The sequence below is a fragment of the Schistocerca americana genome, chromosome 2 (genome assembly GCF_021461395.2).
Source record: "Schistocerca americana isolate TAMUIC-IGC-003095 chromosome 2, iqSchAmer2.1, whole genome shotgun sequence".
NCBI classification, from domain to species: domain Eukaryota; kingdom Metazoa; phylum Arthropoda; class Insecta; order Orthoptera; family Acrididae; genus Schistocerca; species Schistocerca americana.
In genome coordinates, this window is record NC_060120.1 from 474,899,793 (window position 1) to 475,453,304 (window position 553,512).

At 40.1% G+C, this 553,512-nt stretch overlaps 4 protein-coding genes across 6 annotated transcripts; 1 reads left to right on the forward strand and 3 right to left on the reverse strand.

The window, feature by feature from the left end:
* Window positions 1-10,923: 10,923 nt before the first annotated feature.
* LOC124595943 lies at window positions 10,924-14,301 on the reverse strand. Its single transcript, XM_047134865.1, has 2 exons — window positions 11,467-14,301; window positions 10,924-11,321 (listed from the first exon to the last, which is right to left on the reverse strand). Exons 1-2 carry the CDS (start codon window positions 11,633-11,635, stop codon window positions 11,011-11,013), a joined length of 480 nt encoding a protein of 159 aa, XP_046990821.1. The 5' UTR covers window positions 11,636-14,301; the 3' UTR covers window positions 10,924-11,010.
* Window positions 14,302-54,178: 39,877 nt separating this feature from the next.
* LOC124596254 (integrator complex subunit 13) lies at window positions 54,179-311,011 on the reverse strand. Of its 3 annotated transcripts, XM_047135326.1 has the most exons (14): window positions 310,242-311,011; window positions 310,094-310,168; window positions 301,525-301,683; window positions 292,943-293,067; window positions 274,143-274,233; window positions 247,469-247,679; window positions 234,305-234,458; window positions 218,413-218,629; window positions 216,086-216,250; window positions 207,671-207,828; window positions 181,621-181,812; window positions 180,563-180,934; window positions 100,198-100,366; window positions 95,833-96,047 (listed from the first exon to the last, which is right to left on the reverse strand). In XM_047135326.1, exons 1-14 carry the CDS (start codon window positions 310,473-310,475, stop codon window positions 95,988-95,990), a joined length of 2,382 nt encoding a protein of 793 aa, XP_046991282.1. In that variant the 5' UTR covers window positions 310,476-311,011; the 3' UTR covers window positions 95,833-95,987. The 3 variants fall into 3 exon arrangements, with proteins under 3 accessions (XP_046991284.1, XP_046991282.1, XP_046991283.1); XM_047135328.1 differs by lacking the exons at window positions 95,833-96,047; window positions 100,198-100,366 and adding an exon at window positions 54,179-54,562 and having other exon boundaries at window positions 310,242-311,006; XM_047135327.1 differs by lacking the exon at window positions 100,198-100,366 and having other exon boundaries at window positions 95,869-96,047; window positions 310,242-311,007.
* Window positions 311,012-311,106: 95 nt separating this feature from the next.
* On the forward strand, window positions 311,107-381,048 carry LOC124596255 (28 kDa heat- and acid-stable phosphoprotein-like). The gene is made up of 6 exons (XM_047135329.1): window positions 311,107-311,292; window positions 311,538-311,635; window positions 349,061-349,168; window positions 349,247-349,380; window positions 359,167-359,318; window positions 380,607-381,048. Exons 1-6 carry the CDS (start codon window positions 311,283-311,285, stop codon window positions 380,672-380,674), a joined length of 570 nt encoding a protein of 189 aa, XP_046991285.1. The 5' UTR covers window positions 311,107-311,282; the 3' UTR covers window positions 380,675-381,048.
* A 38,464-nt stretch (window positions 381,049-419,512) lies between these two features.
* LOC124594976 (zinc finger protein OZF-like) lies at window positions 419,513-422,128 on the reverse strand. The gene is made up of 2 exons (XM_047133502.1): window positions 421,918-422,128; window positions 419,513-421,835 (listed from the first exon to the last, which is right to left on the reverse strand). The coding sequence occupies exon 2, from the start codon at window positions 421,749-421,751 to the stop codon at window positions 420,489-420,491; it is 1,263 nt and encodes a 420-aa protein (XP_046989458.1). The 5' UTR covers window positions 421,752-421,835; window positions 421,918-422,128; the 3' UTR covers window positions 419,513-420,488.
* Between the last annotated feature and the right edge of the window lie 131,384 nt (window positions 422,129-553,512).

The window sequence follows — 553,512 nt, forward strand, 5'->3', positions numbered from 1 at the left end:
GCAATCGTAAAATGCGTTTTAGACAGGTACGTGCCGAGTAAAACTGTGAGGGATGGGAAAAACCCACCGTGGTACAACAACAAAGTTAGGAAACTACTGCGAAAGCAAAGAGAGCTTCACTACAAGTTTAAACGCAGCCAAAACCTCTCAGACAAACAGAAGCTAAACGATGTCAGAGTTAGCGTAAGGAGGGCTATGCGTGAAGCGTTCAGTGAATTCGAAAGTAAAATTCTATGTACCAACTTGACAGAAAATCCTCGGAAGTTCTGGTCTTACGTTAAATCAGTAAGTGGCTCGAAATAGCATATCCAGACACTCCGGGATGATGATGGCATTGAAACAGAGGATGACACGTGTAAAGCTGAAATACTAAACACCTTTTTCCAAAGCTGTTTCACAGAGGAAGACCACACTGCAGTTCCTTCTCTAAATACTTGCACAAACGAAAAACTGGCTGACATTAAAATAAGTGTCCAAGGAATAGAAAAGCAACTGGAATCACTCAACAGAGGAAAGTCCACTGGACCTGATGGGATACCAATTCGATTTTACACAGAGTACGCGAAGGAACTTGCCCCCCTTCTAACAGTTGTGTACCGCAAGTCTCTAGAGGAACGGAAGGTTCCAAATGATTGGAAAAGAGCACAGGTAGTCCCAGTCTTCAAGAAGGGTCATCGAGCAGATGCGCAAAACTATAGACCTATATCTCTGACGTCAATCTGTTGTAGAATTTTAGAACATGTTTTTTGCTTGAGTATCATGTCGTTTTTGGAAACCCAGAATCTACTATGTTGGAATCAACATGGATTCCGGAAACAGCGATCGTGTGAGACCCAACTCGCTTTATTTGTTCATGAGACCCAGAAAATATTAGATACAGGCTCCTAGGTAGATGCTATTTTTCTTGACTTCCGGAAGGCGTTCGATGCAGTTCCGCACTGTCGCCTGATAAACAAAGTAAGAACCTACGGAATATCAGACCAGCTGTGTGGCTGGATTGAAGAGTTTTTAGCAAACAGAACACAGCATGTTGTTATCAATGGAGAGACGTCTACAGACGTTAAAGTAACCTCTGGCGTGCCACAGGGGAGTGTTATGGGACCATTGCTTTTCACAATATATATAAATGACTTAGTAGATAGTGTCGGAAGTTCCATGCGGCTTTTCGCGGATGATGCTGTGGTATACAGAGAAGTTGCTGCATTAGAAAATTGTAGCGAAATACAGGAAGATCTGCAGCGGATAGGCACTTGGTGCAGGGAGTGGCAACTGACCCTTAACATAGACAAATGTAATGTATTGCGAATACATAGAAAGAAGGATCCTTTATTGTATGATTATATGATAGCGGAACAAACACTGGTAGCAGTTACTTCTGTAAAATATCTGGGAGTATGTGTGCGGAACGATCTGAAGTGGAATGATCATATAAAATTAATTGTTGGTAAGGCGGGTACCAGGTTGAGATTCATTGGGAGAGTCTTTAGAAAATGTAGTCCATCAACAAAGGAGGTGGCTTACAAAACACTCGTTCAACCTATACTTGAGTATTGCTCATCAGTGTGGGTTCCGTACCAGATCGGGTTGACGGAGGAGATAGAGAAGATCCAAAGAAGAGCGGCGCGTTTCGTCACAGGGTTATTTGGTAACCGTGATAGCGTTACGGAGATGTTTAACAAACTCAAGTGGCAGACTCTGCAAGAGAGGCGCTCTGCATCGCGGTGTAGCTTGCTCGCCAGGTTTCAAGAGGGTGCGTTTCTGAATGAGGTATCGAATATATTGCTTTCCCCTACTTATACCTCCCGAGGAGATCACGAATGTAAAATTAGAGAGATTAGAGTGCACACGGAGGCTTTCAGACAGTCGTTCTTCCCGCGAACCATACGCGACTGGAACAGGAAAGGGAGGTAATGACAGTGGCACGTAAAGTGCCCTCCACCACACACCGTTGGGTGGCTTGCGGAGTATAAATGTAGATGTAGATGTAGAATTTAACATCAAAAGTAGCAACATCTTAAGTTGCATTTTAAATCATCTAGTGCAGGGTCAGCCAAGATTTCGGCTGGCAGGCCATGCCTGGGCATGACTGCAACAGTGCTCTTCTTTCTTCACATTTTCTTCACTGCCACGTCATTGTCTGAGTACAAAGAGGGTGGAGAGGGGAAAACTGAAAATGTGCCACATTTAAATGGCAGTACAGTTACACTGCATACTACTTGGTTTTACATTTCACATTTCTAAACAACACACATCACAAACAACGCAAATTTTCAGTAGTATTTGGCTCACTGAAGATATTGTATAATTTTTATCTGGTACAAACTGTTGGCATACAGACAGATGGAGACAATTGCACTGAATTTCACATTAAACCTGCCACACAATTGTGACTTATTTAGTTTCGTGACTGAAAAAACGTCTTTCACACAAATATGTCAATCAGAATTTTGTAGCCCTTTTGCAACCTCAGTATGGAGACTTGGAGGAAAGCAATGTAGATATCTTGAACAGTTTTAACCTAAAAAGCTTTGACAATAAAACTGAATTACCTTGCAGGTCAATCAGTTACATCATCACATGCACAGGAGCACTTTCAACTGCAATGGCAAATGGTCTTGAAAACAAGTAAGACTGACAGTGTCCTCAAAACCTTTATACAACTATCCTTGTAACTCTTTCAAGGCCACAATGAATTCTTCAAGCATTCCATTTTCTTTAATGCCACTGAGCTTAGGGAACAGAACTGTCTTTCTCAGAAGGGTCCCTTCTATAAACGGTTTTTTTTTATGCACCCCCATCAAATCAGAAAGAAGTTACCTTGCAACATCTTATAGTGGGCAGTGTGTAGTCAAGTTCACTTGAAGTGCAAAGTCTTCAATCCACATCAAATGTTCTAATTTTCATTTCTGCCCTCTTTTTTACTTCATAAATTCAACAACAGTGAGTTTTAAATAGAAAAATCCTTACAGACATGCCCCTTGACTTAACTGATGCACATTGCAGTAATATTCATATGACACATCCATACTCTTTGCTCATTTTGATTGAAAACTGTTACAACTGACAATGAATGATGTGTGTGTCTTCAGGAATTTTACTATTCATACTGCCAATTTCTTCATGTGGTCCAGGCCTGCAAATTTAGCTCAAAGTGCTTTTTGATGTACAGAGCAATGAATCCCATCTGTAGTCATTGTAATTTTTTGTTCTTTCATTGTCAACTAAATCTTTAAATTCTTTCTGCATGTTTTGTACTGTCATTTCATAGCAAATATGCAGTACCTGTCACTTATGTGATTGAGAAGTCTCATCCCTCCCTTCGTTCATTCCCATTCATTTTAAAGGATTGCAATAATAGATTGCTAGAGTGCCTCTTTTTGTGAAAACAGCCATTGGAACTGTGAACGTCCCTCATACCATGAATAAATAGCAAGGGTTGCGTACGACTGACAGAATAATTCTGTAAAACTCAGGGAGTTGTGCCGACCTAAAAATGCCACAATGCAATGCTAACTGAAATGTCACTCTGTACCGGGTACTTCCATGAAGGAATGAGCAAAGCCAACTGAGAGGCCAGGCCTAGGCCTGCCTGCAGCCATCAGACACACTACATTGCACATGCTGCACACATGAAGTTTAGCAAATTGAGGCTGGCCCCATTCTAATGTGTAAAGGCAGTATTTAGAATGTAAAAATACAAGCATATCACTCATGATTCACAAATGTAGGACAATGACTATCAGGACTGCAAGATCTAAGCTATGGTATTTGGTTTGAGGGATGAAAATATAACTGAACTCATGAACTGCATATGTATTTACAAGTATTTACTCCTCCTTCAAGAAAGCAGACTGATACATAAAGCCATTAAACAAAGTGTCACAAGTACATGACATTTTGTCAGTTTTGAAGTTGAAACTGCAAGGAAAAATCACGTTCACTGTAATCAACACATATACAGTTCCTTGTCTGACTTATACTTTTGGTCTCATAAACTGGACACACACAGACTTTACCTACAGTTAATCCTATGTAATCATTCCATTTCATTCTCCACAAATTATTACACCCACGTATTCATATGAGTTTACTAATCCCAATTATGACACAGTGATATTGCAGTCACTGGAGAATATATTCTTATGTTCTGTGAAGTGCAGAATTTTACATCTTCCAACCTTTAAAGCAAGTTGACAAGTTTTGCATCACTCAGAAATTCTATCAAGACCTGTCCAAACATCTGCGCAGATTTTTTCAGACTGTACAGCAGCACAGATAACGGTATCACCTACAAGATGGTTCAAATGGCTCTGAGCACTATGGGACTTAACATCACCTACAAGAATCTGACGTTAGTAAAATGCTGGCATTAAAAATGCAACAACAGAAAGGATAGCTTATTATGCACAAGTAGTACAGTAGGAAAAAATACATGCTTAAATTTGTAGGTGATTTGGGACCACACAATGTGCAAAATTTGGGATACAGAACTGACTGTTCTGCCAGCAACACTGGCTCTAATCTTTCTTGGCACCAAGCTGAAATAAGCTTGAATGTTACAGGTTTGTCATCTGATACTGCTTTTAATAAAACTGATTATGGTGAAATAAAGGTACTGACTAATCTCGGATCATATGAGGTGAACAACACCTCACTAAAGACATAAAAATGAAAACAAAAAATCCACTACTACATAGCTATGCGAAAATGTTTAAATTTTAATTCTTATAAATACTTAATGTAATTACAATGAGAATTATGGAGTTCTCAAAAAAATGATAGACAATTAATTATTTTTTATTTATGACACATATGTTCCAAAGATTGTTATGCATAAATAGATCAATATATGATAGCAATTTCTTTGCTACATGTTGTTAGAAGTAAATCTTTGTTCTTTTGTGAAGTTGACTGTACAAATTTGAAGTGTGAGGATGGAGAATAAGTTACGTGTATTTTATTGACTTGTACTGTGAAGTGAAATGACCAAAAATATGTGTGAAGTTCTGAAGGAAGTCCGCCAGAATTCATATTATTATTGAAACAACAACCCGATCAGAAAAAAAGACAGAAAGGTAAACCACAGACATGCACAACAAGCTATGAATACATAACAAAAGAGCAACAAAAAAGATGAGTATTTTTATTATTAATATTACTGGTTATTTAAATTTGACCATCCCTGTCACTTGCTGCAGGGTATCACTATTTCAGGATGCAAGTGCGGTGAAAATTTGATCAGCCGCCGACGTTACATCACTCAAAGTGGCTGGCGGGTGTGGTGTGCCAATAACTTGTCAACACATGACCAGAATGAGAGAGAGATCTGGAGAGCATGCTGGTCAGGATAACAGTTGTACACCCTCTGTACCAAGGTGGATCAGGGACAATGTGCTTACATTGTCTTTTGAAAGATAATGTCACATAGACTTCAAAGACAAGGTACATTCACCAGCCTTAGCATATCAAAACTGTAATGGCTCTTGCCTAAATTACTGGTTATAGGAATCAGAAGTGATCATGTCATGTTCCCAGTGGCACCCCATACCATCCCAACAGATGCTGGGCCCTTATGATGATGATGAATGCAGTGTGACAACATTCATTTACTGAGAGCCTCTATACTTGGATATGGCCATCATGATGCTATGCCACAACTGGATTGAGAGTACCACTCTCAGTGTGCCCCTCTCTGTTGCTGTGTCAAAGGAAGTTCCAAATATTGTTGCCATGCTGACAGTCTGTGGTACTCAAGACATCATCAGACTATCCATACAAATACTTGCCTCATTGCAAATATGACTGTTTCCCGACTCAAGATAAGTGAATATGCTGTACAATCTTGAATTTCATCTCAGGAACTAGTTCTGTGGGTCCACTAAGATCCAAATACTTGCTTGTTGCAAATAAGTCCATTTCCTGACTCAAGATATATGAAAATGCTGCGCAATCCCGAATGTCCTCTCAGACACTAGTTCTGAGGGCCCACTAAGATCCTACATGGCATTGAGTATGGCCCTCCTGAAGCCATAAGTTCTGTATTTGCATAGCTTTCATGGGAACACAATCAATGGAAGGGGCAATATTGCGCAACTATAAACAACACTACTTACAGGCCATGAACTTTCTTCTGTTGAATTCCAACACACAGTGGTAGACACTTCTCCTTCTTATATGAAGTTGAACAAGATCTTCTCATACACAACCAACATTCAACTGTGAGTTTTGAATGAGACATCCACTGCATAACCTTTTCTTACAAACACAGAAGGTAGAAGGTATTACTGCTACCTACATTGTGCAGTTGTGCCAAAATTATTTCATCTGCATATCACAGCATGCAGTGCACTTCATGCCAATTTGATATTTGTTGCATTTTACCTTCATAGCTTTGAAATTTTAAAGCCAGAATTGTATCAATATTATCTGCCAGGTCAGTTTGTTATATATCTACCCCTCCATCCAAGATAATATAATGTGTCTTCTCTGTAAGGAATGTATATATTTTCATTTAATGAAGCATATCTGTAACAATACTTGCATAAATTCATAATTATTATTCTTAAAAGGGTTAGACCAATATGGAGTAGTCTAATATTTTAGTATCAGATACACATTAGGTGACACAGTTGTTTACCACTCTTCCTAGGGCCTTTCAGTTTTCTTGTTCTAGTCTCTTCAGTTGGAAGGAAAATAAAGTTACCTTTATTTATTCAACAAGTTTAGTATTAGGACTTTACAATTGTAAACAGATTGAGTGTGATCTCTGGAACTAAGTATTATCATCATCCTCATAAACGTCCTCTTCTTTTGTCTCCTCCTCTACAGGCAGCTGTGAAGAATCCCTATTCAAGGAGATGAAATTGGATTTTCGTGCCTGAAACATGAGTGAAGCAGTAGCAATAATTTTTATTCTGATGTGATATGATAATAGTATTAACTGTTTTTACAATAATACTGTAGTTGAGAAACTCAGTCTTAGGACCACTATTGTTTATCATATATGTAATTGACCTCTCATCTAATACAAAAAGCAGAACTAGTTCTGTGAGGGTTAAAAATTTCCCAGTGTACATACTGTTCTACAAAATTTCAGGTGAACTGCAGGATGTTTGTAGCTTCCTGCCACAATATTTCGGTGCAAAATCTTCAGGCCTTCTTCAGGTGATGCTGGCAAAAACACACTGAGCTCTGGTATTTAAGGACCTGCTGGCAAATGTGTGCTGGATTCATATGACGTTTCGTGTGCACTACTTGAGTGCGTTTGATTCTGCTGCGCAGCGCGTCCTATATGGTGAAAACTCGCCACATCGATATCAGTTCGACTGTCTTCCTGTGGTTCCATCACAGAACAACACTGTCTACGGAGGTCACGAAGTTTTTCAACAATTGGATTCCATGCCAAATTCAATTGAAATCTGCCGTCTCAATTACTAAGAGACTCACTGTCAGACAGTCATATTTCCATGGATTCATTAATAACAGAACTCCAAAAGTTAGACATATGGGCCACAATTTTGGTCTCACTGTAATTCATTACATGATCAGTGGAAATACAGTGTTTGGTGATGACAGATTTAGAAGGCTGAAGGAGGCAAGTATGCCGCTGTTGTACTATAATGTGATCCTGCACAGTACGTGTCGTTTGCCATATATAAGATTTGCCGCATTCGCACGGAATCCTGTAAACACCTGCCTTGCACAACTCCAGGTAGTCTTTGAAAGATCCCAACACTGACGAAATTTTTGCAGGAGGGCAAAAGATTGCTTTCACTTTATATTTTCCTAGTATTCTGCCTGTTTGCACTGAGATGTTACCAATATATGGTAAATAGGCAGTTGTTTTAAAGGTCTCTTCCTCTACTTTGCTCCGTCGCTTACAGGTCTGTAGTGCTCTCTCCACTTGCTGGGACGAATACTCATTCTTGAGAAACACAGTCTGCAGGTGCTCCAGTTCCGTTTGCAAACTATTGGTATCAGAGATGACGTGGGCTTGGTGAATCAAGGTCTTCAAAACACCAATTGTTTTTGCCGGATGGTGGCAACTAGCGGCTTGCAAGTAAAAGTCTATGTGAGTGGGCTTTCTACATACTGAATGACCAAGTGTGCCATCACTCTTACTTCACATCAAGGTGTCTAAAAATGGCAGCGATCCCTCCTTCTACAACTTCATAGTAAGTTTTATTTATTAATGAATCCATGGAAATATGACTTGTCTGACAGTGAGTCTCTTATTAATCAAGGTGGTGGATTTCAATTGAATTCGGCAAGGAATCCAATCATTGTAAAACGTTGTGACCTCCCTAGCCAGCGTAGTTCTGTGATGGAACCATGGGAAGACAATCGAATTGATATGGACACGGCAAGTTTTCACCACAGACGGCGCACGGTGCAGCAGAATTGAACACATTCAGGTAGGGCACATGCAACGCCAAATAAATCCACCACGCATGTGCCAGTGGGGCCATAAATACCAGACCTCAGTGCGTTTTCACCAGTATCACCTGAAGATAGCCAGAAGACTCATCACTGAAATATTGTGACAGGAAGTTACAAACGTCCAGCAGCTGGCCCGAAATTTTGTGGAACAGAACTAGTTCTTTTTGCAGATGAGACTAGTATTGTAATCAATCTGAACATACATTGGCAACAGAAAAAATGATAAATAATATTCTTAAAAGTATTATTGCATGGGTTACTGTAAATAGTATCACTCTAAATTTTAAAAAGACGTAACATATTCAGTTCAGCACAGCTAGACGTACTACACTAGTGATAAACATAACACACTGCATGTAAAAACTAGGGTGGAAACATTAAACATTTTAGGTGTCTGTATTTATGAGTATTTAAACTGGAAGAAATGCATTTTAGAGTGCCTAAAACAACTTAGTTCAGCTGCATTTGCACTCTTAATTATTACAAATTTTGAGGAGAGATAAGTCAGTAAGTTGTCATATTTTGTGCATTTTCATTCAATAATTGGGTTGATATGGTGGATGAGGCCAAACAGCGAGGTCATCAGTCTCATCAGATTAGGGAAGGAGGGAGAAGAAGTCAGCCATGCCCTTTCAAAGGATCCATTCCGGCATTTGCCTGAAGCAGTTTAGGGAAATCAAGGAAAATCTAAATCAGGATGACCAGACACAGGATTGAACCGTCGTCCTCCAGAATGCGAGTCCAGTGTGCTAACCTCTGCACCACCTCACTCGGTCATTCAATAATGTCATATGGAATCATTTTCTGGGGTAGGTAAACTTACATTAGGAAAGAAAGTGTTCATTGCTGAAAACATGCTGTAAGAATAATATGTGGTGCTCACACATGATCATTTTGTAGACACCTGTCTAAGGAGTTAAGCATTTTGGCTAATGAAATTCAGTTTGATAAGAGTCCACAGGATTTACTGGTGGCCAACTCCTTCTACTCCACTGATGAATTTCTTAGCAGAAATTTTTGATGCTTGTATGTTATTAATATCACATAATGTGAATATCACATACAATGTAAATTCTGCGCATATTTTATGCAGTAATATGACCACTGTAAATAAGCACTGTAAAATGGTTTTTTTTTTAATTTTTTTTTATTTGATGATGTGTGGTTACAATACCATAAGAATTATCATATCCACCTAAGTGTACTGAACATTTAATATTTGGTAACAAGTTTTATACTCTTTTAAAGGTAAATTTGCGTGCCATTAGTTATTCTACCTCAAGATATATTCATAGTTTCTAACTGTAATATTTGTTTTAGTCCCATTCTTACAATGTCCAGTAAACTGATTACAGGAACTTTTATGGGAACTTTAGCAACAGTTTGATTTTACAATGTTAAACTGAGAGACATCTGTCCATAAATTATTTGATAACCTTCTGTTATCTTTACTATAGTATTGTCTCTCAATATACTCATAACAGAGGCATATTTTAAGATTACATCTAAAATGAATTAATTAATGAATACTTGATAAACCCAAGACTGTGCATTACACTTCCATTTCAGGGACAATTCTGTACCATCCTATGAAGCAAGCTAATTGCATGTCGTGATTCCACAGGACTTAGTACAGCAATTGCTTCTCAAATAGTAAACCAATAATCAGTTCTATTGCAAGACTGGCAAAAGAGTATATAAAACTTCCAGAAAATGAAGATGAAATAGAAAATACTAAATTAAAGTTCTTTGGTACTGCAAAATTTTAGTAAAGAGGAACACGTAAGAATTCAGTCATCTGCAGGTGAACTTGCCAACATGTTTAGTAACAGAAAAAATAATTTTTCCATAAATGTACAAGTACTGGCCAATGCAGTGCTACTTACCACAGACATCGTTGCAAGATGGCCCAGTTCAACACAAGATAATAGCTAACCTCTGCACAAATAGTAGGTTAAGGGTACACTTACAAAGAGGAGACTAAAAGTTCTCATGGTTATTAGGCAACAGTGCACATCTATTGAACATCTATTTAATGACTTCATTTGATGTCCTCAGGAGCAAGGCAAAGGGGCTGTATAATGAATCTCACATTCATACCAGAAATGTAACAGAAAGGGTTTTTAGTATTTGGAAGTGAGGATTTCCAGTGTTGTCAATAGGCTTGAGATTTGAGTTAGAAACAACCTTGACAGTTATTGTTGGTTGTATTGTATTACACAATACAGCTTAGAAACAATGAGAAGATGAGCCTCCTCTAGAGCCAAATACTCCCTTAGAAACTTATGAAGTTTACCATTCAGCCATTGTAGAGGACATTCAGCAAGCTACAGTGAAGCCTGCACCAACTGAAGACTATTTTACACAACTGTGAAATGTTATATTGATATAACAGAAAAAATTGTTTGACACCCGTACTTACAAATTTTATTCAAAAAATTAAAGGCAACAATATAGTATTACAATATAAAATATTTATTTACAAATTTTGTCTGTTTCTCAAATTTATTTTCTTGTTTAATTTTTTGTTCATATTCTAACTGCCCTAAGTCATGGCTTTCTCCCTCCCACTCACTCATGTCTTTGCCTTTCACATTCAAGCATCTCCTTAGCACACTTCTTTTCTTCTGTATAAAACACATTTCTGGTGTGCAAAGTTTCTTTATTAGCATCGCCACTTTTCCTTTTTTTAAACCTATCCTCAACCGTTAATTCAGGGCTCGTAAGAGACTTGAGGTTTGCAGATGACAAGTATGACCACATATGTTCTTCCTCCTGCTCCTCTGTCATTTCAATAACAATAGTTTCAGTTATAGGCTCATTACTGAACTCAGTGAGGCTGCAGGTTTTTGCAGACCAACTGCTCATTCCTTTCTCAGTATCTGAAATCAAAATACAAAATCAGTTAACAAATTACACAAATATTTAAGAGACAATTGTGTAAGGTTTTAGTTCTTTAAAGTGACATATGATGACAAAAACATAAAATGCTAACTGAAATGAATTAAATTGTGGCAATAAACTTACGTACTGTGTTTCCATCATATGGATTATCCAGTCCAATAGTGGTGGTATCCATTAAGCCCAGTAGTGTTTCTGCATTCTTGCCATGGTTGGTGGCTGGTTTACTACTCCATCCTTTTAAGAAAATATCTTTCTTTCCATCTGCTATTTCCTTTTTGACTTTTTTCTTCATGTTGTCATACTTACCTCTTAAAATTTTTAGACGTCATTTGGTGACACTCGGAGCTTCAAACAATTCACCCACTTCACCCCATGTTTTGCTTTCCTTCACAAAAACTTTTAAAACAATGGAAAGAACTGACACGTGATCATATATATACCATAAACAGTATACTAAGTGCTACAAATATTGTACAGATTTATTAACTTCCCGTAAGAGTTAACTTTTAAATGGTAAGAACCAAAGTGAATTTATTGTAAGTTTACTCTAACCATAAAGTTTACTGGAGGTTAATTCCTACTCTTACTTTGCTGGTCATTGTAAGAACAGGCCTAGTTGTTTTAAATCTTTAACATAAGATTGTATTTCCTAATGAACAAAATAAGACAGATTTAATATTTTTAAATTCAGTCAATAATTATGTAAAACACTGAAAAGCCAGTTCTTGTTCCTACTGGAAGCTGTTAGATGTGCAACCTTCAGTTGGGACCAAGGGGCTGTGCCAAGGATTAGTTATTTAGTAATATATACTTGAACCAGAGGTAATGTATTGGAACTGAAACTTCATAACAGATTAAAACATTCACAGGCAACACGCTCATTTAATACCCACCCAAGAACACTTCATAAGCTTAACTGAACAAAGGTTTTCTCCCAGAATTGCCAATCCATATGCAGGGCAGTCTCTGTGAAGCTTGAAAGTAGGAGATATGTAATGGCATAGTGAAGCACTGAGGTGGATCTTTGATCATTTGGCATAAAAACCAGTGACCAAAGACTACAGCCTTGGTTTATGTCCTGGTCTGACACAAATTTTCAATTTTTCAGGACACTTTATTACATTGTATGCAACAATGTACAATGAAAAATTTATTTTCTTCATTCTGGACTTCTTAAACAACATGATACAAGTTATTGCATTTCGTTTTATTGTAACTCTCAGCTATAAACAAATAAACTACCATATTGTATAGATTTTTGTTCATTGGTGTCTTATGGAATAGTGTTCTGAGAAATCTCATCTTTTACACAAATGTGTATTATCAGTACAGTGCTTATAAATGACTACTTTAGTGATATCTCATTAAAGCTCTAACTATTTAAACCACAGTTCCACAGTACACATTTTCCCTAATAAATGCTGCTGTAAATAATCCACTAAATGTCTAATAGTCCTGTCTATGATTATAATTCTAGACTGAAAAATAACCTTAATTAAGATTGTCTTTGGCATGAACTACTGAACAGCAAAAACTTCCAGTCACTTGCCAAAATGTGTAAAATACCTGAAAATAACAAAAGTTAATCTTAAAAGTAACCTGGAAACATTTCTGCTTTACACCTCTTTCCATCCCACAGACAACATGTTATTTAATACCATATGGCATATATAGCATAAAACAATAATTTTGACAATTTTTTACTACAGATATGAGTGGTGCCTGATCTGTCGGACATTTTCAATGGAACAGACACCATTTGCGATGTAGCAGCTGGGACATAGCTGTGAAGAGTATGGGTGAAAGAAATGGAAATGAAATGTGATGGGAAAGAAACAGAAAGGAAATAATGACTTCTAGCTGCACAGCACATTACAGCAATGCAACAGTGAGAGTTGAAAATTTGTGTTGGACTGGGACTTGACCTGGATGCTCAGCTTCTCTAGAATAGTCACCTTAACCACCTTGGCCATCCAGACACACTTCTGTCAGACCCAGATTCCCACAGCACAATGATCCCCACCCATAAACCACCTACTCATAAATTTTTGATTTCCATAAGAGTTTAGATGTTGGTTGCATATCCACACTGAAATTTTTTCACCATACAGCCATTTCACCAATATTATTGTAGGTATGAGTGGTTTCTATGCTGCCAGACATGTTGAACAGAACAGACACCACTTGTAATTAAGCAGCTGGGACATATACATGAACAACTGGTGTGACAAGAATGGAAAGGAAATGGAATGGGAAAGAGATAATGAGGAAATAATGACTTCCAGCTGCACGGGGTACTGTGGCAATGTAACTAGTTATTTTCAAGTGATTGTATAGTATAACCCATCAAATGGATGTAATTGGGTTACAGCTGAAGCACTGTCTACTTTCACAACAGTGAAAAAATGTAGGAGGCTAGCCAACAGATAACACCTGTTCTGCTTAACAGTTAGGCTTGGTAAACACATATCCTACTAAATACATACTATGACTTTCCCCTTCTCTGCATGTTAAGAAATCTGTGGAAGACGGATAACTTTGAGCTGGTACAGAATGTTTCTGCCTGTTCACATCTTTAGCTACTAAACAATACATCAAGTGATAACATTACAGCAGGCACTGTCAATGCAAAGTTAATTCTAATAAGCTGTCTGCCCCATGAAAAAGAGGTGGGGCTTGTTTGTCCTATACCTCCTCCACCACAGTAGCCCATAAATTAGGTTGCTTTGATGTGCTTTTGCTCCAAGCATCCCTTACAAAGGGGTAAAGTTATATTGTGTCTATAGCATGTGACATCATCAATGTAAACAGGGCATGTTGTCAACATTGTTTCACATACACTGTAGATGTTTTACTGGGAAGCCCTTATATATCCTCCATACAGTCCTGATCTCTCCCCATGCCATTTTCATGTTTAGCCCTGAAGAAAGATATTCATGGCATCAACAGACATGGAAATGTATATTATTATGATTTGAGAATCAGAGTTGTAGGTGGACAGCTCCTATGTTGTTTGTTGCAGTAAAATGTCAAGAAAATATACTCATCTTGAATTATTATTGCTGTTGCTCAGCTCAGCGTCTTGTAAAAAATCAGAGTATGGGTCATCTGACATCCAGATCTTTTTGATGCTAAGAAACAACCATGAAACTGTTAGTAAAGAATAGCTGTAGATTGTTCCTGAAATCATTTTTGTCAATAATAGGGTTCTATTCAATTGTGTAAAAACAGTTGCAGAACAATTCCTGAAACTAAACATTTCTGAACATAGACGAATGTCAATAAGTATATGGCACATGGTTAAACATGGAGGCAAGTACCAGGCTTGCTACACCTGTTCTCCTCAAACACCTAACATATAGACTCTGTAAGACTAATTATTTTACAGTCAACAAAGGCCTTACATTGCACCAGTACAAAGAGCTTGTTAGATGACACCGCAGCAAGTTTGTGTAACTTTTATACATGAAATGTTATTTTGAACATAAACATATTCTGTAGAGAATGAATGAATGATTCCATAATGTATTTTTAGTAATTTGTGTATTTCCAAAAGTAAGATTATCAGTTGTTAACTGGCAATAAAGAGACAAATCTGATCAGAAATAAAGTGAAAATGTAAAAAAAAAAAATATTGATGCCCAAAAGACAACAGAAAATGTAAAAAGATAAATGAAATATCATATAAAAATAATCAAATAGCACAATAAGTCTAAAAGCTCCCATTTATAACATAAGGTATGCAAATTTCAAAGAAACACCATAAGAATACGAATGGTATCAGACGATTCATTTGACACAGCTGTGTCATCAACTACTATTCAACAGGAATTGAAATTTTTCCATGAATACATCAATCACATTGTATCATGGTGGGATAAATGTATTAACAGTCATAGTGATTTGTAGTGATTACTTTTGAAATAACAGTTTACTTATTTTTTACATCTACTTTTGAAATAACAGTTTACTTACTTTTTACATCTGTGTCATTTCCATATGACTGTCACACCACATTAGAGGGGTATATGTTAATAGAATAGATGAGTTACAGGAGCAACCGCCTGATCACAGACTGATCTGGCTTTAAAACACTAACCAGTGTGGCCTTATTGTATTGGTACTGAGAACAGTCAAAAGCAAGGGAGACTACAACTGTTCTATTTCATGGGAATATTAAGCTCTATGCATAGTTTAATGATGATAGCATCCTCCCACATAAAATATTCCAGATGTTAAATGGTCTCCCGTTCATATCACTGAGGTGGGAACCAACCACAGGAAGGTGTTGTCATCAGGAAAAATAAATTTCACTTTCTATGGGCTGGAGAAAGGAATGTTAAGACCCTTTAATTTGGTAGGTAGGTTAGAGAACTTTTAAAAGAGAAATGGGTAAGATGAATGTAGATAAATGGGAATTGGTGAAGATCAGTGGCAGGAATAACAGGATTTCTAACCAAGTGAGGACTGGCTCTACAATATAAAATCAAACAGATAATGCTGGTGTAGCTCTAATGATGAATAACACAATAGATATGTGGTAAAAACAGCATTACAGCAAGCAAGATAGACACGAAGCAATGTATCACAACAGTAGTACAAATAAATATGCCTACTAGCTACAGACCTGATTGGGAGGGAGGGGGAAGATGGATAGACAGATAGATAGATAGAAAGAGAGAGAGAGAATTTATGATGAGGTAAAAGAAATTATTCAATAAGTTAAGGGAGACTAAAATTTAATTGTGATGAGAGATTGGAATTCTGTAGCAGAAAGAGGAAGAGAAGGAATAATTGTAGAAGACCATGGACTGGGAAAAAGAAATGAAATTGGAAGCTACCAGGTAGAATTTTGCACAGAGCACAATTTTTGGTTGAAGAATCATGAAAAAAGATTGCATATGTGAAAGAGACCTGGAGTCACCAGAAGATTAAAAGACAGTTTATATAAAGGTAGAATAGATTTAGAAACTAGATGTTAACCTGAAAAAAATTTTTGTTGATATGGAATTTTACAGACAGTAAAATGCAGATTACAGCTGAATGAACTACAAAAAAGGTAGGACAGTAAAGAGATATCACCTGGACAAGCCGAAAAAACAGAGATTATTGAGAGAGTTTCAAAGACACATTATGCAATAAGTAACTGAAACTGTGGAAAGAAACACAAAAGAAGATGACTCAGTAACTTTGAAAGATGAAATACTGTAAATTGCAAAAAAAGTCTAAGTAATGTTTATTTACTGTTAATGTTGTTTGCACTTTCAGTCATTAGACTACCATCAGGAAAAATGGTTATGTTATCCGATAATCATCTGCTAATCAAAAATGTAAATTGAATTAACATTAAAGCATGATTGTTTTTACAATTAAGGTCAGAAACTGGTGTATTTCCATAGACATTATGGCTAACATTATTGTAATAGTTAAAGCAGCAGAGGAACAACTAGGCAAAAAGACAGGATCCTGCAAAAACCTTTGAGTATTAAATTTGACTGATGAAAGGGCAAAATTTAAAAATGCTGTTAGTGAAGCAGGCAAAATGGGTGCGTAAGAAGCGAGACTGACAGAAGGTGCAAATTGGCAAAGCAGGAATGGCTAGAGAAAAAATTAAAAGTTGTAGAAACATGCATGACTATAGGAAATACAAGAAATAGTCATGAAGCTTTAATAGTCAGTTTGAAAAAAAATCAAGCTGCTAACATAAAATCTAGTGATAGTGTTAGTATTGCAATTATTACATTCTTGTTTAAGTCTGTGGGTCTTTTGCAGTGCCATTTTATTTTGGCTCCTCTAGTGGCATGATATGGTGCTGCAGGGATTTCAATGTGTACTAGGACTGCAGACATGTACCTGTGAATAAACAAAAATTAACTACCTAACTTCATGTTTTTGAGGTGATGATTAAAAGTTTATGATTACAGCTCATAGATGCTCCATATAGGAAAATTTAAGAAATCTTTGCAGAAAAAGGAAGCAATTGAGTGAACAGGAGTTCAGATGGCAAACTAGTACCATAAAAAGAAGGGAAGGCTAAAAGATCAATTAATATATATAGAAGAGCTCCAGAAATTTCACAATTGCTGAGATCACTGAGAGAACCAAACATAACAAAACTTTTCCACCAATTTGCAGGGTAGTTTGACGCCCAGTGTGACACAAGCCATGCCTAAGCTGAGGGGTTCACCAAATGTACTACAACTGTAAGATTTCTGTGCAGGACATATCATAATTAGTAGTGGCCGATTGAGACACCACAATATGAGGGTCTTCAGAGGAGCCCAAGTGCAAGATTTGTATACAGTGTGTATCATAATTAGAAGCTAAAATTGACAAGGATGAAAGCATACAAGGCAAAAAGGGGGGGGGGAGGGGGGGGGGGGAGGCAGGGCAGCAAATTAAAATCTGTTTGTGTGGAAAAATGTAGTTGAACCAGCCCTGCTTGTTTGTTATTTAAGATGTATGAGACAAGCAAAACACTCTCAAGCTTCAATAAGAATGTAATAACCCCAATTTCAAAGAAGGCAGGGGCTCACAATTGTGGATATTACCAAACTATCTGCTAATAAAGTGACACAAATTATCTATAGCGGACAGAAAACTATTGGAAGCTGTCTTGGAGAGAAGGATGATCAGTTTCAGTTCTAGAGAAATGTTGAAATATACTGATCCTATAACTTAACTTACAAATTTGTCTGAAGAAACGCAATTCCACATTTATAATGTTTTGAGATCCAGAAAAAGTATTTGACAGTATTGACTAAAACACACTCTTTGAAATTCTAAAGTTATGATGGATAAAAACAAGGAAATAAGAGCCAAAGTATATGAAAATAAGACAGTAATTCCAGAATGAGATTTTCGCTCTGCAGCGGAGTGTGCGCTGATATGAAACTTCCTGGCAGATTAAAACTGTGTGCCCGACCGAGACTCGAACTCGGGACCTTTGCCTTTCGCGGGCAAGTGCTTTACCAACTGAGCTACCAAAGCACGACTCACGCCCGGTACTCACAGCTTTACTTCTGCCAGTACCTCGTCTCCTACCTTCCAAACTTAACAGAAGCTCTCCTGCGACCTTGCAGAACTAGCACTCCTGAAAGAAAGGATATTGCGGAGACATGGCTTAGCCACAGCCTGGGGGATGTTTCCAGAATGAGATTTTCACTCTGCAGCGGAGTGTGCGCTGATATGAAACTTCCTGGCAGATTAAAACTGTGTGCCCGACCGAGTCTCGAACTCGAGACCTTTGCCTTTCGCGGGCAAGTGCTCTACCAACTGAGCTACCGAAGCACGACTCACACCCGGTACTCACAGCTTTACTTCTGCCAGTACCTCGTCTCCTACCTTCCAAACTTAACAGAAGCTTTCCTGCGAACCTTGCAGAACTAGCACTCCTGAAAGAAAGGATATTGCGGAGACATGGCTTAGCCACAGCCTGGGGGAGCAGGAGAGCTTCTGTTAAGTTTGGAAGGTAGCAGACGAGGTACTGGCAGAAGTAAAGCTGTGAGTACCGGGCGTGAGTCGTGCTTCGGTAGCTCAGTTGGTAGAGCACTTGCCCGCGAAAGGCAAAGGTCCCGAGTTCGAGTCTCGGTCGGGCACACAGTTTTAATCTGCCAGGAAGTTTCATTTAAGACAGTAATTAATGAGTGAGCATAAAACATCACATTATTTAATCTGTACACAGTAATTAAAGTTTATGGAGAACATATTGCCAATGACATTGTAATTCTGTAACAGACAGTAGACAACTTGGAAGGTCAGTTGGATGTAATAGATAGTATCTCGAAAAGAGGTTATAAAATGAACACTAATAAAATTAAAATAAGGATAATAGACAGTAGTCAAAGTAAATTTGATGATGTTGGGGGGGGGGGGGGGGGGGGTTAGATTAGGGAATGAGATGCTAAAGTACTAGATGAGTTTTACCATTTGGCCAGCAAAACATCTGACAATGACTGAAGCAAGGGACTGGCAGACTGTAGACTGGCAATAGCAAGAAAGAAATTATGAAAAGCAAAGATCTGTTAAAACTGAATATAAATCTAAATGTTACAAAGGTTTTGGTGAAAGTATTTGTGCAGATTGTAGTCTTGTATGTAAGAAAAATCTTGACAAACAGGATGAGAATAGAAGTGAAATGTATTGTTACAGAAAAATGTTCAACATTAGATTGAGTAACTAATGGAATGGTACTGAAATGAATTGGAAAAACGATAGTTTTACAGCAAAATTTGCCTAAAGAGTAGTAGCTTGGTAGGACATGCCATGAGGCAACAAGGAATAGTTAATTTGGAATTGAAGGGAAGTAGGAAAAAGTGGATGATAAAAGCTGTGGGGAGAGAAAGGCTTTTCTACAGTAACCAGGTTCATGTAATTGTGGATTGCAATCACTCTACACAGAAGAAGAGACTTCTTCCTGGTAGTTTAGAATGGAGAGCTGTATCAAACCAATCTTCTTCACACTTAGGTCCACAAGAACTACAGTTGTGTTGATACTTTCATTACCAAATCATTTGATTACTCATCTGGGAGCAAAGGTAAGACAGGTCAGCCTATGTGGCTTGTAAGTTCCAATACAGTACTTAATTCTAATACCTATTACCTAATTTAGTATCCAGTTCACTGATTCTCTCTTACTCTGCCAACCAGTATTTACACTTGGGTCATTCCATATCAAATCAACTAACAGTTTGAACCTTGATATCTCAGATTTGGATGATTTTTTTTCAGGTAATGTACCACTAACACTAGTTTAAATTTGAAATTTCAAATTTTTCTGACCTTTGGTTTTTGAGTTTCAAGGGTTTAAAAACCAAAAAAATCTCTGTTTTTGATCAATCGATGATTGTTTTAAAAAACTATACAACCTAGAAAGCTCAAACTTGCACCATTGTTTTCCTCTAAAAATTCCCTTCAATTTGATATGTAACATGAGTATGCTACCTAAATCTGAAAATTTTAAACTATTCCAGAAAAAACATTTTTCTAAATTTCCAAAATACGTACCCTCGGATTATTTTTATAAAAGTTGTATATGTTGTCCAGTCTAACTGACTTCATGCATGCAAAATTTCAAGATGGGATCTCAATGGGTTCTTGTATAAAATAATATTTTACTACTGCAATACACACTAGTGAGGTGAAAAGCAGACTAATTCTAGGCTATGATTACTAAGGTAGGCCTATGTAATTCTAACAAACTTAAATTATTATGTTAGCCTTTTTATGCAACATTACCCTCTGATTGTTTGTTAATTCATCAAATGATATTTTAATACGGGAATAAAATATATAAAAAAAATCACTTAAGAATCTTATGATTTTATATGACATTCACTCTTTATTATAAAAAAATGTGAGATTTTCATATAGGGTCAAGGCTCTAGTTCTGGCCACTACCTCACTTATGGCCACCTTGATGTAATGGGTGCAATTTTAAGCTCCTTTGGAATACCAGACAGTACTACCATAGATTATAATAAGCAATATGAAATGTGCTATTCAATTGTCTATAGAAACATTTCTTTGTTTGGTCTTGTTTGAAGTCACTATTTAATGAAAAGATCTGTGTTGCAGAAGTTGAGTTATGTACTGTTTTTCTTTAAGCAACACACAAATCTGTGTTTAGTTGGTTTTTTTTCTTGAAACTTAATTTATTGAGAGGTAAGATTAAGTATCATATTTTCATTTCCTACAAGTTAAATATGATAAAACCTAAAAACATGTCATTAATGTGGCCATAAGTGGGGCCTCAACCCTACATTAAAACGTGTATGAAATAACAATAGCAAAAAACTTATGAGTACTCTATATTGTACTGTGTTTTAGTGTTAAGTTGTCCAAGTGATCTAGTATAGAGTATTGTAGTCTTAGTGTACGTCGTGCCATGTATGTGGTAATATATCAAACATCATAAAATACGATTATTTACTATATTCATTTTTTCTAGAATGTTCCAAATAATAGAAATGTAGTTATTTAAGTTGTATATATATACACTTACTTTTTGATAGTAGAATTTGTTACCTTACAGAATTGGCATCTCAGAAGAATTGGGCGATTATTGCTGCTAAATGCTGTAACACTTTTAAAGTGGAACAACATAAGAAAGTCCATGTACAATCACTAAGAAATGTAACAGACTGGATGTGCTCTCTAGACATAGGAATCATTAGTGGCATGAAAATATGTGATGTATATAGGAAAAAGGTTAGTGACAAACACAAAACAGAAGAAGAAGTTTTACCTTGCTGTAGCGAAAATGTAAACAATTCTTTTATTGATCCTCAATCTTCCGTAGACTATTTGAACAAGTCACTGGAACTAATTGGTGAGTCACCACTTAAGAAGAAAAAGTTTGTTGTGCCTACCTATACAAAGAACAAACTTGATAAAATGAATTCTAGCTTAGAAAAGAACTTACTACCAGAATCAAGCCCTGAAGAAGTTATTACTGAACATTTCGAAGATGAATCGGAGATTATTCAACAGTTAAAAGAAAAGTTTGCTCAAACAACAAAAAGGAGTGAAAACATGATGATTTTGTCTATCTTACCTATGAGTTGGAGCTGTCAGAAAATAGAAGAAGAATTTGGAGTGACAAACTACATGGCTCGTGCAGTAAAACTGTTAGCAAAAGAAAAGGGAATTTTGTCAAATCCTAATCCTAAACCTGGAAGAACTCTAAATGAGAATACTGTTGACTGTGTAAAAGACTTCTACAATTCTGACGATGTTAGTAGAATGATTCTGGGGAAAAAAGATTGTGTGACCATAAGAAATAAAGATGATGACGATGTTAGTAGAATGAAGCTGGGGAAAAAAGATTGTGTGACCATAAGAAATAAAGATGTAAAGATCTGGGTTCAAAAGAGGCTAGTGTTGGCAAATTTGCAAGAAATATACCAATTATTTAAGGAAAAGATCCCTGCAAACAAAATTAGGTTCTCCAAGTTTTGCAAATTAAGACCAAGGAACTGTATCCTGGCTGGAAGAATTGGCACACATACTGTTTGCATGTGTACCTTACACCAAAACATTAAGCTAATGATGAATGGTGCTAAGATGCAAAAATTTGTTTTGGATGGAGATAAAACTGCTTTGAAATTTTATCATTCCTGCCTAGTCAAGATGATGTGCAATCCACCATCGCAACAATGTTTAATGGATATTTGTAAAGAATGTCCTGGTGCCTCTAGACTTAAAGATCTATTGAATGCAAAGTTCACTGACAATATGATTGATGAAGTTACCAACAAAAAGTGGGTAACTGTAGATAGGTGGTTGATGGAAACTGCAGTAAAAAGTACTGATGACTTTATGGATGAGTTTTTGGACACTCTAATTTATAGCTAATCAGCAGAAAGAATACTACAGCGAAATCAAGGACAATTTAACTGAAGGCTATGTAGTAGTCAACTGTGATTTTGCAGAAAACTACTCATTCGTAGTACAAGATGAAATACGATCATTCCACTGGACTACCAACCAAGCTACACTGCATCCTTTCATCATATATTATAAATGGGAGGGAAAACTAAAACAGCTGCAGTATGTCTTCGTATCAGATTGCCTGAAACATAATACAGTCACTTTCTATGTATTCCAGAAAAAACTGCTAGAAATCATAAAGCAAACCTTGCCTTTTGCACTTAAAAAGATTACTTACTTTTCTGATGGCAGTGCTGCACAGTATAAAAATAAGAAAAACTTCCTTAATTTGTGTTTGCATAAAACTGATTTTGAAGTTGAGACAGGGTGGGAGTTTTTTGCAACATCCCATGGCAAGAGTGCATGCGATGGCCTTGGTGGAACTGTTAAGCGACTAGCTGCTAAAGCCAGCCTACAAAGACCAAATGACCAATAAATCTTAACATCCAAATCACTTTATGTATTTGCCATGGAAAACATAAAAAACATTGACTTTGAACATTGCACAACAGAGGACTATGAACTGACCAAAGAATACTTACTTCCTAGGTTCAGTGAATCAAAAGCGATTGTGGGAACACAAAAGTTTCACCCATGTAAACCCTGCACAGAGAGTCAAATTACTGTCAACATTATCATTTTAGTCTGGATGAGTCTCTTGAATATATGACAACACTGAACCAAATAACATCTTCACATATGGAAAATATTGCTGCTGGTTTTGTGACAGTAGCATATGATGACTCTTGGTGGCTAGGATGCATTGAAGAAAAGTACAATGACATGTACCGAATAAATTTTTTGTACTCAAAGGGACCAGCCCAGACTTTTTACTATCCTCAACCAACAGATACATTAGATGTCCCAGGAAAAACTCTTTTACAAACAGTGGATCCAACAACAGCTACGGGAAGAACCTACACTTTAAGTGCTAAAGAAATGAAGTTGTCTTCTCTTGCTTTGGAAAAATATCTTAAAAGATCATAAAAGAAGCATGTTTAAATTATGTTACACCTACCCTCCTTAAACACTAAGTTGTATAAATACCATGTGTATTAACTTTGTAAATACCAATTAGTATTAGAAATAAAGTTCTATCCACGCAAATATCAACAAGTTAATCTTTTTCCCAGGTGAAATTACTTATATGCCAATTTTTAATATAAGGAACTTGTTGTAAATGATTACAAATAACACTGGAAAACCAAGAAAAAGATAATCTCTGCCATTTACAACTAAGGATGAAGGTGAGTGGCCTTATTCAAAATTTCAAATTGTGGCGCGTATATTACCAATTAAAATGTGCTCACTTCCTTCTGATGCATAGTTAAAAGAATCATGAACATTAAATTAAAACAATACTATATCATTTAATGAATTAACAAACAATAAGAGGGTAATGTTGCATAAAAAGGCTAACATAATAATTTAAGTTTGTTAGAATTACATAGGCCTACCTTAGTATTCATAGCCTAGAAATAGTCTGCTTTTCACCTCACTAGTGTGTATTGCAGTAGTAAAATATTATTTTATACAAGAACCCATTGAGATCTCATCCTGAAATTTTGCATGCTTGTAGTCAGTTAGACTGGACAACACATATAATTTTTATAAAATAATCCGAGGGTACGTATTTCGGAAATTTCAAAAAATATTTTTTTGGAATAGTTTAACATTTTCAGATTTATGTAGCATAATCATGTTACATATCAAATTGAAGGGAATTTTTAGAGGAAAACAATGGTGCTCTCTTGATTGTATAGGTTTTGAGCTACAGAATTTTAAAACAATCATCAATTGCTCAAAAACAGGGTTTTCTTTATTTTTTAACCCTTGAAACTCAAAAACCAAAGGTCAGAAAATTTTGAAATTTCAAATTTAAACTAGTGTTAGTGGGTACATTACCTGAAAAAAAAATTCATCCAAATCTGTGAGGTCATGGTTCAAATCATGTAGTACAATTGGTCTTTCATCCATATCTCTTTGGCCTATGTTAGAACCTGAATAAATGTGATCACATTTTATTGTGATTGGCTTTTCTTAGAACTTGATTAAATGTGATTATATTTCATTGTTTTTATTTCAATAACTTTTTTTATTGGTTGAAATTATAAATATTATAGTAGAATAAAGTTATAAGCATATAAAATTACAAACAAGGATAGTTATGCAGAGCAATTTAGTATGCATAGAAAATTATTTTATCAGTAGCTGTTAAATACTGGGAATATAATAGCAGTGTAATGAAAAATTGGAAGGTCAATGGCAGAAGAGGATGTACTTGAGGACATACAAAAGTTTAGTGTCAAATGGTATTGCCTCATGAGGAGAATGGAGCAATTTTATTCATGAAGGTGAGACTTGGAATGGCAGCCATAAGACAGAAGAGAAGGGAAACATGTGATGTAGTAATAGAAGACAGAGAAATGCAAGGAGATCTTTTATGAGACAGCAACACTCAGTAAGAAAAACTATAACAAAATGAAAAATAAAGAAAATACAGTTGTTGCGACCTTGCAGGTAGCTGTAATTTTGTACATATTATGGATTATGAAGGTGACTGATGACGAAGTCTCATGGTTGCAAAATTGATTGCAGTAAAATCTGAACACTTTAATAAATAACAAAGCTCTGTAGTAGATATGTTTTGTGTGGTAATTCATGGAGATTAAAACTTTGTGCCTGACCAGGGATCAAACTTCGAGCAATGCTCTTGCTGAATTATGAGGACGATTTAATGAACAACACATATAGTATCAAAGCGAGCACCACCTGTGAAATGACCAGCTTTTATGTAAACACTGTTTGGTCTTTTACATCAACATGACTACCACAAAGTTATCAGTTACAATGAATGGACATAGGCAGAGGGTGTATAGTGACAACACACAATATCCTGTTGTAGTGCGTGCACTACAACGTGACAGTCATGACCTCGATACCTGTGTCACAACAGGTGCCATCTGGATTCATCCTCCAGACACCAGTTTCTCAAATACCACAGGTGGGAACTGGTGCTACAACATGTCCTTGGTTCTCATCACCCACCTGTCCTTAATTTCTTTGGTATCAGCATTTCTTCATGGTAATTATTCTTCCCTCACTCAGATTTAGTTTTCTACAGCTTTCATTTTCAAACCTGTCAATTTTTCACCCTCCTCCTCCCATCTCTATCACATACAATGCACTTAACTTTTCGATCTTATTAACTCACGCACAATGTTTTAGTAGTAATCTCTGTTTTGCATATTATCCTATCTTCCACCTTTAAGCTCTCAGGTTTTCAAATCTCTTCTCGTGCAGTCCCCAACAATCACTCTTTCCATCTCATCCTGTCTGGTAAATCTACCCTGACCTGATATTCTGGGTGTCTTGTCATAACTCTACCCCTTTTTCTAATCTCACCGGTTCATTTCCTTCACCACTCTTCCTTCCCCTTCGATATTTCTGCCAGAAGAAAGAACCACTGGCTCCAAAACCTTGCATACATAATACCTTTTATGTGTTTGTTCTCTTGCTACCACTTGGTGAGAAAACTTTTTATCTATCCAATTACATTATATTTTCATAAAATGATTATTTTCTTAGACTTATTATCAAGCTTCATTTACTGCACCTGACTACAGATTATAGACTGGGTGCAAGTCTGTTTTTCAGGTAGTGAAAGAGGTTTTTTTTGTATGGTACTGTGAGCAGCAGCAAATTTGACGTTACAGCCACAATGTTGCCATGGTACAAAGGAACAGCCAATGCATCAGTGTTTGAAGTTGTCTGGAGGGGAAATTCCAAATGAAAGTGATATTCAGAGGGAAAGGCCTTTTAGATATTGTCAGTGGTATAGCTATTAAACTTCCAAATGGGAAAGAAGCTAAGGAAAACACATGGCTGGAAATGCAGAAAAAAGCACAGGAATTTATTGTGATGCAGACAGGGGTCACTCACCTACTTTCACATACGACATCAGCAGACATGTGGACTAAACTGAAGACCATATATCAGAAAGAGTCCACGGTGAGCATTCACCAACTTCAGGAAGAATTTTTTTCATTACAATTTGGTGATGACTCAGTGGTTACAGTTATGTTGAAAATAGAAGAAATCAACATTAAACTGAAGCAAACACGTGAACCACTTTCATAGAAAATGATAATAACCAAGATGTTGATGTCACTGCCAGAGAGACACAAATATTTCCATGCAGCATGGGAGTCCATTCCATTTGAGAAGCAAACATTTAAAGAGTTAACTTTAGGATTGTTCATTGAGGAGAAGAGAAACAATCAGTCTGATGATCCAGAGGTACCTTGGACAGTGTAAGCAGGCAGCAAACAGTTACCTGTTACAAATGTGGCAAGGAGGGCCATTTTGCAAAGGACTTGTGATGAAGCAAGCTGGGATATTTTTATTTCCCCTCTCATTTTACTATCTGCCTGCTTAAACTCGTTTTTTTCAGTTTTAACTAATTACCATTATCATACGTGAGCGTAATCTGTATTTTCATAAAAGAGAAAGGTTGTCCCTTAATTCTAAAGAATTTAACACCAGGTCTAATTTTGTGCTTTGTTTTATGTATGTAATTGATTTATTTCAACTATTCCTAGTTAATAATTTCATTATAGGGCAAAATCAGTAATTGTGTCGTAACTTAAATTCTATTGTTGACTTATAAACAAATATAAATACTATTATAATAATAGGCATGCGGTTATCATGCATGGTTGGTCAGTAATAACACACACTAAGTATCGAATATACATGAATTAAACACTGAGACAGAAAGGAAAAACATGGCAGAACACAAGTTGCATGCCGAGAGAAGACATACAACAAAAGCAGTTCAAAGAAATAAGAGTCAAAGATAGGGCACTCTGCGGCAGAGATGCCACAGTGTGCCCCCCCTCCCCCCCCTCCTCCCCCCCACTGGTAGTGCGGAGCATGGCAGAGGGAAGCTTCATCACTCAAATTCTTAATCTTTGTGCCAGTGCGGCGGTTGTAGGCGGCGGTCGGCACGAGAAGTAAGCGCATCAGAAACTGTGCTGCAAGAGTCGTGAGTGTCCAACGGTTGCGCAGGTGGTGAGACGTCAGTCAAAGGCAGATTGGCAGCATAAGGAGGCAGGGCAGCAGCATCAGGAGGCAAGTCGGCAGCGTCAGGAGGCAGGTTGGTGCGTGACCGCACTGGTTTCAGGTGATTAACACACACAGTCTGTGGTCATCCATGTAGGTGGATTATAATCATGACCGTACCCTGACATAACGTGCAGTAAGGGCTCAAATAAGGCAGCTGCAAGGCCACTTGCGCAGTGCCATCGCACAACATCACAAATTCACAGGAAGCAAGGCCCTTGTGGATGAACGCAGGCAGGGTGGAGTGAGGGTGAGGAACGGGGGTGTGGAGGCGTGCGACGAGCACATGAACCCATTAAACCAGAGCAGGCAGATCCACGCTATCGGCTGACGGTGAATCCTCCATGAATTCTGCAGGAATGAGGAGAGGTTCGCCATATAAAATGTTGGCTAGCAATGCGCGCAAATCTTATTTATGGGCCGAGGAGATGCCCAGCAGGACCCAATGGAGGGCCTCAGACCATAAGCCGCTGTGACACATAAGCAAGGCCTTGAGAATGCGGCGCCACCGTTCGACCAGACCATTCACCTATGGATGGTAAGCCGTGGTGTGGAATTTGGCAACATCGCAGAGTTCGCACAGACGATGGACTCAAACTGTTGTCCCTGATCTATCGAGAGAGACAGAGGACAGCTGAAACAGGCAACCCGTGCCGAGACAAAAGAACGAGCAATGGTCTCGGCCTTGATGTCAATAAGAGGGACCACCTTGACCCAGCGGGTCACGTGGTCGATGATTGATAAGATGTATCTGTAACCCTCGGAAGGGGAGAGGGGGTCAATGACGTCGATGTGGACATGCCGAAGGCATCTCTTTGGAATGTCAAACTTGCCCAATGGAGGTTGAGCATGCCTGCCGACCTTGATGCACTGGCACGGGACACATGCGCAGGTCCAAGTGCGGCAATCGTGCTTTACGCCAGGCCAGACAAAGTGCTCAGTAACCAGCCATGTCGTTCCTTGAGTTCCAGGGAGGGCCAAGTTATGCAAAGCAGTAAAAACCCCATGACGAAGGGCAGTAGGAACTGGGGGGCGGGGAGTACCCACATAGGTGTCGCAAAGGCAAGGTATCGTCGACCCCTGTAGGATATGGAGTTGGACAGAGAGAAAAGACTCATTGTCCAATATTATTCACTGTATATCGTCGTCTTCGGCCTGAAATCAGGTGAGGTCTTCCAGATTCAGCAGTGCGGTTAGCATGCAGATGCTACAACATTCTCTGCACCACAGATATAGCAAGCGTCAGAACAGAGCTGACAGATGTAGTCCATATGGCAGAAACACCTCAGCAGAAGGTCCTTAGCCGAGTTACGAATAGCATTAATGAGTGACTTGTGATCTGTGTAGATCGTGAAAGATCGCCCCTCAAGGTCACTACGGAGATGTTTAATTGCCTCGTACACAGTGAGGAGCTCACGGTCAAAAGCCAACCACTTACACTGGCTCTTAGTCACTTTCTTGGAAATGAAGCGGAGTGGTGGTGTTGAGTCGGCGGTGTGCCATTGTAAAATAGCGCCCACAACTGAGTCACTGACATTAGTCGTAATCGAAACACGGGCCTTAGGGTCAGGGTGGGCGAGTGTAATAGCAGTTTTGAGGTTACCAAAGGCATCGAGCATGGGTTTGGTCCAGTCCAATTTCCATTTCCCTGTGGTGTTTTTGCCGGAATGGGCATTGGTGAGGGCCATTTGGACAGTGGCAGCTTGAGGGTTATGGTGGCGGTAAAAGTTTGCCATACCCAGAAAAAGGCAGAGCTGAGCATAATCCTGGGGTAGAAGAGGATCAAGTATGGTTTCGACAGGAGAACTCGTCGGTCAGAGGCCATTGTCAGAGACAGTATGGCCTGGGAAGGTAACTAATGTGGAATAGTTGAGATTTACCATGCCTGATCACCAGCGAGGGCCGAACAGACTGCATCGAGGTGAGGAGCAAAAGATCAGTATATCATATATGTAAGTGTAAGCAAATGGCAGAGGTAACAAAATGAAATCAATGAACCACTGCCAAGTCTGCACAGCATTTTCCAATTCTTAAGGCATGTAACAGTATTGAAATAGTCTGAAGGGTGTGACAATGGCCATCTTCAGAATATCCAGCGGATGTGTAGGGATTTGATAGTACACCTTGGAATAATCTAAAACAGAGCAAAACTTAGAACCATGTAGTAACTGCGTGAAATCCTGAATATGAGGGCATGGGTAGTTAACAATAATGGTGTGAGCATTAAGGGACCTGTAGTCTCCACACATGCGTAAGGTTCCATCCTTTTTAGGAACAAGGTGAATAGGTGAACACCAGTTGCTATTGGAGGGGCGGAGCACGCCCAAAGCCAACAGATCCTGAACAATTTCCTTGGAGTGCAGAAGTTTGGAAGCGTTAAGACACCTGTCCTTATAACATACAGGTGAATCCTATGACAGGTGCCATTACTGATGGCCAATACTCACTAAGGGAAGTCAACAAGATGAGTCAGGAAGGGGTCCGCAGGCAACGTTGGTTCACTGACCTTGCTGGACCGGGGCGGCGTAGGCGTTGCGTCGGCTGAAGCCAACAATGGAAGATGCAGTACAGGAGTGGAGCATGGAGATGCATCTTGTAGATTCGTTTGCGGCAGTGAGAAAACAACAGCAGGCAGAAGAATGCTCAACACATGAGCAGATTGGGAAGAAGGCGTAATAGAGGCATCTGTTGGGACACCTCGTAGCGCTTCTGCAGATAGGCAATGTATCATATGTCGTGCATGTGACAATTCAGCGGAAGCACAGGCAATGTGGGTGCGTAACACATCGTTCTGAGCGCGGAGTTCGGCGATTTGTGAGCGCACGTTCGACAGGTCAGAGAGCCATGTAGTAATGCACTTGAGGCAGAGATGCACATGTGGAAAGCGTAGCCAATGAGGCAGAGAGCAAAGTTGTGCATGGAACAGTAGAGCCAGATGCGTGACAGAGCGCGGCAGATTGCAGGTCTGGTGAAAGTTCATAATGGTGTAGAAAATCCAACCTGATCACAGGTTAATCCACGTCGGCAACTTGGAATGTCCAAGTAAAGGTGTGGACCAATGATAGGCAAAGTGACATCTCGATAGAGCCATGGACCGCAATAGGAGAAGGATTGGCAAAGATCAAGGTAAGGTTAGCAGGTGAAGGTGTGTCTCTGGCGTGCTTGGCCGGGATAACGCTAATGTTGGCGCCGGTGTCGACGAGAAAGCGAGTGCCTGATGACATATCTGTGGCATAGAGGTGTCGCATCGCTCAAGAGAGTGGTGGAGTGTCAGACAGTAGGCGGCATGAAGGAACGTGGTGGGACATGGCGCCTAAACATTCCTGCCGGAACCGGTTGAGTAGGTGCAAGGTGCGCAGCAGTTGCGGGCAGCATCCCCATAAGTAGCATGGTACTAGCACAGCGAGCAGGCTGGTAGGCTAGGCGGTGTGGAGTGTGAGGGTGCTGCAGCTGTCTGCATCGGGGCCGGTAGCCAATCAGGCAGCTGCTCGGGTGAGGTCGACGGCTGTCAGGAGACCGCAGGCAGTACCTCCTGTAGACCGCTAGGTGGTAACTCCTGACTGGCAGCTGAGGCGAGTGCGCTGGTCTCTGCTGGCAGGGTGCGGAACCGGAAGTGCAGGTGTGCCAACTAAGGGTGATGGAGATGTCGTCCGTGACAGGCAGTGTCGGTGACGAATGATAGCATAAGCTCGATCTGCCATGTGTAAATGAACCTCGAGTCGGTCGGCGACGTGAGAAAGAAGATGAAGTTGTAGATTCAAAGGCATTTTGACCATCCACAATTTCCAAAGCATAGCATCACGTAACGCTTGATCATCACATGTAGTTGTTGCCAAAGCTGTGAAGAAGTGCAGTCGTCGAGATGCTCGTCGTGAATAATTCAGTAGATAGCCTCTGCCGGAAGGCGAGAAAGGCAGTCAATGAGCAGTGCTTTCGCCATTGAATACTTGTGCGAGATAGGCGGCGAGAGAAGCAGATCACTGATGAAGTCCGGGAGAGCGTGGAGATGACTCACAAGGCAGACAAAAAGTGCATCGTCATCCGAAATGCTGTGGATGTCCAGTAGCTGATCCACTAATGCGAACAAAGTCTTAGACTTATCTTGTAGCATAGCAAGTACCTTGGGAAACCTGCCAGGAAACACATGTTGAGGCAGCAACGGCAAGCGGAGATCCGTGCGAGCAGTGCACAACGCCTCCGACACTGGGAGTGCAGTAGCGGTGACCTGTGCGTCGCCTGAGGTCTGCATGTGGGGGTTGGTTTGGCCGCATGCAGCACATGGTGTGGAAGGTGCGGGTGCAAAGGTCGGCACAGTGTGTCTAAACTGCATGCCTGATGAAGAGCACGGTGTGGGTGTAACGTCCGGTGCCATTGCAACAGCGGGCAGAAGGTAGTTGCCGCACAGCCATGGGGGGATTGACCCAGAAATCAGCACAGGCAGAACGGCCGGTGCTGTTATGAAAATGGGCAGAAAAGTGGTTGTGGTGTAACCATGGTACAATGGTTGCAGAAACTGGCGAGGTCAAGGCGATCCGGCGTCACCAAAGATGACGTGCGGAGGGGGGAGGGGGGGGTCGCTGTGTGACACTAGGCATATAAGAGTTTGGTACTCCGTGCATTGGAATATACAAATCACAGTTCTGGAACTTTGTTTGCATGTCAAACCAACCCATAGGTAACTGCGTAGATGAGAGGTAAACCACAATGTCTTTAAGTGGATGATCATCCATGGTGTCATTAGGCAGCATGCACTGTCCATGTTGTGGCCATTGTTGTACTGCTGCACTAGACAGGGGCCATGTTGAACCAGTGAAGGTTAGCTGGCCGCCGGCATAGCATAAATAATTGTTCACTTTTAAATAGATGCAGATTAGGTAAACTTGACCACTCGTGGTCGCAAACACAATTAACAGGGTGCGTGGCACTGGCACAGAAAGACACTGGTAGATCCATTGTAGCAAGAACAATGTGGGCTGGCTCACGAAGTTCATTAATGATGAAAGCAAACACAAAATAACTCGCAATCACACGACGACGATGCCGGGGTCATCATTGTGGTTATCATGTATGGATGGTTGGTAATAACACACACTAAGTATCATACATACATTTATTAAACACTGAGACAGAAAGAACAAACATGGCAGAACACAAGTTGTGTTCCAAGAGACGACATAGAACAAAAGCAGTTCAAAGAATTAAGCGTCAAAGATAGGGCACTCTGCACCAGAGATGCCACAGACGTTTGGAAGACAAAACCCTAGCATTCTTTAAGTATTTATTTGGCTCTATTCGAAAACATGTTAGCAAAGCCAACTCTTAATTAATTCTAAAGTAATTAACAGATTGTCAAAAGTATTGTTTGAATACTTATATTTGTTAATTTCATGATTTAAACAAATAATTCGGCCTAAACTTTGTAGTAGAAGAAACTGTTAAAAAGAACCAATTTTTCGATGTATTTGGTTAGTAGATGTTCAATAGTAAACTACTGTAGCAGTATGTGGAGGTTTGCCTGCAAACTATTAATGAGGCTTATCAAATGTTAAACAATAGTGCCCTGGCCATATAACTATGTCTTATTAGGGGGTTGTGAACAGTGACATTCATGTAAAAGACAGTGAAACGCAACTGAGCATCTGTCGGCTACATTATTTACAGTAGTCAGTGTCCAAATTACAAACCCCATTTTGCAGCCAGGGTAACAACCCAGTACATCAGCACCAAGGACAACAAATGAAGAAATATAAGTAGGCAAACCGCTACAGACTGTAAAAATAAAGTGAAGAGAGTAACAATAAGCTGCAATTATTGTAAGAAAACAGGTCATTTGAAGTCAGACTGCAAGTTGTTGAAGTCCAAGGAAGGAAAAAGGCTCAGGATGTAAGTGCAAAGAGTGTTTGGCAGGTAAATAACACCACTTGCCTTTCCCTATCAGTTCATCAAGAGCTAATGCACACTTGAATTGCTTCATGGGGGTGTCTGCAGACCTATGGAAATGCATTTGCTTGGAGTAGTGAGATATTTTTTGCTTCTGAAGGATGGCTGCTCATGTTATTACAAAGTACTCGCTATGAAACATAAGGATGGGGCTAAAAGGTTTAATCAAGAATTTTACTGCAAAAGCTGAAAAATGGAAGAGCTGAAAGAGAAGTGTGAATCTTGGTTAAGGCTGCTCATTCCATGATCCCAGGAATGCCCAAATATTTCTGTACTGAAGTAGTTAACATGGCAGTTTATTTACTAAATCAAACTGGTTGAAGTCCTGTCAGATGTAAAACACTTTTTGGCACCATTAATGGCAGAGAAATATCCTTAGAGGATATTTGAGGTTCAAGAGTCTATCATTGCACCCAAAGAAAAGAGATTGAAACTAGACCAGAAACAAGATAGGTTTATTTACAGTTCATGAGAATGATATGAAGGGGTATACAATATTTATATGTTGATGCTGAGGAACATCCAAGCAAGAATGTCAAATCAAACACCTTTCAGCAGTATAAATTTCTAAATTGTTATTTTATTGAGCTACCAGGTTACACGATATGTTACGCCTTCTTCAGGCTCCTGGCCCATGTGTAGGAAGATTCCCACCTTTGCTCCAATAAAAATAGGGGCCAGCAATCAAAGACTGGTACCTGTAGATTATTGAGACAGTGATCACTTCAAACATTACCTTAGAACTTCGCCGGTGACGTTTAAAGTGATTGCTGTCTCAATAATCTATGAACACATTTTTGAGTGATGGCCCCTATTTTGACTGGACCAAAGGTAGGAATCTTCCTACACTTCAGTCAGGGGGCCTGAAGATGGAGTAATATATCGTCAAAACTATTAGCCAATAAATAAACAATTTGGAAATTTAGATGGCTAAAAGGTGTCTAATTTGGCATTCTGTACTGAACAGCCAAGGGCCTGAAACTATTTTTGAAAAGCTGGGCATACACGGATCCGAGGAAGGGAACTCAGTTCGTGTGCTCCTGTGGCACATGAGCGCCACCTTCATCGTATAGTACAACATTCCACACATCTGTCACTCTGGGGATGGTACACAGTTGTACAATGGCAGCAGATGCTGCAGAAATTACAGAGGCTGCTGAAGAGTGAAGATCTGAACTGATGACCCTGATCAGTGGTGATGTTATCTGGGCAACCAAACTGGGATATACAAGCTGATGGAGGCACAGCCACGGATTCTGCCATGATGTCTGTGTCAGGTGCAGCTCCCACCCAGAGCAAAACATGATCAGTCATGGAGAGTAGATATCTGTACCTCTCTAACTCCAGCAGGGGTCAAACAAGGTCCAAGTGCACAGGACAGAAGCGTCCATATGGTAGGTTGAAGCTGCCTTGGGGGGTTTTCATGTGGTGGCCCACCTTGTGACACTGGCATTTGAGGCATGCCCGTGTTTCTATATGGCAGTTGCACATGATACCTGGCCAAACAAAGCATGTGGTGACCAGCCTGATTATTGGTCAAACTCCTGGATGAGCAAGGTTGTGTAGAAGATAAAAGAATCCTGGTTTCATCGTAAAATGATTTTCTCCTCTTAGAGCCTACCGTCGGAAACTCAGGACTAGTATTAGTTGAACTGGCAACAAATGTAAGAAAAAATGGTGTCCCAGTTGTTGCAAAGATATTTTAAGTCATTTAATAAGCCCTCAATGGTAGTACTTCAGACCAGTAGCCATTTTCTTCTGTAGTCAATTGGTACCACCAACCTTAGCCAAATTAATCCCATGAAATGATCATATGGCATTTATTGGCTGGGATATCCCCTTCACAGTTTGGGTGCCGTATTACAGGTCTTTTTAGTTGATGCCACTTCGGTGACTTGCATGTCAATGATGATGAAAATGATGATGAAGGACACACAACACTCATTCCCCTGCCCAGAATCGAACCTGAGCCATGACTAAACACTTGAAAGACCTGACATAATCCAAAAAATCCTTTACTATAGAACATATTTCAGCTGACAAATTTAGCTCACTGAGAGTTTCAGTAGCAATGGCATTCTTATCCAAGTGAACTGCAGTTCGACTTACTGCATCGACAGGACCACCCCAATAAATCTGCTTCATGACAATTCTAAGCAGCAATTATTACATATATGACAGGCCAATGGAGAAAATGGAGAAAATTTTGCAAGAAGATCCCACTGAAGAAAATGTGTCTTAGCTCCTTTATAAGCCCTACTCATATTAGTTAAATTACCATAGCCTTGTCCAAGGCATTCACTTATAGGAATTAAATGTTTCTCTAGTGTTGATTGAGTTAAATGTGTATAAACATTCCTGTTTTTCGACTGCAATCTACGAATTTAATCCAGGATGGATGCTGTCTGTTCGACTTGATTTCAACCAGGAGTTGAATCAGCAATGATTGAATAATACCTGACATTTTATCTCTGTTCCAAGAAAGCACTTCTGACAAGTTGGCCACAGCTAGAAATACATTCATTCCGAGTATCACTAGAAAGGTTATGCACTTGTAAACACTTTTCAGCTTCTTGTCCTTGTTAATGTGTTTTGCAAGAACAGGACTGTAGTGGCTCAGGAGCTCTAATATTCCGAGGAAATTTTCATTATTTGGGTCTCCAATCTTCTGAGGTGAACCTCTAAAGACCAAGCCTCTTTGACCAAGAAGCAACATCAGATCAACTAACTGTTTTCAGTATCTGTTTCTAAAAATAGGCTTCATTCTCAATCTGCACTAAAAAAAAAAAGAAAAAAAAATTATAATAAATGGCAAATTAATAAACAATAATTACTCCACAATCACCATTTTCCACTTCTGCAGCCTGAACATCCTACATTGAATAAACTTGTGTGACCTTTTCTCCCCTTCTGCACATTCTCTCTTTTTATTTTCTCTTCATTCCTCCAGACTAGTGTTTGCATTTCACAATACTATATCACCACTTAAATCAAGCTAACACTCTTTCATACCAAACTCATGATTGTTGAAAGTTTGTAAAACAAGTCACTGTTAGCACTGTAAACTGAAAGGTCTCGAGACGATGTGGAGGCACACTGCAGTCAGCTCTTGGTATCAATATGTACAAAATCATAGGCCTTGCAATATTACTACTCTCATCCATTCTGGGTGTAATAGACAAATATCAAATGGTGATTTTTTGAGGAATAGCAAGGGTTTTTTTTAAGGAACAGCAAGGGGGATTCCAGAGAAAGCATAATTACAGCAATTCTTTACTTCAGCACTGGCAAATGCTATCTGCTACTGATGTGAAAAGAACTGAGAAATAGGAATGGGAAAAACCTATCAGTTGTTAATACTTTAACCATGCTCAATTCCTGGTAAAATTTCCATTGGTTTCAAATACTGAATCATTAAAAACAAAGTACAGCAAGTAGTGCTCATTTAATAACAATCCCGAGAAACGCAAGTAATGCTCATTTAATAACAATCCCGAGAAACAATCACATGCTACTAGAAGCAGTACAGCATTATTGAACTAATAATGTTGCTGTTGGCATGGGGCATCCATGTACTTACACTACCCCATTTACTTGCACGTAGAACAGCCAACATAAAAGTGAACTGCCATGTGCAATCTTATGTAGCTGGAGGTGAGATTATAATACTGCTCACTGGACGATTATGAGCCAATGACCAATGAAGGTTGCAATCTTTGGAAGCTTTCTAAAACCCAATACGAAACAAAATTTCATTTACAGCAGTGATGTTTGCCAACAGAGGGTGCTGAAACATCTGAACACTTGAGAGACTTGTCCACCCTCTACCCCCCCCCCCCCCCCCCCTCCATGAGGCTCAGGCTCTGAGGATTTTGCCCCCTCCTGGCACCCCTCTCTCATCAGAGCTACATCCAGGGTCCTCTGTAGTTACACCCTTAGCATCAGACCTGGGTGTCTGGTGTATGGTGACAATACGTCTTTGTCTTCCTCACTTGTTATGATGAGGTGGATTTCCACAAGGAATGCCACTGTGCTTTGATCATGCTCAACGCTGTTCCCTGGCCCTGATAAATTGAAATTTGCTGCCTTTATTTATTTGTCCATCAGGTTTTCGGATCTCTTCAGTCTCTTTTAGAGTACAATCCTAGAAGGCGTTGGACTGTTGCATCAACTTTCTGCCATCGTAATTCATGGCATGGCCATGGAAGCTGCAGTATGCTTCTGCAACAAGTCTTTGTCAGCTGTTCATGGTTTGTGTGGCGTTTATGTTCAATGCCTCTCCTGTGCCATTCAGATACTCTAGCCTACATACAATTTTCTACAGAGGTATGGGATGTGGCTGACTCTCAGTTTCCAGAGTCCTAGGCCATCTTTTATTGATCCCAGTAAGGCTTTCATCTTGACTGGTGGGTGGAACATCCACTTGATGTTGCATTTCTAGAGTAATCTTCTGATATTTGCTGATGTGTTTCCAACATATGGGATAACTGTCATCACAACAGGCTTATCTTTGTCCTCAGAAAGTTGTGGTCTCAGCTTCTTGTCATGTGCCTTCAGAATGAGATGTTGTCCTAAGTATGCTAGTGCACAGAGCCCATGAAATCTCGAGCAACAAAAGTCTAGGAACTGAACTGGAGCACTTACAGCTATATTCCACATGGACAGTTACAGCAACAGACAGATATAACACGTTTTGAGACTGAAGAGGCGGAGACCACAGCTTGCTGAAGGCGAAGAGAAGCCAGTTACGACGGCAATTATCCCATACTTTGGGAACACATCAGCAAAAATCAGAAGAATAATCCAAAAACACCAGATCTAGCCACCAGCCAAGACAAAAGCCTTACTGGGATCAATCAAGATGACCTAGTACTGTGGCAACCAGGAGTGCACCACATTCCTTGCCAGTGTGAAAAAATGTATGTACAGGGCATGCACTGAGCATAAGAGCCACACAGGCAATGAACTACTGACAAAGTTAAAAAGGGCAGGTCACTGTGTCTCCCACAGACATGCCATGAACTGTAATGCACTAAGTTGTTCCAAAAGTCCAACACCTTCTGGATTGTGTTACACAGATAAGACTACATGACTGACTAATAAATAAAAATAGCAGCTTTCAATTAAGTGAGACTCGGACCTAGCCTCGAGCAAATCTTGAAAATCACTCAACACTCAACCTTATTCAGACACTGTGCTCCTCCCACATGTGCTTCTTTTCAGGGATGCATTCAGCCTTACTTCATTTTTATGGATGACAGTGTGTGGCCGCATTAACAGCACAGGTGAAGTTCTTGGAACAAGAGAATACGGGACTCCCTGGACAAAAGGCGATTTTCTTTTCATGAAACACTACTGAGAAAACTTAGAGAACTGGCATTTGAAGCTAACTTCTGAACGATCGCTCGTAAGGACCACAAAGATAAGACACAAGAAATAAGGGTTCATATGGAGGCGTACAGACAATCGTTTTTCCCTTGCTCTATTAGCGAGTGGGAGCCGGCCCATTCCCCCCAACTTAAATTCCACCGTCCACACGTGGGATCTGTTGAGGAGACGCATTGCAGCACGTCCACATGCTCCAACGACCATCCAACAAATGTTAACGCCGCAAATGAGGTATTTGTAAGCCCTACCACAAGAATTCCTCGTCGACCTTCTTGCCAGCTTGGGAACACGTCCAAGAGCTTCCACTGCCGTCCTTGGTGATCACATGCCCATTAAGAAAAAAGTCCTACCTTCTGTGATGTCCAGGGGTCAAACATGAAACGAAGTGACTTCGGTGCAGTTATTTTCTTTGAATTAAAGTATCATTTCGTCCGTGTTATTGTGTATTTCTTTGAGTTGCCTTCTGTACTACACAGCAGTTCTTTTTATGTGCCGGCAGGTCCTATGGTGCAAGTTTCATCGAGCTATGTTACTTGCAGCGAACATGTTGTTGTTGTTGTGGTCTTCAGTCCTGAGACTGGTTTGATGCAGCTCTCCATGCTACTCTATCCTGTGCAAGCTTTTTCATCTCCCAGTACCTACTGCAACCTACATCCTTCTGAAGCTGCTTAGTGTATTCATCTCTTGGTCTCCCTCTACGATTTTTACCCTCCACGCTGCCCTCCAATACTAAATTGGTGATCCCTTGATGCCTCAGAACATGTCCTACCAACCGATCCCTTCTTCTGGTCAGGTTGTGCCACAAACTTCTCTTCTCCCCAATCCTATTCAATACTTCCTCATTAGTTATGTGATCTACCCATCTAATCTTCAGCATTCTTCTGTAGCACCACATTTCGAAAGCTTCTATTCTCTTCTTGTCCAAACTATTTATCGTCCATGTTTCACTTCCATACATGGCTACACTCCATACGAATACTTTCAGAAATGACTTCCTGACACTTAAATCAATACTGGATGTTAACAAATTTCTATTCTTCAGAAACGCTTTCCTTGCCATTGCCAGCCTACACTTTATATCCTCTCTACTTCGACCATCATCAGTTATTTTGCTCCCCAAATAGCAAAACTCCTTTACTACTTTAAGTGCCTCATTTCCTAATCTAATTCCCTCAGCATCCCCCGACTTAATTAGACTACATTCCATTATCCTTGTTTTGCTTTTGTTGATGTTCATCTTATATCCTCCTTTCAAGACACTGTCCATTCCATTACATACGTTCACGTAAGTTTTGCACGCCCATGTATACAAACTGTTAAGATGTAGGGCCTACATACCGATAAACTCTTGGTGTCAATGGGCATACAATGTACCGTTTTCTGTTCGATTTCCAAGACAAGCGTTCCAAAACACGTTTCATAATTAGATTTTTTTAAATTTTTTGTTGCGGTACCTATTCCCATCCGTCTTTTAACACGGCATATGGACATCAACATCACTTCTGCTAAATATAGTTCATTTTCCATGATAGACCTCCGCAACACAGAGGCGTTCGAAATAGTCGACAGATCGAAAACTGGTTGGCAAATCGCTCGTGCATGGCAGATTGGGACGCTCGATTGATTGCAGGCTATTGGCCCATTGCCAGCGATCCGTCGCTCGTATGTAATAATAATGAAACACATTTGCATAATGGTCTTTCCCAAGGTCTGTAATTTTTATGTGCTACATGATAATTTACTACTCGTGATAAAAACAATGTTTCAAAAATCGGTCCAAGAAAAAATATTTTCATTCTAAACGAGTTCCACAGTACAGACACGTGAAGGCTTGCGGAAGCAAAATGTTAGAAATAATAAGTCTCATTATTTATGGAGCCATGTAAAAAAACACGTGAAAAACTATTTCTTTCTTATGTCGTATTAACATCGTGATTAACTTTGTTAATTAATATAGTATTACAGAATTAAATGTACCTATCACCACCTGACAATTCGTTCAACAAAGGACTATCAATTTAATCATTTGACATTGGTTATGAATGTTTGCACCCTTTACAATTAAGGTTGTTACGTACTAGATCTTTCACTCTCTTTCAGATTCTAAAGGAAAAGATTGTTTGAAACAAGAAAATACAAAATTCTATGTAAATAACATTTCTTGTCAAGATCTGTTTCATAAAGTTGACTGTTACGGTACGCAGCAAATGAAGTACACTATCAATGGTTTTCTGCACGAACATGAGACATTAAATGCTTTACTATCCTACTTAATATCATCTAACACGTCTTAATAAAAAACAGTACGTTTTCGCACTGCAAGTTCAATGTCATTATGTGAGGCGATCAGTTTGCGTAAACAATCCTAATTCATACATCGAGCAGAAAATGGTACCTTAACTCACCACAAGAATGGATAATATTGTTAGTCCTATACCAACGACTAATTTCATAAAATACGGTGAGCGATCCATATACACTTGAATTAAACTTCGAAAGCACTCTTAGTATAGAGTGGCGCTTTCTATAAGATGTAAACCTGGATTTCGAGCTTATTTATCATCGTAAACACTGCGACACACGAAGTAACGTTTGGAAATCCTCTGAGATAGCAATAAGTATTCTCTGCTTATCTGTGAGACTGATACGGAGTTTATTACTAAATATACAACCTAAAATGTACCGCATGCTTTCTCTTCGCAGTTGTAATCTGCCGAATCGATACCCAAGTTTAGTTTTCAAAAGCACATTTAATGTATTAATTTCCGTTTAGTAACTGAGTCATTGCCATACTGTGTAAAGTAGTGAATATCTTTCCCAGGCAAGCTTAATATACCCATTACAACAGAAGCAATGAGATTAACCACAGTCTAACATGTGTCAGACCGTAGATTTACTGTCAGTGCTGAGTTGAGACTAGGCGCCGTGGCTGAAGGGAGCATAAAGGCCGGTTCCCACTAGGGCTGCCGCGCGTCAAAACGGCGCGTCAGCGGCGTGGTTGCCATGGAAATGGCGTCAGCGGCAAGGCGCGGCGGGCTCTGCGTCGCGGTTTGACCATGTCGAACCGCTTCCGCTGCCGCGTGCCGCGCTCCAGGTGCGCGCCGCCAATCACAGAACGCGCTGAGCGTGACGTCAGGAACGGACTCCCGGGCCACACGAACTTTCGCCGAACCGCTGGCGCGGACGCGGCGGCAGCTATGAAATACTTATCATCCGATTCCAAGGAAACTATTCGGTAGAAAAATTTGATTCTTGGGCATGTTACAGCCTGATATCTTCTCTCGATAAAGGACCGAATTTCTTTTCGTTATTCGTCGTGGTTACTTGCTGTATCGCATTTACGTAAACCTTTACACGAAATTTTAATGAGTGTGCAGAGGTAAAAACGCATTGCGTGGACTTTGCGTACAGTTCATTTTAGGTAATACATTATTGCGTATGAAATTTAGTCAACATATCGAAATTGTTTTTAAAGCTGAGAGCAGATCGATAGCTATCACCGTTCTCGAGATATTGTCTGATATGTCGGCGGACGGGCTATGCCGTGACCGCGCGCGGGTTGCTCGGCGACGCGACCGGTACTTCGTCCTGCTCGTCGTAAACCATGTGGTTGTATCAACCGCAAATTTCGTAAACGGTTCAAGAAATCGATTTTTTTTTTTTTTTTTTTTTTTTTTTTTTTTTTTTTTTTTTTTTTTTTTTTTTTTTTTTTTTTTTTTTTTGCAAACGATAACTTGTGAAAAGTCATGTATTTCGTCGCATGATAAATATCCTAAATCTGTTTATCTACCAAGATATGAAAGTAACTACAGTTTTTCAGAAGGGATAGATGAATTTTTTTAAATGGCATTAATAGCATGTCGAATGAGAAGTTAAACCGAAACCAATTTGCTGGTATGTCATAAGATGTAATTTACGAAATATGTAGAGCTATTGATTATTTCCTTTCTTTTTTCTTTATCCAGTGTACTTTACTGATTCAAGACGCGTTTCGCCTTTTACTTTAAGGCATCTTCGGTGGAATCTAGAATGACTCAGTTTTGTTTTGATCTGTGATACTTGGAGATTATAAAACAGTTCACATCTTTTTTTACGTGAATGACTGATTACTTACAGTGAATTGAGTTTTTGGTGGACATATACGTTTCCCCTCACCTGCTCACATGCTGGAGGTTGAACTAAAACTTAGATTATGGAACATAAGCACATTTTCATGTTCGCTCTTTTTTCTTCTGTCACTAGCAGTAGACGTTTTACCGAAAACTCTGATTTAAAGTCGTAACTACAGTGTGTTCAGCTCATGTCCCTTCCTGTCTGGTTTGTTTATGTACATGTTGCCAACCTGCAGAATTATATGCTGAAAACTAATGTTTGTTTATTTTTGTTCTCCTTATATCTGTATGTGTGTGTGGCTAGCCAGTGATAGTTATAGAAAGTTGAAAGTGAATCCAGTAGTTGTCAGACAGTGGTTGAAAGATTTGGTGTTCAGCTGATTTCAGTTTTGGTTTAAATGTTTTAAGGAGTGCATGGAAGAGTAAATTCACTGCTTACATTAATAGATAAAATAGTAGAATAGTATTTCAACAGATGATTATTATCAGAATACTATCACCCAACCCCTTTGTCCTCACTCTTTGACGCCCCACAATACGCCCTGTCAACTAACCCCTATTGTCGTCAAAGTTGTACCGTAATTTCCTCTTCCTCCTCTATTTAATTACGTACCTCTTCTTTAGTCACACGATCCTCGTATCTAAAGTTCAGCATTCTTATGAATCACCACGTTTTGAAAGCGTCCATTGTCTTCTTGACAGAAGTGTTCATCGTCCACGTTTCACTTACATACGAGGCTGCACTCCACACAAATACCTTTGTAAAATAGTATCCAACCATTAGCATTTATATTCGGTGTGAACAAATTTTCTTTTTCAGAACGCTTTTCTTGCTATTGACAGTCTTCAGTCAGGTTTGCGTCTGCACCAGGAAATGCCTTACAATTTAAAATCTGGTTTCGAAAACTGTTCCAAATATATATTATTCTTTCGTGATTCTTAAGCAAGGTGCTGGCGATGATTACATTTTGCTCTGTGGGAAATTCTATCAGGTGGCTTCCACTTTCATCCCTTCCACCTAGCCTTTGTGTTCTTACTGTTTTCGTGTACCTGCTACCGTATCACATTTTAAATTTTTGTCTCGCTTAACTATCTGAATAATCTCTTTTGTCGTACATTGTTTCAATGTGTTAGGAGATAATGAACAATCGTGAACGGTAGTCATGAAATCTGTTTATGGTGAAATGAGAAAACATGAATAATGAAATATGTGAAAGAGTACATTGTACAGAAAATGAAAAATTGGTATGTCTTCACCCAACTTCGTCTTTCCTTCATATAGGTGTAAGATATAGCTAACCAAACGCACCGCGCGTTTCAGTGGGTCCTGCCCCGTACCTCAGTGGCTGTCCGTCATTGGCTACCGCTAGTGTCTGCCGCTTCCAGGTGGGAACGCCAATTCCGCGAGCCGCCGCGTCAACGCGGAAAACGCTTGCCGCTGCCGCTGCCGCACGACGCGCTGCCGCGCTCTAGTGGGAACCGGCCTTAAAGGTATTTCCCGTATTTGCTAGAGTCTCAGTGCTGAAATCTCTACCGCTCTCTGTTCTCCTTGACCCTTGGGCAATTAATTATGCCACTCGCTAACTCTTTCTGATCGTGTGACTCCAGTTATAATAACTAAATTACTATGCACCAAATGTTTCGCAATAGTTATGTAGTATGTAGTGTAGTCAGGGCCGGCGCAAGCGCAAGTGCCGCCCCGTGCGAGCTGCTAAATTGCCGCCCCCCCCCCCCCCCAATTTTTTTTACAAAACTTTTGTGGAATTTTATTTAAACAAATCCGTAGGAAATGTCAGCAATCAATTGAAATTTCTGTTTTTACTTTTCAGATCTACCTAGGTTTTGGCCACTGAGTGGCCAGTCTCAAAGCTTTTAATATCTGCTTACATCTAAACCATCATGTTGACAGTTATGTTCAGCATGACGGTATAGATGTAAACATAACACAAAGCATTGAGAATAACCACACTGTGCCCGAAATCTATGTAGATCTGGAGAATAAAAACAAAAATTGCGACTGATTGGTGACATTCTCTACAGATTTGTACAAAACAGTCGCAGGGCACCAGCTCATAAATGGTGTCAAACCTGATTGAAGAAATCTAACTAATTTTAATCAGCCTTGTGAATTTACAAAAATGTTCAAATGTATGTGAAATCTTATGGGATTTAACTGCTAAGGTCATCAGTCCCTAAGCTTACACACTACTTAACCTAAATTATCCTAAGGACAAACACACGCACCCATGCCCGATGGAGGACTCGAACCTCCGCCGGGACCAGCCGCACAGTCAATGACTGCTGCACCTTACACCGCTCTGCTAATCTCAAAATGGCTCTGAGCACTATGGGACTTAACTTCTGCGGTCATCAGTCCCCTCGAACTTAGAACTACTTAAACCTAACTAACCTAAGGACATCACACACATCCATGCCCAAGGCAGGATTTGAGCCTGCAACTGTAGCGGTCGCGCGATTCCAGACTGTAGCGCCTAGAACCGCTCGGCCACATCGGCCGGCGCTCGGCTAATCCCGCGCGGCTTGAACTTATAGTTAACGTAAATAAACATTTTTCAGCGGTTGTGAACAGATAATGTATTCAACGAAAAACATAATATATTTACACTTTAACGATACTCTGGTTTGAACAATAATATTTACAGTAACTATTTAATGTTGAACAAAATAAGAAACAACACAGTAAATAACCAAGACACAGATCATAATATAAAAATTTAAAAAAATACTAGGCGAATCGAACCTTCCTGGCTTTGCTTGTGCAAACTCTTTCACACGATCTATGTAATTTAAGTTCTCTGCAAGCTCGTGCTCAATCGATATTGTTGCAAGATCATTCAAACGAGTTTGGCTCATCGTTGATCGGAGGTATGTCTTTATCAATTTCAGTTTTGAAAAAATCCTCTCTCCACTCGCAACTGTCACTGGGAGAGTTAGGAGAATTCTCAGAGCAATGTTAACACTAGGCCATAAATTATGTCTTCCTATAAACTTCAGAGTCTCTTTTGGACCTGTTCCAGGTTTCAAGAATGTTGAAAGCACTTTTAGTTCTTCCCTCAACTCCAGTGCATCAATGTCGCTTGACTCATGATCTTGCAAAATTGCTGCGAGCTTCTACACTTTGTGTTCAGGCTGTCAGGAGGTGCATTCTTCAGCTCGCTGATGTCGTAGAGAAAATCAAAATAATCACAATGAGATTTCAGTTGATTGAATCTCTCTTCCAAAGATGTGGTTACTATGTCTAAAAGTAGAATTCAATCTTGTAACTTTTTGTTGGGTCATCTATTGTCTCATCCCTCCCTTCATACGTAAAGTGTATTGGCTTACTTTGTCGATGGGAAACACTTATAAGTGGTAACGTTAGATATTCTAGCTCTAATTCTGTAGCCAATTCATTGGAATCCATCAAGGAAAGACACAAACTTTTCTTCTGTTCTGCAGGTCTCCAAATACGCTTTCGTTTTTCAATCATTTCCATGGCCTCAGAAACATTTATGTCAATGGTCTGGATGGTCTTATTGACTACACTGATGTGAAGCAGAACGTTGTACCAGATTACCAGAGAAGTGAGAAAGGTGTAATTTTTTATTTGATTCGCAAGTGACGTTGCTTTGTGAGCGGTCATGGCATCGAATTCTTCTGATATCTGAATGAGAACATCATAAACGCCTCCAATTTGAAACCTCAGGGGAGTTAAGTGCATCGGTGCGACTTTCCCATCTAGCATCGTTCAGTGGCTTCATTGACAGGTTAGGCAGATACTTCTTCAAAACGTCCCAACGAGATGAAGTCATACAAGTTTTTCACTATCGAAAACATGGAAACAGCATATTTAGAAGATATAACGGCATCGTTTACAACAAGATTCAATGAGGGACTGCTACGTGGTACATAAAATTCTTTCTTGTTCGTATCTGAAATTCTTTTCTGGAGACCAGACTTGTTTTCCTTTCATGTTTGCTCCATTGTCATATTCTTGCTCTCTCATATTACACAATAGGATTTTTTTATCATCCAAGAACTTGAGTACGACCTACGTCAAAGTGGAGCTTGAAGAATCGGCCACTGGAAGAAATCCCAGGAAATGCTCCCGAATTCGGACATCATATACTCCGTCGAGTCTTGTCTCCTGGACGAAACATACCACAACTGTCATCTGCTTAACTTTTGGAATATCTGGTGTGCAGTCCAGAATTATACTGTAACACATTGCAGATTTCATAATTAATACACTCCTGGAAATTGAAATAAGAACACCGTGAATTCATTGTCCCAGGAAGGGGAAGCTTTATTGACACATTCCTGGGGTCAGATACATCACATGATCACACTGACAGAACCACAGGCACATAGACACAGGCAACAGAGCATGCACAATGTCGGCACTAGTACAGTGTATATCCACCTTTCGCAGCAATGCAGGCTGCTATTCTCCCATGGAGACGATCGTAGAAATGCTGGATGTAGTCCTGTGGAACGGCTTGCCATGCCATTTCCACCTGGCGCCTCAGGTGGACCAGCATTCGTGCTGGACGTGCAGACCGCGTGAGACGACGCTTCATCCAGTCCCAAACATGCTCAATGGGGGACAGATCCGGAGATCTTGCTGGCCAGGGTAGTTGACTTACACCTTCTAGAGCACATTTGGTGGCACGGGATACATGCGGACGTGCATTGTCCTGTTGGAACAGCAAGTTCCCTTGCCGGTCTAGGAATGGTAGAACGATGGGTTCGATGACGGTTTGGATGTACCGTGCACTATTCAGTGTCCCCTCGACGATCACCAGTGGTGTACAGCCAGTGTAGGAGATCGCTCCCCACACCATGATGCCGGGTGTTGGCCCTGTGTGCCTCGATCGTATGCTGTCCTGATTGTGGCGCTCACCTGCACGGCGCCAAACATGCATACGACCATCATTGGCACCAAGGCAGAAGCGACTCTCATCGCTGTAGACGACACGTCTCCATTCGTCCCTCCATTCACGCCTGTCGCGACACCACTGGAGGCGGGCTGCACGATGTTGGGGCGTGAGCGGAAGACGGCCTAACGGTGTGCGGGACCGTAGCCCAGCTTCATGGAGACGGTTGCGAATGATCCTCGCCGATACCCCAGGAGCAACAGTGTCCCTAATTTGCTGGGAAGTGGCGGTGCGGTCCCCTACGGCACTGCGTAGGATCCTACGGTCTTGGCGTGCATCCGTGCGTCGCTGCGGTCCGGTCCCAGGTCGACGGGCACGTGCACCTTCCGCCGACCACTGGCGACAACATCGATGTACTGTGGAGACCTCACGCCCCACGTGTTGAGCAATTCGGCGGTACGTCCACCCGGCCTCCCGCATGCCCACTATACGCCCTCGCTCAAAGTCCGTCAACTGCACATACGGTTCACGTCCACGCCGTCGCGGCGTGCTACCAGTGTTAAAGACTGCGATGGAGCTCCGTATGCCACGGCAAACTGGCTGACACTGACGGCGGCGGTGCACAAATGCTGCGCAGCTAGCGCCATTCAACGGCCAACACCGCGGTTCCTGGTGTGTCCGCTGTGCCGTGGGTGTGATCATTGCTTGTACAGCCCTCTCGCAGTGTCCGGAGCAAGTGTGGTGGGTCTGACACACCGGTGTCAATGTGTTCTTTTTTCCATTTCCAGGAGTGTAGAATGTTGTTGATTATAGATGATCCAATAAGATGATTTATTTCATTCTGTGTTTCTCTTCCAGGATAATGATGACCCTTGTTCTCACCTTACTTTGTTCTGTGCAGGTGCTCCATCATCACAGTGTCGAACTTTCTGAATAATTCAACGAATTTCAAGAAGTTTCCGTTGTCGGGCTGAAAGAGTGTATCTGTACTTCCTCTCAAAGGCAGACATTGCCGACCCAAGAAATGAATTATTGCCATTAAGCGCTCAAGAGCATTTTTCCAATGTTCGCCTTCAGTATTCAGAAGTCTTTGATGATGGGCGTCGACAGTTCGTGACTTTTTCAGTCCTTCGGAAAGCACGATCCACTTTTTATGTGTATTCAAATGCTCATTAGACTTCCCGTGACTTTCGAGATACGAAGCATGGTACCGTTCTTTGCAATTTTTACTGTAGATGATGAAAAAAGTTTGCAACAAAAGCAGAACACGGCATCCTTGCTCTTTGAGTACCCCAACCAATGTCTATCTGCTTCTTCTAAATTCTTCAAAGAATAGCAGTAGTGCAAAGGGCTGAAACGCCGGTTGTCCGCGTTTTTAGGACATTCTTCAACTTCCTTAATGCGCTCGGGAGGACCTCCCAGGACCAAAGTCGTTCGAATGCTGTCGCTAATAATTTCCGGCCATCCTCCGGGATCTGAGTCAACTGTGTGTTTTCCAGTTTAGGCTGGCCTTCAATCCCTTCTCCAGTGGTGAGTACCTCTGCTGATGTTCCTCCGGTATTTTCCGAATCGGTCGCCTCATTTCAGTTCTGCCTGATGTTTCAATCTCTGAGCTCTCATCACAAAGCAGGTCTTGAGTCCAGACGAGGTCTGTTGAACATGTTGTGGATGGCCCACCATCAGCATTGCTAGTGTATGCAGTGGTCGGTTCGTCAACTTTCTGGTCATGTCCTGAAGATAGAGATATAGCTGCAGTAGCTCCACTAGTTTCTGTACTTTCAGGATCTATTTTTCCACCTTTGCCACTGCTAGGTCATTCTCTCTTTGGCTTGAAGTATCGTTGTAATGCATCCTTTTGCTTCTTATCGTCACCGTCCTTCAGCGCCTGTCTTTTCCTGTATTCACTGCCAGACAGTCTTTTTCTGCCGTCTGATATGTTTCTATCCAGCCTGTAAAGAACGATTACGTGAAACTAACTGTTGATGTCAGTGTACTAACTTTATTTGCAACATATTTCGCAGACAATTTCCTGATATTCCACTGCATGTAAACGGAAAATTATATCACTGTAGGATACCCTGTTCAGGAGATGAAGTCATAAGAATTGAGCCACGTGAAATTGAATTTCACTACAGACGCAGGTGAAACAATCAAAGAGTGGGGCGGAAGACAATGAGAGAGGAAGAATAAGGAGATGAAGTAACATAATAATGCAATAAATACACACCCGGGCATCAATGGGTGCTAATGCTAGTCGAAATATATTAACTCACTGCACTGCGGTTCTTCATTTCAAAGAACGGACACTCGACATCTGTCGTAATTTCCGTGTGTCACTTCTTTCGTGTCTGATTATGGAATAAGGGGTAACAAATTAGTCATCGTCGTATCACTTCACTTTTCTTCGCTTTATTTTCATTCTAGCTATTGGGACGATGCGTGCTTATTTGCCGACTTGCCAATTTTTTAAGTAACAGATCATAAGAAAAATAAATTTTCTTATTCTGCAATCTTGAAGGAGAAACATTCTAACTTACGAGTAATGTGCTTGCGCAATACTAATTGTACTTTATATGAAAAGCACTTACCTATTACATCCCAAGTTGCAAGAAATTTGGATGCACCAATTCTTCTGTTCTTACAAAACACAATGAAAGTGCTTCTGACTGACCAATCTTGACTCCCTCAGCCAACTACTGAAATGAGTTCTGGTGTTTGCGTTGTAGAGAACGCAACAATACCTATCGCCTGGAAAGGCGAAGTGATGATGCGGCAGTGCGAGGAACTAGGTCACGTGACGAGGTGCAGCGAGGCTATGGTTATACTAGCGTCCAAGAAGAAGAAGCAAGAAGCTCACAATAAGTATGTGACCAGTGATACGGATAAATGTATTATCAGGCAGCAATTTTTATGGCATTACGAACAATAGAAAGAAATACGAACTTTTCGAAAACTGCACTTTTGTCAAACAGAAATGAGCTTCAAATCTAACAGGGAAACCCTTAGAAGCAATGTTCTGTCTATGGATTTTCGTTTTAGAAGGTGTCAAAATTAACGTTTTGTTTTGTGCGGGCAAGAGGTTCAAAACATGGTTCAAATGGCTCTGAGCACTATGCAACTTAACTTCCGAGGTCATTAGTCGCCTAGAACTTAGAACTAATTAAACCTAACTAACCTAAGGACATCACACACATTCATGCCCGAGGCAGGATCCGAACCTGCGACCGTAGCTGTCGCTCGGCTCCAGACTGTAGCGCCTAGAACCGCACGGCCACTCTGGCCGGCGGGCGAGAGGGCATTGTTGCCAAAAGACCATACTTACTCAGGTTTTCATCAGAATCAAAGCTACTAGTAGTTTACTAACATTAAACATGGATTCACACACATTGTACAGTAAACAAATGTGGGTAAAGTGATAGTGTGCGCATAACATGCTGGCAGCGCTCCACTTTAAGAATACTGGTGTGTACGCCAGAATGCTTCCCACTCTGTTCCTCCAGCGTAAACACACTGTCACAGGGGCAAGGAAGAAATTAGTCCTCCTTCCTTTCCTTGTTCAACAGGGGCGGCCAGCAGGTAGTCGAGATGCCATGCCACAGTTCCTGAAGCCGCTCCCTCTGAGGTTTGGTTTCGAATCCCCTCATCGGTAAGTGTCGCCCCGTGTGGCCGCACGTTTCGCACGTGCCTTGTGCCAGCCCTCAGTGTAATAACTTACATTTTTGCCGAAAGACTGCAGCTCTTAGTCGGTCGACTGTTTTGTGTTTCAAAAGGGGTTCACATAAGCAGCTAATGTGGCATCACAATTCGTGACTTTCTGTAGTGGCATCGTGAGCTAACTTTCACAAAGGACGCCACAAGTTCTATGTAATGAACAGCTTTCAACGTGACTCAGTTGAAACCATATTGCCAGATATGGATGCTATAGTACAATTTATCGCATTGGAGCCATGACAAGAGTTAAATGCAAGGGAGATGAAACCCAAATGTTGGATCCGAAAATAGACCTCACACAGGGAAAATCAGGGGCGACAAACGCCTTTATAAAAGAAATGGCACTCCGAGACAAAAATGTTATGTGCAGTGACAAATATCCAACAACTGAGATTTAAACATCACACTCTTCCACACTATTAGAATCTTACTGTATTAGTTGATACATGCATTTCGAAAAACTAACTTTTAGGTTAACAGCTGCCACATCACAATCTGGAGCTATTTCCTGTGTATAATCCACAATTTCTACCGTGCTTGATCTCACAAATAATGAAGTGTATCCGACTCGCTTTTTGGTTACATTTATCAAGTTTATTTATTTATTTTCAAAAAATCTTTTAAGGTTGTGGGATATGTCATTGGTGTTTCAAATGCAGGGTGTTGCTCTCTCTCTCTCTCTCTCTCTCTCTCTCTCTCTCTCTCTCTCTCTCTCTCTCTCTCACTCACACACACACACACACACACACACACACACACACACACACATACACACACACTGCTGCAGAAAATCAAACATAGGTTGCAGGTCTTGTACCCCCAGAAGCTGTGAAAGTGTACCAGCCGATCACTGTTTTCACTTTTTTCAGTAATAAAATGAAAATACACTAAATGAAATGCAGTACAGCAGCAATTACTTCACGACAACTGTGACAGAATGCTCGTATTTTGAATTACTGCCACCAGGGAGCAGGAAAGTGATGCAACAAAGTGCAACCAAGTTGATCTTTTTATGGTCTGACAAAAGTTGCATCTCTTACCTTGTGCCACTAAAAACTGGGTGTTCACACATGGAACACATTGAAACTGCAGCATGCCACTTGCTGTGGCGACACTTTAATTGAGTTTGTGAAACCAGCTTTACTGAAGGTAAAAGCCATATTATTTTCTTGCATGACGTCACTTGCCCCACCATTGCCTATGAACTTTAACAACTGCCGACAGGTGGATCTGCTCTCATTCTGATCTTGTTTCATTGGATCTAGAACCATGTGTTTATTGTCGTTGACAAACTTAGAAAAACGTCTATCATCAAGGGCATGCCCACTACTCCCAACATTTTGCAGTACTCACAATATTTCAAAGAGTTTACAAAGTGAAAAAGTTTACAAACATTCTTGACAAAAGAAGAAGCTTCATTAAAAAAGATTGTTATTTTGAAAATGAGCCCAGAAATAAATTTAATAATAACAATTAGATTGTGGAATTAATAATATGAATTTTATGTGTGCCAGAAATAATTACTAAACTATAGAAATAATTACAGAGACAATGTAAATAACTAGAAATATAATTTGCACATTAACATCCATACAATCAAACCTTCAAAATCTTCAAAATGGAAGAGAAAAAATTTCAGAGACTTAGTGTACGATGAGTGAGCTGACTTAGAAACTCACGACGGGTACAGACCAGAAGAATATACTCAACCATGAGTAGGAATTAATGAGTCACATAAACCAGAGTATTCAAGGATAAGTTGACTTATGAAAGAACAAAATAATGGAAAAATATCAGGCCTAAGTTTACGATGTCGGGATTGACCCATGATTCCAAACCACACCGGGTACAAACCAGCAAAAAATCTTTTGACACAACAAAATGAATAATGTTCATAACCATATCAAAAAGTTCAGTTACATGCAAAGAGAATTTGTAAGAAGCATCTTGCTTCAATCAATGGTTGTACATTCTCCGTGAGTACACACACACACACACACACACACACACACACACACACAGTGGCGATGGCCAGGGGTACACAAAACAGAGCTAAGCAGGAGTCTGTCCACAACTCGAAACCCAATCAGATACATTATTGCATTACTCAGGATTGATTCAAGTAAAAATAGTCATAAATAGCTTTGAAAGATGGCACAATCCAGTAGCTTGAGAACAAAAATCAGAGTATGAAAGCAGGCATGTATATACATCTTGTTATATTGTCCATACTAGTAAATATTTTCCATATTATTTGCTAATTGTCCATACAACCTAACCTATGTACACAAAGACCTAGAAGATTCACTTACAAATGATAAAAAAAACAGTACATACTGATTGGAAGCTACACAATGTATTGTACTTGAAAAGACATGCATTTATGCTGAATAACACTGTCTTTAGCAGTCTTGGCTAACAATTCACAAATATCAGTCACAACACAGATCCAGTTGACAGATGCTTGAGTATGTTACCCAGCACCCATGATCTCTTGCAAGTTGACTGGTCCAGCAGGGTACAACCACATAGCAATGTGGGAAATGTGTCTGCTCGCATCTTTCAGCTTCCTCCTCATAGTTCTCAACACACGCTCCAACGGATAGATAACTCCCTGTCTAGCAATCACGTCAAATCCTGAAACATTGGTTTGTGTCCTAAGCATGCTGTTCACACCACATCACACGAAATATGTTGTCCTTTGTCATTCTAAAATCAGTTATATGTGATTTATGTCAGGTGCGACTAAAAAGTGTTCACATTTGAAACATTAATAAACAGAGTTAAATGGAACAAAAAGAAGATACTATTCCTAATTTTTACAGTACAAATTATGATTATTGTCCCATTTCAAAACTGTACCAGGATATACTCATTTAGTCTCATGGCATATATGTCTCAAATTCTAAAGCACATATCTATTACCAAACATAATTATATAGTGTATAATAGATTTTTAACTCAGTCAATAAATAAGACAAAACTTCGAAAATCACAACTTACATACTAAATTAATGGCAAACAAAGCACAGTTACATATTTTTATAAATTTACAGGTAGATTTAAATTCAGTCAATGGATAAGATAGAATCTAAAAATCACAACATCTTACTAAATTCATGACAATGGAAAAAGAACAAACAAAAAACCTCACATACAAATAATTGTCCTTTCTTCTTCTGCAACAGACAAAACTTTGTTATCAGTCGACAGATCCCAGCTGAGCCCCCACTTGTAATCTTACCCTTGCACACATCACCATTAAATCACGCTTAGTCTCTTCATTATTTTCAAAAGATTCGAGAGGCTTAAGATATACAAAAGAAAAACTTTTTACTCATCTTCATTTTCTCTTGTTGTTGTTGGCTCCAAGTCTTGTGTCTAGAGGTACATTCTTGCGGCTGAAATTTTGATTTTGTGGGTTCTTGTTTAACTGAATAACTGATGAAGATTTGCCTGTATATTTCTTGAATTTTATTCTTTGTCACATTATTAAATATCATTCCGTCACTACATTTCCACATTAAAAAAAACCCAATAATTACAGTGTTGTTGACAAATGTAGAAAAAATCTACTTCCATCAGAGGCATGCTGACTACACCTTACACTCAGCGGTACCAACAATATTCCATAGAGTTGATAAAGTGAAAGAATTTACAAACTTTCTTGACAAAAGAAGAATTTTTGCTAAAATATATCATATTTTGTAAATGAGCCCAGAAATAAATTTAATAATTAGCATTAGATTGTGCAATTAATAATATGAATTTTAAGTATGCCAGAAATTTCGCAATTTCAAATATTTTTTAAAGAAGAATTTTAATTGTACATAGTAGTGTAACAAATTTATTTCTTTTTATACATTTTAGTCTGAAGTATAATACATCATATACAAAAATATATGAAATTATTTTACTTAGACAGCTGAGACAATTTTAACCTATACAAGAATTGATAGTATAAATGATATTGGTTATTTCTATAAAAAAATAAGGTAATGTTAGAGGAGGATGTCCTATTTCACAGTGACACTGTGAAATTCCCTGACTCTTCTTGTCAGCAATCTGGCTGAAGACTCACTGGCTGACACCTTTCAGTCTGCAGGTGAAGCCGTAGCATTAGATTACGCTCCCACACTGCATTAGAGCATCCTTGGTCTCACTTTGGAAGATGACAATGATCCACAGTGACAATCAGGATGTACTGCGCTGTCAGAAGTCATGTAGTCAGATGATCCTGGTCCCACTGGACAGGCAAACCCGGCAGCCAGATGTACCAGCTATGATGATCAGGAACAGAGGCACCAGATGGCCCTCTCATCCAGCAGTGACAATGATGTCACTGCTGGAATAAGAATAACTTGCACACCTGCTCCGCTCTTTGTAGTAATAGGTGTATTATCAATAGCTTTATACACTATAAGCCACGAACGCCTTCTCCTCCTAAAATAAGACACCATAACTAGTCTGTGTTGATGCTGCTGCATGTGCGGCTGCTCGACGACTGATTCCATCTTACCAGAAACATTGCTTAAATTGCTGCCAGTTATCAGACCACAACTTCTGGCCGCCAGCAGCAAGCTGAGCCCTTTATCAACTTCCGGTCTCAGAGCAATAGCGCGTGCAATGCTAAGTAATACTAGTAGCATTGTACTAAAATGCCCAGTGGACAACATAAATGTATTTGGCGCCGAGCATCAATCTGAGTATCGTCTTTGAACTAAGCTAAACATTATCTTTGTGTAACTCTTCAGGCTTTCCCGGCGATCTAATGACATCTTGGGTTGTCGGGTGTTCTGCCGGATATCAGCATCGTACTTGCACGATATTTCAGTCTCAGGTTGCACCTGATGAAGGTTACGAGCTACGTGACCGAAATATCGTGCAAGTATGATGCTGATATCTGGCAGAACACCCGACAACCCAAGATGTCATTATCTTTGTGCTTTTCTGCTGAGCTGTTCTTTGTAAGCCTTGCTTGTGTAAAGAGGTGAATAAATGAACTCCTGTTAATAAGGTATTGTTTGGTGTAACTGATCTAAACATCCACCTCACTGGTGACCCCGACATCATATGAACACACAACCTTCTGATGCAAAGTACACAAGCACACTTCACCACCCTCCCCCTCTTCCCCCCCCCCCCAAACTCCCCCCCACCCTGGTGCCTTTTCGATCCCTCCTGGGTGTTTCCAGCACATTCATATTGACACTGTTGGCCCTCTACCCCCCTCTAACAGCTCTCGTTATGTTCTCTCGTCTATCGACCGAACAACTCGCTGGGTCGAGGCTGTCCCCTTCCCTTATATAACGGCAGAAACTGTTGCTCGAGCTTTTGTCGAGTCATGGGTATTGCGTTTCAGATGTCCAGCTTTCATCATGACTGACCAGGACAGACAATTTGAGTCGGCCCTGTTCAATGAGATTTGTAACATTTGTGGCATCCGGCGCATCCATACTACAGCATATCACCTGCAAAGTAACAGGCTAGTTGAGCCCTGGCGGCGCACTTTCAAGGCGGCTCTTCAATGCCACGACTCTCTTTGGACAGAGGCCCTTCCCCTGGTGCTACTTGGCATTCGTGTGATCTATAAGGAAGACCTCAAAGGCACAATAGCCGAGTTCGTATACGGCCAGAACATCACTCTCCCTGGCGAACTTGTGAGCCCTTCTGCTTCTCTCCCTCAGTCTGACTTACCTTCCTTCATGGACACCACTTCATCAATCTCCACATCACTCTGCCCACCAGCAATTGCCGGCCGAAGTGGCCGTGCGGTTAAAGGTGCTGCAGTCTGGAACCGCAAGACCGCTACGGTCGCAGGTTCGAATCCTGCCTCGGGCATGGATGTTTGTGATGTCCTTAGGTTAGTTAGGTTTAACTAGTTCTAAGTTCTAGGGGACTAATGACCTCAGCAGTTGAGTCCCATAGTGCTCAGAGCCGTTTGAACCAGCCATTCCTGTCCTAAGGTTCACGTCCTGAAATCTCTGGACAATTGCGAGTAAGTCATGCTCCGAGATGACACTGTCCGGGCTCCCCTCCAACCTCCTTATACCGGCCCGTACCGAGTTCTCCGGCGCTCAGCCAACACCTATGACCCTATGACATCCAACTGAAAGATTCAGCTGTCACAGTCTCTATCAACAGACTTAAGCCTGCTCATGTCGAGCCTTCTTCCACCCCCCTTCAGGCCATGACCACACCACTCACAGTCGTGGCTCACGATGCTCCGACCACTCCCTCCAGGTCAGACTTACACACTCAATCGAGTGACTTCCAGCTCCAGTCGTCGAGCTCTCCTCCGACCTCGCCCCCTACACATCCGTCGAGTGATCACATGCTCCTCACGTCGAGCTTACCTACGATCACGCCGTCGCCGCCGAGCCCTTCACCGGTTCCTTCGACCTCTCTCACGTCGCCTGCCTCTCCCTGTCGAGGTTTCTCACACTCCCCCATCTTGAATGTGCCCTCGCTCAAGGTGTTTGTGCCTGTCCCCCCAGACATAATCCACGACATCTCTATAATACTACGCGATGATACACTGTTCGTCGTGTGCTCATGACGGTGCTCATGACACAACCTCCACCATTCCCTGCCACCTGGTGAAATGTGTTCCCCTCTCATCCGACGTCGACCTGGACATGCTTTGTGTGTTCGCCACGCCCACCGGAGACATCGTTGTTGTCACTCCGTTTCTCCTGCAAACCACCGGCCTACCTGTTGCCGCACGACCAGCACGCCCAGTACGACGCCTGGATCGCTTCAACGACTTCCAGGTTCGGTGGCCGAACCTTCCTTCACAACATCTACCCACACAGCCCCCTGATGATGCTGTCGAGCTGACCGTGGTCTGGCTCCTGCAGACCACCCCTGCCGATGCCATAGTCACCCCCCGCCCTGGCCTCTCAAGAGTACTCCGTACTGCGGGGGGGGGGGGGGGGGGGCTATGTGGTGCTGATGAGGTCGACACCAGCATCGATAAGCTAAACATTCTTCTGCCGAGCAGTTATTTGTAAGCCTTGCTTGTGTAGAGAGGTGAATAAATGAACTCTTGTTAATAAGGTGTTGTTTGGTGTAACTGTCTCAAACATCCACCTCATGTATATAGTAATGTGTCACATCACCAACAACTTTAATTTTGGCACTATTCAGTGCACCTTTAATCCATACGGACACAGGCTCTGATTCATTTACTTTACTACGATTCCTTGTCCTAAGAACCAATGGCATTGTAGACATATAGTAAGATGAACCACGATCTCTGTTATACACTTCACATATCTGAAATGTACGATAAGCAATAACCTCTCAGTTGTTAGAAGTCTTCAGCCCGATACAGTCTCCACTTTATTACCATGCACGCGACACTAAGTAATACTAGTAGTGTCGTGCCTTACAGTGTATAAAGCTATTGATAATATATCTATTACTACGAAGAGCGAAGTAGGTGCACAAATTATTCTTCATGGTCCTTCAGTGTTGTGTGGATGCATACTGAATTTTACACTTACTGATGCTGATGCTAGTGCACATGGTACTGGTTGGGTTACAGTGGCTCTAGATCGTGTTTACCAACTGTATCATGTCACAAACTCCTTTGAGGAGAAGTTATATAAACAAATCTGGTATAGTGCCATGAACACATGGCACTCTCCTATGCAAACCTTTTTATAGGCCATCCAGACAAAACTTCCCTAGCCTCCTAAAACCTCAAAGTTCTTAACTGGTTCAGAGTCATTGATGATATATTCATGATATGGACTCAGTGCCATGACACCGGATCCCCATTCCTTCATAATCTTGACACATTTTCTTCCATCCACTTCACCTGGCCCATTTCAACTCAAGACATCTATCTGTATTAAACCCACTAACTACCAACAGTACCTGCATTTCAACAAGTGTCATCCCTTCCACACCAAAAACCTACCCATACAGCCTGACCACCTGTGTATCGGCACTGATGGGAACTTTGTTGTTCAGTATGCTGAAGGTCTCACAAGGGCCTTCACAGATAGGCACTACCCCTCAAACCTAGTCTGTAAAGAATTTTTTTGTGACATATTCTCCTCCACCCTAAACCTCCAACCATCCCCAAGAATCGGCTACAAAGGCGCAACTCACCACTCCCCCCCCCCCCCCCCCCCTTTCCCCACCCATTGTCACCCTGGACCAGGAAAACTTAACCATATACTTCATCAGGGCTTTCATTATCTATCATTATGCCCTAAAAAAGGGACATCCTATCTATGATCTTACCCAACACTCCTAAAATGGTGTTACATCATCCACCCAATCTATACAACATCAGTCCATCCATATACCACTCTCATTCCTGACTCCTTTCCACAGGCATCATATACCTGTGGAAGACACAGGTGCAAGAACTTCCCAGTCCAACCACCCAGCAGTTCTTACTCTAGTCCTGCCAAAGGCTTATCATATACCATCAGAGGCAGGGTCACCTGTGAAAGTAGCCATGTCATATATCAACTGTGTTGCATTCAGTGCAGGAATTTTTATGTTGGTATGACAACCAACCAGCTGTCCAACATAATGAATGGCCACAGTCAAACGGTACCCAGGAACAGATCTGACCGTCCAGTGGCACAATATGCAGATGAGCATGATATACCTAATTTCAATGGCTGAACAACCAGCTTTTCTGAACTGTGCAGATGGGAGCTATCCTGGCAACACCTCCTTTGCTCCCGTAACATTCCCTAGCCTCTCTGTTAACCCACTGCCCCCACACCTCCACCCAACAGTTCCCCCTTTCTCTGTCCTATCATCCTCTCCCACTTCATGCTTATTGTGCTCCGTTCCACCCCCTCCCCCTCCCACCCCCCACCCTCTGACACCTGGGTATCACATGTCTAGCCTTTGCACCTGCCTCCTTTCCCTCCCGCATTCCTAGCCAGCAAACTGATTGCCTCCTTCCAGAGCACTATGTACCCACCCACAATACTTCTTCCTGCCCCTCTCCTCCTCTACTCACTCCACCCAACACAACCCGCACTCCACCATTTTACATCTGTCCAACAGAAATCCTGAAATTGTACATCCAACCAGCATGCTGTGGTGAAGAGCCTCCCCCCCCCATCCCCCCCCCCTCACCCCCCCCCCCCCCACACACACACACATCACCAGGAGAGGAACAGATATGGCTTTAAAATCTATGCCTAAAGGAAAATCTTCAGGAACATGATAAGGTGTGGACATAATAAAGGCAACAGATGTCCAAGGCTACAATGGCTGCCCAGAACACGCAGTGCACTGTGGAAAGACTAGAAGCCTGCAGACTGGAGCAAGGGTGTTACACTTCCTGTGGTTAAGAAAGACATTAGATGGAAAGCCACTGATTATAGAGGAACACTGCTACTGCCACATGAACTGAAAAATTCTGGAGAAGATCACAGAGCAAACTTGAGAAGGGGCATAGAATCACAAGTGGAAGTAGAGTGCTATGAGTTCAGAAATAACAGATCAGTAGTGGAGCTAATTTTAAGTACCTGCTTGCTGATGGAAAAATACTGGGAGATAGGTAACTGTTAACTGTATTCTTAAATGTAATCCAGATGCTATATTATGACTCTGCTGTAGTTGCGTGCAGCTGAGAAGTGCAAAAGACAGTGTACCAAGTAATGCTTTAGCTCATAGCATCATTCTTCCACTTCAGTCTCTTTCATGCATTGCTGAGTGTACTTTGAATGTGTAGTGGTGTTTTATTATCCAATATACATGTCCTGGCAGTTATATTGTTCACACAGTGTTTGTTATGGCTGATGGATCAGAGAATTGTCAAGTGTTACATAAACAAATATAGTTATAGTGTTCTGAGTGTATAGCTTCTTCAGAAGAGAGGCTGAAGCAGACAACTCATTGCCACATTATACACACTCCAATGTTGCCGACAGCCAGGCAAGAATGGCTGAGGCTCGTGGTGTGAGGCTGAGGACTGTGCAGCATATCTCAAGCAAAGCAAATGTATCTGTCAAACCCACTGGGATGGTATCTCTTAAACTCCCAGGCAAGCAACACAGTGATAAGAAAGTAGAGCAACACAGCCATAAGGAAGAAGTAGGCAGTCTGGAAGATTTTTCTAAGTATGTTTTACATCGTACAGTATTTGATATGTATTTAAGAGATGAATACACAACTGCCTAAATTTACTTATGTGAATGAAAAAGAACTTGGATTTTGGTGGTAGTCAATGCACAATGCTAAGAATGTTAAAATACAAGGGCTTTCAATATTTTAAGATGAATGATGGGAGAAAAGTAATATTGTGACTGCAAGGAATGTATTTTTAAGAAGAATGCAGAATATTCAAGACAGTGGAAGGTCTCACATTTATTATATTGACAAATTGTATGTGAACCAGAACCATGGAATGTCAATGTACTGAAAAATGAGTGATGGGCTTGGTGATCTTAAATTTCCTGCAGGTAAGTTGTACTTGAAGGGTCAGCCAACACGGTAGTTATTCCTGAGACCAAACTTATATTTAAGGCTTCAGAGTCAAAGATTTCTGAGGATTACCATGGTGAGGTGATATACAATGTATCTAAACAATGGTTTACAAAACAATTATTGCTGTACTTCTGCCAAAATTCAGTTATTGTGATGTATAATGCCAGTGTCCACTCACTGCAACTCAACGAATTCTCTACTACCCATAACAGAAATCAGATATTATTGTTTGGTTATCAAGTAGTAGCATTCCTCACAATCCATGATAAACAAGAGTGGAATTGATGATGTTTGTCAATGCAAATAAGCCAGCATATTGTACCTATGAGACAAACATGGTTGCTAAACAACATGGGCACCAAGCAGTTAAATTGCAATCATATCATTGCTATTACAATCCCAGCAAGGTTATATGGGGTTAGTTGGAAGCTTACATCAGAGACAAGAACAATACTTTTGAAACTGGAGATGTTGAGAGTCTTACACATGCAGCAATAGAGAACATAGTGGTTTTTGCATGGATGGATTGTGTAAGGCATACACAAAAATTATGAGATGAGGACTGTAAACAAGAAATTAGTAGGTACTTTATTATGGAGCCTTTTGCAATAACCTTCATGAGTCATATCCATCACAATCAGAGAGAGAGAGCAAAGATCATGGCATCAATTTATTGCCTTGAAGTTAGTAAGTAGTAATTTGATAACTGCCTTATCCATATGGCTGTTGAATCCGTGGTTGCATTATATATTTTAATAGCTATGGATCCTTCTTCAAAACAGCGATTATAAAATGTTACATTTTATTTTTGTAGAGGCAAATAGTGATTGCCAGTAGCCACTACAAGTGCACATGAAAATAATTTCTCACATTTCACAAAACTGTTCTTTTTTTATCTTTTTATTATTTGGCAAATTGGGTAAATACAAGACTATGTGAGTAATTCATGAGGCTAACTTGAATATATAAAGCACTAGTATGTGGTCAACAGACAGTATCATTTTCAAAATACATTACATTAATAACCCTGCTGAATAACACAAAATACATTGTTTTATTTTCACTCAGGTATATTTCAGTATTATTACACACTGATCGCTGTGAGTTTTCTTGCCCAGTTCCACATATGTTCTGTACATCAGTGCCAGTCTTGGCTGATCCAGGTGTGCTTGAATGTGGAATTTGTAATTTTTGTAGAATAAAGTTGCTATTAAAACTCATTTTCATTTGTGTCATGTTCACATGAACACAACATTTTCAGTTTGGAATCAAAATCATTTCAGTGCGTGTCCGATTCATCGCTGTCTTTGGTCATTATAAAGTGATGGCAAACAATTGTACTGCCCGCAAAACCTATAGTACCTTGTTGATTTATGTGGCTAGTGATTTCTATATTCTTTAATCTGTGCATTCATGACAATATAGATGAAAAATTTAATGACATCTTGTTAAACATTACTAGTTAGTCTCAACCTCAAGTTCAAAATAATGCTTTTTCATATAGGAAACATCATCACTGATGCTATTTTCTCTTGATAGAATGAATTACATATGAGGACAAAAACGCATTGCCTCTGTAATCACATAGATAGCATCAAAATCAATAGGTCAAAAATGGTTTAGAATCCATAAAGCTAGTGAGACAAACTGGTCAGAATGTCTGACAAATGTGAAACTGAAGTAAATTTATATGGAGAATATTCTTTAGTAGGTACTCAACGTATCCAGTAGTGAAATTCTTATGAATAACAATATTGCTAGGCTTGTGACTACTATAGCAACCCCATCGGTTGGCAGTGTAGCATTGACAATACAGAAAGGGCAAACGTGATGGTCAAGCATTTTCCCTCTCTCTTTGTGCAGAACACTTTGCTTAGTTGCCATCTTGCCTGCATCCCACTATAACTGTGTACATATTACAGAGTGATGATCTTCCTGGTTTCAGACCAAGAGTGGAGTTCAGCACTATTGTTTGTCACTGTTGTGGAAGACGTAATAAAGAATGTCAAGAAAATTTTGGCAAACTTGAATCAGTTGCCTTTGCTGATGATGTCATGATCTGAAATAAATCAGATGAGGAAGTTCAGATCAGATAAAACATATGAAATTCAAGTTCCAGGACTACGGCCTGCACATCAGCAAGACAAAAACACTGGTTATGATAGTCAAGAGAGATGGGCATCCTGCAAGTGTGAAACTAGGAGATCACCAGCTAGACTGTGTAGTCAATTTTCTGTGCATTGGAAGTATAATCTCCAGGTATAATTTGATTAGACAGGGTATTACCAACAGAGAGAAAAATGGTGCTGAATTCTATCAACAAGTAAGAACACTTTCATGGGATGATAAGAGTCCTGAAAAAGCAAAATTAGTGATATTCAGCATTTTCTTCATACCAACATTGACTTACAGCATTGAAGCATGCACAATCAGAAAGAGACAGTACTTAGATCCACCAACCGAAAGATTAAGATGGATAGACAAGGAATGAGGAAGTAGGGAAGAAAGCAGGAATCAAGACATACCTTTCAGACAGAATCAGCACATCCAGATTACAGTGGTACAAGTGGTACAGGGATATAATGAGTCTGTGGCAACTCCTTCCAGCGCCTACATCTGTAGCAGCAGACAATGGTCTCTGTGGACCAGATATCAGCCCCCCCAATAACCTCGCTGGTCAGTTCCATTGGAGGGAGGACTTAGCAGCCTCGGTTTCCAGATGCTAGGCATGCCGAACTGTTGCTTGAGCAGTCTCTTGTTCCACTCCGATGAGGCAACATCCCAACCTGTGCTCTCAGCAGCTCACCTGCAAAATGCCACATGGCCCACTTTGTTGTCTGCCACATTCCCTCGGGGTATTCGGGAACTGCAGAATTCTTATCCTGCACTCGTCATCGTTACCCTGTTGCGGTCTGTTTAATAAGAGGAGTGCTACCATGTTTCCTCCATGCCTCCTTCCCAAGATGTGTCTCCTGAAGGTACTTCTATGGCTACAGGTGTACAAAGCCTGATGCCAGATGCCCAGTTCGTCCTTCCGGTATCAGCAATTGGAATACTCCATGCATTGTAGTGCAAACAGCCCAGTGAAGTGCTGTGTGCGCCAGGAGTACAAGGCTGATTTGTTACCATTCTATCCCTGGCCATTTTGGCAACCCTGTGCTGCCAAGTGCATCATTGAAGCAGTTTTCCCATGCTGCTGGACGCCGCCGAACAAAGGTTGTAAGCCACCCGTGTTCTGTCCGGTCCAAACTCTCCTTGATTAAGTGGTATTAGCTCATTTTGAATGTTACTGTAGTTGTTAGCTTTTGGGGTTAATATGTTAGAACCAGCCTGTGCGGCTCTTCCAGCACTCCACATCTTGTATAGCCATTGTCCTTAACAAACACTCCATTTAGGCGTGTGTGCCCTTTATGTGTACAGAAGGGAACATAAATCATTCCTTCACTGGTGACCCACTCTAAACCAAAGCACCAAGTCTCATTACTGAAACGTGCTGGCTTTCCTTTTTTTATTATTATTATGATTAGCACAACCCACATGATCACAAAATCAGTTCCTAATAGGTCAGGCGGACACATCTTGCTTGCAACTCCACATGCTCCTTGCCCTCCCCACCCTTCTGCACCCCTCCATGCATGCCACCCCTCTGCATGCATCATTACCTCCTGCCTGCACCCCTTCACGCATGCTCTCCCTTCGCACACACCATTACTTTGCATTCCGCACCCCTCCCCAAGCCCCTCTGCATATGCCCTCCCGCCACGAGCACCACCATACCCCTCCCGCAGCTGACAAACATGCAACCGGTCAAGCCGCAGTGTAACTGTGCAATGTATTGAACACCCCTTCTCGCAACAACACACGGTGGAGTTTGTATTGCATAGTCTGTGCCGTGCATGTCCCACCTACCTTCTTCTCCACAACGTTGCTTGCCAGCACCCTTCTGCATACTGCAAAATGTTGCCTCCACAGTTAAGTCGCTATGTCTCTGCCAAAAGTTCCCACCCCTATTGCAGGTACTCCCAGTGGGCTCCCTAGCCAGCAGCCCCCCATTACTCCTCCTGCCCCAGCACCTAAGAGCACTCCAGAGGTATCAAAACTCCACACGCAGCTGTCAGCACTACAGAAGTGCTCGACACAGCTGACCCAGGGGCAGCATGCTCAGCATAAGCTGACTCTGCAGACCCTTCCCCCAGTCACACTGCTACTCATTTGCCCCTCTTCATCCTGCAAGACCCGTGCCCATTGTTTGCTTCCATTGAGACAGTTTTCACAAGCTGCTCTATCACGAGTGACGCAACAAAATTCAGGATGGTTGTCGGCCACCTCAACCTGATCACCACTGCCGCCCAAGTCCAGGATGTTATTTCATGCCCATCCCCCTGTGGCGGCTATAGTAAACTAAAAGAATGCATCATCTCCAGCTCTGCATCCTTGGAGCTCAACAGACATTCAAACAGTGTGATGAAATGTGCTCGTCCCTGTTGCTGGATCACATCCGAGCACTCGCTGAACTGCACACTCTCCCCAAAGGCATGATCCTAAACTGCTGGCTTGTGCACCTTACAGCCTCCATTCAGGCTGCCCTGGCCTCGCACGTCCATTATCATTAGGTCACACAATGGTCTTGGCCAATAAACTGTTCAAAACCCTGAACTCCTTTTCCACTGAAGCTGCAGCACAGAATGCCCCACTGCTCCAGCCAGCTGTTCACCCACCCCCACCCCCACAGGTGGCCCACCACCGTCACAAACAACTACACCATTGGAGCAGTGACAATACTTCACTCACTCCCAATGCCACACACAGGAGCTGCCCGTGCTCCTCCTCTCGCTGAAAACCACAGCATGAGCACAGCAGCAACAACCTGTGCATGTCCCACAGCGACCATTGTCAGTCAGCTTCAAACATCCCTCTGCACAGTTGACAGCAGTGTTTTCCTCTCAAAAGGGGGGAACTGTATTGTGACTCCTTCCATTGGCTCCATCTGTAGCAGCAGATGACGGGCTGCACAGACCAGAAACCAATCCCCAAATGCCCTCACTGGTCACTTCCACTGGAGGGAAAACAAAAGCCTGATGCTGGACACTTTGTTTGTCCTCCTGGTATCAGAAACTGGAATACTGTGTGCAGTGTAGTGCAAATAGTGCAGTGAAGTGCAGTTCATGCTAGGAATACCAAGCAGATTTGGTACTGTACTATCCCTGGCTGTTTTGGCACCTCTTTGCCACCAAGTGCACCATTGAAGCAGTTTCCCCATGCCACTGGACAACTCCAAACAAAGGTTGTAAGCCACCCATGGTCCACCTGTCCAGACCTTCCTTGATTAAAAGGTATTAGCTCATTTCAAATGTTACTGTAGTGTTAGCTTTTGGAGTTAATATGATAGAACCAGCTCATGTGGCTCTTCCAGCACTCCACATCACTTATTGCCATTTATCTTAGCTAGCACACTGCTTAGGCCTGTGTGCCCCTTAGGTCTCTAGAAGGGAACATAAATCATTTCTTCAAGACTGGAGACTGCAAGAACACTTCGAGTCAATTTGCAATGAGAGTTGGAAGGAAATGTGCAATAGGAAGACCAAGAATTGACTGGTTGGACATGATCAAGGAAGACCTCACTGCCAGAGGAAGAACAGTAAAAGATATTCTCTTTGACACATTACACATGAACAGAAGAAAGCGGGAGAAGCTTGTTAGCAGTACCTAGGAAACTGGAACTGTATGTTGATGGTGATGATAACGATGATGACAATGGACAAAAAACTGGACACTGCAATCAGTGTCAAATTGCTGTGTATATAATAGACCTAAATAAAAATGTGTTGTGGAGTGAATGTCTGGACATAAATAAAATAACTGATTTAATTTCTATTTTGTTTCAGTCTTTCAGTACAGTATATTTTTCTGGTGAGTGGTGGGCTTTGAAAACTAACCTACTCAAATCTTTTAACTATAGAAGTTTGTCTGAGCCATGGTGAAAACGGAAAAGGAACAACCGTGGAAATTTTATAACAGTTTCTCATTTTTTCAAAGGGAAACTCAAATCTTTTTCAGGATAATTTCCTTTTAATTCAGTATGAGACTAGACACACATCAAGTTACATGTTACAAAGATAAAGACTGGAACTGTATGAATACATCCACATTAGATGGGTATGAAATTTACAAATAAAATCTGGAAGAGGAATGATTCAAATCTAAAATACTGAAGGATACCTGGAGAAATTAGCATAAACATCTAACGCATACATACTATCAACACATATTCAATATGTAATCAAGCAGTACGTACAGCACACCATTGGATACTCATTAAAGATAAGTAAAAATTGTCACAGCTCATACATCAGTCATTTGGAATAAACAGACAAGTGCATTAAAAATTGAATAGAACCAGAACAAATAGCATGAGTGCAACCTTTCAAATGTTAGAGACATGTGAATGTCACATAATGTTCACTTGCCCAAAATAGCATAAAAACACAAAATGTTGTTCATGATGTGCCACCATGTTTGTAATGGGTGTGCACAGTGTGCTAGAATGTTATCTTGTTCATTATTCAGTTCTGCACAGTGTTCCACAAATGTCATAATGAAAGAGAACCTTCCATAATGTGGAATGAGTCAAGTTATACAATAATACACAAATGCAGTCACTATGAGCAACTTCTGTAAAGTATACTAACCCCAAATTATAGCTAGCAGTAGTCTACTCACAATGATAATTATAGCAATTACTTTCATATTACTTCTGTACATATATTATAAGAAAACAGGTACTTTGAAAACAGCCACATTCTCTTAGATTACCCAGCTTCCATTATTTTTTTTTTTTTTTTTTTTTTACTTCTTCTTAGCAAATATTTATGTAGCCTTATTTTGAGTAACCTCTACAGGAGAGGCAGCTAAGACAAGTCATCCAAAATATATCTCAAATGAGTAAATATGTAAGGTGTATTTATTGCTGAATTGTGATGGCTAATGTGATGAATTTTCTGACATATCAAATAATTTTTACATTTTTAGGTGCTGATCGATGTCTCTATCATTTCTTATGGAACTACGTGATTGTTCTGTGGCACTGGAAAGGACATATAAAGAGGACTTCCGTGATGTAACACTTTATCAAACAGTAACAAGATAGCTGAAAGGCAAACCACTGTCCTTGACTTAGGGGAAAAGCAAATGCCCACCCTACTTTACTAAATGTAAGCAAACTCAGGTACAGTCCAAATGTGGTTTACATGTGTGCATTAAGCCTATCAGTATGTATTGTGCTGTTGTAGTGACCACATAACTTGCATGTGAAGGTTTTCAGCCTTTCATAGTGTACACAACAGTCAAAAAAGTGGGTCTGATTTTCATCTGTAATGCAACTTTTTTTTTCTCAGCCAATTTTGGTTGAAAAAATGTGGAACTTCTTGTGGGACATTGTGGAATATTCCCATATTTTCCCACTTTAGCCTTACAGCTTCATTAAGTTCTGATAGGTGGCACGTGTAATGGAGGTGCATTCCAAGCAGAAAGCTGTCATTGAGTTTCTTTTGGCAGAAAACCAGAGTACTGGAGATATTCATAGGTGTTTGCATAATCTCTGTGGAGACCTGGTGATGAATCATTGGGTGAAGTGTTTGTTGTCATTGCAAAGTTGGGCAAGATTGTGCAAAGCTGTTCAATCTCCCATGTGCTGGTTGGCCACACACAACTGTGACTCCTGCAATGTTGGAACATGTGGACACTCTCATCTGAAGTGATCAGTGAATCACAATCAAACACCTTGCTGCTCAACTGGACATCTCTGTTGGTAGTGCTGACCACCAATTGGTGTGTGCCTGCTGGGTTTCCTCATTGCCTAACAGAAGACCATAAAGAACAACGAAGGACCATCTGTGCAAAATTGCTTGCACATTATGAGGCTGATCTTGACATTTTTTGTCAGATATTTTCACAGATGATGAAACATGGGTTCGTCACTTTGAACCAGAAAAAAACAACAATCTATGGAGTAGCGCCACACCACCTCTCCTCTGAAGAAAACGTTCAAAGCCACACCCAAAACCAGTAAAATCATGGCTATGAACTTCAGGGACTCTGAATGGGTTATTCTTTGATGTCTTCCCTCACGGTGCAATGATCAACTCTAAAGTGTATTGTGCTACTCTGAGGAAATTGAAGAAATGACTTCAGTGTGTTAATTGTCACAAAAATGCAAATGGACTTATGCTTCTTCATTACAATGCAAGGCCTCACATAAGGATGCACACCCAATAGGGGCTTACAAAACTGCATTGGATTGTTCTTTCTCATTCATGCCACAGCCCAGATTTCATACCTTCCACCTCCTAGCTGTCTGGCCCAGTGAACGATACAGTCCATGGAAATCAGCATATAGACAATGGGGAGGTTATTGATGCACCAAGATGTAGGCTATGACATTGACTTGAAAATACAAAACTCAGATTGTATCTCCAAAGGCCTGCTGGTCAATAGTAAATGAAATAAGAGACAATAAAACAAAACTAAAAGGTAACATCAACATTCAGATATCTAATAACAATATTGATGTCACCAATCCTCAGGAGATCAGTAATATTTTTACTGACTGTTTCATAGATATCATAGAATCTGACTTTTGTACCACAGATAAAGTACCTGTTGGAAGTCTTGCTGAGTACAGTTCTGAACCTAATCAACTCCATGAACTTGAAATCAAGGATATTTTGCAGCTCATCACAGAATGTAAAAACAAAAAATCTGCTGGCTGGGATGAAATTTCTCATTTTTACTTAAACAGTGCAAAAATAATATAGCATATCCTTTGGTGCATCTAATAATTAGTGTCTCAAAAAAGGAGTGTTCCTTGACATACTAAAATTAGCCATTGTTAAACCTCTCTACAAAAAAGTGATAAACAACTAATAGAAAATTACACTCACTTTAACTTCCATTTTAAGCAAGGTTATTGGAAAAATAATGCTGAAATATATGTTAGAGCATTATAATAAGCACAACATCCTGGGAGATTTTTAGCATGGTTTCAGAAGTTGTCGTAGCAACATCACTGCAACACTTCCATTTATACTGAAAGCTCTTGACAAAATTGGTGAAGGCATGCAAGTAGCTGGAGTTTTCCTAGACTTATCAAAGGCTTTTGCTAGGGTTTATCATAAGGTGCTTCTGTCAAAACTGGCCAGAGATGACATAAGTGGAAAACTATTGCACCTCATTACATCGTATTTAAAAAACAGAAGACAGTGTACCTCAATCTCACACAATAATGGAGAAACATTAAAAAGTTATACATCAAGGGTCAGAAATATTAAATTTGGTGTGCCTCAGGGTTCGATAATTGGTCACTTCCTTTTTATATGTTACATCAATGATTTCCCAAAGATAGTAAAAGTGATACCTTCATTACACTTTGGGCCGTTGTTGGGAAAACGATATTCTTAATCATGGCATAGTTGTAAAAATTTTATAGATATTGCAAAGGAAAAGTTTGAAAATGACAATCTAAAAGTCAACTTACAAAAAACAAGTATAATCCCCTTCAATGTTGGTGACTTGCAAACTTGTATTGATTCTCAAGATAGTAATATTTAAGGGAAAATCTGCAGTGAGTGTAAATTCCTAGGTATATGCATAGATTGCAAACTACTATGGATGCAACAAATTGACAATGTATGTGCAAGGCTATCATCTAGCCTACATGTTTTAAGAAGAATAGCTCCAAACAATTAGGATGATGTATTTTGGTTTAATACATCCATTTCTAGCATATGGTATTTTGCTGTGGGGTGTGGCTTCCAAAAATCATGTAGTCCGAGTATTTAAGCTCCGGAAAAGATCCTTGAGAATATTAGGCAAAAAAGATGCTAGAATATCATGTAAGGTTTGTTTATAGGTTTTTAAATTCTGACTATCTATTCTATGTATATGTTTGAAACAATAGTATTAACTGTAGAAGATAAGAAATATACAAGTCGTAATGCAAATATTAATGATCACAATAAATAATTCTGCAATACTGCATTTCATACACCTTTGGGTCCTGGTTAGAGTTAGTCCTTGACATTAAATAAAGCTCTTTCTTTCTAGAATAGAATACTTTGGTTTCAGATGCTACTAATTTTTGTCTCAGCTTTTTTGTAGTTGTCACTGAAAAGGAAAGACGTATTCATTGAATTTATCATCCACTGTATATCCTTGCTAAATTTCTTCCCTTTCTTCATCCAGAAAATTGTCTCTGAAGAGAGTGAAAGTCATCATATAGTTCAGTGAAACAGTCCTTCTTCTATTTTAGCTTAAAAGGATAGATGGGCATGCTTTATTGTATCATTTCAATGTCATAGTCAAATAACAGGACTCACGCTGTTTCATTAGAGACAACTGGCTTAAGAAATAAATTATCATTATGAAAAATTCCAAAAATGTTGATTGCTGCCCTTTGTGCTGACTTTTTTTTCTCTGCTAATGACTGTTACTGTGTCTGTGGCTAATCAGCAGCTCTATCTTCCAGAAATATTAATGACGGTATTTATATAAGTCATAACGGGAGGAGACCAAATATAAATCTTAACAGACACAATATTTGGTTATTATCAACTCTGGTTTAGTTTCCCTCCTGTGGCACAGTTTACCATTATGATCTTCTGATTTCTGTGGCCGAAATAGGACACCAGTTATACAAATGAACTGCCTAAGATGCCATAATGTTGTAGAGGTATGGAGTGGATGGTCTCTACAGCAAGTGATAGAGTCAGGATGTTAGTGGTCATGACAGCCTGCAGTTCACCACCCTGGTTATGGCTGCAGTGGTGTGGTGCACATATATCAAGTAGTCGTCCAACCTTCAGTCACAAAGAGAACATACCATAGAGTCATTTATTCTCTGTCAAAAATACAACAGTGTCAAAGTTGCAGTAGGGCATAAAAATTGGGCCTTTATATATCATCACAATAATTTGTACTGAAACTATACATTGTTTGATGTTTAATTTACAGAACTTACAATTATAACATCACTCATTAAATTAACTGAATATATTGTAAAATTGGTCCTTTTTAACAGTTTCTTCTACTACAAGGGTTAAGCTGAGTTATTTGTTTAAATGATGAAATTAACAGATACAGTCATGCAAACAATACTTTTGACAAAACTGGTTATTACTTTGGAATTAATTAAGAGCTGGCTTTGCAAACATGTTTTGAATAGAGCCAAATAGATCCTTTAAGAATACTATTAGTTGTTCCTCCAAATGCTTATAATTAGTACAGAATTTATATTTGTTTATAAGTCAACAACAGAATTCATATTACGAAACAATTACTCATTTCACCCTATAGCAAAAGTATTAACTATGATACTCAAAATAAATTAGAAGATCAATTACATACATTAAACTAAGCACAAAATTAGATCTGGTGGTATATTATTTAAGACTGAGGGGCAACCTTTCTTTTTTATGGAAATGCAGATTGTACTCACATATGTTAACAGTAATTAGTCAAAAAGCAAAAAAGGATTTTAAGGAGGCAATGGCAAAACAAGAGGGGAAGTAAAAAATATCCCAGCTTGGTTCATCACAAGTGCAGCATGCCAAGGTGAAGTGGTGAAGTGTGCCCACACAGGTGATGATGGTGAGGTGGGTAGGTGGCCCAGGTACAAACCATGGTCTTGCAAGGTAGGTGGCCAGTAGCTAATGGAAGTTAGCCAGAAGATGGCTCACTTACTGGGGGCACCAAATCAGCAGCAGTCAGATTTAGTGCAGACAGCAGCTGGCTCCTGTTGGTGACTGATGATGTCTTCCTAAAATTTGCAGTATATATGCAAGCCTGGTCTGCTGTTGTTTTCAGAAATCGTAGTTATTTGTCATTTATTTAAGTCAATGAGACTGAGGGGCAAGGTGTGATTGTTGAGCAACCATGACATCATTGCCCATCTTTTCCATGTATCAGTAAATTCACAGCTCTAGCAGTGTGGTAAATTAGTCTTTCAAGAATGATTTCTTTAGTTGCAGCATAATCCACTTACAGTGCGTGCAAAAACACCTAACTGGTCCTGTACTGTGGCTTCTTGTGTCATCTTGGTATGACATCCCCCACAAAGTTGATTATCAAGGTGAATGGTGGTGCACTACATCTTCCCACTTCAGAAAACTCAGTCCTCCAGATCACAGACCATCTACAACTCTAGGAAAAGTCTTGACAACACATCTCATAATTTGATATTCAGGTACAAGACTTTTTGATTTCTCTGTACAGTAATGCAGCATGAACCACAATGGTCACTGGCTGCTTACTTAACTGATCATTATTTCCTACAATTATCCCAGTCAACTGACAACTGTTGCGCCAAGAGTTCAAGTAGTCAGGGATTGCTGCATGTGGTGGAGCATCTGCTCTGCAGTAATGTGTAATTCTTGAGCTACTATTAGCCTCCTGAACTTACCTTGTTTTTCACAGATATCTATTATTACAATTGAGCTACTACATAAAAAACTGAAAATAATACTGCAAAACTCTTTTGACCCAACAAAGTCCCTTAACAATTTATTTTTAACAGTATATGACCCTATTCCATTGATCTCTCTTGCTTGGCATTTCTACAACAAAAATTTTTGATCACTTACCTAGTGATATGAAACGTCTGACAGACAACAGAGTAAAATTTGGAAAAAAAAAAAAAGCTGAGGGAGTCTCTCCTTTGCAACTCCTTCTATTTCATATATGAATTTCTGTTTCTGTAATGTGTAAAGATGGTGGGTAGGAATTACTAGCAGGTATCCATATATCTTTTCCTCTTTTTGTTAAAAAATAAATGAATAAATAAAAATAAGAAACTTAAAAAAATTTAACCAGATATACAAATTAATTTGTGATGTGAATGTAAAATGACTTGTTCCACATCATTATGATTTACTGTGCAAAATGATCCATCGAATATGTATCTAATTAACTAACTAACTCCGGTAGCTTCATAGCTCACATTTTTGGAAAATCTTTTGGTAATTTGTTTGTGCGACAACAGTTTGCCATGAGTTTTCTCAGCAAATTCAGCTCCAAAACTGTACCCATACATAAATACATATGGTACTACCTATAAACACTAAGACAGTCTCCCTTACTTTCCTTACTTTCATGTTAATTACAGGCTTTTTGTAATGCTATGTTTCCTCACATCTTGTGATACAGTGTCATGTGAATTGAGTCTAAATGACTGTGTTTTCAGTTTGGTTAGTTTTCCCTTCACATGGGTTGAACCTTGCAGCAGTACATCATTAGAAACTGCTTCCCCAGAGTGGAACAATGCCTCACTGAGTTCTGCTGTCTGTCACCAAAGATCAGTTTTTCTTATTACACTTCCTCTTACCTCTCGTACATACTTCATTGCAAATATCATCAATTTCATAAACTTCCCACCCCTGATACTCCTTCCTGAAATTATTTAGCCTTTTCAACCCAATTACAAATATTAGAAGCATCTTTCCTGTTTATGCTCTTACCCACTCTGCCCTTCTGTGGGAGCATATACCATCACTGGCAGAGATGAAAGTGGTGTACTAGTTATGACTAAATGTGTCTGTACCACTCACTATCTACAACATTTGCAAATATAATAAACATCAAAATAGCTTTCTGTGAGTCCTTCATAGAACCTACAACAAAATTACCATCTGCAGCTATATTCTGCATGACACAAAAATCATTGGCGCATGAACTTTCCTGTACATGCCACTCAGGATTGCAATTGACCCAGGCTCCCTGGCCTGTCTACAACACCTGTTAATGTCTGTTAGGGTAGATACCATTGCACTTAAATCATTATCACCCATGTTGTTATTGACACACTCATTTATCTTTGTACAAAACACTTTCTGTTTGTCTGGCACTACAGCTAACACAGACTTTGAATTTGTGCAAGATATTGAAGCTGGTAATCCCACATTGTTTGCCTTAACTTTCACAGTCTTAATACCTCCTACTCCAAGCATTATCTTCTTCCTCCTGACTGTCTACTTTCAAGAAAGTACTACCCTTATTTAACCTGTCCATCATCTCCTTATTCCTGACATAATATACCCGTGGATTAACAGTGTGCCCCCTAAAGAAATTTACCCACTGGTCAACAATCTCTGCCTGTGTCTAGCCCAGTTTTTGTCCTTTCTTTTCTCTCACTTCTCCATAAAACTGTAGACATGCCTGGCTGAGTCAATGGTAGTTAAATCTACTTCGAGAGTAGATAAACGAGATGAAGTCCTGTCCTCTCTCATAGCCTTCAATTGCTTAAAAATATGTGTGTTGCCTACCCGCAGCTCAGCTAATTGAATTGTCAAGGATTGCAACAACTCCTCCAGAATACACATCCTGTGTTTTCAACTCCAGAATTATGGAATCTCTATCCAATAAGATGGAAACTACAGGAGAAACAAAAGTGAAAAGCAAGAAGGACACTTAAACATAACTATCATAACACTTCTTGTTCTAACTCAGCTTTTCCACCTGTGTTGCTGTTCATGGTTACTGCTTCCAAAAATAATTACAAGTGATAATTGCACCATACCCTTTGCATACAATATGTTACATCACCCATACTTCATTTATTTTATTTTATTGCGCTACATATTCCATAGATCCATTTTTGCGAGGTAATGCAGGGATGTGGAATGAGTCAAAATATTCAGTTCATTATAACATTTCTTTCCCTCAGGATAATAACCAAAAATTAAGAAAACAAATCTAAAATAATAATAAAGTAAGACAATCAGTTAAGTTCTCATTACACTCACAAACAGAGGTTAAGATACAATTTTCAGACCTTATCTAAACAAATTTTTACAGAGTAAAAGTTACTATCTGCTTGACTTACAGATCACCAGTTAATCTAATTAAAGCAGCAAGATATACTGAATCAGAAATACACAATAATACATGGTAAATAATTTTAGCTCTCTCTGCTACAGAATTCTTCTAGAGAATAGGAACTTTTTGCAAGCAATATCTCCTTTGGTTTACTTTTAAGTAGTACATTATTACAACATAGACACTTAATATTACTTGGAAGTGCATAGAAGATTTTTGTGCTTTTGTATTTTATATCTTTTTTGCACCAGAGACAAATTTTTCAGGTCACCATGTGTGTCACATTTCCTTCTTTATGATGATGGTATGTTTCATTCATTTCATATTAAGGAGGATTGTGAAGCATGAATATCATTACTGAAAAGAGATATTGTGAAGTAGTGGTTAGTATTCCTATTTGCTTAAAACGGTTGCGACATTAGGTTCTTGGAGGCACTTCACACAAAATTTGGATAAATTTTCTGACTTTTAAAGATTTTTTTCAACAGCGGTGAATTGCCCTAGAAGATTATTCCATAACACATAAGTGAATAGAAATAGCAAAAGTAAGCAGATTTTGAGACATTAATACCTCCAGTTTTGGTGAATAGCCAGATGGAAAATGTTGCTGAACTAAGCCATTTCAGGGTTTGGTAAATGCGGTGCTCCCAGTTAAACCTGTTATCTATATGTAAGTCCAAGAATTTCAAAAAATCTACTCTCTGTATCTGCTGGCTCTCATGTGCAATGTTTATCTCCTTCAGGCTTTTGGGAGCAGAATGGAAATTAATGTAATTGGTTTTGCTGAGGTTTATTGATACAGAATTTACTGTGAACCAATTCAGAACATCCTCAAGTAATTGATTAGCATATAATTCTAGGTCAGAGGATGTCTTATTGTCTGTCACAGTACATACGTCATATGCAAACATTGTACGTTGCTTACTTTGTTTGAGGACAAAGGTAGGCCATTGGTATATATGAGAAATAGCAGGGGACCAAGGACAGAACCTTGTGGAACTCCATAATTTACTGTTCCCCCCGTCGGCCTCTACCCCTCCTATCTGCATATTGTTACCATCTAACATTATTTTCTGTTATCTGCCCTGTAGATAGGATTTGAGCCAGTTGTCCATTTGCCTCAGAGTCCATAGTGGCATGCTTTCTCTACAAGTATTCTGTGACTGACACAATCAAAGGCCTTAGACAGATCACAAAATATGCCCACAGGCAATGTCTTCTTGTCGAGGCATTCCAAAATGTTATTGGTAAATGAAAATGTAGCTTTGGTTGTGGACATACGTACTAAACAGGCACAAACTGATATACATTTTTGCACACCTCCAGCATGATGCCACATTTTATGTATGAAAACAAAATTAAACATTTGGTAGAAGACCTGACGGCCCAACGTAACACTCACACTGGTGGGGGAGGGGGGTAAAAAATAAGAAAAAAATTGCTCTCTCTGGTTTCACCTTACTGTCTTCATACTGCATCCTGCAGATGGAGACGTGGCCCTGTACCCAGCTGCAAATATCAGCAACCACTTCTGTCCCCAGTTGTAGAGGGTAGGGTTGGAAGATGTATATGGTAAGGAGGTGGCGAGAGGTGAGTGGTGGAACTCGGCTGCTAGTGGTCATGATGGCAAGCAATTTACCATCCTAGGAGTGCTTGCAGTGGTGTTTTGGACGGAATTCAGGTGGTTGTCTGAGATCCAGTCATACAAATAGCAATAGCATAGACTTGTTTATTCTGTAAAAAAATACATTCGGCAGGTAGATTTAGGTGTTGGCCCAGTTGAGCAACATAGGTGATGGTCTCAGCAAAGTGTCTCAAAAGCACGCTCAACATTGGTGTAAGCAGGCTGTAGTAGTAGTGTCCCCCATCAGCAATGTGGCAGCAAGGAATGCCAAGTCAGGATTGTGGTCACACCAACAGACAACTGTGGTGGCTCCCAGGACAGATACCCATGCTAATGTGTTATCACAGCTCTTCAGAGAAAGCAGGCACAGACAAACTGTGGCCTCCAGTATGAATGGCAGCATAAATATCTTGTAGCAATGAAGTGTGCCCACACAGGCAGTGGTGAGCAGCAGCAAGGTTTGGCTGCACAAGTGATGACAGTTGGCAGCAACATATACCAACACAGGTTAATAAATAGCAGTAGACCTGGCTCATACAGTTTGTGATGGATTGGCAACTAATTGGTTCAGGCACGAACCATGGTACTCCAAGGTAGGTGGCCATTAGCTGATGGAAATTAGCCAGAAGCTGGCCTGCCAGCTGGGAGGCACCAAATCAGCAGCATTTAGGCTTAGTAGGAACAGCTGGCCCACAGATAGTGAAGACAGACTCTTATCAGTGGCAGCTAGTTGATCTATTTCTTAACAATGCCTTTTGTAGTCATCCCCTCATAGTTGGCTCCTGTCAGCAACTGATTATGGCTCTCTGAAACTGATGGTATATATGCAAGGCTGGACTGCTATTGTCTCAAAACAACATTTGTTTTGCCCTCTGAGTCAAAAGGACTGAAGTGAATGTGTGATCATCGAGCAATCATGACATCATTGCTGCAGCTTTTCCATTGTGTCAGCATATTCACAGATTTGGCTATTAGGTAACTATCCTTTCAAGGATGGTCCCTGTTGTGTCACCATAATCCAAATACAGCATCTTACAAAGAAATACTTAACCAGTCCCACACTGTGGCTTTTTGCGTCAGCTTGGTGTGACATCTGTGGCAAATTCAGTCATTGAATTTTTCTATTGTGTTTACAACCAAGAGCCTTGGCAGTCACACAGAAAATGACAATTAAATATTGTGTCTTGTTTAACTCTATCAGCAGTTTCTTACTTCACAGCAAAATTTTTATTTAGACTAATGTTGTTATTGTGGAGTTGAGCCCAAAGAGTGGTTAAATGCAGCTCTTCATATTATTCTGCCCTGTTGCAACCCGCATCCATTTTGAACCTGCTTACCCTAGGTAAGACTCAATCACCCTCTATACTGAGTGAGGTAGCACAGTGATTAGCACACTGGACTAGTATTTGGGGGGATGATGGTTCAAACCCACATCTGGCCATCCTGATTTAGGTTTTCTGTGATTTTCCTGAATCATAACAGGCAAATACCAGGATGGTTCCTTTGAAAGGGCCAAACAGATTTCCTTCCCCATCCTTCCCTCATCCAATGAAACAGATGACCTTGCTGTTTGGTCCCCTACCCCAAATGAATCAACCAGCCAGCCTCTATAATATTCTCAATCCCCTCTCCCCCCCCCCCCCCCCCCCTCCCCCAGTCACCACTACTACCTAATTAATGATTCCTTGATATCTCGTTTTCTTTAGTTAATTTCAACAATAAATTTCTATTTTCCCCACTTGCATTCAGTATCTCTTAATTAGTGATCCGATTTACCCATCTAGTCTACAGTGTTCTCTTGTATCATCACCTTTCAAAGGGTTCTATTGTCTTTATCAACCACTTGTCACTTCCATGCAAGCCGACACTCCAGACAAATACCTTCACAAGAGACATTTGATATTAACAAGATCCTCTTTTTTCCAGAAAGGTTTCTGTTGCTATGTCAGTCTGAATTTTATATCTTCTCTGCATTGACCATCATCTCCTATTTTGCTGTTCAAATACCAAAACTCATCTACTATATTTATTGTCTTGTTTCCCAGTTCAATTCCTTCAGCAACAACTGATTTATTTTGAGTACATTTCCTTGCTGTGTTTTACTTTCATTAATGTTCATCTAATAACCTCTTTTCAGGACATTCTATTCAACAGTTGTCCCAAGTCCTTGCTGTCTGTGACAGAATTATGATGTCACTGGCAGACCTCAAAGTTTTTATTTTTTCTTCACATTGCAGACTTCTTCTTGGTTTTCTTCCAGCTTGCTCAGTGCACAGACTGAATAACGTCAGGGGTAGGCTACAACCCTGTCTCACTCCCTTCTTAACTGCTGCTTTACTTTCATGGCCTTGACCCTTACAACTTATAATGAGTCACCCTCCTCTAACATTACCTTTTTTTATAGAAATAACTGCTACCATGTATACTATCAATTCTTGCATCTCAGCTGTTTCACTAAAGCAATTCATATGATTTTGTATATGATGTATTATTTTTCAGGCTAAAATGTATAAAAAAGAAATTAATATGCTACAAACAATATGTACTACAGTCAAAATTACCCTTCTTTTAAGAATAATTAAATTACAAAACTTCTGGCATTTCTAAAGTTCATATTATTAATTGCACAATCTAATGCAAATTATTAAATTTATTTGTGTATTTATTTATAAAATAATGTTATATCTTGGTGATGATTCTTCTGTTGTGAAGAAAATATGTAAACTCTGTGCTCTGTAAAGTCTGTGGAATAGTTAGTACTGTAGAAAGTAAATAGTCGTGGACATGCCTCAGAATGAAACACAAATATTTTGCTAATCTTGTCTCTAATAATGTAATTTGTGGTGTGATAAAAATGGAGATTGTGAAGTCAGTGTAGTATAGAAGAATGGGGTAAAAATGAAAGGATATTTACAGCAATAGAAAAATCTTCATCAGTTATTTAGTGCAACAAGAACCCACAATGTTAAACAAAAATTTCCAGCAGCAAGAATGTGCTCCTAGACACAACAAGACTTAGAGCCATGGACAACAACAATGAGATAATGAATATAAGTAAAAAGTTATTATTTTGTATATCTTACACCTTTGAAAATAGGGAAGGTACTAAGATAGTGAATTTAATAGTGATGTGTGGGTGAGTAAGATTACAAACTGCATTCTTGTTTCTGCCCAAGGAGTAGATGACAGTTACAGAACACCCTCTGAAGAGACATTTAATCCTCAGATATGCATATAAAATATTGTCAAAGATTTGAATATGGCAATTTGATATTAATTATTATGTGAATTACACAGCCGGCCGCGGTGGTCTAGCGGTTCTAGGCGCTCAGTCCGGAACCGCGGGACTGCTACGGTCGCAGGTTCGAATCCTGCCTCGGGCATGGATGTGTGTGATGTCCTTAGGTTAGTTAGGTTTAAGTAGTTCTAAGTTCTAGGGGACTGATGACCACAGATGTTAAGTCCCATAGTGCTCAGAGCCATTTGAACCATTTTTTTGAATTACACAGCAGTTAATAAAGAAGTTCTGGTGGAACATCAGGTTCAAGTAAGCTTTATATCAAGACTCTGTGATTAGTAGGAATATTTTTTCTTAATACTGAAGCCACTAATTACATAAATTCTTTAATGACTGCTGGTGTTCACTAGAATTTGTATTTGACTCATATTATGCTCACATTGTATGCATTTATTTCACCAAAGTTTTCTATATAATCGTTCAGCAATCTTAATTACTTACAACATTATTTGAAATTAAAGAGAAATTATGCAATCCTTTATTAGAAATGTAGACATACACTGATTTTCAGCCCTAACAGCTATGAACTATGTGGCTACTATTAATTGAAGGCATATTGAATTTGTAACTCCAGCCTATGCTGGGAAAATGACGCAACTTATATTTTGGTTATAAATTAATGAAATGTAATTCACATTGTTAATTTCCGTATATTTTCTTGTTTCATGCTTCTTAACTGTTTATTTCACAAACTACCTACACATACTCATCAGGAAATAATGTACCTAAATTACGCTGTCCACAGTTCATCTCCGCATGTTAATTTTCTATAGTAATTTTGTAAAGTTGCATCTTAAGCTATATTACTGATTGTTATTAAAAGTATAAATAGACATGCAACAGCACTGTCGTTATGCAGATCATAGCCAGTTTTCAGAGAGTCGAGATGTAGTCAGTTAGTAATGCCAACTGTTCATTGCTCCACACGACATACATGGCAATAAAGGAATTCACTGCAACACCTGAACTTTCATAGGTGATTTCCACGATGTGGCAAGATTGCTACAATTTGTTACAGCAACATACAGCAGACAACAGGTCATCAATAGCAAGCAGTGATGAAGATCTAAAAGTTAGTATTAAATTCTACCTTGGAGTTTACATCACTCGAGAACTTTATTGACATTTTCAGTGTTATTAGTTTCAGTCTAAATTTTTGCTACAAGCACATTGTGTTCTGTAGCTGCTGGAGAAACCTTTTTTATAGTTCATTTTTGGTGAGACTACTCAATTTCAAAGTGAACATTACTTTTTTGCAGTTTTAAATAATTATATTTTCTAGCATTTCCAGCAATAATGTTGCATGACCTAGTGGCGTCAATAGGTCATATCGACATAGACAGCATTAATCTTTGGGACTCAGGTCACTCATCCAAGTTGCCATGTTATTTCAGTCTGTTCTTATAACTTGTACTGTGTGCACTTGTATGATAATTGTCGAAATATATGTATGCGCAGATATTAGTGGGGACTGTTTATTCCATATACTGCTATTCATATCCTGTTCCCATTCTGGTGACCCCAAAGTTTCTACGTCTTCCATGACTTCCACACCGGGTGTTGTAAATCAACAGGTTATGCGCACGCCGCCATGGCCACCTCATCCAATGCTTGGTTCGAAGATTAGGAAGCCCAACTATGACCGCCGGGCCCCTTCAATCCTTCCCCAATGGCCAGCCCTTGATTACTCCACAGAGATTTGTGATCTCCAACCATGTTAACCTCAAACTTTGTTGTTCTACAAAGGTCAAGTGCTAACACCATTAACTCAAACAGTGGAGTCGGGTTTCATGTCGCCGGACTGTGCTCGCCAACATGTGAAGTGTGAAGTGGATAATATTCAGAACTGTGTACCTACCAATTGATTGTATAATGTTCAAAGCGATCTACATTTGCACAAATACTTTGACTCTCAACGCGTCGCAACAACAGTTGCTGTCGTGTCGTGTACAATGCTGCCATTTGTGCAAAACGCACCCGGCCACTATCAATTGTGACCTGTTCCAGTTTTGCCTCATTTGCAGACTACCAATGGACATTTTCATGCGCAAAATTCTCCTTGCCCCCCCCCCCCCCCCCCAGACTTGCTCAACTTTTTGACCATGTGGGTTCGAGTATATCTTTCTGCATTTTGCCTTCCAGGGGCATCTTACCACACCACAGTGATCTTCCGCTAGTTCCACCAGTAATTTATAGTCCAACCCCATGGGACGTGGTTTCAATGTGTGTGGAGAACCCACACTTTTGTCACACGAGATACCAACCCACTACCAGCTGCTCCCATCGGCCCCCCACCCCCTGCACCTCCCCTCTTCCCCCCACCATCACTCGCAGGGGGCCCTGGTTCTGACCGCTCAGCCGCTCGCCTCTCCCACAGATCCGCCTGTGTCTGCCGTGCCAGCCTTCTACATTATTTTCAAGATGGGCAAATTCAAATCAGTACCTGCAATCTACAGTCTAGTTTACAGGACCCCTACATGTATCACACGACCGCTCATTCCCACGGTACCAACCGTGCCAGCTGTGTCGTGTTTTTGCAGCATGCCAAGGACAATGCAACCTGCCATTGCAATCGATGTTCTTGCCAGTAACACACCCATGCCTACTGTGCCGGCCTGCTGTATGGCCTCTCCTGCCATGGACCAAGAGGTTTTCCAAGGGACACCGAAGCTGCCTTCGTCTCCTCCCTGAGGCCATCTGCCAAAGTTGCCACCTTTATACAAAGACAACCCTGTATCATGGTTTCCGCTTGTCAAGGATCTTTTCGAGTTGCATCATGTGTCCAATGAAAACTCTAAATTCCTGTCTCGTTACACACCTCCATGACCATTTGGACTTAATTTGTGATCTACTCCTCTCGCCACTGCTTCCACCAAAGTACGAGTTCGCGTGCAAGTGCAAGGTTGACAGCAGACGGTTGCCACGCGTTCCGACCCGCTCCATGCCCCAAGCTGCATGCGCAGCCGCCCTCTCCAAACAAGCACAAGCTGCACTCATGTACTATACATGTGACTTTCATGCTGCCTTTTTCCACTCACACTAACGGCTATGCCTCGTCGCGCCCTACCCGTCCAAAAACTTCGTGTCAGGACTTTGGTCAGTCTCGTGTGCAGTTCTCAGTTTCTTCCGTCGCTGATGGAATGACACACAAGATAGTTACCACTGCCAGCCCTCCTATTAGGCACAAGGTTAGACACCTCAAGCCTATTAAGTTGTGCGCAGCCCAGCAGCAAATTAACAAACTTTTGGAGGCAGGTTACCTGCTACTGTCAGACAGCAACTGGTCTTCACTGATCCACCTCATCCTCAAACATGATGGTTCTTTCAGAATTTGCAGTAACTACAAACGTTTAAACACTCGTACTTTCATGGACAATTACCCCATGCCTAACATAAATGATTTCACTCATAAGTTATCAGGTGCTACAATCTTCAGTGTTATTGCCTGTAAACGTGCCTACCACAAGATTCCTGTAGCGCTGGATGACATCTCTAAAACTGCTATTATCACACTGCTTGATTTGTTCCAATACAACTTCATGCCGTTCGGCCTAAAAAACGCAGCACAAACATGGCAGCATTTCATTGACTCCATATTATGACAGTTCCAATTTTGCTTTGCATATCTGGATGACATACTCATTTTCAGCAAGTCAGCTGAGGAACAAGAAAATGATTTATCCATGGTCCTCCAGATCTGGAGCTCCAATAGTGTCGAGGTCAACAAAGAAAAATTCCAGTTGTGTCAGCCTTCCATCACTTTCTTGAGGTACACTGTCTCCACCAATGGAATACAGCACCCAAATCTCGCATGCACGCTATCACTTCACTGCCACCCCCGGCCACTTACAAAGAACTCCAACATTTGCTGGGCAAAATAGATTACTACTGTCGTCACCTGCCTTCTGCCGCCACCGTGCAGGCCCCGCTGACAGATCTCACTGTTGGGTAAACAGACTTCAGGACTCAAACCTGTTCGCTGGACTGCACCTATGCTGGAGACTTTCAATGCATTAAAGACTTCTGTAGCTCACGCCATGACACTCACACACCCCGACCCCTTGGCCAAGTTGTTCATCACTATGGATGCCAGTGACTTCGCAGTGGGAGGGGTACTACAGCAATGCAAGGCAGGCACGGTTTCCCCTCTTCATTTCTTCTCTAAAAAACTATCAACAGCTCAGAAGAAATACTCCGCTTTCAATAGAGCACTCCTTGCAGTCTATGAGGCTGTCAAACACTTATGCTCTGACATGGAGGGTCACTCGTTCTTCATCCTAACAGATCTCAAACCACTCGCAGACGCTTTCTGCAACCCCCCCTCCCCCCCTTTCAGTGTCCTCTTTGGAAACCATGCTGATTGTTCTGGACAATATTATGCAGATTATTAAAGATAACTATCTGGTTACATGCAGCACTTCCAAATATTTTGGAAAATATTGATAGCAATGAGATAGGTTGATAATTAATCACTTCTTCATGTGTGCCATTTTTGTAAATGGGTCGTATTTCAACATACTTCAGTCTATGAGGAAAACATCCTTCCTCGAAAGATTGATTCACTATAAGGGACAGAGGATGTGCAATACTATGGGTGAATGCCTTTATTGTTTTTGTAGGAATTTTGTCCCAGCCCGCATAATTTAGATTCTTCAAGGACATTATGATATCAGCTTCTTCAGAATAGGATATGTGGGTGAATTTAAATTTACTGGGGTTACATAAACTGGAAACAGGATACATGTTTGGTGGTGAAAGTTCATCAGTTTTATATAGATTTATGAAGTGGCTGTTAAACGGTTCACAGATTTGTGTAGGGTCCCAAACAGTCTCACCTTCAACCAACAGTTCAAGTTTCCATTGTCTGCCTTTTGTGATGCCAATTTCATTCTTTACAGTATTCCATATTGCTTTAGACTTACTTTTAGCGTTTGAAATGCAATTATTATTTGCCAATTTTTTGGCTTGTCTGACAACTTTATCAAAGATTTTTTATATTTCCTTACATAATTTAAGAATTCAGAGTCTTGATTGACTTTCACTTCCATATATGAAGTTCTCTTTTCCTCATGCATGAAATCTGAATACCCCTTGTTAGCCATGAACCATTCCTAGGAGTGTCAATTTTTATCGTCATAAAAGGAAAACATTCATTGAACACCACCAAGAAGGCCTCCAGAAAGTTACTGAAATTTTCATTTACTGAGGACTTAGCAGTAAATGGCCATGAGATGAGGCTGATTTTATTGAAAAACATTTCTATATTTTCCCATTTCCTTATTTGTGTGCTTTTGGCTAACACAGGGTAATGGCACTAATAGAGCATTGTGGGCTGAGATCCCTAAGATTACTATACATTTTTCTGTAGTTTAAGCTGCTATCTATCCAGGGTGCTGATGTAGCAGTTACCCTTGTCATTTCTACAAATTTTGGAATAAAACCATGTGTGGACATCAGCTCCTTCATCTTAAAAGGCAAATTTGTCATTTTATCTCACATCTACATTAAAATAAGCACAAACAAAAATTTTTTTACACAAATTTTCAGTCTTGAGTTGGTGGATCAAATTTTCAAGTTTGACCAGAAAACTGCATGAGATTGAGTAACCAGGGGTACGATATATGCTGAATATCAGCATGTTATAGTCCTTAAGTTCTATGCAGCAACTCTCAAATGTGTATTCTTCATTTAAATTATTGAAATTTTGCTTAATTTGGTATTTTACTGATGAATGAACCAGAATACGTGAACCACCATATCCATTGTCTCTACAGAAGTTATCTGCTACTTCATAATCTGTAAGTTTGTTCAATAAATTTATATTTTCATCTCTAAGCCAATGTTCACTTAATCAAATAAACATACAGACCATTTTGTTCCCTCTAGAAATATTTCTAAGTCATGAAGCTTACTGACCAGATTAATTGATAAACCTCCAATATTCAAATTCATAATAAGCTTATTATTTGCTATTCTAGATTTTATGTCATCAAAATTGTCTACTCTAAACTGGCCAGACACAACTTTTTGTAGATTACCTATCTTAATGTTTTTTTTCCTTCCAGTTTCTACTAAAAAATCCTTAAGATGGCATGGTGGTGAAGTTTTTCTCTAGTTATGAGTGGCTCCTATTGATTCTTCTGCTGTTGTTTCTTCTGTTGATGTTGTTGGTCCTTCTGTTGTTGCTTCTTCCCTTGTTGCTTGTTCATGTGATGATGATAGTCCTGATTCTGGCAATGCTGATGCAGCCACCACTTGTGACTCTCTTGTTGTCTCTGATGATGGTGGTTCCGCTGTTGATCAAGATGATGTTGCTGCATCTGTAGTTCCTACCACATGTGATGAGGATTGTCTTGCTTCAGTCGATGATTGTTTTTCTGCTGCTGGTGAGGGCTGTGCTGTATCAGCTGATGGTTTTGTTTATGATATTGATAATGGTTTGTTTGCTGCTGTGTGGTTTTGTTTCTGATATTGACTGTGGTTTATTTGTTGCTGCAGCTTTTGATGTGGTTTCACTGCTGTAGTTGGTGGTGGTTGCTGTACTGTTATTCAGCTACTGGAGACAATTATGATTTAAGTTCAGAGGACATCATTAGGTAACTGAAGATCATCACTTTCAAATAATTTAAACAATTTAAACAGCACAATACAGGAAAGTTCACAGGAGGCACAAATGTTATCTGTTTGATACTTAATTGGCATTTGGAGTGACAGCTCATGGCACTGATGGTAACTGCAAGTTAGTGTGCTGCAAGTTATCACACTGCCCAGTCCACCTAACTGCAGCATCAGTTCATCACAAGCTAAGGCACTTACAAGTTTCTGTACTGCAGGACCAGTATCACATGTTCTGTCTGACTGCAACAGAGTTCAGCATGACCTATGGTCACTTGCCAGCCATTTGACTCCAGCACCATTCCAACATGAGCTATGCTTCCTGCGAGAATTTTTCTGTAATTTCCTTTCACACAACCTTTAAAAAATTAAATGCACACAAAAAAATTTGTTTTTATCAACTTAATATCTGATATACCGTGCATCACAGGTGGATTGGGAAGTCAGCAATAGCCCATGCCAGACTCCGAGTGCCAGAAGCTCAAGCAGCCCCCACGCAGCAGTTGGGCAGACTTATGCCATTAATATGTCTGGCAGAGTCCAAGGCATTCTCCCATTCACCGATAGATGGCATCAATTTCACAGTTGCAAGGAACTTTAATTCATTATACTTCAGCCAGAATGAATTCATTATACTTCAGCCAGTAAAACTGAAGAAACTGCAAAAAGGTGGGAATTTAAGAAGATGGGACCTGGATAAACTGACTAAACCAGAGGTTGTAGAGATTTTCAGGGAGAGAATAAGGGAACAATTGACAGGAATGGGGGAAAGAAATACAGTAGAAGAAGAATGGGTAGCTTTGAGAGATGAAGTAGTGAAGACAGCAGAGGATCTAGGAGGTAAAAAGACGAGGGCTAGTAGAAATCCTTGGGTAACAGAAGAAATATTGAATTTAATTTACGAGAGGAGAAAATATAAAAATGTAGTAAATGAAGCAGGCAAAAAGGAATACAAACGTCTCAAAAATGAGATTGACAGGAAGTGCAAAATGGCTAAGCAGGGATGGCTAGAGGACAAATGTAAGGATGCAGAGGCTTATCTCACTAGGGGTAAGATAGATACTGCCTACAGGAAAATTAAAGAGACCTTTGGAGAAAAGAGAACCACTTGTATGAATATCAAGAGCTCAGATGGAAACACAGTTCTAAGCAAAGAAGGGAAACCAGAAAGGTGGAAGGAGCATATAGAGGGTCTATACAAGGGCAGTGTACTTGAGGACAATATTATGGAAATGGAAGAGGATGTAGATGAAGATGAAATGGGAGATACAATACTGTGTGAAGAGTTTGACAGAGCACTGAAAGACCTGAGTTGGAACAAGGGCCCGGGAGTAGACAACATTCTATTAGAACTACTGACGGCCTTGGGAGAGCCAGTCCTGGAAAAACTCTACCATCTGGTGAGCAAGATGTATGAGACAGGCAAAATACCCTCAGACTTCAAGAAGAATATAATAATTCCAATCCCAAAGAAAGCAGGTGCTGACAGATGTGAAAATTACCGAACAATCAGTTTAATAAGCCATGGATGCAAAATACTAACATGAATTCTTTACAGACGAATGGAAAAACTGCTAGAAGCCAACCTTGGGGAAGATCAGTTTGGATTTCGTAGAAATATTGGAACACGTGAGGCAATACTGACCCTACGACTTATCTTAGAAGCTAGATTAAGCAAAGGCAAACCTACGTTTCTAGCATTTGTAGACTTAGAGAAAGCATTTGACAATGTTGACTGGAATACTCTCTTTCAAATTCTGAAGGTGGCAGGGGTAAAATACAAGGAGCGAAAGGCTATTTACAATTTGTACAGAAACCAGATGGCAGTTATAAGAGTTGAGGGACATGAAAGGGAAGCAGTGGTTGGGAAGGGAGTGAGACAGGGTTGTAGCCTCTCCCCGATGTTATTCAATCTGTATATTGAGCAAGCAGTAAAGGAAACAAAAGAAAAATTCGGAGTAGGTATTAAAATCCATGGAGAAGAAATAAAAACTTTGAGGTTCACCAATGACATTGTAATTCTGTCAGAGACAGCAAAGGACTTGTAAGAGCAGTTGATCAGAATGGACAGTGTCATGAAAGGAGGGTATAAGTTGAACATCAACAAAAGCAAAATGAGGATAATGGAATGCAGTCAGATTAAGTCAGGTGATGCTGAGGGAATTAGATTAGGAAATGAGACACTTAGAGTAGTAAAGGAGTTTTGCTATTTGGGGAGCAAAATAACTGATGATGGTCGAAGTAGGGAGGATATAAAATGTAGACTGGCAATGGCAAGGAAAGCGTTTCTGAAGAAGAGAAATTTGTTAACATCGAGTAAAGATTTAAGTGTCAGGGAGGCGTTTCTGAAAGTATTTGTATGGAACGTAGCCATGTATGGAAGTGAAACATGGACGATAACTAGTTTGGACAAGAAGAGAATAGAAGCTTTCGAAATTATGTGGTGCTACAGAAGAATGCTGAAGATTAGATGGGTAGATCATATAACTAATAAGGAGGTATTGAATAGGACTGGGGAGAAGAGAAGTTTGTGGCACAACTTGACTAGAAGAAGGGATCGGTTGGTAGGACATGCTCTGAAGCATCAAGGGATCACCAATTTAGTATTGGAGGGCACACTAAACAAATTCATAAGGATGCAGGTTGCAGTAGGTACTGGGAGATGAAGAAGCTTGCACAGGATAGAGTAGCATGGGGAGCTGCATCAAACCAGTCTCAGGACTGAGGACCACAACAACAACACTTCAGCCAGTTTTCACAAAACATTTATAAAATATATTCACAAAGCTCCCTCTTGAATCAGTCTTTCTATGAATGAAAATAGTATCAAAATACCTGCAGTACTTCCTGAGAAAAGCCTGAACATTGAGAAAGAAACCAAGCAGCTACGCAACTTATATGCACTGCTCAGCAAAATTTAAGGATGAGCTAGATAATGTAACGTTGCATATCATTTACTCTGTGGAAATGAATGATAGTGCAGAAGCATGTTGCCAGAGGTCTCCCAATCTTGCACAGTACGCTAGACAAATCATGGTGTGAGATCAGTATAACTATAGAGCCAAATGGCCCCACAACAAGAGGCAGTTGAAGGAACGGGAAAAATATTGTGTGTCAACCAGCAAGTAGCTACAGTGCGCCAGAGTGGTGTTTTACATTACAACATGGCCTGGAGACAAGGTCTTGATGACTTAAAATGGGGAATAGTCATTAGGAAGCTGAACGAGGGATAAAGTCTAACGAGTGTATCCCAGGAACTAGGTATTGCTCACACCATTGTTTCACATGCATGCGGAGTATTCTGAACCACAGGCACTGCTGCCTAAAAGAGAGGTTCAAATGGCTCTGAGCACTATGGGACTTAACATCTATGGTCATCAGTCCCCTAGAACTGAGAACTACTTAAACCTAACTAACCTAAGGACATCACACAACACCCAGTAAAAGAGAGGAAATGGTGTACCATGATCATCTACTTCAACAGATACCTGCTACATGTAACAGGACTGTAAGACATGCAATCACAGATCCACAATGGCATGGTGAATGCATGGGAGTGGTCTCTTGGCTTGATGACCAGTATGTTATGTTCAATTGACACCGACACATCTGCTAGCACCGATGCAATGGTGCCACGAGCATAGGAACTGGACCAACAAGGAATGTGGTTGGTGCTCTTCAGTGTGAATAACAATTGCAGATGTAACCTCATATGGTGAGAGTTTGTAACACATAATGCACCCAGAACATTATCAAACATGGTGTGTTTTAGTGGTTCAGATGTTATAAAGTGGGGAGGAATAATGTTGCATGGGTGCATTGATCTCAAAATCTTTGAACATGCTACACTCATCTGTCAAGGTTATTGTGACATTGAAATATGTGTCTTTCAGGGGTGTATTTACCTCAGTTCATTTTTGTGGAACACAATGTGTGACTGCTTTGAACAATGCAACTGGAGGTCTCTTGGAACAAGAGGATATTCCACGAATGGAGTAGCCTGCCCGTTCTTCTGCTTTAATCTCACCACTCAAATGTGGGGTGCAATATGTCCATATGCACTAACGACCATGACCATGCCCCAAATTTGTAATGTCTAAGGGGCCACAACAAATTGTGGTGGCTTCAGTGTAATTATTGCCTTTGAACAAAAGTGTGACTTCTATTTGTATTAGTGCATATTTCCTTCAGTGACCTTCTGCACTACATTGCAGCAGTTCTTCCTACCGATGATCGAATTTTCGTTGAGCAATGTTACTTGGCAGTGACACAGCATGCTAAAGTTACTTTTATCCTTATGTTTTTCATAGCAGTGTAAGGATAGATTATCTTCAAGTTAGTTTGGCCACAGAACTTTTATACGCACCTTCTACTTTTCAGATTTCCATTATTTCTGTAGTACTAGCTTGCCAGCTGAGCACTCAGTACTAATACTGGTGCTTCTCTTTACTTCAAATGTGTCTTATTTTCCTGTAGGTGACATCTATGTTTCTAACAGGCATATATGTTTCTACAATTTTACTTTTCTCCTCTATCCATTCCTGTTTTACCATTTTGTACTCTCTGTTAGTTCACTTTTTATACTTGTATACCCTTCTATGTGTTTCATTTCCTGCATGTTTCTGCTTTTATCTATTAAAGTAAAAATCTTATGTGTTGTCCAAGGATGTCTACTGAGACTTGTCATTTTGCCATTTTATCTTCTGTTGCCTTCATTATTTCATTTATCAAAGCTACCAGTTTGTCTTCAATTGCACTTTTTTCTCCAGTTTCAGTCGATTGCTGCCTAATGCTCCCCCTTTCAAACTCACAACAAATTCTGGTTCTTTGTATTTATCAACATGTCACCTCCTTAGTTTCCTACCCTCCCCCCTCCCCACCACCAATTTCTTCAGTTTAAATCTTCTGTTCATAACCAATACGTTATAGTCATAGTCCTCACCTGCCTTTAATTTAGTTTTACAGTTTAAAATCTAGTTTTGAACTCTCTGTCTTACCACTATGTAATCTATCTGAAACTTCCAGTGTCTCCAAGTATCTGCCATGTCTACTACAACCTTTTTTATGATTCTTAAGCCAAATGATCACCATGATTAAACTGAGTTCTATGCACAAAATTTATCTAGTAGCTTCCTCTTTCATTCCTTTCCATCAGTCCATGTTCTCCTACCACTTTTCCTTGTTTTCCTCTTCCAGTCACCCATCAGAATTAAATTTTTTCTGCCTTATAGTGTATTTAAAATTAGTTGCAAATTTTAACAGTTTAGTCTGGAGTGAGTGGAGGGGGGAGCATAGTTGCCAGCGTGTGCTGAGCGACACATGCATGAGTGAAAAACCTAGGATGAAATATTCGTAATCCCTCACGTCTCATAAACAGTCTGAGATATCAAAACAAGAGTTTGGCAAATGATAGCATTCAAAGGGGGGGAGTATTTTTCATATGATTATTTATTTCTTGTTGTTCCTTGCCACATTACTTTTCAACTAGGCCCATATATTCTCTTCCAGATTTAAATGAGCATGATAAAAAGAAAGCCTCGTTAAACTGTGCCCTTTAGTGTCAGCTAATTCACCAACCTGGCAGCATGCTGTGTTTGGCTTGTACAGCACTATAAGCTCTGAACTCTGCCTTATACATGCTATGTTCAACTCTGTCCAATGGAATATTTCTTTCTATCCAGAGTAAAATATCTGCTTTCCTACACTGCATTTAAGAAGCTTTATCCATCACAACAGAGTAGTATGTATGTTATTTATTATTATAGTCAAATTCAGACGTATATTTTGCTGCAAAACATTATTAATGCAATGCCAACACAAAACAGTTGTTCACATTACCTGATGGCTGCAGAACACTTCAACACCAGAAAACACCATTTTACAGTGAGAGCTGATGAATATAGATACACATATAATGCATGACATGACATGGTGCTGTTTATCCACAATGTGACAACAGAGATGCTTTACCAACTGCTGCAGGCAGCATGGGAAAATCAGCTTGCCATTGTTGTTACTTGGCCAATGGCTTTACATCCCCTCCATTGAGGCAAATGTCAAAAGTCTCAACCAATTTGAAATGTGCTATAATGACTAATAATTTCTTTATCTTGTCACACATTTCTTCAATTGTGCCATCATCCACATTGCTAGTAGGCATAGACACTTGTGCTATGGTGCGTGATGGTGGATCATGGCTTTGGGTCTATATTGGATTCAATGATGTGTTAACCATGCTGTCCATCCTACATTATCCCTGTCTGAATTTTTTGTTGTTAAGCTGGTAATCACTGGACCAGGATTCTTTTCTTCTTGCCAAACCATTTAATTAATTCCCATTATATCTTACTCCATCCTACAAAAGTCTCTTTTTAAATTCTCTAACCTACCTACACAATTAAGGGATCTCATAACACACCTTCCAACCTACAGATCAGCAGTTTTATTTGTTCTTATGTCTACATAAACTAGATAAGTATATTTTATAAATGGAAAAGAACATGAGCTTCGGGTATTAAAGGGAATGTTTTTTTTACTGTTGTATAATACTATTTAGTAAATGGCCAGCATATAATCAAATTTAACTATGAAACTAATGCTACCATATCATTTCCAATACTGTGTCAAATATCAAAGTAACATGTAACTCGATAACCTAATTCTAAAGTCATGAGATCAGGTATGGTTTCCTCTCATGAGATGATTTTGTGAAAGCCAGTACATTAAAAAATTACATTCAGGGTGATAGGCATCTACTTTCACAGAAACATTTGAGAAAATTGAAAGGCCCGAGATGAACCTGTAATTCAAAGTACATTAATTAGCTCTTTTTCTTCTCTTATGGCCACTCTTACTGGTTATTTCACTCATTCAAAGGCTATGGGCTATTCAGAAACTTAGTGTGACTCTGTAACTACACTTAAACAGTACTGGAAACTGGTTCAGGCAAGGTAATGTCACACTGTATGCAAATAACTTCTACAATCACAAAAATTGTCTATGATTGAGAATTTAATTGTACAACAACTTTACAAAAAATTTGTTTGGCACTTTGCTTACTGCTCTCAACATCTGTTCAGAAAAAAAATATCCTTCAGTCTCATACTTAGAAAAAAGAATGAGCAACATTTAAGTTGTTAAAAAGTTCCCTGCAGTAACTGGTCTGCCTCTGACTTCAAAATTTATTTAATTTACTTTAAGAAAAAAACTTCTTCGTCTATGTTACTGATGCTACGTCTCCAGTTCCATCTCTGCAACAGAAAATTTTTTCAAAAATGGTAGTGCATATAGCAATGTGAATTATAGTGTGATTCTTTTATTGCTATTGCAGAATTAACTATTTTTGTGGTTTTTTTAGGCGACATATGGGCTTTGCTACTGAATTTGAAAATTAAATTACAAGTAATGTGTATTTACAATGAGAAATAAATTGTCTTCAGGGATTGATGAAGTACCTGTTTCAGTCCTAAGAAAATGTGCTAATGTCATTACAGAACCACTCTCACATATCATAAATATATCGTTATCAGATGGCGTGTTTCCCCAGAGATTAAAATTTTCAAAAATAAAACCACTGTATAAAAAGGGCAATATATATGAAGTGGGAAATAATAGACCAGTAACTTTGTCAACAATGTAAGAAGAGATTGATTGCTACTTACCAAGAAGAAGAGAAACCAAGTTGCAGAGAGGCACGATTAAAAGACATTCACATATAACTTTTGGTCACAGCCTTCATCCACAAAGGGAGAAACACACACACACACTTCACACACACACACACACACACACACACACACACACACACACAAAAAAAAAAATCAAGAACACCTCAAGCACACATGACTGCCAACTCCAGCATCTCTGCCCTGAAATGCTGGAGTTGGAGGTTGTGTGTGTGTGTGTGTGTGTGTGTGTGTGTGTGTGTTTACTGATGGAGGCTGTGGCTGAAAGTTACATGTGAGTGTCTTTTAATCATGCCTGTTTGCAACTTGACCTATTTTCTTCATGGTAAGTAGCAATCTATCTCTTCCTACATTGCTGAAATTGCTATCTGGAGTTTCCATTGTTTGATAGACCAGTAGCTTTGTTACCTGTATTTTCAAAAATAATAGAGGCACTAATGATACATAGAATTAAAAATTCCATTAAAAAATTCAATCTCTTATCTGTAAACCAACATGGTTTTCGCAAAGGATTGAGTACAGAATCAGCTACTTCCCATGTCATAGACACAACAATACAAAAGGAATAAATGTGGACTTTTTGAAGGCTTTTGAAACTGTCCAACATGACATCTTGCTAGACAAATTAGAAGCCATTGGTATACGAAGTTTTGTGAAACAATGGCTTCAGACTTATCTCCACAATGTAGTACTAGTCGTAGCTTTATTCATCCATAGATCTCTTTTTACAAGGATATAGGACATGCCAAAGTATTTACTAGTTTAGACCAATTTAAAATAAGCTAATTCGTACACGCATACATTTACAGACCTTAGAGACAATCATTAGATTTGCTCCTGGTATACAATACTTTTTTTACAAATAACTTATTAAATAATGTAATCCACACTGTTCACTCATATTTATCAGTCACTGCACACACTATACACACATTTTTTCATAACACTTCCCTCACTACACACACACACACACACACACACACACACACATACACTCACCAGTGCTCTCTGGACCATTTTCTATACCACAACTTCCCATTTGCTATCCTGAAAGCTGAGTCAGCATCCCTCTATAATAGGTGAGATGTTGAGCTCAGAAAGAGGAAGAGGTGTTAGTGTTGTGCTATGCATAGCTTGGGGGTAAGTATTTATAGAAAAGGAAAAAAGAAAGAAAAAAATGGTGTGGAGGTGTTACATGGAATGTTGGATGTTTTATAATCATTATTATTACTTCCAGAATGAGATTTTCACTCTGCAGTGGAGTGTGTGCTGATATGAAACTTCCTGGCAGATTAAAACTGTGTGCCAGACCAAGACTCGAACCCGGGACCTTTGCCTATCACGGGCAAGTGCTCTAGAGCACTTGCCCGCAAAAGGCACAATGATGTGCTCACTTCACTCTTCACTTTCTTGCAAGGACTGAAGTTGACAGGACTGAAGTTGGACCATCCTATGGGCAGATGAAGCTCATTTTTCTCTGATGGGTGAAGTGAGCACACAGAATTGCTGAGTGTAGGGATCTTCACCTCCAGTCCTCTATATGGTGAACATGTCACCGTATAGTATGGCTTCATGGCTACATTCATCATTGACCCATTCTTTCTTGAACAGGTCAGCACTTAAGGACCAAAGACATGCAGTGTGACTGGCATTACTGTGATATGCTTCACCAGCATGTCATACCTGCCCTACAGGAGAGAGACATATTGAACTCAACAGTTTTCGTGCAAGATGGGGCCCCACCATACATCACTCGTGATGTTCATCTGCTTCTCTGAAAATCATTTGGAAATGATTGAATTATCAGCCGATAATTTCCAAATGGTTTTCTGGCATGATCACCTGATATCATTCCCTGAAGGACATGGTTTTCCAGAGGAACATTCACACATGTGCTGATATGAAGCATAACATATCAAGGAAGGTAGCTAGCCAGCATACCTATCATCATGCTTCATTCTGCTGTGCAAAATGCAATCCTCCACTTTCAGACTCTTCTGCTTACTGATGGGTGCCATATTGAGCCCTTTTTGTAGCAGAAATGATACTGGTATGTAATGGTATGATGTACCGTAGCAGCAGATTAAAAGTGTTTCAATTGAATGATTCTGCATTATTTTTCTTCTCCATGTCCTTTACATTAAAGATATCAAGTTTGGTACTCGTACAGTAATTATGTTCCATGTTAAAACATATTAAATAGGGAGAGTTTAATTATAATCACGCAGTACTTGAGTGACAAAAGATTTATACTGTTAATATTTGATGCAAAGCTTCTTGAAACCAGTATTTTGACTCTAAGTACAGCTGCCTAATTATCTACAAGATGCCTCACAGTATTATTCTGTCTATAAGCTTCAAAGCTGTGAGCTGCAAGTAACTCTGTTTTAACATTTAGTGTGCACACACAACAAAACTGTATCTTCAAGGGCTGTTCAAAAACTATCCAATCTTAATTTTTGTTGTTGGCACTCTCTACATTTGTAGGCATATATAGTAAACATGCCTGATTTTTTGCATGACTGGAAATAATAAGACAGAAAACCTGGAGCATTGTTTTTGCATCATATTTTATTTTAAGTTTCACGATCATCAAGCTGAAACAATCATGATCAGACAACTTGCAGATGTGGTTAAAATTAGTATTACATCCATTCATTCCATTTTAATGGAACATTTGGACGTCAAGAGGATCTCAAAAAGGTTGTGTTAAAGTTGCAAACAACTGAGCAGAAGCAAGTTCGTTCAGAGATCTCACAGGACATTCTGGATACTGTGAACCGTAATCCTAACTTTCTTAACACAGAGATCACTGGTGCTGAGTCCTGGGTTTATGGGTACAACCCAGAAAAAAAGTTCCGGTCCTCACAACGAAAGCCCCCATCATCCTTGAGACAAAAAAAGCAAGGCAGGTCCACACTGATGCCTGCAATGACATAGTTCATCATGAGTACACTCCCAGAAGGTAATAATGTCAATAAGGAGTACTACCAAGAGGTTTTGTGTCATCTTCACAAAGCAGTAAGGTGCAAATGGTCAGACTTGTGGGCAGTGGGCAGTTGGCAGCTTCATGATGATAATTTACCTGCTCATCATTCTCAATTAATTCAGCATTTTTTGACAAATACATTATGGCTATGGTTTGTCAGCCTCCCTGTTCCCCTGACCTAGCACTGAGTTTCTTTGTGATTTTCCCTAAACTGATAAGAGACGCTGAAAGGGACTAGATTTCAGAATGAGGAAGACATTATGCAGAATACAAAGGAGCAACAACACACCATACCAGAAGAGGCTTTCCAATGATGTTTCCAGCAATGGCAATAGCATTGGGAGAGATATACGGAAGCTGAATGGGACTACTTTGAAGGTAACTAATGTTAAACAATTGTATCTGAATAACAACTGATTTTATAAATAGGAGCTGGATACTTTTTGAACAGGCCTCATAGTGGAAAAAACTAATAAAATCTGGAAGATGGCAATACCCAAAGAATTCAGTAAGTTTTTACACAAACAAAACAACAAATGCAATTTACATATGTTTATAAAATCAGTTGTTTATTGCAACATTTGTAGAAAACACACAGACCAAGGAACTTTTCATGCACATTTACTTGAAATACTCCTGTTTACTTAATTCTGTAGTAATTTTCATGTCATAATGAAATGCTCTGGGTGGAATATAAATATGGAAGGAATAAAGGAGACAACTCACTGTAAAGCTGAAGAGTTGATCTGTCAGCAGGCACATAAAAAAGACTGAGAGGGTGCTAAGCTTTTGAACAATGCTCTCCAACTGATACACCACCTCACTCCAATCAAGCTGCAGTGCCAGTCCAGTGTAATTAGCTGGGACAATGGAGCCACAGAGGTGAATGTGTATTCTGTACAATAGACAGAAAGAAGTATTAGTTGCCCATGGACTCCTGTTTCCCCATATGACCTTGAAAATAACAGTGTTGAACTTGTATCACAGGAGTAAAGCAATATGCTATTAAACTTCATTCAATAACAAACAAAAAATTGCCACTTTCCTGCATCAGAGGAAAATGAAGTAAAACTTGACTACCTATGGAAAAGATGCAGTCTCTCTCCATGCTTATTTAGTTGTTTTTGAGTTCAATGGATCCTTTATGTGAACATTTCATGAGGATGTATATAGATGATTATAAATTTTACAATCTTATTCAGACATAAACAGTTACAGGTAAAATGAGATTCAAGTGGTTAGTTGTAAATCTTCTAGTCTAATTCTTATACATAAACAGACAATTTCAAAATGTACCACACAAACACATTCTAAACTTACATAAAAGGTCAGTGTAGGGTTTATAAAATATCCACTCAAAATACTTGTATGCAAGGGCAATGATACACACTTTCATCTGACATGTTAAAAATTAATTTTTTCGCATCACAGCATTTCATCAAAATTTTGAGAAGGTTTGTCCCAGAAGTTACCAATAGGTTAAAAAGTGCCCTTAGCCCGTGATGAACTAATCAGTACTTGATAATACTAATACTCGCTTTTAACAGGATACTATTAACGATAAAGTTTCATTTCTCAAAAAATCATTACATAACAAAAATTTGGATCTCTGGGCAGGAACTACTCATGAGGATGCCAGCATCAGGAGAAAGAAAACTGGCGTTCTATGGATTGCAGTCCGGAATGGCAGATTCATTAATTGGGCATGTAGGCTAGAAAATTTAAAAAGGGAAATGGATAGGTTAAAGTTGGATATAGTGGGAATTAGTGAAGTTTGGTGGCAGGAGAAACAGGACTTTTGGTCAGGTAAATACAGGGTTACAAATACGAAATCAAATAGGGGTAATGCAGAAGTTGGTTTAATATTGAATAAGAAAATAGGAAAACAGATAAGCTACTGTGAACAGCATAGTGAATGCATTATTGTACACAAGATAGACACAAAGCCTACACACAGCAATAGTACCAGTTTATATGACAAATTGCTCTGCAGGTCACAAAGAGATTGAAGAAATGATAAAAGAAATTTTTCAAATAGCTAAGGGAGACAAAAATTAAACAGTCCTGGGGGACTGGAATTTGGTAGTAGGAAAAGGAAGAGAAGGAAAAATACTAAGTGAATGTGGACTGGGGGAAAGGAATGAAAGAGGAAGCCGCCTGGTAGAATTTTGCACAGAGCATTATTTAATCGCCACTAACACTTGGTTTAAGAATCATGAAAGAAGGATGTATATGTGGAAGTGACCTGAAGACATAAGCAAGTTTCAGATAGATTATATAATGGTAACACAGAGATTTTGGAACCATATTTTAGATTGTAAGATATTTCCAGGGGCAGATGTGGACTCTGACCACAATTTACTGGTAATGAAATGTAGATTAAAACTGAAAATATTGCAAAAAGGTAGGAAATTAAGGAGTTGGGACCAGGATGAACTGAAAGAACCAGAGTTTGTTGAGAGTTTCAGAGGGAGTGTTAGGGAACAATTGATAAGAACAGGGGGAAAGAATGCAGTAGAGGACATGTGGATAGCTTTGAGAGATGAAACAGTGAAGACAGCAGAGGATTAAGTAGGTAAAAAGATGAAGGCTGGTAGTAATTCTTGGGTAACACAAAAGAAAATTAATTTAGCTGATGAAAGGAGAAAATACAAAAATGCAGTAAATGAAACAGGCAGAAGGGAATACAAACGTCTAACAAAAGCATATATCACTAGGAGAAAGATAGATACTGCATACAGGAAAATTAAAGAAACCATTGGAGAAAAGATAACCAGTCTGAAGCAAAGAAGGGAAAACTGAAAGGTGGAAGCAGTATATGAGGGGTCTATACAAGGGGGATATACTTGAGGGCAGTATTATAGAAATGGAAGAGAACATAGATGAAGATGAGATGGTAGATATGACACCATATGCAGAATTATACAGAGTACTGAAAGACCTAAGTCAGAACAAGGCCCCCAGAGTAGACGACATTCCAATAGAAGGAATGAAGGTCCACAGGTTGGGGATGAGGAAACGCATCAAAAAAGTACAGGACCCCCAATTTACTCCTACAATTAGACAATAATAACAGTATTAATAATATTGCACAGGTATCTGAATTAGGTGGTATTTTTTATTTAGATGTGAATGAGAGCTGTGAAATGACTGAGGTTGGTAAGCCCGAGACTAGTAGTAGCTTATTGCAAATGTATGTAGTTGTGGTGTTACTGATGTTATTGATGAGTTAATATGGAAGAATATGATGATAATAAGGATGATGATGATGAGTATCAGGTATTTGTGGAGTTTAAGAATAGTAAAGTTTCAGAGTTATTTGCGATTACAGGTAAGGTAAGTGTTGTATGTGATGATTTAAGTGAGAGTCATGGAATACCAGTCCAGTCAAAGCAGTTTTTCATTAATGTCATACAGAGTAATGATCCAAACATTAAAGTGAGCTATCTGTGACCCAGAGAATAAAGGTGAAAATATTTTGAAATTTGTTTGGGACCAAATTGATGATAACATAGATAAATGTGGATTCTGGAGTAATTTAGCTGTGGTTAGTCAAAATTTGAATCCAAGTTGGTGGAATGAAGTGAAATAGCACCGAAGTGTGAAATGTAATTTTGACAGTAATATATTTTGTGTTCCTTCTGTAATAACTGATGTTAGTTGTGCTATGGAACCCATTCAGTTTATTCCAATTTTACTTGACAACATGTGTAACCAAAGTAATGCAATGTTACCAGCAAAGTTGATAAAATCCTGCAGAAACAGTGTAGATGTTGCATTTGATGAAATTGAAAGTGATCTCATACATGAAGTGTCGAATAACAGAGATGATGATTCAGATTTTCGATGTTCTTACATTAAGATTAAGATTGATCAGTGGGAAGGGAACTGTTTGATTGATACAGGTAGTCCAATTTGTGGTATATCTGAACAATTCAGAGACAAGATTAAATATACTAAGAATTTAGTGAAAATGCCCATTGTAGATGTAAACATAAAAGGAGCTACAGGTAAGCAAAGCAAGTAAGTAAAATGTCAAGCACTGTTAACATTTAGTATAGAGGACAAGACATATGAACAAGGCTGCATAATGATACCTAGTCTAGAAGAAAATATTCTCTATGTTTGTAAATTTATAAGACTATGTAACTGCATTTTGTTTGCCATGAATGTAGTATATAAGAGCATATTGGGTAACAAATGAGGAGAGTAGACAGGACAGTATTATAAGGTACACATGGGTATTTTATTCAGGAGACATAAGACTGACTCAGAGGATTGGAAACTATGTTGGCCAGGGCAGTGTATTTATACTTGAATTACTTATACACATGAGAGTTTTGGTCATTGTGGATCAACCAAATCCACACAAAAGAGTCAGGAAAACATTTATTTTTATAAGATAGGAAGAAGAGTCAAGAAGAAGATTGCCAGCTGTGGAAGATGTCAAAGAGTGAAGGTAAGTAACCAAACAAGTAGAGGGCAAATGCAAAACAAATTGCCTAATGTTAACCTAGATCTCATGTCTGTGGATGTTTATGGACCTTTACCTAAGTCAAAAAATGGATTTTGTTATGGTTTTGTGGTGATTTTATGTATTTTTGAAGTTCACAAAGCTTTTTTCTCTTAAGAAAGCTACCAGTAAGGAAATCGTTACTAAGTTTGAAGATACATATTTTTATCAGGTGGGTATTCCTAAAACAATTTTATCTGATAATATTTCTCAGTTTACATCACAAGCTAGGAAAGATCTTGTTGATCATGCATAAATAAAGAATATTCTAACTTTGGTGCTCCAGGATATATGAGAGAAATTGCAAGACTGTTTAGAACATATTAGTAAGAGCCACAGCAGATGGATAGATTATGTCAGTGATTTTGAGGATATTATGAACAGCTTACAACATTCCTCAACAGTTTTTCACCCTTTTAAATCATGTTTAATCGCAGACTGGTTAACCTTATTTCTGAAAATGCTTTGTTTCCACTATGTAAAATTCTGTCACCACAAGAGAGGGAAGAATGTGTTAGGTAGGTGATGAAAAAGCTGGGGGATAGGAGAAAGCAGAGACATGATGGTAAAGGCATCTAAGTTTGAGGTAGGACATTTTGTGTTGGTGAAAGCCAAGGAGAAATCTAAAGTGTTGACATCTGAGGTAAAGAAATCTTTCGATATTTATATTGGGCCATTCAAAATTCTTGAAAATCTACATCCTAATGCATATATACCATAAATGTAAGATGTTGTTTGGATTATGTAATATCACTGAACTGAAAGCATATAGATACGAACCATAAGCATCTAATTTTTGTTTGTTTGTTCTTTTTCCATTGTCATGAATGTAGTATGTAAGATCATATGATTCCTAAGGTTTTGTTTTATTTATTGACTGGAGTTATAAATCTATGATACTGTATATAATTACGTACTGTAATAGATTTGTGCTTTAGAATTTGATGCGTATATGCCAGGAGACTAAATGAGTAGATTCTTTTACAATTTTGAGATGGAACAATGTTCATAACTTTTACTGCAAAAATTAGGAATAGTATCACATATCTGTGTGTATCGCCTTGTTAGTTCATCCTTTTTTTTTCATTGCATTTAACTCTGTTTATTATTGTTTTATACACGAGCACTTTTAATAGCACCTGACATAAATCCCATATAATTGTGTTTGAAAAGTCACTAAGGAGAACATATTTCATGTGATGTAAAGAAGGTATTGAACAGCATATTTAGTACACTAACAATGTTTCAGGATTTGATGTGAATACTAGACAGGAAGTTACCTATGCATTGGAGCATGTGATGAGACCTGTAAGGAGGAAGCTGAAAGATGTCGGCAGATACATTTCCCACATTGTTGTGTGGCTGTACCCTGCTGGACCAGTCAACTTGCAAGAGATCGTGGATGCTGGGTAACATACTCAAGCATCTGTCGACTGGATCTGTGTTGTGGCTGGTATTTGTGAATTGTTAGCCAAGACTGCTAAAAGACAGTGTTATTCAGCAGAAATGCATGGTTTTTCAATTACAATACATTATGTAACTTTAAATTGGTATGTATTTTTTTATCATTTGTGAGTGAATCTTTTAGATCTTTATGTACATAGGTTAGTTGTATGGACAATTACCAAATAGCTTGGAAGACATTTACAAGTACAGACAATGTAACAGGTTGTATAAATGTCTGCTTTCATACTCTGGTTTTGGTTCTCAAGCTACTGGATTGTGTCATCATTCAAAGCTATTTATGACTATGTTCAATTGAATCTATCCTGAGTAGTGTAATATTGTATCTGATTGGATCTTGAGTTGTTGACAGACTCAAGCTTAGCTCTGTTTTGGGTACCCTGGTCATCGCGACTGTGTGTACTCAAGGTGAGTGTACAACGATTAATTGAGGCTAGATGCTTCTTTGCATGTAACTGAACTTATTGATATGATTATGAACTTTATTCTTTTTGTTGTGTTGAAACTTTTTTTGTTGATTTGTATCCCGTGTGGTTTGGATTCATGGGTCGATCCCCACATCGTAAACTTAAGCCCAGATTTTATTTTGTTGCATATTCACTGTGACTGCTGACACATGATGGTTGTATGTGGGGTATACCAACAGATAGATTGTTTGGCAATTGTCTGCAAATATTGACAGGAAATATTGACATGACATGAGTCAGTCATTGGAGACACAAGTTTTTTGACAGGACTCTGTGGCTATCTCTGATGATACCCATGTTGCCCCAGTGTATTTTTCTGACATTGGTAGTGTATGGTCAAATTTCAAGTAGACACAGGAACAACAGTCAGCCTAGTTATCTTAGATATGTACAGGCTCCTGGGTTACCCAGAGCTGCAATAGCAGTCTGTCACGTTGTGTCTTATAGTAAACAGTCCAGTCTTTGCAGGGGCACTTCTCCATCTCTGTGCACTGCAAGAATGTGGAATAATATCTTATCTTGTTAGTAGTCAATTCATAGTTGGCACGAAATATCCTTGGGCTCGACGCATATTCTTTTTTGGCTGCCCACTCATTGACAACGTGCATTTAGTTTCTCATCTGTTCCTTTTCATGATTTGGACTCCTTACTGGAGTCCTACAGCCTGCTGTTTGAGAATACCTTTGACCGAGCAGAAAATTTTGAGGCATGTGTTTCTCTTATGGCATCGGTAGTACCCAACATTTGTCATCACCACCCCATTCCCTTCTCCATGTTTGACAAGGTTAAGGCTGAGATGCAGTGATGGCAGAATCAGGGCATTGTTTCTCCTATTTTGTCGAGTTAGTGGGTCACTCATTTGGTGGTGATTCAGAAGCCCAAGCACCACATGCTGCCAAGCCAATTTTAAACAGACGGTCAACACACAATGTGTGTCAAATTCATATCCCATTCTGTGGCAGGCAAAGATGTTGGCAAAGTTGTCATGGGGCTGCAAGGGGAGAAGGGGCAAATATTTTTCCTGCATTGATCTGTGCAATGATTACCTGCACTAGCCACTGGATACAGTTTCTCTGACTTTACTGGTCATCAACATACTCTTTGAGCTGCACAATTTCAATCATTTGCCTTTTGGAATTTCATCTGCACTGGTATTTACTACAGTATTTGGAGCAATTGATTCAGGACATTCCCTGTTGCATCAGTTACCTTGATGACATTTGGGTCATGGTCGCTGCTTGGGAGGAGCATTTCAGGACCTTCAGCTGGTTTTGCAACATCTCCTGGAGAATGATTCATTGCAAGCTGGAGAATTACAGTTTGTTCTCCCCAGATGCATTTTTTTGGGTCATTTTACTTAGTAAAGATGACCTTGTTGCCACAGACAATCACATCAAGGCCATTGTCAGTCTGTTGGTGCCCAGAAACCTGTTGGAGTTTCAGTCGTTTTTGGGTAAGATTTCACATTATGCTCAGTTCATTCCAAATGTGGCGCATATCTGCCAGCCTCTTAACTGGGTTTGCCAGAAGGGTGCTAAGTTCATCTGGTCTGCAGACTGTCAATAAACTTTTCAGTCAGTCAAGCCCTGTCTGGCTTCTTTTATGCTGAGGAAATGTTTAACTGTGGCCTGTGATGTGTCCCACTATGGTTTGGTGCCACCCTGTCCCATTGATATGGCATTGGTGCCATCCTGTCCCATCAGAACTCAAGGTGGCACTGAACAGTCTGGCACTTACACATGAAAGATGCTTTGCATTGCGCAATGTGAGTATTCACGGGTGGAAAAGGAGGCATTAGGTATTACTTTCTGGGTTAAAAAGTTCCATATCTTTCTGTGTGGCGCTAGGTTCCTCTTCATCATCAACAGAAAGTCATTGGTTTTCTTATTTGGTCCTCATTCCAAGCTGCACCAGTGATCCCACTTTCTCAGTAACTATTGTTATGACATTCGTTACTGCTCCACCATCCGTCACACCAGTGCTGATACACTATTGCAGCTACTGGTGGGGCCTATCAGGAGGCTCTTGTGTTTGGATTGGATGAAGCTTTGCAGCAAACTCTGTTGGACTTTCCATTGATGACATGCAAAGTCACAACTACCATGGTCACTGACCCATTTTTCCAGCATATCGTTTCGATGGTCCAGTTTGGTTTGAGAGAGTGCATCTCTTCATGTGCAGATCAGGCATGGTATATGTTTTTCCTCCTATGTGATTGGCTAAATGTTGTCCAGCAGGTTCTCGAGCTTGCTGCAGAGGAGCAGTGCTGTTGTGTTGTTGTTCCACTGTCACTGTGTCCTCGCATACTCCAGTTGCTGCATATGTCACACTAGGGTATGACTTGTATGGAGGCATTGACATAATGTCACATTGTGACATCAAACAACTGGTGCATTCCTGTGGGACTTGTGCACAAAGTCAGGCTACACCCCTACACTAGTTCTCTCTGTGGCTGGTCCTGGAGCACAACTACGATAGTGTGCACATTGATTTCACTGGCCCCTTTTTTGGGCAGCATGTGGTTGTTGGTGGGCAATGCATTGTCCGAATTCCTGTACATAACCAACCTGTTCTCCATCATGCTGAGTCCACAGGTTGTGGGTTGTTGGTAATTTTTGCCATTGAGGGATACCCCTCAGGGCCATGGTATTCAATAATGGTCAGCAATTTGTGTCACAGAAGTTTGAGGACTTTTGCATTTACAATCATATCCAACGTCTGACTACCACTCTGATTCATGCAGATTCTAACTCAGAGATGGAGCACTTTGTGCATACATTTAAGACCCAAACGAGGAAGTCTGTATCTGCTGCTTCCTGTAATGATACGTTGTTGAGCTTTCTGATACATATTGGGTGAGCCAATTAGTGGGTGTTGTGTGGCAGAAAGTTTGCATGGATGCTGGCCTTGAGGTCTCCTGAATCTCCTGCTTCCTGATTTGCATGCCACAGATCACTGCGAACCACCACATTTCCCTCTCAAGGCTGCCATTTGAGCCTGGCGTTCAGCCAACGGCAAGGGTGGCTGCTGTGTGTCGTGATGGGCTACAAGGGTCAGTAGTTGTTTGTGGTGGATGTTGGTAGGGAGTAGCTGACCAACTATGCAAAATCAGCTATGCCCTCACCCTGTTGGAACACCCCTGCCGTGGTCTTGCCAATATGCCTGGTAGCAGGTTGGGCCAAAACGTTGTTCTGGGTGAAGGCTCCCACTTGCAGTGGCATTCTTCCCCATTGCCACCCCCTACCTGTGCTCTCCTGTCATCCTGTCACTTGCAACAGTAGCCCACAGTGAAGCCCTCACTTGCACTTGCCAATGTAGTGTCCATGGATTTTGATCCACCCTCCTCCTCCTCCATCTCCTCCTCCTCCCCCTCCTCCACCACTCACCAATGGAGATGGGTTCATCTCCATTCACACCATTGAACCATCCATTGCTGCAGCCTCCATGTCATTCATCTCAATTCACGCCATCGAACCATCCGTTGCTGCAGCCTCCATGCCATTCCACCCTTCTGGCACAGCCATCGGGATCGGCGTCACCTCCTTCGATGGTTGGTTTGCTGTTGAGTTCTCCAGGAGGCTTTCTGGTTGTGCACTGGAAGGCACAGCCCAAGCCTAGTCATTTTTGGCCCTGCATGTCCTTATCATGGGGAGAGTGGAGAGGTTTAGTATCCTATCAGCGTACATCACAATGGAAGCAGAGGAGTTGTCATGGGTAGCGCCATGTGACAGTGCAGAAACATGCCATGGAAGCAGGCACAAATGACACGTGTTGTGGGCAGAGCCTCCTGCAGGGGCTCTTATCTGCAGGTGGCAGTAGCTGGGCCAGTGCTTACTCAGAGTTTGCCCACTGTGTACATCACCTTGCACATCATGCTGGGTGTTGTGCCAATTCTTAATCATTATCCATTTATGCCATCCACGTGCTGAGTTCTTCCCCTGCTCATCTACATGGTTTCAGACTCTCTGCTTCCCATAGATTGGCTTGCATGCCAGGTCCATTCCTCTCTCATGGGGTTCTGATCCCCAGGTATTATTGAACCGCTGTCAGCTTGTGAAGTATCCACACCAATCATGTAGTAAAGCTGCATTGTCACACCTGTGCAGGTATTAAATTACTGCAAGCACAGAGGCATTAAAACAGCTTCTTTCCACATTCCACATGCAGATGGAATGGGAGGAAGCCCTAATAGCTGGTACAATGAGATTAACTTGTCTGCAAATTGGCAACCCTGGCATGATGTGAACATGCAGAATTCTGATCTGGTGCTTACCATGTTTTCAGGTGTAACGACAAAATACTATGCATATATTATACAATGTTAAACATATGACAGTGTCACTTGAAAGGCTCAAGACAGCTTACTTGTTAACTGTTGATGATCTAGCAAATCAGCACCCATGTCCTTCATCACCAGATGTAACTCACAAGTCAGTATCACCTGACTAGGACACTCCCCAGTAACCATGACCACCATTTCCAGTTTATATGAGGGCAAGACTTCTTGTTTGGCATCAGTTCCACTACATTCCCAGAGATCTGTTCTATGGTGGGGAGTCTATGTGGGAGTAGAAGTTCGACAAGTGCTTTGAATGTAGTGTGTTCACTTTGGTTGACACAATACCACAGGTAACCTTTGGTCATACTTGCAATAACTTGTGTTATGTGCACACATCAGTGCTATATAACAATTAGCAAGTTGTAATTAAATTCTGTTTGTACACAGCAGTTCTGAATCAATATTATTTATTGTTGTTAACTTACCCAAAACATTCTGTCAGAGACAGGAAAGGACCTTCAAGTTCAGCTGAACAGAATAATAATGTCTTGAAAAGAGGTTGCAAGATGAAAATCAATAAAATTAAAATAGCAGTAATGGAATGTAGCAAAATTACAGCATGCAATATTGACAAAATTAGTTTAGGAAATGAGACACTAAAAGCAATGGAATCAGTCTTCCTGTTTGGGTAACGAAATAACTGACTATGACTGAGGTGGAGAACCCCTCAAAGTGGTAGAAATTTTCGCTTATTTATGGAATGAAATATCTAGGGACAGAACAATAACCAACAAAAGTAATAGGAGGTTACAGAAGGGAGGCAATTTCTATCAAACAATAAAACACTTGATTTGGAATAAGGAAGTTTCAGAAAAAGCAAAACTCCTTATGTATAAGAATTATTGCTTCCCTATTGTCACCTATGGTGGAGAAACATGGACAATGACAGAAAGGGACTGGAGCAGACTGCAAGCAGGGGAAATGAAATTTCTCAGAGCAGTTAAGGGAAAAACAAGAATTGTCAGAGTAAGGAATGTAGAGATTAGAAAGGACCTTAAACAAGAAAGCATGAGAGAAGAAGTTGGAAAAAAAAGAGATTAAGATAGTATGGGCATGTTAAGAGGATGCTTGGGCAGAGACTTCCCAAAATTATGGAAGAACTAAAGAAGGATGGAAGAAGACCTAGAGGGTGCCCAAGAACATGGTGGAAAATGGGAGAGAGAATATCTGTGGAAAGGAGAGGTGTGACCTGGCAGCAAGTGGAGGAAGGAAAGTGGTGGGAGGACTGAGCCAAATGGAGAGCACTCGTCAGCACCCAGACCCGGCAGTAGCTGGAGCAGGATCCAGATATAGATAGATAGATAGATAGATAGACTGAGGTGTAGAAGATATAAAATGTAGACTGGCATAACAAGAAACTTTTCTCAACATAAGAAATATTTTCACATTTAATTTAAATTTAATTATTAGTAAGTCTTTTCTGAGTGTATTTGGAGAATATTCTTGTATGGGAGTGAAACATGGATGATAAGAAATATAGACAAGAACGGAATAACAGCTTCTAAAATGACGTTATATAGAAGAATGCTGAAAATTAGGCATGTAGATTGGATAACCTACGACTAGCGCTGAACAGACTTGGAGAGAAAATAAATTTATGGGAAAAATGGTAAAAGGAGGGCTACGTTGATAAGACACATCCTGAGGCAGTAAGGAAAGGTCAGTTTGGTTATGGAGGGAAGTATGGAGAGTAAAAATTGTAGAACAAGACCAAAGGTTGACATCAGTAACAAGGTTCAAGTGCATGTACACTGCAGTAGTTTACAGAGATAAAGAGGCTTTCTTAGGATAGTCTAGCACGAAGATCAGCATCAAAACACTCTTTGGTCTGAAGATTTCTGCAACAGTTAAGATTTTGAACCATACATTTTGTTAAGCCCTCCATTATCTCCTTCTGTGACAATGACCCCACAATGACTCCCTAGGAGATTTTAAACTGGACTCAGACTATTTCCTTTTTCCACCATGATTTTCCATCATAGTTTGTTTGTTGGGGCTTAGCCAAATCTGTACAGAGGGGTTAAACATAGTCTCTATTTTGTAACAAAGTGGAAAAACTGAAATTCCTTGTTTTACACTTGATCTAGACAAATGATAACAAAAACTACCTACCAGCATTCAAATCACTTGCATAACAAACAAGCAGTTGAAAGGTGGAATGAAACTATTTTACAGTGATTTGCAGACCTGTCAGTTACTAGCACGGCAGCAGTTGCAGACTTATGAACAACACAAATAGTACTCAAGCAAAGTAGTTGGTACTGCTGCTTGCCATTTAACATAAAAACATGGATAGGTTTAGCTGCTAAGACATTTACAAACTCTATGACATAGAAACTCTTATTTTCTCCCTCTGATCCAATGTTACCTCCAAAGACACAATGTTGCCCCAGATGAGAGTACCCATTTTTAATGGTTTTTAAAATGTATGTCTGCACTTTTCCTGGCTGAATACACATTTAAATCCAGCTGCTGGTTCATCTACACCAAATTTAAACTTGGTATGACTTTCTCATTGCTATAAGTCAAAACTGATAACATGCACTGACTGCAAGTACAGGACACATTCATAGCTTAGTTTCGAAAATCCTATTGCGTTTACAATCTATTTCAGTTTAATTTTCTGCTCATAATATAAAACTTCATGTGAATGATCAATGTTAATGAACCACAATTACAGCACTATTTGCACTAAGAGAAGTTTTTTACACTGTTCTACAGTTATTAATCCATAGAGTAGGGCAATAATTCATTCTATAGTGAACAGTTAGTTTTACATGTAGTTTAGTACTACACATATTGCTAGGACAGGTGTTTGCTGGTTTTATTATTTATATTAGCTATAACTTTTATGAGTGGTTATGGATATACCACTGCTTAAGTCACTTTTCAAAAGTATCTCCAGTATCTTAAGATCATTTGGTAGCAAATTATGTGAAACAGAATCTTTGACATACAGGCTTTTCTCTGTTAACATTAATCTTTTGTATACTATATGGAAATTGCTTTTACACCTCATATCATGGTTATGAATTTGCATGTCCATATTGGAGACATTAGTGGCTTCTTTCACTAACATAATGGTTTGTGATGTAACTAGATAGATAAAAAAAAGTTACTCTCCATCGGCAGCAGGAGGACACATACATACAAAGTTTAAGAAAATTTTCAGACACCCACCAAAGGTATATCTGCCTTTGTTTATCAACAACTGCAATCATACAGTACAAACACTGCCATCCTATATTAAAGACACCAACTATTTCCTAAATCATCCTAAATCTGTGCCTATCCTGCTCCTAACACACATCTTGCTCATCACCATTGATGCCACCTTTTTCTTTACCAACAACCCTTATGTTTATGGTCTGTCTGCTGCTGAATATTTCCACAACCAGCACCCTCTGATTCCAAACCTGTGGTATCCTTACTGGCTCACCTTAATCAACTTTATATTTACCAACAACTATTTTACCTCTGATGGGCAGACATACAAGCAGATCAAGGGCATGGCCATGGGAACCAGGATGGCTTCCGCCTATAGTAACTTGTTCTTGGTTTACTTGGAGGAGGCTGTCCTGCGATCCGTAAGCCTTTAGCCCCTGGTTTGGTTTTGATACATTAAGGACATTTTTGCCATATGTACTCATAGTGAGGTTGGCCTGTTAAAATTCCTAAAATCTCTAAATACATTTTCCTATTTCAAATCCTACGCCACTTTCCTTGATGTTGATCTCATCCTCACTAAAGGTCAGTTACACACATCTATCCACATTAAACTTAATGACAAACAGCAGTACTTACATTTTGACACTTGCCATCTGTTCCATACCAAACATTCCCTCCAATACAGCCTTGGAATTTGTGGCAAACACATTTATTCAGAAGCAGACTCTTTGCGACAATAGACCACCATACTCATCTAAACCTTTGCTGGATGTAATTACCCCACAAGCCTAGTTTAAAGGCAGATTTCCTGGGCCATCACGTCCAGTCCTGATACTGCCCACCCCTGGGAAAAAAACAACTTTTATAACTGCAGCTCTTGTCACTCACTATTATCCTGGCCTTCAAATCAGCTACTTTGATAAGGCTATGGCTTTGTAAAATCATGACCTGAAATGAAGTCTGTTCAGCCTGACATTATGCCCACCACACCTAGAATAGCTTTTCATCCTTAGCCCCTCCTTCTCCTCTCCAACTGCTGGAATATTCTGGTCAGACCTTATGCTCCTTCTGCACCCATTTCCCTACCCTATGGTTCCTACCATTGTGACCGATCCCACGGTAACATTTGCCTATGCGCCATCCTGCCAGCACCTACACCAGCCCTGTAAATTGCAAAATATATACTATCAATAGAAGAGCCACCTGTGAAATGACACACATCATGTACTAGCTGTTATGCAAGCACTGTTGGGCCTTACAGGATTAATGGACATAGACAGAGTGTTGTACAGTGGCAAGACACAATATCCTGTTGTAAAGTATGCTACACAATGTGACAGTCACGACCATGGTGCCTATTTCACTGCATATGCCATCTGGATTCCTGACCAAACACTAGCTTCTTGGAGCTCCCTAGGTGGGAACTGGTGTTACATGTCCTCAATTCTAGCCACCCAACTGGCTTTAATTTAGTTAATATCTTTTTTCTCAGCATTTCTTCTCAATAACTATTCCTTTCTTCTCTCCCTTTTAGTTTTCTATATTTTTTATTTCGTGACCTGCCTATTTTTCCCCATCCCCACCTCTACCATATACAATGTATTTAGCTTTCCAATCTTATTAACACTTGCACTGTGCTTTATCAGTAATCTCTGTCTTGTATATTATCCTATCTAAGCTGTCAGAGTTTCAGGTCTTGTCCTGTGCAGTGCCTGACTGTCTTCCCTTCCCATCCTGTCTGGTAGGTCTCCCCTGAACCAGGATTCTGGGTGACTTCTCCCATTTCCTAAACCTCACCAGTCCTTGTTTTCATCCCTCTTCCTCTCCTTTCAAAGCTTCTGTCAGAAGAAGGAGCCACTGGCTCTGAAAGCTTACAGATTACCTTAGCCTATTGCATAAATTTGAAGACTTTCTTTCTTCTTTTGTGCTCCATCTTCACAGGGTCAGCGTTTAATTTCTGGATGTGGCAATGTTAGTGACAGATGTTGGTGGACATCTTTATTGTTGTCATCCTGTTCCCCTCTGTAATGAAATTTGTGTACCACAGCCATCTGTATCTATTACTGTCCCGCATGAAACAATGTGAACATTTTCTTAATATTTGTGTATTGAGTAACTTAGACAGGATGTGGCTACCAGCATGGTATTTGCCTAGTCAGATGTGGGAAATCACCTAAAAACCACATCTGGGCTGGCTAGCATACTGGTCCTTCATCGTTGATCTTCCAGACAGATTTGACCCAGGACTCCCAGAATTCCAGAAGCAGCTTGCTAATATGCACAGTTATCCAGGTGACCCACCTGTGAGAATACTGCTGCTGTTTCACTATTTTTGTTGTTGTAGCATTCTCAGATACATACAAAGCTGTTGAAGTGATCCTGGGGGAGACTGTATTGAATGTGTGAATGATGTTAAGTGTGCGAAGTTTGAGGGAAGTGGTGTGAGTCAGTGTACATATGTATGACTCCGGAATTAATGAGATCTACCTGTAAGTGATTAGAGAAGTGATGAGATCTACATGTAAGTGACTAGAGAAGTGACGAAGTCTGTGGAATAGTTGCAATATAAGATTTTCCTTGTTTTTACACATTATCAAGGCACACAAATTAGTTCCATGTGACATTATCTACTTTCTGTGTATCTATTTTCTGTGACTTTTCTACATAACTGCATAAAAGATGAATAATAATAACTATTATTGTCATTGTATTATTATTATTATTATTATTAAACTATATCTTGTTCTAAATCTGACTTGTTAATTTTGTCTAATAAAAAATATATCTGTGGTGTTGGTGAAAACTATTTAGAGAAAATCTTGTACTTAACAGAAATAACTACAGTACTGTTCCACTAAAGAAAATTGACAATCTCCATAGATATTATGTAAACAATTATGGACCTACTTTTGTATTACTTGTACTCTACCTTAATCTACTTTTACTGAAACAGTGGTCAAATGGCAGCTTTCATTGTTGCAGCAGCACATTCAAAGACACTGTTATCATTTGTGAACTGACACAGCATCCTGTAAGTAATAACTTATTTTAAATTTCCTCTGTGGCTCTTTAAGTTTTAACAAATAAATTTCACTTGTGTTTGTGCATTTATCAGGAACAATTCCATGTTTTATTAACTGTGTGGTGCATAGTACCATTGTTGGCATCACACTACACATTTGTCTTGTTTTGGAAGAGGCACTTGCAGTAGTTAGGTCCTTCAGTCAAGTGGTAGCTTTTGTTACTGCAGCAGTCCATCTAATTACTGTATAATTTGTGAGTTGACATAGCTCCCCATAAGAAGCAACTTATTTTATATTTCCTCTCAGCTCTTTAATTTTAACTTGCAAATTTTGTGTGTATTTGTGTATTTATCAGGTACAGTTCCACACTTTATTAACTGCCTACAGTATATTTCTGCCGTCTTTGGTATGGATAGACACTTTGATTGCTGTGCACAGATGTGAGCTGAGTTGGTGGGCCTTTCCTCACAGCCCCAGGTTTTGGGTGCTATTTGTGACTGACAAAGATCCTGATCCAGGTGCAGTCACTCACCTTGTTCCAGATAAAGCACTTTGGCCCATAAGATCTGGGCACCCACAGAGTGGGAATACTGGTATTGGGAGCTCCAACATTAGGGACATAATGGGAGTCCCTTAGGGATATGGCTGCCAAAGAGGGGAGAGGGGAGAGAGCACACAGGTGTGCTCTCTGTTTGCATACCAGGAGGAGTCATTTCAAATGTGGAATGGGTACTTCCAGATGCCATGAAGAGCACAGGGTGCAGCCAACTGCAGGTGGTGGCTCATGTCAGTACTAACAATGTGTACAATGTGTGTTGCTTTGGACCAGCAGAGATTGGTTTCAGGCATCTAGATGAAGTGTTAAAGACTGCCAGTCTTTCTTGTGAGATGAAGACAGACCTCACCATCTGTAGCATCACCGACAGGACAGACTGTTATCCTTTGACAGAACTGAGTGTGGGCTTTTAATCAAAGGTTCAGATGGTTCTGTGACCACGTAGGGTGCACATTCCTTGACGTGCACCATAGGGTGGTGAGTTTTCTGGTGCTGCTTAATATGTCAGGCATCCACTACACATAGGAAGCACCTATGCGGGTAGTGGCAGATGTTTGGAGGTTAGCTTAGATGGTCTTGGGAAACTACAGTAAGGACATCACTCTAAAAGGGTGGAGGAGAAGCACAGAATGAGGGTAGACATAACAACAATCAGTATCATAGTAGTTAACTGTTGTCGCTCTTTTGGGAAAGAACCAGGTCTCCAAGCACTAGATGAAAGCACTGAAGATTAAATCATTATAAGTGTAAAAAGCTGACTAAAGCCAGAGATAAGTTCATCCAAAATTTTTAGGAAGGACCTAACCATGTTCAGAAAGGATAGATTAGATACAGTTGGTGGTGGAGTGTTTATTGGTGTCAGAAGTAGTTTACCTTGTTGTGAAATTGAAGTAGGTAGTTCCTTTGAGTTAGTATGGTCAGATGTTATGCTTGACAACTGGAAGAAATTAATAATTAGCCCCTTTTAATTACTTCCTAACTTATATGCTACAGTTGCTGAATTTTCAGAGAAAACTTGAGTCTCATTTCAAATACATACCCCATCATACAACTATAGTTGGTGGTGGCTTCAATCTACCCTCAATATATTGATGAAAATACATTTTGAAGTTGGTGGTAGGCATAAAACATTATCTTAATTTGTACTGAATGCTTTCTCAGAAAATTATTTTGAACAGTTAATTCAGGAGCCCATTCACTCAAAATGTAAATACATACTTTACCTCTTAGCAACAAATAACCCTGTGCAAATAGGGACCTTCATGTCAGATACAGAGCTTATTGATTCCATGTAACTGCAGTCACCACTATGTACTATGAAAGCCAAAACCACCAAAAATAAGTGTAATATAAAAATTCTCTCTATGCAGGTACTGACCAAAAGTGGTTTGAATTAAAACAAATAGTTTTGACAGCAGTTGATAGATATATGCCAAATACATTATTAAGAGACTGTAATGTTCCCCCATGGTACACAAAACAGGTTGCAACATTTTTGAAGATGCAAAGAAAAGAAGCATGCCAAATTTAAAAGAATGCAAAATTCCCAAGAGTGTGAAGTTTTACAGAATCTTGAAATTTAGCATGGTCTTTGATGGAAGTTTCCACAATGAAACTTTGTCTTGAAATCTAGCAAAAAATCCAAGGAGATTCTGGCTGTATGTAAAGTACACCAGCGGTAAGATGCAATCAATACCTAGATTGCGTGATATCAATGGTGATGTTACTGATGACGATGCCACTAAAGCAGAGTTACTAAAGTCTTCCATAATCCCCTCACCAAAGAAGATGAATAAGTTTTTCAGAATTCAAATCTGCCAACATGTATAACTTAGAAGTAAATATCCTTGGTGTAGCAAAGTATCTTAAATCACTCACTACCAGTCCAAATTGTATAGCAATTAGGATCCTTTAAGAGTACGTCAATAGAATGGCTCTGTAGTTAGCTATCAGCTACAACTATTCACTTGACGAAAGGTCCATACCTAAGAACATGCCAGTAACCAAGAAAGAAAATAGGAAATCCAAGTAATTACAGACCTGTATTACTAACATCGATCTACAGTAGGACTTGGAACATACACTGTGTTCAGAAATTATGAGTTACCTCAAAAATATTCATTTATTGATAAATAGCCAACCCGGATTTTGAAAATATCTTTTTATGAAACACAACTATCTCTTTATTCTCACAAAATAATGAGTGCTGTCAACAGGGGACATCAAATTAATTCCATATTTTTAGATTTTCAGAAGACTTTTGAGACCATTCCTCACAAGCAACTTCCAATCAAATTGCATGCTTATGGAGAATTGTCTCAACTGTGCAACTGGATTCGTAATTTCATGTCAGAAAGGTCACAGTTCATAGTAACTGATGGAAAGTCATAAAGTAAAATAGAAGTAATATCTGGCATTCCACAAGGAAGTGTTATAGGCCTTACGCTGTTACTGGTCTACATAAATGATTTAGGAGACAATCTGGGCAGCCCTCTTATATTGTTTGCAGATGATGCTACCATTTACTACCTTGTAAAGTCATTAGATGATCAAAATAAATTGCAAAATGATTTAGATAAGATATGTGTATAGTGTGAAAACTGCTAATTGACTATAAATAATGAAAAGTGTGAAGTCATCCACATGAGTACCAAAAGAAATCCACTTAATTTCATTTGCATGACAAATCTCACAAATCTAAAGACTGTAAATTCAGTTAAAGACATGTGGATTACGATTACAAATAATTTAAATTGGAAGAATTATCATTTAAATTGGAAGGATTATCTATGGATAACATTGTTGGGAAAGCAAACCAAAGACTGCATGGTAGAATGCTTAGAAAATGCAGCAGATCTAGTATAGCAACTGCCTACATTATGCTTGCCATTGTCTTCTGGAGTATTGCTACGTGGTGTGAGATACGCATCAGAGAGGATTGACAGAGGACATCCAAAATGTTCAAAGAAGACCAGCTCATTTTGTATTATCACATAACAGCGGAGAGAGTGAAAAACGTGGACATGTGTTATTGCCACTTACGACCTTGAATTGAACTAGCTTTATTGCTGCATCCATGCAATATATCCAAGAAAGAGGCTTGGTGGTGGGAATGTGAGAGGAATTGATGAGAGTTGTCTTGTCAGTAACATACATTTATTTTGGAATACCTTGATAGACATTACAAGCAAACTCGTGTCTTTAATATCTGTACTGGCACTTTGTTCTGGTGGCCTGGCTCAGTCACTGATCCTGGACGGCACACACTCCAGTGATAAGCAAGCTGCGTGACTGTGTGAACTGCATGAAACAAAGATTGCATCTCTGAATGGTTGGTTTCCAGTGCAACAAGCAGAGCACCATGTATTTTTCAGGTGGATGAAAGACACCACAAAATAAATGAGTAAGCAAAACTTCATGTACATTTCTGTGGGGAGTTGCATTAACTCAACCCACATGGTCTGCAGTGAAAAAGAATGGAGGAATGTGTTGTGTTGCATTGTCCAGCTCGCACTGACTGCCTGCTTTGTCTCATGTGGCCCAGTAAACATCACACTTTGCCAAAATTTGACGTAACAGTAAATCTGCACACATGGGCCAGCAAATGCTGGGAACTGTTTGCTTGTGTCGACTGTGGCCACAGTTCCGCCATTCGTACATATTTGCAGGATGGCCACCACACAGATCCCTCTTTGGTGAGTGGAGCTAAATAGCTGCAAGAAAGTGTGATGCCCAGTCTGTGGCATGTGTTTGTTTAGAGTTCATGCACTGTATGGTGACATAGGTGTAAGCACGATGGCTGCAGATCAGTCAGCAGTGGAAGGGTGGTGGCTCGTGACGTCAGTGTGCAGCACATGTCCTCATGTGTTTGACTAGTGACAGCAGTGGCAGATGGCATTGGCTATGAACTGTCTGAAGCAATGCACAGTGTAGGTGCATGGCTGTGAGTCACTTGGAAAGTCATCTCGAAGTCTGATGCAGTGATACCTTAATAATGGCTCAGAGCTTTCACCAATGCTATAGTTAATACACTATAATAGAATGAAGTTCACAACTTTGAATGTACAGAATGACATCCAGAATGACAAATTCAAGGTTCACGAGTTGCACTGCACACAAGTTTCCCAACGGACTCAGTCGCAGAACCAGAGCGCAGCATTTGATGCGGCCTCAATGCTCAAGACGGTGGAGGTATGGAGATGGCACGCTAATTATAAACTTGCACGAGTACAGTGTCATTGTGACTTGAACATGGGTCCCAGAATTGTGACAGACAAGCCCGGCAGCACAGAGAGTGACGTCCAGAGCGCAACGGGAAAGCAAGTACAAAAAGCCATTGGCACAGGACGTGGTGTCCAAAGCTTAACTGGGGAATCTGGTTGCAGGCACAGCCAGCTAGAGACAGGGTTTCTACAGCAGGTGGCAGCAGAGGGGTGTCAGATTCTAATGGTGTCTGGCGGCTGGGGTTCATGCTTGCTGTGTGGTGCAGCATGGCATTTTGACAATTACGCACAGGTGTTTGAAGTGGACGTGGTGGCCAGCATGCATGATGTAGTTTACCAGCAGTTGTAGTGGGAGTGACCCATGCACAGGTGGTGCATTTTTTCTCCACAGGTGGTCATGCAGCACAGGTCCAAAGTAGGGAAGCTGGAAAGGTGGCTGTACCATGTCAGACAGCAGTGCCAGCTGACTGGGTAAGGTGGTCGGAGGCACGTGCGGCAACACAATGACAGCTGGCTGCAGTTGTGCATCACCAGCGGATACAGGTGTAGACGCTGTCTGATCACAGGTGGACAGAGCGTCATCTCTTGCTGCGTCTTCCACAGGATTGTAGAAGTGTGTGGCTGCTGGAGTGTGCAAGATGTGTGCTGGCTTGATGTAGTCAACTGAGTCTCTAGATGGCTTCCCATTGCACTCAATCCCCAGAATTTTTTCTCCACAGGTGGTCATGCAGCACAAGTCCAAAGTAGGGAAGCTGGAGAGGTGGCTGTACAATGTCAGTATGCAACATGACATGTATGCAGTGCTGCAGGTCAGTGGGCATGAATACTTCTTTCCTGGTGCCATGATGCATCGGTTCACGGGCTCGGAGGCCAGACATGTGAGTGCCCAGACAGTCTGCCAGGGTGGGGGCCATGGCATCTAGTTGCAATGGTACTTCTTCTACAATATCACCTGGGATTGCAAGAGTTTGTCTATAAATGAGGTTGGCAGGTGATACATTGATTTCCTCCTTCAGTGCTACTTGTAGGTCCAGCAGCACAACTGAGAGTGCCTCTGTCCAGGCGGTGTCATGGCGCATGAGGGCGGCTTTCAGAGCCCTATGGAGCCATTCGACCATGCCGTTTGACACCGAATGGCAGCTTGTGGTTCAGTGTAATTGGACACCACACAATGTGGTGACGCTTGTGAACAATGCGCTGTCAAACTGGTGGCGGCGGTCTGTCGTCACATGACTGGGGCACGTGAAGTGGGCCACCCAGTTGTCGACGAAGGTGGTGGCAGCGGTTCTCGGCAGTGAAATCCGCAATGGATGTTGCCTCCAGCAACCAAGTGAAGCAGTCCACCATCTACCTTAGGAGAGAGGGGGCAGACTGACAAGGTCCACGTGGACATGCACAAATCGGCATGTCACATCAGGAAAGGCACCCACAGGTCCATGAGTGTGCCTCCTCACTTTCAGTTGCTGGTATGCAGTGCCATCTGCACACCCATTTACAGCAGTCCTTCTGGAACCCAGGCCAGATGAAACACACAGCCATGAGCATCACAGTGGTGCTGGTGCCAAGGTGTGAAAGTCCATGGACTCAGTCAAAGGCACTGCACCGGAATTGCTCTAGAAGGAATGGTCAGTGTCAGCCAGTGGAAATGTCACACCAAGTCTTCCATGAAGAGCCAGGGACAGGCTATAGCTCCAGATGCTGGCCACTGGAGGTGTCATGGCAGAAACTGTGCAGTTCTTCATTGCTCTCCTGTACTTGGGTGATGTCCTCAAAGTTTACAGGGGGCAGGCACACACTCAGCGCAAGCAATCGGCGACTATATTGTCTGTTGCGAGAAATATGGCAGATGTCTATCATAAATTGTGACAGATATTTGAATTGCTAGGGTTGGCATGGTAAACACTTGGAGTGATTGTTATAGAATGCATCTGTTATTGGTTTATGGTTGGTGAAAATGACAAATTGTTGGGCTTCTACCGATGGGTGGATCACATATACCACAAGCAACTCCCGGTCATAAGCACTCCAATTATATTGCAATTCTGATAGTTTCTTCAAGAAAGAACTGAGCAGCTGCCAGCTTCCACCAACATGCTGTTGTTGCACTGTGCCAGTGGTGGTCTAGCTCACATCCACCACTACAGCTAAATCCACATTGTATACCAGGTGCTCAAGCACCATTACTTCTGCGAGATTCCATTTTGACTCCATAAAGCTCTGGCCCACTGCATCCATCCAGTTCATAGGAATCTTTACTTTTGAGCTGGGACTGTGTAGTACCTTAATCATAAGTTCTTGCATTGTGGCAATGTTGGGCAGATGGCAGTGATAAAAGCTCAAAATTCTGAGGTAATGGCATAATTCTTTGTGCATCTGTGGATGTGGCATGTTCAGAATCACTTGTACTTTCTCCAGTAGTGGCATCAATCCAGTGGGGATGATTAACTGGCCAAGGAACTCAATTTCTGTCACACTGAATACACACTTCACTGGGCTGATAATGATTCTGGCTTCACTCAGGTGCTGAAAGATGATCATTAGGTGGTGGCAGTGGAGCTCATGGTGACTTAAAGAACACCAGAAAGTCATCAAGGTACGCAAAAAACATGGAAATCCTTGCAAAATGCCACCCAGTAACCCCTGCTATGTCTGGGCAGCATTCAGAAGACAAACATCATAAACAGACTTTCAAAAAGCTCAAATGGTGTGACGATAGCCATTTTCTGAAAGTCTTTGGGTGCCACTGGAATTTGTATGTAAACCTTTGTGCAGTCGATCTTACTAAATATGACAGCCTACCAAGGTGCGACTAAAATCTTGAAGATGTGGTACAGTATATTGATCTGGCACCGTTTGTGAATTAAGGGAGTGATAGCTCCTTGGGGCATCACAAATTGTCTTTTTTTGTAACTACATGCAACGCACCTGACCATGGGTTAATTGATGGATGAATAATGCAAAGTCTGGCCGCAGCTTGGCCTCAAACTTGGTCTTTGCTACCATGAGTCTATAGGGCATGAGCTGATGTGGGTGGCATGACATGAGTGGGCCAGGCATAGTTATTATGCAGTGCACTGCTGAATGCTTAATGCCCTTCACTGTGTTAGCTGGGCAGATGAGTTCAGGAAATTTTTCCAGACTGTCAACATAAGGTCCAGAGCACTTCACAGGTTACATGCTGTAGAATGTGGCCTGTGGTCACTGTCTCACTGCATTTAAATTTGTTGTTGCATTGACAATCTTACCTTTTGCGATGTCAGCTAACAGTCCATAGTGGCTGAGAAACTCTGTCCCAGGATCAGCCAGTTGACATTGGCCACAGCAAATGTCCACGGGAATGTGCGGCATAATCCAAGACCTGAATTGTGGTTTTGTGTGCCATTTGTGGTAATGGTTGACTTGTTTGCTGCAGTGAGATATAATCCTTTGCCTTGGCCCACTTGCAGTCTCTTAGCATAGAACAGGGGAATATCGAGTGGTTTGAACCTGTGTCGGTGAGGTACCTCACACTGCCCCTCCATTCTGCTACGAAGGGATGACTGGACACTGAACTGCAGCCAGATGCATCCAGGCCCAGTTGCATGTGGTGTTTGTGTGCATGCAGAGAGGATGGCACTTTGTCACCTCAGTGCTGAAGCGTGCATTATACTAGCAGAAGTCACATGGTGGCTGCTCTGCTGTCAGTGGAGTACTCATAGAATGACTGGAGCTGCATTGCCAGTTGCACAAGATGATTCAGCAGTGGCTGGATCGGCTGCCGCTACAGTGCCTCTTGCCCTCTGACCACAAATGCACCAATCAGTTGACCTGAATGGTGAGAGCTGTTACCTGTGCACCCAAGTTGTGAACTAGCTGGTGCAGGTCAGCATCCATAACAAAGGCTGTGGTAGGTGCATGCAGGCTTTGAGCACTAAGAATTTCCTGAGCTCTTCACTTGCAGTGAACTGGCTTTAGTGCCGCACCCACACACTATGTCCAAGAAAGAGGCATGGTGTGGGAAAGTGATGGGAATTGATGAAAGTTGTTTTGTCAGTGACATACATTTATTTTGCCATACCTCATAAAATGTTACCAACAAAATCTTATATTTAATGTCTGTACTGGCACATTGCACTTGTGGCACAGCTTGATCACCATTCCCAGAGGGTACACACTCTGGTGATAAGTACGTTGTGTGACCATCTGAACTGCGTGAAATGGAGGTCACATCTATGAATGGTAGTTATCCTGTGTGACCCATGGAGCATCATGTCTCTCGCAGATGGATGAAAGACACTGTGAATTGAACAAATGAGCAAAACTTCATGCACACATTTATATGGAGTTGTGTTAACTCAATCCATGTGGTCTACTGTGCGAAAGACTGGAGGCATCTGTTGTATTGCATTGTCCAGGTTACAGTGATTGCCTACTTTGTCTCACATGGGCCGATGTGCGTCACACTGTTGCCAAAATTTGGCATACCAGAAATTTTGTGCACATGTGTTGGTGAATTCCGAGCACTGTTTGCTTATTCAGGTGTGATTGCAGTTTCATTATTCATGCATTTTTGTGGTGCATCTGCCACAAGAGTGCCACAGATATGATACAAAAATAGCAATTGCAATCATTAAAACAAATAAATTTCTTGTTGTGGCAGGATCTTCTCATGAAATTTCAATAATCATCTTTCTCCTCTGAGTGCAAAACATTTCACTTGCGCACACCTGCACAGACAGAAATGATTGTCATAATAAAATACAAGAAATCAGGGCCCTCAGGAAAAGACTTAAGTGTTGATTTTTCCTGCACGCTCTTCAAGGATGGAATGGCAGAGAAATAACTTGAAGGCAGTTCAATGAACCTTCAGCCAAGCACTTAGTTGTTAACTGCAGAGTAATCATGTAGACGTAGAAATACCATCACCTCCAATTGCCTGTCTTTCTTCATACTTTGAATAACTTTATACACCACATCTGCCAACCTTCCAAAATTTTATTACTTTCATTATTAATTGTATGTGTTTTTAATCCACATGTCACAGTATATGAACATTAAGAAAAATCTTGGAATGTTTAAACACTTTTCTCTCTGTGTTGTTAGTTACTCTGTCCTTTGCCAATTTGCGTGAAGAAATGTGATGTCTACCCAATGTAAGTTCCTTTTTTGTTTTCTTCACACTCTTATATTTCTAATTGTGTCTTTTTTTATCAAATTTTCATTTTATCTTCTCACATCCTATAACAGAGGCCCTATGTATCCTTCCTGTATGGACTATAATTAATTAAAGCACACTCAGAGGCATTTAAGCAGTGAGGTTTCCAGAGTATGGAAATGGATATAGAGTTTTGTTTAATTATTTATATTCTATCAGGTTCCTATTATCATTTGAGTGAATTTCTTGCCTTCTATTCCATAGCTGTGATGTTCCATTTGAGATTTTCTTTTCTTTCAGTTTCTTTGTACTTACATCATCTTTTGCTGATTGCCTAAGTCTCTTTTTTAAATATAATTGTCCCAGGAGGAATGGTGAAAACTATGGGACATATCAGAAATGATCATTAGAAGCCAGAAAGTCCAGTAAACATGGGCTCTGGAAGGCATACCTTACAAGCTATCAGCATAGCTTCATCTTTGATACTGTGAAACAAATCTCTTCTACTTGTGGCTCTTTGGTGACCATATTTTAAGAGGTGGTGGTATTGACCAAACCAAGAAAAAACGTCCAATAAACATAGGCTCTAAAGTGCATACCTTCTCACCTCTCTACATCTACATCTACACGGACACTCTGCAAATCACAGTTAAGTGCCTGGCAGATGGTTCATTGAGCTACCTTCACAGTAATTCTCTATATTTACACTCTCAAACAGTGGGAAGAAAAAACTAACACCTATATCTTTCTGTGCAAGTTCTGCTTTCCCTTATTTTATTATGATGATAGTTTCTCCTAGTAGATCAGTGTCAACAAAATATTTACATTTTCAGAGAAGAAAGTAGGTGATTCAAATTTTGTGAGAACATCCCACTGCAATGAGAAATGCCTTTGTTTTAATGTTGCCCACACCAAATCTTGTAGTTTGTCAGTGACACACACTGTGCTGTTTTTCAACAATATAAAATGTGCTGCACTTCTTTGAATTTTCTCAATGTCCTCCATTAACGCTATCATGTAAGGATCCCACACCACACAGCAGTACCCCAAAAGAGGACAGACAAGCATAGTGTAGGCAGTCTCTTTAGTAGATCTGTTGTATCTACTAAGTGCTCAGCCAACATAATGCAGTCTCTGGTTAACCTTCCTCACAACATTTTCTATATGTTATTTCTGATTTAAATTGTTCACAATTGTAATTATTAGGTATATAGTTGAATTTAGGTGTTTAGATTTGATTGATTTATTGTGTAAATGAAGTTTAACAAATGTCTTTTAGTACTCGTGTGGATTACCTCAAATTTTCCATTATTTAGGGTCAATTGCCAATTTTCGCACCATACAGATATATTATCTAAATTGTTCTTCCAATTTGTTTTGATCTTCTGATGATTTTACTTGTTGATAAACAACAGCATCATCTGCAGACAACCTATGACAGCTGCTCAGATTGCCTCCTATATCATTTACATAATTAAGGAATAGCAGAGGCCCTATAACACTATGTTACAGAACACCAGAAAAAAAAAAAATAATTGGAAATTTGTGGTAAGTTCTATGGGACCAAACTACTGAGGTCATCGGTCCGTAAGCTTACACACTACTTAATCTAATTTAAACTAACTTACACTGAGGACAACACACATACCCATGCCCGAGGGAGGACTCGAATCTCCGACAGGGGGAGCCATGCAAAGCGTGACGAGGTGCCTGAGACAGTGCTGGTACCCCATGTGGCAGAACACCAGAGATCACTTGCATGTTACTTGATGAATTTCCACCAGTTACTATGAACTGTGTCCTCTCTGACAGGAAATCATCACCCTGGTCTCATAACTGAGATGATATCCCGTAAGCACGCAATTTTATTACAAACCGCTTATGAGGTACAGTATCAAAAGCCTTCTGGAAATCTAGATATACAGAATCAATTTGAAATCCCTTGACAATAGCACTCAACTCTTCATGGAAACTATTATTAGCATTTTGCACTGAAGTCCATGCTAACTTTCGAGCATCTGTAAAAGATAACCAGTCTTGCGGATTTTGCATTCAATTAAATGTGGCATGCTTTTTTCATTGTTTCAGCAACAGTGTTCTGACCTGTTTTGTGTACCGAGGGGTTTTGTTGATTTACTTGGTATAAATCTTTCAACTGCTGATGATACTATTTCTTTGAATTCAAGCCACATCTGGCCTACACTTACATTGTTAACTTGAAATGAGCAGAGGTTGTCTCTCAGGATGGCATCGGGTGAGTTTTTATCTGCTTTTATGACTAGATTTTTTTTTTGTTTATTTTCAGAGGATTTGGGAATTCCGGTATTCAGTTTCACTATTACAACAATGTCTTCACAAAGCCCCATATCCGTTTTGATGCTCATTATTAGCTCAGGATTATTTGTTGCTGAGAGATTAAGTGTATTTTCACAACCATGTACTATTTGAATGGGCTCATGAACTAATTACTTGAAATAATTTTCATAGAATGCATTCAGCACAATTTCGGTTGATGTTTTTCCATACCTCCGGATTTAAACATGTATTTTTTCCAACATATTGATGCTAAATTAAAGTCACCACCAATTTTAATTATATGAGTCGGGTATATGTTTGAAATTAGACTCAAGTTTTCTTTGAACCTTTCAGCAGTTTTGTCGTGTGAGTTGGGAGGTCAGTAGAAGGATCCAATTATCATTTTATTCAAGTTGCCAAGAATGACCACTATCCATACTAACACAAAAGAACTATCTATTGAAATTTCACTATAAGATAAGCTACTTCTAACAGCAACAAGGAAGCAACTGCCTACTGTATTTAGCCTGTCCTCTCTGAACACCATTAGGTCCATGGCAAAAATTATGGCTGAACGTATTTCCAGCTTTAGTCAGAATGAAATCTGACTAAATCTGTTTATAACAATTTGAGCATAAGTGCTTTCTATTAGCAATTGTAACTCTGGTGCTTTCCCAACAGAGCTATGACAACTTACAGCTGTTATACCAATGCTTCCTAGGTCTATATTCTTGCTGTGTTTGATCTGCATCATTTGAGACTGAAACCCTTTGTGTGTTTCTGCAAGACCCTGTAACCTAAAAAAACACCCACTCCATGTCACACAGTCCTCACTACCCATGTAGCCTCCTCCTGCATGTAATGGGCTCCTGACCTATTTAGCGGAGCCTGAAACCTCACCACCCTATGACGCAAGTTGAGGAATCTGCAGCCTACATGGCTGTGAGCATTTGTTCATCTTTGCTACTGTGAAACATGTCTCTTCTACTGAACAAATGCTCGTAGCTGTTAAGGCCTGCATTTCAGAGCACATGTTTACTAGACTTTTCTGCTTCAAATGATTTTTCCTGTCATATCCCTAAATATTAAGCATTCCTACTGGGACAAACTGTGTATTTCTTCTTATGGGATTTTCTCAGTTATCAGCTTATGTACCTTCTTGTTTTCACCTCCTCATCAGGATGTCGGCATGTTGGAGTGTAAACTCGAATCATTTGCATGGAGTATTTTTTCTTAATTTTTAAGATCAGTGAGATAGTTCTTCAATAAATGTGATATTATTTTTAATTTTCAGGTTTATAATTAAGTCTATATCTGAATTTTCTCCTTGCTTTGTTCTCTTGCAGTACAGCGAATGGTGTGATTTTTAATTCTATAATAAAATTCTGATTCTGGATCTCATTCTCCACATGAGTGTGTCATAGTTCTTCCATTATTGTCTTTCATATACACATGCACATTTGGCATACTGGAGAAGTTTATTGCCAGTCTTTTGTGGCTCACTGTGAGAATGGCTGAACAGTTTAAAGCTGAAATATTAGCAGAGGGTAAAGTTTGATTGCGACTGAACTTTCAAAATTTTATGGCTCAAGTAATACATTGTGAGAACATAAACATTCTCATATGTTAGATGGATTCTACATTTGTAGACAGTTGCCTCCAGTCAGATTGTTAACAGAGTAATTCCAGTCAGGTAGTAGATATCTGTGGGATAAAGGTTTTAGACAGCTGGTGATGGGTCTGAATCTTTCATTTGAATGTGATATCAACTTGCTTAGTGTGGGTGGCTTTGTAGTTTTGTGGTAGGACAGATACAAGGTGCACTCAGTCTCATGAAGCAAACTGAGGAGCTACTCAACCAATCACTAGAAACCTGACAATGACAAGGAGAGTGGTTTGCTGACCAGATACCCTTCATACGGCATCCAGTGATTCCATTGCCAGAGAATGACATGACAGGTGGTCAGGCCTGATTGGCGGGTGTAGGGCCAGAAGGCAGAACTTCACCTTCTTCAACCTACTATATTTCTCTCAAGTTTGTCTTTTTTCTTATTTGTTTCTTTGATTTTCAGAGCAAAAGGCTTTATTAAAATCAGTAAATGATGCCAGTATTGTTATCATGTTAAAAATCAGTTCAACATTGTGCCTCTTTGTTCTCAACTCATCTCAGATATTATTAAAATTGTTTGCAGAGTTTGTTGAATTCTGTTCAGTATTATGTTGCATAATTCTCAGCAAATTACTGACAGAAGAAAGTTAGTTTTTCACTACTTGTCTTTCAGAGTGGTAATCACAATGAAGATCTTTATCGCTCTTTGGGAGTTCTTTTTTTGTGTAATTTTAAGTGTAAATTACTGTTGTTGGGTCTGAATATTTAAATGCTTTGCTGTAAACAAATCATCACCATTTATAGTGCTAACAACACTGATTCAACACATAGTCTTAATCTACCAGGATGTTTCACAAGCAAAGCAGTGAAGTGCACACAATACTAGGAACAGAAAGCTGGTTACAACATGGAGCTGACAGCAGTGAGACTTTTGCGGAACATTTAAGTGTACAACAAAAGTACAGCTCACAGGAAATAGAGATGGCATATTTGTCACAGTAGACAAGAAACTTAGAGCCAGCATGATAGAAACTGAAGCTGCATGCAAAATAGTTTGGGCAAGACTCAGTATCAGCAGTGGTTGTAAAACTGAAGTTGGACACATCCATCAGTTAACCTCCTGACATAACCAAAAACTTCAGAGCAAACCTCAGATCACTTATATATAATTTCCCCTGTCATGCTGTAATCATCTGTGGAGACTTTAATCATTCAACAATCAATTGTGAAAATTGCAGTTGTTTTAGTGGTGGGCATGGCAAGCCATCCTGTGAAACATTGCTAAATACCTTCTCTGAAAACTACTCATGTTGGACATATATTAGATTTAATGGCAACAAACAGACCTGAGCTCTATGAGGATGTCCACAATGAAACTGGTACCAGTGACCATGAGGTGCTGTGGCAACAATGATTACCAAAGTACTAAGGGCAAGTAAAACAAGTAGAAAGATACATATATTCAAAAAAACTAGACAAAAAATTAGTAGTTACATATCTTAATGAAGAACTTGAAACTCTTAGCACAAGATACGAGCATGCAGAGGAACTATGGCTCAAGTTTAAAAGAATAGTTGATCATGCAGTTGATGTATATATATGTATCCAGTAGAACAGTTCATAATGAGAGGGACCTTGCTTGATATTCAGTCAGAGTAAAGAAATAGAAACTACAGCATAATATATGTAAAACAAAGCATAGAGCTATAGACAGAGAGACAATAAATGAAACATGTTTGGCTGTCAAGAGAGCAATTTCTGAAGCCTTTATTAGCTACTGTAGTAGTATATCATCAAATGATCCTTCCTGAAGCCCAAAGAAATTCTGGTCATGTGTGTAAGCTGTTAGTGGCACCACAGTTATCATCCAGTCACTCACAGATGAGACAGGAATTGCAATTGAGGCTAGAAAAGCAAAAGCAGAAATGTTTAGTTTCATTTGCTGCCCTTCAGGCTGAGTTAGACAAGACCAGGGGAGATCTTGATAGGTTAAGGAGGGAGAAGGGTAAAGAGAGGTGGGAAGTGGCAACAAGGAACAGGAGGAACAAGCCTAGAGCTTTTTCTGACAGCTTCATGGTGAATGTGGAAAATAGATTTGACCTGTTGCTTTAGTTAGAAGCTGGTGAGCCTCAAGCAGTTGCAGGTGTAGACAGGGCACAACTTTCAGCAGCAAATTGAAAAGTAAGTATGTAGGGAAATCAGTAAAGAGAAAGAAATTGTTGTTGTTAGGTAGTTCCCATGGAAGAGGTGTTGGCCAACTTTTGCAGGACGAACTAGGATCAGAATACCAGGCCACCAATTTTTTTTAACCTAGTGCTGGTCTGGAGCAGGTGATAGAGAATTTAGGATCACTTTGCAAAGATTTCACTAAGGAAGACACCGTGGTTATAGTGGGTGGGCCAGAGATCCTGGGTACAGTATAACGTGTGACCTTGCAAAGACTGCATCAGCATCGAAGCATACTAGTGTTGTCGGGTGTAGGATCACACATTGGTGTGGTTCCTGCCGATTCTCTCAATAGGTGGGATTATACTAGGCATGGCCTTCACCTCAACAGGAAAGGGAAGGGTAAACTGGCTGCAAAAATAGCAGGAAAGTTAAAGGGGGGAGGCACTGTCATGAGTGATAAAATACTAGTGGTTATAGGCTTCAGAAAAGACCCATTTTTATGATAGGGAGGACAGAAAGAAACCATGTTTTAAGAGAGGTTAGGATTGAGACAAACCTTCAGTTTGAAAAAGAAACAAAAAAACATAATTCTAGATTATTACATCAGCATAAACAGCTATTGGTTAAGAATTTTCAACAATCAACAGAAATTTCAACTCCATCCAATTTTAACTCAGTCAATTTGAAGTGTCAACTATCTTTATTGCATCAAAATATTCGAAGCCTGAGAAATAAAATTAATGAATTGATTACCTGCACAGATGAATCAGAGTCCTCAAACACAGCTGACATAATCTACCTCTCGGAACATCATGTTTAGAACTTTTAAGTGTTACAAGATTTAGGTTAGCATCTCACTTTTGCAGAGCAGAAATGGAGAAAGGAGGAGTTGCCACATTCATCAGGAACTGTCATAAATTTAAGAACATAGACATTCATAAATTTTGCCCAGAACAGCATATGGAAGCATGTGCAACAGAAGTAGATTTTCACAAAAAATCCTACATAATATTAAGTGTATATTGAGCACCTGCAGGTAACTTTAATCTGTTCATAAACCACCTTGATGCTGTACTGGCCCATTTAACAACCAAAAACAAAGAAACAGTGGTAGGTGGTGACTTCAACGAAGACTTCCTTAAAGACTCTCTCAATAAGAACTTATTCGAGTTAGTAACACTGTCATTCAACTTAATTCCCACTGTAAAGTTCCCCACTAGGGTAGCCAATTGCTCACAAACAGCCATTAATAATATCTTTACAGAATAGTCCACTGAAAAAAATTATATTACAAAACCAATAGTCAATGGCCTCTCAGACCATGACATGCAGTTCCTTCTGTTAAATGTTAATACTGAAAAGGATATAAAATCTGTTAAATCTGAGCTCAAGGGGGTAATCAATAAGCCAAAAATTGATTATTTTAGGCAACTCCTCAGAAACATTCATTGGTGATGTTTACAGTTCTCATGGCAAGAATGAAAAATATAACACTTTTGCTAATAAAGTGCTTACCTTATTTGAGCACTTTCCCTCCAAAACTAACCAAGGTCACAGCAAAGTCTACAAAGAAGCCATGGATTACTCAAGGAATAGAGGTATCTTGTAAAACAAAAAGAAAACTGTATCTGTCAATCTGAAACAGTACTGATGTTGAGAAATGCACTCCATCTTAAGGCCACAAATGGCCCATCAGGACCATCCAACTGCCGTGTCATCCTCAGCTGAGGATGCAGATGGGAGGGGTGTGTGATCAGTACACTGCTCTCCCGGTTGTTATGATGGTTTTCTCTGACTGGAGCCGCTACTATTCGCTCAAGTAGCTCCTCAATTGGCATCATGAGGCTGAGTGCACCCCGCCTAATGGCAACAGCGCACAGCGGCCTGGATGATCACCCACCCAAGTGCTGACCACACCCGATAGCACTTAACTTGGGTGATCTGACTGGAAGCGGTGTATCCACTGCGGCAAGCCCGTTGCTTTACAAGAAATACTGAAAAATATTAAAGACTGTAACACGGACATCAAAGCAAATATATTACAAGGAAAAGGTAGTCATATCAGATAACAAAATAAAGACAATATGGGATATAGTGAAGGAAGAGACCAGTCGAACCAGACATGTAGAGGGACGAATAGCATTAAGAGTAAATGAAACATTGGTGACAGACGTATATAGTGTTGCAGAACTTCTTAACAAACATTTTATAACTGTTACTGAAAAGATGGAGTTGTCAGGTTCTGTGGATGCTGCTATGGAATACCGCAGACCAGACATGTCAAGTAACTTCCATAATATGAATTTGACCCTCACTACCCCAGCAGAAGTAATGTCCATCATAAAATTTTTACAACCAAAAACGTCTAGTGGGTATGATGAAATATCAACAAAGTTAATTAAAGACTGTGATTCTGACTTAAGTAACATATTAAGCTATCTGTGTAACCAGTGGTATATCAGTGGAATATTTCCTGAATGGTTGAAATATGCTGAAGTTAAGCTACTGTTTAGGAAGGGAGATAAAGAAATAGGATCAAATTTCCGTCCAATTTCACTATTGCCAGCATTCTCAAAAATTTTAGAAAAAGTAATGTGCAATCAGCATTATAACCATCTTATCACAAATAACATACTATCAAAGTTGCCGTTCAGATTTCTAAAGGGTTCTGATATTGAGAAGGCTATCTACACTTACAGTAAAAATGTACTTAATTCAATAGACAAAAAATGGCAAGTAACTGGTATACTTTGTGATATGTCAAAGGCATTTGACTGTGTAAATTACAATACACTTTTAAGTAAATTAGAATATTATGATGTAACAGGAAATGCCACAAAAGGGTTCAAATCTTATATCTCTGGCAGAAAACAAAGGGTGTTACTGGGAAAGAGTATTAAGCTATCAGGCATCATCCAACTGGGAACTAATTACATGTGGGGTCCGACAAGTTTCTATCTTAGGGCCCTTACTTTTTCTTGCACATATCAATGACCTTTCAACGGTAACATTGCCAGATGCCAAGTTTATTTTGTTTGCTGATGATACAAACATTGCAATAAATAGCAAATCAAGTGAAGTCTTAGAAAGATCAGCTAATAAAATATTTGTGGACATTAATCACTGGTTCCTAGCCAATTCTTTGTCACTAAACTTTGAAAAAACACACTACAAGCATTTCAGAACTTGTAAGGGGTGTCCCACAAGTATATGCCTAACATACGGTGACAAGCAGATAGAATAAGTGGACAGTGTTAAATTCTTGGGATTACAGCTTGGTAATAAATTCACACCACAGAACTGCTGAAGTGTCTTAACAAATCTCTATTTGCAATGCGAATTGTGTCAGACATAGGGGATATAAAAATGAAAAACTGGCATATTATGCTTACTTTCATTCCATAATGTCGTATGGGATTATTTTTTGGGTAATTCATCAAGCCAAGCTAAAGTTTTCCGGGCACAAAAATGTGCAATAAGAGTTATATGTGGTGTGAACTCAAGGACATCCTGCAGAAGCCTGTTTAGGGAACTAGGGATACTAACTACTGCTTCCCAATATATTTATTCCTTAATGAAATTTGTCATTAAAAATATATCATTTTTTCAAGCCAACAGCTCAATTCATGGAACCAATACTACCAATAAGAATAATCTTCACAAGGATTTAAAGTAACTTACTCTTGTACAAAAAGGTGTGCATTATTCAGGAACACACATTTTCAATAACTTGCCAGCAGCCCTAAAAAGCTTAGCAACCAATGAAGTTCAGTTTAAGAGAAGCCTAAAGGATTTATTGAGGTTTATTGGTGGCCAACTCCTTCTACGCCATTGATGAATTTCTCTGAATTTCTCAGTAGAACCAACTAATTAGATATTCACACTTCCATTTTCCACCGTGTTCTTGGGCGCCATCTAGGTCTTTTTCCATCCATCTTTAGTTCTTCCATAATTTTGGGGAGTCTCTGCCCACGCATTCTCTTAACATTCCCATACCATACTAATCTCTTTTTTTTTTCAATTTCTTCTCTCATACTTTCTTGTTTAAGGTCATTTCTAATTTCTACATTCCTTACTCTGACAATTCTTGTTTTTCCCTTAACTGCTCTGAGAAATTTCATTTCCCCTGCTTGCAGTCTGCTCCAGTCCCTTTCTGTCATTGTCCTTGTTTCTCCACCATAGGTGACAATAGGGAAGTAATAATTCTTATTCATAAGGAGTTTTGCTTTTTCTGAAACTTCCTTATTCCAAATCAGGCGTTTTATTGTTTGGTAGAAATTGCCTCCCTTCTGTAACCTCCTATTAATTTCATTGGTTATTCTTCCATCCCTAGATATTTCACTCCCTACATAAGTGAAACTTTCTACCACTTTGAGGGGTTCTCCAATCAGGTAATATTTCTGTTGATCCCTTTCTTTGTTCCAAATACCATTACTTCACACTTAATTTTATTTATTTTTAACCCATACCTTTTCATTGCTTCCTTCCACGCATCAAGTTGTAACTGTACATCTACCTCTTCATCACCCCATATTACCATATCATCTGCAAAAATCATCTTTTTGTCTTTTTCTTTTACTATATCTTTAACTGCCCTATTCATTCCCTCCATGACAACATTAAAAAGTGCAGAAGATAGAATATTTCCTTTCTTAAGTCCTTGTCTTATTTTGAAGTATTCAGAGTTCCCCAATGGTGTTCTAATTCTACAATTGTGTCCTCTGTACAGTGTCTTTATTACACTAATGTATCCATCTTCTATATCTATCTTCTTCATTTCTTCCCAGAGTCTTTCCCTGTTAACTGAGTCATATGCCTTTTCTATGTTTATAAAAACCATTATTTCCCTTTTGTTATACTCCCAATTTTTTCCATCAGTTGGTGGATAGAAAATATCAAGTTGATCATGCTTCTTCCTTTCCAAAACCCATGCTGTTCTTCACTCAGCTCCTTTTCTATCTTTTCACTTATTTGATTTAGTAAAATTATTTCAAAAATCTTGGCTGTATGACTCATAAGGGCTATTCCTCTGCAGTTTTTACAAAGTCTTTTATTGCCTTTTTTGAAGGAGAGAACAATGTCTCCCCTTCTCCAGTCATCAGGTATTGTACTATTTCTCCACACACTTGATAGTACTCTATACAGACACTGCATTCCCACTGGACCTGCTACTCTTATCATGTCCACTGATACTTCATCAGGTCCTGGGGCTTTCCCCTCATTCATCTTCTTCACAGTTATTTCCATTTCTTCCAGTGTAATTTGTCCTAATTGTGCTTCCCAACTTCTCTCAATTTCTCCATTATTTGTTGTTTCCTCGTGTACCTGCTCCTCAGCATTTAACGGTTTCTTAAAACATTCTTTCCAGAGATCTTTTATTTTCTCATTTCAGTGCAGTAATGCGTTCACTGTAAATAAGTATTGTAGTAGTTCTATTACATGTTTATTACCTTATAAATAAATAAAACATTTTTTTAATTGTAAATTCAGTGCATTAACACGATCTTAGTAAATGATTGATTCTTTAATATAGTGTTCATTAGAAAAAATGATCATTCCACTTGGAAGGTACATTAGCTTATTTGTTTCAGTTGTAAATATTTGCCGTGTGTTATTGTTTTTCTGGCATGTTCTACATCCTGGAGGACCTCCTCACTACAGATCAATTGGAATGAAAGTAAATGTAATCTAATTTAATGATATCATATACATTATTAAATCGCTAATCCAGTTCATAGCAGCTGGTCCTTGTTGAAGGTTGCCTACCTAACAGATTCTGAGAGCAACAGAAATTTGATTTTCAGTATTTTATACGATTATTGACGGAATTTAAATTTTAAAATGCTGTCACACTATGCTCATTATGAGGTATAATGTTTAATACAGTATGACAAGTATTACAGTAAAAAAACTGTCTATAAGTCTTGAGGTAGCATAACTCACAGTGTGCATATTATCCAGCCTATATTCATGGAGTATTTCAGAATGAGAGCCCTTAAAGATTTTCAACAAACTTTACACATAATTTCAAACCTTTATGAAACTTTCTCTTGCTGGCGCGCCAATAAAATGATGAAAGGAAAACAGTTTATTGCTTACTGCATTTTCACTGTTCATGCAAAAGAACTGCAGTGTCAGGCATGACATTTTAATTTACACTACCTTGTTACTAACTGTTTTCACAACACATTTTCCAGAAAAAAATCCACATATTTACCACTGAATATATCTGCAAAATTATATATTCTTTAAAAAATCAGGGGTCTTGTTTACTGGTTCTTGCAGAAATAGAAAGAGGAGAAGAAAAGTATTAAAAAATGAAAGCATATCATAATGTATCATAGAACATTTTCAGGTTGAAATTTAGCACAAACAGGACAAAACATAAATATTATATTGAATGGAGAGTTAGGCTTCAGGGGAGACTTTCGAGAACATACTCAAAGTAAAATGACAGGAACAAAAGCAAGGCCTGCAAATAAATAACTGAGAACCTCTTTGTCTCCATTAGAGTATAATGCTGCAAAAATAGGATTCTATCACACTGAAAAAATTATTAAAAAGTTAAAGGAAGAGGTCAAAGAGGTCTAGTCCATCAACAAATCTGTCGAAAACAGCACGGAAAGGAGATGTAAGGCATACAATACACCAGTGAGACAGATCCCCAAAGTCAGATTTACAAAAGAACAGTATTGATAAAAAAGACATTATTATCACTGGAAGATGTGTGGAAGAATTTGCTAAAAGAAAATTGCTTGACGTTATTAATGACCATAAAAGATAACTAGCTATACCATCAACCAGGAGAATAACTATAAGTTACCTTACTATACAACAATTCTAGTAATTAATCCAGAAACAGTCGTAAGAGTTCTGTAGTGCAGTTTCAAGATCATGTAGCAAATAACTGCTTAGTTTCATCTCTGTACAGCTGCATGAAGAAAGAGTTTGTGGAGGCTTCAGAACTACATAACACTGTAAACTCTGTCAACAGTTTGAAGAGGTTCTATGTCAGTACTGACTACAAACCAGACAATATATGTTGAAGGCAAGTTTATTAACCCAGCACCATGTTCAGTGTCATGATGCAGTGGTACTATTAAGGACCATGTTAGACAGCATTAAGGACAAAAAAACATATCTGGAGGACTTGGAAAAGTACAGAGCATTAAATGAGATTTTCATTTCACTTTAGAAGTCAGTGAAAATGATTCCATAGAGCGACATTAAAGACATTTATTTTTTATTTTATTCATAGCTATTATTTTCTCAGAAGCTGTAGTATGGTATATATTTCAGAATAAAATTCAGTCATCAGTTTCACTCTATTTTTATTTTGCTTTATGGGTTTCTACAGATTAATTTGTCATCTTCAGAAGCCTACAAAATTTGGAATAATGTAATGTATGAAATAAAAATAAAAATAATGAACATAGCTTTCTGGGCCTGAAACTGTGTTTAATGTATGGTAAAATTAACTTTCACATTTACAGAAAACCCACTACAACAGATAACATCATTCATGCTTCTTCTTCTCACCCTTTTAAGCACAAATAGGTGTGCTATCGTGCTATGATAGACAGTTTTCTTGAGGTCCCTCTGACACCTTCTGCTATTGCCTCTGAACTTAATAATTTAATGTTTTTAACGATCAGAGATGGTTATCATAAGAACTTTGAACAAGAACACTATAAAAATAAAACCAATAGAATATAAATTCCTCTCTGCTGTTGTTGGGTCTTCAGTCCAGAGAGTGGTTTGATGCATCTTCATGCTACTCTATCCTGTGCAAAGCTTCTTTATCTCCAAGTACCTGCTGCAACCTACATCCTTCTGAATCTGCTTAGTGTACTCATATCTTGGTCTCCCTCTATGATTTTGACCCTCCTCGCTGACCTCCAATACTAAATTGGTGATTCCTTGATGCCTCAGAATGTGTCCTACCAATCGATCCCTTGTTCTAGTCAAGTTGTGCCACAAATTCCTCTTCTCCCCAATTCTATTCAGTACCACTTCGTTATTTACGTGATCTATCCATCTAATCTAGCATTCTTCTGTAGTACCGCATTTTGAAAGCTGCTATTCTCTTTTTGTCTAAACTATTTATCGCCCATGTTTCACTCCCATACATGGCTACATTCCATACAAATACTTTCAGAAAAGACTTCCTGACACTTACATCTGTACTCGATGTTAACAAATTTCCCTTCTTCAGAAACGATTTTCTTGCCATTGCCAGTCTACATTTTATATCCTCTCTACTTCGACCATCATCAGTTATTTTGCTCCCCAAATAGCAATACCCATTTACTACTTTAAGTGTCTCATTTCCTAATCTATGTCCTGCAGCATCACCCGATTTAATTCGACTACATTCCATTATTCTCGTTTTGCTTTTGTTGATGTTCATCTTATATACTCCTTTCAAGACCATGTCCATTCCGTTCAACTGCTCTTCCAGGTCCTTTGCTGTCTCTGACAGAATTACAATGTCATCGGTGAACCTCAAAGTTTTTATTTCTTCTCGATGGATTTTAATTCCTACTCTGAATTTTTCTTTTGTTTCCTTTACTGCTTGCTCAATATACAGATTGAATAACATTGGGAAGAGGCTACAACCCTGTTTCACTCCCTTCCCAACTGCTGCTTCCCTTTCGTGCCCCTTGACTCTTATAACTGATACCTGGTTTCTGTAGAAGTTGTAAATAGCCTTTCAATCCCTGTATTTTACCCCTGCCACATTTAGAATTTGAAAGAGAGTATTCCAGTCAACATTGTCAAAAGCTTTCTCTATGTCTATAAATGCTAGAAATGTAGGTTTGCCTTTCCTTAACCTACCTTCTATGATAGGTTGTAGAGTCAGTATTGCCTCACGTGTTTCAACATTTCTACGGAATCCAAACTGATCTTCCCCAAGGTCGCCTTGTACAAGTTTTCCCATTCATCTGTAAAGAATTCGTGTTAGTATTTTGTAGCCATGACTTATTAAACTGATAGTTTGGTAATTTTCACACCTGTCAACACCTCCTTTCTTTGGGGTTGGAATTATAATATTCTTCTTTAAGTCTGAGGATATTTTGCCTGTTTTATACATCTAGCTCACCAGATGGTAGAGTTTTGTCATGGCTGGCTCTCCCAAGCTATCAGTAAACTAATGGAATGTTGTCTACTCCTGAGGCCTTGTTTTGACTTAGGTCGTTCAATGCTCTGTCAAATTCTTCATGCAGTGTCACATCTCTCATTTCATCTTCATCTATGACCCCTTCCATCTCCATAATATTTCCCTCAAGTACATTGCCCTTGTATAGACCCTCTATATACTCCTTCCACCTTTCTGCTTTCCCTTCTTTGCTTATAACTGGGTTTCCATCAGAGCTCTTGATATTCATACAAGTGGCTCTCTTTTCTCCAAAGGTCTCTGTAATTTTCCTGTAGGCAGTATCTGGCTCTGAGCACTATGGGACTTAACATCTGAGGTCATCAGTCCCCTAGAACTTAGAACTACTTAAACCTAACTAACCTAAGGATATCACACACATCCATGCCCGAGGCAGGATTCGAACCTGCGACCGTAGCAGTCGTGCGGTTTTGGACTGAAGCGCCTAGACCGCGCGGCCACCGCGACCGGCGTAGGCAGTATCTATATTACCCCTAGTGAGATAAGCCTTTACATCCTTACATTTGTCCTCTAGCCATCCATTCTTAGCCATTTTGCACTTCCTGTTGACTTCATTTTTGAGACACTTGTATTCCTTTTTGCCTGCTTCATTTACTGCATTTTTATATTTTCTCCTTTCATTAATTAAATTCAATATCTCTTCTGTTACCAGAGGATTTCTACTAACCCTCATTTTTTTTTGCATTCTTGATCCTCTGCTGTCTTCACTATTCCATCTTTAAAAGCTACCCATACTTCTTCTGCTGTATTTTTTCCCCTTTTCTTGACAAGCGTTCCCTAATACTCTCTCTGAAACTCTCTATAACCTCCAGTTCTTTCAGTTTGTCCAGGTCCCATCTCCTTAAATTCTTGCCTTTTTGCAGTTTCTTCAGTTTTAATCTACATTTCATAACCATTAGATTGTGGTCAGAGTCCACATCTGCCCCTGGAAATGTCTTACAATTTAAAACCTGGTTCCTAAATCCCTGTCTTGCCATTATATAATCTATCTAAAACCTTCCAGTGCTCTAGGCCTCTTCCATGTCTACAACCTTCTTTCATGATTATTAAACCAAGTGATAGCTATGATTAAGTTATTCTCTGTGCAAAATTCTACCAGGCAGCTTCCTCTTTCATTCCTTACCCCCATTCCATATTCACCCACTACTTTTCCTTCTCTTCCTTTTCCTACTATCGAATTCCAATCCCCCATGATTATCAAATTTTTGTCTCCCTTCACTATCTGAATAATCTCTTTTATCTCATCATACATTTCTTCAATCTCTTCATCATCTGTGGAGCTAGTTAGCATATATACTTGTATTACTGTGATAGGTGTGGGCTTCATGTCTATCTTGGGTACAATAATGTGTTCACTATGCTGTTTATAGTAGCTTACCTGCGGTCCTCTTTTTTTATTCATTATTAAACCTACTCCTGCATTAGCCCTATTTGATTTTGTACTTGAAACCCTGTATTCACCTGAGCAAACGTTTTCTTCCTCCTGCCACTGAACTTCACTAATTCCCACTATATCTAACTTTAACCTCTCCATTCTTAAATTTTCTAACCTATCTGACTGATTAAGAGATCTGACATTCCATGCTCCGATCTATAGAATGCTAGTTTTGTTTCTCCTGATAATGATGTTGTCCTGAGTAGACTCCGTCCAGAGATCTGAATGGAAACTATTTTACCTCCGGCATATTTTACGCAAGAGGATGCAGTCATTATTTAACCATACAGTAAAGCTGCATAGCCTCGGTAATAATTACGGCTGCAGTTTCGCCTTGCTTTCAGTGCCTCTACTTTCAGTATAAATGACCTTACTGTTAAGAAAAATATCACAATCCCATTTATTGGTGACATTTAATATTGTATAGCTAATTTGTTTAAAAATATGGAATCACTTTATCCTTTACCACAAATAATGCCACAAACCTTCTCTTTATTCATAATGAGAAGTCGCCAACACACAAATTTGTCATATCTGGAGTACATAAAATTCAGTGTAATACAGATCAGAGTTTTCATATATATCACTATGGAGCGCACTATATGCTAGCACAGACTGACAGCTGAGATGCAAGCTCTCAAGAAACATATGTGCGCCATGGTAAAGTTCACAGTGTATGCACTTGCAATGCAACAGAATGGTACAATATATTCAGAACACTTAAATTCCATGTCAACAACAAAAATTATGATACCATATGTTGTTCACTGTAAAGGTACATTACAGTTAACTATCTGTTTAATATATGAAATAGCAACCCGGCCCGGCTTCGCATGGTCAGACGACTTGACGGCATAGCAAATATGGTTTTGGGCCACAAATACAATTGTTCACAGAACAATATGAAGTAAGTGAATATCACTACTTTCATGTAACTTACATGACATAAGCAGTGCATGGCAGGAAAGTTGTCTGGAGGAATGAATGTGTGTTCCATATAGAATTGGTGTGTGCAGTGACATCTCATGATAGTTGTGGGAGAACAGCATGATGGTTGTATTTATGGGAGAACATCGTGATGTAAGTAATCTTCTTACAACCAATATAAATATTGTATGAAAATCACGGGTATATTTTAGTGTCTGTGATTCAGTATGCATTGGAGATTAGCTGAAGTGGCACAAAAAAAAAAAAAAAAAAAAAAAAAAAAAAATCCACTCTCTCTCTCTCTCTCTCTCTCTCACACACACACACACACACACACACACATATACACAATGTTGTACACGTTTGGGCCATGTTGCTGCACACTTCTTGTGAAGCTTAGTGTGCACTATGATGCATTGTTGAGACTCATTGCCATCATTTTTTGTCCTGGACACTCTATGGCAACATCTTCGCTGAGCCACGCAAAGAATCATGTTGCATCTAGGCTTGCTTCAAGGAAAGCAGAACGCTGAAAGTTGAGTCATCACCTGAGCTGCTGGAAGAATGTACTGCATGTAAACAAAGTAAAGTTGCTTAAGTAATTTTTTAGAATATGTTTTGCTTGATGCATTGAAAATAAAACAAAAAAATTTAGGGAAACCACTGGTTACAAATATTTGATTATTTCACACTATATGTCTCACATCACATGATGAGGTAGTTATCCTTTCATTATTGGTCATACTTATTAAAGTTGAGCAACTCACTATCTCTTGAAGAATTTGCAGCGAGTTAAGAGCATGAACTGCAATTACTAAGGTGAAGAAATAAGCAGTCTGAAATTGTAATATTTCGAAATGCATCAACAGGAAATTCCTGAATCCCATTCAAGAACATTGTGCCCATGTCTTTATGATCTTTACATGGCCTAAATGTCTTTTTTGCCAGTGGAGATTCATTTACCATTCTTCCGTATAGTTTGAAAGTGTCAAAACAAATTATATCTCTCACTCCTCTGTGCAGAGAATCATGTTTGCAGTTGCAAGTTTTGTCATATGCTGCACTGCTGTAAAACTTCCTTTTTATAAATGAAGCAAAGCTTATCCTAGGCTGCACTTTGCAGAGGGGCCGAGCAGACACACCTCTATATGAAATCAGGATAGCACGTGGGTACCTGTGAAGCATCTCTGATGCTAGTAAAGCATTGTCAAAGTTCAATTATTTATTAACCATGTTTACAGTCATCTTGTTCCACATTGGCCTCATAGCCAATGCCTCAGCCAGCTGTGTGTTGGATTCCTGCTGATGGCTGCAGAATCAGCTCCTGGTCATGCAGACCCAGGCAAAGAATGAGTGACCTCACACCCCAGCACACTGCCAGCACAGCTACGGTCCAGCACCAATGGTCTCGTACTAGCTGCTGGAGTGTACTCAATCCCACACTGAATTCTATGCTGACTATGATGACCAATCCAAGATGTGATAATGTCAGAAGTCATGTTATCAGTTGATCTCCTTCCTACTGGAAGTGCCTGAGTGTTGAACAGGAATGTGGACACTACAAGGCCCTGCTGCTGGTTTCCACACTGAAGCTCAGTACTGTCAGCACTCAAGAGATGTGGTATTGTTGGAAGACAGTCAGCTTCTCCATCAGCACTGGTAAGTGGCAAAAAGTATGAAGTTCATCAGGTGAAGACCGTCATCTCGAGTACATCTATGGCTGGTTTGTAGACTGTTCTGAAGTTTCTAGGACATAGATTTGTAATCAGAGAATCAAATGCTATTACTGCGAATGCCATCGATCCCAATGGTCAACTACTTGAGAGCAGGAGGGCTCAAGTATTTAAGAGAGCTAACATGAGGCTACAATGCAGTGCTCAGTTCATAATGGCTGCAAGTGTCCTTCTTATTCTGCTATATTCGCTTAGCAGTCCCTTAAGTGCTGTGTTCGTTCTCTCATACTGGTCCCTAGTAAATAGGTACAGTTTATTTCAACATCTCTTATGAGCTAATGGATATGCATGACATGTTTCCCTTGGTTTTCTGTCCCATGCTATTTTCTGCTGAGCTTGTTCTCTCTCTCTCGGCACACTCTTGTAACCTATCGAGGCCTGACCTACGAGCAACATACCATTTATTTCCTGGTTCCATCTATGCCTCTGGCGTGAGTGCAAATGAGTTTTAATAAAATTTTCTAATTTTCAGCCTTCCTACTCCTTAAAGAAATTTTCCCAAATTTTCTCTGTTTTACTCATTATTGCGTAGATGATACCTGCATTATATTTAAAAAATTAGTTTACAGCTGTTTCCTGTGTGGCTTCATAAACAGAGTCTAGAATCTTAGTTACCTTAATTAATCTACTTTGTCATACTGACCTGGTTAACTACGTTCTTTACATTTTCTTCTTCTATTACTTATTACTGGTGCTTATCCACTCTACAGGTATCTGTTGACTGGTTGCCTCATTTGAATGAGGTATCTTATGCTTTAGACAAAATTAAGTTGCACAAATAATACTAGAACCAAGATTATGCATGTCATTAATAAACTGTAAATGATTGTGTTTTACCTATGTTTCTTGTGATATCATTTCATGTCTTGCAATATTTGATTGACTGAAAATTGGTTTTTTCCTGAAGTTAACACATTAATTTGTCTATTGACTGTAGCAAAGATGAATCTGAGGTATCTTTAATAAAAGTCAGGTTTTGATTAGCTACGATATGTGAATCCATTAATCATTGCTGTGTCCATGGTTGTAGCTGGAAGATGAAGTTGTCTTCCTTCTGTCTTACACCTAGTTCTATTAATTAACAATCCATTGCCTTGTAATTTTAGTTTCATTACCCTGGTTGGTTTACCATCCCTATAGCAAGTGATAATTACTGTTTCATCAAGTAAAGCCAGAGATCTCCAATTTTCTGAAATTTTGTCTGAGGCGCTAAAACTTTTTTCTCCCACTCTGCTGTTCCCATTTGCCCCAAAAACAACAGTATTTCACATGATTTGTTGTTCACCTGTATCCAGTTGGTTGGAAAAATAATAACATTTTCTCTAATGCCGTCTTTCAAATCTGCGACAGACATGACGACATAAGCATCTCTCCACCTACAAACTAATAATACTTCATGAACTGTATCTGATCCATTTCCCAATTCTACACCATTTAATTGGATATGGATGTACTGTGTAACACCAGTACTGCACATTTATTTCTACTACTGGAAATATAATTTTAATATGCAGTCTAGCTTGACCAGTATCTACTCTTACATTAGATATACGATAAAATAAAGCTATTATAGGCATGGCATGAAGTAGTCCCTTTGGGAACTCTCTTTGTGTTTTCTGTGATGCCATTGTCACTTTATATGGACTTAATAATGTTGAACTCAATTGCCCATGAGCAGCATGATGTATTGCTTCATGAAAATTTTTGACCTCAATTCTTGCATCATCTAATCTATCTGCTAATGTTTATAATGATGTACCTATTATCACTTTCTCACCTCAGCTGCTTAACCGGCTTGTACTTTTTCCACATCACTATTTAAGACATTCCTGGTGCTACATGCATATTGTTCTAATTCTATTGTTAAGTTTCTTACTGTGTTAGTAAGATTGAGTATTCTTTGCTCCATGTTCCATGTACATGTTGCGTGGTGATCTACTTTTGCTTTTGTATCTTCTGCTAACTTGTACATTCCCAATTGTGCTGTTTAAATTCTTGATGTCCTTGTTATCCACTGCTCCAAACACAGTTTTTAACAGTTTTCTTCCTGTGTCTAACCAACCATGTTTTTTACATCTTAACATTTGTGGTTCAGTTTCTGTTATCAGCTGCAACTGAGTCCTCAGTTTCTCATATGAGAGTTGTATCCTGATACACGTTCTGCATGTCTTCCAATAATCTTCCTTTCTCTACTTCCTTTTGTAAAGCTGTAAACCTATCTTGCATTCTTTGCATATAATTCCCTACTTCCCAAGTGTTAAATTTAAATGCAACTGTCCATTTGTGACTCATTAGCAGAAAATGTGATAGCCTAGCAAATAAAATTCCATTGTATTGTGGTTGATTTTGTATCACATATCCCCTGCAACAGTATAGAGCACTATGCTCAGAAGAAAATATTCTGGTCAGCATCTTGGCACACCACCTGAGGGAAAGGGAAGCACTGCCTATCCCCTCCCTCCTTTATATCATAAGTAAATAAACACAGAACATGACAAGTTAAGAAAATTAAGACTAACCTAAGTAACAGATAAATACAATATGTGCATTGTATCCAAGAGCTTATGTTATTTACTTCTAGATCTAAGTACATAAGGTACTTTTTCTGATGTACTTGCTTCTTTTGTATTTTTGCTCTTTCTGTAACGGTTGAAGGAATTTGTGGCAATGCATCAACTCATCTTTAAACGGTTTGACTCTGCTTACATGTACGATAGAAGTTCTAGTTGATAACTGCAATTTGATGTTGACTAGTAAAGTAATTTCGATAACTCGGTAATGCCCATGGTATTCCCTTTTTAAAAAAAATTATTTTGCCTTTTGGAGTATACAGAATAGCTAGTAATACCCACTGTCCTGTCCTGTATTGTGGCAGTTTGCTCGACTGCTGCCCAATATATTCTTGCTTCTCTAAAGCTTTTGTATTGGCATGCTTCACTCTTAGCCAAATTTATTTAAACTTCTATGCACGATTCTTCACCCTGTAGACCCAGTTTAGGTTGATCTACATTAAAAGGTGATGTCATTTTCTGGCCATACACTACTTCATATGGCAAGAGGTCAGTTCCAGTATGGAATTTGAATCATATGCAAAAATGACAAAACTTAAATATATATCCCAATCGGAGTGCTGTGAATCCGTGTAATGGCTTAACGTTTTAGATAATGTATGGTGGACTCATTCTGTCTGTCCATTCATTTGAGAGGATGGAACGGGCTGGTAAGTAACTTCTTAATTTTTAATAAACACCATAGCTGTTTCATTAGGTCTGATACAAAATTACTGCCATTATCCATAATAATGGTTTCTGGCACACCAAATTTTAATAACCAGTTGTTTATCATTGCCTGTGCTACTGTACTCACTTTCTGATCTGGAATAGCTACTGTAACTAATTATTGTGAAAAATGATCTAGCATCATAAGAACATATTTATTACCTGCTTGTGTTCTATTAAAAGGTCCCAACCCTAACAAAGAGAATGGTTTGTCAGCTTCTGGTAGTCGTCATCACTGAATTTTCTGATGAAACAAATCTGCTTGTTATGCACATGGAATGCAGTTCCTTACATATTGTTCTACAGCACTGTTATATTTTCCACCAAAATCTTTCAGAGTTGTCTTTTTTCGCCATGACCCAATGATACGTGGTCATGCGCTTGACGTAATACTTCCATTCTCAGCACTGCAGGAACTACAATATGAGGTCCACACTTTGTAGACCTGGATAGCAAGCCTTCTTGCATTTCAAACTGAGGCTTTGTTTGAAACAACTGACATTCACTGTCAGCTGCTTGTGCCTTTATCCACTCTGTCTGGCTTCCACATACTACTTGCAAAGCTGCTATCTTTCTACTTAAAACATCAGCTTTTGTGTGTTTGACTCCGGGGTTATGAATTAGCTCATAATCGAACTCACTTAGTTTTAAGCCCATCTTGCTAATTGACTTGGTTGATCTCTTAACTCTAATAACCATTTTAAAGATGTGTGGTCTGTAACTACTTTGAATTTACGAAAGTTTAAGTAGCAGCAAAAATAAGAGATTCTGCATAAAAATGTTAACATTTCTTTTTCAGTTGTTAGATAATTAGTTTTAGCCTTAGCATATGCCACCAGATGTTCTTTCCCATCAACATTCTGACTCAAGACACAGCCCAAAGCAATGCTGGATGCCTAATGGTCATGCAGTTTCCACTCCATCTTGACTGATAATATGCCCAAGGTAAGTTACTTGTGTCTGAGCAAAATGGCATTTAACCACATTACTATAAGGTGTGTTGCCCTCAATCAACTAAACACTTTATCCAGATGTTTAACATAATCTATAGTTTCTGAATAGATGACTATAAACTCAAGATATACCATACAGATGTTCAGTTTTAATGCATGAAGTACACCATCTAATAGTTGTTGGAAGGCGGCTAGAGCATTTTTCAATCCAAACAGCATTCTTCAATGCTGGTAATGATCTGAATTTGCAGTGAAAGAGGTTTTGGGTCTTTCTGCAGGAAACACTTCTAGTTGGTGATAACCACTTCTATGATCAATTGTTAAGAAATATTTACATTTTGCTTGATTGTCTAATGTATTCGTTATGTTCAGTATTGGATATGCATCCATTGCGGTTCATGCATTCCTTTTACCGACCTCCCGACTCAGCAGCATTAGTGGCAGAACAACTGAGAGAAAATTTGGAATACATTTCACATAAATTTTCTCAGCATGTTATAGTCTTAGGTGGAGATATCAATTTACCAGATATAGACTGGGACACTCAGATGTTTAGGACGGGTGGTAGGGACAGAGCATCGAGTGACATTATACTGAGTGCACTATCCGAAAATTACCTCGAGCAATTAAACAGAGAACCGACTCGTGGAGATAACATCTTGGAGCTACTGATAACAAACAGACCCGAACTTTTCGACTCTGTATGTACAGAACAGGGAATCAGTGATCATAAGGCCGTTGCAGCATCCCTGAATATGGAAGTTAATAGGAATATAAAAAAAGGGAGGAAGGTTTATCTGTTTAGCAAGAGTAATAGAAGGCAGATTTCAGACTACCTAACAGATCAAAACGAAAATTTCTGTTCCGACACTGACAATGTTGAGTGTTTATGGAAAAAGTTCAAGGCAATCGTAAAATGCGTTTTAGACAGGTACGTGCCGAGTAAAACTGTGAGGGACGGGAAAAACCCACCGTGGTACAACAACAAAGTTAGGAAACTACTGCGAAAGCAAAGAGAGCTCCACTCCAAGTTTAAACGCAGCCAAAACCTCTCAGACAAACAGAAGCTAAACAATGTCAAAGTTAGCGTAAGGAGGGCTATGCGTGAAGCGTTCATTGAATTCGAAAGTGAAATTCTATGTACCGACTTGACAGAAAATCCTAGGAAGTTCTGGTCTTACGTTAAATCGGTAAGTGGCTCGAAACAGCATATCCAGACACTACGGGATGATGATGGCATTGAAACAGAGGATGACACGCGTAAAGCTGAAATACTAAACACCTTTTTCCAAAGCTGTTTCACAGAGGAAGACCGCACTGCAGTTCCTTCTCTAAATCCTCGCACAAACGAAAAAATGGCTGACATCGAAATAAGTGTCCAAGGAATAGAAAAGCAACTGGAATCACTCAATAGAGGAAAGTCCACTGGACCTGACGGGATACCAATTCGATTCTACACAGAGTACGCGAAAGAACTTGCCCCCCTTCTAACAGCCGTGTACCGCAAGTCTCTAGAGGAACGGAGAGTTCCAAATGATTGGAAAAGAGCACAGATAGTCCCAGTCTTCAAGAAGGGTCGTCGAGCAGATGCGCAAAACTATAGACCTATATCTCTTACGTCGATCTCTTGTAGAATTTTAGAACATGTTTTTTGCTCGCGTATCATGTCATTTCTGGAAACCCAGAATCTACTATGTAGGAATCAACATGGATTCCGGAAACAGCGATCGTGTGAGACCCAACTCGCCTTATTTGTTCATGAGACCCAGAAAATATTAGATACAGGCTCCCAGGTAGATGCTATTTTTCTTGACTCCCGGAAGGCGTTCGATACAGTTCCGCACTGTTGCCTGATAAACAAAGTAAGAGCCTACGGAATATCAGACCAGCTGTGTGGCTGGATTGAAGAGTTTTAAGCAAACAGAACACAGCATGTTGTTATCAATGGAGAGACGTCTACAGACGTTAAAGTAACCTCTGGCGTGCCACAGGGGAGTGTTATGGGACCATTGCTTTTCACAATATATATAAATGACTTAGTAGATAGTGTCGGAAGTTCCATGCGGCTTTTCGCGGATGATGCTGTAGTATACAGAGAAGTTGCAGCATTAGAAAATTGTAGCGAAATGCAAGAAGATCTGCAGCGGATAGGCACTTGGTGCAGGGAGTGGCAACTGACCCTTAACATAGACAAATGTAATGTATTGCGAATACATAGAAAGAAGGATCCTTTATTGTATGATTATATGATAACGGAACAAACACTGGTAGCAGTTACTTCTGTAAAATATCTGGGAGTATGCGTGCGGAACGATTTGAAGTGGAACGATCATATAAAATTAATTGTTGGTAAGGCGGGTACCAGGTTGAGATTCATTGGGAGAGTGCTTAGAAAATGTAGTCCATCAACAAAGGAGGTGGCTTACAAAACACTCGTTCGACCTATACTTGAGTATTGCTCATCAGTGTGGGATCCGTACCAGATCGGTCTGACGGAGGAGATAGAGAAGATCCAAAGAAGAGCGGCGCGTTTTGTCACAGGGTTATTTGGTAACCGTGATAGCGTTACGGAGATGTTTAATAAACTCAAGTGGCAGACTCTGCAAGAGAGGCGCTCTGCATCGCGGTGTAGCTTGCTCGCCAGGTTTCGAGGGGGTGTGTTTCTGGATGAGGTATCGAATATATTGCTTCCCCCTACTTATACCTCCCGAGGAGATCACGAATGTAAAATTAGAGAGATTAGAGCGCGCACGGAGGCTTTCAGACAGTCGTTCTTCCCGCGAACCATACGCGACTGGAACAGGAAAGGGAGGTAATGACAGTGGCACGTAAAGTGCCCTCCGCCACACACCGTTGGGTGGCTTGCGGAGTATCAATGTAGATGATGTAGATGTAGCTAACAATAGTTACAGCAAAATCAATATTTTCTGATACCATCAACTGACTTTTTGGGCATCAGAAAAATACCTGCCAACCAAGGGCTATCGCTATGCTTGATAATACCCTCACACAATTGCTGATCTATAAACTCATCTACGAGTGGCTGTAGATATTTCACTATCCTGTATGGTTTCCTATAAACTGGTGGAGTATCACCTGCAGGTATGTTGTGTTGTGTGATAGGTGTTACTGATAGTGGGCCATCTGAAACAGAAAGGTCTGACTGTTCTAACACCAAAGCCTCCATGGTTTCTCATTCACTATTTTTCAAGTGATGAGCCTTGTCACATAGTACAGATGCTTTGATGGTCTGTTTCATGCTGTGAGCACAGTGTGACGCTTCAATATTCTCATCTCTGAGTATCTCTAAACTTGCTATAAGTAATCCTTTCGGCAGATTCACTTCATCTGTCTTGAAGTTATTCAGGTTTACTGGAATCATCAGTTCCCCGTTGACGATAGTTATGTGAGCAACACTTATTCATATAAAATAATGCATTTCATCTAATGCTTCACTGTATTGCAGTGGCTCAACCATAGCATAATCTATGCTGTTGCATATCAGCATCTATAGATACCCAAACCAACTTCCCTGTACCAGCAAGTGCTTCATCATGCGTAATCATCTTTAATGTATATGTACGCAGTTCAGTTGGCGACACCTTACTGTGCACTGTGAAAGATTAGTTTTTGTATGATGCCTATCCAGGAAATCAAGTCCAAGAATCACAGAATACCCTTGCCTCACAGTTGGCAATACTTCTATATGCTCATGAAACTCTATAGTTCCATTTCTAAAAATGATCTTTTTTCATCCCCAATGATACCAAGTCATTGTTTCCAACTCCATATAAGTTATACCTTGGAGCCCCTAGTCCTCTCCTACCCACGAGGACTAGACTGATAATAGGTACATGTGCACCAGTATTGACTAGAAATTTACATTCTTTACCATTTACAAAGCCAACCAAACAACAATCCGTCTCTACCTTAGTGCAGTACTCTGACCTATCAGGAATGTTTTCTGATGGACATAGCACCTCAGCTTATGTTTAATGTTTTCGTTGATTATTTCCTTTACTTTGCTTCTTATTCCCACACTCATTTGCCTTGTGACCAAAACATCCACATCTGTAACATTGTGGTTGTTTGAATTGCGCCTTCAGATGCCCTTTCTTCCCACAATGATAACAATTATTTATAGAAGTACAAAGTCCCTTATCATTGTGTACCCATGTAGCAATATCTACCTCCTACAGATACATGGCAGTATGCAGTGCTGCAGCCAAGTTCTCTGGATTTTCCATTCAGGCTCTTTGTGAAAACTCTGGAGGAATTCCTCACAAAAACACGAGTGATCTGTTCTCTGACTCATTGAGTATGATGTGATTCATGTCAGGATTCCACATCAACCCATATATTTGCACATTTATTTTATGGGTTCTGTCTGGAAAAGTCTCATTTGCCATCTGTGTCAACCCACTCAACTTTTTCCTAAAAATCCTGGCATTATTTTGCTTACAGTATCTCTGACACACACCTTCCATTAACTGCTCAAATGTACTTGCCTTGCTCAGTGTCTCATGATACATCACATATGTCTTGACGTCACCCATAAGGCATTAAGTTGGGCCATCTACAGAGTAATTTTGTATGACCGATTACACATCCTGGCTGTAGCTAATACATCATTAATTAATACCATGACACCTGCTGTTGTTTTGCTAGAGAAGTGTGTGATGAGGTTAGCTATCGCAGAATCTACTGAAAAGTGGGGTATTGCTACTGATGACTTAAATTCACTCAGACCCGGCTGTGAATTTCGCATGGCCCACAAAGATTCTGACTGTGCCACCAATTCCTCATAGTGTAACTTCGGTTGAGCATTTTCCTCTGAAAATTGTGACGTTTGATCTGTTAAAGTGGCTATCCTACCATTAGTAGTAACTGACCTTGTGCCTAGCATATTTGTGCAATTTACTACTATCTTATATGTATACAAAAAATATCTGCGCCAATATATATCAGACAGGAAAAATACGACTTATTCTGTCGAAACAAGACTCAGTTACTTCTTTTGCCTTATCATCGCCCAGTGACACTGAGTACAATCCTCTGCAGCATGACCATAAAATCTACAAATAGAACAAGTTATCAGAACAAACTTAGTGCATGGTTCACTATGATCCTCTAAGTTACAAATAGTACATCTCACTGGTAACAAATTTCTTTACAGTTGCTTCTGAAGTCTGATAAACTAACAGGCTCCACTGGGTTTAAAAAGATACTTTTGACATAGCCTATCCATCAATATGCTTAAATTCTGCAATGTCACAAAGAAAGAAAAATGCTTTTGTGGTCACTGCATTGTGGTTACTGCTGCAACGTATGGACACTGTAGATGCAGACACCTCCGATGCCAAATCCTCTGATGATTGAGTCAGAGGGCACACTTCTGACATCAATTTAGAGAGGGGCCAAGTGGAGAAACCTCTGCATGAAGTCAGATAGCAGTTGGGTACCTGTGAAGCATCTCTTCTGCTAGTAAAACATTGTCAAAGTTCGATTATTTATTAACCATGTTTACAATTGTCTTGTGCCACACTTGCCTTGTAGCTAATGCTTCATTCAGCTGCATGATGGATTCCCACCAACGGCTGCCAAGTGAGCTCCTCATCTGTAGACCTAAGCGAAGAGTGAGTGACCTCACACCACAGCACACTGCCAGCACAGCTATGGTCCGGCACGAAGTTCAATGCCGTCAGCATTTTGTGATGTAGTGGTGTCAGAAAACAATCAGTTTCTTCATCAGCAATGAAGGTGCATCTTACAGAGATGCAGTGACCCTTTGATGAAATGATGATTTACAAGTGAAGTATTGAATTGTCATTGCAAATACAAACAGGAACATTAAGCTGCTGGAATATTTAACTCAGGAGCTCAGTATACCTTCATTGGTATACACATGAAGATGATTAGAAGATTCTGTACTAAAATATTGTGAAATCTGATAGCTCTCCCAAAATTTCATACAACATTAATAATAGTAATAGATGTGTCACTTGAAAAAATATAAAAGAGTGAACACCTGGGAAAATGACTGGAACCCAATCTTCCTGAAAGAGTAGCATTATCAACATAAGTATATGAGCTGGAACTGACATAACAACTGACCAAGAGCACCTGAAACAAACAGATCTCACCTCTAACACAAAAATGAAGCACTCCCAGGTAGTCATCTGCCCTGAAGCCCAATATGCTTCAGAATACCTACTGCTCAACAGGAAGAGTCTCTCAGACTTGAAATCCAGGACAGAAAGATAATGAGGAATATACTGGGGACCAGTCAAGGAAAGTAATGAACACAAAAGATGATCACACCAGCAGCTCTACAAATATCGCGAAAAAAATCACAGATGCTATGATATCTAGCCTTTTATGGCTGTGTCTACAGGATGCATCCCAGCAGGTCGACTAGTCGGTTTCCCAAGTACTGGTAAAAGAGGACAGCCAAGTCACCACGGTTGATAGAAGTGACAAAATATCTGCAGGAAATGGGAAGAACAGAAAGAGACATAAAAGACTCAAAATCTCTCACCTTAGGCAAGTAAAGTTGGAGGCAAACCACCAAGAAACAAGACAGGTGCCCTCTGGACAGAGGAGAAGGGGGAACAACACAGCCAGAAGATGTGCAACTACTACTGGGTGAACATTAAAACCTCTCTGCAAACACAATATTTGAATTTTGTGGCTCTTAGTTGGCCTATGTGAAAAACAACAACAACAACATTAATAATAATAACAATGTAAATAATTTGCTGCTCTTGGTTATTGTGGAGATGGTAATGACAGAAAACATGGCAACAACAATGACAAGAAATATACACTGGACAAGTAACTGAAAACAAACTCAATGAACCAGACTGAGGTATAGATTATTTGCTATGGGGGGGGGGGGGGGGGGGGGGGACCATCGCAAAGACTATCACTGACCAGCGATGGCAACACAGAATGAAGTGTTTGCACCCAAAATATTTAGTTCGGATTGAGCTACTGCAATTGTAAGACATTTGTACATTGTATTGTGTAAAATAAATCATTTACGTTGAGATTCTTCTTCTCTGTATATTATTGAGCAATTCCTTGTTGAAGTCACAGAGGAAACTACCCATATTCATGACTCCAACTGTGAAAACATTGCAATTACAGTGATATTCTATTCTATTTTTGTTTTAGTGCCTACAATGCAACCAGAGGATACATCTTCATGCCCACTGGCCATTTTATTTAGTTCATCAACTCTGTTCATGTAAGGTATTAATGCTGCTCAGTATTCACAGAACTCACCAAAACAAGAGGTGTACAAATTAGAACTGGACGTGAGTGCTAACATTGCTACACAGAACACATTAAGGTTGATGGAACGGAAGCTCCTTTAACAGTGAACTGATGCACCAGACTTAATACAGGGTGATACCCCACAAACTACATGTGTACACACTGATTTTACATCCTCTGCACCTCATCACATACACAGACTTTCAGTACAACTGCTCCATACTCACAACCATTGTGCAACACTGATACCACGAGCAGGAAAACTACAAATTTAGTGTTTGCAATAACAAATACAGTCCCACTCCACATCCAGTACCTACTGTGATATACATGCCTGCAGTGTCTACTGCACCGTACTTACAAGCTTTTGTCAGGACCTTCCCACAACAACAATACAGGGGCAATACCACCACAATGTCTGGCTGGACAACTACTCCTTATCTAGCAGCAGATGCCACGGTAGTGCCTTATTACCTGGCCCTCACAGAGCAGCAACTGGTGGACTACACCATGCAGCAATAAACAGCAACACAACCTAAAACCCCTCCATTCAGGTCCAACCATGTGACTTTATTGTTTGCAGTGATAGAGTGCATTATTACAGTGTTACGAATTGTGGACAATAAATCAAAATTTGTCATGCTAAATATACCATCCACCTGAATTCAAAGAGTTAATCACTAACCTAATGCTCACCCCCTGCCGGTAACAAATACAGCATAGTGAAACCAGCACCCTTGCAAAGCATTTCTCACTCACTGGAGCAACAGGGGCCACAAGTGATATACAAGGAACATTTACCGGGCAGCACATGTTCTCAACTGTGGCATCACCTACAATCATTATTGGATCCCATCCTGTTGTCAAACCCCTCCCTCTGGACATTATGGATTGTGCAGCGCCTTCAGCAACAGCATCTGACAATAATTGCCCACAAAAGTGATTTGTTGGACAGGAAACTGGCCCTGGCAAACAGACTATTTACAGTCATGCAACAAGACAGTGCATCAGTGAGAGTGAGCCTACCCCTCCCTTCTGTCCAACTGGCCAGCACCCCGAACAAAGCTGATGCTGTCCGACAATGAGTACAGCCCATTTCACAATCCCCCACCTGAGCACTGGTGCTCAATACATGCACAGCACAACACCATCAACTGACAATACAGGACAACTGACTCTGCCACTTTTCAGTTCCCTGCTGTTGGTACCACGCCCATTTTGGCACTGCTGCTCTCAACTGTTGACAGCACACGTTGCACACAAACATAGTCAATATAGGTGTACTGGCTCCAGGTTTACAACTCCATGTGGCACATCATGTCGATATACATGGCAAAGCAGAACATACCGTACAATTCATGGATGAGTTATGTTTACCTGGATGTTCAACATTACTGATGTGGTAGAACCTGTCCTGGAGATCATTTCTGCCTTGACATCAACCTGGCACTCCGTTCCATCATGCAATGCGACATTTTATCACAGGATTTTTATTTATAATCTGCCACAGGCCGTGACACAACTAGTGTGAAAGCTGATGACTTAACCACACAGCTGCTCGAATGTATCAGAACAGCACATGCCGTCTCTGCCACACAGGAATGTCCTTTTGCGACCTGGGATGACTCAGGGTCCCTAAGTTATGACAACAGATTATACCAGCGAATTCATGAGCAAGCACTCACCATTGCACATATGTGTGTGCAGCTACGACACTTAACACACATTACAGCAACTGTGAACGACACAGCCATGTCTCGGACAGGAAACTATGACCCTCCGAAATACACTGATGGTGGTATGCAACCTGACCTCCTCCAGTGACAACAAGCACACGGCACAGCAGCCACAAACAATGTAGCCATGCCTCCGATGGCCAACCATGCCCCTCCAGAACATGCGAGGAAGCCACACAGCCCACCCTATAACGACAACAACAAACACATGCAGTGGCGGCTGCAAATGACGCAGCCATGCCTCCATTGGCTAGCCACATCCCTGTGCTACACACTGAGGAGGCTGCACAATTCGACTTGTTACAATGACAACAAAAACGCCACAGTGGCTGTAAATGACATGCCACATGGACATCCATGCACTCCCACCACACTATCTGAACCATTACAGGGACAACTCTCTCAGGCCAATAAAGCACATCACGTCACCTCTTGCAACTTCCCAAAAACTCTGACCCTATCAGTGAAGCACCGCAGGTTCGACTTTATTAGTGCAAGCTAAAAATTGTATAATGCACTACATAGATCTGACAACGAGCCCCCCTGTTCGGCACAAAGCATGCTACCTCGCCCTGGTCCTCTTCAGCTTCAACTGCAGTGAGTGGCAAGTGGGTATCGTACGGCAATCAAACAGCACATAAACTTCTCCCATTAAATAAGTAGCTAAGAAAGGCGGCTCTATTCAAATATGTGGAGACTACAGAACTCTTAACCCGTGAACAGTGTATGACAATTACCCTGTATCAAACATAGGTGACTTTACCCTTGCACTTGCAGAGATTGCTAAAATCACCATCATGATGCCATTTGGCTCATTCGAGTTTCTGGTGAAGCTGTATGGCCTCAAAAAAGGTGGCATAGACCTGTGAATGATTCATTGATGGGGTATTGTTTAAACCGAACTGTTGCTATGCAAATTTAGATGACATTCTAATTTTTTCCCACAGTCATCAGAGCCATGAAGTTCACATCAAATGTGTTCTCACTGCTCCTCATGATGCGGGAATGAACATAAACAGAAACAATTACATAGAAATAAGGTCATGTTTCTTGAACATGTAACCATCACAAGAGGAGATTAAGACCAAATCAGACTGCAAACATGTAGCTCGACAGCTCCAGCCTCATCACACACAACAAAACTTTAAATGGTTCTTGGGAATCGTTAAGTTTTACAGACATCATCTCCCACATGCTCTTTAAGTTCAAGCAACACTGACAAATGCCCATGTGGGTCCTCACGAGCAACACAAACTTAAACTATTATGGACACTGGAAATGCAAGCAGCATCTCCCTGCATGAAGGAGTGCCTGGAAGATTGGTTGCTCTGTCATGCCTGGTACCAGATGCACCGCTTACAGTTACCTCCTCCAGCTGGAAGTAGCAGGCAGTACACAATCTCCACAAAGCTTACAGGATCACAGACAAAATGGTTGGCTTTTGACTCCAAAGTACTCTTCGTTTATGAGGCCTTACACTATTTTCGTGAGGATATTGATGGTTAACACATGATTATACAGGGTGTCCCACATAAAGCTGGTACGCTTCATGTACCGGTTAATCACCTCTAGTCGAACTACTTGTGATGTGGCAACATTGTCTCCAAAGTTGGCTACACTGCATTTTATCAGAAAGTGGAGTGCAGCTGTGAGTTTTCATGTCAGATTTTGAGAGAAGTTTGTATTGTTGAGATGTTACAGAAATGGGGTGGTTTGTATTAGAAAAGTGAACTGTTAGTGTGGAGTGTTACATAAAGACAGTCGCCATCAAGGAATGTGAAGAAATGTTTCAAGCAAAGTATCCTGGTAGGAAACTCCACACAACCAGCACTATTTGAGTTCTGTACAAGAAATGGAGGGCAATAGGATCTGTTCAGATTGCGCAAAGGAATAGGTGACCGATAGTGAGGACCGCTAAAACTATAGACAGAATTCACATGGACATTTCAAGAAGTCCCTGCGAGCTGGCAAGGAGGTTGTCGCAGCAAGTCGGTGTATGTCGTACATTGAGTCATTGTGTACCAAAAGATATGAAATTAAAAGACTATCATATGAGTGTAGTGCAGGAGCTGAAATTTGAGGATCAGGAAAATAGAGTGTTCATTATTGTAACTGGCAGTTAATGTTAATTTCTAATGGCTATTTGGACCCCTTGCTTTACTTCATGTCAGATGAGTCCCGGTTTCATTTATCAGGTTATGTAAATTCCCAGAATTGCAGATACTGGTCGTAGGACAAACCACATATTTTGCATGAAGAACCTCTCCACTCAGAGAAGATAGGTGTTTTGTGTGCACTGTCTGACAAGCACACTATTGGCCCATATTTTTCAATTACACCTTAAACAGAGCCAAATATCTAGAGATAGTTGACTCTTTCTAAGCACAGTTAACAGATGTGGAAAAGCTGTACACAGTATTCAAAAACTGTGGAATGTGTGAGCGGTTGCTCCATCCGCTCACACATTCAACTAAAGTATGGTCCACATAACCAACATGTTCCATGAAGATAGACTTGTCAGTAGAGGCCTCTGGCTCCCAAGGTCCTCAGACTTAACATGATGTGATTTCTCTTTCTGGGGTACACAAAAAAGCAAAGTGTATGCTGGAAATTTTCACACAATAGACAATCTTAAACGGAACATTACTAGAGAAATTAACATCATCATTCCCACAGAATTACAGTGTGTAGCTGGTAACACCATCATACGAAGGCAGCAATGCCTGGTTGCCCATAACCACTAGTTTCAGCATCTCTTATAAATAGGTAACTACATGTTTTTTAGTTAGTTCATTTTTACTTGAATCTTTGGTGTGAGGCACAGGACACCCTGTATATACAGATCATAAACCTATGATTGATGTCCATCATTTATGGTCAACCCAAAACAATTTTGGCACCTTGATGTGATTACAATGTCTGCCACCTCTGCAGGGCAGATAACATTGTCATGGATTGCTTAACATGCAACAGCACCTCCTCCCTTACCCTCAACTTCAACATTGTTGTGGAAGAACAGGATTGCGATCAGATTATTAGTACATTGTTCAAGGATGCAGAAAATAACCTCGAGATTGAATGTAGATCAATCCTGGGAATGGATGCAACTGTCCTCCGTAACATTTTGCAGCAATATATTTAAGCCTATTACACCTTCATTGAAGTGACATACAATTTTTGACACACTACATAATCTCAGCCAGCCAGGGGATCATTACTGAATATTTTGTTTGGCCAGGTGTTAAACACGATTGTTGGAAATGGACAAGTGCATGCCTAGACAGTCAATGCAGCAAAGTGGGCTGGCATACACAGACTCACCTCAGCAAGTTCAAAACTCCATATGGGCACTTCCTATATGTACAGCTCAACCTAGTGGAACCCTTATCAGAATCAGAATGATATATCAGGGTCACTACAAGTTTCCCCAAGTGAAATTCTCTGATATTTCTTGGATTTCCAGAAAAGTTTTAGCATTTTTCCCAGACAAATTACAATATTTCAAGGGCAAGTAAAGACATAAATTAATAAAAAGAAATGTAAGGACTTTTGTATTACTCCCCCATGTGAGCAAAATTCGTAAGTACTAATATTATCATCTTTCGTAATGAACTGCTTTTAGGTGGAGAAAGCAAGTCAAATGGTATATGTGTTTCTTTAAGACCACTGCTGTTATTTTGTTTGAATAAAACAAAACACGTCTGGTGACAAAAATATGCATTTTCATGGAGTCACAAGATAGGTTTAAAATACCTTCACTGATTTCAAAAATAACCTCAGTAAAAAGTAAGCCTCTTGAAAGAAATGTATAATGCAGGGAAGAGTTGTGTAAACAAACACTACAGGCGACCATCAACAAAACATTGGTTCTACTATGTTCGTTAATGTCAGTTATTACTCACTGTGTTATGTCTATCATTTTACAGGTATTGTGTGATTTTTCTTACGAGAAATATACGAGTAGATAGCATACAAACCGACAGGGACTGCCACAGTTTTCTTCTTCATATCATCCATATTTTATAATATATAAACTACTTTTGAAGTGCCGAAATGTACCACAATAAATAAATGTCACACTGTACAATGTACTTGCACTCAGACAGTCGTAATTACTGAAATCCATCACCTGTGGCCTCTAACCTGCTGAGGAGCAGCTCTGTGCTGGGTCCATGGATGAACCACGAAAATCTGCTGCATTATGCCACACATAAACAGACAGATCGGTAAGACTAGATCCAATGGGCAGTGCCTGCATATTAGTGGGAAACAATGGACTTCACACTGGCAGGCCAAATCCATTAGACACACTCAAAGAAATGACCTGTGGTTTTGGCCCATCGTGGAAATCCCCTCATGTGGCCAGCTACTCATGTGTCACAGATACCATGTTGATGAAATGAGACCACGGTGATCAATCCATGCAACAGAAACTTGCTCAAGTACTCTGAGAATCAATAATAATGAGGATAGATAGCAACTCACCATAAAGATGATCACTGAGCTGCAAATAGGCACGTAGAAAAGACAATCACGCTCACACAAGTAAATTTTTGGCCATAGCCATTGTCAGAAGACAAGAGCACATGCACATTCGCACAATCACTCAGACACAACTTATGCACACATGAGCACCATCTCTGGCCACAATCTCTGAGAATCAGATCCAAACAAACCACTCCTCATGCCTCCCTGCCCCTCATCGGCAGCTGCTAGGCTAGCGGCAAGAGGTGGTAACAGCACTGACTGCAAACTGAGGGGAGTGGTAGGAAGGGGAGAAGCAGTAAGAATGAAGGAATAGGGAAGTGGTGCATGTTCTCAGCGTGCCCAGCCAGCGATGATGCACATCTCAGTAAACAAACCATTTCCAGCATTTTCTTCAAATTTTCCTAACACTTTTGAAATTCCCAGATTTTCAGAACTTGTGGCAACCCTGATATATGTTTATACTGTTGACGATCGACTGAATAACCATCTCATTGCAGGCTGTCCTGATTGCCTATATTACAGCAGAATCTACAGCCCACATTTCTGTGACAAACTGGCTCACCCAGTTTGGCTGCTCTGACACCATTACCATGGATCAGGGCCGCCAATTCAGGTCTTCACTTTTAATGCATTATGCGGCTTGTGTGGAATCACTCTCCATCATTCCACGGCTTATCACCTCCAAAGCAATGTCTGGTGTATCGATGGCATGCAACAATGAAAACTGCACTCAAATGCCTTGGGGGTAAATGGATGGAGGCCCCCCCCCCCCCCCCCCATGGGCGATCCTTTCTGTCCACATGGGAAACAGGGATGATTTTAAAGCGTCACTGGCAGAGATTCTATGTGGGGAGAAACAGACATTGCCAGTTGAGTTTATGCGCCTACACCCAACTCCGGCTCATCTGACTTACCAGATATGGTACAGAGGGTCAAAAGACGTATACAGAACTGAAGTGTACCTCCTTTGTTTAGCACTTATGGCACAGATGCCATTCATTCATAAAGTACTCACTGACTATGACTGTGTAATTATTTGTGAAGATACTATATGGCCAGTGCTGCAGCCGCCTTATATCAGGTCATTTTGGGTGCTGCAACAATGTAGCCACACATCTGATATAGACTTAAATGGCAAGATAACAGCAGTGCCTATCAACAGAGACAACGAGTCACCTCCAACAAGATAATGCCTCTAGCAATGCACCTGCCACTAGCTCTCTTCCGGCACAACTAGTAGATATCACAATAGATGTTAGAGATTTTCAGCCCAAAGAAGTAGCAGTAAAAATGACTGATGATCACCTGTCCAGAGAAGCCACGCACATAGTGCCTGATTCTTTGATCACACCTGTTGCTATAAAATTTAGTACTTTTCACTTGACAATCACAGTGAACTTCACGGTAGTGTCATTAAGTCTCTCACAGTCTTCCTATTAACCTCTGCCACAACCAGCAATACAGACGCAACCACAACAATGTTGCAGCTTTTGCACACAGCCAGCATGTCACAGTCTCTGGCAGACGAGAAAGCTCCATTAGTCCCCACCACATTGCACTACAGCTGACCATTAAACCTTCCACTGCAGCTCACCTCCTATAAGTTGTCTCCAATCAACAACTACTAACGAGATCAATCAGCACTCTCCTACTGAAAGCATCTGCAGCACTCCAAGCCACAAGAAATGATCTGGTCATGTCTCATGAAAGTGGCAGCAACGGCGTGGCCCATCATGTGAACTCACACAGCACTTGCAGCTGCACATCGGTTGTCAACAAACCCCACTCCCTTCTTCAGTGTGCTGCACTCAAGGTAGTGATCCTGTAGGAACAGCAATGAAAGCACAGAGTGAAGTGTCTGTGCCCAAAAAAGTTACTTCGGACCAAGCAACTTGCAATTTTCAGACGTTTGAGTACCATGCTGTAAAATAAATTATATGTATTGAGATTATACGTCTCTGTGTATCATAGGGTCATCCCTTGTCTCTGTCATGAAGGAAAATACACAGGACTATAAACACTGGAAATTGTTATAGAAAGTATCCAAACATTTATCGGTCTGATCACTGTAGGGAACTCTGTGTGTGCCTTATAGTAAAACTGTTAGTTACAGAAAAAACTGATTTCTCTGAAACACTCTCTAACACAAGAATAATTCATATCAATTCAGTATTCAGCTGAATTATGCTCCTTTGGGTAATCTTGGACATTACTAGCATATTTTCATGCCTCTGTTGAAAGTGTAATACTTGGATGGCATTTAAAGGCGGAAAGAAGCCAAATCTTCTCTTGGGTTACTTTTTTATTTTCACTTGAAGAAATTAATTATTTGCTTCACAAAATGTGTTAAAAATAGTAGACAGTGTGTTCTTGTTGAACTTTTAACTAAATACATGAAAAAAAGATGATCCGCCTTTTTTTTTTTTAATGTAGGTTAAGATCCTACAAATCTAGTAATTCCACATTGTATACAATGCATCTATTTCATAAATGACAAACCAATTGAAAAACTTAACAATCAAATCTGTTTACTGCCTTTTATAGCATTTTTACAATCCAGAATGAGATTTTCACTCTGCAGCGGAGTGTGCGCTGTTATGAAACTTCCTGGCAGATTAAAACTGTGTGCCCGACCGAGACTCGAACTCGGGACCTTTGCCTTTCGCGGGCAAGTACTCTACCATCTGAGCTACCGAAGCACGACTCACACTGCCAGGAAGTTTCATATCAGCGCACACTCCGCTGCAGAGTGAAAATCTCATTCTGGAAACATCCTCCAGGCTGTGGCTAAGCCATGTCTCCGCAAAATCATTTCTTTCAGGAGTGCTAGTTCTGCAAGGTTCGCAGGAGAGCTTCTGTAAAGTTTGGAAGGTAGGAGACGAGATACTGGCAGAAGTAAAGCTGTGAGTACCGGGCGTGAGTCGTGCTTCGGTAGCTCAGATGGTAGAGCACTTACCCGCGAAAGGCAAAGGTCCCAAGTTCGAGTCTCGGTCGGGCACACAGTTTTAATCTGCCAGGAAGTTTCATTTTTACAATGCCAGTTTACATGTTGAAGTCACAGTTTCACTATCCAGCTTTTCTGTTATTATGCAAGGATCTTCACAGCAATGTCAACATATGAGAAATGTGTATCTATGAATTTTTTTAAAATTTATTTTGTGCTCAACATCACAATGAAGATCTTGCTAATGCACTACGTCAGCCTCTGTTTGTTTGTAGCCTTCATGTAAGAATTTCTGTTTCAACTAAAGGAGAATATACTTGAGGATTCTGAAAAACTACAAGGAGATTGAGAGATTGGCTAATAAATTCAGTACGTGAATACCAATGCTACCATGGCCACACTGTGAGTAGAAAAACATGAGGGCTATTTGGAAATAATGTTCCAACTGGTCATGAAATCGAAACCACTGAGAAAACAAAAAATATTTTATTTGCAGCAGTTAGCTACACCTTCCAGCTACTTCTCTACATAGTTACCACTCTGACTTAGACATTTGTCGTAGCGTTGTGCAAACTTTCCCATACTCTTGTCATAGAAGGCAGCCACCTGTGCCCAATACTATGTGCTGGTCTACAGCTCATCAATTGTGCGAAAATGTTGTCTTCAAAGCCAGTGGTTCATGTGAGCAGAGATGAAACTCAGGGACAGCCAGTCACGGGTTTTATTGTGGGTGATCACACACTTCCCATCAAAAACACTGCACAAGCATCTTCATTGCCCCTGCAGTGTGGCTGAGAATTGTCTTGAAGAAGAAACCACATGACAGTTGTGTTATGTGGGCGGTATAACATCAGGTGAAATCTTTCACCAGGCCCTCATACTTAGCGAGCAACGATATTTCCTGGGCATCTTTACATACTCACCGTGCACTCAGAACTGGAAAGAGCAATGTGACGTGATCAACAGGTATACAAGATACACCACCCAACACATATCTCCAAAGTTTCATCGGATTTTCACAGTGGTCTCCATTTTGTAACCAATAAGAACTTACTTTTTGTATAGTCTTCATATATTTCTAGCTTCTGGAATTGTTAGTTTCTTCACTAGAAAAGAAAGAGTGAAAGATTTTAGAAGGTGATGTGAGGACAAGGGGTGACAATGATGCAGGGGAAAGCATAGGAGAGAAGAGGTGATCAAACAGAGCACTGTGCTAATGAATCTTTAACCTCCTGCTCTCTCTGATGTCTTCCCATCCATCTATTGTCCCCCCTCATCCTCACATTACATGGGTGGCTCTCATCCTGCAGTATGTGAGACCCATTCCTCCTTCCCAGCTTTCCAAAATATATTCCCCTTTGCCCCTCATGAAGGAACTAACAATTCCAAAACCTAGGAATAGATTTTTTTCTGGTTTTAATGTGCCTTTGGTCAGTACTGACATTTGCCTCCTGAAAGTAATTGTCAGTGCAGACAAAGACTTCACCACTGTTCTCATCAATTGTAGTGACTATGTAGTTGAGGGGCTCTGCCGTATTTCAACATCTCTGCGTACAAACCTCACAACCATGATCCTAGTCCAGAAATATAATATGACCTCCAGCAGCTCCCCAAGGCCTTAGGCCCATCCCAAAACCTGACGCCTGAATTGTTTGGTTCACATTCATGAGATAAAGAATACCTGGACTCGTGGCATGGACAAGCTTTGCCCTTTGCTTTATAACCTTAACAGCAAGCTTTGCTCTTTGCTTTATAACCTTAACACCTAATCCCAAATCCACTCCACCTTCCTAGATGTCGATCTCCATCTCTCAGATGAGTGCATAAATACATCTTGTTGCGTACCAAGCAAAAGGTACGCAAGAAATACCACAAGAGGCCACTGCCACACAGGCACAACCACTTGTCCAGTGCCTCTCAAGTCTGTGCAACAACCTTTGGACAGAACTCACAAACTCAAACCTCTGCGCAAACTTCCCCAACACATTGTATTCTTCCACTGATAGTGTGGACAACTGTCATAGGGACTGTGGTCTACATTACTTGCGACTCAACTGACAGACAGGTGCCAAAACATGACACGATATGGACACACACATACAGTTCCGCACCAGTAATCAGAAAACTCAGTTCAGTACAGTACTCTGAACACTATCTTCTAAATTAGCTGTCACTATTTACAAAGATCTTGAACCACTAACAGTGTGTTTACATATTACTTCAACTTATAATGAAAATATCATAGACTGCAGATCCACAGATAAGTTATTTCGATATCATGGTCTTAGGTTCAGAACATCAAGTGCCACACATCAAATTGTACCAGTTGCACCATCTTGTAACATACTCTTAATAAATATTATTTCTTAATATTTCTGTTATGGGGTGCCCTGTCGTACAAGTACCTCGTTATCTGGCATTCAATGGCTACCTTCAAGGAATCATGACAGGAAAACTTTTTTGTTACCATGAATGTTTGGGCTGAATTAATAGTAGCACCTAGTTACTACATTCACATGTCTATTCATATCAAGCACACCAACTACCAACAGTACATCAGCACTGACAGTTGTCACCTGTTCCTTGTCAAAGTCTCTTCCCTAAAGCCTCACCACCCGTAAATGCTACATGGGCAGTTGGGAGGGGGTAGGAGTTTTTTAAATTTACTGATAATCTCTCCAGGGCCTTTTTTGACAAACAATATCATATCAAGCTCATCCATAAACAGATCTCCTGTACCATCTCCTTCTCCAACATAAGTAAACCTGTCAACCAGCCACCAATCAGCACTCCTCTTATCATATAGCATCAACCTGGCCTTGAAAAGCTCCACCACACCCTTCACCTTGGTTTCAACTACGTCACATGTGCCCTGAGATTAGGAATATCCTAAGTAAAATCCCCAGAATATCATTGTCCATCCCTATACCAATTCTGCTCCTAATCCTGCACCCCATGGGCCATTCCCCTGTGGATAAACCAGATGGAAGACCTGTCCCTTAAACCAATCCATCACCTCCTACTGTAGTCCAGTCACAGACATTTCCTACCCTATAAAAGGCAGGGCCATATGCGAAGGCAGACATGTGATATATCAGCAATGCTGCAATTATTATGCAGCATTCTGCATGGGCAAGACAGGTAACTCAGCTGTCTGCTCGCATGAAGGGCCACTGTCAAACTGTGGCCACCCAGAAACTTGACCATCCAATAGCCAAACATGATCTGCTCCACAATACAAATGACTTTAACAGCTGCTTCACTGTCTGTGCCATTTCCATACTCCCTTACAGCACAAGTTTTCCTCAATTACCCAACTGGAAATTCTCTCTCCAGTACATCCTGCATTCTTGCAATCCCCCGTCCTAAAATTCCAATAAGCTGTTTCCCACTGCCTCTCCTTCACTCTTCCCTTTTCTTCTCTGACATTGTCCACAGTCCACCTTTCTTGCTGGATTGTGTACTGCCTTCTAGCACCATTCTGCCTCCCCCTCCCTACCCCCATCTCCACTCCCCCTGAAGTTGACATTTCCTCTTCTCTCTCTCTCTCTCTCTCTCTCTCTCTCTCTCTCTCTCTCTCTTGCCCCCTCCCTCCTTTCACTCCTCTCCCTGCCCAAACCCCTCTAGGTCTCCAACTTTCTCCCTTTTAACCCCCTCCATTCCTCCTCTCCCTATAACTCTTATATGATCTACCCCCATCAGAACTCCTTTTATCTTGTTGTGCAGATGCTGAGTCATCTGTCTTTCCCTTTCTCGCATAGCACTATCCCATCATCCCATTACCCCCTCCTTGCCTTGTGGTCCTTCCCCACAGCCTCCCCAAACCCATTAGCCCAGGCAACTATTCTCAATAAATAATAATTGTTGTCATTGCAGCCACAATATCATGTGTTTGCATGACTGTGTGGTTGTGTATGTGGCACTTCCAAAGACAAGAAGAGCCAGAGAGCTCAAAAGCTAGTGAACACTATTTCTTGTTAAGTGTGTCTATTTACCACACATCAGTCTGCTATAGGTGAGTGGTTGCATTTCCCTTATTTTATGTAACTGATTCCTTATTTGTATCCAGTAGGTCATCTACAGTATGGAGGGGGGTTTGGCATGGAGTAACTAACATGGACTGTATTTGAAAAAATTATTGCTGTCTGTTTCAACCTCTAATAATCTTTAAAAATTAAAATGATTTCCCTCATTTGCATTCCAACTACAATTACAACAAGAATGATCAAATTATTGGAAATGCTTGTGTTAAAAAATATATAAACAAGTCTCTGCATCTCACTTGTGTAGTTTTCTAATTGCGAGATCCAACTGGCAAGTTCCTGTTGTTGGGTCGGAAGTGGCACAAAGAACTGCAAAACTGTCCATAAATTATGAGCACTAGACAGAGATAGCTATAAACAATATTATACTGATTATGGCTACAGTGAAAAGTGTTACACTTTACATACTTCTTTGAATGGTGTCATTTTCATGCCAATCAAATAGAACTTCACCAACTTGACACATTAAAATGAGCCATATTGATATAGTCAGACAATGTCAGAAGCCCCATTGCTGGAGCAGTCATAGATTACTGTTCCATTTGATAATACTCTTATGCCTTTGACAAATTAAAACAAAATCCCTGTTATATTTCTTCTTAAGAAATCCTGTAGTATAGCTGGGTCTAACAGGGTCAGGTTGCCCTGAACTTACACTGAGATTGGCTAACAAGCATCCTGATCTCTAGGTTCCATGCTGGTTGGTTAACAGTTTATCATTCACAACAACATCTTCCCCAAATGCAGAGTGATTCTTATCAACATTTAAAAAATACTGAAATGACGTGGATGATGCTGAGACAAATAATTTACTATAAGACACATGGGCCCCGAATATCAGGAAATACCACAAAAGTGGATGACAAATGTTCAACATGTGATGTCATCAGATGACATACCTCGTACAGCAGTTAGGCTTGCTGATCCTACCCCCTTACAGGCTGCACATCACTCAGCTAAGCTACTGTTTTTCTTTTTTTTCTTTAACTCATTTTGTAAATGTAATCTATTGTATACTTAGAAGTTACAAAATTATCATCCTTGCTGTAACCACACAAAAGTTGTTCTTATTTTGCATTTATTTCTTTCTGTCCCTTCTTTTTGTGTTTATGTTTACAGACTTTATTTAGTCTGTATTACATTGAACCACAAAAGAGACTGTTATAGGCATGTGTATTCAAATACAGAGATATGTAAACATGCAGAATACGGCACTATGGTCGGCAATGCCTATACACGACAACAGGTGCAGCTGTTAGATCAGTTACTGCAGCTACAATGGCAGGTTATCAAGATTTAAGTGAGTTTGTATGTGGTGTTACAGTCGGCACACAGCGACGGGACACAGCATCTCCACAGTAAAGATGAAGTGGGGATATTCCCATATGACCATTTCATGAGTGTACCATGAATATCAGGAATCCAGTGAAACATCAAATCTCCAACATTGCTGCGGCCAGAAAAAGATCCTGCAAGAACGAGCCCAATGATGACTGAAGAGAATCGTTCAACATGACAGAAGCGCAACCCTTCGACAAATCGCTGCAGATCTCAATGCTGGGCCATCAACAACTATCAGCGTGCGAACCGTTCAATGAAACATCAACAATATGGGCTTTCAGAGCCGAAGGCCCACTTGTGTATCCTTGATGACTGCACAACACAAAGCTTTACGCTTCACCTGGGCCCATCAACACCGACAATTGATGACTGGAAACATGTTGCCTGGTCGGACGAGCCTTGTTTTAAACTGATCGAGCAGAGTATGGGTATGGAAACAACCTCAAGAATCCATGAATCCTGCATGTCAGCAGAGGACTGTTCAAGCTGGTGGAGGCTCTATAATGGTGTGGGGTGTGTGCAGTTGGAGTGATATGTGACTCCTGATATGTCTAGATACGATTCTTGACAGGTGACACTACGTAAGCGTCCTGTCTGATCACCTGCATCCATTCACATTCACTGTGCATTCCGACTGACTTGGGTACTTCAGCAGGACAATCCAATGCCCCACACATCCATAATTGCTACAGAGTAGCTCCAGGAACACTCTTCTGAGTTTCAACACTTCTGCTGGCCACCAAACTCCCCAGCATGAACCTTACTGAGCATATATGGGATGCCTTGCAACGTGCTGTTCATAAGAGATCTCTAACCCCTTGTTCTCTCACAGATTTATGGACAGCCCTGCAGGATTCATGCTGTCAATTCCCTCCAGCACAACTTCAGACATTAGTCGAGTCCATGCCACATCATGTTGCGACACTTCTATGTGCTTGCAAAGTCGCTACATGATATTAGGCAGGTGCACAAGTTTCTTTGGCTCTTTAGTGTAGCTCATTTATGATAACAACACAGTTCCAAAGCTTATACTCATTCACTTGTGATGTGACATGTTAGGTTTTCATTGTAGTGTACTATGCAATAAACCAGTGTAGACCGCAACCCAAGTAATCACTTGTGATGCAACATGCTAGGTTTTCATTGTACTGTACTATGTAATAATCCAGTGAAGACCAGGAGACCCATAAATAAAATAGTAAATCCTAACTCAATGAAAACACATAATTGTCTAATGCAACACAAAAAAATACTGCCTGCCACATGCAAGATACTGAGTAGAGTCCTGCGTGACCGAGTAAGCGAGCACAAAATACGAGATGGGGCGAGCACACCCTAACTGGATAGTCTGCCAGCACTAGTTCTAGTGACCGAGCATAGAAGCCGTGACCGAATATGTAGCACATAACTTCAAACACATTACACGTGTCATTATCCATGTGAGACTGCAGCCACTACAGGCTTCTCATTTGTGGTGTGTATCTCTCTGTAATCATGCAGCGCAAGGACACCAGTGCAGTAAGACGTAAGATTGAAACCAATGTTTACACATTGAAGACACCGGAAACTCTAAAAAGCCAAGTATGGCGTACATTTCTGTTGGCTGTAGATGAAAACAGTGCATCTACTGGGTACGTATCGTGCACAAACAACTCCACATTATTGTGTTTCCAGTCGGGAACCACTCATTTAAAGAAACACAATTGCAAGAAACCTCATAAAGATACAGCTACTTCAGGGATACCAGCAGTAATAAAAAATAGTATTACAACAATATGTATTGCAATGTGTGCTGAAGATATAAGACCTTCTAATGCTGTTTTCAGTGAAGATTTCAAAGAACTAAGCCAAGAATAAATACTTCTAGGTGCGCATTATGGAGAAGTTAATGTGGCAGATGTCATGCCACATCCCTGTTCTATAAGCAGATATGCCAAAGAACAAGTTGATGCAATACGAAACACCATAATGCCTTCTGGTATTGTGGAAGTTATTAATAAAACATGTGCTGCGACAGTTGATGTGTGGACTGATTCGCATAATCAGATGCACTATTTGACACTTACAACACATTACATTAACTCAGATTGGTCTCTTGTGAACAATGTTTTATTTTCAACAAAATTCCCGGACGTCAAGAAGATGGGAGTAAATGTTATGAAAGAAATTGAAGAGAGGATGGCTGATTGGGACATTTCGCCGTACATGTTGCACAGTTTTGTTTTTGTCTCCGACCAGGGTGCCAATGTAATAAAGGCTTTGGAAAATCACTAAAGGATTCCTTGTGCTGCTCATTGTATAAACACAGCACTTAGCCATACTTTAGATGAAGATAACTTCTTGTTAAATCATGCCCCGAACATCGCATCAACAATAAATACTGCAAAATGCATTGTAAGGTACATTAATAAAAGTGGCCTCTGCTGATCTTTGAAATCATCGTTGAAACAAGAGGTCTGCACACGCTGGAACATGTTGTACACTATGCTGGAATCCTTACACTCTCAGTATAACAAAGTTGTTGCCTTGCTGACGGAAAAGGACTCGGCTTACAGATTGCAAGGATATGATAATGAGCTTGCAGGAAAAATTGTGCACTTTCTGAGATCATATAAAGAGGCCACAGATGAATTAGAAGGCGAAAAAGAACTGACAATCCAGTTAGTTCTTCTTTGGTTTCACAAACAAATTTGCAGTGTCAATGACACTGACTGTCAGGTGAGTAATTACTGCAGTTAAAAGCACTGTTTCATTATGATACACAATAGATTTGTAATTTACTAGCATAATTGATGTGTACCAATAGATAAGTATTTTTTAACAGGAGGTACAAAGGATTAAAAATCGAACCTTGACTTTCTTTTGTGAGAAGATTGTGATCACTTCCAGACATAAATTTTCTGAGTTTCTTTGGCCGTCTTTCTGTGATCTTAATATGCTTGAAGTAAATGAAAAGCAGGAAATTCTTAGCAGTGTGTGACAAATGTGTGCTACTTATGCAGGTACAACATGCAATCATTAACATAATCATTTTTGCATAGTTAGTGGATAGTGTATTATAGAGAAACGGGAATGTTATAATTCGTATAATATTTCATTAACGTAAAACACTCCGTTTTTAAGGGAATGTTTCAATGATTTCCACATCAGTTTTGTATTACTTGTCTCTTTTGTTTATTATCATAGATCCTTCAAGTACTGTGCCATCACCACCCAGAAAGAGAAATCGTTTCAAGGAATGGAGGAACAATAGATAATCCGCAGCAGATGAAGTAGATCTCTACACTTTAATGCACCCCAGAGATGATGATGACATCTTAAAGTGGTGGAGCCGACGTGAAACAGAACTGCCAGACCTGGATGCAGTTGCAAGACATATTTTATGTATCCCAGCAACAAGCGCACCTAGTGAAAGATGCTTTAGCAAAGCCGGCATGTTACTGAAAAATCGCCGCAGCCAATTAAATCCGGAACACATTAGTGATTTACTGCTGATCAACAATAATTATAATTTTGTTTCTATTGCAAACAAGTGAAAAGTATGACAAGTTACATCTGTAAATGTTTAATGTTCTTTGTATGCTTTCTTTACGAAGATAGTTGTCTTCTACGTTACAGGGACAGCACTTATTTAATGTTTCCTATTAATGAAAGGAAAAATATATCTTCTGTTTGGAAATGAGACTCGTCTTCTGTCCGCGATTGTATTGAAATATCATTTTACTTTCCAAGTGCTTTATGAATTTAGCTGTGTTACGTACCCATTCTTGGAAACGTTACTTTTGTATTAAGAGAGAGAGAAAGAGAGAGAGAGAGAGAGAGAGAGAGAGAGAGAGAGAGAGAGAGAGTGAGAGTTGAGACGTCAGCAGTGACCGGTCAAGCTCGGTTATCCATGTGTCAGGAATCCGGACATCAGACATGGGATGAGTACATGATCGAGCCGGGTCGTGTGGGGCCGGACATGAGTGGCTCGGTCTCCCCGTCAACAGGCGAACCATGACTGGTCAAACATTGAGCGTTGCAGCACTCTAACACTGAGCCCCACATGCTAAAGTTTTTCATTTATGCCCAAAGCCACACCGAAGTGAATACTTGACTTGGGTTGGGATGATCAGATGCAACAGGCTGCACTGGGGTATTTGTCATCCACTTCTGGGGTATTTCCTGACATTTGTGGCCCCACTTGTCTTATATTACATTACTTGTCTCATCATCATCTAGATCACTTTTTAAATGTTAATAAGAATCACCCCATATACTGTTAAGCCAACACTATTACAACTGGGACAATTTTTTGAGAGGGAAGGTACACTACAATTGCCTCTCTCAACGAGCTGGGAAATTGTCCTGCTGAATCTTAAGACATTGTAGATGGATTTCCTTTGTGTCATCAAGGTGCTGTAATATGAGGTACTTGATTTGGGTTGCTACAGTACAATTACTGGACTCAAACATGTTAGATATGTAGCCTAACCCACCTCTCATCACTGTCACACGGCAGTAAAGGAATTCTGGATCCATGTAGCCATTGGCAGCACTTTTGGCAAAATGATCTGCCATTGTTTGGACAAAATCTCTAGATGATGTTCATACACTTTCCTCCATCAGTCCAGCAGCATTGGATGTGGCCAACTGCAATTCCCAGAAAGTATTTAGATGGATCCCCATACTTGTGTTGAGCTAATGGAATGATTTATTTTGACTCAGAGCATTCTGAATGAGCTCTTCCACCTCTCTCTAATGTTTATTGTATCTTTACAACATGAGAGGCTGAGGGGTTCTCTGCACTTGGCTGGCATTTGAAAATTTGTAGTCACATGCCTGGCCCTCATTGTTGGGAAGCACTCCTCACCCAATAGCAACTCTTACAGGGATTTGTATGTTTTGCCCAATGATTAAATTGAAGGCTGTTGAAAATGTGTGTGGCTCCATCAATGTTTATAACTTCTTTGCCTAAATGTAATGCTCTCATTTGGCGGCTTTTATCTTCTACAGCATTTTCTCACTCTGAAAACTGTAACTTTAGCTCCGTGTTGTGAGAATGTTGGAGCTTCTCTTTCACTTCACGTTTGCCTTACCACATTTGCCACATGTTATCTGCCCATTACATGCAAATGTTGTGTGACACTTAAAACAGCTCACTTATGTTCAAAACTTACATGAAAAAAACATGCCTTAACATATTCTGGGGAACTGAGCAAGTAAAAAGTGATAATAATGAGGACAGTTTTTTCACACACACCACTTACTCACTTCATATTGTTTCTACCATCCAAAGGAAGGTTTTTGACTGTGAGCATAATGATCTACTTCATCTCGTAAGTAGCTACGGAGCTAAAGGTTGAACCCGACACAACTTTACATCATAATTAATGTAATACAATACAAGTGCAGCTAGAGCTCCAAGGACTGCCTATAACTATTTTTCCTCATCAGCAACAAACCCAAAAATATAAAAAATTATCTATTATTGATCATATTTGGCAACAACAAAATCTTTATTTATAGATTTAATCATATATCATTTAACAAAAAGTAGATGTTTCAGTTTTGTTCTTACTGCCCGTTAAAGAAATGCTTGGAATGTTAACCGTACACAGGTCTCAACCATATATCATGGCAACAAACTTAATAAACAAAACTTGCTGCCATTATACACTATGGTCCATAGAGACTTGCATAGGTACATGATGTACTTTACTAATTAACAGTTTAGCATTCTTTCCCAACAAAACAATGTTCACACACAAACACGTTTCAAAAATTATTTTCTGGTTACATATTTCTCAAGTTTTCAGACTATTATTTTTATACTTGTCCTCATTTCTGATGATTTCGGTTACATTTTTTATGACTGGAGAACAAAAGGTAATCAAGTTCCTGTTTCATTACAAATAAAATGTACTTCTTGCCAAAATATAATAACGAGCCATTAATTCCAAAGCATGCTGCACTCAAAGATTGTCACTATAGAATTCTTATGAATAAAAATACATTAAGGCAGCCAATGAAGTTACAAGGGTAGTGATAAGTTCTTATTCCAAGACAAAGTCACTCAAGTAAGTAAGTAAGCACAAAAACATTCATAATTACACTGGGCAACAACCAAAAAAACGTCATGGGTTTCTCAGCTGATTTAGACTAATTTTGGTGTTCTGAGTCCGAATATCACATTGATTTTGCTCTATCAGGTCAACTTTTTGAGATACAGCCATAGGCCTACACGACCATTTTTCCCTGAAATGTAAGCCTTTTTATAGGCTTCAATATCCTAATATTAGGGGTTTTAAGGGGATTATTCAGGACATACGAAAACAAAAGAAGCCTTTAAGATTGTAACAGTTAATCATTCCAATAGATACCTTTTTTTCTTACTATAGTATAAAATTTATTCTAATTTTTATTGTCTGACAGTCAACTGCATATTTCTATTACTATTTCAGATTGATATGGCTTCTGCGCGACGTTCATGCATGAATAATCCAGACGTTTTCTGCTACATCTGCGGAGAATACACGCTTTCAGTGGACAGGAAGAACATCACTGGATTTGTGAAGAAGGCCTACCAGGCTTACTTTCAAGTCAAGCTGGGTGACCAAGATAAGCCCTGGGCACCACACACGGTCTGCAAGAAGTGCGTGGAATACCTCTGGCGGTGGACGAAGGGCACGAAAACTTCACTGAAGTTTGGGATTCCGATGGTTTGGAGGGAGCCCTTTGACCATGCATCGGATTGTTACTTCTGCGCCATCAATACTACTGGCATCAACCGGAAGAATCGGCACAGCCTCCAGTACCCCGACCTTCCATCTGCCCGCCGTCCAGTTGCTCACTGCGAAGAAATTCCTGTACCAGCGTTCACAGAGCTTCCTAACATCGACGACGAGGCCACCACTGCAGACGAGGGAGGATATATAGCAGACGAGGAGTATGAAGCACAAGATGGTCGGCAGCTCTTTTCACAATGTGAGCTTAATGATCTTGTTCGGGATCTCAGCTTGTCGAAGACTTCATCCAAGCTGTTGGCCTCCAGACTCAAAGAGAAAAATCTACTTGGCGAGGACGCGCGTATCACTTTCTTTCGTAGAAGGCATGAGTACTACATGGGCTACTTCTGCCAGGAGGAAGACCTAGTGTACTGCCGAGATGTCGCCGGTCTTCTTGTTAAACTCGGGGCTCCTACATACGATCCGAGAGATTGGCGACTCTTTATTGACAGCTGCAAGCGCTCTTTGAAGTGTGTGCTTCTCCACAACAGGAACGAGTTCGCCTCAATTCCTCTTGCTCACTCCACAACTCTCGTAGAGAAATATGAAGCAGTGAAGTACGTGCTCGACAAAATCCAATACGAGCAGCACCAATGGATCATCTGCATCGACTTCAAGATGGTGAACTTTCTACTTGGTCAGCAGTCCGGGTTCACGAAATACCCATGCTTTATATGTATGTGGGACAGTCGAGACAGAGCCCAGCACTATGTAAAGAAAGTGTGGCCGCCATGAGAGCAGTTAGTACCTGGTGCGAGAAACATCATAAACGAACCTCTTGTTGACCGGGAGAAGATATTGATCCCACCGCTACACATGAAGCTTGGGTTAATGAAACAGTTCACGCGTGCTCTGGACAAGGATGGGAGGTGCTTCCACTACCTGTGCCGAGCCTTTCCGGCACTGACCATTGGGAAGCTGAAGGCCGGCATTTTCGATGGGCCACAGATACGGCAGCTCATAAAGGACACAGAGTTCGAAAACTCCATGAACACGTTAGAGTGCGCAGCGTGGAAATCGTTTGTGCAGGTGGTGAACAACTTCCTGGGGAACACGAAGGCAGCAAACCACGCCAGACTCATCAGCAGCATGATAGAGGCCTTTCAAAAGCTCGGGTGTTTGATGAGTATAAAGATGCACTTCCTGTACTCACACATGGAGAAGTTTCCTGAAAACCTTGGGGCGATGAGCGACGAGCAGGGAGAAAGGTTCCATCAGGACATGCGCCAAATGGAGGATAGGTACCAGGGGAAGTGGGACGCAGTCATGATGGCGGACTACCGCTGGATGCTGAAGAGAGACAACCCAGCAGCTGCTCACAAACGGGAATCGAAGAAACGCCGATTCATGCCGTGAACTCTGAACTTTTGTGTCACGTAACGCTCATTGTTATACTAATATTATGATAAATATGCTTATTTACTTTGATGGAGTAAATAAAAACTTAATGAATTTGCATACGTTGACTTTTATTTCTTGAGGAAAACGGAAAAAATCTTCCGGGGTTTCTCAGCAGATGATACAAAGAAATTTGTTTTTTTACGAAAAATCGATTTTTAAAAATTTCTGTAGCAAAAAATCCTGACCTGATAGAACAAAACCAAGGTCATTTTCGGACTCAGTGCATCAAAATTAGTCTAATTCAGTGGGAAAACCCTAGACTTTTTTAAAAAAATCTTTTTTTGTTGCCCAGTGTTATTAGTACTATATACAAGTAAGGTTTAAAAAGAGAGAAATAAATGATAAGTATTCTCACACTTGCAAAACACATTTTCATTAGACCTCATTTCACTTGGGAATTGACATTAAGCACGCTGGTACACACAATATTCAAAAAGGGAACAAAGTACCACTCATGGCAAGTAAAACCTCGTTAGTTCCACTTGGCAGGAAAAAAGTGTGAGAAAGTATCATTAACCATTAAAAATGATTATCAGTATTAAGACTTGCACAGGCACATTAAGCACTGTCATGCTGTCTAAATAGTTTGCAGGTGATAAAACAAGGAATCTTAATAAAACACAGCCTACCCATCGCCAACTATCTCAGCACCACGATTACCACCAGTTCTTGATTCACTTGCATCTTTGACATTTGGATACAGTCTTGCAATGCTGCCACCACCTGGAAGTGGATCTCCTGAAAGCCGCCCTGAGAATTCCAACTTTGTGTCAGAACGTGATGCAACTCGTTCAACCCACACATCAAGGAAAGTGCGAGGTCCTGAATATATGCTACTTCCTACAGCTGCTGATCTGTGTCCCACTGGTGGCACTCGAGTTGTGGAAACAATTCCCACTGTTGCAGATGCTGGTGGTGGAGACATTGGAGAATCGGTTGTTGCTCGGATAACTGTTGCTCGAGATGAAAACTCTGATGAGGTTTCACCCAATTTTCCAAATCTGCAGAAATGAACATTAAAACATCTTAAAAAGAATAAAAAGCTTACTACAATAAGCACTGCAAATTTTAAACAATAAAAGCAAGCATCCCCTTAGATCTCTTATGAAGGAAGATAGTCAAGTAAAACAATAGAAACAAAATTGTATAAGCATTCAAAGATATCTTCAAACATTTCAGATATGAGCCAGAAACACACATTCTTGTAGTGGTGCCTTTTGATGTTACCATGGAAAGTGAGTAGTTGGTGTGACCTTACTGTTGACCTCTGCGGTGTCACTACCGACTTGGTACTGATATTCAGGTGTGCCATCTGAAGAGCCTGGGACTGGACTTTGCTTAGGATATGGACTTAAGATAACTTCCATTGTTTCCAAAGAACATATTGTACATATATTTCTTTTTGTGAATAAACTCCATTAGTAATGTGTGTAAATCACCATAACTAAAATAGTTAATAAAAAATAATAACAATCTAAATGTAATGGTTGATTATGCGCATAAAGTCATTTAATATTTTTCTGTCTGCAGATAGTGGCTTTCAAATAGAAGTAGTTAAAGTCAGTGGCAAAGCAATACAAAAACAAATAGTGAAATTATTCACACGAGTGTCCGGAGCAAGATAATCCACCTAAAAATATGTACTGTATATACCTACTATACATATCTTAGAAATGCATTCACTTACTGGTCAAGTTCACGAAGAGCCTCATCAAGTTCTACTATGTCTCCAGGTTTTTCAGCCTTTGTTTTATCGTCATCAGGAGACTTGTTCCGGCATTCCAAGAGGCAATTCAACACACGGCTGTGTTGCTCACTGCGACAATGTGCACGCAAGAAAGTTTCCAGTTCATTCCACATAATCCGATACTGTTCTTCCCTGAATAACCAAACAATGACCAATTTGTAACTTTCTACTATTTCATATTATTTGTATGAAATAATTGGAATAAAGTAGAACACATACAGAGTTAGTTGATGTAAGTTGTGTGTATCAATATAAAATTAAATCCAAATGTTACATACACATTAACACACAACACTTCCTAGAAAACAATAGCACAAATAATACTACTAAATCAAATTCTGTCCCTTTTCACTTGGATCCACACATTCAAAATTTAGAATAAAGAGAAGCAAATGCATCAAATAAAAACAAAAACTGAGAAAGATAACAGCTTCACATATACAATGACAATGGTCAAAGGTACACAATAATTGCTCACACCATAGACATGGTGAATAATATGACACAGAAACCATCAGATGCCAGTCCAAGTTGAAATCAGAGCATGAGACAGGCCATGCACCACTGTCACAATGCAAAAATATTGTGGCGAGGTGGCTTTCTCTACAAAGTGCTAGACACTATCACTATGGAACTAGAATCATCCATCCTTGATACTGGAGGGTTCTGTAGTCTGAAGGAACTCGAAATAAGGACTACTAGAACGCAGATTAAAAAATTAATGGTGAAGATCACAGTTGGGGTGATGGAAAAAGGTAGAAACAGACAGTGCACAGGAGAAACAGGGAGAGGACAAAAAGTGCTAGACACTATCACTATGGAACTAGAATCATCCATCCTTGATACTGGAGGGTTCTGTAGTCTGAAGGAACTCTAAATAAGGATTACTAGAATGCAGATTAATTAATGGTGAAGATCACAGTTGGGGTGATGGAAAAAGGTAGAAACAGACAGTGCACAGGAGAAACAGGAAAAGGACAAAAACATGTGAAACTTTGTAGGCCTCAAGTTTCACATAAGATAGCAAACGAATGAAATGGATATTCTAGTGAAGATTTCTTCTCTCTCTCTTCCTCTGTTGACGTTAGCCAACTGAAAAGTTGAAAAAGAGAGATATTTCAGAATTTCTGGAGAATACTAACAAATAGCATCTAACAAAAATATTTACGCATAAAAATATGTGATACTCAACTAGATATGAGAAGGACATGCTTTAATAAACCAAAACTGTACGTATATTATATTTCCCCAGTAAGTGGTTCTAGATAGCATTAAGTACAACCTGTAAATAATATTTAAGTTGATAAAAGCAGGCACTACTCATTTATTGATGAACAAAACATTTTTGTTCAATAACTGAGCTAAGTTTGTGAGAGTCAGTATTAAATATACATCTAAGTTATGTCCGAAACATCTCTTAAATGAGAAAGCTTGTTTCATGTGAGGAGTCAACAGTTCTAAATTCATTAACTAAGAACTGTGACTGTTTTGTTCTTGGTTCTTGCAGAAATATGCAGTAGTTTGCAGCCTGTGGTGGCTGCTTGGTGCCCCCTTTTCCTGGCAAGTAGTAAACCCTAGATGCTAAAGGCTATCCGTCTAATAAAAGATGGCTTGGAAATTAAAAAAATAAACACATAGGGTGGGGTAAAAAATTGGGTATAATATGAGGTATAATGTATCTGTCACAATGTCTACAATATTACATCTACTATGAAGAAGTATGCGCCACCTCACATGCACTACAAAACAAACACAGAAAGATACACAAAGGACACTGGAGATCATTAACATTAGCAGCATGCACTGAACAGGAGAGAAGACACTTCAAGCAATCAAGTATTTAACATACACACACAGAGTACAGAACTATTATATTTTATAAAGTAAAGGTATATATATACATGTGAGTGTGTAACCTAGTGCATTAGTGATATACTAAGGACAGTGAGTAACAAACAATGCAACAGAGTAAGTTGTAATTTGTGTGTGAAATATAGTATTTTACTCAAACTAAGAATAAGGAAGCATGCTGTTTGTGTTTGACTGGGCAAATGGCAATAGGTACAAGTGTGGTCTGAAAAGTTCTTGGAAGCACCACGATATTCATTGGACTGTTGCCTGTAAACATGTGCCACATCAGTGCTCTTGGAAGAGAGCTGTGGCAGTGACATGGCTCTGTTGTTGTTCCTGTGTAGTGATTTGCAAAGACGGAAAAAAATCGAGATTCAAGCAGTGATTAAGAACTTCGTAAAGAAAGGTATGAAAGCAAAGGACATTCATGTCGATTTCCAGAATACACTGGGGGACTCAGCTCCTTTATATTCAACTGTTGCTAAGTGGTCAAATGAATTTAAATTTGGTCGGGAGAGCTTAGATGATGATCTGCGCAATGATCAGCCAAAATGTGTCACTACTCCAGAAATCATTGCAAAAGTGCACAAAATGGTCACTGAGGATCGCCGATTGAAAGCGCATGAAATTGTTTATGTTTGCCAGATGTCATCTGAAAGGGTATAATACACTTTAACTGAAGAATTTGAAATGAAAAAATTATCTGCAAGGTGGGTACCATGACTCTTGATGCTGGATCAAAAACGCACAAGAAAGGACATATCGGAACAATGCTTGGCCCATTTTAGGAGAAACAAACAAGATTTTTTGCACCGGTTTGTGACCACAGATGAAACTACTATACCCCAGAGACAAAACAACACTCAAAGCAGTGGAAACATACTGATTCTCCATCACCAAAGAAAGCAAAGACAATTCCTTCAGCGGGAAAGGTAGTGGCATCAGTGTTCTGGGATGCGAAGGGGATTCTGTTTGTAGATTATTTCCCCACTGGGCAAACAATTACTGCAGAATACTGTGCTAACCTCCTGGACAAACTGCAACAAAATATACGGGACAAAAGGCCATGTTTCACATGGAAGAAAGACATCTTCCATCAAGACAATGCACACCCGCACACATGTGCCATATCCATGGCAAAATTACACAAACTAAGGTATGAATTGTTGTCACATCCACCTTATTCACCTAATATGGCTACACCAGACTTCCATTACTTCCCAAAACTGAAAATTTTTCTTGGTGGTTGAAAAACGAAGAATTGATAGCCTGAGTTGAGAACTATTTTGCAGGCCTGGAGGAAACTCATTTTCAAGATGGTATTAAGGCACTGGAACATCGTTGGACTAAGTGCAGTAATCTACAAGGAGACTACATTGAAAAGCAAAAATGTTTCAGTGATGTAAGTACTTTTTTCTATTCTGTTCCGACAACGTTTCAAACCACCCTTGTATAAAGCAGTATGCTTATATCAGGAGTATTTTTCAGTATGACAGTAAACACTATGTGGGATGTTTCAGCAGTGTACCATTCCATGAATGAAACAGGCTCAGTGGAACCTGCCCTTGGGAACAGCACACAGCCACACCATATACAAACACCTGCCATGGAGAAACATGTGCACAATTATTAAGATATGAGAACACAACACGTGGATCTTGCAAAGCATGAAAATCCCATGTCTTTGTGGTTTATTTTATGTAAATATGCCTTTATCCAAACCATTTGCAAAAGGTGCAAGGAGTGAGAGAGACTGATTTCCACCTACAGGCAGAGAGATCTTTCACATGGTCACTCCTATAGTGATGTTTGTGTTATCCATGGCATCAATAAATAAGACTCACATGTAGACACATATTACTTGCTTTCCTAAGGCATTACTCAGGGCTGTTGAATCAGCCCATGCTTGTTAACGAGACACTTAAATGGACCAGTGTATTTTATGTTCATGAGGGGCACTCTGCCTTTATCACTGGAAAAAGTTCCTCTAGGAGTTAACTGTACCATGTGGTTCATGCATGATGAGGTCCTAGCCGCTTAGGATTGAATATTCATCCGTTTTGGATAACATATTCCACTGAGAGTGGATCAGCCATTTATGTCCCACCCAGTTTCCAAACTTTAATCCACTTGATTTTTGTTGTAGGAAAGCATGTTACAGGTAATGTTCATTACCACAATATCAACAACCTGGTACAATGAACTAATAACTCTGCAGCTCTTCTACAAAGCCAAGTTTATAATCAAAAGGCTTCACTGACTACATCAAAATGTTGCCATGTGCGCATTGCATTCATGGACAATTTGAGCATCTCCTGTAAAGTGACAACTGCATCTCCTGTAATACTGCAGCATACAATACAGTAGAAGTGTTTTGTGAAGCATTTGTTCACAGAAACATTTCATCATGCAATCAAAGGAGTAACACCATCCTCCCCTCAATATCTGTTACCAAGGTTTAGATACACCTTGCATAACAGAGGGAAAACTATCTAGGATGCAACAGGCTTACACAAAAGCACATTGGTCAGTGTATCTCTACATCAACAACTAGTGTGAATGTATGTTTGTACGTATGTATGTACGCATGCATGCATACATGTCTGGTTAGGCTCCAGGCAGCAACTACACATAACAGCAAAACCCACAGCACCTAAAGAAGACATCTGGGTCATTCATTGTGATATAGTGCATAAAATAGATACGACAACTCGGCAGAACATCTGGAAGCCCACTATTAATGTGAAACACATTTTTTGTCATTGTTTACAAAGCTACAACTGAAATTAATTGGTGATTATGAATTAAACACCCCTACATGTTTATAAATGAACTGGTATACCTAGTGACTTGTTGCAATATGTTCTAAGACTGTTAAGTCCTTGTCTGGCAGCCTTTTACAATTTCCCAATATATTTTTTGTATGTGTGAGAGGGAAGGGATACGATGGCATAACTGATGGCAGGATACAGCTATGTCAAAAACTATATAAGTTGATGCTTCCTGCTAGTCAACATAGCACCATACAGACAGGAAATGGAGAGAAATTCCATTACGGTAATGTTTACAGGGAATGAAATGGGAGTCCCTTATGTATTCTCCATTGTGTATCACTGGTGAACAATACAGAAACCTCCTGTCACATCATGTGCATCATCAGAATGATTTGAAGAACACTTGATGGAAATGAGGGTGCTTGTGTGGTCAACCAGATCACCTGATCTTAATTCTATTGAAAACATCGGAGGTGCCATTAAGAAAGATGCGTCCCCAGTTTTGACTGACCCCATATAGTTGTAGGTAGTGGTTGATCAGAGGTGGATCAGAATGAGTGCCTAATTGTTTTCTGGAGTCCATATGATGACCATCATTATCGTGGCAAAAGGAGGTGCTACATGCCATTTCATAGGTTCTTTAATTCAGATGCTAACGAATATCCAATCAAAGAGTAAGCAACAACATCATAGATAGGAGGTAATACCCAACATATAAACTACAGTATAGAGTGAAACTGCTTCAATGGTTCATGGGCATCCCATCAGATAACACTGTGGAAGCTGCACAATATTTCAACAAGACAGCTGCTCATCAGCTTCAGGTGCTTACTAATGTGTTGCTACGGTGCCTTGCCAATATATTCACTGGCTCACTAGAAAAATGCAGGTGCCTAGAGGTGGGGTTACAATGTCATCATAGATGAATCATAGAGCACGCCGACATTCAGGCCCTCTGACAGAGAAATAGCACACTGTTTTCGCATGCACAACATGGAAAAAAGCATGGCAGCAAATAGTGACCCAGTGCGCACAGAGTTAGAATGTTGATACCCAGTTTAAGAGTGTGGACTCCGACTCTGCGTGTGTGTTGACTCAGACTCGTTTGTCTGCGCCCAACAATTCCTTAGTACCATCAACGCTGGTTCCCATGCCTTGTCGAGTTGGAATTCCATGTCTCTGTTAATCAGGTCATTACTCATATGTATTTTGGCTGTTTCTTTAATGGTAGAACCCCAGTACTTGGAAGTGGGAAAAAGTATTTTTGTTTCTCCATAGTTCATGCTATGTCCTGTGTCAAGACAGTGTCCACCACAGCAGACTTTTATGGCTGACCCAATCTGGTGTAAGTTCTATATTCAAAGCATCTATCCTTAACAGCGTGACATGTCCGGCCAATGTAGGATTTCCCATACTGGCAAAGGATTTTATATATCCCAGATCTCCTAACACCATATTTTTGTCTTTAACAGAACCCAGCATCATTTTCACTCACATTGGAAGGTAGAACACAAAATACACATTTTATTCAATGTTTCTTGCACAACATGCCGATGTTAGACACACCAGCAACATTAGGGTAGGAAACCCATCATCATGGAGTTCTCTGTTTCTTCTGGCCACTCTTGAGGTTTAGTGAATGCATGTTGGAATGCATTGTGAATCTGTTTAAGATTTTGTACATACACCACAGAGCAAATATGGCTAATCTCTGCTGATAAGCTCCCTGCATCTCAGATAACTCTAGCCCTATGAAAAAAAAGCCCATAATACGCCACTGCATTGAGATGGGTGATGGCAGCTCGCAGCTCATAGATGTAGGTCAGTGTGAGTTGGTTTACAAAACACATTGTGACTCAAGGAACCATCTTCTTTTCTGTGGACCAAGACATCTAAGAACAGGAGGTCTCCATTTTTGTCCACTTTTATGATGAAGCAACTGCTGTATGCAGGGAGTTAAGGTGTTCCAGGTATGCAGTAAGCACTGCTGCCCCATGTGGCCATACTACAAAAATTTCGTCCACATATCTCCAGAAACATTTAGGTTTCACCACCACTGACTGAAGCGCTTTTTCCTCAAAGGCTTCCATAAAAACATTAGCTACTGTGGGAGAAAAAGGAGTACCCATATCGACACCATCAGTTTGCTCAAAATACTATTCGTTAAATAAAAAGTAAGTCAAAGCAAGCATATGTCTGAATAGATGTAAGATGTCCTCCTCCTACTTAGCTTCTATAAGTTGTAATGAATCCACCAGAGGTACTCGAGTGAACAAAGAGACCACATCAAACTCAATACAACAGCTGGTTCGAGATGCAAAGTCTTCAGACATTGTATTAGATCTTCTGAGTTTCGAATGTAATGTTCACATTTTCCTACCAAATAGTTCAGAAGAGAGGCCAGATGTTTTGCTAAGTAATATGTTGCTCACAATGGGATGAAGTGGAACCCATCCCTCATGGATCTTAGGCAGCCCATAAAGTCATGGTGGAACTTGCGCTTGTACTCTTAAGTTCTTTTTAAGATGTCTGAGAAACTGGCTGGACTTGAGATGTGCAGATGTCTTCCGTTGTACTGCTTCAGTTGGATCTTTCTGGAGATGACAATATGCTGAAAATCCTGCAGTAAATCCATCATCTTGCTAAAGTAAGATGGTGCAAGCAAAAGAACAAATGTGTTTCCCTTGTCAGCAGGTAAAATCACTGTTTTTCTGCCTTCTCTTAAGGAATGGAGCTCTTTTCTTTCTTCAGTGTTTATGTTCTGCTTGTGTGTGGGCACCAAAGTTATGGCCCTGCAAGTCTCTCACCATACTTCTTCAGCAGTCTCACTGGGACGTTTAAAGGCACCTTGCTCAACAGGCAATGTCTTTGGAATGGGTGCCAAATTTAGTCCATTTTCCAACATCGATATTGTAGCATCACTCAGTTGCATATCTGTGGAATTAAACACAGTGTGTCTACAGGGTTTATCTTCTTGTGATGATTGACGTGTACGGTGAAGGAACTTGGAAGTTTGAAGCACCACAGCCTGCTGCCATGTCAAGTCTGAAAGTGACCATGTAGCACTGTCCACCCACTCCCAGGAATCTGCTGACACACGCAACAAGGTATTCAAATGTAGTGAAAGCAAGCTTCCAGAGACTCTTATCTACTTCTCAGCTAGTACAGTTGATGCTTTTTCTCATCAATGCCATGCTGGCTTGTTGGTTGATCAGTAAAGTCTATATAATGAGAAAATTTGGTAAATATCATTATAATTTGCTGGTCCCGACACCTCAATAAAAATGCAATGGAGTACAACTGTCTGAATATCCCCATTTGGTTGGCTGATCAAATCATGGTAAATCCAGATTTGTCGAGCATTCAGATATGACAGTGGCCTAGTGTTGGACTGAATGGAAATGTGAGGGCAGGCATGGTTCAGGTTTACCATGTCTGACTACCACAAGGGAGATCACCGTATTGTGCACCAAGCACATCATAACAGTTTCACATCTGTGTCTGCCATCCATGGACAAGTAATGGACACACTACAACATTCTGTGCCACACTACACCATTGGTCAGAGACTAGCAGCAGCCAGACACGACAACACAAATTGCTGCATGTGCAGTGGTGTTGTGAGTGGGAAGCATGGACTGCTGATTAATGGCATTCCATTGTGTTCAAAGATGACTCGTGGTTTGCACTGACCTAAATGAGCATCATCAGCAAGTGTGGTGGTGATGTGGGGAGAGGTCCCATTCCTCCAAGGTTTTGTAGAGGTACAGCAGTGTTAATCCTGGTGTCATGGTGTGGAGAACCACAGTGTATGACCTCACGTCATGGCTGGTAGTGACTGAGGGAACTCTGAGGACACAACAGTACATCACAGACATCCTGCATCCTTATGTTTCTTCTAATGTGATAGCAACACGGTGCCTTTTTTCAACAGAAAAATGCTCATCTATACTTGGCATGTGCCTCTATGAATTGTCTGCACAATGATGAGGTACTTCCGTGGACAGCAGGATCCCCTGATCAGTCCCCTATAGAACATGTTTGAGAGCAACTCAGAAGTCATCTCCATCTCAATGCCAATATCAGAGATATAAAGGACCATTTGCTAACTTGTCTCTGATATGTGGTCTCATATTGCGAAGTCCTCCTTAAATTTAACTGGACTTTGTAATGACTTAACTAACATCACATACTCTCTCAACTCTTGAAGATTTATTTCATTTCTTCCTGCCCTTCTGGGAGCTTCAGTTTTTTGGTCAGGATGTGTGCATCTGAATACTTAATAACTCCCAACCCTTTGCCACGTATGTCATTCACATATGGACGACCATGGTGCAAGACCTGTTGTAGTGGGACGAAATTACATTTATGAACAAATTACCATGTTTATTTCCTTTTAACTAAGGAGAACGAACGTAAGGTTAAACGGATAGTAACTGCTGTTACGTGCAATCAAAGAAATGACGATCAATATAGGGACCTTATACAAAACCTTAATAATGGGGACGAAACAGTTAACACCCGGGGTCTGTGGTTCTATTTTAACGACTTGTTGTATTGGAAAGCACAGAGGGAACACCAGAGATGGAAAATCTGCATTCCGAAAACTGTTGTGGACGAGTTAATTACTTATATTCATGAAGGTTACGGGCATTTTGGAATTCATAAATGTATTAAACATCTAATGAAGTATTATTATTTCAAAAATATGTCCCGTATTGTGAGAAGTATTATTAGGGCTTGTGAAACCTGTCAAAAGGTTAAAGTTAATAACAAATCTAAGCATTATAAATTATATGCTGTAATTCCTCGAGGTTTGTGGGATCTACTGTCATTAGATTTTTTCGGCCCTCTGCCTCGTAGTTCAGGAGGATTAACTTATGTGTTTGTTGTAATGGAATGTTGGTCCAAACATGTGAAGCTATATACTTTGAAACGAGCGAATACAGCAAGCGTTATACGCTGCCTCACCCGAAATTACTTTGTTAACTGGGGCATTCCTAAACGACTTATGTCTGACAACGGTAGTGCCTTTATTAGTCAAAGATTTCAAGATATGATAAAACAATATGGAATCAAACATATCTTAATTTCGAAATATCACCCTCAAAGTAATTTAGTAGAAAGAGTCATGAAAGAATTAGGACGATTATGTAGAACTTATTGTGCACATAAACATACTCGGTGGGCCAAACTAATGCCTGAATTCGAAAAGATATTAAATGAATTGCCTCACCTAACGATGGGATTATCACCTATAGAAATTTTAGGCAAACGAATTATAGGTGAGCCTTTACTAGCTGCTCTACCTTGGCCACCGGTAAATGAGATCCAACAATGCATTCCAGACGAAAAAGTTTGCGAACAGATTGTAAAAAAATGCCGAACGGAGAATTAAAAGTTATAATCAGCAGGCTATAGAACCCTCATTTCAGGTAGGAGATCTTGTGTTAGTACGATCTCATCCTAAAAGTTCTAAGATCGGTAAGGAATGTAGGAAATTCTTCTTTATCTTTGAAGGTCCATATGTTGTACATAAGATTGTACATCCCAAAGCATTACTTCTTATGGAACCTTCATCAGGTGTAATTAAAGGATTATATAGTGTCGATCAAATGAAACCCTTCATTTCTAAATAAGTTAAGAATTAGTATATGTTACACACAAAAGAGCATTGATAGTTTATTCATGTGAAGTTTTTCGTGATAGTTACATATTATTTTAAAGAATGAAACAGAAAGCTTAAACAAGTGTTCTACAATAATCTACTGGTACTTCAAAAAGAGAAAGATAACCAAAAGGGGGATTTATATGGAAGAAATTTTGCTCTTAGGTCAAAAGGAATTTTGCATATTTTAAATTTACTCTGATAGTAGGAACCAAAGGGGATGGTTAATAGTTTTAGGGACCATGGGCGTCCAGAGCTATATGGCTCACGAGAACATGGCAGAGTGCCTTTAATAGAGGTTTGTAATAGTGTTAATATAGAATACACCAAACGGGGCTCTCTCGCTTGTTTCTCCTAAATAAATTGCCATTACCCAACAAGGTGTCCGAAGGTAAAGAAAGCCGTGCCGAAATTCTAAAGAAAATTTTGCTTGATTTCTTCTTGACCTCAGGCATAAATAAGGCATTAGGGAAAAGAATGACGTAAAGTAAATAGTACGATTAGTTATTGTGAGAAACTTATTAGTAATATACATTCTTGGAAAGAATAACTCTAGTAAATAAATGAAACCGAAACTAATCTATCACAATTTGAATGCTCTGTCCTAATGTAACAATGTTAAAGAACGTACTAAATTGGTATTTATTAGCAACTATTAACTGAAGAGGAGCAATCTCCCTATATTCGGTTACGAATTACCATAATAGCACAATTAAGAGTAAACGACAAATAGTCACAACAATATCGTATTAAAAGGATTAAATCTATCTAAGAGCAAGGACTCTAGGTTACGTAAAATGTGAGGAGAATGTATTAACAGTTAAATATTGTATATTGAAAAGTTTTATTTTTGGTTAAAACCTGACAAACTGAGCTTGTGGGTGGGGTATGTAGTGGGACGAAATTAAGCGTCACCCACGCACCAAAGTCAGCCCAGTTTGCAGGTGACTATAAGTTTTGTTTATGTGTTTTCTTATTATTTGTAATAGATGTGAATTATTCAAAAGTTTTGTATTTTTTTTATGTGTTTCATGTACGGAGAGGGCGGCGCAACGAACGGGGACAGCATCTTCGTTGCCACGACCAGAGAGGAAATTGCTGGCCGCTATACGTCGCGGGTCGACAGCCAAGGAGCAACAGAAGATCCTGGAACCGAGTTGTTGCGTCGTGCTTCTAAAAATTAAAAATGAATTTTTATACTCTTTTTGTACAACAATGACGTCATATAGAGCTTAATCTTATTGAAATGTCAGTCACTAACTCTCAACGCTCAAGTTCACATCTGTATGTGTAGGAAGCTAATAAAATAGTGTATGCTACTAAAGTTGAAACACGTGTCTTGAAGATTTATTTATGAAGAATTATGTGAACGGATTAATAATATATTTGACAAGATTCGTGATTCTTACGGCGTTCACCGAAACTTTGAATCTAAAAAGTTTATTTAATGTGTGATTCTGATATCGATTAGATCAAGATAACATGTGTCAATATAATTTCTGAGGAGAAACAAACGAAATTTAAATTCGAAAAAGTTACAAAAACCAATTGGCCCAAGTGATGTAATTCCTTGCACACGACTCAACTGATGTTTTACAGTTTCGTTCAAGAACCATTCTATGACAATTTAAAAGAATATGAATCATTTTTGAAGTGGGTTGTAACTGACGTAGGTGACGAAGTCTGCACATGGTCATACATATATCAAACGAAAAACTAATACGTCGTTACACTACACTGTCCAATACATCCTTCCAGCAGATCATACTCCAGCCCCATTATAGGCTTATCTTAGTCTACTATAGGCAGTGGCACCCTTGAAAGCAGTCACATTGTATATCAACTCTGATTTCTGCACAGCATTTTATGTGGGCATGACCACCAAACAGCTGTCAGCCCAAATGAGTAGCCCACTGCCAAACTGCAGCCAAGAGCAGAACTGCCTACTCAGGGGCAGAAAACACTGCTGAGCATAAAAGGATCTGCCTCAATGACTGTTCAAAAACTTATGCCATCTGGTAGCTTCTCGTCCCCCCCCCCCCCTCCCCCTCCCCACCCCACATCAGCTTACATGAATTACAGAAATGAGAGTTGTCCGGGTAATACATCCTTCAATCCCATAACCCTACACGCCTAGATCTCTGCTAGCACTTGCCACACTCCCACTGGCAACATTTCCTCATGACCCCTAACCTCATTCATCTTGCACTCACACCATCTTCTCCAAAGTCTCCATTTTCCTCTGTTTATCTTCCACTCCCAATCCATCCCTCTGCATCATTTTACACTGTGCACAACCCTGTCTGCCTGCAGCTAGAGCGATCTCACGGGTTATCACGTTCTGTCCTGCACATGTGTTGCCTCCTCATTCCAGCCATCAGTCACTCTTCCTCAACCCTCTCTCCCTCCTCCTTCCCACAACTCTCGCTCAGTCCCACATGCACACTCAAATCGATCTGCAGTGCTGGCACAATGTAGTCACCCAGAACAATGCAATATAGCCAAACAGGCGTGTGTGTGTGTGTGTGTGTGTGTGTGTGTGTGTGTGTGTGTGTGTGTGTGAGTGAGAGAGAGAGAGTGAGTGAGTGAGTGAGTGTGCGTGCACATGTGTGTGTGCATGAAGGAGGAGGATTTATGTGAATGCTAGACATTATATGACTCTTGATGAGTCAGTGCCTCAACTAGTCAGTGAGTTGTTACCTTTATTCATTAAATTATAAATAGTGATATTAGGAATAAAAGATACCATCACACACTGGGAAGCTCAGCTTGGAATATCAACAGTACTATGAAAGGAAAGATTTCTACTCACCATAAAGATGACATGTCGAGTTGCAGGCATAGTGAAAAGACTGTTATACACTGAGATTTCACCCAAAGCCTTCTTCACAAAACAAACACACACACACACACACACACACACACACACACACACACGCACGTATGCACGCGACTGCTATGGCTGCTGCAACCATAATGCAACTCTCATGTTGAATGCAAGCAGGAATCTGGAATGATGTGGGGAAGGGGGATAGGAATAGCACACCCATTGTGGGGGAGGGGGAGGGGAAGAAGAGTGCTGTCTGGTGGAGCGTGGAGTCTACAGGGACTAGATGACAACAGGACAAGGCTGCCAGGCACAGTGTCAGGAGGCTGTGGGGATGGATTTGGGGGTACGGGGACTAGCAGAACATGAGAGCAGCAGAGAAGTGGAAAAGACCAGTGGATGTGTTGGTAGACAGCAGTGCACAATGAGGGTGAGGGAGTGTGAATTGGCAGGTAATAGGTCAGACAGGATGGAAACTGATGAATAACTTCAGGAGCAAAGAAGAAGTTGTTAGGGTAACTCCCATCTGCACAGTTCAGAAAAGGTGATCATGGAGAGGAGGATTGAAAGCAGCACTGAAGTCAAGCATGTTGTGTTCAGCTGTATGTTGTGCCATGGGGTGGTCGGTCCACTTTGCTCTTGGCCACAGTTTGCTGTGGTCATTCCATCCTAGTGTACAGCTGATTGGTAATCATATCAATACGAAGACCTGTGCAATGATTGCAGCAGAGCTAGTATTTTTACAGGTGGCTCAGCCTCTGATGGGGTAGGATAAACCTGGGACAGGACTGCAATAGGATGTGCGGGATGGGTGCAGTGGGCAGGTCTTGCACCTGGGCCTTCCCCAGAGATATGATCCTTGTGGCAAGGGGCTGGCATATGGAGTGGTGTAGGGATGAACTAGGATCTTATGGAGATTGGGTGGGTAGCAGAACATCACTTTAGGAGAGGTGGGAAGGATCTTGGGTAGACTGTCCCTCATATCAGAGCACAATGATGGATATCACAGCCCCGACAAAAGATATGGTTCAGTTGTTCCATTCCGGGATGGTACTGGTGACAAAGTGGGGCACTGCTTTGTAGCTGGTTCTTGGGGTTGGTGGGAGGATTGGGGATGTGTGGGGATATGGCATGGGAAATCTGTTTGTGGATTAGGTTTGGAGGATAGTGCCTGTCTGTGACAGCCTCTGTGAGACCCTTAGCATATGGGAGTTCTTGTCACTGCAGATATGCTGTCCACAGGTGGTCAGACACTAGGGGAGGGACTGTTTGGTATGGAAGGCATGACAGCTGTCAAACGCAGGTACTGTTAGTGACTGGTGGATTTAATGCGAACAGAAGTGCAGATGGAGCCACCAGAGAGGAGTAAGTGAAATTCAGGTTGAGTGAGGAAGACCAGGTGAAGCTTCAACTGAAGCACATCCCCACACTCTCACTGTGTGTCACACTTGACCAATGCACCCAATGATCTTTTCCCCTTCTCTGCTCCACATTTCTGCCCCCTCTCCCCACCCAATCCATCCCCCACTGTCTCCCAATGCTGCACCTGGCAGCCTTGTCCTGTTATCATTCTTCCACCCACCTGTACACTATTCTTTCCCACTACCCCGCCCCACTCAGGATCGCTGCTTTCGTTCAATACAGGAGAAGCATTCTGACCCCTGCAGCCAAAGAGAATGGTTGTGTGTGTGGCAGGTGTGTCTTTTTGTGTGAATATGTGCGTATTTTCTTCCCTGAAGAAGGCCATGGCCAAAAGTTTAATGTTTAACAACATTTTCATGGTGCTGTCTGCAACTCAACATGCCATCTTTAAGGTGAGTAGCACTCTCACCTTTTCATAATATTGCTGAATAAAGGATATAGATATTGAAATCAGGAATAAAAGGCCTAATATAAAAATTGATGAAATGTGGATCTGAAGGTCATATGTGGCATAAAATATTTATTAACAACATAGGAAAAGATGGAGTGCTACTTACCGTAAAGAAGACATGTCAAGTTGAAGACAGGTGCAATTAAAAGACACTCATGTACAGCTTTCAGCCACAGCCTTTGTCACTAAAGACACACACACACATACACACACACACACACACACACACACACACACACACACACACAAAAGAAAGCACACCTCATGCACACACATGACCACCAACTTCAGCATCTCAGAATCTCCAGCATCCCGGCCGAGATGCTTGCTTGTGTGTGTGTGTGTGTGTGTGTGTGTGTGTGTGTGTGCACGCGCGCGTGTGGTGTGGGGCGGTGGGGGGAGGGGAGTAGGGGGGGGGGGGGGGGGGTTTGTCACCTTAGTGACAACAAAGGCTGTAGCTGAAAGCTATTTTAATCATGCCTGTGTGCAACTTGATGTGTCTTCTTTATAGTAAGTAGCAATCAATTTTTTTCCTACGTTGTTGATATTCCTACCTGGTATTTCCATTGTTTGATAAAATATTTATTGTTGCATACAAAAAATGCCATGGCATGGGCCACGGCAAAGCTAATACTAGGAATATAAATCTTATCATAGTTGTGCTAGACCAGTGGTTTTTAAACTTTTTGGGTCCATGGCTCCCTAGAGCTGAACATGAACACCCACTCCTCCTTTCACATGGCATCCAACTACAAGTATGGATTAAATTACTTAAGTTTCGAAAAAAAAAAAAAGAGTATGAGTAGTTATTTATTTATTGAATGACATGTCATTACACCTTATTTTTGCAATGAAATCAGTGGGAAGGATGAACTTGCTTCTGCATCATCAGTCCTTCAAATCTCAGCACAAGGCTGGAATTGTGACACATCTCTCTCCACTTTCATTAGCATTCTGTATTTCATGCTAAAGGCTGCAAATTCCAAAAAACCTACCACAAATAAGTAGAATGTTGGAAACATGTGTCAAAAATCATAGGCCCTCGTTATCCGCTGGTGCATACTTCTGCTTCATCATGCTCTAAAACTCAAGCAGTGATCAAGAAATGAACTTCAATTTCAAAGTCGAGTCTGACAAAAATCAATAAATTACACTTTCTTCTTCAGTTGATGGAAATTCTGCACTGACCAACTTGTTCTGGCATGAACTTGATGTATCACTAAGTTCATTTAAATGATCCAGAAACACAGAACAGAACAATTCTTCATTCAACTGACAGTCACTGACCTGTAAAATCACTTGAGCAGCAGAGGAAACATAACGTATATCTTTATTCACCACAACAGTAAATTTTTTTCTGAAGGCTAAAATTTTATCTAACAGTTGTCGAGGGTCAGTCCCACTAACTTGAAGGGATACATTCCATAGACTCAGTTTTTCAAGGATGTCACAAAAATATGCAAACTTCAAAACAGTCACATTCTAGTAACTTCTTGAAACTCAGATATTTCCCTTGCAAAGGATAAGGGAAAAGATATTTCCTGAGCTCACACAACCTTTTCAAGGCAATTTCATGTGGCAGCCAGGGAGAGATACTGCAATAAATGGGGAAATGTGCTCAGCCCCCATTATTGACACATTAGTTGAAAACATGTTGGCTTGCATGGTTGACTTTTAATGAACTTCACCACTTTGATCACTGATTGAAGAACTTATTGAAGGATGGGGCTCATACTTTTAGATGCCACAGCTTGTGAATACAACAGTGTGTTCAAATGGAGTTAGGATCCTCTTTATGGATCAGATCTTGCAATCCAGTATAACAGTTGTCTTTACACATGCCTACACATGTTGCTTCCTTCCACAAATAGTTTAGTATTTCAAAGATGTCTGCTGCTTTAGTTCCAAAAGGGTCCCCCCCCCCCCTCCCCCCAAAAAAAGAAGATCTTGATGAAGTAAAAAAACACACATAATAAATTAGATACAGATAACTGTGGTTGTCTAGAGCCTTGTCAGTAAACGATCACTTATCAGTATGTCTAGTCTGTTGAGCAAGATATCAATTTTTCCTTGCCTCTCAGCCAAGATCAAGACGACAGAACCTAGTGTATGCCATGAGCAGCAAACAAAGAGATTGCACAATTATCTTACACAAAGTTAAAAGTTTAAAAATTGTTACAAGACTTGAGCAGAGTTTTTAAATATTGTTACAAGACTTGACCAGATCATGTAAAACTACAAAAATGTTAGATGTTGTAAATCTGTGCATGATCTGCTAATAGATTTCTCAAAAACCCACTTCTTGTAAAATTTCAAAAATGTGTAATGTTATAGTTAGAAAAATGAAATTTAGGATTTATGTTCAGTTTATTATAAAAACATTTTGTACAAGTTTCATGAAGCTACCTCCTTTATTCATTTAATAGTTAGCTAAAAAATTGTAATAAAAACAGTAAAAACGAATTAGATTAACTTACTTTACTTAATAAGATGCAAACTTGAGATGACTGCACTATACTTAATATATTTAATAATGAAGTTGTAACAACTGTAATTTAACAGAGGTAAAGATATTAAGAAAGATACAGTTCACAGGTCACTACCTACCCTCGATTCCATTTGAAAAATTCTGAAATCAAAGTTTTCGAGTAGTTGGGCTGAGACTTTTACACAATATAAATAGAGTATAGATTCACTTAGTCTTCAACTAACAATGATATCAATAACTTTGTAATCAGAATGAGTGCTGACTGGGTGCTGTCGCCGATGGTGCAAGCAATTTTATAGTAAGTGTTTCCTTCACCATCCGCACCAAGAGTATATTTTAACCAAAGTGTCTCACCTGGGACTTGATTTGACCGTCATCAGCTATACGGGATGCGTTAGGCCATGATTCTGCCCACAACACACAACGCTTAAGCCTCAGATGGTGTTAACGATGACTTGACATGTTTATTTTTCGCTCGAATGAGGTACACTTATCTAGTGTAAACAAGTGAAAGGGAACTTACTGGGATTAACATTTGCCTGGAATGCACTTGTTTCATTTCAACATTTTATTTCGTGCACCACCTTCTCTATTGTAGTAAAATGTGTAGCAAGTGGCTGTGATTATTCTCTACTTTTAAGGTGAGGAATTAACTCTACAGAATACTTGTAACCACTAAGAACAGAAATGATCTCTGAACTGTATCGAGTGCTGAATATGATAGGACAAGCTTTAATGATTTGCAAAAATTAATACTTGTGCTTGTGAACAGTGATGAGAATATACTGCTTCGTTAAATGAGAGCAGAATTTTATTTATTGTCATAGTTCTGGATTCCTCTGCATTATTCTTAAAAGTTAGAACATTTTATTTCAGTTTCAGTGAGCTGAATAAGAACCTGTGGGCTGAAGATTATTGAACAGGATGTTCTCCACTGTTTTCTGGCTGTTTACTCAAACAGTTTTCAGGCTCTTGTAAAAGGCAATGTTATCCAAAAATCACACAAACCAGATTTACAAAAATTTCATCTTTTAAAATGAACAAGTCAACCAACAATAAACTATAACCGTTGTATCATCCAACTGAACAGCAAAACCACCATTACCTCTGAATTTTTCAACCAACTGATCAATAATGTCATCAGCCATATAAAGTAGTTGATGACTAATAGCATTGTCTAACAAAGGAAAACTTGTCGGCAACTTGGTAGCTGACTCACCTATCATAATAAATACAATGTCAAAAGTAGCTGGTAAAATAAGGTCTTCCATTATGGAGTGAGGTTTCTTGTTCTCTACTACAAAGGAGGCAACTTCCTAAGATGAAAGAAGGGCCTTTGTAGGAATCGTAGGTCATTTGAAATATCACGTTTGGTACTTACATTTAAAAAATTATTCATGCTGAGAGAGAAAAAGAAATCCCAGATGACAAACAACAATTAAATATGATCTGCATTCAACAAAGCTAAACTGAAAACTGATTTTTACTGAATAAAAACAAATGCATCATATAGCAAAAAGTTTTAATTTTTTGTTTTTTAGTTTTATTTATAGGCTTTGCTATACATATCATGCAATAGGCAGTTAATTACATAAATGATAAAATTGATAACTAAAAAATTTGTGAAAGGAAATGCCGAGCACATAGTAGCTGGTAACAGACTGTAATAACATTTCATACCAACATGCACAAGTACAATTACTTTAGACTACTGAAAGGAAAAAAGGTAATGAAGAACACAGGTACAATAATTTGCTCCAAAATGAAATTGCTAAGTAATCTTCTGGTTATATGATGTATTCAATGAGGTAATAATTAAACAACATGTACATAAGGCACAATCACTAGACAGACAGTCCATGGGAGGATACAGAAGTGATCCACGAGAATGGTCTTCAGTTATAAGTGCAGGTAATAATCTCTTTTAAAGTCAATCGCTTTTATGCAGTGATACAGTGAAAGTAGTGGGGAATTGCTTTATCTTGGATAAACATCATTTTTAGCAGTACTGCTCATTTGAAAATAATACATGATTTGAACCAGCCGTAAATAGAAATATTAAAAAAGGTAGGAAGATTTTTCTGTTTAGCAAAAGTGACAAAAAGCAGATTACAGAGTACCTGACGGCTCAACACAAAAGTTTTGTCTCAAGTACAGATAGCGTTGAGGATCAGTGGACAAAGTTCAAAACCATCGTACAATATGCGTTAGATGAGTATGTGCCAAGCAAGATCGTAAGAGATGGAAAAGAGCCACTGTGGTACAACAACCGAGCTAGGAAACTGCTGCGGAAGCAAACGGAAATTCACAACAAACATAAACATAGCCAAAGCCTTGCAGACAAACAAAAATTGCTTGAAGTGAAATTTAGTGTGAGGAGGGCTATGCGAGAGGTGTTCAATGAACTCGAAAGTAAAGTTCTATGCACTGACTTGGCAGAAAATCCTAAGAAATTTTGGTTTTATGTCAAAGCGGTAGGTGGATCAAAACAAAATGTCCAGACACTCTGTGACCAAAATGGTACTGAAACAGAGGATGACAGACTAAAGGCCGAAATACTAAATGTCTATTTCCAAAGCTGTTTCACAGAGGAAGACTGCACTGTAGCTCCTCCTCTAGATTGTCGCACAGATGACAAAATGGTAGATATCGAAATAGATGACAGAGGGATAGAGAAACAACTAAAATCGCTCAAAAGAGGAAAGGCTGCTGGACCTGATGAGATACCAGTTCGATTTTACTCAGAGCACGCGAAGGAACTTGCCCCCCTTCTTGCAGCGGTGTACCGTAGGTCTCTAGAAGAGTGTAGCGTTCCAAAGGATTGGAAAAGGGCACAGGTCATCCCCATTTTCAAGAAGGGACGTCGAACAGATGTGCAGAACTATAGACCTATATCTCTAACGTCGATCAGTTGTAGAATTTTGGGACACGTATTATGTTCGAGTATAATGACTTTTCTGGAGACTAGAAATCTACTCTGTAGGAATCAGCATGGGTTTCGAAAAAGACGGTCATGTGAAACCCAGCTCGCGCTATTCGCCCACGAGACTCAGAGGGCCCTAGAAACAGGTTCACAGGTAGATACCGTGTTTCTTGACTTCCGCAAGGCGTTCGATACAGATCCCCACAGTCGTTTAATGCACAAAGTAAGATCATATCGACTATCAGACCAATTGTGTGATTGGATTGAAGAGTTCCTAGATAACAGAACACAGCATGTTATTGTCAATGGAGAGAAGTCTTCCGAAGTAAGAGTGATTTCAGGTGTGTCACAGGGGAGTGTCATAGGACCGTTGCTATTCACAATAGACATAAATGACCTTGGGGATGACATCGGAAGTTCACTGAGGCTTTTTGCGGATGATGCCATGGTGTATCGAGAGGTTGTAACAATGGAAAATTGTACTGAAATGCAGGAGGATCTGCAGTGAATTGACACATGGTGCAGGGAATGGCAATTGAATCTCAATGTAGACAAGTGTAATGTGTTGTGAATACATAGAAAGATAGTTCCCTTATCATTTAGCTACAAAATAGCATGTCAGCAACTGGAAGCAGTTAATTCCATAAATTATCTGGGAGTACGCATTAGGAGTGATTTAAAATGGAATGATCATATAAAGTTGATCATTGGTAAAGCAGATGCCAGACTGAGATTCATTGGAAGAATCCTAAGGAAATGCAATTCGAAAACAAAAGAAGTAGGTTACAGTACGCTTGTTCGCCCACTGCTTGAATACTGCTCAGCAGTGTGGGATCCATACCAGATAGGGTTGATAGAAGAGATAGAGAAGATCCAAGGGAGAGCAGCGCGCTTCGTTACAGGATCATTTAGTAATTGCGAAAGTGTTACGGAGATGATAGATAAACTCCAGTGGAAGACTCTGCAGGAGAGACGCTCAGCAGCTCGGTACGGGCTTTTGTTAAAGTTTCGAGAACATACCTTCACCGAATAGTCAAGCAGTATATTGCTCCCTCCTACGTTTATCTCGCGAAGAGACCATGAGGATAAAATCAGAGAGATTAGAGCCCACACAGAAGCATACCGACAATCCTTCTTTCCACGAACAATACGAGACTGGAATAGAAGGGAGAACCGATAAAAGTACTCAGGGTACCCCCCACCACACACCGTCAGGTGACTTGCGGAGTATGGATGTAGATGTAGATGTAGGTGTAGAACAACCTTCTGGATTTGAGTCAGACAAACAAGTTGGAGAGTCTCCGATTATTACCCTGTGATGGTGTCTAAACATGTTGTAGTGAAAGAAACGGATGCTTACAATTTACATGACATGCTGTCTACTGCAAATCCAATACATAAACTGCAGTCTTATGAGGGAAATTAATGTAGATTGTAGTACTGGTTGAATGTAGATTGATAATAGTACTGTTAATCAGTCAGGCAGGATCTAGACCTCTTTCATAACTAATTACTTGATTAATTGAAAAGATTGATAAATGGTCTCTGCCTCTGCCACAAACACTGGAGTGTTTTGAGTGAGGTATTACTACCAATCCGTTTGTTCATCAGGACAAGTGAAGGCAATGCACTTATAGGGTAGGTCAGTAAATATTTTAATGACATTAGGTCACTACCTTTTCACAGCTGTCCTGAGAATGTTGTTAATGTTAGATGGTTCACATCTGGCTGGCAGATGGATCTTGTACAAACTGATCAATAGAGCAAGAGCAGTTCCAAAGTGCTGGTTCTTCAGTGAACTGTTTACATATCAGTTACTATTCAGCAGTGTGTATTTGCTTCCCTGTACTTGATTCTCTGTAAAATAAATTTATGTATTAGGTCTGGCCCACATTGTGGAGAGCATTCCCACTGCTTCCAAGACAAGAGCATGGATCAGTTAACAAAGGACACACCACATATAATCGGTCTATATACATTGCTTAGCCCCCCTATCAAACATGGACATTGCCGCTGATGGGGAGGCTTGCGTGCCTCAGCAATACAGATAGTCGTACCATAGGTGCAACCACAACGGAGGTGTATCTGTTGAGAGGTCAGACCAATGTGTGGTTCCTGAACAGCAGCAGCCTTTTAAGTAATTGCAGGAGCAACAGTCTGGATGATTGACTGATCTGGCCTTGTAACATTAATTAAAACGGCGTTGCTGTGCTGGTACTGTGCATGGCTGAAAGCAAGGGGAAACTACAGCCATAACTTTTAGCAAAGGTATGCAGCTTTACTGTATGGTTAAACAATGATTGCGTCCTCTTGGGTAAAATATTCTGGAGGTGAAATAGTTCCCATTCAGATCTGCAGGCGGAGACTACTCAGGACGACATCATTATCAGGAGAAACAAAACTAGCATTGTATAGATCAAAGCATGTGATGTCAGATCCCTTAATCGGGCAGATAGGTTAGAAAATTTAAAAAGGGAAATGAAGAGGTTAAAGTGACATATAAAGGGAATTAGTGAAGTTCGGTGGCAAGAGGAACAAAACTTCTGGTCAGGTGAATAAACGGTTACAAGTGCAAAATCAAATAGGGCTAATGCAGGAGTAGGCTTAATAATGAATAAAACAATAGGACCATGAGTAAGCTACTATGAACAGCATACTGAACACATTATTGTAGCCAAGATAGACACGAAGCACATGCCTATCACAGTAATACAAGTATATATGGCAACTAACTCTGCATATGACAAAGAGATTGAAAAAATGTATCATGGGATAAAAGAAATTAATCAGAGAGTGAAGGGAGAGGAAAATTTAATAGTCATTGGGGACTGGAATTCAACAACAGGAAAAGAAAGGGAAGGAAAAGTAGTATGTGAATATAGAATGGGGGTAAGGAATGAATAGGAAATCACCTGGTACTTTGCACAGACCATAACTTAATCATAGCTAACACTTGGTTCAAGAATCATGAAAGAAGGTAGTATACATGGAATAGGCCTGGAGACACTGTAATAGATTATATAATGGTAAGACAGGGATTTAGGAATCAGGTTTTAAATTGTAAGACATTTCCAGGGGCAGATGTGGACTCTGACCACAATCTATTGGTTAGGGACTGCAGCTTAAAACTGAAAAAACTGCAAAAAGGTGGGAATTTAAAAAGATGGGACCTGGATAAACTGAAAGAACCAGAGGCTGTAGAGAGTTTCAGACAGAGCATTAGGGAACAACTGACAAGAACGGGGGAAAGAAATACAGTAGAAGAAGAATGGATAGTTTTGAGAGACAACATAGTGAAGGCAGCAGAGGATCAAGTAGGTAAAAAGATGAGGGCTAGTAGAAATCCTTGGGTAACAGAAGTTATATTGAATTTAATTAATGAAACGAGAAAATATAAAAATGCAGTAAATGAAGCAGATAAAAAGGAACACAAACGTCTCAAAAACGAAATCAACAGGAAGTGCAAAATGGCTAAGAATGGATGGCTAGAGGACAAATGTAAGGGTGTAGAGGCTGAGGGTATTAAATTAGGAAATGAGACACTTAAAGTAGCAGATGAGCAAATTAACTGATGATGGTCAAAGTAGAGAGGATAGCAATGGCAAGAAAAGTGTTTCTGAAGAAGTGAAATTTGTTAACAATGAGTATAGATTTAAATGTCAGGAAGTCGTTTCTGAAAGTATTTGTGTGGAGTGTAGCCATGTATGGAAGTGAAACATGTACGATAAATAGTTTAGACAAGAAGAGGACAGAAGCTTTCGAAATATGGTGCTACAGAAGAATGCTGAAGATTAGATGGGTAGATCATGTAACTAACGAGGAGGTACTGAACAGAATTGGGGAGAAGAGGAATTTGTGGAGGAGGAGGAGATTACTGTTTAACGTCCCGTCGACAACGAGGTCATTAGAGACGGATCACAAGCTCGGATTAGGGAAGGATGGGGAAGGAAATCGGCCGTGCCCTTTCAAAGGAACCATCCCGGCATTTGCCTGAAGCGATTTAGGGAAATCACGGAAAACCTAAATCAGGATGGCCGGACGCGGGATTGAACCGTCGTCCTCCCGAATGCGAGTCCAGTGTGCTAACCACTGCGCTACCTCGCTCGGTAGGAATTTGTGGCACAACTTGACTACAAGAGGGAATCGGTTCGTAGGACATTTTCTGAGGCATCAAGGGATCACCAATTTAGAATTGGAGGGCAGCGTGGAGGATAAAAATTGTAGAGGAAGACCAAGTGATGAATACACTAGGCAGATTCAGAAGGATGTAGGTTGCAGTAGTTACTTGGAGATGAAGAACTCTGGACTGATGACCACAACAACAACAACAACGACAACAACATTACTTACAGTAAAATATTTCTTTCTCAATTATTATTATTATTTCTTTCTTTTCTCAGACGTTATGTCTGGTCAAAAATGGAAAGTGACGCGGACCTTGATCAAGCGTGACTTCCTTTTATCTGTACGGTATATGTTATATTGCATTTAGGAACTTTCGGGTAATTGAACATGTATCAATAATTACGGATTTCTGTAGTTGTATATATAAGTTTGGATGTACCTGTACTGCATTGATGTACTGGTGGATATTGTGTGGTATGACTCCTGTAGTTGATAGTATAATTGGTATAATGTCAACTTTATCCTGAAGCTAGATGTCCTTGACTTCCTCAGCCAGTTGGATGTATTTTTCAATTTTTTTCTCCTGTTTTCTTCTGTATATTTGTTGTATTGGGTATGGATATTTCGATTAGTTGTGCTAATTTTTTCTTTTTATTGGTGAGTATGATGTCAGGTTTGTTATGTGGTGGTGTTTTATCTGTTATAATGGGTTCTCTTCCAGTATAATTTGTATTCATCATTCTCCAGTACATTTTGTGGTGCATACTTGTATGTGGGAACGTGTTGTTTTATAAGTTTATGTTGTAAGGCAAGTTGTTGATGTATTATTCTTGCTACATTGTCATGTCTTCTGGGGTATTCTGTATTTGCTAGTATTGTACATCCGCTTGTGATGTGATCTACTGTTTCTATTTGTTGTTTGCAAAGTCTGCATTTATCTGTTGTGGTATTGGGATCTTTAATAATATGCTTGCTGTAATATCTGGTGTTTATTGTTTGATCCTCTATTGCAATCATGAATCCTTCCGTCTCACTGTATATATTGCCTTTTCTTAGCCATGTGTTGGATGCGTCTTGATCGACGTGTGGCTGTGTTAGATGATACGGGTGCTTGCCATGTAGTGTTTTCTTTTTCCAATTTACTTTCTTCGTATCTGTTGATGTTATGTGATCTAAAGGGTTGTAGAAGTGGTCATGAAATTGCAGTGGTGTAGCCAATGTATTTATATGAGTGATTGCTTTGTGTATTTTGCTAGTTTCTGCTCATTCTAGAAAGAATTTTCTTAAATTGTCTACCTGTCCATAATGTAGGTTTTTTATGTCAATAAATCCCCTTCCTCCTTCCTTTCTGCTTAATGTGCATCTTTCTGTTGCTGAATGTATGTGATGTATTCTCTATTTGTGGCATTGTGATCGTGTAAGTGTATTATTATTATTATTATTATTGGTGGTGATACTCACCTTTTTGGACCCTTTCCCCTCTGTCCCATATTTGGTGTTTGTAGGTTCTCATGTTTTGATTCCAAACCAATGAGATTATAGATTACTTGCTTGCATTGCACTACTTCTTCGTTTGTGAGCTCTTCTTTCACCATCAACTGAGGAAGAGGATCAATGTACTGAAAACAAAAACTGATATTAGTAGTGTAATAGTTTAAATCTGAAAGAAAATTCCAATCACGTTAAAAAAGAATGAAAGGTTGTACTTACTATATTTATACTTTTCAGCACAACCAAGGGGGGGAAAAAAACTATAAGTACGTAGGATGTATAGCATGCAGTAACTACTGATGAAGATATGAAGTGTAGAAAGTTTTGAAGTGTTCAATCCAATGTTCACATAAAGCACATGTGGGAAACATACTTCATCCCAATTTTATGAGATGGCCACATGGTTGATTGGAACACTACCACCTCCAGAATAAAAGTTTAATGGCTTATCAGCAGTGATGGTTTGTATTGATAGCACTTGTCCACTATTATCTACAGTGATTATCCAGCAACATGTTTGGGCGCATCTGATGAGAGGGTGCAACCCAACCACAGCTCTTACAGGGATCACCGTGCAGGCTGGATGGATTATGTTTTGGCATTCGATCTGGAGCACATGGGCACGACAGCATCTGCTGAGGACTGTGTGCTTGGGCTGTGCAGACTAGCAAGAGGAAGCAGATGTGCTGGCAGGATTCTATTCTATAAAAGCATGTGGAACTCCAAGAGCACCGGCTAGTGGCAGGCAGAGTTGTGTACAGATTGAGGAAATTGCTGCTGTGGGATACCTCTCATGTGTCAGCTGTTGTCACCGGGGGAATTAAAATTGGAGAGTGCATTTGTGTACGTTTACTTTCAACCTTTCTTTGTTCTACTTTCCTGGCCAGTTTTGCTTGGGTTGTCAAGCTTTATCAGTTACCGTAAAGGCTTATTCTGTTATTGTATTAGATGCTTGGCTCTGACTTTGCTTTTGGTTACATCAGAGGCCTGTGAGTTTGGATTAACTGAAGGATATTCAGTGTTTTGGAGTTTTACAAAGTGATTAACTATATCCTGTGTTTTTCCCAAAGTTCAATATTGTAATTTAATTAATTTTGTTGGGTGTTCCGTGTGGATTAGTCACCTTATTGATGCATTAGTTAAGATGAGGCAGCTTTACTAATTTTTAGATACTTCTGTTAAGAGTTCATGAATGTATTCGCCTTGTTTATCTTGTGTGAAATTGTCTTGCGTAGTGTATTGCATTCCATTCAATTGTGGTAGGTGCAGCAACAGTAGCTTAAGGGATCAAATGGGTGAACAGTCTGTTGCACATATGTAATTGTTTAATTCCAAGTATGTATCTCAAATGATTAGTGTATCATTGGACTGGAACAATAAGGAAATAATTACAGCCCAAACACACAGAAGTGGCGCAACAATGTTACGGACAGGGAACTGTGCAACATGGGCGCCAGCCAGGTGACAGTGCTGGAGCAGTTGAGGTTGTCTGGCGGAGGAGACTAGATAGCGAGGTCATCGGTCTCATTGGATTAGGGAAGGACGGGGAAGGAAGTCGGTTGTGCCCTTTAAAAGGAACCAACCTGGCATTTACCTGGAGTGATTTAGGGAAATCACGGAAAACCTAAATCAGGAGGCCAGACATGGGATTGAACTGTTGTCCTCCCGGATGCGAGTCCAATGTGCTAGCCACTGTGCCACCTTGCTCGGTCTGGAACAGTGGAAATTTAGATGATGTGCAGGGGAAGGGGGGGAGGGGAAAGGGGAGGAGGTTGAATATAGGGAACTTCATGTATTAATATGAAAAGAAGAGGAAAAAGGAGGGTAAAAGAGGAAATGTTGTGAGATGAGGATCATGTAAGATAGTGGGTAATGTTGCACGAACGGAAAGGGATAGGGAACTTCATGTATTAATATGAAAAGAAGAGGAAAAAGGAGGGTAAAAGAGGAAATGTTGTGAGATGAGGATCATGTAAGATAGTGGGTAATGTTGCACGAATGGAAAGGGAAGCTTGTCATGCTGTTAGAGGAAAATTTGGACCTGGGAAGAATGAAAAGAGTGTGCCATAGGTGTCCAAAGAAGAGGAGGGTGGAGGAATTGGTTTTAATGAGGAGACAGAATAAGACGGAGGGAAAGGAGGCGAGTTATAGTCAGATGGGTGGGGAAGGAGGGGCTGGAAGTGTCATTTTGGAAAGAAGATGGTTAACACAGAGTGCACATAAAGTCCGGGAACACTTTTAATTATTTAAATGATAATTAACTGAAACCCTCAGCTGCAGACAGGTGTTTTTGATATACCTTGATGGGGACAGCTGAAAATGTGTGCCCCGACCAGGACTCGAACCCGGGATCTCCTGCTTGCATGGCAGACGCTCTATCCATCTGAGCCAAAGAATACACAGATGAATAGTGTGACTGCAGGGACTTATCCCTTGCACGCTTTCTGTGAGACCCACATTCCCAAATGTTCACAATCTACATACGTAATGTACCTGATAGATATTTGCCCATCCACTCATTACTCGTGCACACTAAGGTGACGATTCCCGTAAGAGTTCAAGCAACCTGTGTGCATTCGCACAGACGAAGGTCAATGGGTGGGTAGCCTTTAACTATATATATGAAGATAGTAACTGTTCTTGGAAGAACAGATACCACTGATGACCGTGCAGCTTCTCTAGAATAAATGATAATGCATATGTGTATTCAGTGGCTCAGATGAATAGAGCGTCTGCCATGTAAGCAGGAGAACCCGGGTTCGAGTCCCGGTCATTTATTCTAGAGAAGCTGCACGGTCATCAATGGTATCTTTTCATTCGAGGACAGTTTGTGAGCTTGACCACTCCCATTTAGACCAATTTACGGAAGTTGTTAGCTCCCTCCTATATGAGAAAGTTACTTATTAAAGGAAAGTAATTTAAAAAGATCTCCCCACTACAGAAAACATACCTTGCAGCACATTATGATCTGAATCAAAGCAGTAAATACCAAGGTATCTTCCCATTTGCAGAAAGAGTGGTCAGCCTCACCTCCATTCAGTTTAGTAATAAACAGCTCGATCTTCGTAAGGAAAGTCTCAAGAGCAATATTCAGCTCATTTCAAATGAACATCGGACCAGTGATCTCATTGCTCATTTAAAGATTGCTTTAGATCATGCAGTTGATGATAAAACTAATCAATGAAAAATCTCATGTAAAGCAAGAGACAAAGGGAGACAATTATCTTCCAAAACTGTTTGTAATAAAGATGGGACAGTAGTCTGTACAATATAATCTGCCCTGATAATCATTATAAATACAAAGTCAGGAATCCAAGAATACCAACCTTTTACCCCCAGATTAAGTCTCACAAGGAATTTTTCCCAATCTGTGCCATTGTTAATTGTAGAGGCAATACTACCGAACTTGTTTCCAAGATTGTATTAAATATGCTCAAACAATTTTATACCTTTGAAACCTCCTACTCTGTCCTAACCAAACAGTACTAGTTGTATGACTACAACGAAAATTTTTGTTGTCCTCTCCTTGTTTGCACTTTTACAAAATATATCTATATACATATGTAAATGTTATGAAACAATTGATTGCTACTCACCACACAGAGGAGATGTTGGCCTCAGTGGCTAGAGACAGTGGTCACATGTTCATGAATTGTGCTTGCGTGAATGTGTGTGTGAGTGTTTTCTATGTTAGAAAAAGGCCTATTGGCTGAAAGCTCACACGTTAAGCTGTCTTTTTGTTGTGCCTGTCTGCAACTCAACATCTCCTCTACATGGTGAGTATCAATCTATCTTTTTCATAATACTGTCGTTATTCCATTGTGGATTTTCCACAGTTTGATATATACTAATCTTCCTGTTCAAGAAACACTAGATATCATTCTTTAAAACCTGTCCAGAAATGGCAAATTAAATCCAGATGAAGTCGACAAGCTCATCTCTCTCCTTTGCCTCATTACCTTACATAATTATTTTTCTTTTATTGACAGCCTTATAAACAAATAGGCAGCCTTGCAATGGGCAACTGCAGCACAGGATTTTAAGCAGATAATTTGGTCAATACACTTGAAAACTGCTATTTTATGCAAGCTTCTGTCGTTAGTACGAAAATCCTTTTTTACTGCAGACACATGGATGATATTTTTATTATAATGAATGCCTACATGAATGACATATGCCTCCTCTGAGATGAATTTTGCCATCTTCATCCAAAAATGGTTTTCATTCACCAACACATGTGAACTGAGTGCTCCATAATTATTTGTACCTAACACTCACTTTATTCAATAATTACATCAAGTTTGGGCTTTATAGAAAGCCCACAAACAGTGACACAATCATCAACTCAACATCCTTCCATCCTTTCAGTTACAAAAGAAGCTTTTTTTCTTCTGTGATCGACCGTTTGTGTGACCTGCCCTTAGATTCAGAAACCGTCAAACAAGAGCTTGCAAATTTGAGACACATTGCTAGAATCAATGGATACCACCCTAGTCTGGTAGACAGAAAATACAATTTAAAAATCTCTAAAACCAGCACCTCCCTAGACCGTAGGGCTATCTTACATGAACCTCACGTCACACCACTTCCTCTTTTATCCCAATTTTTTCCTTTCCTTTCATATTAATATGTAATTTTCCCTGTATATACACGTCCTCCCCTTCGCCCTCCTCTTCTCTCTTTTCCCTTCACCTCCCCTCCCCATTCCCATGCACATCATTTAAATTCCTGCTGCCCTAGCACTACTACCAAGCTAGTCCCTAACTCACACAGTTCGTTGTCTGTAACATCGCTACATCACTTCTGAATTTATGATCGTTGAGGGCATTGCAGTTCCACCTCATTCAATTTCATCACTGTGAATGCGCGTCTACTAATGCACCAGCTCCTCCTTCAACAAATATGTGTGAAAAGGATGCGGACAGAATTGCAATTTTCTTTTTGAAGGGGTGGGAGGGTGATGTCTTGGTGCTCACTATACGGTTTCTATTTACGCCAGGATCATGGGGTAAATGGTACATAATATTTGGTTTAGCCCCAAGCAGTAGCTATTTGCATAGCCATTTGAACATCTGTCTAACTGTTGCTATGTTACTGCATATTAAGTAAGTTCTGAATGACAAACTGGAGCTGTGAAATAATTAATTCTTTTTGAAAAGATTTTAAATGGGCTGAAATTTAATTGGGCTGAAATTAAACTTACTGAGCGAGGTGGGGCAGTGATTAGCACACTGGACTTGCATTCTGATGGACAACTGTTCAGACCCACGTCCAGCCATCCGGATTTAGGTTTTCCATGATTTTCCCAAACCGCTCCAGGAAACTGCTGGGATGGTTCCTTTCAATAGGCACAGCCAATTTCTTTCCTTATCCTTGACACAATCCAAGCTTGTGCTCCGTCTAAAACGACCTCGATGTCAAGGGGACATTAAACCCAATCTTCCTTCCTCCTTGCTTTGAAACTATAGCTTAGCTAACAGAATCATTTGCCTGTGCACCATTAGGATTTTACATGCAAAAACATGTTTTTCTGAGAGGCTTCTGAAGCACACCACTTCTATACTTTAAACTTGTACAAATCACTTCAAACTTTGCACAAAGATTGACAAATGGATAAAGTCAAGAAACTTTTTTTTTTAATTCAATACTCTTTATGGGTTGCTGAGATACAATGATGTTTAAGTTAACCAGAATGCAGCACATAAAGAAAAAACACATTTTCAGAAGTTTTTGAGCAAGCTATTTGTGTAACTTTTACGAATCATTCCAAACTTTGAACAAAGGTAGATAAATCGATACAGCTAAAACAATTTTTTTTTTATCTAATAATCTTCATCGATTGTGGAGATACAATGACTTAAAGTTGAACTAAATGCAGTTTGTAAAATATGTTCTTACATGAACTGAATGTGTGGATGCATGTTAAAGTGGATAAAATACATAAAAAATGAAATCTTACTATAAAATTTAAATTGAATTTTCAAAAATATAGTGTAATTCACACTTCACACACAAAAAAGGGTTCAAATTTTGTACAAAAGTAGACAAATACATGTAATTAATAGTTGTCCCATTGTTTTGAGAAAGTTTCATCCAATGCCATGACACAGCACTCTAAAGTTGCACATAAAATCTTCAGAAACTACTATGAAATCTTGTAGAAAATTTATTTTCAAACAAAAGAAGCTAAAGTTCATCAATTTTCACACAGGATTCGAAAGATGATAGTATTTTGTCATGTATATTGTGTTTCAGAGATCTGCTGATCTCATTTCAGTCACTCATACTCATCCTTAATTCAGGTTGGCTGTTGCAATGTTTCATGGTAGAGCTAAAGTTGGGAACCACAATGCAAAATGCTCCTATCACAACACAAAAATAGGTGCACCCTGGCCAGAGGTAGGAATGAAAAGAATGGAACTAGCTTTTTGACTTATCTGGCAGTATCAAAGACATTTAAATCTTTTAAGTTAATCCTACTTCCCCAGGACAGTGAGCTCCCTTAGCTGCAATGTGTTGGCACACCTGCATCTTGCAATTTATAAGCTAAAGTCCCTGATCCTGTGCCCAAAATCCAGGACATTTGCCAGCCACAGTAAATAACATGTAATATCATACGGCTGAAGAGCATACTTGTAATAGCTAAAAGAGTTTTTCTGAGGGATAAAATTTCTGGGCGTGGATTTTTTCCTGGAGGAACACTAAGACAAGTTTATGGTTTTAGGTTGGGGGTGACTGTTTCCTGGAGAGGACCTTTTTTCCCCCAAATCCATATCCTGTTACATGTATGGTGATGGATGCAAGAGAGACTATAAGCACATTTATGTGCTTCTAGAGAGTGGGATACATCATATAATAGGAAGTATCGGAGCTTGGCAGTGCATCTCTAATCGAAAATAGCACAGTGTGTCGATGCATGCATCCTAAACTTTAATGATGTTTTGTGTTATACTGCAAGACATGACAAATGCCATGTTGGATGACATGATGGCATGTGTCATGCTGTACAATATCACATCAAGTATCATGTTATTTTACTTGATACACTGCGTGATATTTCATGACATGGGTACTAATACTAACAAGTGAAAAAAGTGTGTGTATGTCAAGATGTTTTGAATTAAATGTCCCGAAGCTGCCAGGTAAATTGAAAAGCTACTTCCCTTAGGAAATATTCGCCTCCCACACCCTCCTTTTTTTTTTTTGCCATGATAAGAGTGTTTTTCAATCTGGTTGCCTTCATATTTGATTTGCTCCTCCCCCTTCCCTTCTCCCCTAATCTGTTATACTCAATGTTTTTGCTACTCATCTTTCTGTGTCTTTTTATGGCTCCCCTATGTCAATTTGTAGTTTATGATAAGGTGTTTTTCACCTCTGTTTTACATGACAACTGGGTCCCATACTTAAGACTTTCATTGTTCAACCAACTAAGTTTTAAATTTTCTCAAATTTACTCACTTCTTAGTGATATGAGACCTACATATCTGAGTTGTAACTATTTCTTTATTGTTCCAGTCTGACAAAGTGTCTGATGACGTGTAATTGGAATTAATAAACAATTACATAATTGCAACAGACTGCTCACTTGTCTGAATCTGTTATACATAAATTTTAGCGAATAGGTTTTTGAATGTTATGTTACAGTGAGTTACTGTGGCAGTTTAGCCACGGAGCCAAGCAGAGTCCACATCCAGTACTGGTGACTGGAGAGAGCTCCTGGTTGTACTGGTTACCTGTCCTGTTATGCCTTTGGGCAATTATTAATGCTTCTGTGTGTGTGTGTGTGTGTGTGTGTGTGTGTGTGTGTGTGTGTGTGTATGAAGGGGGGAGGGGGGGGAGGAAGGAGGGATGGAAAGGGTGGTTACAGGTTTCACTGAGAGTAATGGAAAGGAGACTTGAAAAGGAAAATCTGAAAGGAGGAGGGTCAGGTGAAGAAAAGCAACACAGGGCACAAAAATGGCGAGATAATGTAAAGAATGAGCCATTTGAAGCCAAAATGAAGTGATTCTGGCATAGCTCCAACTTTTACACAACCCCTTTCTTGTCCTTCTACAGCCTAGCTTTCAGTGGTTCCCAAGTTAAAGTTTGGCTGTAGTATAGCATGCTACATTTACAATGCTAAAATTTTGAAACAATCATAATAGTTTCCTTCACTTGTCAAATAAAGCTCAATATTTTTAATGACGCTGTACTTGAGCCTTGCATCCTGCAAACTGCAGGTGTAGACTCCACAGGCATTTTATTGTGGTCATTGTGAAATAACAACAATAATAATAATAGCAACATATAATAATTAACTACTGAATATACTAGTATTGCTGTTCTCATTGAGATAATTGGATATCTTTTTGATTTAATATGGGATCTATGGTAAAAGAAACATACCATCCTCAGATTAAAAATTAATGTTGATGAAATAGTGATGGGCCAATACTTTGTATGGCGATCAAGTCGGGCTCTCATCTTGTCTAATGGTGTCTCTGGCTCAGTTTCATCATATTTTCGTTTCAGAGGTATCAGTTTGTTATTCTGCATTAGCACACCAAAATCCTAAAACGAAGAAAATATAAAATCAGTGGATTCACTCAACACTGGCAGGAAACTGTACATGATGATGATGATGATGATGATGATGAAGAGATAAATACCATGCTTTGCTTTACTTAAAAGTACATTTATATAATGGAAGGAAACATTCCATGTGGGAAAAATTATATATAAAAACAAAGATGAGGTGACTTACCGAACAAAAGCGCTGGCAGGTCGATAGACACACAAACAAACACAAACATACACACAAAATTCAAGCTTTCGCAACAAACTGTTGCCTCATCAGGAAAGAGGGAAGGAGAGGGGAAGACGAAAGGAAGTGGGTTTTAAGGGAGAGGGTAAGGAGTCATTCCAATCCCGGGAGCGGAAAGACTTACCTTAGGGGGAAAAAAGGACAGGTATACACTCGCACACACGCACATATCCATCCACACATACAGACACAAGCAGACATATTTCTGCTTGTGTCTGTATGTGTGGATGGATATGTGCGTGTGTGCGAGTGTATACCTGTCCTTTTTTCCCCCTAAGGTAAGTCTTTCCGCTCCCGGGATTGGAATGACTCCTTACCCTCTCCCTTAAAACCCACTTCCTTTCGTCTTCCCCTCTCCTTCCCTCTTTCCTGATGAGGCAACAGTTTGTTGCGAAAGCTTGAATTTTGTGTGTATGTTTGTGTTTGTTTGTGTGTCTATCGACCTGCCAGCGCTTTTGTTCGGTAAGTCACCTCATCTTTGTTTTTATATATAAAAGTACATTTAGTTATACATGTACATTAACTTAGTTTTTTGTGTCATATGTAATTGCCAACAAATAATTGTGTTTGCAGAAAGAAAATGAATTGGGAGTATGAGTCACTGACAATAGCAACACTCAAAATACTCATACTGTATGCACTATCTCACTCAGTAATCACATTTGATGGTGGTCTGTGTCTCTTCTTGAACACTGAGGTAATACAGCGAGTATGATATCTTTCAAAACATCACAACACACTGATCTAGTTACCTGACTGAAAACCCATGAACTTTTTGTCATTACACTTGGATAAACACTCTAGTATAATTTCATGATGCTTATGTACAAATAATGAGGTACAACCCCTAAACAAAATGTGCTTCTGATGTGCCTGAAACTAAAAGTTTACAGTCAGTCTGTATAACCAGATTTTACTTATACTATTGATACACAGACTTTCTAGAACTAAGGAGTGCTCAAGGAGCAGCTGGGTGCTGCATGGTGGTACACAATATACAAGATGAAATAAAAACATGGAATGGAAGACACAGTTATGGCTATAAAGAAACCACAATGGATGTGGGTATGGCATAGATAAAAAACAGATCTAGATGATGACATAATGGAAGATGGATATATGGCAAGAATGAACTTGCAGGAGTAACACGGGGAAGTCTGGAGAAGACCAATATCCAGTAATGGATGTCAAATGGCTGATAATGATAACCATGAATGAAGTGTGACAACAGGCATTTTCAAAAATTTGAAAAAATTAAGATGTCAACCCAAAGACTTCAAGTTAGCCCTTTGATGGTGTGCCACAAGAAACAATAACAGTTATAACTATTTCATTTCTGTCATTCGTATCTATGCTACTTAACGTAAAGGGAGCAACCAATGCAAATAAAATATTTCCAAACTCAGTTGATAATGTCATATCCACACAATCCTCTGGTTACAAAGTATCAACTGCCAATGCTTTTCAAATGTGAAATTACCCTTACTATTCAAGGCACAGATTACAAATATCCAGCAAAGACAGGTACAGTACATTTAAATCAGTTGACAGAAGAGCAACCTGATTTCTATGAGAACATGGTAAATAGGTTTCAGAAGAGTAAGTTCAAAAATGTTGCTACATTTTTATATTATCCTGGTTATAATATGAACATAACTAATTACATACACCATGCAAAAGTGGTATATGGGACAATTTCTTTTAGTAAAACTAAGTACATTGTAGGTAGATCAATAACTGCTGTACAGTTTACCAAGAAGAGTAGCCATAGTGAAATAAATTGATGTAATGAAATAGATTCAGCTCTTTGAAGGTTCTTAAAAGAAATAATCAATGAGAATAGACCTCTTAAACAAGTAAGTGATAAAAATAGCATAAAATTTAAAAAATGAAGAAGCTAAATTAGTACCGTTATCCGATAATCTGTCACACGACCTCCACAACCTTCACTGATAGAAGGAGGATCTTCCAAGACACTACGTGCAGTTACTAAAGTGTGGACAAATATTTCTCCGCCATGAGCAGCAAGCAAATGTGAAATTATCTTTCCTCCAGTTTTCCTTGGCATTTCCAACATGACAGAACGACCATTCAGCAAGAAGTTTATGAGACACGAAGAAGGCCGGCTATGGAACAAAATAGCAATAGATTAAATTAGATACACTGTTCATTGTGGAGATCTACAGAGAAGAACCCCTAAAGGATGTGGAGGATGTCAAACAAACAAAAATACACAATAAATATTTACAGAAAAACCTCATATCTTAACATTCTTTCCACAGATCTTAAGTGAAGGGATCCTCAAGGATGCGGAAAATCTATACAAATTATACACTTTTGTCATATTCACATTAATTAAAAACCTGTAACAAATATTTCAATATATACACAATAATGTATATAAAACAATACCAAGGCTAATGCATCCAAGCACTTACAAGAACAAAATCAGTTTGCAAGTCACTTACACAAATCCCACTGCTGCGCTGAAGCTGTAGCAAAGTCGAGTATTTCATAGCATTCATATTATGAGATATAATTAATAATAAAAACATCAATATATTCTACTAAAAAAATCATCAATGAGTACAAGGAGTTGACCATCAATAAATACTTTTGGTTCCTCTTAAACTGTACTTAATTAGTAGTTGAATCTTGTATGCTTGTTGACAAGCTACTGAAAATACTGAATAATAGACATCATTCTGTATGAAAATTGACTGACTTTTAAGTCTTTATGAAGAATATTCTTAAATTTTATTTGCTATTTATCACACAGTTTGTATCATCTGTAAATAAAATGCACTCATCATCTGGTAATGTTGCTGTTGAAAGAACGTCAATATGAACAATAAAAAGTAAGAGTCCTAAGAACAAACCTTTTGACAAACACACACAAACATACATACTAAAAGTGTATTGAATGCATTGGGACTGAAATATTTGCATGGTTTTGGCACATTTTTTGAATTATACACACTCTACTTTGATCACGTTTTCTGTACTTGTCAGTATGATTCTTTACGATTTTCCATGTGCATAGTACCTATAATAACACGATAACCTTCCGTAATGGTTAAAACACTAGTTAGAGGATGAACATGTTTAAGACAATGAAACCCAAGCGCATATACAGGACTGTGTTAGCCTTGCCAGCTACACTGTCCAGTAGCGGAGCTATGTATGCGTTAAGGGGGGAAGGGGGGTGGGGAGAGTTGCAATGTCTCTGAAGAAAGACAATGTTCAGAAGAAGATCAGCAACATATTTAAACTCTCCTTTACATGCCTGCCAACCGCTCAATGCCTCAGCTAGAGGATGAGTAGTTACCATTACTCCTTTCATTATTTGTATTCTATTCAAAACCTTCCAATATCATTTTATCATACTTAAGTGATGAGAAAAGCAAGTAAGTAACAAGAATGAAAAATACACTACTAACCAAAACATTAAACAACAGGGTGTACATAATGTTATTACATGCAGAACTGGAGATACGGCTCAAGCATAGGATTTTCTCTGAATACCAAAGAACTACGAAGGAAAAAATATTTGAACATATATGCATTCATTGCAGTGTGAAGGAGAAAGTATTCACTTTCTCCTAGGTTCAAGTTTTGCTTGTTTTGCTGGTTTCAGAAAATTATGATTGATGTAACAGAAAGCTGACAGTCTTAAATATCATAAAGCATTTGGCAATGGGTCAAGTGGCTCAATGCAACTGCACTAACAGTAATTCCCAGTTCGTAAACATTTGCACTACAGATTAAGAAAATTATAAGAGGTAATCAAAAAGTTTCTGTTTGAAGGTTATACAGTCCAGAATTAGTATGCCAATCGGACAAATTTGCCGTGAGCATTGAAGCAATCATCCACTGATGCACCAAGCTGAAGATATCTGTTTGGTAAAAGGCCAGGTCCTGCTGCATGGAGAAGTCTCTAATTGCCTGCTGCACATCCTCATGCAACAGGAATCACCAACCATTCAAGGACATTTTTAAGGGACTGAAGGTATGATAATCGCATTTGTAATTATCAGAAGCATGGGATGGGTGCTCAAGTGTCTCTCACTACCATTGGCATAACTTCTGCATTATGGCATTTGTGGTCTGGGGAAGTGCTTTATCATGAAGCAGGAGCACTCACTGCCACTGCTTTCCAGGACATTTTCCCCAGATATGCTTCTCATACACATTCTTCATTCTCTGCTGGATGTTTACCAACGTTTGTCCTTGAGCAGCCAATACATTAGTCCTGTTTGGATGTGTTTGGTAATAATGTCGCCATAGTTTACGTTTCCACATTTACCGCATACATGTTGTAAATAAACAAATGCCACACTAATCCCTTTCCTATATGTTGGTGACTATAAACCCACACCAGAATTGTGCTATGTTGCATATATACTGCAGCACAGCCCTCAAATGGAAACTTTTTTATTGCCCTTTAGACGTTAAATAATAGCAAGATAGGTCTATAACTAATCAATTTCTGAAGAAAAGGACAGCTTGCTACTCACTGTAGAGATGACCTGCTGAGCTGCAGTAGCAATGAAAAGACTTACACATTACAGCTTTTGGCCAAGGCCTTCTTCAGCAAAGAAAACAAGCACAAATTCACGTAAGCAAGCACACTTCGTTCACACATGCCCACTGCTGCCAGCAGCTGCAAGTGGTCAGAGCTACCAGTGATAGTGGTCACCAATGTAACTGTCTGCATCTCAATGGGGCAACTTTCTGGTGAGTAGCAATCTATTCTTTTCCTAATACTGCTAATATTCCAACCTGGAGTTTCCATTGTTTAATTAATTTATCAACTTTTCTTACAATCCTCAAGGTTAATAATTAAGTCTCGTCTACAGCAACAGGCTAATCTCAGGAAGGCACATGTCTGTGCTATCTGAATGTCACAGGATTAGGGTCAGATCACATAGTCACGGTCCTTATAAGTGGCTCCTTCATTTAAACAACTTATGATCATATGCACAGTACATAGTTGTTATGTTCCCTGGATCAGTTGAATTATGCATATAATTTCTTGTATAATGCTTAATATATGTACAGTCTTCCCCTATTTTCTATCATTATCACAACTTTTTTCTCTGGCGTTTCCTGCTTATCACTGCAGATCCTGACAATTCATCTCTTTTCAATTCATATTCCTAATTTTAACCTTTCTTTTTCTTGTCTTCCTTTGTACCTATTTTCTCCTTTTATGACTTAATTTTCTCACCTTTTAAAAATTAGTATTAATATGTATGTTATTAAACAATTACATTCAGCTGTTGTTGTACTTCATCTATGTGTCTCAGAGACAAAATTGTTAACAATTCATCATGTCTCCATTCATTTATGTATCATAAAACACCTCATGGCAATTGTTTTTATCCATTGAAAGTCTTCAATGCACAACAGTGTGCACTAAATACAGCAATGCTCTTCCCCAATCACCTTGGAAATATCTGTTTGAATAGTTACATGAACAACGGATCTTGCCGTTGGTGGGGAGGCTTGCTTGCCTCAGCGAAACAGATAGCTGTATCGAGGGTGCAACCACAATGGAGGGGTATCTGTTGAGAGGCTAGACAAATGTGTGGTTCCTGAAGAGGGGCAGCAGCCTTTCAGTAGTTGCAGGGGCCACAGTCTGGATGATTGACTGATCTGGCCTTCTAACACTAACGAAATCAGCTTTGCTGTGCTGGTACTTCGAATGGCTGAAAGCAAGGGGAAACTAAAGCCGTAATTTTTCCCAAGGGCATGCAGCTTTACTGTACAGTTACATGATGGAGTGTCCTCTTGGGTAAAATATTCCGGAGGTAAAATAGACCCCCATTCAAATCTCTGGGCGAGGACTACTCAGGAGGATGTCAGTATCAGGAGAGAGAAAACTGGCGTTCTACAGATCAGAGCGTGGAATGTTAGATTCCGTAATCGGGCAGGTAGGTTAGAAAATTTAAAAAGAGAAATGGATAGGTTCAATTTAGATACAATGGGAATTAGTGATGTCTGGTGGTAGGAGGAACAAGACTTCTCGTCAGGTGATTACACGGTTATAAATAAAAAATCAAATAGACATAATGCAGGAGTAGGTTTATTAATGAATAAAAAAAATAGGAGTGCAGGTAAGTTACTACAAACAGCATAGTGAACGCATTATTGTGGCCAAGATAGATACGAAGCCCACACCTACCACAGTAGTACAAGTTTATATGCCAATGAGCTCCACAGATGACGAAGAGATTGATGAGATAAAAGAAATTATTCAGATAGTGAAGGGAGACGAAAATTAAAATTAATAGTTATTGGTGACTGGAATTCGATAGTAAGAAAAGGAAGAGGAGGAAACATAGTAGGTGAATACAGAATGGGGGTAAGGAGTGAAAGAGGAAGCCACCTGGTAGAATTCTGCACAGAGCATAACTTAATCATAGCTAACACTTGGTTCAAGAATCATGATATAAGGTTGTATACATGGAAGAGGCCTGGAGATGCTGGAAGGCTTCAGATAGATTATATAATGGTAAGACAGAGATTTAGGAACCAGGTTATAAACTGTAAGACATTTACAGGGGCAGATGTGGACTACGACCACAATCTATTGGTTATACACTGTAGATTAAAACCGAAGAAACTGCAAAAGGTTGGGAATTTCAGGAGATGGGACCTGGATAAACTGACAGAACCAGAGGTTGTGGAGAGTTTCAGGGAGGTCATTAGGGAACAATTCACAAGAATGGTGGGAAAAAAAAGTAGATGAAGAATGGGTAGCTTTGAGAGATGAAATAGTGAAGGCAGCAGAGGATCAAGTAGGTAAAAAGATGAGGGCCAGTAAAAATTCTTGGGTAACTGAAAATATAAAAATTCAGTAAATGAAGCAGGCAAAAAGGAATACAAACGTCTCAAAAGCGAGATAGACAGGAAGTGCAAAATGTCTTAGCAGGGACAGCTAGAGGGCAAATGTAAGGATGTAGAGGCATATACCACAAGGTGTAAGATAGATACTGCCCACAGAAAAATTAAAGAGACCTTTGGAGAAAAGAGAGCCACTCGTATGAATATCAAGAGCTCAGGTAGAAACCAAGTTCTAAGCAAAGAAGGGAAAGCAGAAAGGTGGAAGGAGTATATAGAGGGTCTGTACAAGGGCGACATACTTGAGAACAATATTATGGAAATGGAAGAGCATGCAGATGAAGATCAAATGGAAGATACAATACTGTGTGAAGTGTTTGACAGAGCACTGAAAGATCTAAGTTGAAACAAGGCCCCAGGAGTAGACAACATTCCATTAGAACCACTGATAACCTTGGCAGAGGCAGCCCTGACAAAACTCTATCATCTGGTGAGCAAGATATATAAAACAGGCGAAATACCCTCAGACTTCAAGAAGAATATAATAATTCCAATCCCCAAGAAAGCAGGTGCTGACAGATGTGAAAATTACCGAACAATCAGTTTAATAAGTCATGGCTACAAAACACTAACACGAATTATTTACAGACGAATGGAAAAACTGGTACAAGCCGACCCCGGGGAAGGTCAGTTTGGATTCCGTAGAAATGTCGGAACACGTGAGGCAATACTTATTCTACGACTCATCTTAAAAATAGATTAAGGAAAGGCAGACCTACACTTCTAGCATTTGTAGACTTACAGAAACCTTTTGACAATGTTGACTGGAATACTCTCTTTCAAATTCTGAAGGTGGCACGGGTCAAATAAAGGGAGAGAAAGGCTATTTACAATTTGTACAGAAACAAGAAGGCAGTTATAAGAGTTGCGGGGCACGAAAGGGGAGCAGTGGTTGAGAAAGGAATGAGACAGGATTGTAACCTATCCCCGATATTATTCAATCTGTATATCGAGCAAGCAGTAAAGGAAACAAAAGAATAATTCACAATAGGAATTAAAATCCATCGAGAAGAAATAAAATCTTTCAGGTTTGCCAATGACATTGTAATTCTGTCACAGACAGCAAAGGAACTGGAAGAGCAGTTGAATGGAATGGACAGTGTCTTGAAAGGAGGATATAAGATGGACATCAACAAAAGCGAAGTGAGGAGAATGGAATGTAGTCAAATTAAATTGGGTGATGCTGAGGGAATTAGATTAGGAAATGAGACACTTAAAATAGTAAATGAATTTTGGTATTTGGGGAGCAAAATAACTGATGATGGTTGAAGTAGAGAGGACATAAAATGCAGACTGACAATGCCAAGGAAAGTGTTTCTGAAGAAGAGAAATTTGTTAACAACGAGTATGCATTTATATGTCAGGAAGTCGTTTCTGAAAGTATTTGTGTGGAGTGTAGCCATGCATGGAAGTGAAACATGGACAATAAATAGTTTAGACAAGAAAAGAATAGAAGCTTTCAAAATGTAGTGCTACAGAATAATACTGAAGATTAGATGTGTAGACCACATAGCTAATGAGAAGGTATTGAACAGAATTGGGGAGAAGAGAAATTTGTGGCACAACTTGACTAGAAGAAGGAATCGGTTGGTAGGACATGTTCTGAGGCATCAAGGGATCACCAATTTAGTATTGGAGGGCAGCGTGGAGGGTAAAAATTATAGAGGGAGAAGAGAGATGAATACACTGAGCAGATTCAGAAGGATGTAGGTTGCAGTAGGTACTTGGAGATGAAGAAGCTTGCACAGGATAGATTAGCATGGAGAGCTGCATCAAACCAGTCTCTGGACTGAAGACCACAACAACAAAAACAACAACAACAACAACAACAATCTAAGTAAGACCTTGTTGTATATAATTCTTTAATAAAGCTTCTTAATAAGAACCCATTACTACATGAACATCCATTTTTCATTCAAAATTGGGCAAATTATGCCATAATAAAAGTTTTGTTCACCTGTCTAATTACAGGAAATGCACAACTGATAGCAAGAGTTGACTTTAAAATACAAGCAAACAAAAAATGTTTCTTTCTGAAGACTCTATGCTGAAGATGAAATTTTATTTGGGAAAGTAAAGAATATATGAAGTAACATATTTTCTGCTGCTGTACAACTAAATTGTTTTTTCACTACTGTGTATGAAATCTGCAGAAGAGTAACAACACACATAAGTATGGCCATAAAACCGCACCCTAAAGTAAAAAAAAACCGCACCCTAAAGTAAAAAAATACATTTTTTTCATACAGTCTTTTCTTATGGTACTTGCATTGAGAATAAATTTTGTCAAAACTGATTTTACCGTTTTATGACACAGTTAAGTAAAATGGTGGAAGTAACGTTATGTAACACAGTTAAAATTTAAAGAAATGTAGCTGCTTCAATAAGTTTAGGAATACAAAGATTTGGGGGAAAAAGTGCCATATATATTCAAATAAACCATTATAAAATTACAAATATGTATACATGAAAGGCAAAAAAAGTTGGAGGGAAAGGGTTTGAAAATAATAAGTAGCACTCCGACTATTCCTTCGCTCAAAAGGTGTTTTCAGTCTCCCAGATCTCCCCTAGTTTCACAGACTGCAAATCCCATTTATCAAACAGCCAGTCTATGACACTACCATTCTCTCTGCAGATTCATTTTTGTAGAAATGTCTGATACCACAACTGAAGAGAGTGAGCTGATTTGTTCAATTATTAGAACAATTGATGAAATGAAGCTATTTTCTGGGGCAGGGCAGCACCACAATTCATCTCTGAACATGATCTGATACCATTCATCAGCTGTCAATGCTTCCCGGTCACCGCACTGCTCCAATTGCAGCCATTTGCATTGTGGTGTTAAAGGCAGCCTATGCATCAGACTGTAATTCCATAGTCTGGTTGTTGCTAGTCTCTGACCAATGGTGCAATATGCCACAGTATGTCACAGGGAGTCAACTGCTTGTTCTCTGATGGCAGGTGCAGATGTGAAGGAGCTACAAAGTGCCTGGTGCATAATACAGCAATACTTGTTATGGTTAAATGTCGTCAACCAGAACATTAATGACCAGTATGCCTGCCCTCACTCTCAGGCAGTTCAGGATCAGGTCACTGTTGCATCCAAATGCCCCAAAAATCTGGATATTACACAATTTGACTTGCTAGTCAAATGGAGAGCTACAATGATGCCACTTTCAAACTCTATCAGGTGCTGATATGGCTGTCACACACAAGTACATGGCTTCTCTGTGTGCTTCACAGTGAACACTCAATATCTGATACTGTTTATGCCTGTTCTACAGGGTGAATCATCTAAAACTTGTACCGCAAATATTGTGAAAATGAAATGTGCTATTCATGAGCGGTTTCCACAGAATGGACTGGCAGACAGGGGCTCATATTGTTAGCCAATAAACAGATTGTAATAATACTTAGAAAGTGTATTTTTGTGCAAACGTATATTTTATTAGATGGAACAATGCCTGTTGACATAAACAAACTAGAAGTACGATAAATTAGAATGTCAGTGATGTTTGTTGCAGGAGTCTAGTGTGAGACATTTACAAGATATCGTGTTTTGAAAACTTCCCAAAGTGACATTTGTTTGTGACATTCAACCTGTGTATTTGCTAGGTACAACATTGTTATGTTTTTTAGTGTGCCTGTGTGCTCCTTGAGTGCACTGTGGCTTGCTAGACAGTTAGTGTGTGATAGTCCAAGTAGTAGGTCAGAAAAAGCTGACATGCTCATAGTGTATGGAAGGAGTAGGAAAAATGCAGTTTGTTTTTGTTTGGTGTATGTGGCAAGATATCCCAATAGACATCAACAATCTCTCTTCAACTATTTACATGAAGGTGGAAGTGCAAAACTTAGACAATGTAACAGAAACAAACAGTGACTACACAAGAGGGGAAAATAAATGTTCTTGCTGCTGCTGCAGCTGGTATGCACATTAGCTCCCGCACAATTGCATGAGGAAGTGGCATGAAGCAGGTGTCCTAGGCATTCTCCATCAAAACAGGTTCCATCCATAACACACCTCTCTCCATCACGAGCTGCATGAAAACAAACTATCAGAACCATGTTATCTTATGTACATGGACATTGAGACAGGATACTCTAGATGTGACATGTACCTTGTTTAGTGATGAAGTCACATTTAACAACCATGGGGGCCAGGTAAACTGCAAAAATATGCACTATTGGTCTTTTGACAATCCCCATTAGTTATTTCAGGCAGAATGGCAGCATCCATGAAGTGTTAATGTGTGGTGTGGGAGAGTAAACCATCAGATCACAGGCCCATTTTTCATAGACAGAACACTGTACAAGCACAAGTACTGAAGCCTCCTAACAGACCATCCTCCACAGATGCTAGAAGACATTCCTCTGGAAACCACGAAGAACATGTGGTACCAAAATGATGGCTGTCCAGCCCATACTGCAAGAAGAACTACAGCATGCCTAATGAACTGTTTCCAAATTGTTGGACTTGATGCAGTGGACTTTTACCTTGCCCAGTCTATTCTGTAGATTTGACGCCTGTACACTTTTTTCTGTGGGGAAAGGTGAAAGACGTTATCTACAAGAACACATGACTTATTCCCAATTACATGCAACAGCATATTACTGCAACCTGCTCGGATATCTCCGCTGAAATGCCAGCATGTGCGCAGCTGTTATTCCATATCAGAATGGAAGTATGTATTTCCACTGCTGGTGGTCATTTTGAACATAACCTGTGGTGGTCAACTGTCTCATTACTGGTCAGAATCCACATAACTAGTGTATGCACTTGTGCTGTTCTTTAGGTATTGTACAAGTGTCAGTGTGGGAAATTTTCAATATATGATACCTCAAAAATGACTCGCACTAGACTCCTGTAACAAACACCACTGACCTCCTAATTTACCCTACTTTGCATTTGTTAATGTCAATACGCATTGTTCCATTTAAAAAATTATGTTTTCACAAAAAATACAACTTCTAAGTATTATTACAATCTGTTGATTGACTAACAATACAACCCCAGACTACCAATACATTCTGTGAAAACCTCACATCAATAGCACTTTCCATTTCCACAGTATTTGCAGCACAAGTTTTAGGTGATTCACGAACAACACTAATGCACACTGGTGGCCATTCTACCTATCACAGAGAATCACAACTCTAATCATTTTCAGACCCGCTGCTGGTGTGTTTGTGTATAAAATTACATTGACATTCAGCCATGTCTTCTATGTGCTTCACTTTTCTTGTTAGGCAGTGTAACAGCCACGTCATATGATGATTGGTTTTGATCAGTTTCACTAATCAAACTTAAGCACACTTGTATCTCAGCTTTGCATGTAATGAGCTGTGCAAGTACGATACGAGACAGCTGTGTCTGCGATGTTTGTGCCCAATCAGGCTTGGGAAGATGTTCATAAATATTTATGACTGAAACTCAAGTTGATCCAAGTCAACATGTTGATTAAATTTAACTGCAATTGCCTGCTGCACAGCATTATTCCAAAGTACGCAACAAAAGACGTGGTGAACAAATCCTACATTGCACAGTGCATCACATGCAAAGCTCAGACCTGTAGATGCTCACATCTGATGTGTGAAACTAGTCAAAATAAATGAAACAATATACAATCTATGGCTGTGTTCTGTACATTAAAAGTGAATGTGTTGTGCATAATTCCAACCAAAGAACATACTTCTGAAATGATTGGTTACTGTTACAGAACTCTAACATACACTACATAGTAGTAATACAAAACTCTGATAAAAACAAGAGGAAAAAAGTATTCATATCAGACTATTAACAAAGGATTTCCAGTATGTGTTCAGGCAATATTTTTTATATAGAACAGTCCTGACCACGTAAAAACACATTAATTCATAAGTTGTGAGCATTTTCAACCTGATATCGATCATCTTCAGATCATGCTCCAATGATAAAATGTGGAGACAATGGCATGTAGCAGGAACTGTGGATACTACCCACTGGTGTCTACTGTACTGTCAAAACCAGTCACCACTCATGAATAAAAGTGTTTTTATGTGATCAAAACTATTCTGTTTAATATTTCATTACTGATCATTGTGATCACTGCCATGCCCAAAACATTTACAAAGATATAACTTTGTGAAAGAAAAAAGAAACATAAAGCTGTCAAGAAGTAAACAAGCAGTGTTGTCAGACCTTGAGATGATAGTTTGAAGTTTGTGGTATTTGTGGTTACAGTGACGATATTTCTTATAAGTTTGTAGAGATAGAAAAATTTTATTATTGTTTCATAAACTGAGCTTTAGCACTGGAGCTGAGTGTACCACATGGTACACTATGGGATGTGGTAGCCAATTAGACAAAAAGAATGACGCAGTATGCTAGAAAAATTCAACCACCGATTTACTTAACTCTTTATTATGAAGTAATAAGTAAAAACAATAATGATTGACAATAAGAATCTATGGGAGACACCTAAGATTAAATTGTTAATTTTATTGTATATCACAAATGTAGTAAATCAGTTCTTTTGTGAACCAATCTGAATCTATAGTACTATCCAAGATTAACTGAAGACTTCCCAGAAAGTATGACAGACTTATTCTTTAGCAGCACATCAAAAAGCGCAGTCGATGGTACAACATTTCCTTGTCACATAACAGGATAATTAGATCTTTCTAAAGCTTCCAATATGGTTGGTTATGAAATTCTTTTAGATAAGCTGGAAGCAATGGGGATGAACAGAAAGGAAAATAAGTGGGTTCAATCACTTTTGCAAAGTAGATCAGGGATTGTGGAGCTCACATCAGTTCATACTAGCCACAAAATCAAATTAATACCTGATGCAAGGAAGGTCAAAATAGGTGCACCCCAGGGCAGTGTGTTAGGCCACCTTCAATTCCTCATTTATATAAATGGCATACACACCTCAGAAGCTGCAGCCAAGATCATGCTGTTTGCAGATGACATTAGTGTAATAGGAAGTGATGTGAAAGAATCTATGCCCACTACAACTGAACAAGTTCTCAAGTCCTTGCATTCATGGTTCACTGCCAGTAGGTTGACCCTTAATGTGAGAAAAACGAACTATGAGCAATTTGAGAAGATGAATCAAAACCAAAGAGCTCCATCTGGTACTTAGCCGAACTGTGTTAGAAAGGGTACGATGCACAGAACTGGTAAGTATGTTGAACAAGACTACAAGTGGAAAGATCATGCAACTAAACTCTCCCAGGACTCAGTTCTGCATGCTTTGCTCTGTGAATTATTTCTAACGTTTGCTCCTCAGATGGTGCTAGAATGGATTATTATGGTTACTTCCAGTCCCTTGTAGCTTATGGAATAGTTGGGTTAAAATTAATAGTCGATTACATGAAATTTTTACATTACATCTGAACCTTGCCACACAGCTCTGCGAGGTCTCACTGCAAGCCCCTATTTAAAAAGCTTTGTTTGCTCACTGTACATTCCTTGTGTGTTGATGACAAGAGCTAATCTTGGTGACCTGTAAACAAACTCCGATTACCACAGTGCTAATACTTGCAACTGTCGGTCGATCCATATAGAACATGTTAGAACAACATGTACTCAAACACACTTTGGTGTCATTCTTTATAATGAACTGCCAACATACATAAAGGGAATGGAGTCAGAAATGGTTTTTCGAGCAGGGTTAAAATCATTTCCTGTTGATAAGTGTTTTTACAATGTAAATAAATGCTTTAAGTTACAGGATTAGTATGCACTTGCTTATTGTTGAGTTCTTCTGATTCTCTTAACTAATGTACATTCTACACTGTGTTTGTCTTTGTAGAGAATGTTTCTGCTGTTGGTTTTCTGTTTCCTCTCTTTCAGATGCAGTGTAATACAACTCCAGCATAATTCAACTAATGAACACATCACAATAGCAATTCCTAGAAACTGCAATAATGTTGAGATTAAATTTTTCCACTGTTCTGGGATACTGATTATCTCCTTTTCAGGCATTGTTCATTGGCAATAATGACAGAACCAGGTATGTATGTATATACAGAGTCCTTGAAAAAGTGTGCCACTTTTGAAACATCAAATTTTGAGCTTTGTATTTTCAAAACACGTTAACAAATTAAATGAACATGTTCATCACAACTTCCCATTTCAAGTATGGAAAATGATGTCTAGCATATGTCCTCCTCTACTGCACTCACACATAAGAAGTTCGTCCATGAAATTCTCTTTGAACTACTTGCAGGACTCTTCTTGTATTACACCACCAAATTTTCTCCTTTAACTCACAGATATTTTGGGATTTATGGACCGTACACTAACAATTTAAGACAAACCCAAAGAAATAATCGTAAGAGGTTAAGTGCCATGACCTTGGTGACTATTGTTGGTCACCATTACATGAGATGAGGCAATCCAAAAAACGCTCGTGGAATAACTCAATTGTTTCATCATGAGAGTGACAGTTGGCATCATCCTGCTGGAACCATAACTTGGACATCTATTACAATGAGATGAAGCCATAAAAAATCTCTTACCATGACCTGGTATCTGTTTCTATTAACTGTCACAGCTTGTCCTCACTCACCTTAAAATAAAAAAAAGGGCCATTGATGCCAACCACCCAAAAGCCACAACAAACTGTCACTCACCGTGGATGCATTTCCCTCTCTTGAACCAGGCAAGGATTTTCTGACAGCTACAAGCAACAGTTCTGTTTATTCACAGACCCATTTAAGTGGAATGTGATATGTCATTAAAGATGAAGATCCTCACAAAATTGCTGTTTTCTTAGAAACCAGTCAAAAAAATGTTGCCTTTTCTCATATCTAACTTCTTTCAGTTGCTGTGTTAACTGTGTTCTGTAAGGGCGGTAATGGAGATCATGCCAGAGAATCTGGCACACTGATATGCTGAACTCTTGGGAACAGCAAAGAACCAACTACACTGCACCAAAAAACACCTTAACACAAACCACCACAATGTTTTGCACAGATAGGCCAAAACTAGTGTGCCCAGAACTCTTAATGTTCACTGTTAACCTGTTTTATTGAACATTAAATAAGTCTGTGAACTGTTGATTTATTGGTGCTTCATTGCACCCTAGAATTGCAAAAAGACGTCTCGCAGTTGCTGCATAACTTTTTCCTTTCTGATAAAATGTTTTATTATTATCACACACTGCAGAATAGTAAACTGCTCCATGGTTATACAGACAATGAAGCAATGTGAGAAAGTCAGATTGAAGCAATAATCAAAATGCTTATCCAAACTGAAATGATACGCAATCAACAACTAAAAATATATTATGTGATTCTGAACTGGTGCATTTTTTGAAGGTCCCTGTAAACACATATTTAATAAGCACGAAAATCAAATGACAATTACAGAAAGTGTTCTCCATTACCTACAACTATCGTCTTCCAAAACATACAGGGTGAACATTAACAAAACTGACAAACTACAGGGACAATCCCCGACTAGAAATGGAGGAAAAAAGGTCGTATGAACATGTGTCCGGAAATGCATCGTTGCCATAGATGGGGCTGAGAAATAAATTTTCTTCTGACATTGTGCCTTGTGTTCTTGTGTGTTACAGGCTGTGTGATTGATTTAGCGTACTGGTTCACATCGGAAACAAGTAAAGATGGTGTTTGTGTACAGCCAAGCAGATGGAAACAGTTGAGAGGCACCACTGCTATACAAAAATAAGTACCCTCAAAGGCACCAACCACATCACACAATATTTATTTTAGTTACTTCTGGGTGTTTGTGTAATTGCGAGTTCTTTCAGACAGATGAATGTGCAGGGAGGCAGTGGACTGTGCGTTCACCAGATCTAGAGGACCGAGTTCTATAGGTAGTTTGCCGGTTTGATGTGGTTGGTGCCTTGAGGATACTTCATTTTGCTACAGCTGTGCTGCCTCCAGGCAGTCAAGAGACTGGTTTAATGTAGCTCTTCATGCTAGTCTATCATCTATCTTCACCTCTGCATAACTAAGGCAACCTACATCCATTTGAACCTGTTTATTGTATTCAAGCCTTGAGCTTACTCTACAATTTTTACCCCTCATACACCTATCCTTAAACAAACATACTACATGATCAAAAGAATCTGGACACCCTTACATAACATGGAACTGAATATTACATTTAGTGAGATGCAGACCTACCAATATAAAAGAAGGCAAAAAGTATGGTGTTGTAAGCAGTGAAGCAGTAACAACAGAATGAATCACGAGGAGAGCTTAGTGATTTTGAATGTGAACTAGTCGCTGAATGTTACCTGAGTAATAAATACATCAGAGACATCATAACCCTTTTAAAGTTACCCAAGTCAACTGTTGGTGTTGTGACTATGAAGTCTGAGGGAACAACCACAGGGTACTTACTTTGTTATTTCCATGGTGCCTCTCTACCATTTCCACCTACTTGGCCACACACAAACACCATCTCTGCTTGTTCCCGACATAAATACTGGGCCATTCTGCTGGTTACAGTATGTTGTGTCAATCACACAAGAACACATGGCATATAGTCAGAGGAACTTTCATCAGCGCCATCTACCATGCCAATGATGAATTTCCGGGCACACGTTCATAGGACACTTTTTCTTCCATTTCCAGTCAGGAATTCGTCCCTGCAGTTTGTTGGTTTTCTTATTGTTCATCCTGTGTTGGAAGAACTGACAATTTGCCACTTTTACAATGCACAAATATAGTCTAATAGCTTCCACTTGGCTCTTCATGCTACCTAAAAAATGTGCTCTCTATGATCTTACAAGCTATGCAAACAAAGAAAATGAGAAAACTTGTTTCTATAACATACATTATAGCTTTTTCAAAATGTGAATATTATAGAAAATTCGTGCAGCACATGTGAAGCCAATTAATCCAACAGCAGTAATTCTGAACAGAGTAAAACCAACCTGTTCACATCAACAGGAGTAATGCGGTGAGTAGCTGTGCAATTCTGCATCTCAGCGGCACTGCAACCACGAGGGGTACACCATTTCAAAGTCACAGTTTCATACTCTGCACCTTCTCGCTGTGTACGTATCATTGCTGAGTCTGCTGCATTACCTAAAAGCAATTATTGCAGACCTTAAAAAATCTAGAGATCTGTACTGCAGTAAAAGATGGCACATTATAATATGTATAATGAAAGTCAACTAATGACAAGAAGTACAGATGTTTCATCTTCAACCATAGAGTGAATTGACTGCTAATAAAGATAAACTTTTACCTGTGGAGGATTAAAATTGTGTAAAATATGTAAAACTGTTTCTTTGTCATGAACCAACCAGAATAACTGAGCACATTAGCATGCCACTTCTATGAGTTGGGGAGACTTCTATGGATCAAATTCAGGTCACAGATTAATGGAGAGGACTGGCGAACTGGCCAGCCTTGACATAATTTTTAGGTGGACACCAGGCTGGTACCCATGACCAGCCTAAAATACATGCTACAAAAATACTTAAGAAACTGTCCAACACTCGAACAAGAGATCTATTTTAGATGCAGACAGATGGGGTAAACAAATTCCATTCCTGGAGAAGTGGTGGCATCAGGAAGGGCATCTTCCGTCAACTGTCACAAACATTGCCAAAACCCATATAACAATGCTGACCTTGTAGACATACATGAACAGTCAAGGAAGAAGAAGAGAAGGAGGAGGAGAAGCTGTTGCTGTTGTTGTTGTTGTTGGTGGTGGTGGTGGTCTTCAGTCGGAAGACTGGTTTAATGTAGTTCCTCAGGCTAGTCTATCACCTATCTTCACCTCTTCATAACTACTGCAACCTACATCCACTTGAACCTGTTTATGGTATTTAAACCTTGGTCTTTCTCTACAATTTCTACCCCTCATGCACCTATCCTTAAGCAAACAGACTACGCTACATGGTCAAAAGTATCTGGACATCCTTACATAATGTTGACTTGAGTATTACATGCAGTGAGATGTGGAGCTGCCAATATAAAAGAAGGCAAGAAGAATTTTGTTATAAGAAATGAAGCAGTAACAGAATGACTTGTCAGGAGAGCTTAGTGAATTTGAATGTGAACTAGGCTTTGCACGTTATCTGCGTAATAAAAACATCAGAGACATTACAATCCTTTTAAAGCTGCCCAAGTCAACTGCCGGTGATGTCATTGGGAAGTCTGAAGGAACAACCACAAATAAACCAAGATCAGGCAGACCCAATGTACTGCTGAACAGGGTCCATCCCACACTGCAGAGAGAGGCTGCAAACAGTTGCATGAAATCAGCTGAAAGAATCACTTGTGAATCCCAAAGTGCTAACATCAGTCCAACTAGCACAGCAATTGTGTATAGGACATTAAAAAGAATGCGGTATAATGTCCAAGTAACTCCTCGAAAGTCACACTTTTCTGAAGTCAGTACTAAAAGATAAAGCAGAATGCAGTGCCAAGGCTAGCCTAACTTTCTGTGACACACATACTTTACTCCTTCCTTATATCTGCTCACGCTACAACACAATAACCCAACCTTGCAGATAAAGGTACTACTAACTAGTAAGTCAGATAAACAAATGGCCAATGAGATAGGAAAGAGCAACATAGGCCTCTCAACAACGCATACCTTAAATGAACTTGGTGCAACAGTTTATAAAACAAACTACCGACAAAAATGAAAAAATGGTTCAAATGGCTCTGAGCATTAAGTGACACTTGAAGTGGCGTACAGAGCAATGCCACTGCACAGTCGATGACTGGAAACGAGTGACTTGGAGTGATGAATTATGCTACACCCTGTAGCAGTCTGATGGAAGCATTTGGGTTTGGCAAATGCCTGGAGAACGTTACCTGCCATCATGTGTAGGGTCAATAGTGAAGTGTGAAGTAGGTGGTGTTAAGGTATGGGAGTGTTTTTCGAGGTTAACGTGTGGTCCTCTTGATGCACTTATAAAATCATTACTTGTGGAAGGATATGAACAAATTTTACAGTATTGTGTTCTGCACACAGTAGAGGAACAGTTAAGACATGATGTTTGATGTATCAGCATTACAATGCATCCTGTCATAAAACAGACTCTGTAAGGCAATGGCTTGTGGACAAGAGCATTCCTGAAATGGACTGGTCTGCTCAGCGCCCTAACCTGAAGACAAAGACACACCATTGGGATAAGTTAGATCGTCAACCACAGCAGCTGTAGCGGTTATAAAACTAAGTACTGACAAAGTTATTTGTGCACTGTTATACAGTTATTAAATTTAATAGTTTTCAGCAGTGTTTCATGCAGTTTTTGTGGCGAAAAAACAATTTAATAAACTTTTGGAAATGTTCACTCACTGTGTTTTTTAGAGTTTTCTGTGCGTCGAAGTCGTTTTGTAAATTTCGTGCTTTAGTTTTCAGCTGACGATTCTTATTATTTCTAGTGAAATATTTCAGTAAAATTTTCATTCAGTGTTTTAACTTCGTTGAGTATTCCAGTGGCTGCTTGTATTTTTGGTTTTAGCTAATAATTTTGTGAAATTTTGTTGGTATTGGTATTAGTTGTGGTACGGTAGTTTTGAGAGACAAAATAGTGAAGGTAGCAGAGAGTCAAGTAGATAAAAAGACAAAGGCTAATAGAAATCCTTGGGTAACAGAAGAGACTGAATTTAGTTGATGAAAGGAGAAAATATAAAAATGCAGTAAATGAAGCAGGCAAAAAGGAATACAAACATCTCAAAAATGAGATCGACAGGAAGTGCAAAATGGCTAAGCAGGGATGGCTAGAGGACAAATGTAAGGATGTAGAAGCATAATCACTAGGAGTAAGATAGATACTGCCAAAATTAAAGAGACCTTTGGAGAAAAGAGAACACTTGCATGAATATCAAGAGCTCAGATGGAAACCTGGTTCTAAGCAAAGAAGGGAAAGCAGAAAAGTGGAAGGAGTATATAGAGGGTCTATACAAGGCCAACATTCTTGAAGACAATATTATAGAAATGGAAGAGAATGTAGATGAAGATGAGATAGGAGATACGATACTGCGTGAAGAGTTTGACAGAGCACTGAAAGACGTAACTCGAAACAAAGGCCCCGGGAGTAGACAACATTCCATTAGAACTACTGACAGCCTTGGGAGAGCCAGGCGAAATGCCCTCAGACTTCAAGAAGAATATAATAATTCCAATCCCAAAGAAAGCAGGTGTTGACAGATGTGAAAATTATCGAACTATTAGTTTAATAAGCCACGGCTGCAAAATACTAAAACGAATTCTTTACAGACAAATGGAAAAATTGGTAGAAGCCGACCTCGGGGAAGATCAGTTTGGATTCCGTAGAAATGCTGGAACACGTGAGGCAATACTGACCCTACGACTTACCTTAGAAGATAGATTAAGGAAAGGCAAACCTACGTTTCTAGCATTTGTAGACTTACAGAAAGCTTTTGACGATATTGACTGGAAAACTCTCTTTCAAATGCTGAAGGTGGCAGGGGTAAAATAGAGGGAGCAAAAGGCTATTTACAAATTGTACAGAAACCAGATGGCAGTTATAAGGGTCCAGGGGCATGAAAGGGAAGCAGTGGTTGGGAAGGAAGTGAGGCAGGGTCGTAGCCTATCCCCGATGTTATCCAATCTGTATATTGAGCAAGCAGTAAAGGAAACAAAAGAAAAACTCGGAGTTGGAATTAAAATTCATGGAGAAGAAATAAAAACTTTGAGGTTGGCCGATGACATTGTAATTCTGTCAGAGACAGCAAAAGAACTGGAAGAGCAGTTGAATGGAATGGACAGTGTCTTGAAAGGAGGATATAAGATGAACATCAACAAAAGCAAAACGAGGGTAATGGAATGTGGTCAAATTAAATCAGGTGATGCTGCGGGAATTAGATTAGGAAATGAGACGCTTAAAGTAGTATATGAGTTTTGCTATTTGGGTAGCAATATAACTGATGATGGTCAAAGTAGAGAGGATATAAAATGTAGACTGGCAATGGCAAGGAAATTGTTTCTGAAGAAGAGAAATTTGTTAACATCGAGTATAGATTTAAGTGTGAGGAAGTCGTTTGTGAAAGTATTTGTATGGAGTGTAGCCATGTATGGAAGTGGAATGTGGATGATAAATAGTTTAGACAAGAAGAGAATAGAAGCTTTCGAAATGTGGTGCTACAGAAGAATGCTCAAGATTAGATGGGTAGATCACATAACTAATGAGGAGGTATTGAATAGAATTGGAGAGAAGAGAAATTTGTGGCACAACTTGACTAGAAGAAGGATTCGGTTGGTAGGACATGTTCTGAGGCATCAAGGGATCACCAATTTAGTATTGGAGGGCAGCGTGGAGGGTAAAAATAGGAGAGGGAGACCAAGAGATGAATACACTAAGCAGATTCAGAAGGATGTAGGTTGCAGTAGGTACTGGGAGATGAAGAAGCTTGCGCAGGATAGAGTAACATGGAGAGCTGCATCAAACCAGTCTCTGGACTGAAGACCACAACAACAACAGTATTAGTAATACAAGTGGTTGCTTTCTTAGTAAAGAGTGAATTTTGAGACTACTATTGTTAGTTCTATAAATAGTTCTACTGGTGCAAATGAATATAGGTAATGTAGACGCATAGTTCTTTCCAGTAACTGCAAAATTTTACCATGAGTGAGAAGTGTGGGCTATGTCATATGTTTGCAAGTAGTGGCTTACAGTGTGGGATTTGTTCAAAGTATTTTCATTGGGGAAATGCCGTGGGGAAGTCAGTGGGAATTCTAGCGAGATCCTCTCCTGGGAATGGATAATCTGTAATAGAAATAAGTTGATAGAGGAGCAGGAGTGTAAGATCTGTGCCCTTCACATGTAGTTATAACATGCAAAGGAGGAACTAGATGGGTTGAGGAGTTTGAAGGGTGCTGGGGAATGGGAACTGGCAGTTGGCAAGAAGGCAGCTAGGAGGAGGAGGAGGTATTCAGATAGTTAAGCTTTCCGCATATGCAATAGATTTGACCAACTGTCAGAGTTGTGTGGAGGGGAGCCTCTTGTAGCTGTAGGTGTATGGAATATGCAGCAGTCCTCAGCAGTTAGGAGGCCTAGGTCAGATGAAAAGTCTATCAGAAAGAAGAAGGTTCCGCTGGTAGGTAGTTCACGCGGTAGAGGTGTGGGTCAGCAGTTGCAGGAAGTGTTGGGGAGTGAGTACGTCACCAGTATTGTGAAGCTTAGTGTAGGGTTGGCTTAGGTGACTGACAGTATAGGGGAGTTATGTAGAAATTTTACGAAGGAGGATCAGGTAGTGATAGTGGGTGGAGCAGGGGACAGTCTTCATAGGGATGGGGAATATGATGTAGCTGGTGACCTGGTATAAAGATAACTACTCAAACTGGTGGCAATAATGTGCATTTCGTGCAACTGTTTCAGCATCATGATTGGCCTCATCTTAATGCAGCTGTTGGGCATGTTAACAGGGGGTGGAGAAGGCGCTGATGGCTGAGGACATCGGTCACATTTCAGTGATGCCAGCTTAGTCTATCAGTAGATCGGGTTTCACTAGGCATGTCCTCCACCTCAATAGGCTTGGGAAGGGGAGACTGGAAAAGCTTATAGGTGACAGTGTAGTGGGTGGTTGTGGGATCACTCCTGGGAAAATTCCTGTTGTAGTTCGCTTTAGAGCTGCACCTTTTCTAGATTGAAGTCAGATGACAGGTAGACCTGCTTCAAGTAAGTCCCTCTAACTAAGGGCTCACCTTCAGAGGACATCATATTTCCAAGAATAGAAGGAATTAGTATATTTCATCAAATATAAGAGGCATTAGAAATAAAATTAATGAAATGCTTATAAATGTTGACTCTGAAATTATTGGTATATCGGAGCACCACTTAAATAATTTGACAATTCAGAGGCTTCCTTTACCAGGATACAGATTAGCTGGCTGTTTTTCAAGGAGTTCTTTGTGGAGTGGGGGAGTGGCCACGTATGTAAAGAGCAGAATTCCATTTGAGTCCATAGACGAATCTCGGCACTGCATTGAACAGGTACTTAAATGTTGTGCAGGGGCAGTGTATTTAGTGAAATTAAACTTCTAATTGTTGTTGTTGTTTACAGGTCACCTAACTCTGACTTCCAAGAATTTATGCTCACACTAGAGAGGGTTCTTCGTTCACTTTATAGGAAGTACCAAAAATTACTTACATCTGGAGACTTCAATATTAATTTTATATGTGATTGTGTAAGGAAAAGTATGTTGGAAGATCTCCTAAATTCATATGATCTGATGCAGACTGTTTTTTTCCAACCATGGAACAAGGGAACAGTAGCACAGCCAAAGACAATATTTTCATCCATTCTGCATTACTAGATGAGCATTCTGTTAGTAAAAGGGTGAATGACCTTTCAGGCCATGATGCACAAATTTTAACACTAAACGCTTTTGTACTCAAACAAATGTCACATATAATTACAAACTATGTAGGAAAGTTAATTAAACAGCAACAGAGAGTTTTTTAAACCTCATCAAGAAACAAGAGTGGCAGGATGTTTATAGTGCCATAACATAGATGACAAATACAATGCTTTCCTTAACACATTTCTCATGCTCTTTGAGAGTTACTTTCCATTAGAATGTTCTAAACAGGGAACTCGTAGTAAAAGGCAGCCCAGGTGGCTGGCTAGTGGAATAAGGATATCCAGTAGAACAAAGCGGGAATTATATCAAACTGTTAGAAGCAGTCACAATCAAGCTACAGTAGCCCATTACAGACAGTACTGTAAGGTGCTTAAAACCGTTATTAGGAAGGTAAAGAGTATGTGGTATGCAAATAGAATAGCTAATTCACAGGATAAAATTAAAACCATATGGTCAGTTGTGAAGGAAGTGTCTGCTCAGTAGCACAAGGTCAACGATATAAAGTCAGTTCGCAGTAAAAATGTTTCTGTTGCTGATAAATCAGATATATGTACAATATTTAACAATCATTTTCTGAGCATTGTTGGTGGATTAAATAAAAATTTAGTTTCTACAGGGAATCTTACAACTATCTTGGCAAATGTCTTTCCGAGATTGATGTCTGAAACACTCTTCTGTTAGATACAGACAATGGGGAGATTGAGTCAATAATTAAATCACTGAAGGACTCTCATGGATATGATGGAGTGCCTATGAGAATATTAAAGTACTGTGCTCCACATGTTAGCCCTTTATTTAACCATATTTGTAATTTTTCCTTTAGGAATGGCAGTTTCCTAAACAATTAAAGTACTCAGTAGTAAAGTCGCTTTATAAAAAAGGAGAAATGGATAATGAAGACAATTTTAGACCTATTTCTATGCCATCAGTGTTTGCTAAAGTCACTGAAAAGGCTGCGTATGTAAGGATCACTGATTATTTTATATCACACGATTTGGTATCAAATGTACAGTTCAGCTTTAGAAGTTGTTTAACAACTGAAAATGCTATATTCTGTTTCCTCTTTGAGGTACTGGATGGGTTATCAAAGGTTTCGAAGGATAGGCATTTTTTTTTTTTTTTATTTAACTAAAAATGGGTCAAATGGCTCTGAGCACTATGGGACTTAACATCTGTGGTCATCAGTCCCCTAGAACTTAGAACTACTTAAACCTAACTAACCTAAGGACATCACACACATCCACGCCCGAGGCAGGATTCAAACCTGCGACCGTAGCAGTCGCGCGGTTCCGGACTGAGCGCCTAGAACCGCTAGACCACTGCGGCCAGCTTTATTTAACTAAGGCATTTTATTGTGTTGATCACAAAATAGTGCTCCAGAAGTTGGACCATTACGGAATACGGGGATTAGCTCACAATTGGTTCATCTATTGCTTCAGCAAAAGGTCATTATTCACAGTGTTGTGAATGGCTGTGCTGTGGGGCCTGAGTGGGGTACAGTCAAGTGGGGAGGGGGGGGGGGGGGTGCCCCGGGGATCAGTGTTGGGGCCACTCCTGTTCCTTATTTATGTAAATGATATGCACTCTAGTATTACGGGTAACTCAAAAATATTTCTGTTTGCTGATAACACCAGCTTGGTGGTAAAGGATGTTGTGTGCAACACTGGCTCAGTTTCAAACAGTGCAGTTCATGACCTAACTTCATGGCCTGTAGAAAATAAACTAACGTTAAATCATAGTAAGACTCAGTTTTTGCAGTTTCTATCACACAATTCAACAAAACCTGATGTTATTATTTCACAGGATGGACATATGATTAGTGAAACTGAATAGTTCAAATTTCTTGGTGTTCAGATAGATAGTAAACTGTCGTGGAAAGTCCATGTTCAGGATCTTGTTCAAAGACTTAATCCTGCCACTTTTACTATTCAAACGGTATCTGAAGTGAGTGATCATTCAACACGAAAATGAGCTTATTTTCATTTGCTTATGTCGTACAGTATTATATTTTGGGGTAACTCTTCCCATTGTAAAAAGGATATTTTTGGTACAGAAACAGGCAGTTCGTGCAGTAAGTGGTGTAAGTTCATGAACCTCTTGTCGACGCCTGTTCAGGAGTCTGGGTATTTTGACATTGGCCTCTCAATATATAAATTCCTTACTGTAATTTGTTCTAACAACATTAGCTTATTCCCAAGAATAAGCAGCTTTCACTCAGTTAGTACACGGCAGAAATCAAACCTGCACTTGGATTAGACTTCTTTAACACTTGTGCAGAAAGGTGTGCAGTTTACTGCTGCATCCATTTTCAATAAGCTACCACTAGAATTCAAACATCTTAGCAGTAATCCACACACTTTCAAATCGAAACTGAAGAGTTTCCTCATGGGTCACTCCTCCTATTCTATCAAGGAGTTCCTTGAAAAATTAAGCTGATTCTTGTTGTATTGTTGATTGCGTTTACTGAAACTTATGGCTTAACTTTTTTTGGGTCCATAAACATTTTATTTTTATCTATTATTACTTTTATGTCATAATTTCATGTACTGACACGTTCCGTGACCTTGGAGATTTGTTCCTCAATTTGGTCCTACGGTAGTTGACGTGTAAATAAATAAATAAATAAATAAAAAAGCATCAAAAATCACTGCCTTCTCTGGTTTTGGGTCCTGAGGAATAATGGGCTGCCATTCCTCCACAGACATCCAGACACCTCACTGAAAGTGTTCCCATCAGAGTTCAAGTCGTCATAATGGCAAGGGGTGGACATGCCCCAATTAATGTCCACTAATAGGTGTCTAGATACTATTGGTCAGATAGCTTCCAGATAGCTTCCTTGACTCTCCAGGAAGTGTTCCAGTGCAATGATCTGATGTTTTCCCATTGTATTTCTAATCTGAAGAATTCTTTGGTATCCACCAGGTCATGTGGTAATTACTCCTTGATATTTCGGCAAACAGATTCACTGTCATCTTCAGGTGGGCCCTGATGACTGCTGCCCTGCTCCTGTCTCTTCATTAGTCATCCATTCCATGCACACAATTTTCAGTCTTCTTCTGAAGCACTACATTGTAAAAGCTTCTATTCTCTTCATCATTTATTGTCCATGTTTCATTTCTATACAATGCTACACTCCAGATAATAATTCGAGAAGATACTTCATAACATTTAAATTTACATTAAATACGCTATTGCCAGCCTAAATTTTATATTCTCTCTACTTCAGTCATAGAGTTCTTTTGCTGCCCCAAAAACAAAACTTATCTAGTACTATTAGTGTAGTTTCCTAAACTAATACCTTCGCATTATGTGACTTATTTTACTACATTCTCTTACCCTCATTTGACTTTTGTTAATGTTCATCTTAGAACTTCCTTTTTCAAACACTATAAATTCCATTCAACAGATCTTTCAAGTCATTTGCCATCTCGGGCAGAATTACAATGTCACTGCCAAACCTGAAAGTTTTTGTTTCTCCTCCACAAACTTTAACACCCTTTTGAAATTTCTCTTTGATTTCCTCTAGTGCTTGTCCAGTGTACAGACTGAACAACAGAGGAATAGGCTGCAATCCTAATCACTCATTTCTTGCTAATGCTTCCCTTTCACATCCTTGAATTCTTTATAATTGCAATTTGGTTTCTCTACAAGTTTCTGCTGCTTGTACTTATCCCTACTAAGCTCAGACTTCCATAAAATATATTCAAGTCAACACCATCAAAAGCTTTCTCTAAATCTGTGAATGGTATAAATGTAGGTTTGTCTTTCTTCAGTTTATCTTCTAAGATAAGACATTGTAACAGTATTGTCATGCATCTTCAAACATTCTCCTGAACTCAAACTGATCTTTCTCAAATTCAACTACTGCCAGTTTTTCCATTCTTTTGTAAATAATTTGTTTTAGTATTTTACAACCATAACACACTAATGGTTCAGTAATACGCACACCTGTTAGTATCTGCCTCCTTAAGAATTGTGATTATTATATTTCTTGAAGTCTGAGATTGTTTTGCTTGTGTCATGTATCTTCCACAGTGGGTGGAATAGTTTTGTCAAGGTCAGTTCTCCAAATAATTTCAATAATTCTGAGGGGATCTTTGGCAAGATGGCGGCCAAATGACAAGCACGATTTTAGTGCTTTCTGGATTGAATATTTGATCATATTTTTGTTCCTTTTCTATGTGTTTCACATTTTGAATGTTTTTACAACATTTTGTGGCTATTTTACCTGTGCAATGAATTTCTGTTAGTCATTATCTAGGTCTGACTTTTGTTTAAATACCGAAATGCTCAAAATTAATTGTGCACATTTGCACAAATTTTATAAATACCTTTGCTGTAAATAGCTGCACTAGTATCTTTTTTTCTTGTCACAAGAGTGAAGATTTAGCATCTGGGTATTGTTTTTAGGAAATACCTCAAGTTGTTTTGAATTTCTGTTAAGTATACAACTGCTCAATGTTTTATTTACATATGCATGTCTGCCACTTCTGAATTCACACTCGTAGCAAACAAACCAAATTACAGGATGTTACACTCTTTTATAGATAAATAAATGTGATACATCTCAGAATATTCTTCCTGTTTTACATAGTTAGGTTTTTTTGTCCAACAAGTGGAAATTGAGGGAGTTGCCATAGGTTACTAAGTAGTGGAATGCACTGTTGGAGCTGTAACAAATAGTTTCACTTGGGAGGTTGGGGGAGGGGGGGGGGCAGTGTGTGGAGAACTATGTGGAGGTCACTGAGGCTCTCTTTTTTTGAACTGCAAAATATGCAGCAGAAACAGGTTAAGAGAAGAGCAAGAAAGGAAGAACTGCGGCCTTCAAGTAAATTTGTATGAAGCTAGAGGAGAGATAGTGAAGATGAAGGAAGGTAATGGTGTTTGTGGCAGTTGGAAACCAGCAATTGGTAGGAAGGTTACCACGAGGCAGATGCAGTCTGACAGCTTTTTTTGTGGCAACCAGCAATAGGTTCCACATACCAGAGTCTGGGGGAAAGGAGGCTCAAGATGGTGTAGGTGTAGGAAATGTGCAGCAGACTCAGACCATGAGTAGGAAGGATATGAATAAAACTAATGTTAGGAAGAAGAGAGTACTGCTTCTACGTAACATACTTGTAGACTCTCAATTGGAGGAGAAGTTAAAGGAAAAGTATTGCGTCACCAGCATTTCCAGGCCAAGTGCTGAGCTGAACCAGGTGATTGAGGGTTTAGTGCTTTTGTGGGAGGATTTCATGAAAGATAATAACATAGTGATAGTGAATGGGGCATGGAATAGCTTGGTCGAGGCACAAGAGCAGGTCCAGTGGCATAATCAGCCACATCTTGGCAGTGCTGTACGGTGGGCCAATGCTGAGTTGCAAATGGTACACACGAATGCTGACCGAATGCCCATTGCAGTGGTGCTGATACGGACTATCGGAGCAAAAGAGATGCTGGTGGAGTTAATTAGTGAGTGTGTAGTTGGTGGGCATGGGCAACACCTGCTCAAATACCTCATCACAGATAGGGAGATTAGGCCTTTTTTTAGCATAAATCATGACAACAGGCTTCCCTCACTTAAAAGTGTTTCAACCAGTCTACAAATTTCTTCAGTGTGAACATGAAAGAGAGAATGCACCAAACAGGAGTGCACAAACACCACAGAAATTTGCTCAGTACCTATTCTTCAGCAAAATGTGCAGTCAGTTCAATAAATTACACCAGCTTGAAGTTGAATCACAGTTTTTAAAGAGCATGGTGGTAAGCATTACAGAACACTGGTGTAGAGAAAATGAAATACAGCACTTAGTGCTATTGTCATCTGAATGTGCAAGTTGCTACTGTAGAACTACTTTAAAGGGTGAGGGATCATGAATTTATATCAGAGGTGACACACATTTTAAAGCTGAAGAAGATATGGCCACAGTTAGTGCAAATAAACATTCTGAATTGGCAACAATTGAACTAAAAAAACTAGATATCCATAAGAAGTTAATCATTCTTTGCACATATCACTCATCTAGTGGTAACGTGGACACTTCGTTCAACAGAGTAACCAAGTCCTGGAAAGTCTCTCAGCCCCTAAAAATATGATGATAAGTAGAGACAAGGCTATTAACACTGGAGTTGAGAATGAAATTAGTAATAACTTCCTACACATTTTGAACACTTCTGGAATGACACAAATTGTAAATGCTACTACTAAGGTATCAGAAAGTTCAGCATCAGTCTTAAACAGTACACTGACAAATATGAATAGGGAGAAGTTTGAAGTATTTGTAAAAAATTTCAGCTTCACTGATCACTACTGTCAGATAATAAAGTTAAAGGCAAGCCTGGTAAAACCTACAAAACCACAAAACTGATAGCCTATAAAGGATCTTCTCAGAATGTAAAATCAATTATGAATATGCTGACCTCATAAAAGAACACCAAGATGACACAGAACACCTACATGTGGTGTTATCAAGAGAATTCAGAAGCACACAGAAGTCTGAGGTGGAGTTAATGAAAATCCGCCTTAAACATAATCATTTGCCTTTACATAACATCTTCTATGAGTCTTCATTTGAGTTACACTCTAACATCTGTATTTCTATAACCAATGAAAACTGGACACATATTATATCTCCTCCTAAAATGTTTACAGTTCTTCCTGAGACACCCTGTATATACACACACTTATTACCTGTAGTGAACTATATTTCATAACAAGCACAGATTAGTGTGATAAGCAAGATTTATTGTATGTAGACTCTATCACCTTTTAAAATAGATGTGTGAGCAGCAGAAGAGTGAAATATTTCAACATCATAGTTAGCTGATGAGCTAGCATTTTGTTCTTCTTTCATTGGTATACCAGTTACTGTAGTGGAGGCCAAATCATAATGGCTCAAAATTAAATGGGTAAGTTTTGACGCAATCTGGCCACCAGCTTTCACAGAATGGACCTCAGAAGTCAGTATTGCTGACAGCTGAAACACATGCAGTACACATACATGAGTAGAAATCAAAGAGTTTACTGATGAATTATACACAAAAGGAACATTACGCTATAGATTTCTACCAAAACAGAATTAATGGTGTACCTGAAACCCCTTGAAAACATAATTCTGATTATGCAGACATGCTGTGAACAATAAAACCACATTACACTTACAGTCAGTGCCAACAGCAGCAATTTATACATGTCACTATTTACAACCTTCTGGTTTTAGTGTTACAATTAACATAATTAAATACAAAATTCTAAAATTATATATCTGAGATGGTAAAATCATGTTACAATCTAGATAAATAAAAATGTAAATGTATGTTTGTACAAAACTGTAAATCTCCGAATATCCAATCTTCGCAGATTGCTTTGAAATTTTGACACAATACTGCATTTGAATACGTGAGTGTGGACCCCCCACCCCCACTCTTCCACCAGCGCGCACACACACACACACACACACACACACACACACACCTATTGCAGTGCCATAGGGCAGGCACATGCCTGCGCACACCGACCCCCCCCCCCCCCCCCCATCCTCTTCCTTCCTCTCTCTCTCTCTCTCTCTCTCTCTCTCTCTCTCTCACACACACACACACCTATTGCAATGCCATAGGGCAAGCACATGCCTGCACACACTGACCCCCCCCCCCCTTTCCTCCCTCTCCCCCCCTCACTCACTCACTCACTCACTCACTCTCTCTCTCTCTCTCTCTCTCTCTCTCTCTCTCTCTCTCTCTCTCACTCACACACACACACACACACACACACACACACAACACTGTACAGGTCGGTTTCTGTTAAAACCAACTGAGAGAAAGAAAATGCTCAGTTGAAAAAATGTGTGGTAATGTTTCCTTTGCCACAGGCAGCTTTAACTACCATAGTAGAGCTTTTAAACTGTTGGAAAAATTATTTCTGTGAATATATTCTTCCTCATTGAATATATTCACAACAATGGGCTGTTTTGTCTTCTCCCTCACAGACAGTTCACACAGAAAACAGGGAAGCTGTGTTTCTGACTTACCAGTTTATGATTAGACTACTGACACAGAATATGAATTTGCAAATAACTATAAATAAGGCCCATAGTCAGGGGAGGGAGGGGGGGGGGGGGGGGAGGAGAGAAAAGGACAGGTGGTGGGAGGAAATGGACATAAAAAGTAGAAAGGAGGAGATGGCTAGAGAGGGGGGCAGGAGGAGATGGAGAGAGGAGGGAGAGGGAGAGGGGGAGAGAGAGGGGGGGCAGAGGGAGAGAGGGGGAGGGGTGGGGAGGGGGGAGGACAAGTGAGAGAGAGGGAGGGGAGGAGGGAGGAGGGAGAGAGGTGGGAGGAGAACATCGACAGAAGGAGGTAGATAGACGTGATGGACAACGAAAGGGGGAGAAGGAGATTAGGATGTATATACAGTTTCCATACACGTTAGAAATGTGTGCATTTTCTATTCTTTCTTTTCTATTTAACTAGACTGAGCCACAGCAATGCATGGCTGGGTACAGCTAGTTCATTATAATACAGAAAGTGCTGTGAATTATGAGCAACCAAAATGTGAATATTTTCTTCCAGCACAAAATAAGGAATTAATTTATAGCAAGCTAATGGTAGATGAATCGTGTCAGGTTTAGCATTATGAATTCTTACACATTTAATATACCGGTATTGACACATTTAATATCTCAATATGTTTCAAAGCAGAACATATATTCACTTAGAACTACTTTATCACTTTTCATACTACAAGTTTATGATATGCAGTTTTAAATTTAAGAATAAGAATATCTAAAATGAAGTACCTGAAGCTTCTTCACAATAATATCATATAGACTACTCTATATACCCCTAAGCCTCTGAATATTCAGTACTGCTCATTTCAAATATGCTAAGCTTGTAACTACTACAATTTAAACTCCCATTTTGCTAATGTTATAGAATTTAATCTTTCATGAAATCTATCCGTTAAATTTTTATACATAATTCATTTCTATTTCTCTATAAATTGTTGCCATGTTTTTGGATAAATCGAAATTACATGCAACAGATATTCTAGCACACATTATGGATGGACAATGAAACTTAGGTCATGGGTCTGAATAGCACAGTACTGCAAATGTATCTATTTTTCTTTGTACTACCACACAGTAATTCAAAATAAATTCACTGAAAGTGAATACCAGCTGTGTTAGGTATAGATGGATGCACTAACTATTAGTGATGTGTGAATATCTGTGCCTGATCGGGACTCTAATACACATTTCCCACTTATCATGAGCATTCGCCTTAATTGCTTTGGCTATTCATACACGCCTCCCAGACTGACTCAAACTTCCATGTCACACTGTCTACTTGCCTATTCCATAATTCTCTATATCTACATATAACACAACTGATGCCAAGATGTCTGCATTCAGCAAATGTATTTCAAATCAATTTTGGATGGCTGTCAATCATCGTAAATGTTTGTTCATGCAGACATGTAAGTAAATATGAGGCAATACTCTTCCCTTTGCAGACAAGAGCATTATTGTGCTGACAAAGAAAATGTCTGATTCAATATTGTTGCCACATTATGATTTGTACAAAATGCTTTCTTTAAGGAAGTGTGTGGTGTGCAGGAGACCTTCTGTGCTATTTGGAAGACAGGAGAGAGATACCGGCAAAAGGAAGTGCAAGCGCAGGTCCTGAGTCATGTCTGGATAGCTCAGTCAGTAGAATATTTTCTGGGTTTGAGTTCTTGTTTCTGACCCTTTGGCTACAATTGTGTACATTAACTTTTACTGTGTCTAAGCTGCAACAGAAATTTTTCTTCCAAAGGAAACCTAAGGTAAACATTTGTGAATGTTCAAGCTTCCCATCATGCATAAATGCTGCCAACTTTTGGCATCACTATGAAAATAGAAAATATGAGCAAATCAATGTAAGTGTGCACCAGCTTGTGACTGTGTGCAGGAGCTCATGACTGTCAGAACATAAGGATGCAGTTGGTTCGCTGTACTCCAACGTACAACTGAATATTGTTATTGTTATTTTGCATGGTAATTATTGATTGATCATTTTACTATTTATTACAAAAGAGAATATTGCGTAATTAATTATTTTAGTCCATAAAATGAAAGCAAGTGTGCAAGGTATGTTTTGAAAGCGGGCACATATTTTTGTATAAACTTGCATCTAAAATCATCAAAAAATTTCCTAAGGGCATTAACATACAAAGAAAAATTTTCTTTCCTCCAGAAAAAATTCAGGTCTGAAAGGGTTAATCTGTAAAGAAGCTTCAAATGTGTGCAGACTCAGCTGCAGAATGAAAGTTCATTTTGTAATGAGGTACCTCGACAGAATGACCTCCCCCATGCCAATCAGGACAGATCCTGAACATGTTAGCCATCTGAAACACAACTCGCACTCTTCACACATGACGTCTTGTAAGTTATGGCTCAGGTGGATGCAATATTTTCTGATTTTTGAAATATATTCAATGCAGTACTGTACAAAATATTATCAATGAATGTTTGAATATTAAAATAAATTTGTGACTGGATTGAAGATTTCTTGGTAGCGAGGCTACAGTATGATTTCTTGGTAGTGACAACACAGCATTTTATCTTGGATGGAGAGTTACCAACAGTTATAACAGTAATTTCAGACATCCCCAGAAAAGTGTGTTGGGACTCTTGCTGTTGGTGTAATATACAGTGAAAACCCTATTTTACTTTTTCATGTGGTCCAGACTAAAAACACAAAATTGAGGAAAATGTTAAAACCCCCAAAATATGAGCAAAAACGCCTGTAATTGGTAAATATGATTAAAAATCACAATTTCCTGCAGAACTTTGTCTAAAATTCTGTCTAAGTGAAGGAAATTAAATGTACAATACAACGTTTATACAATAATTTGTGATAATGAATTTCAACAGATCTTAAAAAATCACAGATGTGTAACAGCAACCAACAGCTCATCAAAAAACTTAAATTGGTGTCTGGGTACAATGTAATTGAGCTGTTTTCTGACATGCTCTGGCTACAAGTTACACATTGAAAATGCACATTTTTGAGAGATCACCCTTTGTGTTCACTCAGAAAAAATCAAAACTCAATGAAAATGTTAAATTAAACCAAAAACATCGCACTAGCTAAGTGATTAAACCATAAGCATAAATGAGGACATCTGCTTAATGACATACTTTGTCACCATTGCTGTTATCGTTTAATACTTTTCTTATGAGCCGCACTTCAAATGCTCACCACTGTTAAAGAGTTATTTTAGGTATGATAAGAGAAACAGAGACATGAAAAAATCAGTTTACTTCCACAATTGACATTACAAGCTAATCAGAAGTCAGCTCAGTGAATTTCTGTACACTGTAAATTTGAAAGAAGGCTCAGATGCTACAGTTTTGCTTCACGCCCTCTATTGCTCCTACCAATCATTATGATCTACAATGTGTGGTGGGTGTGGTGCAAAGTATATATATGAGTAGTGTATGTAGTAGTTGCAACTGTATCATGTCAGATTTGAACACGAAAACCTTTTAAAATGTGCTATCACAAAACACCTGTTCTATTTCAGTGTGACATCTCTATCATAGCACATCACCTGCACGAAAAGTATATTTTCAACACTTCACAATATGCTTTCACCCCTACCTGCACTCCCGTCATTGAAGGGCCATCCCTCCTCTCCACTCATCCAGTAGGTGAGCTCATTTTACATGTGGTGGTGTGGTGCAGTGGTCGCACTGACTATGGGTAACTTAACAAGTCGCCAGTTCACTAGCCAGAAATGGCTGTTGTTTCCTTGATTATGATTCAGCATATTATTCAAGACTCAATGTTTGAATTTAAAAGGTTGACAATTGACACTGTTGTTGAATAAGGTTATACATGCAAAAAAAATGACACTGAGTGATAAGTAGCAAAAGAAAAGATGGTAGCTGGGCCCTTTGTCACATATTGGCTCGTTCCAGGACACTCCATGTCTACTGTCTTGTTTTTTCGTTACTGCTGCAACCTAGCAGTAGTTGTATCATAATTACAAGTTGTGTTGGTAGCACCGATCATGGATTATGTTAGCATTTCCTCTCTCACATCTCCCCTCTCCACAACGGCCTAAAATATTCCCTTAATTCTGCCACCAACCAAGGCGTGAACCATCTGTCTTTTGAGCCACTTTTGAGCCAATAGGAAGAAAACAGGATGATGTCAAGCAAGACATTGAGTAAGAACTTAGAATCAAGGTAAAACTTACTAGGAATAAATGTAAAATTGGGGAATTTTTAGCATTGATCTTATGGGCTACGAATTTATGGTGTAGAATTGTGAAAAATGTAAAATCGGAGAATGTAAAATCGGAGTTCCACTGTATTAATGATCTAGCAGACAATATTAAGTGTAACCTTAGACTTTTTGTATTTGACGTATATATCCACAAGGAGGTATCAGCAGGACAGAGCAGCACAAATATCCAGTCTGATCTTGATACGTTTTAAAACTGGTGCAATAATTCACAAGTTCCTTTAGAAGTCCAGAAGTGAAAAATGGTGGTCCTCATAAAAATGCAGGAGTGTTGTACCCTACAAGTATAACATCAATGACTCACAACTGGAACCAGTATACTCACAGGAATACCTTAATGTGACAATAAGACGGAACATTAAATGCAATGATAATTTATGTGCAGTAGTAATTAAGGCAGTGGCAAACTACAGTTCCCTGATAAGATACTGGGAAAATGCAGTTTAGAGTGAAATTTCTACTCTACAGTGGAGTGCACACTGAGGTGAACTTCCTGGCAGATTCGAACTGTGTGCTGGACCAAGATTTGAACTTGGGACCTTTGCCTTTCGCAGGCAAGTGGCCTAACCACTGAGCTGCCCAAGGATGACACACAACCTATCCTCACAGCTTTACTTCTGCCAGTACCTCATCTCCTATCTTCCAAATGTTACAGCTATCCTGCGAAACTTGCATGACTAGCACTTCCCGAAAAAAGAATATTGTGGAGACAGGCTTAGCCACAGCCTGGAGGGTTTCCAGAACGAAATTTTCACTCTGCAGTGGAGTATGCACTGATATGAAAGCACTTGCCCACAAAAGGCAAAGGTGCTGAGTTCGAATCTCGGTCCAGCATAGAGTTTTCATCTGCCCGGAAGTTTCAAAATGCAGTCTGTTTACAAAGGCTTTGCTAGCAGAACACTTGGGTGAACAATTCTAGAAAACTGGTCAAGTGTATAACACCAAAATGGGACCAACACTGGGTACTGAATACATACAATGAAGGCCAGAAGACATGATCCAGGTTTATTTGACAACAGGTGAGTGTCACAGAACTCCTGAAAAATCTGCATTTGCTGGCAATTGAAGAAAGACAACAAATATGATGTGAAAGTCTGCTTACAAAGTTTCAAGAACCAGTCAAGAATCTAGGACTACAATACAAACCCCTTGAATGCCTGAAGCGGCCACAAAGACAAAACCAGATGAATTACAGTGCACATATAGACACATGAGCAGCCATTCTTCCCATGCTCCATACGCAAACGGAATGGGCAGCAACCTAATATACAGTACCATGAAAAGTATCCTCTCCCATGCAGTTTACAGTGGTTTGCACAGTATGAAAGTACAAGGGCAGTTCAAAATGTAACAACAAATTATCAGTATTAAATGCAATTAACAGGTCAGGCATTTGAAGCTCCCTGGAAGTGAAGATGCACGCTTTTGAGAAAGTTCTGGCATATGCTGACAGGGCATGACACGCTAAATAGGAAAGACAGCTGAAACAATATGGCCATGTCCCTATCTGTGTGCACCGTAAAAGAATAGCTAGCCGTAACATGATTTCTGTGATTGGAGGGTGTAAAACCTTGAAAAATCCACCATTATCCTAGCAACAGAAAAAGGATCAATCACTGTGGTATTTGACCAACAGTAGTATTTAGTGAAGCCCTACACCAGCTGCTCCATATGCAAACGGAATGGGAAGCAACCTAACGTACAGTACCATGGAAAGTATCCTCTCCCATGCAGTTGTCCATTCTGAAATCTCTACATACAGCATCTTCCACCGAGATCCCGTCCCTGTGATTCAAACTGACCTGCAGTCGCTCCTTAAAACCTAAGGCCGCTCACAAGGACTAACACCTCAATCCACAGAACTTCTCACCCCACCCAAACCACACACCCCACCTTTTACCTTCTTCCCAAAATCCACAAACTCAATCATCCTGGCCATCCTTTTGTCGCTGGCTTCAAAGCACCCACCAAATGCGTTTCTGCCTTAATTGATCAATGCTTGCAACCGACAGTACAAAGACTTCCCTCCTATATTAAAGACACCACCCATTTCCTAGACTGTCTGAAATCCGTGCTTGTCACACTCCCACCAACACCTCGCTTGTCAATATTTATGCCACTCCCTCTATACCAACATCCCCTCCACACACAAAGTCTGTCTGCTGCTGAACATTTTCTCAGTCAGTGCACACCTGATTCCAAACCTATGAAGTCCTTCCTGCTCACTTTAATCAACTCTTTACTTACCAATAACTACTTTCTTTTGAGGGGCAGACATACAAACAGATCACAGGCAGAGCAATGGGAACCAGGACAGCTCCTCCTATGTCAACCTTTTCATGGATCGCTTGGAGGGGGCTTTCCTAGGACCCTGGCCCCTGGTTTGGTTTAGATACATTGAAGACATCTTTACCATGTGGACTCATGGTGAGACTGACCTGTAAAAATTTCTGGAAGTTCTAAATACATTCTTCCAATTAAATTTCACATGGTCCTATTCTGAATCCCATACCACTTTCCTTGATGTTGATCTCAACCTCACCAATGGCCAGGTACACACGCCTGTCCACGTTAAACCTACTGACAATTGGCATTCATGGCAAACATATTTGTTTGAATGCAGACTCTTTAGATCAATACAACCCCATTCTCACCTCAGCCGTCACTGGACTTAATTACCCTACCAGCCTAGTTCAAAAGCAAATTTCCCAGGCTACCACATTCAATCCTGGTATTGCTGATCCCTCCAAAAAACAACTTAGCAGTACACCACTTGTCACTCAATATTATCCTCGTCTTGAATGTACTAATCAGCTACTTTGACAAGGCCATAACTTCCTAGAATCATGCCCTGAAATGAGGTCCATTCTGTCTTAGATTTTGCCCACCACACCTACAACAGATTTTCATCTTCCCAATCTCTGCCATATCCTTATCAGACCCTACACTCCTTCTGCACCCATCTCCCTACCTTTTGGCTCCTACCCCTTTGACCGTCCCCACTGCTAGACTTGCCCTCAACATCCTCCACAACCACCTACATCAGCCCTTAACTTCTTGATATCGGTGCCTGTTCCACTACACGAGCCATCTGGATTCTTCCCCCAGATACCAGTTTCTCAGAACTCCAAGGTGTGAACTAGCACTAAAACATGTCCTTGGTTCTCATAACCAGCCTGGCCTTAATTTATGTTAATTTCTTCCGTCTCAGCATTTATTCATAGTAAATACTCCTTTCTTCATTCTGTTTTAGTTTTATACGTCTTCCATTTTCTGACCGGCCTATTTTTCGCCATCCCCCTACCACCTCAATTACATATAATGTACTTAGCTTTTCATTCTTATTAACTCGTCCATGATTTCTTGCATATTACCCTGTCTTTCACCTTTAACCTCTCATGTCTTCAAATCTCACCTGTTGCAGTCTGCAACAATCAGTCTTTCCTTCTCGTCCCTTCTGGTAAGTCTCCCCTGACCTAGAGTTGTGGGTGCCTTTTCTGAACTTTACCCTTTTCTTAAACCTCTCCAGTTCTTTTCCTTCACCCCTCTTCCTTCCCCTTCAAACCTTCTGCCAGAAGTATGAGCCATTGGCTCTGAAAGCCTGCAAATTTTAGTACCTTTATAAGCAAATTCTCCTGCCGCCACTTGGTGAGTTGATTTTTTTTGTCAGTCCAATTACATTATATAGAAGGATGCTGGAAGGGTATGGAGATAGCTGCATTAGTGAGAGAAAAGTGTACGAGTTGGTAGATCTACATCTACATCTACATCTACATCTACATACATACTCCGCATCCACCATATGGTGTGTGGCGGAGGGTACCTCGTACCACAACTAGCATCTTCTCTCCCTGTTCCACTCCCAAACAGAATGAGGGAAAAATGACTGCCTATATGCTTCTGCACAAGCGCTAACCTCTCTTATCTTATCTTTGTGATCTTTCCGCGAAATATAAGTTGGCGACAGTAAAATTGTATTGCAGTCAGCCTCAAATGTTGGTTCTCTAAATTTCCTCAGTAACGAATCACAAAAAGAACGCCTCCTTTCCTCCAGAGACTCCCACCCACGTTCCTGAAGCATTTCCGTAACACTCGCATGATGATCAAACCTACCAGTAACAAATCTAGTGGAATAAGTCAGTCACGGATGAGCAATGCTCTAGCCATAACAGCATGGTTGCTGATGACGAGAAGATGGGATGCACTGATGCCACAATCCATGAGAACTGGCGTATTTCTGTGGAAGCTTTAGCCATGGAACTGAGTATCAGTGTTGGATCTGCTCATACCATTATTAGGTTATCAAGTACCTTTTTTGTGTGCACGATTGGTGACTAGGATGCTCACCGGTGAACACAAGATGACAAATGTTAAGGCTGCCACATCATTTCTGGTGCAATATAACACTGAAGGACATGACTTTTTGACATATATCATCACATGCGACGAAACCTGGGTGCATCACTCTGAACCAGACAGAAAAAGGCAGTTTTCAGAATGGCGAAACACATCTTCTACATCCACAAAGAAATTCAAGTCTCGCCCTCTGCCGGAAAGGTCCTTTTCACCCCCCTCTTGGATATAAATGGGCCAATTTTGGAGCACTATCAGAGAAGGAGTGAAACAGTGAATATTGCTTGGTACAGAGCCATGTTGAAGAGTGAGCTAAGGCCAGCAAGACGAAACCGTTGCAGAGGACTTCCATCTAGAGGCATTCTTCTCCTTCACGACAATGCGTCCCCCATATCACCTGCAGCTCTTGCCATCACTAAGTCCACCTCGATAGCTGAGTGGTCAGTGCAGCAGACTGCTATTCAAAGGGAACCGAGTTTGATTCCCAGCTGGATCGGAGATTTTCTCTGCTCAGGGATGGAGTGTTGTGTTGTCTTCATCATCATATCAACCCCACCAACAAGCAAGTTGCCAAAGTGGCATCACCTAAAAAAGACTTGTGCCAGGTGACCGGTCTACCCAAAGGGAGGCCCTCACCACATGACATTTCATTTTTTCATTTGGTGATTGAGATTTTAGGTTGTACTGCGTTACCCATACAGCCCTAATCTCACTCTTTTGGATTAGCATGTGTTTGGACCTTTGTTGGAGGCTCTCAGAGGACAATGATTTGAAAGTAATGATGAGGCTAAAGAAGTGTGCACTCTTAGTTGTGGGCACAACCAAAACCTTTTTATTTGAATTAAATAGAAAAGTTTGTGCAATGATGTGAGAGGTGTATCAAAAAGGATGGTAGTTATATTGAAAAATGACATATTTTATGTATCCATAAGTGAAATATATGCTTTGTAACAAGTAGTTTGCTGTTACATTTTGAATCACAGTTGTAGACGTTGAAAACTTTTCTCAAAACATTTCAGCTTTTTACGCTAATTTCTTTTTTACGTTTATGATTTTCCTTCTGAAAGACATTATAACCACATTACTCTGACACAAAAAATATCTATGTAACTTCACAGTGAACACTGGTTTATTTACTTCCTGGATGTGACACTGATATCCCAGCATGCCAGTTACTTTATGAGAAAAAAAACATTATGGGAAGTAAAAGTCATTCATATTTGGAAAAATTCTTGTAAATGGTGGGGCAACACCCGTTACACTGGATACTCCTGTTGGTTATCTCCACCCATATTTTTGCTACATCTACAAGTAATTTCTAATTGCAGACAGAGGTTGCCTTGTCAGAATGTCAGCCCTTATCACTGCTGTTTCTCACACTGCAGGGGTTTTGATATTTACAGGGGCTTACTTCATGTTTCCATATTCCTATAATCACCATCATTCAATAGTATTCCTCCTTTTTCCTCTTAGTTTTGTTATCTTTTTCACATGGTTACAACTTTCTATAATTTCTTACAATGGCCTCTTGATCAGCATTTCAGTTCAGTTCATTAAAACCCATTTTTTCATTCATTCACTTTTTATTTTGTCATCTTAATATCAAAATGCCCATAACTTCCAGCTGACAGATACCTCGTTTCCCTGGTCTTAAGTCAGACAAGATGCTCTGCTTACAGAATACCATAATTTATTTGATAAAAATCCTTTTAGCAAAGTAACTCTGGAAGTTGGAAACAAGCTTATTTGCACTGCAAAAAAAGAGATAAAACAGAACTAGGACTATTGAACACTTAGATATAACGAGAGACAGCCATAAAATATGCAGTGTTTTAAGACACCTAAGCAATGATCCAACAGATACCACTGAATGTTACATCACCACTGAGAACCAAATACTACATCAGCTGCTGCTAAATGGGAAGGCCTCCCAAAAATCTAAAATGTCCAAGCTTTACAGAAGAGACCAATACGCAAGTAATGATCTTACAACAGCATTCATCATGGGCGAATTAGAGGAGGCTATCAAAAAGAGTAAAAAGGGAAAATAAGTTGGCTTTCATGATATTCAGGAGACGAGATAAAAGAAGTTATTTAGATAGTTAAGGGAGAGGAGAATTTAACAGTTATGAGGGACTGGAATTTGATAGTAGGAAAAGTGAGAGAAGGAAAAATAGTAAGAGAAAATGAGCTGCAGTAAAGGAATGAAATAAGAAGCTCTCTGGTAGAATTTTGCACAGAGAATAATTCGATCATTACTTACACTTGGTTTAATAATAATGAATAAAGGTTGTATACACTGATCAGCCAGAACATTATGGACACCTACCAAATAGACAGTATGTCCACCTTTGGATGGACAAGAGCGAGATGTGTTGTGGCACAGAAGCAGTGAGGTCTTAGTAGGTCGCTGGAGGGAGTCAGCACCACATCCGCACACAAAAGTCACCTAATTCCTATAAATTCTAGGGAGGGGTGCAATGAAGTCTGTTGACGCACTTAGTCACACCTCAGATGTGTTCGATACAGTTTAGAACTGGTGAGCTCGGGGACAAGCACATCAATTGGAACTCACCATTGTGTTCCTCAAACCATTCCCATCACTCCTGGCCTTGTGACATGGCACATTATCTTGCTGAAAAATGCCACTGTTGTCAGAAAACATTATCGTCATGAAAAGGTGTACGTGGTCTGCAACCAGTGTACAATATTCACTGGCCATCATGGTGCCTTGCATGAGTTCCATGGCACTCATGAATGCCCCCGTTAAATGTTTCTGATAGCATAATCGAGCTGCCGGCAGCTCGTCTCCATCCCACAATACAGGTGTCAAGGAGCAGTTCCCCTGGAAGAAGATGGATTCGTGTCCTTCCATGATGATATGATGAAGAAAGTATCAGGATGCATCAGACCATGCAATGCTGTGCCACTGCACCAATGTCCTGTGCCAATGGTCATGAGCCCATTTCAGTCATAGTTGCCCATGTTGTGGTATAAAAACTAGCACATGCTTGGGTTGTCCACAGCAGATGTCCTTTGTTAGGAGTGTTCGGTGCACTATGTGTTCAGACACATTTGCACTCTGCCAGCATTAAAGTCTGTTATAATTCTGCCACAGTTCACTGCCTATCCTGTTTTACCAGTCTGCCCAGCCTACGATACATGACATCTGTAATGAGGGGTGGGCACCCAACGCCACGACAACTGGACATTGTTTCACCACACGTTTAAGACGCTCACTACAGCACACTACAGCACCCCTTGAGCACCTGACAAGTTGTGTAGTTTCCAAAATGCATGTGCCGAGCCTTCGGGTGCTCACAACCTGCCCTTGGTCAAACTCAGATAGATTACATGCTTTCTCTACTCTACACATGCACAGCATGCTCGCTGACATTACATGCACCATGTGTGTGTCTGACTAGCAGTCATTCCTTGCCAGGTGACATTGTTATCGCCTGGACAGGTTTATATCAATAGGAGATGAGCTGGAAAGTTTCCGATTGATAATATAATGGGAACAGGGAGATTTTGGAACCACATTTTAAAATGTAAGAGATTTCCAGTGACAGATGTCGACTCCAACCAAAATTTATTGGTTATGTAATGTAGATTAAAACTGAAGATATTGCAAAAAGGTAGGAAATTAAGGACACGAGACCTGGATAAGTTGAAAGAACTAGAGGTTGTTGAGAGTTTCAGAGGGAACATTAGGGAACAATTGACTGAAATGGGAGAAAGGAATATGATAGAAGATGACTCGATAACTTTGTGAGATGAAATAGTGTAAGCAGTAGAGGATCGAATAGATAAAAATGCAATTCCTGGGAGAAATCCTTAGATATCAAAGGAGATACTGAATTTAATTGATGAAAGGAGAAAATAAAGAAATGCAGCAAATTAAACAGGTGAAAGGGTATACATACTTCTAAAAAGTGAGATTGACAGAAAAAGCGAAACTGCTACATAGGAAGAACTAGAAGAAAAATACAAGGCTACAAAGAAACATGTATAACTAGGGGAAATGTAGGAAAGTAAAGAGGAGTTGGGAGAAAAGAGAAGCAGCTGTATGAATATCAAGGGCTCATATGGAAAATCGGTCCTAAGGAAAGAAGGGAAAGGTGGAAAGAGTATAGGGAGAGCTACACAAAAGAGATGAACTTGAAAGCAATATTATAGATAGGGACGAGAAAGTAGATGAAAATGAAATGGGAGCTATCATACCGCGAGAAGAAGTTGACAAAGCACTGAAAGACTTAAGTCGAAACAAGACCCCTGTAGTAGACAATGTTTCCTCAGAACTTCTGGTACCCTTGGGAGAATCAACCACGTCAAAACTACAGTATTTCACCTACTGTGCAAGACATGTGAGGCAGGCGAAATATCTCGAGACTTCAAGAAGAATTTGATAAGTCCAATTCATGAGAGAGCTGGTAGATGCAAATGTTACTGAACTATTAGCTTAATAATTCAAGGTTGCCAAATTCTGACTCAAATAATTTACAGAAGAATGGAAAAAACTGATAGAAACTGACCTCAGGGAAGATCAGTTTGGATTCTGGAGAAATGAAGGAACACGAGAGACAACAGTGACCCAACTACTTGTCTTAGAAGACAGGTTAATGAAAGGCAAACATATTTATTGCGTTTGTAGACTCAGAGTAAGCTTTTGACAATGCTGTCTGGAATACGCTCTTTGAAATTCTAAAGGTAGCTGAGGTAAAAATACAGAAAGAAAATATTTCTTCTTGTACAGAAACGAGATGGCTGTTACGAGAGTCAAGGGGCATGAAATGTAAGCAGTGGTTGAAAAGAGACAGAAGCAAGTTGTAGCTTATCTCCAATGTTATGCAGTCTGTACGTGGAGCAAGCAGTACAGCAAATCAAAGAAAAATCTGAGAAGGAATTAAAGTTTGGGGAGAAAAAATAAAGACCCTGATGTTTGGTGTAACATCCACGAGATAAATTTTAGCTACAGTGCAATGAGAGGAAATTATGCCTCTAGCAATTATAAACATTATCTATTCGACATATAAAAAAAACAGTGAAAACGATGATAAATATTAATTATTTATATAATATTTTATGATGTAATTAGACATATCGATGTGTATCATACAAAGACAATGATAATTGTAAATTCCTTTTATGATCTGTGTTTGTCTTCTTTTGTTTTTACCTATTGTTGGTTGGCTTTTGTAGGTTGCGGACGCATATCAATCTGAGGTCTGTTAAGAAATTGCAATTATTTGTTAATTATTACTTGAGACCAGAGTTCATTATTATTATAAATATGAGTGAATAATTATTTGTAACTTTAATTCCTCTCTCAGTAAGCATTATCTGTGTTAATTATTTCTTTCCGCTGCAAGGAGCGCAGCTATTGATGATAGCGATTTGTATCACGTTTTCGTCTGTGTTTTCGTTAGAAAAAAATCAAATGTTTGCTTGATGAAGTCTAAATAGAGCACAATATGAAAGTAAACTTTAATAAGCATTTCAAATACTTCACTTATTTGCTCTAACAATAGAAAGTCTCTATATGTCTGCCACCATCTTAACAATTATCTCAGCGGCAAATTCAAATTCCGCAACTCTGCAGACATAAATGCCGAACGTAATACAAATGTGTAAAAATAAATATGCACCGGTGGTCCTGAACTCATTTTAATGAAAATAATTCGAATCAGATTGGTTCTTTAAAAACAGTGCTCATAGCACGATCCTTATAACAAACTTTTCTAGCTGATGTATGGAGCCGAAACTAATTACGCACGAGTTACGAAGAATATTGTTTCAGGTAACATAAGTCAGTGTTGTGCGCGGCTGATATTCGGTGGCTTTAATGATCATTTTGCTGAAGATAACTGCTTCCATCATAATCAATAGTTGTATAGAATCTGTTGTATGAACTGTAATTTAGTGACACTTACACAACTTACAGACAACACTTTAACATGATGTTAACTTGGAGTTATTTAGCAACTTGACCAAATCTTTAGCCGGGAGAAAAATTATTTAGTAATTACTCAATGTAATAAAATAAGATTATCATTTTCATTTACAAATTAGTTAAATACCAAACCACCGAGTAACACAGTGAACGCCACATTGGCAATGACACTGAAATTCCATCAGAGACAGCAAAGGCCTTGCAAGAGCAGCTGAACAGAATGGACAGTCTCTTCAAAGAAGGGTATAATATGAACATCAACAGAAACAAACCAAGTGTAATGAAATGTAATTGACTTAAACCAGGTGATGCTGAGTGAATTACATCAGGAAATGAGACACTAAAGGTAGCAGATGAGTTTTACTAACTGAGCAATTACATAACTAATGAACGCCAAAGAAGAGTGGATATGAAATGTAGGCTGGCAAGGCAAGAAAAGAAAGAGAAATTTGTTAACATCAAATGTAAATTTAGTGATAGGAATAGACATGGAAGTCACCCTTTTAATTATAAGGCTTTTATTTTTAAAATTCATGACCAGTTTCAGGCTAACACATGTCAACCATTAGGTGCAATTAGTCATGTTCTGTGAGACTGCGTAGAGAGGGCGTGACTACCACAAGCAAGCACAGATTCCATTCTCTGCGCTCACTCGTGATGGTCGCCCCCGCTCTATCCAGTCTCACTGCAGCTGGGGTCGCAGCACACGGCTAACTGCACTTGATGATGTGTGTTTCTTAGCCCAAAACTGGTCAAGAATTTTAAATATAAAAGCCTTACAATTGAAGTGGTGATTTCTATGCCTATTGTGATTCTCAGTTGTACTTGTTCCACCATCAGGATTGTTAGTGATAGGAAGTCTTGTCTAGAGTGTAGTCTTGTTTGGAAGCGAAAAATGGATGATAAACAGTTTAGATAAGAAGAGACTAGAAGCTTTTGAAATGTGGTGCTACAGTAGAATGCTGAAGATTAGATGAGTAGATCACATAACTAATGAGGAGGTACTGAAGAGAATTGGGGAGAAAAGAAATTTGTGGCACAGCTTAATTAAAAGAGACAATAAGTTGATGGGACACATTCTGAGTTATCAACGGATCATCTGTTTAGTGCTGGAGGGAGATGTGGTGGTAAAAAACAGTAGAGGGAGACTGAGATATGATACAGCAAGCAGGCTCACATGTATGTATGTTGCAATATATTCAGAGACAAACAGACTTGCACAGAATAGAGTAGCATGGAGAGCTGCATCAAACCACTCATCGAACTGAAGACCTTAACAACAACAGAAGTCATATGCAACTTCACATGTTAGATGCTTGATGTTTAAAAGGTAGCCCTTCTTCGAATTGTTTGCCAGAAATAGTACCCACATTTTTATTGCAAAGAGGTATCACAATTGAGGTGAGATGTATATTTATGCCACTCACTGCCAAAACCCTTACATTCTTTGCGTTTCATCCAAAATGGTATGCAATAATGCGTAAATTATTTGCAAACAATAGCACTAATGTATCTTTTGACATGTTGAGTGCCAGCTCATTGCTAAACATATTACAAAAACTGTGACTTCAGATTTCTTGTAGCATCACTGTGGACCTGAAAAATTCACATTTTGTGATAAGATGCAAACTAGACCAATTAGAAGTTAACATAAATGACAAAAATCCTATGAACAATGCTCAGATCTTATGTTTCTCAAAACACCATATTACAGAAGGAATTGAAATGTCACATATGGACAGTTATATCCTTGCCACCTACTACTGTAGAGATAGCATGGGAAAAGGTGGAGTAGCTATTTTCATTAAAAATAACTTAACTTTTAGATCTGTAGATGTAAGGAAATATTGCACTGACCAAAAGTTTGAAGTATGTGCAGCAGAAGTGACATTAAACAGTTCAAAATTAATAGTGGTTACAGTCTACAGGGCACCAGGAACCAATTTCATAGTCTCTATGGTGCAGTTAGAATTGTTATTATTAACCTTATTTTCAAAAAATAATGACATTATCTTACTTGGGGACTTTAATGTCACTTTGCAACTGAATGCAAGAACAGAGAAGAGCTCCAGAATTTGCTGAGTTCCTACAATCTTACATCGGTGGTTGACTTTCCTACTAGGATCACACCTGACTGTCAATCTCTAATAGACAACACATTTTGAGATGTAAGTTCATACCAGAACTTCACTGTCACCCCGATCTTAAATGGCATATCAGACCATGATGGACAGTTCCTCACTCTACATGACTACAGACCTCTCAAGAAAACAGTCCCATTCTGGAAGGCAATCATACTTATGAACAAAGGGACCCTGGAAATTTTTAACCGTAAGCTGCAGCATGAAGACTGGAATTCATTGCACAGAGTAGATGATGTTGATACAAAGTTTAACATATTCATAAATGAATTCCTATCCCACTTTGAAGACACTTTTCCTAAAAAGTTTGTTACAAACAATATTTCCTCATCCTTAAAGAAGTCATGGATCATTAAGGATATTAGAGAGTCATGTAAATGTAAGAGGGGACTTTATATTGCAACCAGAGTGTCCAGGGACAGAGAATTAATCAGCCATTATAAAAGGTATTGTAAAAACCTAAAGAAACTTATTCAGACATCAAAAGCACTGTACTATGTAAAAGAAATTAATAACTACAATAATAAAATGAAGACTGTCTGGCAAATATTTAGCAAGGAGACAGGCAACAATAAAAAAAAAGGACCCGTAGAAAACTTCAAAATCAAATACAAAGGGAATCTTGTGCAAAATCCTGAGATCATAGCTGAAATCTTTAATAAACACTTCCTGTCAGTGTGTAAGCAAATAGGTTGCAAGGGTTCTCTGGATGATGCCTTGACCTTTTTGCAAAATGCTGTCCCTAACAAAATCATTCAAATGCATAATAGACCTATTACAGTATCAGAAATTGAAAGAACAATTGCCTCCACGAAAACCAAGAAGTCCTGTGGAGTAGACAATATTTCGAGCAAATTGTTAAAACAATGTTGTACTTCTGGAAGCGATATAATGTGTCATATTTTCAATGCCTCTTTGCAGCAAGGAATTGTTCCTCATAGACTAAAGTATGCTACCACGAAGCCTGCCTTTAAGAAAGGGGAGAAATCTGATGTTACAAATTTCAGACCAATATCTCACCTGACTGTTTTCAAAAGTACTAGAAAAACTTTTGTATTCTAGAATTTTAGAACACCTATATAAATTCAATATTCTTAGCAAACATCAGTTTGATTTCCAGAAAGCTCTGTCAATTGAACAAGTGATATATGCCTTCATAGATAAGGTTTTGGAATCTCTAAACGAGAAAATGGTGACAACTGGGTTATTTTGTGATTTATCTAAAGCTTTTGACACTGCGAACCACCAAATACTACTACTGAAGGCAGACCATCTAGGAATAAGCGGTGTAGCAAATAACTGGCTTCAGTCATGCCTGACAGATAGGAAACAGAAAGTAGTCTTAGATAAGTCAGACAATTTGTGTGGTGGAATGATTTCATCAGAATCGAGAGACACAAATTGTGGAATGCCACAGGGTTCTATTCTTGGTCCTTATTGTTCCTTTTATTTATAAATGATTTACTTTATTCTCCCAGGATACAGTGTTATTTTACCATCTTTGCATATGACACAAACATAATGGTTAATGGTCATAAATGGGAAAATGTTCACGAGTCTGTTAATATTATTCTTATAGATTTAATGAAATGGTTTACTGCAACAGAGGATGACAGACTAAAGGCCGAAATACTAAATGTCTTTTTCCAAAGCTGTTTCACAGAAGGAGACTGCACTGTAGTTCCTTCCCTAGATTGTCGCACAGATGACAAAGTGGTAGATATCGAAATAGATGACAGAGGGATAGAAAAACAATTAAAATTACTCAAAAGAGGAAAGGCTGCCGGACCTGATGGGATACCAATTCAATTTTACACAGAGTATGCGAAGGAACTTGCCCCCCTTCTTGCAGCGGTGTACTGTAGGTCTCTAGAAAAGCATAGCATTCGAAAGGATTGGAAAAGGGCACAGGTCATCCCCATTTTCAAGAAGGGATGTCGAACAGATGTCTCAAACATCGATCAGTTGTAGAATTTTGGAACATGTATTATGTTCAAGTATAATGACTTTTCTGGAGACTAGAAGTCTACTCTGTAGGAATCAGCATGGGTTTCAAAAAAGACGATCATGTGAAACCCAGCTCGTGCTATTTGTCCATGAGACTCAGAGGGCCATAGACACAGGTTCCCAGGTAGATGCTGTGTTTCTTGACTTCCGCAAGGAATTCGATACAGTTCCCCACAGTTGTTTAAGGGACAAAGTAAGAGCATATGGACTATCATACCAATTGTGTGATTGGATTGAAGAGCTCCTAGATAACAGAACGCATCATGTCATTCTCAATGGAGAGAAGTCTTCCGAAGTAAGAGTGATTTCAGGTGTGCCGCAGGGGAGTGTCATAGGACCCTTGCTATTCACAATATACATAAATGACCTTGTGGATAACATCGGAAGTTCACTGAGGTTTTTTGCGGATGGTGCTGTAGTATACCGAGAGGTTCTAACAATGGAAAATTCTACTGAAATGCTGGAGGATCTGCAACGAATTGATGCATGGTGCAGGGGATGGCAATTGAATCTCAATGTAGACAAGTGTAATGTGCTGCAAATACCTAGAAAGAAAGATCCTTCATCATTTACCTACTATATACCAGGTCTGCAACTGGAAGCAGTTAATTCCATAAATTATCTGGGAGTACGCATTAGGAGTGATTTAAAATCGAATGATCACATAAAATTGATCGTCGGTAAAGCAGGTGCCAGACTGAGATTCATTAGAAGAATCCTAAGGAAATGCAATCCGAAAACAAAGGAAGTAGGTTACAGTACACTTGTTCGCCCACTGCTTGAATATTGCTCACCAGTGTGGGATCCGTACCAGATAGGGTTGATAGAAGAGATATAGAAGATCCAAAGGAGAGCAGCGTGCTTCGTTACATGATCATTTAGTAATCGCGAAAGCATTACGGAGATGACAGATAAACTCCAGTGGAAGACTCTGCAGGAGAGACGCTCAGTAGCTTGGTACGGGCTTTAGTTGAAGTTACAAGAACATACTTTCATCGAGGAGTCAAGCAGTATATTGCTCTCTCCTACATATATCTCACGAAGAGACCATGAGGATAAAATCAGAGAGATTAGAGCCCACACAGAGGCATACCGACAATCTGTCTTTCCACGAGCAATACAAGACTGGAATAGAAGGGAGAACCGATAGAGGTACACAAAGTACCCTCCACCACACACTGTCAGGTGGCTTGCGGAGTATGGATGTAGATGGAGATGTAGATGTAGAAATGGTCTTTCAACAAACCTTAGTAAGAATAATTATATTCAGTTCACCCCAACTGCCACAACTGAGGAAGAAATGACTGTTAAATATGCCACACAGGTCATAGAAAGAGTGGAAGTAACAAAGTTTCTATGCGTGAAGATTGACTGAGGAGTAAATTGGTCCCATCACATTTTAGATCTTTACAAGAAACTCAGATCTTCAATTTTTGCAATGCGAATCACCTCTGACAGTGCAAACTTAAGCATTAAAAAAGCAGCATACTATGGTTACTTCCAGTCTTTGTTGGCACATGGAATTATTTTCTGGGGAAATCAACCTCTTGCAAAGAAAATATTCATTGCTCAGAATTGTGTTGTAAGAGTGATGTGTGTGTAAACACTAAATGCTGTTGCAGAAGCCTATTCCAGAATCTGGGAATTCTTGCAACCACTTCTCAATACATATATTCACTTATATGTTTCATAAGTAAAAACACTGATTTATACAAATGTAACAGTGAATACCATCAGTACAACGCAAGGAGAAAACATGATTTCCACACTGAAGTTAAAAATTTGAAAGTTGTGCAGAAGGGTATACAGCAATCTGGCATAAAGATATTTACTGCTCTTCCTCCAGAAATAAAATGTGAAATAGTCAACAAATCTACATTTAAAGAGCTTCTGAGGAGGCAATTTCTTTTAGCCATGTCATTTTACAGTTTGGAAGAGTTTAAGAAACACAGTGAGAAACTGCCTTAAAATAAAATAAGATGTATTATCACATAAATTGAACATTAAGCTGTAAATTCTTGTCACATATGTTACTCTTTTAGTGTTAACTGCTTATATTTAACTCTCTGGGTTATGCGACCTTTTCATATTTAATTTACTAAGTTTTATACTTTGTGATCTGTTGGCCTAAGGTTTCTCATTTCATCATGTTGTGTTATGGATCATGGTAGTAGTTATGTAACTTTCTAATCTTTACCTGTAAACATAGTGTATACGTACTTGTCACTGACAATGTAAAAATTGACACACACTACATCCCTGTGAAATTCTCACAGCTGGATCGATGGTATAATAACTAAATAAATAAAAATAGCAAATACTGTCTCAAAACGCAATATTGTGAAATTATCTAATAGATGCTATTCCACAGTGAACTGTATCTAAATAAACTACTTTATCAGAGATAATTTGAAATAGCTTTATTATAAATATTAAAAATTAAATCAATTTTCAGTTACTGGTACTGCACATCATCTGGAGAAGTCCATCTACGAAAGACGATATGCGTAAGAAAGTGTTTTCAAAATAAAATGTGCATGACCACAACGCTCGATGATCCGGTGCCATTTTAATTGTGGACAGTTAAATGGCCTGTATAAGTTACACCCCACTTAATGCAGCACAGTACTCAGTCACTGGACCTAGCACTTTAGATCCAAGAAATGTGTATGTTTCTTTGTTAGCTAAAGTTCAAAAGTAGGTTATAATGCAGACACTTTTAACATCACAGTTTTAAGTGGCGGCCATTTTGAACTTCTACATTTTTTCATGACACACAGAACAAAATTCAGCTTTGTGTTGGCTACAAAAGACTTGCATCAATTTTTTGTTACTTTCCTGATTTGGGAGCATTGTAATTTATGTTAAGGCATAACACTGAGAACAAAGTAACACCAGAAACAATGCTCACTGTTCACAATCTGTATTAAGCACTTTCAGTATGTCATACAGATGACTGCACTGGTTTGTTAATGATGATGATACACTAATAAACCAAAACTAATATTATCTTAGCATATTATCACCACTCAGATACAATGCAATTAACGTATATGTTAACTGATCACTAGCGTATCGTTTCTGGTACTAGCATCATGTTTACTTTCAGGTAAAAGTAGCACCATTAGGATTTTTAACAAGTTTTACACTGCGACTGGAAGACTAAATTCGTATTGTGCACAGAACTGTATCATACTCAATGTAGAATTACGATGAAGTACAATACTGTACAATACATAGGTTGTAGCTGACATACAGGATAGTTATAATTAAACTTTCACTACCTGATCCAGTGTAGATGGAAGACTATTTATCCTATTGGTACCCAACTTTATACGACTGATGTTCAGACCGTGCACTGCACAATTTGCATTGTTAGTAGTGTTGGTGTCATGGTTTTCCATTACGTCCGGTACTGGTTTGGCGACACAGGGTTGAAACACGAGCATCAGTGTGTGTTACAGCTGCAGACAATCAAACATGGGTCCGGACAAGGTGAGCAGGGCTAAACTTGTAAAGCTGTTTTATCTAAACAACAGCAATAGTACTGCTGCTCTTTGCAATTGTTGACACATTAAAGAAGTTCGGAGACATCCCCTTTCTGTACACAGAATGTGTTCCAGAAGTTCAAATTAACTGGTGATTTGGGAATCACTCCTGGGAGAGGCCAACGACCAATTGTGCCACAAATTGTTACCATGGCTGAGAATGCTGGATGCAATATGCAATCTTCAAGCAATGCATGAGCTCTCACAACTGCAGAACATTCCATGGTCCATCATTGGAAAAGAGCAGCAGACAACTGTGATATGATATCTGTACAAACTTCCGAGTTGTCTTCAACGCTGATGGTCATCACATTGAGTAACGTTTGTAACCTCGAACGTGAATGTGGTAAGGAATTAACAAATTTTACCCTCTCATTTGGAAATTAAAACATGTTTCTTTCAAATATTTACTCGCTATTGCTCTTCCACATGTCCTTACAAATTTCATTGTCCTATGATCACTCATTTTTTATGGGGATCCTCTCAAGTAGTGAAAGTACAACTACAACCTCCCCATATTTTAATGCTGAAGCAGTCACACATGGTGTGGAAGTTCGTGAGTTACACTGTAATTAAGCCAAAAAGATGTGATGATAGTTTATAATGGCCAAAAGTGGTAATCATCTATGTTATCTCAAAACTGTGACTGGAATTAATAATCAGTTATAACTTTCCTACAATTGCTGCATTTCTCGATATGCACTGTGTAATCATATTGCACAAATGGTAGCAATACAGTACTCTTCACAGAAGGCAGCCTCATATCATGGAACCAACCATTACCAAACCTGTCTCTGACAAGGGAACCTCCCCATCGCACCCCCCTCAGATTTTGTTATAAGTTGGCACAGTGGATAGGCCTTGAAAAACTGGACACAGATCAATCGAGAAAACAGGAAGAAGTTGTGTGGAACTACGAAAAAAATAAGCAAAATATACGAACTGAGTAGTCCATGCGCAACATAAGCAACATTAAGGACATTGTGAGCTCAGGAGCGCCGTGGTCCTGTGGGTAGCGTGAGCAGCTCCGGAATGAGAGTTCCTAGGTTCAAGTCTTCCATGGAGTGAAAATTTTACTTTCTTTATTCTCGCAAAGTTACGTATGAACCGTCCGTACATTCATTGACGTCTCTGTTCACTGTAATAAGTTTAGTGTCTGTGTTTTGCCACCGCACCGTAAAACCGTGCGATTAGTAGACGAAAGGACGTGCCTCTCCAATGGGCACCGAAAACATTTGCTCGCAAGGTCATAGGTCAACCGATTCCTCCACAGGACAACACGTCTGATATATTTTATACGACACTGGTGACGGCATGTGCGTCACCTGACAGGAATATGTTGTCGACCCATCTAACTTGTACACTTGGCGAATGGGTAAAAAGATTCTTCTACCTTGCCAATTTAGGTTTTCTTGTGGATGTGATAATCACTCCCAAAAAAGTGATGAAAACATAAGAGTTTGTCACATGAACTGCAACAAATCAATGCAACAGTTTCACAGTCGCACAGTTTTCCCTGTGCTCTGTCAAAACATATGTTTTTAACGTTTTCAAATTTTTCCGTGTGTAGACCGTCAAATCCTGCATGTGTCCAAGCAAATCTGAACATGTCCTGGAATTTTGGAGAGCGAAGTTGATTATGTTTGAGTGCCTTAACTTTGATAATAGTCTGAAAATAAAAAAATTTTCTCTCGAGGGAGGCTTGAACCAAAGACCTTTCGTTTCGCAGCTGCTCACGCTAATCCACGGGACCACGGCGCTTCAGAGTTTGCAGTGTCCTTGATGCTTCCTATCTTACGCATGGACTACACAGTTTGTATATTTTGCTTATTTTTTTCATAGTTCCACACAACTTCTTCCTGTTTTCTCGATTGATCTGTGTTCAGTTTTTCAAGGCCTATCCACTGTGCCAACTTGTAATTAAATCTGAGGGGGCTGCGATGGGGAGGTTCCCTTGTGAGTTGCATTATTACTTTAACACCTACAACACACTCAAACTAAATTACTGCAATGAGTGAGCAATGAACATCAATTACACATAGTGATGTATCCACAAGGTCAACCAATCATGTTTTGATACCTTGTACAACAATTTGGGGGAAGCTGTGGAATCCATATGGGTGCTTTCACTCATCGCTTCTAGCCTGTTTATACTATTACATAAAGAAGTTGCCGCAAGTTTCCTTCTGTTCTGATCATTTCTTCATGTAGTGGCAATTAATAAACACGATTATTTTACAATTTCCTTGGTTTCTACAAAAATTCCTCATAGTAACTTAGCCACTTTTATACAACATTTTGGAAGTGTATACCTGTCTTTAACTCTTTAACTGCTCTGGACATGTTAATGTGCTCACCTTTGTACCTGTCCCAGTGTGCTCTGAACGTGTTTACGCGTGCCACCAGTCCTTCTACCTGGTACACTGAACATGTCTATGCATGCGTAGACACATTCGGAGTACCAGGTAGAAGGACTGGTGGCGCGCGTAAACACGTTCAGAGCACACTGGGACAGGTACAAAGGTGCGAGCGTTAACACGTCCAGAGCAGTTAAGGGGTTAATATAGTGTATACAACATATTCCTCTTAAGCAAGTAAATCACTAAGTGCATAATAGAATTATCTGTAAATGACTGAACCTTTTTCTTGTTAAGGTTGCAATTCTGTACAGTACAAATTAATAAATGAAAGATGCATTTATTCAATACCATAACATAACACCATTATGTAGAAATAATTTATCCCATCGACAATCTTAACATATTTGAAGAGTTCAGATTCTTGACGCAATTAGTCTCATGAAACCAAAAATATCACATAAAAAACATGTAATATTGTCTTTATCCATTGTAGTAAAAATAACACATGAGTAACATATGGCATTCTTTTTATGCCTGGTAGTATCAAAACTAATATTTTTTTTGAAATTCCAAAATGCTGTATGCAAAATTATGGACAGAGGAATTTCCTTAAAGCACGAAATCTTACAAAACTGGATAAAGGTGACCCACTGATAAAGACCCATGACATTTGCTCCAAAAGAACTGATAACTTAGCATGGAATTATGTTAAATTTAACTCATTTGCAAACAACTGCTGGTTACCAATTGCATCTTATTTTAATTGATACTGTTTTCATCAGACACTTACATCTCTAGGAGGATGTCCTGTCACTTGACTTTCTACATTGTTTGGGTAGACATTGATGATGACCAAGTGGCAATGATGAACAGTGATTAAGCTGAAAACAAGTATCGGTTCAGGAAATTTTGACAAGATATGAAAAATTTATGCAATTAAATTTTCATGAACAGTTCATATAACTTGCAACAATTTGTAACAGAAATTTTATTTTAGAAAGTTTTTGATCACAAACGACATTGTTGTCCGTAGAACTGAAAAAAACCAGCAGCAGTAATGCCTGATAATTAATACTCCTTTTCTCAATTGTTTCCTATGTGGATTTGATAAATTATTTCTCTTAACATTTAGAATATATGTGAAGCAAATCAAACATTTTACATTGATGGCTTTTCAAAATCTGAATATTTAGGACAATGGAAAAGTACGAAATAAAACATTACGAGTAAGATACAATAATAACAGTTAGGAAGTGTCATGTTAAGTTTAGAAACAAATAACGATATAGAAGTGACAATTTATTACTATACAGAAGTTTTTTCCTAACAGCTAACTAAATATTCAAAATCAAAATAAGTATTTTATTGTTTCATTATAAAAAAATTTAAGTAAGCAGCCATTGCAGTTCAACAGAAGACTAAAATTGGCAACCTGAATATGTTCAACAAACTTAACCAGTCTTAATGCGATAAATTTGTAATAATACACTCGAGGCGGCTTTCATTAAATTATTAACTTTAGTAGCAGCTGTGTTGCTCAACATGATCAAAATTACTTTAATGTACAGGAGACTAACAAAGTACAAATAGTAATTTGCATAATGTAATTATTTAACACACAGTATTTCAAACATAAATAAGACAACCTCACCTATAACCTTAAAACAACTGATTAATCTTTAATCTATAGCATTATTCTCCAAAGACAACTCTACCACCACTTATAAACCGTTTTTTTGGAAAATAGCACTTCTGCACAAAGACGGTGTGTAATTTTCCCTTTATTAATATTGAATCCACACTATGGGAGTTTCTCCCTTTTAATTTATTGTTATGGTTATAGGCTGTGAGCTCAGCAACAGAGTTTTAATCTGTGCGAAGGAAATAGGAAATTATATTTGTTTCTTGAATGATGGCGTTACAGTATCTAAATTTTAGAGCCATGTGGCACCCTCATACAGACCAGCATATTATGAGTGCTTGCCAATGGACAGTAAGGAACTTCTCAACTTTTGTAATTCATAATGTGAATGCTATAAATAATTAACATTTATAACTATTAAGGCAATGATTTCTTTATAAAAGTGTTGGTGAAAATGTGCAATATTGACTGACCAGGAATAGTTATCGCAGTAATGACTAAACACCATTGTACAGAACATAGTAGTTTTCGAGTTACACTAAGAAACTTACACCTCCACCCGCCCTTCCCTCCTACCACTGGACTAGATGAATGTTACGAGGGTTTGTTTATATTTTAAGTTACCTCTTTGTGATATTCAGCTCGTAGCAGCCTGAGAACCACCGACTTGTTAAATATTCTTCTTATCTGTAGAATAACTTAATTTTTTTACTAAAAACCAGGACTTGACAATTCCGATCTTCTAATGCTTTTATTGCGCCTTACATTAGATGGTAAGTATCTTGTTATAGTAGCCCTTCTGAGTAATGAATAAAAGGCATTTTTTTCAATACATACATATATACATTACTGACATAAACAGGAGGAATATTTCATACAAATAATAAAATGAACTGGACTTGTCCCCTAATAAATCTCCTAACATAATAATTAAAACTTTATGTTCGCAATGATTATCCTGGATAACAAAAATAGATATAATTCTACTAATAAAGCTTCAACAGTATTATGAAAAGGATAGTTCCTACTCACCATAAAGCAGAGATGCTGAGTCACAGATAGGCACAACAAAAAGACTGTGTGTGTGTGTGTGTGTGTGTGTGTGTGTGTGTGTGTTTTCAAACATTTTTTTTGGACGACATGAGACAGTGTGGTATTGGGTTGCCAGGCACACACGTCTCTCAATTCAGTTAACTTGCACATTGTGTGTAACTGGTCCTCTACTCTGGGTAATCAGCTACGTCGATCTCCCAAAAGCTTCTTCTCCGAAGACTATAGCTGGTTAAAGGAATTTATTAAAATACTTCTCTATCCTTGAAATAGTTTTGGTACTCATAAAATACTTTTCAGTTCAATACTATATATTTCCAACTTTCACAGACAATAACTTCTGCAAGCCAACTTATTCCTTACACATTAGACTCATTTACACATATTCAAATAGCATACATGTCTCTTGCTTCGTTCATAGCCAAGACTTGTTCATTAGTCTTTTTACAATCAACCGAGACACTAAAGAGCACAGAATACTACATAAAGTTTCCTTGTTCTTCTCGACTCATACACAGAGACTCTGTGGACCATACAGCAGGTACCTGTTTGCCGCCATTCTGCCGCCGGTCCCTCTTTTTCTCGTAACTTCTTTTTTTTCCTGTGCACGATGCACAGTAGGGCGTATTTGTTTCTCCCACTCACTTCTAAAATATTGGTTGTTCGAAATGGTGGAAGGCCAAGTGGTTCTAGAATTTACTCCGAAATTCTTGAAGCACTACAGAGTGTGTGTGTGTGTGTGTGTGTGTGTGTGTGTGTGTGTGTGTGTGTGTTTAATTTTGACAAAGACCTTGTTGGCTGAAAGCTCATTTTGTGACAGTATTTTTGTTATGCCTATCTGCAACTCAGCATCTCCACTATATGGTGAGTAGTAACTATCCTTTTCAAAATAGTGTTACACTCCATCCTGGATTTTCCGCTGTTTGATTTTACTAACAAAGCTGGTTCATTTGTATTCAAAATTAGTACGAGATTTCACTTCCAATCAACAAAATTATTTATTTCCAAACTTTGGCTACAAAATATCTGGAAAATCTCATATCCTCAGAATGTAAGATGAAATACAGATGAGTAATGTAATTAGGGCTGGAAGCAAGAATCAGGCATGGGAGTGATACTTAAAACCAGGTGCAGCTTGTGGTTTCCACACTGGGTACGGCCATGACATTTATCGATTGGAGGTGGAGGGGGGTGGGGGGTGGGGGGAGGCAATATCACACACTAGCCAAACATTTACATATTGCATCTTCTTTCTGTTTCATAATCATCTTCTAAATAACATCAAAATCTAACTTCAAGATAAAATCTGTAGGTAGCTTATTTACCTCCAGTATCACATTTTCTGACAGCTTACCACAACAAACTGTACTAAAAGGCGCATTTTGGAGAGATCTTTAATGCAGTGTATGTTAGCTTCGCTCCATTCTTAATGTTTCTGGTATTTTCATTTCTAAACTTCAGACATTTAATGTTCTGTGTGCTCAAACCACAGTTTTTATGAGTTCACATGATGAAACAGCAATGTTTTCATGACATCACGAATCTTTTGCTGTCACTGGCTGACATGAACAACTCAAGCAACTGCCATAGTAATTTACACACCGTATTTATAGTTGTGTGTAAAAAAATATGCATTTTAAGTGATATGGCACACACAACCACTCAGCTGTATTGTACATTTCTCTCTTAAAATCACATGTATACTTTGCCTGGATTTACACTGGTTTTGTTGTCGATTCATGTTTACATCATGTCTGGTGCACCAAGTTCGTTCACTTTCATCATAACATGTCCAAAATTTTGTGTGATAAGTTGCACACTGAATTCATATTGTGCTGTTTTCAAATTCACAAGAACGTAAAACTCACTAAACTCATGCACAACAAACTCACAAAAAGAAACTTACTAATAACAAACATTACTACAGTCAGCAAGCAAGGAAACTAAAGTAACGGGGCATATTTCAAGCAGGGGGTAAATTTCAAACACTTTTTCCTCTTATCATTCATGAAACTCTTGCTAGGTGGTGATATTTACGTTACCACACTCTAGTACACTCTGGTGAGACATTTGAAAACTTATTCCAACAGTGGATATAGCAGCCAATGTCAGAAACAAAAAAACTGTCTAAAGCACTATCAAAACAACAAAAGCACTATCAAAGCAACAATACTAAACATTGGTTAATGATGCATCAAAGCATATGAGAGATATACAGAGACAGGGAGTCAATAGCAAAGTTTCAGCAACTCTGTTCATTCCCTTATGGTGTAAGCAGTGGAACATGAAAATTGTTTACGTTGGTAGGAGGAAACTCTTAAGCTAAAACACCAGAGCCTTCAGGGTGCCCGTAAGAGGTGTACTCCAAGGAAGCCAAGCCCCCAAACCCTTGTTACATAGAGCTAAGCGGCATTTCAAGGCACAGCCTTAAGACTAACTGCTACCTATTCAAAAAATATCACTTGATATCACATATCAATAGTTCCAAAAATGTTGACCAGTGTTATTTAAAGCCATGTGGGAAACATATATAATGTGTTTTGATAATTTAAATTCTGTAATACATTACTGAGAAATTTATTTTAATATATATATTTTGGGGGAGCTACACCTCACAGCCTTTAATTATGAGCCGCAACTGCCCATAACCAATGGTCTAACAGTGATAAAGAGCTCAGTCATGTATGTACAGCTAAAATAACCTTGACAAGCTAGTCTGTGACTCCCTTGCTTTGTGCCATAAGGATGAGAACTGCGGGATCCCACTAAATGACTCAGGGATATAGTACTCCTCCTACACAATTAGCTGACTGTTTGTGAGTGCACACAACTGTTTTTTCAGATTAGGTGATTCTTCAGTCAAACCAAATAATGACGTTGCTGGAGTCCCTGAAGTTCCAGCATAACAGTATAAGACCCAATGAAAAATCCCCCCCCCCCCCCCCGCCTCGTTTCCCAGATTAGACTATTTAACATCTTAATTCTTAATGATTAACTGTCAAAGCATTCACAACAAAGTGCCAAAGTTCAGCGCAGTGCTGAAAAGCAGAGGAAAACACCTAAAACTAGATACAGAAAACTGCTCAAAATACAAAATTGATAGCAGTGAGATTTCTGGAGTAAATGTAGTGTAAATTGAAAGGATAGACTAATGACGAATGGAGGTGGTGTGTTTGTCACAGTAGACAAAAAACCTGAAATTCAATGACAGACATTGCAACTGTTTCAGATTATTTGCGCAAGACTCGATATCCACAGAGGACAAAATCGTATAACTGGGTATTTGTATCAAACAATCCCTGATGTAACCATAAGTTTAGAAAAAAGAACTGGTTTTCAAATGTATTATTACAAAGAAAGATACAGAGATATTGTCCAGGTTCATTCTTGCATTACTGCAGGGATGAGTAATAGACATCATGGTCAGACGCAGTGAGAAACTACTGAAATTCCTAGAACTGAATAAGCCACAAGACCCGACAGAATATGTGACAGATTCTGTACAAAATCTGCTGCTGAGGTGGCCCCTCCCTTAATCATAATACACTGCAGATTTGTAGAAAAAAAAATGTGCCCAGTAGCTGAAAGGAAAAGCAGGTGAAGAAGAGCAGCACAAGTGACCCACAAAACTACCGTCCATTCTCACTGATGGTCATCTCTTGCGGAATCCCAGAACATATTCTGATATCGGACATAATGAGGTATCTCTAACACAAAGACCTTTTCCATGCCAACCAGCATGCATTCCAAAAACATCGAACCTGCATAGTCCAACTCACAACTTTCTCATGTGACATCCTTAAAGCCTTGAATCGTGGCAATCAGGTGGGTGTATTGTTTCCCAAAACCAGGAAAGTTTTTGGTTTCAGTGCTTATAGTGACTGTACAATCATGTGGAGTATCAAAGAAAATTCATGACTGTAACACACCATATAGTGGAGATGCTGAGTCGCAGATAGGCACAGCAAAGAGACTCTCACACTTATAGCTTTGGGCCATTAAGGTCATTGTCAACAATACACAGACACACATACCTACTCACACAAATGCAACTGACACACACGACTGCAGTCTCAGGCAACTGAAACCACACTGTGAACAGCAGCACCAATGCATGATAGGAGTGGCGACTGGGTGGGGGTAAGGAGGAGGCTGGAGCAGGGAGGGGGAGGGATAGTATGGTAGGGGTGGCAGACAGCGAAGTGCTGCAGGTTAGACTGAGGGCACAGGAGACGTGGGGAGGAGGGATACTAGTGGAAAAGGAGAGAAATAAAAAGACTGGGTGTGGTGGTGGACTTATGGCTGTATAGTGCTTGAATGGGAACAGGGAAGGGGCTGGATGGGTGAGGAAGAAGGTTGAGGCCAGAGGGGTTACGGGAACGTAGGATGTATTGCAGGGAAAGTTCCCAACTGCGCAGTTCAGAAAAGCTGGTGCTGGTTGGAAGGATCCATATGGCACAGACTGTGAAGCAGTCATTGAAATGAAGGATATCATGTTTGGCAGCGTGTTCAGCAACAGCAACACTTGTTTCTTGGCCATAATTTGTCAGTGGCCATTCATGTGGACAGACAGCTTGTTGGTTGTCACGCCTACATAGAATGCACCATAGTGGTTGCAGCTTAGCTTGTAGACCACATGACTGGTTTCACAGGTTGCCCTGCCTTTGATGTGATAGGTGATGTTAGTGACCAGACTGGAGTAGATGGCAGTGGTGGGAAGATGGATTGGACAGGTCTTACATCTAGGTCTATTACAGGGGTATGATCCATGAGGTAACGGATTGGGAACAGGAGCTGTGTAAGGATGGACAAGAGTATTGCGTAGGTTTGGTGGATGGCAGAATACCACCACGTGAGGGGTCGTAAGGATAGTGGGCAGGATATTTCTCATTTCAGGACACAATAAGAGGTAATTGAAACCCTGGCGGAGAATGTAATTCAGTTGCTCCAGTCCTGGATGGTACTGAGTTAGGAGGGGAATGCTCCTCTGTGGCTGGAAAGTGGTATTTTGGGAGGTGGTGGGAGACTGGAAAGATAAGGCATGAGAGAGACTTGTTTTTGTACAAAGTTGGGAGGATAATTACAGTCAGTGAAGGCTTCATTTCATCCTGGATTTTCCATTGTTTGAAATACATTACTGATTTGTCAGTTTCTTGGCAGAGAGAATACATCATGTTATACTGGATGGGAAGTCACTGACAGATGTATAAGTAACTTTCGGACTGCATCACTGAAGTGTAATGGGACACTTACTGTAAATGAAGTATATTATCAATCTGGTAGATAAAATTAATAGTAACCTCATACTGTTTGCAGTTATCTATAATGGATTATTATCTGAAAAAAGATGCACAAACATCTGTTCACATCTTAATAAGATTTCAAAGTGATGAAAAGCATGACAACTTGCTTTAAGTGTTCAGAAATGTAGGCACCTAGGCTCTCAATCATAGGTAAAGTACATGGCAGACTTCATTTTATTGGTAGGGTACTGGGAATATGCAGTGAGTCGACACTGGAGCTGGCCTAGAAAACATGCAATAGAACCATTCTAGAATATTGCTCAAGTACGTAATAGGACTAACAAGGAATATTGAACATATTGTAAGAGGGTAGCATGAATGGTGACAAATTCACTTGACTTACAGGAGGGTGTCAGGGGAAATACTAAAAAACATGAATAGGCAGACACTTTGAGATAATACATTGACTATCAGATGAAAGTTTAAGGAAACAGTAGTACGTGAGGAACCTAGTAATATACTACAGGCTCCTACATATTGCTTCTGTAAGGTCTGTGAAGACTAAATTACATAAATTACAGATGTAACTAAGCAGTCATTTTTCCTGTGATCTACACACAAATGGAAGAGAAAGAAACCCTGTTGTCGAGGAGATAGAAAAGCTTACTGAATGAATGTATCGACACTAATGTGTGCATTGATGATTATGATTCTAGTGACAACATTGTCTGTAGCTGATTACTGTGTAGTTTCACAGCAAGATACTATTAGTATGGTACTGAACTAGCACTATTTTGATCTGTGTGCAATGCATTCAAATTTTACAGAATTTATGGTGTTTACTTACTTACTTACTTACATTAATTGATCATGTTAGGTTAATCAAGTGGATAACACCTGAAACATTGTGATGAAGGAACAATGGAGCTTTAAGGCCACAGACAACAATGTCATTAGAGACCAAATAAAATAACTGATAAGATGGATATGAGAAAGGGTAATGGCCATGTCCTTTCCAAAGGAGCCCACCCCAGCATACGAGGTGCATTCAAGTTCTAAGGCCTCTGATTTTTTTTCTAATTAATTACTCACCCGAAATCGATGAAACTGGCATTACTTCTCGATGTAATCACCCTGCAGACGTACACATTTTTCACAACGCTGACGCCATGATTCCATGGCAGTGGCGAAGGCTTCTTTAGGAGTCTGTTTTGACCACTGGAAAATCGCTGAGGCAATAGCAGCGCGGCTGGTGAATGTGCAGCCACGGAGAGTGTCTTTCATTGTTGGAAAAAGCCAAAAGTCACTAGGAGCCAGGTCAGGTGAGTAGGGAGCATGAGGAATCACTTCAAAGTTGTTATCACGAAGAAACTGTTGCGTAACGTTAGCTCGATGTCCGGGTGCGTTGTCTTGGTGAAACAGCACACGTGCAGCCATTCCCGGACGTTTTTGTTGCAGTGCAGGAAGGAATTTGTTCTTTAAAAGATTTTCGTAGGATGCACCTGTTACCGTAGTGCCCTTTGGAACGCAATGGGTAAGGATTACGCCCTCGCTGTCCCAGAACTTGGACACCATCATTTTTTCAGCACTGGCGGTTACCCGAAATTTTTTTGGTGGCGGTGAATCTGTGTGCTTCCATTGAGCTGACTGGCACTTTGTTTCTGGATTGAAAAATGGCATCCACGTTTCATCCATTGTCACAACCGACGAAAAGAAAGTCCCATTCATGCTGCCGTTGCGCGTCAACATTGCTTGGCAACATGCCACACGGCCAGCCATGTGGTCGTCCGTCAGCATTTGTGGCACCCACCTGGATGACACTTTTCGCATTTTCAGGTCGTCATGCAGGATTGTGTGCACAGAACCCACAGAAATGCCAACTCTGGAGGCGATCTGTTCAACAGTCATTCGGCGATCCCCCAAAACAATTCTCTCCACTTTCTCGATCATGTCGTCGGAACGGCTTGTGCGAGCCCGAGGTTGTTTCAATTTGTTGTCACACGATGTTCTGCCTTCATTAAACTGTCACACCCACGAATGCACTTTCGACACATCCATAACTCCATCACCACGTCTCCTTCAAGTGTCGATGAATTTCAATTGGTTTCACACCACACAAATTCAGAAAATGAATGATTGCACGCTGTTCAAGTAAGGAAAATGTCGCCATTTTAAGTATTTAAAACAGTTCTCTTTCTCGGCACTGGCGGTAAAATTCCATCTGCTGTACGGTGCTGCCATTTCTGGGACGTATTGACAATGAACGCGGCCTCATTTTAAAACAATGCGCATGTTTCTATCTCTTTCCAGTCCGGAGAAAAAAAAATCGGAGGCCTTAGAACTTGAATGCACCTCGTATACTGAATTAGGGAGCTCACAGGAACATAAATCTGGATGCAACTTTAAACCCTATTCCCTGCAAGTATAAATCCAGCACCTCAATCAGTGTAGCTTATAGCTTCAACGAAATGACTGATTATTATGAAAACTAACTAGATAGTTAAAACATCATAGGGATATTGATCAACAGCCATATTCAGCATGATGAAGGAATAGTTTGATGTCATGGATATAACTGTGAAACACACAGCAATAGATTGCAAAGTTTAAAAAAATAAAAACAAAACAAAATAAAAGAGAAAAAGGAAGAAAAGCACACTGGTTGTACTAACTTAGTTGCCTAAAAGTTCACTGATTATGTGGTAGTGACTATGATTTTAAAGGGAATTAACTACATGGTCATTCACAGTATTACACACACACACACACACACACACACACACACACACACACACACACACACATTTTAATTCAATGATAAGAATGTTATAAATGCATTACACTCAGTACTTGTATGATTACCTTAAGTGATGAAATTTAGCTGTCATGGAGGTAAAATTAAAAGCTTTGTGCAAAAAGTTAAAACTGTGATATACTACATGTAGTTTATACCTATTACATTCAAGTATAGGAACAGGCACACATCTTGTTTTTTATGTTGGATTAAACCCTCAGAGCTATGTCTCCTGCCCCAACATCTAATAGTGCTAACTTTAAATCTGGTAACAAAATTCCCATCTTTATGGTAAATGTAACACATGGATTATGGTCATTTACATCATTTGCACGAATCTGTGGTAGCTGGCTTTAATTGACATCATGCATCTTTGACAGCTCTGCAATATTTAAAATTGTGATGGTTTGCTCTACAGATACACTGTGAAGGATTCTTCTTCTGTAGAACAAATTCATTAGTAAGAATGGTATGTTCAACTTTCAAGATGGAATGTGGCAATAGCTTCTCTTCTTGAACTTCATAGTGATGTATACCAACCTTGGCAGTTGTCATGGAGGACACATTTTGATTGACCAACTGCTTACCTACTTTGATGCAATCAAAGAGTGACTTCCTCGTGGGCAGCATGCAGGTATCCACCTAGTAAATTAACTACAAGCTAACTGGGATTTCAGGGACACAGAACTTGGCATAACTCTCAAGGAAACTCAGGACTAAGGGAAACCCCAGATAACAAAAATTCAATGGAAGTCTTCTCCTGGCACAACTGAATAAAGTTGCTCTATTTCAAGGCCTGTTATTGCTGTGTATTACTGTATGCAGTCTATGCAGCTCTACTAATCAGCTGCCTGCACTCTTGTGATCCCAAAACTATCTTCTCAATACTGTTCTTCTTCAGACAGTCACTCAAATATTTTAAGTCTATGGCATGGTGATGACTGACACAATGGTAGTGTCAGAGACGACTACCAGACTTTGTGTGTCCCATTTTAGGGCACATCCCCTCCTTAAAGCATTCCTCAAGTTTACGGAAGATTCTCTCGGATACATAATGAGCCTATATGTGAACATTACCAAATTAGGTCAGATCACAAGGCACTCACACTGCGGTCACATGCTTGATACAAGATCAGAGTCAGGCGCACCCTGGCCACAGTTGCCGCTTGTGTGTACATTGCCTGTGTGCAGTACAGTGCCAGGCTGATGCTGTGTGAACAAACGATTGTGCCAACACTTCCTCTGCCTTCCCAATATCGATTACACAACATGGTATTTTACAATGTTTGTAGTTTTTTGCATTTTATATTGTTTTGCTATTCTTCTTCCCATTTCTACAGGATGTGACATGCTGTGTCTCTGTTATATCTGTACTTAGGATGTCTAGTTCCAGTGTTTACATCCACATTGCGTCTTTAATTAGCTTGTCTACCAGTTCATTACATGGGATGTCTACATGGCTTGGTGTCCACAGGAAAATGATGGACATCTCCGTGCTGGGAAGGGCATATGGTTCATCATAGCTGTACCAGTTTTTAGTCCTCTATTTATGGTTATTAATTACATAGTAAAAATGCCATATTCTTTTTGTAGTGAACAATGTCTTATTCCATCCACAGGCATGATACGTGTATTATGCATAGCTGATCACTCATTTTCTTTCAAACTACCTCTGTAAAAGAATCTTTGATGACTGAATGAAATATAGAGGGACAAAAATTGTGATCCATGTTGTCTTTGGTGCCACGCCATGGACACATCCTTAGTACTAGTCACAAGGGGAGTGGGGGAGGCAGGGGGTTAACTGGTAGTTTTTGCATTTAGGTTATTTGGGAAAGATGAATTTCTTGCAGTCAACCAGAAGGAGAGTAGCGGAGAGTACTTAAGTGTACTACTGCTACTTCCCCTTTTGCTGTTCCAGTCCTGTTGTGTGGAAAGAATAACTGCTGGTAAACCTGTGTGAGCTGAAATTCCTCTAATTTTCCCTTTGTGGTTTTTCATAACATTCACACAGGAGGAAGTAAAATATTGGTTGACTCTGCTAGGAATCCACTCTCTCAGAATTTTAACAGCAAACCAGACCATGATTGAAAATGCATCTCTTATAGTATCTGCCGCTGAAGTTATGTGAGCATCTCCACGACACATTCACACCTACTACATGAACCTGTGATAAAATGCACTGATCTTCTTTAGATCTTATTTTCTTCCTCTATCAATCCCTGACTCAAAATCAATATTCAAGTATTAGTCCAACGAGTGTTTTGTAAACTACCTCTTTTATTAGTGGTCTATCCTTTGTGAGGATTCTTCCAAGAAATTTAAGTCTGGGGAACAGCATCGTCTGTGAACAACCTCATGGAAAGTCCAATGTTATCCACTAGTGATACAGGCCTATAGATTTTTATGCAGATTCAAAGACCCTTCTAGAAAACTGGAATGACCATGCATTTTCTTTTTTAAATCACTGGGAACAATTCCGTCCTTCAGCAACCTATGGTACAACACTGGTCATCCCGCTCTAAGGTGTTCATTAATAGCTGGTTCTTTGAATTGTTGAACAGGATGGGATGACAGGGGTGATTTGACATATGTTTAATCGTAATTGTGTAGGTAATTAAATTAATTCTGGCATCATATTTTTGTAGGATTATTCCCATTTCCACAAAGAGGCTCTTGATGGAGCTCCTGCAGAAATCCCAATTTATGAAATGTATTCTGCTCTGGTGGACAGGGTCTAACAAACCCAAGGTGAGCGGTGCTCCTGGCCATTAAACTATGCCTTCATCTTCTAAAAAGGATGAAAGCAGTGTTTTATAAAATGTTTCTAAAACAGTTCAATCTGCTACCAAGGAAAAGTTACAGAGGAAATGGAGCTTGTTGAGTTTTTTCATGCAGGCTGTCTCAAGTTATCTTATGAGCAGTTAACATGGTAACTGCTCATTATCAAAAAGAAATTCTAGAAAATTATACTGGTTCATTACCTCCAGCAGTTTGTATCTAGCTATAGTTCTGGGAGATGATGGGTAGACCATATTTTACAAGTGTTCATGAGAAGAGAATTTAGCTGGTGAAAAGTTGTCCACAGTTTTGCACCCATTTCTGAGACTTACGTATAGCTGGAAGTTAATATGGGTTGACCATATAACTAATGAGAAGGTGCTGAAGAGAACTGCGGAGAAAAGAAATCTGTGGCAAATTTGACTAAAAGAAGTGACTGATTGATGACACACTGTCTGAGACATTAAGAATCATCCATTTATTATTAGAGGAAAGTTTGGAGCATAAAAACTGCATAGGGAGACTAAGCAATGAGTACAGTAAGTGGTTTCAAATGGATGTGGTTGCAGTAGTTATCCAGAGATGAAGAGCTTGCACAGGATAGAATAGCATGGAGAGCTGCACCAAACTAGTCAATGGACTAAAGACCACAGCAGCAGCTGCAGCAGCAACAGCAACAACAACAACATTTATAGCTGTCTGGAGTTGGCATTCAGCAGTGCATAATGATGTGGAACTATAATTTAAACAACGGTTGTTGAAGTGTAATGATGGTGTGACTGTATGTATCATCATGTCTACTATGTCATTTATTGTAGCTACAAAAACTGAAGTGTTCAAACTAATCCCAGTGTAACTCCATTACCCTGCACATGTTCTATGCTGAGGGTTGTGTGTATTCAGTACAATCAAAGTGATAAAAAAAATGTTATTAAAGATGAACAAATTTCTGCAAAAATTCAACTTGTGAGTGTTTATAACAACTTACACTGCCATGTTGTGTTAACACTTTCGTAAATCAAAACACAGCAATTGAATTTTGGTGTTTACTATGCCATGTACAGAATGATTTTGCTATATTGGGACAAACTTTAGGAAACAACCTCCGTGCGGATAAGAAGTAAAAATGGTCATATGGACCTATTGCCTGAAATGCTTTCCATGGAATTTACACCCACTTGAGGGCAGGTACAAAAGGCCTTCATCGGTCACCAAGCAGGTAGCCCACAAGCACGGAGTAGGTCAGATGACCATGTGGAACATTCTCCAAGACAACTGCCGCATCTGTCTCACTTACAACGTGCGCAGGTCTTATTCCAACTTGCATAAAGGGCAATGGTTCTGTCACTGGTTCATTAAACGGGCCACCACAGTGCTAGGATTTCTGTTATCCAATCCCATGGAACAGTGGCAGTGAACCATTAGCACACGGTAAGTCTCAGCGTAGGGACGAGAATTACGTGTAACTGCTTCTTGAGAGTGGAGCTGAAATACTACTACAGACAGAACATTCCAACTTGCCTCAATGTGTGGGTGAGGATTACTGGTGACTGCCTCTTAAGAGTGAAGCTGAAACGCTAGTACAGACAGAACAGTCCAACTTGCCTTGCTTGTTCTCATGTGTTCTTTCCACCACTAAAACCTACACTGACACAGATCTTTTACCTCTAGCTTCTAGCAGATTTACCCATCTTGGAATCCATTTCCAGCCTTATGTCCATATGACCATTTTTTCTCTCCATCCTCTAGTGGTTTGTTTCCTGCAGTTTTCTCCCATTTAGCAAAATAGCCCTGTATACAAGGCACCCATACCCACGGGGCAAGGGAGTCAGGAGGCCACCCTTCAGTTCTCTGGGAAAGAAAAAAAATATATTGTAATCAGCCATTTTTCTTTAAAGAAAATGATGTAAAAGTTGGTTGGTATTACGCAGGTTTTTAACAGGGTCATAACTGGAACTTTTTTATGGTTACTTACAAGTTACCCTGTATAATCGAAAATTTGTAACTGTGTGAGATAATCAATGTTGGCTTGAGATCTTCAGAATCCACATTGAAATGAGGAAAGAAGATTTCTAGATTCCAAACATCAACTAAGCCGTCCATGGACCATCCTTTCTAACTACTAAACCAATTAGTTGTTAGACTGATTAGTCATAGCAGTTTCTATTTTTTGTGTGTTGTCCTGGTTTTGGTGTAAGTATTATGATACTCTACATTGGTATGTAAATTTGCTGTCTTGCCATATCCTGTCAAAAAAAATAAGATGGATTTTCTTCACTATTTTCAAGATGTTGAAGCATGTGATTATGTATGTTGTGCAGTCCTGGATGCATATCCCTACACTAATTTAAAGTGTTTTTTTAGTTCCCTGTCTGTAAAGGGGATGTTGTAAGTATATAGTTCTTTTGAATTAATGGTGAGATTATTGCACTCTGTTAAGAGGCAGTCTTGAATGAAGTCAGGATATTATTTATGAGATGCAGACATTTTTGCATAGTACAGTTTCAGAAGTTCAGCAATGTCAAAGATATTGCTTTAAATTTCTCTTTGCTGAAGGATTCCTTTGATTCTACTGATGAATTGATGGCCCCTCATACACTTTAATTTGACCCACATTTGGAAAGTCACGATGTGTTCTTTTATGGAAGAAACATTATTCCCCAACATTATTTTTTCTGTTATTTACATAAGTAACATGCTTTTGCCCTTGATCTTTTAATAATGTTTAATGGTCAGTACAGTGCTGGCATTTATGTTGTCACACCCTTCACTATTCTCAGCGTCCTCTGCAAGCTCTTTGTACCACCATGGTACAAGTTTTGTCTAGGACGGCCAAAAGAGAATGGCATTGTAGTATTTGCAGCGTGCATAATTTTTTGTGTTGCATCCTGTACTACTTTGTCAGATCTCTTCTCTGTATTTATTGTGATACGCACATTAGCAGTTTAAGCATTCCAACTGGCTCTTTGTAGAGTATGTCCAATGCCGTAAAAAAAAAAAAAAAAAATTGCAAATGTGGGACTGTTACTACAATCATGCAAGTGTCACTATCACAAAGATAATCAAGAACACTCCATTCGACCATAGGTAGGACTATATATTTGTGGTCTCAGAAGATGACTTTCTCTTTTTTTCCCCCAAAGAGACATATAGTTCTAATAGCGTATTTGCAAATAATAGAGAAATCAGATCACAGATAAAAGAGTTGCAAGACATGAAAGGGAAGAAGTAATTACAAAGTGGGCGAGACAGGGTTGTAATCCATCCCCCATGTTATTCAGTCAGTACGCTGTGGAAGCAGTAAATAAAACCAAGAGGAAATTTGGAAAGGTAATTAAAGGTTAATGAGAAGAAAAATTGGTAGCCTGGCTTCAGCTGCCAGAGACTGTGTGTGTGTGTGTGTGTGTGTGTGTGTGTTTCGTCTTTTTGTTGTGCCTATCTGTGACTCAGCATCTCCACTATATGGTGAGTAGCAGCTATCCTTTTCATAATATTGTTACATTCAACCCTGGATTTTCCCCAGTATGAGAAGAAATAAAATTTTTTTAATGTTTGCTGATAACATTTTGAATGGACAGTGACTTGAAAGAAGATATGAAACATATATCACCAAAAGTAAAACAAGGGTAATGGAATTTGGTCGAATTGAATCATATGATTCTGACAGAATTGGATGAGGAAATGACACACTACTAGATGAGTTCTGCTATCTGGGAAGCAAAATAACTGACAATGGTCCAAGTGGAGAGTATACAAAATACAGACTGGCAACAGCAAAAAAAAACAAGAATAAATAAATTCTAAAAAAGAGGAAACTGTTAACATATAACATAAATGTAATTGTTAGTAAGTCTTTTCTGAGGATACCTATCTTGATTGTAGCCTTGTTTGGAAGTGAAACAAGGGCAATAAGCAGTTCACACAAGAACAGAATAGAAGCTTTTGAAATGTGGTGCTACAGAAAAATGCTGAAGATTAGATAGGTAGACTGAAAACTAATGAAGAGGTAATAAAACAAACTGAGAAAAAAAGAAATGCACAGCACAAATTGATTAAAAGAAGGAACTGTTTGATAGGATGCATGCTGAGGCATCAATGAACAGCCACTTTGTTAATGAGGGGAAGTGGGAGATAAGCAGGTTCAAATGGATATAGGTTGCAGTAGTTATTCAGACATGAAGATGCCTGTACAGGATAGACTAGCAACTAACCAGCCTTCAGACTGAAGACCGCAACAATAGTTCTAATAGTTGAAAATCTAATGCCTGTTAATGGACGGCTTCTTTGTAAAGGTAGCAGCCAATTTTTGCTGCTTAATCTTGTTCAACAGGGACAACCAAAATGTTGACCTATGGTGTAATTGCGTTGTGTTATGTAATGTCATGGCTGCGCGGTGTGTTTGGAGACGGAGTTTCTAGTGTTGAATGTTGATACTTCAAATTTGGTTTTGAGTGATGATGATTGTCAGAGTGCCATATGATAGGTTCATATTAGAGTTGTGTGTTTGGTGATTTGTTAGTGAGCTTTTTTAATGTCAGAAGTTCCTGGTTACTGATCTATTTTTGGGTATGGAATTATTAGTTTGGTGTGATGTTCATCATGATTTAATTTCAATTTTCATTTGTTATTAGTTGTGGACATGACTACAAATGGCCAATGACACGTTAACCACTACTAAGTTTCCATAGTTTTATAGAATGTTAGGTTTTATGTATTTATATGTGAAGTGCCACATCCGTGGCAAGGTTATGAAATTAACCAAAGTTCGTGTGTCTCAGACGAGGGATGTGTATATGTGGTATTGTCAACATGACTGGCGATCAGTTTGGAATGGTTCCTAGATTGGGAGAAATGGGTGGCATTAATGGTTTCTTAATGTTTTGTTTTCCCGTGTGTGTGTGTGTGTGTGTGTGTGTGTGTGTGTGTGTGTGTGTGTGTGTGTGTGAGAGAGAGAGAGAGAGAGAGAGAGAGAGAGAGAGAGAGACTAGATTTGTGTAAGTTGGTTTTGGTTGGTAAGTATGTTTTTATGATTTTATTGTACTATGTCTATTGTGTGCATTTATGTTCATAACTGTGTGTTACATGTATATTGAAACTGACATCAGTGTAATTTTTTTGATGAATTATTGAGTTGTTAGTCAAAGGTAATAATGAATGATTGTGACTGGTGGGTATCATGGAGATTGTTCTAGCTATTTCCATCAAGTCAAGTTTTCGATAACAACTATATACAGGTGAGTTTTGGTTTCTTGGTATCATGGACTTTGTTTAGGCTACATAGGTCAAGTGAAATTACTGATACTGGTTTTTGGAGCAATTTGCACTTTCGTGACATTGCAGACTTCATTTGAGCTATGTAGGTCAAGTGAAATTTCAGATACCATGGAGCAATGTGTGGTTCTGTGGTATCATAGACTTTCTGTGAGCTATATATGACAAGTGACATATCCAGTACCAGTCTTTTGCAGAAACATTTCTTTTTTATTCACATCATAGAATTCACTTTCTACACTTACGTTTAGTGAGGTTTCATGGATTTATGAGGATTTTGCTTACTAAATTTTTGTGCAAGCTTTTGTTTTGGAATATCTTGAATATCTGAAGTGTCGTACATCTTGTTTGTCCCTGTACTAATTCCTAAAGTTGTCCCATTAGTTTCAAATTCTTTTTCCAGTTAAATATATCCTGTATTATTTTAGTCTGTTCACGCTTTCAATGTGCGATGTTATGGTCACCATACTGTACGAGGGCGAAATGGCAGCTTCCAACATCTTGATGACACTGCAGGGCAAAGCTGATTGGAAGTATTGACGGTTTCAGTAATTCCATCCAATGTGGGCCAATACTGTTAATCACCCTATTTCCAGCTGGTGGGAACTAAACTCTAATATTCACTCAGTCTTACTTCTTTCCTTTAGTCTTCCCATCCTCACTCTCCCTGTAGCTCTGGACGTGATTAGCAATGTGCCTCATTCAATTTTTCAGTCTCAAATGGCAAAATAATAGAAAACATGTCATCCAGCACCACAACTACATTATAACTGAAATATAAATAAATACATGAACCCTTCAAAACTTACTGGTCAGATGCAGCAGCAATTTTGTTTTGCTGAATCAGAACATTTTGAAAGATATCTTCCAAGCTCTTCATACTAGCATTATCCCGGGCAGAAGTTATACATATAACACGGCATCTGTTCAGAACCTGTTGAAGAAAGCAACTGGTGAGTATTGTCACTTTACACTTAGACAATGTGCCAGCAATTTCTAATGCTCAAAGACAAGAAAAAGGACAAATTATCTTACTGTTCTATTCTATGTCAAACTGGAGCATTTTCAGGATCCAGTTTTAATAAGACAAACATTGGTACACAAATGTTTTGCAAGTCCACACCATGAATCATCAGCCTCCTGCTAATTAACACAATCTCCCATAAAAATTTACACTACACATAATTTTATTAACCCTGCTGTTCTGTTCACTTTTACTTGACATATATACTGTTCGGGTCAATATGACCCGACATATCAAAATGCTTTAGAAACATAAATTTTGGTACAGTTTTAGCTATCGACATTGTTGTTCTATTCCAGTACCTTGTTAGTAATAATAATAATAATAATAATAATAATAATAATGGTAATAATAATAATAATAACAATGCATACAACTTTATTGAGGGATATTTTTCATTTAAATATGCACATAAATTTGAAACAACAGACAGTTTCCATTACAGGCATTCAACTTAGAAAGCACTACAGTTTTTCCATACTTCTATTCTTATTGTTGACAGTTTAGACGTAAGTATTGACATTTTCTAACAACAGACAGTTGTCATTACAGATATTCATCTTAGAGCACACTACAGTACAGAACACACTACAGTTTTTTTATTACATTCCAACATAGAAAGCACTACAACTTTAGAATCCTCTCTTCTTACTGATTGTAGTTTAGGCACAAGTATTCACATAAATTTGAAACAACAGAATTTTCAATACAATCATCTTATAAAATACTACAGTTCTTTTCTTACTGCTTGCACTGTGGACACAAGTAGGTTACATGTTTCTTGCAAATATGTTTACTACATTTTCCACACACCATGTTTGTTTTATTGTCATTACTTGATGGACAGAACTTACAGCGTGCACGTTTTGTAGATTTTCTTGTTGTTACCGATTCTGACACACCACCCACATCATTCGGGTTTTGGATGCTTGTGACCATTCTCAAAGAATCTTCTGTTCTTGGGAAATGCGTTCTTGATGCAATATGTTCTTTTATCAGTGACTTTCCAAGTTCCTCCAAGAATATTCTCCTTCTAGTCAATTTGCTTGCATTCCAATTAGGGTCAACCGAAATCCACAAAACGTATGCATTATAAGCAGAAACATCAAGAATATTGTAGAAAACTATCATTGGCCACCTATTACTTTTTCGTTTGCATGTATATGTACCTAATAACTGATCAAGCGTGTCTACAGCACCTTTGGTTGAATTATAGTCCAAAATCATTTTTGGCTTCTTATCAGCCCTGTCACTGATTTCCGCATCATGGTGGAGAGTGCTCATAAGTACAACATTCTTGTGTCTCTTAGGAATATAATTAACCACAGTAGTGTCATTTGTGAAGTAAAATGAAGAGCTGTGTACCTCCTTGTTGGTCATTTTGTGTGGAAGCTCCGGCTTATTTTTCCGTATAGTTCCCAACATAGTCAATTTCCTTTTCAGAAGCAGCTGCCCCAAATTGTACGACGTAAAAAAGTTGTCACACGTGATATTCTGACCACGTAACTCAGAAGTGAGATCAGATACCACCCTCATTCCCTGATTTCTTTCTGGTGCCGCTCCACTCACCTTTCCTGTATAAATTTGGGCTTTCAGTACGTATGAAGTTTTGCTGTCACACATGGTCCATATTTTGATCCCATATTTTGCCGGTTTACTTGGGATATACTGCTTGAATGGACAGCGACCTCTAAATGCTACTAACTGCTCGTCAACAGTAACATTTTCTCCTGGATTATACAGTTTAGGAAGGACCTCTACCCACTTCTCCCAAATACTACGAATTGCGGCAAGTTTGTCAGTACGTCGTCTTTCCTCTCTAGTAGATTTCTTGTCAAATCGCAGGACACGTGATATCTTACAGAATGTTTCATGAGACATGGTTGCTCGAAATATGTTTCGCCCAGTATCTTTATCCCACAAACTTTTTGTAGACTCCCCATGAGATCGATATACACCCGCTAGGAGTAAGAGTCCTAAGTATGCATGGAAAACAGAACCATCAATATCTGTCCACTGTTCACCATAAACTCGCTGCCCTTCAATATTTGTCATCTCTATTATTTCATTTTGAAGCGCTGTGTGAAATACTGCTTCAAATGAACATTTTACATCAGATATTCTGCTGACTGCATACCTGGTAACTCCTGGGGTACTCTTGATGATGTTCGAAGCTGGTAGGCGACCATGTTGTGCTGGTGGATGCAACTGCCATTCTATATTCCCATTTTTAGAAAGAAAAGTCTCTACACTATTTTGTATGGGCTGTGGACTGTCGTAACTGTCATCGGAACACTCGCTTTCAGATGCATTGCTGATGTGATCTTCAAACTCAGAAAGTGATCCTTCATCTGGTGAGGCATTTACTATTTCTTCCAACTCACGATCATTCAATGGTCTCATCGCCATGGTGTCACAAGTCAAACTGGGCAGAAACAAAGCATTCCAATTATTGAGAACTGCCAATTATTATTTCCTGGGGAAAGCAACAAACAAGCCCATTGTTGTGAACGCATGGAGCTTTAGGTGATTGTTGAGAGTAAGTTGGAATGATGCAGTCACTATTCCCACACAACACAACAAAAATAATTTTCGCCATTTCCAGATTTTAGAAATAAATACGAGTTACACTAAACATATTTGTGTCGGGTCATTATGACCCGAACATTACATATGCAACTATTACAGTTGAAGCCCAAACTTCTTAAACTTTTTTAAAACCTTTTAAAACACATGCTGCTCATCCATTTTCAGACAAAGTCACAAAGTTTCATAAATATATATTGGTATTTACATAATGTAAAATAACGTTCATATTCGTTTCGGGTCATATAGACCCGAACAGAACAGCAGGGTTAAAGAAGGTTTTCTCTTTGTATAGGAGCTCAACATGATCATAGTGCCACCTCCAGTATAAGACAATCTTAAGGAAGATACCAGTATGCAACCAGGACCCCACTGGCTGAACATATGGAACACAAAATGAAGACTGGCCACTGAAAATTACAGGTTTCCAATAATGGATGTCAGTAAATGGGTCAAAATTACAGTCACACCTCTTGCCCTCTGGTTTTTTTTCCCCCTTTTTTTCATAGGCATACGTAAAACAACTGCCTCCCAATGAAAATTATTTTAGAAATATGGTACGATAACTAAACAAAAAAGTTATTTGTAGTAGGGTACAACTTAAGATATCTGTAGTACAGTCAGTTCAAAAAATCAATAACTTTACATGTGGCAGAATACAGATTTTGTTTTAATAGAGCTAAAGTTAACTATACTAACATTTGTGAATAATGCAACATCAAGAAGATACTTGTGACTTAAATGATCTTTACACTACAGATTAGGTTCATGAAAATACACATAAAATTAAAATTACTGAAGTGCACATCATCTCTATCTTTGAAAATTCAGAGTGGAATCAAAGAGTATTTTGATATGTTCCTCAAGAACCTCTTTCCACATCATGTGCATGAGCCCATAAAGCATTAACAGTGACTGCTAGAGAATTGTAAAGTTCTGAAGCTGCTGCATTTGCTTTGACCATTGGCATCATAAAAATCACGGATGTAAGCAACACATTAAAAGCCATTACACACGAAATACAATGAGTGTTCAGTAAGTAATGTAACACAATTTTTTTCTGTTCAGTTGAAAAACTGCATAATTTGTTGAGCATCAGGGAATATTCCTGCTTCAGCTGCTGTAGTTTTATGAAGTTCCGACAGGGGCAGCACTATATGTAGTCTTCAAAATGCTGACTGGAATTGAGGTGCATTCAAAGCAGAGAGCTGTCATTGATCTTCATTTGGCAGAAAACCAGAGCTCACAAATATTTGTTGGTGCCTGCAGAATGTCTACAAAGACCTGGCAGTGAACAAAAGCATGGTGAGTCAATGAGTGAGATTTCCGTCATCATCGCAACAAGGTGGCAAAAACCTGCCCACTCTCCTACACACTGGCCGGCCACATAGAGCTGGGACCCCCCTGCAATGCTGGAACATGCAGACACTCTCATTCAACATGATCAATGGATCACAACAAAAAATCTCACTGCTCAACTGGACACTGTTGTTTATAGTGTTACCATGCTCATCTGCCACGGTGTGTCAGCTGGGTTCCTCGCTGTCTGACAGAAGACCATAAAGAGCAATGAAGGATCATCTGTGCAGAATTGCTTGCACATTATTAGGTTGACTGTGAGAATTTTTTATGCAGCTTTCACATTAAACAGAGAATATGCTGAAAAAGAAAAGGTTTTGTAGCCAAAAGAGTGGGGAATGATATGGTCATTGGAATCCTGAATAAAATCTACCTGCTTTCAGAAAGAATGTGTTGTCCTTTGTACAGGCTGTGACCAGATATTTTTGGATTAAAGGAGACCACTAACCAAAAAGATCAATAAGCACGTATCTATGTCTGTCTTCAAGAGTCTGCCAGTTCAGTTTCTTCAGCATCTCTGCGGCATTCTCCCATAGGTCAAACAAACCTATGACAATTCATACTGCCCTTCTCTGCATGTATTTAGCATCCCCTGTAAGTCCTATTTGGTATGGCCACCACACACTTGAGAAATATTCTAGAACTGGTTGCAGAAGTGATTTGTAAGGACTTTGTACATTGATTTCATTTTCACAGTATTCTATGAACAAACCAAAGGCAACTACCTGCTTTACCCATGACTAAGCCTATGTGATCATTTCATTTCATATTCTTAGAAAGTATTACACTCACGCACTTGCAGGAGTTGGCCAATTCCAGCTGTCACCAACTGATATTATAGTCTTAGGACATTATGCTTTTTTGTTTTGAGAGGAGCACGATTTTACATTTCTGAACATTTAAAGCAAGTTGCCAATCTTTGCACCACTTTGAAATCTTATCAAGATCTGATCTTCACTATCAATAACTATGTCCTCTGCAAAAAGTGTGAGGTTACTATTAATAACACCCACAAGGTCATTAATATACAACATGAACAGCAAGGGTCCCAACATGCTTACATGGAGCACACCTGAAGTTACTTCTACATCTGATGATGACTCTCCATCTAAGATAACATGCTGTGCATCCTCCCTGAGAGAAAACTCTCAATCCCATAACAAATTTCGCTTCATATCCCATACGATCATACTTTTGACAATTAGCATAGATGTGGTATTGGGTCAAATGCTTTTCTGAAATCAAGAAATATGGCATCTACCTGACTATCTTGATCAAAACCTTTCAGTATGTCATGTGAGAAAAGTGCGAGTTGTGTTTCACATGATTGATGTTTTCAGAAGAGAAGATACATCATTACATTTGAGCTCAGAATATATTCTGAGATTCTACAACAAATCGACATCAAAGACATTGGATGGTAGTTGTGGCTCACTTCTACCACCCTCCTTCTAGACAGGTGTTATCTGTGCTATCTTCCAACTATTGGGCACTGTTTTCTGTTCAAGAGCTCTATGATCCATATAGTCAGAAGAGGGGCTAACACAGTCATAAATTCAATACAGAATCTGGTAGGGATCCCATCAGACCCTGGAGCATAGTTCAATTTTAACAACTTCAGTTGTTTCTCAACACCACTGATGGTAATACTTATTTCTCTCATTGTTTTGGTGGTACGAGGGTTAAATTGGCACAACTTTCCTGGGTTTTGCTTTGTAAAGGAACATCTGAAAACTTAGTTAAGCATTTCAGCTTTTGCTTTGCTACCCTCAATTTCAATTCCTGTCTCATTCGCTAGAGACTGGACACTAACATTCATGATGTAACATCTTTTACATATGACCAGAATTTCTTTGGGCTTTGCGAAAGATCAACTAACAACACTCTGCTATGGTAGTCATTGAAGGCTTCACACATTGCCCTCTTGACAGCCAAATATGTTTCATTCAGCATCTCATGTCTATAGTCCTATGCTTTGTTTTACACTTATTATGCAGTAGTCTCTGTTTCTATGGAGTGACTGCACACTATGGAGGGACCCTCTGGTTATGAACTATTCTATTCTATCTCACCAAGGAATTTCCCTTGCCATGATTATGTATTTATCACTAGGTACACTCTTATCCAGAAATTATTGAACAATAAATGTCAATCTAAATGAAATATCCCACACAGTTATTCATCACAGAAATGTCATATTTATTTTCCGTATGGTCTATAGTCACATCTTCCAATCAAGAAAATTTTTCAGCGCCTCCAAATGATTCTATGGTAACAGCCTGTATACTTATTGAAATAAAGGGGCTGGCAGACAAAAGTGCTAACTTTCAATTTGCTACTTATGAGTCTGATCACACTATCTGTTTTGCTTTCGATTAAAACACACACTGGTAACAAGGTTTTTTTCTATATTTATTTATGTATCTTTTTACACCTTGACCAGAGCAATATTACATTAATGTGGAATGAGCAACGATGACCAATACAACTGTGGAACATTGGAAGAAATACTGAACCATGATTTATATGACTGCCCAAAAAGAAAATTCAACAGCAATCAACTGGTTGTAGTCTTTGGTTATCCAACTATGCCATGAAATGGATTTATCAACTTTCTTTAGCTAGAGAACTGGTAGTGGCTAAAGGAAATTGAGATCTCCATTTCTCATCATACCTAGATATCCAAAGAGTACAGACAGTTGATTACTGCAGGTGTTGTGTCTGCAAAGTCTTTCCATGTACCCATAAATTTTCCTTTTGGGCAGTGTTGCAAAATGTGGTTCAGTATTTGCTCCAATGTTCTGCAGACACACTGGTCATTTTTGGTCATTCCCCACTGGCTAGTTCTGACATGGTTAAGGGAGCTCCCATATTTTTCTTGGTTGGTTCACTCCTTAGTGTTAGGTGGTCAGATCTATTTTATCTATCTTCTTATGCTCATAGAAGGACATCCTTCTCTACTCTTGTCTTAGACTGCATAAAGGACACTAGTGCGAGCTATTCTTGAGTATTTCTTGAGTGTCTGGGAACTGTACCAGGTTGTATTGAAGGAAGACATCAAAGCAGATCAGAGGAGGGCTGCCAGATTTGTTACCGATATATTCAAATAACACAGAAATGCTTCGGGAACTTAAATGGGAATCCCTGGAGGGAAGGAGATCTTCTTTTCGAGAAATATCATTGAGAAAATTTAGAGAACTTGCATCTGAAGCTGACTGCCAAACATTTCTACTGCTGCCAACTTACATTGTGCACAAGAACCATGAAGATAATATACGAGAAATTAGGGCTCATACAGAGGCGCGTAAGACAGTCATTTTTCCCTTGCTATTTGCGAGTGGAACAGGGCAGGAAATGACCATTAGTGGTACAGGATACCCTCCGCCATGCACAGTATGGTGGCTTGCAGAGTATGTATGTAAATGTAGATGTAGCTTTCTGGGATGAGTTGGCCATTGTTTACCTAGAATGGTTCCCTACCATCTAGTAGGGTGTGTGGTAAGTTCTTCGATGTTTCATGCACTCATAAGTCTCTGGAGTTTCATCCATTCATGTGTTATTGTTTGCTGTCATCACAGATTTGGAGGACGACTTCTGGTGTGGATTTAAGAGTTCCTGTCATAATCTGCATAGTGTTTGATTTGATGTATATTTATTTTGTTGACGTCACTACTTCTACCTCTAACAGGAGATCAGTATTCTGCAACAGGATACATAAGTGCCTGTGCTGTTCAAGGTGTTTGTGTTACATACCCTGCTAGCAACAGCCATATTTACCATTAGAAAGTACCATCTAACCTATAACATGTTTTGCCTTATTGTATTTATGTTCTTGCCTTTGAATTCAACCAAACACATAACACAGCACCTGCAGCACCTGAAAATACATTCTTGTAGGTTATCACTGTCTTAATTAGTTCTCAAGTGTGTGTTGGTGTCCAACAGGCATAATATTTATTGACAAAATATTTTAGCTGATGGCCATACACTCACGGACTAATTACTCATCATCTTCACCAGAAGAAACTGATTACTCATCATCTTCACCAGAAGAAACTGAAGAGTAACAAAATAATAATTAATGACAACTACTCAGAGTCTGGCCAGTGATTAAACATACAAACATGAAATTAAATGTAGTAGGTCAGGCTGCACACACGTCTGCTTCTTCAGAACATGAAGCTACATATGCCCACACAAGTAACAGTGCTGCATATCAACTGGCCACACTAAACCACTGCTCAGTGCCTCTTTTATATGATAAATAGTGGTGTTTGGATACTGACAAACAAGGGAGTGAAACGCATAGAACATTCTTTACTACAATATAAATATTTGTGTGTTTCAGATTGGCACACACTCAATTTAAAAATACTTTTTTCTTGTGAAAAAAAAAAAATGGCAACTTTACATATAACTAACCTTTGCAGCATTTTCTGTAAGGGATGTTCGTTTTTCATGCTGTATGTCAGAGCATTCACATAAGGCTTCAATTGCAGCACGCAGACCATGAATAACTGAATATTCAGAAGACTGGTGTGCCCTGGCAGGCACACCTACAGCTGCTGTGCCATTAAGAATCTGAAAAAAAAAACACACAAAAATGTGTGGCTTAAATATCTGGTAATTTTCTGTGCAAATAATGAGTGGACACAGAAAAAAACTTCCAGAATAACTGAGCATAAAAAGACAATACTGGTATAATTGTGCATTAGTAGCAAAACCAAACAACAGTATCTCTTCTTTCTTTAACATGTTCTTAAGGGTCTGTTGTTATTTATCATTTCTCAAACAGAAGATCATCTCTTTGTCTGTTATAGCAAAGGAATAACATCTATAAGTAGCTGCATAATATGAACCAGCTTTAAAACTGTTAAGAAAAAGACAGTTATAGACTGATTATAATAAATGTTGTTGCAGCATATTTGACACATTTGCAGAGACGGGAGGGGAGTGGGTGAATATGTGGAGTCATAAAAATACCCCCCCCCCACAAAAAAGATAAAAGGCTTAAAAGCATTTATATACTTACATGTATAAAATTCAAAATTCCACAGCTAATTTTCCAAGACTGAAGTTGCATGTAAACTAAGATCCTCAAAAAACTGCAAGAAATTCTAGAAATTACAAGCTGTGTTTAACACAAGTTAATTATCAGTTGCTTATGTTGGTGAACCCACAGGCAGAATTAGTAAACCACATGAAACTGCGTACGGGACGACATAAAGGAAAAGCACTTCATTAAGAGGTGGGAGAAAGGGGGGGGGACTGACTTCGTCTGGTATTTCCTCTCATTTACACGCTCTCAGACAGCCATAATTTGCAGCCTTGTGTTTACAGTCTTAGTGGTTAATGGAATACCAATAATTGTGAGTGTCCATTTCAATTGTGTATGATGAAATGTTAACACATAATCAAATCTTTGAGAATTTGTTGCTATTATAGTTCTTATCTTAATTGTATGACATACTTCTCAAATTTTTTGATGTATGTTTTTCAAAAGCTAATATTTTCTGAATTGCAATTTCTTGCTTGTTGAGCTAAAGCAATAAACTATTCACTAATGTTATGCTTACATTTTAATAATTAAGAAAATGGTTTCACTCACTGATAGCAACAATCCCCTGCAGTTCTGGGAACACTGCTGTCTCCTTCATCTACATCTACACTGATACTCGGCAAGCCACCTTACAATGCATGGCGGTTGTACCCAGTACCACTACTGGTCATTTCCTTTCCTGTTCTACTCACAAATGAAGCAAGAGAAAAACAACTGTCTACATGCGTCCATGTGAGCCCTAATTTCTTCATGGTCCTTACGCACAATATATTTTGATGACAGTAGAGCTGTTTGGCAGTCAGGTCCAAATGCAAGTTCTCTAAAATTTCGCAACAGTGTTTCTCAAAAAGAACATCACCTTCCCTACAGGGCCTCCCCTTTGAATTCCTGAAGTGCCTTATGCGTTGTTCAAACCTACCAGTAACAAACCTAGCAGCCCACCACAATTGCTTCGATATCATCCTTCAATCAAACCCAGTACAGATCCCAAACACTCAGTGCTCAAGAATAGGTCACACCAGCATCCTGTATGTCGTCTACTTCACAGATAAACCACTCTTTCCTAAAATTCTCCCAATAAACTGAAGTCAACCACTCACCTTTCCTACCACAGTTCTCACATGCTTGTTCCACCTCATATCGCTTTGCAATAATGTTATGCAGAGATATTTAAACGACTTGACTGTGTCAAGCAGTACGCTAGTAACGCTGTATCTGAACAATACAAGTTTGGTCTTCCTACTCCTCCGCATAAACTTACATTTTTCCAAATTTAAGACTAACTGTCTTTCATCACACCAACTGGACATTTTGTCTCAGTCATCTTGTATTTTCCTACGGTCTCTCAACTTTGACACCTTACTGTACACCATAGCGTCATCAGCAAACAACTGCAGATTTCTGTCCACCCTGTCAGGCAAATAATTTATGTATATAGAGAACAGCAGCAGTCCTGTCACACTTCCCGAGGGCACTCCTGACGATATCCTTGTCTGTTATGAACACTCGCCGTCTAGCACAACACACTACATTCTATTATTTAAGAAGTCTTCGAGCCACTGACATATCTGTGAACTTATTCCACATGCTCATGCCTTCATTAACAGCCTACAATGGGGCACCGTGTCAAATGCTACCCGGAAATCTAGAAATATGGAATCTGCCTGTTGCCCTTCATCCACAGTTCTCAGTATATCATGGGAGAAAAGGACAAACTGAGTTTCACAAGAGCGAAGATTTCTAAAACCGTTTATTTGGAAATACGGATGCATCCGATCCCGCCCTTCTGCTTTGACCCATGACGTCACAAAAATGGCAGAAACGACCATAAACCACGATTCCAATATGGCACATATAAAGTCGTTACGTACACATTATGAGGACGAAAATACATCGAAAAACACACACACACACACTTTCCACAAAAAGCCTAATGACACTAACGGGACAAGCGTGGGAAATGGGGTGTTTTTTTGGGTGGGGCAAACTAAATATAAACAAATTTAGACACCCACCCCCATACAAAACCACACAAAAAAAAGACATCACAAAACTCCCCAAATACCAACCACTAAACACAATATCATCTGGAATCGGACACTTCCCTTGACCTATATAGCTCAACAGCAGCTCCCGATCCCATAAATTAGGATCAAACACTTCCCTTGGCCTACATAGCTCAAAAACATCTCCCGATACCAACATACACAGCCACACATTGGGATCGAACACTTCCCTTGACCTGCTCACTGTTAATTTCATCCGTCATATCCATTCCTGAACAAAAACAACAACCGATTAATTTTACTAAAATTACCACACGACGAACAGCGAACAACACTAAATTAACCTTCACACAAAATCGTTAACTCACTGAAACTAATTCCACTACAAACACAGCCGACACTCGAACAATTCTGGATAATGAACAAATGCAAACTGACCCCATTACACAACACAAACGAAAACCCTGGACATACCACCAGAGAGCACAACAAACCACAACACGACGACATCTACAAACACGCCACACTCACAAACCAAACCCCGTGCCGTCATGTCGTCACACATTACAACACCCTTACGTCACGGGTCAAAGCCGACGCGTGGGATCGGACGCTTCTGTCGACCCATTTATTTTATTCAAACTGAGAATATGTTCAAGGATTCTGCAGCAAACAGAAGTTAGGAATATTGGTCTGCAATTTTTCAGGTCCATTCTTTCACATTTCTTATTTATTGGTGTCACCTATGATTTTTTCCAGTCACTCGGGACTTTGTGCCAGGCAGGAGATTCACAATAATTGCTAGTTAAGTAAGGGGCTGCTGCCGTACAGTACTCTACGTAAAATGGAGTTGGAGTTCTATCTGGACCTGGTGATTTATTTTCTTTCAATCTTTCAGTTGTTTGTTAGAGTCAGGTATGCTTATTACTATTTTGTCCATACAGGAGCCTGTCCGGTGGTCAAATAACAGTATGTTTGTACAATTCTCTTGTGTGAACGATTTCTTGAATGTGAAATTTAAAACATCAGCTTTCATTTTGCTACCTTCAACTGCCACACCAGTCTTTTAATAATTTGTGGTGCTCACCCATGAACCATGGACCTTGCCGTTGGTGGGGAGGCTTGCGTGCCTCAGCGATACAGATAGCCGTGCCGTAGGTGCAACCACAACGGAGGGGTATCTGTTGAGAGGCCAGACAAACGTGTGGTTCCTGAAGAGGGGCAGCAGCCTTTTCAGTAGTTGCAAGGGCAACAGTCTGGATGATTGACTGATCTGGACTTGTAACAATAACCAAAACGGCCTTGCTGTGCTGGTACTGCGAACGGCTGAAAGCAAGGGGAAACTACAGCCGTAATTTTTCCCGAGGGCATGCAGCTTTACTGTATGGTCAAAAGATGACGACGTCCTCTTGGGTAAAAAATACTCTGGAGGTAAAATAGTCCCCCATTCGGATCTCCGGGTGGGGACTACTCAGGAGGATGTCGTTAACAGGAGAAAGAAAACTGGTGTTCTACGGATCGGAGCGTGGAATGTCAGATCCCTTAATCGGACAGGTAGGTTAGAAAATTTAAAAAGGGAAATGGATAGGTTAAAGTTAGATATAGTGGGAATTAGTGACGTTCGGTGGCAGGAGGAACAAGACTTCTGGTCAGGTGACTACAGGGTTATAAACACAAAATCAAATAGGGGTAATGCATGAGTAGGTTTAATAATGAATAGGAAAATAGGAATGCGGGTAAGCTACTACAAACAGCATAGTGAACGCATTATTGTGGCCAAGATAGATACGAAGCCCACACCTACTACAGTAGTACAAGTTTATATGCCAACTAGCTCTGCAGATGACGAAGAAATTGAGGAAATGTATGATGAAATAAAAGAAATTATTCAGATTGTGAAGGGAGACGAAAATTTAATAGTCATGGGTGACTGGAATTCGAGTGTAGGAAAAGGGAGAGAAGGAAACATAGTAGGTGAATATGGATTGGGGCTAAGAAATGAAAGAGGAAGCCGTCTGGTAGAATTTTGCACAGAGCACAACTTAATCATAGCTAACACTTGGTCCAAGAATCATGAAAGAAGGTTGTATACATGGAAGAACCCTGGAGATACTGACAGGTTTCAGATAGATTATATAATGGTAAGACAGAGATTTAGGAACCAGGTTTTAAATTGTAAGACATTTCCAGGGGCAGATGTGGACTCTGACCACAATCTATTGGTTATGACCTGTAGATTAAAACTGAAGAAACTGCAAAACGGTGGGAATTTATGGAGATGGGACCTGGATAAACTGAAAGAACCAGTGGTTGTACAGAGTTTCAGGGAGAGCATAAGGGAACAATTGACAGGAATGGGGGAAAGAAATACAGTAGAAGAAGAATGGGCAGCTTTGAGGGGTGAAGTAGCGAAGGCAGCAGAGGATCAAGTAGGTAAAAAGACGAGGGCTAGTAGAAATCCTTGGGTAACAGAAGAAATATTGAATTTAATTGATGAAAGGAGAAAATATAAAAATGCAGTAAATGAAGCAGGCAAAAAGGAATACAAACGTCTCAAAAATGAGATCGACAGGAAGTGCAAAATGGCTAAGCAGGGATGGCTAGAGGACAAATGTAAGGATGTAGAGGCCTATCTCACTAGGGGTAAGATAGATACTGCCTACAGGAAAATTAAAGAGACCTTTGGAGATAAGACAACGACTTGTATGAATATCAAGAGCTCAGATGGAAACCCAGTTCTAAGCAAAGAAGGGAAAGCAGAAAGGTGGAAGGAGTATATAGAGGGTCTATACAAGGGCGATGTACTTGAGGACAATATTATGGAAATGGAAGAGGATGTAGATGAAGATGAAATGGGAGATATGATACTGCGTGAAGAGTTTGACAGAGCACTGAAAGACCTGAGTCGAAACAAGGCCCCCGGAGTAGACAACATTCCATTGGAACTACTGACGGCCTTGGGAGAGCCAGTCCTGACAAAACTCTACCATCCGGTGAGCAAGATGTATGAAACAGGCGAAATACCCTCAGACTTCAAGAAGAATATAATAATTCCAATCCCAAAGAAAGCAGGTGTTGACAGATGTGAAAATTACCGAACTATCAGTTTAATAAGTCACAGCTGCAAAATACTAACACGAATTCTTTACAGACGAATGGAAAAACTAGTAGAAGCCAACCTCGACGAAGATCAGTTTGGATTCCGTAGAAACACTAGAACACGTGAGGCAATACTGATCTTACGACTTATCTTAGAAGAAAGATTAAGGAAAGGCGAACCTACGTTTCTAGCATTTGTAGACTTAGAGAAAGCTTTTGACAATGTTGACTGGAATACTCTCTTTCAAATTCTGAAGGTGGCAGGGGTAAAATACAGGGAGCGAAAGGCTATTTACAATTTGTACAGAAACCAGATGGCAGTTATAAGAGTCAAGGGACATGAAAGGGAAGCAGTGGTTGGGAAGGGAGTAAGACAGGGTTGTAGCCTCTCCCCGATGTTGTTCAATCTGTATATTGAGGAAGCAATAAAGGAAACAAAAGAAAAATTCGGAGTAGGTATTAAAACTCATGGAGAAGAAATAAAAACTTTGAGGTTCGCCGATGACATTGTAATTCTGTCAGAGACAGCAAAGGACTTGGAAGAGCAGTTGAATGGCATGGACAGTGTCTTGAAAGGAGGATATAAGATGAACATCAACAAAAGCAAAACAAGGATAATGGAATGTAGTCTAATTAAGTCGGGTGATGCTGAGGGAATTAGATTAGGAAATGAGACACTTAAAGTAGTAAAGGAGTTCTGCTATTTGGGGAGCAAAATAACTGATGATGGTCGAAGTAGAGAGGATATAAAATGTAGACTGGCAATGGCAAGGAAAGCGTTTCTGAAGAAGAGAAATTTGTTAACATCGAGTATAGATTTAAGTGTCAGGAAGTCGTTTCTGAAAGTATTTGTATGGAGTGTAGCCATGTATGGAAGTGAAACATGGACGATAAATAGTTTGGACAAGAAGAGAATAGAAGCTTTCGAAATGTGGTGCTACAGAAGAATGCTGAAGTTTAGATGGGTAGATCACATAACTAATGAGGAAGTATTGAATAGGATTGGGGAAGAGAGAAGTTTGTGGCACAACTTGACAAGAAGAAGGGATCGGTTGGTAGGACATGTTCTGAGGCATCAAGGGATCACCAATTTAGTATTGGAGGGCAGCGTGGAGGGTAAAAATCGTAGAGGGAGACCAAGAGATGAATACACTAAGCAGGTTCAGACGGATGTAGGTTGCAGTAGGTACTGGGAGATGAAAAAGCTTGCACAGGATAGAGTAGCATGGAGAGCTGCATCAAACCAGTCTCAGGACTGAAGACCACAACAACAACAACAGCCATGATTAACTTGTAGACATCTTTTTAGGGAGTTGGGCATTCTGACTTTTGCTTCACAGTATAACTGTTCACTTATGAATTTTTTTTTGTAAATAATCCACTACAGTTCAAAATAAAGAATGATGTACATAATTACAACACAAGAAGGAAAAATGACATTCATTATTCCACATTAAGGCTGTCTTTAGCACAAAAAATGGTGTACAATGCTGCAACGAAAATTTTTGGTCACTTATCCAGTGACATAAAATGTCTGACAGACAGCAAAGTAAAATTGGAATATAAATTGAGGAAGTTTCTCCTCAAAAACTATTCCTATTCCATAGAAGAATTTCTATTATTGTAAAGTGTAACATCAGTGTGGGGTCATGAACAAATTCGGCACGGTTAATTTAAGAGGTGCCCAGATGACCTACCTGTCATCAACCAGTTACCCCACCCCAAGGACCGAATATGTGTATCCCAACTGTCTGCATGTAATGTTAGTCATGTGAAAATGAGCAAAAGTTTTCTAAATGTTTGCAAATCATGTAACTGAGGAGGGACTTGGGAACCAGCCCAGTATTCACCTTATGGGATGTGGGAAACTACCAAAAATGGCATCCAGGCTGACCAGCATACCAACCCTCCTCGTTAATCCACTAGATAGATTAGATGAATGGCCATCACATCTCCCCAGCCAAGAACTGATGCTTTAACAAGTAAAGCTACGTGATTGGTATGCTCTATCACTGTATTAAAATAACATTTCAAATTTATGTGCCCAATTAAGCAGATGACTGATAAACTGACTGGTCCAGAATAGGCGGAAACCACACACAAAATTTTAAATCACATGGCAGTGAACTTGTTGTCTACAAAATTGGTAACACTTAGTACTTTTTTCTGTCTACAAAAGGTAGAAAAATTAGAATTTGTCAAAAAGCATTTCAAGTATTGAGCAGCACTGAGCTGTCTAGAAAACTGAGAAAATTGATTCTTATGATCCAAGACACCGTCTTTAACTCCATTTGCAACTGTTAAAAAGGGACACTATCCCAACTATCAGTGGCACATCCCTCTAGCAACAGTAACCTGCATTTGCAGCAAATGACGTCAATATTGAATGTGTGTGTGTGTGTGTGTGTGTGTGTGTGTGTGTGTGTGTGTGTAATAATGAAGCACTGATGTACAGATTTTTAATTGTGTAATGTCACCATTAATCCCAGATAACTGGGATAGCAATATATACATGGTGGACATGTGGAAACAAAGCCACTATTATTATCAGTGGAGGTCTTCATAATACAAAATACGAATGAAATTGTACTATATGTACCTGAGATGCGAATATTCATACTGTAGCAAATATAATCCTGTAACAGATTTTTTTAATGACTACAATACATGAACAAATGACTACAGCTATAATAACTAATTTTCTTCATCAGTTGCCAGATTCTCGATTTTCTTCCCCCGGAGGAATTAGCATAAAAAGTATTTTCAAATCATCAGAATTTCAGGAAGAACACCAACTTTTAAAAATGGTACCCAAGTCGAAACTTACATGAGTCAAATTCTGTTGCTGTTGGCTCCATGTGTTCAGAGTATGGGCACTTGTGTCACTTACGACGAAGCGGATCTGGAAAAAATAAATGAAATCGATACTGACCTCCAGGTTGTCTTTAACTCATTATCTCAGTTTATCAAGTTACCAGTTTTCCTTGCGGGAAAAGGTCCCATGCAATTCTACAGTATTCCACGGCAGCTTCAACACTGCACGTCCACAATGATTTTGAAATTGGGGCTAATGGAATAAAACCTGGACCGCGAGATTTGCTGAAATCAAATTCTATCTGACATTCACAAGAAATGCCGAAGTAAGGTGTGTGATCTAGTACGAAAACTGTTTTATGGCTAGATGGGTACATTTTTTCGTAGACGGTCATTGTGAGTAGTGCTGACTGTATCACCGTAATCACTCTAATAGTTTAAACATGCGTAGCTAAATTCTCTATAACCACGCAAAACAATCCAAAACTAGCCAGTGTTATTAGTCGCGTTGACTGTTCCTATTGTCGTAACATACGGCAATATGCTGTAAAAATACAGAAATCGATGTACACATAACGAAAAAGCGCATTGGACTGCAAACTGGAGCAAAAGCTTTATTCTTGTTAACCACTTAGGCTATGCTTTTCCCTCTTATCGAAATCAAAACACTGTGAACCACGAGATTGTTTACAATGTTGTTCCGTTGTTTACATCGTTATAGTAACTTTGCTCAAGTTTTCTTTTGATGTCAGTGATTTCCAAACTTGTGTGTCAAAACTCGTGCCACCAAATTAGCATGTGGAAATACTCTACTGGCATGACAACAAAAATGTGAACAAGCGGACTCGCCTAATTTTTTCACTGGTTGCATATTGACCATCACTGCAGTCCAGTGTATTAATATTATATCAATTTTCAGGTGCAACTAGCTTCTCAGAAAACATCGTAGAAAGGATGTGAATTTTGTTGTTGAAGATAATAGGGGTTTACGATCTTTTGTAGTATCTTTGCTGTAGTGTGTTTGCAAGATATTTATCTTTGATTTGAAAACGAAAGAGTGTTGCAGTCTACTGTATCATAGGTTAAGTTTTCGATTGAATAGTAACCAACTCGAAACGAATTGCGAGGGTCTTAGACGGTGATAATTTGAATTTTTTTTTATATCGCTTTCTGTAACTGTGTGTGATTAACCACCCGCGAAGATGCCTAGAGGTAAATCATCATTGTGTATATATTGAGCCAACTTTCGTGGAATTTAATGTTGTATAGCAATAAAAACAATATTAAATAAATTATGACAATTTTTTCAACTCCTGCATTGAATACTCTTAAAATATACATTAAACCCGCCTACACCTCACTCGCGTGGCTACTTTCCCGCAGCGTGTGAACTTCGTATCACATGGTTAAATTATTTTGACTAACCTTAGTATTAATATTGTCTTTTGCATCTACAGGAAAATACACCAACCATAAGGGCAGAAACCGACATTTCACAAACCCAGAAGAAATTGAAGAGCAAATGAAACGAGAAGAAAAGGAAAGGAAATGGAGAGTAAGATCTACATAAATGTTACCTTATTGAGTATGGAGTTATGGTGAGATTGGTTTGTTGAAAATGTTACGGCACGAAATTCCTTTTTGTTTTGGAGAATCATCGTTGTGCCTTAGACTATGAAATTTTTCAACTGCAGTTCAGTTAAATTACTACATGGTATTTGAAGAAGTGGGAATATACAAATCTCATGATGTTACTTTTTTATTTATATTCATTTATTAATATTTTTATAATGGTGTGGAATATGTAAACTGATTTTCAGAAATATATGTAGCATGAGTGAAATAGAATTGGTCAAGGCAAGATTATCAGCCATTTGACATTGGTTGCAGGATGCCTCTAAACTTCTCTTATCACCGTCTTCAGCTTTTAACATCCCTTTTTGTACTACCTTATTGCATTTCATTGGCAATCCTTTGTGGAAATTACTCTAACTGGTTTCTAGTGTCATCTATCCTCATTCCAGACAGTGAAGATAAAGTAGTTCCCAATTGTAAGAAGCTTATGAAAATGAGTGATATATTCTGTAATTAGTAGTTGGCTAATAATAAATTAACGTACACACATCAATTTTTCTGTTTATAAATGCACATAACTAACTCGATGTGTCATATGTTATTGGTTACATGATGCTGATGTCGATTAACATAGATGAGAATTCTGGTAATCACTATAATGTGACGTGAAAGGGCAGATGGTGGGCAATGCACAGTGGCAAGAAGTACCATGTACACTCCAGCCAACATTGTCTGACTGTAGTGTGCACTTCAGGATGCGCATGGAACATTTAGTGTGCATTTTCCTGTTCGTTTAACTTAGGTAAAGGAACTTGATTTAGGGTGACATAAAGCAAAGACACGAGGTATAACATTAAGAACTAACAGCAGTTATTTTCTGAGCATATGAATTTTTCTATGAAAAGTCAGAAGCAGAAACATTAGCCCAATGTAGTGGTTGCTCCATTGTTGCCAATTAAGAGGGTAACTGTTGCAATGTGTGGCATGGAAGGAAGACAGAGAGCACACTGGTGCCACTGCAAAGTATGCTCTATCCCTATTTGTACATTCCCAGCTTTTTACATCTATAACAGTTAAATGAGGCATTTTGTTATCTCATCAAAATTGACTATTCGGCACAGGGTTGAAACTAGAGGAGATAAGGGGCGAGAGAAATATTGTTGTAGGATGGGGGGAGGTGGTCTTTGATTATGCAGCACAAAGGGGGGAGGTGGGGGGGGGGGGGCAGCAACCTTTCACTTTGTCATACGTTACAGCATATTGCTATAGTTAACACTCAAATTATTTCAGCTACCCCATGTTGCAATTGATGTAGGGAACTAGTGCAGTGTAGCAGAGAGCACTTTTGTGCTTTAGTATTATGTGTTTCAAAGTGCCCAGAAGCCAATATTGTTTTCAGCAAAATCAAAGTAATATTAATGTGTTAAAAAGAAAAAAAAACACAAAATAGAAACTAAATCAGTTACAGAATGTGTTACGTGAAAATGTTCATAATTTAGAATAGGAGAAAAGAGGGATGGGTAGATGTAGGTAAAATGGTTGAAGACCAGTCAGTGAGCAGAAGGGAAAGCCCCAGAATTGCATCAAGCCCTTTTCTTTCAATTTTGACATTACAAGTTTTGTACAGAGAGGTCCAGAAAAAATGTAAAAACACTTTTATAATCAATATTAATGGTGGAAAATGACATGAAGTTGAAATTCTTGCACATGTAGAGTAGGCTCAGACATATCTGTGATAGTGAGGTGGAACACCATCTTGTTGTAGGTAAAATCATCCATTTCCAAATATCTCTCAGATGGCAGGTATTATCAATGTTTACAGCATATGAAGATACACCTCACCAGTAATGGTACCCTCAAAGAAAAATGGGCCAATCAAACTACACAGTGACAGACCACACCACACATTAACACCTATCAGATTAACATCCACATGAATGTAAGGATTTTCAGGAGCTCAGTACACGCAGTTGTGGTGGTTTACAGTACCATTCAGTTTGAAGTGTGCCTCGTCAAACCACTCATGAGAACTCTATCCTTTGATTTGGGTTGACCTCATATATAGCATGCAGAGATCTTGAAATGTACACTTTCCACTTTGCAGCCTTCAGAATTCATTGTACGCTTGATTAGCTTACCCCGCTTTCACGTGCATCCTGCTTCAGATTTTTGAAGTGACTTAGCAAAATGTTGCAGCACTGGAGTGCTGGGAGCTAGACTCGTTGAAGTTTTTGGTCAGCCAGACCTTTCCTTATGCAATGCTGAACAAAACCATTGGCTTAAAGTTTATGCTAGACATGATAAATTGACATAATGTGTTGGTGGCTCATTTCCATACACATTACACCATTGAAATTGTACCTCTATCGTGCTTCTGTATTTCCAGTACCACTTTAATATTGCCATGCACTGCTCAAACGACAATCATACTTCATTCATTACTGCACTGCACTGCACTGCACTGTCATCTGCTGGAAAACGCACACCAAGATCTGTTGAGAAAACAATGGACTATGCTACCATGCAAAATGTCATTTTTCTCCAAAGAAATCAATTATCAAAGAGTGTCTACATTTTTTTTCTGAACCCGTCTGTATATAAACTGACTTTATATGAAGGCTTAGTTTCCTAAATTAATCAAACTTTTTAAGTGACTCTTAGGCATCAGTAGCCAGTCACTCTTTACAGACTATTATGAAATATACTTCAAAGACACTTATTATACAAGGGTGGCTTAAAAAGTTCTTGGAACGGAATAAGGAAAAAAGTACTTACATCGCTGAAACTTTATTTTTCGATGTAGTCTCCTTGTAGAGTAATGCACTTGATCCAACGATGTTCCAGTGCCTTGATCCCATCTCGAAAATGAGTTTCCTCCAGGCCTACTCATCCAGCAAGAAAAATTTTCAGTTTGGGGAAGAGATGGAAGTGTGACGGAGCCATTTCAGATGAATAAGGAGGGTGTGGCAACGATTCATGCCTTTTGTCATGCCAGTGGCACGTGTGTGTTGGCACGTGTTGTCTTGATGGAAGTTGACTTTCTTCCTTTTTAAACCCGGCTTTTTTCACGTATATTTTGTTGGAATTTGTGCAGGAGGTCAGCATAGTATTCTCTAGTAATTGTTTGCCAAATGGGGACATAATCTACAAACAGAATCCCCTTCACATCCCAGAACACTAATGCCTTGACCTTTCGTGCCGGAGGAATTGTCTTTGCTTTCTTTGGTGGGAGAATCAGCCCGTTTCCACTGGTTTGACTTCTTCTTCTCCTCCCCCCCCCCCCCCCCCTCTCTCTCTGGGGTATACTAGTGCACCCAATTTCATATGTGGTCACAAACCTGCACAAAAAATCTTGTTAGTTTCTCCTAAAACGGACAAAACATTGTTCTGATTTGTCCATTCTCAGGCTTTTTTGATCCAGCATCAAGAGTCACAGCACCCACCGTGCAGATAATTTTTTTGTTTCTAATTCTTCAGTTAAAATGAGATATACCCTTTCAGATGACATCTGGCAAGTGTGAGCAATTTCATGCACTTTCAATCGGCGATCCTCTGACCATTTTGTGCACTTTTGCAATGATTTCTGGAGTAGTGACACATCTTGGCCGACCATTGCGCGGATTATCATCTAAGCTTTCCTGATCAAATTTAAATTCATTTGTCCACTTGGCGACAGTTGAATACGAAGGAGCAGAGTCCCCCAGTTTATTCTGGAAATCGGCACAAATGTCCTTTGCTTTCACACCTGTCTTTATGGTGTACTTAATCACTGCTTGAGTCTCGCTTATATTTGTTTACTTATTTATTTTTTCCCCATCTTTACAAATCACTATGCGGGAACAACTACAGAGCCACGTCACCGCCACAGTTTTTTTCCAAGAACACTGACGTAGCACATGTTTACAGGCAACAGTCCAATGAATAGCACGTGAACAACTCATTGTGCTAGCACTGACCTCTTGTGGTGATTCTTCATTGTAGTTATTACTGTCAGTACTTTCAAGAAGGCAAATCTCAGAATGGGATCTTACTTATGCTTTTCTGTCCAGAATTTTCTTTATTTGTAAGTTCATGTGTAGCTGTGTTCGTATATTTCAGTGTCTAATATTATTCCGTGTAGTTTTGTGTCTGTTTGTGTTACCTTTTCTTGGTGTGTGTCTGCTTCATGTTTTGTTTCTGTATCCCTGTATTATTTTTCAATTTCTGTCATCACTACTGTCATTTGTATTATGATTGTTTGATCTGGGTATAGGTTTATGTGCCTCTCTTGTGTATATTCTTGAAATAGTGTCCACCGTTCTGTGCAAGTCTGTTCATTAGTCTGGATTCCAGAGTAGCTGTATATTTTGTCATCCTTTATCGTCTGACCTGTGTGTGCATGGTGCAGTGTAGTATTACATTTTCGAGGGAGCCAGAGGGGTATTATTAGCTCGGGTGGTTGTTCATCCGCTGTGTGTGTGTGTGTGTGTGTGTGTGTGTGTGTGTGTGTGTGTGTGTGTGAGAGAGAGAGAGAGAGAGAGAGAGAGAGAGAGAGAGAGAGAGAGAGAGGGGGGGGGGGGGGGGGGGGGGGGAATAGATTTCATGGAAGCAGCTTTTGCAGAGTAGTTAATGTTCACATTTGGCACTTATTTGTAGCAAATAATATTAAATAAACTAAGCCCATTCATACAAACAATCATTGAGTAAGAAAGAAATGAAATTGAAAACATTTTTTAAACTTTTGAATCACAAATAATATAAACCAATTTTACAAGAGAGTGGTAAATGGGACATGGAATATAGTAGTGTCAAAATAATAACAATAATAATAATAATTCAAAATCTAATCAGACTTTCAAAATCAATTCTGGATGCAAGCTTTCTTTGCATCATGCTGCCATTTATTGTAATGTGAAACAAAGAGACACTAACAGCAATAAACTGTCGACTGCATAATGACTACTGCAGGTCCACACATTGGTACCCCGCATAAGTTAGCAGCAGTTGCAGAGCTTTTGTAAGTTAATTCCTTTGTTTTTCGGTAGTTATGTTTATATAAAGTTGTTGTCTTTGTCTGAAAAATGGGTGTTCTTTATCTGATTTTCATTTCTATTTATCTATTCAATCTTGCCTGTCTGTAGTGTTTGCTTATTGGGAGCATTTTCTAGTTTGTTTTGTTTGTTTACGGCTGTGAGTTTGTGACCATTGGGTTTTTGAATGTTGTTTTGGTTGTTGTTTGGGTATGGTATTGCTGTCTTCGTACTGTCTGTATTGGTTCAACCAGTTTATGGATTTTGTAGTCCACACTTCCTATTATGTTTTGCAGAGAATAAGATTTTTCACGGTGTAACCTGGTCTGCTCTGTGCAGTAAAGTCTCTTTCTTTAGGTACTTCTACTACATTGCTGGTCAGTATTTTTATTATGATTGCATTATAGTCTTTCTGTGTTCAACCTTCATGAATGGTCCAGTGTCCTATTTGTGTCAGGGTTTTTAATATTTGTCAGAGATATGTTATTTTGCCATCCTGTGTTTCCTAGAATAGTTGGTGCCTGTCCCTCCGGGTTAAAAACTAAGTATCATATATGATTTGTGCAGGTGAATGTGCAAAATAGACTAAAACGGGACACACTGTAGAATGTATATGGATTGGCCAAAATAGTTTTGGATGCCCTGTTGCTTCACTGAAGATCCTAAGGCAAAACTTTGCTATCTTTACTTTAAGTGGTGAAGTGCCAGAGCCCCTCTTGTTATTAAATACTGTGCATATGAATAACGTATGGAAATGTACCTGTGTGATTGTGTTCTGTAACTTAAGCCAAATTTTGATGTCTTTTATGACAGTTTCTCATGAGTTGGTATCACTAACTTATATAGTAGAGCAGTAGAGACACATCAGTGTTTAGTACATGGTTAGTCTGTAGTTTGCATTCATAAACAGTTATTCAGACTCTTAAAAACAATGGAAAATCCAGGATGAAATGAAACAGTGTTACTATGTCCATGCCTTTCATAATATTGTTCAAACTGTAAAATATTTATTTGGTTTTAGGTGGTATCCACCTATTAACCTGCTACTTCTGTTTATACGTAAAGTGCACTTCTTGGATTTAAAAGTTGCATATACTGATAAAATCACCTATTGCCAAAGTGGACTTGAATATTAATGTGAAGAAAATATATACGTTGTGGCAGATATAGATGTAAGACTAAGACTTTTGAAATTTGTTCCTTATTCCACAGGTACTGGTAACTACTTAACTAATATTTCTGCAGTGTAAATAGGCACTGCATTAGGTATAGTGTTCATTAATAGGCAATAGAAAGCATATCCTGTTCCTTCTGGTGTCTTGGAGCCATTCATGTAGATTTGGAAGTAATTTGGCCTCCCATTTTGTATGACAGCCAGTGTCTGTCAGTCAGCCCTCTGTATTGTTTTTTTAATAATCAGTAATTTTTCCGTCCTCCGTGCAACACACAAATTATTAGTACTAGCGGAAAAAATAAATTGGAAGCTTAATGCCGTTTTATTTTATGCTAGACAACATTTTTGCTAAAAGTCACAATTTTTGAAATGTACAAGTAAAACATAAGTGATCTTTAAATGCCCCCACTACCAAGCTCACACCCCACTGGTCAGAACTTTGTTTGTTGTTCATGACACTTCCTTCTACCACTGTGCAATAATTTGCAACTACACGAACTTTTTCCCCAGTCATCTTTTTTGGTCTTCGTTGACTGCCACTGTCCAGTTTCTCATAAAGAAGTTGCAATTTTTATTCTGCCAAGGTGTCAATGTTCCACTCAATATGTGGGCTGCAATGATTGTAGGAACTGATGCACTCACTGCATAATTGATAATACTAAAAAGTTCATAGTAACTTTCTGTCTGTGAGGAAGATGATGTTAGTGTCTTAATCCAGTTTTGTATCATTGCTTGGTTTTCACTGAGGTTGCTTTGTGAACTTTCCACTTTCTTGGCGGGTTAGTGGGTGGCGAAGGATAATCGTGAGTTGTCTTTATCTCTATCATAGCTGTATGACCCCGTGGGATAGTCAAGGATATTCCACTGGAAACCTGTAGCAAGGTTTGGTGAACACAGTTACATAGATTGTGGACAGGCCTTTTTCCAGGTTCAAAATCAATCTTAGCAATCTATTATTCCGTACATAAAGACAGCTACAATGCCAAAAAAGTTGCTCCATAATTGTCTTGATAGTAACATCACCAAGCATACCTGTGGGCATTATAATCTCAAAAAATAATTAATGATGGTTCTATCTTGCTCACTCAATTGTTCAGTTCCCGTCTTGAGATAAGTTCTTGGTGGGCAGTACAATGATACTATCAATATTTATCAGTTATTTTTGCCCCACTGACCACTGTCTGAAGACTATTAATATTTGCATAATCGATTATTTCCTCATAAGGCAAATGTGTGTGTAGTCATCTAAATACATAATAGCTTCTAAAATAGCCAAAAATTCCCCGTTTCCACGATGTCTCACAGATACACACGAAGAAAATGTCTTGCAGTTACTTCATGATGCAGGACATCTTTGTGTGCCAATGCTGTGAATGTGCATTCCACTGTCAAATTTTGAATTTCATAATTTATGTCAGTGTAATGTAAGTGGATAGATAATAATTCTACTCACCGTGCGGTGGCAAGAGAACACAGAAACAAAAAGGTATAACTTTTACAAGCTTTGGAACCAGTGGCTCCTCCTTCTGACGTAGGAGTTGAAGGGAAGGAAGAGGGGTGAAGGAAAAGGACTGGAGAGGTTTAGGGAAATGGTACAGTTCAGAAAAGTCAGGGGAGACTTAGCGGACGGGATGAGAAAGAAAGACTGATTGTTGGGGACTGTACCGGACAAGATTTGAAAACCTGAGATCTTAAAGGTGGAAGAAAGAGTAATATGCAAGACAGAGAGTACTACTAAAACAACATACACAAGTTAGAGTGAAAAGCTAAGTGCATTGTGTGTAACAGGTGGGGGGGGGGGGCAAATATACAAGTCAAATAATGAAAGATGTAGAAAACTAAAATGGAGTGAAGAAAGGAGTAGTTATTGTGAAGAACCAAGGACATATGTTGTAGTGCAAGTTCCCGCCCGCGGAGTTCTGAGATACTGATGTCTGGGGGGAAGAATCCAGATGGCATATGCGGTGAAACATGCCCCCAGGTCATGACTGTCATGCTGTAGAGCATGGTCTGCTACGGGATATTGTCTGTTGCTCGTATACACCCTCTGCCTATGCCCATTCATCCTGACTAATAACTGCTTGCTAGTCGTGCCAATGTAAAAGGCCAACAGTGTTTACATAACAGCTGTTTTGTATATATGTTCATCATTCTGCTGGAATTGTCTGTGATCTCTTCTGTATGTTCTTTTTGTTGTTGTCCTCCCAGCTGACACTTGTCAGTTGTGCAGAATTTTCTCTCTCTTCAAATGTCTTCACTGGAATTTTCACTTGCTGTTTTCCCCAGTTCTTTTATTCATCATCCTTCTGTTAATTTAAAACTGTCTCAAAGCCTTCTGTCATCTCTTGAAAGTTAATTCCAACTATATTATTCATTGCAGTTAAGGAGCTCTTACCTGAGTTATGGGTAGCTGCTGAGACTGTGAACTTAATTGGATCATATTTTCTGTCTCTGCATGTTGTTTTCTTGATGTTACCATTTCTTGAATATCCAAATTGAGTTCTTCCTTGGGTAAGGCCTGGACCACACTGTTAAGATTTTTTGGATAAGGCACAGTGTCCTCCTCTAATCTCTGCTAGCCATAGTGGAATATCCACAAAGACCCTTTAAAGATTAAAATATAAGTTATTCTCTAATTCCTGACTTTTAAATACCATACAAAGTTAGTTTATTGGTTGCTAAGCAAAGATCAAGCTGTAAAATATACAATAGACAATACTGTTGGATCAAATGTTTCACCAGCAATACTCCAGCAGAAATAAACCCTGGGAAAAAGGAAAATCATGGATTGACTCTCTTTGAATGCGCCCCAAGAAACAGTTAATGGAATTCTGTTTAAGGCATGACACAAAAATCATCAATAACTATAAAACATGGAGGGAAAGACAGTATGTAAAATGTAATGTTAGAACTTTCTTGTGGCTATATTGAAAAGAATTTAAACTGAAAATCATGGTCATGGAAAATCCTGGTGTAAAGTGATTAATTAAGTAGTAAAGTTAACCACTTAGTTAAGGCATGCATGCACACACAGAGCAATATGTGGAGGGGGTGCACTGTTGCTAAAAAGATTCACTGGGAAGCTAGCAACATTCTCAACCTTGTTTCCTGATTTTTAGAAACTTACATCTCTATTTGATGAGTGATTATCTTTGCTCCTTCAGCTATAAACTGAAAATATCATTCTCGATTCTCTTGCAGCTCTATAACAAGGGGACGTAACTAGCAGACTTAGATATTCTTTGTACTTAAAGGACTTGAGGGGCAGTGCATGGACACAAATTCCCTAAAAGCAGCACAATGCAGTTCTCAGAAACACTCAAAAACCTTCGCAATTTTCAAAGTTCTGTTATGTAAAGTAGATTTGAACACAGTTAATCAAATTGTCTGTAGCTGAGTGCACAGTATTCTAGTATCTTAATACTGCGAGCTCAAATGTTTGTCACCGGGGCTAGGTATTTAGCTTTTATTGGATTTCAGTATTTATCATGAAATGAAATTTTAGTTGACAAATATTTAATCATAATTTTAATAAAATGTCTTACTTTTAATTACAAATCACAAGAAAAAGTGAGTATTCATAATAAATTAAAATTTGGTACAAAAATGGGATGCCTTACTGTGAAATGAATAATAGCATTTACAATATATCAAAAGTACTGTTCAGGCATTGGAAAATCCAGGATGGTACGTAACAATGTTATGAAAAGGAGCATTGCTACTCACCATATAGCAAGAGATTTTGAGTCACAGATAGGCACAACAAAGACTGTGACAAATAACCCACACTCATGCGAACGCAACTCACACATTCAACTACTTTTGTGTGTGTGGGGGGGGGAGAGGGGGGGGTCACACCTGTCTGTCGGTCGTCTATTTTTGACAAAGGCCTTGTTGGCCAAAAGCTTGTGTGTGACAGTCTTTTTGTTGTGCCTATCTGCAAGTCAGCAGCTCTGCTATATGGCGAAAGGTATTGTTCAATAATTTTCACATATATTTTATGCTTTATTAGCTGTGAAAGAAAGGTAGCCAAAGGAAAAGTTGGTGAATGCGAACTCTGAGAGAATAGATGCTGTTCAAATCCTAATTTTACCATTCCGTTTGAAATGATGTAACCTTATTGTGGTGAAAGTGTTATCTTCTTCCTATCTTTTCTATGTACACTGAAAGAAAAAGAGGGCTATCAGAAAGGAGTTGTGCAAATTGGTCAAAAATTAATATTCGTATAAGAATCAACAGAAAATGCAAAATAGGGAACTTCAACAGCCAATGGATAAATGTGTGATGCTGCAGTGCAGTTTCACCTTGCAGCTGGCAAGGATAGTGAAAAAGGACATTTCGATAACAGGATATAAAGTCTTTGTGAATTTCATTACTTGTACTCAGCTGGACAGTAATTGTGCCTTGCAGACAAGTGCGTGAACAATATATGTAGATGAAAGAATGTGGGGGGGGGGGGGGGGGGGGGGGGGCATGTAGACTCAAAGAAGCCAGTTGGAGTAATTGGCAAATTACTTGACATTTGAATAGGAGCACTGCCACTATTTGACAAAGTTGACAGGGATGGGTGAACCATGGCCGAACACAGCATCAAGAAGGAAGTAGTTGACCTACATATACAATGGAACATGAAGACCGCGCACTCATCAGAGAGGTATTCAGAGCCCCAGGTTCATCATTGTCATCGATCCGATGTACCACAGCTGCTTCAGTGTTCTACAAGGATCATTAAACGGTAGCTCCCAGAAACGGGGCGGAGCTCGAAACACCTATTGCGCCAACTACCATCGACATTGGTACACAACAAGCCCATTTGCAGTGGTGCCTGGCACATTTGGCCTGGAATCTCATTGACTGTAGTGGAATTGTCTACATTGGTTAGCCCCCACTTCAAATTGAGCCCTGAAGTCTAGATGCTCTGCCCCCCCCCCCCCCCCCCCACACACACACACACACACACACACACACACACACACTGGGGTGTCCACAACTCTTTTGTGGATACGTGTGTAGTGAGCATGGGACTTCGAGCTAATGTGGCCCTCCTTCCTTTTCTGCATCCTTCCCCATCCCCCATCTTCGCCCCCCACTCCTTCCTCTGCCTCTTTCCTTTTCTTTCTCCCCCTCTGTGAGTATGTTTTGTGCCTACGTCCAGAGACGGACGCTCGAAAATGTAAAACAGTCTCTCTTCTTCGCTTTTTCTGCTGGCAAGTTTCTGTCCTTCTCTTTTCATTACCTCATCTCTTTACCTTTTTCTTCGCTGCGGCATTTGAGACCTCTCTTCTTTACTTTCTCTTTCTTTTTTTCCCCCTTTCTCTTTTTTCCTCCCTGTGCATGTCTGAAGTCCGACCCACGCATTCCCATGCGTAGCCGGTGATTACCCGAGCTGATACCTTCCGAAAGTGCCGATTGGACCTTCCGTCCGTTTCTCGAGAGGTGTGACCTGAGGTGTGAACAATCACCTAAGGTGGGAATGCCCTGAGAGAGGGCCTCCACAAGGAACGAGCGCGCCATCGGAGACACTAGTAATCATGGGGGATACTTCCTCAATGGTTTCATCATCATCTACTATGTCTGCTCACAAGCGTAAGTTCAATGAGTCTCAGCCACAGACAGTTCTTCCATCGTTGCCACAGTTCCTTGTTGTTTCTTGGACTCACGAAGTTAAAGACTTCTCCACGATCAACCCTTTCATTATTCAGAAAGGTGTCGACACAATTGCAGGTCCTGTAAAGTCTTGTTTCTGATTACGAAATGGCACCTTGTTTTTAGAAACAGTCAGTGCCCTCCAGGCACAAAAATTGCTGTGTACTTCACTGCTACACACCTTCCCTGTCCGAGTGGAAGCGCACCGCACTTTAAATTCATCACGGGTGGTCGTTTATACACGCTCCCTCGACGGATTGTCCGACAAGGAAATTCAAAACTACCTGTCTGACCAGTCTGTCACGGCTGTTCATCGAGTCGTGAAAAGGGTTGACACGAACATCGTTCCAACCCGTACTGTCTTCTAAACATTTGACAGAGTTCAACTCCCATCGAACATAAAAGCTGGCAATGAGATAATTTCCGTTCGCCCTTACATCTCAAACCCTACGCGTTGCTATCGGTGTCAGCGGTTCAATCATACCAGCCAGTCCTGTTCCAATCCGACCAAATGCGTTACATGTGGCAAGGATGCCCATGAGGGTGCTTGTCCACCTCCGTCCCCTCGTTGCATCAACTGTATGGGTGACCATGCTGCTTCCTCTAGAGATTGCCACATTTTTAAAGACAAACAGATCATTCAGGAAGTCAGAGTGAAGGAAAAGGTGTCGATCTTCGCTGCTCGTAAGTTGTTCACCAGTCAAAAGTCCACTGTGCCTCACACAGGTAAATACAGCACTGTCCTTGCCTCTCCTCGGCCAACTAAGGAGGCAGCCACTCAGACTTGTGATCTCACCTTTAGTGCCACAGTCGTCAGATCGTCCAGCACAAAGATCGTCCGTTCAACCTCCCCACTCTCACCTGATCACTCTATGGCTCACCCTTCATCGGGTTCTGCTAAATCTCGAGCCCCAAAATCAGACACCCGGACTTCCAAAAAAGAGCCTACTCGTGAAGATTTTTTATGTACCCCAATTTCACAACCATCAGTTCCTCCTTCATCTCAACATTCTGTTTCCAAAAAGGCTAATAAGAAACCCAGTTCCTCTCCTTCTCCGCCACGGCGTGTCTCATCTACAGCACCGCCTGGCAGTAACCGCCCTTGGCCGACTTCTGTGTCGCCGAAGCGCACTGCTGGTGGCCGATCAACCGGCCGATCGCTGGTGGCAGGAGCTGCTCCCGAACAACCTATGGCTCAGGATCTTCGGCTGAATGCCGTTCCACGCTGTTGGTCGCAAGCTCTGAGCAGTCGTTGAGTTGAGGGTAACCTTGGTCACATTCTTCCATTTTCTGTCCACCCTATGTCCATTATCCATCGGAATATCCGCGGCATTCTAGCCAATCGGGATGAATTGTCGATCCTCTTATGATCCTACTCACCAGTCGTCTTCTATCTTCGGGAAACAAAGCTGCGTCCCCACGACCGCTTTGTTTTCCCCCATTTTCAGTCAGTCTGATTTGATCTCCCCTCTGTTGAAGGCACTCCAGCACATGGAAGACTCATGATTCTTCTCCATGATGCTCTCCATTATCAGCCAATCCCCTTAAACACTTCCTTCCAAGCTGTCGCTGTCCGTCTTTCCCTTTCTGGATACATCTTCTCTCTTTGTACTGTATACATTCCATCGTCCACACCAATGGCACGAGCTGATCTCCTTCATCTTCTTGGTCAGCTTCCGCCCCCCCCCCCCCCCTTCCCCTATTTGCTGGTTGGGGACTTCAATGCCCACCACCCGCTTTGGGGATCTCTGCATCCTTGTCCGCGTGGCTCGCTATTGATAGACGTCTTCCATCAAGCGGATCTTGTTTGCCTCAACACTGGGGACCCTACATTTTTGTCTGCCTCCATGACAAATTTCTCTCATTTGGACCTTTCGGTCGGTACTGTTCCGCTAGCTCGGCGCTTTGAATGGTTCGCTCTTGCTGATACACACTCGAGTCACCACTTTCCATGTGTCCTTCGATTGCAGACGCAACTGCCATATCCCCCTGCGGGTCCAGGGTAAGAATAGGCCCGAGGTATTCCTGACTGTCGTAAGAGGCGACTAAAAGGAGTTTCAACCGTTTCGGCCTTTCATGTGATGGTCCCCCTTGGGGTTTGACCTCCATTTTTCAAAATTCTACAGAAGTACGAGCCTTTTGGGGAAGGATGCCTTACGTGGTGTACCACTGGTCCTTAGTGCACTAAGTCCTTGGCACTCAGCATTGTACTGGCGTTGTAACCATACCCACTATTCCTCAAATTGGGCCTAAACGCCTGATGGGTTGTACAAGTTACGCCCATAGTGCGTCCCCATCTGCACCTATGATCATGATGGACTTTCCATGGCACCAGAAATCCAGCACGGTAGCCAGCCCGTTGTGGTGATGTCGTCATGTACCCTCTAGATTGTAGCCCCCTGACAACACAGGGATCGTACTACCGATACCTGAGCTGCACCCTCCCCACGTCGGCCAAGGAGTAGAGGCCCGTCTCCTTGGGGCATCAGGACTCCCGGCAACGGTCATCCTGCCAGGTGGCCCTTGCTGAGGCTGGGTGGCGCCCATGGGGAGAGCCCCTGGTCGGAGTGGGTGGTATCGGGGCGGACGTTTCGCAGATGAAACGTCAACACGTATCAGGTCGCTCTGCGGCCGAGTCTTTCAAACGGAAAGGTACTGTCTCTAGTTCTGGTTCTCCTGCCCTTTCCCCCTTGGCCACTCCCTGGGAGGAGGGACAGGCCCGCCGGCTTGGGGCGAAGTACTTCCCCCGCTATTTGGTCTGTTCTCGAACTGATGGGGGGACGTTCGCCACCTCCAAGCCCATGTTCTTTGTTCAGCACATTGAGGACATCTTCGGGGAAATCGAGGCTCTCAGTAAGATGCGTTCGGGGTCCGTTCTTACAAAGACCACCTCCGCTACACAGTCGGCGGCGCTCCAGGCGTGTGACCGCCTAGGGGATATCCCAGTGTCCATTGTCCCGCATGTGCCACTAAATAGGACGCAGGGGGTTATTTTTCATCGTGACCTCCTGCTACAATCTGATGAGGAGCTCAGGGCCACCCTGGAGCGCCGAGGCGTCCATTTCGTCCGGCGAGTCCAGCGCGGCCCCAAAGACCGTCGCATCGACACCGGGGCCTTTATCCTCGCCTTCGAGGGGGACGTTCTCCCGGAGAAGGTAAAGGTGATGTGCTACCGGTGCGACGTGCGACCTTACGTCCCGCCTACTATGCACTGTTTTCGATGTTTGCGCTTTGGGCACATGTCGTCACGGTGTGAGGCTGAGCCCCTTTGTGGCGATTGTGGACGTCCTCTTCGTGAGGAACATACAAGCACCCCACTACCTCGGTGCGTTAATTGTCCTGGCATCCACTCGCCTAGATCCTCAGGCTGCCCTGCATATCAGAAGGAGAAGAAGATCCAAGAACTCAAAACTTTGGATCGTCTCTCTTATTCTGAGGCCAGGAAGAAGCATGATCGCCTCCATCCCGTGCCATTGACCACTTCGTTTGCCACAGTTGTGTCCCCTCCTTCCACGGTATCCTCACCCCTATCCTGTCCCCCCTCCACCTCCTCCCCCCATACGGGGTCTCTGCCTCCGCCTCCCAAACCCCTTCCTTCCAAATCCTCCTCCCCCGTGGCCCCCGCCCCCTCTGCCCCAGGGGCCACCCTTCCTCCTCCTCCTCCTCCTCCTCCTCCTCCTCCTCCCCCCCCCCACCCCCGCCCCCCCCACCCCCTGAGAAGCGATCCTCTTCTCAGGCGTCCATCGGGGCAACATTCTGGACCCCAGCTTCTGAGGTCCGGCGTCCCAAAACGGACCCCGCGCATGAGGACCTTCTTCGGGTCCAGCCCACCACCCTTGTGCCTCCTCGGACTTCCAAGAAGGCCAAGAAGAAGTCTCTATCCCCCTCCCACCCCGGCACGTTTCGTCTGACGCTCCATCCGTGAGTCGCTGCTCCCGGCCGTCCTCAGTTTCGCCGGGACGCTTTGCTGCCAGGCGCTCAGCTGGCCTCTCGTCGGCAAATGATGATGCCCCTCCTACACCACCAGGGACAGCGGCCGCAGCTGGCGACGACTCGATGGAACAGGATCCGCCTCCCGCCGGTTGTAGCGTTGTTCCCTCGAAACCTGGCCCTCCGTGGCTGTCTAGGTGCTAGGTGACCAGCTCTTCCCCGGTCTCGTTCCCCCCTTTTTTCTGACTAGCGATGGCCTTGTTACGTTGGAACATAAGAGGTATTCGATCTAATCGGGAGGAATTACTACTGCTCCTCCGCCTGCACTGTCCGCTCGTCCTTGGTCTCCAGGAAACCAAGTTGCGCCCGACTGACCGTATTGCCTTTACCCACTATACCTCGGAGCGGTATGACCTCACCCCTGTGGACGGTATCCCAGCTCATGGTGGGGTCATGTTGCTCGTTCAGGACGATGTCTATTACCATCCCATCCCATTGACCACACCACTCCAAGCAATAGCTGTCCGTATTACTCTTTCTGCTTTTACTTTTTCGGTTTGTACCATCTACACTCCATCGTCATCCGCTGTTAGTCGGGCTGACATGATGCACCTGATTGTTCAGCTTCCCCCACCGTTGTTATTGTTTGGCGACTTCAATGCCCATCATCCTCTTTGAGGCTCTCCTGCATCCTGTCAAAGAGGCTCACTCTTGGCAGATGTCTTCAACCATCTCAATCTTGTCTGCCTCAATACTGGCCCCCCGACTTTCCTCTCGGACTCTACTCATACCTACTCCCACTTGGACCTCTCGCTCTGTTCTACCACTCTTGCCCGTCGGTTTGAGTGGTATGTCCTTTTTGACACCTATTCGAGCGACCACTTCCCCTGTGTCGTTCGTCTCCTGCACCACACCCCATCCCCACGTCCTTCGAGCTGGAACATACCGAAAGCTGACTGGGGACTTTACTCCTCCCTGGCGACCTTTCCGGATCACGATTTTCTCAGTTGTGACAGTCAGGTCGAATACCTCACGGCTGTTATCGTCAATGCTGCCGAACGTTCCATTCCTCGTACTACCTCTTCTTCCCGTCGCGTTTCCGTCCCCTGGTGGAACGAGGCTTGTAGAGACGCTATCCGTGCTCGACGACGTGCTTTACAGACCTTTCGCCGCCATCCTACGTTGGCGAATTGTATTGGATACAAACAGCTCCGAGCGCAATGCCGTAGAGTCATCAAAGACAGCAAAAAAGCTTGCTGGGCCTCTTTCACCAGCTCCTTTAACAGTTTTACTCCCTCTTCTGTCGTATGGGGTGGCCTGCGCCGGCTGTCGGGCATTAAGGCCCGCTCCTCGGTACCTGGCCTGACCTCAGGTAATGAGGTCCTCGTTGATCCTGTGGCTGTCTCCAACACCTTCGGCCGGTTTTTCGCGGAGGTTTCAAGCTCCGCTCATTACCACCCTGCCTTCCTTCCCAGGAAAGAGGCAGAAGAGGCTTGGCGACCTTCCTTCCACTCGCTGAATCTGGAAACTAATAATGCCCCCTTTACTATGCGGGAACTCGAACGTGCGCTTGCACTGTCCCGGTCCTCTGCTCCAGGGCCAGATGCCATTCACGTTCAGATGCTGGCACACCTTTCTCCGGCGGGCAAAAGCTTCCTTCTTCGTACCTACAATCGCGTATGGACCGAAGGTCAGGTCCCCATGCGTTGGCGTGACGCCGTCGTTGTTCCTATACCCAAACCCGGGAAGGATAGACACCTTCCTTCTAGTTACCGCCCCATTTCTCTTACAAGCTGTGTCTGTAAGGTGATGGAGCGCATGGTTCATGCTCGGTTAGTTTGGATTCTTGAATCTCGACGGCTTCTTACCAATGTCCAATGCAGCTTTTGTCGCCGCCGCTCCGCTGTTGACCACCTTGTGACCTTGTCGACATTCATCATGAACAACTTTTTGCGAAGGCACCAAACGGTAGCCGTGTTCTTCGATTTGGAGAAGGCTTATGATACCTGTTGGAGAGGAGGTATCCTCCGCACTATGCACAGGTGGGGCCTATGCGGTCGCCTGCCGCTTTTTATTGATTCCTTTTTAACGGATCGAAAGTTTAGGGTACGTGTGGGTTCCGTATTGTCCGCCGTCTTCCTCCAGGAGAACGGAGTGCCTCAGGGCTCCGTCTTGAGCGTAGCCCTTTTTGCCATCGCGATCACTCCAATTATGGATTGCATTCCACCTAATGTCTCAGGCTCTCTCTTTGTCGATGACTTTGCGATCTACTGCAGTGCCCAGAGAACATGCCTCCTGGAGCGCTGCCTTCAGCGTTGTCTAGACAGCCTATACTCATGGAGCGTGGCAAATGGCTTCCGGTTCTCTGAAGAGAAGACAGTTTGCATCAACTTTTGGCGATATAAAGCGTTCCTTCCGCCATCCTTACATCTCGGTCCCATTGTTCTCCCATTCGTGGAAACAACTAAGTTTCTAGGGCTCACGTTGGACAGGAAACTGTGTTGGTCTCCACATGTCTCTTATTTGGCGGCCTGTTGTACACGTTCCCTTAATGTCCTCAGAGTTCTTAGTGGTTCATCTTGGGGAGCGGATCGCACTGTCCTGCTTCGCTTGTATCTGTCCATAGTCCGATCGAAGCTGGATTATGGGAGCTTCGTCTACTCGTCCGCTCGGCCATCCCTCTTACGCCGGCTCAACTCCATCCACCATCGGGGGGTTACATCTTGCGACCGGAGCCTTCTACACTAGTCCTGTCGCGAGTCTTTATGCTGAAGCTGCCGAATTACCATTGACCTACCGGCGCGACGTACTGCTGTGTCGGTATGCCTGCCGGCTGTTGTCTATGCCCAACCACCCCTCTTACCAGTCCTTCTTCGCCGACTCTCTCGACCGTCAGTACGGGTTGTATGTGTCTGCCCTGCTGCCCCCCGGAGTCCGCTTCCATCGCCTGCTTCGACAATTGGATTTTGCCCTCCCTACCACCTTCAGAGAGGGTGAGAGCCCGACACTACCTTGGCTCCAGGCTCCGGTTCATATGTATTCGACCTCAGCTCACTCCTGAAGGAAGGTACTCCGGCTGCAGTGTATTGCTCACGGTTTGTCGAACTTCGTGCTCGACTTGCCGGTCACACCTTTATTTACACCGATGGCTCCAAAACTGACGATGGTGTCGGCTGTGCCTTTGTCGTCGGGGCCGCCACCTTTAAATACCGGCTCCTCGACCAATGTTCCAGCTTTACGGCCGAGCTTTTTGCTCTTCATCAGGCCGTTCAGTATGCCCGCCGCCACCGCCATTCATCGTATGTACTCTGCTCTGACTCACTCAGTGCTCTTCAGAGCCTTGGAGCTCCCTATCTGGTCCATCCCGTAGTTCAACGGATACAGCAGTCCCTCCATTCTTTCGCTGATAATTGTTCTCCTGTCAGCTTTCTGTGGGTTCCCGGACATGTAGGAGTGCCTGGGAATGAGGCTGCGGATGCTGCAGCCAAGGCTGCAGTCCTCCTGCCTCGGCCAGCCTCCCATTGCGTCCCATCATCTGACGTTCGTGGGGATGTTTGTAAGAGGCTTGTGTCATTGTGGTGGGATGCTTGGTCATCCCTCCAAGGAAACAAGCTCCGGGCAGTAAAACCACTCCCAACTGCTTGGACAACCTCCTCCCGACCATCTCGGCGAGAGGAGGTCCTTCTGACCAGGTTGCGGATTGGGCATTGCCGGTTTAGCCACCGCTACCTGCTCTCCGGTGACCCAGCCCCGCAGTGCCCTTGTGGTCAGGCATTAACAGTGCGCTATGTTTTATTGTCGTGTCCCCGCTTTAGTCAATCTCGTGTTGTCCTGTCCCTGCCATCTTCTTTACCGGATATTTTAGCTGATGATACTCGAGCAGCTGCTCGTGTTCTGCGTTTTATAACTTTGACTGGCTTGTCCAAAGACATCTAACCTTTTTACTTATTTTATCTACATCTTTATTAGGTCTTTCTGGTGCCCCCCCCCCCCCCCCCTCTCCTTGAGTTTTACTAGATTCCATGTGCTCTAACAACAGTGACTGGGCACTAATGACCTCAGTAGTTGAGCGCCCTTAAACCCCACCAACTGCCATATATGCCCCCGAGATGCTGGAAGTTTGCCCAAGCCGATTGGACACTTTTTTCGTCTCTAGCGACATTCGATGGCCGCCACTTTCCTAACGTAAGACGATGAGGTCACTCATATTACAGAAGCTATTCTTACAGCCGCGGAACGTTCAATACCTCACACCTCCGAATTGCCCCAGCGGCCCCCCAGTTCCTTGGTGGAACGAGGCATGCCGTGACGCAATACGTGAGCGGCGACATGCTCTTCGCGTTTTCAGACACCACCCTACTTTGGCCAACTGTATCCGCTATAAGCAGTTCCATGTGCGATGCCGTCGCATCATCCGCAATAGCAAGAAGGCAAGCTGGGAGTTCTTTACTAGCTCATTTAACACCTTCACTCCCTCCTCAGAAGTTTGGAGTCGGATTCGGCGATTATCTGGAGCGCCTAGTTTCTGCCCGGTCTCTGGGCTCACTGTCGCGCATGATAAATTAGTGGACCCCGTCACAATTTCTAACTCCTTGGGTCAACACTTTGCTGAGATTTCGAGCTCTTCAAATTACTTGCCAGCGTTTCTCCCGAAGAAACGTGCAGTGGAAGTGCAACCTCTTGCATTCTCCTCTCAAAATCTTGAAAGCTATAATGCTGTTTTCTCCATGCGGGAACTCCAACATGCACTCTCTTCTTCTTGCTCTTCCGCCCCAGGACTGGATGGTATCCACATACAACTGTTGCTGCATTTATCATACCATAGTCTGCGTTACCTCCTTCGCCTTTATAATCGAATTTGGACCGACAGTACTTTTCTCAGACAATGGTGGGAAGCTATCGTCATTCCTGTTCCGCAACCTGGAAATGACAAACATCTCCCCTCTAGCTATTGCCCCATTTCTCTCACGAGTAGTGAATGTAAGGTTTTGGAGCGTATGGTGAATTACTGTTTAGTCTGGTGGCTGGAGTCCTGCAGTCTAACACCTGCCCAATGAGGTTTCCGAAAGCATCGTTCTGCAGTTGACCATGTTGTTGCTCTCTCCACTTATATCATGAACAATTTTCTCCGGAAACGACAAACAGTAGCGATATGTTTTGATCTGGAGAGAGCATACGATACCTGTTGGAGGACAGGCATCCTCTGTACACTGTTCTCTTGGGGCTTTCGAGGTCGGCTGCCCCTTTTTCTTTGTGAATTTATGGCAGAGCGCACATTTAAAGTGCGGGTGAACACTTCTCTCTCCCGTACCTTCTCCCAAGAAAACGGGGTACCCCAGGGCTCTGTGCTATGTGTTGTACTGTTTGCCATTGCCGTAAATCCAATTATGGATTGTCTCCTTCCTGATGTCTCGGGCTCCCTCTTCGTGGATGATTTTGCGATCTACTACAGCTCTCAACAGACCAGCCTTCTTGAACGACATCTTCAAGGATGTCTTGATCGCCTCCACTCTTGGAGCATCGAAACCGGCTTCCGCTTTTCTCCCAGTAAGACCGTTTGTGTTAACTTTTGGCATCGTACGGAGTTTCTTCCGCCTTCCTTACATCTAGGCCCTGTCAACCTTCCGTTCGCAGACATCACTAATTTCTTGGGTCTTACGTTTGACAGAAAACTGTGCTGGTCCTCCCACATTTCCTATCTTTCAGCTCGCTGTCTGTGATCCGTCAACACCCTCCGTGTCCTGAATGGCACCACCTCCGCCTCTATCGCGCATTGGTGTGCTTCAAATTGGACTATGGCAGCATAGTTTACTCCTCTGCTCGACCGTCTATTCTTTGGCGTCACGACTCTATCCGCCACCGCTGATTATGTTTAGTGTCTGGAGCTTTTTACACCAGCCCTGTGGAAAGCCTTTATACTGAGACTGCTGAACCTCTGCTGTCTAATCGGTGAGCTGTCCTTCTGAGTTGTTATGCTAGCCATCTGTCTTCCATGCCTTCCATGACATTTTTTTTTGACGCCTCCTTGGATTTAGGGTATGCTGGCCGCCCTTCCTCCCTAATACCAGCGGGAGTTCGCTTCCGTCAACTGCTCCATTCTCTTTCCTTCCACTTTCTTGACAACTCGGGGTACAGCACCGCCTTGGCTCCAGTCCCAGACCTGTCTGCTCCGTGACCTTTGTCAGTTTCCCAAGGATGGTACCCCTTCTCTTGTTTATCATCGGGCATTTGCTGCTCTCTGTGCACAAATGAAGGATGCCGCATTTATTTACACTGATGGCTCAAAAACATCGTTTGGTGTTGGGAGTGCCTATATTGTTGGCGACACCCCAAATCGATTTCGGCTTTCTGACCAGTGTTCGGTTTATACTGCGGAGCTTTACGCTGTTCTCCAGGCTGTCCAAGACATCTATCGCCATCAGCGAATACAGTATGTTATCTGCTCAGACTCTATCAGCTCTCTCCTCAGTCTCCAAGCTCTCTATCCTGTCCACCCTCTGGTCCACTGGATTCAGGACTACCTCCACTTGCTCCACTTGGGGGGCGTCTCCGTGGCGTTCCTCTGGATCCCAGGACATGTTGGTATCTGTGGAAATGAGGCGGCCGATATAACGGCCAAGGCTGCAGTCTCTCTTCTTCAGCCAGCTATTCACATGATTCCCTTCGCCAATCTACGGAATGTTTTATGTCGTTGTGTTGCTCTTTTATGGCACGCACATTGGTTGACACTTCCCAATAATAAATTGCAGGATGTGAAAGCTCTTCCCTGTGCTTGGACCTCTTCCTCCCGAACTCGTCGTCGGGAAGAGGTAATCTTAACTAGACTCAGGATAGGGCACTGTCTTTTTAGCCATCGACATCTTTTAAGCGGCGATCCTCCCCCCACTCTGTCCCCACTGCTCTCAACTGTGGATGGTGAGACACCTTTTACTTGAGTGCCCCTATTTTACTCCATTACACACTCGTCTACAGCTGTCGCCTGATATATCTTCCATTTTAGCAGATGACATGCGATCAGCCGATCGTGTTCTCGAGTTCATTAGTGCCAGTGAGACGACGTCAGTCATTTGAAGCTCTTTTTGGGGACAAACAACCCCCCTTCTATAGTGGTTTTCTAAGCTTTCCTTCTGTTTTTAGTTCCCCCCTTTTTTTAGTTTTGCTCTCCCATTGCTGCTGGCTTCCAGTTTAGTTTTTTAACTTTTCCTAAGTCACAGACCGGGCGCTAATGACCGTAGCAGTTTTGCGCCCTAAAACAATAACAAAAAAACAAAAATAAATGCCCTGTTTTGTTGCCTGAGTGGAGCTATCCTGGGCTTATATTTCGGCAAGATAATGCTCACCCACACACAGTGGGGGTTTCTACTCCTTGTTTTTGTGCTTGCCAAACCCTACCTTGACCAGCAAGGTTGCTGGATCTCTCCACAATTGAGAATGTTTGGAGCACTGATGGTGGGCCCTAGGACCACCTCGAGATTTTGACAATCCCTTGCTCAGCTGGACAGAATTTGGCATGTATCCCTCAGGAGGACATCTAACAACTCTATATCAATCAATCCCAAGCAAATAACTGCTTGCATAAGGGACAGAAGTGGACCAACACATTATTGGCTTGCTCTTTCTTTTGAATAAATCATAGTTTTGAAATTGTAATCATTTGTTTGTCTGTAGATGTACGTCACGTCTACCAATTTCCATCTCATTCAAATAATTCCTTTGTTGTGCATAATTTTTTTGTTTACAGTGTATTTATGAACTAGCCGAGTTCCCGACATTGCCCTAGTATATTTTTGTTTCTGTGCTGTTAGTGCAGCTCCTCTTCCCTCTCCCTTGATCAATCTCCTCCACCCCCGCCCCTTTGCCCATCTGCTGCTCCACTCTCCCCATCCCCACCCCACTCTATCCATCCGCTTCTCTTCCCCCTCTCTGTCCATCTCAGCCCCCCCCCCCCCCCAAAAAAAAAAATCTCTTAGTACATCTCGCCCTGTCTCTCCCCCCCTCCCCCCCCCCCCCCCCCCCCCCCCAGGGGGTCCACAACTCTTATGTGGATATGTGCGTGGCGAGCACGGGTCCCCGAGCCATTGCAGCCTTCTTTCTCTCCAGGGCTGCATTTCCTTTCCCTTCCCCTCCTTGCTCCTTTCCCCTCGCCCTCTCCTCTCCCTCTCTTGGTGTCCTTGCTTATGTTGGCCCCCGCTATCCTCCTGGTTCTGTTGGTTTTCCAATTCGGCTTTGTTGCATAATCATCTCCTCCTTTTGGCATTCCTTCGTCCCCCTCGGGGGTTAGACCTCCATTACAAAATTTCTCCTCCGTAGTGTGAGCCATTTGGGGAAGAGCACCTTACCTAGTGTCTCCAACGTGCGCCCTCCTAGTACATTCCACCTTTTCTTTCACGTCGTTGTCTGATACTAGGGTGCATAGCCAGCACGGTAGCCAGCCCGTGTGGTGGGGTTGCTATGTACCCTTTTGGTTGAGCCCCCTGAACACACATGGATCACACTTCCGATACCTGAACTGTGACCTCCTCATGCATGCCTTGGAGTGGTTGCTCGTCATCCTGGAGCATCGGAACTCCCGGCAATGGCCGCCGTGCCAGACGGCCCTTGCTGTGGCTGGGTGGCGCCCGTGAGAAGAGCCCCTGATAGGAGTGGGTGGTATCAGGGCGGATGCTATGCAAATGAAACGCATACGGGTCCAGAACTCTGGCCGTTCTTCTGCGGCCGTCTCTCTGCGTGGAACTGATACCTCAAGTGCTGCTTCTCTTGCCCCTTCGGCCTTCCCTTCAATGGCTACCCCCTGGGAAGAGGGTCAGGCCCGTCGGCTAGGGGCAAAACCTTACCCCGTTATCTAGTTTGCACCAGGACTGATGGAGATACTTTCACCAATACCAAACCTTTATTCTTTGTGGAACACATTGAAGACAAGTTTGGCGAAGTGGACACCCTGACAAGATGCAGTTGGGTTCGTTGTTGATAAAAACTGCTTCAGCTGCCCAATCTGCGGCTCTTCGTGCCTGTACCCATCTTGGCACAATTCCTGTGTCCATTACCCCCCCCCACCAGTCTCTAAATATGATACAAGGTGTGATTTTTCACAGGGACCTCATCCTTCAAACTGATGAGGAACTTCGATACAATCTCGGACGGCGGGGTGTTCACTTTGTTCGGCGTGTTCAGAAGGGTCCTAAAGACAATAGTATTGATACTGGTGCCTTTATCCTGGCCTTTGAAGGGGATACCCTCCCTGAGAAAGTTAAGATTATGGTCTGTCGCTGTGATGTGAAGCCGTACATCCCACCTCCTATGAGGTGTTTTAAGTGCTTGCGTTTTGGACACACGTCTTCCCGCTGTTCACAGGCCCCTCTCTGTGGTAACTGTGGACGTCCACTCCATGAGGGGAGTCCCTGTGTTCCCCGTCCTGTGTGTGTAAATTGTCATGGTAGTCATTCTCCACGTTCACCAGATTGCCCAGTATATAAGAAGGAAAAAAAGATACGGGAGTATAAGTCCCTCGATCGTTTAACCTACACAGAGGCCCGTAAGAAATATACACGACTTCACCCTGTGTCCATGACATCTAGTTACACCTTGGTTACATCTTCACCCCTTCCTCCCCCTTCCTTACCCCCATCCCGGACCCCTCTCCTCCCCCCCTCCCCTGCAGCTCCCACACCTTCTCCTATGGGCGCTGCTCCCCCTCCCCAGCCGGATAAGTGTCCCACTCCTTCGGCATCTGCCGGTCAAGGGCGCCTCGCCCGGGATGCCCCTTCCCGACACCTTCCAGGTCAAAGGTCTGCTGCCGCACGGCGACCGCGAGAGCTGCGGTCTGTCGGCCCCCAGGTCGCCCGGTCTCTTTCTGTTCCTGATCTTGCTGCAGCTGGCTCCTTTATGCCACACAGCCCTCTTCGATCTCAGCCTGAAAAGGAGAAGAAACATAAGTCCCGGGACAAAGAGCCTCTGTTGTCACCAGAGGTCCCTTCCCTGCATGGATGTCGCCCCCTCCTTGTCGGTGACGGGTGGGGACACGGCGGTATGACTGGATTTAGCGTGCTCAGCCCTCATTTAAACCATCGTTCTGTGGTTCTCCAATGGAATTGTAATGGATACTATCGTCACCTTCCGAAATTGAACTCCCTTCTTTCGTCCTACTCTGCAGCTTGTGTGGTTCTCCAGGAATCTCATTTTACTGATGCTCACTCACCGACCCTCCGTGGGTTCCGTGTTTTCTGTCGAAATCGGGTCGGACCCTTGCGGGCTTCTGGTGGCGTTTGTACGTTGGTCCGTACAGACATTGCTAGCACGTGGATTCCTCTCCAAACTACATTGGAAGCGGTTGCTTTTAGGGTCCACTTAGACTCTGCAGTCACAGTTTGCAATCTTTATCTCCCTCCTGACAGGACTCTTACACCTGCTGCCTTAACCACCCTTCTTCAGCAACTTCCTCCTCCCTTCCTCCTCCTTGGGGATTTTAATGCTCATCATCCTTTGTGGGGCTGTGCCTTTCCATCTAGACGAGGTCTTCTTATAGACCAATTTATTGCAGACCACGACCTGTGCCTTCTTAGTGATGGCTCCCCTACTCATTTCAGTGCCGGTCATGGTACCTTTTCTGCCATTGATATTTCTCTTTCTTCTCCCTCTCTCCTCCCTTCAACACAGGTCGCCACACGATGACCTTTGTGATAGTGACCATTTCCCGTTGATTATCACACTCCCTTCCCGCTCCCCGATGGACAGGTTACCTCGTTGGTCTTTCCACCGCGCTGATTGGCCTCTATACACTGCACAGGTCTAGTTTTCTCCCTCTTTGTCGGGTTGTATTGATGACGTCCTACGTGACGTGTCTGACGCGATTGTTGGCGCTGCTAGCCTTGCTGTCCCGCGCTCATCTGGACCATTTCGTCGCCGGCAAGTCCCGTGGTGGAGTACAGCCATTGCCATTGCCATCCGTGATCGCCGTCGAGCTTTGCAACACTTTAAGAGGCACCCATCTGTAGCCAGCCTTAAGTTACGTTGTGCAAGACGCGACAGTTGGCTGCGACTGCGACGCTGCCCCCTCCTCTTTTCCCACCCTGGCAGACGGCGACACGGCCGCAACACGACTGGAGTCGTCGCCGTTTCCCAAGCTCCGGTCGGCGGCGGCGGATTCAAATACATAAGAAAAATAAGAATTCCGATTTTCTTGCTGTAAAAAATATTGTATGTTAATGCAACAAAGTTACATCGGCTCCCAGAGTTAGTTTTTCGATACAGATTCTCCTTTTACTTTAAAAAATTGAAAAGTATCTCTTCCGGTTTTGCATGTTTTTTTCGCTGTATATTACTTCTCTATCAATTGTGAGGAAAGTAAAAGGCACAAAAAATTGATGTTTGCGTATCTTACAGTTTCACATCACAGCTTGATAATGAGGTGTCTATTTTTCCGATATTCGTCACAGTTATCCCGATACTTAATTTACAAGTAACCTACTGCATAAAATTTGAATTGTGTACAGTGAAAAATGTGGTCGCTGGCTACTTTACGTATGGTTCACGTTAGGTCATACATCGGTGCCGATGAAAAGAAGCTAACATATCGAAATTATTTTTTAAGTTGAGATCAGATTGATATCGATCTCCGTTTCCGAGATTTGGGCTCATATATCTCCGGGAGCGTCGCGACTAGCCGCCAGTTCTGTCGACGCGCAACGAGAATCGTGTGGTCATCACACGATAGAGAATGCATTTGTTTTGTTTCGCTGACACATTTGGACCTAATGAAACCATTTTATGTCATATTCCTCCGGTATGAGTTACTAATATTTCTCCATATGCTCTTGACAATTTCATTTAAAATGCCACGAAACGTAGGTTTCTTAAAGCCAAGTGATGAAGCAGAACCCATTTTCTTGGTTTTGCTGAGGCATCTGAACCTGTTCCAAGCTTATTTCTCTGATACGAGTCCCGAATATTCCTCCATGTGTTTTTGCACATTTCACCTAAAATTCCAATGAAAGATAAGTTTATTAACAATAAGCGCACGCTAGCGTCATTGCATTGTTTCAAGTTCTCGACAACAAGATACGGTTACACCTTAAACATCTCTAGAATTTTTATTCTGAACGTCTACAGTATACACTGGCAGAAATGTGGCAGAAATAATGTCCGTGCTTGTTCACAAAATTTCCCCAAATTATACTTGTCAGTTTCTCCCATGCAGAAACTTTTGGAACAAGCTAAGGCAACTTTCATAGCCGACTGACTCTTTATTCCCATCGAAATGAACTTCCATATTCTTGTATTCTGACAGCATACATCGTTATGAATGACATCAACATTTAATCTTGCCAAGCTGCACTCAAAAGATGACTCCAGGATTTACAAAAGACGAATTTCAATTGTGAACTGTCAGACCAGAAGGGCCTTGTAAAACAGTAGTGCACTTTTAGCACAAGTTTTTTGAGCATCATCTTCTACCAATGAATTGAAGTGAATGTGACAAATTACTTATTGCAGCATACTGTTTGCGCAATCTGTTGAGAAACGCCTTCCTCAAAAACGAACATCTATTGATTACAGAAAGCTGTACAACAATCTGGTGGTGGTTTTTCACAACTAGAAGGTATCATCAAGACACCAATCTACCGTTTACTTTCAAAGTGAAGGTATTGTAAAATGTAACTTTCTCGTTGTACTTTAGATTGTTCATTTTATAATGTATTTGCCGTTTTCAATTTTTAGCGTCACAAAAAAGAGTAATGCGAAAATTGACCTTCAAGTTCATTTTCATCATTCTAATTCTACATCTGCATGGATTATACTGATTTTCATAACAGGCCTGAAAAATTTGCATTAATGGGAAAATATTATATATTTCACTCACCTGCCAGTTTCAACTGTGCACCAATTTCTTCCCAAATTCTGTCTCTGAACATAGTGTCTCTATATTTAGGGTTCTTCAAATCGTAAAGGCAAGGCTGTTGCGAGACCAGCTCACAGAGCATCACATCCTGTGAGTGGCTCATTTCAGTTTTCCTTGACTGGCTCGACATCTTTCTCGCAGCCGTACGTCTTTGCTTTGTGTCGTGCGACTTCCGTCGCAACACTGCTCACTGGTGCAGTGCTGCGACAGCTGCCGCAACAGTCGCGCGTCGCATCCCAAACTCGAACTGCGCATGCGCCAGCGGACAACTTCTGACGTCACGTAGCGACCCGTCGCAGTCGCTAGTGTGCGTCGCGCCTTGGACAACGTACCTTTACTACCTTTAAACACCTCCATGCTAGAGCCCGTTATTTAATCAAACAGGGTAAGCGTTGGGAACGATTCGTTTCTTCCCTTGGTTCTACTGTCCCTCTGTCATGGGTCTGGGCTACACTTCGTTCTCTCCAAGGTTGCCATCGGCAGTCCACCTTCCCAGGCCTTCACCTCCCAGATGGCATTTGTACGGACCCATTAGTTCTTGCAGAACATCTTGCAACCCATTTTTCAGTGGCGTCAGCGTCAGCCTCCTATCCAGCTGCTTTCCTTCATCAAAAACAGCTGGCTGATGCTTCCACCTTATGTTTCACCCCTTGTGAGTCAGAATCTTACAACGAACCTTTTACTGAATGGGAATTTCTTTCTGCTCTGTCTTCTTCTCATGATACGGCCCCTGGCCCAGATTCCATTCATAACCAACTGCTGCAACATTTCAGTGCTCCACAACGGCAACATCTTTTTCGGGTGTTTAACCGTATCTGGCCCCAGGGTGACTTCCCTTCTCAGTGGAGGGATAGCATTGTGGTTCCTGTCCTTAAGCCTGGTAAGAACCCCCTATCTGTTGACAGCTATCGGCCAATTAGTTTGACCAATGTTGTTTGTAAGTTAGTTGAAAGCCCGTCGGCTCAATTGGGTCCTCAAATCTCGGGATCTATTGTCGCCTTGCCAGTGTGGCTTTCGAGAGGGACGGTCTTCAATCGATCATTTACTTCGCTTGGAATCCGCAGTTCGGCAGGCTTTTTCCCAGCGCTGCCATTTGGTTGCAGTGTTTTTTGACCTTCGCAAGGCCTATGACACGGCCTGGCCCCATCACATCTTACTTACCCTTCATCAGTGGGGTCTTCGGGGCCCACTCCCGATTTTTATCCGCCAGTTCCTGATCCATCGGTCATTCAGAGTTCGAGTTGGTACTGCTTTTAGTTCTCCACGGACCCAGGAGACGGGCATCCCACAGGGTTCTGTCTTGAGTGTCCTTCTTTTCCTCATTGCTATAGATGGACTTGTGGCCTCTGTCGGTGCCTTGGTCGCCCCTGCCCTGTATGCGGATGATTTCTGCATTTGGGTTAGTTCCTCCTCGATGGCATCTACAGAGCGGCAGCTCCAGGTAGCTATACGGCGTGCCTCTGCATGGACCTCTCACACGGGTTTCAATTCTCTCCTTTAAAATCGCAGGTGGTCCACTTCTGTCACCGCACTACGATCCACCCTGATCCAGAGCTCTATCTCGCTGCACAACGATTGCCTGTGGTCCCACAGTTACGTTTCCTGGGTCTTTTTTTCGACAACAAGCTCACTTGGCTGCCCCATATCAGACTCCTGAAGGTAGGATGTTTCCGTAAACTCAATGTCCTTCACTTCCTTGCCCACTCCTCTTGGGGTGCGGACCGTTCCCTCCTCCTCAGTCTTTATCGTGCTCTAGTTCTGTCTCGCTTGGACTATGGTTGTCAAGTTTCCTATTCTATCCTGTTCCCAGACCATGGACGTAGCCCACCCGACTCCCGCCCTCGGGTGGGTTTACCGGTTAGGCTGCGCCTTGCGTCTCTTTGCCGTGATTTTCAGCTTCCTTCTTTTTCCTGTCTTCCTCGCTCCCTCCCCTCCACCCCTCCTTGGTTAGTTCCTCGGCCTCAAATTCGGATGGATCTCCGCCGAGGTCCGAAAGATTCCATCCCCCCCGGTGGTGTTCCGTTCCTTTTTCCGCCAAATTTTATGGGAGTTTCGGGATGCTGTTGTTTTTTACACTGATGGCTCTAAATCTGCTGATCATGTTGGGTATGCCTTCACGTCCTCTGTTGGAACGTAAAGTCATCTGCTGCCACCTACATGTGGGGTGTTTACTGCGGAATTGATGGCAATTTCCCAGGCCCTTACCTTTATTAAACAATCCCAACACAACCGCGTTTTGTTATATACGGACTCGATGAGTGGCCTTCTTGCTGTTGACCGGTGTTTTTCGCGCCATCCCTTGGTCTCTGCCATCCATGACCATCTAGCTGGTATTCACCGTGCTGCTTGTTCCATTGACTTCCTTTGGGTGCCTGGCCATGTGGGTATCCCGGGTAATGAGATCGCTGATCGTTTGGCTGGGGGAGCAGTTACTTACCCCCCGTTTTCTGTAACCCCTCCTGCAGCGGATTTACGGCTTCACATCAAATCCCACTTCGCGCAGTCATGGGCCAATTCTTGGGAGGCTACTCCCCTGTCCAATAAACTTCGTGCAATTAAGGTGACACCAGGCCCATGGCGTTCTTCCTTTCGCCTCTCCCGAAAGGACTCGTCCACACTGTGTCGTCTCCGCATTGGCCATACCAGGCTGACCCATGGTTTTCTTTTGCGTCATGAGCCACCCCCGCTATGTGGTTGTGGAGCCTTCCAGTCAGTGGCCCACATTTTGGTTGAATGCCCCCTTCTTTTGGCTCTGCGTGCTAAGTACAGACTCCTCCACACTTTACCTTTGATGTTGGCTGACGATTCCCGGATGGTCTCTCTGGTTCTCGGTTTCCTCCGGGAGAGTGGTTTTTATTCTCAGTTTTAAGGTTTTTGATCTCTCTCTGGTGTTGGGGCAGGGCGGTGAGTGTTTGTGTGTCTCCCACTGTAGGCAGTGTTCAGAGATTCCCGATTCACCTCCCTGACCGGAATCCTCTTTTCTTCCCGTTTTACACTGTTTTTACTCTTTTTTAAAAGGCTTGGTTAGTCTTTCTATTCCCATACGTTCTTTCTGCATTATAGCAGTTGTACCTTTTAAGTCACAGGTGGTCTTGCCTATGCTGCTTCAGCATAGCGTTGGGTTCGTTCTCTTGCCAACTTCCCTCATTTTGTTTTTACCAATGACAACATGACTGCCTTTTTACGTTTTTACCTTTTTCCGTTTTATTGTTCTGACTTTCCTCAGATGTCCCATTAGCAGAATGGAGCATATTTGAAACAAGGGACTGATGACCTTGCTGTTTGGTCCCTTAAACCTCAAACAAACAACCAACCAACATTCCCTTTCCTCCTTCCTGAATATTGCATTGTATAATGATGTAATTTTGTAGATGCGTTCAGCAGCATATGTGAATTTTGTCTGGTAAAATATATCTTGAATAGAATTAGTGACAAAGTAATAAATGCAAATGTTGTGATGTCATGCCTGATGTGACAGTTTCCCTATATGAAGAGCAAAAATGTAGTAAGCGTTAACCTTTTTTCTGTCATCATTATATGTCATTATAGGTGTGTTTGGTATTTGAAATTGTGTGAAGTTTGTTGCAAGTCAGTGAGTGCTCTGCCTCAAATACTGGTTGACTTAAATCTTGGTATTCACGTGTCATGGCCGACTCTTCTTTCGCCTCCACTCCACCCATTTGATCGGTAGATACTTCTTACACCCACAGCAATTCTTTCCAGAAAGTGATACATGTACCAGGTTTGGTTGAAATTGGTCCACTTTTTCTGATGAGATGAGGAAAACAATTTTTTTTTTTATCTGATTACAAGACCTATAGCTTTTATGAAAACAGTGTCATTGCCACCTAAGAGTACAATGAAGCTTGCCCACAGTCTCCTTCCCCTCCCCCCCCCCCTCCCCTTTTCCTGTAGAGAGCTCACATCTCCTCAGGGAGTACTTGCTTGGACACAACAGTGACACAGCCCTTACAGTGCTACTTCACTTTCCATTCTGCAAGTCTGTCCTCCTCCTCTGTCTTTCTATTGAAGGGTCTTCTTGTTGCCAGTAGTGCTTTGATGTGGTTTATAATTTTGGACACTGGTCAGCACTTAACTCAGTTCCCAATGTGTCAAAGAGAACAGTGCCTCACAAGGCTCTGTGTTGCAACTCTTTTCCTCATTACCATTGATGGGTTAGTACCTTTGTTTGTCCACTGTTTGCCCCTGCATTGCGTTTGGTACGGCTCCCACTTTATAGCCTCAGTTGCACACCAGCTCTAAGGCACCATACAAAGGGCCTCTGTGTGGACCCTATCATATAGTTTCTAATTATCTCCTACAAAAATGCGGGTCATGTATTTCTGCCATCACACTGTCCACCCAGGTCTGGAACTAACTTATACAGCACCTAGATGTTGTAGTACTATCCCATTTCTTGGTCCTCCATTTTGATAAAAAGCAGACTTGGTTGCCCCATATTCATCATCTGAAGACCAGTTGCATGCAGAAGCATAATGCTATCTGTTTCCTTCCCCACACATCTTGAGGTGAGGTCATGTTAATCTTATCCCTATTTACTGGTCCCTACTTTCATCCTAGCTGGACTGTGGTTGACAGGTTTATGGCTCAGCAGCTCCTTTAGTTTTAAAACTTTTAAACCCAGTCCACCATCATGGCTCGGGTCTGGCCACTGGTGTCTTTGACTAGTTCTGTAGACAGTCTCCTTGCCGATGCAGGGATCTTCCCTCCTTAGATTCAATGGTACCAGTTCTTGGTCTCCCATTCTCTTCACATGTGAGGGGTGTCTTCCTCCTGAATCACTTGGGTAGGATTACCAGTTGGACTGTGCCTTGTTTCCCTCTGCGAAGATCTCAATCTCCCCTGCCGGGACTGTGCTACCCACGGGTTTCTTCACACTCACCCTTTGGATGGTGCCCAGCCCATAGATTAGGTATTAGAATGTTCTAAAGTCTTGGTTGCCCCATGACCTTTCAGCATCTGTTACATCTAGTACTCAGAGTTCCAGAATGCTGCCATAATTACACAGATGGCTCTAAAACTGGAGGACAGACAGGATATGCTTTATCTCCTGCCAGCATGAAACATCATTCGCTGCCAGGAGTATGTAGTATGTTTATAGCAGAGCTGACAGCTGTTAAGAGACCTTCATTTTATTAAATGAGCCTCCCTTGACAAAGTTTTAATATGTACATGATTCATTGAGCAGTCTCCAGGTTATTGACTGATGCTAATCTCGCCAGATTTTGGTCACTGCTACTTGTCACCTTCTCACTGACCTTCGTCGTGCTGCCTGCTTAGTTGTCTTTCTTTGGCTCCCAAGTCGTGTGTCTCGCCGCTCCCAGGGACAGTGAGATATTTGCTCGCTCAGTAATAGAGCAATGTATGGTGGCTACTGCCCATCTTATAAACTCTGCATAATCAAGGAGACTACGGCAGCATGGTACTCTTCCTTCTGCTTCTCCTAAAAGGAATGCTCAGTCCTATGTTGCCCTCATCAGTCATATGAGGTTAACTTATAGTTTTGTTGTGTAACGAGCCAGCTCTGTGGTTGTAGAGCATGCAGACAGTAGCTCATATTTGGTGGAATGCACTTTCCTTTTGGCCCTCCGTTCCAAGTATTGACTTCTTGACTTGTTCTCTATAAGCTTCGCAGATGGCTCATGGGTAGTTTGAAGTGGTTCTCACTTTTCTCTCTGAAAGTGGTTTTTATGCTCAATTATAAGGTTTTAATCTACCTCCAGAGCAAAGGAAGGGTGGGTGGGGAGGGCTGGCTCACGCTGTATACTAGATCTGAGGCATCCCCAACCGTACCTTGATGAACAGGTTACTCTTTCAACCTTCTTTTACTCCGTTTTAAGGACTTTTAGATTCAGTTTGCCACCTTTTCATTGCATCCAATTTTCTATTCTAGGTGTCTCACTTTGTTGAATAGTGGTGGGCACTCTTGACTAATGGATCAGGGGTGGGACAGCTGTGACATTTCTTATTGCATGCTGAGCTCCGTGTATGCCCACATGCTGTTCCCTGTTACCTTCATCCAGGTTTTATTATTGATTGTGCAAGTAATGTCCATTACATTTTTAGTCATCTTGCTTTTATTGTTATGACTCCTGATTAAATCATAAAACATTTTCAGGGGCTATCTCTATTTCGGATGCACCACTCTTGGTTCAAAGGACTTATGGCTTTCTTGTTTGGTCCCCTACCTCTCTCCCTCCCAGATCAACCAACCAACAATCTCTGGTAGGCCTGGTAGTCTAGCGGTAAAGTGCGAGCCTGGAAACCGAAATCTTGTGTGATTGAATCTTGGGCAGACTACTTGTTTTTTAACTCTGCCTTTTAATCTAGTTTTCACCTATCAGTGATGTGGGGATTTGCTAGAAATGAAATGTGGTTTGCATTCCATGTTAAACTGTAGATGTTGGGTAACTAGTTAGCTGCATGCGAGTTGCCAAACTGATGTCCGGTTGATAGACTTGCTCCAGGCCATTGAACAACACGGCATTCTCATTACCAGAATCTATAAAAAATATTCGCTGTCCATTCATATTATTAATTACAGTCCTTCACAGCCTTTTTCTGCCTTTATGTGAAGGCTAATCTCAGCCACTACTGTAGGGATTTTGATGCTGACAGCAGATAGGCACTGGAGATTCCAAGTTCTCTTGAGCCGTAGATGTTGTCTATACCACATTTAATTGGCGTTTGAAATGACATCTCATGACATGTGGGAGCTGCTGCGGATTAACATGCCATCTGCAGCAGCAAGAGCATGGCCCAGTGGTGATTGCCAGCTAATGGACAGCTCTTACAACCAATACAGGGCACAAACGTGCGGGTGACAACCAAGCCAAGAAATGACACTGGCAGTGTGGCACTTTTTGATACTCTGCTCACAGTATTAGACAGGTTGTGGTAAGTTATGTGAAAGTGATGATATCCAGTTACTCAGTTCTGTGAAGTTTAATCATAATTACACAAATTACCACTACACCACACAAGTCATCCAGCCATGGATACTACCAGTACATATGCAGGACAAGTCAATAGTTACTTATAAATACAGTAAAAAAGGATGATGATGATGATGATGATGATGATGATGATGATGATGATGATGATGATGATGATGATGATGATGATGTGTGAAATCCATTGATGAAGCTAGCAAGTTAATTTGATTTTAAAACTTTGATTCATGGGTTGAAATATCCATACACATAAACAGAGTTTGCCAGTGAAAAATAACAAAATACCTACCTAAGAAAAGTGCAACAGTAGAGGATATTTTGGTGTCTGCAAAAAATTTGTGTACAGGTTCATGATCAGTAACCAAATATTGATACATTTCTGTTATTTATACAGATGACATATTTAGTTTTCATTTTCGTACATAGGCAGTATAGAGTGCTGAGAAAATATGCCATATTTTGTAAAATATTTTAAGGTTATTTTTTAGGTTTCCAATATCAGTCTACATCCATCGAACTCTCATAAAGCATGGATAAGTCTGTTTTTGCTTTAAGGCAGTATAACCTATAAACAAGACAACGCTCTTACACAGCTCAATATAGTATTACTGCCGTTGGAAAATTGTTACTTGTAATCCTTATGTTCTTGCAAGAATGTACAGGTCCATTTGTTCACGAAGTTTAGAAATTAGTAGACAAACAGGTACAAAAATATAAGTACTTCAGTGAAACAATATTGTAGCCAGGGTGACTGACAAGTAGTTTGTTAGAATTGTTTAATGAAAACCCTTGCCTGTGCTCTTGGGGTGGTCTACCAAGCCAGAAATATAATTGAATTAATGGTAAACATTTGACAACATTAATGTTCAGTTACATTTATTACTTCTAAGAGTAAAACTCCAGTCCAATTCTGTCATATATTTATTAATTCTCAGGAAGATAGTACTAAGATTCAGTCTATTGCATATCAGCTACATTCACCTTCAGTAGTTTCAAACTTGATGCAACGCACGAAATGGCTTCAAAACCTGTTAACAGAAAAGTATTTATAAATGTTAATGAAGTATGCTTCCTACATAGAATTTAAAAAGCACCATATTCCTGTAAAAATCTACATTTATACAATATGCTAGCTTTTATTATGATTATCATTGTGGGTCATGTTACTTAGTGAAATGTACTTGTTGTTCGTATATTACACATCCATATTATTAATAATATCACATTTGTTTTTAATATAATGTTTGTATCTGTTATGATCTCTAAAAATAAAAAGGTTTTTTTTTTCACATTATAGTTCGCAGGTTTCTACCAAACTTTTATTTACTGTGAATAGTTTATTCATGCTGTTAATAGTTAAAAATGAAGCTGATTATGTTTGTTAACATTTTAATTTCATAATATGGAATACAAATAAGATGTAAAACATCTATCTCTAGTGACAATGGAACATGCAACCTCATTATTATAAGTCTAGAACATTATGTGCCATTTTGGTTAACACGGTTGAAATGCCTTGTACTTGGAAAACTTCAGAGTCAACTGATCTTCATATCATACAAGTGTGAAGAAGATGAAAAAGGGCCAACCTTTAAGGTCTCATTGTGAGTTCAACAACTTTTACTGTGTGCGATTTCTGACTGTGGTAAAAGGAATCCCATTAATGTAGTTCATTTTTGATATCTGTAATTGTAATATATTCATTGCACAAAATTGCAAATTATATTACCACCATAACTGACCAAGTGCTTTCATATTATTTATGCTTACTTTGTAGGAACAAAGGGGAGATGAAAGTTCCAGTGAAGAAGATGAAGAAAAAGCAAAGGGAGGGAAAGGAGATAGTGAATCATCTGACAGCTCTGAAGAAGATAGTGAAGAGGAGGTAGGGTCAATTCCACTTACTAGATACATTTGTATGCATTACAAACTTTTTCTTTAGTTACATTTTTGTGTTTTTCAGGCAAAAGCAAAAGGGGTAGAAAATTTGATTCAAGTAGAGAATCCAAATAGGATTCAGAAGAAAGCTAAGAAATTATCAAGTTTGAATGAGACGGTGAAAACCTCAGCCAAACCAGAGTTGTCTCGAAGGGAAAGGCAAGTTGTTCTTTCACTTACAGGCATTAATAAAAACATTTAGAGAAAACATTGCATGCTCTTACAAAGTCCATTACAGCTTATTTGCTGCATCTGAGTCAAGACTCAATCACTTATCTTAAGGTTACACTTAGATCCAGAAACAGTGTGGACTGGGTGCGGAGACATTATCTTGATCAAAAAATAGCAGACAAGTTGAAAAATAATTCATCAAAAACTGGCAGAAGTAACATGAATTTTACTTTAGATTCTGAATTATAAATACAGTATTATGAAAATCCGAAAGTTATAATTAATTCCATTCATTTTAAAACTGGTGTTAAAGTTTAAACTGAATGAAGTTTTCGTATATTTACAATTAACTAAAATATTATCATAAATTTGGGAAATGGAGAGTGCTTTAAAGGCAGCACTCTCAACAACAAAATTGGGCCTAGCAGTTTTGCCCCTATTTCAAGTACACACACATAGGTATTATTGTGACACTTTTTTAGTGGGTAATTTAAAGCCAATGCTCTTGGAGTAAAGAGCTCAATTGTTCTTACACGTAGGCAGTAAATATTTGGAACAATGCATAAATCCCCTACCGCTATCATTAACAAGATCTAAGTGGTGATGGTTAAATGATTTCTTCATTCCGATCTGTTGGGAAGTACCAGGTGTTGATGACTGTGTGCTTGCTTGTGCATTGTGTATTGTTGTGGAAGAATGTAAAAAAAATAAAGGGAGGCCCAGTACCAGCTCATAGGTTGCTCTTCATAAACAAATACAAGTGGTAAGTGAACTAAATTTCCTCATATAATGGGTATATCTCCAAGGGCACTTTCACATATCCTCATTCCATGGAGTTGTACACAGGTTTGCATTTAAGCCAAGACTTGCCAAATATCTGGTTATCAAGATCTTAGTGCCAGCACCATGTTTCGTATCACTGCCCAAGTGGTGATGAAATTTTCTTCTGTCACTGAATATAAGTAATCTATCTCCAGCTACTGTGCCAACACTTTGGCATGAATTATTGATGTTGTTACATAGGCTGTAGTGAAATACACATTAAATTCAGATACAGGGTGATTCAAAAAGAATACCACAACTTTAAAAATGTGTATTTAATGAAAGAAACATAATATAACTTTCTGTTATACATCATTACAAAGAGTTTAAAAAGGTTTTTTTTTTTTTTTTTTTTTTCACTCAAAAACAAGTTCAGAGATGTTCAATATGGCCCCCTCCAGACACTCGAGCAATATCAACCCGATACTCCAACTCGTTCCACACTCTCTGTAGCATATCACGCGTAACAGTTTGGATAGCTGCTGTTATTTCTCGTTTCAAATCATCAATGGTGGCTGGGAGAGGTGGCCGAAACACCATATCCTTAACATACCCCCATAAGAAAAAATCGCAGGGGGTAAGATCAGGGCTTCTAGGAGGCCAGTGATGAAGTGTTCTGTCACGGGCTGCCTGGCAGCCGATCCATCGCCTCGGGTAGTTGACGTTCAGGTAGTTACGGACAGATAAGTGCCAATGTGGTGGCGCTCCATCCTGCTGAAATATGAATTGTAATTATAATTGAATAGCTCTGCAAGTCGATTTTCCTGGGCTGCGAACAAATGCTTGCTGGATGCGTGCTACATTTTCATCACTCGTTCTCGGCCGTCCAGAACTTTTCCCTTTGCACAAACACCCATTCTCTGTAAACTGTTTATACCAACGTTTAATACACCACCTATCAGGAGGTTTAACACCATACTTCGTTCGAAATGCACGCTGAACAACTGTCGTCGATTCACTTCTGCCGTACTCAATAACACAAAAAGCTTTCTGTTGAGCGGTCGCCATCTTAGCATCAACTGACGCTGACGCCTAGTCAACAGCGCCTCAAGCGAACAAATGTACAACTAAATGAAACTTTATAGCTCCCTTAATTCGCCGACAGGTAGTGCTTAGCTCTGCCTTTTGTCGTTGCAGAGTTTTAAATTCCTAAAGTTGTGGTATTCTTTTTGAATCACCCTGTATATTCCAAGGAAGCAGAGGAACGTGAATGCCTTTACTTCAGAAACGTGATGCATTCCAAGATGGAATATTTGCATTTTCTCTCCCCAGTTACTCTTTTCTTTGTTGTCGCTCCCCTTCACCCCCTATCCACGCGGTCTTTCTTACTTTGGGTATTTTACATATATCTGGATATCTTTGTTAGAAATTTTTCAAAAGCAACAGGATATCATTTATCTGGGTGAACTATGTAAAAGCTGATACTCGTCTGTCTCTTCTTACCCAGTCTGTCTTCAAAGCAATGTGCAATTTACGTTTTGTAATACAACTTAGGATCAAATGTAGTACTTTGTCATGTCATTTGATTGAGCATTAATTTTGCCTCTTCTTAGTGTTGTTTTAGAATGTGAATGATTTTTGCTGTTATGGATGTTGTTACTTAACCTCTCTCTGTGGCATGACAACTTCTGACCCACTTATTGCATCATGCTACGTCAGTTGTTGTGATGGTATCAGTGATTCAAATTCATTTGCAAAACTTGGTCTTTATTGAATGCCGGTAGTGAAAAATAAAAGGGTATAGTATTGGGTCATATAGGTGGCTGAATAAATCACCTCTGTCAATCTAATATCCTGAAAATGCCTGTTCCAGGATACAGAACAGCCTTCGTTCAAGGTGGTGGCACACCATACTGTTACAAAACAAATGTTGGACAGCCAATTGTGAAGCATGCAGCTGTAATATATCAAGATAATTGATAGAGTTGATGGTTCTTTTTTCCCTTAAAAAAGATGCAACAATGTGGTCTTTTATCAATTAACTTTAGGGTATGCAGATTGATGCTGCCAGAGGCCCAGGCATTGTTTGTTGACCATTTTGCAATGGTGATAAATGGGTGTTAGTAAAAAATTTATTACATGCTAGGAGATCAGTGATTGCCATATTATGAACTACATTTTATTTCAGACACAATCGTAACCAGTTCTAGCTGATGTTGCTCATCTTCAGATGGTCATGGGTAGTGTTGGCCAAAGCCAGTTGTAATTGTCATAAAATGTGATTTGTGTCTGAAGTAAAAGGACATTCACAGGTGTGATGACACTGGAAAATGTTCGCAGCAAATTCAATCAGTTGTGGCTTATACTATTTCAATGCTCTCAAAGCGTATAGATACAAATCTAAATATTTTTGAAGGATACGATCATCTTAGGTATATGGGGATCTTGTGATATCGACTAAAGAGTCTTATGTGGTAAGCACAAGAAAACCACCTCTAAGTGTCCTGCTTCCACCCCTCCCTTGCCTCCATGAACTGTGGACCTTGCTGCCTCAGTTCATGCTGCAGCAGTATAGATAGTTGTACTGTAGGTGCAATCACAGTGGAGGGTTATATATGGAGAGGCCAGGCTGATATGTGATTTTTGAAGAGGGGCAACAGTCAGGATGATTGATTGATCTGGCCTTCTAACATTAGTTAACATCGCTGTGTGCATTCTGTGAACGACGGAAAGGAAGGGGAATGTACAGCCGCACGAGAACTATTCTACCTTGTAATCAAACTTTGAGATTGCTGAAATACTGACTTCAAGCAAAATATAATTGCAATTCCAAAGAAAGTGGGTACTGACAGATGAGAATATTACCAAACTATCAGATTAATATTTGTGTTGCAAAATAGACATGAATTATTTACGGAGAAATAGAGAAAATGGTACAAGCTGACTGCAAAAAAGATGAGTTCGTGTTCTGAAGAAATGTAGGAACAGGTGAGGTAGTATTGATCCTACAACTTACTGTCAAAGATGTGTTAAAGAAAGGCAAACCTATGCTTATAGCATTTAAGATTTTACAAAGCTTTTGGCAGCATTCTCTGGAATTCACACTTTGAATTTCAGAAGGTGAAAGGGGTAAAAGACAGGGAATGGAATGTTATCTACATTTTGCACAGGGACCAGACTGCATTTACAAGAATCAAATGGCATGAAATGGAAGTAGTAATTGAGAAGGGTGTGAAACATGGTTGTAGCATACCGCTGGTGTTGTTGAATCAGTAATTGAGCATGCAATAAAGGAAACTGAGTTGTTTGGAAAGGGAGAAGCAATAAAAAACTGCGAGGTTTTCGTCTGACATTGCAATTCTCACAAAGCAAAGGATTTTAAAGACCAGTGGAATGGAATATAATGGGTTTTGAAAACAAGGTGTAAGTAAGTTGTTGTTGTTGTGGTGGTGGTGGTGGTGGTGGTGGTGGTGGTCTTCAATCCTGAGACTGGTTTGATGCAGCTCTCCATGCTACTCTATCCTGTGCAAGCTTCTTGATCTCTCAGTACTTACTGCAACCTACATCCTTCTGAATCTGCTTAGTGTATTCATCTCTTCGTCTCCCTCTACGATTTTTACCCTCCACGCTGCCCTCCAATGCTAAATTTGTGATCCCTTGATGCCTCAGAACATGTCCTACCAACTGGTCCCTTCTTCTGGTCAAGTTGTACCACGAACTCCTCTTCTCCCCAATTCTATTCAATACCTCGTCATTAGTTATGTGATCTACCAATCTAATCTTCAACATTCTTCTGTAGCACCACATTTTGAAAGTGTCTATTCTCTTCTTGTCCAAACTATTTATTGTCCATGTTTCAGTTCCATACATGGCTACACTCCACACAAATACTTTCAGAAACGACTTCCTGACATATAAATGTATACTCGATGTTAACAAATTTCTCTTCTTCAGAAATGCTTTCCTTGCCATTGCCAGTCTACATTTTATATCCTCTCTACTTCGACCATCATCAGTTATTTTGCTCCCCAAATAGCAGAACTCCTTTACTACTTTGTCTCATTTCCTAATCTAATTCCCTCAGCATCACCCGACTTAATTAGACTACATTCCATTATTCTCATTTTGCTTTTGTTCTTGTTGTTCATCTTATATCCTCCTTTCAAAACACTGTCCATTCCGATCAACTGCTCTTCCAAGTCCTTTGCGGTCTCTGACAGAATTACACTGTCATCAGCAAACCTCAATTTTTATTTCTTCTCCATGGATTTTAATACCTACTCCGAATTTTTCTTTTGTTTCCTTCACTGCTTGCTTAATATACAGATTGAATAACATCGGGGAGAGGCTACAACCCTGTCTCACTTCCTTCCCAACTGTTGCTTCCCTTTCGTGCCCCTCGACCCTTATAACTGCCATCTGGTTTCTGTACAAATTGTAAATAGCCTTTTGCTCTCTGTATTTTACCCCTGCCGCCTTCAGAATTCGTCTGTAAAGAATTCGCATTAGCATTTTGCAGCTTCGACTTATTAAACTGATAGATCGGTAATTTTCATATCTGTCAGCACCTGCTTTCTTTGGGATTGGAATTATTATATTCTTCTTGAAGTTTGAGGGTATTTTGCCTGTCTCGTACATCTTGCTCACCAGATGGTAGAGTTTTGTCAGGACTGGCTCTCCCAAGGCCGTCAGTAGTTCTAATAGAATGTTGTCTACTCCCAGGGCCTTGTTTCGACTCAGCTCTTTCAGTGCTCTGTCAAACTCTTCACGCAGTATCGTATCTCCATTTGATCTACATCTACATCCTCTTCCATTTCCATAATATTGTCCTCAAGTACATTGCCCTTGTATAGACCCTCTATATACTCCTTCCACCTTTCTGCTTTCCCTTCTTTGCTTAGAACTGGGTTTCCGTCTGAGCTCTTGATATTCAAAGGTCTCTCTAATTTTCCTGTAGGCAGTATCTATCTTACTCCTCTAGAGATAACCGTCTACATCCTTACATTTGTCCTCTAGCTATCCCTGCTTAGCCATTTTGCACTTCCTGTCGATCTCATTTTTGAGACATTTGTATTCCTTTTTGCCTGCTTAATTTACTGCAGGGAAAGGCCAAATGCTGCACAGTGTGCAGATGTGCGGTAGTGCTGCAATTTGTAACTTCATGCATATATCAGTAAAATGACTGATTTTTCCAAAAACAGCCTGTAAAATAGTTGCATCTAAAAAAATTGATATATGTACACTACATACATAATTACCAGTGGTTAAAACTACTTTATGCTCCGTGAAAGTTTTTTGCATATTTGCACAGTTATTAATTTTGTGATTCAGTGTATTCATTAACATTATGGACAAGTTTTAGTCAAGTGACATTTTAGTTTATTTTTGAAAGCACACACATTTTCTATTATCTTTATATGGTTCAGCAAACTGTTGTATATAAGGCGTCTAGCTTTTACAGGCTCTTTGTCAGTTTGTGTGTTTGTTGCCCTTGACATTTTTCTCATTAGAAATATACTTGAACTCACTTTATCACAAATATTATTTACATGCTTCTCCCATGTCAAGTACCTGTCCACTGTCATGCCCAGGAATTTATAAGTTTCTGTCTCTTTTAGAACCAAGTCTCCAAGCCTGACAGTTATATTATTAAAGTTAGGTGTTTTGTTTGCATTTATGTGTGTATATGTGGTTTTATTTACATTTAAAAAAAGGCTATTTCCTCTGAAATAATTGTTTCCATTTTCCAAATTTAGAGAAGCATGCTTTTGTAAGCCATTCATTGAAACACTACTAACAACAAATGAAGTGTCATCTGCATACATTACAGCATTTCCATCTACTATTTTGGTCATATCATTTACATATAAAATAAATGGTGGGCCCAGCACTGATCCTTGAGGTGCTCCATATTTAAGAAATTTAAAATTTGAGTAGACATTTGTTATAGTATTGTTTACATTTTGCTTTATTTCTACACACCGTTCTCTATTTTTAATAAAGGATTTTGTGATACCGGCTGTTTTTTTCCCCTTTATACCATACCACTTAGCTTTGCCAATAATACGTTGGGCATACACAATCAAAAGCTTTTGAAAGGTCAAGAAACGTACCACAAACTTTCTTTTGTTCATTTAGTGACTTGGTGACTCAGGCTATAAATTCAGCTATTGCTGTATTGGTGGATCTACCCTTCCTAAACCCATGCTGGACATCAACCAAAGTATTGCATTTTTCTATAAAATTTAATATTCTGTCTTTGCATGTTGCATTATTTTACATAAGACAGGTGTAATAGCTATTGGTTAGTAATTTCCTGGATCTTCCATGCTGCCTCTGTTGAAAATAAGGATCACTTTAGTACTTTTAAACATGTCAGGAATATTCCTTCTTCCATGGCTAAGTTAATGAGAAAAGCCAGAGGCTTTACCATCCACTGCAGGTAGCATTTAATTAGTGTAGTAGATATAACACCTAGTGCGTATATTTTGTTTTTAATTGGGGTACACAATGAAGTGGTCAGGTGAACATCGGGCATTTATTGTTGACCACTTTATAAAAAGTGGTTTACCAATGGCAACAAAGCATGCATTATATATCTATTTTAATAGCAGGACGCAGCAGGGTTTCAGAAAAACAAAAAAAGTATTATGTATCAAACTTTAGAAAAACAAATTCCAATTTGAAACAGAAACCTCCTGGGTGTTATAAGACTGCTACAGCTTCATGAAATGTTGGTTGTCAGGGTTTTGATCTCTCTCTCTCTCTCTCTCTCTCTCTCTCTCTCTCTCTCTCTCTCTCTCTCTCTCGCACACACACCTCTTGCCCTGATGAGGCATATTTTCACCTCTGGTCTGAGAATAGCCCTTGGGAACTTCAACAAGTAGCAGCACATGGCCCCAGAGTGGCATTTCTTTACTGTGGTGTGTGGATTCATATTTTTTTTGTTTGTCATTGTTATTTGTTTGTCATTGTTATGATGAACAGTGATTGTTATTGTGCAGTGTTCCAGAATTTTGCTATCCTCGATTAAGAAAAGTTGTGGTCCTGTTGTAGTTTCAGTATGATGATGCAATCACACACACACCTAATCACACACTATCATTTCTGAGGGAAATGTTTCCTGTATGTGAGACCTCCTTGCTTAGAGATATCAGATGGTTGCATTCAGCATGAAAAACTATCAAGGGTGGCAACGTCAGTGTGTAAACATTCAGGGTTGACATATGGTTGGTGTTTCCTTCCGAACATCTTGGTATGGAATGACCTGTGTACTCTTAAAAAATAAAAAAAGTTTCTTAAGGTTTGAAGTTTTTAGCTTTGTGAAGGTGTTAGGTATGATTTGGATACCCTGCATAGTGTTATGCAGGAATGGCCGAAGTAGTGAAGCTCTCTTTTTTTTTTTCTCTCTGTTTATAACTGTAACATCCATTTATGTTGTGGGCTGTAATAGAAGTCTTCTTGGGCACCAAACTGTCAGTACAGAACTTCCTTCCAATTTTCTGATACTGTAGCTACTTGCTGCTTTGCATTTTCTTTAAAAAGGTGATTTATCTGGTAGTAAATATTCAACCAGTCACTTTTCACAATTTTTTTCAACCATAAACTTGTTTTCAAGCCACTGCAGGCTCATTATCAGATGTAACACCTCCATCTAATAATGAGCCTGCAGTGGCTTGTAAACATGTTCATGGCTGAATAAATCGTAAAAGACTGGTTGCATATTTATTACCAGATAAATTGCCAATTTAAATTGGTGACAGTTAATCATTCACAATGGATGTACTGAAATTAATCCTTTCCTGTTCTGATTTTCTGACATACAGCATTAAAAACTACACTAAAAATGTTCCAGGTAGAATTGTGCAATTGCTGTACTTTTAGGCTGCCATTGTCACAGTGAGCATGCTCGATCATAATCAGTACATTAAATAATTTAAATAACTGTGTTGTGGTATCCACTGTAAAGATGACTCATTGAAAATACTATTATGAGAAGGAAAGTTGCCACTCACCATACAGTGGAGATGCAGAGTCACAGATAGGCACAACAAAAAGACTCTCACAAAGCTTTCGGCCATTAAGACCTTCATCAAAACACACACACACACACACACACACACACACACACACACACACACACACACACACACACACACACAAAAACTGTGAGTCTTTTTGTTGAGCCTATCTGCAACTTAGCATCTCCACTATATGGAGAGTGACAACTTTTCTTCTCATAATATTGTTACATTCCATCCTGGATTTTCAATTGTTTGATTTCCTTTGAAAATACTGTTACGCATTTAGCTTAGCCAATGCTTTCTTCAGAAAAGGAAACACACATATCCACACAAGCAAGTCCATGTCACACGCATGTAACCACCATTGTCAATGGCCTCCAGTCCAAGCTGCCAGAGATGGTTGTAAGTGCATGAGGTGTGCTTACTTGTATGAATGTGTGTGTCTTTTCTTTTCTGAAGACTACTTTAGCTGAAATCTAGATGTGTAACAGTCTTTTCGTAGTGCCTATCTGCAACTCAACCTGTCATATTTACAGTGAGCAGCAGTCTATCCTTTTCCTGATATCGTAGATGTTCCAAACTGGACTTTCCACTGTATTGTAATACCTGTGAAACTCATACAATAAATTATTCCCCTAAGCAGTTGGTAACAGATACAGACGAGGGAAGATCAGAAAGTGTTCCCACCTATCTAGACAGAAGAAAGGAATTGAACATCATTTTATTATTCAAAAATTAAATTACAAAAGTAAATCAAGGCAGAGTGTGGGTCTCAGAGTAGCATTTGTGTCATCCTTGGACTGGTATTGGCATGCTGGAAATGTTTTATCTTTATTTAATTCTAATAATATTTTGAATATGCTTTTCTTTATTAAAAAAATTATAGTGCCCAGGCAAGTTTCTTTAGAATGAAACAATAAAACTGTTGTAATAGAATGTTATCTCTTTTCATGAGTACATAGGTTATTATTTTATATTCACTTTTTAGAGAAGAGCTTGAAAGGCAAAGGGCACAGGCTAATTACCAGCGTCTTCATGCCGAAGGGAAAACAGATGAGGCACGTGCAGACTTGGCACGCCTTGCTATCATCAAGCAACAGCGAGAAGAGGCAGCCAAACGACGTGAAGAAGAACGCCGCCGTGAGTATTAGCCATTTTCGTAATCATATGTTTCTGAGACACTTTGCCTGTAGCTTTGTATGAGTGACAATATAAATTACAGTAGTGAAGTAAGTGGGAATGAAATCTTATACAGTTTTATTACAAAATTACTTACATGCTGTATGCTCTCAAACCTTTCTGGTTTGAAGGAAATTTGTATTGTTGTTTATGTAACTTTCTACTAACAACAAAATACTTCAGGCGGTAAATGATACGGAAAAAGTCCTAGTTGTTTGCTCCTTTGTTAGAGCTGTGAATCAGCCATTTGATAACTGCCATTTCCAGAATCATAAGTCATTTCTCATAGTAATATAAATTTTTCTGAAAAGGTAACGAATCTGTGAAATGATTAGTATCGCTGTTGGAATCTGTTTAATTGCTGACCAATACAGTCTCATCAAGGAAAGATTAAGACTAGGAACTATGGCTGTCCTCTTTAGCTTCTGATTAATTTTCTGTATCTGTTCGGGTAAATAATGAGAGTTTTACAGTTTCTGCACAATCAGAACAGTTGCTACACTGACTCATTCATTAGGTCAGTGTACTTGGAACTTCAATAATAGAAAAGCCACATTACTTCGTTTGCTAGCAGGAACAATTAAAATTTTGTGTTGCAGTTGATTGTTCTACCAAATGTTAAATCTGTTTTACAGTATAATTTTGTAGTGAGAGAAATTTGTGCAATGTATGGGCCTAATATGATTAGTGAATGAAGGTATTGTGCAACAGTGATGTATGTTTGAGTGAAAGGACAAATGTTTGATGGTGAAGGAGTAGGTTTCTGTCCGTTCAGTAACAAATTAATCCAAAAAACTGATGAAAAAGTCAGAGAGATTTGCCATTTCACAATATCTCAACTTTAAGACGCATTCCATGCTAAACTGGCATGTCTTCCATGGGGCAGATGATCAGAACAGTTGAGGAGAGATGAAAGGAACATAGACATACTCTGCTAAAAAACCAAGCACCTCGGTTATCACAAAGCACCTCCTTCAATATGATGATGAAACGAAATATGATTAGACCAGTGTTGTGATGCAGACATGAAGCTTCTGTGTCAGTGTAATGCTGAAATTAAGATGTCCGAAAACTTCATAAACAGGGATGGTGGTTTCTATGTAAACAACAGTTGGAATCTGGCACTCAGTTTATTAAAACCTCGCTGGCCATCACATTTAACAGTTAGGAAATGCTAAAAGAACTCAAGTTTCACGGAATATCGGTGCAGACTCTGATTCCCGCCTTTTGATGCTCATGTTTTTCAAACTGTTATAAATAGCAGTGAGAGACCAACAGTAGTTCTCAGTTTGGTTGAAGTCAAGGCTGTGAGTAAATATAACCCACATTCCTTCTATGTCATGTTATAAATTGTGTTCATACCATGTTCCATAGTAATAATATACTTTTCCTTGAAATTGCTGTTCATTCGAAGTACCTTTGTCACATTTTTAAGGTAGTCGGTGCAGTGACAACGTATCTGTCAACCTTTATTAAAAGTTTCCTTGGTTTCTACAAATCATTTTATAAGAAAATGAGACTGGTTCCCTCAAAAACGGCTTCAATTCAATCATCTTGTTAAACTGAACTAGTGCTCGCTGTAAATCTCTAATGCCTTAACACAAGGCCAACCACGGTGTGCCAGATGGCAAGTGTGCCAGATGTGCGGATTGAGGCTCAGTCTGTTTCAGATTTGCTTGTTGCTTCTCAGAAGTACCAGGTACATCAAAACATTTCATTTAGTATTGCGGTGTGGAATTTTTTGGTCAGCACAACTCTCTTCAGTTCGGCAGAATCTTGTTCTCAGCGTTGTTTGCCCTTCGCTATTTGTTTGTGGTACCGTATGAAGAATGTTCACAAGTCCAGTGGCTTTTTGCATAAAAGTGGCAGTCCAGCAATCTGTCATCTTTTAACTGAATGGGAATGACAGAAAAGAGGCATAAGAAATCTTAATATTTATTATGCACTCACATAATCAACAGGTACTGCAAAATTGCTATGAAATGATATTACATTACCATACAGAAAGATTTTAAAGATTTAACTGAAAATAGAACAACAAAAAATTACATGATACAGAGGAAGCACTTTGTGCTAAATTTGCAGGTATGGAGCACATGAAGAAATGGTAGTATGAATAATAAAATTTCTGAAGTTGCTTGCATTATTCCACTGTCATTTACAAAAGATTTTGATGGAATTGAACGAAGAATATGGAGAATGTATATGTTACTGAAAAGAACATTGGTTAAGTCAAAGCAAATACTTGGAATGATTTTTCGATTTAAAACCCACTACTTTTGAATTTTTGAAGGAGAAAGGAGTGCAAGAACGAAAATCAGAACATCTGAAATGGATTGCAGACCTCGCATTTTAAGTGAAGTTGATTGCACACTGCCTACAGTAAGACACTGCAAGGTAACAAACAACTTCTGTCTTGATAGTGGTCCATTTAAAGAGAAAATCACATTTTAGATGGATAAATAGTTACTAACACTGTCCAGCTCTGTAGGTTTACTGACGTTAAAGAAAACATGAGGGTGAAAGAATTCATTGTGGCCTTGAAAGAATTAAAAAATATGGTTTTCTAAATGGTTTGAGAACACTGGCAATTATACATTTGTTTTCAGACTATATTGGAGACCATTTGCTGTTTCAGTTAACAGTGCCCCTATGCATGTGCAGATGTGACTCATTGATCTGTAGTGTAATTTTAATGTCAAAACTGTCCAGGATGTCTACAGTGTTTTCTCCAGGTAGAGTTTCCAGTTCACCATAATGAAGTTGCAAAAGTGCTCAAAAATGTGTGTGTGTGTGTGTGTGTGTGTGTGTGTGTGTGTGAAGTACTTGTTTTTTAATTATGAAACTAAATAAATGACAATTATGGGGCAACTTACATACAAAAATGTGAGAGATTCTCCGTGTCTGTATGTTGGCAGTTTGCACCAGATAAAAAATGTCTTCATTGCATCAAAAATAAATATTACTGAAAATTTATTTTGTTTGTGATCTGTGTGGTTGAGAAATGTGAGCTTAGGCTCAAGTAGCGGACTGTGGCAGTGAGGTAAGTGTGCAGACAGCCTGAGTGCTGCGGCGCTTGTGCCAAGGTACGGCTCGTAAGCTGAATTCTTGTCCACCCCAGCCATAACACAAGTACTGTACTTCAAATTCCTGTCCAGCCATTCGGGTTTAAATTTTCCTGAATCACTTGAGGGGAATGCATTTATGTTTATTGTGGAAAGGACGAGGACACTGGAATGTTGTCGAATTAAATCAGGTGATGCTGAGGGTATTAGTATAGTAAATGAGACAGTTAAAATAGTAATGAGTTTTGCTATTTGGGAAGCAAAATAGCTGATGACTGTCGAAGTTGGGAGGATATAAAATGTAGACTGGCTATGGCAAGGAAAGCATTTCTGAAGAAGAGAAATTTGTTAACATCCAGCATAGATGTGTCAGAAATCTTTTTCTGAAAGTATTTGTATGGTGTCGCCATGTATGGAAGTGAAACGTGGCCGATAAATAGTTTAGACAAGAAGAGAATAGAAGCTTTTGAAATGTGGTACTACAGAAGATTGCTGAAGATTAGATGGCTACATCACATAACTAATGAGGAGGTACTGAATAGAATAGAGGAGAAGAGGAATTTGTGGCACAACTTGACAAGAGGAAAGGATAGGTTTGCACAATACATTCTGAGGCATAAAGGGATCACCAATTTAGTATTGGAGGGAAGTGTGGAGGGTAAAAATTGTAGAGGGAGACAGAGATGAATACACTAAGCAGATTCAGAAAGATTTAGCTTGCAATAGTTTTACAGAGATACAGAGATGGAGAGTCTTGCACAGGATAGAGTGTTATGGAGAGCTGCATCAAACCGGTCTCTGGACTGAAGACAACAAGAAGAAGACAGAAATTCCCTTCCCCCATCATTCCCCATTCCAAGGTTGTGCTCAGTATCTGATGACCTTTGTGTGTGTGTGTGTGTGTGTGTGTGTGTGTGTGTGTGTGTGTGTGTGTGTGTAGTTTTCCATTAATTTTTGTCATTATTTAACACATTTAGAAATTATTACAAAAACCAACTTTGAACATCTAACAAGATGATGATGATGAACATAGATGTTTTATTGCTGCTAACAGGACAAAGATTGGTACAGGTGCAGAGCACGGTTAAATTCTATTTTAAATTATTATGTGTAATATACATGATGAACTTGAACTCCACTGACAAAATTTTGGAAGTCATTCAGTGATATTTTTGGAGGATTTTGGTATGAGGCATGTGCCCTCCAGTGACTTTATTGCATAGTAAGTGCATATAATTTGATTATCTTATTTCCTTAAAATACCTTCAAAACAGTGCAAGTGTCAACAGACTGTGCTGTGTGTGTTGTTTGGAAATACTTGTTCCTTTCACTCACAATACTCACCCACTTCACACTCAGCCCTCAAGTCGGCATTCAGTACTGATCAAGTTTCTCACGAGTGAATGTGAGTAGGATGGCAGTGAGTGAATGCTTGTCATTTTATATGCTTCCTCTTCACTGTGTGACAGTTTGTCATTTTCTCCACATGCTGATAACCTTGGTGTTCAGTGCCCACAAGCTATACATGCGTGTGCTGCTGCGACCCCCCCCCCCCCCCCCCATCCCCCACATGTTAATGGTAATACACATTGGTAACATGATGATGACACAAACTGAATAAATCATAATTACATTATCACTCTATAATGAGCCAACAGAGACTACAGGTCCCACATACCAAAATACTAAGAAAATGTCCCTGAACAAGGGAGTTGAGACTCACCTTGTGGAATGACTCTTTCTGCAATGCGCTCTGCACAGTTTTGAAACTTTTTAGCAGATTAAAACTGCACTGGGAAAGTTGGAGAGAGGTACTGACAGAAAGGAAACTGTGAGGATAGGTTGGGACACATACCATGATAGCTCAGATAGTAAGAAGCAAGTGTCACATTGTAGTGTACAATTTTAAATCTGCCACAAAGTTTTATATGTTAAACCCTAATCTTACTTCTTTGCTTCTAGTTTGTTATGTTGTTTCTATAAGACTGAGTGTTATCTGAATTGCATACACTTTCTTGAATATTCATCTTTGGTGAAATGGATATCTGCAGAGTGTACCATCACTTGTTTTCTTCGTTTGTATTTGGTTCTGGGTTCAGTCCATATCTGCTATTTCATCTTTATGAAGACTCCGTATCAACCATCACTTTTTGTATTTCAGTCCTGTTTCTTTTTATGTCTTGTAATTTAGTAACTGACTTTCTCACTTGTCACAAAAGAATGTGTCCTTATTTTGTATTTTTAAATTTTAGTTCAAGTGCAATAATTCATTCCTTGTATCTTTCACTGCAGCCTTCTTCCCCATCCAAATAAAAAAGTTGATTTCATGTCCTTAATGTTCTGGACTGCTTGTTTACTCTGCTCTAGTTTCATTTCTTCTAAATTATGAGTTTGAATCTGCTGAAATTTGTGCCCTACTAAATTATGAGACAAAACTACTGGCCACTGCCCACTGCAGAAAGCAAAAATTATTGCACTGCTGATACACACATAAAAGTAAAAGGGACACGTTACTTAGCCTTTGCAACTAACAGTTTCTTTGTCAGGGAGGAGAGGGACTGATGTCTTGAAGAAATGTTAAGAAGAAGTGGCAGCTCACTCAGACTTTAAGATGACACGAGACTTTACCAGTAGTGAGGATGATAAGACAAAAAATCGTTGGGTCACATCTGGTGGTATTTCCATGAAAACTCTGAAAATATTTTTCTTGCCTACTGGCAGTGTTCTGTTCTTCATGTGAATATTATTTAACTTTAACAAGTCATTAAGGAATAGCCGTCTGTAACAACAAAGTACTGTAAAATATTTTTCTCGGTCTCTTTTCAACCCTACTGGAAGAAATTTTACATGCCTTAATCTTCTGTTGACATGCTTACAAAAACTTTTACTCATCACATTATACAAACAGTATCTGGTGAACTAGTGACATGGGGAAGTTGCAGTTGAAAATAAACAACCATCTTAGTCAATTGCTACCAAAGAAAAATCACTTACTGGTCGGCACAAGCTCTGTTACATTTTGTACCCTCATTATGAATTAACAAAGAGGTGCCTGTTGCTAGGAATGTGGGCAAACTTTTCTTGTACAAATGACATAAACTGGTCATAGAAAATTTGACTTACTCAGCACCATATAGTCTAAAAATGTCAGCCATAATGTTCAAAATCACAACAAATTAAAAGGCACTAACATACTTGACACTGGCATCCATTCTATTCCTGGACCAAGCACATTGTGTTGCTAATTTTTATACATTACTATCATACCCAACTTTGGCTTGTCAGTGGGATCATCCCTGAGTAATGACTGTCTACTTCTCTTAACACTGCACATGCATATTATAAATATTGGAGTAAATATGAAAATGTTCATTTCATGTTACGAACATAAGTTGTTAATGGTGTATTATTGCATATTACTGTACCTCACTCATTAAACAAATTTGACCATGAAAAGTGATACTGTTACAATACAAGCTTTTAATATGCTCAGAGGGCACATCATACAGGAGGTGAAAACTTTGTGTGTGTGTGTGTGTGGGGGGGGGGGGGGGTTTGTAGTTTATAGTCCCAGGTGTGTATCACAATCCACAGCCCTTCATCAAACAGGGCTCTCATTTAAGAATAATCAACAAAGTTTTGCATGATGCTCTAGAGCATTAAAAAGAGTAGTTTTATTCAGAGTAGCAATGTAGCGTAGTGATAGAGATACATTCCAGATGTGCAGAAAGTTGTGGGTTCAAACTGCAAGGGTAGCTTTGAAATTTTATATTTTTAAATGTTTACGAAAATGATTTTTATCATTATTTTCATTCATTACTAGAACCTGGCAATGCTTCGCAATTGCCAAATATGTATGGGAATTAAAAGACAAACATTGTAATATCCTTCTCCCCTCCACCTCTACCCATATTCTCCCCCATCCCTTTGTCCATCTCCCCCTCCTGACAATCGTTTGGAATGGAATGATTTCGACAGATGCATCCTTGGTGTAATCGACTGTTGGGTTGTATCTGAACACCAAATGTTCAGTTCGAATTGTCATATTCAGCCATCTGTTGGGAGGGTGTTTTTTTTTTTACAAATTATTTTGTGTGTAAGCTCGAACTGGGCAGGTTGAACTAGAGTGTATCCATCATTCCAGAGTTATAATGGATAGCACTTGACAAATTATTCAGTTTGCTTCCAAATTCTGTCTACGTTTTTCATCAGTCTCATTGATTCTAAATCATCTAGTTTACCTGCATTGTGAGTACGCCACCAGATATTTCGATGCCTCACTGGTGGCATTTTTTCCAAAGAAGCAAACTAAAATCAATTAAATATTTGCAGCACACCAAATTATCATGAACTGATCTCAATTCAATCTTAACACCACACCAAAGATATGATCACCACCAATAACACACTGAAATATCACTTTCAGTTGTTTTTTTGCAAAATATAAATATTCAATGCGGAATTTGTAGTTTTCATGAAAACGTGACAGTAGGACTGCCAGACTGACTGCCACATTTCTTTCATTGAGATTTTCATACAAAAATACCATCTTCATTTCCATTTCTCCAGTGGATTTTCCAACAATTTTATTTCATGAAAACCTTGTCCTAACAATTACAGACACAAAAAAAAAGTTAGCCGAATGGTTGAGCTGTTCTCAATATGTGGCTATATATAATGACAAAAATTAACGTCATTATTTCTTCGCCGGACAATTGTTAGCCCCATTTTCATAATCTGCCACCACAATACCACTCCTTTTAATACATTTACACGCAGTTTTTTCGAAATTTTCCCGAATTTCTCCACCGTTCAACATGTTTTGGAGGCAACACAACCACCTAACCTTTGTGCACATTACCAACCCAAGTTCACCACAGGATCAACATAGCTCAGCTTTAACCAACACTTTTTCGACTTTTTTCACACCGGATCTCCAGTTGCTTTCTAGTTCACCTTTATCTCTCCCCATATTTTTTTCATTTCAGCCTCATGTTACACTTTCCACCTTCTAATACCATGTCACCCTCACAACCTCCCCACGACGACCCCATTAAGTTTTATTTACAGCCGGCCGCGGTGGTCTAGTGGTTTTAGGCGCTCAGTCGGGAACCGCGTGACTGCTACGGTCGCAGGTTCGAATCCTGCCTCGGGCATGGATGTGTGTGATGTCCTTAGGTTAGTTAGGTTTAAGTAGTTCTAAGTTCTAGGGGGCTGATGACCACAGATGTTAAGTCCCATAGTGCTCAGAAACATTTGAATCATTTTATTTACATTCCCTCCGCAAACATGCCTTCACCCTAGCCAAATTACACTCACATATTTTATTTACTCAGGGTTGTCTGACATTTGGCATTACCCCCAAAGTCCTCACACTTAAAGTTCCCATCTCTGGCTGTAACCCTTCTTTCCATCAGTCCCTATACCAGTTCCAAACTGAGCAATCCATAGCCCTCACCTGCCTAATCCTTCACCTACACATCAACTCAGCCAATGAACACACCCATCAACTCCTATCCCTAATCAAAGTCCTCAATCTTTCCTCTCCCACATCCACACTGGCTGTTCAGAGCATCCTCCTACAGGTCAACCGCAAATTAGAACAGCATGCCACCTTCCACCTCAAAAAACTATCCAATCTCCTGGTTTCCCACCTCCAGAAAGGCAACTCACTCACCCTCCACAACCTTTCCAGCAAACCTCAACCTCCTCTCATTGCACACAGACCTAGTCTCTCCCATCTACTCAATCTCCCACTTCCAGCTCCACTCCCCCCCAAAACCTCAAAATTCTAATCAACACAATCTGGAACCACAACACCCCAATTCAGTAGTTAACCTTTCATCCAAACCTCTCTCCCAATCCGAAACCTCTGTCCTATCCAAAGGCCTCACCTTCAGCCCTACTCCCAGATTCAACCAAACAAAGATTTACTGTCCTACACTCGTACTCTCTGCTGGAAATATCACTTTGCCACATAGAAAAATAATCCTAATCCTACCCCTAATGATCCAACTCCCCAAGACACTATCCAAATTGAACCCTGCCTGGAACAGTTCTGTCCTCTGTCACAGCGGGACCCACTTCCTCTTCCTCAAAATCATCCTCTCCAAACCTTCCAGGAATTTCTCACTTCCAGCCTTGCCTCTCAATCCTTCTTAAAAAACCTTAATCCTACTCCCAGCATCACCACACTGAAGCCAAGGCTATCCGTGATCTGAAGGCTGACCGATCCATTGCCATTCTTCCGGCGGACAAGGGTTCCATGACTGTGGTACTTGATCGTCGGGAGTATGTGGCTGAGGGACTGCGTCAGGTTTCAGGCAACACTACATACAAAGTTTGCCAAGGTAATCCCATTCCTGATGTCCAGGTGGAGCTTCAAGGAATCCTCAGAACCTTAGGCCCCCTACAAAACCTTTCAACTGGCTCCCATCGACCTCCTGACCCCACTGACACCCTGCACCCCTGCCTTCTACCTACTTCCTAAAATTCACAAACCCAATCATCCCATCCGCCCCATTGTTGCTGGTTACCAAGCCCCCTCAGAACGTATCTCTGCCTACGTAGATCAACACCTTCAACCCATTACATGCAGTCTCCCATCCTTCATCAAAGACACCAACCACTTTCTCGAACGCCTGGAATCCTTACCCAATCTGTTACCCCAGAAACCATCCTTGTAACCATTGATGCCACTTCTTTATACACAAATATTCCGCACGTCCAGGGCCTTGCTGCGATGGAGCACTTCCTTTCACGCCGATCACCTGCCACCCTACCTAAAACCTCTTTCCTCATTATCTTAGCCAGCTTCATCCTAACTCACAACTTCTTCACTTTCGAAGGCCAGACATACCAACAATTGAAGGGGACAGCCATGGGTACCAGGATGGCCCCCTCGTACACAAACCTATTTATGGGTCGCTTAGAGGAAGCCTTCTTGGTTACCCAGGCCTGCCAACCCAAAGTTTGGTACAGATTTATTGATGACATCTTCATGATCTGGAGTCACAATGAAGAACAACTCCTGAATTTCCCTACAACCTCAACTCCTTTGGTTCCATCAGATTCACCTGGTCCTAATCCAAATCCCATGCCACTTTCTTCGACGTTGACCTCCATCTGTCCAATGGCCAGCTTCACACATCCGTCCACATCAAACCCACCAACAAGCAACAGCACCTCCATTATGACAGCTGCCACCCATTCCATATCAAACGGTCCCTGGCCTACAGCCTAGGTCTTCATGGCAAACGAATCTGCTCCAGTCCTGAATCCCTGAACCATTACACCAACAACCTGAAAACAGCTTTCGCATCCCGTAACTACCCTCCCGACCTGGTACAGAAGCAAATAACAAGAGCCACTTCCTCATCTCCTCAAACCCAGAACCTCCCACAGAAGAACCACAAAAGTGCCCCACTTGTGACAGGATACTTTCCGGGACTGGATCAGACTCTGAATGTGGCTCTCCAGCAGGGATACGACTTCCTCAAATCCTGCCCTGAAATGAGATCCATCCTTCATGAAATCCTCCCCATTCCACCAAGAGTGTCTTTCCGCCGTCCACCTAACGTTCGTAACCTCTTGGTTCATCCCTATGAAATCCCCAATCCACCTTCCCTACCCTCTGGCTCCTACCCTTGTAACCGCCCCCAGTGTAAAACCTGTCCCATGCACCCTCCCACCACCAGCTACTCCAGTCCTGTAACTCGGAAGGTGTACATGATCAAAGGCAGAGCCATGTGTGAAAGCACCCATGTGATTTACCAACTGACCTGCCTACACTGTGAAGCTTTCTATGTGGGAATGACCAGCGACAAACTGTCCATTCGCATGAACGGACACAGGCAGACAGTGTTTGTTGGTAATGAGGATCGCCCTGTGGCTAAACATGCCGTGGTGCATGGCCAGCACATCTTGGCACAGTGTTACACCGTCAGTTATCTGGATACTTCCCACTGACACCAACCTATCAGAACTCCGGAGATGGGAACTTGCCCTTCAATATATCCTCTCTTCCCATTACCCACCAGGCCTCAATCTCCGCTAATTTCAAGTTGCTGCCGCTCATACCTCACCTGTCATTCAACATCATCTTTGCCTCTGTACTTCTGCCTCGACTGACATCTCTGCCCAAACTCTTTGCCTTTACACATGTCTGCTTGTGTGTGTGTGTGTCTATATATATATATATATATATATATATATATATATATATATAGTTAGTTATAATAGAGGGAAACATTCCAGGTAGGAAATATATATCTAAAAACAAAGATGATGTGACTTACCAAATGAAAGTGCTGGCAGGTCGACAGACACACAAACAAACACAAACATACACACAAAATTCAAGCTTTCGCAACAAACTGTTGCCTCATCAGGAAAGAGGGAAGGAGAGGGAAAGACGAAAGGATGTGGGTTTTAAGGGTGAGGGTAAGGAGTCATTCCAATCCCGGGAGCGGAAAGACTTACCTTAGGGGGGAAAAAAGGACGGGTGTGTCTGTATATGTGTGGATGGATATGTGTGTGTGTGTGCGCGAGTGTATACTCGTCCTTTTTTCCCCCTAAGGTAAGTCTTTCCGCTCCCGGGATTGGAATGACTCCTTACCCTCTCCCTTAAAACCCACATCCTTTCGTCTTTCCCTCTCCTTCCCTTTTTCCTGATGAAGCAACTGTGGGTTGTGAAAGCTTGAATTTTGTGTGTGTGTGTGTGTGTGTGTGTGTGTGTGTGTGTGTGTGTGTGTGTGTGTGTTGTCTCTATCAACATACCAACGCTTTCGTGTGGTAAGTTACATCATCTTTGTTTTGCCTGTTTCATCATTGTATTGACTTTATTTGTTTTCCTTTTTTCTTCCTGTGGTTATCCCCCCATTTAAAATATCTTTGTGGATGATTTTTAATTATTTTTGTGCATTAACTTTGATTTAATTTCTTCACTTAACATTTTATATTTTTGTCCATGTTGTCACAGACATTATTCTATTCCTCATTTTGCTTGAATTCCATTTTATTCCCTTCGTTACTTTGAATCTTCATCTGCATTACTTTGTCCATAGGAATTTGTTTTAAATGCCTGTATGGTGATTGTCATCCAAAAAATCTCTCTCCTAACAAAAAATACGTTTTTGACGCAATTGCACAGCCTATATAAATCATTTCATCTCTTGGTATTTAACCAATAGTTTACCATGTTCAAATGTTTAAATATTATGAGAGAGAAATAAAAATGCTTACATTCATATGCCCAAATATTCCAGTTATGAAAAATAGAATGCTACGAAGAAAAATCAGACAGATAAAAATGTCAATATGATAATTAAATTGACACGGCAAAACATTTATGAAAAATTTACATTTAAATCAGTTAACTGGATAAAAATACTGATCAGTCATTTTGATCAAGATTTAAAAGCAAAGCACTCTATGGGATTCGAATCCACAACCTCCTGCATGTCAGGAATGTATCTTTACCACTATGCTATACCACCACTTGGCATAAAACTATTATTTTGAAGGCTCTAGAGCACAATGAGATTCTTTTTTGTGAATTACTCACAAATAAGAACCATCTGCCTTGATGAATGGCTTGTGTGTGTGATACCTTGAACCCCAACCTACACCAGTATATAAAAGATTTCAAAAAGTTGATTTCACCCCTGAGGACCTCCCCTTCTAAGAGATTTTGATTTGGTAATATCCTATGTTCAGGCTAGTGAAGGTGGAAACAAAAGACATTCAGAGGCAGGTTGAAAATGACATTCACACTGATAAAACAGGCAACTAGAAGCTCATTTTAATGTTCACAATTCATGCAAACAGCCCCTAATTGAAACTGGAGAAGTTCAGAAACTGACTGAAAAATTAGGTTAATCCAGTTTTAATTCAGCTAGTGCAAAAGATCCTTTATCCTTATTGCATCAGAATATCTGAGAACTGAGGTGTAAGCCTAATGAGTTGCTTAGTTGTGTTGAAGAAATAGTTGAGCAAACCAGTTGATATAATGTGCCTCTCTGATCGTCATGTGACCACTGGTATAGGTGTGTTAAATGTTATAGGATTTTAGTTAGTCTCTTATTTTGGTAGAGAAAATATGGTGAAAGGAGGAGTTGTCACATTTGTCAGAAATTGTTTTAATTTCAAGAATATTGATAATAATAAATTTAGCTCAGAGCAGCACCTACAAGCTTGTACAACAGTAGTATATTTCATAAGTCTTTTATATGTGGATTTATTGAAAAGCCGTCAGTGAATAATTATTGCAGTCAGTAACACTGTCATTCAATTTAATTACTACTGCAAACTGTGCAACTAGGATATGTAAATGCTCTGAGACCGCTATTGATAATATCTTTGTAGACAAATCCAGGGAAGAAAGTTGGTCACAAAACCATGAAAAGCAGCATTTAATGTTAAATGTTTAAACTTGTCACGAGACAAAATCTATTAAATCTGAGCACAGGAGGGTAACAATACATTCAAAAATTGAGAATTTTAAGAGATTGTTCAAAGACATGAGCTGGATATATATTTACAATACTTTTGACTCAAATGGAAAATACAAAGCATTCATTAATGAAGTAACTTCCTGATTTGAAAATTGTTTTCCCCTGAAGGTAACTCAAATCAAACAGAAGTAAAAAAATAAACCACGGTTTACATAAGGAATAAAGTTATCATATGGGACAAAAAGGAAACTGTATGTACTATGTAGGAACATGTCTGATGTTAGCATTGTAGTGTGTTACAAAGAACACTGCGAAATACTGAAACAAGTATTCCAGAAATCTAAGCAGCTTTATTATGAGAAAAAGATAATAAAATCAGGCAACAAAATAAATATTGTATGGGATATAGTGAAGATAGAGACAGGGCTAGAAAGGAAGAGGAACAGATAGCTCTAAAGCAAATGAGACATTGGTAATAAATGCACGTAATGTAACAAACCTCTTTAACAAGTACTCTGTTTCTGTTACTGACAGCTTGGAGTTATCAGGTTCAGTAAAAAGTGCATTGAAATATGATACAAATCTCTACAAATAACTTCAGTAAAGTGGAAATGACACTCACTTCTCCCAAAGTAGTAGTAACCACAATAAAATTGTTAAAAATCAAAATATTATAGTGGTTATTAAGACGTATCAATAAATTTAAGTGTGTTCATTTGAGTTCAGTTCTGACTTAAGTTGTTTGTATAACCAATCTATCAGCAGAACATTTCCAGACTGGCTAAAATATGCTGAAGTTAAGTCTCTTTACAAGAAAGGGCTTTTTCAAAAAAATTTGAGAAGGTTGTGTTAAAGTTTCTAAATAATATATTGTCCGTCACAGTTTGGGTAAGGGTTCTGGTATAGAGATTGCTATTTACACATAGAGTAAGAATCTAATTGCTTAGATAACAAATTAGAGGCCACTGGCATTTTCTGTGACCTGTTAAGTCTTTGACTGTGTGAAGCACAGCATACATTTAATTACAATATTGTGGTGTCATTGGCAGTGCTGCAAAATGGTCAGCCCCCCTAACAGGAAACAAATGGTCTCATTGTGAAATACCTGTGGGTAAGCAGTCTGTCTTCATCTGATTTTGAATTAATTACATTTGGTGTTCCTCAAGGTTATCTGTTGGGTCCATTGCTTTTTCTTGTGTACATTAATGACCTCTGGTCTATTACATTACCAGGTGCTAAATTCATTTTGGTTACATAGATACAAACATTGCAATAAATAGCAAGTAGAGTACAGATTTAGAAATGGCTTCTAATCATGAAACCTTCACTGCCATTATTAAATGGTTTAAAGCTTATTCACTGTCATTAAACTTTGAAAAGACCCACTGTATGCAGTTCAGAACCTGTTAGAGATTTCTTTCCAGCATGTGTGTAACATATGAAGACATGCAGATAAAAGAGGTTGACATTGTTAAATTCCTGGGATTACAGCTTGATAAATTCAATTGAGAAGGCCATACCACAGGCTTGCTGAAGTTACTAAACAAGTCCATATTTGCAATGCGAATTATATCAGATCTAGGAGATACAAATATGAAAAAGGACATGCGTTGCTTACTTTAATTCTATTATGTCATATGGGATTACATTCAGGGGTAACTCGTCAAACCAAGAAGCTGTTTCTAGAGTGAAACAGTGAGTAACAATAATCATTTGTGGTGTAAATTCAAGAACGTCATGTGGAAACCTGTTCAACGAACTGGGCATTCTAACCACTGCTTCTCAGTATATTTATTCCTTAATGAAACTTGTTACAAATAATGTGTGCCTGTTTTGAACCAACAGCTTAGTACATAGTATCAGTACTAGGAATAAGAATAATCCACATAAAGACCTAAAATCACTTGCCTTGGTCCAATATTCTGAAACACACATTTTCAATAAATTGCCAGCAACCATTAAAATTCGGTTTCAGATAAAGCACAGTTTAAAAAGAGTTTGAAAGACTTTCTGGTAGGCAACTGCTTCTATTGTATAGATGAATATCTTAACAGGAATTGTTAGACCTGCTTAAGTAAAACTGTCTGTCACATTTCAGTTTTGACAATAGTTGGTCTCAATAGTCAGGATTCGGTATTTTGTGTTTGATAAATGTATTGGAAGTGCATAACTATGGTTCATTCTGACAGTATATTAATTTTGTAAACATTATTAGTTCGAGTCTCGGTCGGGCACACAGTTTTAATCTGCCAGGAAGTTTCATATCAGCGCACACTCCGCTGCTGAGTGAAAATCTCATTCTGGATTATTAGTTCTAGTTTACTGTAATATATTCACGTATTTTGACAGTCTCTTGACAAATGATCATGGAAGTGAGTATTACATTCAAATGTTCTCTTTTTTATGTTAGATGTTCTGACATGTTCCACAACCATGAGAATCATCTCATTTTTGGGTCTGTGGAACAGAAACTGAATCTAATTTAATCTATTTGGTAAATTATTGAGTTATTTCCCCAATATTTTATGGGATTAATGATGGATATGGCTATTGCACACACAAGAAAAAAGTATTTGGCATTACAGTGACATTTTCTATCAGTTTACTTTCACTGTAGTGATTGGAAGGTTGGCAGCCCTGCAGCCAAGCGACTAGCGCGAGGTTTGGTGTTCTCGTAAAGATAAGTTATTTTAGATTATAAAACACATAGATTAGTACTGATTACGTGGTAAATAAGTGTATTAGTGTGCCGTTTAAGTGTACCATTAAAGGTTTCATTTCTCATTACGTAATATAGCAGAAAACGCGAAAAGACCGTACAGTCGTATTTTCTGTTTACGTTCTGCTGCAGCAAATCTATAGAATTTCGTTTAGTTGTTCCTTGCCCTCTCCAGCAATTTAACTTAGCGTACCTCTTCATTATTTAACTAGCATTTCCGGAAAGTAGCGTAAAGTTTAACTTGTTGTTTCAGAAACTTTGCACTTTTGTTTTTGTTTACACACAGTTGCGTATAGGCCAAATTTGTGTAACCATATTTTCGTGTTTATCTGTAATTTAACTGACTTATTCTTAATAAATTATTACGTTTATCATGAGTGAAAAGTGCTTGACTTGCCGTAGAATTGTTAGGTCGGGGCTTTGGTGTGATGGGTGCTGTAGTTTTTTCCATGTGGGTGACTGTAGTGGCGTGGGAATAGGGGAAGTAAATGAGACTCATCAGTGGTTTTGTAGGATTTGTAGTAGAGATAGGAAGATACTGGAACAGGAGGGGAAAATTGCTGCCCTTCAGGCTGAGTTAGACAAGGCCAGGGGAGATCTTGACAGGTTAAGGAGGGAGAAGGGTAAAGAGAGGTGGGAAGTGGCAACAGGCAACAGGAGGAACAGGCCTAGAACTCTGTCTGACAGCTTTATGGTGAATGTGGAAAATAGATTTGACCTGTTGCTTCAGTTAGAAGCTGGTGAGCCTCAAGCAGTTACAGGTGTAGACAGGGCACAACAAACTTTCAGCAGCAAATTGAAAAGTAAGAATGTAGGGAAATCAGTAAAGAGAAAGAAAGTGTTGTTGTTAGGTAGTTCCCATGGAAGAGGTGTTGGCCAACTCTTGCAGGATGAACTAGGATCAGAATACCAGGTCACCAATTTTTTTAAACCTAGTGCTGGTCTGGAGCAGGTGACAGAGGATTTAGGATCACTTTGCAAAGATTTCACTAAGGAAGACACCGTGGTTATAGTGGGTGGGGCAGGTAACAGTATTGACAGAGATCCTGGGTACAGCATAGAGTGTGACCTGGCGAAGATTGCATCAGCATCGAGGCATACCAGTGTTGAGTTTGTATCTGTTCTTGGGCGCCATGACCGACCTCATTTGAACTCTTCTGTCAAGAGAGTTAATTTGGAGTTGGAACGGCTGCTCATGTCGGGTGCGGGGTCACACATTGGTGTGGTTCATGTTGATTCTGTCAGTAGGTGGGATTATACTAGGCATGGCCTTCACCTCAACAGGAAGGGGAAGGGTAAATTGGCTGGGGAAATAGCAGGAAAGTTAAAGGGGGGAGGCACTGTCATGAGTGGTAAAATACCAGTGGTTATAGGATTCAGAAAAGACCCTTTTTTAGGGTAGGGAGGACAGAAAGAAAACAAATTTTAAGAGAGGTTAGAACTGAGACAAACCTTCAGTTTGAGAAAGAAATCAAAAAACATAATTCCAGCTTATTACATCAACATAAACAGCCATTGGTTAAGAATTTTCAACTGTCAGCAGATATTTTAACTCCATCCAATTTTAAGTCAGTCAAAGTGAAATGTCAGCTATCTTTATTGCATCAAAATATTCGAGGACTGAGAAATAAAATTAATGAATTAACTATCTGCATAGATGAATTAGAGTCTTCAAACCCAGCTGACATAATCTGCCTCTCTGAACATCATGTGACCACTGGTATAGAACTTTTAAGTGTTACAGGGTTTAGGTTAGCATCTCACTATTGTAGATCAGAAATGGAGAAAGGAGGAGTTGCCACATTCATCAGGAACTGTCATAAATTTAAGAACATAGACATTCATAAATTTTGCCTAGAACAGCATATGGAAGCATGTGCAACAGAATTAGATTTTCACAAAAAATCTTTCATAATATTAAGTGTATATCGAGCACCTGCAGGTAACTTTAATCTGTTTGTAAACCACCTTGAAGCTGTACTGGCCCATTTAACAACCAAAAACAAAGAAATAGTGGTTGCTGGTGATTTCAATGTAGATTTCCTTAAAGACTCTCCCAATAAGAACCTATTTGAGTTAGTAACACTATCATTCAACTTAATTCCCACAGTAAAGTTCCCCACTAGGATAACCACTTGCTCACAAACAGCCATTGATAATATCTTTATAGAAAAGTCAAATGAACAAAATTATATTACAAAACCAATAGTCAATGGCCTCTCAGACCATGACATGCAGTTCCTTCTGTTAAATGTTAATACTGAACAGGATATAAAATCTGTTAAATCTGAGCTCAAGAGGGTAATCAGTAAGCCAAAAATTGATTATTTTAGGACACTCCTCAGAGACATTCACTGGACTGATGTTTACAGTGCTCATGGCATGAATGAAAAATATAACATTTTTGCTAATAAAGTGCTTACCTTATTTGAACACTGCTTTCCCCCAAAACTTACCAAGGTTAGAGCAAAGTCTACAAAGAAGCCATGGATTACTCGAGGAATAGGGGTATCTTGTAAAACAAAAAGAAAACTGTATCTGTCAATCCGAAACATTTCCAATGTTGATGCTATAGCACATTATAAGAAATACTGCAAAATATTAAAGACTGTAATACGAATGTCAAAGCAAATATATTACAAGGAAAAGATAGTCATATCAGATAACAAAATAAAGACAATATGGGATATAGTGAAGGAGGAGACCGGTAGAACCAGACATGAAGAGGAACAAATAGCATTAAGAGTAAATGATGCATTGGTGACAGATGTGTATAGTGTTGCAGAACTTTTTAACAAACATTTTATAACTGTTACTGAAAAGATGGGGTTGTCAGGTTCGGTAGATGCTGCTATGGATTACCTTAGACCAGACATTTCAAGTAACTTCCATAATATGAATTTGACCCTCACTACCCCAACAGAAATAATGTCCATCATAAAATCTTTAAAATCAAAAACATCTAGTGGGTATGATGAAATATCAACAAAGTTAATTAAAGAATGTGATTCTGAGCTAAGTAACATATTAAGCTATCTGTGTAACCAGTCGTTTATCAGTGGAATATTTCCCGAATGGCTGAAATATGCTGAAGTTAAGCCACTGTTTAAGGAGGGAGATAAAGAAATAGCATCAAATTTCCGTCCAATTTCACTGTTGCCAGCATTCTCAAAAATTTTCGAAAAAGTAATGTACAGTCGTCTTTATAACCATCTTATCTCAAATAACATACTGTCAAAGTCACAGTTTGGATTTCTAAAAGGTTCTGATATTGAGAAGGCTATCTACACTTACAGTGAAAATGTACTTAATTCATTAGACAAAAAATTGCAGGCAACTGGTATATTTTGTGATCTGTCAAAGGCATTTGACTGTGTAAATCACAATATCCTTTTAAGTAAACTAGAATATTATAGTGTAACAGGAAATGCTGCAAAATGGTTCAAATCTTATATCTCTGGCAGGAAACAAAGGGTGTTATTAGGAAAGAGACATGTATCAAGCTATCAGGCATCATCCAACTGGGAACTAATTACATGTGGGGTCCCACAAGGTTCCATTTTGGGGCCCTTACTTTTTCTTGTGTATATCAATGACCTTTCATCAGTAACATTACCAGATGCCAAGTTTGTTTTGTTTGCTGATGATACAAACATTGCAATAAATAGCAAATCAAGTGTAGTCTTAGAAAGATCAGCCAATAAAATATTTGTAGACATTAATCACTGGTTCCTAGCCAATTCTTTGTCACTAAACTTTGAAAAAACACACTACATGCAGTTCAGAACTTGTAAGGGGTGTCCCAAGAGTATATGTCTAACATATGATGACAAAAAGATAGAAGAAGTGGACGGTGTTAAATTCTTGGGATTACAGCTTGATAATAAATTCAACTGGGAGGAGCACACCACAGAACTGCTGAAGCGTCTTAACAAATCTCTGTTTGCAATGCGAATTTTGTCAGACATAGGGGATATAAAAATGAAAAAGCTGGCATACTATGCTTACTTTCATTCCATAATGTCATATGGGATTATTTTCTGGGGTAATTCATCAAGCCAAGCTAAAGTTTTCCGGGCACAAAAACGTGCAGTAAGAATTATATGTGGTGTGAACTCAAGAACATCCTGCAGAAGCCTGTTTAGGGAACTAGGGATACTAACTACAGCTTCCCAATATATTTATTCCTTAATGAAATTTGTCATTAAAAATATATCACTTTTTCAAACCAACAGCTCAATTCATGGAATCAATACTAGAAATAAGAATAATCTTCACAAGGATTTAAAGTCACTTAGTCTTGTACAAAAAGGTGTGCATTATTCAGGAACACACATTTTCAATAACTTGCCAGCAGCCATAAAAAGCTTAACAACCAATGAAATTCAGTTTAAGAGAAGCCTAAAGGATTTATTGGTGGCCAACTCCTTCTACTCCATTGATGAATTTCTGAGGAAAACCAACTGATTTGTATATAAGTACAACATAACTTCTGCACAATTTCAGTGCAGTAATGTGTTCACTGAAAATTTGTGTGTGTGTGTGTGTGTGTGTGTGTGTGTGTGTGTGTGTGTGTAAGTATAATCTAACTTCTGCACCATTTCAGTGCAGTAATGTGTTCATTGTAAATAAGTATTACAGTAGTTGTATTACATGTTTCTTACCTTATAAATAAATATAAAACTTTTTTATTTTAAATTCAGTGCAATAGTATTTGTAAAATGACTCTTAGTGTTCATTAAAAATGACGATCATTCCACTTGGGACCTGTGGAATGGTACATTAGCTTATTTGTTTTAGTTTAAATATTTGTCATGTATTGTTGTTTTTCTGACATGTTCCACATCCTGGAGGACCTCCTCACTACGGATCAATTGGAATGAAAGTAAATCTAATCTAATCTACATGGGTTATTGCTGGCTTTGCTATTTCTTTTTTCTGTTTACTGACTAATGTATCTTGTTCATAAATTCAAGGCCTATAAAATCAATGCTTCTAATTATCTTTTCAGAAAAAGAAGCCGCAAAGCAGTCAAAAACGGCGCAGGTGCATAAGGCACTAGGCAAGAAGAACACTTGACTTACAGAGAATTTGAAATGCATTTCTCCAGTTCTCATAAGAGAAATGTTTACACGGTATACTCATACTTGGTTATAAGAACACTTGCATTTTTGCATTCTGTTGTAAAACCTTGCCATACAATGGATTTGCATTGTAGGTCAGGATTAAAATTCATAACACGCTTGACAGTAGTGTGTGTGTGCGCGTATTGTTCTTGTTGTATTTTAACATAATTTCATTTCTGTTGACTATTACTGTCCTTGACTACTGGAGACATTTTCACCTGCATTTGGTAGGGTGAATGTCTTTGTTTTCATACCACTGGAAATTTGTCTTGTAAATAAAATTTCATGTTTTTGAAACTGATTACTATTAAAGACTATGCAAAGTTTTGTACACTTTTATTTATCACTTCTCATGTGTTTTTCTCCCGCTATATTAAAAATCTCGCAATTGGGAAGTTTTGTGGAGAATTAGAAGTATTCTCTCTCTCTCTCTCTCTCTCTCTCTCTCTCTCTCTATCTCTATCACTCACTCACTCACTCACTCACACACCACACACACACACACACACACACACACACACACACACACGTGTAAGGAATGTGCAGCTCTCAACAAAACACTTCTATGGTATGTTATTGACACACTTACCATTTTTTCTCAGTTTTAATATTATAATTAGTTAAAAAGTTAGCTGTGATATAATGTTTAAATAATAGATACACACAAATCCACAACCTCAACTTATTCAGGAGTTATGAATCGATTACATGGAGTGTTAACAGCCATGGGTGGACCTGTAACAAGAGATGCAAAATGAGAGCACTCCTTGGTGCATTTCTCACAAAGCATGGCTCATTATCATCTTGAGAATGTTAGCATGGTTTGGATGTAACAGTTCTGTGGTTAATACTGAGAACAGTAAAGTGCATATAGATGATGATGAAAGCGGTAGTACAGATCTGGGAATATTTCACAGGTGTCTTTGTTTCTGATGTATTGTTTTCAGAAACCATGTAAAATGAGCACCATTTGTCATTTAAAAATACATGAAAAAATTTGAGGCAGTTGAGCATCAACTAGCATTTCATCTTTCCAGGTTGAAGTTATGACACACAACAGTATGTAACACATTTTCTTGGTTTGAAATATGGTTTGTGTACATTATGTGTAAAACAGTTTCAGTATGTGGTCATAAGTATTGTGGTATCTATTTAATCAATATTCTTTTTAGTAGCTTTTTACTTTTTCTGCTCTGCCTTCACATATAGAAAGTGTAAAAGTGTTGGGACCACCTAGATATTTTGACTTTGGAACTACTTAGGAGACAAATCACTGTGTTAATAAGAATGTGCACTAAATATTGTAGATGTATTTATTTTAAATATAACATATTTAAAATAACTGAAATTCAAACATTGCAGTAAATAAAATCATATATTTTTGAAGTGAACTTGTATTGAGATGCTTAGGAATTCCCTTTTGAATAAAGTCTTTTGGAGAAATTTTCATGTTACAATCAGTTAAATGTCTGGAAACGATTAACTCCCTCTGTCCTGAGCATAGATTCCATGACTGAAAAGTTTATATTAGTGGACAGTGTGTTGTTCTGTCACAAAATAAGACTAACTTCCTAGATTTAAAAAAATTAACATGATTCACCAAAATTTTAGCAAATGTGGCATGTATGCTGAATCAGGACTCAGATATGTTTGTTAATCCTAAAAATAATTTTTTTTTTTTTAAGATTTGGTGTATTGAAGGTTTCATAAATTAACAGATACATAAATATATGTATGGAAGTATTACAAAATGTTGTGTGAAACCACAACCAGAACATTTTCATAATTTTGCTATTTTTTCTGGAATTGCAAAATACATTCCCTTTTTGTCATGAAACAATAAAGTTTGCTGTTAGTGCACTGCACAAGTATGAAAACATTAAGTTGAGGAAACCTATATCTGGAGCAACACTTTTGGATTAATCATCTCGGGTATATGCGTGACTTGGGAGTTTCATTGCTATAGGAATTGCCACAGGCATTTTTGTTGTGGGGCATTTCATGCATATTTGTCATGACATTCCTTGTCCTTTACTCACTTCCTCTTCTTATCCAATGTAGAGTGTTCATTATGAAAAACTTCAGAGATAATCTTACGAAAGGAATATTGAATACCATTCCACTCTTTCAAAATCCTGTAAAATTACCCATCTCCCATTTTGTTGGATAACACAAACTTCTTTAGGTAATCTGTTTAAGGGAAGTGGGGGTTCAAATTCCCTCTCTGGTCAATCAGATTTAGGTATTAAAACAATGGAGAATCCAGGATGGAACAATGATATTATGAAAAGGGTAGAATGCTACTCACCACATAATGGAGATAATGAGTCTCAGATGGGCACAACAGACTGCTACACCTACAACCTCCTTCCTGGACATCATGATCGTACTATATCCTCACCCACAATTACTTCTCCTTTGAAGGCATCACTACAAGCAAATCCAGCATTGGACACCCACATGGCTCCATCATATTCCAATCTATTCATAGGCCCTCTAGAAGAATCCCTAATCACCCAGGATCCAAATCCTCTCACCTGGTTCAGACTCATTGACATCTTCATGACCTCCATTGAGGCTGAGGACACCCTATCCACATTCCTCCAGAACACCTGGTAGTCCTCAACCTAACAAGCCACCTTCTTTGATGTTGACCTCAACATCAAAGGTGGCTACATCAGTACGTCTGTCTATGTCAAACCTACCAACCACCAGCAGTACCTAGACTTTGACAGCTGCCACTCATTCCATACCTGGCAATTCCTTCCGTACATCCTAGCCACCTATGGCTGTTGCATCTGTAGTGATGAGCAGTCCATTTCAAAATGTACCAATGGTCTCACTGAGGCCTTTGCAGACCACAATTACCTTCCCAAACCTGTACAGAAACAGATCTACCACGCCTTATCTCTCCCGTCGCCCACCATCCCCCAAGGTTTCCACCATCCAGCCACAGAGGAGCATTCCACTTGTGACTAGTACCACCATGACTGGAGCAACTGAATCACATTCTCCACCAGGGTTTCAATTACCTCTCCTCGTGCCCTGAATTGAGGGATGTCCTACCCACTATCCTTCCCACCCCTCCCACAGTGATATTTCACTGCCCACTGATACTACACAATATCCATGTCCATTCCTACACAAACTCTGCTCCCAGCCCCCTTGGCTCATTTCCCCTTCATAGAGCTAGATGCAACACCTGTTCCATACATACCATCACCACCACCACCACCTACTACTATAGCCCGATCACTAGCATCAACAATCCCATCAAAGGCAGGACTACTTGTGAAACTAGTCATGAGATCTACAAGTTAAGCTGCAACAATGTGCTGTGTTCTATGTTGGCGTGACCACACACACACACACACACACACACACACACACACACACACACACACAGAGAGAGAGAGAGAGAGAGAGAGAGAGAGAGAGAGAGAGAGAGAGAAATACAACATGTTATAAGATTACATAAGTGTCAAACAAAAAAAAAACAACCACAACTAGAAATCAGTTTGCTAAGAATCTTGCCTTTACTATCCCACTATCCCAAAAAACTAGTATTAAGAAAAATTACAGCTGCCTAAAAAATGAAGCTTAAAATATCTAAATCTGAACATTATTTATTAGGATCTCAGATAAAAAAATTTGTAATATTTAGTATGCAGTACTGATTAAAAATTACATATTCAAAGAAAAAGCCTCATGTTTTATTTATTTTAAACTAAAAAAGCCTTTATATGGATAATAATAGGCCTAAGGAGGCCAAAGCGGCCTCATTTTCTGAAGCCCCCCACCCTAGTCTACCTAATGTTTGTGTACTTTAAATATTTGTACTTACATTGCTATTAGTGTCCTTGAGATCAGCATAGGAGAAAGTTCTCTTTGGAGTTGAGGATGAAACAGGTTGTGGAAACAGCTCACTCGTTGAACTTGATTTAAATAATAATGCTGAGTTTGATCCTGGTCCTCCTGACTTGTTGAAGTCTTCCACTTCAACCAAGGGCTTTTCCTGTGAATATGTTTCTCAAACATTGTATCTAACTCAGGCACCTTTCCCCCCCCCCCTTCAAATTCTGTGGGTGCTTGAAACAGTTTTTGATATGCTTTTCAATTTTCTTGGAATGTGACTTTGTATTACATAAAAAATATTGACAAGATACTCCTTTTCCCTTTAAATTGGAAAACTTCCAAACAGATCCTTTTTGCTTGCCATTTTGCAACTGTTCAGTAGCAGTGTAAACAACATACAGGTGTGGTTATGTTACTTCCCACTCAACCACATAGACTTGATATTTTACTATAAAAATACAGCGACCAGCCACTTTTTTTATATTTTTAATGCGTTTTATTTATGCCAATATGCAATATTGCTGTCGAGATTGTACCACTGTAGAAACTGAAGAAACATGTAATTTGTCAGCTGAAGATGGGTGCAAACCCGAAATGCATATTGGCATAAATAAAACGCATTAAAAAAAAAAGTGGCTGACCGCTGTATTATTTATAGTAAAATATCATTATCCACGGCCATGGAGCTCAACAGTCCAAATAAAATGGACAAATTGTTATTGACACATGGACTTGAATGAATGTCCGATGATCAGACCGGTGTTGCCAATCCCAGTAGCTAAACAATCCACAGAATCGCACGAATTACCTGAAATTACCAGCCACTCACTCAAAATGTAATCTCGTATATGCAATAATATCAATAGAACTAATATTTACTTAGAATAACTGGAATTAGAGTAAAAAAAATTATTCATATTGATTTTACTTAAGGATGTATCATATTCCGATTCCACAACACCAAGAAATGCAGGTTGTCTAGGAATAGACTGGTATCAAAATTGATAAATTCCAGCATCTTGGGCTGAAATTATTTGTCATTAAATCTTTTTTATGTTGGTGTTCTCATTTTATCTTCACAGCAGTGCAGTAATGCAAAAGCAGATAAAGAAAGGAGCAAGACAGAAAACTATAGTCTGTCTGAAATATCGCTACGTCTGACAAAGCTTTGTTCACTGAAAACAGTTTCACATTTAAGAATACCTTTATCATCAAGAAACACATACCAGCTGTTTAATACATTCAGTAATAATTTTGCTATCAATAATCATTCTTCACTAATTTCAAGAGACTTGACATGGACTGTAAAGTGTGTTTCATTACAAAGTGATGACATAAGGACAATTTTATACCGGCTTATCGCTACACAGCTGTTCAATGCAGAGAGAGATAGAGAGAGAGAGAGAGAGAGAGAGAGAGAGAGAGAGAGAGAGAGAGAGAGATGGGGGGGGGGGGGGGGGTGGGGGGAGTAAAAATAAAAAGGACAGTTGAAATGAAGAAATGATAAGCAGCTGTCAGCAATACACTCTTCCTTGGTACAGCAAGTTGGAACGCTTCTTTCCTTTCATTTGTAGTAATAAAGGTAAGTGTAAACATTTACTAGCTTTTAATATGGAGAGTATTGTATAATTCCTTTATTTTAATTGGTAAATTATGCGTTCTAGCAGTAAAAACTTTTGAAAGTACCTTTTATCATACATATATTCCTAGATTTTGGGCAATTAAAACTGCTCCCCACCACCCCCCACCCCACCCCATGAATCATGGACCTTGCCGTTGGTGGGGAGGCTTGCGTGCCTCAGCGATACAGATAGCCGTACCGTAGGTGCAACCACAATGGAGGGGTATCTGTTGAGAGGCCAGACAAACGTGTGGTTCCTGAAGAGGGGCAGCAGCCTTTTCAGTAGTTGCGGGGGCAACAATCTGGATGATTGACTGATCTGGCCTTGTAACACTAACCAAAACGGCCTTGCTGTGCTAGTACTGCGAACGGCTGAAAGCAAGGGAAAACAACGGCCGTAATTTTTCCCGAGGGCATGCAGCTTTACTGTATGGTTAAATGATGATGGCATCCTCTTGGGTAAAATATTCCGGAGGTAAAATAGTCCCCTATTCGGATCTCCGGCAGGGGACTACTCAAGAGGACATCATTATCAGGAGAAAGAAAGCTGGCGTTCTACGGATCGGAGCGTGCAATGTCAGATCCCTTAATCGGACAGGTAGGTTAGAAAATTTAAAAAGGGAAATGGATAGGTTAAAGTTAGATATAGTGGGAATTAGTGAAGTTCGGTGGCAGGAGGAACAAGACTTTTGGGCCAGGTGAATACAGGGTTATAAATACAAAATCAAATAGGGTAATGCAGGAATAGGTTTAATAATGAATCAAAAAATAGGAGTGCTTGTAAGCTACTACAAACAGCATAGTGAATGCATTATTGTGGCCAAGATAGACACAAAGCCCATGCCTACCACAGTAGTACAAGTTTATATGCCAACTAGCTCTGCAGATGACGAAGAAATTGAGGAAATGTATGATGAAATAAAAGAAATTATTCAGATTGTGAAGGGAGACGAAAATTTAATAGTCATGGGTGACTGGAATTCGAGAGTAGGAAAAGGGAGAGAAGGAAACATAGTAGGTGAATATGGATTGGGTGTAAGAAATGAAAGAGGAAGCCGTCTGGTAGAATTTTGCATAGAGCATAACATAATCATAGCTAACACTTGGGTCAAGAATCATAAAAGAAGGTTGTATACATGGAAGAAGCCTGGAGATACTAATAGGTATCAGATTATGTAATGGCAAGACAGATTCAGGAACCAGGTTCTAAATTTATGAAATTTAGATTAAAAATGAAGAAACTGCAAAAAGGTGGGAATTTAAGGAGAGGGACCTGGATAAACTGACTAAACCAGAGGTTGTACAGAGTTTCAGTGAGAGCATAAGGGAACAATTGACAGGAATGGGGGAAAGAAATACAGTAGAAGAGTGGGTAGCTTTGAGGGATGAAGTAGTGAAGGCAGCAGAAGATCAAGTAGGTACAAAGACAAGGGCTAGTAGAAATCCTTGGGTGACAGAAGAAATACTGAATTTAATTGATGAAAGGAGAAAATATAAAAATGCAGTAAATGAAGCAGGCAAAAAGGAATACAAACGTCTCAAAAATGAGATCGACATGAAGTGCAAAATACCTAAGCAGGCATGGCTAGAGGACAAATGTAAGGATGTAGAGGCTTATCTCACTAGGGGTAAGATAGATACTGCCTACAGGAAAATTAAAGAGACCTTCAGAGAAAAGAGAACCACTTGTAAGAATATCAAAAGCTCAGATGGAAACCCAGTTCTAAGCAAAGAAGGGAAAGTAGAAAGGTGGAAGGAGTATATAGAGGGTCTATACAAGGGCAATGTACTTGAGGACAATATTATGGAAATGGAAGAGGATGTAGATGAAGATGAAATGGAGACACGATACTGCATGAAGAGTTTGACAGAGCACTGAAAGACCCGAGTCGAAACAAGGCCCCGGAAGTAGACAACATTCCATTAGAACTACTGACAGCCTTGGGAGAGCCAGTCCAGACGAAACTCTACTATCCGGTGAGCAAGATGTATGAGACAGGCGAAATACCCTCAGACTTCAAGAAGAATATAATAATTCCAGTCCCAAAGAAAGCAGGTGTTGACAAATGTGAAAATTACCGAACTATCAGTTTAATAAGTCACGGCTGCAAAATACTAACGCGGATTCGTTACAGACGAATGGAAAAACTAGTAGAAGCCGACCTCGGGGAAGATCAGTTTGGATTCCGCAGAAATGTTGGAACACTTGAGGCAATACTGACCCTACGACTTATCTTAGAATGTAGAGTAAGGAAAGGCAAACCTACATTTCTAGCATTTGTAGACTTAGAGAAAGCTTTTGACAATGTTGACTGGAATACACTCTTTCAAATTCTGAAGGTGGCAGGGTAAAATACAGGGAGCGAAAGGCTATTTACAATTTGTGCAGAAACCAGATGGCAGTTATAATAGTCGAGGGACATGAAAGGGAAGCAGTGGTTGGGAAGGGAGTGAGACAGGTTTGTAGTCTCTCCCCGATGTTATTCAATCTGTATATTGAGCAAGCAGTGAAGGAAACAAAAGAAAAATTCGGAGTAGGTATTAAAATCCATGGAGATGAAATAAAAACTTTGAGGTTCGCCGATGACATTGTAATTCTGTCAGAGACAGCAAAGGACTTGGAAGAGCAGTTGATCGGAATGGATAGTGTCTTGAAAGGAGGGTATTAGATGAACATCAACAAAAGCAAAACGAGGATAATGGAATGTAGTCGAATTACGTTGGGTGATGCTGAGGGTATTAGATTAGGAAATGAGACACTTAAAGTAGTAAAGTAGTTTTGCTATTTGGGGAGGAAAATAACTGATGATGGTCGAAGTAGAGAGGATATAAAATGAAGACTGGCAATGGCAAGGAAAGCGTTTCTGAAGAAGAGAAATTTGTTAACATCGAGTACAGATTTAAGTGGCATGAAGTTGTTTGTGAAAGTATTTGTATGGAGTGTAGCCATGTATGGAAGTGAAATATGGACGATAAATAGTTTGGACAAGAAGAGAATAGAAGCTTTTGAAATGTGGTGCTACAGAAGAATGCTGAAGATTAGATGGGTAGATCACATAACTAATGAGGAAGTATTGAATAGGATTGGGGAGAAGAGAAGTCTGTGTCACAACTTGACTAGAAGAAGGGGTCGGTTGGTAGGACATGTGTTGAGGCATCAAGGGATCACCAATTTAGTATTGGAGGGCAGCGTATCGTAGGAGACCAAGAGATGAATACACTAAGCAGATTTAGAAGGATGTAGGTTGCAGTAGGTACTGGAAAATGATGAAGCTTGCACAGGATAGAGTAGCATGGAGAGCTGCATCAAACCAGTCTCAGGACTGAAGACCACAACAACAACAACAAAACTGCTCTGGGCAAATGCGTATTTATAAATGTCCTACTCTCAGGGTGTTTACATGGTCCACATCACTACATGAAAATCAGTTGAAAGGTCATTCTTATTATCCCTCAGATCTTCTGTTGACTTCTTTGTCATGTGACAAAACAATTTCTTCTAGTAAATGTTTTCTTAGCAATTTCAGCTATGTGTATATTACAGAATATTCATGTTAGAATGTCACAGGGTTTGAGTAATGTTTTATTTGTGTATAGCCAAAGCTGCTGCCGTACTTTCAAATATTTTGCTCCCACATCACAAGGAAATACAGAAATGCGTAGCACCTTTCACTTTTTTAATTATTATTCCTAAGTGCTCTCTAGTCATTGTGACACATCATTGGTTCCCTGTCCCGAGTAAACTGTGGCCCATCTACATCAGCTCATGTAGCTTGTTTGACTCACTATTGATTTTATAGTTCCTGTTCTAATTAAGGTAGTTTCTTCTTTTATTACTGTCAAGATGCTTTGCCCTTCATTGGAGTCTTGAAGTACAAGTCGAAGGATATTTCTGTCTCCTCCAATACTGCTGCTCTTAATGGAAGCACCTTAGCAGAAATTCCAACACAGATTATGAAAATTTTCTTTCCAGTCAGTTTTGAGCCAGTTTAATCAATTATAATTGCACAAACAGAAGTGTTGAGAGTTATGTTCTAAATACTGACTTTAACAGTTAAGCATGTCTCACTGAAGATGTGACACCCAGTGCCTGACCTCACTTTCAAATGCAAGTACATTGGCAGTTCACTGGAAGACCAAACAGTAAATTGTCAACCTGCTTTAAACAAATTCAACGATCAAGAAAGAAGGTCTCTCATATCTATCACACCGAAAGGCTGATTATATTGCTAGAACTGGAGCATGTTTTCACAACTTTCCTTGAGGAAAAGATTTCTAATTACAAAAATGTGATGGAAATACTCATTCTAGATTTGACATAAATAACAAAAAAAGGCATTTTCTTGTATGTAGTGGCCAAGAATTTGCACTTAGATCAGATATCTAAACAGGAATGCTGCTAAATGTCACTATAAAGAAGATCGCAGCAAGTAGAATCCAGCTTCAGACTGTGTACCTTTTAGCTTTCACAGAGTAAACATCTTGTGCTAATATTGTTTAAACCAACAGTTTTTTTTGTAACATAACTGATGTGAAACATTACTATGGTGAAAATGATATTCTTATTGATCTGATACTGTTCCAATGGCATTGTACAAGTTTGAAGTGGCCTACCTTTTAAACATATACCTTGGATGTTACCATGAGTTACTTCACAGTGTGGACGTTGCTAGTGCCCATAATACTAGAAGTTGATGTGAAGTGTTTATGAGGAACACTTTTTGAGTATCATGTTACTGGTAGCCCACTACAAACTTGAAAGTAATATCTGCAGAAATGAGAAGTTCCACTGCATATTCTGATCAGCCTCAATGGATTTGTGAGATCGCTTCCTAAATCTCTGAAAGTATCCTTAGATATTTGGCGGTTTTGTTAAAATTCTTATTACTACAGTAATAACTCAGAGATGGAAACTGTCCATGTGAGAATACTATTCCATAAAAGATAAGCACACCAGACAAAAAATAACCACTCCCATGAGACATCACAATAATACCTTGTAACACTGCTTCTAACCTTGAAACTGGTATCAGTTCAAACAAGAAAGAGAGCCCATAAGTTTTCTATGGAATGCTGCATTTAATTGAAGCTCCACATTGATGATTACACCCCGTAAGCTGCCAAATTTTGAGATATTAAATGTTACCTTCCATCCACTGTTGTAAATTTTAGACATTTTCTGTGGGATTAAGATCACAGCATATAGCAGGCCATTTGAGGTGTGATAGGGTGCCTGAGTTTTTGTTGGACAAAGAACATACATGTAAAGCCCTGAGAACGCGGATGTTATCGTCCTGGAAGATGGGAGAGTACATAACTTGTTAAGACGTAGACAACTGGTCACTACCGTTCATGAAGAATGTTGAAATAAATAGCCTGTTCCTTTACTCCATCATTTTTCAAGCAGGAGTCCAGAGTATTTTTTATTCACGTTCTAATATTTCAGCTGACACCCTTTCAGCCATTCTCAAGGTGAGTCATTTGCAAGTTTTTAAATCACTTTCCACACTGTGGAGTAAACATGCATGAGTCAGTGTTATCTCTGGCACATGAGCATTTACTCCACCATGTGCAAAGTTATTTAAAAACTTTTGAGTGACTCACCTTGAGAGTGGTAAAAGGTTGTCAGCTGAAATATTGGGACCTGAATTAAAAATATCTCGGATGTCCACCTGAAGAAAAGATGGAATACTCGATCCACTGGGAAAACTTACGAAACGTATCCTTGTTTATGTTTGTAACCTGATTTACTGGGCCCAAGTTGACACACACAAAAAAATCGTGGAACCTCGGCTGCCACTCCATATGTTGTGACTTAAAGGCCTTGGATCGCTAGTGCACTCAAAACATCACAACAGTTGCAAAAGGGTAGAATCGTGGCTTGTCGGACCATGCTACATGCTTCCAGTCAGATACTGTCTAGTTTCTGAATTATTAGGTACACTGAAGAGAAGCGGCTTTTATATCCTGCAGTGCGCAGTGGTTTTTTGCAAGGAACCCAATTCCAAATGTCCATTGGACCTCCCTTCAGCATTCATTTAAAAACAGGTTGAGCTGAACCTGCCTTCACTGACAGTACAAGTACAAGTAGGGTTCAAAACTGATTGTTATCAACAGCGTTAGTTAGGATCTACATGTACATCTACATACATATCCTGCTAGTCAGTATATGGTGCATTGCAGAAGGTACCTTGCACCTCTATCAGTAATTTCCTTTCCTGTTCCACTTGCAAATAGGAGTGGGGAATGACAGTTGATATGCCTCTGTACAAGCACTAAATTCTTGTTATCCTCATGGTCGTGTGAGATATGTCATTGTGGCAGTAGAATCATTCTGCAGTCAGTTTCAAATGCCAGTTCTGCAGATTTTCTCGAAACAATGTCTTCTTCTCTTCAGTGATTCCCATTTTGAGTTCATGAAGCATGAAGCATCTCCATGTGCTTGTTGACTGAACCTCACAGTAACAGATCTAGCAGCACACCTGTGAATTGATCTGATGTCTTCCCTTAATCCGATCTGGATCCAAAATACTTCAGCAGTCCCAAAGAATGTGTCGTACTAGTGTTCTATATGCAGTGTCCTTTATAGACGTGCTACACTTACCTCAAATTCTCCAAATCTGACCATTCGCATTACATGCTCATTCAAGTTCCTATTGCTTTGCAGTATTACACCTAGATATTTAATCAATGTGGCTGTCAAACAGCACACTACCTATGCTGTTTCCAACCATTATGGGTTTGAGGAATGAAATAAACAGGAAGTGCAGGGAGGCCAAGGCTAAATGGCAGAAGGAAAAGTGTTAATCAAAAAATTAATGGTCATTGGAAGGTTGATTCAGTATATAGAAAAGTCGAAACAACCTTCCGTGAAATAAAGCAAGGGCGTCAACTGCAATGTAACAGGATGTTGTGGATCAAGTCCCGTTCTGCTATCTGAAGAATTGTCACGTCGGCTAAAGATGTTTGCGGTGTTTAAGTAATGTACGGAGGGTCAAATATCGACAGACCTTCTGTGCATATTGTATCTGTTCCTACAGCGAGAGCGTATAAGGGAAGAAGGAAGCCAGGAGAATGCAGACTGTTTGCTGAGCATCTGGTATGCAGTCCATGGACCCAGAAGGTGCACACAGAATAAAGGGGATTATGGAATCTCTTAGGAGAAAAACAAATGATGTTTTTGATTGTAATGTAAGAAAGCTTTGGTATTACTGTTAGATTGGCAGCACCCTTGTTTGAGTTCTTGTAGAGAAAGAATGCACTAGCATCATGTTAATGGACTTAATTGTAAATACAGTTATGCAATAAACATCTGGAAATGGATGGTGGGAAGTGAAAATACACATTCAGTTGTCATTTGATAATTTGGTATAAGTTATTAGTCAGAAAGCTTTCAATTTCCTGCAGCAGAGAAGATGCTTCTCAGAAGTCCACATGGATGTGGCACAGCATAGCTGGCCCACAAAATGCTACACAGTGACCAGAATTACATACAAGCCAGATTCATCTAAAAAGAGGTAATCCCATAACAGAACATTGTGATACATGGAACAGGATGCAAGTGAAATAGCACAGTGATATATCTAGCTCTTTGTCCCATTTAATTTAAGCTCTCGGAGCCTTCTACAAATGCAAATCTGGCCTAGTACTACACGTTAATATGGTGCTTTTATGGGAGTTGAAAGTGTTTGTCACACCTATAGCACTCAATAAGTCATGCCAAATGATCATATTAAGGAACGCAACCTCCTCTTGTAGGTGCACAGGTTTGGTAGACCCAGAGTTTCTGAGCTGGCTGCTGGTGTCACAAGCCTCTTGGTTGTTGTATGACCAAGCAGCTGCAGCTCATATGATCCCAAGGAACATGAGTAGACAGACAGATACGCATTAAGCACTGTACATTCTTGAGCGACTACCATGCAGTGAGTCACTGGAACAATATGTGTGACAGCAGTGTTGTCTCGTGGTCGGTACAAATCTCAACATCAAGATGTCCTCACATGCCAGTTCTACTCGTGATAATTGTGTGGAACCTACAACTCCACTACAAATAATCCCTGTGATTCACATGGTCTGTTGGCCAATACTCCCAACTAATAGCCACAAGATTTTCAAAACTATATAAAGTAATATTAGTAACATTTTGTTGTGATAAATGATGCATGTGTTGTGATTAAACAAGAGGAAGGCACTTTTTTGAAAATGCCAAGTTTCTGCTTTTCTGAAGTGATAGAGGTACTTGCAAGACCACTAAAATCAATTTTGAGATTATGCAATGAAAGTTGGTTGAGACATCAGTAGTGAAGCCGAGAATATTATGAAGAGAGGAATCAAAATTATTCGAGCACATAACTGCATTTGCATCTGGTGGCTATGTCTAATGCCGTGCATTGCTCAAAGTGACTGCAGGGTTTGCAAGGTGTGATTTGTGTGTGCATGCCTTGCTCCAGAAAACAATCTGGAGCATAGAGTTTGAGGAAAAACATTTAGGAAATCATGGTAACTTATTTGTTTGCCAAAAGTGGCATTTAAGGTTAACTGACCAACTTCTTTTGTAAAATCATTTGCCACAGCAATGAAACAGCCTTTACTAAGGATTACTTTGACACTCAATGAACTTTAAATTAAAGAACTGATACCTGCAAATGAAAATTTAGATCTATGCCACTGACTAAACCAAGTATATTTTAAGCTGTGAAATAGTGTTTCGGGATCCACAGTCCTTATGATTTATAATCACAGGGTGCATTCTATTTATTATGACTAGTACAGGAATTTCATATGAAACATAGGCCACAAGATTTTTTTAAAAAGAACTGAAACTTATCATAATAAATAAAATGAATCTTTGTGGTTCACACAGTGGAAAAGACTCAACATGAGACATTGGCCACAAGATGCAACAATTGTTTCTGATGAAAACTTTGTGGTCCAGACAGCAAAACACTGCTGTACACTGATAAGGCAAAACATTATGACCACTGCCCCCTGCGATGCTGGATGCCACTTGGTGGCACTATGGGCACATGCCACAGTAACAAAAGTGTGTAAGCAGAGCAGACACAGACAGGGGATCACCCTAGTGGAGATATGGGCTGCAAACAGGGAAATCCATTGAGGTGAACAACTTTAGCAAAGGGTAGACTATTATCACGCAGAGCCTGTGAACAAGTATCTGGAAAATGGTGAAGCCAGTCGAATGTTCACATGCTGCTGTCGCGAGCACCTGTGGAAAGAGGTAGGAGGACAGTGAAACTACCACTAGGTTCTAAGTGGTTGGACATTCACGACTCTTCACAGAACATGGGATTTGGAGGCCTGTCTGGTCTGTAAAGTAGGATAGATGGTGGTTTGTCGTATTTCTGCCAACTCACATGTTGACCCAACGACATTATCAGTTATAACTGAAGTGGGCATGAAACCATCAGGATTTGAACGTTAATCAATGGAAACTGTTAGCTCTTCGGGTCAATCATATTTTTGCTACTCTAGGTCAACAGTTATCTCCACAAATGCCGTCATCAAGGTGAACAGTGGCTGGTGGTAGCAGTATTAAGCTATGGGAGACATTTGCCATGCTTGCATGGGACCTGTGGTAGTAATTGAAGACACACTGACAGCTACAGATCGCTTGCATCCCTACATACCTGATGTCTTCCCCAACAGCGATGTCATCTTTCAGCAGTATAATTATCCGTGTCTTGGAGCCAGAATTGTGCTATATTGGTTTGAGGAGGATTATAGTGAACTCATGTTGATGTCTCGGTGACCAAATTCACCTGATATAAATTCTATGAAACCCATCTGGGTCACTATCGGGTGTTATCACTGCATACACAAATCAGTGGCCTGTTATTTACGCAAATTACATGACCTGTACATAGTCAACTAATGCCACATGCCTAAACAAACCTACCAACTAAATGGTGAATCCCTGATATGCAGAATCAGTGATGCATTTTGCTCCAAACAAGCTATTAAGCAGGCAATCATAATGTTTTGGCTCATCAGTGTAAACCAGTACAGGAGTATCTAAATTCGGACAAACACCAGTGATAGAATTTAGTAATAGCCAGATAATGCATACCCTCACAACACAGACAAGGAGAAACAAAAGAAGAGTGTGATAACACTCAAACAAACTTCTCGAATATTTAAGCTTCCATATTACTATATTACAGAGAACATGGGTTCACAAAACATGGAGCAATGAAAAACTTCCTGGTTCTTTTTGATAAATATTGTCCAATCTTTTATGGAAGAAAAAAACCACTCATATGGACATATTGAGAGTCCAACATTGCATGATTATTGACTGTTTATCTGCTGAAAATCTCGTTGGTACTAGTACTGATATATGACAGGCGCAGTGGCATTGAAAGCATCTCCTGTTACCACTAATGTAAAAGAATACAAGGCAGAAGGAAACAAGTCTGGAGTGAAAAGAACTGGGCATGAAATATTCATAAAGAAAAGTGGGCAATAAAGAAAGTGTTGCTGCTAAAGGCTATGTTGTACCAAACCAATACCCTAAGCTCAGATCATACTCTTGTAAAACAATGTTATCGGACATTTACACTTGAGCATCAACAGTGCTTATACGATTCATCCCACAATTTAGTAAATTTGGCCTGCAGTCAGCATATATTATTTCTATAGTAAGAGGTGGTGTTAAGTCACACTTGCATATACCTGCTGCAGAGGATTCATGACATAATAACACCAAACTAGATCATTTTCACAAGAAAGGTATTATGAGTCCATGCATGTAAAGTATTCTTTACAAATATTGACCTCAAAAGTTCTTATGCATGAAATTACCCACAAGTCCACATCTGTAGCAAGAGAGGCTAATATCCTGCTAAAAATAAACACCAATGGAAAATATACTTGATGTACAGGAATTTATAAAATGTTTTCTAACATCCCAATCACATTATACAAGGCATAAATCTGGGAATTGTAATTATTTGTCATCTTATCTGAGTCTAGGGCAGTTATATTGTCTGTGTAAAGATGAACATATTGACCTAGTATCTTACAATGTGCTTCTATTTTCAGTATAACCTATAATCTATCTTTCCATCCTCCTATAAGTGATTCCTGAACAAAATGTGATTTCTATAAAATAAAAATTGACAGCTGACACCCATGATGAGCAGACTAACTGAGAATGTGAAAAAGCGTTACACTGAAGGAGGACCAACAGCTTGTGAACAAGAATGCAACAGGATTCAGAAGAAGATGTGGACCCGACTGTTAATGCAGTTGATCTGATGAAAATCAAACAACAGAAAGTCCAGAGTGGAATAACAACATAATTCTGAAAGGAATTGATTGCTACCCACTACATAGAGGAGGAGTTAAGTTGCAGACAAACACAATGAAAGGGCTATTAACATTTAAGCTTTGGGCCAAAAGGCCTTCTTTGAAAATAGAAAGCACACACACACACATATTTGCACAAGATGAAGGCCTTTTGGCTGAACACTTAAATGTTAGTAGAGCCTTTTCATTGTGCCTGTCTGTAGCTCAACACTTCCTTTATGTGATGAGTAGCAATCTATCCTTTTCATAATATTGTTGATTCGATGAAAATGTTATTGATGCCAATATTGACTACAAGTATTTTTTACCACGAGAGGTAGCTGTGGACATGCTGTCTTGGAATCCCAAACCACAGGCACAAATGAAGCCAAAATGTGTCTGTAGAATGAATGCAATGCAGCCAAAGGACTGCAGGAAATAGGATGTGCCTGCTATATTTAATAAAAAGCTGCAACAAAGAGAATGATTATGTACTAAGACTAGTGCAGTGATCAAAATTGAAACATCACTCTATTGTGTCAACATATTAACTGCTCATTCGGGTTTCATACTGGAAAAAATTAATCATAAATTCCATGTAATTGGACATTCACACCTGGCATGCAAACAGGTTTTCGATGTTATAGAGGAAAATAACTGGCCAAGTGCGAACAGGACTCGCATAATGAGGGTTCTGTAAAAACTTAATTATGTAAATATATAGTTCACCCATCCTTTGAATCAAGAATCTCAACAATTTTTGCCTGTTATCAATATAGATACTGACAAGTATGTTGGTCCCAGGAATCCAAGACAGTGTCAAAATCTCTACAATAGTTCCTCAGACTAGCCCAGACATATAAAAAGGAGTGAGCAGAGGGGCTTCGGTTTATATATGTAAGAGAGAAAAGATTTATTGAAACATTTTTATTTGCTTACTAACATAACTTTTGCTTGTGATTCCGTAGATTTTCCCGACGTCTCATATGTTTATGCTCTTCACGGATATGTTGCCATTTCTGGTGTTCTTTCAGTTCCGGTGTGATTGTGTCTCAGTGATTGCACCTGAAAATGGCAGCTAGATGGATCGCTGAAATATCTTGTAGTGAAGACGATCATATTCAGCTGCATACCCATGAAGAGAATAAACGTATAAGACGCCCGGGAACATCTACGGAATAACATCAGAAACCTCTATGGGGAGGAGATGGTAATTCTTGTTAAGAAGTTTGATAAATTTCGCAAAAAGAAAGGGAAGTTGCTGAGTTCACTTGTATTTTTATTGAGATGCTGTGATGAAGGTATTGTTCCCAAATTTGCTAAATTTTCTCACTTTATTGATACAAAAATGGTAAAAAGGATCATGAAACATGCTAGTTTGCTGTTAGTATGGGAGAGAATTCATTTCACACGTCAACAGATAGGATCTCATATCCAAAGAATTGTGTTTCTTGCATTTAGAGCTTTCTTCTCATCTGTCTCCTGCATCCTGGAAGTGGGCTGATGAAGCTTCGTGTGCCTATTCGGATTCTACGCAGGAGAATACTATTAAGAAACAATCTTCAAAATTTTTTGACTTTGCCAACAACCATCCACATCCAATGACATTACTCATTGTCGGACTGTTATTAATTTAACCAACAAGAAATTGGATGATACTGCTTTGTCGGTTTTGGAGAAAGGTATGAACTTTGTTCCTACACCAAGGAACCTGCCTACTATTGATTTTATTAGTACTGTTGAGCAGGCCATTGCTCGATTTTCTGAAGATTTGGTAGAGGAAATTAGACAGGAAGTTTCTTATCATCTTCGTCATGCACTGCCACCACAGAGTAATATTTCTTCCAGTGAAAGGAAGACCATTTGGTCACTGAGGGAAGATAAGGATCTTTTAGTTCTTCCTGATGATAAAGGTAGTGCCACTGTTCTTTCGTCTTGTGAATTTTATTTGGCTAAAAGTCCTGTATATTGGATGATTCTGGTTACCGTAAACTTCAGAGCGATCCTACAGACCGGATAAAATGGAAGTCCATTTCAGTTATTAAGAAGAGTGCCCTGCCTAAGGACACCAACAAAAAATTTTCATCCAGGGGCAGCAGTACCACCCAGTTTGTATGGTTTACCGAAGGTGCATAAACCTGGAACTCCTCTCTGTCCTATTGTTAGTAATGTGGGCACCCCCACTTACAATTTAGCTAAATATCTTACTTCCATCCTCAGCCCTTACGTTGGGAAATGTGAACATCATTTATCCAACTCGACTGATTTCATTTAATGGTTGAAGTCCTTATGCACTGGAACATCTAACCTTTTTGTTAGTTTTGAAGTGGTTTCTCTTTTCACCCAGGTACCTTTGGAAGAATCCTTGTTAATTGGTCAACTTCTGGATGACAAAACTACTGAACTGTGTCGCCATGTGTTGACATCGACATATTTTTTATTTAGTAATGTGTTTTTTTAACAAACTGACGGTGTGGCTATGGGGAGTCCTCTTACCCCTATTGTCGCAAATCTTTTTATGGAAGATTTTGAAGATATTGTACTCAGGACTACTTCTCTTCAACCTACATGTTTTTGGAGATAAGTGGATGATATTTTCATTGTTTGGCCACATGGAATGGAAGCTCTTAATCGGTTATTAGATCATTTTAACTGTCTTCATCCACGCATCAAATTTTTGATGGAAATTGAAATACATGGCAAATTACTTTTTTTTTTGGATGTTATAGTACACAAAAAAGAAAATTGAACCTTGGGATGCGGCGTATACTATAAACCCACACATATGGATCGCTATCTTCATTCTATGAGCTGCCATCCACTACATCAGCGCATGGAAGTTCTACGTACATCGGTCGAGAGCTTATGCCATTTCTGATTCCGAAAATTTAACACAGGAACTGGATCATTTTAAGACTGTCTTCAAGCTCCACAGATATACTGATCATCAAATTAATCATGAGTTTCACTTTGGACCATCAAGTGAACCAGCACCAAATACTAGTAAATCAGTTGCTTTTCTACCCTTTGCTGGAAGTATTTCTTCAAAACTTTCTAAAATTCTCAGGAAATATGATATTAAATGTGTTCCTTTGCCTTTTGCCAAGACTAGAGCCCTGTGTGGATCTGTTAAAGATGATTTGGGATTGAGAAAGCCTGGAGTTTATAAAATTCCCTGTCATTGTGGAAAGGCCTATATTGGACAGACTATTCGTACTGCTCATGACTGATGTGTGGAACATCAGCGTCACATACGTTTGCTCCAGCCTGAAAAATCTGCTGTCGTCCAACATCGTCTCCTCAAGGCATCCATCAAAATATGATTATCTGATGACATTATTAATAGAGATAAAGGTTTTCCTTTAAGTTAGACATGGAACCCTATTTTTCTGATAAAAAACAACAATGATCTGGTTTTCGATCCACTACATCCTAATTTGCGATTTATCGCTTTCGTCAGTTTCTACTGCTGGTGGCACTGCAATTCTTCACTTCGCAGGCATCAGCTCTTCCGCTTCTCAGGCAAGTGCAGTGACCTGGACCCGGAGTATAAAGCAGCATCCGCTTCTGATGTTGATTCAGTTCCGGCATGACTGTGTCTCAGCGATCGCACCTGAAGATGGCGACCAGATGGATCGCCGAAATATCGTGTAGTGAAGACGATCATATCCGGCAGCATAGCTGTGGAGATCATAAACATAACTGCAGCTTACTTTTTATCTTTGTGTGCAGTAATGTTCATCTATTATGCTTTTGACAGATGACGAGTGGCTTTTGACAGATGAAGAGTGCGTAGCTTCTTGTTGAATTTCATGGTTCTAGGTCAATGGGAAGTATCATATAGGTTTTGACGAGTGAGTTTGTGAGTATCAAAATATGTGACATAAATGACTGGTCATTTGAGTGCACTTACTTAGAAGCTTAAATTTTTCACACAATAGACCTTAGTATGTAACATAAATTTGAATGTGATGCACCAATCTGTTCAAGAGCAAATGAGCTCTTAAAAGATGGACAGACAGACAGATAAAAAACAACAAAAACTATTTTTTCGTGTGATATAATTACAATTTTTATGCTGCCAAGGGCCCACAGACCTCTGTACATGACATAAATCTGAACTAGATATGCATAACAGTTTCAGAGAAAAAAAATATCTTAACAGATGGACAGACAGACAAACATACGCCCAGATAAAAAATAAAAAACACGTTTTCATATGTGGTTGTTGCAAATTAACAATTTCCGGTTTTTTTCCCCCTTACTTATACTGTGAAACCTTGCTTCTTGCCAAATTTCGTGATTCTAGGTCAATGGAAACACCCTACAGGTTTTAATGGGTGAGTTTTTGAATATCAAAAAGTGTGACATAAAAGGCCTTATCTTTTGACTGAAGTGACTTAGAAGCTTCAAACAATGGAAACTCCAGATAGTAATATCAACAATATAGGAAAAGATAGATTGCTACTTACTAAAAAGAAGACACATTAAGTTGCAGATAGGCACTTACACTTACACATAGCTTTTGGCCACAGCCTTCAACAGCAAGAGAGAAACAAACAACATTCACACACTCAAGCAAGCTCACATTATACACACGTGAGCACCAACTCCAGCAGTTCAGGGCATAGTGCACATATCACTTGGAATGGAAGCAGCAATCTGGAGGGGCCAGGGAAGTGGAAGTGCTGGTAGCGTAAGGGTGGGGGTAGAGAGGAACACTGTCTGGTGGATTGTGCAGGGACTAGAATGCCAACAATAGGCACATTGTCAAGAGCTTGTGGGGTAGGGACATAGGGGAAGAAGGAGAGGAGGGGGAGGGGGGGAAGGAGCAGGTGTGTTGACAAAGGGTGGGAAACAGAGAAGGTGGGAGACCAGAATGGGGAGGAGATGATAGGACAGAGAGGGTGGAAACTGTTGGGTAGTGGGTGTGGGGACAGTACGTTATTGTAGGTTGAGGGCAGGATAATTATGGGAGCAGAGAATGTGTTGTAGGCATAACTCCCATCTGCACAGTTCAGAAAAGTTGGTGGAGGACGGGAGGATCCAGATGGCATGGGTAGTGTATCAGCCATTGAAATCAAGGATGTTACATGAAGCTACATGATGGTCTACTTTGCTCCAGCCACTGTTTGGCAGTGGTCGTTCATTCTTGTGGACAGCTGTTTGGTAGTCATACCAATATAAAAATCTGTGCCCTGAGTGCAGCATAGCTGATAAATGACATAACTGCTTCCACAGGTGGCCTGCCTGGCCCCTGATGTGGTAGATTAAACCTGTGACTGGAATAGAAAGTGCTGAGTGAGTGGATTGGGCAGGTATTGCACCTGGGATCTTGCACAAAGATATGATCCTTGTGGCAGCAAGCTGAGATTGGGAGTGGCATAGGGATGGACTAGGCTGTTGTGGAGGTTGGGAGTGGTAGGAAGAATCTCAAGTGTGATGTCCTTCATTTCAGGGTACCATGGTAGGTAACCAAAGCCCTGGTAAAGGACATTGTTCAATTGTTCCAGTCTGGGGTGGTACGGGGTGATGAGAGGGCCACTCCTATGTGGCTGGTGCTTGGGGGGAGGGGGGAAGATTGGGGGTGTGAGGGGAAATGGCAAGGGATGTCTGTCTGCTGACTAGGTCTGGGGAATAATACATATCTGTGAAGGCCTTGGTGAGACCCTAGGCATACTTGAGCAAAGGAGTTCTTGTTACTGCAGATACACCATCCCTGAGTGGCCAGGTTGTATGGGAGAGACCTTTTTGGGATGACAGCTGCCAAAATTCAGGTGCTATTGGTGAGTTTAAAGTGGACAGGGGGGGGGGGGGGTGTTAATATGGACAGAGGTGTGGATGGAGCCAGCATACAGGAGGAGGTTGACATCTAAGAAGGTGGCACACTGAGTTGAAGAAGACTAGGTGAAGCACATGGGTGAGAAGGTGTTGAGGTTGTGGAGGAATGAAGATAGGATGCCTTGGCCCTGAGTCCAGGTCATGAAGATATTATCAATGAACCAGACTAGGGGTTTGGTGTTTTGGAAGGCTGGGAAGGTCTCCTCTAAATGGACCATAAACAGGTTAGCATAGGAGGAGGCCATGTGGGTGCCCCTGGTTGTGCCATGATTTGTTTGTATACCTCCCCTTCAAAGGAGAAATAGTTGTGGGTTAGGATAAAGTTAGTATAAGGGATGAGGTAGTGGATTTGGACCCTGAAGGACATTGGGGCAGGTAGTGTTAATAGCAGACCAAGGGCATGAGGGATGTTGGTGTATAGAGAGGTGGTGTCAACAGTGACCAGTAGGGATCCAGGAGAATGGTAGGGAGTCAGTGAAGGAAGTGGTTGGTATCTTTGGTATGGGAGGCTAGATTATGGGCAACTGATTGGAGGTGTTGGCCAATAAGTGCTAAAATTCTTTCAGAGGGACACAGTAACCAGTCACAATGGGGCATCTAGGATTGTTGGGTTTGTGGATTTTGGGGAACATGGAGAAAGTGGATGTGCGAGCTGTCATAGGGATGAGGATAGAAATGGGTTCAGAGGATAGGTTCTGAGAAGAGCCTAAGGCTTTAAGCAGGGATCGGAAGTTGTGTTGGACTTCTGGGGCGGGATCACTGAGTCAGAGTTTATAGGTGGAGGAGTCAGACAACTGACACAGACTTTCTGCCAGCAAGTCACTGTGATTCATAACAACAGTGCTGGCACGTTTGTCTGCATGTAGGATAAATAGGTCAGGATTTCATAATGAAATTTTCACTCTGCAGTGGAGTGTGTGCTGATATGAAACTTCCTGGCAGATTAAAATTGTGTGCCGGACCGAGAATCGAACTCGGGACCATTGCCTTTCGCAGGCAAGTGCTCTACCTTCTGAGCTACCCAAGCATGACTCACGTCCCGTCCTCACAGCTTCACTTCTGCCAGTGCCTTGTTCCTACCTTCCAAACTTCACAGAAGCTCTCCTGCGAACCTTCTGTGAAGTTTGGAAGGTAGGAGATGAGGTACTGGCAGAAGTGAAGCTGTGAGGATGAGGCGTGAGTCGTGATTGGGTAGCTCAAATGGTAGAGCACTTGCCAACGAAAGGCAAAAGTCCCGAGTTTGAGTCTCAGTCCAGCACACAGTTTTAATCTGGCAGGAAGTTTCAGATCAGGGTTTGTTTTGAGGTTTTGTATGGCTTTTCTTTTTTCTGCTGAAAGGATGGTGAGGCTAAGCTGGAAGTAAGCAATTCCTGGATGATGGCCAGTGAATGGTTAGGTTGGAGGGTCATGGTTGGATGTTGGTATGAACTGAGTGAGGCAGGGTTCAATAATGGAATTAGGTTGGTTTTGGTTGCAGTGTCAGGTGGCAAAGAAGTGCTTCCATTGCAGGAATCAAGAGAATGAGAGTAGGTCTTTCACATGTCCAGCATGGTGAAATTTGGGCATAGAGCTAAAGGTGAGGACTTTGGATAGGACTGAAACTTTTGCGGAGCTGAGGATTTTGGTGGAAAGGCTTAACATCCTCAATCAAGCCTGACACCTTGCTAGATGTTGACTCCTCTTCTCTGATCACTCTATCCACACATCTGTCCATATTAAACCAACCAACCACCAACAGTACCAGCATTTCAACAGCTGCCATCCCTTTCACACACACAAAAAAGAACCTTCCCATTACAGCCTGGCCACCTAGGTACGGCATATCTGCAGTAACAAAAACTCCCTTTCCCAGTATTCTGGGGTTCTCACCAAGTCCTTCACAGACAGGCACTATCCCCCGGACCTAGACAGCAAACAGATCTCCCATGCCACTTCCCCTCACATCCCCAATCCTCCCACCACCCCAAGAACAAGCCATAAACGAGTGCCACCTTCATGACCCCATCACCCAGTACTGACCTGGACCTATCAAGATGCCCTAAAATGCTGGATATCCTACCCAAGATCTTTCCAAAACCTCCTGAAGTGGTGTTCCATTGCCCACCCTACCTTCCACAACATTCTAGTCTATCCTTATGCCACTCCCATACCCAGCCTCTTGCCACAAGGAGAGATCACAGTGGGAGTCCCAGGTACAAGACCTGCCCAAAGCACACACTCAACATTTCCTATTCCAGTGCTGTCATGGGTTATTCCAGTTCTTGGAAAATGGCACACGTCACACCCCTCTATAAGAAGGGTAGTAGAATTGATCCACAAAACTACCATCCAATATCCTTGGTGTCAATTTGTTGTAGAATCTTAGAACATATTCTGTGCTAAAACACGATGAGGTATATTGAACAGAATGACCACCTCAATGCCCACCAGCAAGGTTTCCAAACACATCGGTCATGTGAAACCCAACTCGCACTTTTCTCACCTGACATACTGAAAGCTTTGGATTAAATCAACCCGATGGATGCAGTGTTTCTTGGCTTCCCAAAAGCATTTGACTCAGTACCGCACCTACGCTTATTGCAAAGTGAAATTTGTGACTGGATTGGGGACTTTTTGGTAGGGAGGAGACAGGATGTTATCTCAGATGGAAAGTAAGCATCAGATGTAGAAGTAACTTCAAATGTGCCCTAGGGAAGTGTGCTGGGACCTGGATGTTCATGTTGTATGGTAATGACCTTGCAGACAATATTAATAGTAACCTCAGGCTTTTTGCAGATGATGCAGTTATCTATAATGAAGTGCTATTGAAAGAAGTTGCATAAATATTCAGTCAGATCTTGATAAGATTTCAAAGTGATGCAAAGATTGGCAACTTGCTTTAAATGTTCAGAAATGTAAAATTTTGCACTTCACAAAATGAAAAAATGTATCCTATGACTACAATATCAATGAGTCACTGCTGAAATTGGCCAACCCACACAAATACCTGGGTGTAACACTTTGTAGGGATATGAAATGGAATGATCACATAGGTTGAGTCATGGTAAAGCAGGTGCTAGACTTTGGTTTATTGGTAGGATAGTGGGAAAGTGCAATCAGTCAGGAGATTGGTTACAAATCACTCATGCAATTGGTTCTAGAATATTGCTCAAGTGTGTGGGACCTGTACCAAATAGGACTAACAGGGGAGACTAAATGTATACAGAGAAGGGTCAGCGGTTTGTTTAATCCGAGGGAGAGTGTCACAGAGCTACTGAAGGAACTGAACTGAAAGACTCTTGAAGACAGATGTAAACTATTCCGAGAAAGTCTATTAACAAAGTTTCAAGAACCGGCTTTAAATGATTACTCTAGGGATATACTAAAAGCTCTACATATTGCTCACATAGGGTTCGTGAAAATAAGATTAGAATACTTACACACAGAGGCATTCAGACAATTATTCTTCCCATGCTCCATATGTGAATGGAACAGGAAGAAACCATAATAACTGCCATGCACATCATGGAAGTTTGCAGAGGATGGATGCAGATGTAGATATTATATCCCATCAGGGGCTGAGCTACCTATAGAGCTGTTGATAAAATATCAATATATCAATATTTTTTCCAAAAAATGTCAATATATATCAGTGATATTTTTCCCCCAAAATATCAATATTGAAATGGCAATATCAAGTACTGATATTTTTCTTTTATATTATATTTTTTAACAATTTTTGGTAGCTATATGAAGTTGTTCTTTTGAAACTGTAGAAGAAGATAATTTTACTTTCACTGTGTGAAGTAGTGTTAATAATTTTTGAGCTTTCATCACATCCCATCTTCACTTTGACTGTGTGGAGCAAGTGTATATTGCATAAAAGAAGAAGAAAAAGTCTGACTGCACTGGGGGGGGGGGGGGGGGGTGGCAGTGTGAGTGGAATAACAGGATTCCTGATCTGAAGAAATAGCACACACGTGGCATTAAAAACAACTTTTAATGCAACTAGTGTGCTATTTCTTCACATTGGCATTCTTCAAAAAGATATGTGAGGAAACCGAACAACGGACCCATATTGTGCCACTTACATACAGTTACCACTGTTAGCAACGTGGTTGTCACCAAGTGTGAATGTGCATTGTTTTCCTTTCAATTCTTGCTCGAAGGGAGATAGGCAGGCTGCTAGCCTCATGATGTACAGGATATCTAACAGTCAATCGATACTTAGATGTACAGCTCTAAAACTGGCAATATATTTACAGTGTGCAGCTGATATTTTTACACACAGGTACATCAGTATTTTTTATGTCGATATATTGATACTTTCTTTCCATATATTGAAGGCCAATAATGATATTTTTTTAAAAATTGATATAGCGGATTCCCGATATTTTTAAAAATATCAACATTCCTATCCACCTGTGAAAGCAGCAATCTCATTTACCAGGTCTGTGCAATAGTGGCACAGCTTTTTATATTGGTATTATCACCAATCAGCTGTCCACCAAAATGAACAACCAGCACCATCTATGGCTGAGAGAAAACTTGGCCACCCTGTGGCACAATGTGCAGTTGAACATAGCATTCTTGATTTCATGGGCTGCTTCACTATCCGAGCCATCTGGATCCGATCGTCCACCACCAGCTTTTCTGTACTGCACAGATGGGAGTTATCCTTACAACACATTCCCCGCTCCCATAATTACCAGGCCCTGAACATATGGTAACATACTGTCCCCACAGTCTCCACCCAGTTTCCACCCCCGCCGTCCTATCATCTCTTCTCCATTCTCATCTCCCACCCTCATTGTTATGCATTCTCTGCCAATTCACCCGTCTATCTTTTCCTGCTCCTCTCCTTTTTCTCCCCACCTCCTAGCTCCACAACCTCCTTACACTGCATCTGCTGGCATTCTAATCCTGTGCACACTGCCAGATAGTGTTCCTCTCTCCCCCCACTCATATAGTACTATCCCTTCCCATTCTGTGCCCCCTGCAGATTGCTCCTTCCATCCCACATGACAGTTGCATTCTGACCTGAGCTGCCAGATTTGGTGGTCATGTGTGAGATGTGCTTGCTCATCTGTATGAATGGTGTGTGTGTTTCTCTTTTGCTGATGAAGGCTGTGGCTGAAACGTTTGTGACGTGTCTTTTAATTGTACCTCCTGCAATTCAACATTTCTTATTTACGATAAGTAGCAATCTATCTTTTCCTACATTGTTGATATTTCTACCTGGAGTTTCCATTGTATGATTTTTCTGAATGGTTTTCCTTGCATTCTACAAACCTATGATGTTTTCCTTTGTTACTCTTCTCTATAGCATACTCATCTCAGTGTCCACTCTTTTCCTGTGTTTATTCACCACCTCCCAAACTGAACATGCTTTGAGCCACACTGTATCAACTATCATCCCCACACAAAACAGTCTTCATGTCCGCTTGGATTGTCAAGGCAGCATCTGATGCTCCAGCTTGATTCCTCTGATAGTTATAATTATATTTATTCCTATTGATTCCACTTCATCCCTCATCCTGATGTACTTCAGCATTTTCTTTTACACCATTCCTGGCACAAAGGAGCCCTGCTCCATCTTTCTGCACCAGTTCGGAAATGTATCCCTTTCCCTGGCTAAAATCCAGTCCTACATCCCCTTTCTCAAATGCTACCTAAACTATGGAACCCCCCAAAAGGCCTAACTGTAAAGATTCTTTTCTCTGTATCCCACACCTCCTTTCACAATGACTGCATCTTCTCAGATTCTGCCAGTCTCTGGCACTCACAAAACTGATACAGCAAAAACACATCGCCATAGCACAAGCATCCCAGAACCACCACACTGGACTCGCATTCGGGAGGACGACGGTTCAATCCCGTCTCCGGCCATCCTGATTTAGGTTTTCCGTGATTTCCCTAAATCCCTTCAGGCAAATGCCGGGATGGTTCCTTTGAAAGCGCACGGCCGATTTCCTCCCCCATCCTTCCCTCACCCGAGCTTGCGCTCCGTCTCTAATGACCTCGTTGTCGACGGGACGTTAAACACTAATCTCCTCCTCCTCCAGAACCACCATCGGACGGTCGAGTTCTCCATGGGACATGGGTGTGTGTGTTGTCATTAGCATAAGTTAGTTTAAGTAGTGTGTAAGCTAGGGACTGTTGACCTCAGCAGTTTGGTCCCGTAGGAACTTACCACAAATCTCCAAAATTTCCAGAACCACCTCCGCTCCCTCTGCAAGATACTATTACTCCACAATCACTACTCCATACATCATCTGAAACTGAATCCCTTGCTCTCCAGCACCTGGATGAGATTTCCAGATACCACCTCCATAAGTTATCCAACCTGCTGACATCCTACTGTCGGCTCAGAGCACCATTATCAATTCCCTATCCTACCCACAGTGTTCCTCCTCATCCATCCCTCACAGCACCTAAACCCTGTTTAGCTGCCTTTTCAACTTGCCACATCCCCAAAACTCCCCACCAACATCTCACCAAATAAAGAGCTTAAACATTCCTGTAACACTATTGTTAACCTAAGCTGGTAGTAATTGAGGAAACTCTGGCACCACAGTGGTACATCCCAGACACCCTGCATTGCTGTACATTACTTTTCATGTGACAGTATCATGGCGCCATTTTTCAAAACAGATGAAAAAGGAAAGAAATCTAATATTTGAAACTTTGGGAAGTGTCCTCTGCAATGCACTTCACAATGGTTTGCAGGATATGGCTGTAGATGTAGAATGGTCCCTAGTCATAGTCACAATACCTCCCTGCCTCAATTAGTGACTGACTACACCTATGTAAAAAAAAATTGTTTCCTGACAGTTTCAGAGGCACATTCCTGATGAAGGATTTTTAATGTCAGCAATTAAAGTTCCATTATTATAAAGGAGTACTACCCATTCATGATTCAGAAATTTTATTGTAATTTGATGGCCAGATGTTATTCTTGTCATCTTGTCAGGAAGAAAATCGTGTATCACACTTATGTAGCTCATGTACGTATTAACTGCTTGCATGACGTGTCTCTGAGGCCAAGATGAGGAGTCAGCATTGCATTTGCATAAGCAGACTCACCATATCACATTTTGTCTTTGAATTGGCCAGTAGCTTGTTTTGTACACTTACTACACCACTCACACAATTTTCCATTCACCTGATTTACGACATTATTAATAGTAATTCTATCATGAATTATTATTTACACAGTTTCTGTCCTATTTTTGTTGATTTCTTTAAATGCAAATAGACTGCAGTAGTAATTTCCACACTCTTGAAGTCGGTGGTGATGCCATCTGTAATTGCTCCAAGATGCTAAATGAAGTTTTCCTCTGTACACAAATTGCTGCCATGATGTTAGATGAAAATAGGTCTAGATACCATTAACAACTGACATCAAGCATCTACTGCATATATAAGCAGACGCTGACAACTTATCTTCATTAGATGTTTGTAAGGTCTGACGAGATGGTAGATTAATGGAACAATATTATGAAAAGGTTTTCAGGTTTTCACATCTCATCCTGTGCAGTCCCCAACAGTCTGTCTTCCTTCTCATCCCATCTGGCAAGTCTCCCTTGACCCAAGATTCTGGGTGACTTTTCCGAACTCTACCCCTTTTTCTAAACCTTCCAGTCCTTTTCCTTCAACCCTCTTCAATATCCTTCAATCCTTCTGCCAGAAGACATAACATTACGTAAAGGATAGATTGCTACTCACCACAAAGATGACGAGATGAGTTGCAGACAGGCACAACAAGATGTATTTTAAACACTGAGCTTTCAGCCAAATCCTCCTTCAGAAAGGAAAGGCTGGAGACTGTGTTGATGTATGCATCAGGTGTGCTCACTTATGTGAATGTGTGTGCTGTTCCTTTCTGAAAATGGCTTTCTGAAAGCTTAATGTGTACTAGTCTTGTCATTGCGCCCATCTGCAACTCAATATGTCATCTTTATGGTGAGTAACAATATATTCTTGTCATAATATTGTTGATATTCCAACCCGGAATTGTTTGGAAGATTAATTCAGTATCACAATAATCAGACAAGGGCAGCACTGAATATTTACAAGGATACTATAACACAAGGAAAAAATAAAAATGTAGTCTGGGAATGGGGTGTTTATGCCAGTGTCTTCACATTACTATGTCTAAACCCTTCAGACTCTGGACAAATGATATTTCATTATGTGGATACTTCACTTCTGTCAACAGTGATCTCTCCTTTGTCATTAAATTACTGTCTCAGTAAACTGCTTTTCTTTCCCACTCAGAAAGTCAACTTTATATGTTTTTTTCCTAATACAGTTTAAACAAATACAAAGTGATTCTATTTCTTCAGTGTACCATTCTCCCTATAACTTCAACAGCATATCTGCAAAAAGAGTAACAACTCATTATTTAATCTCTTGTCAAGCATATGGAACATGGTGGTCTATCACAGGACACACAATGTCTATTTACTCTCACAGCAACAGACATATAAGCACTACAAAATTGCCTTGGCCGAAACCGGTCATAGCGATAAAAAATAAAAATTAAACTCCAACTGGTGCTGCCATTTGAATCCAACTCATCGTCTCTGCTTCCTGCTGTGCTTGACATAAATTTTATTCAACATTACACTAATAGTCCACAAAACCTCTTGACCTTACCACATCTTCCAAGCTGTATCCCAAGGTCTAGCTTAGGTTGAAAGATGATAATTTGCTTGAGAGTTGACGAAGCCAAGGAATGTGAATGCAAAATAAATGTTGTGTTACTACACTGATCTGTAGCTTAGCCTGACATCTATGTTTGCAGAGTACTTAATGCACTTTTCGTCATAAAAACTTAAACAGCAGTTTAAGTTTAGAAAACTTTTATTTAATAATGAACAACTCTCCAACACAGGTCAGTCCATGTGAAAACAACCAATTATCTGCTTCTTGATATCCCAAAATTTGACAACTTTTTGTAAACCGATAACAGTTGTTTGCATGAAATATCCTAATTTTTCTCAACTACTCATTTTTTAAATTTCCAAAATCTTACAATCACCATATCTCAAACACTATTTGAATTACAGACTTAAAATTTGTGGCATTTTATTCAGTTCCTTATAAGCTTTAAAATACAGCAACATTCACAAAAATGCTGAATTTTTCCAGGCCAAATTTTTTTCTTCTGCTTAATTGCCACTTTGGCATGGGAGACCATACACATTCTCTACATTCCTCCACCAATCATTTCTGTTCCCCACCTTCATGGTCCATTCTCCTTTCCTCAGTCCCATTGCCTCCATACCCTGTTGTTGTCATCCTTCCATCTTGTCCATGGCCTCCCTGGCTCCTTCTGCCCGTTACAGATCCTGAGAACACTATTCATTGTAGTCTTCCCTCTTCCTTCCCAATTAGGTGTCCTGCCCACATCAACCTCCTTTTCTTCGTCCTTCACCCAATAACAGCTAGTGACTATATGTTTGCCAGTTCCTTGGTCTTTAATATCCTTCATTTGTGTGACTGGAGGCAGCTCATTGGGCCAGATATTTCCTTAATATCCTCTTCTCAAAGACTAGTGGCTTTTATTCATCTCTTTTCCATAACATACATTTTTCAGGCCCATATAGAGCTACAAGGAAAATTACTCCCTGGGATAGTCTGCTTTTAAAATTTCTCAAAACTGCTCCACTGCAGAGCACATCCCATAAGCCAAAATATGTTCTATATGGTGCTGCAATCCTTGACTCAATCCTAATTTCCATTCCATTCTGCTAATTAACCATGCTTCTCAATTATTTAAATATGTCTACTCTTTTAAATGCTTTTGGAATCCAGGGCACCACTCACTGAAAAGCAGAAGCATTGAGTTGTTGTTAGGTACACACAAAAGAAAGAAAACTTGCTAGCTTTTGGAGTAATCATTTTTAGAGCTAGAGTAAAACAGACAGAAAACACACATACAAGTGCATCCATACACATGCCTATGTCGCTACATGGTGCCACCTTGACGAACAATGCCAAAATGCAGCACTTTTTGAAGAGTGATCTACTTGAATCCTAAAGTATTTACTTTTAAAATGTAAACTTTACTTAATTTTGAAAAGTATTTATGTCCTACCAGAACTTTCCTACAACTTCTTTTAAAAATGACTTCAGAAACTGTCAATGGATACCTTACTCATAACCACGTGCTCAGTTTTCTCCTAATTAATTCATAACACTGATTTTCTAGCAATACTTCTGTAAGAACTTGCAGTGAGATGCAAATCCTCTCTGCTATCACTTACTGCATCATCATCTCCATATGCTAGCCAGCATTTTATTCATTACCTACTCTTATTCCAGCTGGCTTTAATTTTTTCATTATATTTTCCAGAATTAAATTAAATAGTATTGGAGATAAGGCTAGTACTGACTTTAAAGTGCTCTGACAATCCTGTACTCTGCATTGAGTTTCCTCTAAACACATTAGTACTAGACATATTTTAAAAAGAATTTAATTTTGAAAATTTAGAAACTGGAATTTAAGCAATGGAAAATCTGTTGTTATTCCAAAACTGGGATTTTTTTGTTTAGGAAAAATGTATGTTAGTCACATATGGGTGTGCCAAATTTCACAATCATTTCCAAGGGCAAAATGTTAAAATAAATTTTATTTTACTATCAAGTGCAGCGTCTTGCACAGCCTTTAGGACACTGCACATACACTACTGGCCATTAAAATTGCTACACCAAGAAGAAATGCAGATGATAAACGGGTATTCATTGGACAAAAAAATCATACTAGAACTGACACGTGATTACATTTTCACGCAATTTGGGTGCATAGACCCTGAGAAATCAGTACCCAAAACAACCACCTCTGGCCGTAATAACGGCCTTGATACGCCTGGGCATTGAGTCAAACAGCTGCCCATGCAGCTTCAACACAATACCACAGTTCATCAAGAGTAGTGACGTGTATTGTGACGAGTCCGTTGCTCGGCCACTATTGACCAGACGTTTTGAGTTGGTGAGAGATCTGGAGAATGTGCTAGCCAGGGCAGCAGTCAAACATTTTCTGTATCCAGAAAGGCCCGTACAGGACCTGCAACATGCAGTTGTGCATTATCCTACTGAAATGTAGGGTTTCGCAGGGATCGAATGAAGGGTAGAACCACGGCTCGTAACACATCTGAAATGTAATGTCCACTGTTCAAAGTGCCGTCAATGTGAACAAGAGGTGACCGAGACGTGTAACCAATGGCACCCCATACCATCACACCGGGTGATACGCCAGTATTGTGATGACGAATACACGTTTCCAATGTGTGTTCACCGCGATGTCGCCAAACATGGATGCGACCATCATGATTCTGTAAACAGGACCTGGAGTCATCCAAAAATGACGTTTTGCCATTCATGTGCCCAGGTTCGCCTTTGAGTACACCATCGCAGGCACTCCTGTCCGTGATGCAGCATCAAGGGTTACCGCAGCCATGGTCTCCGAGCTGATAGTCCTTGCTGCTGCAAACGACGTCGAACTGTTCGTGCAGATGGTTGTCGTCTTGCAAACGTCCCCATCTGTTGACTCAGGGATCGAGACGTGGCTGCACGATCCATTACAGCCATGCGGATAAGATGCCTGTCATCTCGAATGCTAGTGATACGAGGCCGTTGGGATCCAGCACGGCATTCCGTATTACCCTCCTGAACCCACCGATTCCATATTCTGCTAACAGTAATTGGATCTCGTCCCCATCTGTTGACTCAGGGATCGAGACGTGGCTGCACGATCCATTACAGCCATGCGGATAAGATGCCTGTCATCTCGAATGCTAGTGATACGAGGCCGTTGGGATCCAGCACGGCATTCCGTATTACCCTCCTGAACCCACCGATTCCATATTCTGCTAACAGTAATTGGATCTCGACCAACGCAAGCAGCAATGTCGTGATATGACAAACCACAATCGTGGTAGGCTACAATCCGACCTTTATCAAAGTCGGAAACGTGATGGTACGCATTTCTCCTCTTTACACGAGGCATCACAACAACGTTTCATCAGGCAACGCCAGTCAACTGCTGTTTGTGTATGAGAAATCGGTTGGAAACTTTCCTCATGTCAGCATGTTGCAGGTGTGGCCATTGGCGCCAACCTTGTGTGAATGCTCTGGAAAGCTAATCATTTGCATATCACAGCATCTTCTTCCTGTCGGTAAAATTTCGCGTCTGTAGCACGTCATCTTCGTGGTGTAGCAATTTTAATGGTCAGTAGTGTATTACAGAGTTAACTTTAAATACAAGAAAAACAAATAAGACTGTCAAATCATTATTATTTTTATTTCATGACAATCAATTTATTCCATTATTAAAATTATATAATTAAATTCCTACTCTGATTTAGGAGCCAATGTTAACTAAGAAAGTATTTAAACATATACCATAACAACACATGCTCAACAGACTACGAATAGTTTATTTAACTGTACCTTTATTTTGCAAATACATAACACTGATCATTTTTATCAATAAACAATGATTTATTGTGTGTGTGCCATGCAATGAAAAACATAAGGCCCATAGCAATCCAATAAAAATCTTATTAGAGCCTAAAATTATGTAATGCAGCTTTCTTTACAAGACATAACTAGGTTCTCTTAAGCAACAATGACAGATTTTTGCTGTAAAGTTTGCTCCCAGTGGCAGCTGTAGGATTTAATTCACAAAGTATGAAGGCTTTTTGAGACAGTCAATTTATCTGGTATTCTTCATTATGAAAAGGACTGAGCTGGTCAAGAAAGGTACATAAATAAAAATTTTCTTCTCCTTTTTCATCTCTTGATAGCACGTAAGTCATCCACCATTTTCTGTCAAAGACACAAAAATCAAATCCTGTAATGTGTTCAAAAGCAAGCCAACTGTATCTAGACTCATTTGACTTTTATTAATATCAAAATCCTTAAAATAAGAAACATTTTTTTCTTTAAATTTACCTAGTCTCATAGAAATAAATGCATACTTCTGAGGCTCTGTAACTGCTATCGCTTCACAAAAACTCTTTCCGCAAGTTACTTTCTTACACTGCAAGCTAATCATTTATCACATAGAAAAAAGCGACTGGCGGGATACTTGCTTTGTATAACTCAAGCAGTTAGAATTAGAAGGGTGTGAATACTTCATCATAGTGTGCTTCAACAAGTTATTAATATGAATTTAAGAAAACTGCCTCAACTGTAATTTTAGGTGCATTTGATAAGCCACTGGTTCCATTCTATATGAATATCCTTAAATGACAAAGTGGCAAAAATGAACCAGTGTTATAACTTGAAATGTCACCCAATAAAATATTGAAAAGCACTCGTTAGAATACAATTACAATACTCAACTTTGTGGCTGCACGTGATACTTAACATATTGGAACACCTGCCTTTAAATGTTTCGTTGGACAACAAAGCATGACACTATAAGTTTCCCGTCCCTTTATCTCTAGAGAACATGTTCTTTACGATAATACATGCATGTAGCAACCTGCTCCCTTTTCCCACTCCAGTACTTTGGTGATTTTATTTCAACGATTCATCTCCACAGAAGCAAATTACTGTCAATAAAACTGAATGTTTTCCATTTCTGACAGTATTATGAAAAGGATAGTTGCTACTCACTATGTAGTGGAGATCAGCTGCTGCTCGCAGTCTAGCATCGGCAGCTTGAAACTGTGGTCTCGTGTGAGTGGTTTTTTTTTTGCCGAATTCTGTTAGGAACTTTTTCGCCAAAAACTTACTTGTTTTGACAGTCTTTTTGTTATGCCTATCTGTGATTAAGTGTTTCTGCAATATGGAAAGTAGCAACTATCCTTTTCATAATTCTGTCATTATGCCATCCTGGAGTTTCCATAGTTTGGTTTTTTTTCTTATATTTTGGTAATATGTTTTTTCTGCTGTTTTGTAAACACAAATAATTAAACAAAAGTTATACGAAATGAAAAAGACAACATCCCTTATATTACTGGCTACAAGCATAATTTTGTACATTTATAAAATAAACTGATGAGTGCTTAATTAGAAGGCTACTCAATAATTTAATTTTAACTATTGGTATGCAGCATGTGTAACTCATATGTTCCAAAACACCGTGCATAAAAATAGGATTTTCTGGTGCTCATACCTCAGATTAAATTGGTGATAAAAAGGTAGGATCAAGGTTTTTTAGACAGTCCAAAGGCTATGGACCATTTGGATACCAAACAGAAGGATCACCTTAGTGTCACTATCTTACAGTATAGGGTCAAAGTATGAATATTACACACTTCCTCCTGCTTAGGCAAATGTACCTGGTTGGTTCTTTTTGCATTTGATGTGGTTTATAGTGGGACTTATGGAGGCACCAATAGTTCATGAACAGTTCCTCAGAAAACCCTATGAAAAGGTTTTTTTACTACTTTTTCACATCACAAATGGACCAAAACCCAGCTGAGGATTCCAAGACGGCTATGCACAGCAAATGGCTGCAAATTTTGTGATGGATTCCTAAAATCCTGATCTTGAACAACCTTAAAAATTTTCTTTTTATCTTTCTCCATTTCTGAGGTACAGATGTTCAAAGTAATCCTACTCATACATGTAAAATATTCATGTAAAATCCAGTGAGAAGTGAAAACGCAGATTATTAAGTGATGTAGCATGTACTCCCACTGGAATACCATCATGAATTTTGACACACACATTAATAAGTAGTGTACAACTCTCATACTTGGCTCAAAAATGGCTCTGAGCACTATGGGACTCAACTGCTGTGGTCATAAGTCCCCTAGAACTTAGAACTACTTAAACCTAACTAACCTAAGGACAGCACACAACACCCAGCCATCACGAGGCAGAGAAAATTCCTGACCCCGCCGGGAATCGAACCCGGGAACCCGGGCGTGGGAAGCGAGAACGCTACCGCACGACCACGAGATGCGGGCACTCTCATACTTCAACCTTTTTAGAAATATATTCAAATAGCACATATTTTAGAGTTTATAAGAAACCGAGTAAAATGGTATAAATTTCAGATCAGTGTGTCAGATTTTGAGAATGGCCATCTTAAGGTTTCAAAAGTACAAAATCACTGAGCCCCTGCTGTGGCACCAACATATTAAAAATTAATAATTCAAAAACAGAAGTCAAAGTCTCAAATTTTGGATTTTACTTTATGCTGGTATGTAGGACAAAATGACAAGCAATTACAAAATTCTAAATCATTGAAGTTCAAATTTGTTTTTTAGTAGTTGATTTATGTGGAATGCCCCATATTTTTGACTCATATTACATACACACATACATATATAAACTACAAAAAATGCAAGGAAGCACGTCCCTCCCTCCTCCCATTTAACTTTTAACCAGCATTGAATATGGTAAAATAATTCCTCTTTTTCTGATTGTAAACATACATTTATGACACGACAGCCAGCCTAGCCAACACTTCCTAGACAATGGAATCATTAGCTCAAACCAATGAACCTATCAAGGAAAATATCTGCTGGTATTACATAACCAACTTATGTTGTCACACAATCATTTGTATCACAGCCATTGAAGCATCAGGACACTCATAGCAATGGGGAGGTTTTGAGTGAGAACACTGTTATTCACCTCTTCCAGTATGTGTCACATGAAAAAACAACTTTTTAAATGAAAGTTACAGTGACAGAGTGACATGTTTGGCGGCCATGACCAGTTTATGCTGGAAAGTCATGGTTCAGTTGTGAGTTAGTGAAGTATACAAATATGTTATCAAGGTAGGCCTAATCTATTCTGTTTAGACACTGCATATTTAGCATTAATAGTTACAGCACCCCTCCCGAACCCTTTTTTCCCCACTGTGGTTTGTTGTCTGATACTTTATTATGTTGACGGCAACAATAAAAAGAATCTAAACCATCTCTTTTTGTCCAGATGTCCTTATATTCTGACAGCTAACATACAAGTGGATATGTGATGCTATACTGGCTATTGGCAAACAGACATGTTGCCGATATCACCGCCCAATGCTGATGGGTTGTACCATATTTCTCACTACTTGCATGTGTACGTTAGCATTGCACTAAGCACCTTTTTATTATTATTCTGCTCAGCGGAGAAAGTGGGAGATTTGAAACACACACAAGTTGGTTCACAGAAGTGAGAAGCTTCTTTTCAAATAACATAATAACAATGATTTATTACCTTATGTATCTGATGTACACAAACATGAGCTGAACAGTAAAAGTACATATTTGCTCTTTCAAACTCACATCTAAAGTCTATAATAAACATAGAAGCAACATGGAACTCATCCGTCCTAACAAAAGTAGGGTAATTACTATAAATTCTTTCTCACACTGATTGATACTTGTGTTTGGTATCTTCGATTTTGAAGACAGAATACAGACAATTCATACGAAAGCATGTTATATAGTATTTATTATACAATTTGTTTTTATACAGCCAGTCACTTAACATAAAAATTTATAGCAGTAACCAAAATAATAGAATCATTTTATATAAAGAGAAATTCTCATATAATCAATACTGTAAATAAAACAGTAATTCCATTTTAAGTTCAAATTATGCACATACAAAAAGAGGAATTCTAACTTTCATATTTTCAAACATATAGGTAGTTGATAAGATAGCACAATTCAAAATTACGGCACGAGTTTACACTTTAGCCACAATGATCAATTTCTTTAAGTATCTTAACATCTCCAGAATATGTTAAGTAGAAAAATCCAACACGTTATTTTTTAAACTGATGTGCATCTCTTTTACTATCAGACTTACAATTTAAGTAGACATATACGGATACATCCTGTTTGCTCCAGAATCTACTCTGTCTTCCAACTAATAAAACTATATGAAACGTAAGGTGGAGCAGATATAGCAAAATCATGACTACATATTAAACATGACCAACAGTATTTTAAACGCCAAAAGGAGTTGGCAAAGGTGCTAACAGGAATATGAAATAATTTTCATCAGCTGTAGTCCACAGTGCATAATATATTACTGTCATCATACAATCTCAACCATTAATGCTGAAGGAAATATGTCCATTAATAGTATTGCTGCCTGAGGAACATGGCACTGTGTTCTAAAACCTCAGAACAAAAGACCACTCTAACACACAATAAACATGCTCTTTGTGAACTAAAGTTTACGAAAAAACAGTTTAACAATTTTCTCTGTGAAGTTTCATATGATTTACATATGAGCCTTTCCGTACATATTTCTTATTACATAAATTACATTCAAAATTTTCTTGTTTCACATGCATTTTCATATGATTCTTTAAGTGAGATGAACGAACAAATTTCTTAGTACATATATTACACTCATATCTCTTTTCAATATGAATAAGGACGTGTTTAGCAAGATCTGCTTTTCCAAAAAATGATTTTTTGCACACATCACATTCAAAGCATCTTTCTTTGGTATGCACAGACCTAACATGCAAATTCAGTCTTGATGGTACAGTAAATCTTTTATTACATAACTGGCACTGGTAATTCCCATCACCAGCATGCCCTTGTTTATGAAAAATCAATGCGGAGCGGCAGGAAAACGTTCGTTTACAAACTACGCATTCATTTGGCTTCTCTCCTTCATGGAGCCGTAAATGATATTTCAACAAATAATTTGATGAATATGACTTTGAGCAAATTGTGCAAGCATAGCGTTTCTTGTTATGGACATTTAAATGAACAGTTAAAGCAGATTTTGCCGAAAATTTCTTGTTACATACATTACACTGATAAGCTTTGATGCCAGTATGCAGTATTAAGTGACGTAACATATCATTTTTCTGGGAAAATCCAGAACCACATACAGAACAAAAGAAAGACTTTCCTTTAGCATGTCTCAAAACATGATTCTTATAGTCAAAACTGCTAGCAAACTGTTTTCCACAGACTGTACAAACATATGGTTTGTCATCTGAATGTTTTCTAGCTACATGAAGAGTTAAATGTTCTTTGCGAGCAAAACCTCTACAACAGGTTTCGCACTCATACTTTTTAATTCCTTTATGGAGTGCAATATGAACCTCGAAATTTCTTTTCAAAGCATAGTTTTTCCCACAAACATTACAAACAAAGGGTTTCTCCCCTGTGTGAGAACGTATATGCCCCTTAAGAGCTCTATTAGTGGTATAATGCTTGGTGCATAACGAACAGCTAAATTTCTTTTTATTTTGCTTTTTCGTATCGTCAGTGCTAAAATAAACTCCCAGTGAATCGTCATTGCTGGGATCATACACAAAATCAGTCAAGAAGATATCACTTGGCTCTACCTTCACCGTTGCGAAAAATTCTGCATCATCTGTATATAAGACATTCTGATTTGGATTCTCCTTAACACGAGCAGCAATTCCCTTTTCATTTTCTGTTGTGAGGTCGGGAAATACGTTTTCAGTTTTCAAATCTGTAGCTAACATAGCTACAATCAACGAGCTTACTATGTTAAAGGCATAGGGATCTCTTTGACGAGCAGCCTCTCCAAGAATTCCAGAACATGCTGTCTGCATCAACAAACAAAAACAAAATCAATCTTTCACCCACAATCTGAAGAACATGAGAGAATGTAACACAATTATTACTTACGCTATATGTCAAACGCACTTATCCGAAAGAAGAGAAGTATGAAAACATTTTTCTGCACACAGTTATTAAGACACTATAATATCACCAAAGGTTTGTACAGTAGGGAAATAACAATTTACAACTGTAAGTGTAGTTATACCATATAAACATCTTCGAAATACGAATGCAACTCTGCCGCTCATTTCAAAGATAACTAACGCACAAGTGTACATTCACTTCAACTACCACGCAGCATAATGTCTTTGGCTTTTCGAAGATAATCAGTTGAATCTAACACTGGGTTCACACACGCATCTCATGTGGCGCCATAGCTTTTGGCTTGCTGTAGTGGCTTCGTAAGCTACCGTTCAAATAGGACAGCACAAATTCTACGTAGTTGCACGGCTTTGAATATGGCGTCAACTGAAATCGCATGGGCGGGTATGAATGTTATAGTGTAGGTTATGGCTTTAGAGCTGTGACAAGAGTTAAATTCAAGGAAGACGAAACCCGAATGTTGAATCCGAAAATTGATTTCGCACAGACATAAACCAGGGGAAACAAACACATGCATAAAAAAATAATACACGGGACGAAAATACTGTCTGTAATGGCAAACATGTAAATATCACCTGAAATCATGTAGCTCTTCCAAGATTTTATAATCTTATTGTAGTCATTGAACATAATCTCGAGTAACTAATTTTTAGTTTATCACGTGCCATACACTCTGGATTTGTTTAAGGTTAAGTTTCGTTGCTGGTCCAGTGAAAATATTTATGCAATAGTCATATCTCCCTCAATACCTTTACTTTCAAGATTTATAGGTTTTCTTTATGTCTTGTATTTGGCCTTTAATAGTTCACGTGCCTTACTTGTACTCGAGTTAATTAGTGAAACCATGCAAAAATTAACCACTGATGCATGCTAAATTGTTTCACACACAATCCAGAGCTGCTTAACAATAAATGGGTCTGCCACAAAAATATATTTAAACAAACAACTTGAAATGTTTCAATGCGTTTCTCTACAAAAGAGTACAAATACCTGATAACAAGCAAATAAATTCCACCTACTGATCAATCTGATCCTCCGCACAGTACTTTTTTCGCATCAAGTTGGAGGCATATTGCAATGCACTTCATTGTAAGATATTGAATACCGTACCGGTATGTATAAAAATCCACTTTATAAATGTAGTAAGTGCCGTGGCGCGCACAGCCACGCAAATACAACGGGCGGCTACCGCAGCAGAATAAGCCGCACCTGCATCGTACTTCCGGCGCGTTCAGCCAGCCGGCACTAGAGGCCTTTCTCCCTCAACATGAAAGCAGCCGCGGAATACGCAAGCGAGCGACCCCTTTTTCCGACGCGGATGGTAATACGATGACGTCACCATCCGCCAATCGGGTATCGCCAATCCTCACGACAGAATCCGCGGAGGAAGATTACAGCCGCCGGGTTAAATAGCCGGCAGGAAAGGAAACAGAGTCTGGATATCTGACTCCCCCAAATTCTATCAGTCCCTCCAGATCCTTGAGCGTCATGCACTCCGCCTCGCCTTCCGTATCCGCCTCCCGTCCCCCACGCGGATCCTCTATGATCTCATTCCTTTCCCCCATCTGCTCCTATTCCTCGAACATATCCGCATCCTCTACACCTCCCGCCGTCTTGAACCCCCTCACCCCCTGGTTGCTCCTCTCCTCTCCCGTCCCCGCCTCCTGCCACGTCTTCACCGTTGTGTCCCCCCTACCCTCCATCTCTACACCCTCCATCTCCTTTCCCAAGGTGGCTTCCGTCACCTACCCCTCCTGGATGATGCCCTCTCTCCCTACATTTATCCTTCCTATCAACTCTGATCCTCAATCCCCCTCCTTTCCTCTGTCCTTTCCCTGGGCTCCCTCTCCCCCCCCCCTTCTGTCCTGTTTTTCTCCCCACTAAACCTCTCCCTACCTCCCTTCTCCCCCCCAGTCCTTTTGTATTCCCCTCCTCTGCCTACCCCACTCCCTGTCGCGTCTGCCCCCCACCCCTCTTATGGGTCCTCATCCTCCTTCAGCTCCTTTCCCGGCTCCCCCCTTCGCTTTTACTCTCCTTTCCCCCCCTTTTTTGTTTTCCCATCTTCTGCCCAGTTTCCCCCCACCTGCTCTCGACTGTGGTGTCACATTTGCCAACTTTTTAGTGCAGTGTTCCAGTGACTATTCAGTGTTGTTTGTCTTTGTCGTGTTGCGAACAGAAACCATGCTGTCGCTCGGTGTGAATTTTATTTCCTTTGCGAACAGAATCCAGACTGTCGCCGTGGTTTTTTTAATTGTCTATTGTTTTCCCTGTCTACTTCGTATGTATTTTTACTAGCGTCATCATCCCTGTGTTGTTGTTTTAAGTTCCACGATTTCTTTTCGCCTTGTTACTCTCTAAGTCTCCGATTTTATCACCTGTTTTTTATTATTTGTTCTCTTGATCTTTGTCACAAAATCTGTCGGCTGAAGAGCGGCGTACTAAGCTGCTGCCAGCCCGCCCCCTTGGGGGGGAATTGAAATTCAATAAATAAAAAAAATAAAAAAAAAAAAAAAACAGAGGGACCTCCTGTATACGGCAGATATGCCCCAAACCCCCCCCCCCCCCCACCTCCAGTACACCTCTTGCAATATGCTGATGACACCGCATTCCTCGCCCTCGCTCCTACCCTCCAACTGTCCCAACGCCTTCTCCAGAATCACCTTGACCTTTTTGCTGCATGGTGTAACCAGTGGCTCCTGAAACTCAACCCTTCCAAGACCCAGGCAATCATCGTAGGTCGTACCACTCGCTCCTTCCGGCTCCTGGATTTCTCCTTTACTGCCTGCGCCCGTCCTGTCCACCTCACCCCCACCCTCACCTACCTTGGCTTCACCATTGACCGTCACCTCACCTGGATCCCTCATCTCCGCTCCATCCAATCCAAAGCCCACAACCGCCTCCGACTCCTCAAACTCCTCTCCAGCCGGACATGGGGGTTGCACCCCTCTACCATCCTCCACACCTACAAATGCTTAATCCGTCCCATCCTCTGTTATGCCAGTCCTGCCTGGATATCTGCCCCCCCCCAAATTCTATAAGTCCCTCCAGATCCTTGAGCGTCATGCACTCCGCCTCGCCTTCCGTATACGCCTCCCGTCCCCCACGCGGATCCTCTATGATCTCATTCCTTTCCCCCATCTGCTCCCATTCCTCGAACATATCCGCATCCTCTACACATCCCGCCGTCTTGAACCCCCTCACCCCCTGGTTGCTCCTCTCCTCTCCGATCCCCTCCCACTGCCACGTCTTCACCGTTGTGTCCCCCCTACCCTCCATCTGTACACCCTACACCTCCTTTCCCAAGGTGGCTTCCATCAACTCCCCCTCCCGGATGATGCCCTCTCTCCCTCCATTTACCCCTCCTATCAACTCTGATCCTCACTCCCCCTCCTTTCCTCTGTCCTTTTCCCGGGGTCCCTCTCCCCCCCTTCCATCCTCTTTCTTCCCCACCTCCCCTCTCTTTGCCCCCTTCTCTCCCCTGTGTCCTTTTCCATTTCCCTCCTCTGCCTCCTCTCATTCCCTCTCGCGTCTGCCCTTCTCCCCCTTTCTTAGTCCTCTTCCTCCTTGGTTCCCCCCCTTTTCGTTTTTTCCTCTCCTCCCTCCTTGTTTTTTCCCCCTCCTGCAGGTCCCCCCCCCCCATCTGCCTTTGGCTCGGGAGTGTCGTCTTTGTACTGCCGCTTCCATGCAGTGTTCTACAGTGAGTGTTCTACAGTGCGTGTTTTACAGTGAGTGTTCCGTGTTGTGTTTTTTGGGACTTGTTGCGAACGGCCTTCATACTGACGCTGGGTGTGCCTTTTATCTCTTGCGAACAGAAACCAGACTGTTGCCATGTTTTTTAATTGTGTGTCTACTATGTTACTTGTCTGATTCCTGTATATTTTATCTACATTGCCAACCCCTTTTGCTTTCTGTTTTAACTTTCCGCAATTTTACGCCATTTTACACTTTAAATCACCATTTTATCGCTTGTTTTTCCTTGTTTCGTTCTTCTTCCTTTATTTAACAAAAGTCTGTAGGCTGTAAAGCAGCGTAGTAAGCTGCTGCCAGCCCGCCCCCTTCGGGGGGAATTGAAAATCAATAAAGAAAGAAAAAAAAAAAAAAAAGGAAACAGAGAGCTTCCGACAGGGGGGTGAAACTCATATAGGGATTTCCGGTAACACGAATTTGGTTTGGTCCCAGGCCACTTGGAGCGCCGAAAGTTTAGCAATTTATAGTCTCGTGTTCCTATTGGATGACGTAGTCTTCCATAATTGTTTTGGTATCGTAGCAACGTGATCGTGATTTTTCGTTTAAATTGCAGTGTAAGTATGTTGCTATTATTCTGCTTAATTTTTGGATGCATTCGTAATATTTGATGGTGTGATGATTCAATATTTACTTTTTTACTTTTGTTTCATATAAAACACGAGGTTGTATCATCACATTACGTTCTCCGGACTCTTGTATATTTGTTCCTGCAAAGAAATACAATTTCCTTTGCCCTTTTTCCTTAAAGGGTAAGTATATTTCTTATTTCTGTTAATATTTCCTTGTATTTCATAGAGAATCCCATGCTAGCAGCTTTTGACATAGTTTGTATTCAACTTTCCGAATCCTGTAATGGAATATAATTCTGGTTTTGATTGGTCTTCCTTTTTGCTACGAAGTACTCTTAGTGACATAATAAGTATCATTTATTGTGCCGTTTACTACACACCAAATATTGGACGTGTTACAATTGATTTGTAATGCCTTGAGTGTGTTCTATTTCCCGTTTTCGACAGTAAATATTCTGTACAGTACATAACACTCTATCCAGGTAAAAAGTGTTTGTTGCTGTTGTATCGACAAAGGTTGTGTTCTCACATAATAAGACATTTGTTTCGAAGTCACACAAAGCAGGTCCTTCAAACAGTTGAACATTTACACGTATTATTGTGGCAATATCCAATGCCGTAGTAATCTTCTCACACTTTAATGCTCAACACAATGTAATACAGATTTACAGCTGTAACTGTTACTGATAATGTACAGTTGAATTTGGTATCTACCATGGTATCTAGATGCTGAAATATACTGAAATGGTACAATAAGCAGTGTTTCTACCGCCAGATAGCACTGTTTAGCACTGTTTAACGAAGTAGTGTTGAACATAGAATATAGCGCAACTACGTGATATATATAGAGTGATGTGCATATCCGTAGTAGAAATGAGAATTTCTTTCGTTTTTTCACTATTTTGTAGCAATAACACATCAGATTACAAGCCATGATAGCAGTTATCAATACTTCAGTACAAGATAGCTGCATTTAGACATAAGCTAATATGATTTTTGATAGTGAAATTAATTTCACATTGAGTTTTCTTTAACATTAATCAATGTAAACCATACCTGATCTTTTTTCTCGTTCCTAATTTTTGGTTTGAATAACATTTCAGACACATGAGGATGGATCATACAGGAAGAGAAGAAACCAGTTTGAGATTGAAATTGAAATACTCGTGCAAGTTTCCTGGATGCAGGAGTAGTTATTATGTAAAAATAAATTCCAAACACAAGAATAAACATTTCTATAAATTTCCAGCTGCATCAAAAAGTGAGACTTTAAAGAATTGGAAATTGATCTGTAATATAGATGAAGGTGTCAACTGTAGTTATTATTATGTGTGTGATGATCATTTTTATGAAGCAGATTTTGTGAACTTTACTAGACACAGGCTAAATCCTGGTGTTATACCAAAGCACATGGAACTGGTGTTGTATCATCCTCCCCCCACCCATCTGTGTTACACTGGTGGTGGTGGTGGTTTCACCACATCGGGTGCAAATATAAGTGTGCATGAGACAGGTCAGAATGCAAAATCTACAGTAATACAACGAAGCAGTCCCCCTTTACAGAGCACAGATGATGGTGAGTACAGCTTTTTATCCTCACCTGTTTATGATGTTGAAAGTAGTCCAGGTGTAATGGGATCTGGCGTTTCTAAACGTGATTTAACTCCAAGAAAACACAAAATGTATAAATTGCATAGAATTACAGTTTCTAGAGTGTGTAAATTGAAAAAAACAGCTACAGAATGAGAGGAATAAATTGAAAATTCTAAAAGAGTTGTATGATGACAGTAAATTTCAGTTAATTGAAGAAGAGTTGAATGATGTGACTAAAACTTTTATTAATAGGCAGTTAAGAAATGCCAATAAGCAGCCCACAGCAGTATGGTGGTCCATACAAGATAAGACATTTGCTTTACCAATGTATAAGCGTAGTCCCCGGTTGTACAGATATTTGGCCACATACTTCTCCCTTCCATCTGTCAGGCTGCTCAAGGGAGTGCTTTCCCACATACCATTTGATACAGGACTTAATCCAGCTTTATTAAACTTTTTAGCAAGGGAAGTAAGTAATATGCATGAAAATGACAAGTATTGTGCTCTACTTTTTGATGAAATGTCTCTGGATGATGGTATGTACTATGATGCACACAAACAGCTAATCCATGGGTATCAGGACTTGGGTCATTTAGGACGTTCACCTGTAGCTACTAGTCAAGCATTGGTTTTTATGCTGAAAGGCATTCACAGAACTTGGAAACAAGTTCTAGCATATTACTTTACTCCAACCACTTTCCACTACACCCATTTGAAATCACTCATTGTTCACATCATAAGTGAACTACAGAATATTGGGTTCAAAGTGGTTTGTACTGTATGTGACCAGAATGCCACAAACCAAAAGGCCCTTCAGCAACTGTGTGAAGTAAATTTGTTGAAGCCTAGTATATTTCATTTCGTTGTCAATAATCAACCAATTGTTACCATTTATGATGTACCACATCTGCTTAAAAACACTAGAAATGCTTTGATAGATAATAAAATTCAATTTGAACCTCACAAAGCAGCAAAGTTTGAGTACATCAGTACAGTGTTCTTTTTGGATAAAAAAAAAACGGTTCAAAACTCTGCCCAAATTAAAAGCACAACACTTTAACTTTTCTGATTCCCATGTCAAAATGAAGGTAAAAGTTGCTGCTGCAAAAATGAGCGATACTGTTGCGGCTGCAATTGAAACATATGTTTCTACTCACACATTACCATCTGAAGCTATACACACAGCTGAGTTTGTGGAAAAGGTAGATAATCTCTTTGATTCACTCAACAGTAATGAGCAATATCCCAGGGATGGAAAACAATTTAGGTGTGCTTTATCAGAAAATTCGCCACATTTAGAAATGTGGTATAGCATATTGAGGGAAATAGGCAGCTGGCAAGTAATAGATTTAAAAACGGGAAGAAACAAGACTAATATGTTTAGCTTCATAAAAGGTTGGCAGATTACATTACAGTCTATTATTTTCTTGTGGAAGACCTTGAAAGTGGTTGGCTTTAAGTACTTAAAGTTAAAGGCGTTCAATCAAGATGCTTTAGAAAATTTCTTTTGTTGTATAAGACAACATGGTATTGCTAATACAAACCCAACTTGTTTTCAGTTTGTACAAGCTCTGAAGACTTGTGTTGTCAATCATATGACTTTGCCTTTCAAAGCCATGAGTGTAAGTAACTGTGAAAATGATGATTACACTCCCTTGAGCAGTTTGTGTCACTTTTTGGCAGCTAGTGGTAGGAGTGAACATTTAAGTGAATGTGACATGAAAGACACTGATACACCTGAGAAAATTTATTCTTACTCAGATGGTATCATCGAGTCTGTAGAAGATCAACAATACTTAGCCTATGTAGCAGGCTATGTACTAAAAGCCATAGATGTACCAAATGATTGTGAAACATGTAATACTAGTCTCTACTCCTCTGTTGTGACTGAAAATCATTTGTTTACCTCATTTAAAGAGAATAGTGAGGAGCATTCTCATTTGAAATATGCAAGTGAAAGAGTCGTGATTTTCCTAAGGCCACTCCATGATCAGCTGTATGAGTACCTAGTAGTCATGGTCACACAACAAAACTACATGATAATTTTAAAAAAAACATTTGTTCTGTCTCATACAACAATTTGTAATAAACATGACATTGAAGAGAGACTTCTGAAGACAAGTATTCCATTTATAATATACAAGTATGTGAAAGAAAAGAAATTTACAAACAAGAGGAAATTGTGTATGCAACAACTTAAAAAGAAGTTCAAATCGTCTTCGACCCGGAAGCGGCGCCCGTCTAACTCCTCGGCATCCGTTGGAGAGCATCGAGAGAGCACTACCAAGGAACGTAAAATCAGTTTAGCTTTAAAAGTCAATTTTATTAATGTTGTATATTCGTGTTTTGATACTAAATTTTTGGGCAGGAAAAAAGCCTTTTTATTTTCCAAAGAAGGTTATCTGTTGTAAAATTAAGTGGTGTCCTGGCTACACCTAATAAAACAAATTTTATTATCACGTGGGTGTTGATCAGTGAATATAACGGTAAGGGCAAGTAGTTAATATGTTCATGTCATACAATTCAGACTGCTACCTCACTGCTTCAATTGAACTTCTGTCATTTATTATAAATTTTAAGAAAAGAGACAATGAAATGAAACAGTTTTTAACAAATAATGAACAAAAAACAACTGATACTAACCACAAAGCCCACAACGAAATGAAATATGGAGATCTGTGCATTGCCGTGTATCTAGAGGAAATGCACTTGGGGTTTATGTGATTAACAACTGATGATGTTACGTGGCAAAACTTCCTTCCCGAGAAACTTTGATGGTGCTGTGGCATGAAGTGATGGATCAGGACAGCCAATTTGGATCTGCCATTTGAAATGCATTGCAGAATATTTTGATGGGACAGGATGTGGCGTAATGTGGCAACCAGTGTGCATAGTCCTTAGCATGGAACACTCTGTGGAACCAGATACCAGTTATAATGCTTTCCGTAATAAGAAACCACTGTAATACATCCTGTGGTCAACATTGCTGGACAGTTAGAGTGACAGTAGTATAATCTGTGCAGATGATATCCAAGATTAATTGATGCAAAGTTGATTCATCAGGTCCTTTTTACATATACTGTACATAGAGGAAAAGCTCGTAAATGTTGGCAACATGCACCTGACGGCATTGGGAAAAATTGTTTTAAAAGCAAAACCAAACTGGAAAAGGAACATAACAAATATCAGACCTGTGGGGAGAAACAGAATTAGAATAGACCAAAATTCTGCACAAGCTGTGAACAATTTAGTAAAATTGTTGCTGTTTCATAGTAAACAGTTATTAGCCTACATTCCAGATCACAAATTTACCTGGCACAGTCTAATCCATAATGTCGATCTGATCATTACAGATAAAGAATTATTTCAAGCCATAGACTCAAAAACAAAATTCCTCAGTATGAGAAGGATGACAAAGCATGTTTTAAATGAGAATTCTTTGTCATTTGTGTCACATAAGTCATATTGTGAATTTTGATTCCCAAAACTTACCGAAATACATCAGTGTATGAAGTTTGACCATATGTAGCAAGTCTGACAACGTTTCAGTAGTGTTTCATTAGTAGTCAATATCATTCTCAGAAACATCATAAAAATTGTGATGACAATCATTCAGCAAATGAGTGCTCAAACCCAAATCTCTTATGTATTCGTTGTAAAGGGAATCAGAACTCAATGGATACTAGGTGTCGAGAGTATGGGAAGCAGAGACAAATAAAGAAACTTCTTCTGAGCTCAAAATTCCATACAGAAAAGCCAGTAATCTAGTAACTCGCAAACCTTATGCAGAAGTTGCAATGGTTCAGTGGCCGAGAGAAGATGAGCAAGCTTATCCCATTTTATCTCACACTCAACATAGGTTCACAATGTACACCCAGCCCCAGCAACAAACAAAACATCCAATAACTTCTACTGTACCGTGATTCCCAAACGTTTGTCGCAAACGTGAACTACCATTAGCACCCACTGCAGCAGATACATATGAGTATTTTCACAGTTTCATAAATTTCCTACTCAGGAGGAAGCAAACATAGGCAGCATTTCTTCTTCAGATGTGCCAAGCAAAACAAAAATTATTAAAAACTCGTGAACACTGCTGCTGGACTCATAAGCACTAAATACAGAATCGATAAGCTCATTAGCTATACAACAGGCAATTGCTAATACTTTATCTTTAAAAAACATATTTAATGAAAATTTTACAGCAGGACCTCTGCTCAGCAATCTCAAACAAGGATACTTTAGAGCATAAACTTTTTGTTGAAAAAGTCAATACCAACGAGGCACATGGTTGAAACCAGAATCAAATATTAAATTTGTAGGGTAAATATTAAATTTATAGGGTATAATTTCTTCACCAAGATATAAATGATGGAAAAAGAGGCGCACATTGTTGAAACAAAATCAAATATTAAATTTATAGAGAGCGAAGGCTATTTACAATTTGTACAGAAACCAGATGGCAATTATAAGAGTCGGGGGACATGAAAGGGAAGCAGTGGTTGGGAAGGGAGTGAGACAGGGTTGTAGCCTCTCCCCGATGTTATTCAATCTGTATATTGAGCAAGCAGTGAAGGAAACAAAAGAAAATTCGGAGTAGGTACTAAAATCCATGGAGAAGAAATATAAACTTTGAGGTTCGCCAATGACATTGTAATTCTGTCAGAGACAGCAAAGGACTTGGAAGAGCAGTTGATCGGAATGGATAGTGTCTCGAAAGGAGGATATAAGATGAACATCAACAGAAGCAAAACGAGGATAATGGAATGTAGTCGAATTAAGTCGGGTGATGCTGAGGGAATTAGATTAGGAAATGAGACACTTAAAGTAGTAAAGTAGTTTTGCTATTTGGGGAGCAAAATAACTGATCATGGTCGAAGTAGAGAGGATATAAAATGTAGACTTACAATGGCAAGGAAAGTGTTTCTGAAGAAGAGAAATTTGTTAACATCGAGTATAGATTTAAGTGTCAGGAAGTCGTTTCTGAAAGTATTTGTATGGAGTGTAGCCATGTATGGAAGTGAAACATGGACGATAAATAGTTTGGACAAGAAGAGAATAGAAGCTTTCGAAATGTGGTGCTACAGAAAAATGCTGAAGATTAGATGGGTAGATCACATCACTAATGAGGAGGTATTGAATAGGATAGGGGAGAAGAGAAGTTTGTGGCACAACTTGACTAGAAGAAGTGATCGGTTGGTAGGACATGTTCTGAGGCATCAAGGGATCGCCGATTTAGTATTGAAGGGAAGCGCAGAGGTTAAAAATCGTAGAGGGAGACCAAGAGATGAATACGCTAAGCAGATTCAGAAGGATGTCGGTTGCAGTAGGTACTGGGAGATGAAGAAGTTTGCACAGGATAGAGTAGCATGGAGAGCTGCATCAAACCAGTCTCAGGACTGCAGACCACAATAATAATAATAGGGTACCATTTCTCTACCAAGATATAAATGATGGAAAAATAGACGCATTTCTGTTCATAAGATCTTCTGTGGTTTTTGCTGTAGAGTATATAGATTTTACCACTATAACTAATTTCCAAGCGATAGCAGTATAAGTAAATATATCATCACAATTTTTAACTATAATCTACATCTACATCCATACTCCGCAAGCCACTTGACGGTGTGTAGCGGAGGGTACTTTGAGTACCTCTATCGGTTCTCCCTTCTATTCCAGGCAGGTATTGTTCGTGGAAAGAAGGATTGTCGGTATGCCTATGTGTGGGCTCTAATGTCTTTGATTTTATCTTCATGGTCTCTTCGCGACATATACATAGGAAGGAGCAATATAATGCTTGACTCCTCAGTGAAGGTATGTTCTCGATACTTCAACAAAAGCCCGTACCGAGCTACTGAGCGTCTCTCCTGCAGAGTCTTCCACTGGAGTTTATCTATCATCTCCATAACGCTTTCGCAATTACTAAATGATCGTGTAACGAAGTGCGCTGCTCTCTGTTGGTCTTCTCTATCTCTTCTATCAACACTATCTGGTACAGATCACACACTGTTGAGCAGTATTCAAGCAGTTGGCGAACAAGTGTACTGTAACTTACTTCCTTTGTTTTCGGACTGCATTTCCTTAGGATTCTTCCAATGAATCTGTCTGGCATCTGCTTTACTGACGATTAATTTTATATGGTCATTCCATTTTAAATCACTCCTAATGCATACTCCCAGATAATTTATGGAATTAACTGCTTCCAGTTGCTGACCTGCTATATTGTAGCTAAGTAATAAAGGATCTTTCTTTCTATGTATTCGCAGCATGTTACACTTGTCTACATTGAGATTCAATTGCCATTCCCTGAACCATGCGTCAATTCATTGCAGGTCCTCCTGCATTTCAGAACAATTTTCCGTTGTTACAACCTCCCGATATACTGCAGCATCATCCGCAAAAAGCCTCAGTGAATTTCCGATGTCATCCACAAGGTCATTTATGTATATTGTGAATAGCAGCAGTCCTACGACACTCCCCTGGGGCACACCTGAAATCACTCTTACTTCGGAAGACTTCTCTCCATTGAGAATGACATGCTGCGTTCTGTTATCTAGGAACTCTTCAATCCAATCACACAATTGGTCTGATAGTCTATATGCTCTATCTTTGCTCATTAAACGACTGTGGGGAACTGTATCTAACGCCTTGCAGAAGTCAAGAAACATTGCATTTACCTAGGAACCCGTGTCTATGGTCCTCTGAGTCTTGTGGACAAATAGCGCGAGCTGAGTTTCACACGATCGTCTTTTTCAAAACCCATGCTGATTCCTACAGAGTAGATTTCTAGTCTCCAGAAAAGTCCTTATACTCGAACATAATACGTGTTCCAAAATTCTACAACTGATCGACGTTAGAGGTATAGGTCTATAGTTCTGCACATCTGTTCGACGTTTCTTCTTGAAAACGGGGATGACCTGTGCCCTTTTCCAATCCTTTGGAACGCTACGTTCTTCTAGAGACCTACGGTACACCGCTGCAAGAAGGGGGACAAGTTCCTTTGCGTACTCTGTGTAAAATCGAACTGGTAAGTAAGGGGACTAAGTACGTGCCAGCACACGTTGCATTGTTGCCAAATTTATTCAAGATGATGGCGATGACGTCATCCAAGATGGTGGCATGTAGACTTGGCAACATCGCATGACGTCATCCAAGATGGTGGCTTTTGGCGGGAAAATAGGCCAATTGTGCTACGTCCACTAACCTAACCATCAGAAAAAATGACGGGAATTTTGAATTTTGGCGGGAAAATAGCCCAGTTGTGCTGTGTCCACTAACCTAAGCCTCCAGAAGGAAAAATAGCGGGAAGTTTGAATTCCAACAGGATAATGAATGCAAAGACCTTACCTGTCTTATTGTGTACTGGTATTATTATTCATTATCATTTATTAACATTCATTATCATTCATTGTCATTTATTATCATTCCTTATCATTTATTATTATAGGCCTACCGCAACTAGAAAATTGCTCCAAATTCAAATTCCAACACGATAATGGCAGCAAAACCTTAGTTTTGTTTATCATTATTCATTATTATTTATTATCATTCATTATCATTTATTATTATTTATGTTCATTTATTATTATTTATTATTGACCTACCTCCACTAACATAGAAAATCGCGCCAAGTTCAATCATTTATTATTATTTATTCAATACTCCTGATTTTGGGGGCAAGAAAGCCATTTCCGTTACAAATGTAACAAAAAGATATAGGTCAAAAGTTCAAATTTCAACACGATAATCGGTCACACATACTAAATAGGCCACCTCATCGTACTAAGTTTGAATTTTCTCGCTGTCACTTATTGTTTCACTCCCAAGCTATCAAAATCTCGTCAAATAATAATAATAATAATAATAATAATAATATACTCCACTTCCACTAATCTAAGACAACTCCTGTGAATTATTGGGAAATGGACTGAGGTCTTTAGTTCAAACAGTACGCTCGTCACTAGTTCTCCAACATCACATCTTCGAGATGTTTGGAGTCCAACTGTGTGTTAGTTCGTATCTCAGCCACCCGAGGACGTCGCTGTGACATCATTTAAGATGGCGGCAAGAAAGCCAGTTGGGTCACGTCTACCACGTTTGAATTTTCGTGGTTTCCGCCGCTAAATTATCAAAATCGCGCCACTTGTACTAACGTAAGTCACCAGGCGGGGAAATGACTTTACTTCAATCACTACGGTCATGCAGCTGTGTCCCTACTGACTTCGAGATGGTCACACCGCGAACTCCAGAGCCCAAATGGTGTAGTTCATGTCGTTGCCAGCAGAGGTCGGTCGGTGGTAGCCCACGCGCGTCGCTGGTCCAGCCAGCAAGCCACCGCTGACGTCACAAGCGCCACTCGGCCGGCGTAAACATCGGCAGGTCGGTTCGCGATCCACCACGCCGCTTTGTGGGACAAGCAACGCGCCGCCACACTTTTGCCGCCAAATTCGTTTGCTCGAAAGTGGAATTTGCCCCGACGTCACACCCGTCGATAGGCCAGTCGAATCTGGCCACGTATTTCTAAATCAGCACCCGCACAAACATTATTAAAAGCTCGTAACTTGTACTACAGAAAGTGAGAAGGTGGGGAAAAGGATTCTTTATTTCAGACATTACGGTCATGCAGGTGTGCCCCCAACTGACTTCTCCATGCTCACACAGCGAAACTCCAGAGCGCAGCTGACGTACGTGCGGCCGGCTGAGCCCGCTCCATCGGCGGGCCGGCTGACGTCAAGCGACCAGCGGTGCCCGCACACCCCCACGGCCAGCGCGCTAGGTAGGTGGCGAGCGGTGCCTCAGGGTCCCGCCACAAACGGTCAGCCGCGCTCGCCTCAGAGTCCGACTACGTAAACATCTTTCCGCGCCCACGAGCACTTGACGCTGGACAGGATTGAACCTGTCGACCGTGTGTTATGTATACTGCATTATGTAGGAGCAGTTTGATATTGTGCACTGAAATTAGGTGTTGTTTGCGTGTCTGCCGACTGTGCAACATGACACCAGGTCGGTCAGGGCGAGTGTTTTTTGTTTGAGAGTGACAGACATACTCGATGCCTAAATAAAATGTAGGTTACGTATTTGCGGCAATGGCCTTGCCGCAGTGGATACACCGGTTCCCGTGAGATCACCGTACTTAAGTGCTGTCGGGCGAGGTCGGCACTTGGATGGGTGACCATCCAGCCGCCATGCGCTGTTGTCATTTTTCGGGGTGCACTCAGCCTCGTGATGCCAATTGAGGAGCTACTCGACCGAATAGTAGCGGCTCCGGTCAAAGAAAACCATCATAACGACCGGGAGAGAGATGTGTTGAGCACACGCCCCTCTTATCCGCATCCTCAACTGAGGATGATACGGCGGTCGGATGGTCCCGATGGGCCACTTGCAGCCTGAAGATGGAGTGCTTTTTAAGTATCTGTGGGCCGACATAGAATATGCGAGAGTTGGTTATTATTTTTTCTACTTGGAGGTTTTGTTAGATCGAATTGCTGAGGCAAGTAGCTACGAGACTGCGTGGTGTGTGATTGCAGCATATATCCGTCTCTCAGCGGTTAACTACAGGTGGAGCGAGCGATGTTCTCGACTTAGGTACTGGGGGTGTGCTCTGGGCATGTCCTAGACCGTGTGGATTGAAGAACAGTATTCGGGTCATAGTTTAGCTAGAATATTTACAGAGGAGTATGTCTGACGCGAGTACGAAGGTCCAGGCTGTGACGTGGGCGGTCTCGCGGTGTGTGAGAGGCAAAGCAGACGATTTTGAATAATCACAGGTAACTTAGGTTAGTGGGTTCGTTTGCAATAATTTTCTTGTGTTGGTAGCGAAACACGAACTGACCATCGGAATTCAAACTTGGCTAATTTGTATAGAAAAAATTTGATATACATTAATGTAGGTTGGTGCACATTAGCAAACGGCAGTGCACATTAGTACATGTTAGCCGACGAACATGGGTCGGTAAGGGGCCGTGGTGGTCGGTATGGACTTTACCTATTTCATTCCAGGTCTAGGTGGGCGTGGTACTGGTGGAAAATTGATTGCCGGTCTAGGTGGACGCGGAAGTTTTCCGCATCAGAGAGGTTAATTAATTGATCAATTTAATTAAGTAGTCATGGAAACTTTGTTACATTCACTTGCGGAGGTACTACGCTCGGCGCGCGCTAAGGCTCACGTGTACAAGAGTGTGTTTTCGCGACGATCTTCGATTAGGTAAGTGCAGAATGTGGATTGAATAATGAGAGTCGGTTGATCAATTAACTTAGCGAGGGACGTCGTGGTGAGTGCATGGGCTGGACCACTTGTTGTGACGTCATGGAGGATTCCACTCTCGAGCAAACTTTGGCGCCAAACGTGCGGCAGGGCATTCTTTGTCAACCAGGTGCTGGGTCAACCAACCGACTGTTATGAAATCGGCAGGTTCCAACCTGTCCGGCGAACAGCTTTGGCGCCAACTGGTCGGTGGGGGCGGACTCCAGTGTCCACGAAAACATGTTTACATCGCGGGCCTGCGAAGCGAGCGGGCGGCAGTAGGCTGTGACGTGAGCGGCCGCTGGACCGGCAGCGCCCGCGGATCGCATCGGACGACCGTCACGTGAAGCGAACGCGGGCTTGCTGGTGGCGCGCGGGTCGGTGGCGACCATATGAACTAATTCAGTTGGACTGGGGGCCTCGTGACTGTTGGACAGCGACCTTTTGAATGTGTACTAACTCTACTGGAGAACAAGTGATGACGGTACTGTTTGAAGTAAAGACTTCAGTCCTTTTCCCACGAATTCACAGGAGGTGACTTACGTTAGTAAAAGTGGACTTTATTGCTATTTGACGCGATTTTCATAGCTTAGGAGTGAAAAAATAAGTGAGGGCGAAAAATTCAAACTTCATAGGATGAGGTGGACTTAGGTTAGTGCACTTGGCCCCAATTGATCTCTTTTTTTTTTTTTTCGTAGGTGTGAGAGATTATCGTGTTTGAATTTAAATTTGTGAGAGATTTTTTGTTATGGATGTAAGGGAATTGACTTTCTTGCCGAAAAAATCTACCATCTTGAATAAATAATAACAAATGATAATAAATAATAGCAAATGATAATAATAATAATAATAGAAGTACGGTTTTCCAGAGATTATGGCGCGTGAATTGCCCTTTCTGGTCGGCTGTGAGGAGGGAGCGCTGGGAAGCTGAACTTGAGTGAAGGCTCTGGAACGCTCTCCTCTGCCGACCGCAAGCGCGCGGTCTGGACCTGTCTGTCTGGGAGCGTAATCTAAGGCGCATAGGGGATATCAATTTCTCGGGTGATAGGTGCGAATGCGACTGTGTTGAGGTCATGTTTGGGGGAGGCCGAGCAGAGACTTTTTGATCGGTTTGGCAGCTGGTAGTGCTTGGGCGCATCTGTTACACTATTTTGCGAGTATGTCTGTGCACTGTGCGGTGCTTTATTTGGAGAGTTTAAGAGTACAGAACTCGTCTGCTGATATTGTGTACTGCACTATTTAAGAGCTGTTTGCTATTGTGTGGTGAAATTAGGAGTTGTTTACATATTTGTGGCCTGTGTCAGATGACCACAGTCGGATCAGTGCGGGTGTTTTATGAATAATATACTCCACCACTAAATAAAACAGGCTCCAAATAAATAGAGTGCAGTCCTTCATTAATTCCCCGAGCAACACAGTGCAGTCTGAGCGGTTTTTGCGCAAAAACTGCCATCCGGTCAGACTGTGAGTGAGTCAACAAATAACTGTACAAATTTATCTGTAGAGGAGTTACAGGTCTGGATTGGAATGAATATCTTGATGGGTGTGGTTGTGTCGCCAAGTGTAGTGCACTACTGAAGTTCAGAAACTGCATTATGTCAGCGTTACAGATCGAAACCTATGAGAAGTAAAAGTTTCAAAAAATATATATCCCAAATAAATAATATACACTCGGTCCATCAGCCTATGGACTGAAATTATTTAGGAAAATTAGGAGTTGTTTGGCTATTTGGAGGTAAATGTTTTCCGTTATTTACGAGCGGATTGCATGTCTGTAGGCTGTGCTATGACTTATTTTTAACTGTTTACAATTAGCAAGCGTGTGTCTAGAACATTATAAATGAGTTATGTACGAGTGTTTTGCAGGTCTGTATGATGTGGGACATGTCGGTGTGATACATATACTCCATTCCTAAATAAAGTAAATGCGTTCCTCCATCCATGGACCTAGTGCAGGGTGAGTCCATCTACCAGAAACGTGTAGGAAGAGGTTGAGTGCTGGTGGCTTAGTTTGAAACAATTTTCTTAGGTTGGTGGCGGAAGCGCAAGTAAGCTTTGTTTACTGGCAGATTTCAAACTTGGCGCTGGTTTCTAGGAGGAGGAGGTTGCGGTCTGGTCCTCGAAAAGTAGTTGAAATTAAGGAGTTGAACACGTTTGCATACGTATATGAAATTGTAAATTCAATTATTTAATATAGCGGGGTGGGGAGAGTGAATTAGCGATTGTCGGTCAAACTCTGGCGCCAAACGTATCCTTTGTCCGGCACGCAGTCGACAGGTTCAATCCTGTCCAGCGTGAAGTGCTCGCAGCCGTGGAAAGATGTTTATGTAGTCGGACTCTGAGGCGAGCGCGGCTGACCGTTTGTGGCGGGACCCTGAGGCGCCGGTCCTGCCTACCTGGCGCGCTGGCCGTGGGGGTGTGCGGGCACCGCTGGTTGCTTGACGTCAGCCAGCCAGGGAGCTACCGATGGAGCGGGCTCAGCCGGCCGCGCATACGTCAGCTGCGCTGTGGAGTTTCGCTGTGTGAGCATGGAGAAGTCAGTTGGGGGCACACCTGCATGACCGTAATGTCTGAAATAAAGAATCCTTTTCCCCACCTTCTCACTTTCTGTAGTACAAGTTACGAGCTTTTAATGATGTATGTGCGGGTGCTGATTTAGAAATACGTGGCCAGATTCGACTGGCCTATCGACGGGTGTGACGTCGGGGCAGATTCCACTTTCGAGCAAACGAATTTGGCGGCAAACGTGTGGCGGCGCGTTGCTTGTCCCCCAAAGCGGCGTGGTGGATCGCGAACCGACCTGCCGATGTTTACGCCGGCCGAGTGGCGCCTGTGACGTCAGCGGTGGCTTGCTGGCTGGACCAGCGACACGCGTGGGCTACCACCAACCGACCTCTGCTGGCAACGACGTGAACTACACCATTTGGGCTCTGGAGTTCGCGGTGTGACCATCTCGAAGTTAGTTGGGACACAGCTGCATGACTGTAATGCCTGGTGACTTAGGTTAGTACAAGTGCCGCGATTTTAATTATTTAGCGGCGGAAGTATAAGTGACCACGAAAATTCAAACTTGGTGGACGTGACCCAATTGGCTTTCTTGCCGCCATCTTAAATGATGTCACAGCGACGTCCTCGGGTGGCTGAGATACGAACTAACACACAGTTGGACTCCAAACATCTCGAAGATGTGATGTTGGAGAACTAGTGATGAGCGAACTGTTTGAATAAAGACCTCAGTCCATTTCCCAATAATTCACAAGAGTTGTCTTAGATTAGTGGAAGTGGAGTTTATTATTATTATTATTTGATGAGATTTTGATAGCTTGGGAGTGAAACAATAAGTGACAGCGAGAAAATTCAAACTTAGTACGATGAGGTGGCCTATTTAGTATGTGTGACCGATTATCGTGTTGAAATTTGAACTTTTGACCTATTTTTTTTGTTATGGTTGTAACAGAAATTGCTTCCTTGCCGCCAAAATCAGAAGTATTGAATAAATAATAATAAATGATTGAACTTGGCGCGATTTTCCATGTTAGTGGAGGTAGGCCAATAATAAATAATAATAAATGAACATAAATAATAATAAATGATAATGAATGATAATAAATAATAATGAATAATGATAAACAAAACTAAGGTTTCGCTGCCATTATCGTGTTGGAATTTGAATTTGGAGCAATTTTCTAGTGGCGGTAGGCCTGTAATAATAAATGATAAGGAATGATAATAAATGACAATGAATGATAATGAATGTTAATTAATGATAATGAATAGTAATACAAGTACATAATAAGACAAATAAGGTCTTTGCATGCATTATCCTGTTGGAATTCAAACTTCCCGCCATTTTTCCTTCTGGAGGCTTAGGTTAGTGGACACAGCACAACTGGGCTATTTTCCCGCCAAAATTCAAAATTCCCGTCATTTTTTCTGATGGTTAGGTTAGTGGACGTAGCACAATTGGCCTATTTTCCCGCCAAAAGCCGCCATCTTGGATGACGTCATGCGATGTTGCCAAGTCTACATGCCGCCATCTTGGATGACGTCATCGCCGCCATCTTGAATAAATTTGGCAACAATGCAACGTGCGCTGGCACATACTTATTAGTCCCCCTACTCTGGTATCCCATCAGGTCCAGCGGCCTTTCCTCTTTTGAGCGATTTTAATCGTTTCTCTATCCCTCTGTCGTATATTTCGATATCTACCATTTTGTCATCTGTGCAACAATCTAGAGAAGGAACTACAGTGCAGTCTTCCTCTGTTAAACAGCTTTGGAAATAGACATTTAGTATTTCGGCGTTTAGTCTGTCATCCTCTGTTTCAGTACCATTTTGGTCACAGAGTACCTGGACGTGTTGTTTTGATCCACCTATCGTTTTGACATAAGACCAAAATTTCTTAGGATTTTCTGCCAAGTCAGTACATAGAACTTTACTTTCGAATTCATTGAACGCCTCTCGCATAGCCCTCCCCACACTACATTTCACTTCGTGTAATTTTTGTTTGTCTGCAAGGCTTTGGCTATGTTTATGTTTGCTGTGAAGTTCCCTTTGCTTCCGCAGCAGTTTTCTAATTTGGTTGTTGTACCACAGTGACTCTTTTCCATCTCTTATGATTTTGCTTGGCGCATACTCATCTAACGCATATTTTACGATGGTTTTGAACTTTGTCCACTGATCCTCAACACTATCTGTACTAGAGACAAAAATTTTTGTGTTAAGCTGTCAGGTACTCTGAAATCTGCTTTTTGCACATTTGCTAAGCAGAAAAATCTTCCTACCTTTTTTAACATTTCTATTTATGGCTGAAATCATTGATGTATTTTCTGCTGTGATCTAAAATAACAATAAGAGAATGGTACTTATTATTTAATCAGTTACATCCACCATTTTTAGTATGAAGAGACTTTAATCTTCACAATTCTTCATGGGGTTGTTAACTCACTGACACTTTTGGAGAAGCCTTTTTAGTAGCAACAGATGAATTTAATTTATTGAAATGATGGATCTCTGACACTGCTTACTATGTCACACCAGAGAAAATAGGCTGTTGATTTATCTATTTGTTCACGATTGCTAGCAGACACATTTCAAGGGCAAGTTAACTCATATCCAAAAGGTTATGATCAGTTTCCAATTGAAACATCAGTATATAATTCCCCAGTTAATGTTACCTTCAAACCAAAATTGAGATGGAATGTAAGGAAAGGAAATTGGACTAGATACCAAAGACTTTCAGAAATAGAAAATAGTAAATTTGATCTGTCAGAAGGCTACCATAGTATGTACAATAAATTTGTAAATATGATTAATGCAGTAGCGTCAGCCTCCATTCTCAGAAGAGGGAGAGAAGACAACTTGTGAACCTTATTGCTGGACCTATAAGAGAAGCCTAATCACCAAACATGGTACTAATAGACTCATCAGCTATATATCAGGTCATTGTTAATATTTTAACTTAAAAAATACATTTAACGAAAATTTTACAGTGGAATGCCCATTCAGCAATATCAAACAAGGACTCTCCAGAGCATAAACTATTTCTGAAAAATGTCAATATCACTGCAACTTGTGAAATATGTTTCAAATTGAAATCAAACATTAAATTTAAAGGGTATCATGTTCTCCACCAAGGTAGAAATGGCAGAAAAGAAGGCATAGTTCTGTTAATTAGATCTTCAGTTGCTTTTACTGTACAGTATATAGATTTTAATGGTATAAGTAATTTCCAAGTGGTAGCAGCATCCAAAATTTCGAAGTGTACTGTGGTGAAATTCTGAATGTTCACCTGTAGTTACTCAATGTAAATTAGCACATACACAGTACAAGCGCAACAGCACATCGGAAAATGCCAAAGCCAAATGATTTCTTAAACTAAAAAAAAAATCTTTCTGGAAAAAATACTGTAAAAGTATTGCTAGAAAGACCTTTCTCTCATAGGTCTGGGCAATGATAAGAAGAATCAACAATAAACCACTAATATCATCATGTTTAAACACCTGGCTTGAGGACTTCACAGATATTATTGCACCTCCATCAGCAGAATGAGAAACATACTGTTTGAAAAGAGTGCTCACAAAGAAGCACGGGCATCTAGCAAATTATTTACAAAACCTTTAAGAATTCAATAATTAGAAACTGTATTCTACATCCATGGCACCTGGAAATGATCAAATAACTTACCCTTTGACATTCAAATTACTGAAAACAGCAAAAAGCATACTGTCATAGACCTTTAATGCCATGTGGGCTGAAAGCGAAGTTCCTCAAGAGTGGAGCAGACAAAGTATTGTACCTGTGTTAAAGCTGACTAGAGATCCTTCAACAGAAGATTTGTATCGTCCAATTGCATTGTCAAATAACGTTTTGAGTGGTGGTTAGAACAAAATCAAATTTTGCCAATATTACAATATGGCTTAGAGAAAGGGAGGAGCACATTTGCCTCCATTTTCTTCTAAATTATTTACACCATAGAACTGCTTACATTAGAAAGCAAGACAACAGTTTATATGGACTCTTCTCGGTGTGGGAAGGTTGACCTCAAGATGCTATTCTAAGTCCCACGCGTTGAGCAATTCGGCGGTACGTCCACCCGGCCTCCCGCATGCCCACTATACGCCCTCGCTCAAAGTCCGTCAACTGCACATACGGTTCACGTCCACGCTGTTGCGGCATGCTACCAGTGTTAAAGACTGCGATGGAGCTCCGTTTGCCACGGCAAACTGACTGACACTGACGGCGGCGGTGCACAAATGCTGCGCAGCTAGCGCCATTCGACGGCCAACACCGTGGTTCCTGGTGTGTCCGCTGTGCCGTGTGTGTGATCATTGCTTGTACAGCCCTCTCGCAGTGTCCGGAGCAAGTATGGTGGGTCTGACACACCGGTGTCAATGTGTTCTTTTTTCCATTTCCAGGAGTGTATATAGCATCCATCAGCCTGGAATCATGTTGCTCTTGGGTGAATAATGTTACTGATTTATTGTCTGAATGTTTGCTGAGGAATGGTCTCAATTTGTCACAATCAAAATCTTCTACATCTACATTTATACTCCGCAAGCCACCCAACGGTGTGTGGCGGAGGGTACTTTACGTGCCACTGTCATTACCTCCCTTTCCTGTTCCAGTCGCGTATGGTTCGCGGGAAGAACGACTGTCTGAAAGCCTCCGTGCGCGCTCTGATCTCTCTAATTTTACATTCGTGATCTCCTCGGGAGGTATAAGTAGGGGGAAGCAATATATTCGATACCTCATCCAGAAACGCACCCTCTCGAAACCTGGCGAGCAAGCTACACCGCGATGCAGAGCGCCTCTCTTCCAGAGTCTGCCACTTGAGTGTTATTAAACATCTCCGTAACGCTATCACGGTTACCAAATAACCCTGTGACGAAACGCGCCGCTCTTCTTTGGATCTTCTCTATCTCCTCCATCAAACCGATCTGGTATGAATCCCACACTGATGACCAATACTCAAGTATAGGTCGAACGAGTGTTTTGTAAGCCACCTCCTTTGTTGATGGACTACATTTTCTAAGCACTCTCCCAATGAATCTCAACCTGGTACCCGCCTTACCAACAATTAATTTTATATGATCATTCCACTTCAAATCGTTCCGCACGCATACTCCCAGATATTTTATAGAAGTAACTGCTACCAGTGTTTGTTCCACTATCATATAATCATACAATAAAGGATCCTTCTTTCTATGTATTCGCAATACATTACATTTGTCTATGTTAAGGGTCAGTTGCCACTCCCTGCACCAAGTGCCTATCCGCTGCAGATCTTCCTGCATTTCACTACAATTTTCTAATGCTGCAACTTCTCTGTATACTACAGCATCATCCGCGAAAAGCCGCATGGAACTTCCGACACTATCTACTAGGTCATTTATATATATTGTGAAAAGCAATGGTCCCATAACACTCCCCTGTGGCACGCCAGAGGTTACTTTAACGTCTGTAGACGTCTCTCCATTGATAACAACATGCTGTGTTCTGTTTACTAAAAACTCTTCAATCCAGCCACACAGCTGGTCTGATATTCCGTAGGCTCTTACTTTGTTTATCAGGCGACAGTGCGGAACTGTATCGAACGCCTTCCGGAAGTCAAGAAAAATAGCATCTACCTGGGAGCCTGTATCTAATATTTTCTGGGTCTCATGAACAAATAAAGCGAGTTGGGTCTCACACGATCGCTGTTTCTGGAATCCATGTTGATTCCTACATAGTAGATTCTGGGTTTCCAAAAACGACATGATACTCGAGCAAAAAACATGTTCTAAAATTCTACAACAGATCGACGTCAGAGATATAGGTCTATAGTTTTGCGCATCTGCTCGACGACCCTTCTTGAAGACTGGGACTATCTGTGCTCTTTTCCAATCATTTGGAACCCTCCGTTCCTCTAGAGACTTGCGGTACACGGCTGTTAGAAGGGGGGCAAGTTCTTTCGTGTACTCTGTGTAGAATCGAATTGGTATCCCGTCAGATCCAGTGGACTTTCCTCTATTGAGTGATTCCAGTTGCTTTTCTATTCCTTGGACACTTATTTCGATGTCAGCCATTTTTTCGTTTGTGCGAGGATTTAGAGAAGGAACTGCAGTGCGGTCTTCCTCTGTGAAACAGCTTTGGAAAAAGGTGTTTAGTATTTCAGCTTTACGCGTGTCATCCTCTGTTTCAATGCCATCATCATCCCGTAGTGTCTGGATATGCTGTTTCGAGCCACTTACTGATTTAACGTAAGACCAGAACTTCCTAGGATTTTCTGTCAAGTCGGTACATAGAATTTTACTTTCGAATTCACTGAACGCTTCACGCATAGCCCTCTTTACGCTAACTTTGACATCGTTTAGCTTCTGTTTGTCTGAGAGGTTTTGGCTGCGTTTAAACTTGGAGTGAAGCTCTCTTTGCTTTCGCAGTAGTTTCCTAACTTTGTTGTTGTACCACGGTGGGTTTTTCCCGTCCCTCACAGTTTTACTCGGCACATACCTGTCTAAAACGCATTTTACGATTGCCTTGAACTTTTTCCATAAACACTCAACATTGTCAGTGTCGGAACAGAAATTTTCGTTTTGATCTGTTAGGTAGTCTGAAATCTGCCTTCTATTACTCTTGCTAAACAGATAAACCTTCCTCCCTTTTTTTATATTCCTACTAACTTCCATATTCAGGGATGCTGCAACGGCCTTATGATCACTGATTCCCTGTTCTGCACATACAGAGTCGAAAAGTTCGGGTCTGTTTGTTATCAGTAGGTCCAAGATGTTATCTCCACGAGTCGGTTCTCTGTTTAATTGCTCAAGGTAATTTTCGGATAGTGCACTCAGTATAATGTCACTCGATGCTCTGTCCCTACCACCCGTCCTAAACATCTGAGTGTCCCAGTCTATATCTGGTAAATTGAAATCTCCACCTAAGACTATAACATGCTGAGAAAATTTATGTGAAATGTATTCCAAATTTTCTATCAGTTGTTCTGCCACTAATGCTGCTGAGTCGTGAGGTCGGTAAAAGGAGCCAATTATTAACCTAGTTCGGTTGTTGAGTGTAACCTCCACCCATAATAATTCACAGGAACTATCCACTTCTACTTCACTACAGGATAAACTACTACTAACAGCGACGAACACTCCACCACCGGTTGCATGCAATCTATCCTTTCTAAACACCGTCTGTACCTTTGTAAAAATTTCGGCAGAATTTATCTCTGGCTTAAGCCAGCTTTCTGTACCTATAACGATTTCAGCTTCGGTGCTTTCTATCAGCGCTTGAAGTTCTGGTACTTTACCAACGCAGCTTCGACAGTTGACAATTACAATACCGATTGCTGCTTGGTCCCGCATGTCCTGACTTTGCCCCGCACCTGTTGAGGCTGTTGCCCTTTCTGTACTTGCCCAAGGCCATCTAACCTAAAAAACCGCCCAGCCCACGCCACACAACCCCTGCTACCCGTGTAGCCGCTTTTTGCGTGTAGTGGACTCCTGACCTATCCACCGGAACCCGAAACCCCACCACCCTATGGCGCAAGTCGAGGAATCTGCAGCCCACACCGTCGCAGAACCGTCTCAGCCTCTGATTCAGACCCTCCACTCGGCCCTGTACCAAAGGTCCGCAGTCAGTCCTGTCGACGATGCTGCAGATGGTGAGCTCTGCTTTCATCCCGCTAGCGAGACTGGCAGTCTTCACCAAATCAGATAGCCGCCGGAAGCCAGAGAGGATTTCCTCCGATCCATAGCGACACACATCATTGGTGCCGACATGAGCGACCACCTGCAGATGGGTGCACCCTGTATCCTTCATGGCATCCGGAAGGACCCTTTCCACATCTGGAATGACTCCCCCCGGTATGCACACGGAGTGCGCATTGGTTTTCTTCCCCTCTCTTGCTGCCATTTCCCTAAGGGGCCCCATTACGCGCCTGACGTTGGAGCTCCCAGCTACCAGTAAGCCCACCCTCTGCGACTGCCCGGATCTTGCAGACTGAGGGGCAACCTCTGGAACAGGACAAGCAGCCATGTCAGACCGAAGATCAGTATCAGCCTGAGACAGAGCCTGAAACCGGTTCATCAGACAAACTGGAGAGGCTTTCCGTTCAGCCCTCCGGAATGTCTTTCGCCCCCTGCCACACCTTGAGACGACCTCCCACTCTACCACAGGTGAGGGATCAGCCTCGATGCGGGCAGTATCCCGGGCAACCACAGTCGTAGTCCGATCAGGGGATGCGTGGGACGAGCTGGCCGTCCCCGACACACCCCCATCCGGACCCCCACAGTGATGCCCATTGGCAACAGCCTCAAGCTGTGTGACCGAAGCCAACATTGCCTGAAGCTGGGAGTGAAGGGATGCCAACTCAGCCTGCATCCGAACACAGCAGTTGCAGTCCCTATCCATGCTAAAAACTGTTTTGCAAAGAACGTCTGAACTAATCTACAGAGAGCGCAAACACATCGACAAAATTTAAACGGTTATTAAAATACAAGATTGCCTAGTAAATGCAGTAATGCTGCTACTTGCGCACTGCTGACACTGCTCGGCGGCGGAAGGAGACTACGCGAATTTACACTATTCAGGTACTAAAACGCGATGCTACACTCTCAAATACTATAATACGCCCGAAATTTATGAATTAAACAATGCAAGTACCAAAAACACGCATAGAAATTAAGAATTAAACTATGTAACAAATGAGTGAGCTAGGAGTATACGACTTGCTGCTGCAGCTGCTTATCCAACGGCGGCAGGGAGCACACTGACTGTGACCAACCGACACTGGCCGTTCAAAACAAAAACAGAAGACAAACGACTACGCGAATTTACACTATTCAGGTACTAAAACGCGATGCTACAACTCTCAAATACTATAATACGCCCGAAATTTATGAATTAAACAATGCAAGTACCAAAAACACGCAAAGAAATTAAGAATTAAACTATGTAACAAATGAGTGAGCTAGGAGTATACGACTTGCTGCTGCAGCTGCTTATCCAACGGCGGCAGGGAGCACACTGACTGTGACCAACCGACACTGGCCGTTCAAAACAAAAACAGAAGACAAACGACTACGCGAATTTACACTATTCAGGTACTAAAACGCGATGCTACAACTCTCAAATACTATAATACGCCCGAAATTTATGAATTAAACAATGCAAGTACCAAAAACAAGCAAAGGAATTAAGAATTAAATTATGTAACAAATGAGTGAGCTAGGAGTATACGACTTGCTGCTGCAGCTGCTTATCCAACGGCGGAGGCGGTAGTTTTCTTGGTACGAAAACACAGAAAATACCCAATGAAAAGCCTAGAAGCTTCCATATTTAATGCACAAACATCAACAAAGGTGTTGGGGATTTTTATGGATAGCAGGAATAACCTGGACAGAACGTGTTAATTAAACTGTTATGAAAACAGAAGAAGCTCTGAATGTCCTATGTGCTGTAAGCGAAGTGTGGTGGGGAGCCCAATCAGACATACTGCTTATTCTGTACATGCTCTGTAATGGACCATGAATATTTTCTTTTCGGAAATACTGCGCAAAATATACTAGAAAAGCTAAATGTACTTCAATACCAAGCTATCAGACAATGCCTAGGAGCAATGAAGTCATCACCAACAAATGCTCTTCTAATAGAAGCCAAAAAAACTGCCTCTTAATATTCATGGAGAACTACTAGCTAAAAAATTTCTGCTTTGATCCATAGTAATTAATCATCCTGTCATTGCTAAAGCTAAGTAGTTGGGAGTAAGAAGTTACTTAGACGAACACCACTGTTAGTGACAGGCTTATGATGTCTCAGATTTATTTATTTATTTCATGTGGAAGGACAATGCTACCAGAATTCAGTAAAGAAATTAAACAACAGTATGACAACCTGAAGATTTTTATCTACCAGACAGAATCAGTCAAGAGCTTAGAGCTAATAAGAAAGTAATAAATTATCTGTAAATCGAATGGCCATATTTTTACATGTATATGCTGACAGGTCCAAAACTCATGAGGGAGTTGGCTGCACATATTACTGCCATAGGCTGCAGACGTCTCAAAAGTTTTTATTAATATCATTAAGTAGTATTTACACTGCTAAAGTAACAGCTATTAAAAAAGCAACTAAGTTTGGCACTGTAAAAGGGAAGAAAACAATAAGTCTGACTGGTTCTAGAAGCGTTTTGCATCAATTTGAGGACCTATAGTGGAAAGCTGATAACAATGGTATCTACTAGTAATCTAAGCCAAAAACGAGATATTTACACAGCTTCCATGTTATGAATTTTTCCATGTTCCAAAAAAAAAAAAAAAAAAAAAAAAAAAAAAAAAACATGGCGTACAACCAATGGGAACAGCAGTAGCATACATCGTAGCAGAAAAAGAGCTTTTTGTTCACATCAGTCCAGTGCAGTACACCAAAAAAAAACGCACTACAGTCAGAAAAATCTCCCAAGTGGATCAGAACAATTACACAAACAGAATTGGAAGCACTGTCTTACAGAAGAAAAAATCATGGCCAAATTTTCGGTATCCTACAGCTACAGGTCTGGAGATGTCCTAATGCCACAGTGGCGGATGAGTGATGCCAGAGATGGATGGTCTGCTTCAACTTCTCTTTGAACATTTGCATTCTCAGAACTTTCTGTACATACCTTACCTCCATCTTGTTTGAATCAGTTTGTAGACGCTTCTACGTCCCAGCACAATGGATGTCTCGCGAATGAATAGAGCATTATGATTATATTTTGTACAGATCACCATATTGCACTGAGAATTAAACCCTGCAAAGTGGCCAAAAGATCGTCAAATACCGAAAGACTCTTACTCAATTACACTGCGCTCCCACTGACGAGCATGACACAGATCTCCAACTCATCAATACATCACCGCATACCTTGTCGATGTAGGAAACATATAATTTGTATCCTGCGCCATACAAAATCAGCCCTTTTACACCATTCGTACATATACCACGAAGACAGACAGCACCACATACACTCCTCGCAGCACTAGGTATTTCCCTGCGAGTTGGGCAGTCATCCACCCCCAATGGGTGACCAGAGCGCCCTCAGTGTACCGAAGTCACTCTCAGAACTGTTCTACAAATTCGAGCTCATTCCCCCTTGGCACAAAAGTGTTACTGTTTCTGGTCTGAGATTGCTTGCTTGCTTGCTTTTTCTACACCCATCCCCAGACTATGGCATCATAACACCACATAAATTATTGCATGGTTTGCCATAATATTATGCCATTTCCGCGGTACTTCTCGATATCAAGCACACAACAGTATCCTACCGATCGCACACGCAACATAGTTCCGAAGATAAAGACTGTAAATTATTTCTCTAAAAACCCAAAACTTCAGCTAGGTGGGGCCTGCTGCAAACCATTGACTAACCAGAAACTTGTCACGTCTGTAAAGACATTTACTCTGCAACTCGAATAAAATAGAGAAAACTGATATTCCCACTCACGAATACCAATGTCGGTGATGTAGCAGATTCCAAATCATCCCAAGGTCAACTAAGGTGTTTCTCATGTCTAGAGAACCAGCAAACATGTCTTCCACATACTAGATGCACACACCACAATCGATCTTCTCTCAACTAAATAAAGGCGCGAAATGTGCAGAAGCAGTCAACCGAACAATTTACTTGGGAGGGAATAACGGTCTAGCACAAACACACCACCATATTCAATCTTCTCAGATTTCCATGCAATCACGAAAGGTATCCAACACATATTAAATTTAGTTCGCTATTCAGTCATCTAGAGGACAACATGGTTAAGTCATCTACATTCCAACACTCCAAGAGGCCTCTCCATTCGGACAGCTCCTACCCTTAACGAGAAACTTGAATCATCCCCAAAGAGGTCAGTGGCGCTGCAGGCCACACACGCACGGATAGAATCATCATCCCTGTACTTACAACTAAATGTTATGATCGTGGTCTGAGTTGAACGACATTCGACAATGAGCGAAGTATCGAAAATATACCCTGTTGACGGCTGTGGCTCTAGAAATAGCCTGACGCTCAAGGCGATCCTATCACGCATCCCCTACTACTAAGTGTAATACTTCGTCAGTAACTGATCACTGGCGATACGAAATAACACTGACTGAAATTCAATGATGGGTGGACAGGTCTCATAAATTTTTCGTGCGAGTGCTGCCAACGTGTCTTAGAAAGAGAGGTTTAATCGTCTTACAAATCGCCAGATGTTAAAAAACCCCATCCCAACAACTACTGAATGTTACTGTCACAAGCGGTCTTGGTTCTACATGTGCACACAAGTATCCATGTTAAAAGCTATATCGGCTTTATAAATCCACATATGGCATTACCTACAAATAAAGTGGTTATTCCAGACAAATACCGAAATGGTGATCGTAGGAGTGTATATTATCAGACCAGCAGTCCATCTACACGTAGCCCACAATGAAACCTCGTGAAAAAAATCGCTGAATTTTGAAAGTGATTCGGCTAAGGAACGTGGCATGAAACCAGTATTTGCAACTCCCTCACGCCACTAGATATTTCTGCAGTATTTGTAACGTATTCTGTCTCGATACAGTGTCAGAGGTTCAGTGATATATGCACTGAGTTATAGACGATGACTGATTGAGGAGGATCACAAACAGTAGTAGATTTTGTGCTGATTATCGTCGTAAGAAGTATACGCTAGATTTTCAGATCTCTAGTGTCATGCTATCCGCTAGAAATGATATCTATGATTTGGAATCAAGTCCCTCCATTCAAGCACACACCTGCGTTGGATCCTATGGAGAAGTCTTCTAATGATACAGCCACAAGTGAAGCATATTTCCGGCACTCTCATATCTCGAAACGAGTCACCTCTCTCGAACTTATCTGCTACAGTAAAATTCCAGCCTCGTTTTAGGTAGTCCCTATGCATCATTCAACAGCCCTCTCAGACTCTGCGTTGCCATCCCTGCAGCTTTGCGCATGTGATCGTTCCAATGTAGGTCGGAACTGGATAGAAGTCAGAGGAAACTGTATCTACCATCTTCTGCAAATCGTGTAGAAACAGGCGCAGCTGAGTTACTGTAACAGAACTGTATTGTGACCATTCAATGGAAACGAAGCTTGCTCCCGCGACACGAGGTAATATAAAAGACAGTACAGGAAGTGGGGGAAGGACGTGGATTTTGCTACTGCATTGTGGTGCTTCTTAAAACTACAAGCAGGTAATACAGATCCACATCCCTCAGGGCCCATTCACGTCTATCACTCCAACATTCTATCATCGTTATTCTGTTCCATCCACCAGAGAAAAATTACGGACTATAAAAGCTCCACTAACTTCATCCAATAGAGAACTCGATAAGATTTTCACCGCATCCCTCTCCTCCCACATATCGAAAACAAATACCGCATACGTGCTGGCTTCGATCAAATGTGACGATCCTATTAAATATACAGACATTGATCCACTGCACAGACCAATTTACAGTTTCTTCACATATACTGTAGATGGATGACCGTATCCCACAGACTGCACTGTAAGCCGCAAGAGACGCTCCCTGTGACCCTGTGTCATGTTTGAAACATTGTTTTATTCTGCAGTAACAAGCTTTGTACATTGCCATACATTTTGTTTTCCCACCACGACTTCTAGGTCTGTGTCAGGCTCTAAACTGACATTAAGACATTCTGATCCACTGCCTCTCGCAGAAAACAAGACATCTCATGGTGTAAATCATGTTGTTACTACACCTACCGTAACACGCTGCACACACTGGATGATTTTAAATAAAAGACAGTTACCACATAAGGAAAGTGGAAGAGTTTGGCGGCATTGTGGAGAGTTTCCAAACTGCTGTCCGAAAGTGATTGACGACCTCTACACTTAAACTCATCTGTCACAGTGACGGAATAGCTGATGGCTCCGCATTCAGTTTCGACTGATTCCTCATATTTGCATTCATGCACGCCATCACTGTTTCTGTGCCATCCGTCCCCAGAAGGTGTTGTCCCTTCAACAAAACTCCTTCTCCAACTCAAACAAGTGATGTCAGTCAATCATTACGTGGTAACCAACAGCGTACCAGTGGACAGATGGTATAGAAAAGACACCCCAGATATACTGAAATAAAAAGCATTACAGTTGTTTGTGTGAACAGTTTTACCAATTTTACAGTAATTTCAACACCAACCAATGATGGCCGGCGGCAGGTGGCCAAGCGGTTCTAGGCGCTTCAGTCTGGAACCGCGCGTTCGCTACGGTCGCAGCTTCGAATCCTGCGTAGGGCATGGATGTGTGTGATGTCCTTAGGTTAGTTCGGTTTAAGTAGTTCTAAGTTCTAGGGGACTGATGACCTCAGATGTTAAGTCCCATAGTGCTCTGAGCCATTTTTGAACCAAAGATGTGACAGCATGTTTACCGATTTCAGTATCATACCTAAACCACCTCCTTCCCACTTTGCAAGTATCACTACGAATATGGATAGATGACTGTGCAGTACGTCTATGCATTGCTAATTCTCGAACGCATCCATCATAAAAGTATATCAGACAGCGCTCTACATATTTCTAACACTTCGAGCATAGTGCTTAATTTACGATCTTTCTCTATGCTGATGGGAGTCACAGAGCATTCTTCATTCTTGCAGTATTAGGACAAAATTAGAGACTGAAAGACCCCCCTCACACCATTACTGCGCAACCCGCCCTGCAGCACCGTTATCGGTTTAATCTGCAATCGACCAGAAGTATACCACTACATTCCACGTCTCGTGAATGAATGGAGCTTGACGAGTCCTCGCCCATCCAAGCGCACAAGATAGCTCGAGATGCGTCCATGTGGAGGAGGTTAACATTCCTTATTGATGTATAGTAACAGATTTGAAAGTGTTGTGATGTAATAGCAGATGGTGAAGAAGAAAAAGAAACGGGCTATTTTTATGCGGTATGGAACCCTAGATGGATGGAGTTCGAAGCATTTTTACGTAAATCAACCAAGCTATCAATTCTAAGGTATTATTCCAGAGTCTAGGATCAGTACCTGGAGGGTATTGGTAACAGAGAACATAAACACACGGACTCCTAAGACCACCATGTTCCGCACTTAAAATGGGATATAATGTTAGATAGCTTGCGTTTCCAACATATCAGTCGTATGAAATGTAGCGCTGTTGATATTCCAATATAAGAAATATATTTCAAGTGCATGACATACATCCTTCTTCCCAGTTTCTCTACGATAAACTATTTATTGAACTTTAAAACGAAAGATCTACTTCCTTAAAACAATCGCCCTGTGTGATACGTGAACAGTACAGCTTTCCCGAGATGTATGGCGTCTACTGTTCACATCCGATCATGCTTCAGAAATTATACTGTGCCTGCATGAGCCCTATATAAAATTATGGTAAGTTACAGGGAATACCTCTTACAAGGAAACAGATAAACGCATAGTAGCAGCGTCCGACATGTGAAAATCACAAGTCATTCCACCACTAACTCTGTAAACAGAACATCCGTCTTGCAAATGTATACACGGGGATTGCAGTGCCTCACAAGCACCTATCGCTAACTTAGTTATGAAGCTGAAGTCTTGATTTTACTCCCAAGATGCGACGGAAGGGTGGAGTATGTAGCATAAATCATAGTTCGTTTAGAGGAATGTGGCTCTTTTCATCACACATGAGATGGAAGTCCTCTGATGACAGACAGGTTTACTGTTAACGATCGCAAGTAGACAGTACTTTAAATCACATACACAACACGTGGCTGTATAAGAGGCGAACGCAGGCTATGTCACATGACTGATGCATCCTGACAGAACAGTGGAAAAATTGGCCTACAGCAACTTCTCCCTCTCTAGAATGCATCATCAGTCTACCATTAAATTGTACCTCGTTACAGCTCCATCTCGATCGATCACCCCATGCACTCTCTGTCATCCTTTAACACATGTAAGTTTAGAGGCGGATGGTTCTCTGTCTTCCTGAAAAGCGGCAAATACATTTGTCAACTCGCGTGTATCACTGGTACCTCAATAGACATACAGTATAATGCTGCCTTGACGAAAAAAAAAAATTGACTGTTACCCTCATTCCCTTCTCTTCCATGTCGACGTTTTCTCGGATTCCCCTTGGTGTCACATACTTGTTTCCATGTACAAATTGCTCAGTGCCAACCAGAAGATACTCAATTGCTTCATCAGTTTCCCCTCATTTCGGTGTATATTCGGTTAATTTATGTCTATCCCCCATTCATTTTTAGCAATTCCATCGATTTTATGTCCGTTACATCAATGCGGTTATGACATAACCTCTCTGTCTTCGTGGTATATGTGCGAATTATGTAAAAGGGCTGATTTTGTATGGTGCAGGATATGAATTGTATGTTTCCTACATCAACATGGCACGCAGTGATATGTTGATGGGTTGGAGATCTGTTACACACTATAATTTTCGAGCTCCTGTAGTCAGTGGGAGAGCATTGTAATTGAGTAAGAGTCTTTCGATATTTTACGATCTGTAGGTCACTTTGCAGGGTTTAATTGTTGGTGCAGCATGGTGATCTGTACAAAACACAATCATAATTCTCTATTCATTCACAATACATCCTTTGTGCCAGAACGTAGGAGTCCTGAGGCGTCTCGCGTATGGGACCGGCGTGATTGTGACTTGAAGTTCTGTGACGTCAATATAACACTTGAAGAACTCTAACTGTATATCTGACAAGGGGAGGCCGCCAATTGTGAAATTCAGATTCGATTCATACTGTGCATAATAAAAGCTCATGGCCAGGGGTGTAATGTGGCAAAGCACCAAGATGCACTTCTCAGCCGTTGTCGAGAAAATCGACAGTTAAAAGAAACCGTTGCGGTGAAATACTCTCGACGATAAATAATTTTCTACAGCGTAGTGGCGCAGCGGTAAGCGCTCGGGTTCGTAATCCGAAGGTCGCCGGATCGAATCTCGCGCCATGCAATTTTTTTTTATTATTAGTTTTTTGTAATTCGAAGTATTAATGAATTGCTTATGCATGTTGGTGAAGGCGGATCGCTCTCCAATTGTACCGCCTCCATTTTTCCGTTTTTTTTTTTTTTTTTTTTTTTTTTTTTTTTTTTTTTTTTTTTTTTTTTTTTTTTTAACAGGGTGTACCAAAGCTCTCCCGTCCGCACTGATTTTCGACAATGTTATAAGTTGCGCTAGGGACCGCATCTACCTTCTTTCGAAGTTAGCAGGCAACTACGCTGTTATGCGGCGGCTCGTTTCGGCCCATTCAACGTCTGTCATTGAAGTGTAACGAGCGAGTAACGGAGTTTATATTTCATACCTGCCACAGCAAATTTGTGTTCGTGGGGTCTCTATTCTAATTCGAACGTTTGACTTACGCTATTCGTTTCGGAATATCGTTTCTACGTCATCCGTTAACTATACGTGGTTAACATTATGAAGACAATTAATAACATTTGTGAAATTCGACTTTGTTTGCCGAAAACATAATGATGTTCGAAGTTGCCAGTTTTTTCACGACAAACGACTTTCAACAACTTATTATATGCATAATTGTTGCAACTGATTGCCGGGAATTATGTATATATATATATGTGTATATATATATATATATATATATATATATATATATATATATATATATATATATTTGAATTATAAAAAACAAATACTAAAAAAAAAAAGGTTGCATAGCAGGAGGTTCGATCCAGCGACTTTCGGATTACAAACCCGTGCGCTTACCGCTGCGCCACGATGCTGTAGATAATTACTAATCGTAGAGAGGTATTTCACCGCAACGGTTTCTTTTAACTGTCGATTTTCTCGACAACAGCTGAGAAGTGCATCTTGGTGCTTTGCCACATTACACCTCTGGTTATGAGCTTTTATTATGCGCAGTATGAATCGAATCTGAATTTCACAATTGGCGGCCTCCCCTTGTGAAATCTTTGATTACATCACAGAACGGACATCAGCGCCCTCTGGTGGCAGTACTGTGTACTGTTAGTTGGACTGCAGACCCCATGGCGTCTACACTTGATGGTGGTACTGCCTCTAATTGTTTAAATAAATGGTGCATGCAAAATAAAGACTTATGTCCAGCATAGGTCGAGTCCTCTTCCCACCATTTCCTAGGGAGAGGTGGCGGTCGGATGACTTTGGTTAGTAGAGATAGCCCAAGTGGCCTTTCTTTACCACCAAAATTCAAATTTCTTTCCAATCCCTAGGAAGAGGTGGCGGCCGGATGACTTGGGTTAGTGGAGGTAGCCCAAGTGACCTACTTTCCTGCCATTTGCTTAGGTTAGTAGAGGTGTGTTGCACTCTGCTGATGGAATTTGAAATTTCCACCATTTTCTGGGAGAGAGAGGGGAGGGGGTTAAGTTAGTGGAGGTAGCCTGTTGTGTCTAGACAAGACAGCCTAGACACAATGAAAGGAAGCCGAAAGGCACGCGCTAAGCTAAAGCAGGATGGCGTGAGGTCTGAAACAGGATACGTAATGAATGCTATAAAGAAAAGTACGTAGCTTCTGGAATACTTAACTTTAATCCATCCTTTTGGTACATCTGGCGATTGTGGCAATAAAAGTGAGACTCTTTAGATACATGCAATGTTACTAATGGCGCCTTGCTAGGTCGTAGCCATTGACTTAGCTGAAGGCTATTCTAACTATTGGCTTGGCTAATGAGCGAGGCTTCGACAGTGTGCATCGCTAGCTACGTCGTCCGTACAACTGGGCGAGTGCTAGTCCATATCTCGAGACCTGCCTTGTGGTGGCGCTCGGTCTGCGATCACACAGTGGCGACACGCGGGTCTGACATGTACTAATGGACCGCGGCCTATTTAAAACTACCACCTAGCAAGTGTGGTGTCTGGCGGTGACACCACATAGCCCAATTGATTTTCTTCCCGCTAAAATCCGCCATCTCGGATGTGCTATTGCCTAGTCTACAGGCCACCATGCTGGATAACGTCATCTGGCAACAACGGAGAGTTGGGTGGCGCCGCCCTTGTTCCACTGCTGGGGAGTAAGCAGGGTCGCCGGTGGCAGGTGCATCGACTCTGCCTGCCTATTCCTGTTCATTAATCAGTTCGCTAGCCAGTAGCCTCTCGATTAGCAATTACACACTGTTGTCGGTCTCAGTCACCCGGTGAGACATCAAAACGTGGTCGAGCTAGAGCCTGTCTGTCTAGATTTTTAAAACATTGGAAACATAGAGCTACAAAATCCATCATCACTAGATTTTAGTTAAAATATGCAATAACCGGTGAAAAGGAGCCAAGTATGCAAATACACATGCAATATGCAAATTCATGTATTCCTGCCTCTACCTATAAATGTTAAGCATGTAGCCAAATTAAGAAATACATATTGTATATGATTGTTAAGTACAGAGGTACTGCATCAGCTTACTCTGAAAGCATCAGAAGACATGCTTTTATTAAATTATTTAAGTTGCTTCACTACTCCAAGCACATCTGCTTCTAAGTTACTCATGTTGACAGCTGTTCATGATTCGAGTTCTGCAATATTTACTTCCTCTTCTTTGACAAAGGAATTTCGAAAGGCTGTATTTACTAATTCTTCTTTCGCAGCACTGTCGTCGAAAGTATTTCCATTGCTATCGCAGAGAGGCTTTAAGTGTGTCTTGCCGCTAGCATACTTCACAGAATTGCTGTGGATTTTCTGCAGGTTTCGAGATAATGTTTTGTTGTGGAAACTATTATAAGCATGTCGCATTGATGTCTGCGCAAAATTTCGAATTTCTGTAAGAGATTACCAGTCTCGGAGATTTCGCGTTCCTTTTAAATGTGGCGTGCTTTTTTCGTTGCTTCCGCAACAGTGTTCCGACGCCTTTTGTGTACCAAGGGGGGATCAGCTCTGTCGTTTGTTAATTTATTTGGTGTAAATCTCTCTGTTGCTGTCGATACTATTTCTTTGAATGCAAGCCACATTTAGTCTACACTTGTATTATTAATTTGGAAGGAATGCAGATTGTTTATCAGGAAGGCGTCAAATGAATTTCTTTTTCGAGTACGTATACTTTTTGTTTATTTTTGGAGGATTTGGCGGTTAGAATATTCGGTCTCGTAACGACACTCATATGTTCGCTAATCCCTATATCCGTTTTGATGCTTGTTATTTGCTCAGGATTGTTTGTTGCTACGTGGTCAAGTGTTTTTCCACAACTATTTACTACTCCCATGGGCTCATGAACTAACTGCTCGAAATAATTTTCAGAGAATGCGTTTAGCACAATTTCGGATGATGTTTTACGCATACCTCCGGATTTAAACACGTATTTTTGCCTACATATCTAGGGTACATTAAAGTCACCACCAACTATAACTGTGTGAGTCAGGTATGTGTTTGAAGTGAAACTCACGTTTTCTTTGAACTTTTGGGCAATTGCGTCATCTGAGTTGCGAGGTCGGTAAAAGGATCCAATTATTATTTTATTCTGGTTGCCATGAATGACCTCACCCCATTCTAACTCACAGAAACTATCTGCTTCAATTTCGCTACAAGATAAACTACTCCTAACAGCAATTAACACGCCACCGCCAATTGTGTTTAGCCTATCCTTTCGGAACACCGTTAGGTTCTATGCAAAAAATTCGACTGAACTAATCTCCGGCTTCACACAGCTTTCAGTGACTATAACGATGTGAGCATTAGTGCTTTCTGTTAGGGCTTGGCGCTCTGGTATTTTTCCAACACAACTACCACAGTTAATAGCTGTTATACCGATGGTTCCTGTATCTACCTTCTTCCTATGTTCGACCTGCACCCTTTGAGATGAAGCCCTTTTTGTATTTCACCAAGAGCCTATAACCTAAAAAAAAAGTTCAGTCCAAGCCACACAGCACCTGCTCCCTGTGTAGCAGCCTCCCGCGTGTAGTGGTCTCCTGACCTATTCAGCGGAACCCAAGACCCCACCATCCTACGGCGGAAGTCGAGGAATCTGCAACCTACACGGTCGCCAAACCATCTGAGGCTCTGATTCATACTCTCCACTTTGCTCTGTACCAAAAAGTCCGCAATCTGTCCTCTCGACCATGGTGGGAATTTTGAGCTCTGCTTTCATATCACAAGCAAGACTGGCAGCCTTTACCACTCCCATTCGCTGCTTGAAACCAGAGAAAATCCCTTCTGATCCGAAGTAACACCCATCATTAGTACCGACCTGAGTCACCACCTGCAGTTGGTTTAACCTTGTGCTCCTCATGGCATCCAGAGGGACCCTTCCAACATCTGGAATGACTACACCTGGTATGCACACTGAGTGCACATTGGCTTTCTTCCCCTCATTGGTAGCCATGTCCCTAAGGGGATCCATAATGCGCCAAACATTGGAGCTCTCAACTACCAATAATCAAACCTTCTGTGGGTGCCTGTAACTTGCAGGCTGGGAGGTTCCGTCTGAAACAGGACAACTGCATCTTGCTGAGGGACAGTGTCAGCCACAGACAGTACCTGGAACCTATTTCTCAGACTAACTGGAGAGTCTTTATCTGCGGCCCCCTGAGATATCTTTCGCCGCCTGCCAAGGTCCAAGGCGACCTCCTACTCGACCACAGATGAGTGGTCAACATCAGAGAGAGCAGTAACTGGGCTGGTCACCGGTGCTGTCTGATTGGTGGACTCAGATGTGCTCGACGTCCGTTGGACCCGCACAGCCAGCCCACAGCAGTGATGCCTATCCACTGCAGTTTCAAGCTGTGTAACCGAAACCATAACAGCCTGAAGGTGTTATAGGACCTCTGCTGTTCCTTATCTATATCAACGATTTAGAAGATAATCTGAGCAGCCATCTTAGGTTGTTTGTAGAATATGCTGTCGCTTATCGTCTAGTAAATTCATTAGAAGATCAAAACAAATTACAAAACTATTTAAAAATGATATGTGAATGGTATGAAAATTGGCAATTGACACCAAGTAGTGAAAAGTGTGAGGTCATCCACTTGGTTGTTAAAAGGAATCCGCTAAACTTCGGTTACATGATAAATCAGTCTAATCTAAAGCCCATAAATTCTATTAAATACTGAGGAATTACAAATACAAACAATTTAAATTAGAAAGAACACAGCAAAAATGTTGTGCAGAAGGCAAATCAAAGACCGCATTTCATTTGCAGAACTCTTGGGAAAATGTAACAGAGCTACTAACGAGACTGCCTACACTACGCTTGTTCGTCCTCTTTTGGAGTACTGCAGTGCAATCTCGAATCATTACCATATAGGATTAATGGAGCACATTGGGAAAGTTCAAAGAAGAGCAGCACGTTTTGTACTATCACAAAATAGGGGAGGGAGTGTCACTAATATGATACAAGATTGGGGATGGACACTATTAAAACAAAGGCTTTTTCCGTTGCAGTGGAATCTTCTCGCGAAATTTCAGTCACCAACTTTCTCATCCGAATGTGAAAATATTTTGTTGACACCGACCTATATATGGAGAAACGATCATCGTAATAAAATAAGGGAAATTAGAGCTCACATGGAAAGATATAGGTGTTTGTTTTTTCAGCACGCTGTTCGAGAGTGGAATAATGGTGAATTATTGTGAAGATGGTTTGATGAACACTCTTCCAGGCACTTAAGTGTGGTTTGCAGAGTATTCATGTAGATGTAGAGATTTTCTTTTCAACAGCGAATAAAACACTGGACGATGCATCTCAGAAGTTTCGAACACATTTTGAAGCAGAAGAACTTCTCGTCCTGCATCTGTGATGAGGAACTTTGCACACATGCTTCCCATGAGTCAGCAGAAGGAGGATGGGCAGTAGCATATACTACAGCATGCAGACCATACGAATCACTTCAATTTGTAGATCCAATTCCAAGACGTCGATTTCCAGAATACAGTGACAAAAAGTGGAACATTAGAAAAATATTAATATTATGCACCATGGGAACCTCTGTAAAACTACATGAACAAGTTATTATTGATCGCAGTTGCCACTGTAAACACTGTCCTGGTATATACGAGGGGGGACCCGAAAGTAGCCGGAATCGTAATGCTGCCCATCGTGTACTTGTAGTAGCAGATTGCGTCGCCAGAGGGTTGTAGTAGGAGCTCTGCTGAGTCATTCTGCCACACGGCCTCACCCAACAGTGAGAAGTGTGGTTTCTTTGGCAGTTCTTTGAGTGTGCGTACAGTGCAGACGTGACATGAGGAAATAGCTAGTTCTTAAGAACAACGTGCGGCAGTGAAATTTTGTTTCTTGCTCGGCAAGAACGCAGCAGAAACTGTTGCGATTGTTCAGACAGCCTACAAAGACCATACTTATAGTAAAACGCAAGAGTATGAATGGCTTTCTCGGTTTAAAAAGGGAGAAATGGTGGTTGAAGATCAGCCCCATTCTGGTCGACCTTCAACTGCTTGAAGCAAAGACAACAGCGACAAAATCCATGATTTCATCAGTGAAGATCAACACAGGACAATCGACCAACTCGAGAACTTGTCTGGTTTGTCCTGGAGCTCATTTCAGTACATCTTGACCATCGATTTGGGAATGCGAAGAATGGCAGCAAAATTCGTGCCGAAGTTTCTTACCGGAGATGAAAGGGAAAGTCGCGTTCAAGCCTGTCTCGAAATGAAGAACGCGTTCAAAGATGATCCACATTTTTTTTCAACAAAATCATTACAGGTGATGAGTCATGGTGCTATGGGTACGAGCCAGAAAGTAAATAACAGTTATCACAGTGGAAGTCACCTGACTCACATCGACCAAAAAAACCTCGACAATTGAAATCGAATGTGAAAACAATGTTGATCTGCTTTTTTTTGACATCAAAGGGATCGTACACTCTGAATTTGTTCCTGAAAACCAGATAGTAAACCAACAATTCTATTTGGAGGTTATGAAACGGCTTCGCAGAAGTTTGTCGCGAAAACGTCCGGCTTTGTGGGATTTTGGCGTGTGGTTCCTGCAACAAGACAACGCTCCCGCACACACAGCTCTCAGTGTTCGCCAGTTTTTGGCCTCAACGAAGACGACTACCTTGACTCACTCGCCCTATTTGCCGGATTTAGCACCCTCGGACTTCTTCCTATTCCCGAGGATGAAAAGAGACTTGAGAGGGAAGCGTTTTGTGGATGTGGAAGACTTTTCGCAATGTCTTGATAGTGCTAGCAGGTATCAAAGAGGACGAATTTAAAAGGTGCTTCGAACACTGGAATGAACGTTTGGACAAGTGTATTAATGCTAATGGAGAATATTTCGAAGGAGATTTAGGTTGTATTTGAAAACAATAAAGTATATCCTTTCTAGAAAGAAATTCCGGTTGTTATTGGGTCCCCCCTTGTATAATATGTATATAGAAAATGAAGCAATGGTACTTGCAAGAATTTATAATAATAATCGGTTGGTCTGTGTTATATAAGCTCATGTACACTGGTGCCTTCCAGGACTAAGTCACAGTAACCTAACAAAAATCACATTGCTACTTAATTCCTCCCCCTTTTCAGACAACTGGGAAAAGCTACGCCAGTCTATTAGGTGATGGGTGTCAAGATGTCTGACTATGACATCACAAGATAGCTACCAAGATGGTGGACTATATCCTGACTAACTTTTAGGCACCGCAGTCGCCAGCCAACCTAGTCACTTGTGTTCTGTTTGCCATAGTGGAAGGACCATGCGTCGTCAGCAGCAGCAGAGATCATCTAGGTAGAATAGCAGGAGGAATAATATGACTGAATATAAATATTATTATTAACCACCTCCTCTCACTGGTCATTGTGGCATATGTGTTATCTCAAACAATTCTTTTTTTCAACAGTGCAAGACTCCACTTAGGTACAAGAGCAGGACATACAACTGATCAAGCTTCCAAGAGATGCACCGTTACTCATAGAGCCTTTGCAGTTATCTGATCGCTTTCCTTGTCTCTGAGATTCTGACATCTAAAACCCGTTGACAGATTAAAAAGAAAAAAAGCGCATATAAGTACTAACTAAACATCATCATACTTGTTACTATCATACATTTATACACCCTAACATATGCTCTCTCATACTGAATGTCTATGTTGTCTTCATTTCAACAGTGCAACACCCCACTGAGGGAATGCGGCAGGGCATGAAACTGATCAGGTTTCCATTATATACATCATAATTTGTACAACCACAGTTGTGCACAGACAGGCTACCAGATATATCTGAGTGACCGTTCATTGGGTAACAATTCAGTGTTCTATTGAGAACACCACCACCTGATGAAGCACAGGAGTGCACATGAGCGCTACCAGATGTATCTAAGCAGTCTTTGAGCAAATGACAGTTAAGTGTGCTACTGCTTGCCACAACATATAATTTGGCTGCCACTGTATCGAAACATGTATCAGACATGGAATGTGAACCAATAATAGAAACTGAAAATGCCAAACATGGTGCTGAAGTGAGGTTTATGTAGACTGAGTGGGATGACCTATGCCATGTAGTGTCGTATGTCAATGCTCAGATGACAATGGAATATGATGCATCTCACATCCCATTGCTCTACTTGGCATTATGGTAGCCGTCATTGAGTGTGTGGTAAAGTAACACTTGAGGTAGGATCTGGAGACTCGTCCATTTATCTATGTCATTCAAGTAGAATGAACTTACAAGACAAAGAGGGGTTCAATATCAGATGTGTTAAACAGAGTGAATGGGTTGCAGCCATATTTTAAAACTGCATTCAGTGATGTTGCGTGTTACCTACAAGAGCACAGTGTAGATGCAAATGACTTCAAGCAGTGTATAAGATCATGGATCTGCATAGCATCTAAGTGTGCATCCATAAGTATTAACTTCAGACATGCTGAATTTATAGTGTTAAGAAACAGCTATTGGGGGAATACTGTGCAGCCAGTGTGTCATAAAATAATATTTAACCACAAACAGGCTCTTTGAGCAAGAGCTATATTGTTAATTGTTAATTTATGTGATATTTCACTATGACTACCATGAGCATTTCAAAGTGATCTGTTTATTTCTAAATATGAGCCTTGTTGTAATGTCAAACTAATGGACATCCTCCTATTAAGAAGCATTGTAAAAAAGAAACAAATAATATAATGTTTTCATATATATGAATTGGTAAAACAACACAAGTCCACTTTTTGCAAAAATTGAGCTACACACAGGGTAGCATTCGTGGAACATAGAGGCATCTTCTTTGCAAAAACCACACATGTCCTACACATATTAATGTTTTTACAGGCACCCTGTTTTCTGTGTTCTTTGCTATAGCAACATGAGTTCTGGGACTCTTGTTGTTATTGCAGAGTGTAGTAGGAAAAATGTCAGTCCTGAATTCATGTGGTGGATGCAAATTCTATTAGATGACATTGGTATTCGTGTATTAATATATTCCAAGATAGACATATTCAGTAAATTTCATGATTTAGAAAGTAAGAACACACAAAATGGATATCTTGCAGGGCTGATCAAAAAGAAGTCATGGTGTGCTGAAGATGGCGGAAAAGCAAAGGCTAGCCTAAAGCCAAGAGCACTAAATTATCGATATCGGATATTAATTGGAGATGGTGGGTGTGTCAAAGAATGCAAACAGGCATTTTGTAGCCTTTTTGGCATGACAAATGAACCTGTGTGACGAATTTGTAGCTGTGTGAAAAATAACGTTCAACCATTAGACAGATGAGGATGTGCTACTCCAAGCAATGCGACACCACAGGCAACTATCGATAATAGAGGAATATCTTAAAAGATCTCCATACGAAAGTCTCGCATTACTCTAGTGAAGGAATGTATTCTTAGATGCAGAGTTTTCTGTAAAAACTCTGTATGAACTGTTCATGAAGTCACATCTGCATACCAAAGTGTTATATGGAATATATTTAAGGGTTCTGAATGAGCATTTTAATTTACGCTTTAGGCAGCCACAAATCGATGTTTGCTGCTCTTGTGAGTCACATACAGTGAAATTTAGGAGTTCATCATTGAACAATACTGCAAAGCGAGCAGCTGTATGGGAATTAACTGTGTACTCGTCAAAGAAAGAGTAAAGAAATAGTTCTATTTAAAGATGGATGCAGTAAAGAAGAAATATACAGAAAATGAGCATGTACTGGGACTATGTTTGGAAGTGGATTTACATATAAGCCCACTAGGCATGGGCCTAGGGGTGGCAGCTTTAGAGGGCGATAGTGTATTTATTTTAACATCTAACGATTTTATTTCATAGCACAGTTCGGTCAAATAATCCGAGCTAGTCAGTTAATCATTGTTGTGTTTAAAGTAAAAAGCTTTATTCTCGAGTGCTGCGAGATAGTATTTTGAACTGGATATTTTTATTTACAATCTTAATGTCTTTTATGTTGATGTTTTGTAAGTGTCTTTAACAAAAATAAGAGTGACAAAAAGAAACGAAAGATATGTGCAAAATCAAGTGGGACAATATTTCCGAAATCAGTGAAGGAAAAGCGAGAATGTAAAGCTAACGTTCAAAAAACGTTTGGCAGAGTAAACAAATTTTTCAAAAAAAAATTAGTTGCTGGTTCTATTTTGAGGGTAAGTAGTACTGATGATAGCTCTAGCACTACAGCTTAGTGGAAGAAGTAACTGCGAACGAAACAATAGTCAAAAATGAAGAGAAACAAATTATTCCTGAAATCGAGTCTCACAGAAACCTAAGTATCGAATCAGATATTACAAAAGGAATTAACCTCATTATTGATGATGCTTCAGAAAGGAGTGTTAATGAATGAACAATCGACATTATTTTACGCTGTGGCATTAATGAAAACTGTAATGGTGATTTTTCTAATTCACAAAGAGCAATAGGCGGTGAAAACAGATATCTGAACACAAACTTATTTTATCACAAGCTTTTAAATGGTGAATCAAATTTGCATGATTACTTAGTACACTTCTGCAACACCAGTGTTATTTTTTGTGTATAGTGTGAATTGTTCAGAGGTAAGACAACGATAGCTACTAATGGTATTTCAGACTGGAGAAATATTTCTAATATTTTACCTCATCATGAAAATTCACTTGAACTCAAAAATTTTGAATTATCACTTTTTAGAAGGAAAAAATCGCTTGGAATGGTAGAAACCTTTTCGAGTTATATGTTGAGACAGAAAAAATGTACTGGTGCAGTGTTGAAAAAGGTGTTTGCAGTAGTAAAGAAGCTAACAAACCGTGTACTTCACCTTTGTGTACACATTGAAAAAATTCATTCACTACATAACGGTCACTTTAGGATGTCTCTTGAACTTACAGCTGAGTCCGATCCTTTTCTCGCACAGCACACTGAACGGTATGGAAATATGGGACAGAAAAGTTATCTATCTTCACAACCTATGATGAAATAATAGAGCTGTTTTCTGAACGAATATAAAGAATTATTAAAAGTGATATCAAGCAGGACAAATATTTCTCTACTTCTTTTTCTACTGTAGACATTTCTCATATTGATCACCTATCTTTCGTATTGAGATATGTGAATGAGAATGGTGAGCCAGTTGAACGTTTCTTTCTGTTTTTACCGAATTGAGGACACAAGCCTGGAAACCTAGCTGATGATGCACTGAAAGTTCTATCTACAAATACCTTCGCTATTACTGACTGTAGAGGCCAGTCATATGACAACGCAAGCAACTTGTCAGGAGCCTACACTGGTTAGCAGGCACATAGCGAAGCACGAAATCTGAAAGCACATTACATGCCTCGTGCAGAATAGCCTTTGAATTAAGTCAGCATTAGTGCTGCAAGCTGTTGTCAAGAAGCATGTTCCGTTTTCAGTTTAGTGCAGAACGTTTATAGTTTTTTCTGTGGTTCTACACAATGCTGGATCAGCATCTTTATTTCATGGAACCAGGAAACAAAACAGTTAAAAGTTTATCAAAAATAAGTTACTCAGCAATAGAGGAAGCATGTGTAGGTCTGAATGAAAACTGGGAGAGCGTTATCAATGCCGTCACACATGTTATTAATAAACAACTTGTGTGAAACATACCGAAGTATTAATACTGTAGAGAAATCATATTCATCTGTGTCAGACGCAAATGGAAGAGTTATAAGCGTCCTTTGAGATTACTGATATGATGAATGCAGGTGCACTGACCAAGTTTCAGATACAAGTTTTCATAGCATCATTTGAGGGAAGTATTCTTTGACTGGACGATATAGACTTCTACACCTTGTCAGAAAATTCGAAATAATACCCCCCAAACCTGATATAAGACCCACGTGCACTGACTGCTAACTAAGACTGTTAAGTATGAAATACTGTTGTGATTTTGTAATGGGTAGTGTGGCTGATATTTTGGAAGGATTTTGATGTAATGTTTCTTGCTGTAATGTGTATGTAGTCTGCAGTGATCAATTTCCCACTTTAGCTGAAATTTTCCAAGTCAAACATATTTCTGTATTCTACAGTGAGCTCTCGCCATGGACTGACGTAATAACCAAGCCTTCGCTGTGGAAGGCAGTCTAAATGCCAGTACTTTTATTAAAAATGCTGGCTGTACTCTGCATGCCATGCAGTGGTGTAATTTATTATGCTGACTCCTGCAAAAGAGAGAGAGAGTACACATCAGCGAACATTTCAGCACCACAATAGTAGAACTGTTGAAACTACTTGGTTTTGAGATTATTCAGTCTAACATCTTTCAATATCCTACAGTTATCTTTCACCATGGACTGATGCAGTCACAACCTGTCTTTTACTGACCGTCATGAGGTGGACATCATCGTATTCCACAGCAGTGACCATGTCAGCACATCAGTGGCAGAAGTACTGAAACCCACCATATTTTGAGGGTATGTGTTTTGCTGTACAGAGCAAAACTGCATGGTGGAGACTGTGTTGTGACATAAATTTCATGTAGGTGCTGCAGAATTTGACATGTGCAAAAAAGTGAATATGCCTACATGGTTGTAATGAAGTTGGAAATGAAATAATATTGTCTTTCTGCAAACGTATGTTCAGTTTCCGATTACATATATTACAATAGTTCCATATTATACCTTTATATATCTATGCTGTATGATCAAGATGCCTAAATATGCTCTTCTGAAAGGACACATTGTGTTGTTAATCACCTGAAGCATGGGCTTGTAGCATGAGACTATGTTCCATACTGATTTCTACACAAAACTGAACGATTTCTATGCAATACATACTTATGAATCTGGCACATGCTTAAAAAAAGGCGGCCGCGCTGGCCGAGTGGTTCTAGGCGCTGCAGTCCGGACCACGCGGCTGCTACGGTCGCAGGTTCGTATCCTGCCTCAGGTGTGGATGTGTGTGATCTCCTTAGGTTAATTAGGCTTACGTAGTTCTAAGTCTAGGGGACTGATGGCCTCAGATGTCAAGTCCCATAGTACTTAAAGCCATCTGAATCTGAATTTTTTCAAAAAAAGAAAAACGTAGCTGAACACATCTATTCTCAAGGGGAAACAATAATGTATGGTAGGAGAATGTATACACATGTAACAATAATAATTTATTTTGTATCAACTGGACAGATAGAGGTTCTACAGCCACACAGTAACAGCAGTTACATGACACTGACGCCATCAGTCTATTAGTAAACGATGTGCAGCAACAGCAGCAGCTGTAGTCTGCAAGAGTGCTAGTCACCACCGTTGAAGGTTACTCTGCTGCAACTAGGAGGCTATTGCAGCAGCAACTGCACATCATAGCCACATCGACAACCTCTAAAATGTGATGGCAGCAGCAGCGTCCTGCCCACACATCTACATCTACATTTATACTCCGCAAGCCACCCAACGGTGTGTGGCGGAGGGCACTTTACGTGCCACTGTCATTACCTCCCTTTCCTGTTCCAGTCGCGTATGGTTCGCGGGAAGAACGACTGTCTGAAAGCCTCCGTGCGCGCTCTAATCTCTCTAATTTTACATTCGTGATCTCCTCAGGAGGTATAAGTAGGGGGAAGCAATATATTCGATACCTCATCCAGAAACGCACCCTCTCGAAACCTGGCGAGCAAGCTACACCGCGATGCAGAGCGCCTCTCTTGCAGAGTCTGCCACTTGAGTTTATTAAACATCTCCGTAACGCTATCATGGTTACCAAATAACCCTGTGACGAAACGCGCCGCTCTTCTTTGGATCTTCTCTATCTCCTCCGTCAAACCGATCTGGTACGGATCCCACACTGATGAGCAATACTCAAGTATAGGTCGAACGAGTGTTTTGTAAGCCACCTCCTTTGTTGATGGACTACATTTTCTAAGCACTCTCCCAATGAATCTCAACCTGGTACCCGCCTTACCAACAATTAATTTTATATGATCATTCCACTTCAAATCGTTCCGCACGCATACTCCCAGATATTTTACAGAAGTAACTGCTACCAGTGTTTGATCCGCTATCATATAATCATACAATAAAGGATCCTTCTTTCTATGTATTCGCAATACATTACATTTGTCTATGTTAAGGGTCAGTTGCCACTCCCTGCACCAAGTGCCTATCCACTGCAGATCTTCCTGCATTGCGCTACAATTTTCTAATGCTGCAACTTCTCTGTATACTACAGCATCATCCGCGAAAAGCCGCATGGAACTTCCGACACTATCTACTATGTCATCCCACATCTGATCATTCAGTACTGCAAAATTAAATAAATAAATAAAAATATCATCTGATTATATTGTGTATATTGAGGTGTTTCATTTACTTTCATTCACCAGAAAATTTTTCAGTGGTGGCACTAGATATCGAGGCCAACTAGATTTTATCATCATGTATTACAGTGAAATTAAAAGAAATCATCTGCCCACAACAATATCTACACTAAACACTTATGCTCGAATGTTATTTGCTTTATACAGAGAAGTCTCAAAGAGAGGATTCATATACACATATTTCATACACATATATACTGATGTATATTAATTTAGCTTGCATTCCCCAGAAAATTTTTCATTGGTGGTGCTAGATATTGAGGCCTCCTTGATTTCATCATCAAGATGCATTATTGCGAAATTAGAAAAAAATCGTCAGCCCACCACAGTGACACACAAAATTCGTAACAAATTACACTGAAAACTTTAACAAAACACCCACACCTCTTAAGCTACAAACAGATTGCCTATATACATTGTATTTGGCGGAATGATGATGATGAAATTAGTATGATTTTACAAGCAGAGGTAGATATTTTGGAGAATGAAATCAAATATTGCTGCAAACCAGGCTAGTAGACATTATGGAATTCCAGCAGAATTGCTGGAAATCATTGAAAAGAATGCAATGAAAGTGTTGTATTCAGGGGTCAGAAAATATGGAGGACACAGCAGTGGCCAGAAGACTGGAAAAGCTCAGTATTCACCACAGTTCCATCCTTGAAAGATGTGTATCTCTGTTTTACTGCAAAAGCCTTTGACTGTGTTGGCCACAATAAATTATGGGAAATATCATATCACCTCATTTACCACATATGGAAGTTATACTGTGATCAAGAAGCCTCAGTAATAATCATTTACAGAGTAACTAAATGGGTCAAAATTGAAAAAAGGAATATTATAAGGCTGCATATTGTCACCGTATTTATTCAATCCATATGCAAAGCAGATTATCAGGACTGCTATTTTAGATTTAGAAGAAAACGGAATTAAAACAGTTGGGATAAATATAAATACCAATTGGAGTGGGGGTAAAACACTTCCTTACAGGACATCTGATTTACCCGATGATTTTTCCTTCAATTACTTAGAATTGTGACAGGAAATCACGAATCCAGTCGCACAACTGTATAGGTATGAAATCTCTTACATAGTTTCATGTGAGGAGCTGTATCAAAAGCTAGAAATATGGAGAATCTCTGCTAACAGAACACACATTACTGGACGATCAGATTAGAGAAAGGATGCATGAAAAAAATTAATGGAAGCATTTGTATTACATCGAATTTACGTCACTAATACTATAACTACGCCATGAAAGATACCTCCTTTACGTTTTGTTATATATTATGCAAGAACGATACTGGAAGATTGTCGGATTGTTCAAAACAGCGAGCTGTAACACAAAATCGCGAAGAGTTTTTAAAAGTCCGTCATCCTTCCGTATGTGAGACAAGAAAAAAATGGTGATTCGTGAGAAAAAGAGTAAATTTATCGTACAGACTTAAACCATTCCCCATTATAGAAATGACACCTTTAAGTGCAGTTATTGTGGTGTGTGTACAATAAAGAAAAATGGAAGATATCAAAGCTAAAAAATGGAAACTGTAGTATATGGCGAAGACATCCGCCATAAAGAAAGAACACACAATGCAATTCGTAAAAGAGTAAGCTATTACAGATGTGCAGGCAAGGGTTACATATTGCTTTAAACAGTGTATGACGGAATCTAGCTACAACTGAGGAACATAAATATACATTTTCTGTTAATAACACCAGCTGGGAATTTCATCTAACAAGAAGTGAATTTGGACTCGAACAAACCATGATTCCGTCATTTACAATAAAAAAGGCATAAAGACTTTAAAAGTGAGCATACAAATGACACAGTTTAAGATCATGATCTGTATGGGTGGAACATGCAGTGCAGTGGGTTAGTGTCATAGTGCCTGTATGTCAATGTATCAAGTAAGACCACTGTGTGAACACAACTGACATTCAGGCATTCTCAAAAGGTATTGGAAGGTCAAACATATCAGTGAAGTGCAATGAAATTGCAGAACAAGGAGCTAAAACCGATTTGCAGCACAGTATACTATAACTATGCCATGGGAGAGAAATCTATTGCGTTTTCTCATGAATGCAAGGACCATCCAGAGGAAATTTCGTTGAAATGTTCAAACCGTTCAAATGTAGCACAAAATCATTAAGAATTTTTAAAAAATCCATCATGCTAATGTACGTGAGACAAGGAAAAATTCCTGTTTCATATGGAGGGCATACACTGTACGATTAAATCTTTGTAGGTGAATGACAAGCAATGTAGAAACAAACGCACCCCACTTTACCCAACCTGCAGTGTTTAATTTTACCATGTAGGTTACATGGAAAATTCTCCCAATTTGCTAGAGATGTCTGAATAGCTGCGGTAGAATGCATTTGAACACATGACATTTGACTGATAACTAGAATCATCTGAGACAGTTCTATTATAAACTATTAATGGTGAGAGTACATTATGTCAGACACACGGTATATATTCACCTTTACTACTGCTCAGCATACGAACCCATATGTGTATGAACACCAAGTGAAAACGTATAATTTGATGTGTGGGATATCTTAGACGATGTGTAAAACCAACGTTCTAGATGCACCGCATGCACCAGAAAGGCAGAAAGCTGGCACATTTTGCAGTTTCGAAGCGATGTTGCAGAAGTGCTATGAATCAGATCATTACCACTCAATTTTATCGAAAGCCACTGCTGATAATGCACTATTTGCCAATGGTCGAGTTGGCGTTACTTGTTTGTTCGTATTTAATAATTTCTGCATGATTTAATTCATTAGATAATAAATTAGAGACTACTGGCATTTTCTGTGACCTGTCAAAAGCCTTTAACTGTGTGAACCACAGCATTCTCTTAAGTAAATTAGAATATTATGGTGTCACCGGCAGTGATGCGAAATAGTTAAAGTCTTTTCTATCTAACAGGAAACAAAGGGTGTCATTGTGAAATACCTGTGCAGTAAGCAGTCAGTCTACATCTGACTGGGAATTAATTACATTTGGTGTTCCTCAAGGTTCCTTCTTGGGTCCATTGCTTTTTATTGTGTACATTAGTGACCTCACATCTGTTGTATTGCCAGATACTATGTTTATTTTGTCTGCAGATGATACAAACATTGCAATAAGTAGGAAGTCAAGTAAAGATTTAGGAATAGCTGCTAATCAAACTTTCACTGACATTAATAAGTGGTTTAAAGCTAATTCACTGTCATTAAACTTCGAGAAAACCCACTATATGCAGTTCAGAACCTCCAAGAGATTTCCTTCCAGCATGAGTATAACATATGAAGACATGCAGATCGAAGAGGTAGACAGTGTTAAATTTCCGGGATTACAACTCTATAATAAATTCAGTTGGGAAGGGCATACCACAAAATTGCTTAAGCGCCTAAACAAGTCTGTATTTGACATTAGAATGACGTCAGATGTAGGAGCTATAAATATTCATTCTATTATCTCATATGGGATCATATTCTGGGGCAACTCATCAAACCGAGCAAAAGTTTTTAGGGTGCAAATGCGTGTGATAAGAATCATTTGTGGTGTAAATTGAAGAACATCTTGTAGAAATCTGTTCAAGGAACTCTGTATTCTAACCACTGCTTTTCAGTATATTTATTCCTTACCCTGTAGGGCTTGGAGGTTAAACTTTTAGCCACCACATTTATCTCTGAATGGGCACATAATTTGTTTTAGTTCAGAGAGACTGTTTTGGGGAAATTTAATTCTAAGTTACACATGGTACCATAAGCTGTAATTTTCTAGTGAAAATTGTTCCTAGTTATCTCACTATTGGGTGGCCTAATATTTGGCCACTGTTCCTTTGAAGTGACTCATAGTAAGTGGCCAAATATATGAACACCTTCTTCTGAACTTTTCGTTACTCATTTTGGTTTATTTATGCAGTATAAAGAAGAATACATTGCTTAATTTCTGAATGAAATTTAATGTAAACTTTAAACCTTACAATTAGTATTTCAAAACAATGTCTCTTGACACCACACTGAATTTATCACAACACATGAAAAGTGCCAGAGAAAACTAATGATAAAGTGGTAAAAAACAATGTAAACACAATGCCATTTCACAGGTTTTGCAGATAATGTTAGACCTTTTGATAGCTTTCTTTGTGCTGCAGTAAGCACATCTTCTGTAACTACCTCTGAGTGGTAAATGATCCAAAACATTAGTAAATAGCGATAATGATCTCATAGCTCTGCCACTCTTCATTTTTATCTTGTTACTTGAACTTGTTACTATAACATTTGGTATTCTCCCACTCTGAACTCTACTGCAATAACTTCCAATCAGCTCATCTGCAACAGACTACAGAACCTCAAATGTGTCATTGGCTTTTCTCTACATGTTGACAGTGGCATAGTTATCTTGTATATATTGTATGCATTCACAATAGCAGAATCTATGAGAAAATAAAACAGTTTCATCCACCATCTCCTAGACTTCCAGGAAATACAGTAGCAAGACATATGTTGGTCAAACAGGTCGACACCCCCATGCATTTGTTGTATTCATGTATACACAAAGGGCATGGAATGTCTTCTTCCTCCCCTGACTTTTTCCTCCTTCCGACAACTGTCCGTGTACTTGAATTGTGCATATTTGATCCTAATACAACATATTTTTTGCCTCTATCCTTTCTTTTACAGACTGCTACCTCTCCTGCTGCAGAAAAATCACTCTCTCCCATTTTTAGGTCAGTGTCTTTGCCCAAAATATGTTTTGGATAAAATTTTCTGTTTGTCTGCATAGTTACACATGCAAACAGACCCCATGAAAGTAGATTTTGAAACAATGTTATAGTTGAAAAAATCTGTGAAAGAAGACACAGTAACCATTTGATTGGAACTCACTTGTCAGCCTTAGGACTACTCCTTCACCTAAGGTAAATTTATTAATTCCTGCACTTTTCCCTTCATATACTTCAAACGTTAATAAAAATCCTGTAAGTGCACAAGAAACTGCCCATACTTTGAACCCACACTTGACAGGCTTAAGGGGCATATATTGTTTCAAAGAGGACCTACCTTTTAAACCTATAATGCACTCGTCTACATACAAGTACCAACTAGGACTGAAAACGCTTTTGTAAACCTTATTCAGACGGTTTACCAATGGCCTTACTTTGTACAACTTGTCGAAGTCTTGGTTACCTCTTTGTGGCATTTTTTCATTATCATTGAGGTGAAGGTTTCTCGTAATTTTGAGAAATCTCTTCAGTGACATTACCTTGGAAATTCTTGGAATACTAAAATCGGCATCAATTGACCAGTAGAGCCTAAAACTTAGTACAACATGGTATCCCATCACTACCAATACACCAAGAAAGGCCTTTAGTTCAGCAACAGAAATATATAAATCAACACCTGTCTGATGAGCATCCAAGTTTGACTTTTTCACAATTGTTTCCAACACTGGTCCCATACATGCTAGAAAAATCTGTAGAGGTGATGATAAATCAACTGAGACATTTGGCTGAGTGAAATGAAATGAGGAAAATGTTTGAGGAACTGCTGCAGTTTTTGAGAAACAAAAAGTAATATTGTTTTTATCACCAGACCCATCATTAATAGTATCAAGAACATCTTCCTGAACTCTAATTGCACTGTCTTGGGAAAGATCAGGTGCTATTTCTCCTTCACAGTCACTATTTGATTCCACTACTTCCATGTCATGCAGTACAGTGGAGAGAGTTGACTCACACTGATCGTCAGTGTCAGCTGGCGGTCTTGTGCTGACACTGCCTACAGTGATACTGGTGACATCGTCTGCATCACTGTCACCTTCTAAATCTGAGTCGAAAGCTTGATCATCACTGATCCCTTCAAGAAAGCAGATTTCTGGCTTCATCACTGAGATTCTCCTGTTCAGTTGCCGTATAATAATTTATGGATATTCTGTGAGACAAATAAACGAGAACTGAGCCTTTGGATAACATAATTGCATTGCACATAACACAAAATGTACATAAGAATCCATGATATGATACAAATACACGGAAAGTCACAACATGACAAAGTAGCTGTAAGGCCATACTGCCTTAGTTCAATCGAGTGATCTATTTATGTCCATAACTCGTTAGCGCAGAATGTAAGAAACATCTATACACAGTAATGAATGGACACGATGATCCTATACTCTAAACAGCCGAAAGTTTACTTCAGAAACTGAAGTTGTTACTGTTATTCGTTCTGAGAAGTACACAGATATTTTCATAAACGTGAACACTTGACAGCACATAAAACAATTTTTTACTATTCCATCAACGTAACACTGGAAATGACGTTGTAACTTACGTGAGAACGACGTCTGTATCTATACAAGGGCATATGATTCATAAATAGAGAGTTTGTTCCACGTTCGTAAATGTTTTCTATGTAACATCGACGATAGCCGGCACCTCAAGTCGCGGGAGCGAACAGTTATCCACATTTCCGATAGGTGGCAGCACTAACTAGAGACGACAAAAATGCCTCTGAGCACTATGGGACTTAACTATGGTCATCAGTCCCCTAGAACTTAGAACTACTTGAACCTAACTAACCTATGGACATCACACAACACCCAGTCATCACGAGGCAGAGAAAATCCCTGACCCCGCCGGGAATCGAACCCGGAAACCCGGGCGCGGGTAGGGACGACAGTCCTCAACAAAAGTGGCTACATATTCGACCACAGAACGTTCGGGTGCAGTATTGTAAATGATAAGGTTCAAATCTAATTGGTAATTGCAGAGATATTCGACCGTAGTGGAAGTGTCCAAATATTTAGCCACCAATAGTCAACTACAGAACAACATCGAGTGTTGTGAGCGTTAAAGAGTTAATGAAATTTGTTGCAAGTAATACATCTCTATTTCCAACCAATAGCTCAACACATAGTATCAATACTAGGAATAAGAGCAATCTACATAAAGACCTAGAATCACTTTCCTTGGTCCAAAAAGGGGTCCAATATTCTAGAACACACATTTTCAATAAATTGCCAGCTACCATTAAAGACTTGGTTTCAGATAAACCACAGTTTAAACAGAGTTTGAAAGACTTTTTGAAGGCAACTCCTTGTACTCCGTAGATGAATATCTTAACTGAGACTGTTAAGCTAGCTTACGTAAAAATATCTGTTAGGTTTCAATTTTGACAACACTTAGTCCCAACAATCAAGATTAGGTATTTTGTGTATGATAAATTTATTAATAGTGCATAACAGTGTCTCATTTTGACAGTGTGTTAATTCTGTAAATATTAGATGTTCCAGTTTACTGCATTGTATTAATCTATTTCGACTATCTCCTGACAAATGATCAGGGTAGTAAGTATTATTTTCAAATGTTTTATGTTTTTATGTTATGCTTTGAATGTTCCACACCCACGAGAATCATCTCATATTTTGGTTCTATGGAACGAAAACTGAATCTAATCTGATCTAATCTCCAATGAGAGAGATAAACAGTTCACTTATAGACCTCGGACAGTTCACATATAGGTCTTAGTCTGTATACATACTGACACCGGATGAGTTGGATAGTCTCAATGCAGTCAGATTTAGCAAGGCTCGGATGTGATACGAGTAATTGTCTGACGTGACCAGACCACCTGTATAGCAGGCTTACGGGTCCAATGAGGCAGATTGTCTAGAAGAGACTAACGTGTTACGACGTAACTGCAAAAGTTGTTCCCCCCTCTTCTCCTCCCCCCCCCCCCCCCCCAAGGCCTGTCTTGGAATATTTAGATTCTTGACGAGATTTCATAGCAGCAGTTAAGCCACGAGTTGGCGAAAAGATTGGTTTAAGATTAATTTTAGTTGCTAGTCCAGTGAAAATTTCTGTGCAGTAGTCAATTCTCTCCCAATACCTTTCCTTCAAAAATACATAGGTTCTCTTTACATGTTGTATTTGGTTTTGGTAGCTCAACTGCCTCTTTTGTACTGGGTTAGCTAGTGAAACCACATAAATACTGACCACTGTTGCTTGCAAAACTGTTTCACACACAGTCCAGAGAGCTGCTTAATAATAAACAGGCCTGCCACAAATTCATATTTAACCAAACAAGATGCAGTGTCTAAAGGTTTCATAGTATTTCTTTATTTAACAATAAAAATGCTTGGCAACGTCCAAATAAATTCCACCTACTAATCAAGATTCTACCCACAGTACCTTTTTCATTACAATCCATTTCACTGTAAAATCTTAAATACAGTACCAGTAGCTCTAAAAATACTCTTTATAAATGTAGTAGAGGGCAAGTAGTTTAGTATGCTCATGTTGTATAATTCAGTCTGCTGTATCACTGCTTTAGTTAACCTGTCATCATTTACTATAAATTTTAAGAAAAGAAATAACAAAACAAAATAATTTATAGCAAATAACGAACAACAAACTACTTATATCAACCTCGAAAACCATGACGAATTTCAGTATGGAATATTATAGAGATTCCATCAGCCCCTGTAGCTTTGTTCAGTTTTAACAATCTCAGCTGCTTCTTAACGTGGCGTTGATTCCATACTGAATTTGCAGGTGAGTCAGCCACTATTCTAATTGTAATCTATAATAGATCCCTTGAACAAAAAACCATGCCCACTAGTTGGAAGGAAGCATGGGTAACATCCATCTACAAGAAGGGTAGTAGAAGTAAGCCACAAAAAATACTATCCTATCTCTTTTACATCTTAGAACATATTCTGAGTCCAAAAATAATGAGGTATCTTGAACAGAATGACGTTGTCAATGCCAACCAGCCTGGATTCCGAAAACATCGATCATGTGAAAACCAGCTCCCACTTTTCTCACATGACATATTGAAAGATTTGGATCAAGGTAACCAGGTAGACGCAATATTTCTTGAATTCCGAAAAGTATTCGACTCAGTACAGTCATGGACTGAGGACTTTTTGGTAGCACAGCATGTTGCATTGAATGGAGAGTTATCGTCACATGTAGAAGCAGTTTTGGGTGTGCCATGGGGGAAGTGTGTTGGGACCCTTACTGTTCATTTTGTATATTAGTTACCTTACAGACTGTCAGGCTTTTCGCGATGACACAGTTATTTATAGTGAAGTACTATATCAAAGAAGTTGCATAAACATTCAGTAAGATCTCGATAAGATTTCAACATGGTGCATAGATTGGCAACTTTCTTTAAATCTTCAGAAATGTAAAATTTTTCACTTCATAAAACGGAAAAATGTATTATCCTATGACTATAATGTCAGTGCGTCACTCCTGGAATCGGCCAACTCAAACAAATATCTGAGTGTAACAATTTGTAGTGATATTAAATGGAATGATCACATAGGTTCCATCACGGGTAAAGCAACTGGCAGAATTCGGTTTATTGGTAAAATATCGGGGAGTCAGTCTACAAAGGAGACTACTTACAAATAACTCACCAAAGTTAATACAACACAGCTAATGCAAGCGCTGTCGGAAAGACAACTGAAAAACACTGAAGCAACAATTGTAACAAGCCCTCTATGGTGAACAGCTCAAAGACAAGGTGCCATCGCAACTTTGGCGCTGTTTGTGGAGCATTGTTGACACCGGTCTCATGACTGATGTCGCTTTGTGAACACTTTGAGTCGTCAAACTCCTGCAGCAGTTACAACTAACGCTGATATCATGTGGAACAGAACCGCTGAAAAGTCACTTGGACCTCGCTGATTGGTTGTTTATGCTAAAGTAGCACAGACATCATATCAACCAGGAAACCGCAGCATCCACACAGCGCTCTAAAAATCGTCAATCCGCTACAAAAGCCAGATAGCGGCCAATGCAGTCGAATTCTACCGATGGTGAAATCATTGTCACTGCAGAGTGCCAGACTGCACACTGCACTGAACAACATAACAAAGGCTGAGATGGTCTACTCAAGGTTACTAGGCTCCTGGTACCAGAACTGGTTTGGCAACGATGCATGCAAAATCCACACTCCATGTGATTTCCAAAATTGCATGCGTGAGCTGTTGTAGATGGACAACCTCTCACAACTACATTAAGTCATCACCAGCCACCATATATGTCACAAACACATGCCTCCTCACATGCTCATTGGGGAATCAGGTTATACATCCTCGATCTCAACTCTGGTGAATACTTCATTTTTGGCACCAGTTGCAATATCGGCCCCGTAGTACTATGAAGTGTCACGTCGACAGCTGACAGCACACAATCAGTCCAACTGCATGCAGCCAAAAACTCCACGATCAGAGTGTACGGATCCACAACATGCTATTTACACCTTTCAAGTGGACACCCTAAATCACCGATGTTATCGAAAGGGTGTTGGACATCGATTTTCTCCATCATTTCCGATTCTCGCTCAACATCACAATCTCTTTTCTCGTACAATATGATACTGGAGAAACCATCCCAGGGCTTTTCGCCATGACCACACCTGCAGTCCTCGATCCAGCATGCTGCTCTTCCCAGAAACCTGACAACAGTTCTATGCTCGCCGATATACTCCACGAGTGTGTCACGACAGCTTAGGAACTTTTCATAATCTGACAGTGTTACGACAACTGCTGCGACAATAAAGACGCCCTCCACACAAAAAATGGTTCCCTACTCCAAGTTATCAATGATACTTCAATCGTTCCCGCATAAGTGCACAACCAGGCACACACTCGTGTCATCCAACTGTCTCTCGCCTTCGTCACCACACAGCACGAAGATTGGTACCTCATTATCTGCTTTGTCTCACGCTGCCTCGCACACTGCCTCTGCTTAATTCTCCAAACTCTACGTACTCAAGGCTAGAGCATGCATAATCTGTGAGGCACTGCACACCAAATCTTAACAACCAATTGTACATCTTTGTATGTACGGCACGAAGCATGCTGATTAGCACCGGCTAATTTGAGTGCTTCTAAAGATGTGATTGACGAGATGGTGCAAGCTGGCATCGTTTATTTACCTTATAGCCCAAGCTGGCATCGTTTATTTGCTTGATAGCTCGTGGGCATTGGCTATCAGGCTAGTACCAAAGAAAGACGGCACTCTTCGTCTCTGCAGGGATTACAGAGCCCTCAGTACCAATACAGTGCACTATAATTACCCAAAATCAGATAGACAAGGTTTTATTCGTGCACTGATGGGCGTAACACCTTTAGTGTGCTTGACTATAAAGAAGCGTATTTACAAATCACTATGCACACCAACGACATCGCAAAACTGCAGTTGTCACACCCTTCCGCCTGTACAGTATGTTTTCATACCTCACGGGCTGAAAAGAGATGCACAGACTTTGCAAAGATTTATTGACTAGATCCTCTTCCACCTCTATCATTGCTATGCATACCTCGACAACATCCTTATTTTTTTGCCACCTCTGAAGAATACGAGGTGCACCTGATACAAGTTTACAGAACCTTGCATGACAGCAGTGTTTTTATCAGCCATGACAAATCTCAACTACTTCAAAGAGAAGCCACTCTTCTTGGACACTTAGTCAGTGCCACAGGCATCAAACCAACACCAGACAAGGCACACACCGTACGACAGCTCCCATTGCCACAAACTCTGACGCTTCTGTGGAATGTTAAATTTCTACCGACGCCGCCTGCCACATGCAGCTACCTCACAAGTGCTGCTCACAGGCGTACTATAAGGCTATAACAAAAATGGAAAAAGGAAGGTTGAATGGACCAAAGACATGTCAAATTCTTTTGATCATGCAGAAGCAAGTCTCGCTGGTGCAATTACAATCTCATATCCCATCCCCAATTTTGGATTTACTGTTACCACTGACATGAGTGACACTGCTATAGGCGCAGTGCTACAACAGTTGGTGGGCAGTAAAGTCCAACGTCTCTGGTTTTCGTCTTACAAACTGTCAGCTTCCCAGTCCAAATGGTCAGCATTCGACAGGGAACTTCTCACACTTTATGTGACAATTAAGTACTTCTGCGAGGATATTGAAGTTTGGGATGTCATTCTACTCACGGACTACAGGCCACTTGTTGATGCTATCAAACACCCGTCCATAGAAGTCACGACGTTTTCGATACCTGGATTTCATCTCACAGTACTCAACAGACACACGGCACTTACACACTGCAGACTACATCATTGCCGATTACCTATCTAGGGTTAATGCTATCTCCCTCCACTCCCACTAAGAACGACTAGCTGCCGCCCAACAAACTGCCACTAAATATTGCTAAACACTCACCAACGACACCAGCCTCAAAATTGAAAGATGCTCCGGCATTGTGAGAGGTTGTCTTGTAGTAGAATCTGCTAATGTCACCTAGTAGAACCCTTTAAGATTCTTCCAATACATCGAAAACAAATTGCGTATGCGAGATGACATCTTACCTTTTTTTCCCCCTCAATAACACGCCTCTAGCGACCTGTGTATCAAGTTTCTGTCATCCAGCAGTACATTCTTGGATTCTAGTCTCATAAACAATTTGATCATTACAAAACAGCCTGTTTCAGGCAATGTTATCACATATCAGGAAAAACACTATCATTTCGACTTTGCACAATGCGCTATATAATTCAAGTGGTGTCTGCTTCATAATTAGATATTAGAAATGTGAAATAATAGAGGGCTTATGGTAACACCCATTGTTGCCAACTTAGAGGTTTCCCCTCCCCCCCCCCCCCCCTCCAATTTAGTGGGAAGGTAGATGGAAAGGGTTTTTTGTAGGGCCCATTTTTACAGTGGGATTTTTGGGGGAACTTTGAGAGAAAGACAGAAAGCGCGCGCGAACGACAGCGGTTGAGATCATGGAGACTAGAGCAAAGGAACGTGCACAGCGTGCTTCAGCAACATCTAAGGCGTATATATATGTAGACGGGGCTGTGATGGGAATGGTTTACTCTTGTCTCCAAGGCAACAGGAAAGAGCTTCGTACCGCGCAAGTGCTGAACGGTATTGTACTGCTATTGGTGGATGTTTGCGCATCTTCGCGCCGTTCGTGGTAGAACACAGAACTATCGAAAGAACAGAGTTCCAGTACGCTGGTACTACGTATTCTCCTATCCTGTGCACTCTCCTTCATTCTATTCTCCGTGGTTGAGATTCTAATGTGGCCAGATACCTAACGGCCTGTGTAGCAGCGTATTCTACTCTTCAAAATTACAGAATAACTTACAGTTGTCTTTCTAAAGAACCACGAAATGAACAAGAACATCAGTGAATAACAATTGGTGCTTATATTCATTCTAGAACGCCAAAAGAAAACACGAAACGATACCAACAAATATATGCGAAATGCTGGGAGACTGATCCAGAACTCAAAGGTTTGTAGCCAAGCTTTTTTTAATTGGTATAAAAATTGTACATAATGTATCGCATTCTAGTCGAAACATTATATTCTCCTTATCGTACTCTGTCCGAGAGAAAGAATAACCGAATGTGATCATGGAAAATCTAAACTGAAAAGTAAAATGAGGTTAGGGAGATAACCTAATTTCTGCAGTCAGACTGTTTCCATCGGTCATTGTTTTGCAGCATTACGTAATGAATAGTCATGTAAATGTTGATTCTTTCGATAAATATTTATTATGCAAGAATTTCTTCAAAGCTTCCAGACCAGGAGGCCAGCCAAGATTTTCGCAACATTTTCTTAGAAAAGGGTAAAATAGGTTAAGTATGTCAATTGTCAGTGTGTTTCAGGTCAGTTTGTGGAATGTCTTTGAAGAGGAGCTTGGTTTGGCAGTGACTGACTATTACTTCCAGGTGTTGCACATTAATTTTGTTCAATTCACATGTACTTGCTTGCTTGTTTTTCTACATGAATTCGTTAATCTGTCTACCATACAAATGAACCATGGGGATATTTCTGTCAGCATGGCATTTTCAATATTTTCATTCTTGCACTCATGACGTTTGATATGGAGGTGGTGTGAAAGTTCTTTTATAATATTTTTACATTTACTATGTTCCCCAGGCGTTGAGGTGGTCTTTGCAACTCATTAAAAATTGTCTAAAACTTGTCAATCTGGTTTAATTTGCATTGATAAATACCATTATATATTACTGAATATCGTATTATTTATATTACAGGTTGACAGGACCTGATCCAACTGATTCATGCTCCACGGCTTGCAAGTACTGTCGAATTACGTTAAAAGCGCACTAAAAGGATCTCGTGAGTCACTCAAGGACTGAAAAACAAAAGAAGGCTGTAGCATTCGACAAATAAGGCTGTATCATTCGACAAATCTGCAAATTCATGCAAAAGTTTGACTTCATCTACATCAACATCCATACTCCTCTAGCCACCTGACGGTGTGTGGCGGAGGGTACCTTGAGTACCTCTATCGATTCTCCCTTCTATTCCAGTCTCGTATTGTTCGTGGAAAGAAAGATCGTCGGTATGCCTCTGTGTGGGGTCTGATCTCTCTGATTTCATCCGTGTGGTCTCTTCGCGAGATATGCGTAGAAGGGAGCAGTATACTGCTTGACTCCTCGGTGAAGTAATGTTCTCGACACTTCAACAAAAGCCCGTACTGAGCTACTGAGCGTCTCTCTTATAGAGTCTTCCACTGGAGTTTATCTATCATCTCCGTAACGCTTTCGCAATTACTAAATGATCGCGTAACGAAGTGTGCTGCTCTCTGTTGGGTCTTCTCTATCTCTTCTATCAAACCTATCTGGTACGGATCCCACACCGGTGAGCAGTATCCAAGCAGTTGGCGAACAAGTGTACTGTAACCTACTTCCTTTGTTTTCGGACTGGATTTCCTTAGGATTCTTCCAATGAATCTCAGTCTGATATCTGCTTTACTGATGATTAATTTTATATGGTCATTCCATTTTAAATCACTCCTAATGCCTACTCCCAGATAATTTATGGAATTAACTGCTTCCAGTTGCTGACCTGCTATATTGTAGCTAAGTAATAAAGGATCTTTCTTTCTATGTATCCGCAGCACGTTACACTTGTCTACATTGAGATTCAATTGCCCTTCCCTGAACCATGCGTCAATTCGTTGCAGATCCTCCTGCATTTCAGAACAATTTTCCATTGTTACAACCTCTCGATATACTGCAGCATCATCCGCAAAAAGCCTCAGTGAATTTCCTATGTTCTCCGCAAGGTCATTTATATATATTGTGAATAGCAACGGTCCTACGACACTCCCCTACGGCACACCTGAAATCACTCTTACTTCGGAAGACTTCATTCCATTAAGAATGACATGCTGCGTGCTGTTATCTAGGAACTCTTCAGTCCAATCACACAACTGGTCTTACTTTGTTCATTAAACGACTGTGGGGGACTGTGTCAAACACCTTGCGGAAGTCAAGAAACACGGCATCTACCTGGGAACCCGTGTCTATGGCCCTCTGAGTCTGGGTTTCACACGTTCGTCTATTTAGAAACTCATGCTGATTTCCATAGAGTAGCTTTCTAGTCTCCACAAAAGTCATTATACTCGAACGTAATACGTGTTCCAAAATTCTGCAACTGATCGACGTTAGAGAAATAGGTCTGTAGTTCTGCACATCTGTTCGACGTCCCTTCTTGAAAACGGGGATGACCTGTGCCCTTTTCCAATCTTTTGGAACGCAACACTCTTCTAGAGACCTAAGGTACACCGCTGCAAGAAGGGGGCCAAGTCCCTTCGCTTACTCTGTGCAAAATCGAACTGTTATCCCATCAGGTGTAGCGGCCTTTCCTCTTTTGAGCGATTTTAATTGTTTTTCTGCCCCTCTGTCATCTGTTTCAATATGTACCATTTTGTCATCTGTGCAACAATCTAGAGAGGGAACTACAGTGCAATCTTCCTCTGTGAAACAGCTTTGGAAGAAGACATTTAGTATTTCGGCCTTTAGTCTGTCATTATCTGTTTCAGAACCATTCTGGTCACAGAGTGTCTGAACGTTTTGTTTTGATTCACCTACCGCTTTGACAAGACCAAAATTTCTTAGGATTTCTGCCAAGTCAGTACATAGGACTTTACTTTCGAATTCGTTGAACGCCTCTCGCATAGCCCTCCTCACACTACATTTCACTTCGCGTAATTTTTGTTTGTCTGCAAGGCTTTGGCTATGTTTATGTTTGCTGTGAAGTTCCCTTTGCTTCCGTAGCAGTTTTCTAACTCGGTTGTTGTACCACGGTGGCTCTTTTCCATCTCTTACGATCTTGCTTGGCACATACTCATCTAATGCATATTGTACGATGGTTTTGAACTTTCTCCACTGATCCTCAACACTATCTGTACTTGAGGTGGAACTTTTGTGTTGAGCCATCAAGTACTCTGAAATCTGCTTTTTGTCACTTTTGCTAAACGGAAAAATATTCCTACTTTTTTTAATATTTCTATTTACGGCTGAAATCATCGATGCTGTAACCGCTTTATGATCGCTGATTCCCTGTTCTGCGTTAACTGTTTCAAATAGTTCGGGTCTGTTTGTCACCAGAAGTTCTAATATGTTATCGCCACGAGTCGGTTCTCTGTTTAACTGCTCAAGGTAGTTTTCAGATAATGCACTTAAAAAAATTTCACTGGATTCTTCGTCCCTGCCACCCGTTATTAACGTTTGAGTCTCCCAGTCTATATCTGGTATATTAAAATCTCCACCCAAACCTATAACATGGTCGGGAAATCTACTCGAAATATTTTACAAATTTTTCTTCAGGTGTTCTGCCACAACAGCTGCTGAGCCAGGGGGCCTATAGAGACATCCAATTACCATGTCTGACCCTGCTTTAACCGCGACTTTCACCCAAATTATTTCACATTTCGGATCTCCGTCAATTTCCTTCGATACTATTGCACTTCTTATCGCTACAAACACACCTCTCCCTTCGCTGTCCAGCCTGCCTCTGCGGTATACATTCCAATCTGAGTTTCGAATTTCATTATTGTTTACATCTGGTTTCAATCAACTTTCCGTCCCTAGTACTATATGGGCATTGTGACCGTTTATTAATGAGAGCAGTTCTTTGACCTTTCTATAGACGCTTCTGTAGTTTACTGTAACCACATTAATATTGTCATTCCCTGTTGCGTTTTGCCTACTGCTATCTTGTCGCGTCTCAGGAGGCGCCTTGTTGGGCCTAGGGAGGAAATTCCCTAACCTAAAAAACCCACATGTGCACTCCACACGTACTCCGCTACTCTTGTAGCCCCTTCCTGCGTGTAGTGCACACCTGATCTATTCAGGGGGACCCTACATTTCTCAACTTGATAGCGTAGGTCGAGAAATTTGCAACCCAGATCTCAGAATCGTCTGAGCCTCTGGTTTAAGCCTTCCACTCGGTTCCAAACCAGAGGACCGCGATCGTTTCTGGGAACAACACTACAAATAGTTAGCTCTGATTCCACCCTGCGAGCGAGGCTTTCCGCCTTCACCAACTCCGCCAACCGCCTGTATGAACTGTGGATGATCTCTGAACCCAGACGGCAGGAGCCATTGGTGCTGACATGAGCAACAATTTGCAGTTGGGTGCACCCAGTGCTCTCTATCGCCGCCGGCAGGGCCTCCTCCACATCTCGGATGAGATCCCCCGGCAAGCAGACAGAGTGAACACTGGCCTTCTTCCCCGACCTTTCCGCTATTTCCGCCTGGCTCTGAGCACTATGCGACTTAACTTATGAGGTCAGCAGTCGCCTAGAACTTAGAACTAATTAAACCAAACTAACCTAAGGACATCACACACATCCATGCCCGAGGCAGGATTCGAACCTGCGACTGTAGCGGTCGCTCGGTTCCGGACTGTAGCGCCTAGAACCACACGGCCACTCCGGCTTTACGCTGTTTCTCTAAGGGGCTCCATCACCCGCCTAACGTTGGAGCTCCCAATCACTAATAAACCCCTCCCCCCCCCCCCCCCCCCCCCCCCGGTGCCTGCTTCTTGGACCTCGCTAAAGGAGCAGCCACATGTCCACTCACAAGCAGAGCGGGCGATGCCACACAGCCAGCCTCCACATTGACCGTCGTGCGACGCGAAAGCCGTTGAACTCGCAATTCCCCTTGGGGAGAGCGTGGCCCGCGAAGATGTCTCGACAGCAGGGACCGTGGGTGAAGCATGTAACACCTGGGGTGTACCATGCGACGCAACAGACTCCCCACTGCCGCTACACTCCGAGGCAGTAGCCTGAAGACGGCTGACCGTGACCATCAGCACGTTCAGCTGTCCGCGAACAGTGGTCAGCTCCTCCTGCGTCCGTACACAGCAGTCACGCAGTGAGTTAGGTAATCAACTTTTAACTAGACTGCTAATTCACTAAAGGCATATGATAGCTGACTAAACTGTGTTTACTAGACACTTCTTGTTGGAAACAATGAAAATAAGCACCAACTATCTCTGGACTGTATTCAAAACAAACACGAAATCTATGGAACACTATTACTAGTACTCGAAAATTAAAGCTTCCTAAAAGCAAAGGCACGCGGAGAAAGAAGTGACAAGTAAGAAAAACACAGTTAATTCTAAAATTTACGTAGCTTGCTGCACAGAATATGTGAAGCAGATGGCAGTTACTTCAACATTCAAACCAGTTTTGTCAGAAACAAACAAAATCGCTGAATTGAAAATTGCTGCATTCATCACAGAGCACAGTTCATTACAGACTGTGGACCACATAATCGAGATACCACCACCGCTAGACCCATCGTCGCCTGCGATTTTAGATCTAAAACTCCATCGTACTAAATGTTCGATTTCAATTAAAAATGTGCTCGGTCCGTGAATGCTTCAGGATTTGGTAGAAGCAATTAATGATGGTCTGTATTCGATCATAATCGATGAGAGCACTGATCTTCCGATGCAAAAAGTTTTGTGTGTTATGCTGCGATTTTTCTGTGCAAAGAAAAAGGCACTGATCACAACTTTTTACAGATTGATAAAAATAATTGATGCTGATGCAGAAAGTATGCACGGTGTCATTAAAGCTTATTTAGAAGAAGAGTTGAAAATATGGTCGTGATTGGCGTCGATGGTGCGAGTGTCATGGTTGGGAAGAACAATTCAGTAACAGCCCTGTTTAAGAATCAAACAAGTGACATAAATGTCATGAGGTGCGTTTGTCATTCACTCCATCTGTGCACTGAAAAGGCATCAGAAACATTACTGCATCAACTGGAATTCTTAGTACGAGAAACGCATAATTGGTCTTCCTACAGCCCTAAACGATCAGAAAAATATAAGATACTGTACGAAACTAGTGGAACACGTTGTCTTACACGGTCCGAGGCAATTAACACAATATTAGATCAGCGGGAAGATCTACAACGCTAAATCGGAAGATGAATGCTTTATGGCTGAACAGTATTACGATTTTATGACAAGATTACAGTTCAAAGCATTCCAGGTCTTCTTAAAATATGAACTGAAAAGTATAACGCAACTGAATTTACTTTTCCAAAGTGACCACGTGGAACCTACTACGTAGCCCGAAGATCTATTTTTGATGTTCAAAAGTTTACTGAAAAAACTTGTTGTACCATCTAGCCTACAGAAAGTGAGTGACAGTGAATTAGCGGATTTTGATTTCAAGTCCCATCTAATGCATACATCTGCAATGTATTTTGGCTATAAGTTTCATTCCACTGCAAAAAATATCGACAAAATGAGTTACCAGATGTCAAAGAACGGTGCAAAAAATTTCTCTGTACTTTCGGATGAGAAATTTAAAAAACATTGCCAGGTAATTTGTCTATTCTGAAGACGATGGCCAATCTTCACCCTTAAGTTACATTGTCTCAAATAAAACCGAGTGTGTCTGGCTTTTTCACTAAAATTTACAGAACTTAATTATACGGCGACAAGAATGAAATAGAATCGAAATGGAATCACTTGCAAAATAACTTGTGGTCGAAGGTATCCAACTCCATTGAATTTTATACTGAGGTATTTCAAGGTGGTGATTCCGCTGGAGAAACGCGCTTTGGAAATGTAGCCAAATTTTCAATCCCACTACTCACACTACCAATATCAAATGCATGTGTTGAATATTCTATTCCGATGTACAGTGTAATTAAAAATAAATTATGGAATAATCTGTCTCTTGAAGTACTCGAAATATCATGATGCTAAGATTTACATTGCAAAGAGACTGCGGTTTGTGTGAGAAATTCGTTCGATCCACTCGTATGCTCGAAGTATTCAACATCAATGTGTATGATCACAAAGACGCAGGCAATAGTAAAACGCAACATGATACTCAAGCCTTTCACGAAATATTAGATGTTTTGTAAGTCGAAATAGGAGCACATTTTTATCATTCTCGAAATATTTTCGTTTCATGTTAAATTAAAAAAATTCGTACTGTCCATTAGTTTTTCCCTTTATCATTATTGTTTTAACTTTCAGATTTACTAACCTCGAAGTTAGTTAACAAACAGCATAACTAAGCTTTTCAAATAATGAATCAAACATTCTTACATAAAAATGTCTATTTTTATATCAATTAACATCATCAAATTGCTTAAGAATTAGTTGAAAACATTCGCCAGTGTCTGTTTATCATAATAAGGTATTTAGATTATAAGTTGCATTGTATGAAATACAACTATGTAAATAAAATCATCATTTCTTCCTACCCAAATGTTTCTTTATTAATAGTTCAATGTTTCTCTCAAACACAGATGCCTATTCGGAATTTTAGGGAGTTTGAAGGAAAATTTAGAGGGATTTCGAATGATCCTAGGGGGAACGTTTCTTAGGAGTTAGCAACACTCATAACACCTATGTTTGAGCACACAATCGTGACGATAATGACAAAAACGGTTATGATTCCTTGATCATAGATGCAGATGATTTCTTTTAGTTTTATGAGCATAAGTGGTGTAGCTTGAGAGCATTCTGTGTGTTCAAATTCCAAATTGTCGTGTACAAGGACATTACATTCATTTCAAATTATGAAATACCAATACAGATTGGCATATATACAGCCGTACAGTCATCGTTATTTTGCAACATCCAGAGTAGGTAAAAATCTACACACTATCTGCATCCAAACTTTAATCAGTCATACCACTCCTGGTAACAGAGCCTCCTATAAACTTTTACCATGTCTCTCTCTTTCAATATATCGAAAAATAAATACTGTCTGCATGTTGACATTGAGCATATTACATACGCACATATCGCTCCACAGCTGCAGATGCCCAGTGGCCGAACTCACTTGCACAGATCTGTGTCTAGTGTTGTCACCTGTACTGGAGGAAGACTAAAACCAACAGACTATCAATCACAAGAAAGGGTTCCTGTGTTGTTCTTTCATAAGGCAGTTTAATGCATTGTTATTCAGCTGTAACACATCCAAACAATGTATTACTACAGTTTTGTAACACCATACACTTTGTTTTTCTACCATGACTTCGAGGTCTGTGTCAGGTGCTAAACTGACATTAACACGTTTCAATCCATTGGAACTTACCGAAAACATCACATCATGTAAACTGCACAGCTCTCACAACACACGGGATGGTAGAAACAAAACGCAGATGCAATGTTTGTCATTGACAAAAATGTGAAAGACATCCCAACATATGGAAACTGGAAGAGTCTGCAGAATTTTGAAACGTTTCTAATAAGCTGTTTGAAGGTGGTGGCCTATACAACTAACCTCACCTCCCATAGTGATGGGATACAGATGTCTGGGTGTTCCACTTTGAAGAGCATTGTTTCCTCATTTTGCATCCATGTACATGATTACCGTTCCAGTGTTAACAATGAACAGAAGGTGCTGTTCACAACACGTGCAGGGTAGTGGAAATAAAAAGAGCTACTTTTATGTTATTGCTAAAAACAAACTGTAGAATGCATCGCAGCATATGGAAATAAGGAGAGTCTGCAGCATTAAGGAACGTTTGCCGGCCAAACGGTTCTAGGCGCTTCAGTCCAGAACCGTGCGACTGCTGCGGTCGCAGGTTCGAATCCTGCCTCGGGCATGGGTGTGTGTGATGTCCTTAGATTAGTTGGGTTTAAGTAGTTCTAAGTTCTAGGGGACTGATGGCCTCAGATATTAAGTCCCATAGTCCTCGGAGCCATTTGATTTTGAGAAACACTTCCAAACAACTGTCTGAAGGCGATGACCACTATATTTAATCCCATGCACCACAATGACAAGTAGCAGATATCCTATGTTCCTCCAAGGCTCTCTCCATCCCAAACAAGTGGCATCAGTCAATCATTATGTGGTAATCAACAGTATATGAGTAGACAGTTGGGATGGGAAAGACACCATCAATATGGGGCAATGAACTGTTATAAGCAAAGTAGTTGCTTGTGCAATCAGTTTCAGCAATTTACCATTTGTTCCATAATTTAAATACCAGCCAATGACACAGCAGAATGCTTACCCATTTCCGTATCGTCGCTAAATCACCCCTCCAGTACTCTGCAAGTACCATATACTAGATTGTGAATGCAGGTAGATGACTGTGCAGTACATCCATTCGATCATACACACCAAAGTATACCAGACAGCGTCCTATACCGATGCAGTTAGGTTATGCACATATTTCTAGTACATCTATCATAGTGCACAATGTATGATTATGAGTGGCCATCTTTCCCTGTGTGGATGGGAGTCACAGAATATTCTCGTATTTGTAGGATGAAATCAGAGGTTGACAGATCACCCTGCATTGTCCTTGACCAATCGTCCCTACAACACGATCGCCAATTTAATTTGCAACTGACCAGAAGTATGAGGGTACTACACCCACTAGATTCCAAGTCTCGTGAAGGAACAGAGTGAGCTGGGTGTTCAACTGATGTTCAGTGAAGAGTGTTCTGCACCAATCTTACCCATGGCACCCATCCAAGCACACAAGGTCTCTCCAGATGCATGCATGTCGAGGACTGTAGCATCCTCTGTTGGTGTTCAGTACACATGAGACATGGTGATATAACAGACGATTAAGAAGAAACGTATTTTATACATGATGAAGCTCCAGATGGACAGAGATTGAATCATTTCATGTAAATCAACTGTGCTATCAGTTCTGAAGTACTATTCCAGTGTCTGGAGTCAGTACCAAGAAGGTTCTGGCAGTAGAGAAATGATAACAGAACATAAATGCACACTTCTATGGCTACACAGTTCTGCAGCTAAAAATGTTATATTGTTAAAGCTATATGGTGTCCAAAGTATATGTCATATGGAATGCAACGCTCTTAATACTTAATTCAAGATATATATGTTCACTATCAAACATACAACCACCCTGCAAGTTTCCTACCCCAATCACTACGGTGAAAAACTTTAAAATGATGAAACTACTTCCTTCTACACTATTCCTGTGTCCTAGAAAGTGGCCGAGCTGTTCCTCACTATGAAGGCATCGTTGGTGTATATCCACTGCTCAAGTTCCTTATGAAACAACTAGAACAAAGTCAGGAGACTGGTATTCTGTCTCTTAAGAAATTAAATTTTATATGTCTTTTTAACGGAAACATATGTACCCAAAATCATACTTCCTGCATCAGTCATGTTCATTATTAGCAGTAGTAGTAGCAGTTTTGATGGCTGCGACTAGGCCTCACAAGGAAATAGGGAGAAGAAAAAACGACATGAATATTTTCGACAGCTGACACATTTAGTTACCTCCCACGCTCTGCTACATGACAATGAATATGATGAAATAGTAACTTCTTACAAGGGAGTAAGCACCATGATCAGTAGCCAAAGGAGATGTAACAGACTTATGCTGTTTATAGTAGCATCACCACAGCTCTGGTAGCACTCCTCTTGCACACAGAAGTCCTGGTCTGATGATAGGTAGTTTTTGCTCATGTGTAGGCCCATATAGCAATTTTGTTTACAACGCCACATCTCTCAAGTACACTTTCATCACACGATTAAAGCTGATATATGTGGTATTAGTCCACTCTCCCACAGAACACGCTAGCGAATGACGTAAGTCTGAAAAACGCATTGATTCTTCTCCTTAATACTTAGGAAATAGCATTGCTTTTGAGAACCAACCATAATTCAGTAATATATATATTCAAATGCATGTGTGAGAACACAATGCAGGATGGGGATACGCATGTTTCGTCTGCTTTAATATAGCTCTTCTGTGTAATACTTAATCGTCTTTGTTGAAGTTTGTTTTACGAAAACCAACGTAGTTTACGATGGAGTGATGTGTAGAGGACAAGGGGATTTTTAGGAAATATGGTGCGAAATTGTGATTTAGTGTGTTTCAGTGCGCGATGCGCCAGCCTCACAGCAGGTGGCGGACTAAGGCTGGCCAGCGCGTTATGCAGGTGACACAGTTTTGCAACGAGCGTCGGTATGTGTGTACGTGCAGCCATCAACAGCCAGAACGCAGCATTAGCAGAATTACGTAGGCGCGGGCCGCGTGTGGCGTGGTTGCGTTAGCCAACTCGTCCAGAACGTTCTAATAAACACGGCGCCGCGTAACTGGCGGATTCAGCAGCGGCCTGCACTATTTAACCGCATCAGAGGTGGGGGTCGGCATTCGATTCGAGCGATTGGGCGTTCGGTTGCTGTTACGTCGTCGTCATCAGTGACGCTATCCCTGAGGACCGGCTGGCAGAGGGCATTGCCCGCTGCTGTACCTGCGACTCCTGTCATCGTCACGAGCCACGGCGTCTGCAGGAGGCGAGCTAGGCCGGGCCTCATGCTGCTAACCTCCTACCGCCTGCGCAGCTGCTGACCAAGAACAGCATCGCGTTCCCCAGGTTGCGCGCATCAGCACGTCTCCACAAAAACACGAGCGGTGGGGCTGAGCTACCAGAAAATGTATTGGAAGAACCAACAATAAAGAGGAAGATTGCTAAAAACAGCCACTTTCTTCTACCCAGCCACGTCCTACAACCCCGACCACGTCACCCACTCCGGTCATCCTATTACAGTGTATATGTAATAAGCTCGATGTCAACACGTAGACGGTATTTGTTTTTAGATATATCGGAAGAGAGAGACACGGTAAAAACTTATAGGAGGCTCTTTTACAAGGAGTGATGCGACTGGTTAAAATCTGTATGCACATAGTTCATAGTTTTTCACCTACTCTGGATGTTGCAAAATAATGATGAGAAGTGGTCTCAAATGGACTAAATGACTGTATGATCTGTATCGGTATTTTATACGTCTGAAATTAATGTAATGTCCTTGTGCATGACAATTTGTAATTTGAAAACACAGAATGCTCTCAAGCTACACTAATTTTGCTCATAAAGCTAATGGAAATTGTCTGTATCTGTTCTTGAGGAATCATGACTGTTTTTGTTATTATCGTCACGACTGCGTGTTTAAAAATGGGGGTTACCGCAAGTCCTGTGTTATTTCATACTTCATAATCTCTAATTGTAAAGCAGACACCACTTGAATTATAGCTCGTTGTGCAACCTAGAGATGGCAGTGTTTTTCCCGACATGTGAAAACATTACCTGAAACAGACTGTTCTGTGATGATCAAATTGCTCAAGAAACTAGAATCCAAGAATGTACTGCTGGATGACAAGAACATTACACACAGGTCGCTAGAGTCGTGTTATTGAGTAAAAAAAATGTCAGATATCATCTCGCATATGCTATTTGTTTTTGATTTATCGGTGGAATTTTATAGGGTTCTCTACTAGGTGACTTTAGGAGGTTCTATTACAAGACAAGTCTAATAATTTGTTTTGTAAACACCAGTGCAATATAGCATCACACTGGTAAAATGAGGCCTGTCATAGTGTACAAAATAAAAACGTTCTTAAGGAATTATAGCTTGTTGTTCTCGAACGTAAGCTGATCGTGTTTTTTCCGACATTTGATCAAATAGCGTGAAAGGCTATGGAAAGCAATGACATTTAGAAATGAAAATGGCTAAAAGCAATTTTAAAACAGAAAATAGTGAAAAACTATGTTTTGAAAGAATATAATATTTACTTTACAATGTTATGAACCATTTACATTTTAGTAATAGGAAATATAACGAAAAGTTGTCATGAAAAAATTATTTTCGAGAGCTTTACACTTAGAGAGTTTAAAATAGCTGCCAAAATCGGATCCCTTGTAAAAAATAATCATAATAACAACAAAACAAAATTAGAAATAGATATTAGATCAGGGAAAACATAAACTGGTTTCGAAGCAGGTGTAATGTAATGTCTTCCAGAAGGTTACAGAATTTCTATGTTTTCTTTACTGAACAAAAGAGCTCTGGTATAGGATGTCCTTAAAGGTTTTATTTCTGTCAGTTTGGTTTTGTGGTGTTTTATGGACTACCTCACATTTTTCCAGCACTTTCATCTTCGAAAGGGTGTTTGATGTTATTTCTCTCTGCCAGTTGTGTGGTCATTCTTCACAAGTCATTGTGAGTAATCATGGAGGAAGAAGCTTCTGTAGCAATACAATAGTAAACCAGCTCTTCTTCAAGATCTTTACCTAGAAGTGTAGGTTATTCCATTTTATTCTTGCTTGTGGGTGCATCAATTAATATTCTGACACCAACCCTCTCTATAAATTATGTAAACTTGCATATAATAAAGGTCACACTTCTGCAAGCAAGGCAAAGAAATAAGAATATGTAAAGAGAATAAAATACTGGCTTTGCATTTACTTTTTATTGGTGGGTTTACTTTTATCATACAAGCTGCTGAAACAATTTATATATTTTAAGATTCCTTCGTTTGTAGTCAAAGTCATAACTGCTTTATCTAACTTGGATCAAAAATACTGTAAATACTGACGCTGTAATAAAATAAACTCCTAGCTATGCAAGGTATTACTAAAGGAAATACTTTAAACTGTTTTGCAGCTGCTACTGAGCAGAAAGACATGAAATATTTTGTACGTGTAATATTTGAAACTGCCACGTAATGGCAGTCGACTGTTGCACACCAGAGATGTTCTGTTTCCTAGTGGCGCGGCAGCTATAAATTACTAGAAATTGTTTAAATGTTCAAAACACTGACATGGGGGATCGGAAGGTTACTTTCAATAATAACAAGGCTAACTTTTCTTACACATATTAACAATTACAACATACACACCTCCCCAAACATAAATGACTTTATCTCCAAGACCAGTGAAAACAAAGTAAAACAGACAGAAACGTAGAAGCTATTACGATCACTTCTTTTATAGAACAAGAAAAGATATTATTATCCACGATTGCAGTTGTCAGGGATGGTAGCTGTTTTGTTCAGACCAGGCCCAGATCTAGAGGGGTCAAATTGGCGTGTCTGCTCCGGCTGGCAATTTCAGGGGGCGCCGAATTCATATTGTTTCACAAAGCTCCTAGCATCCAGTGCACGTTGGTCTATCGATTATTCATGTGATTTTCAAACATATCCCTATGGTTTTTGAACATTTTTGAACACATTCTAAGTTTATTTTTGAACGAATTATAAGTGGATTTTTGAATGTGTACATAGTGTACCTGATGTCCCTGCCAGGACAATGCCTGTTGCATCAAGAAACAAAAAACTTTCTCACAAACAAAAGCAGATGAGGCTATAGCATCTGAGCCAAATAAATCTGAATTGGTGAATACCAATTGCTGTTTTTTATGTAGTTAATTACGTATGTGAGTGATAAGAGTTATTATAATTGTTAGTAAAATCCATAGATTCAGACTACCAGAGTAGCAATAAACGACTAACAGGAATAACTGGTAAGAAAGATTACATATTATCTTCTTGGTGTATCCAAGAAAATGAAACTTTGACGGAAAATGTTTGCCTTATCGCTACACTTCTAATAGCCAATTATACAGTGCCCGGTTTACAACCGCTTAGTTCCATTCTCGGAATAGGTGGGAAAGGGGTTGTATGAATATGTGATATTGCCTAACCAGAGAATAAACTTGGGATAACTGAACCAGTTATTCTGGCAAGATTAGCGAAGTTAACTAGAGAATAAGTTTTGACAATGACAGAGATACATACAGAATGAGTGATGACAAAATTGTTTGTTACAATGAGGAAGGAGAAGAAAGGGGACATCACACAAATTATGTAGAAGAATATGACGATTCCAAATTTATATAAAAATTTGGTGCCGCTACTACTTTTCGATCTCATGCTTGAGAAATTGGGGCTTATGAATGAAATGTGAAATTATTTCCTAACATAATACTTCCTGCTTTTGCGTTTGACATTTGTAATCCGTCAACTGTATTCTGTCATGTCGTTTATGTAAATGAGGCAGATAAAAACGACCATTTGTGCCAAAACACTCTCAGGTATTTGGTGTGTGTTACAATTGCAGCAATACCAGAAAGGTCTCTTTCGTTTTTCTAGCAGACAGTTACAAAATAGACATAATCAAATCGAGAAACCACTCCACTATTGGGTACTATATGCATTAACAGTTTTTTAAGTACTAGACAATAACACTTTAATTTTTCATGTAGCAAAACTTTCGACGAAATTTGATGAGATAATAGATTTTTTCTCAGAAAGGAAAGCACACTGAGCAAAGCTGTATGATGTTAGTGAAAAAACAGCTGGGACCTAAGGACTGAAGAAATGTGTACTGGCTTTCTTGTCTCTTTTTTTTTACTGGCTTTGTGTGTCCTATATATCAAACAAGAGAGAAAATTATTAGCTAATAGGCAATAAAGAATACAGATTTTCTGAAGAGTTCTTATTCTCCCATTCACAAAGAACCCCACCCATTATTAACGTGAGGTCTTCTTTAAGAGGGGTAGGATGACAGATCAGTTGTCTGGTAGTTGGAGAGGAATCACAGGAAATTTTAATTTATATTGTCATGAATATAGGTTTGATGGCTTCCATTAAAAAATATACATATTTGAATTCAATAAAGCAAAATGCAGTGATATGCGATGGAAGACTGCTGTGTGAAGAAGTATGGCACTGCACTTTTGCACACTTAAGACCAAGCAACATGTCTTACACTTCCTCAAATAAATGTTTTATATGTCAGATTCTTCAGAAAAGTGCATTTTTAAAATTTTTGTCGCCCTATCTCGAACGTTCGAGTTTTTGCTCTGGCTCGGAAATATCGTAGGTCCACGGCTGGTTCAGACAATGTCTCTGAAGAAAAATTATTACTGTTTCAGCCATTTTATTAATAACTTACAGGAACAGCACAGTTTTTAATGTTCAAATTTGGAGATGTTATAAGGTCTCTCTTTTATGTTTTTGCTGCTTCCTCAGTTGTTTCACCTTGAACACCCTCATAAGAGTTGTTTTCGTAAGATTCACCTTGTTTTTGAACTGCATCAATAGCTTTAGTCATTTTAGACAGACCCCACTCTCTTCGACCAACTCTCCCTATTAGCCTCTAGCAATTAGCAAGAAAATTCCAAGAGAACAAGAGTGTGTACTATTACTGACAGACCTTAAACCAAACAGGAAGGGGTTCAGTCTAAGCAACTTCAGGAGGTCTATTTTACATGACTAGTGCCTACATTTTCTATGAGAATAATTTAGCTCTTCTTTGTGCAAAGGGCATAAGTCCAGAAATATGTAAAAAAGAGATAATACCACACTCCCCCTCCCTTTAGTCGACAGCGACAGTTCTGTATGAGAGGAAGGGTACAAAGCTTTTTCACAACCTATACCCAGGATGCTTTTGTGCATTTGAGGTTAACATTCATAAATGTAAATAACCTTCAGGCAGAAGGACATAAATGACTTGTACCCCCACAACCATTCGTTTTCTAATACAATCAGAGGGGTGTATGTCTTAATATGCCCTTCTGCATGATCTAATATAATAGTGTTTCACAGTGTCTTATTCCTGTCGCTACCCAAGACATTCAGTGTTTCACAGTTTGTTGGTGTCATTGTTGAAGTCATTGTTGTATTCGATAGCCATGACAATCCAGGGACCATAGGGCGGTGTAGGATTGTTGATACTATTGATTGTTGATGTTATTTGATGAGGGAGACGTTCATTGGAAATCAAGACCTGTTGTTAATGAATTCATCGTGAATGTGTTCTTTGCAGTGGTTTTACTTGAGTGAATACAGTATCTGGTTCTTCAGTTTGTAAGTGCATAAGGAGTGATTGTGAGTAGTGAAAGGATTCGCAGAATAGTTTCCTTGTGCAGAAAGAATGATGTCAACTTCGAAGAAGCAGAAACAAGCAAATTCAGTTCCAGAGGTAAGGATATAATGCACCATTTTTCTGTTATCCACAGGGGAATCAATGCGTTACAGATGTTACAAATGCTATCCCCACTGAAACAATGTTTTGAAATGACTCCACATAAATTTTGACAGTCTTAATGCACTTAGATGTACATCGTTTTCTCTATTAAATTCAAGCCCAGCTCCATCATTGCCTGATGACATCTTGAATATTTTGTTCAAGTCTGATGATTAGATGAAGATGTAACATATAATCAAAGAATGCAATTCCGATAGTTCAGCAGACAGTGATACTGTAACAGGAACTCCGAAGAAGAGGGAGCACAGAGACGACAGAACTGAAGCTTGAGAAACATTTATATATGCAGGACATGAAGAAATACAATAGTGATACAAAGAAAGAAAAGAATTAAGTATGAAGGGGAAAACTCACGAGACAAAGATTAACAGAAAACTGAGTAGAAACGAAGGTGGGTATAAATTATAATTCGTGGCTAACAAGTGCAAGCTAAATGAGTGAATGTAGATATAAGTGTAGAGAACGTTTTGTGAACACTGAAAGGAAAAAAATTCAATAATTTTGGAATATGGGTGATTCTCTACATGTGTTTTTTTGTGTTTCTAACCTTATTACAACTACAAAAAAGCAAATAGAAATAAAGAGAGCCAAAGATACTAACAAGCAGAAAATATCAATTGTAGATCAATGGGTAAATGATTCTTATTTGTAAAGCATGATTCATGAGGACTCTTGATATCAGTAACAAATTTATAGCTACTGTTATTACAAAAATTCAAGCTCCATGATCTAGTATTATTGGTACGGATAACAGAGGGAAACATCTTCCTAAAAACAAATGTGCTGATCCAAAATTAGAGCGAAACAACCACCACATACTCTCAATACCATCATACAAAAGCACTACACAAGAAAAGCTCCAACAAAAAGGTAAGTCCCATCTCACTACACGATTTGAAAAATGTGTGGAAAGTACATCCACACAAGTGGTGAGACAGAGCACCATGTATGTTTAATGAGCTATCAGAAAATTTTTCGTCAGTTAAACATTCGTATCAAGAAAACAAATAAGGATACCATCACATATCTGATAAACTTCATGTGAAGATTTCTCATGCTTCAGAACAACAAAAGTTGGAACTTCAGAACGAATTGATCATTCGCCAAGAACTGGCTGACATGACATACCAGGTGACAGCCAAGGACAAGGAAAATGCTTTAATTGATAACAGTATAGTAGTTGTCATTTTTTAAATGCAGCAGTGTCTGCCTACACCCCAGCTCGAAAGTTCTGTGGTCTTCTAGAGACATCTCCATTCGAATTTTGATCTGACTGTCCATGATCTCAAGGAAGGAAAATGTACTGTTACACATGGAGAGAAGACACAGCTGGCCAAGAAACTGATCAGGTAGCTGGTTTGTCTTCAAATATCAAGCAGCGCATAATGTATTCTGACACGTGTGGTGGTCAGCTCTCACTTAGTCGCCAAGCTGTTTTCCATTATTATAGATCTCCCACCATTGGAAATGATTGATCACAAATTTTTAGTGGCAGGTCACACATACATACAGTGCAACACTGATGAATCATTAATTAAAAAGTCGGAGAGAAGGTCAAAAGTTCCCATTTTCCACCCACATGATTGGGTCCATCTGGTAAGGCATATGGAGAAAAAGAAGCCACTCAAAGTCCTTGAAATGAAACAGGAAATTTTTTTTTGCTTTCTGAGGACTTCCAAAGTTTCCATTACAAATGAATAAATTTAATGACCAAGGAGAAAGGTTCATACAGAAAAATGTGAAATGGATAAGAGTCACAGCCGGCTGAAGTGGCCGTGCGGTTAAAGGCGCTGCAGTCTGGAACCGCAAGACCGCTACGGTCGCAGGTTCGAATCCTGCCTCGGGCATGGATGTTTGTGATGTCCTTAGGTTAGTTAGGTTTAACTAGTTCTAAGTTCTAGGGGACTAATGACCTCAGCAGTTGAGTCCCATAGTGCTCAGAGCCATTTTTGATAAGAGTCACAAAAGAAAATGTGGGGAAGTTCTCTACAAGGAAACTTTGGATGTGATATCAGACTTTCAAATATGGGCATGTTAAGCAAGGAATTTGGTGTGAGGCAGTGAAGCCATAATTGAACTGTCGGGGTCCTGTCCCTGTCAGACGACAAAAGAAAAAAGAAAAAAAGACCTTGTGGACTTGTTACCTCTCATTCCTAATGTTTTCCACTCATGTTACTTTAATCTTTTGTCAACAGATAGTGTCAGGCATGCTCTCCCAGACTAACCGTCAGATGACTATGTAGAAGATCATCAGGGCTAGTATTTTCCAGAATGAAAGCTTTAATAACTGCTTGAGAACACTGATTGTGTTGTGAAAACTTGTATACCAGCTGATTTTAAAGTATCCTTAATTTGTGGTTTTTGAATTGCTGTTCATCTTGATACTAGTCTTCTCAGAGCAAAGTACTACAAAACTAATGTAAAATTGTCTTTTTAACTATTATTTCAAAAAAATTAAGTAAGAGCTACATGTTGTCATTCTTAACCCATGTGTGCTTCGTGCGGCTGCCTCGAGTCGAATGAGCCTGCTGCTGCCTCAGAACCGGATGTACTTCCTGCCCCCCACCAGGCGCGCACAGCGCCAGCGCGCCTTATCAGTCCCGATTGCGCAATCAGCAGTTTGATTTTCCAGCAACACGGGGCTAGTAATACTAGGGCCCATGTTGCCCGGCTGCCTCGCTCAGCGGCTAAGTCCCATTCAAGGTCACACGCGTTACAAAGCAGCATAAACCAAATACACACAGCCAAGTAATGTATAGCAGCGCACTGCTATATATTACTTAGCCCGTGTTGCTGGAAAATCAAAGTTATCAGCGGAAGTGATGTCACGATAAGGAGCGCGTGACGTCTTATCAGCTGGCCTTGCTGCTCTGGCTGCTGCTGGCTCATTTGACTCGCGGCAGCCGCACAGTACACAACACAGCCATGCCATAATTAATCACCCATTTAATTATATTAGAATCACATATAATTGAATCTTATCCTATGTAATCCTTAAAAATACGTTTACGATTCAGAAACACAATGAAGTAGTATTAAATTCGCAAAGATTTTTAAGAAATCAGTGTTTTCTTAGGATATGCGCGTAACGATGAAAAGAGCCTTTCAGGCCTGATGCAGTGCTTTTCTCCCAGTTTAGAATGTTGGTACCTGGGATATTTTTATACTGGCAAATTTTGCATCGGTCAGAATCTCGCGACAACAATAATGGATTTACTACTCGTTGTAGAAGTTGACCTCAGACGTGAAAGAAGTCGCTCTGATAGCTGATGTAGGTAATTGTGTTTGTTATTCTGTTTTCCACTCTTCTCTCTTTCTCTGACAAAGTAATTATTTAGACTCCCTTTCTAGACATGGAACGTTCGTTTCTTACAGTATGGAATCACCCAGTACATCTAGAAAGAGAGAACGTAATTCTGCTGTAAATGTTGATAATCCAAAAGCTTCAATGATTATCTTTGAATGGTTGGACGAATGTGAACCTACTATTGCTTCAGAAGGTGAAACTGATCCTGCATATACACCTCTGTCGGACAGCTCAGAACCTGAAGAAAGTAGTAATGAATATTTCAATGTATATGAAATAGGCTTACCAACGAAAGTCTGGCCTGATAACAAACAGCTGTCAGCAAATTCAAATAATGTAGCAAGTACACAACAGCCTTTCCCTGTGAAAAAAAATGAAACCTTACAGCATAACTGGATTATCAAATGCAGGAAAAATATTTTTTTACTGACTATTGGAATCCTTTTGGTATACTTGTATGGCGGTTTAGAATATTTTTTAGTCCAGTTGAACTTAAACTTTCTGCAACTGGTAAAGTGACATGAGCTGCTTCCAGTCTAGGCAACTGGATAAGAATGACATTGTCAAACTATTTATAAGTACAGCTCATTGACCAAGAAGATTTCAATAGAGCTGGGGATATTACAGGAACATGGCGAGAGTATACAGTAGGTCTGCAGTCAGTGGCTCACTTGGGAAGCAACATTTATCAAAGAGAGCCCAAAATGTAGGACAGTCATACACTCACTATTTCATGCAGGAAGGATCTCTAACTTGACAGTAGAAAAAAGTTGGAATTAACGAACTACTTTAACAATGTAGACCTAAACATTTGACATGACAATGGGTGAAATTAAATAACAAGTTTTACATAAGTTCTAAAAACAATTAGTGGATATCTAAACTCTCTAAAATATGGAGCCTATCCATTCTTACAACTAGATCTATTTATAAATAAAATTAGTGTAAATTATATCAACATTATTGGAAATTAGTTGTGCTTATAAATAATTTGAATTCATGATATTTGGTTGTGTTTCCTGTGTAGATATCACCTCTCTGAGGAACTCCACATTTTCAAACCAAGTACGTTTTGATACATAAACAGGGTCTGTTGCTTGACCTCTTTTCTTGCAACAAACAATTTTTTCAAGTTCCTTGCAGTAAACATCTATTATTGTTTTGATTTTCGTTTTGAGCTGTTTGGCATCCATATCCCCCAAGAGACATTCAGTCTTCAATTCTTCAAACATCTGTTTAAACTGAGTATCTTTAAGGTTTGTATTTATATAAACCTTATTTCTAATGTTTCATAATACCGGAAAACTTCTTTAAACTTCCAGAAATTTGGTTACAATTCCACTTTATGTTTTACAGTTGGTAATCACCTAACTTCAAAAACAAAAGATCATATGTTTCTTTGTGTTTCAGTTGATATATGGACACTAGCATTCGAAGTCGCTGCGTGTTATTGTGTCAGTTTATTCATTTGTTATTTGCCTGTATGTCGAACAACCGAATTTGCGGTAATGAAGCGAACAAATACACTCCATGTAATGTAGCCTTTAGAGCTGAGACAGCGTCATGGGGATATTTCTAGACCACTATGTTGTTTCCAGAACCGCTAGAAAAAATGCAATAGTCAGTTTGAAATAAAATGGGCCAGCAGGGTGCAGTCCCAAATTATTCCAAAATAATAAACTGTTTTTGTGGATGTAACGGTTAGTACAAAATACTCATCTTCGTTTCTTGGTTTACTCCGATGCTGCAGTGGCTCTAAAAGAATTAAGCTACAACTTATGAGCTCTTCACAGCATAGTTAACTATTGGGTATACCAAGAGATATTTTAAGTAGTCGGGTTATTACGAAGTTTAACTTTTACAATTACATATTTATTGCTATGAATGGTACAGGTTTCGTGCACATAAAGCGTTAAAGAGCTGGTTCCCCAATGGCTGATACGCCACTGCTTACAGGTGACGTCATCCATTATTAAGACAGAAAATTTGAGGATTACTATCAAAATCAAGTTGGTATTCACAAATTGATAGCAGAGTATTAAACAGTAATTTGTTCTTTTTATGTTGAAATAATAAGTATTACTTGGTTCTTCGTTTCTTAGTACCTAAATTTACAAAATACATTCGCAAACAATACGTTTTACAAAATCACTTATATCAAGAAAATGTTCCTTACATAATTGCAAACGAAAAGCTAGTTTCGTTTTTAGTGAAAAGTAATCTAGAATTTCAAAATCAGAATTGTGTATGATTTATGTTTATGTGTTGATTAATAGCAATTGAATCAGAACAGAGATGTTTTTGCACTCGATAAAATTAAAATGAAATCCATGAAATGTATTTGCAGTTGCGAATACAACAACGAATCACACATGTAAGGGAATGACGGCAGTGAAAATCTGTGCCAGACTGGGACTCGGACCAGGATCTCCCACTTTTAACAGAGAACTTTATTTTTTAATTTTTTATTTTATTTTTTGTTTTCCTCGGACCCTTGGAGTGAAGTCCATGGAAGTTGGCCATACCTGTGGAGAAACCCATACACATCTTCTCGAAATAAAGGGGAATACCACTGGGGATCTTAGTATCAAAATATAAAACTTAGCACATCAGATCAATTGCTCATTGCAGGGACATTCCAACTGCACAGAAAATCGTAGAAAGTATGCCATAGGAAGTTGGAATCTAAGGCGCTACAGTCATGGACTGTGCAACTGGTCCTGGCGGAGGTTTGACTCCTCTTCGGGCATGGGTGTGTGTGTTTGTCCTTAGGATAATTTAGGTTAAGTAGTGTGTACGCTTAGGGACTGATGACCTTAGCAGTTAAGTCCCATAAGATTTCACACACATTTGAACATTTTGAAGTTGGAAAATTATTGCCTATTGACGCAATGTCGTTCGTTCACGTAAGTCCAAAAATCGAGAAAACTGTTCCCCCCAGTGACAAAAAAATATCGAATAGCAAGGCCAAAGAACAAATTCACTGAGTGAGTCTTCGTCTGCAGATAGTACACTCATACTGGAACAACATCGTTTGCGTTCTGATTCGAACAGAAGTAGCACATGTGAGGAATGCCAGAACTGGCTGAAACAGGCGTCAGACGTCTACTGCCAGACCACAAACGAAGCGATGATCGTCCATGTCCGGCATCCCACATGTGACGCGAAGCAGGGAGCTGGCTGGCGCTTTGAACTTGGTGGAGATAAGAACGATTCAGTTGTTTCCTGTTGATAGTGACATACCACACTGAGCCTGCAGCAGTGTCAAGAAAAGAGGCACTCACCGCCTGTCATAAATTGCAACACCTGCAGTGTGGGTACTTTTTCTCTGTCACATTGGGACACAGATTGCATCTCAGTGTAGATCGCCTTCGTCGACAACAAGCACACAGACGGCAAAGAGGCAGAAGGATAGCTGTGATCCAGAAAAAAAAGAGTCTGATATGCTAGAAGCGCACTGGAATTTCTGCCAACACCACCAGATAAACCAACGAGGCAAGAGCATATGCACTAAGCAGTAAGCTGGTATAGCACATTGGGCAACACTACCATTCCGTAGACCGTGAACTGATAGAAAGGACCTGAACGCTATCCAGAACATAATAAAGACCCACACCCCTGGCTCCTGGGGAGGGTGAGAGACTCATAGCGGTATTTGAAGATCATCCCCTGGTCAATAAAGGAACCTATCACAGCTAACATCCAGCAAGCCAGTGTGTGTGGCACAAGAAGTGTTTGCACCACATGAGGGATCCGCACTGCTATTAGGTGTCGACACAGCACATATGTTGCAGGAGGTGAAGAAAGCAGAAGCGATGTTTAACGAGTCCAAACCTGATCTGTTGCAGCAGCCATCTGCAGCTGAGGGGCACAGAGAGCCACAGGTCAGCCATAAAATCAATGCGAAGGCAGCATAAGGTATTGCGCACATCGAGCAGGTCAATGCTTCCCTCAGGCAGGCCTGTACCAATTTACATAGCTCATGTTTTACTTACATTAAGTGAGCTGCCTGACACTTAGACATATGTCGCCACCCATGAAAGTGCCTCCTGAGTGTCATTGGCACTTTGAAGGCAGAGGGCCAAATCGTCGGCATAGTTGGTGCAGGAAAATCGATATCCACCTAGCAATGTACCTATCAGTCACTGTCGTAGTCCACATAACAATGGTTCTAGGGGGAAGGTATAAAGCAGCGCCAAGAGGGCGGCACCCCTGTCGCACCAATGCCTGATCAGGATCAGTTATATGAGTCCACCATTATACAACACCCAGGATGTTGCACCATGCAGGAGACATATGATCACCTTGCAATAGTTTCTGGGTATTCCATATGACAGAGGACAGCTATAAGAAATAATTATTGACCCAATCAAACACATGGCTGAAGGCTAAGGAAGCCAAAGCCATGTGCAAATGTTGGGCTTGAGCCAAGGCAATCAGACTCTGTAGCAGCAGAGCACTGTACGAATATTGTGCGCTCCATCTAGAAATGCCTGATCATAGAACATGACATGGTGAGCTGTCTTCTTAAGTCACACTGCCAAAAGGCATGTAAAGACCTTGACGTCACTATTTAGCAGGCTCAAGAGGTGATATTCTCTGAAGTATGGACCACCATGGGGTTTCTGAATAGGGACAATGAAGCCCTCTGGAAAGGTGTTAGGGACCCTCATCATGGGGGACATCAGTTCTCCACTGATAGCAGTCCACTTGGGCTCTAAGAGATGTTGGAAAGTACAATAAAATTCAAGGGAGTTGCTATCAAGGCCAGGTGTTAGGAGTACCCACTTGGACAGCATCAAGAACTTTGTCTTCTGTTACTGGTGCCTCTAATGTCATGCCATGCGCTCTGATATTGTGCTGAATGTGAGCCAAAATACTTCTTCAATGACAGCCAGTGAATGGGGGAGGCTGGCATACAACCTAGTATAATGGGTGTGAAGGGCTTGTCCAGGCATGTTGCCTGCCTACATCATCGGTGATGGTCTCAGATGGGACCCAGCACTGTCCTCATCTGCCTACTAGGATGTGGTAAACTGACAGAGCTTCCTAAACCATATGGTCACAATTGCGAGCTTGCACCACCATAGCTTCAATGTGGACGTTCAATGTGGCAGCGAGTGAGGTCTGTGATCTGTGTTTTGGTGTGGTTCACTACTGTACATCGTTCAGGCCAAAAAGATATCGTAGAACAGTCCCTCAACACTTGGTAATAAAAGATCAGGAATTGCCTTCTCCAGGCTGATGAGTCTTTGCTGTATGCCATCATAGCCCAGCGAAGGACAGGTTTTACACAGGACAGTTTCCATGACAACCTAGTTGAGTAAGTGCCATGACAGCAGTGACATGAATCCAAAGCCACATCGATAAGCTGCTGACAACTGGGAGATGCCAGTAGGGCGACATGGGCCAAATATAAGATAGTTGGTCTCCTCCCACCAGTGACTGTGCAATATAAAAATAATTGTTATTTATTGTAGCTAGGCGATATGTCTATTCTGGCACTCCCCCTGTCGAGACATGAGGTTTACCAGTGGCAATCCAGCCAGGACAAACCATACAATACTGTCGAAGCTGCGGTGGTCATTGTGACAAGGTAATGAGGGATACAAGTGGTGGAAGGTGTCCACCCTTGGTATTCACAGCCCATTCCAATTCCTTCAAAACAGCATCTGTCCAAGAAACAGAAGAAGCAACGTTGTGTTGTCCAGGGGTAGAATCATCAGGATACAGCCTCATGTCGATGACCTCCAGCGACGATTTGTTAACAGTGGTAGAGAGGAAGGCGTCACATGCTGCAGAGGACATACTGTTGAGGTAGGTGAGGAAGGAGGTGTGCTCAATGGCAGGTCTTCCGAGACCGATATGTCTGCCAACGTCAGTTAGTCACCTCATACAAGCATTCTGAGTAGACAATCATCAGATTGTGCACAAAAGCGTTTCTTGCACTTCCACAGTCTATTCTTATTTTGAACGTGTTGTTCCATATCATAGGGGATTGGCCATCGTCCGACGCCGCCCCATCTGGATGGAAAGAAGAGGTTTGTACAATGGGCGAGTCGACGTCCATCACAACTGTAACGTCACTTTTCGAGTACTGACAGGAAGCAGTGGGACAAAGAGAGCGTCACCCCACATTGCGGGTTGTCTAAGTCAGGAGCAAGCATACATTCAGGGGTAAAACTATTGTTCTCTTTTGATTGACAGGTCCTTAACATATTGTTCTGCTAAGAGGATTAAGACCCCCTGGGGATAATCCATCCTTTTGATTGACAGGTTATGACTACCTCTGTATATTCCTTCCTTTTGATTGACAGGTCCTTAACCTACTGCTCCCACAGCCCTCCCCCTCTCCCTCCTTCTGTTAATCCCTCATAGAGGTAAGAAAATGGAGTTACTATAGTTTCAACTACCTAGTTTCAACTACTTTCAAGGTCACCCAGCTACTCACTTCTCCCTCCGAAATACATGCACATAGGTCAACGTGTATAGGAAATACCACAGAATTTTTAGTCGGGTAGCGAATAAGACAAGTAAATATTCTACAATGAAGAGCTAAAGAAAATGGTACGCCCACCTAATATCATGTAGGGCCCCCGTGAGCATGCAGAAGTGAAGCAACACGACATGGTATGTACTCGACTACTTTCTGAAGTAGTGCTGGAGGGAATCGACACCACGAATCCTGCAGGGCTGTCCATAAATCTGTAAGAGTACAAGGGGGTGGAGATCTCTTCTGAACAGCACGTCGCAAGGCATCCCAGGCATGCTCAATAATAATCATGCCTGGGGAGTTTGGTGGCCAGCGGAAGTGTTTAAACTCAGAACACGTAGTTTGTAGGTAAATAGTTAAAACCGTATGCAGACAAAACATACCTGATGAGCTTTTCTCGGTCAGTAGTATCTGGAAGATTTACTTCTACACCTGTCAATTTTTGGGTATTCTTATTACCACAGTATGCAGACTGAAGAACGTTATTAAACACAACACAAAGATTCTTCTGCAAGTTATCCATTAATTGAAGCCACATGGGAGCAAGTGGAACAGAGTAAAATGGAGCACATCGTAAATACCTTTTTAAACACTCTTCCACAGGGTCGAATAATCCACTCTGTAGTTTTATATTGTAGCCTCCAACCTGGTAATGCCATGCTGCTTAGCCAAGGAAGACCTAAAAGTTTCTCGCAGTCGCATGTCTGGACACTTTATAAAATCTATAATGTGGTTACAAATATCTTTATTCACTCTGGACTTGTGATTTAAGATATGAATTTGTTATATATCTTTACTCTAAAGTTGGAACTTAACCACGTTAGACAGTCTATTCCAACTGTCTTATCGTTGTCCTCAATCACATTACTGTTTTCCCAGTGATCTCCTTCTACGCAGATGTCGTGGGTTGATTTTAAATAGTCGCAAATGTCCATTTTGTTAAAAATTCGGGTAAAGTCTTGCGCTATGTCCAAATACAAAAGGTGATAGTCGTCTACACGTAGCTGCTGCAATATTCCAGGCAGCTCTTTCATTAGAACATCAATTTGAACGTCAACTAATCCACAGCTAATAGTATAACAACAGGATTATTATACAGGGTGATTCAAAAAGAATACCACAACTTTAGGAGTTTAAAACTCTGCAACGACAAAAGGCAGAGCTAAGCACTATCTGTCGGCGAATTAAGGAAGCTATAAAGTTTCATTTAGTTGTACATTTGTTCGCTTGAGGCGCTGTTGACTAGGCGTCAGCGTCAGTTGGTGCTAAGATGGCGACCGCTCAACAGAAAGCTTTTTGTGTTATTGAGTATGGCAGAAGTGAATCGACGACAGTTGTTCAGCGTGCATTTCGAACGAAGTATGGTGTTAAACCTCCTGATAGGTGGTGTATTAAACGTTGGTATAAACAGTTTACAGAGAATGGGTGTTTGTGCAAAGGGAAAAGTTCTGGACGGCCTAGAACGAGTGATGAAAATGTAGCACGCATCCAGCAAGCATTTGTTCGCAGCCCAGGAAAATCGACTCGCAGAGCTAGCAGAGAGCTGCAAATTCCACAATCAACTGTATGGAGAGTCCACATTGGCACTCATCTGTCCGTAACTACCTGAACGTCAACTACCCGAGGCGATGGATCGGCCGCCAGGCAGCCCGTGACAGAGCACTGGCCTCCAAGAAGCCCTGATCTTACCCCCTGCGATTTTTTCTTATGGGGGTATGTTAAGGATATGGTGTTTCGGCCACCTCTCCCAGCCACCATTGATGATTTGAAACGAGAAATAACAGCAGCTATCCAAACTGTTATGCCTGATATGCTACAGAGAGTGTGGAACGAGTTGGAGTATCGGGTTGATGTTGCTCGAGTGTCTGGAGGGGGCTATATTGAACATCTCTGAACTTGTTTTTGAGTGAAAAAAAAACCTTTTTAAATACTCTTTGTAATGATGTATAACAGAAGGTTATATTATGTTTCTTTCATTAAATACACATTTTTAAAGTTGTGGTATTCTTTTTGAATCACCCTGTATTTCCTCGAAATAGTTTCCAGTGCTTCCTTGCCGATTTTTTCCCCTATCCCTCTTACTGTCACACTGTCATTCCCGTGTAGGAGAAACTTCGCCTTGACACCACGTCCCGCAGTGAGGAAACTGGAGAATTTACTATGTAGATAATAGTCAAATGAGCCACACATCTCCTTGTTTAACATTACTGACCTACCTCTCTCTAATTGTTCTTGACAGTACACTCCACCACAGATTTTAATTACCATAATGTTATCTCAAATGATTCTGTAATAAGTGTAAGCACATTTACATTCTTCTTGCTTAGTAGTGTATCAGTATCGGTATAATTTATATTGCCAGTGTCAGTAACCAGATTATACAGGTTCTGCTGTAGTAACCACAAACTAAAGCGTTCGTCTGTTGTCTTTTCTTCCTCCCTAACAGCTGAGGGATGTTAAGCACTTTGTAGGAATCCATGTTGACAGTTTCCACTACCACGAAAGACTGATCTGTTGCGGTTCTCAGAGCTCCTGTTTACTCTAAAGATCCAAGATGGCGGAACTTCCGGTCAAGTGATTTCCGGTCATACGTCAGACCTTCACAGCAAATGTCCAGAAATGGAGAATCTCAGAGGTCATCTGTTGGTAGATGTAATGTTCTGCACAGCACAGTTCATCCCATTCCAGCTCTGCAAACTGCACTTTAACACTTCTCAATACATTTTCAGTCTCTAACACAACATGCCAGTCACTGTCCCTTGATGCTATACCAATATTTAAGCGCTTTGAACCACTAGCTGTTAAAATGTAAGTTGAAGTGAAAACCAGTAGAGCACTGGGAGGACTCGACAGCTTCTCATCCACCACATCAACACTCTGTCCTTGCAGTAACACCAGGATGTTTTGGGATGGTGCATACGTCGGAGACCAGTACTGAGCCGCATCAGATGGTGAAGGACCTCCAGCACAGTTCTTCTGAGAGTTGGGGACTTACTGGATGTCTAAACCAACGAATAGGATGGATAACAGCAGCTCACTGTCCTGCTCCAGCATGCTGATGAGATGCGCTACGGAATCCCACGATGCTGCTAATGGTGTTGATCCTACCAGTCCAAAGTGCACTGCAAGTCCCAAAGAGATGTAGTGGCTGTTGCTTGTCCAGACGCCCAGAGGTCGCTGAACAGAGAAGAGGAAGAAATACTAAGAATCCACAGACAGTGACATAGAGTTGAACAAAGGAAGGGAACTGCTACATGCAATAATAGTAGCAACGACATGTAATGAGTACTTTTATGCTTCTTCTGTGATGGATAGGCAGATATAGGATCTCAACTGCTGGCGACGCTTCATGGTTCTTCTTTTTACAGAGATGAACTATGATTGGGAGCAGTGAGCTATTGCACTCACCTTGTATCCCCTGCACCACGATCAAGTGACCAGAAATTAATTATTTATTGAGTTCACCAGTATTTCTGGAATGATTCCCACTCAGCCATTAGCCTGGGAAGAAGTTCTTGCATGCATCGGTATTCCGCAGAGGTTTACTGGGTAAATATTGCTTTGTTTGCAGTTTGGTCTGATCATGACTAATGGTGAATGCAGGCTCAGCAGTGCATCTCTGCAGGAGGAGAAACAGACGAAGGGTACATGCTTTGATGGGAATTTCTTGGGTGCTTTTGTTCAGGGATTGGCGCGACATTTGGTCTGTCAGTCACCGGGAAGGTGGGTTGCACAGCCGCTGATGGATTCGTCGCTTTACAGAACCCTGAGCGAGCTGTATGTGCGGTGATGTGTAATTACGTGTGACGGGTGTGCCATGACGGTATTCTTTGTGCAATTGGGATGGAAAAAAGCGATCGATTTAATTACTTCTTTACAAGACCTGCATCTTCCCAAACAGCAGAGAATGATGAGCTTGAGAAATCCAACCCCTGAAAAAGGAATTTTTTATAAATAAATAATATACCTCCTGCCATGTAACTGATTTTCCCATGGTGAGATCCTCTCCAGCACAGAGCCGTCAATTTCTAGGTAGGGGAGGGGGATAGGAGAGGGTAGGGTTGGGGGTTCACCAGAGGGGGAGTGGTTAATTAATTGATCAATTTCATTAAGTAGTCAATCAGATTGATAGAGAGGGAGGGGGGTATTCGATTAACTCAGGCCTGAAAGTGTACCTCCATTAGCAAGGGGGTTGGAGGAGGGTAGAAGATTTCCTGAGGGGTTAGGGGGAGGAGGAGGAGGGGTGTGGGAACAATAGATTAAGGACCTGTCAATCAAAATGAAGGATTATCCCCAGGGGGTTTTAATCCACTTAGCAGAATAATAGATTAAAGACCTGTCAATGAAAGGAGAACTATAGATTTGGCCCTGAATGTATACCTGCCCCTGACATAGACAACCCACACTGACAAAATGTATCTATGTGACCTTGTCCCACTTCTACAGGCATCTAATGTCTTTTCCACCAGATGTAATGGAGAGGGAATCTGAAGACTTGCTGCCTTGTCAATGTGTGGCAACAATGGCAGTTCGGAAGGAACCTGAACCGGCGCATTCAACACCTTCAGAATAGTTATGTCTGTTACAGGGAGTACTGTAGGTGTCACAGGTGTTGCTATATCTCTTACCAGCGCTTGAAACAGTTATTTGCAGAGGCTATCCGTCCAGATTTGGCCCTCCTGGTTAAACCCTGCAAAAGTTCACGGCTGACCATCGTACATTAAGATCGCCCACACGCCTCCAATCATCAAATAAGAAGGCACATGATTTGTCAATACAGGTTTGAGCTGAATCACACCATTTAAGACGAGGTGGCTTTCGAATACATGCCATTTTTCTGCAGCTTGACTGATGGCTTTTCCGTAAGATCAAAAGGCAGATACGACTACATCTTGCAGTACATCAAAAGAAATATCGAAAATACGCAGGTTGCGGAGGCCAAACCCTGCGTGATCAACGGAAATAGTTCCATCGTGGCCATTAGGATGGTTGAATTTCAGTCCCTGAGGGGAAACGTTGCACAACATTAGCGCAAATTTCTCCAGTTCGCAATTTGATGTACACGATCCTCCTTGTGATGGAGAATTGAATTCCTATAGCATTTTGAGATGTGAGATGAAGTTCGCCATTTATAAACTGATCCACTTCATGCGCTCAAGGTCGTGCATGTTTCGCTAGAAAGGTGACCTTTATGGCGGTATGTTAACGCCATTGCAGGTTATAGCTTAAAGGAAGATAGTGATGTAGCACTGTACGCCAACATGTAAACAAAAACACGACTGAGGAGTGCTGCTCAGAGCACCGAGCACGTCTGCCTCGTACCACAGCTATGAGCAGACTTACCGCGTTGGCTATCTGTGCACCACTCACAGCCAGACCCAAAATCCAATGTCGTCGATTCTATCGCACACCCTGTTTTCGTAAAAAACATTCTGTAATTCGTATACAGAGGAGGATATTTTAATTGAAAATCGCTGCCTCGCACTGACAGGCAAATACGATGTTGCAGTGCCTTTGTTATTAAGAAAAACTATGCAGTATTCCTTCGCACAAGCATGCACATCAAGCTGATCCAGCAATTTGCGTGCACTTGCAGAACAAAACAACTGCAAATGACGCCTGGGGAAGTTAAAACATGTGTATGAAGATCCAGGACTTTACAGAAAATTAGTTTGCTGAGTACAGTCTTCACAACCCAAATGAATAAATGTGCAGGATGTCCATAATTGAAGTTCAGTTTCGAAACACTGTAAAAAGAGAACCGCTGCTCAAAATGACATCAAGTTTCAGTACCATATTATTGATGCAGGGAGAAATATCGTGGCACAAAAATCTAAAATTTGGCTAATAGATGGCGCTGTAAACCTCAAAACACGCACACCAACAGAATGCGGCACATGGCTGTCCTTCAGCTTGCGTCAGAGACGCCCAACATGACTGGCTCCATGAAGGATCGTGTGTTGCTGGTCAACCTCTTTTACAGGAATGGTGACTGTTTGAAAGCAGCCCTGAAGAAGTTCCAGACTCTGAAGGGTACAGAAAAAGGCATTGGTCCAACATAACATAAGGGTCTGGAGAAAATGATTGCAAAATTCGAAATGACAGGTTTCTTTGAAGCGCAGTATGGCAGAGAGAGGAAAGTAATTGATGCAATGTCTGTCAAAGATATGGCCACAGCATTGCAGGAGGGGTTAAGTGATAGTGTACAAAATGCAGTGTACAGAGAATTGCCCAAATGTTGGACACACCTGCAACCATGGTGCATAAAGTCCTATAAAACATCCTGCATTGCTATTCATACAAAATCACCTGTGGTCAGGAGTTGCTACCTGCCAACAAGACAAACGTTCACTCTGGAATTTCTTGATCACATGGGGGTGGGCAATGAATGGCCATAGTATAACCCTGCCACTACTACTGTAATTTAGTATGCTTTTACCTAAATAATTGAACCCCTGTCTCTATGTTGCCACATATAACCCTCTTACTACAATTTAGCTTAGTTTACAAATAAAGTACACTATGGGACGATAGTCTTGTTAACAGGAAAAGCTAATCAATAGAGTTATCCTTTTTACAGAATTTGACCGTGCGTTGTGTCTAATGCATAAGTATATCAGACTATTCAATTCTTTTCCTAAGATCTTACCCAGCGCTTAGATAGGAATGCAGTATGAATAATATTATATTGAAGCTAGGACAGCTCATTTTCAAGTTCATTTAGTGGTTTAAAACATGCACTAATGGCTGCCAGCCTATCCAGGCAATGAAACAGTGAAGTACTGGAAAAGCAGAACTATGAATATTCCTACTTTCTTGCTACTGTTTAAGTTGCTTCTTGAAATAGATACTACACTACTTAAGCAATGTTTGACTTAACCCTTATACATTACGTTTATAAAAGAGAAAAAGCCCAGTAGATAACTTCAAGGAAGAAAAAAAAATTGGCCAGGGGGGACCTTTAGAAAGGCACTTTCCATAATAGACAAACTTAAACACTAAAATACCTAGACACTAAAGCAAACACTTTTTATACTGAACATTTCACTTCAAGAAAACCTCTTTCTTCTTGGAATTTACTTTCAAAAGCTATCATTCTCTGAACTTAATGTGTATAGTCATTTAACAGTCCACCCCCGTTAGCTTAATGGTCAGCACGCCGAAATGCCACGCCAAGGGGTCCGGGTTCGATTTCCGGCTGGGGCAGGAGATATTCTCCGCTCAGGGGCTGGGTGTTGTGTTGTCTTCATCATCATTTCATCCTCATCTCCGACGCGCAAGTCGTCCAGTGTGGCGTCGAATGCAATAAGTACTTGCTCTCAGTGGCCAAACTTCCCCGAATAGAGGACTCCTGGCCCATAATGCCGTACGCTCATTTCTATTTCCATTTAACAGATTCTGATAACTTCGCTTCACTCTGATTGAATTTTATGTAAGCAAACTTTTACTACAGCACTTTGCAATAGTTAAGAAAACACAAAAACAATTTAAATCGTGCCTCTTTGTATTAACTTGGCACTTCATAAGTCTGTAAAACAGGATACTCGGATTGATCAAACACCAGGAAGGAACCCTATTAAAGCGTATGATTAGGATGAAATAACAGGGTGAACCAGTTTTTTTAAAGTTCAAGAATGATTTTTGAAACACAGTTTAAATTAATGGTTCACGTTGTACAAAAGTAAAATACAAAAAAAATCTTATTTGGCGGCTGTAGGCTTGGGTGTGGTGAACAATTATGACGGCTACACTACCCACAGTTACTGTACAGGCTCAATTTCTCTTCTTGGCGCCGTTCAATTTTACACACAGTGGCCCACCAACTCGCAGGTATGCCGTAAGTCTTTTGCAGTCTTCATCCGAGGCAATTTTTGTGCTTTTTGCGGGCAAAGATTCTCCTCCTCCACAATGGTGTTGCCTCAATCACTGCTGCCTACAGACTGTGTGGCTTACTTCCCGTGCTTGCTCTAGGTAGCACACCATTTCGCCCCTTCCACCTTTTCCACTCCGCAGAGCCACTTTCGTTTCAAACAAATGCACACTATCCTTTACATAACACCTATTTCTTACATTGATCCTAAGCGTAACCATTTCTTAAAATGTCAAATTTAGACATCATGAACAGTTTATAAACACAAATATTTTTAAATACAAAATGTCATCACGAAATTATTTAATGTAATAAACAATTTACATAGTATTTTACATACATTACACACATACAATGCAAAGAACGTCAAAATCCAGTGTAGCACACTTTACTTTACATCTACAGAAATTATAGTACCAATTTTTCGAAAATTTTAAAGAAAAAAAATTATAAAATTTTAAATGAACCATAAACAAATAATGTAATAATGAGACATACTATAGACAGACAAAGCCCATTGCCGTCTCCAGGGACTTGTCAATATACAGAATTGAAAAATATGAGCAACAGAAAATATGCAAACACGACAACTGGTACCACTTCATTCTGCAAAGGGGATTGTGTGGAGTGGGCTGATGGTATCATTTATCATACGGCAGATGAATCTTGCAGGTTCTGTTACCTGTACTGTCACGGGTAAACGCCTATGAGAGTTTTTTTGCACACCAACATCATTCCAATCCTTCAATAGCATGGATGTGTGGATAGAGAGCAAGATGGAACTCCCCTGCACATTGTACAGCCAGTGAAGAAGCTGCTGCAGATGCACGTGGAATTTTCTGAAGGATATTGTGTTCAGTGCCCCAATTACGAACGTAGCTGAATTGAAGGCATGCACTGCACAACGCATTCCGAATGTGAACTCAGAGACACTCTGATCTGTTGTGAAAATGTTGTTTCTCGATTTCAACTTGCAGTAAACAGTGAACAGCATACTGAACATGTCTTGGGCCAGTCTCGCGACAATTAGAGACCGATGTCATTTTGCTTTTTATGCGGTTCTTGGTCCCAGGACAATTAAAAACTATTTTCATTTTGCTTTTTATGCGGCTTTTGGTCCCAGGACAATTAAAATCCCATGTTACTTTGTTTTTTATGCCGGTTTTGGTCCCAGGTCAATTAAAATCTCATGGTATTTTGCTTTTTATTCGGTTTTTTGGCCTCAGAGTTTTTTCATCAAATGTGATACAAACTTTCCGTTGCGGATGGGGTTACCTAACTAACAGTGCCACAACTGTTGATTGAACAGTATGGATGGTGTAATCTGCAGCGCATGCCACAGCCGACATATTGTGATTCAAGGCCTGTTTAGACAGTGTTTGTTTGTTTGTTGAACAGAATTCGAATACACCAATAGCTGGAGACTGTTAAAGCAAAATTGTTACGGGTTGTGAAGGACGAAAAGTTCTTCCACTCTATGAATAGTTATGTAGCTTTTCAAGTGAACAAGAAAGATAACAGAAACTTGGAAGATATATTTTCCAAAGGGCGAAGATGTTACAGTTGTGACAAGAATGATCACACTGGAAGATGCTGTCGCAATTTAACCGAGGAATATAACAAGTCATGGGAAGGGCTTTCGAATTGCAAGGCAGTTTTCAATACAGCAGAGAATGTCAGCAGAGAATGACACTGCGCTTCAGCACACTTGTCCAAGCTCCTGTATGAAAAAAATTGCTGTAGATCGATGTTAAGTTCACAAACGGTTGTGGTATATGATGAGAATCTAATTACAAATGAGAAGCACAATACTCCATATCTTCTGACATATTGCATACACAATACTAAGCTTTTCATTTGTAATTGTGAAGTTATTCTAGCAAGAAACAACGAAAGAATCATTTAATATGATAAAATGAGTCATCACAGCAGAATTATCCATCTCTTGCAGTTAGCCACTGATGAGAATTTACTCATCGAAAGAATCAGTGATACACATGTTCGTGTAATGGCTGGCAAAGAAATCAAAAATTAAAGTAACAGCGTGCATTACGTACCACATTTAAGTCCATATTTGTTTCCTGTACGTATGTAGACTGACAATGGCAAGTTTCGAAAGACGAGACATTTGTTAACATCAAATATAAATTTAAATGTTAGGAAGTCTTTTGTCTCCAGTGTGGATTTGTGTGGGAGTGAAACTTAGATGGTAAGCAGTTCAGACAAGAAGAGAATAGAAACTTTTAAAATGTGGTGTCACTGAAGAATACTGCAAATCAGATGGATAGATATTTAACTAATGAGGAGATAATGAAGAGAGCTGGGGAGAAAAGAAATCTGTGGCACAACTTGATTAAAAGAAGGAAACGGTGGATAACCACATTGAAACGTTAAGGAATCATCTATTTAGTAATGAAGGTAAGGGTGGGGCAAAAAACTGTAGAGGAAGACCAAGGTAGGAACACTGTAAGCAGGTTCAAATGGACATAGACTGCAGTAGTCATTTGGAGATGAAGAGGTTTTCAAAAGATCGAGTAGTGTGGAGAGCTGCATCAAAGCAGTCTTCACACTGAAGACCACAACAGCAACAGATAAGGTAGTGGAAAAATGACATTGTGTAATCTTTGGTAAATGTGGCCATTGCATTTACAATAAGAAGAGAAATCTACACACATCAAAAAAAGTTTTGCATCACCCCATTTCCCAGAACTCCTGAAGATAGACGTTGGCTGTGGATATTGTATCACAGACACAGTCCCTTTGACTCTTCAGAGATATCAATAAATCCGCACAAAGATGGAAACAACCATACATGAGCAGCGCCTATCAGACGCCACACCAAAACAGTAGGGAACCTCCACCTTGCTGCACTCGCTGGACAATGTGTCTAAGGCGTTCAGTCTGACCGGGTTGCCTCCAAAGATGTCTCCGACGATTGTCTGGTTGAAGGCATATGCGACACTCATTGGTAAAGAGAATGTGATGCCAATCCTGAGCGATCTATTGGGCGTGTAATCTGTACCACAGCCGATCATTTCCAGTCATTCCACCAGGAGGAGGTACAAGGCTCGTGTTGTCTGTAGTTCAAGCATGCCTAGACGGTCAATACCGCGGTTCGATCGCGTCCGCATTGTTGTTACTTTGTGCCAGGAAGGGCTCTCAACAAGGGAAGTGTCCAGGCGCCTCGGAGTGAAACAAAGCGATGTTGTTTGGACATGGAAGAGATACAGAGAGACAGGAACTGTCGATGACATGCCTCGCTCTGGGCGCCCAAGGGCTACTACTGCAGTGGATGACTGTTACCTACGAATTATGGCTCGGAGGAACCCTGAAAGCAACGCCACCATGTTGAATAATGCTTTTTGGCTTTTTGTGCAGCCACAGGACGTCGTGTTACGACTCAAACTGTGCGCAATATGCCGCATGATGCACAACTTCACTCGAGACGTCCATGGAGAGGTCCATCTTTGCAACCACGACACCATGTAGCGTGGAACAGATAGGCCCAACAACAATCCGAATGGACCGCTCAGGATTGGCATCACGTTCTCTTCACCGATGAGTGTCGTATATGCCTTCAACCAGACAATTGTCGAAGACGTGTTTGGAGGCAACCTGGTCAGGCTGAACGCCTTAGATACATTGTCCAGTGAGTGCAGCAAGGTGGAGGTTTTCTACTGTTTTGGGGTGGTATTATGTGGGGGCCAACGTATGCCGCTGATGGTCATGGAAGGCTCCATAACGGCTGTACCACACATGAATGCTATCCTCCTACCGATAGTGCATCCATATCGGCAGCATATTGGCGAGGAATTCGTCTTCGTGGACGATAGTTCGCGCCCCCATCACGCACATCTTGTGAATGACTTCCTCGAGGATAACGACATCGCTCGACTAGAGTAGCCAGCATGTTCTCCAGACATGAACCCTATCGAACACGCCTGGGATAGATCGTAAAGGGCTATTTATGGACGACGTGACCCACCAACCACTCTGAGGGATCTACGCCGAATCGCCATTGAGGAGTGGGAACTTCTGGACCAACAGTGCCTTGATGAACTTGTGGACAGCATGCCACGATGAACACAGGCATGCATCGATGCAAGAGGACGTGCTACTGGGTATTGGATATACCGGTGTGTACAGCAATCTGGGTCACAACATCTGAAGGTCTCGCTGTATGGTGGTACAACATGCAATGAGTGGTTTTCATGAGCAATAAAAAGGGCAGAAATGATGTTTATGTTGATCTCTATTCCAGTTTTCTATACAGGTTCCGGAGCTCTCAGAACTGAGGTGATGCAAAACTTTTTTTGATATGTGTGTTTGCAACAACAATGCTTGATCATAGCTTACATAAACTGGGCCAACCAGATCATTATCTAGTTAAAGCCAAGTCTATATCACTATCAAATGATACAACCTTGTGACACAGGATGTTAGGACATTCAGCTCTTGACAGAATAGGAGCTTTGTATAGAGGAATGGCCGGTTGGTAAAAATATTAGGGAACTACTGATTCTCCCTGAGTTACTTGCTTAAGAGGCAGAAGGGCTTCATCTCAAAGGGTGCAGGCCGAACATAGGAAGAACATAGATACAGGAACCATCGGTGTAACAGTTGTAAATTGTCGTAGCTGTGTTGGGAAGGTACCAGAGCTCCAAGAGCTAATAGAAAGCAATGTTGCTCAAATCGTTGTAGGAATCGTTGTAGGCACTGAAAGCTGTCTAAAGCTGGATATTAGTTCAGCCGAAATTTTTGCGCAAAATCTAACAGTGTTCCGAGAGGATAGGCTAAACACAGTTGGCGGTGGCGTGTTTGTCTGTCACAAGTAGTTTATTTTGTCATGAAATTGAAGTAGATAGTTCCTGTCAGTTAGTATGGCCAGAGCTCATTCTTGGCAACCGAAATAAAATAATAATTGTATCCTTTTACCGACCTCCCAATCCAGATGATACAACTGCAGAAAGGTTAAAAAAAAAGAAGTTGAGTTTAATTTCAAGCACATACCCGACTCACATAATTATAGTTGGTGGTGACATTAATTTACCCTCGATATGGTGGTGAAAATACACGTTTAAATCCGGAGGTATGCATAAAACATCATCCGAAATTGTGCTAAATGCATTCTCTGAAAATTATTTCGAGCAGTTAGTTCATGAGCCTAAGCGAATAGTAAACGGTTGTGGCAACACACTTGAACTGTTAGCAACAAATAATTCTGAGCTAATAACAAGCATCAAAACGGATACAGTGATCAGTGAATTCAGGGTTGTCGTAGAGAGACTGAATATTGTAATCCCGAAATCCTCCAAAGATAAACGAAAACTATACCTATTCAAAAAACCAGATAAAAATTCATTTGACCATTTCTGAGAGACAATCACAAATTAACAGTTAGTGAAGCCCAGATGTGGCGTGAATTCAAAGAAATAGATCGTCAGCAATTGAGAGATTTATACCAAATAAATTAACAAATGACAGAGCTGATCCTCCTTGGTCCACAAAATGGGTCAAAACACTGTTGCAGAAACAACGAAAATAAACATGGCAAATTCAAATGGACGCAAAATCTGCAATATTGGCGATCTTCTACAAAATCTCGAAATTTAGCCTGGACTTCAATGTGAGCTGTTTATGATACTTTCCACAACGAAACTTTTTCCTGAAACATGGCAGAAAATCTAAAGGGATTCTGGTCGTATATGAAGTGTGCTAGTGGCAAGACACAAACAATGCCTTCTCTGCGCGATAGCAATGGGAATACTGTCGACGACAGTGCTGCCAAAGCAGAGTTACTAAACGCAGCCTTCCGAAATACCTGCACCAAAGAAGACGAAGTAAGTATTCCAGAAACAGCTGCCAACATGAGTAACATATGGTCCGAGAATGCGGCTCACAACCCGAACCGCACGCCACTGTTAAGCACTAATGAAGGACTGGGTCCCTAACTTCGATTGCACATAATTCATTAAGGTCAATCCAACACATTTATTTCAAATAACATAAATGAAGTTACATTTGAATCTGTCTGACATTAAACAGGAATTTAAAAAAAAATTTCAATATCAGCTGATTTAGTGCGTTAAGCTTGAGTTAAGCCAATAACCAGATAAAATAAACAATTCTCCGTAATTCAAAAGAAAGAGAAAAACAAAATTGAATCAATACACCCCACTGACAAATATCCAAAAAACCTTACAATACTACTCAAAAGAATACACTGAAGTGGGGAGCAGTCATTCACCCGACAGAACACTTCAAAATGAGTTCAATAACACAGCTGCATGTCCCAGAGAGCTGCAAGACATTAAATACACTTCATTTGACGAATAATAAATACTAATTAACATTACACCACTCCTGTTTGAACTGCAGTGTCCCAAAAAAACAGGCGCTTATTCTGAAAGAACAATTTCTGTTATATGTTTAAATTACAGCATTAAGGAACTCCAAAAGATGTCCAATCGATCCTCCCCCCCTTTCAGTTGAGGCACAAATCTTTCCCCTTTCTAGGCAGAGGCTGAGCCAGAAACACAGAATGCCACAAAAACACAGTTTTGCTGTTAAATCTTACAGGACACCCGGAAGCAGTTACAGACAAGGGGTCGGCACCCACAAATAACACAGGCTAAGAGTCAGGCTGGGAGCACATCCTACAAGAACTTGTTCACACTATGCTCACCACAAACTGTAGACATTCTTGCTGAAGCTCCGCTTGTGGTGGCTGCCAGAAGGACGAAGCAACCAACAAGCCCATGCCGTGCTTCTCACTCAGGCACCTCAATTTGTACAAACATCTAGGCCAACACCAACTCCGGACTCCCCTCTCACTACGAGGCTTGGCACAGTTTATATGAAATGCCTTCCACGCAACCATTAACCGCCGCAGGAGTTTCACGATTAGCAAACAGCCCCAGCGTAACAGACATCACACATGTGCTTATACCCGAGCCACAACTCCGCCAGTCCCACCGGCCGCTCCAAACCGACTGCCTCTTGGCGTCCCGCGCGCTCTAGCCGAAAACGCGGAGATGCTCATGTCCGCCAAAGACAACAAGCCGATCACTGAAGATCGACCAGCGATCTGGCTCAACATAGAAGTAGATATCCTCGGAGTAGTAAAGCAGGTCAAATCATTTAACAAAAACAAGTCTTCCAGACCAGACTGTAACTTGTGTGACCCGATAGAGACAAAATCAGATTGAGGTGCTAGATATTTCCTGACACTAACAGATGACTATTCGAGATAGATATTTTTGTGCATACTAAGTGATAAAATTCAAGTACCAGATATTATCAGAGATTTTAAGAAGTAGCGGAAAAACAAACTGGTAGTAAAATTCGTGTTTTGCACAATGACCATGGAAAGAAATGTGTGAACCAAGAATCAGCAAACTTCCTAAAGAGCTAATTATTTGATTTCTGGATTACTCAAGACTTATTGGGGGGAAGCAGTCTTTACAGCTGTGTACCTCATTAATAAAACACCAACAAAATCTTCCAAAAGTATGATCCCAGAAGAAGTTTTTACTGCAAAAAAAAAAAAAAAACTGGACATTCCACTTTTAAGAATATTTGGTAGCAAGGTGTTTCTTTCCCTACCTTGTGAAAGCAGGTAAAAATGGGATAATAAGATCGCTGAATACATACTGGTTGCATATTGTGACAGAGCAAAACATATTAGCTATTACAACCTATTCGAAAATTAGTAAAGGACTGAGATGTGAAATTTAGAGAAAAAACTATTCAGAATAATGGTGATATAACAGTGCCTAATAAGATATTGGGGCAGGAAAGATGATTTATTCCACTCACAGGTAGAGAAACATATGAAATCAAGCAAGATGACTCAGGAATGGGCGAGTCTAAACCTAGTAGTAACAAAAACAACGACAACTCTACCTTAGTTGTACTCAATTAGTGCAGCTCAGAAGGTCTAAATTTATCAGAGGCAAATAAAAATTCCACTTCCTCACAGCAAAGTCAAACGCCCAGAATCTGTCAAGAATTCTGAAACCAATAAGGATGAATGGTTACATGTACTTTTACTCTAGAGAGACACAAAACTCAAATTGCTATCACTGTGTGAGGTTCTTATTATTTCAGACACCATTTATTTGCCATTTGTTACTTAATATTCGATTGCTATGTCTAAGACAGATAAATTCCTATTGTGAGCGGTAATACACAATGGTACAGCCCTGCATTCGGAGGCAGTTCTCATGGTTGACAGGCAGATAGTATTAAAACACCATATGTTGCTGCAGATATGCAAGTGGTGTAAGGAAGTGAATGAGGTGTGAGAATGTATCATTAGCCATTGTAGACATTGGGAAGTACCCAATATTTATGTGCAAAACGCATATTTTTTGCATCGGATATTAATTATTAACATAATAAACAGTAGAGGCAATCTATGTGTCATTAAAGGTTCTTTACTATTACTACGCTTTGCAGTAAAGTCATTGTAAAAAAGAAAACAATGATGAATGTGTAGCCAACAAAGTACACACAAATCCTTCTGATTTCGTATGAAGTTTGCTAGTGAATCTTATTGGGCGCCTGGTAAGTCAGTTGGCGTGGATGTACTCTTGGTATGAACCCTGTGTCTGTCATACTCTCGGTTTTCAATATTATACGAAATTAAGAGTATTAAACTGAGTAGCTATGTATTGTTTTATGCTGTTTATCAAGAAATGCACCACAGTGGTATTCCATACTAATAATTAAAGTAGATTTGCTAGCTGCACATACAGTCACAGCCATACAATTAGAACTTTTGCAGCTCTGAGAGCGTCCAGTGCACTGCAGTATCTACTCTGATGGACAACATACATGAGAGTACTGCACAGAGCAGGCAGGAGAGAGTGTTGTGTACTAATTTACAAAGATAATCAAAGAAATACTTATTTTTCCTTACAGACTTGGATGAAAAGGCAAGATTAGATTAATGGTACATTTGCTGTCACCTTCTCCTAGTTATTATGAGAAACACTTATAGAGGTTTAGCTAATGAATGGACCTTGCAATTTGCCTTCCCTGTGCTGTGGGTAAGGAGTACAAATAATTTCTCATTTAATTGGGGAGCTAGAATTTGAACAAGAAATGTACCAGAATTGGAAGCAGCTAAGTATGTTGCTTTTGGGTAGGACTGTGGAGTTATAATAGAGCACATTACGAAGTGTAAAAAGTGCTTATCACAGAGTATTTTAAGTTCACATTGCAGAGGATTAAGTTTTCATCCACAGATTACAAACATTTAATGAATGGAGTCATACAAACAGTCATCATGAGGGCAGCAAAGAAAAACACAGAAGATAGTGGCAGCAAATCACTGTGCATATGGAGTGTGCCATAGATAGTCCAAATCACTGCAGGAGCAGCGATGGGTGTTCTTGGGGTGCAAATGTGGTGGTCTGGATATTGACGCCTGGACTTTCTTCAACCAGCTAGGCCACCAGTAGAGTGCATGAACTTACCAAAAGTAAATCACAGCTCACATTTGAATATTAGTTATTAAATACTGAGCAGTTATGTTCGCAAGCCAAGGGTCTAAAAGATTCTTGACTTGCAGGATGAATAATTTAGAGAAAAATGAATATGAGGAAATGGTTCAAGGAACTTCAGTTTCAACAGAAAGTACGATGATGCAACTACCGAAAATGAAAATGTGAGCCCTGTTAAGAGGGATATGGGCAACCTTTTATGGAATTAAGTAGGGAAAAAAATTGGACGTAGCACATTTGACAAAATAAGGGATACATCAGTAGCATCAAAGATACTAACAAGATATATGAAAAAAAGAAGCAGGTATCATTGAAAGAATAGAAGCAACTGCTTGGAACATTAACAGTAAAGTGGGAATACTGTGAGGGATATTGACAACAAAATCGAAGAGGTTATTAAAAATACTAAAAACAAAACTAAAAATTTAAGAGTACAGATCACTAGACTCTGGGATGAAGAAAAATTAATAGCGGATAAAATCGGTACAATTGAGGCTCTTTGGATTGAACACAGTAAAGATATCATTGAGAGTAATAGTTACAAATGAGTTTCTGTGAGGAGACTGAAAATAGTCTCTGATTTAAATAATAAATTGGCTCAATATGAGGAAAGAATAAAAAAAACATAAAAGTTCAGTCTACACTGTTATCAAATTAGGTTCTGTTCATAACTCTGCTGTCAGTAACACAAGGGAAGCGTTTGAGAAAGTAGACAACATTCTGTGCACGATCAATGATTTTAATAGTATCTTGTTGCTGAAAATGTAGAGAAGAAATTAAATAAAAAAGAATGTTGTCAATAAAGTACACTATTTGAAAGAATGTATGGTACTTGCAACAATAATGCTGCTAATGCAAAATTACACCCTAAATCCTTTATCAAACAGTTTAATAAACTATTACCAGAACACAGATGACAAAAGAAAAACAGGTTGTGCCACCAATAGGCTGGAAGGAGACGCTCTATCTTGGGGGATGGGAGCAGGAGATACTTTACAGTAACATCAGGAATTTGTGAAAAAATTCTTGCATTTATATTTGTCGAATAGCGTGCAACGTAATGTCAGGAATAACATTTTTCTGGGGAGAAATTTCTTAAATAGCGGATATGGTAGCAATAAAAAATTTTTTTCCCAAGCTTTTGTGAAAAGAATTTATAATTTAAGTGAAGAAGGCCTTATTGAAGCAGTATTGGTGAAACTATCGACATATGCAAAAGAAAAATTCATAGAGTTTCCTAGAGAAAAATCTAAGGATATTTTTCAGGCTCTGGATCAGCTGGATGGTTTGCCAGAGGAAACAGTGACGAATACTTGTTATAGGGGCATAAACTCGTCACAAAGGCTAAATGTTAATTAAACTAATCACAATCTAAACATAAAATGCCACCCATACATGTGTGAGAGGAGGGAAACATTTTAATTACCACTGGTTCTGAGTGAGAATAAAATGTACAGTTTTTATAGTTCTATCTACCGTTGGACAGTGGTAATAGTGAATTCTCAATCATACCACTGGAGCAACTTAATAGTTCGGGCCACCACCATTCATAAGTATGAAGACGAGTGAAAACTAAAACAATTCAATCACAATAAATAAAAATTCACTTAATAACTTAGCTGCTCCATATGATGAGATAATAAACTTTGAAATCCTCGAGGGTTATTGCTTCAGAAAGTTCCAGAATTCGATCTTGCTGAAGTACTAATTTTTAACTAAAACACAGAGTACATCACTTTTCTTCTTTTACATGATGGGCGATTAGTATATGCATTGATGATAGGTACATTTTATCGTCTGACAGCCTCCGAAAGAGACTCACACAAACAGCTTCCGAAAGTCAGTAATACAGACTGCCTGACTGACTCTCTCACTGCCACTGGCTATCTCTGACTGACTATTACTACTACTACATCCTTGCTGACTGTCTCTCTGACTGTCTGACGTCTCTCTGACTGTCTCTTACTGTCTCCCACATGGTTCATGCGCCACTTCTTTTTATATAAAACTAAACAATTGAATACATTGTTAAATGTAAGATTTATAAAATAACAATTAAAAGCCATTAGTTACTCACACCAAAAAGTGGCCCAAATATTGCCCTACACGTTCTGATATGCAATTTTGAAGAGTTTACTTAATTTCATATACATCTGCAATGTGTTTTACACAACAAAATTTTAAATTACATTTAGGTTAATTATAAACAAACCACTTTGAATAAGATATTGTTATTGGTGTTTTGAATAGCTCTCAAGTAGAGCTATTATTTTAAGTAATCATAATGAACAAAAGTCATAGCTTTTCAGAAACAGGGGAGAAGTAAACTTTCAACAATATGTGATGCAACATGGCTGCACAGCTCATATCACGAAATTTGAGAGTTGGACTATTAAGGAACAGCTTACTCCCCTTAATTGGTAACACAAATCGGGTAACATAATGTGAAATTTAATCTGAAATAGTAAATTCATTTGTTCTGCTTTTTAATGGGTAGCTTACCACTGGAACTGGGTATAGACATAACAGTATAAAGTTCAGAAAGTTAAAAATTGGAACTAAGATGACCTCTTCACAGGATGGTGACATGAGGAAGAAATTTCAGATAGGAATGAGAAGGTAGTTCCATTTCAAGCAACAACCAGCTAGCTAGAACGAACAGCACAGTAATGACTTTCATAAGTGAGGAAGATATAGATGGAACCGAGATGGTTTGCATTTTAGTGGTAGTAGACAAGTTAATGTCCATGACAAAGAAAACACTGACAGAAGGAAAGACAGAGAAATTAAGACAAAAGTCCTGAGTGGAAAGACTGAAGGGAAGTTCATGTAAGATCTGACCATGAAATCAAGTATTTACTGATTTGATAGCAATTAAATGAATGATAAGAGATGTGAGTGAAGCTCTGTTTGAAGAAAAGAGACCAGAAGTAAAGAGGATTAGCAGTCCATAGTGAGGGTTGCAGTTAATCATATCGAGGCAGCAGCAGTCTTTGATAGAGGTAGTAAAGTACGTACCATAGCAGAGGGGCTTTACAGGCAAATAATAAAAAGACAGAAAGTACCAGGGTTGTCAGTACAAGGGGTTCGCCAGTACAAGAGGTTATTAAACTGGTACATGTTGCAGGAAGTAAAACCGAAATAGTCAGGAAACAAATGTTATTAGAAGTAAGAACTCAAGAGACATTATTGGAAGTTAGTGCCATGATGATACCAGATCTATGCATAGGAACAGATTTGTTAGGAAACTATGTTGCTGTCACAGATTTCGAGACTGAACTTATTACTGAAGAAGAACAGGGTAGATACTACTTGAAAGTGATGTGTGAATGTTTTCAGTGGGAAGCCAAAGAAGAAAATTACCTCACCAGAAAGAAAGAAGTGGTTAGACTGATACTGAAAAAAAAATCAGACAATGAAACATGGGCTAAAGTAGACAAAAATTAAATAAATTACCAAAACTGGAAAACGGGAAGTAGAGAATTTGCTTTTGAAGTATAAGAACGTCGGAAGATATGCGTTATTTTGCACTCCTTTCATATTTTTGTAAAACTTAATTCTGCGATTGTATCCTTATCATTTTTCTTCTGGTAATGTCATATCCTGTTGGTCCTTAATTGTCAGCACCTAAAACCAAACTGATACTTGAAAGAGAATGGGAGCAAGGTATTTTTGTTTTATTCTTTTAGAAACTGTAGTCTTTCGCCAATAGCCATAATGGAGTTATTTCCCTGTCTGCACTATTCTGGTAGAAAGCATGGCTTGTTCGTTTGAATGCCTTGTAGGGGCCAAAGAAGCCACTTCATTTATTCTCCAAACCGGAATCTTGCCTCTCTTGCAGGTTTGGTGACGCAAAGAGATAACTCTGCCAAAATTTTGGCGAATCGCAAGCCATACTGCTGCGTTTGGGCTATTTTGCAATACAGGAAACAGTTCACCCGTCAATTTTGCGCTGCCTCATTTGTCACATTGGCGAGCGACACTTTCAACCCTCACAAAGTCGCGCATCCACTTTGACCAAGAGAGAGAGGCTGACTTTGGTTGAGGAGCAGTGTTTCTGCCATCGATGGGTAAGCATGTCTTCCTTTGGAGACAGAAAAAGACTAAGTCGCGATGCGTTTAGTGAGTCAGAATGCAGTAAACTTCAAAGCATCAGCGCTTTTTGACCTCCTATCTATCCTTAACTCATTTTTTAAATAATGTTATGTGTGAAACTGATTGAATACTGAGCTGTGTTGGACACAGCACCCGAACTTTTTTTCCATTCGTTAGGTCTCACACATGTGGAGACACTTGATAACCATGTTAATTCACCTGCTTTTCATGCATTTATTTCGCCTTTAGCGAGTCTTACTATATTCAATTCAGTATTTCATGAGTGAAATGAATATTTTTAGAGCCGTTAAGTTTTCTTGTTGATGTTATTTTATCCATGTTGGATCTTTTGAACTGCGCGACCGTTAATGATAGTCGGTCAATGACTCAATCATCCATAAATCTGCGTCATTCACCGACGATGATCTTGTTGCTTTGTTACTGGTCTTAAGACCACGTGGCGAAACACTTGATTTCCGTGTTAAGTACATTCATTTGCTCCTTATGCATTTGTTTCGCCTTCAGTGAGCTGTATATTCGATCCAACATTCCGCGAGTGAAGCGAATATTTTTAGAACCATCCATTTTCGTGAGACATGATCTTGTTACTTTGTTCCTGATCCTAGGACCACGTGGCACATAATTGGCTTTAGTATTGGTTAACACATCAGTAGTTATTCGTGGCTGAGGAACCAATCATTTGCACTGTAGTAAGCTACAGGTCGTTTGATGAATGCACTAGTAATTTACCTAACATGCCGGAGGGATCCTGCTTTGCTGTTTTTCTTTTCCTGTAGCGAGTTATTTCCCGGTTTATCTCTCCTCAGTGGTGGCTGCGTGTTAACCCTACCCCATTTTTTTGTAACCGCTAACGTAGTTTTCTCGTAGTAACGATCGGGCTCCGTCATTCTCTCCTTTTTGCTAATCGATTCTTTATTGAAAAACTTAACAACTGAAGTAGGTGTTCATGCAGATAAAATGTTAAATTGTGATTAGCTGATCATGTCCCACTTTTAATCAACACTGAGATTTGCTGTAATAAACAACTGTTGGAAGGTCCTTCGTTTTGTGAAATACAGCCCCAACAAAACCGTTGATGAAATGCACGAAATTGCAAAGAACTTGTCATGGCCTCTGAAAGGGGAACAAATAGATTCATAAAATAGCATTTAGTTTTCATACAGTCGTCACAGATCTCGCGTTGCCTTTGTGCTACTGTTTTGCAAAATTAAACCTAGAGGCCAGCGCTTTATATGTCGAGATCGTTCCCGATCACTGCATGTGCAACAGGTTAACTGAATATCTTCCCTTCTAGTGCAGGAAGCATCAAGTCTTATTGCACGTGATCTTGTGAAAGAGGGTGCTTCTTTTTGGAAGATTATAATTATGCGTTCATTCCTTGACATCACTCTATGAAGACAGTCTTCCTTATCCATCTCCTGAATACCAGCTTTCACGACGAAAGATTATTGTAAAGGATACATAACCTTTCCCGTCTGCTTTGTTGATTTACGAATCCAAGCAAAATCCCACTTCAAACATCCATTCACGTCTTTTGATGTGTTCTCAAACAAACCATGCTTAGAGAAAGGGAACACACACGGGAAATCATCCAAGATTAATGCCAAGATAAGGAAATTTTATGAGTTTTTGAAGGTATGTGTGTGTGTATATACAGGGTGTAAAATTTAAGTTGATGAACCAGAACAACTCGAGAAATAAGCTTCACACGAAAAAATGTGTAGAATCCAAAGTTGATTATTTTCGAGGGGACATCTGCTGGTGCTAAAATTAGCCTGCCACCCCAGCCCCCTGGGTGTGGGGTGGGAGGCAACTTTAAAATTTCGAATGGGAACCCTCATTTTTATTGCAGAATCAGATTCAACATAAAAAAACTACATACATTTTGTCTTAAACATTTGTTTTGATTCTTGGTAGTTGGAACTGTAATTCAAGAAAATTTTTGCGTGGAAAATGGTTATGGATAAATAAAAAATACTTATTTACTTCGTAAATTTTGATTCACTAGAACTAAAACTCTCCCTCTCTCCCCACAAGGTGGGGTGTGAGAGAGAGGAATTAGAATCTTACCAAGAAACAAACAAAACTTGTCTGAATCTGTGGAAAAAGTTAATATTTGGGTAAACATTTGTAAAACTCTAATTTATCTCTCTCAAACCCCACCCTATGGGGAGAGATGGAGAGTTTTAATTTTAGAGAATCAAAATTTACGAAGTAAATAAGTATTTTTTATTTACACGTAACCATTTTCCATACAAAAAGCAGAACATGGATTTTCTTGAATTACAGCACCAACTACCAAGAATCAAAACAAATGCTTAAGACAAAATGTACATAGTTTTTTATGTAGAATCTGATTCTGCAATAAAAAATTGCGTTTCCCATTCAAAATTTGACAGTTGCCTCCCACCCCACTCCCTGGGGGCAGGGGTGGTGGGCTAATTTTTGCATCAGTAAATGTACCCCTCGAAAATAATCAACTTTTGATTCTACACATATTTTAGTGTGAAGCTTATTTTTCGAGTTATTCTGGTTTGTCAACTTAAAATTTACACCCTGTACGATACCTCATCTGAATGCTGAAGTGTCACATCGTATGTCCCAACCAGTAAAAGGAGTATATAACGTAGCAGGTATCAAATGATACTTAGGGAATTAAGAGCAGAGATGACATGAAATTTTATTAATGAACGGAATATCATTACGATCTATAAAGATACTGTAAAATAATGGAGTTTGAGGAATGTGAGTAAAGAATATATGAGAAGAAGTATCACCACAGCTGTACCTTGAGAATGCCTTTATTGTCTCATGTGACTAGTTTCGGTGGCAGCATATTACCGCCATCCTCAGGCCCACTGCCAAAAGAGTGTTGATTTCCTTGGTGCATTTATTGTGGAGTCCTTGTTACTTGTACATGTGGGCTAGCTTTCCTCAGGAGCCTCCACTCAACACCATCAAGTAGAGACTCCTGAGGAAAGTCAGTCCATATGTACTAGTAACAATGACTCCACAAAATATGCACCAAGGAAATCTAACACTCTTTTGGCAGGGGGCCTGAGGATGGTGGTACTGTGTCGCCGGAACTAGTAGTGTGAAACAATAAAGTCATTCTCAATATTCAGCTGTGGTGGTACTTTTCTGATATATACCATCAGCTGAAGTCCCTCATCCATACAATAGGTTGAACATCCATAAATGGTAGAGAAACCTGTTAGAATTATGAAAAGTGTGCTAAGCTAGCAAGGCATTCATATAAAAATTTGTAGTGGGTGGGTGGGGGGGTGGGGGGGTGGGGGGGGGGGCGGAAAGGTAGGGCCATCACCTGGGGATACAGAGTATTTTTAATATTTTGGAAGACAAAATAGCGATTCATTAAAAAAGTTCTAGTTCTGATCCTGTTAAAAACCTGCATAATATCAACTTTTAAATAATTTTCTTGAAAGAAAAACATCTGAGTACACTATATTTTTTCCTTTCACTGAAAGCAAGGGGGCCCCAACCCCTTTGCCACTGGGTATGGGTGCCCATTTAAGCTATTAAATTGTAAGAAACATATGGTTTTTTTTAAATGTGTTTCCCTATACAAAGTTAAGCAGGTAGTTAAAAGGCACATTATGGTAAACAAATAGATAGGCATGGCACCTCTATAAAGCCAGTGCATAGCGACAAACAAATGTGAGTCTATAGGTCAAAGACCCTGGGCAATGTGATAGGACAGCTCATTGAGTGTTGCCAAAGGCAGTGATGTCGCAGTGATTTAAGCATGCACTTATAACAGTAAGAGGGAGAAGTTCGTCAAGCCATAATGTGAATAGTAACCCCACAATGGAGTGACATGATTTGACTACCAAGTAACTTAAATGAGGAGATTAACTTTAAGAAAATAAAGAAATTTTAATGCATACATAAATGATTTGGGGATTTTAATAACGTTTGTGTACCACTTGGTCAATTTCATGATGTATTATTGTCAGAATAAAAATAGGGTGTACGCATTACCTAAAATAATGTTTCTCATGTTACGATGTGCTGCCAGGAAGAATGGTAATTATGAAGTCATGATGATCAAAGGCTGAGGTCAAAGATGGAATGTCAGTTACAAAAATGATGTTATTCTGTGTTGCGTGATGCTGACAACCAATGTTGAATGAAATAACTGCCATAGAGTCGTAGCATTTCATAAAAACTAAAGTTCTGATGTACAGCAATGCACTGAACAGAAGTGATAAAACCGCATGTGAATTATATGTATCTAAATGTTATGAATGGCAGTGCATCAGAATTTAATGCCTCGCCAACAGCATTTTTGTGTGTGTGTAATGGTAGGATAAAAATATAAGACAGTGCTCAGGTTGCAGTAAAATGTAATATTTTTCCTTGTGTGTAAAGATAGTTTAGAGGTTAAATGTAGGCCTAAGTGGTAATTACCATAAAAAGTTTGTTTAAAGAACCCAATAGTGTTTATGATTAACAATTTTCGTTTAAAGATTGAAAGGGGGTGAACAGTTAATATTGTGTGTATTGTACAATGTGAAAAATTCTTATTAATAATCACCCGGACTTTTTTTGAGTGTTTAAAGCAGTATTTTTGGGGAGGGTATTGTGGTCTTAAAGAATTGATTAGAGTATTGCTAACTTATGTTTACATAATTATTGTTTATTGATCTAAAAATTGTACTAAATCTTAGTGTTTCAAGAGCATTGCAAATAGTATTGTAACTTCGCAATAATTTAAAGAAAAAGAAAATTAGTGTGCATTTGATTCATTATATGTTTTTATAAAGCAGTTTCAGTTTGCAGTAAAATTCTGAAGAGAAGTCAATTAATAAAGAATATTTATTTAGGGTAACCTGTATTGAATGTGTATTTCATGATTACCACAGTCAAATAAATCACCAGAAAGCTTCACTAAAATTCTATCTTTGATATGTAGGGAAACTACAAAACTTGCAGCATAGAAAAATGATAACATGTAAAGGTTACTCATACATTGCGAGTTAGCAGATACGCTGCAAGCTGTCAGTTTGGGATTTGTGGACCGTGCAGGGCCAGGCAGGGATAGGGTGTCATGGCTGCCAGCAAGAGGCGGACAGAAGTGAGTTGCTGCAGGTAAACATGTGGTTTTCTCCAGGTGTCTAGGAGTTGAGGAGCCAGATAGCTATTTGGGCAGCAGACATGAAGGTGGCTGATGTGGACAAAAACCGCAGAATCCACAATGTGACACATTTGGCTGCTAAAGAATATCTTGAAATGAAATGGTAATTCACAGATTCATCCTACTGTAATCACAGTACTGAGGTGCATGCATTGAGACTTAAATATAAAGTACACTATGAGATCGAAATTATCCGGACACCTGGCTGAAAATGACTTACAAGTTCGTGGCGCCCTCCATCGGTAATGCTGAAATTAAGTATGGTGTTGGCCCACCCTTAGCCTTGATGACAGCATCCACTCTCGCAGGCATACGTTCAATCAAGTGCTGGATGGTGTCCTGGGGAATGACAGCCCATTCGTCCCAGAGTGCTGCACTTAGGAGAGGTATTGATGTCGGTCGGTGAGGCCTGGCATGTAGTTGGCGTTCCAGAACAACCCAACGTGTTCTGTAGGATTCAGGTCAGGACTCTGTGCAGACCAATCCATTACAGAGATGTTATTGTCATGCAGCCACTCCGCGCGATCATGTTGAAAGATGCAATCGCCATCCTCGAATTGCTCTTCAACAGTAGGAAGCAAGAAGGTGCTTAAAACATCATTATACGTCTACGCTGTGATAATGCCACGCAAAACAACAAGGGGTACAAGACCCCTCCATGAAAAACACGACCACACCATAACACCACTGCCTCCGAATTTTACTGTTGGCGCTATATGGTGGCAGATGACGTTCACTGGCATTCGCCATACCCACACCCTGCCATCGGATCGCCACAATGTGTACCGTGATTTGTGTGGTGTCACCGCCAGACACCACACTTGCTAGGTGGTAGCTTTTAAATCGGCCGCGGTCCGGTAGTATACGTCGGACCCGCGTGTCGCCACTGTCAGTGATCGAAGACCGAGCGCCACCACACGGCAGGTCTAGAGAGACGTACTAGCACTCGCCCAGTTGTACAACCGACTTTACTAGCGACGCCACACTGACAAATACGCTCTCATTTGCCGAGACGATAGTTAGCATAGCCTTCAGCTAAGTCAATTGCTACGACCTAGCAGGGCGCCATCACCAAGTTATATTGAGATGATAATACTGTATCAACAAGACCAATGTTCACCAATTATGGATTAAAGTTAAGTATTCCAGAAGCTACGTACTTTTCTTTATAGCATTCATTACGTATCCTGTTTCAGACCTCACGACAGCCTGTGTGAGTTTAAGCGCGTGCCTTTCGGCTTCCTCTCATTGTGTCTAGGCTGTCTTGCCTAGACACAACATTTTGTCACACAATGTTTTTCCTCTGCTCAATCGTCCAATGTTTACGCTCCTTATGCCAAGCGAGGCATCGTACGGCATTTGCCGGCGTGATGTGTGGCATGTGCAGCTGCTCGACCATGAAATCCAAGTTTTCTCACCTCCCACGTAACTGTCATAGTACTTGCAGTGCATCCTGATGCAGTTTGGAATTCCTGTAAGATGGTCTGGATTACACATTACGACCCTCTTCTGTCAACAGACGAGGTCAGTCTGTATGATTTTGTGTTGTATATGTCTCTTCACGTTTCCACTTCACTATCATATCGGAAACAGTGGACCTAGGGATGTTTAGGAGTGTGGAAACCTTGAATACAGACGTATGTCACAAGCGACGTCCAATCACTTATTCACGTTATGAAGTCCGTGAGTTCCGCAGAGTGCCCCGGTCTGCTCTCTCTTGCTGTTTAATCATGAGGTCGCTGATTTGGAGTACCTGGAAGTATTTGGCAGCACAATGCACCTAATTTGGGGGTGTCCGAATACTTTTGATCACATAGTGTACATTATCAGAACTATGGAAGGTATGAAATGGTACTATAGATGAACAATATTACACAATTATTACAAATCAATAACTTTTCAATATTTCATGCAGTCTTCATGATCAAAGTGTTAGATGATACCTGAGGAGAGTATCGTCACTTAAAATCACACATCTATGTATATTGTATTTATTAAATAATTCCTTGCATCATATGGTTTTAATTATGTAAATGTGCCAGAATATCACATTCTCTACTCCTACAGAGAAAATGACCACAGCCTGACATCCCTTGTATCTTTCCCCACATAGCCATATATGTTACATATGTTTTATTAATTAATAATGTTTAATTAATCAAATATTAGTTTGGCCTATAATAAAAACACTCACAAATCAAAGTGGTAATATGCACACAAATCATTAATAAATAGAGCATAAAGAGAACCATCTATCGAGCAGGCTATCTTTTCTGTTTATCATATATAATTACACTTTTCTTATTACCGATATTGATTGTGTGTGAGCAAATTTTATCTTTTAATACATTTTATATAAAATATTAGGCGAGGGACATTATGAATGGTCTGAAGGGGAATGGTAGGGAAAAATGCTTCTTTTAACATGTATGTTGTATTAATGAACTGTACTTTAAATGGTAGTCCATTTTATGTGTTTTTGTGATAAATGTGGAATTTAGTAGGAATATCAGGTGCTTATAAGAATGCCGATGGTCATTCTGCTTCGAGGGGACATCGTGCTCTGAGCAGTCATTGAGGTAACTTGTATGTTGGGGAGTTGTTAGCATGTTTTAGAAATTGTAAAGTAATATATTTATGGCAAGAAGTGGCTGCATAAATGCTTTAACTTAAATTAGTTTGAAGAATTCTGAGCTGAATAGAAGTTAGACTCTATCACCCAGTTCAGAATCTAATATTTCATGAGAGTTAGGCTGTGAGCAACTTAGAACTCTGGTTTATTTTAGCAGCAATTTTGGAATGATGGCTGGTTAGCCTATCGGAATCTACTTATGAGTAAAGAGATTAGATATGTTAATTGGTACATTAAATTTTATTTATTTGTAAGCTTATGATTACTTTTTGCACAGATTAGTAGAGTGTGATTTTGTATTTCATGAATTACTGGTACTCAGGTAGTATCTGGAGAATCTGATATAACTTAAATCTGCAATATGTTGTTCTCATTATGTTATTTCATGCTTATATTCAGATTTGTAGCACCACCATTTCAAATATTTATGTATTTTTAATGTCTGAATAAATAATCAGCTCATTCAATCCAAATCCTTTGGTGTTGCCTATAATCAGTTCTTCAAAAGAATACAACCGTCTACACGATTTTATGAATATTTAATTTATTTCAACTTTTATTTTATTCAAAGGTTTCCAGAAATAAGTGCAGCCAGTTGTGTTTTGTGATGAATCAGTGTTCATTTGTCATGACAGGTTTCTAATCGCCTAGCATCTCATCATCAAATGGTGCACGCTTTTAATGAATATTTAAGACATTGTGGAGATCATATATAATTATTAGCATCCATGAATTTATTCCTCAAGCACATATTACTCTGGAAAACATAATTTATGTTTTCCATTTGGTTTAAACTACTGCACTACCCGAACTTGGCCACAGGCAGCAACTCCCATGTGCTTCACAGAAGTGTTTACATAGTGCTATAGATTTAACAAACTGAAAAAATGAGTTCTTTTTTCAGGGTACTATGTGCACCAGGAACAAACCCATGGATGCTAACGACCCTACATGACCACTACAATGCTCCAAACATCCATTGAATATGTTTAGCATCTGATGCTGAGTCGCTAGGCGATTTCAAACTGGTAGTGGTGAATAAAACTTAAATCATCAAAGAAGGCGACTGATTGTAGTTATTTCTGGAAACCTTTATTCATCGGAGTCGCAGTGTTTCATGGTGCATGGTGCATGTGACATTCATCCTGCAAACATATACAAAGCATGTGTTGCGACGTTGCTGTTTATTATTAAGAGCAGGCATTATCAGCGCAGCCTCAGAAGGCCAGCTTGAAAATGAACCTGTAAGGTTTGAGACTAGACAGCTAATATAAATACTGCAAATATTGACAGAATCGTTAGTAAATACTCTAAGAAATTTAATAACGTTTCTGGTTTCATTTCAACAAAATTTGAAAGCATAAAAATTGAAGAATATTTGCAGTCACCAGCCAAAGTCAAACATGGTTAAAAGACACTTCCTGGCAGATTGAAACTGTGTGCCTGGCCGAGATTCAAACGCAGGACATTTGCCTTTCGTGGACAAGTGCTCTTCCAACTGAGTTACCCAAGCACGACTCACGACCCTTCCTCACAGCTTTAATTCCGTCAGTAGGTCGTCTCCTACATTCAAAACATCACAGAAGCCGCCCTGCTGACCTTGCAGAACTAGCACGCCTAGAAGAAAGGATATTGCGGAGACATGATTTAGCCACAGCCTGGGGGACGTTTCTAGAATGAAATTTTTCACTCTGCAGCGGAGTGTGCGCTGATACGGATCTTCCTGGCAGGCAAAAGTCCCGATTTCGAGTCTAGTTTCGACACACAGTTTTAATCTGCCAGGAAGTTTTAATAGCAGCGCACCCTCCGCTGCAGAGTGAAAATTTCATTCTGTAAACATCCCCGAGGCTGTGGCTAAGCCATGCCTTTGCATTATCCTTTCTTGCAGGCGTGCTAGTTCTGCAAGGTCTGCAGGACGGCTTCTGTGATGTTTGGAATGTAGGAGACGACGTACTGACAGAATTAAAGCTGTGAGGAAGGGTCGTGAGTCGTGCTTGGATAGCTCAGTTGGTAGAGCACTTACCTGTGAAAGGCAAAGGTCACAAGTTCGAGTCTTGGTGTGGTACACATTTTCAGTCCGACAGGAAGTTTCATATCAGTGCACACTCCATTGCAGAGTGAAAATTTCATTCTGGATGTGAAAAGGCACTTTTACGTTCATGTAAAAAGCCAAAAGACGCCAAATGAATTTTCAAAACTAAAAAGGATCTCCAAGAATACATTTTGAGATACAAAGCATGGCTTGTAGTTAAAGGCTGCAAACAAAGATTTTAAACTACAAAGAGACATATCTCAATTAATCATCTACATTTCATTAAGATACATGTTTGGTTTAGCTATTAAACATAACCTAGAAATAGATCACTTAGACAGTGTTACTGGTGATTTGAAAGAGGAGATTTATGTCACAATCCCAGAGACATGTACTGGCACTAGGAGTGCTAAGGACAATTTTATCATGAGACTTAAGAAAGCAGTTAATTGATCAAAACAAGATAATCACAACCGTAATATTGAGCTAAATGAAATACTCTTAAACTTTAACTTTAAAAGAAGTGCAACAGATCCATGCGTTTATCAGAAGAATGATGGAAATAACATATTATTGCAATTATAACATGTTGTTACAATTTATGTTGGTGATATATTAATTTTCAATAATAAGCTACAAGAAAGGAAAGCTTCAAAGTCTGTCAAAGGACAGTTTAAAATGAAAGAGCTAGGAGAAGTCTCATTATATAGAACAAATCTTAAACAAACACAAAGTGAAAGCTGACATCGACACCTTTGGACAACAGTCAAGTACTTGCACACATTGTAATTCCCAAGAAAGAGGAAGAGAAAGTACCCATGAGAAATATTCCCTGCAGAGAAGCTGTAGGCAGTTTTATGTATACAGAACTGGGAACAAGAACTGATCTCACAAATGCAATCACAGTTGTAATTCGCTTCAGTAGTGATCCAGGCATGCCTTAATGGCAGGTAATTAAGAGAATCCTGAGATACCGGAAAGAAATCCAGGATGTGAAGCTGATGTTTCCTAGGGGAGAGAACCACAATGTCACTAGATATGGTGATGCACACTGGACAGGGGACAAAGAGGACAGGAGGCCAGTCACTAGTTTTCTGTTTAAATCACAAGTAGCTGTAATTTACTAGTGCAGGGAGAAACAGCCCACAGTAGGTCTATCAACTACTGAATCAGAGTACACAACCATGACCTTAGCTTGTCAAAAGCACTCTCACCACAGAGGATAGAAAAAAATTCTCTCCAGGGCATGAAAGTGGCCCAATTAAACCTTAGTGTGATAACAAAGATGTTGTTCAAAAATTGTTCAGATTGCTCTGATCACTATGGGACTTAACTTCTGAGGTCATCAGTCCCCTAGAACTTAGAACTATTTAAACCTAACTAACTTAAGGATATCACACACATCCATGCCCGAGGCAAGAATCGAACGTGCGACCGTAGTGGTCGCGGGGTTCCAGACTGTAGCGCCTAGAAACCGCTCGGCCACCCCTGCCAGCAAAGATGTTGCTGACTTAACTAATGTTGCTGACTTAACTAAAACAATGTTACAAACATATCGAATCAGTCGCCATATTGTTAAAGAAAAGTAGGCCGCACTCAGGTTATAGTAAAACAAATCCCAGCAGAGGAGCTGCTCATTGATATGTTGACTAATTCACAAATAATTAAGAAATTTGACTGATAGTATCAATGTTCTATAGGCACTGACTCTAATGGGAATGTTATAAAAAAGAATACATGCCTAAGATGATATTTATAATCCTTATGGTTGATTCTACCAATGGTTCTTATTCTTGTTTCAGATGCGTATGTTGTGTATATTCTTGTATGTTACTGCAAACCGTGGTTGCTTTACAGAACTTAAAGTAACAAAAAGGTCCATGTATATGGAGTTGCACTCTAGCAGTGGGGATGTGTGTGCATCACTGGTCGTGTGTGCTACCTGAGCTTGACCAGAAGAGGAGCTGTGATGCTGTGCTCGAGCTGTGGCATGACGCAAAGCGAACTGTCGTGCGTTGTCATTACGACATAGCATGAGCAAAACGTCCAGAAGAAGAAAGCAGATACTAAGAAGAAGCTTTCGACATGGCACGCCACTAGGAATGTGGTATGGAAGCGCTACGATCCTCATGCGCCAGTCCCACCTCTGTATATCCAGTGCAGTAGAGTGTCGTGGACAGAACAGTATGATGTTATAGCCGACTGCTGCAGAGAAGAAGTCGGTGTGGAGTCTGTCGACTCAGACGTCATCGTTGAGCTGCAGGCAGCGAACGTGGCCGACCTCAGCACGCTGAAGAGCGCTGTGGCCGCCCACATCGTTGATCCACCTACTGGGAAGAAGACGACCCCGCCAAAACAACGCTAGAAGCCATCGAAGGCTCTGCTCACAGGGCTGCCTTGGATCTGCGACGAGAAGACGGTCCAAGAGGGGCTGTTGCGTGCCTGATTCCGGGATGCAACTGCAAAATTACACAATCGGACGAACAAAAAGTGACCGCCGCTATACGTCGTCGTCGTGCAAACTGCGACGTATGGCAGCGACATCTTTTGGTTAAGGAAACTCTTAGGCTTTCCTGTGACCATTGAAGCTCTCCTCGGCACGGACCCTGAGCGCCAGTGCTTTAGGTGCCAGGCTGAGGGGCGCGTGGCTAAATACTGCTGCAACTCACCGCGGTGTGGCAAGTGGGACATCCGAGTCTGCGACACACGACGAGAAGCGATGCAAAGTTGTGCTCACTGCAGCAGGCCACATGTGGCCAAGTGGCGTGGCTGCCCGGCCTCTGCCAACGACAGCTGCACTGGAGACAAAACACAAGCCAAGATGAGACGACGATGGCGCCTTAAGCGCTGCCGAATGAAGACGAAACTGACAGGCGAAAAGACAGCTTCCAGTGCCCACAGGGGGTCGGAATACCGCGCAAGCGAGAGTAACGCTGGGGACTGGCCGCCGGCGGTAAAATAGGAGGCGCCACAAGTGCAGGAGGTGCGCGCCATGCTGGGGGCCACTACAGAGGAGACGATTGCGGCCTTCAAAGCCGCCATGGATACAGAGAGCTCTTAAGGCCACCCTGTCTGCAGAGAGGCAGGAGGCATGCAGCCAGCTACGACAACTGCACTTGCAGCTGGCATACGACCTCCATGCAGACGCCACAGGAGGAGAGACAACATCTGCCACCGCTACACCCACGGAGCAGCTAGTGAAGAAACACAGTGCGACAGACGGATCAAAAGAGAACACGTGTGCTGGCACAAAAGCACTGAAACCCATCGGCTCCAAGCAACTCTGCTCTGATGAGTGGGTTGCTGCAGCGATCAGGACTCTCAAGGGTGTCAGCTGCACCGTCCACTACACAGGGGAGACACAGCGGCGATCCTCATTGAGCCTGTCAATGCATCCGATAGAGGAGGAGTGGTGCCACTATATGGCCATACATATCTAGTCACTTGGCTACAAAGCACGTCCACCAGTCACCGATGGCCGCTCTGGGCCTTCCCCCATGCCCAGTTACTACTGATGTTGTGCAGCAGGGGGCCTACACAGCTCAAACAGCAGCACACTGTGCGACTGCACTGTAACTGATTGATCTCTTATGATGAACAGGTGACCCTGACACAGTATCCGCTTGCGTGATACCTGCTATTAACTTAACCTATCCTTGCTTGACATGTTGCAGTCAGCAAGATATCCACTACTGCTCTTACTACCCAACCCAACTATCGCAAAGGTTTTTTTCCCTTGGCACTTGCCTTGGCACTTCACTCCTTCTGCCCTTTAAACCACTATCCTTCTTTCAATTTTCGACCCAATCTATCTCCAGATGATCATGTATTAATGGTTAACCTTAACCAGGTGTACACAACCATCACAGTACCCACATCCTGCGAAACAGCACTTTAGTGAAAACTAACCATTATGCAAAGATGACAGTAGACCTTTTGTGTTGGCCATTATGCCAGGGTGGACGTAGAGGGGTCCACCTCTTAAAAAGAAAGTATATGGACTTATTAGAAGTAAATCGAAATAGTTATCACAAGAAGAACTTCGACTACTTAACATCAAGAAATTCAAACTAGTTTCCAAAAATACTCTTCAGCTAGTTATCTCACATGGAAACTGCGATACACAGTTACGAATTCACGTGTGTATCTTGAGTAAACCAAAACATTTACCATAAAAATAACTTTAACGAAAAAAAGACTAAAGTATCTTGAAAAACACTACTTTGATCTTGGCCATACAATGGGACTTCATAAACAGGCCCCCTTCACTTTACTTCACACTTACAAAATTCCGAGGTCAGTGTCCTGACATCTATTTTCTAAAGCAGTATAATGCAGTACCGAAAAAAAGTCGAAGAAATCAGCTTTGAAGTTTAGAGTTCCAAGTGCTGCTATGTACAAAGATTTGGAAAAATGTTAATAATTTGGTCAGTAGCTTATCGTCTAGCATAACTGAACTGTAGTCATGAAATCACTGGTCTGAATTTTGCTAGCAGCATACTTTTTAAATTACATATTTATTAACATGGAATCATAATTTGGTAATAACAATAACATCTTTTTTGTCATATGAAAATAAGTTAAAATTGATCAAGACATGCAAAATGCCTTTCTGATAAATGAAAAAATGAGACACACCAGTAACACTAGAAATAAAAATTTATTTGGTTCTCTGTTTGATGTTTTGCATTTTTGTATCAAATTCCACTTTATTGTGAATACTCTCATACCAATAACAACTAAAAATAAACGATTTTTTAAAATGTTATTCCATATTTTGTTAATTATCATTTGCATTCAATAATAAATATGGAATTCTATAAATCCGATTTAACTACATGTTTGGCTTCCAATCATTTCTTTATGCACTTTCAATTTTTTTGTACTTAAAAGGCTCAGATATCATCTGAAGTTATTTTTTTCGATTTTCTATTTGAGAACTGTGTTGTACTGCTTTATGAAAATGTTATGTGGGCGCTAGCGTTCAAAGCCTGCAAGTGTCGTTGCATACTTGTGCTATATTAGGACTGTAGTACTCATAACGCTATGTATCCAGATATCATACAACCTTTATTATTGAAGATCAAGGAATAACTACTACAAATCTAAAGAGTAAACGTATATCACTGACCTTATCAATGAATATAAATACTTATGGCAGCATATGCTCCACAAAACTCACGATCATATGTGGACTAGACTTATTGTACTGGTGGAAGCTTTGTGGTTGAAAACACAGGAGGTGCCAAGACTGGTCTATTTGTTGCTGTAGTACAGCACATACCGCTACTGCTGACACATCATCAGCAAGGGGGACCTAAGCGACCAGGTTCACTAACATCAGCTTCAGCGATTTCGATTCTGTTTTGCGAAAGTTGGTACAGTCTGAATGGTCCACAAGATTTCATCCTTCAGTTTCGGAACACCTCTCAACAAGTCGTTTAATGGAGCTGCCAACTGTGTGTGGTTATACGTGAAATAGCAGTAGAAATATATAGTGCTTGAAACCAATTCTTGGACTGTGCCCAGATGGCATTTGAGTATGGCTTCCACTTCCTCATATCTGAGGAACTGTGCTTTCGTTGCTCCAAATACAGACTTTGAAGGGTTAATAAACAGTCCCTGTTAACGAAGGCGGTTAAAGACTTCGTACAAACCCTCCACATGCTCTGATTTCGAAACAGACATCACCAAAAGTGGTCAGCATAAACGTAGGAGAAATCAAGACCATATTTTATTTCATCCATGAAATGTTGGAATGTTGTGCAGTGTTGGATGGTCCAAATGGTATTTTTATAAACTCAAAGAGGCTGAACAGAGTAATATCAGTAATTTTGTCTACATTTCTGAGTATAATGTGTATGTAATGATACGCATACACTATATCATCAGTGGTAAAGATGCATTTGCCATGTATGCTGTGCAAAGTTCTCAGTGTGTGGTACTAAATTCCTCTCTGGGATTTTCCTCAAATTGAGTTGTCGTTAGTCACTGCATGGACGCCAGCCATTTTTCTTCTTTGCTACGGCGAGTAATGACATGGCCAAGCTACTGCTTGAGTGTCAACTAATTCCTCGTGCCAATATGGATGAAAACTCTTGGTTCGTTAACTTTAATTTCTCAGATGTTAATCGATGAGGCTGAGTTCTAGTCTTGGGGTAGTGATTACATAGTGCAATGTGTTACGTTGTACAAGCATTAGCATGGGCTTATGTCAAGTAAGTTCTGGGAACTGCTTGTGAAGCACTACATAAAGCTATTCACCTGTGGTAGCACGTACAGTCGGACTCGTGATACAGTATAATCTTCCATGGCTGGTTAAACTGGTAGTAGTGTCGAGGAGATAGTGATGCTTGAGGTCTTGTGAAAGACTATCAAATGACAAGAAAATGGACCTGAGAAATGCGTGTTCCATGTCTGCCGCTATGAACTGTCAATCGAACTTTTGTCATAGATCTAAAATGAAAATCAATGCATACTGTAATGTTTCCTGCACCTCAGGTGGTTGGCGCAAAACCGAGTGTTCCATAGTAGACCATCGCTAATGGCATTACTCGCAAGCATCTTCAGGCGACGAAGCCACTGCGAGAGTGTGCGATTTCGCAGCTCCTCTGTACACAACAATTTCTCAAGCCTTTTTGCCTTGGATTGTGGCAGGTGGGTGTCTAGAGCAGAAGACTGTCACATATCAAACAGTGCTCGGCGGCACAGTCAGAATGTCTCGCACCACCATAGCCATTTCCTCGATCAGTGCTGCAACGACATAGCTGTACTTAGTCTCGTCCACTGTGAGCTGCGCCGACACAAACTGACTTTTAAACAGCGTAAACCATAAAACAGGGCTTTGCTGCCAGAACTGTGGGGGTTTAATAGAGACTATGCTGATTATTGTGTCTGCAGACGGCTCCATGTTAGGTGGTATGTCCGTCATGGGGATATGACAATGGGACCTGTAACAGACATGTAGCATGATGCAGTTGGCATGGTTGGCATGGCGGTCGAAACGGCGTGATGTGGTTGCTTCCGATCATGTTACGTATTTCGATCACATTGGGGTTATTGGTGACCCCAAAGTGTATTTGTGAACTACTGCAGTCCCAAAGAGTAAACATATACTAGTGAACTTACCACTAACATAAAAACTTTGAGCACTGTATATTGTCAGTAATATCATTACTACAGTGCCTGATCACGACAGTATAAAGAAAATCGGAGGGAGCTACTCTAAAAGTTATATAGTTAGCCTCAAGTCAACGATTGTTAAGGAAGGTACTATACTCAAATAATCTAGTCATTTAGTAAATATAAAAATGTTATTTCATGACATCGGCATTTTCTCTCTCTGCAAATCTTCAAATACCTTCTCATTATGAATTCCTTTGTAAATATAAAAATGTTATTTCATGACATTGGCATCTTCTCACTCTGCAAATCTTCAAATACCTTCTCATTATGAATTCCTTTTACTTAGCTGCTGTGCAATTTTATTATTGTAGACTATGCAGTTGCATTCCTGCTAATTCATTAGATTTCAGCTGGTGGCATTTTCAAAGTTGTGCCAACAGAAATTTGACTTTAGTGTATCAAAGTCAATACATATGCAACATTCTGTCTGTGAATATATCTGCACAAATGTTTGTCCATAAAATAAATCACCGCAAATTTCGTGGATTTACGTCTGGTAGTTTCAGTCTGCATTTACCCACCATGCCTTGGACTATAAGCAGCTACATTCTAGTAAAGGACATTTCAGTTCGGTACACTGACCTGTAATGGATAAAACTGTTCTGTGACCAGTGTTTGCAATTTTTTTTAAATGTGAAAGATCTCACAGGCAGAAAGAATTACCTAAATGCTCAAAATAGTGGTTTCTTAATAGAAGCCAGTTTTTACATATTATTTTATTTTTGTATGTTGTTGGGCAAACCCAACGACTGGCAGAATCATTTGTTAATATACATGGAGATGGTCAAATATCTACTGACACTTGTAGCTACTCACACAATGCTGCAAAATATAATAGTAGATTCACCAACTGATTGGCTGCAAATGAACAGTTCCTGCCAATTGAATGAAATTTTAAAGCTTTTGACTATTTGATTGTAACGTGTATGTAAGCAGTGACGAAAATAACACCTAACATACGAAACTGTATACACTTTTCTGAAGAAGCATTTCATTATGTCAACTAAAGTAGTTCATTTATATGATCTATCGAGTGTGACAAGTCACTGATAATATTTTTAAAATTTAGGAGTGTTTGGAACTCCAAATACTCAAATCAATTATTGGAATGGCCCGTGAGTCATATTTTACTTTGTTTATGAGTATCTGGATATTTTCAGTTCCCTGTCTCAAAATTTGCCACAAAATCTTTAAAGACTTCTAAAATTATAACAAGCCACCTCCTTGTGCTGATCAATATATTCACTTTTTCTTAACTTTCAACAAACATTTGTGATTTCAATATATCTTGATAAATTCAGCAATGAACTTTCTAGAGAACTCATGCACATCAATCATTTTAGGACTCAGTGTGCTTACAAAGAGGAGAAATATTAGACCAAGTAAACAGTTATATGTTTCACATTTCAAATTTTTGGTGTTTTCTGATCCACATGCAATAATGTGCCTAAGCAGATGTGATCTACACCTACAGATTTTATAATTTTGCTCAAACTCCAGCTCCAAGTTTTAAGCAAGTGGCTGCTCACGACACCATTGCAGTTTGTAGGTCTATTTATCCTTTACAGAACGAAATCTCAAAACATTCCAGAATGCATTTCAAATCGTGGCATTCACTCAGGCTCTCAAAGGAACAAAACGGCACGAGACCATCACAGTTTCTTGAGAAGAAAGTTTTGACGGTGGTGGAAGGGAGCAGTAGCTTTGTCTGCTAATATCCTATTATTGCCACGCTCGTTCATTTTATGGTAGTGAATTTCGTACTTAGTGGTCTTTTTAGGCTTTATTTTATGAAGATTCAGAAACGCACAATGGTACAAGAAGCTCGCTGAGCTGTGTACCATGTGCTCAGGTGTGTGGAACCCAGCTCAACACTTCATCGCGGACATACACTACACACCGACGCTATAAGAGCATGGACCTACCTGATCTACTAAGCAGAAGGCGAAAATAATGGCCAGAACACTAGCAGCGTTTTTCATGCTGATCCTTAATCCCTCTGATTCTGTATTCACATTTGAAATGGACCGTGATATGTCATGAATTCCAGCTCAGCCAGCGGACAACAAAATTGGATGTGCTACCATACACAAGAGAACATGGGCTATTGAGCTCACCTCACATATGAAAGCTCTTGGTCCAGATGGCATAAAAAACCCTGTCATCAAGGAGTCCACGAATAAAGCTGTCGAATACTTAACACATATTGCGAATATCATCCTCTGAAACCAACACTTGCCTGCCCTTTGGAAGGAGAGCAATGTCACTGTTGTTTAGGCAGCCAGAGGAAAACCACTACCCCCCACAAATTATCGACCATTAGCTTTCTCAGATTGCTGAGCTAAATTCTTGAGAAGGTGATTCTAAAATGACTAGGCATTGCACTAACAATGACACACTGATGCCAGAGCAATTCGGCTTCAGAAATCACAACTCGATAACACAACAACCCCTCAGTGTAGTTGAACGTATAACAGATGGCTACAACATTATCGAGGCAATGGAGGCTGTGTTCCTGCACGTCGAAAAGGCCTTCAACCATTTCAGGTGGAATGGCCTCATCAGTAAACTGAGAGAGACTGGTTTCTAGTATGGACTCGTTTATTTCATCCACTGTTTGTCCTAAAAGTTACGAGACTGATTTTATTCATGATGTTTAAGCTGTTTCAGTGCAGTAACTATGCTGGCAGCTTGAACTACTAACTGCAAACAACAGATGTGCATTTGATTTGTTGGCTGTGGGTAGGCAGTGTTATGTAGTGACCTTGTGGCGATGACATGTCAATGTTGGGATGTCACAAATCTCAATGCAGTTGACAGGACCAGTGACCTCTTGTGGTG

Bases quoted from the DNA above. Each gene is read 5' to 3' on its own strand.
- LOC124595943 (XM_047134865.1), bottom strand. From the start codon at position 11,635: ATGAAGAAAAAAGTCAAAAAGGAAATAGCAGATGGAAAGAAAGATATT. The intron at 11,322-11,466 runs GTAAGTTTATTG...TTTTGATTTCAG, and splicing joins ATATGATGGAAACACAGTAC to ATACTGAGAAAGGAATGAGC.
- LOC124596254 (XM_047135326.1), bottom strand. From the start codon at position 310,475: ATGACCGTCTACGAAAAAATGTACCCATCTAGCCATAAAACAGTTTTC. The intron at 301,684-310,093 runs GTAAGTTTCGAC...TTTTTTTTTCAG, and splicing joins AGCAACAGAATTTGACTCAT to ATTCTTAATGGCACAGCAGC. The intron at 247,680-274,142 runs GTAAGTGTCTGA...CATGTGTTTCAG, and splicing joins CAGGACATCCTCCTAGAGAT to CTGTCAGCAATACTGACTTC.
- LOC124596255 (XM_047135329.1), top strand. The intron at 311,636-349,060 runs GTAAGATCTACA...CTTACTTTGTAG, and splicing joins AAAAGGAAAGGAAATGGAGA to GAACAAAGGGGAGATGAAAG. The intron at 349,169-349,246 runs GTAGGGTCAATT...TGTGTTTTTCAG, and splicing joins AAGAAGATAGTGAAGAGGAG to GCAAAAGCAAAAGGGGTAGA.
- LOC124594976 (XM_047133502.1), bottom strand. From the start codon at position 421,751: ATGTTAGCTACAGATTTGAAAACTGAAAACGTATTTCCCGACCTCACA.